This window comes from Dermacentor andersoni, chromosome 3 (genome assembly GCF_023375885.2).
Source record: "Dermacentor andersoni chromosome 3, qqDerAnde1_hic_scaffold, whole genome shotgun sequence".
NCBI lineage: Eukaryota > Metazoa > Arthropoda > Arachnida > Ixodida > Ixodidae > Dermacentor > Dermacentor andersoni.
This window is the reverse complement of record NC_092816.1, coordinates 214,855,374-215,432,089: the sequence shown is the minus strand read 5'-3', so window position 1 is coordinate 215,432,089 and position 576,716 is coordinate 214,855,374. Positions and strand designations below refer to the sequence as shown.

Below are 576,716 nucleotides of genomic sequence, written 5' to 3'. Positions count from 1 at the left end.
ACCTTCACGGAGTAGAATGGCTCGTGATTTTTTTTTACTTTCTCTCTGTGGATGAGGATAGCTATAGGGGCTTGTTGGCACGGCATATCTTATTGTGTTGTAGCACAAGCCGAACAAGGACAACACACGGGCTGTATGATGTTTCGAGGGTGTATATATAGCGACGAGAACGAGAAATAAATGTGTTGAAAGTTACCGCAGTGTGTGTCCGATGTGCCTTTCTGTTGTCCTTGGTCAGCTTGCGCTACAACAAAATAAGATTTATCTGTCTTTCTTTGTTCCGTTCTTTCTTTCTTTGTTCTCTCTTTCGCTCTTTTGCTCGTTCTTTCTTTCCTTCTTTCTTTTTTCCTCTTGTTTCTTCATTCATATTCAGCCATCGACTCTTTGCTTGCTTTCGAGAGTATGAGCCATTCCTGATTATGTCGTTCTGCTTTCGGGTATGAGCCGTTGCTAAGAGCCACATGAGGCCTTGAGTGAGTGAGTGAATAAACTTTATTGTAGGTCCGGCGAGGACGCGAACTCGTCGCGCACCCGGCTAGTCCCACGTCGGGACCGGCAGGTCCGGGCACGCTGGATGGCCAGGATTTGCTTTTCTAGAGCGGGGCTACGCAGAAGCGAGTCCCACTCCTCCTTGATGAACTTGGGGTATGTCGACCCGCACTCCCAGAGCATGTGAGGTAGAGTGGAGGACTGGCCGCAGGACGGGCAGGCGTCGTCGCGATACACGTCGGGGAGAGCGGACAGACACGGATATGTGCTGGTCTGTAGGAGCCTAAGCGAAACGGCTTGCGCCCTATTCAACTTGGGGTGAGGGGGTGGAAAGACCCTTCTCGACATGCAGAAATATTTAATAGTCTCGTTGTGAGTAGCGGGAGCGTCCCTGTGACCGTAGAGAGGAGGGGAGTCAGTGCTCCTTATAGAGGAAGCGCGGTCGGTGAGGTCACGCGCAGCCTCGTGGGCAGACTCATTGAGGTTCGGGGGAGCACCCTCGACAGATCCTACGTGAGCGGGAAACCAGTGAATTGAATGGTTTGTGAGAGCACATGAGGCCTTCACCCTAATAAACCAATCTTTCGTGTACCAATGTAGCCGTGCGGTTTGGGGCTGCTTCCACGGGCACTAGGTCAGAACTTATATTTCCATTGAGTGCATACGTATATCAGCTATAATTCTAAAAATATGGCGGTATTTTTTTCTTTATGTGTTAACAATAGGCAGTTAAAATATATTTCGCAAAGCACTCATCCCAGTACTTCAGTCCCTTTATTTTTTCTAACACACACGCGCGCGCTACTGTATTTGATACAATGAACTAACAAAATTTCCATTGATTTCCACCAGGCAGCTCTTTTATTCTTAATGACGCCAGGAAACCGAGCCTGATACCACCAGCGCTCATATGTGTAATCGGGAGCACGCACAATGTTCTCACACACCTTGTATGATATACCGTAGCTCTGAAGTGCTCCTTGTATAACGTAGGAGAGTCCGTCGTAAAATCAGAATTGTGCTGTTGGGCGCATGTGCTTACCTTGATGAACTTTAATTGCTCCAAGAATACCCGTCGAAGCATTCGCGCCTGCTTTATCACAAGCCTACTGCGCAATGAATAGCCAGGCAGTTATTTTTTAACAGCGCCAAACTTTAATAGAGCACTGTAAATCTTGCTCACACTATTGTTATCATTCGAGTGTTGAAATTGGTAACCTCTAGATACGGAGTAAGTTGAGCGGTTTCTTTGCGTAATAAACGAAGGTACGATAATTAAATTGTCAATAATTGATCTAAGGCGGCTAACGGACAGGAGTAGCTTGCAGACAGTCCTTGAGATTATCCAGCAGAGCGGATAATCATTAAACATGCTTCTATTTTACAAATGTTTTGCAGATAAACTCTGAAAGCATAACTGAGGCTGAAAAAGAACGTCTTTAAGGGCGACCTGACCGAGCTCAGTTTTTTGTGATAAAGTGATCAATGGCATCGCTCCGTGAGTACGTTCCTTGCGGCCAGTCGGCCTTCGATGTAGTATATTTGTTTTTTCGAAATCAAGGAGTTTAAAGCTTTAAAGGGAAGCTGAAGAGTCTGTCGAATTCAATAAGACGCTCATATACGGATGCGGGAACCTTATAAATCATGAAGGTAAAATGTTTGGGAGGATATTCCACTTAGCAGCGACGCAATCGTCGGTTAAAATTGCGCTGTAGCTCCGCGCCCCCGTCGGGCGCCGCGCGCTGCTGCTGACGCTGATCATGCGAGCGGAGACCGGAAACGGCGGCGTAGTGACGTCAACACTGGTTTTCCGTTCCTTCGCAGCCTCCGCGACCGTGCCTGACCGGGCTTATTTCTGCGTGCGTGCCGTCCTAATCTGCTTCGCTCGACCCTACATTCCTTTATTTGTGTGTATATAGGAGTGGTAGTTGACGTGCGTAGCATCAATTGAACTTGTAGGCCGATCATGCCGGCGTTCTGTGCAGCCTACGCTTGCACGAACACCAGCGGCCGCGACGATGTTCCGATGTTCCATTAGTTCCTGCAAGACAAGAAGCTTTCAGCCAAGTGGGAGGCTGCTGTGAAGCGAAACAACTTCAAGCGCTCAAGAACAAGTGTTGTGCTCTAACCACTTCCGTGACGATTACTACCGGAGTTTATCAATAATGCGTGCTTTGGGTTCTCCTAAAAAAAAAATTGTTAGCACGCTGAACGGAAGGTGCATGTTTATCGCCCACCCTTGACGCAGGTTTCATCGCCAAGCGCCGCGAATTTTCTATTCGCACGTGTGTTGTGAAACAGCCTGCATGCAGCTACCATAACGCAGTGCAAGCGTAAAGTTTGCATGTGTTGGAAAGCCTGCTCACGCCAAGACGCTGCACTCCCCCTTCTCTCGCACACATAAAAAACCGACCATCTCACGTAGCCGACGGAATTCGCCGGTTACGAGTAGCGTGCAGATGGCGCGCTGATGAAGGTTCTATACTACACGTGCTACAACAGCCGGTAAACTTTTCCCGCGTTTAAACCGTCTATGTAGATTGCCGACAGCTTTGGGGCAGCGCACAAATGCTGAAGATCGCATCACCGCTTACGTTCTACGAGGAGGCATGCAGGAACATAACACTACAGTTGTTTGCCGGGAAACGTACTCACTGGAACGCTGAATGCAGCTTTGCAAAAAATACTCGCGAAAGAACATTTCCAACACAAGGAGATGCTAACACTTCGCCTTCGTTCGCGTCGAAAGCAATGCTTGCACCAGCATTTTTGCTTCTTGGAGAGGCCGGCTCTTCGCAATCGGCTCGTACATGTAGTATGTGCAAGTATAAACCCCTTACAAGTGATCTTGCACGCGACAGCGATATCGCTACAAGCGAGGCGATGGCTGTCGCGTTCAGTCGTTGTCTGCAAGCCGAACTCCACGCGAGCGACGGCTTTGAGCGACGACTTCCCGGAATGAGGGCAGCAATATACGCGCCGAAACTAGCGTGACGCATGCTTTATCAATTTAAGTTGATGTGTTTTACTGAAGAAGGAGCATAAAAGATTTCTGAAGGTCTTGCACTAGGTTCTTATTTTTGCACGTGTAAAATTCAATAGTTTGCTCGTTCCGTGCGACAAACAGCAGTATTTGAGTTATGTACATCCAGTTTCGGCTTCGCACAATTGGCTAGTCACTCATAGCATTTCCGGGCGACGAGCGACGAGTTCTAGATTTCTAGAAACGAGCGATCGAGCGACAACACCGAGCAATTTGTTCAAGCGACGGCCCGTTTTGTCGCTCGAAGCCGTCGCCCGTCACCGTCGCACGCAAAATCGCTCTCGTAGTGTTTGGACTTAACGCCGAACTCCTCAGGGAAACGCAAGCTCTCCAAAATTTCCATGACCGTCTCAGCAAAACACCACCAAACTACTTGGGACCGTGCTTTGTGCGTAGCGGCAGCAGTCGCTCCGGACCAACACCATTGTTGACGTCACGAGGCGCCCGACCAGTCACAGGCGGGAACGAGGCGCGCGAGCTGGGCGTGTCTGCTGCTGCACTTTTCGTCGAAATAAAATATGTTTGCGCTTTCTTTCACTCAATTTCGATGCGATATTCGAATTCTGAGGGTTGAATACCACGGCGTACTGCTCTTCACTCATTTTTTTCTGGAAAACCTTTAAGCTTCCCTTTAATGTCAATAGAACAGCGAACGTGTGCCGCCGTAAGCTTGCTTGGTCGAAGAAGGGTTGCACGACACAATGATGGTGCAGATTTAGCGCGTCATCGCCGTCCAGAGGCAAGGAAGATAACGAACGCGAACTGCTAGCAGCTCCTCGCGGGACCATGCCGATGGTGATGGTACCATCAAGACAAAATGCGGGGCGGCAATGCTGACTGCACAGGCGCTTTCACAGCGAAGCTGGGTACCTCTGCCCCGAAATGCATTTGTAGTGTCAGGGAGCAAAAGTGTTGGCTCATGTCATGCAAAAATATCATGCGGCGGAGGTGAAGCCGCTTCCGAGTGCTTCGCGAATAATTATAATAATAATAATAATAATAATAATAATAATAATAATAAAGATGCATTGTTGCACATCGATGGGTATGCTGGAATCATTTGTGAACCGCACATGGCCTCACGCGCAGAAAGCATTGTCGTATATGCAGAGGAGGAAATGTATGTACAACCATACAACATGACTCGTAAGAGTCATGTAACTGATTGTGGGGTTGTCTGTGCCGTACAAACGAAAGACCGAATTATGATATCCACCGTCTATATATATTCAGGCACACCCAAATGTGGTATTGAGAAGTTCATGACCACACACTTTGCATAGGTTAGCCGCGATGACTTGTGATCACCATTGGAGACTTCAATTTGGGCATTTGAAAACCAGAAAAGAAATGGTTCATTCAGTTCGTGCAAGAAAAATTTGGTTTGAAATGCTACACCGATCGAATTAACTCAATTAAGTAACCGCGGTCGTGCATAGATTCTACTTTGGCCAACATTCTGTCTAAGGTTGTAACCGGACCAACCCGTATATATCACAGTAATCACAAGGCTATCGTCACTACAATACCAAATGGTGAAAATAAATACATGACCCCTCGTCTAATCCTGTGATGTGTCACAGCTTAGCTGGTCATCCATCTTCACAGAGTGGAATGGCTCCTAATATTTTTTTTTTCGTCGGTTTTGCTTTCAGAAAGGGAGAATGGTATAACGGTAGTGCCATTCGTTCTTGTCTCTGTGGATATAAATAAGATTCAAGTAAATTCTATATCCGCGCCGTGCTTGCTTAGTTTCTGTGGTGTTGGGCAGTTAAGCACGAGGTCGCGGGATCAAATCCCGGCCACAGCGGCCGCATTTCGATGGGGGTGGAATGCGAAAACACCCGTGTACTTAGATATAGGTGCAAGTTAAAGAGCCCCAGATGGTCGAAATTTGCGGAGTCTCCCACTGCGGTGTGCCTCATAATCAGATTATAATAAGAAGCCAACAAACACTGACACCAAGGACAACATAGGGGAAATTACTTGTGCTTAATAAATGAAACAAAGGAACGATAAATTAATGGAAATTAAAGTGAATAAACATAACAACTTGCCGCAGGTGGGAACCGAACCCACAATCTGGAGCTCAGTGACTACTTTTACATATGCTTTTCTGCTTGTTCTGAGAAGCACAAAGGCGACGGTGAGCAACTTGGCGTGTTTCTTGGGCTCGAGCAATGACATCGCTTGTATACTGAGACACGGACTCTTGAGCGGTAGGTAGTATTGTATTAAAAAGCAATACTCGATCTCGGCCGCACAATCTTGGGCCTCTATGATCTCCCACCCGCCGTTTGGGCCTCTCGGAAAAACTGATGTCCCGCTACTCCAGCCCTTATCGAGTTCTCTGTCAGTTAACCAACGTAACCTACGAGATGTCTCCGGTCGCACCTACTACTCGCTCCATCCTGATTTCCCACCACGTCGTTCAGGTCAGCCGCCTAAAATGCTGCCAGTCCTTTTCGTACACCTAAATCTAAGTATACGTGTGTCTCCGCATTTCGCCCCCATCGAACATTTCGCCCCCATAATGTATATACGCTACCCCTCTTGCTTCTACTCTCAGCAAAAATATTATTCTAAACCTAACTTAACGGGAAGCTTTAGCTCCTACATGGTAAATCAGCAATCCTTTCATCTTACAACCACTGCACCGCAATTCATGAGTTATGTTGAATTTATAAGAGTTCAAATGAGATTTAAGAAAGCGATCTTTTATTTAGCTTCCACTTTTTCAAATTCTAAAAAAATTCGGAATTTAACAAACAATACTTGAATTATATGACTCTGTGCCTCAGCAACTAAAAACGATTTTGAAATTCTGTAAGCTGCACCTAATAATTCATTTATTGAGAACAAAAATGATATATCATCTGGCACCCTGAAATACACCACTAACTCGTGAATATGGCATTCGCAAAATTTTTGCAGACATTGTAACAAATTCACATAAGTTATAAATTCATACATCTAATTTGCGCGATTGAGATTCTCCAAGGGATGCAGTTTAGAGTGATGCGATATCAGTTTATGTTCGTACTAATAGTTTTGTAAACTTCGTACTTCTATTCTTTATTCAGATTTGCCGATTTCCAATAATTCTTGTCAATAATGCCATGTCCTAAAACAAAATTATTATTGTAGCGATCACTGTGATCAAACGTTTTTTCTTGAATACAACAATTATCATTCAGATCGGTTGAACAGTTGAGCAATTTTCGCATAAAATCATTTATGCGTTTTACATGTATTTGAGCAGCCGGCATCGAAGAATGGCCCCGAGGTAAAGCTTCCTCTTATTGAATCACACCGGTTCTTAGAAAATACACGAAACATAACGCTGACTATACGGAAGCCCACGGCCGCAGTCATAGGGAAAGAAATTCAACAAGAGGCACGGAGGAAGGAAACTAAGGAGAGGCCCTACCCCCTCCGCGCGCTAGGAGAAAAGTGTGGCGGAAATGACGTAGTAGGTTCTCGTTTTTTTGCTGCTTTTTTATTTTTTTGTTGTATGGCCACGCCTTTTGGGCCACAATGGCGGCGTTGTTATGGTTTTGAGCGCTCACACGTGTTGCTCTGGTAGGTTTCAGGCCGTGGCAAAGGCGCTGAGTGGGCGGGTTTGCGTTAGTCACCGTGTCTTGCTGCGCTGTGTTACCTGCACCGTGCTCTGCCAGATGTTGCGCGAGCGCGCGACACCACGCGCAGCGCGGCGTGGTTTCGCGAAAGATGTAAACAAGAGAGGAGGGTGGCCCAAAAGGCGGAGCATCGCCATGAGCAACGCCAAATTCCGGCTTCACTATTGCTTCACAAAGAGTGACGTCAGGGCCTCTCCTTAGTTTCCTTCCTCCGTGACAAGAGGGGACACTCTTCAAAAACTGGCAACAGGAAACACGTCACGCCTAGTTTCAACAACATCCGTTAGTTGACGCGAGCATCAGAAAAAAAGAATGTGAAATAAACTTCCAGACAACGTTTTATATTTTTTATTCCTTCCCACTAAAAGTGAAAAAGTTTTGCGTGTAAACGAACTTATACTTTGCAACTTTTTGTTGCGCTGCCTAGCAACAAGCTAGCGGCACGCCCGACGCGCGTGCATACGTCATGCGCCAGACAAGCCGCAGGAGTGAGCGAGGCCCGTCTTACGTGCGAAGCTCGCGTGCTCGGCGACCCGTCTGTTTTGGATATAGCCCATGTTTTGGGGCTCCCGGCGTTCTCTATGCTTTTCTTGCGTATCGTCTGCATTTCGACACGGCACCACTCCATTACTGGACTACGGCAAGGTGAGAAATTGTGTTTGACAGTGTGCGGCGCATTTTAAGCACATTTAGGCTTAGTTCGAGTGGCGCAGTTAGCGAAAAACAGCTCCGCCGTGCTGGCGCAGTTAATTTGAGTTAATGCCTCGTCCTGGGAGATGTTTGCGACGCTTTTTATGAGCCCCAACATTACTGTAACTTATTTCGGTAGTTTTTGGGCACGCTTGCCGCGCCCGGCTTATTGACGCCTAAGCGAAAATCGGCTCAGCCGTGGGACGCATTTGCGCGTGTACATGCGTGCACTATGTCGTAGCGCCTAAGACAGACAAGTTTTCGCGCATTCTGTGGCCCCCAACATTATTGCAACTAACGTCGTTATATTTGGGGTAGTTTAGAAGCACGGTTGCCGCGCCCGGCTTATTGACGCAGTTAGCGAAAAGCAGCTCGGCTGTGTGCCGCAGTTAGTTTCGCGTGTACTGAATCTTACTGGTTGAATTTCGTGACGCATTCTTTGACCCGAAAAAGTATTGTAATTTATTTGGTAACTTTTTGGGATATCTTGAGGCTTGCTCGCCGCGCCTGGGGTTGTGAAGGTGTTAGAAAAAAAGCAAGCCGGCCATAGTGAGTTAGTTTTGGGTGTACTGAATTTTAGTGGGACAAGTTTGTGACGCATTTTATAGCCCTACAACAACATATACCTTATTTCGGTACTCACGCTTCTCGAAAACCCGACGAGCGATTGCCGAGAGTGATAACACGGGAGTGTTGCATGCGCCGGCAGGACGCGTAAAAGATAACACGGAGGAGCTCAAGAACATGACATTTACGTATTCTGAGCGACTGAAAACAGGCTTTGCACCCACGAGTCTGACTTGAGTGCGATTAGAAGGCATTCTGCGAGCGTGTAACATGGTCTGGCTGAGCCTGTGTTGTAGCCACCTTTGTGTACTTGGCGTACCATCGTGTCGAGTGAGGCGAAGTTGTTTTGGAAACGCGCAGTCTCCCGTGTATTTGTGCACTTAAAGTGCAGGAAATAATGCCCGGGAAAGGAGGGGTGCTTGAAAATCGGATGTTCAGATTTTATGGCATTGTTTGCGGGGAGTCTTTGCTGCGAAATGTACAGTCAACAGCAAACGTTTGCGGGATGTGCGAGCGCGTGGCAAAGCGACCCTCCTCCCCTTCTAGCGGTGAACCCCTGGTGTCGAGACCGACGCCTGCACGCATGCGCGTCCCTCCGATACTGCAAGCGTGCATGTTTCCGCGCTTCCTCTTTGCGCGCCGGCGATATCCAAATCTAGCCGCGAGGTAGCCCACTTGCGGTATGCGCCGTGGCGGCTTCGACGGGCAGAACTTCGTTTAGTATACAACGGAAATCAATTGTCTATTTTCGTCTTGCCGGTCTCCTTCTATATAGCGCGTCTTCTGCCACGCTCTTCTGCGGTAGAACGCACCGTTCGTAAAAAGAAATAAACAACGAAACTTGGCCACGAGAAGGTGCAGCCCAGAAAACGAAAAATGTCTTGTAGCGTTCGCCACCGGGCCGGCCCTATGCGTCAGCGCTCGTGACTCGACAAAAAGCGGCCGCAAGTTGATGCTTCTAAACACGTTTCACACATTTTCGCCTGTCGAAACCGCCACAGCGCATATCGCAAGAGGGCTACCTCGCGGCTACATTCGTATATCGCCGGCGCGCAAGGAGGAAGTGCGGAAATATGCACGCTTGCAGTCTGGGAGGGAAGCGCATGCGTGTAGGCGTCGGTCTCGCCACCAGGGGTTCACCGCTAGAAGGGGAGGAGGGTCGCTTTGCCACGCGCTCGCACATCCCGCAAACTTTTGCTGTTGACTGTACGTAAGTGAATTTATCTGTATTACCGCTCATTCACCACTTACGCACGTTTCGCCTCTACACGAAATACTCCTGTTAGGTCAATATACCAAAATGATACATGCTTGTAATTTACTTTCTTTCAGCTGATGGCATCCGGTGGAGCATCGTACGGCAATGACCGCTGCTTACATGGTGCCACAACTTTGGATGAATGCAGAAGAAGCCCGGAAGGAGCATTTATATAGAGCAAAATAAACATTTCATCATTTCAGAAGACGTCTTTCGTTTTCTTTATGAAATTGCACCTGACAGATTCGGTCCAGTCTTGTAAAGGTCAATCGCAATCATTTCTACTTAATAATGAAACTATTCCACGCCAAGGCCACGCGAGGTTCAGCAGAAGCGAAAAAAAAAAAAAAATGAATGCCGCGCCGAGTAGCGGAGCCGGCGCGGCGTGTACCAACTGGTGTTCAAAACGCGCGCGCCCAAAACCGAAACCGGAAGGAGTCAACAACATCCGCTTGGTGTGCTACAGTCGATTCGGCCACTGGGCTCTATGGGAGTGTCCGCTCTTGTTGAAATTTCTTTCTCTATGCCGCAGTCGTGCACAAACAATGAGAAAAAACAACGACGAAAGGGAACCCAACGGAAACTTTACGGGAGCTATTATCTCGGTCAGATATCTCAGCCGGAATGCCGACGAGCTGTATGGCGAAGTGTCTAGCAAAATCGTCGATTCACCGTCAGTCGAGCGAGTAGCAGGTTGCCTTCAAGATAAGGCTGATACATAAGTGTGCTCGTTTCCGCGTGCCGAAGTCAAGCAACAGTCTCAGGGTGTGCTTCTTTTATTATGTTTTCTTTAGTTGTGCGTCATGGCATTCGTCACAGTGCGAATTTCAAATCTGTAAGGTCGGTACGCCACGTGGTGGCGAAAAAAGAAACAAAATGCACGTACAGAATTCCTGTATTGCGTTTTTATTTCCGACACTTTAGCTAACAATGGTTTTCGTCTCGGATACATATGGTATCCGTAGTGACCTCACGAATCACCTTGGCACAGCCTTTCTAAAGTCTTTCAAATACCTCAATCTCAATGCCAAGTCAATTAAAACAAAGTACGTAGTTTAACTATCATGCTACAACAATTACACGTGACATTCAATGTCATTATGTTAATAGAAACCTGGGCTATGGATGATTCAGAAGTACCTAGGTTTCCTAACTATAAAAGATTCTTCTTAAACCGTGATGCAGGTCGTGGTGGTGGCGTTTGTTAATTAAAATTGAACATGAGCCTGAGCTCTTACCACAGTTTACTCGGAGCACAGCAGATTATGATGTTCTATCAGTACTTGCAGAAAACTCTCTTTTCGTTGTTTGTTATCGTCCTCCTCAGGGTTGCAATCCTAGTTTTCTCGACTTTCTTGAATCGCTGTTCTCTTTTGTCTCCGACAAGAACCTTACATTGGTCTGTGGTGGAGATATGAACGTAAATATGTGTGCTCGTGACAGTTAGAAGAAAAGTTTTGAGTTATAACTAAAGGCGAGCGGGCTTTCTCACGTGAATGAGCTACCACCGCGCATAACAGCTAGATCGTCGTCCCTTATAAATCTGTTCATAACAAATGTTGCGAATAAGTCAGGTTAATGTGGTGTAATTATCTCGGACATCAGTGATCATCTGCCGGTATTCTTGTGTTTGAAAAGAAAGCTTAGAAATAGGAACAAGCAATCATTCTCTTATTAAGCGATCACGGAGGATAGCCTTCTGGCTTTTAGACAGCGTGCATCTGAAGCCAACTGGGATGCTGTTCTTTCGGAACGTGACGCAAACCTAGCTTATGAGGACTTCCTTGCTATTCTGAAAAGAATTTAGGCTGCATGTTTTTCCATAAAGACGTTTAGGCGAAATAAAAAAAAAAAAAAACAAGCAAATCATGGCTCACACCTGTTCTTCTGCTTAAGATAGAAAAGAGGCATAAACTCTACCATAAGTTTTTCAAGACGAAGGAGATGGGCGACTTGCATATCTTGAAAACCTATCGTAACCGCCTGAACAAGATACTTACGAAAGTTAGGAATTAATATTTGATAAATGATTTCAAATCAACTAAATGACGTAATGATCTTGTTTGGAAAAATCGAAACAGCCTGATAACTAATGATAGCATTCCTAGAGGAATTGCATCACATAAATTAAATGGGGCATAGGTTTCCTACTAAAATTTAGCGGACGAGTTTAATAAATATTTAGTTGGTCTTTCTTGTGGCAGGGACGTAGATAGCGACCTAAATGACGCCCCACTTCTGGAAAAAACGATATATCTTGAACCAGTGAATGAAGTTGAAGTAACGACTATTTTCACGGAGCACAAAAATAGTACCTCATGTGATATAGATGGACTACAGATACGGCAGATAAGATCAATTCTGGACTTTATTTTGCCCTACATCACTCACATCATTAACCTCTGTATTGCAAATGTTGTATTTCCTCGTGAAATGCGAGTTGCCCGCTGTTCGATACTTTTCAAGAAGGGAGATAGGATCCAATAAGGCAGTTACCGCCCAAAATCAATACTTACAATAATCCCAAAGGTATTAAAAAAAGCTCTTCACAAACAGTTTTTAGAATTTGATAGCAACCATCATATACTCACCAAATCACAATATGGGTTTAGAAAGCACCTTTCAACAGAATTCGCACTCTTAGAGCAGAAAGAATATATGCTAAAACAATTTGAACAGAACATATAGTCTTGGGAATTCACATTGATTTTACAAAGGCGTTTGACCTTATGAATCATGAATGAATCAATTCTCCGGAAGCTTGAAAAATACGGTTATCGCGGGAGCGCAGTATCCGTAGTCAAATCGTATATCTGGAATGTTGCCGACAAGCGGTAAGTGTAAATGGCTTCATCTCACAAACTCTCCCTGTCCGCTGCAGTGCTCCGCAGGGAAGTATATTTGGTCCATTTCTCTTGATTCTTTATATGAATGATATCGTCAATGTATTTCACCTCGCAAAATTTATCATATAAGCAGATGATACGAGCATATTTTTATCGGGCGAAAATGCCAATGATCTAATAGATTCAGCAAACTGCATGCTCAAACACCTAGACAAATGGACACAAAAAATGCATTGCAAATTATTGTGAGCAAAACAAAAGCAGTTGTTTTTCGGGCGAAGAATAAACAAGTTACTTTGACAAAACAAATATACTTTAGATCTTGTCCGCTGGAAATAGCACCACAGTTCAAAACTCTGGGCGTTGTGTTTCACCAGAAGGTGTCCTCGGACGATCATGTGGCCCTCATTACTTCCAAATTATCACAAATAACTGGTCTGCTCTATCGCAACCGTGAAATGTTACCGTCTTGTGTTATCATGTTAGTTTATTACTCTTCATTTCATTCTCGCCTTAACTATTGTAGCCTTATCTGGGGAACTACAAGACAGGCAAACCTGAACAAATTACGTGTATTTAAAAAAAAAGCAATGCAGATTGTTAAGAAATTACCGAGGTTACATCACACAAGACAAATATTTTTTGAAAACAAAATAGTTCCAGTAACAAAAATCTATGACTATCGCCTCAGCCGAACACTTAAGCAAGAGCATTTAAATAAAACATCTTTTATTCAAACTCTTTCAGGCCTGAGAAGGCGAGAACAAAACTGCAACACAAGAAATAAGGATATGTGGGAAATTAAAACATTTCGAACAACATATGGTCTACAAATGTTAGAACACCGGCTTCCACAACTTAATGACCTACTGAGACAGGATATAACACCTCAATATGTCACATTTCGGACACTCTTGGCTTGCTTTCTTTCCTGAACTTGATGCAACGAAAGGGCAATCGCTTTACAGAATTATGGTGTTACTAAATGCGATACCTATGCTTTTCTGTTAAAATGTCTTTGCCATGTCATTGCATTGTGTAAACTATTTAGCCATGTGTGTACGGCCTAATACTTTTAAAAAAATTATGTGCTAGGTGCAGCCTTCATGTAACGTGTTTATATGTTGTTGTGTAGTGAAATGTGACAGCCTTGAGCAGTTCTTATTTTTGTATATGTTCTTTTCATGTCAGTTTGTATGCTACTGCCAAAAAGAAGGGGGAGCCGTTGTACTGTAAAGCTGTTGAAAGACAGCTTTTACTTTGGTCCCCCTGCATCATCATTCATCATGTATGAAGTTATGGTCAAATAAACTTAATAATAATAATAATAAGTATATTTGACCATAACTAATAATATAATAATAATAATAATATTATTAATAATAATATTAATATTATTATTATTACTACTATTATTATTATCATTATTATTATTATTATTATTATTATTATTATTATTATTATTATTATTATTGACAGTCCGGCGGAGCGTGTGAACCTGTCATAATCGCTTGTTGCTCTTGTTAGGTCTGCCTGCGTCGTAGCACTCGAAAACGGTTGGCGTGCCTGGTCTATCTACCGCATGGATCGCAAGCTCTGCACCATCTGACGTCATCAACCCACCAGACACCTGACACTTGCACGTGCTGAGCTGGCATCGTTCAACGAGGGTCCAGCGCCGACCAATCAAAGCATCACACGAAGAACTGGAAACTGTAAAACCGAGCGTTCCCCCACGACCGGCTGCAGTTCGGCGGAGCGTGTGAACCTGCCATAATCGCTTGTTCCTCTTGTTAGGTAAGAACAGTTGCCTTTGATTCTCGGTTGTTTTCACCTTTCTCCGCCGGACTGACTCGTTGAGCTCGTGAAAGTACCTCGTTTTCCTTTATCATGGTATTTGAAGAGTGCATTGCTTGCCACAGTGCGTTACCCGATGATGGTCGTTTGATGTCGTGCGCTGAATGTAAACATGGCTACCATTTGGGTCAACCTTGTTCAGGCGTAGCACCTAGTACTTTTGCGAACAAGAGCCAAGCTAAGCGAGAAACGTGGGTCTGCAAAACCTGTCGGGGTGGCAGGCAGCGAGACGCTTCAGCATCGCAGATGGATTGTAGCCAGACAGGGAACAGCAGTTCTGTAGAGCCATCCTTGGCGTCTGAGCTCAGGGAAATAAAAGACAGTATTGCTTCTTTTTTAACTCCTCATGCATAAGCGGATTCCCTGCTTCTGCTGAAAACTGAGTTTACTAAGCTTTCCATGACTGTTAATAACCTAGAGGAATCGGTCTCATTTGTGTCTAAACAGTATGACTCAGTACTGAAGGAGATGAAAGCTAACAAAGAACGCGGAAAGGTCCAGGAAGAGGAAATTTTGCGCTTGAATGAAACGGTCAAGGCCCAAGGGATACAGCTTGATCTTCTGCAGGATGTACAGAATGAGAACGAGCAATACAATAGAAAGAATAACTTGGAAATTGAAGGCCTTCCACTGGAACAAAATGAAAACCTCAGGCATGTTTTATCAGAGGTAGCCATTAAGCTAGAGCTAACGAACTTTTCAAGCGCTGATATAGAAGCGGTGCACCGCTTGCCTAGTAAACGTAAAACAATCCCGACAGTCCTGATACGATTCACTTCTATAGCAGCGAGAGAAGCTTGGTTTGATTCACGAGGAAAGCTGCGGCGATTACACCAGAACGGTTCTCTACCCAAATTGTTTTTCAACGATAACTTGACAAAGGCGAATCGCAGTTTGTTTTGGCGTGCAAGAACCGTATCTAGGGAGAACGGGTACAAGTTTGCCTGGGTAAAAGGTGGTAAGATTTTTGTAAAGAAGGATGAAGGTGCACCTTTGATCCGAGTAATCAGGCCAGCTGATATTGCTAGGATTGTTTAAGCAGCATGGCGTCTAGTTTCTGTGTGGTTCCTGATTTTAGAAGTTTCAAAAGTACCTTTGGCTTGAGGTCACAACATAATTTTACTTTCGTCAGCGTAAACATAAGAAGCCTACGAAAGTACTGGAATGAATTTAAAGAGATAGCGGAAGCGGCTAGCAATTACGTTGACGTTTTTGTTCTGACTGAGATAAATATACCACAAGTCGGGGCTGATATGTTTACGCCGTCTGGTTATCGTTCACATTTCGTGACCCGGCCACGAGGGCGTGGAGGTAGTTTCCCGATTTTTGTTCGTGACATGTATGCGACGTCTGGAATAGATATTACGTTCGTTCATGCGGAATGCCTGGCAATAAAAATAAATCTTTCAAATACAGGTTTAATCCTACTTTCGATATATCGTCCACCTTGTAACAGTGTGAGGCGATTCTTGGTAGAGCTCGATGAAATACTGGGCAAATGGGGTTCAGCTGTGCAGTTATGCTTAGCTGGTGATTTGAACATAAATACGCTATGCGTCACGTCAACCACTGTTTCCGATTACTTATACATTTTGTCTTCTTATGGTTTGGAATCCATCATAAATCATCCGACTAGAAAAGAGTGCTTAAATAACCGAGTCGCAGCGTCCTGCATAGACCACTTTGTGGTGCGCGCATCTGACTATTCTGTGGCTGTTTGCGTCATAAATCGGAGATTAGCTGACCACTACTTTGTGGCATGTCGCCTTTCGAAGCCTTCTCTATCTACAGAACATCAATCGGTTGGGAACACAAAAAGAAATAAAATGAAAATTCAAATCACTAATACAAAAATGTTGGACCAACACATCACTAATTTTGCCTGGTCTTTGCTAATTGATGGCAGTGCACCCGATAAGGTATACGAAAACTTCTCCACTCAACTTAAACACTTTGAGCACCTAAGCACATATACTCTCATGAAAAAATGCAGAAACAATTTTAGCTGGCTTAATGCCGATATTATGCGTGCCATATCTTTTAGAGATTGGCTCTGGAAGCGCTGCAAACGCTCTCCTAAAGATGAGAGATTAAAAGCTGAATATAAAATGACAAGAAACAGGGTAGTCGGGCTCTTGCGAACAGCAAAGAGAACGTATTTTTTTAACAAATTTAACCAGTCGCGCAAACGTCCCGCGAAAACGCGGTCTATAATAAATAATCTTAGGAGAGGAAGTGACGTGCCTTCTAATCCCATTGACACATTTCTAGATGACAAAATAGTGGTAGTTAACTTATTAAAGACCAGCGTGACCATATGGTCACGTTAGGCTGCAGAGTGGATTTCATTTAATTAAGATTAACAAAACGGCACCAAAATCGCCTTTGACATTGCCGTTAGACAGATGAGAGTTCCCTTTATGGATATCAAGTGGCAGCAGGTGCCAGTCGTTTTGTGGGAGCCCCTTGCAAGGGTGGGAATAAGTGTTGCTGTGCGAGTATTGTCTCCATGCATCACTCCAAGGGGTAATGTTTTTTTTTTTTCACTAGTTGTTTGAGCAATAATGGGATATCCTTACCTCTATATTGCTCTTTGAATATGTCACCTTCGACGAGCAGTTGTGAAAGATTAATGTTTGATTTATCCATGAATGAACGTGTTATCTTGCGCGTTGCCATATGGTCACGCTGGGCCTTTAGTCTACCTAACTTTTTATTTTTTTTAAACTGCATTCTCATCTCTTACACGGCTGCTGGCATGTTCCCGCAGTAGTTATTTCTTATTTTATTGTCTGAATAGGTTGATGTTGGAATAAATAGCGAAGATACTCGAAGAAGACGATGACGACGTGTCAGTGATTTATATCGACCCGCGAGAGGCTAGCACCTATTCGGATGAAGAGTCGGCCGATGAAGACTCAAGTGAGCTCATTGACAATGTAATCGGGCGGCAGCTATGAACCGGCGCTGAAACTGTTTTCTCTGACGGACGCCGCATTGGTGGATCCGACTCGGACGATGACGACCCCAGCGGACTAGGTGACGGAACATGAGAGGTTTCTTCTGCTGTAGTTGATTCGGCTATTCCTGCGAAATTATCCACTGCTTCGAAGTGAACGAACGGTGATCTCCAGAAAAGCCTTGGCATATTTTCCTACCCAAACTTTGCTGCTTCCAGGAACTTTTCACCTGTTGAGTTGTTCGAAATCTTTTTTGACGAAGCCGTCGTGGAGCTGCTAGTCGGACAAACAAGAAAGTATGCGTTATTTTTCAAGATGCCGGATCCGGAGGTTACCAAAGAAGAATTAGGTTTTGTTGGAGTGCTCGTTTTGTCCGGCTAAAATCGCTTGCCAGGGAAAAAGTGCTATTGGGACAGCGGCTTGGATATGCGCAACACGATGGCCTACAACGCTATGCGAAAAAATCGCTTCGTGCAGATAATGCGATTCCTGCACTGTGCGAAATGCAAGCCTAACGCTTAGTTACAAGTTGGCAAAGTTGCGTCCATTGATGACACTCTTGAAAGCAACGTTTCTGGAGCACTTTCAACCTGTGCGTCACGTAAGCTATGACGAAAGTATGGTTGAGTAGTATGGTCGTCATGGCTGTAAACAGTTTATACACGAAAAGCCTATCCGCTTCGGGTATAAAGTATGGTGCCTAAATGCCAAGAACAGATACCTTGTCAACTTCAAAGTGTATCAAGGCAAGCAGGGGATCCCGGAACATCTCAAAAATATGAAAAGGACTTCGGAAAAGCAGCGGCGCCACTGCTTCAAATGGTGGATGAACTCGCAGCAGAGACGCACGACCTTCCTTTCTTTTTCTATTTTATAATTTATTCACAGGCATCTCAAGGCGCAGGGCTACGAAGGCACGGGTACAGTGAAGCAGAACCGTGTTCCCAAAGAGTGCCCTATCACTCGACCACAATTCGCCAAGCGCCAACCTCGTGGGCACGAAGAGCCCGTGCTGAGCGACAATGGGATAATTGTTGTGCGCTGGATGGACAATTCTGTAGTAACAATCGTAAGCACCATTCACGGCGTAGAGCCAATGTCATCTGCAGACAGGTACTCTCGTGTTCAGAAGAAGCAAATCAAGGTGGCCAGCAAAAAACACTGTTGCTCAGTACAAGTTTTATGGGAGGTACGGACCAGATGGATGCAAATGTAGGCGCCCATAGGATTGTAATCCGTGGCAAAAAGTGGTGGTGGCCGATTTTCACTTCACTTTGTGATGTATCTATCAGCAACGCTTGGGCGCTAATTCGTAGCACAGGGTCCAACGTCACGCAGGTGGAATTCCGCAGGCAAATTGCACAAAGCTACCTGATGCAATGGGACAATAAGCATAGAGGACCTGGTCAACGCAGAATCCCAAAGACTGGTGATCTCCTGACTGATACACGGTATGGCCAAGTGGCCCACTTTGTTGCCCCAATACCTAATGGCAAGAGGTGGAGGTGTGCATGAGATAATTGCAACAGCGCAGTGCACACACAATGCACAAAGCATGACGACGGCATGTGTATTCCATGATTTAAACCATATCACACTAAATAAGTGCTCGACTATTCGCTATGTATGTTTTTTGTGATGTTTCATGGCTTGAAATAAATGATTTTCACTTCGCATATTTTGCTGTAGCCTAAGGGCCCAGTGTGACCATATGGTCACGGGCTATATTTCAAAAACTAATTAGGCAAGAGTAATAATTTTTTGCATGTGAATTATTAGTACAAAGGTAAGTTAATATATTAGATTTATTTCAAGATAGCAAGAAAAAAAAAAGAAACCGGTCCCTAATGGGTTAACGCATTCAACCACTTTTTCTCGCGTGCTTCTGAATACGCTTTATCCCAACAGGAAAATAATTGCACGTTGAAGGAATCTGTGTCGGCATCCGCTTTCTTGCCTAGCTTATCAACACCTGACCTGAGAAGCATTCTTTTTAGTTTTCGGCAAAATAAACTACAAGGAATAGATGGCATATCTGTAGGCACTCTGCGAATAAACTTCGATGTGCTTGCTAACATCTTCCTTTCTTTAATCAATGGCTTTTTAGAAACTGCAGTAATTCCCGAGACTCTGAAAACGGCTATAGTTAAGCCACTATATAAAGGAGGCAGGAAAGATAACATTGAAAACTATCGACCAATCTCAATTTTGCCGGTACTTTCCCAAATATTAAAAAAATTCCTTTACGAATGCATGATGTCTTTCTTAATGAAGTTTTCCATTTTATCGCCCAGACAGTTTGGTCTTGTTGTGAATCGACGTACCACAGTACTATTGGAAGAATTCTCAGATGAAGTATATTCTGCATTTGAAAACAACTTATTCACCTGTGCGCTATTTCTAGACATACCGAAAGCTTTTGACACAGTGAATCATAACATTTTACTAGAGAAATTAACTTTAATAGGATTCAGAGGACCATTCCACAGGGTACTGCGAAACTACATGTGTGGCAGGTCGCAGATAGTTATGGGCGACAAGGAAACCGTCAGTAGCAAGCAATGGCTTACAGCTGGTGTTCCCCAGGGCTCAATTTTATCACCTCTTTTACTTAACATATTCGTAAACGATCTTCCTCTAGTAATTTCTAAAGGCACTATCTATCAGTATGCTGACGATACGGTTATATTAACAAAGCATATAAATTATGAAAAGGCTGTGGGCGCCCTGCAAAATACAATACACAGTGTAATGCACTGGTTTGCGAAAAATTGTATTACTGTAAATATCAGGAAGACACAGTTAATATGTTTTAGAAATCCCTTAAAGACCACAGCAATAAACATTCCAGTATTCTTGCATGACCAGCAATGCATTTCATGTACATGTACCCCTGTTCATTATGTAGACTCTGTGAAATATCTCGGTTTATTTATTGATAGCAGCATGTCGTGGCAGCATCATCTGGCATATCTGTGTGGCAAACTTAGGAGTGTCGCTTGGTTGCTTTTTAATATGAAAGTTTTCAAGCCACTATCGGTAAAGAAAACCATACTGCATGCACTCGCATACAGCATCTTGGGATACGGAATCACCGTTTTCGCTTTCTGCGCATTGAGATGGCAAACGAGAATTGACAGTTTACTAAAAAATATATTGAAAAGTGTTACCTATGGCTGCGGCCAGATGTCAGGCGACAATTCATTTTCCGCGTTAGGTTTTCCTTCATTTAAGTCATTATTTAAGCAAACTGTTGTTCTTCGTCATTTTTGGAATGACCAATTCAGAGAAAAATATGTAGCTCCTGGACTTTTGAGGGACAACATTCGTTTCAATGTTCCTCGTTCGTCAACTAGGTATGGTGAGGCACGGCGATGCGTCTATGTGCCTTTAATGATCTACCCGACGAATTTTTCTCGGTTCAGTCAAAAAAGGTTATAAAGAAGATGTCATCTTCCATTTGAGTTTTTTTTTTATGTATGGGTACGTGTTTATTTGAAGTAATTTGGTTGTATTAACCTGTATATCTTTATGAGCTTACAAAGATGTTCATTCCGTTGCCATAACTTGTTTTTAATTTTTGTTTTTTGTTCTATGTAAGCATGAAAAAAATGTTCACTATGTTGGACTACCATGTATCAAATTTTGTTTTTCATCTGTATAAGCGTGGAAATATGTTCACGCTACATTGTATTAACATGTATTTAATTTTCATTTTGTTTGCACAATGTTTTGTCGGCACTAAGGTTACGCATGTATGTACATACACTGACCTCATCGCTGTTGCCGGCATTGCCGGGCCTAGTCACACAAGCCATTTAGGCTTCGACAGGCCCGCTTACTATGTATTTTTTCTTGTGGTGCATAAATAAATATTATTATTATTATGATTATTATTATCATTATTATTATTATATTGCACGGCTGCATCTAGCCAACAACAAGCAGGGCCTAGTGGAGAACTAGAGCAATGGCGGCCCGACACTTCAAACCGGGAGGCCGAGCGACAACGTGACACCGACCTCAAACGACAACGGCAGGCGCCGATGCCGTGTTGCGGGTCCGCGGGGCAGAGCAGCGCGGCAGCAGCAAATTGGCGAGAGCGCATTCGCCGGAGCCACCGCCAGCTTCCGCCGATAATTTCTCGAACGGGACTTGGCTCCAGTTGTGAAGCGTGCGACCGCTTGTGGTTTAACATCTTGGCTACAATCGATGGTATCAGCTCCGAAAACAGCTGAACATTAAATATGAATATATCGTTATTTCCAACATATTGCGGGAGGTAGGGAAGAAAAACTGCAAGTGCAGCTTGAGAAGCACCCCGCCCCCTATGAACACAAGGCTATGGGCAGCGCGGAGCTGCGACGTGTGTTTGACAATACAAGAATACACAGTTTCGCAAGAATGCTGGAGAAGCACCAAGGAAAAAGTGAGTAGCTGCGCGTAGAGAAGTTACACAACATTTCACGCATCACACAAATATATGTATGTATTGGTATATATATTGGTATATTGGTATATTGGTATATATATTGGTATTTTGGCCCGCGGCGGCCTTGTCTTAGTGGCCCTTTTGCAGACGCCGTGCCCACGTTGTCAAGAGGAACACGGATGGTAATATATATATATATATATATATATATATATATATATATATATATATATATATATATATATATATATATATATATATATATATATATACTTTAAAACAAAATCAAACCCTTTGGGTTTTATCTTGCCACACAACAATAAACGTCATCTCTCTTGTCCGCACTTCCTTTCTTTAGCGATGTGAGCCCGGTACTTCCCAGTAACGAATGGCATGCGCGTTATCAGCATGACACGGCAGTCCCGACAGGAAAGTGGTGGGCTCGGCGTTTTCAATAAAGGAAACGCATACAAGGCAAATGATTATTAGGGTTGTGTGGCACGTATACACCCCAAACCATAGGTGTACCTTCGTCTCAGAGTCCGTGTGTGTGTATATATATATATATATATATATATAGAGAGAGAGAGAGAGGATCAGATTCATTAGCCTTTCCCCCCCTTACTCGAGAAGTAGTTGGTACGTCAGTTCCACAGAGGGTGTCCTGATTGCGAGTTTGTCGTTTCCAGCGCGACGGTGAGCCGGTATATTGTCAAAATGAATATGGCGTGGCTAGTGGGGACGTTCTGTGGAAATTGCTATGGGGCTGCAGCGAGAAATGCATTCAACACTATCCAGTGAACTTTATCTACTGCCTTCTAGAGAATTAAATCAACTGCCAACATACAGGCTCTAACATTTATAGTTGCACCTTCCATGTGAGGCACCATCCGTACTGCTGGTGTTCCGCGTTTTGCATTGCCGAAGCTTCTGGCACACCACCCTTCGAAATGTGTTTCATCGACATAAATTCGGGAGAGATGGGAGTTTTTTTCTTCGCGCCATTGCATGTAATCTTTGCGGCCGCACTTCCCGTCGCTCCGATTAAGGTCACCAGTTCTGGGAGTGACAAGCTTCAGTGTGTAGCAGTCACCATCGAGCAGTCAGTCAGTCAATGGTCGACGTGCTTACTTGAAGTGCTTGGTGCATGTAAGATAGTGTTTTCCGTATTTGATTAAACGTAAATGCCGGATTTTTGTCCATGACATGGCAAACTGCACTGGCCCAAACTTTATTGTCAGGCCCAAACTTTTTTGAAGATCCCCCGCACTTTCTTGCGTGGTCCCTATATCTAGCTGAAATGGAGCGCACAGTTTTGATGTTAATCCCAATGGTAGCTGCCAAATACTTGTGCTTCCCTCCCCGTCTAGATATGTCAACAACATTCCCTCGTCAGAGACTGATCAGTACTCCACTTTCTCTTCGCCAAGTGCTGTCCGGGTCGACCATGCCATCGGCAGTTTGCCCCACCCATCCTGACAGAGCAGAGACTCTGGACGTTGTTCATTAGCCGGAATTCACGGCGAAAGTTTTGTCAGCATGTGCCGGCGAAAAGGTATTGCAGCATTTTGCTGAGAAACCGCGACTTCCGAAAAAAAAAATCTGCTTTCCTTACACCGCACCGGCCGTCTGCTTGCCAATTTTACTATGAGATAGTTTTCTAAACAATCCATGCCTGTCAGCACTTTTTGTTCACTGAAAGATATCAAAAAACATTTTTCACAGAAATAACTCATCATCAAAAAAGAAAGCAAAAGAAAATTCAAGAAACATCCTGCTTACAGAAGACAGCAAAAAGCTGTGTACTCTGCACGTGCGACTACAACAACCAGAAGCTATCGCCTGAAATTAAATGACGCATACGCTATGGTCTGCTTTCGTCTCAGTGAAATGCTTGCGGGTATTTAGTTGCAGAATATCCTACGAATTTGTTGCTGTCATCTGTAGGCACCAGCTTTTCTTTTTTTGCCGTTGACTAACAATACAACAAGTATACAACAATACAGCAACGAGTATTTTGTCTATGCATTCTTCTTGATTTGCGCAGTCAGTTGAAATTCATGCTGTAGGTCCGAACGTACGCGCGTTTTCGCCTTCGTCACGTGGAAGTAGCTCAACGTGAACAACAACACCGTGGAAGTGCAGTACCAAGAAAGTGCAAACTCAAAATCTACGTTCACAATCCACTGAGCACGGTGCTCAATTACCGCAGACAAAATGTTGAGTATCGGAACATTGTTTCACATCCAGCGTGTTTTAGGACATTTTATTGCTGATGCGAAAAGAAATGACGCGTTACAATTTTTAGAATGTTCCCACATTATAATAGAACTACCTGATGTGCAGCAATTTTAGACGCGGTTCTCTCCTCCATCTACCAAACTTCCATGCCATGCAGCAACGTAATATTAATGCGTAGCCTAAAGAAATAAATCAATAAAACAATAAAAATTGCTCAAAGAAATTATTTTTTTGATCGTCTGGAGGGTACGCCTTTTAATAACATGCGTATTTGCGTGGTTTAGTCACACCTTCCATAAATGACGTTATAACGGCCTTTTCGTTAGGATTCGAACTGCGCTTCTGCAGCAGGGATGTTAAAACCCATTGCCGTAAGGGCACATAATATAAACTAGGAGTACGCTTACGAAGTTGCTAACATGCAAGTGTACAATATTGAAACACAATTATTTTTTATACAGCACGTGCATGTAGTACGTAAATCTAGTTAATAGCTTTGAATTTCTACACATGGCTAAATGCGAAATGTAGGACGTTTCTTTGTATGTGAAAAGAGGTGCGTGCCTTTCGCAACCCTGGGTGAGCATTGACATGGCTAGGCCTAATAAATAATAACGGTCAATTCTTTATTTTGCTTTTTAAATTATTGACTTAGGAGACTGGCTAGAACGAGTCACATGCCCGCGTTGACAGGATTTGGCCACTAGACGTAATGAAATAGGTGAACAGAATAAAGATCAGTCAGAATTATAATACTGCCATTTCTTTACTTCAAAGACCGCATCTCTTGAACTAGAGCGGCGTTGTACTAAATATTTCCTAATTTGTTCTAATATTCATCAACTTGCACGCGGCATGCTCGAGCTGCGGAAACAGCAAGTCATCTCATTGTGCTTAACATACGAGCCAAGAGCATTCTCATCTGCATCGCGGCGCTTCGCTACAACACATGAGGCTCATTTGAATCACGTTGCTCCATAAATCTACGTGCGTGCAAGACAAAGAAACAGAGTGCCGTTTCCATTTGGTTTGACCTTCGCTACGTGCATACCGTCACGTAGCTTTTGCAATTCTCATTCGTTTGATACCCATGTCATTGTGTTTGTGAATCACCTGTGGGTTTTCGGAAGTTACGCAATCTCAATAACACCCTTTACCTCGTGGTCTGACGTGTTTTGCGTGTGTGCCACTGTCAAGCCTCTTGGAAGACCGTTTGTTTGATATCTATGTCAGTATGATTAGGAACGGCCGATGAGCCTTGCGAAAGTTACGTAATGTAACGTGAAACCCTTTATCATGTGGTCCGACAGCGTGCGTACCATTGCCCTGTAGTTCGGTAGCTAACTGAGCAAGTATTCTTTGTCCATGTTTGTAGTGCGCACTGTAAGTAATAATAATACTATTGCCCGATCTTATTGGAAGCCAGTTGGCCTGCTATCTACGTAAGTAAGGTAGGGAATCACGCATGGGCTAGCCTAAGATGCGAGATGTGACGTGACATATTTACCACGTTATTTGACGTCCGCTACGCCGGTATCATCTCATAGCGTTTAGATTGCCATTCGTTTCCCGTCTATGTCAGCATGATTGAGAATAACCGATGGGCCTGTCGATAGTTAAGTGATCACAGTAAAACACGTTGTGGGGCTAGTTGGTGCATAGCTTTCAATAGGCGCCTTGTCCTGTCTGTACTCCTTCTTGTGTGTCGTCACTATTGGCGATTCACCTATTGACAATTAAGTGATCACACCTGACAAGCTCTTCCTCATGGTTTAATGTGCGTGGCGTGCGGATCATCGCAGAGATTCTTCGAAGCCGGATCGTTTAATATCTATGTCTATATGGTTGGGAATCACGCATGCACTAGCGAACGATACGTGACGTCACGTGACAACCTTTCCGACGTGGTTTGGCGTTAGCTACGTGTGTACGATTGCACAACTTTTGCGATTACCGTTAGTTTGATACCCATGTCTGTTTGCTTGGGAATTGCATGTGGGCTTCTGAAACTTACGTTAGGTCACGTGAGGTCCTTCAACACGTGGTCAGACGTGCCCTGCGTGAGTACTATCACAGAGCACCTTCGATAGCCCGATCGTTCGATATGCATGCCAGTATGGTGGGGATTCACGAATAGGTCTAGCGGATTCTTCGGTTAATATGCAATGCTTAACAACTTTCAAACAATCTTTGATAGCGGCAAAATGCATTCCTTGTATTGCTGAAGGAGATCCTTCAGCTGTTCCTCCTTATGGCTGGGAGGAGACCGTATGATATCGATACGTGGTTCAGGAGCATGCACTGTCGTTATGGCTTCGGCAGAATTCGAGAGGACAAGTACATCGATGAATGCCGTAACTTCTTCCTTGCATGGGATCTTCGTTCCTTGTTGAGGTGTTTATATTCCTAGATGAAATGTGTCATCTTTACTAGTGTTGTCGTTCTCTACGATGACTTCGGTGTCTCCGGGTGCTTCTTCGGCGACGGAAATAATGATGCTGGCGCGAGGCGTGATACCAACTTTATCTTAGATAAATTTAGGGAACGATGACTCAGGGTCCCTTCTGGTGGTATCGATTGATTTGTGGATATGGTTATCGACTTGGGCTTTAAGTCGACGACTGGGCCATGTCGACTCAGGAAGTACGTGGCAAGAATTACGTCCTGTGAACATTGTTGCAGGATGATGATGGTTTCAGGGTAAGTCGGGTCATGAACCTGCCGTGCAGATACGGTCGGCGTTATGAGGTGTTCTCCATGAATACGGATTTCAGGGCCTGCTGAAGAAGTCTTGAATCGCCTATACTTGACGGGCAAGGGTCCACTGAGGACAGGGTAGTCGGCTCCTGTGTCTACTAGAGCACTGATGTTTTGGCCAACAATCAAAACAGCAAGGTCGGTAGCCTTGCATTGTAGAGACATTCTGGCGTCGTATCACGGCTGCATCGCGTGAAACTGTGGCTGGTGCGTCACTTCGTCAGGTCTTCTTCTGCTGGCGTATTCATTGCTTCGAGGCTTTATCGGGATGACCACGGGTCATTCCTACATCGTCGAGATAGATCTTGAAGCGTCATCGGCGGCTGCGATATAACTTCAGCATTTCAGTGTACAGCAACCACACCTCCACCTGTTGCTACTTTTAGTTTTCCGGGTAAAGGCTAACGGGCCTGTGACGAGATGAGCCAATGTGCGGTTGGCACTGCGGTGATAGATCGCGGCCTTGTGACGGCGAACGAGAGGGTCGGTGAGGACTCTACTCAGCGGCGGCGAGGTAGTCGCAATTTCACGAGGCAGTTAACGTTGCTGTGGACGTTCCGCGTTCACGACAAGCCCTCGCAGTCCCACGTCGCGGCATGGACTTCGGTGATAGACATGGTCGGCTTCACCGCAGTGATAGCAGAACGGGAGGCGCTCTGGAGCGCATCATATGTCTGTCTGGTTCGGGTAGTTGCGCTTGGAGACGGTGGCGGTGGACGGCGGATGTGGGGGACCTTGACGGCCGGCGACGGTCATCAATACCGGCCGGAGCCGCTGTGATGCGGGAAGTTCTCGTAATTCCAGTGATCACTGAACTTCTTCGCTGATTATGTCAGCGATGGAGGCCTCCTTGGGCTCCGACCTTGGTATCGATTTCTTCGGCTCTACCCGTACGACCACTCCGATTGTCCGGCGCAACTCGTCGGTGCCTAGCTCTTGAGCTCCAGCGTAGTTTTTTGTCAGCGCACTGCGGTTGTATTGCCTGGGATGCATTCTAAGCGGCGCCTCCATTGTTGTGGCCTCCAAAAGAAACTCGGGGACAGTCATGAATGGGTTGTGTTGTATAGCTGTTCATTCACACGCACATGATAAACCGAACTTTACTTTCTTCAGACATGGCGGGGTCAGTGTGGCGTAAGAGGCGAGACATGTCCTGCGTGAAAATCCCGATGATCTCGTTCGGCTTCGGTCCTTCCCTGGCGTACGATACTTATGAAGGTCTTCAAGAAGCTCTCATTAAATATGTCCCACGTCGTTAAAGTCGTCTCCCTGTTCTGGAACCAGGTTCGAGCATAGTCATCCATAGAAAAATAGAAATAGCACAGTTTGTCTTCGCTGCTCCAGCTGTTGAATGTCGCGGTCCTCACCTATGTCCCCAGCCAGGCTTTAGTCCCTTGAAACGAAGGCCTACGGAAAGTGGATAGCTACTTGGGTTGTGGAAGTACGATTATTGCTGACGATACTTGGGGCGTCATCGTAGCTTCCGACTTGGTTTTGTTCTACTTTGTCGTCACGGCTACAAATCTGAACTCCGGAGGCAGTTGTTGTAGACTGATGGTAGCTCGATGGTCTGGGGCGACGTTGAGGCTGTCATGGATCAGGGCTTTCAGGCACCATCCGGTACCTGAACCCGGAAGCACCTCCACCAGATGTCACATTGCAGTGACGGTGAAGTACGACGCAATATCAGAACTGCGAGATATAAATTTAACTATCTATTGGGGAAACACGCGCCCAGGGAAACAAGTGACACTAAAGAACCAAAGCGGCGAGCAATGCCAGCGATCATCGAAAATCTGATGGTCAAGCACGTCGGCTTTTGTACATGACTCGCCGAATGTTCCAGCGTAATGGCTGCTGCCCGCGCACCTTCTAGAAATTGCAAAGAATCCGTGTAGCACACACAATCTGAATAAACTAGGATCGGGGAGAACATGCGCAAAAGATAGAATGAACAACAACATTCGAGTAAGTTCCAAATAACACTAAGTTTTTACAGGGTGAATTGCAGTCCACGGCAAAATACAAATACAAATACAAATACCTTTATTTCAACATCAGGGATGTTAGGGGTGAACTCAAAAAGCCTATGACTGGCTTGACAGAGGGACGCACACCCGTATATAAAAACCGGCAGCAACAGAACACGGACAGAACAATAAAAAAAGACTACAGTGCATAGGTAAACATCATATTCAATAAACATTTGTGAATATCCTCTTGCAATAACAAGTAAGTGAATACGGCAGAATTAACACGAAACGCTCAAGAACACTGAAGAATGCAAAACGAACAATAACAATAAGAAAAGGAAAGGGGAGAACGGAGGCGCAAACTTGCAGTATAAAAAACCGTATCGTTAGGTTCTCAGTGCTCATTGCACCGATTAAGAAGAGTTGGAATTATGTGGCGCAGCATTTGAAGACCGTAATTAGTACGAAAGGATGGCACATACCAGACGTCATTGTTACGTGTTGGATAGTAATTAGCTTTGGGCCGTAAGTTAGCTGTGTCATCAAAAAATGCGTCATGATTTTTCCGTTTTCTTTCATATCGTTTCATCATCATCATCGTCATCATCCTGGTTACGCCCAAAGCAGGGCAAAGGCCTCTCCCATACTTCTCCAACTACCCCGGTCATGTACTAATTGTGGCCATGTTGTCCCTGCAAACTTCTTAATCTCATCCGCCCACCTAACTTTCTGCCGCCCTCTGCTACGCTTCCCTACCCTTGGAATCCAGTCCGTAACCCTTAATGAGCATCGGTTATCTTCCCTCCTCATTACATGTCCTGCCCATTCCCATTTCTTTTCCTTGATTTCAACTAAGGTGTCATTAACTCGCGTTTGTTCCCTCACCCAATCTGTTCTTTTCTTATCTCTTAACGTTGCACCTATCATTCTTCTTTCCACAGCTCGTTGCGTCTTCCTTGATCTAAGTAGAACCTTTTTCGTAAGTCTCCAGGTTTCTGCCCCGTACGTGAGCACTGGTAAAACACAGCTGTTAAATACTTTTCTCTTGAGGGATAATGGCAACCTGCTGTTCATGATCTGAGAATGCCTGCCAAACGCACCCCAGCCCATTCTTATTCTTCTGATTATTTCAGCTTCATGATCCGGATCCGCCGTGACTACCTGTCCTAAGTAGATGTATTTCCTTACCACTTCCAGTGCCTCGCTACCTATCGTAAACTGCTGTTCTCTACCGAGACTGTTAAACATTACTTTAGTATTCTGCAGATTAATTGTTAGACCTACCCTTCGGATTCGCCTCTCCATGTCAGTGAGCATGCATTGCAGTTGGTCCCCTGAGTTACTAAGCAAGACAATATCATCAGCGAATCGCAAGTTACTAAGGTATTCTCCATTAACTCTTATCCCCAATTCTTGCCAATCCACGTCTCTGAACACCTCCTTTAAACACGATTGGAGAGATCGTATCTCCCTGCCTGACGCCTTTCTTTATTGGGATTTTGTTGCTTTCTTTATGGAGGACTACGGTGGCTGTGGAGCCGGTATAGATATCTTTCAGTATTTTTACATACGGCTCGTCTACACCCTGATTCCGCAATGCCTCCATGACTGCTGAGGTTTCGACAGAATCAAACGCTTTCTCGTAATCAATGAAAGCTATATATAAGGGTTGGTTATATTCCGCACATTTTATATCACCTGATTGATAGTGTGAATATGGTCTATTGTTGAGTAGCCTTTACGGAATCCTGCCTGGTCCTTTGGTTGACAGAAGTCTAAGGTGTTCCTTATTCTGTTTGCACTTACCTTAGTTAATACTTTGTAGGCAACAGACAGTAAGCTGATAGGTCTATAATTTTTCAAGTCTTTGGCGTCCCCTTTCTTATGGATTAGGATTATGGTAGCGTTTTTCCAAGATTCCGGTACGCTCGAATTCACGAGGCAGTGTGTATGCAGGGTGGCCAGTTTTTCTAGAACAGTCTGCCCACCATCCTTCAACAAATCTGCTGTTACCTGATCCTCCCCAGCTGCCTTCCCCCTTTGCATCGCTCTCAAGGCTTTCTTTCATATCGTTTACTTAGGAATAAATTATATAGGTCATTAATTGGAGTTACTTTTAATGATACGGAAAGAGGTTGAGTGTGAGCAGTAAACGGGGCATTGGCAATGATACGAATGACATTTTTCTGTATTTTCTGTAACCTATATGTATTTTAACATGTTGTTTTACCCCACACCAGATGACAAAATGAAAGGTTAGATAAAAATCGTGCATTATAAACTAAAAGTCTAACACTCAGAGGTAGTAGAGCGCGGACTTTGTATAACATGTTTGTGCATTTTCCAAGTTTTTTAACCAGATTGTCGATATGTATGTCCCGTGAAAGATTACACTGCAGTGTGACACCTAGGCACTTTACTGACTCCGCTATTTCAATGCTTTGAAAACCAAGCGTTAGTGTACGTAAATGTTCCAGTGGTTTGTTCTTAGGTCTATAAAGTGCAGCGTTCGTTTTGGTAGCGTTAATTTTCAATAAAGATTCAGTACTCCATTCGACCAATTTGCGCAGAGTTTCATTAGCGTTTATTGTCAAGTCATGAAGTGTTTTAGCCCTAAAAAATATGCTGACACCATCGTCATACAGTATACATTTAGCGCTGTTGTCAATGTTCACAATGTCATTAATATAGATGTTAAAGAGTGTAGGTCCAAGAATACGGTCTTGCGGCACGCCAGAGTGAATGGATCTAAAGAGCGATGAAGAATTGTTAATTACAACCCGTTGCTGGCGGTGTTCTAAATATGTTAATAAAAGCTGAAGTAATGTGCCACGAAATCCATAGTGCTCAAGTTTAAGGAATAATATGTTGTGATTGATGGAGTCGAATGCTTTGTAAAAATCCACAAAAACCCCGAGAGTTAGTTCTTTTCCTTCAAATGATTCTAATATAATTTCCTTCATGGTTAATAATGCTGTTTCTGTTGATTTTCCAGCGACAAAACCAAACTGGGAAGCTGATATGACTTTGTGTTTGTTACTGAAGCTTGTAATGCGCACTTGTAAAAGCTTTTCAAAACATTGAAAAAGAACTGGCAAGATCGATATAGGTGGGTAGTTGGAGAAATTATTTTCGTCTCCTCCTTTAAAAAATATGGTAATCTTGGCAACCTGTAGCTTTTTCGGAAAAATTCCTGAGGAAAATGCCAGGTTTAATATGTATTCTTATATCGGTGCAAGTATGTGAGATGTATACTTCACTGGAAATGTATGGAGGTCGTCAATGTCCTTACTTTTACTATTTTTGAGCGACTGCAGGACCGACGGAACTTCGTTAGTTGTAAAAGGGGTTAAAAACACGGTTTCGCTAACCTTTTGACTCATGCTGTTGAGGTATTGGTTGGGCTGCGTGCCGTCTGCAATGGACACGAAGAAAGTATCGAAAGCATCTGTAGTTGAGAACCGGACAAGTGAGTGCCATGTGTGACTATTTCATCTACTGCAGTCTTCTTTTTTAAGTTTAGCAAATTCTTGAGCCCCCCCAAACAATATCGGAGTGCTTTATTACTTCGCCGTTAAATTGGTTACTCATATAGTTTCTTCTGGCTTGCCAATTAATAGTGTTAGCTTTATTTCTCGCAGCCTTAAACTTCAAATCGTCACTATCTTTTGTTTCTAGAAAGCGCTTAAAAAGTATGTTTTTAATTCTTATAGCCTTTAGGCATTCCTTAGTTATCCACGGCTTACGCGCCTTCGAAGCTCGCACTCTTGTTTTGTATGGAAAAGACTCACAATACAGCTGCTTATAGGTGGAAATCAAAGTACCGTAAGCTTCATCAACATTGGTTTCCTCATAGAGGCTGCTCCAGTTTACTTGCGAGCGTTTATCATAAAACGTTTGTAAAGTAGTCTGGTTTATGTCTTGAACACGCATAGCAAACCTTTTTGCAGGTTTGTAAGGGGGAACTGTGAGATTTGTAATTAAATAAATTGGTTGGTGATCACTAAGATCAGCTGCCAGTGCACCAGATATTGGCAATTCATTACATGCATTAGTAATGAAGGTGTCTAGTAACGTTGATTTTTCGGGTATAATGCGTATTGGTTGATTTATGATATTGAAAAATGCGTTGGTCTCTAGTATGGTGTAGAACTCTTGTTGAAGTGTTGACTTTTCAAGCAAGTTTATGTTCAAGTCCCCGCCTAATATGAGGGTGTAGTTATGATCATTTACCCAGCTGAAGTGCTCGTCCATAAAATGGCGGAATTTGTTACTGCTTCCCCTGGGTGGGCGGTATGTGACAGTAAAAAGCAAGGAATCAGATTTTAGGGTAAGCACCTCGTAGTCATCGATTACAACACAGAAATTGTCAAGTAATTCGCATTTTAAAAACGTTTTCGACAGCATCGCAACCCCCCACCTCTCTTAGAGATCCGGTTAAGGAAAAATGTGGAGTATTCAGGTAGATTAAGAAGAGCAGAGTGGCTTTCGGACCATGTCTCAGAGATCATGATAACGTCAAATGTAAAGCTAAAGCTGGAAAGGAAGGCACATATATCATCGCTTTTGTTGGTTCATCGCTTTCAAGGTTCATGCTTCTACTATATTGTATCAACCCTATTATCTCCTTCCTTGCCTGTTTAAGCTCCTCCTTCAACTCTTCGTTCACCGCGCGACATTCCGCAGCTTCGGCCTTCATTTCAGCAAGTTCCTCCCTCTAACGTTCAATATCCCTCTTAAATTCTGCAAAACCATCTCAGAGATCATGATGACGTCAAACGTAAAGCTAAAGCTGGAAAGGAAGGCACATATATCATCGCTTTTGTTTCGCGCTGATCGAGCATTCAGATGCAGAAACGAAATGTTACCGCTTTTTGTCTGATAACGTGTGCTCAGCTCGTAACGTGTCAAGAAATCATAATTTGAAGCGTTCACTGATGCCATGATTTCGGTGAGACGGTATGTTGCAATCTATTAACGATGGCCATGCGAAGAAGCCAAAAGAGTTTAAAAAACGAAGCTTTGAAAAAAAATATGCCAATGTAAACTGCAATGGGCATACTTATAGCATGGCACAGAAACTATTTTTTTTACCCCGTCTGTGCACAAGTTGTACACAACAGGGCACGGCATAAAAGTAAGTAAATTTTAAATCTACATCGAGGGAGAAGGCACTACAGACTCTCTTAGTACAGTCATCACACAGGTATTTACAAACCTCATTATTGGTTAGTCTAGCATCGCTGGCAGAAAGGAGGGATAAGATGACGAAGCAGTAAATAGCTGTTTTAAATGTCAAAGTGTCAAAATATTTATACCGAAGAACACAAACAAGAGAAGTCATATTCATATGTCTCCAGTTGTTATACTTGTCAAGTAACACTCTATTTTGGTGGTCCATGTGCTGCTGATAATAAAAACGCTTAAGCGACCTTCGCCAGGTCAGCCTCACAGGTAACATGCAGGATTGAAGAGCTCTCACTTTTGCGCATTAAAATCTTTGCTTGTGATACCCACACGTATTTCCAATTTTTCTCCTTCTTGAGCTTTCGAGCTTTACCCAGCAGCATCTTGTTCTCGACACACAAATGCTCATTTATGTAGACGAGGTCGCCTGTGTCAAATCCCAACCTGTGTGCTTTCAGAGTTTTCTTCCGAGTAGCTGACAGCAACTTTTCAGGAGGAGTTCTTGAGACGAACTTTACCACAACATTAGGATTCTCCTTATTTTTCGAAGGCACACGATGAACTACATCAAAGTCACTGTCAGTAACACTTGTGCCCAGACATTTTGCAATGTCCGCAGCAGCCTTGTCTAGGTCCTCATTAGTTGCAACCGGAAGTCCTTGAATTTCAAGGCTCATGCTTCTACTATATTGTTTCAACCATATTATCTCCTTCCTTGCCTGTTTAAGCTCCTCCTTCAACTCTTCGTTCACCGCGCGACATTCCGCAGCTTCGGCCTTCATTTCAGCAAGTTCCTCCCTGTAACGTTCAATATCCCTCTTAAATTATGCAAAACCATCATTCGTAAACCCAATGGAGCTACGAATGCCGCCAAGTTCAGTGTGGAATTCAGTACTTGAAGCATCAAGCTTGGCTGCATCTTTCTTTATTTTGGTGGCGACTGCATCTAGCTTGACTACGAGCTCGGTGAGTACCTTCACAACTTCTTTGATAGCGCTAGGTTCCTTTTCCAGAGCCTTTGCAACATCCCCTAGGGCACTCTGCTCAGTTGCCGACATTGCCGAATGGCGAAAACCAACAGCTAAAACAGCACACCGAAGAAAACTCTACGACTCAAAGTGGACACCCGTGGCAGCAGCAGCGACGAGACTATCACTGTTGTATCTAGGACGCTTCATAAGAAAGATTTCAACCAACCTGAAAAATTGCAGGAAGCTATTTTGTGCTTCTGCTGGATGCGTTAGTTCAAGAGCAGTTAAATCATTCTTCATTATCGCTAAGTGTCGATGGGGAAGGTCGCATTATATGTTGTGACCTCTCTTTTCATTCCCGTACCTGCCAGGTAATTTGATTCTATGCTCCCTCAAAGTGAGTGACAGGAAGGCGCTCTTCCTTTATTCTGCTCCGCTCCCAAAACTGACAGATATTTGGTAGCGTTGGGAGATTTTAAGTGCGTTTGTGATTGTAGAAATCACTCATACATAACGAATCGTTCTCATGCAAGTGCTGCTTTGCTTGAGCAATTAGCGAATCCATTTGACATGGGAGCGTACATGCCTTCTCGGATGCGGTTTATGCACTTGTAGGTCGTCTCTCACTGTTAAAGTGATCGTGACTCTTTGGTGCCACATTCATAAGTAAGCCTTGAATCATTTATTTTTCACAGGCCATTGTTCAGTAGCTGTTTTATGGGGTCTTTGAAAGTTTCCTCCAAATTGGGAAGTATGCGAATTTATCACAGAACCTTTACAAGAGCAAAATTTTGTGAACAAAGTAAACGAATTACCACTGTAAATAACACAATGTCGACAGATATCACTGTTTGCTGAATGGGAAGTATTGAAAAAGAGGGTAAGAAATGATGCGATTCCTGCTTCGTGTGAATTGTCCTCAACAAAAAAGAAATCCTTAAGAACGTCACCTTTATAATATACTTTACACACTGCACGCTTTCAGATGCCAGTAGTCAGGGTTGCATAGCGATTAGATAATCGCAGTTCGAGCGCAAATGCACAAATATGCGACAGAAGTGTACACAGGGCTAGAGGTGCGCTTGCGCACCACTGCGTAAACGTGCTTCGCACTCGTTTCACAGATGAGTCCAAACAAAGGGCTCACGGCGACGAAAAGCTCGAGAAATTGAAGATCATTATAAATCTTTTCACAACACCTAAACTCTAGAGTGGATACGAAAAGAAAGCTGATCAGTTTATTTACCTTGTGCCACAATTAAAAGAAGATCATCGACTCAGCGATGACGGGCCAAAAACTCGGGAAGAAATCAAGTTTGCTGTTGCAACTCAGCAGAAAATCAATAGGCCTGGCCCAGATGGCCATAGTTCTGAATATTATAAAAAAAATCATGATTTGCTGTGTCCTTTTCTCGAGTAGCTCTTTAAAAAGCCTGTAAACATGGCGAGCTTCCTCCATCTTTCTATCAGGGTCACTCTACGCTAATGCCAAAGAGCACCGATCATGAAGTAATAAAGGGATTAAACCAATATAGGGCAATTTCGTTATGTAATTTCGATTATAAAATATTAACTAGTGTACTTACAAATAGGATAACGACAATGATTACGTAATTAGTAGATGATCATCAATCATGCGGAATTCGAAGACGCTCTATACAGAGCAATAGTCATATCGCACATATAGTCTTTGAGTGCCTAGACGCCAGTATCGATGAAGTAGCTCTTCCTGAGACTGACTTCGCCGAAGCCTTTGATAAGGTTGAGCATGGTTTTTTGGTCAGACAGTTGTGACATCTTCGGTTAGGAGATTATTATGCAATAGCATAGCACTTTGTTATAAACAGTGCACCGCAAAGGTAATTGTGACCTGTACCATCTCAAATATAATACAGATACAGTCATCGGTGAGTGCTGTCTCCTTTCGCCTTTACGTTTTGCTACATACTTGGAACCACATTATTTTAGCGTGCTTTGTAAGTCAGGTATTATGGGATACAGACACGCGGATGAGGAAATTTAAGTTCTAGCTTATGCGGACGACATTGCCTGCATTTTCGTCGATAACACCAGTATTACTATAGCACAAACGCTACCTTGCGTTTCTGTGAAACTAGGAGCTAGTGTGAATGTTGATAAAGACGGCGTTTTGGCAAGGCGTGTGGGCTCTAGCTCGTTCTCTGTTCTCATTCATTAGCATCAGTGTTAACTGCGATACCGTGGTGTGCTTCTTGACAGTTTCCGCAATAGTGGACCTAATTGGAAGTCTGAGATAACCACCGCCCGTCGTAAGGTGACAACTTGGCCGGGACGTTACCTCTCCTTTTTTGCGAGAGCTAAGGCATGTAATATATTTCTTGCTTCTAACCTCCTTTGTGTTCTGCAGGTCTCGCTGTACTTTCGTGTCTATGTTCATGCACTTCACAGAATATGTGCACGTTTTATTCAGCGTTCATCGTGGGAAGCCATGAGCGGGACAATCTCTTGCACTTGAGAAGGGAGACCTCTGGCTTGTGCATTTGTTCGTGCGACAACTGCTCACGCGATTTTTTTACTTCGACAGCTAGCGTCATTCACTCTTTCTTGTGGTTTATTGAACACGTCTTGCTTCACACGTTACTTTTCTTTTCACCTCTACAAACGTCGCTCAAAGATTGCACTTAGGAGATTCTTAAAAGAACTTGTCGATACTATTTTGATTGAAAATGCAAATTCAGTCTGCAATTATTGTTTTGCGTTGATAGAATGCCTCTAAATGTAGCAGTTGTAGACAACCTTTCCCCTGAACCGATATATAGAAAGCGGTATTCGTCTATATTTGGTCAAGATGTTGTTGGCCGTGACCGTAGGATGTGTATATCGCCATCAGTGAAGATATTTTTCTTTAGGATGCGCGCTTGCACCTTACGAGATCATGCATGGCATCATGAAAAAGGAGCGTATAGACCCTGGAATACAAATTGTACACTTTGCTAACAGCCCGAGACCATAGCACCCTGTTTAATTCTTTGTCGCCAGGCATTTTGATTGCAGAGCACATCCTTTAGGCGCCCGTTTTTCCGGCGAGCGTCGGCGTCCGCGTAACCGAGCCAAGGATAAAGGAGCGAAAGCGGAGCGCAGTGGGAAATTAAATGCGCGAGGAGGAAAACGGACCAGGTAGGTGCAGCGGAGTCATGATGCGGAAAGCGCAGGAGGAGATCATGGCGAAAGTTTGAGAGGAAAAGCGTAATGCGGTGACGATGGCTACGAGATGGCGCCAGAGCAGCACGCATAGTCGGGGAGGTCTGTCCGCGGTGGCTGCTGCGAATGGCGCCGACGTGTCACCTAAGAGCTGCCTCTCGCGACCTATAGATTAGCGATGCAGTCGCGCCACAGCTCGCTCCGTCTGCAACGTGCCGCACGAGACAGATTGAACTCGCAAGCCCATATATCGCGAAATGAACACACGTCTAGAGCTGCGCTCATATATTGCCTTAGGGAGTATAGTAATCGTCGGTGCACTTTTTGGGACGCCTCACAAAGAACTGTCAAAAGAGAGCTTCCTCTCACATCTTACGCTATCCGGTTCCTTCCTTGCAAATAGACGTACAGTAATGCACCTTATGATTTCTTTATGGTATTAGGACTTTATTAATAATAGAAAAGCCGCATTATTGACAGATGCCCAGCCACCTCACTCAACAAGGCGTCTCTTTTGAGAAGATGTTGCTCAATCGCATAGTGGGGTTTGATCAATACACCCGCTCCTGAAAGGATTTCGTATCTGGACGCTCGTCATTGCTTGCCCGATTTCTGAACTTTCATTGGACTGCGCATCATGTGTTTGTTCCTTCTTCCTTCTTCGTGCATGTATAAATGTAATGTAAATAATTTTCCTATAATCTTACTCATATTTTCACGCAAAAAAAAAGTAACTTAGCGGTGGCGTAGAGTTAACGTGTCCCGTCTGCCACGCTATGGTCCAGCGTTCAAATGTTCTCGTGTTCCGTTTCTTTGGACTCTTTTTCCTTTCACCAGTGTATCCAATGTTGCGAAAACAGTTCGCCCGCTTAGATCTGACAAGGGCAAATGACAGCGAGCAACGTGTCCTCACGCTCGCTGCACAGCCAGATATAACGCATCGTTAAATCATGCGCATAATTGCGCTTATTGTGTTGTTTCTGCAAATCGTTTATTTCGTTGTTTTTACATGTACACTGTAGCGGATGCAAGAATGTCGCAAAACCTTGCTCAAATGCATGGCCCAGTGGTCGGATGCGTGTGGCGGTCCCGCAGCTGTGATGGTGCATGGTTTCGTGTCATCTTGCTTTGTCGGATGTAAATGACACCAAGACTCTTACGACGTTCAGGCAAACTGCCAAAGGGGAAAAAAGTACGAAAAAGATTTGTGAATTCATCTTTAAACCCGGTACCCAGCGCAGCAACCGGGGATTATACTGCAACGCTGAAAAAATTGCCGAAGTCGGAGAGTTTTTGTAGTTGTAATATCAACAGCTGACTGCAAATTATTCAGATTTCTGATGGATTATTTCCGCAGACTTGGACATTTCTAAACACTAATTAAGAAGGCCCCGGCGCCGTTGGCAACAATTACCGTACGAATTAGTTATTGCATGCGTGTACTTGATCACGCTTGCTCGATCCCTACTACCCCTCTAACCACTGAACTGCCATCTATAAGGTATTCAATATTTTAAATAAGCGAAGGTAGATTAATGTATAATTGTGTATATTGTAGTGAAATGACCGAAAACTCCTAAACGCATGTAGAACCACAAAGTCTTATACGCCACCGTAAGTCACACTACTAGTTTTAGGTTTTCGATAGTCGTCTGCCGAAGAGCAGTCATCCGAAGAAGCTCCAGAAAAAAAAAAAGAACTGCTTTGAGCGATGAAGCAAACGGCACGCCGAGGATCACTCGTGCCTGTTCACGAACGACAACTAAACGCTACTTCAAGTGCGGTCAGCGGAGCTAGCTGCATACAGAAGAGTTGCGCCTCGCTGCTTTCGTTAGTTTACAATTCTGTTAAATGTGAATTGCAGTTTTGATTACATCTTCGTATTTGTGATATGCTGCAACAAGAACCGATTTCCAGCAGTCACTTAGTGAATTGGTAGCGAAGCGTATTTGCAGCATTGCTTTATTTGCGATGAACACACATTGTGATAGTGTGACGTCGAAGGGCTGAGAACAGAATGCATTTTCTTACAATGAAAGCCCCGTCAACGTTATGGAAGAATATGTTGCGGTTGTTACGGCAATGATGAGCACGCCAACCTTCGTGGGCGCGACGAAACCGGTACGCTGCACCACAACACACACAGAATAAGTGCTGACGCGAGCGAAGCATGTGTTTAGCTCTGAAGCGCGAGTATGCCCGACGTATCGAAACGTGAAACAGGGAAAAGCCAACGATAAACATCGGACGTACTTCCCTAAAGAGACTGCGGGATCCGTCTAACGTGCCTGTCAAAAAGATCATGGGCAGTTACCATACTCCCGAATGCTAAATTTGAACGCCGCTGTATACGCGGTTTCGTTTAGCGATATTAGGAACGAAGACTTACAGAGTTGCCATCTGTCAGAAGCGCTTCCCTAGCGTTGTATGAGGGATAACGCGGCGCCCTCCTCATTGCTTTGGCTTACGGCGCTCAATAAAAACTCCACGCGGCAGCCCTCCTGGAGATTTCTGTAAGTACTCGCACAATGAGGGAAGTTTTTATTGTCAAAATAGTGATCTTTGGCGAACTGAAAGCACAGAATCATTTACAGACGCTATCTCTTTACCGAATACCATGTACGTTGAGCGCCCCTGAGCGCGGTCGCTACAATGGAGCCTCCAGAACCGGCTTCTTGCATGAAAGGCAGGCAAACGCTGAGAGCAAAATACTGAAATATCTTCTTACAGTGGGCTGTCTATATAACCGAATGGAGCATACCAGAATGAAGCCTCAGTTCAGCGATCGCACGGATTCGCAGCGACCGACTATGCGTCTGCATGCATGTCCGCGCACAACGTTTTGCTTTCACTGCTAGTGTGTTTTCGCACCATGCCGTGAGCTTCAGGCCGCATAATATGATCGTTTGACAGTACACAAGCAACCATTGTTGCGCGGACGCTATCAGAGCTGTTCAAAAATAATTTCGTTGTAGAGAATTCGACGCCGTGCGGCGAGTGTGATGTGCAGTCGCGACAATTCGATCTTTTTTTTTTCTTCTAAATTCTTCGGCATTTCAATATTATTCCTCAAGTTGCGTCGCGCTCTATGATTATCGGCCGTCTTAGAGTGCGATTTCTCGCTGCTTGCATTTTGTAATCCAGTACAATAATTCATAACGCAAACATACCCATGTTCCATGCATTTCTTTAATATGCTTCTTAACGGTCCCCTTCCATTCCAGTGAACTTCCCAGCGTCTAGCATGAACAAGTTCATAGACCAAATAAATCTTCAGGATGCCAGCCGGGCAATGGGCGTGGGCGAGCGTCTCAGTGCGCCTTTTCTGCTACTCACCGAGCAACGCAGTCCCGGCGCCGTATCATAAATCTTCCTCGCGGCTGTGCTTGCTGCATACCCGAGTTGTAGCCGACGGCTGTTTGGCGGTTCCAAGTTTCGCAAGCCATGCTTCAAGCAGCTTCTTGTCCTGGGGCTACGTGTCAATAAGGATGAAACAAGGCTCAGCTGCGTACGTCTGGCACTGTGGCACCCAGCAGCAGCCTACTATGCTGTACGCCTCCAAGCAGCCACTACCTATTTGTCACGCATAGGTTAACGCCTGGTACGCTTGTTTGAGCAGGCAGAAGGAACGCATGAACGCAAGGTGCAGCACACAAAACATTCATTGAATATGGACTTTTAACAACTGTAACACGCGGTAACCTTCGACACTTATTGCACACGGAATGCGTCCTCCCTTGCTAAGCTTTACGCTCGCACTACTGCGTTTACTAACGTCTGTGCGGCGATCGTCTATTCGCTATAGTAGGGGCGCGTACAGTACCGGTTCTGTTCGGTGTGGATATCGGCGCCCTGCTGTCTGTGGTTCATCGTTGCAATTCGGTCGCCTTCAGTCGTCGCTGGCGTCCGGCGTCACCGATGCCCCGGCTGACGTGAGGAAAGCATGGTCGCTGAGAATCTGTTGCGCTCCGGCAGAGCAGGGCTCGTGCCGGCTGGCGCTCCCGGTGCGCGCCAGCCCAGATTAGTTCCCTAGACAGGATGGTGACTGGCTGCAGCCAGCCTCCGCGCGTCTACGTTCATCAGCGTAAACACTGACGTGTCCTGGCAGGTAGGTCCGGGCGAGTGGTAGTTCCGGGGACGTCGGTCATCTGCTCGCCGAGCCTGGTACTCGGGCGTGACGTCGATGCGTCGCCTACAAACTGGGGCAGGACCCAGACAAGCGATCCCCTGCCGTCGTCTCCTGGAACGCTGCGCCCGGCCACCACGTCCTTCCCTGCGCGCGCCCCTTCTCCAAGATGGCGGCTCCACGCGCTCGCTTCACTCTTTCTTCCTTGTCTTCTTTCTTTCTTTACGCTTGTCAGTCCTGACAATGGACCCCCTGTTTTCCGAGTTTTCGCTCCACGAAAACTTCGCTCACCCTTTGTCACCTCTTGGATTTACACGGACACTGCACCGCACTTCACCACACCACATATAACTTCACTTCGCCGTTTCTTCGTTCACACATCACTGCACTTCACTTCACTGCACTACATCACATATAACTTCACTTCGCCGTTTCTTCGTTCACACCTCACTGCACTTTGCTGCACTTCACTACACCCACGCGCACATCACGTAAGCTTCTGCCGAGTCTTAGCAATCCGTCAATGTCGACGACGCAGAATTCACAGGAATTGTATTCCGCGAGTGTTTGAGGAAGACTCCTCAGAAGCTCTAAACATTATATGCATGCGCAGCAAGCTGTTCCCCAGTATACGAACATATTCACGAAGTAAACACGTAAACGAACATATTCTGCAAAGTCAGTGATGTCCTTCGCGGCACGTTCAGTCACGTGGTCCGCGAACTCCTGCCTACCGGTTCTTGTCTGCCATGGATACAGCCAGACAGGAAGCTGTTCACTGGTCCTGACTCTCGACGCCGGCGCCTCATCAAGACATGACCTCGGGCAGAATGATTTGGATGACCCCAGGAGTTGGCGCGGGGCCCAGACTTGCATGCCGTGGGCTTGTCAAAGTTGTCGGGCACAGTGATGACACGTTCATTGCTCTTCAATTCTTGAGCCCGTCTTTTCTCACATATGCTCAGTTTAGACATCATGCTTGTCATCTTCACCTTCTGAGGGATCATTTCTGTTGTTGGGATGTCCGCTTGGTATGGACTTTCAGCAACCAATCCTGTGATGGCCGATCCTGTGTCCATTTGAAACGGTTGCTACATAACAGGCGTAGTCCCTAGAGGTGCCTTTGATATCAACCATTTGGGTGTGGTTCTCTGACATATCTCGCAAGATCGCACAAACCGATTAATGTCACTCTGCATTCACACCCAAAAGAATTCTGATACTACGCTGGTCGTCTTTCTTACTCCTTGATGGCCAGCCATTATATTGTCGTGCGCCAGCTCGAGGACTGCTCTTCATAAACTCACTGGCACTACTAACTGTCGTGTTTCTCTTCCATCGTGGGTTCTGGCTATTCGGTAGAGTAATTCTCCAACCTTCTCAAACTTATGTACGATCCGGCGCTTCTTACACTGGACACATTTCCCTAAAATTTCAAGATGTCGCAGCGTACTGTCCGCTTGTTGCCTTTTCTTCATTTCCGTCGCGGTTATATCGATGGCGGTGCCTGAATTATTCTTTAGAGGGACATCTTTCTTATCCTGGTTCCTTGTGCTTTTCTCTACTGACAATATGCTAGCTTCTCCGGTATACGGATCCGAACTTCTTTCGTTATCTCTGCCACCGGCTCCGGCGGGTTCATGCTCTGTCCTACCTTTAATCTGCATATTTGGAAAACTCCAGAGGGGATCTGGATCGTCCCCTCGTCTGACTCCTGGCACATTCCCAAGAATGACATCGTAAAGTGGTTCTTTGACGCACTGGGCTTCAATCCAACCACAGTAATAAGGCGTCAACAGCAATACACGAGCCACAGGCATACGCCGTACCGTACAATCCGCCAATCGAACTGGCGTTTCTGTACCGGTGATATCTCTTTACGGCACCATGGATTGCCTTACCAGAACAATGTTGGACCCAGTGTCTCTGAGTACAGACACTTTTCGTCCTTGCAGTACTCCCACTACTACTGGCATCGAGGTTTCCGGGTCTTCTGACCTCGGAACTGTCATGACAGCGCCTGCCTTGTCGCTGGACTCCTGTTCCATTCGCGTCCTGTCACCTTCAATATGACTTTTGCTCGCAACAACACAGGCAGTCTTATTTCCTGAGTTAGCTTGGCAGGTTTGTATTGTATGTCCATGCCGCCCGCACCCCTCGCAGTTCAACGTCGAACTGCGAGTGCGACCCACGGGACAATTCACAGCCCGATGCCCTATCCTGTCACGCAAAAAACATTTGATTGTGCTTCGAGTCTGTTCTCTCTCATCTGGTGTCTTTTTATCTTCCTTCCCCTTTCTCCAATTCTTTTGGCCTTGGGCTTCTAAATAGCGGTCGGCTTGTTCAGGTAGTTCCGCCACCATCCTCAACTTGCGTTCTTTCAGGAATATTGCCACGCCCTGATGACATGATGCTAGGAACTGTTCTACAATCATGTTGTCCCTCAAGTCTTTAAATGTCTTCTCTATGTTAACCATCTCCAAACAACGATCAAAGTAGTTGGTGTTTCGAGGGGCGAATTGCTGGCCCGTCTCATTTTCGTGTGGCTTGGAGTTTCGGAATTTATCCCTGAAACCTTCGGCCGTTAGTCTCAAGCGGTGTAGCAGCGCCTTCTTCACCTTGTCGTAATCTAGTGCGTCCGTGGCTGACATCCGGCTCTACACGGCCAACGCTTCCCCCAAAAGACACATACTCAATCCCGTCGCCCAGTCACTCTTCTGCCAGCCTTGTCGAGTTGCTATTCGCTCGAAACGCTGTATATAGACATCTAGGCCATCTCGCCTTTCGTCAAAGGGGGCGATTAGCTTTTGGGGACACACTGTCGCTATTCTCTGAGGTACCACGTCTGAGCTCCTATTTCCTACCTCTTCTCCACTGTTACTCATGCGCAGCTGCAATTTCTTTTCCGTAAGCTCTTTTTATAACATCAAGTTCCTATATGCACGCTCGTCCGCAGCTTTCACTCTCTCCTCCGCTTCTTTCGCAGCCTCTCGCGCCACTGCGCGTTCTTCTAATAATCGCTTCTGTTCCTCGTGATAGAGCGCTATTATGGCTTCGGCCCACATGCCCGCGGCACTCCATCAAACGTTCAAGGTCCATCCCGCTGCTCAAGCCACCCCGATGCACGTGACGAAGTTAAAGGGATCCTGGCAGGCTCGCCAATGTTGTCACGCATAGGTTAACTCGTGGTAAGCTTGCTTGAGCAGGCAGAAGAAACACATGAACGCAAGGTGCAGCACACAAAACATTATTTCAATATGGACTTTTATTAAAAGCGGTAGTTCCGGGGACGGCGGTCATCTGCTCGCCGAGCCTGGTATTCGGGCGGGACGCCGATGCGTCGCCTACAAAGTGGGGCAGGACCCAGAGCAGCGATCTCCGGCCGTCTTCTCCTGGAACGCTGCGCCCGGCCACCACGTTCTTCCCTGCGCGCGCCCCTTCTCCAAGTCGGTGGCTCCACGCGCTCGCTTCACTCCTTCTTCCTCGTCTTCTCTCTTTCTTTATGCTTGTCACTCCTGGCACTATTATAGTCCTTTCAAATGTTGTCAAGCAGACACCCAAGGTTGGAAAAGCTCGCCACTTAATCACCACCGCAGCACAGGTGACACGTTATACTTTCTTTTTCAATTCGCTTCGGCGCTTTCAAAGCAGCCGACGCGGCTGCCGTGTCCATGTGATTCCTCGTGCCACGTCACGCCTATGGTGGCGCCAGCTTTTCCCGCGGTGGAGCTCGCACCCATCAGACAATCTGTCGTGTGAGGCACGTTGCAGCTGGAGCAAATCGCGGTGCGACTGTCTCGGTAATCTGGAGGTAGCGAGAGGCAGGTTGTGGGTGACGCGAGGGCGCGATTCAGAGCAGCCGCCGCAAACAGATCTCATGCGCATCTTGCACTTCACTCCCCTTTATTCTCACGCTTACACCACACCCTTCTCCTCCGCTTTCCGCGTCATGCATACTCCTCCACCGCGTTTCTCCTCGTATATTTCAGCCCTGGCTGGGCTCCGCGTTCGATTTTTCATCTTTCGCAGCGATTGTTCGCTCGCTAACGTCGATGCTCGCCGCAGGAGCAGGCGCCTTAAGCCCGGGATACCTGGAGCTGAAAACCGGCGTCCAGGCGACGAGATTCACCCTGCGGCCAGGGCTCGCCCCTCGGCGTCCAAAAGTTTTGACTCCCGCCGGCTAAAAGAAGAAGAGATGGAGTGCGGATGCACGTCACGTCAGCTCCGCATTTTCTTATGAGTCTCGGCGGAAAATCGCATTTTGTGGAGAAATCCATTGATAATGAAAAGAACAAGCGTCGAGGACCTCAAGGATGCCATTCTTTACCAAGTGGCCCGTTTTTTGATCGACAAACATTCTTTCCTCTCGCTACGCGTGGCGGGAGGCCTACGCCTAACGCCAACGCCTCCGCCTCAGCGGTGGCGGATTAAAGCTATCGGACTACAAGCTGGATCGCATTTACTGCTGCCTGCGCAAGGCTGCCGGGCTCGGCCGAGAGACAGCGGAGGAAGACAGCATATGCATAAATAGCAAGCAAAATATGGTGGTGCTCAGCACGCCTTCCGAGGACCGGGCCAGGAAATATAGGGCTATCAATAAGCTCCGCCTTGGAGAACAAGAATTCGAAGCAAGTGCTTACAGAGCAGCTCCTCATACCACATCCAAGGGTGTCATCAGAGGAATATTCCAGGAGGAGAGTCCGGAGGACATAGTGACCAGTCTGGTCACGCCGCGCAATCCTGGATTCTTGCACGCCAAGAGAATGGGTAACACAGGCAACGTGATCATTTTATTTGAAGGTTTACACGTCCCAACATATGTGAGATATGGAGCGATGCTTATCCAATGCTGCTTGTATAAAAAGCACATCGACATATTCTATGGATGTGGAAGAACAGGGCACAGGGCTGGCGTGTGCCCCAACCCTGAAGACAAGATGTGCCGGATGTGTGGGTGCAAGAATCCGCAGCAGGGTGACAACTGCGACGCGGAGGGCCTACTGTGCGGCAAAAGCCACCTCACCGGACACAAGTAGTGGAAGGCAAGGTACAAGATACAGTACCTGGTCAGGAGGTGCCGCTGGGAGCGACGGAGGAAGGAAGGAGAAGAGGCAGAAGAGTAAGAATGCTACTACCACAACTACAAAGAAACCAGAGGGAGCAGCAACAATAACCATAAGACTGTAGCGCGGAAGCAGCCCTCAACCGACAAAGAAGAAACAAGCAGGAAAAACGGTGGAAGAGACTGCTCCGGTTCCTTCCCGAGACTACCCGGGGAAGCCGGTCGTGGACGCTCCAGGTCCAGGTCCAGGACGAGATCGTGGACAAGATCAAGGTCGAGGTCCGGTTCGAGAACTAATCGAGGCAGAGACGGGAGCAAAGCACAGGTGAGCTGGGCAAGCACGGTCTCCGGCACTGCTACTCAATCGCCCAAAGTTAAGGGTTCCGCCCTAGAACAGGAAATGACACAGACTAGAAACATGTTAGAACAGATTACCCGAGATAGTGCAACGCTGAAAGATGAGATCGAGCAGCTTAGCGCCGAAAACGCAAAGCTTCAGCAAAAAAAAAAATGGCAGCACACCCTCTGGTAGTACGACGTCAACGCCTAGTCGCACTCCAACACCGGTTCCCACACAAGCGAACGGGGAAGCACCAGCACAGAAAAAGAGGACGTAAGAAACGGTTGAAGAAAAGAGTGTCATTGCAATCAGCGAGGTTATGGCAACGTTTAAAGAAATGTTCGATGGGTTACAGCAACAAATCACAAACATGCATGTAAGATTAAACAACTATTTTATGGATTAGAGAATATAGTACCGGCACTAGAAAGCGCACCAAAATATATTCGGCCGGCCGGCGCAGGACCGGTTAAAAGGAAACCATATAGCAGGCCGAATGCGGTACAAAATAGCAAGGCCACCGGGGAATAACAGTTATATCAACTTGCCGTCGCGTAACCAATACGCGATTTGGCAATGGAACTGCCGCGGGTATCGTCGCAAGCGAGGAAACCTGCAACAGTTCGTAACAAGTAAGGAGACGCCAGAAGTCATCGCCTTGCGGGGTGTAAATCTTACAGTGCTTCCGGCGAGGAGGCAACCGTCACGGCGCTGATACACAAAAACCTCTCAGCTGTCGAGCACGATACTGGTATGCACGGCCTAGACCACGTCCTGATTGAAGTAATCCCCTCCCGTAAAGAAGAGTGAAGTCTATTTATTCTTAACATATACAGCCCACCGCGACACAAGCCCAAATTCGGCTCACTGTTCCGCAAAGTATTGAGAGTAGCGCACAAGCAGGCACTAATCGTGGTCGGCGATTTTAACGCGCCACGCGCGGCTTGGGGATAGAGCATGGAGAACATTAAGGACCGAAGCCTATGGGCAGACGCTCATCACGAAGGGCTAACGCTGATAACTGACCCTTAGGCACCAACCAGAATAGCAAACAGCGTTACCAATGACACCACACCAGCTCTCACATTTACGAAGAATGTAGCAAATTCTCAACGGACAAACATGCAGGAAAGCTTAGGTAGTGACCACTACATCGTCGTCACAACGGTACAAGCAGGCGCGAGAAAAAAGAGGGGTAGAGAACTGAAACTTGTAGAATGGGACTCTTTCCGCAAAATCCGACAAGATGCGGAAGACATTATAACGGATATTGAGAAATGGGCCGATAAACTACAAGAAAGCATCAAACGAGCTACCAAAACTGTTCCAGAGGAGGCAGGGATAGAGGAGATGGATATCAGATTATTGCGCATGTGGGAAGCGAAAGGTAGTATGCTGAAAACTTGGAAAAAGCAAGAAACATAATCGGTAATAAGGAAAAAAATTGTGTAATTAAACAAGGAAATTGAGATATCTGCAAATAGATTAACCCAACAAAAGTGGGAAGCCACGTGCGCCTTGATGGAAAGGCAGATAGGAATGTCCAAGGCCTGGAAGATTATTCGATGCCTCTTGGACCCCGGCAGCACAAAAACCATACAAAGACACAATATAGATAAGGGTATACACAGCTAGGACGGTACAGACGAAAAGCTGTTTCGAGAGCTCCAAAATATACACGTTGGAGATGCGGATAGAGAACGACTCCCGGATTACCTAGGTAACGAGAACCCTGATCAAGGTACCCGTATTACAGAGGCAGAAGTCAGATATGAACTTACCAGGCTCAACCCGAAATCTGCACCAGGACCTGATGGAATAAGCAACAGAACACTTAGGAACCTCGACGATGTATCCATCCGAGCTCTAACGGACTACATCAATAACTGCAAGGTGGCATTCCAATTCAATGAAAATCAGCCCAAATCATTTTTATGCCGAAGCCCGGAAAGAAACCACAACTGACGAACTTAAGGCCCATATAGCTAACATCCTGCGTCGGTGAACTCATGAAACATGTGGTTCTCACACGCCTCACGAGATACATAAGTGATGGAGGACTTTACCCACATACCATGGTTGGATTTCTACCCAAATTATCGACGCAGGATATTATGCTCGAACTAAAACATCAGATCATAGATGTGGGTGAGAAAACTCTAGACACAAAGGCAATACTGGGTCTCGATCTAATTAAGGCCTTTGACACCGTCACGCACAAGGCAATACTACAAAATTTCCAAAAGCTGGATGTAGGACGTAAAAGATTGGCAGTGGCGTAGCTCGGCTATGCCAGGATGTACATCGCGAAAGCTAAGGCATAGCGTGGTTAGCCTTGGTTAATCTTCATTGCAAGTCCAGGTGGGTCTGGTTGTCTAGCTATGTTGCGACGTTTAGCCAGTCGTTCGGCGCGCTGTTCTTCTGTTTCCTGGGGAATTCGTTTCCTCTTCATCTCGTTCCGATGTAGATTCTAGGCCTCCTCCTGTTTATCAGAATTGTCACCGTCCATATTGCCGCCTCAAGTGTGGTTGAGGCGCACGCGAGCTCTCCATTTCAATCCTCTGACCTTGTTATCGGGACTGCAACGCAGCTGGCGAAGCCAGCGGAGGTGAACGCAACGACAAGGAACGCGGTGTGACGAGGTACGCGGTGTGACGTCATGTGCCTCCTCGGAACACGGTCACGGTCGAATCGCAAGTGCGTGGCCAGTAAAGCTTTCGCTTTAAAACGTACGCTTGCATCAACGACTTCTTGAGGGCAATGATTTCAATTGGAGAATCCAAATCGTAGGTGCTCAAATTAGGTAATAGGGGTACCCCGCAGGGTTCAGTTTTAGCTCCCTTTCTATTCATCGTGGCAATGATCGGTCCTCCTGCGAGAATCGAAAAGATAGATGGACTCGGAAACAGCCTATACGTGGTCGACATCATCTTTGGGTGGCGGGTGAAAGCGATGGGCATGTGTAAGAGATCCTTCAAACAACAGTAAACACGGTCGAAGACTACATCAGAGACATGAGACTGAGGTACTCCTCGCAAAAATCAGAACTTCTGCTCTGTAGACCCACATGCCGGGGTCAAAAAAGCATTAAGGAAAGGCCGGGCATTGTGGTCACAGTAGAAGGCACCACAATACGGATAGTGGAGAGCTTGAGAATACTGGGACTCCGCATATCCGAAAACGACCATAATGGAGAAACCATTAGACTACCGTATTTTTGCGATTCTAGGCACCCCCCCCCCCCCCCCCGATTCTAAGCACCTCCCTCTATTTCCGTGAAAAAATTGGGAAGAAAGATTGCATGCGAATCTAAGCACCCCCCTATTTGTTAGGAAGCGCGCGCAGCCAAGGCCGCCAAGCGTGCTTGCTCACTCTCATCGAGCCGGAGCCGTCGGAATCCCGAGGTGGCACGGCGTCCGCGGCGCGATTGCGCCGTCCAGCCGGACAGTACGGATGCATGGCGAAAGCTACAGAAAGCGTCCCCATCAACCATCGCAAAGTGGATTTCGGACGCTTGGAAGCGGGTCGAAGTGGACGTTGTGGTCAAATTATTTAAGAACTGTTCGATCACAAATCACTTCGACGGAACGGAAGACGACCTGCTGTGGGATACCGAGAGCGGTGGTTCAAGCGGTGCGACGAACTCGAGTGGAAGTAATAGTAAGTGAGCGTCCGACACAAGCGGTGGGTTCACTGTGTGCACCGATTTTTCTTTGAATGTTTGCAAAATAAAATGTTATTTCTTACACCCGTCTCGTCGTGATGTCGTCGCAAAAAGAGGGAAGGGGGGGTCATTCTAGACTTTACGAATCTAAGCACCCCCCCTCACTTTGGGCATCGCGATCGGGAAAAAAGGAGGTGCTTAGAATCGAGTAAATACGGTACTTGACAATAATGTTCTACAAACAATCAGACTAATAAAGCGGATATCCGACAGGCACTATGGAATGAAAGAGGACAATCTCTTCCGATTATTAGAAACATTCGTAATCAGTCGTATTGTATATATGGTCCCTTACCTCAAGCTCTACGCTGCGAACAAAGCGAAGATGAAATGCATTATTAGAAGGGCGTATAAGCAAGCCTTGGGTTTTCCGGCAAATACGTCAAACGAGAAATTCCTGGCGCTCGGCGTGCACAACACACTAGACAAACTTATTGAGGCCCAGAGGGTAGCGCAGTATGAAAGGCTTACACAGGGTTTGACGGAGAGACACATCTTAGATGACATCGGAATAACCTACGAAGCACAGCACGGAGTACGGAGAGACATCTCATGGAAAAGAAGGGAACGTTAATCAGTACCCCCAATCCCCAGAAACATGCACCCGGAGTTTCACGAAGATCGAAGAAACAGAAGAGCAAGAGCTCGACACAAAAAGATTCCGTATTGCCAAGGACGTGGTCTATGTGGACGCAGCGGAGTACGCAAATAGACAGAGTATGTGGATAGTTCTTACGAGTCTAGAGGGTGACTGCTGAGTTAGTGGTACGGTAAAAACAGGGAAGGCGGAGGTGGCGGGGGAGGCTGCCTTAGCAATGGCAATGGTCTCCACTGAAGCTAACATCGTAGTAAGCGACTTCAAGACAGCCATGAAGAACTATGCAAATTGAAGAATCTCGCAGGAAGCGCTGAGAATTTTAAACAACGTTCGTGGAGATCGCGACATTCACATTATATGGGCACCCGCACACCCCTACCTTCCCGGGAACGAAATAGCGCACAACCTGGCTCAAGAACTGACGGGCCGAGCAGGTGACACGCCACAAATACTGGGAACGGAGAGAGACCGGATGACCAACTTTAATGAAATCCCCAAACACTATAAATTGGGAAGGGCCCATTTCTCCACGGCACACTCCTCCCTCAGTAGACGGCAAACGACGGCATGGCGCCTCTTACAAACAGATACATATTGGTACCCAATGGCCTACCACCACTGCTACCAGGACCTTTACACGGAAGATGTAGATTCTGTGAAGAAAGGGCGGACCTACAACATATCGTTTTTGCTTGTCCTCGGACACCCGCACAGAATAAAATAAACAAGACCATAGAGCAGTGGGAGACCGCGTTGCTCAGCTCTGCACCGAAACTCAACTTAAGGCGATCCAGCAGGACGAACCTGCCGCCAGGGCTCAAGGGCTTGAGACCGTCTTCAAGGTATAGATGCCTAGGTCTCAAATCATCATCATCATCATCATCATCATCATCATCATCATCATCATCAGCCTGGCTACGCCCACTGCAGGGCAAAGGCCTCTCCCATATTTCTCCAACTACCCTGGTCATGTACGAAATGTGGCCATGTCGTCCCTGCAAACATCTTAATCTCATCTGCCCACCTAACTTTCTGCCGCCCCCTGCTACGCTTCCCTTCCCTTGGAATCCAGTCCGTAACCCTTAATAAGCATCGGTTAACTTCCCTCTTCAATACGTGTCCTCCCCATGCCCATTTCGTTTGCTTGATTTCAAATAAGATGATTAACTCGCGTTTGTTCCCTCACCTAATCTGCTCTTTTCTTATCCCTTAACGTTACACCCATCATTCTTCTTTCCATAGCTCGTTGCGTCATCCTCAATTTAAGTAGAATCCTTTTCGAAAGCCTACAGGTTACTGCCCCATACGTGAGTACTGGTAAGACACAGCTGTTGCACTTTTGTCTTGAGGGATAATGGCAACCAGCTGTTCATGATCTGAGAATGCCGGCCAAACGCACCCCAGCCCATTCTTATTCTTCTGATTATTTCAATCTCATGATCAGGATCAGCGGTCACTACGTGTTCTAAGTAGATATATTCCTTTACCACTTCCAGTGCCTCGCTACCTATCGTAAACTGCCGTTCTCTTCCGAGACTGTTAAAGATTAGTTTTCTGCAGATATACTTTTGGACCCACCCTTCTCCTTTACCTCTCCAGGTCAGTGAGCGCGCATTGCAATTGGTCACCTCAGTTACTCAGCAAGGCAATATCATCAGCGAATCGCAAGTTACTAAGGTATTCTCTAGTAACTCTTATATTCAATTCTTCCCAATCCAGGTCTCTCTATACCTGCTTTAAACACGTTGCAAATAGCATTGCAGAGATCGTATCTCCCTGCCTGACGCATTTTTTTATTGGGATTCGGTTGCTTTCTTTATGGGGGACTACGGTGGCTGTGGAGCCGCTATAAATAAAGTTCAGTATTTTTACACACGGCTGATCTACACCCTGATTCTACAATGCCTCCGTGACTGCTAACGTTTCGACTGAATCAAACGCTTCCTCGTAATCAATGAAAGCTATATATAAGGGCTGCTTATATTCCACACATTTCTGTATCGCCTGATTGACAGTCTGAATAAGGTCTATTGTTGAGTAGCCTTTACGGAATGCTGCCTGATCCTTTGGTTGACAGATGTCTAAGGTGTTCCTGATTCTATTTGGGATTACCTTAGTAAATACTTTGTAGGCAGCGGACAGTAAGCTGATCGGTGTATAATTTTTCAAGTTATTGGCGTCCCCTTTCTTATGGATTAGGATTATGCTAGCGTTGTTCCAAGATTCCGGTACGCTCGAGGTCATGAGGCGTTGCGTATACAGGATGGGCAGTTTTTCTAGAACAATCTGCCCACCATCCTTCAACAAATCTGCTGTTACCTGATCCTCTCCAGCTGCCTTCCCCTTTTGCATAGCTTCCAAGGCTTCCTTTACTTCTTCCGGCGTTACTTGTGGGACTTCAAGTTCCTCTAGACTGTTCTATCTTCCATTATCTTCATGGGTGCCACTGGTACTGTATAAATCTCTACTGAACTCCTCCGCCACTTGAACTATTTCATCCACGTTAGTAATGATATTGCCGGTTTTGTCTCTTCACGCATACATCTGATTCTTGCCACTTCCTAGTTGCTTCTTCACTGCTTTTAGGCTTCCCCGATTCCTGAGAGCATGTTAAATTCTATCGATATTATACTTCCTTATGTCAGCTGTCTTACGCTTGTTGATTAAGTTCGAAAGTTCTGCTAGTTCTAGCTGAAGGGTTAGAGACTTTCACACAGTGGCATTCCCTGATCAGATCTTTCGTCTCCTGCGATAGCTTACTGGTATCCTGTCTAACGAAGTTGCCACCGACTTCTATTGCAGACTCCTTAATGATGCCCATTAGATTGTCGTTCATTGCTTCAACACTAAGGTCCTCTTTTTGTGTTAAAGCCCAATACCTGTTCTGTAGCTTGATCCGGAATTCCTCTATTTTCCCTCTTACCGCTAACTCATTGATCGGCTTCTTATGTACAAGTTTCTTCCGTTTCCTCCTCAAGTCTAGGCTAATTCGAGTTCTTACAATCCTATGATCACTCCAGCGCACCTTGCCGAGCACGTCCACATATTGTACGATGCCAGGGTTAGCGCAGAGTATCAGGTCTATTTCATTTCTAGTCTCGTCATTCGGGCTCCTCCACGCCCACTTCCAGCTATGCCGATTGCGGAAGAAGGTATTCATTATCCGCATATTATTCTGTTCTGCGAAGTCTACTAGTAGGTCTCCCCTGCTATTCCTAGTGCCTATGCCATATTCCCCCACTGACTTGTATCCAGCCTGCTTCTTGCCTACCTTGGCATTGGAGTCGCCCATCAGTATAGTGTATTTAGTTTTGACTTTACCCATCGCCGATTCCACGTCTTCATGAAGCTTTCGAGTTTCTGGTCATCATGACTGGATGTAGGGGCGTGTACCTGTACGACCTTCAATTTGTACCTCAAATTAAGTTTCATAACAAGACCTGCCACCCTTTCGTTAGTGCTATAGAATTCCCTTATGTTACCAGCTATATCCTTATTAATTATTGCACGAAGCCAATTAGTTCCTTTTTCTCTTCCCTTTAAAACATTATTCATAGGTTCAAAACGCTACATTTTTTATCCAGCTTCCCAATCCGTGAAAGAACTATAGCTACCACGTTGTCACCAGCATTTGTCCCGACGTGCTCTGCCTGTCCCCCGAGAATCTTTTTCAATCGCTGTTATTTTTACTTACATAAGAAGCTTTCTTCCGAAAAGACAACAAGTATCAGATCCAGTATCTTCGTCTGGCAGTGGCCTACTTATACTAACTGAAACATGGCTTACCAATGATGTCACTGACGGTGAAGTTGTGAGTGAACTACCGAATTTCGATGTTTTTCGTAAAGATAGGCAGGGTACTCGGGGCGGTGGCGTTCTTATCGGAGTAAAAAAAACATGATTAAGTAAACAGTAAACATGATTAAAAAAACAGATGATTAAGTAACCATGCACAGTGTGTAGACCCATCGACATGTGCAGACATGTGAATAGAGAAGTAGATCTCGATGACCGCGAGCAGCTTCGGTTAAGATTCATTCACGCTAGGCCAATACGACACCGACGCCAATCAGATCAGGACAAGACGCCGACGCTGACCATCAGCCAACTCGTCGACTGACTATGCTGCTGAGAAGTACTCTGTCACACTAGGCCGGCAACGCTGTCGACGCGACTGAGGAGAGCGACTCGTCGTAGTGTGACAGGCTTTCATGACGCCGACAAAACCAGTCGGCCGACCGTCATTCACAGCTAGCCTTCGTGAGATTGGCCGCAGAGAGAAAACATCACCATGACAACGCGATCGCCGAAAGCTGCGATTGTAAATATGCTTATTCGTGCTCAAAATGAAGGAAAACATGTTTTAGTCGAAACGCACGATCGCCAGTGAATGTGTAAAGCGTTCAAAATATTGTCACCCAGTTATGACAACTAAAACAGTTTAGCACCGACAGATTAAGAAAAAACGTCTGCCTGTAGCGATGGCTGGTCCTCGGAGAGCCCGCGCGCAACCACGAACTTCGTCGTTCTCGCCTTAAGGGTCCCGTTTCAACACGTGCAAACCTATTTCGCGTCATTGCTCCCCTCTCAAAAGCGACCGGCCCGGTCGCTTCAAGGGCAGCGGGCGCGCACTATGGGCAAGAGTGCCAACATGAAAAGACAAAAAAAAAAAAAAACATAGAGGCATGTACACAATGCTGAAGCAGTTTGTGAGGGTTGCTTAGCCCTGGCGTGCGTAGTACGGCTTCATCCGTACTACGTGGACGACTTCAGCACGGGGACGGCGTCGGTTCGAGCCAGGATCAGAGGTTTGAGGCACCACCTCGTAGTTCACATCACTGAGGCGGCGTACAACTTCGTAGGGGCCGAAGTAGCGGCGCAACAATTTCTCGGAGAGCCCGCGGTGTCGGATAGGTGTCCACACCCACACGCGGTCGCCTGGTAGGTACTGGACATTCCGTCGGGTCCGGTTGTAACGGTAGGCGTCGGTATTCTGCTGGGTGCGGATGCGATTCCGAGCAAGCTGGCGAGCTTCCTCGGCTTTCTCGACGAAATCTTCAGTGTTGTCATTCCTTGTGGTTCCGTGGTCTACCGGGAGCATGGCGTCTAAGTGAGTTGTAACGCGACGTCCGTAAACAAGCTCGAATGGTGTAAACTCGGTGGTCTCCTGCACAGCGGTATTGTAAGCAAACGTGACGTATGGCAAAATTTCATCCCATGTTTTGTGTTCCACATCAATGTACATGGAGAGCATGTCGGCTAATGTTCTGTTTAGGCGCTCTGTTAAGCCGTTAGTTTGGGGATGATAGGCTGTGGTCTTTCGGTGGTCGGTGTGCGTCAGTGTGACGACGTGTTGCAATAACTCCGCTGTAAACGCCGCACCGCGGTCAGTAATGAGTACAGCGGGTGCACCGTGGCGAAGCACGATGTTGTGGACGAAGAAGCTGGCGACTTCAGCAGCAGTTCCCCGCGGCACAGCTTTCGTCTCCGCATAGCGAGTTAAATAGTCAGTTGCCACGATTATCCACTTATTTTGCAAGGAGGACGTGGGGAACGGCCCAAGAAGGTCCATTCCCACTTGCTGGAACGGCGCCGGAGGCGGATCCAAAGGCGGAAGGAAGCCGGCAGGCTTGACGGGTGGAACTTTACGCCTCTGACAGTCACGGCATGTTCGCACATAGCGCTGAACCGACGAAAATAGGTGTGGCCAATAGTATTTTTGCCGTATGCGCGCTAATGTCCTCGCGAAGCCTAAGTGGCCGGCACAGGGATCGTCATGACACGCCTGTAAAACTTCCTCGCGCAGTGCCGCCGGAACGACGAGAAGGAACGTTTCCTGGCTGTTCTCGAAATTTTTCTTATACAGGACATCGTTTCGCAGGCAGTACGACGTCAATCCTTGTGAAAGTGGGCGTGGGACAACAACGTCAGCTCCCTCGAGATATCGGATGACTGGAAGCAGCTCAGAGTCTGCACGTTGATAGTCAGCCATGCGCACCACGTCGACGACACCAAGAAACGGCAAATCTAGCTCCAAGTCGGAGGATGTCAAAGGAATAGGAGAACGTGACAAGCAGTCAGCGTCGCTATGCTTATGGCCGGATCTGTAGACAACAGTTATGTCGTATTCCTGGAGGCGGAGGCTCCAACGAGCGAGGCGACCTGACGGGTCTCGTAGATTGGCAAGCCAGCAGAGCGAGTGGTGATCACTGATCGCTCGAAATGGCCGGCCGTATAAGTAGGGTCGGAACTTGCTGATAGCCCACACGACTGCTAAGCATTCTTTTTCGGTCGTTGAATAATTAGCTTCTGCTTTTGTGAGACTACGACTGGCATACGCAATTACACGTTCTGCGCCATCTTGCCATTGAACCAGAATGGCCCCGAGTCCTACGTTGCTGGCGTCGGTGTGTATTTCAGTTGCCGCGGTGTCATCAAAATGCGCCAGCACTGGAGCGGATTGAAGGCGTTTACGCAATTCGGCGAAGGCCTGCTCCTGTTCTTTCGTCCACGCAAAGGGCACATCTTGTCGCGTTAGTCTAGTGAGCGGTTCAGCAATCCTTGAGAAGCCTTCAACGAAACGACGGTAGTAAGCGCAGAGGCCCAGGAACCGCTGAACAGACTTTTTGTCTTTAGGACGAGGAAACTCGGCAACGGCAGCGAGTTTTTCTGGGTCTGGTCGTACTCCTTGGGAGCTGACCACGTGGCCTGGAAACTTGAGTTCCTGGAAGCCAAAGTAACATTTTTCAGGCTTGATGGTGAGGTTGGCCTTGCGTATTGCGGTAAGAACACTTCGTAGCCGGGTGAGATGTTCATCGAACGTGCTGGAAAACACAACAACGTCGTCTAGGTACACTAGACACGTCTGCCACTTTAGTCCAACGAGTACAGTGTCCATCATTCGTTGGAACGTAGCAGGAGCGGAACAGAGACCGAAAGGCAGCACTTTAAGTTCGTACAGCCCATCGGGAGTCACGAAGGCGGTTTTTTCACGGTCACGCTCGTCCACTTCGATTTGCCAGTAGCCTGACTTTAGGTCTAACGAAGTAAAGAACTGAGCATGACGCAGACGGTCCAAAGCGTCATCGATCCGCGGCAGGGGATAAACGTCGCGTTTCGTGACTCGGTTAAGCCGTCTGTAGTCAACGCAGAAGCGGAGTGTGTTGTCTTTCTTTTTTACTAGGACGACAGGTGATGCCCACGGACTTGTCGACGGCTGGATGACGTCATCCTTTAGCATTTCTTGAACTTGACGCTTAATCGCCTCCCGCTCCATAGGTGACACGCGATACGGATGCTGACGAACAGGCCGCGCCGACTCCTCTGTAACTATCCGGTGTTGCGTAACGGAAGTGCGCTGGACTTTGGATTCCGTGGAAAAACAGCCGGAGAATTCTGTCAGTAGGCCCAGTAGCTGATCCTTCTGGACATCTGCTAAGTCAGCATTAATGTGGACGCGGGTATTCAGGCTGGCGTGAGTTGTTGCGTCCGGTGAAGTCACTTGTAACGCGCTGATATCGGAGAAGTCAGCAATTTCGTTCAGGAATGCCACAGCTGTACCTTGAGGGACGTGCTGATACTCATGGCTGAAGTTTGTCAACAAAACTTGCGAGCACTTATGCTGTATTCGAACAAGGCCCCGGGCGATGCAGATGTGTTTTTCAAGCAGCAGCGGGATATTTGCCTCGGCAATACCCTCATAGCCGTCGAATGCGTCGCAGGTGACGAGGGTCAATACGCTGCTCCTTGGTGGCACCGTGATGTTCTCGTCAACAATCCTCAAGGCGTTGACATACGTGTCGTCAGTGCTGCTCCCTGCTAAGGCCTGCGCCGTCGAAAACGTTACCCGCGACTTTTGTAAGTTGATCACAGCTCCATTAGCCTGCAGAAAGTCCATTCCCAGAATTAGGTCCCTCGAGCAGCTTGGGAGGATAACAAAATCTCCGAGGTACGTAAACCCACGAATGCTCACTCGCGCTGTGCATCTCCCTACCGGGGTTAGCAGATGGCCTCCTGCAGTTCGAATCTGCGACCCTGTCCACTCGGTAGAAACTTTCTTCAGCTTGCAGGCAAGGTCCATGCTCATAACTGAGGTGTCCGCTCCAGTGTCGATTAACGCCGTTATTTCTTCGTCGTCTATGGTGACGGGAATGTTCGACGTTACAACCTCTCGCAAGGTGTTCGACTCCGTCTGTACGTCTGCGTCGTTCTGTTTTCGTCGTTGTCGTCGTAGTGGAGGATATTGCGTACGGTCGTCGTCAGCGGCCTCACCTCCGGAGGTCGCTGAACTCAGTTTTCCCGACCCGCCGGGCTAGGCGAGCGGCGTCTCAGAGCGCCGTGAGTAAAAGCTTGGCTTGGTGATGGTGACCTGTAACGAGCAGGAGACGACGAACGGTGCTCCGGCCATCGCTGATCATCATTGCGACGATTTGTGACGAAACTCTCTATTTCCGGCGGCCGCTCACCAGGTCGTGGACGAGGTGCATTCGGCGAGAATCCACGAAGCCCCAGATGACGATAAGGACACATTCTGTAGATGTGCCCGGCTTCGCCACAATGAAAACAAAGGGGTTTGTAGTCCGTGGTGCGCCAGACGTCGCTCTTCCTAGTCCTTGCTTCGGCGATGTGCGGTGGGCTGCGAGGCGGCCTGAAGCTTACGTCCATTTGTTGAGTGGGGTGTACCATGCTGCTCGCACTTGAGGGTGGCGGACGGCGTACTGCTTCAGCGTAACTCATTTCGGCGTGCGGTACCTGCTGTGGTGCCTCGTACTGTCCAGGAACATGGACGGCCTGTCGGACCTCGGCGCGCACCATTTCCGCAATGGAAAGTTGTCCCACAGGGGCAGTGGTCGTCTGCATCTTCTGCAGTTCCTCCTTGACGACAGCCCTGATGAGTTCTCGCAAGGCGCCAACGTCGTTACCGAGGGTAACGGCAGAGAGCTCCCTTGAAATGACACGGTCGCGGTTGTTTTGCCTGGCCCGCTGTTGAAGGGCCTTTTCCATAGTACTGGCTTCGTCATGGAACTCTGCAAGTGTCGTCGGCGGATTTCGAATTAGGCCAGCAAAGATTTCCTCTTTGACGCCGCGCATGAGATGGCGCACCTTCTTTGTTTCAGTCATCAAAGGGTCCGCACGTCTGAAAAGCCGATTCATGTCTTCTACGTACGCAGTCACTCGCTCATTCGGGCCTTGAATTCTTGCCTCCAACGCTAACTCCGCTCTCTCCTTCCTGTCCGCCCTGGCGAAGGCATTGAGGAACTGCCTACGAAATTCTTCCCATGACGTCAGTGTCGCCTCGTGGTTCTCAAACCATGTTTTCGCGGAATCTTCAAGAGCGAAGTACACGTAACGTAGCTTACGCTCGTGGTTCCAGTCGTTGAGGTTGGCAACCCGGTCAAAATGGTCAAGCCAGTCATCGGCGTCCTCTGAAGCACTTCCGTGGAACGGATTCGGCGTCCGGATGTGATTGACGACAACGTGCGATGCTGCAGGAGTGGCAGGAGGTGGTTGGGTCGTCAATCTAGTTCGTTCAGGTAGCAGACCGTGCTGTGGCTGGAGTCCCTGGAGGCGTCGGCTGGCACGTACGTGCACAGGGGTAAGCTCGGTTTAACTACTCGCCGGGCTGAGGTCTGGGGTATGCTCCGGAGATCTTAACATCGACCGTACCCAGCACGTCCACCAGAAATGTCACCCAGCTATGACAACTAAAACAGTTTAGCACCGACAGATTAAGAAAAAACGTCTGCCTGTAGCGATGGCTGGTCCTCGGAGAGCCCGCGCGCAACCACGAACTTCGTCGTTCTCGCCTTAAGGGTCCCGTTTCAACACGTGCAAACCTATTTCGCGTCAATATGTAGATAGGAGGCGTGTTCGTATCGAGCGTCTTCGAGAGCTAACTCCCGCATGACCCTGAATAAATAAATACATAAATTTTGGGGTCTTACGCTCCATATCCACGATCTTATTGTAAGGCATGCCGTAGGGGGGGACTCCGCAAATTTGCACCACCTGTGGTTTTTAGCGTGCACCTAAATCTTAGTACACGAGTGCTTTCGCATTTGGCTCCCATCGAAACGCGGCCGCCGTGGTCGAGATCTCCGCATCAGAGTTTCGTACGCTCTCTGCGTCTTCCTTTGTTGCAACCGCGGAGACACCCAGCAACTCCTTGGTATTGAAATGCGTAAGCATTTCTATGGTTGTCCCAACGAGAAAACTGTGCGGCCGTCCCTCCTTCACGTAAAACAATCGCTTTTGAGATAGAGCCAGCCATCTGTGCAAGAAGATGACGAACGCGCGAGCAGTGGCACAAAAATTTGGGGGTAGGCGAACATGAAACTTGTGGGTGGCCCAACTTCAAGTAAATTTGAGGATGGGCCAACTTAAATTAGGAGGTAGGCGAAATTAAACTTGGGGGTGGGCTAACGTAAATTTGGGGGCGGGTCGGCTCAAATTTGAGGATGGACCAACTTGAAATTAGGATGTGGCCCTTGAGATTTTGGTGTGGCCCAATGTCTAACTGAGCACTGCTGAGCGTCCGTCGGTTACGAACACCTCGCGGGAAAGGGAGCGCGTTGAGAAGTTTGGCGTGTTTTAACGCGACAGCGTTAAGGAGCTCGTGTCGCAGAAAAGCCGGTGTCGTCGGCGTCGGTGTCGGCGGCGTTAGCCGTGAGCGATAAATCTCAGCAGGCACTTCATGAATAAAAAACAACTTGCAAGATGGGCTGGGTGGGAATCGAACCAGGGTCTCCGGAGTGTGAGACGGAGACGCTACCACTGAGCCACGAGTTTTTTTTTTCTTTATTACCGTTTTCATAGTACATACAAAATATACACACTTTACAAATGGTAAAAGTGCCACCAGTCTTTGGTGTGCACGTGGCTTTAAAAACGCCCAAGTTTAGCAAGCTCGTTGAATAATCTAATCCATTCTGGTTTTTCATTTTGAGCATCGTAGACTTCTTTTATGTAACAGACACTTTCAATAAAATATTCACGAGTACTTCGAGCATGTATATCCGCATGTCTAACGGCCATGCGCGTGCGCCACAGGCTGTGCAACCCTAATAACATAAACATGTCGTAAGGCACTCCTCCTTCGTTTTCCGTTGGGAGAAAACGGATGCCATAGGGTGTTATCGGCAAGTCTTTCTCTAAAGTTCGCTGCAGGACGTCCCAGTGAAATAAGGCGTCCCAGCAGTCTATGAATATGTGTTCAATTGTTTCTTGCTTATGGCATAGTAAACAGTCTACCACTGAGCCACGAGTTCGATGCTTTAAAGCGGTACAAAAGCGCCTCTAGTGAATGCGGTGTTGCCTTAGAAACGAGCTGTTTCTAAGGCTCAGGCGTGCGTCGCTTGCTCAGGCGCACATTTCGTTGCCGCGCCGAACGCTGCGTTGCTCGACGCTTACCGCGTCCGATGCGGGGCGCGTAGTCGCTGCGCCGTAGCCCATTGTCTTACACCCCTTGGCGGGTCGACGGAAACGCTGTCACGTTCCACTCTTGAAGGCGAAGCTTAAGCGTCCTCCAATTGTTCATTGGGGCTTGCCGAGGCGCAATGAGGACGCAAGCGACAGCACGCGTGGAAAAGGAACGCGCGCATAACACATGCTGGCCATAGCGAGCGCTCACTCTGCTGCGGTCGCCGGAGAAGTGCGTGGATGATCGTCTCGACATCAGCGCACCTATCACAGAACGGCGCGCCGTTTGCTTGTCAGTCGATGCACCACACCTGTGGTCCTGCAGCACCCGACGCGGAGAAGCAGGACACGGTCCTGGAGGCCCTTGCGTGGAAGGAGCAGCTTCGGGTGGTTGCCACTGGTGACGCGAGCGTCCGGCTGTCCCGCTCCTAGCATGCCGGCCACGGTGTGGTGGCAGCATCGAAGGGTGTCACCTCGATTGACCGACGTACTGACGCCGTGTGAGCCTCCTTCACGAGCCGGTCTGCTTCCACGCCATCCTCACGGACACTTCCCGTCGCCTCGGGCTCCGGTCGGGCAGCACTGAAGCGCTCTTGTTGCCGTCCGCGCCGTGGTCAGGCAAGCCTTTTCAGCGTTCCTTCGCTACCTGGAACGCGTCGATCTGTGCCCGCCACTGTACACATGCTGCCTTCGTATTCATACCTTGCTTCTCGACTTCTCTCCCCCTAATCTTTCTCCCCTACTTTTTTTATTCCTCTCTCATACCCGTACAAAGCTCTGGAGGTGCGCTCGCACGAGAGGTAGTAACGGCGCTGTAGCTTGCTCATTTCCTACTAAAATCACTAAGAAGAAAAGCGACAGCGACGGTCACACGGCATCGAGGCGATGCACTCTGCCGTCACGCAATGCCCCTCGTGCTACTTAGGCAGCTTAGCTTTTCACCGCTCTGCTCCGTGGAGGTGAGGTCGTGTGCGGCGTTTCGGTTCAATTGGTACGATTGCATTGATGCGGCGACAAAATCTGACAATTGTTTACTAAAGCCTAAGCATTCTCTGCCACCTGAAAGGCCGTGGGTTAAGCTAGGAAAGGCACGCAAACAATTGCAAGCAAAAACCAAGTCTCAGCCAAGTCAAACAGTGCTTACGCTTTAGCAGATGATTCGCACGATTTCTGTATTTTCTTTCTTCCTTGCGGTTCTTCAAGGTCCTCTAAGCAGACTAACGCTGCCCTAGCAACGGCTGCATCTTGAACTTGGTCCATTCTCGCTGTGAACAACGTACAAATAAGGCACCGGACCTACCGTGCAGTCTGCACTGGTGAACGCCGCGGAAGTGTGGCCGGACTTTCTACGACCGACGTGCCGCCGAAACGGTCGTCGGCGGAGGCAGAGGCGCCCCGCGAAGGTAAAAAGCGCTGTCGCCGGCAGACCGCTTGCCTAACGTAGTTGATGTTTATGCATATAGATATATATATATATATATATATATATATATATATATATATATATATATATATATATATAGGCACTTGTACGTTGAGAACGCAGGTGGAAAAACGAGCGATGCTTTATTGCCATGTTTCGGCTGGGCTCTGGCCTTCGTCAGGGAATACATGACACGGTAAGGCATTGTGCTTAAATAGATACATGGCATAGGGGGGCCCTCTACGGGCTTGTCAATTGCCAAGACAAATTGTTGCCATGAGTAGCCTGCACTCGTGATGAATCGACAGTCCAAGTAAAAAAAAAAAAGAAAAACGCGCACGACGAGATAGATATAGCAGGTTCGCAGAGCAACAATAAAACTGCAAATACAGGCTTTACTGAAAATGATGACACGTGGTTATAAAATGACATCACACAAATTTTGACTGTAAGGTAACTGCACACTTCTTGAGTCATCAATACACTTGTCAACCGCGGTAAAAATGCTCCACGGGGGGGGGGGGGGGGGGGGTGTAACAGCGGATTCGTACAGCAACAAATGTAACAAAGGCAGGGTTTACGAGAAAGCCTAGCAAGAAAGGTCTTTGTACGCGTTTCGACAAACATGAGGCAAGAATAATTCTTAATCGTCACTCTTCCCAGGCTAAATACAATGAAATGACACATCAGCAACCAGAAAATTATTTCGGGAGAAGCGCGCGAGCAAGCGTCGGGTGTGCCAACAACTATCCTGGCGACGTGCCATAAACGAAGCGATAAAAACGAGCTGTGAAGTCTGAAGGCAACGAGTATGCGATTCTCTGTTTCGCGGACAAAAATGTGAATTAATCCGGGTTCTCATTAATCCCAGACGCTACGGCAGCAAATGTGTGTACTGAAAATGATGCGAAAACCTCCCTTTCGAGGTGCGATTTGAAACTAGATTCATGTATGGTAGCGGTTAGCTTGTCAAAAAAGCGGTCCCGAATAATGAGTTACATGTTTGGATAGCGGAAGATTAGGAAGGTTCACGACATGCGATCTCTGATTGTTGAAACGCATTCTGAAAGCTGTTTACATTTGTCCAATGTACTGTAGTTTGCACGCAGAGCATTCTAGCATACAAATAACATTGGCAGTGTCATAGTCGAAGTCACCTTTTATCTTAAGGCTAAAATTTGGCGCTGTGCTCATAACACATAGCGAAGTCGTCAAGTGAGCGCAAACCTTGCACCGTGATATGTTGGAAGGATGACTGCCTATGTGAAAAGGCCTTGTTGTTTTAGAAGACGGTAGTAAGTCGCGTAAATTTTTTGATCGTCGGTAACCTGCGCGTGACGGCTCCGGAAACACGTTTCTCAGGCGATTACTCTGCTTCCCTATGAAGTTTCTTAAGGATGACATTAACGTTTGGAATTGATCCAGAATATGTTAAAAGTAAATCAGTGTGCCTTCGTATATGCCTTCCTGTATGTCTCATTGCCTCGTGTCAACAGGGACCTAGATGCCGCTACTCTCCGCCCCCCTTACATTCGCCGACTTATGTCTCCTGTCTTGCTTTCTTTTCTTTCTTTCTTTTTCTTTGCTTTTTTTTATTTTTTTCACTGACCTCCTTGTCTTCCATACATGAGACTCCGCTTTCTGTTTGCCCTGCATCGTTGCCAACAAGGCAGCTGTAAATCCACCAAAGCGACAAGACAAACTCAATCACTGTCACAACTGTTCCTTTTGGTTTTATGTATCTGAGAACGACCGAGCACCGGTCTGCTTTCTTCACTATCATTGCCGAACAGCTATTTTCTTGCAAATCCTGATGAATATTGGTCCACCAGTGGAAACTATTGAATTGAAATACTTGTTCCGTTTACCTTGTAGCATCGCTCAAGTTCTTTACGTTTGAAAGGCAGCCTGAAGAAATTCCCTTTATAGATATGTAGCGTCTTCTGGGTGTTGTCGCCTTGTGTTGGCTTCGCGCTTTTGAACTCCAAGGTTTTGTCCTTCTTGTCGCTCTGCCTCGGCCACCTGCTCCCACAGCGAAATGTTTTCGGCTTCCAGTTACAGCGTGCACTGCACTCGTAGCAGCAGATCGCTTTTACTCCGGAACTAATCTTTGCGCTTAAGCAGGTCCGCCTCGCTTCTTTGTGATTCGTGTTTCGTTAGAGCGTCTCGGTGGGCGTTCTGAACAGGCATGAGTGCAGGTTTGGTTGGTGTGACGGACGCGGCGATTCGCTGCGGAAACCACGCAACGGCAGGTGCTCTTGTACCGTACGTACACACGCTACTTAGTCTGGACAAGCGATGGCCCAAGCCCAAATGAACTCCACAGTGTGCGCTGGCTGTTTTACAGTTCGTTCCCGCAAGAAAAGCTGTCTAACATGAGGTTTTAGAATACAGCTCATTTTGCACACCAGTCTCTACGATTAGAACATGAACATGCCTAGACGTCTTTCGCTGACCAGCGTTCAACTTTTGACGCAAAGGAAAATTTTACAGTTAATGTGAGTAATGTTGTTCAGAAGGTATATTCAAACTAGAGGAATCAGTATCTTTATGTGCAAGTAGTGATCGCGGCAAAAAAAAAAAAAAAAAAAAGAAAAACGTGTGGTGTGTTCATAAAACGCCTCAAGCGTCTCAACACGCTGACTTAGACGCGGAAAATTCTTAACGATGTTCTATTCCGCTTAGTGAGGCGTGCGCCCTTGGCTTAATGGTAAGAGCGGTTGTTCGAATACTGCTGTCGGAAAATATTATTTACGTAATTGATTGACCGCAAAGTCGGAGCGACTTACCACCACTTTCCCGTGCAAGGCATTTTTCAAACCTCCTTCGCGTACCGATGCTACAGATTGTAGAGCATAAAAGGAATCACGCCAGCAAAATTACTCCACTTTGAGGTTTGAGTTGTGATTTCGTTTCTCACTTTTAATATTACCTCGACAGCATTCGGCGTCCCACACACACACATATTCTATGCAGCATTAAAGTTGTTCTATTACTACAGTTGCTCAGACCTCGTCATAGGTTCTTTACGAAGCTATTCTTCGTAATATTAAGAATCAGCGCATGAAGAAATGTCATGAAAGAAAACACCGAGAGCGCATAGCTTTTATAATAAATCTTCCCTGACTGAAATATCAAAAGTGCGAAGCAATACCAGTAGATCTGCCCACGCAAGAGGCCGCACTTCTACCACAAAGCTTGCCTTCGTGCATAACTGTCGCCGCCAACGTTTCCTGGTAAACATTGCAGTTACATTAGCTAAAGGTGCCCTGAAGCGTGAAAAGCAGTCAGGAATCTTTGAATGTTATCGTATTACACACTTAAAGGCGAATGTTAAACGTCCTCCAAATTTTTTCGAGAAGCTATGAGATAGAAAAAAGCACATGCTGTCAGTTTTGTTTCATGACATTTGTTTATGTGCTGCCATTCTCAGTATTCTGAGGAATAATTTTCGCAACAATGTAAGACCTAGTGTAGGCGACTTCAATGGTAGCTCATGCTGATGTCACCAGAGCAAGAATGGACACGGGACAGGAGAAGGGGGACAAGGACAAGCGCTGACGAGGACTGACGGATCAAGACTAACACCAACTAGCCCGGTCTGCAACGCTGCTTCAGTTCCCTAACAGAACAGTATAGCAATATAACACGCAAGTTCAGCTTGTCATGTTGCATGACATGGCATATGGACTTTTTCAGCGGGCAAGGAGGTAAAGGCACGCGGAGAGCCTTTCGTCCTCTCGTACTTGTGCCAGCCGGTGTGGGGCTGCGGGAATGTGACGGTGGTGGACGCTGCGAAATAATTTCGAGATGTTCTCCGTTTATGCATGAATAAAGTTTATTTTCCTATTTTTGAAAAGGGGGAGAGCCCGGTGGCAGAAAGGGAGCTCTATGTTCTGCAGCCCGAGCAGGCGTCCGTCACAACTTCGTCAGGCGTCCAGGTAGGCCTCCTGTCCACCAGTCCAGGTAGGCTTCCGGTACATCCTCCACCCACCTCGAGACTCGGTGCTGGAGGGTGGGCTCGCAGATGCGCAGCATAGTCTCCTAGAGTTCCTCACTACTAATTAACAGCTTGAGGGTACGGGAGGGGGATTTGATCCTGGAGAGGGCAGAAGTGAGAGTTGGGTGTGGCTTTTGGCTAGAAACAATAAGCGCAAACTTAGCGGGGCAAGAAAAGTGCGAGTTTGTAGTTGGCGCGAAAATATTTCTATGTGGTGCGTGCCAGGCAAAGACAGGTGGATGTGTTAGCGCTGGTGTCTTTATTGCGTGGAATGTGATGCGTGTGTCTTCATGCATGTGTGGCTCTGAGTCATTAGCTTCTGGAGTTTAGCTCACATTTGGGGTCACTCGGTTAGTGAAACCACAAGCAGCTGAATGAGTCATTTTGTTTACTTAAAGCCCTTCATGTACTGGAATGAAGTGAGAGTGGTGCCATTTTGGGGTGGATGAGCGAGAAATAGAGTGCGTTGTGTTGCTTATTTAGCCGCTACTGAAGATAAGGAAAGCAGTCTTGGAGTGACTGATGATGAAATCGCCGTCCGGTAGCCTGGATACGAGTGCGATGGTGGCCACTTCGCGTTAACTGCCGAGGAGGTCTTGATTGATGCTGAACCCTGGTTGTCTGCGACCGCTAAGGTATAACGATGTTTAGGAGTGTAGGCTGCGTCGTCCATATAGCAAACCCCTTCTGCCGGACTGTGGGTGTGTTATAGCACCTTGGCTCGAAGTTTCTGATGTTTCACATGAAATTTGAGGTGCCTCTTTCTGAGCAGGGCTTAGATGTGTTATTGGTCCTGTATCTTCGGAGGGATTTCATGTCGTTCCTTCTCGTTGAATGGCAGAGCGTAGTGTAGTTGTCTTAGGATCCACGGCCAGCGTCAAAGGTGGTAAGTGGTTTTGCGGTGAGAGGTGAGCTATAGAGAATTCTTGAAGTCTATTGATTGTTGCGTTGGCCACCACCCTCTGTATGGATACTCTAATGGGAACACCCAGAGCGACTTCGTGAATCTTATGAATCAAAGAGTATCCCCTTTCTTCTTAGAGAGTGAGAGATATGGCAGTGCCAAAGGGATTTCGCTGAAGACAAAAGTCTGGATGAGCTTAATGAGCTCCTTCTCTCGAAACCCTCCGTGTTTGTTGGAGATTAGCACTATGAGGTGCAGTGCATTATCCGCTGTTGATTGCAGTTTTTGAAGGATATGCTGATTTTCACGCTTGCGTTGGAGGTGCTGGCAAGGGGCTTGGGGATTTGCATAGCATGTTTGACGGCCAGGTTGCTGAACATGATCGGCAAGATCCTGTTCATTAAGGGGCTTGTTCGTGTGGCAGCATATTGATGTCCTATGCGTGGTGGGGCCGAGCAGCTGTCTGAGTAACTGTCGTGTCTTTTTACTGCTAATGTGGCCTTTCGTCTCATCACTCCTTCGCAGTTTGATGGCGTATTGTTGCGTCTGAGGGTCTAATTTGGCCAATGTGATTCGGAGTTTCTAGGTAATTATAGGTAAGCGGGTGTCTTGCAGTAGAGTGGTAATATGGGCATCTACATCTGTTTTTAAGGCATTCGCCTATTCCTCTATGTTGGTAATATCTTTTCTGTTTGTGGTGCCATGAGATTGCCTGAACTCTATCGATTTGGCCAAGCACAGAGCTTTTGTTGCTAGCGATTAGCGCTTAAAGTCTGCGCGTAGTTCTAGGATGTAATGGTCTCTTTAAAAGTTGTTTTGTAGGTTGTGCCATGTTGCCTGGAAAATGCAGTGTTAGGCGAAAGTTGGGGATGTATCTCTATTCACGCAATTTCCTAGCCGAGTAGGGAGAGTGAAGTCATTGTGGAAGGTGAAGCACAGGTCCTTAATGTGCTTCCACAGCGCTCTTTCTCTAGGGGTGGATGCGTAGTGACCCCACGTTTGACAGGAGGCACTCGCCCATTGCGACTAGCGGCAGTTTATTGTTGTTAGCGTTTGTTAATATGTATAAGGTGGGTTGTACGAGGCTTGAAAGTAGAATTTCAATGAAATCTTTGGGGCTGTTCGTGCTATAAGCGTCCCATTGAACAACAAGACGCCGTCTTAAGCGTGACAGCGCTAGGCTTGTCCATAAGAGGGTCTGTTTCAAATGTGTTGTATTAAATCAGAGATAAACTTTAGAATAGTGGCTAGCGGGGCTTGTTGGTATGAACATAATCTTTAGCAAACAGCGCGAATAACGGGACACAGAAAAGAAACACGACACAGGCGCTGTGCCGTGCGTCTGTTTTCTGTGTCCCGTTATTCTCGCTGTTTGCTAAAGAAGCGATGAGAGATACTTCTCTGTTTTCTGCAATGCTATAATGTGAGGGAGGTAGTTAAGACTCCGAAGGGGAATTGGTGGACTTACGCGTTTGTTGTCGAACTACGGGCATTTACACTGGCGGATATTCAGGCTATGCTATGGCTTCATTATTATTGTTGTTGTGCCTGTTGGTATTTGTGAAATGGGGAAAGAGGGCTCATTCAGGTTTTCAATTTATCTTTTGTGTACTGCAGAACAGCCCACATACCTCACAAATAAATGCATCAAGTTTGTTTTCAGTGGTAACGAGGCGGATTTGCAGCTTGCTTTTTAAACGATTTTCCAGGAAAACAAATGTGTCTTCTAGGGTGTTCATGCGGTCACTGAGGTCAAATATCACGTTTTTATTGGTGTCGTTGGTGTAGGTTAATTCAGTATTCTTTTGTTTTTGCTGGTGGGTATTGTGGTGCTGTTGGAGTGGTGAGGGTGGCCATGGAGGTGCTGCTTCGGTCGTAGCAAGCAGTGCAGCATCGTCAACGTGCTATTTTGGGGGATGTATTGGAATTAGTGCGAGCTGTTGCTTTTCGTTGGGAGTAGCGGCAAGAGTTGCACTGGTTTCAGGGGGGGGGGGGGGGGGCTAGAATATTGCCTTCTATTGCCTAGTTTCTTTTTTGAACATTTGATTCTCATTAGACAAGTGTGTTATGAGATGGCTGTTAGCACCTTGTGATAGGCTGCTATTGGAGCAGGTTACTCCTGCTCAGCTCACCTATGTTGGGTTGATGGTTAGTCCCTAGTTTGTGGAGGCAGCGGAGGTCAAGCATCTGTTAGTGAGGGTCTGTGCGGCGCCGTTGCAGGATTCTTGTGGATTCTTGCCCTAGGCGTTGTCCGGTGGGCTTGTATGGTGGTGTTGGCTGGAAGTGCCGATTTGGTTGCTAAGTTCGCGGGGTTGGTGTGCGTGGTTTGTAGCGAAGTCTGCACTCAAGCACGTCTCGTGGGCTACGTTGTATATGATGCAGGTGGAGTTGCAGGTGTGGTCTTCGGGAGAATCTGGCTCGCCACACTTAGGGCAGAGAGCTGGGCTCGCATTGGGGCAGGCGGCAGAAGCTAATGACACTTGGTGAACGCCCTTATTTTTGCAGATATGTTAGGCAGTGGAGGTTTGTGTGGAAATAAGGAATGTAAAAGAGCACACATGATCCCTTATAAGTGACCGCGATGGATTCTGTGGAGCACATTCATCGAGCAGCTAGGATGTTGATTGCTGCATTGCACTCTCGAAGGTTAGCCAACACGCTTCCTTCTACAATGGAGGCCGGCAGTTTGCTGATGAAAACGTATGAGTGTTCGGGGTGTGCGAAGTGCGCGGAGACCTCACAGCTCTTGTCCATGATGATTAGGATGGCGATCTTGAAATAACGATCAGCCCTGTTTATGCAGAGGTGCGTATGATGACTATAATAATCTCATTGGCCCGGAGTCAATCGAGGGACTTTGTAGCCACGCCCAGACCATTCGACTTCATCGCAATGTAGCGGAGAGAGGCAGAATGTATTTATTTATTTATTTCAGATACTGTCAATCCCAGTGAGATTTTTACAGGGTGGGCATATATTATGAACTCACAAATACCGATAAAATAAGGTTTACATGATTTCAACAATGATATTGGCAATCGACACGAAGCAGATATGCACATATGGTAGGAAATAAAACAAGCATGGTACATTTCATTTGGCAAAAAGGGTTGACATTGCATAGGCAAATACAATGCTCATACAGATTTCATTTTATACAATGACGTGAGTGGTGTTATTTCCGGCTAACATAATCTAATTATTGCGCAACAGCCCTTCTACAAGGGTTACAAATTTCGGCAACGATGTGTTAGTTGTTATGCAGGGGTCTAGGCTATTCCATTCTCTTATTGCAAGAGGAAAGAACGAATATCTAAAACAGACAGTGCGAAATGCATATTCTTTAAGTGTTAATGAATGCTTATGGCGGGAAGGTCTGGGGTCAGCTAGGGATATATACAACGAAGTATTTATTCGTAATGCATTGTGTATTAATTGGAACAATAATTTTAGTCTTGCTAGTTTGGCGTGGTTTTGCAGAGTAGGAATACAGACTTGTTTTAGCAGTTGGGTAGATGAATCGTTATTCTTGTGTTTGTTAAAGATGAATCGAATTGCCTTTCGCTGCACTCCTTCTAGTTTGTTAATAAGCTGTTGTGTATATGGAAACCAAATTGTGTTACCATATTGGAGAACTGGGCGAATAAATGCGTTGTATGATAGCAGTTTATTAAAGTGTATTCGAAGTCCGACTTATGGTATTTTGCGGGTTATAGATAAAAAGGCAGTTTTTTTAATGTTCAGTTCCATCTGCCACTTTTTACACCACTTCACTACATCATGAAGGGCGCTGTTTAAGTGAACGTAGTCATTCATAGAGTTAATTTCGTTATAAAGAATGCAGTCGTCGGCAAAAAGCTTCAGTTTAAAGCGGATGTTAGAGGGCAAATTACTAATAAAAATAAGGAATAAAGTGGGAGCAAGGACGCACCCTTGAGGCACCCCCGATGTAACTTATGCAATGGAAGAAATTTGATTGATAACAACAACATACTGAAACCGGTTAGTTAAGTAATCTTCATTCCAATTGACAATAGAACCATCGCCTAAAGTTGTTTTCAGTTTGCTGATTAGTTTTTGATTGGTTACTCTAGCAAACGCCTTCGAAAAATCTAATGCTATTAAGTCAACTTGTATTTGGTTATCAATGCTTTGGAATAAGGCATACGTTAATTCAAGTAATTGGGTTATGGTTGAAAGTCCCCGCCGGAAACCATGCTGGATAGGCGATAATCTTTCTGCTTGCTCTGGATAGCTCGTGATATGCTTCAATATGTTATGCGCTAATAATTTCCCTACTGCTGACGTTAGCGATATTGGTTTGTAATTAGCGACATCACTTTTGCTACCTGCTTTATGAACGGGCATTACTTTCGCTATTTTCCATTCCATTGCAAGGCTACATGTTGATAAGGATTTGTTAAATATTAGATGTAGATATTTCGCGTTGACTTTGGCATATCTTTGAAGAAAAGTGTTGGGAATATTGTCCAGGCCGTTTCCTTTTTTTTGTGTCGATTGATAGTAATAAGTTGAGGACTGCTGACTCAGTTATCGTTGGAATGTCTAGCGGTCTCTGGTTGTAGTGATTCACCTCCGGAATGCGACCATTGTCAGCAGTGAACACAGACTGGATGTATGTATTTAATGAATTTGCAAAACTTAAATTTTGTTCCTGAGAATTGAGAGTGGTGCTTTGTTTTTTGGGGCTAAGATATTTCCAAAATTTTCCAGTGCAATGTTTTAAAAAGTTAGGAAGCGTAACTGAAAAGAAATGTGCTTTCGCTGTACTAATCTTTGCTTTCATTTCATTGACATTACACGTGAGTTTACAGTTATGTTGAGGATCTTTTTTTTGTTTTGAGCAATTTTCTCAGTCGCTTCACTCTGCGCTTCGCATGAATTACATCACGTGTTATCCATGGGTTATTTTTATTTATTTGGTTGGTTCTTATTAGTATATAGTTATTGATGCAGTGGGATACAATGGCTTTAAACCTTTCCCATAATGCGTCTATATCAGTGTCTCAAGAATTAGCGAGTTCTTCAAATGACTGACACTTCTAAATTAAGTAATTAACTATGCTTGAGTCGTCAGCTTTTGTAAAGTCTGGATAACTAATTTTGGAAATAGAAGGATTTGTTGCGGCCTGAATGGGAGTAGTGCATAATGTTAATTTGTGATCTGATATTCCAGCTAGCGCTGTTAAGTTAGTTTTATTGATCGAAAAGTGATTGCTCAGAAAGATGAGGTCAAGAATGTTGGATGCATTGCCTTGAACACGTGTGGGTTCGTTGACAACTTGTGACAAGTCAAAACTAAACATAATATCAAAAACAATTTCTGAACAAGAAGGGCGATAAAACATGGTTGGCCAGTCGATATCTGGAAGGTTGAAATTCCCAAGGAGGATCAGCCGGGATTTTTGTACATGAAGTTCCATATACTGATATAATGATGTCATTGCGCGTTCATCAGTCGAAGGCCTACGGTATACACAACCGAGACTGATAGTCGTCGCACCAAAATTGAGTTTGCAAAAAAGTGCTTCGGCATTCTCGACTTCTGGTTAGAGAGTGAAAGGAATTTTTTTATTTATTAGTAAAGCCACTCCTCCCCCTCGCGTTAATCTGTCTTTGCGCACAATCACATAGTCGGATGGGGCTATTTCTTTGTTCTGTATGTCATCTTTAAGCCACGTTTATGTAATCTCCCTAAAGTCGGGCTCTAGGCTGATAAGAAGAGACACTAGTGCGTCAAGCTTATTCAGGATACTACGCGCATTTATGTTTGCAAAGGTTATTTGTTTCGTTTTTGTGGTGGTCGGGGGCGTAGGTGTTGTCAAATTCCTCCCTGTTTCTTTTTTGCTTTTACTGTTGGCGCAGCTGACACCGCAACGTGAACCAAGAATGATTTTCTATTAATTTCGGTAACACGAGTCAGTGGGTCATAGAGGACGGAATGAACAAGGTAAAAAAATTGGTTTCGTGCACTCCTTCCCGAAAGAGACAGAAAAAAATAAACGTGGTGCCGTTGCAATAAAACCACGCATGGGCCTGCTGCATACTTGGATAATGCGGGTAATATAACAAGCATATCTGTTTGACTTGCCTTGCTTAGTAACTCAGGGGACCAACTGCAATGCATGCTCACTGACCTGGAGAGGCAAAGCCGAAGGGTGGGCATAAAAATTAATCTGCAAAAAACTAAAGTAATGTTTAACAGTCTCGGAAAGGAACAGCAGTTTACAATAGGTAGTGAGGCACTGGAAGTGGTAAGGGAATACATCTACTTAGGACAGGTAGTGGCTGCGGATCCGGATCATGAGACTGAAATAATCAAAAGAATAAGAATGGGCTGGGGTGCGTTTGGCAGGCATTCTCAGATCATGAACAGCAGGTTGCCATGATCCCTCAAGAGAAAAGCTTATAACAGCTGTGCCTTACCAGTACTCACGTACGGGGCAGAAACCTGGAGGATTACGAAAAGAGTTCTACTTAAATTGAGGACGACGCAACGAGCTATGGAAAGAAGAATGATAGGTGTAACGTTAAGGGATAAGAAAAGAGCAGATTGGGTGAGGGAACAAACGCGAGTTAATGATATCTTAGTTGAAATCAAGAAAAAGAAGTGGGTATGGGCAGGACACGTAATGAGGAGGGAAGATAACCGATGGTCATTAAGAGTTACGGAATGGATTCCAAGGGAAGGAAAGCGTAGCAGAGGGCGGCAGAAAGTTAGTTGGGCGGATGAGATTAAGAAGTTTGCAGGGACGACATGGCCACAATTAATACATGACCGGGGTAGTTGGAGAAGTATGGGAGAAGCCTTTGCCCTGCAGTGGGCGTAACCAGTATGATGATGATGATGATGATGATGATCTGTAAGGCAGCATCTACCACTGCTTGGGACTGTGGCATTGGCAGAAGACAGTGAAACGACCACTCGCCAAATGTAATTCACACTATACGGTATGCTGTTATTGCTAACCAAAACTATTTCATTCGTGGGTAGAAACCTTGTCCACTAAGCTAGGCAGTCGCGCAGTGCATCTACAGGTAATATTTCGAGCGCCTGTCAAAGTGAGCAGCCCTACGGATCGCCTAGCGCACATCGCGCAGGGTGCTCCATCCGCCTCAACGCCGTACTAACTCCGGATGGTCATGCTGACATTAACCGTTTGATTGCGTCTCATCGAACCGTTTTCCACGTAGCACACACCACGCTATACTAAATAGAGCGCGCCACGCGAAAACAACCACACGAAACTGCCGCTGAAGATATTGGCCTCGAGGGCCTAGCGTGGCACCGCCTACGTTGTGACGTCACTGATGGGATGCCGGGTTATGTAGTCTGCTGAAACATCTCACTTCCTGTGCTTATGCGACCCCGTATTTTTGTTGTTGCCACCGCGCGTCACCTCCCCCCCCCCCCCCCCCTTGTTTTGATGCGCATTACGCGAGGAAGTAGTCTGACCTCAGCCGGGCAAACAAACAACGACTCAGCCTCCGCGGTGCCGCCTCGGTGTCCATGTAGTTGCTGCAATCGTGACCCGCAGCCTGCACAACCAACGCCATCGAGGACGATGCATCTGATGTCGTGAAATGTACGCTGCTAATTGATTATGAAATACTTGCTCGTTACATTTCTTTGACTTCGTGCGAAATGAATAAGTGATCTTACAACAACGATAGAAACGTGTCGCTAAATTGCAATAGCACCGCGGGTGCGGCGCTCATGCAGTGTCGACGAATACGTGGGGATGGTGAGCGGACTAAATCGCGACACATGGTAAGAAGTGCTAGTGGTATCTGCAATAGGGCTTAAGAAGTAAATTAAACAAACCGTCCATGAAATAAGAAGTGTTGGAAACAAACAGTAGCGCAAAGTAGCAACATGTTACAGCGAGTTGTCCAGTTCTGCTTAATTAAAATAAATAATAACACCTTGAATACACTTCTTGTGAAATTAACAAAGAAAAGCTAAGATTTATATTTGCGCATTCATTCTTGGGCAACAAAAATGCCGCGCATAGTGCTAGTACATGCCAAAACTGTACTACACAAAGAAGTGCTTGCATTCTCTGTACCGTTTCAGCTTCTTTTTGTGTGCAGTACGCCTAATTAAGCACTAGGAACCAATAAACTGAATTTCACCAAACTCGCAGCTTTAGTAACTTAAGATGACACGGCAATGCGTAAAAGTTTGCATGCTTTACTTATCCAGCTGTGTCATAACGCATTGAAAGCACCACGCATGCTTTAAGCTAGCTGCTTTTTCACACATATTTATGAACTGAAAGTGATTGCATTTGTTTCGTATGCCAAGAAGCAGCAAATCAAGTTGCCAGAAAGAGACATTCCGAAGAGGCTGCTTCTTGGACAGCCCTACGCTCCATTTGCTCTCAGTCACCGTGAATGTAGTAAGAACGTGCACTATGTTGGCAGGAGTTTTGCAATGTAGACTATAAGACTTGTCAAGCTTAATTTCTTGGCATAATATGCCTCATGTATCAGGTGGCCTTACAGATATTGCTACACCTTATACTCTAATCCACAGCGCTAGTTTGTGTGTACAGCCATAAAGGTAATCACACCTACTCAGCTAAGCCATAAAAGAAACAACGTTGTGAATAATTTTTGTTTCATTTTTACTGTGAAACAGCGGCATAAAACAAGCTAGAAGTTAAAGATGCATGATGTAGGACATCTTTAGACCTGATTCCTTCATCTAAAACTTTGGCGCCGAATTTCGAAACCTATCCAATGCATGTGTTCTGTGTCAGGAAACGTCCGTGTCAGCACTAAAATTACCCGCAGCTCTTCGTTTGACACATCCAGCACCACTGCAGAGGAGAGCTGCTGTCAGGATCGACAACAGCTATTACCGAGCACAGAAGCGTTTAATGTTCAGGCATGCTCGACACGACCACCGGCAATTGCTGAAGCTGTCAATGCAGCTATTGCAGCAGGGGCATCGTCAGCAGAGGACATTTACATGCAAAAAACCTTCACGAAAGACAGAATCGACAATTAACAAAACTCACACGACAGCAAGCCGACTCTACACTCTGGATACAGTAGAGATGGGCAATCATCACAGCATCCAATGCTTACAATGTATACAGTAGAATGAAGACCGTGAGAACCAAAATGGGCCCTCACGGCATGCGACCACTCCTTAAAACTGTAATCCGAGAGCAAAATGTGCTGACATCTGCCATGACAAGAGGTGCCCTGTCGGAAGAAGCCGCTAAGGAGGCGTATGCAGTAGCTCAGTCATGCCATGCAAATTTGCTATAGAGCAGTGGCCTTCTCATTTTGGCAGAACGCCTCTGCATTGTGGCCAGTCCAGGTGGTATAGCTATAGTAACTTGCGACTGCTGTGCTACTGGGGTACTAGAGGTAAAGTGACCTCTCACCTTACACAAGTTAAAAAAATGACCAATGATGAGACCTTCTGTGTGAAAAAATCTGCAAATACTTTTGCCAAGATGAGGTTCAGATGGCACTTGTCGAGCTCACGGGCCTGATGTTTTTGTTTTCCACGACAACACAATTTTTTTTTAGGTTTCTGTAATGCTTGATGATTCCTTTTTCCAGGCTATTGTGGATCGAGCACTGTAAATTTTAAATCGTATGCACTGCCACACGTTAAACAGTGAAGAAAAGTAAACTAAAGGCTTAATTTCTTGTGCACCTATATTATGAAGTCGGCAATGATAACGACTAAACACGAACAAAGGGCTGTGAATAACCGACATGCCAGTTGACAGCATGCAAAATTGTGGCAGCTAGGAAAAAAAACAAAAATTGTGCGAAAACATAAATTCTAATAAAAAATTATAGCACCAGAAATGCTTTGAACAACAGCATATAAGCGCCACTAAGGTTGCAGTTGGTTCTGAATGAAGCTCGCAGAGCAGCTGCATTTATTTTATCTTCCATTCTGCAAAATTCACAAATGCACAAAAATTTGAGAATGGGCTCGGGTATGCAAAAGTACTAATTGTTTAAACGTTTCCCAAGTAAAAAAAAGATGCTCCCTTTTATTTTCCAAGGCCTGTATTATATCTGAGTAGATATAGCTTGCTTAACTAGTTTCATGTGGGTGAACTTTCCATCCGTTTTTCGTTGGGAACCAATTATTACCACAACTTGGCTTGCCCATCTGCCGTGCCGAGAACTTGTCGCTAGTAAATGTAGGTGCTGAAAGATTTACGATCCCAGCGATAATATGCAAGATTTACTGCACATAAAAGACAAGTTCAGTGTTGAAGTTACCTGTCAGAATATTATACTGCGTCATGCGCTGAATGGCACGTTCACTATGCACAGGGGCAGCTGCTATGCTTTGGTTTCTTTCGGTATCATGCATTTAAAGTTGCTTGCTTTTACATAAGCACGGTAGTGTCGCAATTTCTGAATGGTAATCGAAGCATAGCTGGTCAAAAACTAAACACCTTCATCCAAAATCACACTGTCAGTGGACGGGAAAGGCTTCATGACTTGCTCTTTGCTCTTTGTTGCTATAATAGAGTCTAATACTCTCCTGCCATACGCCTGGCTTACACAACTAATGGGACCTCCTGGTGCCTCACAGAGTAATACTTTTCCGGTAGACAGGCCCTTATATCAGCTTTAAGTTAGCAACTGAGACTCTGGGTCTCTTGGTCGCTGCAGTGGTATCCTGATGCACTCTAAGATGGCCCTCACACTAGCGTGCATCTTGAAGTCCACAGTCAAATCACCCACAACAGCCTCTTTGCTCATCCAGTACACAGCCTTCGTTAAAATTCCGGCCAGGACTGTCACAATAGATTTAAACATATCTGATGCTGTAGTGTGATACATTCCAAAGAGCACAACAAGAACTTAAAATGACATGTTGTGGTGTAACCTCATCAGAGTCATGAGCACTGCATCTTGATTGGAAATGCAAAAGATGTTTGCCTGTGCAATTATGCGACTGTCTGTGTGCAGGTCACAGATTATTCCTTTATTAATTCTCTTCATCTTGCGGGTTTCCGCAGAATTATTACGTCAAACTCTTGCCTTTGTTTCCAGTTGTTGATAAGTTCGACTTAGCCCTGCCATCTACTAGCCGCCTCATTAGCTCAGATGGTAGAGCGGCTGCTCCGGAAAGGCGGTGGTCACGAGTTCGAGTCCTGGACCAGGACGACTTTTTCTTCAACTCGAGGCTTTTCTTTCAAGCAACGCGTAGCGTTTCCATTCTAGCAATTTATAAGACTTGATGGATGTCTCATTCCCTTATTGATGTAAAAAGTTAGATACATAGAGGCCCAGTGCTTTTCATCTTGGAACTAGGAAATGGTCAAAGACTGGCTACGCTGTCTATTTGAAGTGTCTACTTGAACACCTATTTCTTTAGTCACACCTTAGACCTGAGCAGGAACACCTAGAGAACAGAAAGTGGAATTACTGCAACAATTACTGAAAACAGAACCACGCTATGTGGTCGAAGGATCTGCTGTAGAGTTACCTTCATTCCCATATTCAATAACCTTAAACTCGTCGTCATCTGCAGTGTCATTTGAACTGGTGCTGGGCTGGGCCAGAGCAGCGGGCCATGCGTCCAGCACGCTGTTAGGTCAATACGTAATTTTTGGCTAATTTGTTCTTATCCATAGTAAAACAGCGCCAGAGAACACAAGGCACCAGATGAAGAACGACACGCACACAGGGCGCACTAACGACTGAAGGTTTATTCGCTGGATGCGCAGAATAAGTACTGGCTCAACACGATTGAACATAAAATGGGAAAATATAAGACATGAAAGAGCATCGCATGGTCAAGCCTACAACGCGTGAAAAACGGTACCTGTAAGGAATCTGACGTCATTTTCTGAGAGCATTACGGACGGCTTGCTGACGCAAGAATCACACAGCTTTTTTTTATCTCTCGGACTTCAAGAATATTCCTTATTAGCTTATCTGTTAATTTATACATTATTCTAGTTTTTCTCCAATATTTGTACGCAGCAGCAGTCCTTCAAATGAATACCTACGTCCCCTAATAATATTTTTGTTGCGTCATACATTTTTCCTTATGGCCTATGTACGACGCGCCCCAATACAAAGGAATTTCCTAGATCACGTTTTCAGCGTCCTGTAAATGCTTATCGCGATTATTCTCAGTACACACAGATTCCCTCTCTCCTTTATTAGCCACTCTGCACATTTTACAGCGAATCTGTGCATGGCTAGGCTGTGATGAAAAATGTGTCCACGGGCAAGAGCCGTGTAGAATGGAAAAAAATATATATATAGCCGTCTATGTATAGGTGTATTACAAGTCCCGCGTGATGTTATCAGTCGCGATAGTCATTCTGAATGTTATCTTATCGACCATGTTATCGCGCATGACTTTCATGGCCATATATAAGACGTGCAAAGGCGGTACGCCTTCGCCCCTATTGGAGAGTCGAAAAGTATAATACAACGCCATAGTTTACCCACCAATCGTCGACTTTAACGTCGACCTAGCACGCCCCGACGGCAAGTGTATTGTATCCTTCCTTTTCGAACGGTTAGGAATTTAGAGCTACACGGACGTCAATGTGCCGACCAGGCTTCACGGGTCTTGTATATATTCCAACTTTGGGGGAGAAAGTGTGCTGCATAGCACTGTGGTCGCTGTTTTATACGGCGATCAGTTGTAGTGCTATGCAGCACACTTTCTCCCCCAAAGTTGGAATATATACAAGACACGTGAAGCCTGGTCGGCACATTGACGTCCGTGTAGCTCTAAATTCCTAACCGTTCGAAAAGGAAGGATACAATCATACAATCAGGATACAAGGATATGGTCCCTGAAGTTAAGAATTAGACAAAATAAAGACGATAACAACAGCGAAACTACGTCTTTCAATCCATCAATATTCAATCAATGTAGCAATAACGATTTAAATCAGTATAAGAAGCTAGTGCTGACAGCGCTTATGACTTATTCCTCGATGCCTTCACTCATGTCTATACCAAGCACTTCGTCCCAAAATTAGAAGTTACCTAAAACAATAAGAAAACCGTGGATATCACATGAACTCTATACGCGTATTAAAGAAAAGCACAAATTATATCAACTATTTATTGATACAAAAGATACTCTTGTTTTTGAGCGTTTAAATAATGCAGAAATAAATTAAATTCTGACATGCGACAGGCACAGCTGAGACATGATGTAAACTACTTTGCAGCTGCATTAAATCGTCCTGATAAGATCTGCCGTAAAATCTGGTCACTCGGCTCTGGCGTCTAGCAGGTTACAACTCCAGATAAAATTACAAGCGATGACGTAAAATAGTCAGGTAATTGTCGCGCAGAAAAATTTAACAGCCTCTTCACGGCCGCACCGAACTCCTCAGCAAACACAACTCACATAACTATCGATATATGACCCTCGTCTTTGTTTCTGGCACCTTCTCTACAAGTTAAATTTTGTCTATGTTCAGAGACCTAAAGAACAGTACCTCGTGTGATGCGGAAAATATACAGATACGTCCAGGTAAGCACGTCATTGACATCATTGCTGCGCCATTGGAGCACATGTACAACTTATGCTTAGAAACCGCTACTTTTCCCCCGATAATGCAGATAGCTAGAGTAGCAGGCATATATAAAGAAGGTAGCAAAAATGACTTTGGTAAATATAGACTAGTCAGTATTCTGCCCGTCTTCTCAAAAGTGTTCGAGAAGCTCATTCTTAAGGTAGTTGAAAGTTTTTTAAATAAACACAGTATACTTTTTGACTGCCAGTATGGCTTCAGAAAAAAACCAATCGACAGAACTTGCTCTTTTACACCAGAAAGAATATATACTACGGAACTTTCAACAAAAGAACCTCGTCTTGGGAATTTTCTTAGATAATAGCAAAGCCTTTGATTGCATAAATCATTGCATCTTGTTGCAGAAGCTTGAATGTTATGGAATTAGAGGCACAACAATATTCTTAATTAAATCTTACTTATTGCATAGAAAACAGTATGTCCAGATAAACGAATATAAGTCAACTTTACGAACCCTTTCGTGCGGGGTACCCCAAGGGAGTATCTTTGGGCCATTGCTTTTTAACCTGTACATTATTGATATCATCAGTGTGGATACTAATGTTCGTTTCATAATGTACGCCGATGATACTAGTTTGTTTTTATCTGACGATAGCACTAGTAAGTTAAGGACAAATGCAAATGTGCTCCTGGAAAGAATACATGTATGGTCCGATAAAAATATTTTGTCTGTTAATGCTGCAAAGTCTAACGCAGTACTTTTTCGTCCCAAAAATAAAAGAAATGCGGTGATTTCGGTGAGTTATTTTATAACAGAGACCAGATTAAGTTAGTAAGGTCATTCAAATCCCTTGGCGTACCATTCACCGAAAAGATGCTGTGGGAGGACCACATAGGCTATGTAGCATTAAAGGCATCTAGAGCAATAGGATTTATAACGCGTTTCAAAAATTATCTCCCACAAAAGGTAAAATTCACTCTATATCATGCATTATTTCGCTCACATCTAAACTACTGCTCATTAGTATGGGGTACTGCTTTAAAAACCAGTCTGAAAAAACTAGGAACTCTCGAAAAATTGGCCCTCAGATTAGTTCATAACCTGACAAATAGACACTTAACAAAAAACTTATTTTTCAAGAACAAGATTATCAACGTTCTCAGCCTCTATGCTTATAGGCTACTACGCACCCACAAAGTAGAACAAAGAAGATGCATAAGTAATATATCTGACTTAGCCCCGATTGAATTATTTCATTGCACATATCCACGCCGTCATAATCCACATTGGCTATTAACAAAAGTAAGAACAAACTATGGGCGCCAAATGCTAGCATTTAAACTTCCATCCTTACTTAACAAATTAATTGATGAAAATATAGACTTAGGAAGCATTAGCTCATCTAACCTTCGCAACTACTTTCTCCTTAATGCGTCCCTTTCATTGTCCAACATTGAGTCATCTGTGAAGGCAGGAAGGAAAAATTTAATGCTCTATTTACAGCTTTCTGCGGCTAACAGAGGGCTTCAAGTTTTACTGAAGTCTCCGTTGTCTTGAGTGGTCGGCGCCCCTATTCCAGAGCACCGCTGAGCCTGGCCACTTTGAGAGCGTGCTGCACCAATCCTTTTTGGACTGTGAGCACGCCGCTGGTGAGCAGGCCCTCCGACTGTTCCGCACTGGGTTTTTTTTCTTTGTGGAAAGAGCAGTTATTTCTGCACTACCATGTGATGTGACATAGTGTTAGGATGGCCCCACACCATGGGTATGTGTCACTGTATTGACTAAGAAACATTTTATGTAGGATGTGTAGATTGGAGAATTTTCCTGTCTGCAGCCTTCGCCAGCCGACTGCTTCGTGTTGTGTTAAAGATGGGTGCGCTGGTGGATATATTGTTCTTTTGCCTGGGTGATGGTTTAGTATTTCCGTGTACGTTGGTTCCACCGTCATAGTGGTATCCCGGTCCATTGACTGTCCCACTCGGTATGTCAGCTCGCGAGATAGACTGTCAGCCCTCTGGTTACCCTCTATTCCGGTGTGACCCGGCACCCAGAAAATCGTATGCAGTATCCAAAAGGACTTCTTCTTGGGCAAGTTGGTGCAAGTTCAAGAAATGTATTTTGCGCCACAGGGTATACCTAGAAAACGTATGCAGTATCTTTTCGTTCGGAAGCCCTACCTCGAGGATAATTCGCCGCGCCCCTTTGTTGATTCTACCTGCCGTGTAATTTCTGCATGCTCCTTTGGAGTCTGTGAGTATTATCAAGGATCGGTTTCTACAGTAACCCTCTGCCGCTGCTAGAACCGCAGCTGCTTCTTCCCCCTCTGTTACCGTGCAGCTCCTTAGGGTTGCGCTGCTTATCAGCTCTCTCATGGGATGCACGGTCACTGCCGCAACTCTATGTTCTTTGGTGTTGTGGTCCCACTGGTATATGACTGCATCCGTGTATACCACATCGTTTTTAGTGGTCAGGTGTTTTTCTACGTATTCTGCTCGTGCCTGTCTTCGGGCCGCATGCAGATTCGGGTCCATGTTTCTCGGTAGGGGGCTAGCTTTCAGTCTGGCGAAAGGAGTCTGGTATGTTAGCCATCCTATCCTTCGTTGCTTCTATGTTTTTATAGCCTAATCTTTTAACGAACGCCCTGCCGGCGGTTGACTGCTGGAGCCTGTGCAGCCGCGCACCCAGTTGTGCCTGCTTGAGCCCTTGAAATCTGTTGTGGATACCTAGCTTGAGTAGCTTGTCGTTCGACGTGCATCTGTGAACGTTTCTGTGTCTGTTTTATAAGCGTATTTCTGGCTACAGTTATTGTTATTTCGCTGTTTCATAAGCGTTTTTCTTCTCAGTTGCCGTACTTGTTTTTCTTTTCGATCAGTTTATATATTTTCACACACGCTGGTGATTGTGTATTTTTTATACTTGTTTTTGTACTAATGCTCCGTTTGACTTTGTATTTGCGGTCGTGACAGAATTGCCGCCGCATGCCACTGCTCGCCTGCTGTACGGGGGGTGAGAACTTAGTCAAGCGTCAATCGCTTTTATTCCCATCCCCTCCATCAATGTAATGGTGATAGAAATAAATCGTTATTATTATTATTATAATTCTCACTATAGTCATCTCAATACAGCTTTGCTGGCTATCCTTGACAGAGAGGACGGGCACTAAATTTTTTTGCTGGCTTGTCGGGTGCGGTAAAAGCCACCTTTACTCCCACGCTTTCCGCCACTTTCTTCAGGTTATGCGAAACGCCATGTATGTAAGGACTAGAGGACACATTCTTTGTATCTTGTTGTAATCCGGCACGGTTGGCGTCAGTTCCTTGCTTATTCAGGTCAATTACTTTTTTCGCAACTGCAGAGAGCATTGCGCGGGGGTATCCCGGTTCAGATAAGTGACGAACCTGTTCGTCGAAACTCTTTCGCAGCGGATGGAAGCATTATTTCTTTAAGGCTTTCTTAAAGGATGAATGGACGATACTGCGCTTTACGCGCTTTACCCACCCAGAATCAATACGAGTAAAATACAACACAAACCAAGGTTTATTAACGTTTTTTTCGCCAAAACTCGCACACCTGGCAGCTCGATCCAAAGTGACACTTCAGAAAGTATCTCTGAAACCACGCGTTCGGCAACGGCGAAGTCGTTGATACGGCCATCGGCGTCGCCGTCTCTTGCGTTCACCGTCGCGGGCACGTTCTCCCCGGGCAGCCGCATCGGCCCGACGTCGACGGTGAATTCGGTGGCGCGCTCTTGTTCTCTCACCGCCGGCAGGCGGCGCGACATCGACGGCCCCAATCCCGGTGCCTTCTGTTGGCATCATTCCTCGTACGTTCGCTTTTCCTTGGCGTACGAGCCGAGGTCGTCAAGGAAACACAGCTGGAGTGGAAGCTCCCGTAGCTTCCTACCAAGAAAGATGAAACCAATGCTTGCCCCTCCTTCACCTGAAATAGAGCCTTGTCGGCTAATGACCGCTTACAGATTAAATAATTTGGTTCTATTACTCTAATGCTAGGCTAGTTATAAAATAAAAGCTGATTGTTCCGAACAAAAATAGTGCCTGGTGAATATTCATGACGTTTCCCCCCCAAGATATGCCAGGATAGTCATATTTCAGAATAAAACCAGTAATACAGAGATAGACATAGATAAATATCTATCTGGTAACATAAGCCATGATTAACCAAGGAGGTTGTTTAATTCGTGGGAAATATGCGAAGAGCGCTTCTTGACCATTTTTATCGCCTACGTATAGTTCTATCGCCCCGCCCCCCTTCGCCTTCGGGACATAGTTTCCAAGCTACCAGTTTTCTATAACCACCTTGGTATAAGCTACTCGCGGCCATCCCATGGCAACGTCAGAATGTAAATGAGCCTTTATCCCCTTATCGGACTAGCACTACGTCAAAGCGACGTGGTTTCAGACACAGGTGGTCGCTGCAACCGCGCTTCCATGCCCGGGCGGTCGGTCTCTTTCCCTTTGTGGCCGTTAAACGCGCGTTACGATGCGAGAACCTTTTTCGTCCAATTGTGGTTCCACGTCAGAGCCAACTACTTCATAAAGTCGTGGCTTCAGACCCAGGTGGCCGCTGCGACCGCGCTTCGATGCGAGGGCGGTCTCTTTTTCTTTGTGGCAGATGAACGCGCGCTACCATGTTCGCGCTCACTCTATTCATCGTTCCCTTTCATTACCCCTTCCATCATCCTTTTTTCTCTTTATGAGTTGCGCTACAAGCCTAAAAAAATCATGACATACCAACTTGTCTCAGTTGCCACGCTATTTGACCATGCTAGAGCGTTCTTTGTCCCTTTGTGTTTCCACCTAGGAGCCGACTACGTCACAAAAAGATGGTTTCGGGCACAGGTGTCAGCTGCAACCGGGCTTAGATGCGAGATCGTTCTTTGTCCCTTTGTGGTAGTTAAACACGTGCTACGGTGCGAGGGCTTTCTGTTTCCCTTTGTGGTTCCACGTCGGAGCCAACGACGCCACAAAAAAACGGCCGTGGCTTAGCTTGGTTAAGCCTGGTGATTGCGAAGCAATAGTGTGTCGCCGAGCTGCATACTGGGCACGCCGCTTAGAAAGTCGTTCTTCTCGTTTTTCTTCCGTCTCCGTAGCTCGCTGATGCTTCCTCTTTGCATTCTGCCGAGCTGCCTTGTTCGGGAGTTAGGCCGCCTTCAAGAGTGGAACGCGATAGCGTTATCGCAGCCCGTTCGCACCGCCTACTCAAACGCGCTACGCCAGCCAAACGTCGCGATCGACAAAGATAGCCCGGCCCCGACGCGCCATGAAGGCGGACGCGATCATGAGGCGAGTGATGCGCCACGTGTCGGGGCAGCTCCGTACATTGCGAGGAGGGTGTCTTCTGTGTTTGCCACAAGATGGCTCTGCGTGTGCGCAGAGCGCACAAGAAATGTAGTGGAAAGGTACTTCGCTACTCTTGAAACTGCGACTTCTGTAATACCCCTGACACACGGGCACTCTAAAGTCCTTTAGGTAAGGGGACATCTACCGGAAAGGCGTTCAAGTGCAGTGACACACGACAAAGGAGTATCTCCTTAACGGCAAAGTTCCTTTTCGGGAAAGGAGATCGCGCAACTACTTTTCGAGCGGAAAAGGAGTTACTCTCGCACACAGCGTGCACAACTCGTCAATAGAAGGAATCCTGCCACACAACTACGGTGCCCATAGGGATTTTTTTTACCTTGCGAAAATGTTTTAATTGTTAGCGGTAATACAATTTGTCGAATAGTGAAGATTTCCTCTAGCTATACTCTCAAACGCTCGCATAACGTCGCTAGTGCCGCCATGTTGAATTCCGGCAGTGTCGTCGTCGTTTGCTGCGCGCATGTGGTGTGTTCACGTCGCGAGATGGAGACTGCACAATCAGCGCCCGCAGGAAATACCCAGAAGAAACTACAGTTGTTGGAACAATATATTGAATAAAACGCGTTACGCCTGCGCGCACATAGGAAGGGACGACAAAGACGTGAAAAAGGACGACAGAAACGTGGGCATCACCAGAATAAACAGCACGCACAGCAAAATACCGGCTACACATAGTTTCTGAACCAAGTTAAATGGCTGCTAACAACGCAAAAACGCGAATAAAATAAACGACTATAAGTATTATTAGCCATCAACAATGAAAAAAATATATTTTTAGGTTCTACAGTAGCTAAGTGTAATTAAATACGCAGCTTTTTAAGAATGTTTTCTCTCTTGTGGCTTTAACAGCCAGCGCTATTTTTCTTGCCGCGTTCATCTGAGGAACTACCTAAAGAAGTTCAGTGCGGTGCCGTGTGTCATCGGCGCAACTCCTTTCTGCAAAGGGTCCTTCAGAGTAGCAAAAGGGGTTTACTGGAAAAGACTTTAGTTTTGCCCGTGCGTCAGGGGTATAAGTTACGTGGTCATAATTACCGATATATACCGCAGTATAACTTTCTACGGGCACGTTTCTAAGGCAACACCGCATTCACTAGAGGCGATTTTGTCCCGTTTTGAAGTAGCGAACTCGTGGCTGAGTGAAAGTGACCGGGGTGGAAGGCCATTCTCCGAGCCAGAAGCCAAGACACTTTCCCCAGTTTACCATGCTTCCAGTTACCTTGCCAAAACCCTTCACTACAGCGATAGCTGCAGCTACACTCTCTTTATCTGTGCAACAAACTGCGACGTCATCCGCATACGCCAGAATTTTAACTTCCGATGCATTTAATCTGAAGCCGTGAATGTTGCTGCTTTCAATGATAGCTAGGCACATTGTTTCTATGTATATACTGAACAGAAGGGGACTCAGTGGGCAGCCCTGGCGTACAGAACGCTTTAGGTTAATGGGGGCCCCCACTGACTTGTTAACAATGAACCGCGTAGTGCAGTTCCGGTACGCCAAAGCTACCCCATCTCTAATGATGGATCCGACATTAATGTGGTCTAGGATGTCAAGCAAAATACCATGAGGTACACAATCAAACGCTTTTTCGAGATCGAGCTGTAGAATTGCTACGCCTGCTTGCATAATGTCGCAGCACTCCATCACGCACCGCATCTTATGTATATTAGTCACAATCGAACGCCCCATAATTCCACATGTTTGGTGAGGACCAACCAATTCCCTAATTACTTTCTGTAGCCGCCTTCCTAGCACTTTCATCAAGATTTTATAATCACAATTAGTTAATGATGTAGGCCTGTAAGAGGAAACCAATTTTAACTTCTCTGTCTCTTCTGTCTTTGGTATTAATACAGTATGTGCTTCCCCAAAAGACCGGGGCAGGACATCTAGTTCGTAAGCCTCATTAAAAAGAATGTCAAGCGGCTGACGACACCCGTTAAATATCTAGGCGTCCCGCTGGAATATTACAAAAATAACGATGAGTATTGGCAAGATCAAACAAGAGAAACACAGATAAAAGCGAACAAGTGGAAAGGTGGACATCTGTCAATGTTTGCAAGAGCTACAGTCTGCAATCTATTCTTTGTCGCAAAAGTATGGTATGTCATGCAGGTATTGCATTGTTCAAGGGTACATATACAGAAATTGCACCGAGTATTCGCAGTATTTGTGTGGGCTTCGAATTGGGAACGATGCAGTCGAACGAATTTGTTAAGGCGAGTTAAAGACGGAGGTTTGGGAATGACGCACCTTTTTATACGACAGGTCGCAAACCGGTTTTTATTTTTCCGCGACTTAAGCGATCCTTTCTTGCGCACGGTGTGCCAAGTGAGGCTAAGGAGCGCGTTACCTGGCTATGTAGTCTGCACATACAATATGAGCGGTCCTGTTTGTGGATTTCTTAAAGAAGTTATTTTGAGTGTACGGTTTTTGTCCGTTAGATTTTCAAATGAGTACCTTTTTTCAGTGAAACGTAAAACGTTGTACCAAGATGTATGCGATGTAGTTCTCCCTGTGCCTATGTACAGGGCCATATACAGTGGAGGTCAAGGGCAAGACGTGCTTAAGCGGGTGCAAAGAATGTAAGTAACGCCAGAGACCAAGTCTTTCTTTTTTAAGCTTCACACGGGTACGTTGAATGTCAAAACCTTTTTTGAAAATCGTGGGTTTTTCTTACCCTGGGGCTCGCATTGCTTGATCTGTAAGAAACCAGAAACCATAGATCATGTATTTCTAGATTGTTGGGCGGGTGTCTTCTTTTGGGATGTACTTCAGAGGACTATCAAAAAGGACTTTCCTTTAGATCCACATGGTATTATATATTTATCTATAGAAAACGATGATGGACTGCCATTTGACCTTATTATGCTAGTTGGCCTTCACTGTCTATGGCGCGCCCGTATGGCGGGGTATCACTGCGATCCGGATGCTCGGCCTGCACGAATGCTTTTTCGAGAAGGCATGTCGAGATTTGTGGAAATTCAGAAAGCACAAGATTGTGTACCTGCGTGGCTGTCAAGGGTGGAACCCTTGACCGCGCTCAAAGAATTCTAAAATAGTCAGCCCTATAAGGCTGACACTTGACGCTGAAAACTTGCAAATTCGTCTTTTCTCAAATGTCATTTGTTGTTTGATAAAGAAGTACAAAGCAGGCAATAAAAAAAAAAAAACTCGTGGCTGAGTGGTAGCGTCTCCGTTTCACTCCCGAGACTCTGGTTCGATTCCCACCAGCCCAGCTTACAAGATGTTTTTTATTTATGAAATGACGTTATTTATGTGACGTCACTCTAGGTCACGTGGTGTGACGTCACGCTAAAGGTCAATGGTACCTACCACCGCCTCGCCACGGAACGGGCTGAAGTGCGACCTAAAGTAGTATTGCTTCGCAATAAAAGATGGTTTCAGAAACAGGTGGCAGCTCCGACTGCGCTTCGATGCGGGAGCGTTCTTTCTCCCTTTGTGGCCGCTAAACGCGCGCTACAATGCGCGAGCGTTCTTTGTCCCTTTGTGGTTCCACCTAGGAGCCAACTACGTCACAAAAAGATGGTTTCGGGCACAGGTGTCCGCTGCAACCGCCATGAGGTGCGAGGGCGGTCTCTTTCCCTTTTTGGCCGCTAAATGCGCGCTACGATGTGTGTTCTTTGTCCCTTTGTGGTTCCACGTCAGAGCCAACTGGCACAAAAGGTGGTTCCAGACACAAGTGGACGTCAAAACAGCGCTTGGATGCTAGGGTGGTCACTGTCCGTTTGTGGCCGTTAAACGCGAGCTACGATGCGCGAGCGTTCTTTGTCCCTTTGTGGTTCCACGTCGGAGCCAACTACGTCCCAAAAAGGTAGTTTGCGGCACAGGTGACCACCAAAACTGAGCTTCGTTGCGAAGGCGGTCTCTTTCCCTTCGTGGCCGCTAAACGCAGGCTAATATGTGTGTTCTTTGTCCGTTTGTGGTTCCATGTGAAAGCCAACTACGTAACAGAAAGGCGGTATCAGACACAGGTGGCCGCTGAAACGGCGCTTCGATGCGAAAGAAACCGACGTTCTTTTCCTTTGTGGTTTTTTCGCGCCGTCTCTCGTTTGAGCACACTCGTTCGCCTTCTCGAGGAGGGGTTCCTGCTGGCTTCAAAAACGATTTGCCCTAGCCATAGAAAGGTTTGCTGTAAAAAGGTCAAGTGTCCGAGCTTTCTACTGTTGTCACATACCAGTACGTATTTATTTTATTTTCAATCCTTAATCAGGCTGTCATTTGCAGTGACGATCAATCAGCCGAGCCTATTTTTCTAACAGTGGATGCCCAATTTTTTGACCACCGGCCAATCTATAATCAAAGCCCCTTCTTGGAAGTGAAAATACGAGTATGTGTTCCTGCGTCAAAACATCAAGAGCAAAAAGAGTGGTAAAGAAGAAGACGACGTTTGGCCATGGCCGAACTACATCAGGAGCTGAGCTCGGTAATCCGAGAGAAGAGTATCCTGTCTGGCCTGTTTGTCAAACTCGAGGCTGCCACCAAGTTGGACAGGATTAAGCTCGTCTACGGTGAGTGTGCGTCTTTGATATACACACGTTCATCATTGCGCAAAGGCAGCGTACATAGGCTGAGAGATAAGCCGTGCCTAAAACAGCATTTTCTGTTCGCCTGTTTAAGGAGGTTGTGCGCGCCGAATTGTTTGGTGAGTTGAATAAAGGAAGCTCTCAGATATTTTTGTAATTATGTCACCTGAATTGCTGAGCTGGGCCGTAATATTTAAACCTTACAATGCTGACCTTGCCTCGTTTGCACGGAAATGACAGCAATATCTTCGCAATTGGGACGTGGAATTTTTGGAAAGTGCACAATATTGGTAGGCGGTGCGACCGCGAAAATTTAAGTAATTATGCAGTATACGAACAATACGCGCAAGTTCGCTGCTAATAAGCTTTACAGCTTTTCGTCGAAGGTTTAAGGTAATCATAACAAGCCATAAGTGTATTCACGTATTTCGGTAATGACTGCAGACACCGCGGCGTACCAGACAACTATAGCGAAGGGAATTAGAAAGCCGTTATGAGATTATACTTCCTTAGCAGAAAACCAGCCAGAATTTGGTCATAATAAATTGATTGGCATTGCAGATAGTTATGTGAAAAAATTGAACTAACAACACTCTGAATAAGAAAGCATTAAAATTTGGTGTTTCCCAAGAGTTCTTGGTAATTAGGCGACAATTGAACCGGTTGACCATTAGGCTCTGGTAACCGGTGACCATTAGGCTCAGTGACAGAAATACGTAAGGAGAGAACGCCAAGCGCTGATGACTCTGCACTAGCCTTAAAATGAATAAGAAGAATTATTTGCTGGTCTAGTTGGTCGCGCATTGATGATGAGAAAATTTGGGCAGTAAAAGGGCAATGACGAGCGCTTTTGTCTGTATTCTGTTCCTGTATGCGTTCTCCTTTTGTTGCGCTTATTTTTATCATGAGCCTTTTAGCGGAATCTTCACGGAAACAGAGAATTCGTGAAATGCCCAGGACCCAAAGGCAGAGAAGCGACGTTTTATTTACCATGTAAGAAGCAAATTTTTTGTATCACAGAATGTATTAAAAGAAACCGATAGGGAGGTAATTTTCCCTTTAGGAACGCTCTTTTTTGATAACAAGCAGCAATACTGTGATCACTCACCTATCGCACGCTTTTCTTATGCAACACGCTTATAATATTTCTAAACTTTCCTGGAACCGACTGGGAACGCGAATGTGTTGAAACTTCGGGGAACATCAGCAACTCAATGGTGGATTGCCACTTGTTCTTTGAACCACCACATCGGCCGATGGTGTGACAACTGTCTATTGTGCCTTGATCCAGTAATTCAGCCGCAAAAGGAAAGAGAGTTCCGCATTTTTTCATTGTTTTGGTATACAGAGAATCCTCCCTGAGACATGGAGGCCGGGAGAGATTAACAGTAGTTGTGCATCACTGTAGCCAGCGCTTAGACAAGATAACGTTCGTTCATCTTGACAAACGAGAAGAAAGGGGGTTAACCAAGGGGTTCCATTAATATTCATCATCATCATAATCATCGTCATCATCATCCTGGTTACGCCCACTGCAGGGCAAAGGCCTCTCCCATACTTCTCCAACAACCCCGGTCATGTATTTATTGTGGCCATGTCGTCCCTGCAACCTTCTTGATCTCATCCGCCCACCTAACTTTCTGCCGCCCCCTGCTACGCTTCCCTTCCCTTGGAGTCCAGTCCGCAACCCTTAATGACCACCGGTTATCTTCCCTCCTCATTATATGTCCTGCCCATGCCCATTTGTTTTTCTTGATTTCAACTAAGATGTCCTTAACTCGCGTTTGTTCCCTCACCCAATCTGCTCTTTTCTTATCCCTTAACGTTACACCCACCATTCTTCTTTCCATAGCTCGTTGCGTCGTCATCAATTTAAATAGAACCGTTTTCGTAAGCCTCCAGGTTTCTGCCCCGTAGGTGAGTACTGGTAAGACACAGGTATTATGCACTTTTCTCTTGAGGGATAATGGCAACCTGCTGTTCATGAGTTCTGAGAATGCCTGCCAAACGCACCCCAGCCCATTCTTATTCTTCTGATTATTTCCGTCTCATGATCCGGATCCGCCGTCACTACCTGCCCTAAGTAGATGTATTCCCTTACCACTTCCAGTGCCTCGCTACCTATTGTAAATTGCTGTTCTCTTCCGAGGCTGTTAAACAATACTTTAGTTTTCTGCAGATAAATTTTTAGACCCACTTTTCTGCTTTGCCTCTCCAGGTCAGTGAGCATGCATTCCAATCTGTCTCCTGAGTTACTAAGCAAGGCAATATCATCAGCGAATCGCAAGTTACTAAGGTATTCTCCATTAACGTTTATCGCCAATTCTTCCCAATACATGTCTCTGAATACCTCCTGTAAACAAGCTGTGAATAGCATCGGAGAGATCGTATATCCCTGCCTGACGCCTTTCTTTATTGGGATTTCGTTGCTTTCTTTAGGGAGGACTGCGGTGGCTGTGGAGCCGCTATAGATATCTTTCAGTATTTCTACATACGGCTCGTCTACTTCCTGATTCCGTAATTCCTCCATGACTGCTGATGCTTTCACAGAATCAAACGCTTTCTTGTAATCAATGAAAGCTATAAATAAGGGTTGGTTATATTCCGCACATTTCTCTATCACCTGATTGATAGTGTGAATATGGTCTATAGTTGACTAGCCTTTACGGAGTAGCCTGGTCCTTTGCTTGACAGAAGTATAAGGTGTTCCCGATTCTATTTGCGATTACCTTAGTAAATAGTTTGTAGGCAACTGACAGTAAGCTGATCGGTCTGTAATTTTTCAAGTCTTTGGCGTCCCCTTTCTTATAGATCAGGATTATGTTAGCGTTCTTCCAAGATTCCGGTACGCTCGAAGTCATTAATATTAGTCATATCATAAGAAGCCAACAAACACAGACACCAAGGACAAGATAAGTGAGCTTTCTTGAGCTTAATAAATGAAATAAAGACACGATAAATTAATGGAAGTGAAAGTGGATGCAAGAACAACTTGCATCAGTTGGGGAACGATTCCACAACCTTAGCATTACGCGTGTGATGCTCTGGCAATTGATGTACCGCGGCGCCGTTTCCTCATATACCTTCGTGGATATTTATCTTTCCCCAGTAGAATCCTGGGAGTGTTAGCCAGCGCCATCACTCACAAACCTTGGCGGCGGACGCGAAAGCTGTGGGATCTTTCTTGGTTGTTTTTGTTCTTTTTTGTTGTTGAAAGTTGTGTTTTCATCCACTTTCCTTTCCATTATTTATCGTGCCTGCATTTCATTTATTAAGCACAAATAAATTCCCTTATGTTGTCCTTGGTGTTAATGTTTGTTGGCTACTAATGCTCATCCAGACAATTGCTTTACGTAGAAGTCATGTATACAGATAACTCGCTTCGTTGAACTGGAACAGAAGGTTAACAAAAAGTCCTAAAAGCGGCAAAGAATCACCACGTGTAATTGAAAGCTGGCGTCTCGCAGACCTTAGTTTTGGTAGAAAGGTGCATGTAAGGTAGGATACCGGTAAGGCAAAGTAAGCTAAGGTAAGATAGCGGCGATCAGAGCTGTAACGCAGCAGAGTGTGCTAAGAATCTCTGGGTCCCGACAGCCCACCAATGGAAACTGAGCCTTGAAACGTTTAACACCCGAACCCTCTCGAGTGAGGCTAGCTTATCAGGACTCTTTGAGGCACAATCAGACATTGTTTGGGATATCATCGGCCTTAGTGAGATTAAAAGAACTGGTGACGCTTATACATTGGTGAATAAGGAACATGTCCTCTGTTATAGAGGCCTCCTCGATAATAAACAATACGTGGTACGATTCCTAATCTATAAGGACATAGCGGGCAACATTGACGAATTCTACAGGATTAATGAGCGCGTAGCTGCAGTCGTAATAAGTTAATAACAGGTATAGAATAAAGGTTGTGCAAGCCTACGCTCCAACATCCAATCGCGATGATGAGGAAGTAGACAAGTATTATGGAGATGTTGAATTAGCGATGAGAAAAGTGCGAGCTCAGTATGCTGTAGTAAGCGGCGACTTCGATGCAAAAGGGGTGAGAAAGCAGGCTGGAGAACAAACAATTGGCAACTACGGCGTCGATTCTGGTAACAGTAGAGGAGAGATGCTGGTAGAATTTGCAGAACGAAATAAGCATAGAATAATGAACACCATTTTCAGGAAGCGCAGCAACAGAGAGTGAATATGGAGAGCCTTAAAGGTGAAACAAGAAATGAAATGGACTTCATACTTTCTGCTGATCCCAGCATAGTGCAGGATGTGAAATTGATAGACAGGGTAACGTGCAGTGGATCATAGGTTAGTGAGGGCTAATATTCACCTCAATTTGAAGAGAGAAAGAGCAAAATTGGTCAAGAAACAGGTCAACCTAGAGGGAATAAGGGTAAAAGCACACATGTTCAGGCTGGTACTTGAAAATAAATATGTAGCCTTAGAACAGGGAGTTGATGATGACATAGAGCTAATGAATGAAACCGTTACTAGGTGGGCTTCAGAGGCAGCAATTGAAGTGGCAGGTAACGCACCAAGGCAACCAGTAGGCAAGCTCTCCCAAGTAACAAAGGACCTAAAAAGAAATGACAAAAAATAAAGTGTCCAACTCAAGAGAGAGATAGAATTCGTGGATCTGTTAAAACTGATCGTCAAGGGCGAAAATTAGTAATATTCGAAACTATAACGTGAGAAAGACTGAAGAAGCCATAAAACATGGACGCAGCCTAAAATCAGTTAGAAAGAAACTTGACATAGGAAAAACCAAGATGTATGCACAGAAATATAAGCAGGGTAATATTATCAGCAATCTCGAAGATATAGTAAGATCAGCGGAATAATTCTATACTAACCTGTACAGTGCCCAAAAGAGTCAGGATTCCTCAATTAGAAACAACAATGAACAGGATACAAGAACTCCTCCTATAACTAGCGATGAGGTCAGAAGGGAATCGCATGACATGAAAAGAGGAAGTGTGGCAGGACAAGATGGAATAGCAGTACATTGAATCAAAGATGGCGGAGACATAATGGTTGGAAAATTGGGGGCTCTTTATACGAAGTGTCTGCGGTCTGCAAGGGTACCAGACAACTGGAAGAATGCAAACGTTAACTATTCCACAAAAAAGGAGACGTTAAAGAATTGAAAAATAATCGGCCCATTAGCTTACTGCCAGTATTTATAAAATATTTACCAAAATATTCTCCAATAGACTAAGGGCGACACTGGACTATTGCCAACCAAGGGAACAGGCTAGCTTTCGGAATGGATACTCTACAATAGATCACATTCATGTCATTATTCAAATTATCTGGAAATCCGCAGAGTACAATAAGCCTCTCCATATGGCTGTTATAGATTATGAAAAAGGCATTTGATTCAGTAGATATACTAACAGTCATAGCAGCATGGCGTAATCAAGGAGTACAGAACGCTTCCGTAAATACTTAGGAAAATGTCGACAGAGGTTCTACAGCTACCCTAATTCTACGCAAGAAAAGTAGGAAGATACCTATAAAGAAAGGGGTCAGACAGGGATACACAATCTCTCCAAGGCTATTCACTGCGTGCTTGGAAGTATTCAAGCTATTAAACTGGGAAGGCTTAGGAGTAAAGTTCAATGGAGAATATCTCAGCTACCTTTGGTTTGCCCATGACATTGTTCTATTCAGTAACAATGCAGATGAATTGTAAGAAATGATCGAAGACCTTAACAGGGAGAGTGTAAGAGTCGGATTGAAGATTATTATGCATAACTCAAAGATAATGATAAATAGCCGGGCAAAGGAACAACGGTTCAGGATCGCCAGTCGGCCTCTAGAGTGTGTGAAGGGATACGCTTACTTAGGTCAATTAATCACAGGGAGCCCTGATCATGAGAAGGAAATTCACAGAATAAAAATGGGTTGGATCGTATACGGCAGACATTGCCAGCTGCTGACTGGAAGCTTACCATTATCATTGAATAGGAAGATGTACAATCAGTGCATTTTACCCGTGCTGACATATGATGCAGGGACTTGGAGACTGACAAAGAAGCTTGAGAACAAGTCAAGGACCACGCAAAGAGCGATGGAACGAAGATTGCAAGGCATAACGTTAAGGGACAGAAAGGGAGCGGTTTGGATCAGAGAGCAAACGGGTATAGACGATATTGTATTTGACTTGAAGAGAAAATATTGGAGCTAGGCAGGTCGTGTAATGCGCCGGTTAGCTAACCGTTGGACCATTAGGGTGACAGAAAGGGTACCAAGAGAAGAGAAACGCAATCGAGGACGAAGGAAGACTAGGTCGAGCGATGAAATGATGAAATTCGCGGGCGCTAGTTGCAATCGATTCGCGCAGAAAACGAGTAATTGGAGATCACAGGGAGATGCTTTCGTCCTGCAGTGGACATAGAACAGGCTGACGACGAAGATTAAGGTAGGAGAGCCATTGAAAAGTTAAACAGGGTGTACTCTAAAGTAATACTAAGACAGCATAGAACAAATAGGGAATAAAATAAACTAAACTATATGAAGAGGTTTTGTATTATAAGTACTTTTATCTTGCTGGAAATGTCACAAAACAAGGCACAAGAAGGTGCAGAAGACCGAAGAAAGGCAACTAATGACGTCATTTTCTGAAGGCGCTACACGATTTACCCGCAGGCAGTGATGGTCGCGCCTATCCACGCCTTTTGTTTGCTCAAGTCACAAATAAAGGTTGGTCAACGCACTGCCTTAATTTTGTTGACAGATATGTTAGACTGTTGTGGAACTTTTCAAGGAAGTATGGCCGACACATCTCGTTGGTTTCCACACGTTTCACTCTTCAGATAGGCCGGGAATAATAGGCGAGCTGAACACGTGCTTTCCTCGTAGCAGCGCTCGTCTACGAAGATGTGCAAATAGTAACAGCGACCCACAAATTAACAAAAACTTTAACAAATCGAATGAGTGTAGCGGGCACTTCTATGCGGGCTCGCTTTTCTAACAAAACAGATCTTTAGAATTGGCCATTTTTGTTGAAGGTGGTATAGATAAAACTTATAATAAACGGGTGCAAAGATCACAACAAGTGGCTTTCAGAAAATCCGAAATTTGTAACAATTATCTGGCAACAACCTAAACAGTTTGCAGTCACTAATTGTTGAAACAAAAAAATGGCAGACACTCGCAAACAGGTCATTTTGTTAGCGTTGCGGTAAAATCGTGCATTTTTACGCAGCGCAGCTCTGATGCATACCAGTTAAGGACTTCCTTCTTCCTCGCTTTCATTGTCGTCGACAGTTTGGCTGGCATGGCGAAAATAGTTTTCACTATTTAAATACGACAAAGCAAGGAGACAGCAAGCATTGTGTCCCCACTGCTGCCGTACAGCCACAATCATAGGAACTTCGGTCACGCGTTTGAGTAAGCTTACTGCGTTGTGTTTACATGCGCTAGAGTGCACACGTAAGAAAACCGAACTAAACATACTGTTTTTACATAGCACATATAAAAACGAGGTAATAAACGTAAGCGTACCCAGCGGTGCAATAGATCTGGTTGTCCAGCGGCAGTGAAGATGCGCTGCTTGCTGTCATTTGTCATGTTCAGACACAAGAGGTGATCATTTACTGCCACGTTAGAGAAGCTCCGCCCCCCAAAAAGAAGTACAGTGCAACACGAGATCGAACATGAGACTGCACCGTAACTGTCACAGAGGCTACCACAACGCCACAATTTGACCTTGCCTAGCTGCTTCTGGAGTGTCATATTATATCCTGCCTTTAAATTTGACAGGCTTCTACCAAATTATGTTTGAATTGGAAGGCCGATGTTGAGCACATCACGCACATTCTACTCTAACCTTTGATTTACACCATAACTCGTTGAACACATATAGAGCCACTTCCAAACGCCTCGTTCGTTATTATGGCACGCCCTCAGCCGCGCTACCACTTGGTGCAGTTAGCGAACAAATGTAGGCTACCCCTTCAGGTTTGCGTAAGAAGATAAAGATAAGGTAGTGCAAAGCTTCGCAGAATGCGGTTGCACAAGAGTTTCTACGTTATGGGACCCGCGGTTTGTTAATATCGTCAAACTGGATCGCTCGCGCCTACGTCGGCCGTAGGCAGCGTTAGTGTTAACATTGTGGTCACGTTCCTTTGTACCGTCGTTAACTCTCCAAAGTAGCTTCTGCCGCGTGGTAAGCGTATTTCGTATAACACGCCCGGGGCACACGGAGCGTGTCTTTTCTTGCAGCGCCTTACCCTCGGCCGTTGCGGCTCGACAATACATGCATGATATTCACTTAGCCTCGGACGTTCCGCATAGACATACATGCATGATCGTCACTATATCACCTTGAGTTTGCATTGTACCAGCCTTTCTAGAGAGTGCAGTGGGCACGCTGATGCGTATCAGGAATAGAGCATCATTCTAAGGCGGTGTACACTGTAGAGCATCACAAGCTTACTTCTTTACTTTGGATGTATCACCATCGAGCCTAAAAAACATTGGCTGATAACGAAGGCCATGCGGCCTAAAACGAAGCCTCAAGGTGCTAGCTGTCACTAGAGAAGAGCACGAGAAACTGGTGCCTTCAAATGTAACGATTGACTGGTTAAGGGTAGACGTGATTGAAACAGATATTGTAGCCTTGCGCCATCGCTGCGATTTCTGGGTTGCCAACTGCTTACACTAATTCGGCTAGATAAAGCGAGCACGTAACTGCAATCACGCTATATAGTTGCCAACAGTCTTTGTATGATTGGCTAGAAATAGCAATAGAAGGCCCTATGTTTACCCAACTGAACAAAATAACTCAGTGTTCGCAGTTCACAGAGCAAAGTCTGGAAAGCAATGGTTAGTTGGGACATGCGCAGGTGAACCGGGGCCACTTGCATGCACGGCTATTGTCGTGGAGGGCCGACAGTCCAGACAAGGGAATGGTGAGGGCACGGTATCCAGTTCACAATTTTCTGGAGGCGTCCCGTGTATATTTGACGCGTCCTTAAGAAAACTGCTGTTGTGTACAATATCTTTCTTCCGTCCAGCGTCTTTCATTTGTAATCCATGATTAGAGCTGATAGTGTAAAGTATGGGACAATAGGATTGAGTGAGCAGCTTAACTTGCAGTTATCGGCATAATACTCGCTTACGGATTCGAAACTGATGTGGTCGAACAATTCCTATCTTAGATTGCTTCTAATTTTCTTTTTCGAGAGCCCAGGTGACTGCTTGTTTTCGTGGTCGGTCTACTCAGCAGTTAACGTGGAATAGTGCGGGACAATATACATACGTTTGCCACAGTTCATATTGCGCTCATAGTGTTGTCGCTTACTCGGGGAACAACATAACATTAGGAACAAATCCAAGCTTAACTTTCTAATCTTTCTGTTCAAGCTTGTTATGATGGACGAGTTTTTTAACTTCCTCATAAACTGTTCAACTTCTCCATTCGCTGGAGGCCACGAGGGTGTGGTTCTGCGGTGCTATTGCTCCTTGATTTGTGGTTGTAGCCTGTATGTAAAAGCGAGAGGGCAAGATAAAGAATCACAAAGTCACACGCTTCAATAGCCCTTCATCGGTTTTCAATATAAAGGAAACGACAGTCGCGGCAACCACGCACCGTCATGGGGAACTATCTCACTTCGCTTTCACTCATGGCATCATCTATAACTTGTCCCCAAGAGAGGATTCGTAGTTCGCTGCAGCAGGCGGCTTCGAGCACCTCCCGCTTCAGCTATGCACGTGGGAAGTGTCTTGGCAACAAGAACGAGCGTCTGCGTTACCTTCAGTGATACTTGCACTTTCTGCGTTAATGTCAGCATAGAGACAGCGAACTATCCTGGTCCTGTTCATACATACTGTCACGTGGTAGTGACGGTGAAGGAAGCAGCCAAACTGGAAAAGACAAAACTAGCGTTTTATTGGGCGAACGCGTGCCCTCAAAAACAGGCTACACTCAAAGAACGGCGCCAGTGACGAACACAGCCGGCGATCGTCGAAAATCTGATCAGAGGGTCAAGCGCATCGGCTTTTATACATCCGTTGTCGAATGTTCCAGAGTAATCGCTCGGACCCGCGTGCCTTCCGCAAAGTTTTATATAATTCGCGTCGCGCACACATACAATCATATTACACAAGGTTGGGTCACAGACAGCGGATTGAAGCATCGATAACATTCCAGAAACTTCCGATATATGCAGGCGCCGCCTGCGCTGTGCGATAACATTTGTTAGGCGGTGGATGGTGTCGCCCGATTAAACAAACAAGTACACGTGTCAATACCCCGCCGATTAAAAAGCATAGATCCGATGCTGCAATCAAAGGAAAGCAATAAACAAAAACACCTGTAGCAATGAAACCGACAAAATAAGGAAGTTCGTCAGCGTCCGTAAGAGGGCATAAGAGGCACCAAGTGGACCACTTCAGATCGTGCGCTGCGCCGCTGTGAATGCGAAATGCCGTCTGGCATGACCTCATAGTCTAGTGCACCAATAGGTCGAATGGCCTAGTCGGGTCGGAAATAGCGCCGTAATAGTTTCTCACTCAGTCGTCGTCGGCGTATCTGGGTCCAAACCCAAACACGGTCGCCGGGCTGGTGCTCGACGAAGCGTCGTCGGAGGTTGTAGTGTCGGCTGTCGGTACGCCGCTGGTTCTTGATTCGTAGGCGGGCGAGCTATCGGGCTTAGGCGCGCTGGAGATAGGTAGCGACGTCAAGATTCTCTTCGTGAGTGACGTGCAGCAGCATGGCGTCGAGCGTCGTCGTCGGGTTCCTGCCGTAAACCAGCTTAAACGGCGCGATCTGTGTTGTTTCTTGCACCGCCCTGTTGTAAGCAAAGGTTACCTACGGCAGGACGGCATCCCAGGTCTAGTGTTCGACGTCGACGTACATTGATAGCATGTCGGCGAGGATGTTGTTCAGGCGCTCCGTAAGACCATTCGTCTGTGGGTGGTAGGCAGTTGTACTCCTGTGCCTTGTCTGACTGCACTGCAGAATGGCTTGGGTGTGCTGCGCTGTAAAGGCCGTTGCTCTGTCGGTGATGAGGACTTCTGGGGCGCCATGTCGCAGCAAGATGTTCTCGATGAAGAATTTCGACACTTCGGCTGCGCTACCTTTCGGCAGTGCTTTCATTTTAGCGAAGCGGGTGAGGTAGTCCGTCGCCACGATGACCCACTTCTTTCCGGTTGTTGACGTCGCAAAGGGTGCCACAAGTCCATCCCGATCTGCTGAAATGGTCGGTAAGGAGGCTGGATTCGCTGTAGTAATCCCGTTGCTTTTGTGGGTGGTGTCTTGCGTCGCTGACATTCTCGGCACGTTCTTACATAACGGGCGACTTCGGCGGTCAGGCGTTGCCAATAATATCTTTCCTGTATCCTTTATAGTGTCCGGGAAAATCCGAGGTGTGCAGCGGTCGGATCGTCATGTAGGGCGTGCAATACTTCTGGACGCAGCCCTGAGGGAACAACAAGAACGGAGTTGGCACGGACTGGTAAAAAGTCCTTCTTTATGAGTAGGTTGTTTTGAAGGGAGAACGAAGACAATTCTCGCTTAAATGCTCTAGGGACAACGTCAGTGCGCCCTTCCAAATATTCGATGAGGTTTTGAGCTCCGGGTCTGCTCGTTGCTGTTCAGTGAAGTCTTCCGCGCTTAATTTGCCAAGGTAGGCGTCGTCAGCCTCGTCATATTGCGGCGGCGAGTCAATGGGGGCGCGTGATAGGCAATCGGCATCAGAGTGTTTTCGTCCGGATTTGTAGGTTACATTGATATTATATTCCAGTCTTAGACTACACCGCGCCAGCCGTGCCGAAGGGTCCTTTAAATTCGCCAGCCAACACGAGGTGTGATGGTCGCTGGCGACTTTGAATGGCCTGCCATAAAGGTAAGGGCGAAATTTCACTGTAGCCCAAACCATGTCGAGGCATTCTTTTTCAGTTGTAGGATGATTGCCTTCCGCTTTCGACAACGACCGGCTAGCGTAAGCTATCACGCGTTCAAGTCCGTCTTTTCTCCCGACTAGGACGGCACCGAGGCCTTGGCTACTGGCGTCAGTGTGGATTTTGGTATCGGCGTCCTTGTCTAAGGGTGCAAGTACTGGGGGCGACTGCAAGCATCATTTGAGTTCTTGAAATGCGTCGGCCAGCGATGTTTCCCACTTGAACTCGACATCACATTTCGTTAGATGTGTCAGCTGCTCAGAGATGCGTGAAAATTCCTTGACAAGGTGCCTGTAGTAGGCACACATGCCAAGCAATCGACGCACTTCCGTCTTGTCGATGGGCTGTCGGCACTTTGCGATGTCAGCAGTCTTCCGCGGGTCGGGCCGGATTCCAGACTCGCTGGCGATGTGTCCTAGGAACAGAAGCTCATCGTAAGCGACGCGGCACATTCCTGGCTTCAGAATGTGCCCTGATGACTTGAGGGCCTTTATTGCTATCGTAAGCCACCTAAGGTGATCGTCGAAATTTCCGACGAAGACGACGACGTCATCCAAGTAAACAAGACAGGTCTGCCACTTCAATCCTGCTAACACCGTGTCCATGACGCGCTGGAACGCTGCACGCGCCGAGCAGAGTCCGTATGGCATGACCTTGAACTCGTAGAGGCCGTCTGGCGTGATGAAGGTGGTCTTTTCGCGATCTCTCTCGTCGACTTCTTTTTGCCAGTAGCCAGACTTGAGGTCCATGGATGAGAAGTATTTAGCATTGCGGAGCCGATTCAATGCGCCGTCTATCCGTGGGAGGGGGTGTACGTCCTTCTTCGTGATCTTGTATAGACGACGATAATCGACGCAGAAACGTAGGGTTTCTGCGTCGTAGTAGGGCGAGGTAGTAGTGTTCTGTCCTTTTTTCTTCAGCAAGACTACAGGAGATGCCCACGGGCTTTTCGACGGCTGGATGATGTCGTCGCACAGCATTTTGTCGACTTGTTGCCTAATAGGGTCACGCTCTCGCGTCGAAACTCGGTAAAGGCTTGTGAGGAGTGATCAAGTGCACTCTTCGGTGATTATGCGATGCTTTGCGACTGGTGTTTCTCGAATCCTCGATGACGTCGAAAAGCAGCCGTTGTATTGTTGGATCAGGCTTCTGGCAGCTGCTGCTTAATCATGGGGAGACTTGGATTTATGTCGAAGTCTGGTTCGGGAACTATGGTCGTCGAGGTAGATGCGACAGAATCCGAGAGGACAAACGCATTTCTGGTTTCCAGAATTTCTTCGATGTACGTGATCGTCATGCCCTTGTTGATGTGTTTTAATTCCTGGCTGAAGTTTGTCAGCAACACCGTCATTTTTCCTCCGTGAACTCGAGCGATCCCTCTTGCAACGCAAATTTCACGGTCTAACAGTAGACGTTGGTCACACTCGATGACGCCTTCTACGTTGGTAGGTGTTTTGGTGCCAACGGAAATGACAATGCTGGAGCGGAGCGGGATGCTGACTTTACTTTCAAGTAAGCTTAAGGCGTGATGACTACGAGAGCTCTCCGGCAGTATCGCTCGATCTACCAACAGCGTTATCGACTTCGACTTCAGATCGATGCTTGCGCCGTGTTGATTCAGGTAGTGCATGCTGAGAATGACGTCTCGTCAACACTGTTGGAGGATTACGAAGGTGGCAGGGTACGTCCGGTCATGAACGGTAATTCTTGCCGTGAAGTTTCCAGTCGGCGTGACGAGGTGTCCTCCAGCGGTCCGAATTTGAGGGCCTTGCCATGCAGTCTTAACTTTCTTCAACTGGGCGGCAAAATGTCCGTTCATGACGGAGTAATCAGCTACTGTGTGTACTAAGGCGTTGACTGCGTGACCGTCGAGCAGCACGTCTAGGTCGGTGGTTAGGTCTTGGCGTCCAATCACGGCTGCATCGCGATGACCTGGGGCTGGTACGTCGCGTCGTCAGGTCGTCTTTCGTCGGCATATTCTTTGCTTCCAGATTTCGTCGGGACGGTGGCGTGCCGTTATGTCGTCGAGGTAGTTTCTTTGGCGACTTCGTCGGCGGAGGAGGATCTTCTACAGTTCGACGAACAGCAACCGCACCTTCATTGGCTGCAGCTTTTAGTTTCTCGGATATGGGCTCGCAGACGGGCCCCGGGCTGGGCCAGTGTATGGTGGGCGCTGCGGCGACAGGTAGCGGCCTGGTGACGGCGAACGGGATGGTCGTCGAGGGCTCCACTGAGTGGTGGCGAGGTAGTTGGCGATATCGCGAGGTCGTTCGCCAAGCTGTGTTCGTGGCGCGTTAACGGCGAAACCTCGCAGTCCCATCTTCCGGAATGGGCATCGGCGGTGGACATGGCCGGCTTCTCCGCAATGATAGCACAGCGGGCGGCGGTCGGGGGCTCACCAAATGTCCGTCTTCCTCACCTAGGTGCGTTGGGCGACAGGTGGGCATGCTTGCGGTGGTGGCGGCGGCCGACGGTATTGTCGCGGAGCCCTGGAGCGGTCACGGAGGGGGACCTTGACAACGTGCGACAGCGGCGCATGTCATCGCTTCTGGCTGGGGCTGCGGTAATTGTGTTTGCAACTCAGGAACTCCAACCGATTGCTGTACCTCTTCTTTCACGATGTCGCCGATCGAGGGCACTTGAAGCCGCGACGAAGGCAAGACCTTGCGTTGTTCTTCGCTCACAATAGCCCTGATAGTCTCGCGGAGATCGTCGGGGGCCAGTGATTGAATTCCTGCGTAGTTGATAGGGTTTGTGCGGTGGTTGAATGGCCGGTTCCGCATTTCGAGTGTGTTCCCGATGCTGGTGTCTTCGCGAAGGAACTCTTCTAGGGTTTTCGGTGGGTTTCGTATCATTGCGCCGAAAAGTTCTTCCTTCACACCACGCATGAGTAGGCGGACTTTCTTCTTCTTGGGCATATCCGGGTTGGCGTCACGGAACAGACGGCTCATTTCTTCCGTAAAGATGGCAACGTTCTCGTTAGGTAGCTGCACTCGGGCGTCCAGCATAGCTTCAGCTCTTTCCTTGCGCACGACGTTCAGAAAGGTGCGCAGGAAGCCGCAACGGAACAGGTCGCATGTTATCATGGTCGACTCTAGGTTCTCAAACCATGTTCTGGCGGCGTCTTCTAAGGCGAAGTATACATGCCGCAGCTTGTCGTTGGAGTCCCAGTTGTTGAAAGTCGCGATTCATTCGTAGGTCTCCAGCCAGGATACCGGGTCTTCAGTCGCTGCTCCATGGAAGGTAGGTGGGTCGTGAGGCTGTTGCAGGATAATGGGGGACGCTGGGGCAGCCATTGAGGTTGTCTTGGCCACAATCTTCTTTGTCTTCTCAGGTAGAAGTCCGTGCTGTGGGGGCAGTTCTTGCACTCTGCGGCTAGCACGCTGGTCTTGGGTGATGTTGGTTCTTTCCTCGGGCTTCGGGCTTGTTTCGCGGCTTTGCTGGGGCGTCCCATACATGAACGCACAAGCACCTCCACCAGATGTCGCGTGGTAGTGACAGTGAAGAAAGCAGCGAAACTTGCAAAGACGAAACTAGCGTTTTATTGGGCGAACTTGTGCCCTCAAGAACAGGCTACACTCAAACAATGGCGAAAGCGGCGAACACAGTCGGCGATCGTCGAAAACCTGATCAGCGGGTGAAGTGCGTCGGCTTTTATACATCAGTCGTGGAATGTTACAGAGTAATCGCTGGGACCCGCGTGCCTTCCGCAAAGTTCTACATTATTCGCGTCGCGCACAAATGCAATCAGAGAACACAAGGTTCCGTCACAGAGAGCGGATGTAAGCATCGATAACATTCCAGAAATTTCCGATACATGCAGGCGCGTCCTGCACTGTGCGATAGCACTTGGTAGGCTGTGAAACTAGCCGCCCGATAAATACAAACAAGTGCACGTTTCAATACAGCACCTGTGTCGGCTTTAACCCAGTAGGAATGGTGCTCATCGGCTGAGGCTTGTACTTTCGCTTTGAGCTTCAGGTCGGTCGACCAGACCTCGTGTCCTTAGAAGATCTTCAGCAGGTGGCGGACTCAGTGACGTCTGTCGAAAGTTTTCCTTTGATGTTTCAAGTCCTGTTCGTAGAAACTCCGTAAGCTCCCTTGATCCGGCAGTTGGGGTGTCAGCTTGGTAGAACTAAGAGGATGCTGGTAGGAGGGCTTTAGGCTAGCTAGTTAATCCGCCTGGAGGGCCATTCCTTCTTTTCCAACAGTCAAAGTAGCAGGCTTCAATCTGGGTGTAAGGTCGTCAAGGCTGGTCGATGTGAACACGAAAACCAAAGGCTTAATATCCGTCTCAAACGTAAACTGCCTGCCAAGAAAGTAATCTTTGAACTTGTCACATATCGAGGCCGAACCAAAGCCTCTTTCTCAATTTCCTCGTAGTGCTTCTCGGTCCTTGACAGTAATCTTGAGGCATAAGCAATCACCAATTTGCCATACATTTGCTCCTGCATAATAATGCCCCAGTCTGTAGAACGATGCGTCTGCAGTAAAGATTGTTTCTGTTGTTGGATCGTAAACTTTAAGGACAGGGCAGGACAAGAACACTGACTTCCTTGTGTTGAACGCGTGCTGTTGTAGAGCCTCCCGAGCGAATCCTTGCTTCTATGAGAACAAAAGAATAAGTGGTTGCAGTACTTTGGACAAAATATGGTGAGGTATGTTGCCATTCTGAGAAATCTGTGCAGCTCAGTTTGGTCTTGTTGCTTGGGATCTATATTTTTAAAATGACTTCAACCTTCCTTTCGTCAGGTCATATTCGATCTAAGTCTAGCCATCTAGAAAAAGCTAGATGGCAGCATCTACAACAATTTGCGAATATTTTAGACGAACCTTCAAAGAAACTGTAAGAGCATGGGCACAGAAGTACATTCGAAAAATAGGAGCTGAATTATTTCAAGGCAATGGCGAGGTGGTTTCTGAAAAAATGAGCCTGAACAAGAACCGCACAGAAAAGGAGCTGGTGCTGAGTAATTTCAGCTAGTAGAAACCTGAAGAGAGCTTCTAAAACACAGTCACTTGTTTAGAGCAGGTCCCCGCTAGGCTGGTTAATGGGTTGGGGAGAAAAAGTAAAGCTTTGTTGAAAGCAGTAGAAGCAAGCCTAGAAGATAGGCGAGTAAATGTCAGTTTCCGACAACGTAGAAGGAATTTATGAACGTAAGCGAGAAAAACATAGAATTCTATCATGTAAACGGTTTACTATTACATCGGTACTAGAGCGGCAAGTTGGGCTAGTTGGTGGAAGTTCAACTTGAAATGGAGGGGTTATTGCGCTATAAACACACGGACAACAGAAGCAGAATTGGACAGGACGGCCTGTCCACTTCTACTTCTGCTGTCCGTCTGTTTATAGCGCAATAACCCCCGTATTACAACATTACATCGATAATAAGCAGACAAGAAATGGAAGCGATTATTTAACACTGAAAAAGAACAAGATATCATATTGGGAGAACTTCAGAATGGCTTCAGAGTCGGTAGGCCTCTGGCTGTGAACTTATTTGTTCTGGCAGTGCATAAAACTATCCAGTGACGAAAAGAAACCATTACAGGTGGCTTTATTAGAGATCATCGCTGCGTATGACAACGCATACCGCAACATTTTCTCAGATATTCTGTCAAAGGAAGGTGTAGGCATGGACTGAATACAGCTTTTCATGAAGATTTACCGAGGAAACCCAATTTGCGTTGTATAGTAAGGTTTGAGAAGAGAGGAGGAAGTTCATATCACCAAGGGACAAGGGTGCCCTGTGTCGCCGCTGATGTTTATGATGTACATGGTAAAAATGGAATGGGCTCTAGAAGTAATAAATATCGGGTTTAACGTCTCATACAGACGAGTGGCCACAATAGTTGAGCAGAAGCTTCTAGGTTTATTTCATGCGGACGGAATTGTGTTGCTTGCTACAAGCGAAGTGATATACAACCTCTGAAGGATATCTGGGCCAAAGAAATTGACAATTTATGATTAAAATTTAGGGTTAAAAGCAGGCCTTAAGCCAATAAATGAGAACAGCGAAAACACATTGCTAATGCGGACCAGGAAATACCTCGGTTAAAAGAATATAAATACCCCGATGTATAGAAAAACGAAGGCGATAGATATCAGGAGACCGAAAAATACAGTAATAGCAAAATGGAAGAGAAATGCAGCCATAGTGAAATACAGAACGCTACGGGAATACAATATATACGACGTGGTTAGGGGTTTTTGGAAAGGTGTAATGGTTGCAGGATTTACATTTGGAAATGCCATTTTTTGCTTGAAATCAGGGGTACAATCAGGACTCGATGGCAACCAAAGGTCAGTGGGACCCTCACATTGGGCGCTCACGTTAAGACTAGGCTAGAGGTGAAGTTATGCAGGGTGATATGGGCTGGACAAACTTTGAAGTGAGAGAAGCTCACAGTAAAATATTTTGAGAAAACGACTGTGGAATATGGAAGAAAGTGAATTGATTCAGGTATTTGTACTGAAAAAAAAAAACATTGATTCAGTGGAGTAAAGGAACCAGGAATCTCACCAGCAAGTATGCGACCGGTATATTAAGCAACATGGTAACAAAAAGCCTCAAACACAAAGTGTCAGAGACTTAGACAATCTCATCGGTGGTGGAAACGGAAAATAAACCTGCTATGAGTAACTATGTCAAAGGAAAAATGCAATAAGGAAAGAAACAATTTATGATAACTCAAAGGAAAGCTCGTGACTTTTCTAAGCAAGATCAGTCTGCCTTAGAGCGACTAGTTATAAAGCAGGTTAGAGCAAGGACGAATACGCATGTGCTTGCTGCGGCAAAGCTAGGGAAACGATGTAATATGCTTTATTAGAATGCGAAGATATATACCCAGTTGGAATTTGAAGCTACAATGGCCCATTGGAGCCCTTTGATTCAGGAATAGCAGGGGGAAAGTAAACAAGACCGCAATAGAGATTTTTAAGAAGTGGTGGGAGGTTGGGTGGCGAAAAAGCAGGGGCACCCCAGCGATAGAGGCGTCCAAAAACAGATTTCCCAGTATTGGTTGAAAAAGTTTGATGGTGAGAATTATTTATGTGTTTCTCTGGAATATACGTAGGACATCAGGAACAATATAAGAACAAGAGCGTGGTAGCGCAACCCACTGCCATGTTTCAAAGGGGAGGTTTATAGGAGCCATCAATCAATGCAATCGCTGAATAGCGACGAAAGTGTAGGATACGGGGCCACAGAATAGAGTGAACATGTTGCTTTGTTGTCGGCATAATGATCACTTACATATGCGGAACTTATGTCATCAAGCATCTCCTCATTTACGGTAATTGGTGTCACTCTTATTCTTGACATCAGATGAGTGCATATTTTGGGAGTCTGTATTCTCTGCAGTAAGTGTGGAGTAGTGCGGGAGAATATTGATGGGTCTACCACCGTTCAAATGGCGTTTGTGCGGGCCTTTGTTTTGTTGAGCGATATGACATTTCGAACCAAGTGCAGCTCAACTTTCTAATCTTTGTGTTAAAGTGCGCTGGGGTGAACGTGTTTTTTAGCGCCCTCATAAATCGCTTTATCATGCATTTGCGAGAAGCCATGAGGGTGCGGCTCTGCGGTGTCTGAAACGAAGCTGTCCTGCAAATATGTTGAATTCTGTCCAATAGAGCGAGAGACCATTGTCTATTTCCCTTGAGGCAGCATGCCATTCTAGGCGCAGAGTGCTCGAAGAGCACGAATTACGCTTTGTTTATTTGTGGAGTTGATGATTCGCTCCTCGAGGTAGTTGAAATAATCATCTATTTTTAGCAATGCGTTTTCTATCTAGGAACGGACCATAGAAGTCGGCTGCGAGCTCTTCCCAGGGCCGATTCGTTGTAGCACGACGTCACGACGTCATAGCACGACGTCATGGGTGCCACGAACGTAGCAGCCATGGTCAAAGAGGGGATATGAACTAAAGCGATGCGTCTACAGTGCCAATGGACGAAGTCAACTAGTTCTTAGCACAGGCTCTGTTGTTCAAACGTGTTCTAAGATTATCATGCTTTCCAAGATTTGTTCTAGTGAAAGCCGACCTGGGACGTATTATGGAACTAGTGCATGCAGACGAAGAAAATGAAGGCGTTTTTCGTTCCATAACCAATTGCATGTCTAGCTTGTGCGTTTCGCCCGTAGTTCACATCGGCGCCCGCGCGCTTCAGAATCTCGCCGGCAAGCTGTCTGGCCGACGACGCGCATCTCGCACTTTGTGACCAGAAAACAAAATTACGGTAGCACAAACTAATTGTTCAGCTCTCCAGAGTCAATGTGTGTCCCTTGCACCGGCACCATTCGAGCTCCATGAGTGCCATATTTATTCATTGCTTGTTGTGCGTCTGCTTTGATAGCGGCTATTGGCGGCTACTGTCACCAGCTAGTTTTATCGAGTGCTCAATGTCCAAAGAAAGCCATTTTGCTCGAGTACATTTACAGTTCTTTATATTGTAAAGCTTGATGCCTGGGCCACAGGTAAACAATGCTTAGAAAATTCTACTGCGACATGTTTAGCAGCACGAAAGCTACCAAACGTATTTCGCTTGTTACCTTGATTGGGGTGCACGCTGATGCGGCACACCGCACGGCACTCGCAGACACTTCTTGTTGTAACGTGAGTAATACTTGAATAGCATTGAAGGCTAACGGTACAATAATGAAATGTTGCACGTATGTTACATCGCGACAATGTTCAGAGTTGACTCGCCTCCTATTTCCATCGCGGGCAGAGCTGTGGCAGCGCCTCACAGCCTATAGCCGTCTGTTATCACGGTTATATTGAAGCTTAAATCTTAGTACCGACATGCTGAGGAGTTTACCAATCACGAAACTTTGTTAAGACCTCTCAAGAAAACGCAAAAACATATCGCTCGTCGCCAACAGCACGTTTGCTGTGCACACTTCAGTGTGCTCCCGCATAGCAGCATGGCGGTGGACCGTAGACGGCGCTCTGAACACAAAATGGCCGTGCTCTTGATAAAATATATGTTGCTTAGCATGAGCAGGTACCTTGCTGCGCAATTTTGATTTGACTGCGCGCTGATTTCCGTGACAGCGGTGGTACCCTAATGGTCGTGTCATGATTAAAGACGTTACCGCCAAAATATTTTTCTCTTGGAATCAAACCTTCTTTTGCATCTTTCACCATGCAGCCCTGGGTTTCGTTGTCGCGGTCCTCTACGGGCTGAACCTTGCCGGACCGGGAGTGACGCACCTGATCACCACCGTTTGGCCCATGCTCGGAAGGTGCGCATCTCGCCAGTATTGGTGGCACTTCCACCACGGACGTGGCTGGGATAAGTCAGAACGCTTCTACTGAACGGAAATACTCCAAAGGCAGAAGCAAGCTATGCATCAGTACTCCTGTGCACAAACATATTGCTAGCTTTACCTTTGGGTTAGGAGCTTTAGGGGTTAGTTTCTATTAATGTTCACTCCCGTCGTTGTTGGAAGTATGCAAACGACCTAGCAAAGCTGAAACAGGAATATTGGGCCGAGCTCAACCTATTTGGAGCTTTCAAGGTTGAATGGCACGGTCATATGTGACCTTCGAACCAAAATTTGGGAGTTGCGTAACAGTCGATCAGCTCAATTTAACTACCAATTTGAATATGAACAGCAAACAATCGAGGAAGTGAAGCAGGGGTCCGACGAACGAGTCAGCGTAAATGCGCAGGAAAACAAGCAGTAACAACATACCTTATACATAGTGCCCACCTCTAGAAAGCAGTTGCGTAAAAGTAATGGCAAAATGCGAACTTCGTGAACAGATACGTTGTCATGTGAAAATGAGTGTGTGTGTATGTGCGTGTCTCATATCGTCTCAGTCATTGCAACTGCAGTTAATCAACCTTTAAGCCAATGGACTTACATGTTCCTCACCGTAAATCTACCCACAATTCTCGCAAGTATAAATAGCATAGTGAGATTTAAATCAAATGCACAACGCGACGTAACTATAGGCAAACCTTAGAAAAGGAGGCTTACAATGAACGACGTAGGATTAGACACGCGACGTCAATCGATTTCAATGCGTATCTTTGTAGGCCACTGAAAAAACTTTTCAAATGGCAGTCACAAGAAAGCACGAATATAAATAAAGATCTGCATGGACACACAGAGAAAAAATATTTCGGAGGCAGAATGAAACTTAACACGCATATACAGGGTGTCGCAACTATCATACACCAATGTTTCAAGATATGCAAATGCCACGTAGCTGGACAGAACACCGGTAATGTGGTTTGCCGTAACTTGTGGATACGTTATTTTTTGCATCCCGCCTGATTACATATTTTGGCTTAATTAACTTCCCAAAGATCCTAATTAGGTGAAAATGTGAATGAGAAAATTGTAGAGTAACATGGAAAACTCCTGATATAGCTTTCTGTTGCTCAATGCGTGCTACAGAAAAGTGTTGTTCCGAGCATGAAAGAAGCTTCGAAAACATTAAAAATTGCCGCGCGACTGGCCGCTCGGGGTACCCTGTACCGCTGCAAAATCCTGTTACCGATCCAGCCGCGCCAATCTCTCCCCAGTACTCTAAACGTCTCTTGCTTATTTCGACTGCTGACCGGTTCATGCTTCAGCACAATTTAAATTGAATTGTTTCTGGAGCGCGTGCGTTACATAGCGGTCTCACTGGGTAAATCCAGTCGCATTGCATTAGGATGTGTTGAGTGTTCTCCGGATTGTTGAGGGAACACGCGCATGCCTCATAATGTGGCAAATATTTGATTTTGATTTGTTTGTCCTTAGGTAACCAGGTCCAGCTTCAAATGGCAATTGGGACTGTCCTTTATGTTAACGTACAAATTTTCGCTTCTAATGTCTTGCCATTCTTGTAAATCTCCATGCTTGTTCTGGTTTCCATATTTTGCATCCAGTTGCCTGTCTATGTTTCTCTCACTTTCTTTTTGATAATTCCTGGTTATCTATTTACACCTTTATTTACGTACACTTGGCTACCAACTTTCTTGACCTCTCCCTCCATTCCGTGTCCATGCTTTTCAAGTACAGATGCTGCTGCAATTTAGCTGCCCACTTATTTTCATCCCTGTTTCTGAGTCTTTCTTCAAAGCGCATTTGCTCTGCGCTTCTCTGACATTAAAAGAGACCAAACCCATGTCACCCTACCCTACCTTATTTGTGGTTTTACCGTGGGCTCACAATACCACCCGGCCTAAGGTTGTTTTTGTTAACTTCAAACCACGACAAGATATGCGATTTGAAGCACAGGCTGACATTCGCAATCTTTGGCGCTCGAACATTGCTCCTTTCTAAGTTACACGCCGCACCTCATATTTAATGTGGCCACAAAGTGCTCCATGATTGATAATTGTAGCATTCCGCTTCCCTCTTAGTTTCATATGGAAGAAGTATTTTTATTTTCAGATTCAGTAAGGTGCTTGAGCAAGCCGTTCGTTTGTTTACGTGCACGCCGACATAATTATATTGCTTGACTATGGGTATGACCACTTGTTCAATTGACACCACGTAAATAATCGTCTCTTCAATAAAGATCATAAATCCCAATTTCTCTGTTCTAAACATGGGTCTATATTTTTCGCAGTGTTGTCAGACATTCTGCAAGTCACGCATTTTCTGCTAGTAACAATATGTCGTCCGTATACCTCAGTCTAGGGACCTTCTGTTGCAGCGTTTGTCCCATAAGCACGCAGTAGAAGTCAAACTCCATATCTCTCTTTTTCAGCCACCTTTCGCTGCTCCTAACATAAAGTGCGAACAACAATGACGACAAACAACAATTTTGCTTCAGTCCTTGGTGCAATTGCATCACTTCAATACAATTTTGGCCTTCCCATAAAATTTGGAGTCTGTTGTCTACACACACACACACACACACACCCACACACACACACAAACACACACACACACACACACACACACACACACACACACACACACACACACACACACACACACACACACACACACACACACACACACATATATATATATATATTCCTCGGCATCTCCACGAAATCGATATCTATGGATTCGTGTAGGATAGGTTGTCATCTAGAAATGTTACACAGAAAGGTCTTTAATGAGCTACTGACATCTCTTCGCAGTGAGTTAGTGCAAGCATATTCTAAGCGACTGCCTGATCCGGACCAATTCTGTAGTGCTCCCAGTACATTTTTCTCCGCCCTGTTCGTCAGTTATACTTTTATGCCTTTCATTGACACTATATTGCCGCAGACGTTAATATAAGCGGCCTTTGAAAGCTCCTCTTATCCAATCAGCTTTGCATTTGTATATAAGCTTCACCTTATTTTCACGCCATTAAAACCGGAATTATCTTCGTTATAATACCTTTCATTATGGCTTTAGTTAGCAGTGTCTTCATCTTTGGAGCGAGGCGTATTGAGATTTCATCAGGTCCTGTGGACGTGTCTTTTGGGGGGAATTTTCTTCGATTTTTCTCCTGTAATAGTTTTCTATGCTAAATATTGATCAATCAGGCTTGTCTGCTATTCCGACATTTGTTTGAGTCAAAGTTAGGCTTTCTTTGGAGCAGGAAGTATCCATAATAACGTCTCGGATGTACTGCAGCGCCCGTCTCCTTCAAAGATGTTACTGTCTCCATCTTTTATATCTGTTGGCAAATTTTATTTGGACCGTCCGTGTATTCTTGTATGGTTACAGAATCTTCTTTGTGCCTTTATCTCTGCAAATGCTATGCCTCCAACGTTCACTTGTGTATTTCATTCCTCTTGAAGAAGCTCACTCGCCGCCCTTGATTTTCCTCTATATTTGTTCCATCAAAGCAGCACATCCTCTTGGCGTAATTATTGCTTTTGGCTTCTTGATGCTTTCTAGACGCCTGCTTGCGCTACTGCATAGCTTGCTTTTTGCCTTATTCCAGCACTAACGTGCATAGGCGGAAAGTTTTCACTACTAGTATATATATATTTCCGCACCCCTGTGTACATTGAGCCACAATGGAGTCGACAAATACGATCTCCTCGATAGAGTGCACAGGCTTAAGAGAAGAAGACTGCGTTCCCAATTTTCGTGTGTGCCGCTAAGTGCGGCGGCACGACCTCCCACCATTAATGTTACCATTCTGAGTGAACCATGCCAACATTGTTACGTAGCACAAGTTACATATAAAGATGTATTTACAATATTTACACCAGAGGCAATGACGAATAAACAAGAGGGCGGTGGAGAGCGATTCCACCTCTACACATCATCTTCCGAGTGGCGCCACTCTTTGTTGCCCCGGAACCGGAACATAACCCCCTGCGGTAAAGGCGCCGTAATTGCGCTAGATATAAGAGAGGTGAACTCACAGCAAAATGAGGCTTCCACCGGGACACACACAAAACGTTCGTGGAGAGAGGTCAGTCCAGCGCAGCGATCTCGTAGTTCACATCACCAAGCTGATGTAATGTCGTGTAGGGCCCTGTGCAGAAAGGCAGCAGATTTTCACGCACGCCGTCACAGCGACACGGTGTCCATTGGAGGACAGCGGAACCAGGAGGAAATCGAACAAGCCGATGTCGGCTGCCGTTCCGTGTCTTTTGCGCGGCTTGAGGTTCAGTGTGCCGGGGGCAGGCAATCTGGAATGCCGTTCGAGCCTGCACGAAGGCTCCTTGAGTATATTCATGGAAGCGCTCGTCGGGGAAGGAAGCAGTGTGTCAAGGGGGCAAAGAAGAGTCGCGGCCAAACAGAAGGTAAAAGGGATAAAATCAAGCGTTCACATGGCGCGACGAGTTATAGGTGAAGCTCACGAAGGGTAACGTGCTGTCTCAAACGCTGTGCTCGTCAAGAACGTACACAGACAGCATTTCTGTCAACGTGCGATTGAGCCGCTCCGTCAGTCCGTTCATATGAGGGTGGTAGGCGGTGGAAAGCTTTTGCTCGGCAGAACAGGAGCGAAGTAGGTCTTCAACCACTCGGCACAAGAAGGTGCAACCACGATCAGTGAGGAGCTGCCGGGGTGCACCATGATGGATGATTACGCCATATAAAAGGAAGTGCGCCACCTCAGGTGCACAGATTGTGCGCAAAGCTTGCGTGATCGCGTACCGGGTCGCGTAAGAAGTCGTGAGAACTACCCACTCATTGCCAGATTTCGACGTCGGAAGGCGGCCGAGAAGATCGAGACCAACGCAAAAAAGAAGGCGCTCAGGGCAGATCGACGGAGTGACGGCGTCCAGCGGGCTGCACAGCAGGTGTTTTGCGGCGCTGACAGAGCGCATAGGGCACAGAGCGGTACCGGCCTGGCCAGTAGAAGCAGTACCGTGCGCGGTCGTAAGTACGCGAAACGCCGAGCTGGTCTGCAGTAGGGGCGTCATGGAACTGTAAAACTGGCGTCCTGAGATAGCGTGTTACAATGAGTAAATTTCTAGTCGTTCAGGGTGTAAGCTGCGAAGGTAGAGAATGTCGTCGGGGAGCACGAACGTGCGCAGCGTCGTCTGCGACTGTCCAGAATTGAGACGATCGGTGAGAACACGTGAGCAGTCACCACGCCGTTGTTCAGTGCGGACGTCGTGCAGATCAAAAATGCCAGGATGCAAGAGTAGGTCTCATGCACGTCATATTCATGGTGGTCGACAGGATGACGGGAGAAGCTGTCGGCTTCCATGTGCGAGCGTGTTAACGTGTATAAAAAAGCGAATGATTGTTCTTGAAGGCCCAGCACTCATGTACCCAATCGTCCAGTGGGGTCTTCAAATGAGGAGAACCAGCACAAGGCGTGATCGCTGATAGGTAACCATGGAAAATGTGCGGCTTTACAAATAGGGGCGGAATTTGGCAACTGCCCAAACTAACGCCTGGCATTCTCGTTCGGTAATCGAGAACTTCCTCTCGACGGGTGACAGGAGGCAGTTGGTGACAGGAGGGAGTTGGTGGAAAGACTGACATCGTCTGACAGACATGTGGACCATTTAGAACTACGAAGGAGAGCATCATTGTTTCTAACGTTGCCGAAGCGTTATAAAGGTTGAACGGCATAATAATGTACTGGTACGAGGTATTACGAAGGCAGTTTTCTCACGGTCCATGTCATCTACCGAGATTTACCAATAGCATGATCGGAGGTGTGTCGATGACAAGTACTTGGCTCCATTCAAGCAGTCCAAGGCGCCATCAATACACTGCTAGGGGTAGACATCCCGAAGTTGATTATGTTAAGGTGTCTATCACCCGCACAAAAGCGCCAACTGCCATCCTTATTTTTGACAAGAACAACGGACTGCCAGATGGCTCGATAACGCTTTAGTCAACAGCTTATCGACCTCTCCTTGTATCACGTGTCGTTCAGCATGTGAAACAAGGTACGGCCGATGGCGTATCGGAGTGGCGCATCCGGTGTAAATACGATGGGCGACCATCGATGTCTCGGCTAAAGCGTGGGCGTTAAAGCAAAAAATGTCGCGGTAAGTCTTCAAGAGACGGCGCAGGTCAGCAGCTTGTGCTGGAGGAAGATCAGGTGCAATCACTTTGCTAAGTTCGTCTGTAGGAGTGAGTGAATCGGAGGTTGCTGTGGAGTGCGATGGAACGTCAGAGTCTAGAGCCGATATCTCGCAATCGTTCCCAGGCGAGATGTCGCCAAACGACATGCCACTAGAAAGAATTTCAGTCAAGCAGTTGAAGTTAAGGAGAGGAAGGGAACTCTGATTGCATGTCACAGTGAGCACGGTATGGGGAACGGCCAAATTTTTTAAAGCAGCTTGTCAGGGGCGGGATGTAGTGCATAGACGCCGTCAGGAACATATGGGAATGACAGCAGACTGACGTACATAGCGGCTTGAAGCGACAGGCGGATGGTCTTTGGGGCGAGAATAGCCGTGGTAGCGTGACTGGTGGACTATCGCAGCGGTGGGGCAGTTCAAGCTGAACGACAATAGAGTGCAGTGAAAGAGGGCTCAATGGAACAATAAAAAGTCTGAGCCGAGTATAACGTCATAGGGCATTGCTCCAAAACGGCACAAAACAGTCGTTAGGCGCCCCGCGATGCGAATGTCAACGGTGCACATACAAAGTAGGGTAGGCGTTCCTGCGTCGGCAACGCGGAGGGTGCGTCATGCAGTGAATGTCAGAACTTTGTTCAGGTGTCGTCTCCATTGGGCACTCATCACGGATACGTGCGCGCCAGTGTCAACGAGTGCTGGGGCACTGACGGCATCGCATCGACTAAAATTTCCATGAAGTTCTCTTTGGTCGGGAAAGTGATCCGCGGGTTTTGCGGTCGAGTGGTTAATGCAGCGTCACCTCCGGGAGCTGCATCGCTTAGTTTTCCAGAGACAGGCGTCAGGGCTGCGTCCGGAGTGGTGGGCGACGAGCGTATGTTGATGGGCGCGACGGTCGACGAGCTAGTAGCAAACAGGACTGGTGACGTTGGAATGGCGATGAGGGACTGTCCCAAGGAGCATGAGCATCATCGTATGGCTGTTTCGGTGCCAATTGGGGCTGGTAACAACGCTTGCTCTGTTCTGGGCGATAATAACTGGTGAATGGCGGACGCAGAGGGGAGAACACAGTTCGGTTGTTGCAATGGCGAACAACGTGACCGATACGCTTGCAGATAAGACAGATCGGCCCATCGTCTGTGGTTCGTGACATGGCTTGATTTCGGTTGCGTTCAGGATACCGCGGAGAAGTCGATGGACATGGAGCGTGAGACAGATGTGAAGCGGCAACGGCACATACAGAATGAACTCCAAGATAAGCCCGTTCTTCGTGGACTATTGCCTGCAAAAATGGTGCTGTAGGCAAGTTGTTGGACTCACTGGGCCTAGAAAACAAAGGCTGCAGGTGCGGTGGCTTCACGTTCTCACCGAACTATCCGCGTCAGGTCATCCGATGATGGTGGTCGCTGCACTGCTAGCCTGTCGTCCCAAGAGAATGTCGCAACTGTGTTCGGGAGACGAGCGAACGACGTTGCAATGCTGTAGCTCTTGGTCGGCTCAAAGTGTTGAGACTTCTTTATGATTTTATTTATTTTTATTTTAGTTATTCAATACTGCCGGCCGCCTTTTGGTAGCCAGGGCAGGAGTGGGCACATGGCGTTTTGAAGAATAATGGTCTATTAAGAAAACAACAGTAACAACAGAGAACCACATAGGCACACAGTAAGGTTACTGCGAAGCAAATGAGGAAAAAACAAAACAAGACGCAAACGCGTTACATTAAAATCCGAAAAAGAAAGCACAAAAAAACCGAGCACACAAGAGGTATTGGCTAGAACTGACTGCTGAAAAAAATGCATCGAGTGATGGGCACGACATCGCATCCAAGATGTCGCACTCACGCTGGTTTTTATTACAGGCTACGATAATGCCGATGGTATCGTCGATGTGTCTTCACTCGGATCGACAAGCGCCCGCCGACCTGCTGCTGCCGCCTGCCAATCCGCATCGACAATTCCTGACTTCAGCTCATCACCCGCCAGTTACAGATGAATAAAAGTGGTCCACGTGGCAACCTAGGATTACTTCATGTGCGTTCACGGCGGCCGAGGTGGCCGAGGCAGGATATAAAGGACAGCTGGCTGGCTCCCACTTCGGGCACGACATCCCATCCAAGATGTCGCACTCACGCTGGTTGTTATTACAGGCTACAATAACGCTGCTGGTATCGTCCATGTGTCTTCGCCCGGATCGACAACCACCTGCTGACCTGCTGCTGCCACCTGCCAAGACGATTGCTGACTTCAGCTCATCACTCGCCAGTTACAAATGAATCCAAGTGGTCCACCTGGCAACCTAGGATTACTTCATGTGCGTTCACGGCAGCCGAGGTGGCCGAGCTAGGATATAAAGGACAGCTGGCTGGCTCCCACTTCGGGCACGACATCGCAACCAAGATGTCGCACTCACGCTGGTTGTTATTACAGGTTAGTTACCTGAAAGCTGCGCATTGCTTTAGAAGTGGTAATTACTATTTGTTGGCGGTGTCGTGCCCACCACAGTCTATTGAAAAATTGAAATTTTTGATTGCTCTGTTTACTTGCAAATGTCGTACCTTGTCTGCTATTTTAGTATTGCTTTCGGGAGATATAGAATCTAATCCTGGGCCTATGACAAAAGGTGAAGCAGATTTACTTGCCCAAGCTATAGATGTTATCCGCTGGCTTGAAGAGGGTCAAGCTTCCCTGATAGCTGATTTGATGTCTGCGAGGGAGAAGCAAGTGGAAGCTGACAACAAAATTTAAATTTTAAGTGACAAGATTGTGTCCTTGAAAAAGCAATGGAGTTAAATTGCACATATAAAGCTGGGACAGATTCCGACGCTGTACGCGTGGTGCCTGAGCAGGTGGCGGTTATTAAGGCACGCTGTAACGACTCCGAGAATAGGCTGCGACGTTCGAATCTGCGTTTCGTTGGTTTGGAAGATAACGTTAGAGAAGACTGGACAAAGTCGGAGCAAAAAATAATTGACTTCTGTGCGGATAAGCTTGGCATCAAAATAAGTGAACAATTTGAGCGTGTGCATCGTTTGGGAGGATATAGCGAGGACAAACGGAGGCCAATCATAGCCAAGCTGACCGTCTTTAAGGACAAAGATCGCATTCTCTCTTCGGCGCACAAACTGAAGGGAACGTCATATTCCATTCGCGAAGATTTTTCACCGGAAAGTCGACGTGCTAGACAAAAGCTAATTGAATTTGTGAAAACCCAGAATAAAGCTTTCAAGCTTTCAGTGGATAAGCTGCGTATTGAATCAAGAACTTATATCTATGATGGTTCTGCAAGTGCAGTTGTCCCGCTGAATATATAGCTACGGTTGGGAGAATGCGCACAGAGTAACCAAGTACTCAAGCTAACCCCGACTTCACCCTCGCTATCATTATCGTATGCCAACATACGAAGCATATTATCAAAGCTTGATCTCATCTCTTCCTTCTTGGAAGACAGTAAATCGGACATCATCGCTTTCACGGAGGCATGACTGCATTCTGCAATAACGAATGATGAAATGTTTTCATCTTCAAGCATGTACGAGATGTATAGGTGTGACCGCTCCATTAAAAGAAAGCACCCGTGTACTTAGATTTAGGTGTACGTTAAAGATCCCTAGGTGGTCGAAATTTCCGGAGTCCTCCACTACGGCGTGCCTCATAATCAGAAAGTGGTTTTGGCACGTAAAACCCCATAATTTAATTTAATGTTTTTTTCTATTAAAAGAGGAGGCGGTGTCTTGATTGGTGTAAAGAAAACTATTACGTCATTTTTGGTCAATACTAATTCTTATCTCGAGATAGTTCGGGTGGCCTGCACGATCTCATCTTCTAGGATACTAATAGGTAATTGTTACCGTTCACCAGATTCTAACAACTCTTTCATCAATGCTCTCCGCGACACAATCAACAAAGCCATTTAACTCTTTCCGGCTGATTTAATTTATCTTCTTGGGGATTTCAATTATCCACTAATCGATTGGACGAATTTATCATCTCCTTGTCATATATCGTCTGAATTCATCAACTGGTCTTTACACTTTGATGTCTTTCAAGCTGCAACGAATCCCACACCTGGTGCCAATGTTCTAGATCTTATTCTTAGTACAGCACCTGAAACAATAGGTCACATAGAATATTTGGATGGTTTCAGTGACCACCATTTGCTGCAAATAACGATAAACACAACGCCACCCGTTACGGGTAAAACGAGAAAACGAATTCGTGATTACAATAAAGGCAATTATAAAACAATAATCTCAGAATTTGAAACTTTCTTCGAAAACATAATGTGGCCATCATTTTACGATAGATCCGTTGAAGAAAACAGGTTCATGTTTAAAAATACAATGTGCGCAATAGTAGACAAGTATGTTCCACTCGTTAATATAACTAACGATAAGTTGAACCCTTGGTTTACTAAAAAGCTTCAGCGCATGAGGAACAATAAAAAACGCTTGCATAATATCACTAAGCTAGATTACACATCAGCAGCATGGCAGAATTACAAAGCGTACCTTAAATCATACTGCTCAGCTTTCATCATCATCATCATCATCAGCCTAGTTACGCCCACTGCAGGGCAAAGGCCTCTCCCATACTTCTCCAACTACCCCGGTCATGTACTAATTGTGGCCATGTTGTCCCTGCAAACGTCTTAATGTCATCTGCCCACCTAACTCTCTGCCGCCCCCTGCTACGCTTCCCTTCTCTTGGAATCCAGTCCGTAGCTCTTAGTGACCATCGGTTATCTTCCCTCCTCATTACATGTCCGGCCCATGCCCATTTCTTTTTCTTGATTTCAACTAAGATGTCGTTTACCCGCGTTTGTTGCCTCACCCAATCTGCTCTTTTCTTATCCCTTAACGTTACACCCATCATTCTTCTTTCCATAGCTCGTTGCGTCGTTCTCAATTTCAGCAGAACCCTTTTCGTAAGCCTCCAGGTTTCTGCCCCATATGTGAGTACTGGTAACACACAGCTGTTGTACACTTTCCTTTTGAGGGATAGTGGCAACCTACTGTTCATGATTTGAGAATGCCTGCCAAACGCACCCCAACCCATTCTTATTCTTCTGGTTATTTCAGTCTCATGATCCGGATCCGTGGTCACTACCTGCCCTAAGTAGATGTATTCCCTTACCACTTCCAGTGTTTCGCTACCTATCGTAAACTGCTGTTCTCTTCCGAGACTGTTAAACAGTATTTTAGTTTTCTGCAGATTAATTTTCAGACCCACCCTTCTGCTTTGCCTCTCCAGGTCAGTGAGCATGCATTGCAATTGGTCTCCTGAGTTACTAAGCAAGGCAATATCATCAGCGAATCGCAAGTTGCTAAGGTATTCTCCATCGACTTTTATCCCCAATTCTTCCCACTCCAGGCCTCTGAATACCTCCTGTAAACATGCTGTGAATAGCATTGGAGATATCGTATCTCCCTGTCTGACGCCTTTCTTTATAGGGATTTTGTTGCTTTCTTTGTGGAGGACTACGGTGGCTGTGGAGCCGCTATAGATATCTTCCAGTATTTTTACATATGGCTCATCTACACCCTGATTCCGTAATGCCTCCATGACTGCTGAGGTTTCGACTGAATCAAACGCTTTCTCGTAATCAATGAAAGCTATATATAAGGGTTGGTTATATTCTGCACATTTCTCTATCACTTGATTGATAGTGTGAATATGGTCTATTGTTGAGTAGCCTTTACGGAATCCTGCCTGGTCCTTTGGCTGACAGAAGTCTAAGGTGTTCCTGATTCTATTTGCGATTACCTTAGTAAATACTTTGTAGGCAACGGACAGTAAGCTGATCGGTCTATAATTTTTCAAGTCTTTGGCGTCCCCTTTCTTATGGATTAGGATTATGTTAGCGTTCTTCCAAGATTCCGGTACGCTCGAGGTTATGAGGCATTGCGTATACAGGGTGGCCAGTTTCTCTAGAACAATCTGACCACCATCCTTCAACAAATCTGCTGTTACCTGATCCTCCCCAGCTGCCTTCCCCTTTTGCATAGCTCCTAAGGCTTTCTTTACTTCTTCTGGCGTTACCTGTGGGATTTCGAATTCCTCTAGGCTATTCTCTCTTCCACTATCGTCGTGGGTGTCACTGGTACTGTATAAATCTCTATAGAACTCCTCAGCCACTTGAACTATCTCGTCCATATTAGTAACGATATTGCCGGCTTTGTCTCTTAACGCACACATCTGATTCTTGCCTATTCCTAGTTTCTTCTTCACTGTTTTTAGGCTTCCTCCGTTCCTGAGAGCCTGTTCAATTCTATCCATATTATAGTTCCTGATGTCCGCTGTCTTACGCTTGTTGATTAACTTAGAAAGTTCTGCCAGTTCTATTCTAGCTGTAGGATTAGAGGCTTTCATACATTGGCGTTTCTTGATCAGATCTTTCGTCTCCTGCGATATATCTTACTGGTTTCCTGTCTAACGGCGATACCACCGACTTCTATTGCGCACTCCTTAATGATGCCCATGAGATTGTCGTTCGTTGCTTCAACACTAAGGTCCTCTTCCTGAGTTAAAGCCGAATACCTGTTCTGTAGTTTGATCCGGAATTCCTCTAGTTTCCCTCTTACCGCTAACTCATTGATTGGCTTCTTGTGTACCAGTTTCTTTCGTTCCCTCCTCAAGTCTAGGCTAATTCGAGTTCTTACCATCCTGTGGTCACTGCAGCGTACCTTGCCGAGCACGTCTACATCTTGAATGATGCCAGGGTTCGCGCAGAGTATGAAGTCGATTTCATTTCTAGTCTCACCATTCGGGCTCCTCCACGTCCACTTTCGGCTAACCCGCTTGCGGAAAAAGGTATTCATTATACGCATATTATTCTGTTCTGCAAACTCTACTAATAATTCTCCTCTGCTATTCCTAGAGCCTATGCCATATTCCCCCACTGACTTGTCTCCAGCCTGCTAAAGATAAATATTTCTCGAATGATCTTCCTGAGCTGCTTAAGAACAATCCTGCCAAATTTTGGAAAATAATATAGCCTAACAACGAATCAGATGAATTGTCATTACAAAAGCGCAGCAATATTCATATTCCAGACAGCGAATGTTCGGAGGTCTTTAATTCATTCTTCAGCTCTGTATTTACCCAGGAAAACACTTCAAATATACCTTTTTTTTTCGGAATTAGGCTACCAATACATGGAACCTATTGAAGTCACTTTGGAGGGCCTCGCTTCTCTCATAAATAACCTCAAGATGTCTGCTTCATGTGGCATAGATGGCATAAAGTCAATGATTTTAAAGAATACGGTAGAAATATCAAGCAAAATTCTTTTTCACATATTCAGACATTCACTTGCGACTGGTCACCTTCCCGCAGATTGGAAGATGGTGAAAGGAATACCTGTATTTAAATATGGCAACAGGAACTCCTGTGATAATTATCGGCCGATTTCATCGACATGTATTCCCTGCAAGTTGCTTGAACACATTATCGCTTCGCAGACTTACAGACATCTTGAGGCTAACAAATTCCTTTTTCATAATCAGCATGGCTTTAGGAAGGGCCTCTCGTGCGAGACACAGTTCTTTGAATTTACAACAGACCTAAACTATAAATTAAGTTATAACTTACAAATTGATTGCTTCTTGCTTGATTTTTCGAAGGCATTTGACCGTGCCGCACATTGTCGCCTAATATCAAAACTGTCCGCACTTAAATTGGACTCACTTACCTTGTTATGGCCCCGAAATTTTCTGTCTAATCGTCAGCAGTTTACTAGTGCAAATAACTACTCTTCCTGCGCAACAGACGTTTCTTCTCGTGTACCACAGGGTAGCATCCTCGGTCCCTTGCTCTAATTTTTATTAACGACCTACCTCAAAATTTGTCCTCCACCATCAGAATATTTGCCGAGAACTGCATAATTTATCGCCCTCAGATGATCATCTCGTTCTTCAGCAAGACCTTCAACAAATCATTAGCTGGAGCAATAAATGGCTAATGACTCTAAATACCACAAAATGCAAAGTAATGTCGTTTACCCGGAAATCGGCAACCTCACCGTATCACTACCATATTAACAATTACACTGTTACAACAGCTACACAATATAAGTATCTAGGAGTTCTATTCACATCGAATCTTTCTTGGACAGAGCATATAACGTCCATTTCAGCTATTGCCTCCCATTCGTTGGGGTACTTGCGACGCAACTTAAGAAATGTTCCTTCAAATGCTCGCAAGCTAGCTTACCTAACTCTCGTTCGTCCCCAACTCGAGTATGCATCTCCCATTTCGTCCCCTCACCAGAAATACTTCATTGAAACGCTAGAACGGATGCAGAACAGAGCAAGCCACTTCATCATAAATGATTACAGCTACCAGTCTAGTGTAACACAAATAAAACTTAAGCTTTCATTACAATTCTTGAATACTCGTCGAGACATTACCCTTTTATCACTGTTCCACAAATTCCTTCACTCCACTCGAACACCCGCATGCTTGAAACGACCCTACTCCACGTCACACAGGCTTCATAATAATTTCAGCTATGCCCGCCTTTACGGTTCTACAAAAGCATTCCATTACTCTGCCCTTCCTCGTGCTATCAGAATACGGAATTTGCTCCCGGACAGCATTGCATGCCAGTCCAACTACGATTCATTCCGTGATGCCTTGACTGAATGCATGACTAAAGAAATGTGAAGTTTTACGTTTGTCGCACAATGCTTTGTATACTTGCACTATCCTTTACAGCTTATTGTCGCATTATTACCGTTATGTTGCTATGTTTACCGTTCCGTTGGAATGTCGCGTCCGTAACATTCCTGTCATTTTTTTTCATTATTACTGTTTCACACTCTCATGTTAATTGCACGACTTCACTGCAAACAACCTGTGTGATTTATTCCTTGTTTTTATATGGTGTTTCCTACTTTTCCCTAGTGACTCGTGCACTGAATTCTTTTTTTCATTTCGGTTGCGCTTGCGGTTATAGGTTGTAAACAGATACGGTTTATAGATGTGTTGTTTTCTATGTATATTCTATGTACTGCCCCCCTTAGTCAATGCCTCACTTTGAGGCCTTTAAGGTTTTTTTAAATACATAAATAAATAAATAAGGTGGCCATATCGTAGCGTAACTTGTTCGAGTCTGCTATCGTTCTTGGAAAGAAGGACAGCTTGTATGTGTTGGTTCTGCACTGAGGCATTAAAATTGTTTTGTCGTGTTTGTGCCGAGTCTGTCGGGTTCTGTTGTACTGCATGTAAGTGTCGAATTCTATTTTGGTATGATTAATAATGATTGCAAATAACATATTCAGACGGTGCATTTTTCGACGAGATTCGAAGGTGGGAAGACCGGAGCGGCTAAGAAGATCAGATATCGATGCCTGTCTTCCGTAGGCGTGGTGTATAAATCGCAGTGCCTTTCTCTGAACCCGCTCAATACTTCTTACATTTGTTTTAGTGCGCGGATCCCAGATAACGTCAGCATATTCCAGTACGGAATGCACCAGCGAATTATAAGCTACAATTTTTGTTTTAGTGGTTGCATGTTTTAACCGGTGTCTTATTAGCCATAGTCTTTTGGATGCCACTGAAGCTATGTTTTTAATGGGGGGGGGGCTCCAACTGAGGTCCGAGCTGATCGTTAGGTCAAGATACTTAAATTGTGCTACTGGTTCTGGAGAAGCGCTAACAATTTTGTAAGAATACTTCAGTTGATTTTTCTTTCGGGTTAAGGTTATTTGTTTGCATTTCGTGACATTTAATGTCATCGACCAGTTTTGGCACCAATTACTAACGGCACACAAGTAGTTATTTAGAATGAGCTGGTCACCTTCGGTAAGAATTGTGTGATAAATTACGCTGTCATGTGCAAAAAAAAAAGAAAAGAAAACGGGCCCGCACAGGAGAATCAAGCTTTAGGTCATTTAAATATATAAGAAAACGAAGCGGCCCAAAGACTGAGCCCTGTGGCACTCAAAATACTGAAGCGATGGGTGAGCTTGAACTGGATATCTGGACGTACTGTTGCCGGTGCGATAAATATGAATCAAGCCACTGCAAAATTTGTTGATTCTGTAAGATGTGTCTAAGTTTTAGCAAAAGTTTACTATGCAGTACGCGGTCGAAGGCTTTTTCAAAGTCCAGAAAAATGGCATCTATTTGTCCTGCTTTGTCAAGGGTTTTACAGAAATCATTGGTAGTGTGAATTAACAGTGCCACAGTAGATAACCTGCGACGAAATCCATGTTAAGCTTCAGAAAAAAATTATTGTCTTCCAAGAATGAGGCAATGTGTTTAAAAACAAAGTGTTCAATCACTTTACCTGCGGTGTACAACAAGCTAATTGGCCTGTAATTAGCGACGTGGAACTTGGTACCAGATTTGTGCACAGGAATAACATTGGCCAGTTTCCAATCACTGGGGACGTCACCCTGTCGTAGACTAGTACGGAAAAAAATAAAGAGGAATTTTGAACACCATTCCGCGTATCTGGAAAGAAGCGTGTTCGGAATATCATCTGGTCCAGATGATTTCTTTGTATTCACACGTAGAAGGGCGGAAAAAATGCCTTCTGCGCTTGAGCTAAGATCAGGTACCTGGAAGCTGGTTGATCTAAAATTGGTAGACGGACCACCACCTCGCAAGAACACAGAAGAAAAATAGTCGTTGAATATGGCCGCTAATGGTTGTCTGTCACTAACGTCCACGTCATTTATTGTCAATTTCTGTATGGGGTCCTTTTTTTGAATTAGATGAGTCCAGAATTTTCGCGGGTCATTAATGAGGAAGTTGTTGCCGTTTTACATTAATGAATTCGAATTTCGGTTGCCTTATTTTATTTCTAAGCCCTCTACGAAGTAACGCAACAGTACTGCGTGAAACCCTCGAAACGTTACGGGAAAGTCTGCTTACGCGACGTTTTAGGTGAATTATTTCTCGAGTAATCCATGGACTGTGGCTATGAATTTTCTTTTTCCTCAGCGGGACGTACCGATGAATACACGTATGTACCGTACTTTTAAAATGCAACCACAATTCATTCGGTTTTGTGTGGCCTTCACTGTACCTTGCAAAAAAAAACTGTCGTATTCTTGTTCAAGAAGATCTAAAATACTCTCGTTTTCAGCGTTATTGAAAACGTAAAGTTGCTTTGTTGCTTGGCGTGTGATTGGTCGTGCCATGTTGGTTTTGAAAAGCGCTAAATCGTGGTCGGATATACCAGGCATAATATCAACCGTGAAACCCAGCCTTTCAATAGCATCAGACACGAATACAAGTTCTAGAAGTGAGCCCGTGGTAGCAGTAACCCGCGATGGTTCAGCCACAACCTGCTTCAAATTAAATGAAAAAGCAATATCAAGCAGCAAGTCAGAATTCCGGCATGAAGATAAGACGCTCAATGATTCCAAGTAGATTTTTGGTAAGTTAAAATCATCACACAAAATGACATGTGCACATCGTTTTTCGTGCTCATTCAAAAAGTCATACGGCGTCTCAAGCATACCTAGATCTGAATTTTGTGGCCTCTAAACGGCGCCAATAAAGATGCTGTGTTTGCAAGTATGAAGTTGGATCCAGACCATTTTTATGCTAGTATGGTGTGGTACAAGCGTATAATCTGTTCCTTTCTTTATCACAATGGCTACCCCACCCCCTCTATAACTGCGGTCATGGCGGATAATTTCGTGCGATGGGGTATCACATCCTTATCGGATATTTTATCATGGAGCCACGTTTCGGCGAGCACTGCAACATCGGGCTCATACGATAAAAGAAGACCTTCGAAGTCTTCAATTTTATTCAGGATGTTGCGGGCAATAATGTTCAGAACAGAGAACTCGCTTTGAACGCTGTCTCTACAGCCTAAATTGCGGCTCTTAAGCGGACACTTTCTTTCTGAATTTACAGTTAGGCCTTCATTGTGAAGCTAGCGGGACTATTTTATCTTGAGTGTCGTCCCATTGGAACAGTTTACCATTAATTTTAATTTTGTCGAACGACAGCATGACCTTGGGACCTTTCTTCCTGTGTTCAGCAACAGCAGCCCACAGCTTCTTTCGGATTGATTGTACCCGCGGGGAGAAATCTTCCGATATGCTACAGGCTGTACTTGTCAGTTTGTTGCATATTTTCAAAATATTGGCCCTATCTCTGCCATCCATAAGTTTGAATATGACGGGTCGGCACCTGCCCTCGGCTGGGCGGAAAATTCTATGATTACGCTCGTTAGCCACGTTTGGAACCTTTAGAGTGTCAGCCAGAATGCTTTTAGACACGACCTGCTCGACGGATTGCCGATTTTCTTCGGACTATTCTTTTATGCCATATACAATCAAGTTCTCCCTTCTACTCCTATTCTCCAAGTCGTCTACTTTCAAAGCCAGTTTTTCGACTTCGGACTGAAGCTCGTCAACTTTGCTCGTGTGTTTAGTCAACGTAGCAGAAATATCGTCAAGCTTCTTGCCAATTGAAAACAGCTTAATATTTGTTTCGTTATTCTTGCTGTTAGTACCTTGCACAGTGTGTTTAAATTCACCATCATCATCGTCATCATCAGCCTAGTTACGCCCACTGCAGGGCAAAGGCCTCTCCCATACTTCTCCAACCACCCCGATCATGTACCAATTGTGGCGATGTTGTCCCTGCAAACTTCTTAATGTCATCCGCCACCTAACTTTCGGCCGCCCCCTGCTACCCTTCCCTTCCCTTGGAATCCAGTCCGTAACCCTCAATGACCATCGGTTACCTTCCCTGCTCATTACATGTCCTGCCCATGCCCATTTCTTTTTCTTGATTTCAACTAAGATGTCATTTACTCGCGTTTGTTTCCTCACCCAATCTGCTCTTTTCTTATCCCTTAACGTTACACCTATCATTCTTCTTTCCATAGCACGTTGCGTCGTCCTCAATTTAAGTAGAACCCTTTTCGTAAGCCTCCAGGTTTCTGCCCCGTACGTAAGTACTGGTAAGGTACGGCTGTTATAAACTTTTCTCTTGAGGGATAATGGCAACCTGCTGTTCATGATCTGAGAATGCCTGCCAAACGCACGCCAGCCCATTCTTATTCTTCTGATTATTTCAGTCTCATGATCCGGATCCGCAGTCACTACCTGTCCTAAGTAGATGTATTTCCTTACCACTTCCAGTGGCTCGCTACCTATCGTAAACTGCTGTTCTCTTCCCGTGACTGTTAAACATTACTTTAGTTTTCTGCAGATTAATTTTTAGGCCCACCCTTCTGCTTTGCTTCTCCAGGTCAGTGAGCATGCATTGCAGTTGGTCCCCGGAGTTACTAAGCAAGGCAATATCGTCAGCGAATCGCAAGTTACTAAGGTATTCTCCATAAACTTTTATCCCCAATTCTTTCCAATAGAGCTCTCTGAATACCTCCTGTAAACACGCTGTGAATAGCACTGGAGAGATCGTATCTCCCTGATTGACGCCTTTCTTTATTGGGATTTTGTTGCTTCCGTTACGGAGGACTACGGTGGCTGTGGAGCTACTATAGATATCTTTCAGTATTTTTACATTCGGCTCGTCTACACCCTGATGCCGTAATGCCTCCATGACTGTGAGGTTTCGATTGAATCAAAGGCTTTCTCGTAATCAATGAAAGCTATGTATAAGCGTTCGTTATATGCCGCGCATTCCTCTATCACCTGATTGGTAGTGTGAATATGGTTTATTGTTGAGTAGCCTTTACGGAATCCTGCCTGGTGCTTTGGTTGACGGAAGTCTAAGGTGTTCCTCATTCTATTTGGGATTACCTTAGTAAATACATTGTAGGCAACGGACAGTAAGCTGATCGGTTCATAATTTTTCAAGTCTTTGGCATCCCCTTTCTTATGGATTAGGATTATGTTAGCGTTCTTCCAAGATTCTGGTACGCTGGAGGTCATGAGGCATTGTGTATACAGGGTGGCCAGTTTTTCTAGAACAATGTACCTACCATCCTTCAACAAATCTGCTGTTACCTGATCCTACCCCCCTGCCTTCCCCCTTTGCATAGCTCCCAAGGCGTTCTTTACTTCTTCCAGCGTTACTTGTGGGATTTCAAATTCCTGTAGACTATTCTCACTCATATTATCGTCGTGGGTGCTACTGGTACTGTATAAATCTCTATAGAACTCCTCAGCCACTTGAGCTACCTCATCCATATTAGTAATGACATTGCCGGCTTTGTCTCTTAACGCACACATCTGTTTCTTGCCTATTCCTATTTTCTTCTTCACCGCTTTTAGGCTTCCTCCGTTCCTGAGAGCATGTTCAATACTATCCATATTATAGTTCCTTTTTCAGTTGTCTTACGCTTGTTGATTAACTTGGAAAGTTCTGCCAGTTCTATTCTAGCTGTAGGGTTAGAGGTTTTCCTACATTGGCGTTTCTTGATCAGATGTTTCGTCTCCTGCGATAGCTTACTGGTATCATGTCTTACGAAGTTACCACCAGCTTCTATTGCACACTCCTTAATGATGCCAATAAGATTGTCTTTCATTGCTTCAACACTAAGGTCCTCTTCCTGAGTTAATGCCGAATACCTGTTCTGTAGCTTGATCCGGAATTCCTCTAGTTTGTCTCTTACCGGTAACTCATTGAATGGCTTCTTATGTAGGAGTTTCTTCCGTTCCCTCCTCAAGTTTAAGCTAATTCGAGTTCTTACCATCCTATGGTCAGTGCAGCGGACCTTGCCGTTCACGAACACGAACACGTTCACGAACATCATCGATTCGGGTCTGAAGCAGCTCTGCAGTAGACGGTCGCGGGTTAGTCTCTACGTCACCAGAGGTAGGCAGTAGGTTCAAAAACCAATGGTAAATCGTAGTAAGCATATCCTTCAATGACCGTGGGCATGGCAGAAGCAAGAGGCAAACATTGTCGCTGCGATAGATTTTACGCTGGGCAATTGGCTCGCACGTGAACGAAAAACGGAAAGGATTCGTGAGCGGCGTTGTCGCTGTGCCCCTGCCGCGCCCACTGTCCGGAATCCGCGAAGGGGCTGGACTTTTATGCTGCCAAAACTGTGACGTAACCGATGATGGCGAGGAAAACCCTGCAAGTAACGGTGCCCATGTGCGCATGTCCGGGAGCATGCCACTGATGTCGCATCTCCATGGAATGGTCGGCCTGAAGATACAGTATTCCGTCATGTGAGCCGCAGAAAGGCCACAGCATGTCTCGGTGGTAGGGGGTGTCGGGTAGATGAAGAGCACGGCCTGAACGAAAAATAAGAAAGGATTCATGAACGGCATGGTCGCTGTGCCCCTGCCATACCCACTCCGCGGCAGGAGCACAGCTGAACTGTTTAACAATTTTCGCACATGAGGAGGTTAAGAGCATCGTCAGCGATCCCCTTTAGTTTATGCCCAACCTCGTCTGGTACAGCCATAACGCTGTTGGCCCTACGGCGCAGAGTCAGCATGCCCTGGATGTAAGAGAAACATGCTTATTTGGACACCTGGGCGCCGGTCGCTAGATCTTTCTTAGCTGTGCTCTTCCATCCGGCAGGACGGACGTACAAGTTCCTCAGCTTCTGTTTGCACGTGTCCCAGTTGTTAAGCTCTTCGTCGTGGTTGCCATACCAAAACCTTCGCCATGCCTCGTAGGTAGAAGACCAAGTTAGCCAACATAATCGTGGAATGCCATTCATTGTGGGCAATTACAAGCTCATACGTGGCGATCCAGTCTTCTATGTCGAAGTGGTTGTTGCCGCAGAACGTTCCTGGATACCGCGGCTATGCAGGCACAACCGTCGAGGTAGTAGGCGTTGATGTGGGCCGTGCCATGTTGGGTCCTGTTTCGTCCATCTTATTGTGCAGTCTGAAATGACGACCGCTGTTGACCTCCGTTGTTGTTCCTCCCGGGTACCCCGCGCTTCTCCCGAATTCGTTACGTTGCAGAAGGTAGATATAAAGATGTATTTACAATATTTACACGAGAGGCAACGGCGCATAAACAAGATAGCTGTCAAGAGTGATTCAACCTCTACATATCAAATCGCCTTCTTCCGGCTGGGGCCACTCTTGGTTGCGCCGGAAATATATTTATACGGTGAATATTTTAAGTTTTACGATGTTTAACAATCGCCTGTGGCAAATAACATATAATTTGTCCTTGAGCTGTATTAGTAGAAGAGGCAGACATTACTGATATTACACATCATCATCATCATCATCATCAGAAGCAGTAGCAGCAGCGTCATCATCTGCCTATTTTAAGTCCACTACAGGACGATGGTCTCTTCCTGCGAGCTCCTACAACCCCTGTCCTGCGCCAACTGATTCCAAATAGCACCCGAAAATTTCCTGATTTCACCGCTTCACCTTGTCTTGGTGTCAGAAATAGTGAAGTTATTGACGAAAACTCATCTGGCGAGGAAATGTACTGGTCCGCCTTGTCTTCTGTCGTCCTAGATTCCGGTTTCCGTTCTCTTGGTACCCATTCTGTCCCCCTAATGGTCCAACGCTTATCTAATCAGGGCATCACATGACCTGTCCAGCGCCATTTCTTTATCTTAATGTCAGTTAGAATATCGTCTGTACGGGTTTGCCCCTGATCCAAACCGCTTTCTTTCTGTCTGCTAAAGTTATGCCTAGCATTCTTCGTTCCATCGCTCTTTGCGCGGTCCTTAAATTGCTCTCAAGCTCCTTCGTAAGTCTGCAAGTCTTTGCCACATATGTCAGCACAGGTAAAATGCACTGATTGTATTCCATCCTTTTCAATGATAACGGTAAGCTTCGAGTCAGAAGCGCATGATGTATGCCGTATCCGTTACAACCCATTTTTATTCTGTGAATTTCCTTCTCATAGTCAGGGTTCCCTGTGTTTAGTTGTCCTAGGGAAACGTACTTGTTCACCGACTCTAGAGGCTGACTTGCGATCCTGAAATCTTGCTCCCTTGTCCGATTGTTCATCCTTATCTTTGTCTTCTGCATATTAATCTTCCACTCCACTCTTACACTCTGCCAGTAAAGGTCCTCGATCATTCGTTTTAACTCGTCTGTAGTGTTGCTGAATAGAACAATGTCATTGGCAAACCGAAGGTTGGTGAGGTATTTGCCGTCAATCCTTACTCCTAAACCTTCCGAGTTTAATAGCTTGGATACTTCTTCCAAGCACGCAGTCAAAACCATCGGAGAGATTTTGTCTCCTTGTCTTACCTATTTCTTTAGAGATATCTTCCTACTTTTCTCGTGCAGAATTAAGGTGGCTGTGGAATCTCTGTAGATATTTTCCAGTGTATTTACGTATGCAGTCTGTACTCCTTGATTACGCAATGTATCTATGAATGCTGCAATCTCTACTAAATCAAATGGTTTTTCGTTATCTAGGAAAGCCACATAAACAGGCTTATCGTACTCTGTGGATTTCTTGATAACCTGATTAATGACACGGATATGACCCATTCTAGCGCATCCCTTCCTGAAGCCAGCCTGTTCTCTTGGTTGACTAAATCGAGTGTTGGACTTGTTCTATAGGAGATTATTCTGGTAAATATTTTATATAATATTGGGAGTAAGCTAATGAGCCTATAATTTCTCAGTTCTTTGGCGTCTCCCTTTTTGTGGATTGGTATAATATTTGCATTCTTCCAGTTTTCTGGGACCCTTGCAGTCGATATACAGACCCGCCAGTTATTTTAGCACCATATCTCCTCCATCTTTGATTGTTTTTCTGTCTTCACAGTTTAAGCATGAAACTACGCGAAATTGTTCAGAAGGGTAGACATACCGCGTCATGGATGACATGATAATTCAATTACAGTGCGCTCTTTTTCCAATTCAAATCAAATGAAATTTCGGTGACCACGCAGCCTAGTCGCCTGCGGGATTATCTTACTGAGCTATGTCGAATGCTCGGTTGCGGTAGCCGGAAGTTCAGCCCCCCCCCCCCGTTTTTTTTTCATTGCAGTACATATGCAGGCTTGGAGTGACGCCTGGCACCGGCGAAGGATGCCGAGAGCAAGTGGGGCTATTGTAATCTAGGTACAATCAAATTAGGAAGGCCCACTAAGCCGAACATAGACACTCCCTTACCAGTAGAGGAATTGGCCTCCCTGTTGCAGTATTCAGCCACAACCTCCTTGATGATTGCTTCTATTAACCAATGGCCCTCAGTTCTCAGCAGCTGCGGAGCACCTGACCAAGGCGGCGGTCAGACCTGTAACGCAGCAGAGGGTGCTAAGAATCTCTGGGTCCGCACAGGCCGCCAATGGACACTGACCCTTGCAACATTTCACTAAGGCGCATGAGATCGCAAACAACGTCTGATAGTTCCTCAAAGAGTGCTGCTAAGCTAGCCTCACTCGACAGAGGTCGGCTTTTAAAGGTTGACAGGGTCAGTTTCCAATGGCGGCCTGTCTGGGCACAGATATTCTTAGCACCCTCTGCTGCGTTACAGGTCTGACCGCCGCCTTGGTCTGGCGCTCCGCAGCTCCTGGGGACTGAGGGCCGTTGGTTAATTGTAGATATTATCAGGGAGGTTGGGGCCGAATACTGCACCATGGAGGTCAATTCCTGTTCTGGTGAGGGGGAGTGTCATTGTTCAAGCTTAGTGAGCTTTCCTAATTTGGTTGTACCTAGGTTGGTATAGCCCCACTCGCTCTCGGCATCTCTCGCCGGTGTCAGGCGTGACTCCAAGCTTGCAGATGTAGGGCACTATTCATATTAAAACATTCATATTACTCGATATTTGTGCAAAAATGTTTCAAAAAGTTGGAAGGTTAAGAGGCAATGAAACTGCCGACTTTGTCAAAATTTTCAATCTTGAATTATTATTTCTTTGACAAAAACCCAAACCCTTCCTTTATCTCACCGTGAAATATTTGGCAAAGATACTGATAAGAAATTGACAAAATTTCACTTTTTAGCGTGTTCCCTTCGAAATTTGGAAGAAAATCAGGCTTCAAGGCCACTGATCCCACAAGCGTGTTTTCCTGCGGACACAGCACCGTCATCTTGGCATCACCGTGAATATGACAGACTGCATTTCCAGATGGCTGCAGAACCGCACGTCTCCGTGCAGAAATAAAAGCAACAGCGAGTGTGAAAAGGGAGAACTGGAGTTGCAATTCGTTAGTACCGTAACGTGGGGTGCAGGAAGCGCTCCTGTTGACTGACACAAATTTGTATCACTGGAACGCTTGCTTTGTGCCCATTTTGATAGCAGCAGGCTGAACACGTCACGTGTTGCGGGGCTGACATTTCAAGATCTTCCTGGTTGTCTAGGGTTTCTTTCGTTGCTGCATCCTAGCTTCTGCGTGACGTAGATGAGCCCGTAATGTGCGCAACCACATAAGGGAATCTGTTTACTTTTATGCGTGGTGGCGAAGCTACTGCGTATGTTCCCATTTTACAGACGCAAAGATAGAAAAGTTTTGAATTGTCATCAGGCACTGAAGATGGCACTCAAAATGAGGTACCCAATATTTAGCCCATTGGGAGATAATGAAATTAGGTGGTGACTTTTGAAAAATTTGTATTATCCCGAAATTCATACCAGATGCGATTGTGTCACTGAGCTTCTACTGTAGTTCCTAGTATAAGTGGACCTGGGCTTCTTATTGGCGAGTCTCCGGCAAAACTCTCCAGGCACTTGTCACTGTTTCGGGAAGCTGGAATTTCTCCTGTTCTTCTTATTTTTGCTGAAAAACTGGTAGTTTGTCGTGCATTCTTTCCCTCCTTTAGAGTTAACGCATTTCAAGGGTGGAACCTAATAAGTGCATAAAATCTCAATAGAAACTGGAAGGGCAACATAGGGCTATAACTATCGATACCCACACAAAATGTAGCTGTAACCATTGATCACAACCAGCGTTAAAATACTTTCCTCAAAATATAAATTTAAGCAACTTGAGCTCTCTCCCAAAACATCCGTACGAAGAAATTCAACAAATAACATTCTTATTTCAAAGAACTTGCGTTTTTAAAGAAATTCTTCATAAAATATGCTGCTTGCCTTGGGGCATGCAAAGATTAATAATTGCTTTGAAGGAACTCTTTGTCTTACTGGCCAGATTTTATCTAACGACCAATATTACACATAATGGACTAAAAACGAAAATTCACATATTTATTTCTTAATTAGTGAATTTAATACCCATATTGCAATTTACGAATTGTAGGCACTGAGGTGGCGAGACGTATCCGAATAAATTAATTTCCAGTATCGCAACTGTTTTGAGATACATTTTTCACAGCTGTAGGACGAAATACATGGGCGTTCCAGTTTCTTTGCACTTGAATGCGCAGAAGAGCGTTTCGTTAAAGAAATTATGCAGAACCCACGCACTGTGGACATCGATGTAAGCGAAGCTTTCAATGCTGCTATGGTTGGCTACATGGAGATTACAGATTGGGGACGGTGAGTTTTCCTCCGCACACCCATCACTTTATAAGCAGCAGGTGGTGGCATGCTGCCTCCGTCAAACGAATACCTAACCTAGTCGGGTGACTTATAATCACTATCATTAAAAAAATTAAATTATGGGGTTTTACGTGCCAAAACCACTTTCTGATTATGAGGCACGCCGTAGTGCAGGACTCTGGCAATTTTGACCACCTGGGGTTCTTTAACGCGCACCTAAATCTAAGTACACGGGTGTTTTCGCATTTCACCATCACTATCATCCACAACAATATTCTCGCAAAAGTAAATTTTATCAAGAGAGGGCGTATACATCTGGGCCTGCCCTCGGGGCCAAAAAATTAAAGATGGTAAGCAGTGGGCCGTGCACTGCAGTGCTGTTCCAAGCAGTGCTGTTGAGCTCTGCCACTGAAGACCAACTCATGGCCGTCCAGTGTGTCCAGAATGCCCGCACAGCACAAGCTCTTCCGGCAGCCATCTAGGCAGGGCTGTTCCCCCCACCAATCGGCGAGCTACCTAAATAAAAGGTACTGCTCTCTCTCTCTCTCTCGCCATCCCAGCCCCGCAAAAGTGATGTCCAGCGAAGCTGTTGCAAAATCACTACTACAACGCTGAGGGTGGCAAGCAATGCTTTATTCAGAGTTCGGATGCTTGTTTTTACCTTGTTCTTTATTCAAACATCCATTGTTTTGTATGTTTTATGCGTGAATCCAATGAATGTTTGCACTGTTCGCTTCACTTCGCTGAGCGCTTATAGCCTCGGCCCTACGTGGGTATCAGCCATTGCATTTTGCTCTTGTTTACGGGGCTATGAGCCATTGTTCACGGAAGTATGAGCCATTGTTGAGGATCATAGATGCTTGTTTTCACCTTGTCCTTTATGGAAACGTGCGTTGTTTTGTACGTTGTAGGGTTGATTCCAATGAATGTATGCATTGCTCGCTTTATTTCATCATCATCGTCAGCCGGTTACGCCCACTGCAGGGCAAAGGCCTCTCCCCTACTTCTCCAATTACCCCGGCTATGTGCTAATTATGGCCTAGTTGTCCCTGCAAATTTCTTAATCTCGTCCGCCCGCCTAACTTTCTGCCGGCCCCTGCTACGCTTCCCTTCCCTTGGAATCCAGTCCGTAACCCTTAATTACCACCGGTTATCTTCACTCCCCATTACATGTCCTGCCCATGCCCATTTCTTTTTCTTGATTTCAACTAAGATGTCATTTACTCGCGTTTGTTCCCTCACCCAGTCTGCTATTTTCTTATCCCTTAACGTTACACCCATCATTCTTCTTTCCATAGCTCGTTGCGTCGTCCTCAATTTAAGCAGAACCATTTTCGTAAGCCTCCAGGTTTCTGCCCCATACGTAAGTACCGGTAAGACACAGATTTTATATACTTCTCTCTTGAGGGATAGTGGCAACCTGCTGTTCATGATTTGAGAATGCCTGCAAACGCACCCCAGCCCATTCTTATTCTGATTATTTCAGTCTCATGATCCGGATCTATGGTCACTGCCTGTCATAAGTAGATTTATTCCCTTACCACTGCCAGTGCCTCGCTACCTATCGTAAATTGCTGCTCTCTTCGAGACTTTTAAACATTACTTTAGTTTTCTGCAGATTAATTTTTAGACACACCCTTCTGCTTTGTCCCTCCAGGTCGGTGAGCATGCATTGCAATTGGTCCCCTGAGTTACTAAGCAAGGCAATATCATCAGCGAATCGCAAGTTACTAATGTATTCGCCATTAACCCTTATCCCCAATTCTTCCCAGTCCACGTCTCTGAATACCTCTTGTAAACACGCTGTGAATAGCATTAGAGAGATCGTATCTCCCTACCTGACGCATTTCTTTATTGGGATTTTGTTGCTTTCTTTACGGAGGACTACGGTGGCTTTGGAGCCGCTATAGATATCGTTCAGTGTTTTTACATACCGCTCGTCTACACTCCGATTACGAATGCCTCCATGACTGCTGAGGTTTCGACTGAATCAAACGCTTTTTCGTAATCAATGAAAGCTATATATAATGGTGGGTATATTCCGCACATTTCTCGATCACCTGACTGATAGTGTGAATACGGTCTATACTTCAGTAGCCTTTACAAAAATCCTGCCTGTTGCTTTGGTTGACAGAAGTCTAAGGTGTTCCTGATTCTAATTGCGATATAGTACTTTGTAGCCAGCGGACAGTAAGCTGACCAGTCGATAATTTTTCAAGTCTTTTGCGTCCCCTATCTAATGGATTAGAATTTTGGTGGCGCTCTTTCAAGATTCCGGTACGCTCGAGGTTATGAGCCATTGCGTATACAGGGTGGCCAGTTTTTCTAAAACAATCTGTTCACCATCCTTCAACAAATCTCCTGTTACGTGGTCCTGCCCAGCTGCCTTCCCCCTGTGCATAGTTCCCAAGGCTCTCTTTACTTCATCCAGCGTTACTTGTGGGATGTCGAATTCCTCTAGACTATTCTGTGTTCCATTATCATCCTGGGTGCCACTGGTACTGTATAAATCTCTATAGAACTCCTCAGCCACTTAAACTATCTCGTCCATATTAGTAATGAGACTGGCGGCTCTCCACATTATATTTCTTTATGTCAGCTGTCTTGCGCTTGTTGATTAACTTGGAAAGTTCTGCCAGTTCTATTCTAGCTATAGGGTTAGAGGTTTTCCTACATTGGCGTGTCTTGATCAGATGTTTCGTCTCCTGCGATAGCTTACTGGTATCATGTTTTACGAAGTTACCACCAGCTTCTATTGCACGTTCCGTAATGATGCCCATAAGATAGTCATTCATTGCTTCAACATTAAGGTCCTCTTCCTGAGTTAAAGCCGAATATCTGTTCTGTAGCTTGATCCAGAATTACTCTATTTTCCTTCTTACCGCTGATTCATTGATCGGCTTCTAATATACCAGTTTCTTACGTTCCCTCCTCATTCTAGGTTAATTCGAGTTCTTACCATCCTATGGTCACTGCAGCACACCTTGCCGAGCACGTCCACATCTTGTACGATGTCGGGGTTAGCGGAGACCCTGGCATCACATCCTGGCGCCATTCAGGCTCCTCTACGCTCACTTTCGGTTATCCCGCTTGCGGAAGAAGGTATTCATTACCCGCATATTATTCCGTTCTGCAAACTCTACTAATAACTCTCCTCTGCTATTCCTAAAACCTATGCCATATTTCCCCACTGACTTGTCTCCAGCCTGCTTCTTTCCTACCCTGGCATTAAAGTCGGCCATTTGTATAGTGTATTTTGTTTTGAGTTTACTCATCGCCGAATCCACGTCTTTATAGAAGCTGTCGACTTCCTGGTCATCATGACTGGATGTAGGGGCGTAGGCCTGTACGACCTTCAATTTGTACCTGTGATTAGGTTTCACAACAAGACCTGCCACCCTCTCGTTAATGCTATAGAATTGCTGTATGTTACCAGCTATGTCCTTATCAATCAGGAATGCGACTCCTAGTTCTTGTCTCTCCGCTAAGCGCCAGTAGCACAGGACGAGCCCGCTTTTTAGCACTCTATATGCTTCATTTGTCCTCCTAACCTTCACTTCGTTGAGCGCTTATAGCCTCGGCCCTACGTGGGTATGAGCCACTGTAGTTTTCGCTTGCTTACAGGTCTATGAGCCATTGCTTGCGGGAGTATGAGCCATTACTGATGATGATAGATGCTTGTTTTTACCTTGTTTTTTATTGAAACGTACCCTGTTTTGTACGTTGTATGCGTGATTCCAATGAATGTATGCACTGCTCGCTTCACTTTGCGGAGCGCTTGTAGCCTCCGCATTACGAGGGTGATGATCCATTTATTATATTTTTTTGCTTTGAGTGGTATGCGTCAATGATGATGATGATAAATTTTGTTCACGAACGGACCCAAAAAATGCGGACCACCGGGAGGCTAACACCTTCGCTGTAAAAAATTATTGAAGTGCGAAAATGCTGACGAAGCAGCCGCCAGTGGTACTTTCAATGCGCTTGTCCTCCTACTGTCAGGATTTGTAGAAATAAAGCGAAAGTATAAATTAAAAGCCATGCACGTCCGCACCAATAATGGTGCAGTAAGTCTTTAGCAACAATACGATATTAAGGGAAAAGATAGAGGGAAATCAAAAGACACCAAAAATTTTGTAAGTGACAGAACTCTGGTTATATTACTTTATGTGGAAGGCGGGGGGGACCGGGCCCCTCCAGCCAGTTTTCCTGCTTGCCACCAATCTGTATGCTAATGTAACAAATTTTACCATCTCTACACTTATCCTTCTTGCGTCATACGTCTTGGTGGTCAAATTCTGCTACTTGCTTAGTGCGTTGCTACAATCAATACCTAATCTTGTTTGGGGCTTCCCTCGGGACACGCTTAAAAAAATGCATTCGTCATACCGCAAATTGACTTGACATCCAACCAGTGTTGCTACAATATCGCGAAAATGCATCCCGTCATGCAGAAAAGGCGCCTTTGCGGCAAGTTCGGTGCAGTCCGCGGTAGATGTCAATGACTATAAAATCAATTGACGTAGCTATTGTCCAAATTGTGTACTGCAAGCACTGCCCTTTCTTTTGCATGCCCCCGCCTTTCGACCTCTGCCACGATGCGCACTGCGACTTGCACTTTCAGCGAAAGATTCCTCAGGTCGGTAGCTCCTTTGGCTATTAGCTTCACGTTTTCTGTCCCCTTCCTTGCAGTTCGTCCAACACTCAGCCCATTATCAGCGCTAGGTGCCTGTCCACCGTTGTGTCCCAAAAATGTTCCTTAGCATTCGCTATCACTTCGGTAATCGGTTATCCCGGAAGCGCGCTAATCTGGGGCCCTATAATGTAATAATATTCCATTATGTTTTTATTCCATTCTTCCGACGTCAAATTTGCGTAACGGCCAACGCAACCGTCGGGCGGTCACCCTCAGGGTTGTCTGAACAGATAAATCAAATGCTCTCCTCGTCCATAGGGAGTCACTTTTGTTTGCTTGAAAAACGAACAACATTGCCTACACTGAGCTCCTTGTCTTATCTAATTGTGCTGGCAAGAGGCGAGGGGCATGCTCAAGTGGAGAGAGACCCGATGGGGAGGCCGAGCCATTGCACTGAAAATTAATAAATGCATTTAGAGGGTTGTGCCGGCCTCTGCGATTCTTCGGCTTTCCCTTACTTAGCTTGAGTGGCTGGTCGAAAATCGCGGCGGCATCCAACGGAAGCTTAAGAATGACGCTAAAACACAACCTCAGCAAAGAAAAGTTGGCAGAACGAGGTCGTAATTAATAATAAACGTGCCGAAAGTGCTCGCAAACATTACACGGCCACACAAAATGTTCTGTTATAGGCAAATAAACCCAAGTTCTCCGGCAGGTGCGAGTAGCCAGTGCCTGAGCGATCGGTGGCAGCCGTCTTTTATTCCTTTCGGAACGGGTGCAGCCTTCGGCCATTCAGAAGAAAATTCAATTTTGTTCGGCACATTAATAAATCTTTCACGCGTACACGTCACTGACGCATGAGTTTTTGCTGTTTTGTGACGTCGCGCGACAGGCAGGGGAAGTGGTAGGAGCCCGCAAGCTTTTGACCTATAGCCGAGGGCTAATGGCGAAAAGGCGTCAATTCCGAAATAACCATTTTGCTTTTGTTCGGTCATATCATGCATAATCACTGTGTACACGTGATATCAGATGGGGAGCTATCGTGGTTTTCGTGACGTGGCGTGACAGATAGGTGAAGGGGGGGGGGTCCAAAAAAGTTTTTGACCAATCGCGGAGGACTGATTGCAGAATTGGAATAGAAATGTTTGGAATAGTTTTACGTTATTGCGCCCCAGTGTTGGGGTTCTTTTTGAGCCTGCATGGCAACTACGACAGCTATAACGGTAATCCCAACAAGATGTCATCGGCCTCTCATTTTCCGAGGCGCCTGCTGACTGACTTGCCACCGGAATTGCATTGATCCCAGTGGCTGCGATTTTACAAGGTGCACCCGAGTGCAATATTGCCAAGCGTAATGCAGCTCGGAAGCATGCGGCATCAAAGCGAGGATGACGCAGCACTGGCAAATCCGTTGCTACACGCTCTTTGTGGAAGGTAACTGAAAACGTGAAAGTGACTGATTTGTGGCAGTTTCTTCGTAGCGACCAACGCGGGTTGGCAAGAACATCGTATATGGCAATTTCGCCGAGTGTGGTATATTTGTTCGTGCACCCTTATTGCGGCGCCACCGCGGCAGCGGTAATCGCAGCCGCGTGTGCCGCCTGCGATAACCTGCGCCAGTTGCAAATTGCGCTGCATGGCTGCCACTGTATCCTGTACTGGCTCTCTGATTGAGTGTCGTGATGTCATGCATAGCTAAATTTGTTAAGAAAAACGAAAGCATTGCGAAAAGGGCTTCTGATTGATGACAAAACACGATGAGGAGTTGTTCACGTTCTAAATAAACATTTTTTTCTGGTGATTGGCGATTTTAACGATTTGAAATCAGAATTAACGGTAGCGCGCAGATACCCCTGCAATGCATATGCAGTTTTGCTAATTCGTGATGGTGTTCTTGATCAGCCACACCGACTGCATTTTGGGTGAATGAATAACGCGCACAGAGTAATAGGAAGGGCCGTTTTTTTTAACGTGAGTTTTGGGTTGTCTGGCGTTGTGCTGAGCCTCCTTTCCGGAAATTTCTCGCAATACGTTACGGTGCGATGAGCTGCGCATTGTGTACCCATATATGGCGCAGCGGTGATTCAATTTCGCTGCTAAGCACGAGGTCACGGGATGAAATCTCGGCAGCGGTTACCTCAATCGGAGGGGGGGGGGATGCAAGAACGCCCTCGTGCCGTGCAGTGGGTGCACGTTAAAGACCACCAGTGAGTCCAAATTTCCAGAAAAGTCCCTCACTACAGCGAGCCTCATGTTCAGATAGTAGTTTTCGCACGTAAATCAGCAGAATTTTATTTTTGCTACATGCCTTATTATAGCAGGTCTGGGCTTAAGGGGAACGTGCTCTTATCGTAGATGTATATGACAACCACGACGTTTACGTATTATTCATAACACCAATGTCGGTAATATGGCAGTGTGAAACCAGACAGCACTCCTAACTAATACTGCAGTCAAATAAGTACTCCGCTTTGTTGTTTGTTTAAAACGTTGCACAGTGACATAACCGTTAACTTGCCGTACGTTTATGATTTTTCGCCCATAGGACTGACCTGACACAAAATTTTCTGAAACATTGTTGTTGAACAAAATGACACAAGGGGCCCTATAACGTAACACTCTTCCAATATGTTTTTATTTTCCAAGCTCCTTGCGTCAAATTTATGTAACTGCCAACATAAGCATTGGGCGGTGACCCGTGGCATTGCCCCGTTTATAGGAGGTCGCTTTTGTTTGCTTTCCAAACGAAAGCATTGCCTGTATTGAGCGGTTTTTCTTATCTAATTGGCTGACAAGAGCCGAGGAGCACGCACAAGTGAAAAGGGTTTTGATGGGGCCAAGCCAATGCAACTAAAATAGATAACCAGATGAAGAAGTATGTGCCGGCGTCTGCAATAGGTCCGCTTTCCCTTACTTAGCTTATGGTGGCTTGTATAAAATCGCGGCTGCCTGCAGGGGACAGTTCAAGATGCCGCTAAAACGGATCCTCAGCAAAGAACATTTGGCAGAGTGATGTCATATGCATGCCGAAAGAGCTCAATAACGTTATACTGCCACGACACAAGTTTATCTATACGCAAAAAAAGAAAAAATAAACTCTCCGGCAGGTGCGAGTGGCCAGAGCCTTATTAAAGCACACCGTAGAGTGCAGGCGACACTACGCAAGTGGTGAAACGTGAAATGAGCACTTCTGTGCCCGTCGCGGTAGCATTGCGGCTATGACATTGCTCGATGTCGCGGGTTTGATCCCGACCGCCGCATTCGTATTTCAATGGTGACGAAATAAAGAATGATTCAGCACTTAGATTCAGTAATGCGTTAAAGTACGCCATGGTGTCAAAATCAGTCCGGAGTCCGCCACCACGGCGTGCCCCATAATCCCATTGTGGTTTTGACACGTACTGCCCCATAATTCAAATAAAGTTTGATATTTGTGCCACGACGTGATGTGGTATGCGAGTTGATGGCAGTGGTCAGCCCACACCGAGGTCATGAAACATGGTGCACAACAACGCCTCAAGCAAACACCTCTCCGTGTGTGTTCTGTGACACGCAGACAAACATCAGCGGTGCACATAAGGTAATGTTTAACATCAACTCACCACTGTTGTCTTAGTGTAAACGCTTAAGAAATGAAACATTCGCCGTCTACATTACCGTTAAAGATCGTCAATCAAAGGAAACATCACAGAAAGCTTCATAGAAATATATTTCTACAGTGCGTGGGATACGCATAATTTCTTTAGACGGACCTGGGTTTCAATTTTCGCGTTGTCACGAAGTGCGAAACAGAGCTTTACGTGAAAAAAATATACAATGGTGATCATCGCAATTAAGTACAGGACCTAACGAAGCATAAGTAGGGCGTAGGATCAAGAGTTTGTCAAACAATAATTCAACCGTGCTTAAGTATATAACTTGGCGCACTTACATGAAATAAACACAAATGCTTTTGTCCTGCGTGTATTTGTTGCACCGGAAAGTTCGACAGGTAGTGCATGTGTTGAGTTAGCCTTTAGTAGGTGACATAAATATTGTTTTTGTTTTTATCGACAGCCTTAGAGCCATGGACAGACAATCTGTCGACCTCCAGCAGAAGTGGCTGGGATATTGGATGCTGTACGCCTTCGTCAACAGCTTTGAATGGATCTTTGCCAGAGTTCAAAAGAAGATAAAACGAATCTATATCCTCAAGGTAAGTAATACCAAACACAGCTGCTCAACAAATAGGAGGAGGCAACTACTACCCAGTTCATGATATTCATTATGGTTCCCATGGCACTCGCTGCTCGCGTGACGTTACCTTTCCCCCAACGTGTGAGGGAAACTCTGTCCGCGGTTAACGCGGCTTATGGGTTCCATTAAGATATTATAAAGCGAAATAAGGTGCCCACATTGCCACAAGCAGAAAGAAATACGCCTATGCAAACTTTTACTCAGAAACATTCATTCTCATAAGTAAAGATGTTCCGTAGAACTGGGATGTTTTCTTACTACATAGATTCCTTGCGAGAAAGCGAGATTTCAAAGTAATTAGGTTTTATTTCCAATGACGCGAAAATGGGGACTTAACCTAGCGTGCGGTTCAGCGAGTCAGCCTAGCGCGGCTTACCACGGTAGCATAACACTTGTTGCCCCGCTTGAAATTGGAGGCAATTTGCTTGGGGTAGGGTAAGAGGCACATCTTTATTACAGCTTAAAGGGACAGACAACGCCTCAGAACATGTATCCTGAACATGTATCCTGTATCCGATATAGCCCTGCTGATGGAATGACTCCCTATCGTAGTGGCTAAATCGAGCCGTGCTTTTCTCATTAAACGTCGATTTATATTTTGAATTCATTACTAAAAGTCGCGACAAATGACCTTTGGTGCCCCACGCAGCAAAAACATGAAGCTGTATAAGAGGCCCATCATGTGACCTTCTACTAGTGTACGCGGTTGCTGGTCTCTTTATTAGCATTCTAATGCTATATACTTTTGGTTATTATATGTTTTTCCTGACTTACAATGTGCAGATAAGTCTTCGTTTGTAGTGAGCAGAAGAGTAGCGCGGCCTTCACCTTCATTTTCGATCGGTTGTATCGGCTCGTCTGTCGACAGAAGAATGACGACGGGGGCCAGCCAGCAATGACGCAGGTGTTCGGGAAAAACGTAGCACAAATATAAGAAGTGTCTGTACAACAACGCGTACTTATTGTACCAGCTTTTTAGTTTAAAAATGACTGAAAAGATCAGAATGTAAGTGGTTAACCACAGTTAACGCTCATTCCTGTGAAATCAGAAAGATGGGCGGCTTTCGCAATTTGCGAGGCGGGCTATCGACATAACTCTCACTGCTCAGCGTTGCTGGACTAGGGACTCTTACTTTTTCGGAGGCTAAGCAGATGAAAAAATTATGCTTACTAAATATCTACGCTCTTTTGGAAGTAACCGCTGCAGGGTTGAACAATAACGAGCCTTCGCGTACCGCCATAAAAACTTCATCCTTAAAGGTTGGTTTAACTGTTCTTTTGATTTTTCACCCACCGTGGTTGCTCAGTGGCTATGGTGTTGGGTTGCTGAGCACGAGGTCACGGGATCGAATCCCGACCACGGCGGCCACATTTCGACGGGGACGAAATGCGAAAACACCCGTGTACTTAGATTTAGGTGCACGTTAAAGATCCCCAGGTGGTCGAAATTCCCGGAGTCCTCCACTCCTTTAAGTTCCCTGGAATATGTCATGATTGAGGTGATTCCTAACCGGGTGAACAAGAAAAGCGTGTTTATTCTGAACGTGTATAGTGCCCCGAGGGACAGGGTGCAGAGATTCAAGCTGCTTCTGCAGAAGGCTTCTAAGCTTGCCGGGGACCATCCGCTGATCGTGGCTGGGGATTTTAATGCTCCGTATCATGTGTGGGGTTACAAGCATGACACAGTAAAAGGGAGAGACCTTTGGCAGAACGCTGCGGAGTTTGACCTTACGCTGGTCACTGACCCTGCCTTTCCGACACGTATAGGGACGTCGACTTGTAGGGATACTACCCCTGACCTCTGCTTTGTAAAGAACGCAGCCAAGCCTAGTTGGTACAATCTAGCCGAAGACCTAGGTAGTGATCATTATATTAACCAAGTTGTTTTTGAGGTTGAGGGTAGGCGCCCTAGAGCGTTAAGGTTTATAGACTGGGATAAGTTTCGGATGATCCGGGAGGAGAGAGGAGAAAGGGGGAAGGAATTCGAAGGCCTGTACCGGCCGTCCCTGGAGGATTGGGTCACCCAGGTGAGGGAGGATGTAAAGGAGGCTACGAAGGAGATCACTACGGATTTGGAGGTGGATAGTATTGATAGCAGGCTGGCCCATCTGATTGAAGCCAAGCGGTCTATGTTGGCTAGGTGGAAGGGGCAGAGGCTTAATCGCAGACTGCGTAAAAAGATTTCCGAGCTGAATAAGCTGATTGAGGAGCACTGTAATCTTTTGTCTAGGCAACAGTGGGATGAGGTATGCAACTCGGTGGACGAGCAGGTGCGCAACGGGAGGTCGTGGGGCTTGCTTAAGCATTTGCTGAACGACTCCAATACGAGGGTTAGTCAGGGGCACGTCCTTGCTAGAGCTGTACACGAAGCAGTGGGGTCTGCCTCGGAGGAAGAGCTGGTTGAAAAGCTGGCCAACAAATACCTTCCTGTTGCGGACCCGGATGCTTTTCTGACGGAGCAGGCCTACACGGGAGAGGACAACTTTTCCCTAGATGAGGAATTTTCTGTGGAAGAGGTACGCACGGTTTTGCATAACCTTAAGAGCAAGTCGGCTCCCGGAGCGGACGGGATTTCGAACAAGCTTTTGAAAAATCTGGACGATAGGTCAATCAACTACCTTACCGGGGAGGTTAACGCTATGTGGAGAGACGGGGTGGTTCCGGAGCACTGGAAGACAGCTCTCACGGTGCTGATTCCCAAGGCTGGCAAAGTCCCGGGCATAGATAACTTAAGGCCTATTTCGCTCACTTCGTGTGTGGGCAAGGTAGCCGAGCATGCGGTGCTTAATTGGCTTACAAGGTACCTTGAGGAGAACCAGGTCTACCCCCACACTACGATTGGTTTTAGGGCCGGGCTGTCGACTCAAGACGCAAAGAAGCTCATCAAGCATCAGGTCATTGATGGAGATGGAAGGGGCGTTAAGGCCATCCTAGGGCTGGACCTGGAGAAGGCTTTTGACAACGTTCGGCACTCTTATATTCTTAAGTCCATTTCGGATCTTGGCCTCGGCGCGCGCTTTCATGACTATGTCAGGTCCTTCCTGTCAGGTAGGAAGGCTACATTGAAGGTTGCGGAGCTGGAGTCAAAGATGTTCAATCTTGGAGACAGGGGCACTCCTCAAGGGGCCGTCATCTCGCCCACATTGTTCAATCTGGCCATGGTCGGATTGACCAAGAAGCTCTTGGAGATTGAGGGGATTAGGCACACCATGTATGCAGATGACGTGACCATATGGTGTCCCGGTGGTAGTGAGGGCTATATCGAAAGTGTTCTGCAGGAGGCAGTAGATGTAATTGAGAATTATTTGGACCCGACGGGGTTAAGGTGCTCCCCCTCCAAGTCGGAGCTGTTGCTGTACAGTCCCACTAGAAGGAGACACAAGCCAAGGGGATGGATCCCCGTGGACCAGCTGAGCATTCAGCTCCGTACATGAAATGGCGATGTCATACCTAGTGTTGATAAGATCAGGGTTCTGGGGATGATTATTGAATCGAACGGCGCCAACACGCTGACGATCCAGAAGATCATTGCCAAGACAGAAAATGCGGTACGCCTAGTGAAGAGCGTGACGAACAGGCAGACGGGGTTCAAGGAGGATAGTCTCATTAGACTTACGCACGCATTTGCATTGTGTCACTTTACTTATGTGGCGGCCATGCACAAGTGGAAACCATCGGAGAAGGACAAGCTTGACACGCAAATTAGGAAGATCACGAAGAAAGTGTTGGGAGTGCCAATGTGCACCAGCACCGACCGACTTCTCCAGCTGGGAATTCATAATACCTTGGATGAGATAGCTGAGGCTCAGGAGAGGACGCAGATGGTGCGTCTCTCTACGGCTAGCACGGGTCGGCAGATTCTGAGAGAGTTAGGTGTTCCTCAGGAGAAGATTTCGCAGCTTCATGTCGGTATTCCCATGAAGGTCCGTAATCGGTATCACGTCAAGCCTGTTCCCAGGAATATGCATCCGGAGCGAAATGTTGGTAGAAGAAAGGCCAGGGGAGCTGTCGGCCTGCTATCATGCTGATAACGCGCATGCCGTTCGTTACTGGAAAGTACCGGGCATCACCGCATCAAGGCAGATGACGAATATCGTTGTGTGGCAGAAGGGGCACTCCAATGGGTGTAAACTGTTCTTGGAGTGTAGCAAGAGCTTGGCGACGCAACCCACCGCCCCGTTCCAAAGCGGACGCTCATAACGTACATCCATCCAATAAAGTCAGTCATGACCATTCTTTATCTATTAGGGGAATGGAAACGCAGCGCCGCGGTACGGCTGTTCATCGCAGGTGCTTCACTAGGCTTTTAAGGCCCCTGGTCTACCAAATATAAACGACACACTAGTCATAGATACGCGAGCAACAGCTGTAGCTGCAAAAGGGCGGTACATTATTTTAGGGTCGGTAGTGACGCAGTACAGTGAAAATGTACCAGTTTATCTTTGTGGGCGAAGCCTCTGCGAGCCACTGCGACGAAGTGCGTGCTTCCCAGCGACACAATTCATCGCTTGTCATCGCTTGCCCAGTGAAGGTGCCTCTGAGCGTATGTACGCAGTATTTGAGTGTGTTGTGCACTCCGAGGTGCTTGCGGATTACCTCTGCTGGAGCCAACGGCGATCTCAGATGGATATCGTGACGACATCGCAGCAATGGCATTTTGGCAGATCATGGCTCTTGTGTGCAGTTATGAAAGGAGACTTCGAATGGAGGAAGGTGTTGGAAATGTTGAGTGCGCAGTGCTTGTGATAAAAAAGTGTCATCGCACTGGGTCTACAAAAGCGAGCGATTCTCGGACGCTGATCCTGTTTGCGACACTCTGGCTCCGATTCATCACCGATGACAGAGCAGCCATCTCAAAAGACTGCTGCGATACGCACTCATCAGCATCGTGGTCCCCCTCGCTGCATCGACGCCTTGCAAGCAGCTACAGTGACGTGCCGATAATTATTTACTGTGCGCTACGTCGCCACAATGCCGGCAATGAAACCCTGTTGTGGGGCCATTTCAGCCCGAGAAGATATATGCATAAGCAAGCGACAGTCAACGCTTTGTTTTTGATTGTGGTGCTCAGTACATCCCTGATGGCAGTCCGTTGTGCGTGTTTTGTGTCGGCGGTCGAGATTGTTAATGCCTCTCAGCTCGGCACCGCGTCGCTGTTGCCGAAAAATAGTTGGACGTGGCCCAACCGTGGTGGGTGCTCGCACAAGGGTTACACGCCTCGCGCGGGGCGTGACCTCTGGTTTTGATTGACAGGTGAACTCGTGCTAAACTCGTACATCGTGAAACCCCCTCCGAGTTCAACTCGGGAACATGGCGGCGGCAGCAGCAGCCTGTGTCATTGCATCGAGCTGCAGCAAACGTCAGTACGACCGTCTGGACCCGTTGACGTACATGACCGACGTAGAGTTTCAGCGTCGTTTTAACCTGTGGAAGACATCAGTGCGCTGGCTGTGTGACGAGCTAGGCGAAGACTCTCGTCTGCGGAGACAGCGTGGCGGACTTCATTCGCTGAACGTCAAAGAGCAAGTCCTCGGCGCCCTCCGTTTCTACGGGACTGGGAGTCTTCAGGGAAGCGTCGGCGCCGAGTATTACATTGGACGTCATCCAAGTACTGTGAGGCGCTGTGTCGGAAATGTATCTGACGCGCTTATAGATGCGGCAGTGCGTAAGCGGTAGCTAGCTTTCCCGAAGACTGCTGCTGAGCGGGCATATATAAAGGAATGCTTCCTAATTCGTGGGAACATTACGAGCGTAGTTGGGTGTGTCGATGGAACGCACGTAGGAATTAAGGCGACTTCAATGTCAGTGTTACTGTGATTAGCATTGAAGCAATGTCTAGACACGCCATATTGCCAAATGTGTCACTTCTGTGTAGCCGACTTAAATTTTGTTTTACCGACATCTCACATGCGGCTGCCTATTGTACTGACTTTTTTGCTGGGTTCCTGACTTTTTGGCGATTGTTCTATTTGTCTGTCAGGGCGCCTTCGAAATGGCTCACTTTCTTGGGAAAGGTGTTAATTAAGCATATATAGATAAATGGATATCACAAATTGCGTGAAGCACCCTATGAATGCTAATCTCATGAAGAACTTGGGGTTCTTCATTGGTGAACTTACTTAGTATGAACCATGCTGAATTTTTGTCATGCGTCATCTATCGGCCGCACTATGAAACAGCGAGGCATTGCACAATTCGTTGCAGCGCAAGATGCGGACATTCCGCCAAGCCGGTTGTGCCGATGCATTTGTGGCGAAATGAAAATGCATTGAGAATCTTTGCGTGCTGGCTTGCATGAAGGAAATAGTTCAGGGTGTTTGCTCTGTTCACTGTTGATGCATGTGCCAGAGGTTCAGTGTTTTTTTGGGGGGGGGGAGGGAGGGGCAGCGTTATTGTGGATAGACAAGTCATATATTTTCGTCTTATAATGGGGATCTAATTCTTAAGCAATAAAACGATGCACATCCAATGCTCTGCAGAACTCGGTGTGCGTGAAGATGTCATGAACTACCAAGGCAAAATTACATATCGGGATAAGTGTGGTGCAGATGTCAATGAAAAGTGGGTCTTTAACCCGCCATGGTAAAAAAGAAAATTGCAGAGCGAGTATACCTTTTGTGCAGCTTTAGAGCAATGATTACACAAAACGTGATATGCTCAAATTTGTAAAAGCTTGCCGCAATGCCAAAGCAGGATGAGCGACAGGCAGCATATTTTGGCATTGAACATGGCTTGTAACTGCTATTTTGTAAGCCTCGCTGTCACGTCCTCCCCTGTGGCACTCCCTTTGCTGAAACATGGCACTGTCTTTCCATTGATGTCGTGATGGTGATGGTAACGGCAACAGTAAGGCTGATTAATGCTGGCCCCCTTGATTCCTGTGAGTTTAGTCGTAAAGAATATGGCACGTGCATACACCTGTGCTGTAAATTTAACGCTTGTGGTGATTTCTTGTAGAGCTAATTTGTGTTGGCACATTTCAAAGGTGTGTGCCATTGTGGCCTAATAACTAGAGCATTGGTGAGGTTGAAGACTGGTTGTATTGGTATAGAAGCTTGAAGTTGAATAGCACAACAATTCGACGGGACACAAAGAAGATAAATACACACAGCAGAACGCTCTGCTGTGTTTGTTACTCTTCTTTGTGTGCCGTCCAATTGTTGCGCGATCCAACTTCAAATGGAGCATTGGGCTTCTTTGTTGCGAGACCGAGGAAGTTTGAGCTATTCGACAGCATGCCACTGCCTTGCCACACAATTATGGATGTCTGAAGGTTCGCAAACAAAGCTTTGCTTTCTAATCCACCTGCTCATGTAATACAAGCATTGATTGAAAGAACCTTCATAGAAAAATAATGGTGAAATGAATGGCCTTTGAAAAGTGTAATTTGTATATTGACACTGTTGATACGATAGGCGCCACACTGTACTCAACAATAGTACTGGACAGAGCTGTTTGTTTCCTATGTGAAGCACAAGCTTCTATTACATGCTGTGCAGATAACCAAGCTCAGTTTGTTTTGGCGTGGTACACAACATTCACTGTAATATGTTTTTCATTCTAAAGAAGTGCCAAACACCACCTCTTTTTCAAGGATGTCATGGGAATATTTGGCGAGACCTTTTTACAGCCGCTCATAATGGAAGTGTGGCCAGTGAGCTTTGCTTGGATGCGTTTATAGATTTTTCATCCTGATCATTGTGTGCTATCAAGTTGCTAAAGTCTATGCAACCGGTGCAAGGTATTACGTGATTCTATAGTAGAATACAACTTTAGGAGGCCGCGGAATCTGCACTTCAAAGGCAGGTGAACACAAGCCTGCACCAATGGGCACGCACTCAGGACTGACGTCGGGCCGCCGGACGCACTATACCCGCTCGTTGGAGAGGAGCTATTTCTTCAAACGTGGAGGCAATCAGCTGCTGCGCTTTGATCACCAGGGCGATGCCTCTCCTGTCTTCTCAAGTTGTATACGACTATAGAGGATGGTGCTTTTCGTACAACAGAAAAGGACAAAGTGTGCGATTATTTGGCCTATGAAACGGACACATCACAAGTGAGCTATACAAGGGTTCAAGCTGTGTGAAAATAAGTACATGCAAATATATGACATTCTTAAAGAATATGTGGTATCGAACATGCATGTAATGGCACGTTTCAATCAGGTTGTGTTGCATTCATATGCACAGTCTATAGGTGATAGCATTATTAAAGGGAAGCTGAAAGGTTTTCAAGAAAAAATGAGTGAACATCTGTGCATAATGGTTTTCAACCCTCCGAATTCGAATATCGTATCGAAATTGAGCGAAAGAAAGCGCAAATATATTTTATTTCGACGAAAAGTGCAGCAGCGGACACGCCCAGCTCGCGCGTGTCGTTTCCGCCTGTGATTGGTTGAGCGCCTCGTGACGTCAACACTAGTAACCGACCGCTGCCGCTACACATGAAGCGTGGTGCCAGGTAGTTTGGTGCTGTTTTTCTGAGACGGTAATGGAAAATTTAGAGACTGCGTTTTTATGAGGAGTTCGGCGTTACTCCCTACATGTGCGAGGCGATTGCGAAGAGCCGGCCTCTCGAAGAAGCAAACGATGCTGGTGCGAGCAGTGCTTTCGACGCGAACGAAAGCAAAGTCTTGGGATCTCCTCGTGTTGGAAATGCTCTTTGGTGAGTATGTTTTTTGCAAAGCGATCTAGTGATCTCGCCGATCTTTCGCCGATATAGTGAGCTCGTTTCCGGTCAAACAACTGTAGTGTTGTGTTCCTGCATGCCTCCTCGTGGAACGTAAGCGGGGATGCGATCGTCGGCATTTGTGCGCTGTCCAAAGCTGTCGGCAATCTACTAAGACGGTTTAAACGCGTGAAAAGCTTCCCGGTTCATGCAGTACGTGTAGTGACCTTCATCTGTTGACTACCACGTTGACTACCACTCACGTTGATTACCACTCACGTTGAATACCACGCACGTTGACTACCACTCTACATACACGCAGACGCACCAACAAAGGAATGCAGGGTCGATCGAAGCAGATTACGATGGCGCGCACGCAGAAACAAGCGCGGTCAGGCACGGTCGCGGACGCTGCGAAAGAACGAAACACTAGAGTTGACGTCACAACACCGCGGTTTCCGGTCTCCGCTCGCATTGTCAGCGTCAGCTGCAGCGCGCGGCATTCGACGGGGGGCGGAGCTACAGCGCAATTTCAACCGACGATTACGTCGCTCCTAATTGAAAAAAAAACCCAAATTTTACCTACATGGTTTATAAGGTTCCCGCATCCGTATATGAGCGTCTTATTGAATTCGACAGACTCTTCAGCTTCCTTTTAAGCTGTTGCTGTGTTTCCTGTCTTTTCATTGTGAATTACAAACATCGTTCATCTTGTCCGCCGCGGTTGCTCAGTGGCTATGGTGTTGGGCTGCTGAGCACGAGGTCGCGGGATTGAATCCGGGCCACGGTGACCGATTTCGATGGGGGAGAAATGCGAAAACACCCGTGTACTTAGATTTAGGTGCACGTTAACGAACCCCGGGTGGTCAAAATTTCCGTAGTCCTCCACTACAGTGTGCCTCATAATCAGAAACTGGTTTTGGCAGGTAAAACCCCATAATTTAAAAAAAATTATTAATCTTGTGGCTAATCAACACGCACTGTATTCTTGCACATAGAAAGAACAAAACAGCACAATGACGTGTATGCTGCATTAGTGTATTTTTCATTTATATGGTCCAAAAATGGCACAGGTTGTCTTACGTTTTTGCCCATTTTGAAGAGACACCAAATGCATGTTACAAGTGTCCTAATACGCACAGCACAATGTTTACTGCAATAATTTTATTGCCAAAGCAATACTGCTGGCACTTTCGGCCCATCGGTGGTCGTGACGCCTCATTACACAGCTGCGCGTCACGTGACCGTGTGACGTCACGCCAGACCGAGAGACGGGGCCCCAGCTCGCGGTATCGACGGTGGAGGCGAAGCCTTGCAAGCCGCTGCTGCGGCGCTACCGAGGGAGGGCGCTCGCTGGTGTGACGTCACGCCAGACCGAGAGACGGGGCCCCAGCTCGCGGCATCGAAGGTGGAGGCGAAGCCTTGCGCGCCGCTGCTGCGGCGCTACCGAGAGAGGGCGCTCGCTGGTGTGACATCATGCTAGGAGGATAAATGGGGCTACAGCACGGCTCCTGGCAGTGGTCGGCACGCTGCCTTGCGCTATGTCGGATGATGTATAGCCATAAGTTTAACAAAGGGCAACCATGTCCACACCATCAGCCGAACCAAGACGCAGCCAAAGGTATTGCTTTCGCAATCTTTTAGGCTTATCCAAGCTAAGCCTTCAGCCAATTTTTATTCATGTTCTTGAATAATAAACAAAATAATAAACTGAAAGCTCCTTTATAAGGTGTCTTCTGGGGCTCGACTGGAGAGGAGTGAGGGCGCCGATATGCTGTTGCAGGGCAGCCCTCTGGATCTCTGCCACACTCTCAAGAGCACGTGCCTGGTGCTCGCCTGCTGCCACCAGGTGGTTGAGTGCCTCGAGCAGCGCAATGTTTTGCTGCAAAAGGAAGTGGACTGTTGCAATGAACCGATCGTATATAAACCATTATTTACAAAGAAAAATTCTCGTTGCACTATTGGTATTAAACTCCCTTAACTGTGGAAGCCTTAATTGTAGTATGCATAATAAAACAATGTGTCAAGACAAAGTTGCTTTAATTTTCATAACTGGGGTTGTCTTTTTCAGAGCAAATTCTCATGTTGATTAGCGTGCCAGCAGCTGAGGTGTCCCCGCACCTTCACGAGTGTCTACTCTCAGCACCACACACCTATTTTTGCTCACTTCCAAACAAATGCCTTTCCCTACTACCCCGTCTTTTGCGAGCTGATTGCATTCTATGCCTGCAAACATCATATTTTTGTCCCATTACACAATTTTCTACCATCCTCGGCTGCATTTCTCTCTCCTTGACATCCATTCTGTCACGCTTATATAATCACATGTCCTGACTTGGCAACAAGTGATTGAAGATAAGCATGGCCTGCCCGCCGACTCCACTTTTTTTGTTAATCTGACTAGCATATCACTTGCCACGGTTAACTACGCCATTGTCTTCCTCTATAATGCTATCTCCAGCAGTTTTTGTTACTTCGCTTTCGCACAGTCCTCGACTTCTCAAGTTTCTTTGTTAACCTCCAAGTTTATGTCCCATATTGCATAACTGGTAGAATTCAATGATTCTAAACATTTTTCAATGATATTGGTAACGTGGCTATCACGATTCGGTAATGCCTTCCATATACTGTTCAGCCCATGAAATTTTTGTATAAGTTTCCGCTTTATATCGGTACCTGCTATTGATATTTCATCTGGCTAAAGATATTCTTCCATAGATTCTGCTGGCTGAATGCCACTCGTGAATTTCTGTTTTCTCACCAAGTTAGTGAAGGTTACCTTTATCTTTTCCATATTATTCAAACTTCCAATATTCACTCTAGGTCCGCCTAAGTGTGGTCCGCCTAAGTGAATAGCACCTGGGTGATTTTGTGTCTTCGCCTAACCCCTTTTTTATTGCTATTCCACTTTGCTAGTGGTGAAATAATATAGCTGCACAGTCTCGACATTTCCCAGGGTATGGTGCTTCTTGTGCTTTATGATGTACAGCGTTTATGACTGTATGTGTATCTAATTAATCGAAATGCCTTTTTGCTATAAATGAAGCCATGTAAAAATTTCTTGTGCTCTGCAGACTTTTCAATTACCTGATTGATGACACAAATGTGGTCCATTATAGAAAGCTGATACCTGGAGGCTGTGTCTGTCTGGGTTGGTTTGAATGAAGTGTTGGGCTGACTTTCTTGGAAATCACCTTGGTGAATGTTTTGCACAATATTGAATTGCCCTAATTGTCTTTCAGTGCGTACATCTCAATCTTTCCTGTGCCAAGTTTCTTCTCGCAGATTATATGCTGCTTGAATTCATTACTGTTTCCTTACTCCTTCCAATGGTGTAGTTTGATTATCCCTAATAATCTTTCTGTCCATCAGCTCTGCCAGCTTCGTGAGTTCTGTTTTAATTCTGAGGCTACACGGCTTCATGTTCATTTATCACATGCTTTGTTACTTCAGAAAAGTTGTCTACTTCTTGCTCTGGTGCCTTAAATCCTCCTTAAATATTATATTCGTAGTATTGTGATGTTCTATTTATTAAATCAACTTCAGCGTCATCTCACTCTTTCCATATTTCTGTTCTATGTATAGGTGCGCAATTATTTGGGAAGAGAACGATATAATCTGCTCTCTCCCTGACTGTATATAAGTTGATTTGTTTTTCCGTTGACTAATTTTGCTCGTCTCTTCAAAATTAATAGGAATGCGGGACCTATAATTACTGCCATTTACCCTACATAACATTTCCACATCTTGTACTATGCGACATAAGCGTATGTAATGAAAGATATTTCATTTTTTTTGTTTTCCTGCTGGTACTTCTCAAGGTATACTTCATGTTAATGCAATTCTAGAAGAACGTATTCGTTATTCAGTCTATTCCTTTCAAATTCTGCCAATCGCCCCGCTACACAGTCACCAATTGCCTGTTCCGCCTCCTTTGGATAGTAAAGACATTGATGTTCATTTGCAAGCACAACAAATAGGCTTGCATTACTTGCCCCATACGTCAGGTTGCCCAAAGTGATGCGTTTCTAGATTCTGAACATTCTCTGCATTACTATATGTGAAATTCCTGTTACCCTAGTAAACGTTACACGTGAATAAACCGATAAGTTAACAGCAAAAGAGCAATGAAGGCTAACACAAGGCCTCTTTCAGAAATAACCATGAAGCCCCCAAGCTGTATGAAGGCCTTGTCTTATGTCGTCAAAGCCAAGCACTTTGTGTGGTTTCAGAATGGTTTGCAATTAAAGCGTATACATGCATGTGCTGTGTCAGCCCGCAGACCCTCCACTGCCTCGGCCAGCCTCTTCTGGTCTTCCGCAATTATCTGAATTATCTGCCCTACGAGGTGTCTGCAATCCTTGTGGCATTGTGTTTGTGTGGGGCACTGTGGTGTATAATGAGGAGAAAAACGAAAAAGGAATTTAAACAACACAGTGTGACATGTTACACGCATCATTGTGCTAGCTCGTAAAAAGAAAAATGGAAAGCTGTAGTTGAATAAGTAATATCTAATTGCACAAAAGTGCCAATGACACACCCGAAATTGACTGCTGCAGTGGGATTACTGGAAGGTCCAACTGGCTGGTCGAGGGCTACGACTCCTGTAGAACGATGGTGAAAGAAACAGATAAGTTGCCTAAATAAAATCATCCAAACAAACCCTTTTATAGTATGACAATGCTAAACCGTACTTTATTTTATGCAGTTTAGTGCAAGCTCTACAGTTGTGCGCTAATGGAGCTTTCTGCACTCCTTAGATGGCGTTAGCTGTAGTCGAATGGAAATGCCAGATTTTATACAGTCTATGGATTGCGCTTTCACGATAGAGATTAAACAAATACAATTAAGCTGCATACGCAGTATCTCCCTCACCGGTTTGGTGTCTTTTTGCAACAGTGAAGGCACTAAGCCAACGGCTGACTCACGGCCAGTCAACGAAAGAACCCTCCCTCCGAGCCCAAGTAGCTTTCCACCCCCTGTGCCTCTGACATTGAGGGAAAAACGTGTTTAAGAAGGAGGTACGCAGAAAATATCCAATTGAGAAAGTTACTCGCTAATATAACTCGTCAATGGTTTACAGAAACGTATTTAAAATGAGAAAATACTACTAAAAGCCACTGTGACATCACGGCCCTGCAGCTCTAAGTTGATCAACATTTAATGAATTAACGAATAAGGCGACATGTCATTGTGAGCATAACGCAGACCGACAACAGCAGCGGCTCTTTCCTCAAGTAACTATAATACCAGTGCAACTTACCTGGCAGCTTCCGACCCAAGGACTGCATCCCGCCTGATTTGTGCGACAAGCTCTGACCAATACCGCCGCCAATTTGTCGCACTCTTCTTTGCGGGACCACGTTAGTTTAGAAGCTCCGCCAGCTGGGCCCACAATTTTTCATGATCATGGCCCGTGAAGCACCCGGACAATTCGCTTCTCGGCCTGGCTAGGCCGGGATGCCTCTCCAAGAAGGCTACTAACTCTTCTTTTTGCAGAGCAGACGCATGACGCCCCGACCTAGCCTTTTTTGCTGCAGATGGCGCGAGTTCGCTTTCCGCCATGTTTCTGGCTATGGCATATGGGCATATGCCTACTTGGGGGAATGGCATGGCTTCGAAGCTCCGGCAAACGCGATTACTTAAATTTTTGCGGGCGTACGTGCATGTAAAAGCACGAACGCTCAGTGGTTCTCAATGCGTTTTTTAAACTGCTGGACATTCAGTTCGTTACTGCGAAAGTGACTGAATCCGTACACTATTATTGAGCTAAATATTAAACAGTAGAAATATAGAAACAGTAGAAAAAGTTGCTCAGTGTTTCATTCACTGTGTTGGTTGCGAGATCCATCGTCGGCGCCACCTCCTTGTCGCATCGTAGCTATATAGGCTGTCTTCCTTTTGCACACACTATGTAATATTCGTGACGCTCGCAGTCACGCAGAGCGGAGGAACTCAGCGTACTCCGAAACAGCACCGGGCAAGTTGTTTCGTCAGCATTACGCCACGGACAGTAGGCGCGCGTTGCGATCTGTAAAATCGCCGAAGGTATTGGCGGTCTTACAGGGTGCACGGAAAGATTGCTCACGGAGGAGCAGAACTATCCAAGAAATAGTGGCCATCGTCGAGCCTCATCACTACGTCGCGCACCGCAAGCTCGTTGTACGAGTTTGTGTACACTGGGCCTCTCCGATGCTTAGTCGCCATGCTTGCTCCGTGAATGGATTTGATGACGCCACCACAGCGTTCCCTCGTGGTATAATGCGAAGCGTACTAAGTTACAAATTAGTCTAATACGCATTCAGTGTACATCTTTTAAGCTTTAAAATGATTCTAAACCACGTTGAACTAACTAAATGTACTAAATGTATTTGTTTTATGACTTGCTTCTGCATGCAATACACTCGGTGGAACGACAAACAAGTGAAAGAAGGCACGACCATGCACCGACGGTATGCTCACGTGAGCCCCAGTTTGTCGACCGCCCAGAAGGCAATGCCGAAGGAATGATAGCCACCCAGAGGGAATCTAGATAGACCAATGAAACTGGAGGCTTGTCGTATCATTAACTCTGTCTCGGTACAATTTGTGCTTTCATCCTGGGGTGTCGCCAGAGCTCGTCAAGATCCGCATTTTCGCCAAACTTGGCGAATCGTGCATTGCACCCCAGGTCACCGATACTATGTTAGAAAATAGTTGTCAGCTCATTACGAGCAAGATTTCCGCCACAAGATTACATGCACACTCGAAAAACGCTTGTTTATGTCTCACATCAGTCAGAAAAACCGCGACTCGTTCAAGACTTCTCACTGCGTGATGATTGGATGTTTTCCGCCTCTCCCCAGTTGCATGTGCACACAGATCGCAGAGGTGACTGGAAGCAAGCGCTGACAAACTATCGTTTGCAAATTTTCAGCATTTGATTCATAATTGTAAATTGTTGTGCTCTTTATGCTGAATGCATGAACATCATGTATATTGTTATGGAAGGATGAACAAAGAGAGGAAGAAGACGCTGGCTGCCGCGGGTTGTTGGTGGACAGCCATCTTGACTACTCCGACTCATTTTGTATATATACTGTAAATATAATCTTCCCTACTCCCAACATCCGCGTAACATATTGGTGAGAGGTGCGGGGTACCGCGGCTGGAAACGGAGCTCCGCAATGGACGTCGCATCACCGTCCGCACAATGAATGACGGTGAGCACTCGGGATTAACGTCGTTGCCCCCTCCTACGTCACCGTCGCATGCTACGTCACTGTCACCTTCGGTTGTCGTTGTGGAACCCAAGGATTCTGGAACTTTCTGCGGGACCGATGGCGCCGACGTTGAAGAGTGGGTGGCCATGTACGAACGCGTGAGTGGAATCAACAGATGGGACCCTACGCTTAGGCTAGCTAACCTGTTGTTCTACCTAAGATGCGCGGCAAAGGTGTGGTACTAAAACCACGAAGAGGAGCTAACGAGCTGGGACCAATGCTACGAGAAATTGCAAGAGTTATTTGGAAAGCCAGCCGGCCGTAAAATTGCCGCAAAGCAGGAACTAGCCTCGTGTGCTCAATCCCCCGCGGAGTCCTGGATATTTCGTACATCCAGGACGTGCTGGCACTTTGTCGTAAGGCTGATCACAACATTACAGAATCTGAGAAGGTCGGCCACGTGCTTAAAGGCATTGTTGACGAAGCCTTTAATCTGTTCATGTGCAAAAGCTGCTCTACAGTTGATGCAGTCATTAAAAAGTGCCCACAATTCGAGCAGGCCAAAAGCCGACGCGTCTTGCAACTATTCGACAGACTTCCCAAACCTGCCGCAACGTCTACGTGTGAAGATCAACCCGAACAGCAGCATGCGTCGCCATCACAGGACGTGGTGCCAATCGTTAGACGTGAACTGGATGCAATGGCTCCCGCAGATTTCTGTTCGCGTAGCCCTGATGCTACCACATTTCCAGTTCTCCTCGTACAAGCCATCGTTCGCCAGGAACTTGAAAACATTGGTTTACATTCTGTGTGTGCTGTCGCCAATCCCAGAGCTAACGAACGCCCTTCTACTATTTTCGCTCCACCCCAACGCTTCTCTCCGCGTTATCACAAGCCGACTGAGTCGAGAACTGCGGATGACCGGCCGATATGTTTCACCTCCCTCCCATGGGTCATGTTGCCCGATATTGTCGCAACTCGTGGCCCCTAACACCTCGCATGCCGACCAACCTCAGCCGTTTTGATGGGAATGCCCGCAATGTTTCGACGTCGAGTCTAGCAGCGCCGACAACTCTGCTAGAAACACATGGTACAGCCGCTCACCATCGTCGCGCGGACACCAGTCTCGTTCTCCATAAGCACGTCGTCCATCTTCCCGTTCACCGTAGCCACGTCGCCTTTCGTCCCCTGTGGCTTTTGGCCGCACCCTTCCGGAAAACTAGGAAATGCAGCCTTCGTAGGTGGTGCTGCATTGCCGACTACTGCAGCAAATCCTCTGTCTGTGCCCACAAGGAGAAGTGTAATTTACGTCAAAATAGACGGCGTACCTGTACAAGGACTCGTCGGCACTGGAGCTCACGTATCTGTGACGAGTCCTAGCCTACGTAGACGTTTAAAAAAAGGTCCTCACCCCAGCAGCTCCCCGCGTGCTTCGTGTAGCGGACGGCGGCGTGCTGGTTGTTCTTGCAATGTGTACTCCGCGTTTAAGTATAGCCGGCCGCCCTACTTCTGTTCTATTTGCTGTGATCGGCAACTGCCCTCACGACGTTATCCTTGGACTAGACTTTTTATCCATTCATTCTGCTCTCATCGACAGCGCGACCGGCGTTCTTCACTTGGAACTGCCTCAAGTCGCCGATGCTGCGAGCATCGCCCCACCGCACTTGCGCTCGCTTCACAATGTGTGTCTGTCACCCGAGGCAGTCACTTACGTCACTTTGACCGCGCAGCCACAGGTTCCTGACGGTGAATATGTGCTTCGACCCATCATCGATGTGCTTTTGAACCGGAGCGTTGCTGTTCCGCATACGCTCGTCACGGTTACTAATAACGACGTCGTTCTACCACTTCTGAGTTTCATCCTGTCCCCTCAAATGATTCCGGACGGCATGTTCTCGGCCAGTGTTTCTAGTGGTTCCGAATTTGACATTGAGGGTCTGAATGCCGAGAGTGGTATATCCGCGGCAATTGCAGCTTAGAGCTCTGGTTCCTTAGCGGATGACTTCGCGAAAATGATTGACCTGAACTCACGAATGCACATGCCAGGGACATACGTCTGCTCCTTGAATCGCACAGTGATATCTTTGATTTCGGCGACAGACCTTCAGGCCAAACATCTATTGTTCAGCGCCGTATAAACACTGGAGACACGAATCCTATTCGTCTGCGTCCCTGTCATGTATAGAATTCTGAAAGTCGAGTCACCAATCAGAAGTGGACAAAATGCCTCACAAAGGGGTCATTGAGCCATCAGCCAGTCCTTGGGCTTCGCCTGTCGTCCTTGTGAAACAGAATGATGGTACCTGGCATTTTCGCGTCGATTATCGGCACCTAAAGAAGATCACGCGAAAAGACGTCTACCCCCAACCATGCATCGATGACGCCTCGGACTGGTTGCATGGAGCTTAATACTTCTCGTCCATCGATCTTCGATCCGGCTGCTGGAAGATTTCAGTTGATGTAATGAACCGCGAGGAGACGGCATTCATCACGCCGGATGGCTTATATCAGTTAAAAGTCATGCCCTTTGGCCTATGAAATGCTCCTGCGACATTTGAACGTATGATGGACTCTCTTCTGCGATTCCCACAAATGGACCACATGTCTCTGTTACCTTGACGACTTTATTGTTTTTTCTCCCAGGTTCGGCAGCCACCTTACTGGACTCACTGCCATTCTTGCAGTCCTCCGAAAAACCGGCCTCCAACTGAACTCCACGAAGTGTCAATTCGGGTGCCGTCAGATTATCATGTCGGGACACCTCGTTAACGCATCTGGTGTCCAACTAGATGGGGAAAAAGTTCGCGTCGTATGCAGTTTCCCTATGCCACGTTGTGATTCTGACGTGCGCTGCTTCGTCGGCCTGTGTTCTCACTTTCGCCGTTTCATCAAAAACTTCGCCGAAGTTGCTCGGCCTTTGACAGATCTTCTAAAGAGAACACACAATTCTCATAAGGCCCGGAGCAGGCTCACACGTTCGCCGCTCTCATCGGGTTTCTTACCACGCCCCCCATACTTGCCCACTTTGATCCAACTGCACCGAAGGAAGTCCACCTGACGCAAGCGGCCATGGCATCGGTGCTGTTCTTGCCCAACAATAGAATGGTACCGAGTGCGTGGTAGCTTACACCAACCGCCTACTCTCACCTGCCGAGAAAAATTGCTCCGTCACCGAGCGGGAGTGCTTGGCTTTAGTTTGGGCTGTGGTCATGTTCCGGCCATATTTGCATGGTCGCACGTTTTCGGTCGTCACAGACCATCACGCACTCTGCTGGCTGTCTTCCCTTCGCGACCCGACTGGACGGCTTGGTCGCTGGGCTTTGCGGCCTATGGAACTTTCATTTAGTGTCCATTACAAGACTGGACGCCTCCACAAAGACGCTAACTGCCTCTCGCGTAATCGCTTGGATCCTCCCGATCCGGTTGCGCATGATCCAGTGACCTTCGTGATGGCTTTGGCTGACATGACCCACATGCGCACTGAACAACAACGTGACGCATCCTTACCATCCATCATCGCCCGAGTGCAATTTAGCCGCACCGACAGAACGTGCTGCATATTCGTGCTGCATGACGGTATCCTCTACCACCGCAATATCAACCCTGATGGCCCTGAGTAGCTCCTTGTCATTCCTCATCATCTGCGATCCGTCGCTCTCGAACAACTTCACGATGCACCGATAGCTGGACACGTTGGCATTTTGCATACATACGACTGCGTACAACGCCGGTTCTTCTGGTCGGGTCTCTACTGCTCTGTGCGTCGTTATGTCGCAGCTTGCGAGTTTTGTTAGCGCCGGAAGAAACCTCCACTGCCACCTGTCGGACGACTCTATCCAATTGAAGTCTCTCTGAACCGTTCTTTCGCGTAGGCCTTGACCTGCTTGGCCCTTTTCCGACGAAGACTAGAGGGAATAAGTGGATCTTCGTCGCTACTGATTATGCGACACGCTACGCGATAACAAAGGCGTTTCCGACTAGTTGCGCAACAGACATAGGCGATTTTCTACTCCACTGCATAATTCTCCACCACGGCGCACCTCAATAGCTACTTGCAGACGGCTGCCGTTCGTTCTTGTCTCGACTTGTCGATGACTTCCTCCGCTCTTGTGCCACCGAACACAAGCTGTCCACCGCCTACCACCCACAAACGAATGGTCTTACGGAACGTCTCAACCAAACAATCACACAGATGCAGTCGATGTGCGTCTCCAACGATCAGCGCGACTGGTACGCCACGCTGGCCTACGTGACGTTGGCATATAAGTCATCCCGACATGACACCCCATGGTGTTCGCCCTTTTATCTTTTGTATCGTCACGACCCCACATAGCCGTGTGACACCATCCTCCCTTCTGTGCCACTTGTTGCAACTGAGTACGCTCGTGAAGTAATTGGTCGCGCTTACATGGCACATCAAGTCACCTGATCTCGTTTGTTAGCCTCTGTAAGAATCGCACCGCTGGCACGAGTTGTTGGAACCTCAGCGCTGAAGCCCGATGTTGCAAATGGGTCGCAAGCCCCAAGGGTAGCGTTGGCCTGGCGGCCTGGGGCACTGGAAGCATCCGAAGGTCCCGGCAAAGCATGAGTCGACTGGGAACAGAACAACTTGTTTATTCTAGCATCGCAAAAGAGCGCGCGGTCAGGTCGACCGAAGTGGAGAGACGGGAGAGCACGTAACTCAACGGATGAAATCGGAGCCTCTCTCTCGGCGTCCGGGGGCAGCTGCTCTTATACTCTCGGAGTTGAGGGCAAGAAGGAACGTCTCGGGATGAGACCACGTGACTCTGGGCCCGGACAGGCTGAGAGACATGTTGAGACGAGTGTAGTGACGCATCGCCGAGCCGGCGCCGATCAGACCTCCTCGCTTCACACTTGGGGAGCTCCTCTCCCCGGCTGCCGCGCTTTGACAAGCGTGGGCACACACACACATACGCACACAGGAAGACACGTGGCACTAAAACACGCCTGGACGCGCTTGGCGGGGAGGCTTTGCGGCAGCTCCGAACGGGCCAAAATGTCCGCCGCTTTGAACGAAGCCCCGGCGTCCGTTGCATCCGCGCCGGCTATACCGCGCGCCGTAGGCGAAACGTAACAGACCGCCCCGCCGGGGGAAGGAGATCCCGATGGTCAGGGGACTGCATCCGCTGTCCGGAGGGATGTCGCTCGATGATGCTCATAACCGAAGTCGGGCATCCTTTGGCGTTTCTAGAGCGCAGCGCACAGAGAAGGCCTCGTTCCCTCGTTCAGGTTCACACAGGACACTGCAAAGTGACTTCGGGAGAGTTGACATTTTTGTTCTCGTTCCCGGCAAGCGTTAGAACTACGCCGAAACTCAACCGCTCAGTCAGCAAGCACGGCACAACGCTCACTAAGCCCTGCCAGGCTCTTTCCCCTTTTATACTTCTGCCTAGTTCCGTACAGTAGTTTAGCAGCACTCAGAACGCGTCCACAAATCGGAAAATTGCACTAGAAAGCACATCATCACTTTGAAACACTACACAAAAGCAATATGTTAAAAATCCTGCCTCAGGAAGAAAAACATCAGTAACGAACAATTTTGAGGCTGATTCCCACGTTAGGGGCTTCGACTTAAGCCATCGGCGTTACCGTTGAGACTCCCCTTTTTGTAACGCACCTCAAAGGAATATTGTTGCAAAGCGAGGCTCCAGTGCAGGAGGCGGCCATTTGTGGAAGAGATAGTCTGCAGCCATTGGAGAGGGCAGTGATCCGTCTCGAAGCATGCGAAGCGGAGATCGCAGCGAGCGACCGTGCACTAGCTCAGCTGGCGAAAACCCCGTAGCCGCATGCGGCGCAGTCCTTAATGCAAACTTCACCCCAGGCAGACAGAGCTCCCAGTCAGTTTGTTGTGCAAACCACAATGCTCTCAACACGCGCTTCATGACGGAGTGGAGCTTCTCAACGGAATTCGACTGTGGGTGGTACACTGAGCTGAGTAACAGCTTTACCCCGCACCTTTCGAGAAAGCCTGTCGTCAAAGCGCTAGTAAACACTGTGCCCTGATCTGATTGCAATTCCGCTGGAAAACCAACTCGCGCAAATATGGACAGTAGTGCATTGACTATCTCAACTGAGCTGAGTTCTTTAAGCGGCACTGCTTCAGGGAACTTTGTCGCTGGGCAGATCACAGTCAAAATGTGTCTGTACCCCGTGGCTGTTACCGTCAGAGGTCCCACTGTATCAATAACGAGCCGTCTAAAAGGCTCCGTAATGATAGGTACCAACTTCAACGGCGCCCTCGATTTGTCCCCTGGTTTGCCCACCCGCTGACAGGTGTCACATGTCCTCACAAAGTGGTCTGCGTCCCGAAAACACCCTGGCCAATAGTACTCTTGCAAGAGACGGTCCTTAGTTTTCTTAACTCCTAGGTGTCCGGACCACGAACCCCCATGCGACAAGCGCAACAGATCCTGACGATAGCATTGAGGCAAGATCAGCTGATCGAACTCCACTCCCCTGCGGTCTAGATACTTCCGGTACAGGACCCCACCTCTTTCCACAAAGCGAGCATTTTTCTTGGCGATACCTTCCTTGACAATGCAGCGTATGTTTTCTAGGCTGCCATCCTTCTTTTGCTCGGCTATCAAAGCCGCCCGGCTGACTTTTAGCAACCTATTAAGTCCGTCTGACGTAGGCGCCATGAGCAAATCTGCAGAAAGCTCTTCTAACTTTCCCGCATCGGGAATTTCCTCTCCAGTATCTGGTGCTTTAACGCTACAGGCTCAATTTTATTCAGTTCGGGCGTGCTCTGAATATCAGCTTGCTGCGCCTCTGACCCTTTCTCATTGTTCGACAACGTCGGGCCCGCAACTACCGCCTTTGCAGCGAGCTCCCGAACCTTCGATCTGGTTAAGGCCTGAACGCTAGCCTCACCAAACAAAAGCCCCTTCTCGCGCAGGAGGTGATCGGACCTGTTCGAAAATAGGTACGGGTACTGGGGGGGCAGCATAGATGACACTGCGGCCTCCGTCTCAAGTGCTCCGAAAGGTCCGTCAATAACCACTTTTGCTACGGGCAGACACACGCTATGAGCTTCCACGGCTTGCTTGATCCATGCGCACTCGCCCGTGAACATATCGGGTTCTACGTAAGAGGGGTGAACTACATCCATTGTAGCTGCGGAATCGCGAAGCACTCGGCACTCTTTCCCGTTCACGAGGAGGTCTCGCATGTAAGGCTCGAGAAGCTTCATGTTCTCGTCCGTGCTGCATAATGACAAAAACACGACTTTTGTTTTTGTTTCCGGACACTGCGCCGAAAAGTGACCCGGCTTCTGGCACGTGTAACAAACGCGCGCTTGCCTCGTCTCGATCCGCTTTCTGCGTTCGGCTTCGGTTGCCGCCGTCTCCTTACGTTCGGTCGGACACTGCGCCGAAAAGTGACCCGGCTTCTGGCACGTATAACACACGCGCGCTTGCCTCGTCTCGAACCACTTTCTCATGGGCGCGAACTTCGGCCTCTCAAACTTGGAGCCAAATTCACCCTTTTGACCGTCCTTAGCTCCGCGAGCCCGACGCGTCACAAACTCCTCGGCTAGCTCAGCGGCTCTAGCCACTGTACTAACGTCTGGCCTATCCAAGACCCAGTACCGCACGTTCTCAGGTAACCGACTATAAAACTGTTCCAGCCCGAAACACTGCAGAACCTTCTCGTGGTCACCAAACGCTTTCTCTTCTTTGAGCCACTCCTGCATGTTTGACATAAGCCTGTACGCAAACTCTGTATATGACTCACTTCTGCCTTTCTCGTTTTCCCGAAACTTCCGACGGAACGCCTCCGCTGACAGCCTGTACTTTTTTAGCAGACTCGATTTCACTTTGTCGAAATCCTCTGCCTCTTCTCTATTCAAGCGAGCGACTACGTCGGCCGCCTCGCCGGGTAGCAAAGTGAGCAAGCGCTGTGGCCACGTTTCCCGAGAGAACCCCTGCTTCTCGCACGTTCGCTCAAAGTTAACCAGGAACAAACCAATGTCCTCTCCAAGCTTAAACGGCCGCATCAGGTCAGTCATTTTGAACAATACTCGTTCTCCTGCACCGTGTGCCTGACTTCCATTACGAGCGCGTTCCATCTCTACCTCGAGACGCTTCATTTCCAAAGCGTGTTGACGGTCGCGCTCTTCTTTTTTCTCTTGTTGCTCTCGCTCTATCTGTTCTTTACGTTCACGCTCTTCTTTTTCTTTCTGTTCTTTTCGTTCGCGCTCATCTTTCTCTTTCTGTTCTTTAAGTTCGCGCTCCTGTCTTTTTGCCCGCTCCTCAATGGTCTCAAGGCATTCCGACAGCTCGTCATCCTCAGCTTCTAACTCAAGAATAGCCCTCAGCAGTTCTGGTTTTCTGAGTTTGTCTGAGACATCCAGACCCAACTCTCTTGCAAGCTCCAGCAATTTCGGTTTGCGCAACAACTTCAAATCCATGGCTGCTCTGAATGCTGCTTTCTCTACTGCCTACTATTGTCTTGCCGCAAACTAACCCGGCAGCAACGACAACCACAATTACCAGCTCTGTTTCTGACACTAACAAAAGCCTGGCAAAACTCAGTAGAAGAAAGTCCTGCACTCACCAAACCTCGCAGCCAAGAATTCAGCGCAGTCGTTCCGCTGCAGGCAACCAGTCATCACACAGGGCTCGTTGCACTGCTCCCAGATGGTCGTTGTGCTGCTCAGCATACAGTCAACCGCATATCTTCGCTGCTGGCCTCCGTTGTCGCGATCTCACCGCTACCAGCCAGTTGTAAGAATCGCACCGCTGGCACGAGTTGTTGGAACCTCAGCGCTGAAGCCCGATGTTGAACATGGGTCGCAAGCCCCAAGGGTAGCGTTGGCCTGGCGGCCTGGGGCACTGGAAGCATCCGAAGGTCCCGGCAAAGCATGAGTCGACTGGGAACAGAACAACTTGTTTATTCTAGCATCGCAAAAGAGCGCGCGGTCAGGTCGACCGAAGTGGAGAGACGGGAGAGCACGTAACTCAACGGATGAAATCGGAGCCTCTCTCTCGGCGTCCGGGGGCAGCTGCTCTTATACTCTCGGAGTTGAGGGCAAGAAGGAACGTCTCGGGATGAGACCACGTGACTCTGGGCCCGGACAGGCTGAGAGACATGTTGAGACCAGTGTAGTGACGCATCGCCGAGCCGGCGCCGATCAGACCTCCTCGCTTCACACTTGGGGAGCTCCTCTCCCCGGCTGCCGCGCTTTGACAAGCGTGGGCACACACACACACACGCACACACGAAGACACGTGGCACTGAAACACGCCTGGACGCGCTTGGCGGGGAGGCTTTGCGGCAGCTCCGAACGGGCCAAAATGTCCGCCGCTTTGAACGAAGCCCCGGCGTCCGTTGCATCTGCGCCGGCTATACCACGCGCCGTAGGCGAAACGTAACACCTCACAACATATACATATACAAAAAGTGCGTTATGACCGGTGGCATCGCAATGTTAAGTTCGCGCTCCACTGGTCATCATGTCGTCGGGTCAGCCTCTCCCCAAAGCTTTCCTCTCGCTACACAGGGCCTTATGAAGTCCTACGTCAAGTTAACGACGTAAATTGCGAGATTGCGCCGCTACAGTGTAATGTATCCTCAAGTCCGACGCCTGTTGATGTTGTCCACGTTTCGCGGCTGAATCCACACTTCCCTCACAATTCTTTGCCTATCATGCGCGAGACGGCGCTTTACCAGCCGGGGGTCCTGTTACGGAAGGATGAACGGAGAGAGAAAGAAGAACATGCTGGCTCCTACGGGTTGTTGGTGGCCACCCATCTGAACCACTGTAATTTTGTATATATATATATATATATATTGTAAAAATATTCTTCTATACTCCCAACACCTCTGTAACAATATTGTCACGTTGTCGTGACAGTGCAACTTAGACCAGCACAATGACAAGACAAAAAACTAACGTTTTATCGGGCGCACCTGTGCCCACACAAGCTAGTTGCACTCGGGCCTAACGATGTAGCAGGCAAGGCGGTCGCCGAAGTTTAATCTAAGAGGCAGATGCGTGGGCTGCTTATACATGACTGGTTAATAATTCCAGAGTAATCTCTTGTACTCGCGTGATTTCCACAACGGAAAACACTATTCGCGTCGCGCACGCGTAGGGGCTGCAAGGTTTGGCGACAGCATAGATGGAATCGGCTAATACAACCGAGAGTGTTTTCACGTATGCGAGAACGCCTTACGCTGAGCGCTAATAATAACAGTTAGCATGTGCAACAGCGGTCACCAGAAAAGTATAACTGGTGTGCGTGTAAGCACTTAAAATGTAGCACCTCCTTCTTCCCCAGCGATAACACAAATAAACCTAAGAAGAAGTCGATATACAGGTGTCAAGTATACAGGCGCCCTGATCGCAAAGAAAAATTATTTAATTCCTTCCCGCTTGCAGGGGTGTCTGGTTCAGCAGGCATTTCGTGGGTTGCTGCCCCACGGTGGAGCCGGGAACACGGGGATTGGATCCTCCCGGGCTTAACCGTGCGTAGCTTAGCCGTGTCCGGGAAAGATGGGATCGTGGGCGTTTAGCCGATGCTGACTTTTTGGACCGCTAAAGCCCCTCGGTAAAGCAACACTCCCCTTTGGCCTCAGCTTCACGTAAACAGCACTCCTAGACAGAACCATCTGGTACGAATCGGTAGTTTCTATTTTCTATTCAGCTCTCCAACTTTCCTCATTCTACCTCATTTTCAATATTTGCTGTCTTCCTCTTATTTATTACTTCCAATTTTCTAGGCAACGAGGTTTACCCGCGTGTGTGCAGTCAACCTAGGTATATCATATTCGGTATAGTGGTGAGGTACAATTAGCGTGTGCAGACCTACTTTTACAGGCCCTACAATATTCCCTTGTTAGTATCCACGGCGGGTAGCAGGTGCTGCTGAGAAATTGACACTCACCTATTACTGGTTCCTTCCGCCCACTGCCGGATCGCTCCCTGAAGGGCGCACCAATGAAACCTTTAACTTCATAAAGCCAACCATAACTTTTTCCAAGTACCATGTGATACGTATCTAGCATGAAACGAAGGCTATTCAGTTCAGGTAAGTTCAGTTTATTTCCTTCAAAGCCCCCTTTCCGGTGGCGTTAAATAAGGGGTGGGACTATATTCTGAATAACACAAAACAAACCGCGAAGATTATTTAACATTGAAGATGCTCAGTTACACGTTCTTGGAAAATAGATGATGTAGCGATGGAGACGATGTAATAGGGTAGTCCGTTCCAGACTGTAGCTGCTCTAAAAATAATGAAGCAGAAAACGTCATAGTGTACGATGGCGGACGGGCAACTTGAAACGGATGATTTCTGCGGTAGAATATGCCTTCTGCGGCTGTAATATATTGAGAGAAGAAAAAGTTGTGAAAAGAGACAAGGCTAGCAATACGGCGACGATAGAAGAGGGACGGTAGTTCGGATTGTGCTTTCAACGATGAAACACTGACGTCGTATGAATGTAAGTGATGAATGAATCAGACGGCACAATTTTGAAGGGCTTCCGATGCTGTCATTAGATACGCTTGATACGGGCTCTAGATGGCAAGGTCTGACTACGGGCTAGTTGGAATTCCATGGTATAACTCGTCACTTGCAGCGCAAACATAGACGGAGGACAAAAAGGACGACGTAGACAAGCGCTGTCTGCCAACTGATTTTTATTTTTCAGAACCAAACATATATACCCTAAAACACCAAGACAAAAGCGCCCTCTAGAGGCAACACCCGACATGAGAATGCATTCAGAATTTTACCTAAGATGAACGAGAGCGCATGTGCGATCTCAGGAAACCCAGTTCTTTTTCTGTTAGTGCGATAGATGGCTTACTAACCGAGTCGTCATCGGCAATCGCTGCAGCTTCAATGATAATTCTAGTAGTTTCATTGGGATGCCTAGCCAAGATGGTCGTTTCCTCAAAAATTGGGTAAAAATCTTAGGTAAAAATTCTGAATGCATTCTCATGTCGGGTGTTGCCTCTAGAGGGCGCTTTTGTCTTGGTGTTTTAGGGTATATATGTTTGGTTCTGAAAAATAAAAATCAGTTGGCAGACAGCGCTTGTCTACGTCGTCCTTTTTGTCCTCCGTCTATGTTTGCGCTGCAAGTGACGAATCTAGATGGCAGCTGCATATACTAAATTGGGTCTTACAAGGGCTTTATACGCGAGCAGTTAAACACGTGGTGGGGCAAGGCGAAGCTGGTGCTTTAGAAAACCGAGTGTTTTGTTTGATGCTGAAATGATGTTACTAATATGGGTGCACCATGGTAAATTGGAAGAGAGGGTGACTCCTACATATTTATGTGATTGTACTAGTTCAATCGATGTATTAGAAATTGAATTAATAAAGCGATAGTGTTTCTCACGGCGGGAGGAAGACATCAGTTTACATTTGGTAGGATTGAGGTGCATTAGCCATTCATTGCACCAATTTAGTACGCTGTTAAGATCTGTCTGGGAGATATGTTGGTCATGACAACTAGTAATGGTACTGTAAATGACACAATCATCAGCGAACATTTGAATACTACTACAAACAGGCAGGGGTAAGCCATTAATATATATTAAGAATAGGAAGGCACCAAGGACAGACCCTTGTAGAACGCCGGAGGTGACTGGGAGGGGTTTGGTCAGATGGCCGTTAAGATAGACCGACGGAGAACAATTAGTTAGGAATTCTTCAATCCATTTTAGGAATATAAGAATGTAGGTTGAGCTTCGAAAATTTTTATAACAGACGTCGGTGAGGAAGTTTGTCAAAAGCTCATGCAAAATAAAAAAATTGAGTCAGTTTGCATGTTACAGTCAACATTAGTGTGCAAGGCGTCAAAAAATACTGCTAGTTGGGTTTAGAAAGAGAAGCCCTTACGAAACCTGCGCTGTGAAGGACGAAAAAATTCGTTCGAGACCAAGAAGTTGATAATTTGCGAGTAGATGACATGTTCCATGATGTCCGTATTATATAACTATTTATTGTCGCAAAACTCCCTAAAAACCAATCAGCTCTGTTACAAGTAACAGAAGGGAAGTGGCGACCTTCTTCTGGAAGTGTGCGACAAGCTTCGGTACAGCAAGGTGTCAAAACCGGTGGCTTTAAAGGACATTCCTGTCTCAGTAGGCTTATACAAATTGAGGAACACTGTGCGCCGTGTCATTTGTGATGACCTGCTTCAACGCTGAGAATTCGAACTGTTCGATGGATGAGATGGTAAGAGCGCAGCGTGGTAAACGTTCAAACACTGAATATTTAGCGCGACGACAAAGAAATTTCAACCAAGCATGTAATCATTAACTTTGGAACAAGCAACCACCCTGAGTCAATTAAAACTGGCTATTGAAAGCTTTGTATACAACCGTAAGACCCAAATCCGCGCCGATGGTTTAAGTGTCAGCGTTTTGACCGCGGGTCGGAAAGCTGTCGTGGGCACTTTAATTGTACAAAATGTGCGTACAATGACCATTGCTCTGAAATTGGCACTTCCCCAACCGACTGAGCCAACTGTGACGGAGATCACCCCGCCTATTCACGATCATGACCGTTTTGGAAGAAAGAAAATTAAATACGAATGTCAATGGGAAACTAAACATTTCCTTTGCCGAACCGCGCATGCGTTTTTCAGTCCGCAAACAGTCTAATCCATCCTACAATGATGTCACGCGCCGGGGGCAGCGCCACATTCTTTGGCAGCGGCCCGAATCCCATGGAGTGAGACGGTTGTTACGCCATCAAAGCCCCCGGAAGGAGCAGCCAGGGTAGTTCCGCACCCTACCACGAAGGGCCAGCGGACCTCTGGTCCGGCCGGTACCAATGCCACTGCCCGTGTAGACATGCTGGAAAATGATGGAGGACGCTTAAGTTTAGCCCTTAAGGGTGGAACGCGATATTATTCAAGGATCCCTGACTCCTTCTCGCGCTTCCCGGCAACTGGAGCGTATGTATGTTTACCGAGAAACGCTGCCCGCGAACGCTATGCACGAAGGCCGGCTTTCTGGTAGAGAGAGAGAGCGAGAAAGCATTTATTTGTAATGAGATTGGGTGACTTCCTCGTAGGGTGGAGGCCTTAGTTCATGGCCCCATTGGCTCGCGCCACTACACGTGCCCGCCGGATCAGCTGTCTCTGCTCTTGCGGGTCTGAGCTGGTCAGCACAGTCTCCCAGGGGGAAGGTGAAGGTATAGCGGAGTAACCCAGTGGGTGTGGGCACTCCCAAGTGCAATTTTATACTGTGGGCTTTGCTGCACAATAGGGACAATATGAGGGATATTGTGTGGGGTGGAGGAGGTGAAGATAAAAGAAGCAGGGAAATGAATTAGTTTGAAGCTGTCGCGACGTGACAGCATCTTCTCGGTTAAGGGAATTATGTGGTGGAGGGAAGTGTCTCCTCGTATCTCTGTAATATTGTAGAGTTTCAGTGTAGTTCAGTGGTCCTGTTGATACGTCGTCTGCTCTTCCAATGGCAACAGGTTAGCGAGCTCTCGGGCTACCGCATTAGCGCACTCATTACCATGGAGGGAGGCGTGTCCAGGTTTCCAGAAGATACGCACCCTGTGTAACGCTGGGGGGTGTAATGATGTAAGGATGTGGTGTGTGTAGGGTGTCACCCTCTCTTGTGCCCAAGTCCTGCAGGCGGTCGGTGAATCAGTGACCACTGTAATGGGTCCATCCGGTGCCGGCATGGTTGAAGCATGTACGATGGCTAGGGTGATAGCAGCCTCTTCCGCCATGCCGCTATCCACAGTGTTGGGCGTGGCCGAAGCCCGCAGAATGCCTGTAATATCTATTACGACCAGATATATGGCACGTCTGCGTGGCTAGCGGGCCATGTCGGTGTGTAGGACCGGTGTTTTCGATGTGTCGTCGCCAAAGAGTCGAGCCAGGGCTTGTGCTCTTGCCTTTCTTCGGCCTTTATTAGGGTTGCGGTGCATATTCCGGTGAATTGGGGCCACGTGAATTTTGTTGCAAATGCTAAGCGCAAGAAGTGTGCGGTTTTCCTGTTGTGGTTATCTTGGTGTTTAGTATCCTAGCCGGGATAGAATGTGGCATCCTTGCATTGTTCGTTGCAGACGTTGCAATTGGCTGTTAAGATGACCTTCGACTAGTTGGCTGATGGTGTTGTGCGGCCCCAGTCGTAGCAGGAGCTGCGTAGACAAATTTTGGGGCAGTCCCAACGCTGCCTTTAGTGCCGTACGGAGGAGGGTGTCCATCTGGTGCACCTCTGTCTGAGTAAGATTATGATAGGGGAGGTGGTAGGTTAATCGGCTAATTATGAGGGCTTGCACAATTTGCAGTGCGTCTTTTTCTTGGAGTCCTTGTAGGCGGTTTGTAATGCGCTTTATCATGTGCGTTACTTGGGTAAGTTGTTGGCGGAGCATATATGTAGGGTACGTGTGGCCTTCTCGTTGTGTTGTATGTGAAGGCCTAATTCACATAGGTAGAAATTTTCGGTAGAAAGATGGCCTTTTGCGTGGGAAGTGAGGCGACGGAGGCGAACGCCATATGGAGGTATTGCAAGGAACCGGGCTCGCAACTCCATGGCCTCCGAGGTACTCACGCGCAGGAGCGCGCAAATGGCGGGTGCCGTGCCGGGTCTATGTACGGTAGAAACGCTGGAAAAGTGGTTTCTTTGGGTTTTCGCTAATCATGTTTTCTCGTATGGTCAAATTACAATCCGACGGTATAATGTGTGTAGGTTGTGTGTAAATCGTACTTTACAATTTGTCTACGTAGTGTAGCTTGAGAAAGTCAATTACTTAAGTAGCTTTCTTGCACCACATGGAGAGCCTGGGTATGTGTGGTTCGAAAATCTTTTTGGCGAAACGACATCCAATGCCGGATTTTCTGCTGCACGCGTGCCTTCACGCTATTGCGTTAAAAACCCCAGAGTGTGACCGCATAGCGTTCGTCTCTCAGTGTATTTTAAGATGCGATGGATGCAACCTGCTCTACTCCGGCGTGTCAGACGCCGACGGAACGGCGTAGCCCCGTGGAGCGCGCCGGTGAGAAAACGAAATCTCGTATCACGGGGCCTGGAAAGGCATCATGACCTAACTTCATCTATCGCTCTTGACAAACCGCACACAACACTTCCAATATGGCTACACAGAGGATGCATTAGAGTGTGAGGGGTCTACACCATAATTTGGATGACTTAATGGAACTGCTACATAAGGTTATACGAAGTACAACTGGGTTGTTTGCCTAGTAGCACTAGTTCTAGGTTGTAGCGGTAGGCTCAAACAGGTCGGTACCATGGCGAAACGGGGAAGCCAGCAATTCTCGTAGTCTTCATTTTCCAAGCACTATTCCCACTACCCAGTGCCTTCAGTACAATCACTCCCCGCCGAAAGAGTCGCCATCCTGGCGACCTAAGGACAGGAGAACACAGGGGGGTATTGACACTGCTTGAGCCGGAAAACGTGGGCAATTTCCTGGCCGCGACGACGCTGGTCGCAAGGCGTTTCGATTGGCTCGATGAGGTAGTTGACCGCGGATGTTTGTTTCAGTACTCGATAAGGACCGTGGTACTTGTAGAGCAGCTTGGAGGAAAGGCCTGGAGGGGTAGAGGGCACCCACAACCAGACCAGCGAGCCAGGAGCAAAGCACGTAGCGTAGTGGATTAATCGTGGCGATGCTTTTGGCGCCACTGGTCCTGGGATGTGAACGAACGAGCGAGCTGGCGACATTCTTCGGCGTAAGCAGCCGCTCTAGAAACAGTCGTCCACTCCGAAGCATCCGGCCGGTAATGTAAAATCGTGTCTATAGTACATGAAGGTCCGTGTCCGTAAAGGAGAAAAAAAGGGGTGAACCCAGTGGTGCTTTGCATGGCGGTGTTGTAAGAGTAGATGACGACAGGCAGAATGGGATCCCAATTCGAGTGGTCAGATGAAATATACGTGGACAACATGTCGCCAAGAGTGCGGTTGAAGCGTTCAGTCATCCCATTAGTTTCAGGATGATATGCCGTAGTAGTGCGGTGAATGATGCGACACTCCCTCAGCAATGCTGAAATGACTTCAGAGAGAAATACGCGACCACGGTCGCTCAGTAATTCTCGAGGTGCTCCATGGCGTAAAATCAGGTGTTGAAGGATAAAATTGGCGACGTCTTTTGCTGTGGCAGATGCAAGGGGTGAAGTTTCAATGTACCGCGTAAGGTGGCCGATAGCAACAATAACCCAGGGGTTACCGCTTGGAGTGTTGGGAAGCGGACTGTATAGGTCAATGCCGGCGTGGTCGAACGCGCGTGCGGGGCATGGTAAGGGTTGCAAGGGGCCGGAGGCATGTTGAGTTGGCGTCTTACGTCGTTGGCATATGAGGCATGACTGGACATACTGCCGAACGAAGCGGTACACACCACGCCAGTAGTACCGAAGCTGGAGGCGAGAGTATGTCTTTAATACACCAGCGTGGCCGCATTGTGGGTCGTCGTGGAACGTGGCGTAGATGTGGGAGCGGAGGTGTCGGGGTATGACAAGCAACCACTTGCGGCTGCTTGAAGTGCACGGCTTGATAATGAAGTGCACGAATGATGAAGTGCACGGCTTGATAACGGAGCGTCCGAGAGATCGGCGCTGGCGACTGTCTAGACAGGAAGTCAATAAGCGAAGCGATCCATGGGTCCTTGCGCTGCTCTGATGGCATGTCGGAAATATTGACGGCGAAGGCTCTGCAGATGGAAATAGACGAGTGGATTGGACCAGAGGGCAGTCGTGACAGGGATATAGCGTCTGCGTCTGAATGCTTTCGGCCTGAGCGATAAACAACGCGGATGTCGTACTCTTGCAGGCGCAATGCCCAACGGGCGAGCCGGCCAGTTGGATCTTTTAGTGAAAATAACCAGCATAGGGCATGATGGTCGGTCACGATGTCAAATGGACGCCCGTACACATAAGAACGAAATTTACCTATAGCCAAATGATAATAATAAGAATAATAATCTTTAATTCACTCATGAAGTGAGGGAGTGCGGGAAAAAAAGCTGACAAGTCAGCTTGACTAGTTTCCAGCTCCAAACATTCCTTCTTAGTAACCGAGTAGTTCGCCTCGGCTTTGGTAAGGGTGCGGCTTGCATACGCGACGACGTACTCTTCGAAGCTGTCCTTGCATTATGCAAGAACAGCAGCGAGCCCAACACCGCTAGCGTCTGTATGGAGCTCAGTTGGAGCAGAGGGATCGAAGTATCGCAGTACTGGAGGAGAGGTGAGAACGCGTCGCAGTTCTTGGAATGCGTCATCGCCTGCCAGGGTCCAGGCTGACAGATAAGAGCTTCCGGTGAGAAGCTGCGTCAACGGGGCGATGATAGAGGCAAAGTTACGGACAAATCGTCGGAAATATGATCAAAGGCAGATGAAGCTGCGAAGGTCTTTCATGGTGATTGGTTTAGGAAACTTGGATACGATGCGAAGTTTCGTGGGGCCCGGGAGGATACCGTCCTTTGAAACTACGTGGCCAAGAATAGTAAGTGTGCGAGCGCCGAAGTGGCATTTCTTCAGATTTAGTTGCAGGCCTGCAGAGGAGAGGCACGCAAGGACTTGCTCAAGGCGGCTGAGGTGCGACGCAAAGTCGGTGGAAAAAACCACAATGTCATATAAATAACAGAGTCATGCTTTCCACTTCAGCCCTCGAAGAACGGTGTCCATCATTCGCTCGAAAGTGGCAGGCGCGTTGCAGAGGGCGAACGGCATGACGGTAAATTCATATAGCTCATCAGGTGTTACAAAGGCTGTCTTTTGGCGATCGGCCTCGGCCATTGGCACTTGCCAGTACCCGGAGCGCAGATCCAGCGAGGTAAAGAATTCCACTCCCTGCAGACTGTCCAAGGCATCGTCGATGCGCGGCAGAGGATATACATCTTTGCGTGTTATTCGGTTAAGGCAGCGATAGTCGACGCAGCACCGAATGGAGCCATCTTTTTTTTTTTTTTTTAACGAGGACAACCGGAGATGCCCAGAGACTGTTAGATGGCTGGATAATGTCATGCTTCTGCATGTCGTCAACGTGCTGGTCGATGATACGGCGTTCAGCAGCAGACACACGATATGGACGCTGGCGCAATGGTGTTTGTTAACCGGCGTCGATACGGTGAAGAACTGCGGACGCTCGACCCAAGGATGGTTGGTCAATGTCAAATGAGGCACGAAAACGTTGGAGGAGCTTGATGACTTCTGTGTGCTGCGCAGGTGTGACTTCTGCGTCGACGGCACGAGCGAAGACGTCTACAGGGGCATCGGTCACGGCGGGAGGAGTGACGGCACAAATCGGAAATGATACCGTATCGGCAAACATGGTGGCCGAGAGAACGCAATCGAAAGGTTCAGAGGTACCCAGGCACTCGCTGCGGAGTACGGATGATGGGCAGGCGGACGGATTGCACACGTAAAGGGCAGCAGAACCTTCGCAAAAAGTGACGACAGCAAACGGCAGCAGATAGTTCCGGCGGCGCGCACAAGTGGCCGACGGCGTAAAGAGAACACTGAGTTCGCAGCAGAGTTACATAACACAGGGACCAGTGCGGCGAAGTAAGGTGTGATATTGGTATCAGAGGCGACAACAAATTTAGGAAAATAATGGTCGTCAGGGTGAAAGCACGGTACTGATAACGTAAGTTCGGCACGAGCGCAGTCGATAAGAGCTTGATTGATAGATTGGAAATTTCATCCAAGGATAACGTCGTGCGAGGAACGAGAAAGGACGAGAAATTCGATAACATACATAACGCCTTGAATGATGACCCGGGCTGTGTACGACGCTGAAGGCTGAATGCGATGTGAGGTTGCCGTATACAGAGAAAGAGAGGTAAGGGGAATGGTCACTTTGTTCAAGTTGCGGCAAAGCTTTTCACTAATAATAGAAACGGCGGTTCCGGTGTCGATAAGTGCGTGTACGGTGACGCCGTCTACGGAAAGTTCAATTTCGTTTGCCAGCGCTGCTCAGCGCGAAGCCGGCGAACTGCGGGACGGCCGAAGACCTCTGCCAAAGTTGTCGTGAAAGCCGACCAGGTGGTAAAATCGGCTTCATGATTGCGGAACCATAGGTTTGCCACGTCAGTCAAGTAAAAGATGACATTTGTGAGCTTGGCGCGGTCGTCCCACTTGTTATAGGCGCTTACGCGGTCATATTCGGGGAGCCAGTCTTGCAGGTCGTGGTCATCTGTGCCGCTAAATATGGCCGGATCGCGCTGCCGGATGACGCCAGAGCAAACGATGGCCTGGGGCGCGGGAGCAGCAGCCTGGGACGGTCCCGGTTCATCCATTGAAAGAGCTGGTGGTAGCATCCGACTGCGGAGTTCCAGGATGTCGAAGAGAAACCCAGCACGTCCACCAAATACAACGGGGTGTTTGCCTAGCAGCACTATTTATAGGTTATAGCGGTAGGCTCCAACAGGTCGGTACTACGGCGAAACAGGCAAGCCAGTAATCCTCGTCGTCTTCACTTTCACAAGCACTATGCCCACTGCCCAGTGCCTTCAGTACAGAAGTGTTTTATACGGCAGCAGCGTAGCCAGGGCGGAGAGCTTATGGGGCTTAACCCCCCCCCCCCCCCCCTCCCGCCTCCCGAAATTTTCCGCCCTGTCATGCACCGCTGACGAAAAGAACCCCCGGCGCCGGAAATCATTGTGTATATTGTCTAGAATGTATTTTTCACGCCTGAAAAGACACTTTGGCGGGAACATTGCGAACTCGTGCTGGATTTCGTGGCAACGCCCATGTACCTGAAGTCACATAACTCAAAGAGCCCCATCCAAACACCGATCAGCTTACTGTACTCAAGGGCGTTTTGATGGCGAGCAGGCTCGTCGCGGCTTCTCGCGGAGGCCACGGAATCTACGCAACGCATGGATTTAAATTCCGTAATTTTATGGGCGTAAAGATCACATAAACTTTTTATGCGACAGGTGCACTGACATTTCTAAAGTCATGGTTAAGATTTTTGATTCCAGATCAGTCTGGGTGTAATGTTCTTATAAACATTTCACGACAAAGGCGCGTTGGCTTTTCTAAAGTCGGACATCGGGCCTTACAACGAGACAAGCCAAATGAACACACTATCAGACAAGTAGACGAAGCACGCAGCGAGGTCCGAAGAGACGAAGCGTTCTGATGGTTCGTTTGTGCCGTCATGTTACAGAAAAATATATAAAGATTTTTTTCACCTGCGCCAAAGCATCCATGTCAAGACACTAAAGCCACCAAAGGTAATGACCTTCTTATTTATTTTTTTCTACTTTGACTTTTAATTGCGAGGAGACATTGAGCCACTGCAATTTTCTTGTTCATACTACCCGCGGGCTACCAGAGCCGGCCAGAGGTCATGCGTTTTTCACGTGTTGCCCTGACAACCGCGCGGGGCACTTCGGTGAGCGTTCTATTTCTCTGGCCGAGTGCATTTTGGCCTCACAGAGTTTTGGACGCTTTCTGGCTAGCAGACGAGAAAAAGATGCAATGGTCGCTCGCCGCCTCCACTGCGGGGACTCTACGGATTTCAACGCGCTCGCTTGAAGGTGTCACCTTAATTTCGATGATATCGCAACTTCTCTGGAAAGTGTGATGTCTGGCTGGCGTAGGATAACGAGCAGCACGCATATGGTTCTCTGTGGACCGTGCGTCTCACGTTTTCTTCGATATTCCTTCGGTAGCCACATTAGGTGCCCAAAGTAGGCATTTGGTTCTGGCCAACATGCTTTACTTTGTGTTTTTTTCTCATTTCGGTGCCTCCGCCCCACAAAAGAAAAAAAAAAGAAAGTCATTGTTGCGGCGCAGCGAATTGTCGCATAGTACAAGTTCAATTTTGTTACTTTTTCTTTTACGGGAAGTTATGTATGGGCCACAGGACTCCTCAGCTGCCGGATACCCTTACTATATTATTGCGAGAGCGATTATATGGACACTCAAGGCGCATTCCTTTCGTCGCCGCCGCCGTCATGTTCCGTATGAAGTCGAAGGGCGATAACATCGTCACCGCGCGCCGCATGCCTTACGTGCGAGTGAAAGCGTGGGGGGGGGGGGGGGGTATGGGGAGAGCCGACGATGGTGGCTCAGTCTTGTGTGCGCAGCGGAGAAAAGCGGGGAGGAAGCGCGTCGCCTTCCGTCGCGCGCGATGCATCGTAACGAGTGGAGGGAGGTGGGGCGGGGGGGCTTGGGATTTTCTGAATCTGTGATTGCGCAACAAGTTTAGCTTCCTTGTTTGACGCACCAGACAGGGTGTTTAAGCGAACATTAGCCAGAGTTTAAAAATATGCCGATGCACTCTAAGACGACGCGACCAAATGCACCTTGTTCACTTTTCTATGCAGTGTGTCACGCTATTGTATTTATTTTGTTTCATTAGATATTTAGTCAAGATTAATTAACGAACTTCTGAAGCAACGAAGCTATGAAAAAATCCAGATACACTTGTAGAGCGGTTTGCAAATCTTCCGAATAAACAGTTTATGTCTATCTATCTATTAAGTATTGGTGCTTTTCAGCTTACTGCGGATGCCCGTGAAATAAAAACAAACAAACACAACGGGACATGCCCGCTTGCCCGTCGTGAGTGCACTGCTCCCAAGCGTTCTCCGCACAAAAAGTCATAAGTGCGCTGCCGCTTAGAAAGCGACCAGGTAGTGACGCCAGCGATGGCTGTTCAATTTAAGCTATCAACCGTTATCACTTGCGCTGTGTAAAGCGACTGACGGACGTGGTGGTGGTGGAGGTAGGTGGTAGTTCCAGACAGCGATAAACAGACTATCGTGCATCGGCTGTTAAAGCACGAGCATTTTCATGATGCCTTTTTCTAACGAGGAAAAAGCATACATGATCCCTGTCCTAGGAGCTGCAAGCGGACAGGGACGGCAGCCTGAAAGAATATTTCGAATCTGGTCCCCGGATACGCGCCCGAGACCGATGACAATATTCAACACCTACGAGTCGCTGAAGCAAACGAGAAGCTTCACAAGAAAGAGGCAGAGAGCTTCAGTCATAAAATAATGAGGTTCGCGCCAAGGTTTTGTCTTTCATGTCGGCTAATACACACGCTTGCACGCGCAGCCTGGCGCACAGCTCAATGTGTCCAACACAACTACCTGGAGGATTTTGAATACAGCTGGACTGCACCCCTGTCATCTGCAGTTGCATCAATGCCTCGAGTCAAGCGATGTCCAAAAGAGACTCGACTTTGCGAGTTGTATTTGGTTCAGGAGGAACAGGATTCTGACTTTCTCATCAAGGTACTCTGGACTGACGAGGAGATTTTTCCCGAAATTACCAATATCCACAACGCACACTATTGGAGTGAGCAAAATTGCCACTGGCTAGGAGATCCAGCCACCAATATCAGTGGTCTTCTAACGTTTGGTGCCCGCCGTGGTTGCTAAGTGGCTATGGTGTTGGACTGCTGAGAACGAGGTCGCAAGATCGAATCCCGGCCACGACGGCCGCATTTCGATGGGGGCGAAATGCGAAAACACCCGTGTACTTAGAATTAGTTGCACGTTAAAGAACCCACGGCGGTCGAAATTTCCGGAGTCCTCCACGACGGCGTGCCTCATAAACAAAGTTGTTTTGGCACGCAAAACCCCATAATTAAAAAGAAAGACGTTTGGTGCTGAATATATCCCAGCACACTCATTGACTCAGTGTTTCTTTAGCAACGCTCTTACCGGCAATAGGTATGTGAGTTCCTCAAAGGGCTGGTTGAAGACTTTTGCTGCAACGTGCCACTAGCCCGGCTTGACGCAATCTGTTATCAGTGCTGTGGGGCCCCAGCCCACAGCTGCAGTCAAGCACGATGATGGCTTGATGTTACCTTCGCTGGGCAATGGATAGGGAGAAACTGGCCTGTCCTGTGACCGGCAAGGTCACCTGACCTCAACCTTCTTGACTTTTTCTGGTGGGGCTACATTAAAGATCACGTATACACGACGGAAACGACTCCAGAAGCCTTACAGGAGAAGATAATTGAAGTCTGCCACAGAATTGAACCGATGGTGCTCAAGGCAGCGAGAGCAAGCCTTCTCAGAAGTGAAGTTCACGAGGATTGCAATGTGGGCTTGTTGGTAATGCATCTTGCAGGGGTGTACGGTAGCGCGATTAAAAGACGGGACAAAGGAGGACAAAGGAAGACAAAAAGAAGACAAAGAGGGTAAAAAGTTAGCGGTGTGTTCCTGTGTGTCTTCTTTTGTCCTGTCGCTTATTGGCGCTGCGTAACACCCCTTCTCGGACGATCCCAGTGCTGTATAGCTGCTGAAGGTGACCTCTTCGAGCACTTGCTGGGAAAGTGCATGAAAAATTATCGTAAATTCGCTGAAAGACGGCGCCTGGACAATTAGGATGGTTTTATTCTACCATTTTCAGTCTTCTGAAAACTGAGTTTTCTTTTTAATTAGGGATGTTCAATTTGCTTACAGCTAACGCGAAATGACGGACTTGTTGCTTCCGGCAGCGCAAGCGATAACCGCTGCGTCTGCTTGTCGCTATAACAAACCGTCGCGAGGGAAGCTCATCGCTGGCGTCAACGGCGCAGCTAACGGCGCAGCCAACGCCTGCGTCGCTGCCCTGTCGCCTTTTAAGAGGCAGCGCGCCTACGGCATTGCAATCACGTCGTGCAAGCGAGAATGCCACATGGTGTCCTGTAATTCACGAAATCATCAGTAAGCTGAAATACATTAATACTTAACAGATAGAACGACAGAAACTGTTTATTCGGACGTTTTGCAAACCACTCTGCAACTTTCTAATTGCAATTTATTCCCAAGCTTCGTTATTCAGAGATTAGTTAATTAATCTTGACAAAAAATCGTATTAAGCAAAATACAAAAATTACCCTGACACACTACATACAAAAGTGAGCAACATGCATTTGGTCGTGTCGTCTTAGAGTGCATCGGCGTATTTTGAAGCTCTGGCTAAAGTTAGCTTAGACACCCTGTACACAGTGACTTTTTCCTAGATGCATAGATTTATTGGAGACTTATACGTATATTTAAATATGTTGTTGAGATGTTTTTTGGATACATGCAGTGAACTTTGTTTCCAGTGAACCTTTCCGCTCTTTATCAAGCTGTATCTTCGCGTTTGTGTATTCCATGGTATCTTCGCATTTCTAATGTATATTTTACAGAACTCCTGCTTTTTATATGTGATCTCTGTTTCTACTATAATTTCGGTGTAATTACAATACAGGACCGGTGGCAGCGGCTCCTGTCCAATACATTGGAACGAAGGACATCGCCAATGAGATTTTTCCGCTGGCCGTTGCATATGTAGAAAATGTAAAAAAAAGGTTCTTTAATGACAATGTTTGATTAAAATGTTTGTCCTCAATTCGTTCATTTCACGGCCTTTACATTTATCATATCAGCGGCATGCACTGCTTTGCTCGTTTCGAACTGATATGGTTAGAAAGATGTGATATTTTGTTTACTGAATAAATAGATAAAAAACGCGGAAGCTTTGATATCAGTTAATGGCAAAATTTTTGGGACACAAGAATATATTTTTATGAAAAAATACATATTTTACTTATCTTGACAGTGCCTAGCTTTCAAGAATTCGTTTGCAGCATCTTTGGCAATGTCAATGCAGTTATTATTCATGTATTTGATCTCACGACAATTTCTGTGGGAGCAGGCCGAACTCCAATGTGAGCTCCCTGCCTCCGAACGAAATTTCTGGCTACGCCACTGCTACGCAATATGCCGTTATTCCTAACCAACAGTAGTTTATTGGCAGGCCTAAACCACATCCAACAAACGAAGTAGTCAGGCAATGTATCTACAGAAAATAAATACGTTGAACGCCTTCCAAAGTAAGCAGCAGTACTTATTACGTAGCAGAACACTACCCACGCTATTCGAATCGTCATTTGTTTCACAACTACTCATTGCTGCTAAAGCAGAACACATAACTACAATGAGAATGTCGCAGTAAGGTCACATTAGTGAAACGAATTCTTAAAATAACAAAACTTATCTCTGATGCTGATGCTGGCCTGCATACATCAGCGCTGAGCGCTACGTCCACTTCACTGCCAGCACAAACTGCGACTATGCCGATTTAAATCACTTCGTTACGTCTAATAGGATGGTTCCCACCTGGAAGACGCCACATCCATCTAATCTTTCAAGCACGAAAATCACCAGCAATTGCCGTTGAGTGTATACCTTGTCTAAAACATGCAGCGTTCGCTCAGGCAAGCATGATGACTACTCATAGATGGCGCGACTGCCTATGCGATATTGACACGTTGTACTTGTTCACCTTTTTGGCGTGATCGCTCTTCATCGTACAGCAAATGTTAGCGCTCAGCGCGGGACGCGTCCACATAAATCGGAAGTTTCTCGAATATTATCAACGGTTCTATCTGCTGTCTGTTGACACCGAAACTTGTGTAATCTGATTGTATGTGCGACGCGAATTGTGTGCGACTTTCTGGAAGACACGCGGTGTACCAGGAATTACTCTGGAACATGCTGGAACCTTCGATGACTCAAGAATAAAAGCGGACGCGCTTGGCAGGCAGAACAAATTTTCGCCGATCGCCAACTGTGTTCGCCGCTATCGTTGTACTTTGAGTGTAGCCTCTTTTTCTGGGCACAGGTTCGCCCACTAAAGATTCATTGTTTACAGTTTTGCTACGGTGTTCACTACAGGGAACTATCGTCACTATGCCGTGACAATATGGCAGCGCGCGTGAAACTGTATATCATGCACGTTCGGTTGGCGTGTTTGAGGTGCGGTGAGGTTGCCTTTCTGTCGGATGCCGTGCAATATCCTAATCCGCAAGGAACCGAAACACAGTATATTAAACAGTGTTTTGCCCTTCTGTGCCACGATAACAGGCTTCATACACAAATGCAAATATGGTGTTCTCGTCTTAGAGGTTGTATTGCGCAACATTTTGACGAGACAGACAGAAGAGACACACACCACAGAGCGCTACTTGCAACTATCGTTTTATTCCCTTGTCAGTGGAATAAATACAGGAAGATGCTCAGGGGGGAGGGCGGTAGCGACAAAAAAAAACCAATAAGCAAAAAACAAAAATAGTTTTGACAAACATTGCCATCTGCCAATGCCAAGCCGGCTTTGTCATGTCATCGTTTTTGCTGCACTCGACATCACAAAATAATACCAGGATACGAAATTTCAGATTTTCGCGTGAGGAAATCTAATTCCTTTGCACTAAGGGATACTGAGGGCGTGCTCACGCACATACTTCCCAAACGCGCAATCTCAGCGGCTTCAATTATCTCCCGCGTTATTTGGCTGCCATCTTTGCTCACAATCTTACAATTCTTGAATGATGGCCGACATCCGCAATCTCTACAATGTATCCCAAGGTGCCCGGCGACTGTTCTTGAAACGCTATAATCATGTTCCTTTAATCTTTCGTTTAAACATCGTCCAGTCTGTCCGATGTACTTTCTGCCGCACTGAAGTGGAATGGAATATACCACTCTCTCAGTGCAGTCGACGAACTTCTTTTTGTGTTGTGTTTCGCAGCCTCGTTTCTGTGTGGCACCTGGGTTAACCTTTGCACACATGCTCAGAAATTTCTCCGGTGGGGAAAACACCACTTTTACCTCGCATCTTTTACCAATTTTCTTTACTCGGTGCGCGATCGAATGAATGTACGGCATCACCACTATATTTTCTCGTGTGCTTGGACCACAAGGCTCCTTCCCAGATAACGGTGCCCTGGTTTCGATTTCCTTGAGAAAATATTGTGCCACAGATACTAATAGATGGAAAGGATAACCTGCCTCCGTGAGCCTGCGCGTTTGCCCGCAAAAGCTGTCAGCAATGCTATGATGGCACGATTTCACTGACAAGGGAATAAAACGATAGTTGCAAGTAGCGCTCTGTGGTGTGTGTCTTTTCTGTCTGTCTCGTCAAAATGTTGCGCAATCCAACCTCTAATATGCTATACCAACACGCCCAGTCGTCAACCTTGGCAAGTGTTCTCGTCATGACAGATCGAGGAGCTGTGATGAATATCAACGCGTAGAGCTAAGTAAATGCGCACTAGCTTTCATGACCAGGCTTGTTCAGCAATCAGTATTCTCGTGCTTTTTCCTAGTGAGTGCGGAAGGCACAATTAAAATTTCTACAGATGAACAATCCGACAATGAGTGTCGGCCTTTGCAATAGCCCTTCAAGCAACATATTCAACAATTCTTTATTTAGAATATCTAACAGTCCTTGTGAGATTTGCATTGCTTAGGTTAGATCCTACAAACTCTGCGGCGTCGGCTCAAATGGCTATTACACTCGTTTGCCATGGTTGGCCATAACCATAACCGCTCCATGACTACTGTATAAGGATACGATGACGGCTATGGAACGACGAGGCACCAATTAAGCTCTTTTCCATAGAGGTTAAAGCAGCGAGAAATCTTAAAATGTTCACTGAAGTGCATTACAAGTATAATGAAACTCTGTCTGAAACCCTTATGTGAATTTTCTTTTTGTGTCATAATTTTGTCTTGCATTCGTAGTGTGTATGTCTTAAACATGTTCTATTACAAATTAATAATATAGTGTTGTATACATCTCAATTGTTCTTCAGCCCTTCGCGCTCTGCGGCTGAATTTCTTGGAATTTTTGTATTGGTCCGGCCACTAACCTTTGCAGCTATCTGTAAAGTGTTTTGTACATAATTTATGTTTTAATGAATAAAGGTTCAAATTAAAAAAAGATGGCATCAATAGAACGATGAAGCCGGCATGAAGATGCCATTTGGAAATGATTATTCCGGCATGAGGGCATTGGGACTGCTCTGACGACAATGGCATAACGAGAACCACGGATGACGAAGTTGCAATGACGGCAATGGAAAGACCACGACAGTATCAAGACGACGACCATGACAACTAAGGCAGCAGCGCTGGGAGGACAAGGACACAAGAAACACGAAAACCGCAATCAAGAAGCAATGAATCCCCCCCCCCCCCCCCCATGACCACAAATTTATAACAACAAATGCGTTCGTACGAGAACTAAGACATTCGGGCATACGAATGGCAACGAATTCATTCCAATGATAACGAATGCATGACAGTGGTAGCATGATCGCGACTCAGTATGGCGACACCATAGTTTCCGTGGGATGACGAGCTCACGAGTCAATGACGACACCATAGTTTCCATGCGATGACAAAAAGGAACGTCGTCAATTGACTGACCAAATCGGTGAGATGATGATTTAAAATGATCACGTAGACGGCGTGAAAATAGTGGGATGAAGACGACAGTATGACGACGATGACAGAGCGACGACTATATGACAGTAGCATCACGACTGTAGTATAACGAATGCATACTGATGACTGCATGATGACGAAGGTATGAAACCGGTGGCATTATAACTACCCAATTACGGCATCATGATTTCGATAGAATACCCTCAATGGAGACACAAATGGGGTATGACGACAGCGCGCGACATCAATTCGATGATGATTTGGATATGATGCCGTTGGCATGACGACAGCGTGATGGCGGCGACACGATAACAACGACATGAAGACTGTATGACGATAATCGCGTGACTATGACTGCACCAAAACGATGACGTGAAGACAACGGCAGACAAAGCTGACAGCGAAGAGAAAAAAATAACGCGCAGAAAAAGCTAGATGATGGAACAACCACGACTGCGTCATGATGGCAGCAGGTCAACGAATCTATGGTCACTACATGACAATTGCACAATTACGACGATGACATCCCGATAAAACGCGGCGTGATTCTGAATAAATGACGACAGCATAGCTACGATGGTGTAATGTTGACGGGAAGCTAATAAGGGCGTTGTGTTTGAATTATAGGCAGGCATTCATAGTATAATGGGTAGATTGTCGGGTGGCTGAGCGGAGGAAACCAGGTTCCAAACCACCCATTTGACGATTTTTGCAGGGAATTGCAATAGCTGAGTAGAGTGGATAGAGTGGAGCTGAGTAGAGTGGAGTAGAGTGGAGTAGAGTGGAGGCTGAGTAGAGTGGATCTACTTGGCGATCTACTCAAATATGATCGCTTGGCGCAAACTATTAAGGACGGAAGGGAACAAGGAAAGGCGCCCATCCGTCCTTCCTTGTATGAGCCAACCGATCATATATATATATATATATATATATATATATATATATATATATATATATATATATGGTCTATTCAGCAATAGGAACCGACTAGCCCAGCCACATGTACTTCAGTCTTACAATAGTCGTTAGAAATCAGCGCACATACATGATGTTATTAGACTGATAATGTTGGTAGAATTAAAAATAGGGCGTAATAATCGTCGTGCATTGCGAGTGTGACAAAAACGTGTAATGCATCACATCCTTTCATTGAGATTGTAGCTCCGAATCGCTACGTGCGGTTGACGAACATCGTAGCTCCCAGTATCTACACCACGTCGCCTTGTTCACTGCAGTTGCTGGTGCTGACGGTGTGCGCCCTTCCACACCCGCTGTGCCCTGCTCGGCTTTTGTACGCCCGCTTTTTGCGCCGACGCATATGGTTGGAAGGTGGCGGAGCCACGTCGAGTTCCTCTCCCGCGATGACTTCCACTGTGGTCGACCACTTGTCCGTGACACGTACCTCGGATGGCCACGAGTCACCCGCTAGGAAGAAGCCACCCCAGAACCCTCCTAAGAAGCCCTTGCCCACAGCCAAGAAAGGGTAGGTGCTCATTTCTATAGCATCCACAATTTCCTACTTCTAAAATAGTTTTCTCTGTCATTCTTTTTTTTATTTCTTTCAAGTGATTTCATGCCTCTTGTTGTACCACTTCAGGTGCATTCTCTTCGCTCTTTTAGCCTTTCGGACTCAGAGTCTCTGTACTCTCGTTCATGTTCAACTTATCCTTCTTCAGGTACAAAATTACGCTCTGCGCCCAAAAGCTGTGGTGGGCCCTATCTAGGTTGCGATGTCCATTCTGCCAAGTACGGCTTACCCAGACGTACAACGTAGTTAAGCTCGCAACCTTTTCACGCCGATCACGCCTGTGGTTCCACTTTGGATATCAACACTGCATCATAAAGAACCAGCCCACTAACGCACAGACCAAGAAAAGAACGCGACACTTCTCTGGACAGGCAACAAAATATTTATCGGGAAAAGAAAACGAAGGCTATATTCATGCTAACTGTCCCAGTAGTGGTGCTGGACCATATGAGATTTATTTTTAAAGGTTCTGACTGCTTCAGTAGCACACAAAATCTTATGATTATTTCTCGCGGAAGAAGAATTCACTGGCAACTCCGGAACTTTTTCTCAAGGCACACAAGCATGCTTTGTAGGACGGGTTAGGAAAACAGTTTTCTTACGTCAAGACAAAAAGACAAATTTTATTCAGGTGAAGGAAAAGAGGTCTCACACCTAATATTGAATTCATCTGATACCATTTTTTATGTTTTCCCGCTGAAAATTTGCAAATCGTTATTACTTGGCAATACACTTTTTTTAAGTAAATTAGTCTATTTAGCCTGGAGGCATGCTTCGCACAATATGTTTTCAGACGCAAATAATCAGCAGTCGCGCAAAAGTAAATATACAGGAAAAGTAGTAGGCCTCTCACTGTAAAAATATAGTAATATAATAAAACACTATATATAGTAAATATAATAAAAAGTAAATATAGCAGGCTTCTCACTGTATGCACTCCCTGCTCCGACGGGATTCCGAGCATCCTCATTTGAGTCTTCACGTGAATGGTGATAGATTCAGCGATATTGACACGTATACTTAGTTATCCTTTTTTACAGGACTGCACATCATCTACTAACAACTCAAAGTTACCGCTCAGCGCAAGACGCGCCTGCATGATTGGAACTTATGGAATGTTATCGATGGTTCGATGCGTTGCCTGTTGTCCCCAAACTTTATGTAATCTGATTGTATGGACGACACGAATTGTGCAGTACTTTCTGGAAGACACGCAGGGCACAATCAATTTCTCTAGAAACTTCGATGACTCATGTACAAAAAGCGCACGCAGTTGACCGCCACTATCGTTGTGTTGAGTGTAGCCGGTTTCAGGGCATACGTTCGCCCAATAAAACGCAAGTTTCGTCGTTCACAGTTTAGCTGCTTTCTTCACCGTCACTACTACATAAGATCTGGTGGCGGTACTTTGCGTTCATTCACTGGACGCCGCCGACAAGCCGTGATCCAAGCCCGAGCTCCAAAGACAACCCCAACGTCGCCAAGTACTAGCGATGTAGGCGCAAGCTGCAACGACAGCTCCCGGAGCACGGACGTTTGGCTGAGACGACTAGGAAGGTTGTGGCCAATTCAACAAAAACAATGGCCGCCCCAGCGTCCCCCATCGTGCTTCAACAACCCAGGGAGCCACATACCTTTTGTAAAGCTTCGTCAGACGATCCGGAAACCTGACTCGAGAGTTTCGAAAGAATATGAGCCTTCATCATCGGGACCTCTGAGGATAAGCTATGCCATGTCTACCTCTCCTTGGTAGATGCCGCTTGGACTTGTCTCGAGGACCCGGAGTCGACCCTTACACCCTGGGACCTGTTCTGAAGTAACTTGCTGAGAACCGTCACGAGCGGCGTCCGAAAAAAAAAAGGGTCGATGTTCTAGTGGAAGCCCGACTGTAGCTACATAACTAGAACTATGCTATCTTTACGTAAGAAATGACTCGTCTATTCCGCCACGCCGACCACGATATGTCCGAAAGAAGAAAGTACGCCTACTCATGCGTGGTGTAAAGCAAGACCTTTTCCCTGCAATGATATGAAGCCAAGAGCATCGAACAGTTTATGCACAAGGTCACCAGCATCGACAAAACACGGAAATGCGTAATTTATCATTAAAACGCCGTACGAGCTCAACTACGCCAGAGTTTAATCACTCAACACCGACGACATTTGCGGAACTATCAGAGCGGTCGTGCGGGACGAGCTTAAGAAATTGTTCCCTTTCAGCGCAGCCTCAAGTAGCGTCCTTGCTGGCATCGACCAAGCGGAGGTCCAGCAGTCACTTGGAGTCCCCGAATTACCGCAGCCTCAGCCGGAAGCGATGACGTACGCCACCGTAGCCCACAGTCACGTTACCCTTCCGAGACCGCACCAGGGCCCAGTACCGCCGCAAATCTGTCGGTCTCCGCTGCGCCCGCCACCTCACCCTCCCATCGCCCAGCGCAGCTACCCAAGAATGACAGATTAATGGTGCGCTCCAGACCACCGCTCACTCGGCTACCACTGCGGAGAAGAGGGCCACGTAAACCATCGGTGCCCATAACATGACTTGGGACTACGAGGCTTGGCTGTCAACATGTGGCATGCACAGCATGGCGAACGGCCTTGTTATATGGCCGATCACATCGCCGAAACACAGTTCAGACCCCACCGTCTCTAGCGTTCACCGCCGCCAGTACGGTATTTATCTCCTCAGCCGCCGACCAAACACTGGCTCAGCCCGTGGCTTTTCCGTGAGCCTCTATCCGGGAAACAGAAAGCAGCAACCAATGGAGGTGCGGTTGGTGCACGTGGAAATGACGAAGTTCCTCTACCGCCCACTTTTACTCTTAAAGATCTACTTTGACGACGCAGAAACAACCAGCTACCATCCCGGTGAAGCCTGGAATTCAAGAATACGTTGTCAAGGAACGACGCGACGACGCCACGTACCAACCACAAGTATGCGCGTGATCCTTCGCCAAGACCTAACTACAACGGAAGAGAAAGAACCACCGAGCTCGACGGGCTCGTCGGCTGCCACGACGCGACGACGCCACGTACCAACCACAAGTATGCGCGTGATCCTTCGCCAAGACCTAACTACAACGGAAGAGAAAGAACCACCGAGCTCGACGGGCTCGTCGGCTGCCACGAAGTCGACACTCTTCTTTAAATTAGCCGGCGCACTCACTCTCACTCACACGCAGTCATTTCAAAGGCGTGAGTGCGAGTGAGTGTGAGAGGAGGTGAGTGCAAGTGAGTGTGAGGGTGAGCGGAGGTGAGTGCCAGTGAATGTGAGCGGAGGTTGAGTGCGAGTGAGTACCAGTGAGTGTGAGTGGAGGTGAGTGTGAGCGAGTGCAAGTGGGTGTGAGCAGAGGTTAGTGCGAGTGGGAGTGAGTCCCAGTCAGTGTGAGCAAAGTCGAGTGCGAGTGAGTGGAGTTGAGTGCGAGTGCGACTGAGTGGCAGTGAGTACGCGAAAGTCAGCACGAGTGAGCGCCAGTGAGTTTGAGCGGAGGTGTGCGCGGGTGTGAGTGAGTGCCAGTGAGTGTGAGTAGAGGTGAGTGCGAGTGCGAGTGAGTGCCATTGAGTGTGAGTGGTGGTGAGTGCGAGTGAGTGTGCGCGGAGGTAAATGCGAGTTTGAGTACCAGTGAGTGTGAGCGAAGGAGAGTGCAAGTGTGAGTGAGCGACTGCGAGTGTGAGCGGAGGTGAGTGCAAGTGTGAATGAGTGCCAGTGAGTCTGAGTGACGGGGAGTGCGAGTGAGTGCCAGTGAGTGTGAGCGGAGGTGAGTGCGAGTGAGTGCGACTGGGTGTCAGTGAAATTGCGTGCGATTGCGAGCGAGTGCCAGTGAGTCTGTGTGGAGGTAAGGGCGAGTGCGAGTGAGTGTAAATGAGTGAGTGAAGATGAGTGGGAACGTGACTGAGTGATGTGAGTGGATGTGAGTGTGAACGAGAGTGAGTGCTTGTAAGTGTGAGCGGAAGTGATTGTGAGTGCGATTGCAGGTGGGTGTGAACATGAGTGAGTGTGAGTGGTCGTGAATTGGACGTAGTCAGTCCTCGTGAGTCAGCGGAGGTGAGTGTGAACGTGAGTGCCTGTGAGTGCGAGTGCAGGTGAGTGTGAACATGAGTGAGTGGAGGTGAGTGCGAACCTGAGTGAGTGCTTGCTAGTGTGAGTGGAAATGAGTGTAAATGTGGTGAGTGTTTGGGAGTTAGTGGGGAGCTGCATGTGAACGCGAGTGTGGTAGCAGGTGAGTGTGAATGCGAGTGAGTGGAGGGGAGCGTTAACGTGAGTTAGTGCGTGCGGGTTAGTGTGAATGTGAGAGTGCTTCTGAGTAGAGGTGAGTCTGAATATTAGTGTGAATGATGGTATGAATGTGAGTGAGGGCTCGTTAGTGTTAGTAGAGGTGAGTATGAAGGCGAGCGTGACAAAGCGTTTATATTGTAACGTAGGTTGGAGTGTTACAAAAGAGACGTTTCTTTTTATTGGCGGGCCAGAAGAAGAGCGTGCAGCTTACGCACTTCATCGTCTTTCATGGCGCCGACCTTTGCGCGCGCCGTTCTGCGGTGCGGGAGACCCACATCTTTGTGTCAATATGAACGTGATGACTGTATCACAGCTATCGCAACAATTGAATACGTTTAAACTTCCCTTGAAGAGCGGAATGCGATAGCGTAAACCTGCTAGGTTTGCATCGGAAATCATCGGAGGCTGTTGTTGGCGGGACTCGCATGGAAGGTACGCGCATGTGCCGCGTCCGAACTCTTCTTCATATAAAACCCCGTTGAAGAGCGTGCGCGCCATCGACTGACAGTGGCCCGACGGGCTAGCGTGCTGGTCTCGCAAGTTGTAGTTTCTGGGGTTGAATCCCCTGCTAGCAATATTATTTTTCGGTTATTGTCTATTTTTTATTGGCTTTATCGGAAATTTTCGCTCACGGTCAACAGATGCCGACACCGCATTTTCTGCGAAACGATCTTCTTAACACTATCACGTTAAAATAGCAACAATCTGTCTTATTCAAGGATATATCGTCATCGGCACCGTCATAACTTAAGGTAGAAGAAATCAACATCCTGTGTCAAGGTCGCCGCACTTGCGCTGCCGTTCACATTACCGTGATATACACATGCATTCGTTCTGTCAATATGCGATCGTTTGCAGGTGCTAGAAAGTGCAACTCGACTTGATATTTCGAATGCGTTTTAGTGCTCGGAGGGAAAGTTGATATGAAGGAGCGAAACAATAATCTGTTCTCACCTAAATGAGTACTGCTAAGCGCAATAGAAGACGGGATAGAATATATATAAAGAAGCACAGGACAAGCGCTAGCCCGCAAATAAATTTTATTCTGACTGTTCTTATTTTATTCTGAAGACTTATTCGGTCCGAGACCCTCCTTCACAATAGAAGATAGACACAGAAGCACAGGACTAGCGCTAACCCATAACTAAAGTTTATTCTGACTGTTCTTATTTTATTCTGAAGACCTATTCTTGCTCTGTCGAAGGCCCTCCTTCAGAAACAGAAGGGTTGAAAAATGCCTCGGCAGGCTATACCAACAAGAAAGCCGGTAGTGGTGCCCTGCGTTCACAGGGTTGCACACAACCTGAAGAATGTGACAAAAAGGTACGATGTGCCTTTTGTGTTTTCTCCTCCCCGAAAACATGCTGGGTGTGGCCCACAGGTTTTGGGACCTCCAAGGAAACCTGCCAGCAGAAAGAAACATACCAAGCCATACATCACATGTGCCATTGGCGTTGTGTAAGAGATACCGCTTAATATCAGAAAGGTATATATTGGACAAACCGGTGTTACGTTTCGCCTACGACGCGCGGTATAGCCGGCGCGGATGCAACGGACGCCGGGGCTTCGTTCAAAGCGGCGGACATTTTGGCCCGTTCAGCGCCGCCGATACGCCTCCCCGCCAAGCGCGTCCAGGCATGTTTCAATGCCACGTGTCTTCAAGTGTGCGTGTGTGTGTGCATGTTGGTGCCCACGCTTGTCAAAGCGCGGCAGCCGGGGAGAGGAGCTCCCCAAGTGTGAAGCGAGGAGGTCTGACCGGCGCCGGCCCGGCGGATGCGTCACTGCACTCGTCTCAACCTGTCTCTCAGCGTGTCCGTGCCCCGTCACGTGCGCCTCTATCGAGGCGTTCCTTCTTGCCCTCAACTCCGAGAGTATAAGAGCAGCTGCCCCCGGACGCCAAGGGAGAAGCTCCGATTTCTTCCGTTGCGTTACGTGCTCTCCCGTCTCTCCACTTCGGTCAACCTGACCGGCCGCTCTTTTGCGATGCTAGAATAAACAAGTTGTTCTGTTAGCAGTCGACTCATGCTTTGCCAGGACCTTTGGATGCTTCCAGTTGTGCCCCAGGCCGCCAGGCCAACGCTACCCTTGGGGCTTGCTACCCATATGCAACAACTCGTGCCAGCGGTCCGATTGCAACAACGGGCGTCAGCGCTGAGATTCCAACAACTGTCTGCCAGCGGTGAGATCGCGACAACGGAGGCCAGCAGCGAAGATATGCGTTTGACTATGCTGAGCAGCACAACGACCATCCGGGAGCAGTGCAACGAGCCCTGTGTGATGACTGGTTGCCTGCAGCGGAACGACTGCGCTGAATTCTTGGCTGCGAGGTTTGGTGAGTGCGGGACTTTCTGTAGCAAGTAGGTGACGCCCCCTCGGACATAATCTTGGTTCACCCGCCAAGCTCGGCGGCCTGCTATAGCTCGGCAGGCAACAGTGGTCACCCGCACCACAATAAACACCGACGAGCACGGCAGCTCGCCGGTCAGTAATCATTCAGCACCACCACGCTGCGGAGCGTCCGGCTATCGGAGGGTGCCAGAAGCCCTCCCTTGTTCACGACCCGGGGTGGATCGTGACACTGGCGACGAGGATGGGATCCTCGTGACTCTGGCGACGAAGCTGGCGACGAGTACCTACGGAGCGTCCCACGCCGCCGCGAGCGGCGAAACACCGCCCCCCGTTGCTGTCGCCATGCCGCTGTACGGAAGGCTCGAGCCGTTCGAGGGAGATGGGTCCGCCTGGCAAATTTACGAGGAGCAAGTCCAGGTGTTCTTCCGGGCAAACGACACACCCGAGGCCAAACAGCGGGACATATCATTTCCCAGGCAGGCCTAGCCCCGGCTCCCCGCAAAGTTGATGCGGTGCTCAAGGCACCTAAGCCCCAGAACAAGAAGGAGCTTCAGACCTACCTGGGCCTCATCAACTTCTACAGGAGTTTTCTGCCGAACCTGTCGCAGCATCTACAGCCGCTCCATCTTCTGCTTCGAGATGGTCAGCAATGGGTCTGGAAGAAGTAGCAGGACCAGGCTTTCCAGCTCAGCAAGGAGCTAATCACCAAGGCTCCAGTGCTGGTGCATTTCGATCCTGCTAAGCCTGTAGTCCTTACCGTAGATGCGTCGCCATACGGTATGGGAGCCGTCCTGGCACACCAGGACAAAGATGGCCAGGAACACCCTGTGTCGTTTGCTTCCCGACGGCTTCATGCTGCAGAACAACGTTACAGCCAGCTGGACAAGGAACCTTTGGCCCTCATGTTCGGTGTCGAACGCTTCCACCAGTACCTTTGGGGCCGGAAGTTCGAGGCGGTCACAGACCACAAGCCGCTGTTGGGGCTGCTGCGGCCTGACAAGGCAGTTCCTGTGCAGGCATCGCCTCGAGTGGTACGCTGGGCCTTGAGGCTGGCAGCTTACAGCTACCAGCTGGTTTACCGTCCGGGAAAGGACCTGGGACCTGCTGATGCCCTGAGCCCCCTGCCCCTGCCAGAGGTGCCTGATGCTGTTCCAGAACCTGCTGAAGTGTTCATGCTGGAACACGCATACCCGGAGGTGCTCTCCAGATCTGCGGTATCTCAAGCGACCAGCCGGGACCCAGTCCTGTCTCAGGTAGTCAAGGCGGTGTCCCGTGGAGAGGAATTGGTGCAGCAGGCCTATAGCCACAAGGCCGCTGAGCTGAGCTTGCAGCAGGGCTGCCTACTGTGGGGCTTGAGGGTGGTGATCCCACAAAGTCTCCGGTCCAGGGTTCTGCAGTTGCTGCACGCGGGTCATCCAGGCATAGAAAAGACTAAGATGGTGGCCCGGTCCCATGTTTGGTGGCCTGGCCTGGACCAAGACATCGCGCATTTGGTGCAGAGCTGCTGCCAGGAGAATCAGCGAGCCTCGCGTCGTGTGGAAATCACCCCCTGGCCGTTCCCACAGAGACCCTGGTCCCGCCTACATGTGGATATTGGGGGACCCTTCAAGGGCCATTACTTCCTGGTGGTGGTGGACGCCTTTACAAAGTGGGTAGAGGTTATACCCGTCAGCAGGCGCGACCATTGCAGCGCTACGACAGGTCTTCGCCGCCCAGGGGTTGCCAGATGTCATCGTGTCCGACAATGGTCCTGCTTTCGCCAGCGCAGAGTACCTGGCCTGGCTGACAAAAAACGGAATCCGCCGGATGATGGTTCCACCGTACCACCCTGCTTCAAATGGGGCAGCCGAGCGGGTGGTGCAAACCATCAAAGACAAGCTCAAGAAGAGCCAGACTGGGGATTTCCGGCCGCAGATTGCTCGGATACTATTCCAGTACCGGACCACACCTCACGATGTCACTGGCCGTGCCCCCTGTGAGCTACTGCTGGGTCGGATGGTCAAGACACCCTTGCACGTCTTGCATCCGGACCTCCGATCCAGTGCTTTTGAAGCAGCTGAAGCAGAAGCTGGCTGCTGACCAAGGATGCCGTCCCGGGCCTTTGCCAGAGTAGGGAGCTCCAGTTTTCGCCAGGAACTTCCGTCCTGGCTCACCCTGGTCTGCCGGACAGGTGGTGTCTCCTGCCAGCGCCTCATCGCTGCTCTTCCGCATGCCAGATGGGGCCATGTGGCATAGACACGCCGACCATGTCAGACCTCGCCTCGGGACCTGGCCAGCACCCTCAACTGCCACTGAGTTCCAGCCCGCAGGAGGACTAGCGGCAGCACCAGTCGCTTCCAGTGGAGTACCACCTACCTCGGAGGCGGCAACCGTAGCCAGTGGTGCGGCACCCGTGGGACCGGTGTCAAGCCCGGCACCACTCGCAAGGCCGACCACTACGGACCCCCCGGATGGAGCAAGGCTGGCTCAGGCAGCACCCGGCGTTGCCACACCCGACCCGTCAACACCAGTGCCCAGGCGGAGCACTCGACGGCGGAGGCCACCAGACCGTTACTCGCCTGGGTAGCAGGCACCGTCGACCCAGCTAGGGTAGAGGCAGAGCCTCATAGTGTGAACTTGGACGTTTGTTGAACTTGGACGTTTGTTGAACTTGGACGTTTGTTGATCTTGGACATTTGTTTGAACTTGGACGTTTGTTTTTTTTTATTTAACAAACAAACTGGGGGTGAGGGGTTGTAGCAAGAAGGTGACGCCCCCTCGGACATAATCTTGGTTCACCCGCCAAGCTCGGCGGCCTGCTATAGCTCGGCAGGCAACAGTGGTCACCCGCACCACAATAAACACCGACGAGCACGGCAGCTCGCCGGTCACTAATCATTCAGCACCACTACGCTGCGGAGCGTCCGGCTATCGGAGGGTGCCAGAAGCCCTCCCTTGTTCGCGACCCGGGGTGGATCGTGACACTTTCTTCTTCTGAGTTTTGCCAGGCTTTTGTTAGTGTCAGAAACAGAGCTGGTAATTGTGGTTGTCGTTGCTGCCGGGTTAGTTTGCGGCAAGACAATAGTAGGCAGTAGAGAAAGCAGCATTCAGAGCAACCATGGATTTGAAGTCGTTGCGCAAACCGAAATGGCTGGAGCTTGCAAGAGAGTTGGGTCTGGATGTCTCAGACAAACTCAGAAAACCAGAACTGCTGAGGGCTATTCTTGAGTTAGAAGCTGAGGATGACGAGCTGTCGGAATGCCTTGAGACCATTGAGGAACGGGCAAAAAGACAGGAGCACGAACTTAAAGAGCAAAAAGAGAAACAGGAGCGCGAACTTAAAGAACAGAAAGAGAAAGATGAGCGCGAACGAAAAGAACAAAAAGCGAAAGAAAAAGAAGAGCGCGACCGTCAACACGCTCTGGAAATGAAGCGTCTCGAGGTAGAGATGGAACGCGCTCGTAATGGAAGCCAGGCACACGGTGCAGGAGAACGAGTATTGTTCAAAATGACTGACCTGATGCGGCCGTTTAAGCTTGGAGAGGACATTGGTTTGTTCCTGGTTAACTTTGAGCAAACGTGCGAGAAGCAGGGGTTCTCTCGGGAAATGTGGCCACAGCGCTTGCTCACTTTGTTACCCGGCGAGGCGGCCGACGTAGTCGCTCGCTTGAAGAGAGAGGAGGCAGAGGATTTCGACAAAGTGAAATCGAGTCTGCTGAAAAAGTACAGGCTGTCAGCGGAGGCGTTCCGCCGGAAGTTTCGGGAAAATGAGAAAGGCAGAAGTGAGTCATATACAGAGTTTGCCTACAGGCTAATGTCAAACATGCAGGAGTGGCTCAAAGAAGAGAAAGCGTTTGGTGACCACGAGAAAGTTCTGCAGTGTTTCGGGCTGGAACAGTTTTATAGTCGGTTACCTGAGAACGTGCGGTACTGGGTCTTGGATATGCCAGACGTTAGTACGGTGGCTAGAGCCGCTTAGCTAGCCGAGGAGTTTGTGACGCGTCGGGCTCGCGGAGCTAAGGACGGTCAAAAGGGTGAATTTGGCTCCAAGTTTGAGAGGCCGAAGTTCACACCCATGAGAGCAAGGGGGAACACACGTAGTGCGGATGCGAGTGAAAGCAGTCCGACCGAACCTAAGGAGATGGCGGCAGCCGAAGCCGAACGCAGAAAGCGGTTCGAAACGAGGCAAGCGCGCGTGTGTTATACGTGCCAAAAGCCGGGTCACTTTTCGGCGCAGTGTCCAGAAACAAAAACAAAAGTCGTGTTTTTGTCATTATGCAGCACTGACGAGAACATGAAGCTTCTCGAGCCTTACATGCGAGACCTCCTCGTGAACGGGAAAGAGTGCCGAGTGCTTCGCGATTCCGCAGCTACAATGGATGTAGTTCACCCCTCTTACGTAGAAACCGATATGTTCACGGGCGAGTGCGCATGGATCAAGCAAGCCGTGGAAGCTCATAGCGTGTGTCTGCCCGTAGCAAAAGTGCTTATTGAAGGACCTTTCGGAGCACTTGAGACGGAGGCCGCAGTGTCATCTATGCTGCCCCCCCAGTACCCGTACCTATTTTCGAACAGGTCCGATCACCTCCTGCGCGAGAAGGGGCTTTTGTTTGGTGAGGCTAGCGTTCAGGCCTTAACCAGATCGAAAGTTCGGGAGCTCGCTGCAAAGGCGGTAGTTGCGGGGCCGACGTTGTCGAACAATGAGAAAGGGTCAGAGGCGCAGCAAGCTGATATTCAGAGCACGTCCGACCTGGATAAAATTGAGCCTGTAGCGTTGAAGGCACCAGATACTGGAGAGGGAATGCCCGACACGGGAAAGTTAGAAAAGCTATCTGCAGATTTGCTCATCGCGCCTACGTCAGACGGACTTAATAGGTTACTAAAAGTCAGCAAAAAAAGGATGGCAGCCTAGAAAACATACGCTGCAATGTCCAGGAAGGTATCGCCAAGAAAAATGCTCGTTTTGTGGAAAGAGGTGGGGTCCTGTACCGGAAGTATATAGACCGCAGGGGAGTGGAGTTCGATCAGCTCATCGTGCCTCAGTGCTACCGTCAGAATCTGTTGCGCTTGTCGCATGGGGGTTCGTGGTCCGGACACCTAGGAGTTAAGAAAACTAAGGACCGTCTCTTGCAAGAGTATTATTGGCCAGGGTGTTTTCGGGACGCAGACCACTTTGTGAGGACATATGACACCTGTCAGCGGGTGGGCAAACCAGGGGACAAATCGAGGGCGCCGTTGAAGTTGGTACCTATGATTACGGAGCCTTTTAGACGGCTCGTTATTGATACAGTGGGACCTCTGCCGGTAACAGCCACGGGGTACACACACATTTTGACTGTGATCTGCCCAGCGACAAAGTTCCCTGAAGCAGTGCCGCTTAAAGAACTCAGCTCAGTTGAAATAGTCAATGCACTACTGTCCATATTTGCGCGAGTTGGTTTTCCTGCGGAAATCCAATCAGATCAGGGCACAGTGTTTACTAGCGCTTTGACGACAGCCTTTCTCGAAAGGTGCGGGGTAAAGCTGTTACACAGCTCATTGTACCACCCACAGTCGAATTCCGTTGAGAAGCTCCACTCCGTCATGAAGCGCGTGTTGAGAGCATTGTGTTTTGCACAACAAACTGACCGGGAGCTGTGTCTGCCGGGGGTGATGTTTGCACTAAGTACCGCGCCGCATGCGGATACGGGGTTTTCGCCAGCTGAGCTAGTGTACGGTCGCTCGCTGCGTTCTCCGCTTCGCATGCTTCGAGACGGATCACTGCCCTCTCCAATGGCTGCAGACCATTTCTTCCACAAATGGCCGCCTCCTGCGCTGGAGCCTCGCTTTGCAACAATATTCCTTTGAGGTGCGTTACAAAAAGGGGAGTCTCAACGGTAACGCCGATGGCTTAAGTCGAAGCCCCTAACGTAAGAATCAGCCTCAAAGTTATTTGTTACTGATGTTTTTCTGCCTGAGGCAGGATTTTTAACATATTGCTTTTGTGTAGTGTTTCAAAGTGATGACGTGCTTTCTAGTGCAATTTTCCAATTTGTGGACGTGTTCTGGGTGCTGCTAGACTACTGTAAGGAACTAGGCAGTAGTATAAAAGGGGAAAGAGCCTGGCATGGCTTAGTGAGGGTTGTGTCGTGCTTGCTGACTGAGCGGTTGAGTTTCGGCGTAGTTCTAACGCTTGCCGGGAACGAGAACAAAAATGTCAACTCTCCCGTAGTCACTTTGCAGTGTCCTGTGTGAACCTGAACGAGAGAACGAGGCCTTCTGTGTGCGCTGCGCTCAAGAAACGCCGAAGGACGCCCGACTTCGGTTATGAGCATTATCGAGCGACATCCCTCCGGACAGCGGATGCCGTCCCCTGACCATCGGGATCTCCTTCCCCCGGCGGGGCGGTCTGTTACGTTTCGCCTACGACGCGCGGTATAGCCGGCACGGATGCAACGGACGCCGGGGCTTCGTTCAAAGCGGCGGACATTTTGGCCCGTTCAGCGCCGTCGATACGCCTCCCCGCCAAGCGCGTCCAGGCATGTTTCAATGCCACGTGTCTTCAAGTGTGCGTGTGTGTGTGTGTGCGCATGTTGGTGCCCACGCTTGTCAAAGCGCGGCAGCCGGGGAGAGGAGCTCCCCAAGTGTGAAGCGAGGAGGTCTGACCGGCGCCGGCTCGGCGGATGCGTCACTGCACTCGTCTCAACCTGTCTCTCAGCGTGTCCGTGCCCCGTCACGTGCGCCTCTATCGAGGCGTTCCTTCTTGCCCTCAACTCCGAGAGTATAAGAGCAGCTGCCCCCGGACGCCAAGGGAGAGGCTCCGATTTCTTCCGTTGCGTTACGTGCTCTCCCGTCTCTCCACTTCGGTCAACCTGACCGGCCGCTCTTTTGCGATGCTAGAATAAACAAGTTCTTCTGTTAGCAGTCGACTCATGCTTTGCCAGGACCTTCGGATGCTTCCAGTTGTGCCCCAGGCCGCCAGGCCAACGCTACCCTTGGGGCTTGCTACCCATTGTAAGATTTGTCGGACGGTCCTACCGCTGTCGACCAGATGTAGGAGTCGTCGGACTATCGCCGCTGCCACCATTTGAAGGAGATGAAGGTCGTAGACAGGAACTCGGTGAACAGGATTTATTTACATATTAACAGTTTAAGCAAGATACATTGGCAGACTAGCGCGACTCCCATATGGAGCCCGCAAAACTAACGTACAGCAAACAGTTTACGAGCACACAGCTCACTACTTCATTTCTAGCATGACAAGGGGCACTCAGCTCCCGACAACGAGTACGACACGAGCACTCCCTAGCAGCCGGCAAACGCTGCTTATAAGCTCTTGCTCGACGTCATAGTTCGACGTCATTCAAGATGACCCGCCTTTTTGGAGGATGAGGTGGGTCGGAGCAGGAATGGTCGGGAAGGTTCGTCCAAGCATTGTAAACTCGCCGCCTCGCACTATGGCTCACACACACAAAGGCACACAGGTGCGAACCCATACACACAAAGGCTCCGGAGTCGACGACCGAGGGCTTCGTAGAACCGTGCTCCGTCTCGGGTGGTGCGGCCAAGTACCAATTTCCTGAGTTGATCGCGCGCCACGTGGCTGCCGGTCATCCGCAGTTCTCGGTACCGCCCAGCTTTCAGTGCCGACGTCAGAGGGCTTCGTAGAACTGCTCCGTCTCGGGTGGTGCGGCCAAGTACCAATTTCCGGAGTTGATCGTGCGCCACGTGGCTGCCTGCCGACCGCAGCTCTCGGAAGGGCGCTTCGACTGGTGGGCTTGGAACACGTGCAGCGGGCTGAAAGCTGGCACGTTGCCACCCCGTATGGCCATTCTTAACACCATATGCAACAACTCGTGCCAGCGGTCCGATTGCAACAACGGGCGTCAGCGCTGAGATTCCAACACCGGCCGATGCGTCAACAATCGGGTGCGGGAGCATGATCCATCTGTAGCTAACAAAGCTTCTTTCTCTTCACCTATGCATTGTAGGTCCTGTCCCTGTGAGCCAATTCGTTCCGGTATTCAAATACTAGGCAGGACTGGAAATGCTTTGGTGAGAGAAATCTTGGAGGCATACGGTGTTGGAAAGAAAATAACTGCCTGAATGGGCCATACGTCGGTTGCTTTGCGCAGCAAAGAAAAGCCCTTTTTATAAATGATGCTGTAATCTATGCCCTTCTTGATAAGATTCATTGGTTGGCTTGATGGGCAGTGCGCTTGAGCGATCCTGGTCTGCTGTGTACTTAAGTAGGCGAAGTCATTAGAATAAATGTAGTCTCGCTTTAGCGCTTGTCCTGTGCTTCTGTGTCTATCTTCTCTCCCGTCTTGGATTTGCACTTACCGGTATTCAGTTGTGAAGTATGAGCAACCTAGCCCAGCAGCAAATTTTGTTAACGTACAGCCGTCGGCGCGCATAATACGAACGTGCCACAGCGTTGCCGGACCGGCTTGGACTGACGCCAGTGCCGCGAAGTGTTGTGCTTTGTTATCTCGATATGTTTGCGGCGGCTTACGATAGCTGGAGCACAGCTCGATTTCACTGCTCGTCTTGTCGTTCGCTTGTGCCTGACGGGTGGCGAGAGTGCGCTCGCTTGACATGTCCGTTTCGCCACGTTACGCTGGTGGCTGCGCTGTCACGCACGTCCAGAAAACACGTGGCGGTTTGCTCATATTGGCAAAGCGATATGGCGGGCGACAGCTCGCACGCCTTTCAGGTTTGCCCTCAAAGCTGGCGCATTAAGGAAATGATAAATAGGAAAATGAGCAAATGCAGGTTCGTGGCGTTTGTAAAGGTCGGACAATAAATAAATCTGCGAATCCGGTGGCATAGTTGTTCATGTTCTTCATTTCTTATATTGTCGAGCGCATCGGAGTGCTTTCGCGGTGTGCTCTCGCAGGTACCATTGGCGCCAAAATTGTGACGCAACCGTTTGTCGTACAACGTTCCGGGTGATGTCATACACGCGTGTCTGTGTGTGTGCGTAGTGCTTAAAATTCGAAAAAATAAAGGCTGACCACCTAAAGAAGGCAGATCTCATGCCCTGTGGGAATCGATGTTATGCGAAACAGTGCGCGGGGAGCCTACCAAGTGAACGAAACGACCATGAGAGCCCCAAGAAGTAGGCGGCTAGACAGACGGACGGACGGACGGACGGACGGACGGACGGACGGACGGACGGACGGACGGACGGACGGACGGACGGACGGACGGACGGACGGACGGACGGACGGACGGACGGACGGACGGACGGACGGACGGACGGACAGACAGACAGACAGACAGACAGACAGACAGACAGACAGACAGACAGACAGACAGACAGACAGACAGACAGACAGACAGACAGACAGACAGACAGACAGACAGACAGACAGACAGACAGACAGACAGACAGACAGACAGACAGACAGACAGACAGACAGACAGACAGACAGACAGACAGACAGACAGACAGACAGACAGACAGACAGACAGACAGACAGACAGACAGACAGACAGACAGACAGACAGACAGACAGACAGACAGACAGACGGACGGACGGACGGACGGACGGACGGACGGACGGACGGACGGACGGACGGACGGACGGACGGACGGACGGACGGACGGACGGACGGACGGACGGACGGACGGACGGACGGACGGACGGACGGACGGACGGACAGACAGACAGACAGACAGACAGACAGACAGACAGACAGACAGACAGACAGACAGACAGACAGACAGACAGACAGACAGACAGACAGACAGACAGACAGACGGACGGACGGACGGACGGACGGACGGACGGACGGACGGACGGACGGACGGACGGACGGACGGACGGACGGACGGACGGACGGACGGACGGACGGACGGACGGACGGACGGACGGACGGACGGACGGACGGACGGACGGACGGACGGACGGACGGACGGACGGACGGACGGACGGACGGACGGACGGACAGACGGACAGACGGACAGACGGACAGACGGACAGACGGACAGACGGACAGACGGACAGACGGACAGACGGACAGACAGACAGACAGACAGACGGACGGACGGACGGACGGACACTATCGAAGCGGCAAATGTTCGCCAAGAAATGCGTCGCATTTAATAAACTCAATTCGCAAACCGCCACCAATTCTGTCTTCCCAAAATTTACTTATTTATTTATTTGTATATACTGCAGCCCGATCGGGCTTTTGCATGAGTGGGTGTGGAAGGCAGAGCAATGAAAATAATAAATAATACAGGCAATACGAACAGTACAAGCCAAAACTATTCAATGGCCGCCAAAAATAAGTTTAAAGGAAGAGAACGAGTAGGAACCAGGCATAGAATTCCAGTACTCGATTACACTAGGAAATAAACTGTATTTAAAAGTGTCCGCACTGGAAAAATAAGGCCCTATGTTTAGGTGATGGTGACTTCTAGTATTAGATGGTTTTGCAGGAGTTAGGTAGTTATCTGAAGATATTCGGCAAGAAGAGTTAATAAAGCAATGCAGCAACTTCAGCGATTCCGTGCGTCGGCGATCTGAGAGCGGTTGTAAGCTTAGGGATGAAAGCGCTGTATACGGTGAAAAATCCCTATCGTACCTACGGCATATGAAGCAGATCGCTTTCTTTTGGATGGCCTCAAGCTGATTAACGTCGCACTGTCTGTGCGGATTCCAGACGGGAGAAGCATATTCTAGTATAGGCCGGTTTAGTGATTCATACATCAATCGTTTCGTATCCCTTGTGGCTGTGGTCAATGTGCGGCGCAGAGAGCTTAAACGTTTTCAGTTCTTTTGAGGATATTAAACCTATGTGCTTGAACCAAGACATACTGGGTGTGAAAACAAGACCAAGGTATTTATATTCACTAACGCTCTGAATTTGAGTATTATTAACTTTGTAAGTAAACGAGGAAGGCGTCGTTTTATTAGTGAAAGTCATAACAATGGTTTTACGGATGTTAATTGTCATTTTCCAGGTAGCGTACCAAGAGCTAAAATTAGAAAATGATTTTCGAAGCTGTAAATCATGTCAGTCGGTCATCAAATGAGGAAATGTTATGATATAATACACAGTCATCAGCATACAAACATATATTTGAGGTTATGTGACGAGGCAAATTATCTATAAAGATCAAGATAAGCAACGGACCCAGCACAGAACCTTGTGGCACTCCTGAGGGCGCCTCTGTCACCCTGGAATTAGTTCTGTTCAAGAACACAAATTGATGTCGATTGCGAAAAAACTGGAAATCCAGCTGATAAGGCGGGGATTATTAGGGAGGGCGTCAAGTTTATTCATCAATTTAGAATGAATCACTGTATCAAATGCCTTTGAAAAGTAAATCAAGATAGCGTCAATTTGCTTGCCCGTGTCGAGGATAATTAAATGTCATGGGTAAATTCACTTAGCTGTGTCACTGCGCTGAACCCCCGTCTGAAGCCGCGCTGGACATTAGTAATTTATGTGACTGAAGGTGTTCGATCATGCGTTAGTAAATAATACGCTGTAACATTTTACACGAATGAGAGGTTATAGAAATTGGTCTATAATGACATAAAACGTGTTTGTCACTGGTCTTGAATAAAAGAAGAACTTGAGCCATTTTTCAGGATGAGGGTACTGTAGAGGATGCCAGGGACTTGCGAAATTTGACAGTGAGGTAGCGACAGGTCCATAATGAGTACCGTATTAAAAACAAGTTCGGAATGCCATCTGGCCCAGCAGACTTCTTAATATCGAGTTTCATTATTAAGTTCAACACACCTTCATCGGTAATGTTAATGTCATTGATGGGTAGGTCACTACGAGCAATGGTGTCTGGTTGGACGACGTTGTTGTCACGAGTGAGCATGGACTGGACATACTCATTAAATGCGTTTGATATATGAAATGGATCATTGGTAGAATCATTGTTAATCACCATAGAAGTAGCCGTCGTATCACGTGGCAAAACAGACAACCAAAATTTACGCGGGTTGGTTTTTAGCAGGCCCTGTAGCTGCACACCGAAGAAGAAATCCTTAGCGCAGGTAATTTTGTCTAAGCTCCTCTTTTGCTTCATTAAACTCATCATGGCTACCTGATTGTTTGAGCGCCTCTTCCAACTTAGTCTATTTACACGACGTGTCAGATGTAATATATCTCGCGTCATCCAGAAAATTTTCACATTTTTCTTCATTGTTTTGAAAGGAATAAAACACAATACTTTTTTTAAACCAAGCATTCGAAATAAGTTACCAATGCGTTAACATTACAAGTAAGCTAGATATTCTAGCTAGTAATAGGATGGTATTCATTTCAATGTAGAAAAAATAAATTTTTGTATAAATGAAAAATTTTCTAAAAGGAGGAGGGGCCGGACAAATGCAGATGACACAGGTGTAAGGTTCAATGCTTCTGGTGGACTACCAGATGTTTCCGCGTCATATCACCTCCAGAGCTCGCTCCTTTCACTAATCTCCTTGACCTATCATATGTTGAGCAGCTTGACGTTTTTATTCATACTGCGCAATCTCACTAATGTCGTCTCCGCATCACATCATCCCCTCCACTCTCCTAACGTTTGTCGCTCCTCGTATTGAGCTATCATGCGGCGTAATGTCGTCCCCGCGTCATCGCTCCCCATGTTTCTTTGCTTTCTCTCTTCTTTTCGCTCATTCCGTAATTACGTGCCTCCACTGCATTGTTAGGGATTGCATCAATTAAGAGGCAACTGTGCTTACTGGACTTCTTGATAAAGATGATGTAGGTGGTGCAAAGCCAGATAAACGTCGCTCGATCGAAATACTGATAGAGGAAGGCAACTTGTCCTGGGCAGAACCATTATCACGCCGAACGCGTGCCTCAATAAAGTAATGAAAGTCTCATTTTTACATTTGCGGCTGTGTGACTAGGAAGTTTATTCTGAAAACAAAGTGTGAACGCTGTCGCGATATTTTGCTAGCCAAGAAAGAATACATTAGTCAGCTAAGCACAGCTCATTAAACACGTACAGCCGCGGGACAAGGGAGGCTTGCTGTACCCGTCTGGCCATCCCTTCAGAATTATCAGATATTTCAAAAACCTTTTCACAAGCTGTTTCCGCACTCGCGAGTTCCACCACGAAAGCGTGATGGACGTCATCAAACTCATCAGGAAATAGCGGGAACTTACGGTTGGGTGCTCCATTTTTGCGCACTCACTTGCGGCTGAAATGATTGCTTTCTATGTGATTACTCGTCTCCATTTTTTCGCAAGATCTTTGAAACGCTCGAACGCTAACCGCCGTGAAACTTCATAATATCTGAAGCTGTGCTGCTGTACGTGAGACTTAGTTATTTTAATCTGTTTAAAACGTTCTCATCTATTGCACTTTTTATGGTGAAGCAGTCCCAGCCCCTAGGCCGAACATTTTATATTGATGTACAGTGAGCCCTGCAGAAAGACAAAAGGCCGATGCATCACTGACCCCAGCATACTCCGAAACGTCCAGTATGTACCTGCTTATAATAACACGTGTACTTGTTTATCTTTTTCGGGAGAATACTTTTGACCACCTAACAAATGTTATCGCAGAGCGCAGGACGCGCCTCCTTGCATCGGAAGTTTCTGGAATGCTATCAATGGTTCCATCCGCTGTCACTGAACCTTGTGTTGTGACTGCATGTATGCGCGACTCGAATAGTGTACAACTTTGTGGAAGACACGCGGGTCCCAGCGCTTACTCTGGAACATTCGACGAATGATTTATAAGAGCCGACGCACTTGACCCGCTGATCTGATTTCAACGACTGCCGATCGTGTTCGCCGCTATTGCTGTCCTCTGAGTGTAACTTGCTTTTGTGGGCACTGTTCGCCCAATAAAACGCTGTTTTCGCCATTCCCCGATTTGCTTTCATCGCCCTCACTACCACGGGACAATAATATTTTTTGTCTCATGTTATATTTTTATCAGGAACGGAACAAGAGATCACTATATTTGGTGACTGTATATATTGCTGCCAAACCGACACGACGCAAAAATCCTCTTCTGACCTTGCCCACACATGCGAACCTCACTAAAGTGAACGTGGATGGTGTACCTGTTACGGCTGTGATTGACACTGGCGCGCACGTATCTGTGATGAATTCTCAGCTTCGGAATCATGTCAAGAAAGTCCGCACTCCTGCTCCGTCACCTGTGGTCCAAGTTCCCGACGGTGGAACACCAGCCGTTATTGGCATGTGTTCGGCTCGCGTGAGTGTCACCGGACATCATACTTCTGTTTTATATTATGTTCTAGAGCACTCTAGGTAGGGCTCACGACCTCATCCTGGGCCTTGACTTTCTGTCTGCACATTCCGCTTTGATAGACTGTTCTGCTGGTGTTGTGCAACTCGCTCTACCTGCTGCTATTGACCCTCCCGATAGCGCTCCGATACGGCTATGTTCAACAGAGCATATTCACCTCCCTCACCTGCCGTTACCTACATAGGTGTCTCCCCCGTTCCACCTGTACCAGACGGTGACTACATCGTAACCGCTAATCCGGATGTCCTGCTCTCGCATAACGTCGCTTTTCCTCTCGCCGTCATTACCATTTCGGACAACACGTCCTGCCTTCCGCTTGTGACCGTTGGACTCTGTACGCAAGTACTGCCGCGCGGAATATCCCTGGCGCAAATAACACCGGCCAGAGACTACCACATTTCGGCTTTAACTTGTGACAGCTCCTCCTTTTCAACTCTTGATTCGCCCTCTGTCCCTTCAGACTTGAATGGCCTTGCAAAAATGATTGCTCCCGACCTTCCACCCCAGCGTGCTAATGAACTACGTTGCCTCCTTGCCTCATACGGGGGCCCATTGGACCTTGGAGATCGCCCTCTAGGACAAACATCTGTCGTAAGACATCGAATAAACACCGGTGATGCGAGCCCGATCCATCGGCGACCCTACCGCGTCTCACCTCCTGTGGGACAAATCATGCAACATGTAGTTGACAAGATGCTTTCTCGAGACATCATATAACCTTATTGCAGCCCATGGGCATCCCCTGCTGTACTAGTTAAACAGAAGGACAACAGTTGGCGATTTTACGTGGATTATCGACACCTCAACAAGGTAACCAAGAGGGACGTCAATCCGCTACCACGCATTGAAGTGGCCCTGGATCGCCTGCATGGAGCACGATATTTTTCGTACATCGAAAGTCACTCCGGCTACTGCCAAATTGCCGTCGATGAAATGGACCGCGAGAAGACAGCTTTTATTACTCCTGATGGCCTGTATCAGCTCATAGTGATTCCTGCCGGTTTATGTAATGGCCCGGCCACATTTGAACGAAAAATGGACGCCCTCCTACATGGTTTCAAGTGGTCCATCTGCCTCTGTTACCGGGACGCCGTGATAGTTCTTATGCCGACTTTTGCGACACACCTCGAACGCCTATCGACGATCCTATCCGTTTTCCGTCACGCGTGGCTACAACTAAATTCGTCCAAGTGCCACTTCGGTCGTCGGGATATTTCTGTGCTCGCGCATCTCGTCGATTCTCCTGGTGTACGCCCTGATCACGATAAAATACGGGCAGTGAGAGACTTTCCTTTGCGAACATGTGCCAAGGATGCTCGCAGTTTCTTGGGCCTTTGTTCCTACTTCCGTAGGTTCGTCCGAAATTTTGCGAACGTTGTGAGCCCTCCCAATCAGCTCCTCAAGAAAGACGCTGAATTCATTTCGGGCCCTGAGCAAGCTGGTGCTTTCACCGAGCTGAGTGGGCTGCTTACGTCCTCGCCCATTCTCGCTCACTTTGATGCGTCAGCTCCAACAGAAGTCCGTACCGGTGCCAGTGTCCACGGTATTGGCGCTGTCCTGGCCCAGAAACAACAAGGGCGAGAACGTGTTATTGCCTACGCCAGCCGCCTTCTTTCCTCTGCGGAGAGCAATTATGCTATCACTGAACGCGAGTACCTGGCTCTCGTTTGGGCAGTGGGCAAATTCCGCCCCTATATGTATGGCCGCCAATTCACAGTCATCACTGATCACCACGCTCTGTGTTGGCTTTCATCCCTCAAAGATCCTTCAGGGCGCCTTGGCCGCGAGGCACTGCGCCTTCAAGAATACAACTATTCAGTTGTATACAAGACCGGCCGGTTACATCGAGATGCGGACTGCTTGTCCCGCCATCCTGTCGACCCTCCTGACGTTACTGCGGCCGGCATGCCTGTCACCGTTCTCTCTGTGGTTGCTTTTCGCGATATTGGAGCCGAACAGCGTCGGGACACCTCCTTACAAAACCTTATTCAACGGCTCACTTCAACGACGCCCGATCCTTCCCTTCGCAAGTTCGAACTCCAAGATGGTATATTGTAGCGCTCCAACATGCGCCTGGACGGCCCTGCCCGACTCTACTTGTTCTCGCCCAGCTTCATGATGTACCGACCGCAGGTCACCTTGGCGTGTCACGGACTTATGACCGCGTTCGCCGGCGCTTCTTTTGGCCTGGACCGTTATGTCGCTGCGCGTGACCTTTGTCAACGACGCAAAAAGCCAACCACACTCCCTGCTGGTCGCCTTCAACCACTTGACGTACCATCAGAACCATTCTTCCGTGTAGGTGTTGATCTTTTAGGCCCTTTTCCTACGTCTGCTTCAGGAAACAAGTGGATTGCTGTAGCAAGAGACTACACCACCCGATATGCACACACACGGGCTCTTCCGACAAGCTGTGGAACTGATGTCGCCGACATCCTCTTACAGAACGTCATCCTTCACCACGGCGCACCTCGACAGCTCCTCACCGACCGAGGCCATTACTTTCTTTCTAAAGTTGTCAATGACATCCTACAGTCGTGCGCGACTAAACACAAACTTGCTACTGCTTACCATCCACAAACGAACGGTCAAACCGAGCGCCTCAACCGCACCCTTACTGACATGCTGTCCATGTACGTCTGCGCTAACCATCGCGAATGGGACGTTTCGCTGCCATTCGTTACTTTCGCCTATAATTCGTCTCGCCATAATACCGCAGGCTTCTCTCCATTCTTCCCCTTGTTTGGCCGCGACCCTACGCTACCTTTCGACGCCGTTCTGCCTGCTAGCCTGCATTCCACGTCTGAGTACGCCCGTGAAGCCATACTAAAAGCTCAAGAAGGATGCCATATTGCCGTCGACTTGTGGAGTCGCAGGACAATCAGCGGCGCTTATATGGCGCCCGCCATCGTGACGTCCATTACATACCGGGCACCCTGGTTCTCCTTTGGTTGCCGTCGCGACGCGTTGGCGTCTCGGAGAAGTTACGTCCACACTACACTGGCCCTTACCATATCTCGAGTCAAGTAACTGACGTCACGTACGAAATCGCCCCTCTTGGGCCAACCGTGGCTCGGCAACGCTCCGACGTGGTCCACGTCGCGCGTCTTAAGTTGTATCATTCGCCCGCCTCATAACCAGCACCGAGCCGGTGCTTCAGCCGCCGTGGGCCATGTGACACGCTGACGAAGAGTCCTGGTCGGAAGAAGAGAACGCTCTGGACTTCGCGCGCTGTCTACCATGTTGTCAGCCGCTACAATTATTGTAAATATCTTGTATATACGTCTGACTGTTTTTAACCCCGTAACAATATTATTTACATTGAGCAGCTTTGTATTCCTGAAAAATTGCGTAAAGTGATTGAAATAACACTTTTTCGCTTGCACAGTGGTTTCCGTATTTTTTTATTTGGCAGTGATTTAATTTTTACAGCAATACTGCTAGGCATCTATGCCTTTAATTTTATTTGCACATCTGCAAAGTGTCTTTCTGTGGGACGACTTTTGTGTAGAACCTTGTGGAATAAAGTTTACCTGGCTTTGCATGTATTTCTAATGTCTGCATTGATTACAAGTGTCGTCTAAGCACGGCGAAGCTCGATGTTGCACCCTATCTCTGAAGCGAAATAAGCTAACATTATTAATGCGCTACGACCCTGTCTAGTCCTGATCTCATTTCCCTTAAGCTCTCTTTCGGTGCTCTTAGGCTAATAAAGCACTAGTTGAAGCTAACAAATTGTCAAAATAATACATCCGGATATGGCCGTTAACCACTGGCAACCGTGACTGGAAAGCTCGTAGGGGTGAGCAAAGCTGGTACTGCACCTATGTACACCAGTTGACTGCGCGAGTAGTTTAGTTTTTTTCTTTTCACCTAATTCTGTTTCGTAATGGTATGTGAGCTGGAGGCATCAGTTTCTGTAAAACAACACTTCGGCTGCAGTGCCATTTTTAACTATTGCCGAATTAGCCCGCATTATCAAACATTTATGATAAAATACGGCAGTACACTACGTGTAGCGGTATATCGACCTCCTTCGGGAACAATTTCTGTTGTTCTTTTTAATTTCTCGTAGCAATTCTAGAATCTTGTGTAAAACATAGTTCGTTGGTTGATGTGATCGGCGATTTTAACATAGATGCCCTTTGCTCTGATTTCGATAAGCAAAAGCCTACTGATTTGTTTCTTTCATACGGTTATGAAAATGTCATTCATGTGCCAACAAAAATGACAGATAGATCTGGAACTCTACTGGATCTTTGTTGCACGAACACCACTGATATAGAATTCGGTGTCTTATTAGCGAACCTCAGAGACCACTTACCGATCTTCATTTTTCTAACTCACCTTGCACAACATCCTACGGCCCTTTCGGGCGGGCAATATTTTATGAAAGGGGTGGCGCACATGGTTGTTTACGTCGTCATGGCAACAGGAACCGCAGCAGTGTGGCACCTCCTTTCGAAAGCAGCCTTTTTTATTATTATACCGACTCATCCGCCTCGCTACCCGCATCCTACCTCCCCCTCCCCCCCCCCTCCCCCGCTATGTGGCATGCGCAGTTCTTTTTTTTTTTCTTTTGTTCTTGCCTGTGCCCGCAGCGTCTTCTTTTCTATGCGCGCGCGCTACGCCGCGCAAGTTTTTTTTTTCCCCTTCAAATGCACACCGAATGGACGGCACGCCAGGCGAACGTACACAAATGATGTCATTGCGTCCTTCAAAGCATAATCACTCATTGGAAGTGTTTGTTCCAGACTCAGGTGCTGTGAAGACAACCCCGTACGCGATATAAAGAGATGGCGCGCTACTCTCTAGAAAATAACTCTGCTTCTAACATTTAAATAGCTGGCATACACTGTGGTGCTCTCTTGCTTGATGTTCGCTCGCCCGTGGTGATCTATTAAACCAGTTTGTTCTACGTCATGTCGTGTACCTGCCGTCCCCTCCTTGATGATCAACGAGTTGCATTCTCCGAGCGAACGCTGTCGAAGTTGGCGGCCGCTCGAAGTCATGAAGTTGTTTAAATTTAAAGGGCTAGTAACGGTACGCCTAAGTTAATCCTGTTCCGTAATTGTTTTAAGGAAATATGGATATTTGAAGCAATTTGAGTAAAAGGTGTATTAATTCGGTGCTATAGAGCACTTGTGATGTGTTGAGCTAGAATGATTCGAACTTCGTACGCATGTGTTAATGGCTTTGTCACCATACATAAATTCAAAGAACTTTAGTGGTGTTAGTTTTGCCCTACTTTGCTGTGTTAACAGACCAGCTCTTTTAAATAATTCAGTCGACAAATCCGTTACGTTGTATTTATTATAAATGAGCCTTATTGCCTTCCTGTGCACCCCCTCTGATGAGTTCTTCTGTGTACGTAAACCAGACGATAATGGCGTAGTTTATCACTGGTCGAACAAGCGTTTTGTAGGAAAGCAGATTTGTATTTGCCGGCGCAAGACTAAGGCGTCAGCTCAGAAAGATCAGCCGCGTTAGTGCTCGTCAAATACATTGATTTCCACTTGAGGTTTTCTTTCTAACATGGGTTTCCCATCGAAGAGCACGTGTTGAAGTGACACGCAAATATTTACCCTGATGTACACAAATCAGATGTGAGAAGCTAAGCAAGCATCATGAGATGATTACTAAAAATCGGGCCTCTCGCTTAACCCCCTTTCTTCTTGTTCTTACAAGTGGGAGGCGTGTCATTACTATTGTAAATAAAATCAGATGCCTGTTTCTTTCTGTTTACTGTTAGCATTACTGATGTTTGAGAATTTAGAGTCATCTGCCACTCCTGATACCAAAAAAGGTAGAATTTTGTATATGGTGATCATCAAAATTAATTCACAGTACGAAAAGCAATCCTGAGCGAATAGACGGATGTTACTATGTAACCAGATGTTACTATGTAAGTCTAATCGTTTATGTATATCAAAAATGACACTGGCCCCAAAATACTGCCTTGGCGCACTCCAGATGTAACAGGTGATAAATTGGAAGACTACACTATACCCGAATTGTGAGTGGCCGAGCGCGGCACACTGACTCATGAGTGCACACAATCACATTCAGTCACACTCATGTAAAAGGCGTCAGTGCGAGGGAGTGCCTTTGAAAGGAGATGAGTGAGAGCGAGTGCCAGTGATTATGAGTGGACGTGAATGAGATTGTGTGCCAGTGAGCGTGAGCGGAGGCAAATGCGAGGGAGGGCTATTGAGTGTGAGTGGAGATTAGTGCGAGTGGGTGCCAGTGAGTGTGAGTGGACGTGAATGCGAGTGAGCGTGAGCGGTGCTGAGTGCGAATGCGAGTGAGTGCCAGTTAACGTCAGCAGGGGTGGGTGCGAATGCCAGTGAGGGCCGGTGAGTGTGACTGGAGATAAGTGCAAGGGAGAGCCAGTGAGAATGAGTGGACATGAGTGCCAGAGAGTGTGAATTGAGGTTCGTGCGAGTGATTGCCAGTGAGTGAGAGTGAAGGTGGGTTCGAGTGAGCACCAGTGAGTGTCAGTGAGTGTGCATGGAGGCAATTGCGAGCGAGTGCAAGTGAGTGTGAGCAGAGGTGACTGCGAGTGAGTGCCAGAGAGTGCTAGCAGAGCTTAGTGCGAGTGTGGGTGAGTGCTTTCGACTGTAAATGCAGATTGCAAGTAGGAGTGCGGGCCAGTGAATATCAGCGGATGTGAGTGTACATGTGTGCGAGTGAGCGCTAGTGATTGCGATTGAACGCAATTGCGAGTGAGTGTGAGTGGACGCGAGTGCCAGTGAGCGTGAGCGGGAGTGCGAGGGAGTGTCAGTGAGTGTGAGTGCAGATGAGCACCAGTGCGAGCCAGTGAGTGCGAGTGGAAGTGATGGCGAGCAAGTGAGCAAGTACCAGTGAGTGTGAGCGGAGATGAGTGCCACTGAGTGCCAGTGAGTGCAAATGGAGCTGAATGCGAGTGCGAGTGAGTGCCAGTGAGTCTGATCGGAGGTGAGCGCCAGTGAGTGTGACGGGAGGTGAGTGCGAGTGAGCTCCAGTGAGTGTGATTGGAAGTGAGTGCGAGTGAATGTGAGTGGAGGTGAGTACTAGGGAGTGCCAGTGAGTATGAGCGCAGGTGAGCGCGTGTACGAGTGCCAGTGAGTGTTAACGGAGGCGAGTGCGAGTTAATGCCTGTGAGTGTGAGTGGACGTGAGTGCCAGTGAGCGTGAATGGACACGAGTGCGAGTGGGTGCCAGTGAGTGTGAATGGAGGTGAGTGCATGTGAGTTTCCGGAGAGTGTGAATGGAGGCGAGTGTGAGTTGGTGCCAGTGAGTGTGAGGTAGCGCGAGTGCGAGTAATTGCCAGTGAGTTTTAGTGGAGGTGAGTGCGAGTCAGTGCCAGTGAGTGCGAGTGGGTCCGAGTGAGCGTGAGCGGAGCTGTGTTCGAGTGTGATTGAGTGCCAGTGAGCGTGAGCGGTGGTGAGTGCGAGCGGGAGTGAGGGCCAGTGAGTGTGAGTGGCAGTGAGTACGAATATGAGTGAGTGCCAGCGAGTGTGAGTGGAGGTGAGTGTGAGTGAGTGCGAGTGAATGTGATTGGAGATGAGCGCTATTGCAAGGGCCAGCGAGTGTGAACGGAGATGAGTACGAGGAAGTGCCAGTGAGTTAGAGTAATTGCCAATGAGTATGAGTGTAAGTTAGCGCTATTGAGCGTGAGCGGAGGGGAATTCGAGTGAATGCCAGTGACTGTAAGTGGAGAAGAGTGCCAGTGAGTAGGAGTGGACGTGAGTGCGATTGCCAGTGAGTCTGAGCGGAAGCCGAGTGCTAGCGAGTACCAGTGAGCGTGAATGGAAGTGAGTGTTAGTGAGTGCCCGTGAGTGTGATTTTAGGCGGATGCGCATGCGAGCAATTGCGAATGAGTTTGAGCGGAGGTTAGTGCGCATCAGTGCCAGTGAGTGTGAACGGTGGTGAGGTCGAGTGAGTGTCAGTGAGTGAGTGGAGGCGAGTGCGAGTGAGTACCAATGAGTGTGAGTGGAGTTAAGCGCGAGTGAGTGCCAATGAGTCTGCGCGATGGTGAGGGCGAAAGCCAGTTAATGTGAGCGGAGGCGTGTGCGAGAGAGTGCCAGTGTTACTGGAGACGAGTGCGATTGAGAGCCAGTGAGTGTGATAGGAAGTGAGTGCGAGTGAATGTGAGTGGAGTTGAGTACTAGGGAGTGCTAGTGAGTGTGAGCTGAGTTGAGTGTGAGTACGAGTGCGAGTGAGTGTGAATGGAGGCGACTGCGAGTTAATGCCAGTGAGTGTAAGTGGACGTGAGTGCCAGTGAGCGGGAATCGAGGCGAGTGCGAGTGGGTGCCAGTGAGTCTAAATGGAGGTGAGTGCGAGTGAGTTTCCAGATAGCATGAATTGCGGCGAATGCGGGTGGGTGCCAGTGAGTGTGAGCTGAGGCGTGTGCGAGTAAGCGCCAGGGAGTTTGAGTAGAGGAGAGTGCGAGTCAGTGCCAGTGAGTGCGAGTGGGTCCCAGCGACCATGAGCAGAGGTGTGTTCGAGTGAGATAGAGTGCCAGTGAGCGTGAGCGGTCGTGGGGGCGAATGGGAATGAGCGCCAGCGAGTGTGATTGGAGGTGAGCACAAGTTTGAAGACCAGGGAATGGGAACGGAGATGAGTGCGAGGAAATGCCAGTGAGTGCGAGTGGACGTGAGTGCCAGTGAGTGTGAATGGAGGTGAGTGCTGGTGAGTGCCAGTAGCTGTAAGTGGAGATGGCGAGTTCCGGCCAGTGAGTGTGAAGCGCAAGTGAGTGAGAACGAGTGCCAGTGAGTGTGAATGTAGGTGAGTGCTATTAAGCGTGAGCGGATGGGAGTGCGAGTGAATGTCAGTTACTGTGAGCGGAGATGAGTGCCAGGGAGTATGAGTGGACGTGAGTGCGAGTGCCAGGGAGTCTGAGCGGAGGGCGAGCGCTAATGAGTGCCAGTGAGTGTGAGTGGAGGTGAGTGTGTGAGTGGCAGTGAGTGGAGCTGAGCGCGAGTGTGAGTTCCAGTGAGTGTCAACGGAGATGAGTGCGAGGGAGTGCCAATGAGTGTGAGTGAACGTGAGCGCTAGTGAGTAAATTGAGGTGAGCGCGGGTGAATGCCAGTGACTGTGTGTGGACAACGCGAGAGCGAGTGGTGGCCAGTGAGTGTGAGCGGAGGTGAGTGCGAGTGAGTGCCAGAGTGTGTGAATGGACATGGGGGTGAATGAGTGTGAGTGGACGTGAGGCCGAGTGAGTGCCAAAGAGCGTGAGCGGCGGTGTGTGCGAATGAGTGCCAATGACTGTGAGTGGAGATGAGTGCGAGTGGGTGCTAATGAGTGTGGGCGGAGCCGAGTGCGAGTGAGGGCCAGTGAGTTTGAGCGGAGGTGAGTGCGAGTGAGTACCAGTGAATTAGTGGAGTTGAGTCGAGTGAGTGCCAGGGAGTCTGCGCGGTGGTGAGTGCGAGCGCCAATGAGTGAGCGCAGGCGAGTGCATGTTAGTGCTCGTGAATGTGAGCGGAGGTTAGTGCTAATAAGTGCCACTGAGTCTGAGTGGGGGTGAGTGCGGGTGAGGGCTAGTGAATGTGAACAGAGGTATGTGGTATTAACCGCCAGTGAGTGCGAGTGATTACTTGTGAGTGTGAGTGGAGGTGAGTGCGAGTGTGAGTTAGTGCCAGTGAGCGTGAACGGTGATGAGTGCGAAAGTGGCCTGATGTCGGTACGAATAAGAGTGAATACCTGTGAGTGCGTCAGTGCGAGTGAGCGTGAGTGGATGTGAGTGCGCGTGAGTGCCAGTGAGTGTGGGTGGAGATCGCGAGAGCGAGTGAGGGCCAGTGACTTTGAGCAGAAGTGAGTGCGAATGAGTGCCATTGAGTTAGAGTGCAGGTGTGTGCGAGTGCGAGTGAGTGCCTGTGAGTCTGAATGGAGGTGAGTAAGTGTGAGTGGACGTGAAGGCGGGTGAGTGCCAGTGACTCTGATTGGAGATGAGTGCGAGTGCCAGTGAGTGTGGGCGGAGGCAAGTGCGAGCAAATGCCAGTGAGTTTGAGCGGATGTGAGTGCGAGTCAGGGGGAGTGAGTGTGTCTGGGGTGAGTGCGAGTGAGCGCCAGGGAATGACTGGAGCTGAGTGCGAGGGACCACAAGTAGGAATGGAGTCGAGTGAGTGCCAGGGAGTCGGCGTGGTGGTGAGTGCGAGCTCCAGTGAGTGAGTGGAGGCGAGTGCGACTGGGTGACAATGAGTGTAAACGGAGGCAAGTGCGATTAAGTGCTAGTGAGTTTTAGCCAAGATGAGTGCGAGTCAGTGCCAGTGAGTGCGAGTTGGTCCCAGTGAGTGTGAGTGGAGTTGCGTGCGAGTGTGATTAAATGCCAGTGAGCGTGAGCGGTTGTTAGTGCGAGTGAGGGCCAGCGAGTGTGAGTAGAGATTACGACTGCGACTGCGGGCCAGTGAGTGTGAGTGGAGGTGAGTGAGAGAGTGCCAGTGAGTGTGAGTGTAGGTGAGTGCAAGGGCGAGTGAGTGCCAATGAGTGTAAATAGAGATAAGTGCGAGTGAGTGTGAGTAGACGTAAGTGCAAGGGAGTGTTAGTGAGCGTGAGCGGAGGGGAGTGCCAGGGATTGCCAGTGACTGAGTGGAGATGAGTGCCAGTGAGTATGAGTGGACGTGAGTGCGAGGGCCAGTTAGCCTGAGCGGAGGCCAAGTGCTACTGAGTGCGAGTGTGAGGGGAGGTGCGTGCGAGTGTGATTAAATGCTAGTGAGCGTGAGCGGTCGTTAGTGCGAGTGAGGGCCAGTGAGTGTGAGTGGAGATTACGACTGCGACTGCGGGCCAGTGAGTGTGAGCGGAGGTGAGTGAGAGAGTGCCAGTGAGTGTGAGTGTAGGTGAGTGCGAGGGCGAGTGAGTGCCAATCAGTGCCACGGAGTGTGAGCGGAGGTGAGTGCGAGTGAATGTGAGCGGAGGTGACCGCAATTACTAGGGCCAATGAGTGTGAACGTAGGTGAGTTCGAGTGCCAGTGAGTGTGAGTGAAATCTTGTGCCAGTGCGTGTGAATGGAGGTGAGTGCAAGTGAGTGCCAGTGAATGTGAGTGGAGGTGAGCGTAATTACGAGTGCCGATGAGTGTGAACAGAGGTGAGTGCGAGTGCGAGCTAGTGACAGTGAGTGTCAGTGAAAGTTAGTGCCAGTACGTGTGAATGGAGCTGAGTGCGATTACGAGTGACAGTGTGAGTGGAGGTGAGTGCGAGTACAAGTGAGTGCCAGTGAGTGTGAGCGGTGGTGAGTGCGAGTGTACGCCAGTGATTATGAATGGAGGCGACAGCGAGAAAGGCCCATTGAATGTAAATTGAGGTGAGAGCGTGTGAGTTTCTAGTGATTGTTGAAGGGGCGAGTGCGAGTGGGCGCAGTTAGTGTGGGAAAAGGCGAGTGCGAGTAAGCCAGTGAGTGTGAGCGGAGGTGAGTGCTAGTGAGTGCCTATGAGTGCGAATATGGGTGGATGCGAATGCGAATGAGTGCCAGTGGGGTTGAGCGTAGGTGAGTACGAGTCAGTGGCAGTGAGTGTGAGTGGAGGTGAAGTCGCGTGAGTGCCACAGTGACTCAGTGGAGGTGAGTGGGAGTGAGTGCAGGTGAGGATGAGTGGAGTTGAGCACAAGTGAGTGCCAAGGATTGTGCGCGAAGGTGAGTGCGAGTGAGCGCCAGTCAGTGTTATGGTGGAGAGTGCTAGTGAGTGCCAGCGGGTGTGCGCAGAAGTGAGTGCGAGTGAGTGACAGTGAATGTGACCAGGGGTGAGTGCGAGTGAGAGGCAGTGAGTGTGAGCGTAGGTGAGCGCGAGTGAGTGCGAATGGAAGTGAGTGCTAGTGAGTGCCAGTGACTGTGATTTTAGGTCGATGCGAATGAGTGCCTATGAGTGCGAATATGGGTGGATGCGAATGCGAATGAGTGCCAGTGGGATTGAGCGTAGGTGAGTACGAGTCAGTGGCAGTGAGTGTGAGTGGACGTAAGTGCAAGGGAGTGTTAGTGAGTGTGAGCGGAGGGGAGTGCCAGGGATTGCCAGTGACTGTGAGTGGAGATGAGTGCCAGTGAGTATGAGTGGACATGAGTGCGAGGGCCAGTTAGCCTGAGCGGAGGCCAAGTGCTACTGAGTGCAAGTGAGTGTGAGTGGACGTAAGTGCAAGGGAGTGTTAGTGAGTGTGAGCGGAGGGGAGTGCCAGGGATTGCCAGTGACTGTGAGTGGAGATGAGTGCCAGTGAGTATGAGTGGACATGAGTGCGAGGGCCAGTTAGCATGAGCGGAGGCCAAGTGCTACTGAATGCAAGTGAGTGTGAATGGGAGCTAGTGCTAGTGAGTGCCCAGTGAGTGTAGTTATGGGTGGATGCGAATGCGAATCAGTGCCATTGAGTGTGAGCGAAGGTGAAGTCGCGTGAGTGCCACTGAGTTAGTGGAGGTCAGTGCGAGTGAGTACCAGTGAAGGTGAGTGGAGTTAAGCGCGAGTGAGTGCCAAGCATTGTGCGCGGAGGTGAGTTCGAGTGAGTTCCATCGAGTCTGAGGAGAGGTGAGAGCGAGTTAGTGCTATGAGTGTCAATGGAGGTGATGACGATTGAGTGTCACTGAGTTAGAGGGGAGGTGAGCGTTTGTGAAGGTGAGTACGAGTGAGTGCCAGTGACTCAGTGGAGATGAAAGCGAGTGAGGGCCAGTGAGTGTGATCTGAGTTGAGTACGATTACTAATAAGTACCTGTGAGTGTGAGTGGAAGTGCGTGCGACTCAGTGCCACGGAGTGTGAGCGGAGGTGAGTGCGAGTGAATGTGAGTGGAGGTGACCGCAATTACTAGGGCCAATGAGTGTGAACGTAGGTGAGTTCGAGTGCCAGTGAGTGTGAGTGAAAGCTTGTGCCAGTGCGTGTGAATGGAGGTGAGTGCAAGTGAGTGCCAGTGAATGTGAGTGGAGGTGAGCGTAATTACGAGTGCCGATGAGTGTGAACAGAGGTGAGTGCGAGTGCGAGCTAGTGACAGTGAGTGTCAGTGAAAGTTAGTGCCAGTACGTGTGAATGGAGCTGAGTGCGATTACGAGTGACAGTGTGAGTGGAGGTGAGTGCGAGTACAAGTGAGTGCCAGTGAGTGTGAGCGGTGGTGAGTGCGAGTGTACGCCAGTGATTATGAATGGAGGCGACAGCGAGAAAGGCCCATTGAATGTAAATTGAGGTGAGAGCGTGTGAGTTTCTAGTGATTGTTGAAGGGGCGAGTGCGAGTGGGCGCAGTTAGTGTGGGAAAAGGCGAGTGCGAGTAAGCCAGTGAGTGTGAGCGGAGGTGAGTGCTAGTGAGTGCCTATGAGTGCGAATATGGGTGGATGCGAATGCGAATGAGTGCCAGTGGGATTGAGCGTAGGTGAGTACGAGTCAGTGGCAGTGAGTGTGAGTGGAGGTGAAGTCGCGTGAGTGCCACAGTGACTCAGTGGAGGTGAGTGGGAGTGAGTGCAGGTGAGGTTGAGTGGAGTTGAGCACAAGTGAGTGCCAAGGATTGTGCGCGAAGGTGAGTGCGAGTGAGCGCCAGTCAGTGTTATGGTGGAGAGTGCTAGTGAGTGCCAGCGGGTGTGCGCAGAAATGAGTGCGAGTGAGTGACAGTGAATGTGACCAGGGGTGAGTGCGAGTGAGAGGCAGTGAGTGTGAGCGTAGGTGAGCGCGAGTGAGTGCGAATGGAAGTGAGTGCTAGTGAGTGCCAGTGACTGTGATTTTAGGTCGATGCGAATGCGAGTGATTGCCAATGAGTTTGAGTGGAGGTGAGTACAAATCGGTGCCAGTGAGTGTGAACGGAGGTGAGGTTGAGTGAGTGTCAGTGAGTGAGCGGAGGTGAGTGCGAGTGATTACCAGTGAGTGTGAGTGGAGTTGAGCGCGAGTGAGAGCCAATGAGTGCGCATAGGTGAATGCGAGTGGAAATGAGTGCTAGTGAGTGTGAGCAGAGGCGAATGTGAGTGAGCACCAGTGAGTGTGAATGGAGGAGAGTGCGAGAAAGTACCACTTAATGAGTACGAGTGAGTGCCTGGGGGTGTGAGCAGAGGTGAGTGCAAGTGAGTGCCAGTGAGTCTGAGCGGAGGTGAGAGCGAGTTAGTGCTAGTGAGTGTTAATGGAGTTGATGGCGATTGTGCGTCATTGAGCGTGAGGAGAAGTGAGTGTGTGCGAAAGTGAGTACGAATGAAAGCCAGTGACTGAGTGTAGATGTGTGCGACTGAGGTCCAGTGTGTGTGACAGGAGGTCAGTACGGTTACTAGTGAGTGCCCGTGAGTGTAAGTGGACGTGCGTGCGACTCAGTGCCAGAGAGTGTGAGTGGAGGTGTGTGCGAGTGAGTGCCAGTTAGTGCTAATGTGGTGGGTGCTAATGTGAGTGAGTACCTAGTGAGTGGAGGTGAGTGTGATGGGGAATGGTGACAATGAGTGGGTATGAAAGTGAGTGCGAATGAGTGCCAGTGAGGGTGAGCGGAGATAAGTGTGAGCAGAGGTAAGCGCAAGTACGAGTGCCAGTGAGTGTGAACGGATGTGAGTGCGAGTGTGAGTAAACGTTAGTGCGAGTGCGTGTGAATGGAGCTGAGTGTGATTACGAGTGCCAATGAGTGTGAGTGGAGGTGAGTGCCAGTGCGAGTCAGTGCAAGTGTCTGTTAGTGTAGGTGAGAGCGAGTACGAGTGAGTGCCAGTGAGTGTGAGTGGAGGTGAGTGCGAGTGCATGTCATTGATTGTGAATGGAGGTGACTGCGAGTGAGTGCCATATACTGTGAATCGAGGTGAGTGCGTGTGAGTTTCTAGTGATTGTGAATGGGGCGAGTGCGAGTGGGTGCAGTTAGTGTCGGTGAAGGTGAATGCGAGTGAGTGTAAGCGGAGGTGAGTGCGAGTGAGTGCCAGTGAGTAAGTAGAGCTGAGTACGAGCACCAGTGAGTTGGAGTGGAGTCGAGTCGCGTGAGTGCCAGGGATTCTGCGCGGTATTGAGTGCGAAGTTTATTGAGTGTGAGCGGAGGTGAGTGCGAGAGAGTGCCATTGAGTGTTATTAGAGATGAGTGCGATTTAGAGCAAGTGAGTGTGAGGACGTAAGTGCGAGTGAGTGCCTGTGAGCGTGAGTGGATATTTGTGTGAGTGAGTACCAGTGAGTGTCAATGGAGGTGAGTCCGAGTGAGTGCCAGTGAGTGTGAGCGGAGTACAGTTTATTGCGAATGACTGACATTGAGTGGAGGTGAGTGCGAGAAGGAGTGAGTGCCAAAGAGTGTTAATGAAGGTGAGTGCCAGTGATTGTGAATGGACCTAAGTGCTATTGACCGCCAGTGAGTGCGAGTGATTGCCAGTGAGTGTGAGCGAAGGCGAGTGTGTGAGTGCCAGTGAGCGTGAGCGGTGGTGAGTGCGAGTGAGGGCCAGTGAGTGTGAGCGGAGGTGGGTACGAATACGAGTGAGTGCCAGTGAGTTTGAGTGCAGGTGTGTGCGAGTGAGAGTGAGTGTCTATGAGCGTTCATAGGGATGAGTCAGTGTGAGTGGACGTGAGGGCGAGTCAGTGCCAGTGACTATGAATGGAGATGAGTGCGAGTGGGTGCCAGTGATTGTGGGCGGAGGCGAGTGCTAGTAAGTGCCAGTGAGTTTGAGCTGAGGTGAGTGCGTGTCATTCCGAGTGAGAGAGCAGATGAGGGCGAGTGGGTGGCAGTTAATGTGGGTGGAGGCCAGTGCGAATAAGTGGCCAGTGAGTTTCAGCGGAGGTAAGTGCGAGTGAGTGTGAGCGGAAGTGAGTGCGAGTGAGCGTCAGTGCATGAGTGGAGCTGAGTGCGAGTGAGTACCAGTGAGTGTGAATGGACTTGAGTTGAGTGAGCACCACGGAGTCTGAGCGGTGCTGAGTGCGAGCGCCAGTGAGTGTGCGCGGAGGCGACTGTGTGACTGCTGTTGAGTGTTAACGGAGGTGAGTGCGAGTGCCAGTGAGTGTGAATTGAGGTGAGTGCGAGTGAGTGCCAGTGAGTGTTATTGGAGGTGAGTGCGATTGACTACCAGAGAGTGTGGAAGATGAGTGCGAGTGAGTCCCAGTGTCTGTGAACGGAGATGAGTCTGACGGAGTGCCAGTAATTGTGAGTTGACGTGAGTGCCAGCGAATGTGAATGAAGGTGATGACGGGTGAGTGCCAGTGATTACGAGTGCAGCTCGCGAGAGCGAGTGAGGCCCAGTGAGTGTGAGTGGAGGTGAGTGCGAGTGATTGCCAATGAGTGTGTCTGCAGCTGATGCGAGTGCGAGTGATTGTTGGTGATGAGTGCGATTGACTATGAGTGGACGTGAGGGCGAGTCAGTGCCAGTGAGCTTGAGCAGAAGTGTATGCGAGGACGTGCCAGTGACTGTGAGTAGAGATTAGCGCGAGTGAGTAGCAGTGAGTGTGAGTGGACGGAAGCGCGAGAGTGCCAGCGAGTGTTAGCGGAGGTGAGTGTGAATGGAGGTGAGTGCGAGCGAGTGCCAGTGAGTGATAGTGTAGGTGGGTGTGAAACACAGGTTGGCAGTGTGGGAGATTACTCGCCCACACTAAGTCACCCTAATTTTTCCAGGCCTTGCACTTCTCTCGTTCACGCTCACTTCCACCAACACTCACAAGCGCTCACTCACGCTCGCACTCAGCTCCACTCACTCTCACTGGCACTCACTCTCACTCACGGCCATTCACACTCATTGGCAATCACTCGCACTCACCTACACTCACAATCACTGACACTCGCACTCACGTCCACTCACACTCACTGGCACTCACTCGCCACCACCCACACTCACCTCCGCTCACGCTAACTGTCACTCCCACGCACTCACATTCACTCGCACTCACTGGCACTCACTCGCACTCACACCTCTTGAATGAGGGTGAGGGAATGTAAGTGACTCATGAGTGAGTGGGCTTCCTCTGCCACTCACAATTCGTGTATATTCAGACCGGAGCTTCCAGTTGAGCAACTATTACATCCGGAGTGCGAGAGGACAGCGTTTTGGGCCCAGTTTCATTTTAGTATACATAAGCGATTTGCCTTCCAGATTGCATGTTTTACATGACGATTGTTTTTCGTACGGCAATATAATTGCAGTGATGATCACCATATAAAAAATTCTACCTTTTCTTTGTGTCAGGAGTGCCAGATAACTCTTAATGCCCACAAATAAGTAATGCTAACAGCGTGTAGAAAGAAACAGATATCTCATTTTACTTACAGTAATAATGACGCACCTCTCACTTGTCATACCATAAGAAGCCAACAAACACTGAGACCAAGGACAACATAGGATGAATTATTCGTTCTTAATAAATGAAATTATGAAATGAAAAAGTAATAGAAATGAAAGAGGGCGAAAGAAACAACTTGCAACAGGGGGGGGGGGGGGGGACGGTCACACTACCTTCGCCGTATTAATCCTGGGTGGCAAAGGCATAGGCAACATTCTTCCTGTCATGAGATACTGAATCACTTCTGGGCGAAACATTTCGCCGGATAAAAGCGGCCTCACAAAACATGACACCTACAACCTGACCACAGTAGCAACAGGCAAACAGCACCCCTTCAATAACTACGGAAGTAAAAGCAGAAGCGGCACATGGGACGAAAGAAGCGATGGCAGCGCCACTAGCTTGCGTGACCGCAACTTCAGTCACTTCTCGAGCGGAGCTATGAAACTGAAGTATGTCTAAGAACGTTGGGCGTTACTTCAACGTTTTTCCAAAGCACTTCAGTGTACAGCTCCCTCAAATCTTACCTTGATTTTTACTAGATCACTTAACGACAATGCTTTAGCCACTGACTGGAAAACCAGTAAGATGATTCCGCTTTTTAAATCGTTCAACTCGCATGAGGTAATGAATTACAGACCCATTTCGTTAACTTCGATGCCTTGCATATTTTTTTGACAAATCATTTTGACCCAGCGCGTAAATTTCCAGGAATCAACAATTTTTAGCTGTTGCAAACACGCGTTCAGGAAACATTTTTGTGGAATACAACTACGGGTACGTACTAATGATTTGCGTGCGTTTTCGAGCTCTAGTTTTTTGTCTACAGCTTTCTTTAATGTTAATCACCAATTACTTATGTATAAGACCAGCCTTCTAAACATTGACCCTTTATTATTCAACTCTATTTGATGCTTTCTTTCTAAACGCACCCAATGCCTTCAAGTACCATGTGCGGCGTTATGGAGCAGTTGCCTAGACCCAGAAAGATAACGTAGCCGTGACGCCTGTGGCAGAAAGGATGTTCCACATGTACCATCAAGGTGTGTGAGTGGTGGCGCTGGCTAACACTCCCAAGGCTACATCTAGTGGTAGCACGTAACTACCCGAGAAAGTGAATGGGGAAACCGCGCCTTGGTAGCTCAATTGGTTAGAACATCGCACGCATAATGCGATCACGTGGGATCATTCCCCATTAGCGGCAAGTTGTTTTTCATCCAATTTCATTGCCATTAATTTATCACTTCTTTAATTCAGCTAGTAATTACAAGTATTTTACCTTATGTTTTCCTTGGCTTCCTCGTTTATTGGCTTCTTGTATGATTAAAAGAATCGGGCACTTCGGTAAACCCTCTTTCTTCTTACTCTTTTTATAGTAATTCGTAATATGCTTTATTTTGCAATCATTATGTCCTTATCGTCTCACTATGAATTGCACTATATACCATACCTTTATATTTTATTTCTACATGAAAATTATTTCGCTTCTTGTGAAGCTTTATGTATTTATTTTGCTATATTGATATAGGGGCTTATTGTGTCACTTTACATCAGAAATAACTTACATTATAACTACATTGTTTCATGCTTCATTACCTGATTTACATTGATATTTATTTTTTCCTATTTTCCGCATATTTATCTTTGTCTAATAGACCCTGCCCTCTGTGATGCTAAACTCTAAATCCCTTAGGGTGCAATAAACTTAAGGAGATTTGATCTTGAATATTTAGCATTCCTGGTCTAATAAAAATTTTTTCATGAATCACTGAACCCTCATATTTCTCGTTATACGAGCTTCGTAGTATGTTCCCCGTTGTACTGGGTGAACTAAAGATATACTTGACCATGCCCACCCTCTTAACTAAATTTTATATTGCTTGTGTTTACAGTTCTCCCGCGGCAGTGAACTTCTTAATCTTTTATAGCATGATTATAATGCTCTAAATCGCTTGCTACGTAATATAATGCAAATGTCTTATAAGTGCACACACTTTGAATCTTGCCGACATATCTATAACCTGCCCCTAATTTTCTACAAATAGAAACATGGTATATTGCTTACATTACCCTTACCCACCCTTCTATTATAAAAATCTTTCATTCATAATCTATCATGTCATTATTGTAAATTAGAAAGAGTAAATGTCCTAGCACACTACCTTATGGTTCATAGATGTTACGTCAAGAAGTGATGAGACAAAATGATTAACAATGGCGAATTGCTTCCGGAAAGAAAATTATGAAGTCAAAACAGTGTTAGTGAGTATAGTCTAGAAGCAGATAGCTTAGCAATAAGGCGGCCAGTGGCGTAGCTAGAAATATTGTTCACAGGAGGGCCTGATGGGCTCACGTTGCAGCTCGGCCTCCTCCTTATAGAATTTGACGTGCAACCAAATAGAATAATAACGTCATTGCCATTGCCAAAGACAATGGAAACGAATTCTTGAACGCTACACACTGCCAAGGCAAGTAAACTCTGTATTTTCTCATAAAAGAATGTACTAGTATGTCTCAACAGTTGTGCAAGAAATAACTGATATCAATGCTTCCATGTTTTCTGTCTACTTATTAAGTAAAGAAATTATCATCTAAACTTTCGAACTATATCAGTTTGAAACCAGCAAAGCGGTGCATGGCGCTGATATGAAAAATGTAAAGGCCATGAAATTAACAAGTTGAGGACAAATATAACAAGTTGAGGGCAAATGAAGCGCGTAGGAGCACTGCTGTCAGTTCTTGCAATGACTACGGGTGACCAAAACAGAAAAGGCTGTACCCATGTAAGCAACCATTAATCCAGTAGACCTAGTCTTCCCGGAAGTCAAAATAGGAATTAAGATAAACTGTTTGCACATTTAAAAAAAAAGGCGACGAATAATTAAGGAAAACAAATTTTGCATAAGATGCATTTGGATACGATCAGTTGAAATGGTAAATTAAGGCACACGATGAATACACATTTTCGGTATTGAACATGTGAAGCAAAAATAGGTTCACCAAATATTAAAAAATAAGGACATGAAAATTAAACTGAACATGACCATAAAAGAGTAAAAAACAACCTGTGAAAAAAATGGGATGGGCAATACGACAACCTAGTGCAAGAGTGCTGTTGATGGCTTCAGCTTTCTGTCTTCCTGCGGAATCTTACTCGAACAAGTAAATGTATCATCTTTAATCAAGTCTAAGTTCAAATGCTGTTCTAAACTTCAGCGTCATTATCATGGAAGAAAATGTTATGGGCAGTTCTGCGTGGGAATTCATTCAGCAGTAACATCGACAGTGTAAGCTCCAAATTTAATGGTCTAAATGGACCTTAGCTCCTGGCAAACCATTAGCTGGTCTTCTTTCTTTTTTCACACAAATTTCTACATGTTATATGTGTTGGCAGGAGCGCTAGAAACTACATTATGCTTGTTTCCACAACCAAAGTGAAGTTTGGTATCACTGAGGTAAAGAACGCGAGGAGGCAATGTACACCCACTAAAGGTCATGCCACACGCTTTGTTGACTGCAACGTGCGGGTGGTGTACAAAATACCGCTTCCCTGCGGAAAGTGCTATATCGCAAAATCAGGCAGCTGCCTGAATGCACGGCTTCGGAAGTACAGGAATGCTGCAAACGCACTAGCAGGCGCTGGCAACTTAGCTGACCACTGCCGTAGATGCACACGAAAATGCTCCTCCTGTTTTCACAACACGCAAGTACTCAGACAGTTCGCCAAGCAGTTAGATAGGGAGATATTTCAGGCATATTGTATTTCAAAAGCTGCTCATGAATGTGCAAGCGCCTCATCCCTAGGACTCAGTAATAAAGAGTTGCTGTATCTTGAGAAGAACCTGATCAATGCTTTGTAAGGTGCATATCGCCTTCTTTGCGCATGTGGTTTTCTCCTACGTGGAAAATTAATTGATGCGTCCAGCTCCGCATTTAATTGAGCATACAGTGGTTTCTTGCATGTGTTTTCTGAATAAAGCCTACCAGTTGAAGTTTAGCGCTCTATCCTGTCCCAACTTTTTTCTGTTAGTCTTTTTTGTTCTAGTAACTATGTTTTAGCAAATGGATCAACAGCAACTAGCCCAACTTGCTGCGTGAATCCTGGCCGATATTCAAGTCTTGATAAGCTCCTTTTTTCACTGCGGATTCTCTACGGGAAAGAGGTGCCCATAACACTATACCATTTATTTATCTCCCGCTTTTTGATAAATTATTAGGAAGAATTTCACACTTAAATCGCATTGAGCTTCAGCAAGTTCTATGTTTGAAGCTGTTGATTATTTTTTTCTTTTACCATCTCTGATATATATCATTAGCTAAGTAGGTAAAAAAGCTGCAGAAGGAAGGTGGTGGTGTGAAAAGGCCCAGGGAGCCCTCTCACAGTCACTGGAGGAACTGCTTGTGATTGTGGCTTCTGCAGTCAACTGCTGTGGCCTCGGCATGTTTCTTGAGGGCTATGGCCATGTCCAGGAAACCTTCTCTCCACAAGCTGCATAAAAAAGAATAATTTCTGAGCTAAGTCTTTTTCTGAAAAGAAACCAGTTAAGTTGTGTTTGTAGCTTTGCGACTCAAAATTGCCATGTGACTTGCCACTCAAGGCACTTTACGTGTATTGCCGGGCTTCTTTCTGAGAAAAACAATTTGATGTAGCACACAATGAGCAACAGAAAGCTGTATTAGAAGGCTTTCATGCTGCTCTACAATTTTCTCATTGACACTTTTCATCTAATTATTTCGGAAGTTTAAAATAATTAAAAGTAATGTAATTCGGCAGAATGGAAGAAATTGTCTTAATATCTCCAAGCAACGACAAACAACATTACCTTGGTTTTTTTCTAGCTACATGGCATTTACATATTCCTAAATCTTGGTGCATGATAGTTGGGATACCCTGTAGATGAAAAAATATTATAGTTTTCACAATCACGTGCGTGTTATTGGTGGCTATGCCAGCTACAAAATGATTCGTTCGAGGTGCATGCAGTTCTGAAGTCAAATTATTTCGTAGCTAGGGCTCGTAGTCTAGAAAATCAAGGAAAAGGTTAAGTTGTGTTTACTATTCAGATGTTTAACTAAGAATCTGTACAAAAAGAAAACAGGACACGACACCTAATAAACAATGAAAAATTTGAAAATCTCGACTGAAGAAGAAACCAGTGTTTGAAAATGCAGAATAAAGCTACCAGCTTATGTGGAGTACACCCTTACAGTGTACTCTAAGTGAAGAAGTGAGTTGTTACCGCAATTCTTGGGCAGCATATGAACTCAACAATCAACAACTTTAAGCAGTATATTAACACCACATAAGGAATGGGTCTTTGAAGATTCTCGATCTGAAATCCTCAACTTGTTCCGGCATTCAGTGTGTTGAGCTCATTCTGTATTCTCAAAAGCCGAGTCTCAGAAAGCAAGCTCGCAGCCGCAATTTCCCTTAAGGCAACATCAGCTTGAGTCTCAATATAGGGTTAGACTGCCGATAACGTGGCCAATGCATTGCAAACATCATGAACACTGTTACGTGCTAACCAGTGGCCTCACTCATGAAGCCATGAAATGATGTGTTTCAGACACATGATATATTGAAGCTGGTTTCGTGAAGTGTTTCATGCTTCTAAGGCTTCTTCTACACTTGTGAAAGCTGTCTCAACTACACAAATGAGCGATGAGAAGAAAAAAAGCTACAACTTGCTAACAATACGTCGGCCATTTGCAAGCAACCAGCAGACTTTTTCCCTTCTAGATTGCCTCGTGCAAAACTGCGATGCCACAGTACTTGCTCTGCGCAGTACCAGCCACCTTAAAATACAATGTGTTCAGAACCCTTGCCCTCTCTTTTTCTGCTTTGGAAACAGTTCACCACGTGTTCAGTTGGCGTAGAGAAAGGGAACATAAGATATTGTGCAGCACTGATCTCTAATACGTTTTGCTGGATGCCGCTCTCCGCGCTGGACGCAGGTGAGTCCAGTGAAAATGTGGTGTCGTGCAGCAGCTTATCCTGGAAGCAGGGCGTATGGTGCACTAACTAGTGCAAGGGATAAGATACTATTGCTGCCGTAAAACTTTCTTCTCGTAGTTTTCCACAGTTTAGGAAATGTCTCTACATGTATGGTAATCCTATTTACTACAATCTTAACCCGTAGTCGATATTGTTTTCTTACCTAACGTGTTTTCTTTTTTAGCAGCGTTTCCAGTGCACGCTCCTTATGTTAGCGAAGCTGTGGGCGCTGCCATAAAAAAACTCCGGACATCTTCTCGAAACACTGCTCTGGCCTGCCTTGGTAGTTCACGGAACAAACAGGCACGTAATTTAGAGGACGAAAACCACACATATGTGCCAAGGATCTGCTGCTGCAAAGTACTGAAGTGCCAACTTCTGGGACAAGGTTGGCTTCAGTCGACGGAGCTGCATGTGCTATTCACCCCCTGTAGTAGAGATCAGTGCTGTGGCTCCTTTTATCCTGGCTTTTCTTTCTGTTCAAAACCTTGGCAACAGCTCACGCCTTACTTTCTTGAACCTGAACATGTGCAGAGAAAGTCACATGGCTATGCTTTGATTCTATGGCTCTATTTTTCTAAATGAACTGCCTACACATTCCATCTAACTATATAAACAATACAGTTGGCACATTTTTAGTACTATTGCTGGACAGGCTAGTTGCTAGACGTGTGAAACATGTTACCAGCCCTCTGACAGAATGCAACAATAGAAGCACAGATTGGAAAGCTACACTACAAATTAATTTTCTGTGACACCATATGATTATACAGTATGATTACTGTATGCTCTAGCCCTGTGTCAAGTAAAAGTGAATTGTGAAGTGTTTATTTATGGCGGATTTCTACTTATTCTTAGTCATCAAACTGGACAATGAATCTTCCAAGTTTACACGTTGTGGGATATTGAATAACTGTGGGATTTGTTTCCCACACAACTATGTAGTAATGCCACTGCAATAAGAAAATGAGAAAAAGAAATGCCGTGATGATCTTGCACATTTGCTCTGGGCAGGAGCAATGGCCAATAGCACGTGGCTGAAGCTACATGAACATACAATTTTCACGCAGCTTAATTGTTCAGCAACTAAGGAGGTATGCTGTGCACCTCTGCATGAACATTGCGATCTGTCTATTTGAGACTGCACCGAGGCTGCTGCTTCGTTCTGTTCGGCAGTTCGGCTTTTCTTTTCTGCAATACAGAATTGTTTAGGTTCTAGTAACTTCGCGATAAAACGGAGCTTGGAGCACTGGTCACCTGCACATATATAATGAGACTGCAAATATTGCACAAGAGGAGGACTATGGAACGTGTAGAAGAATAACATATACATTATGAATATAATGTGATGTGACGCCAAAATGAAACAGAAAGCAACGCGTGGAAGTTGAAGGCCTTTCCATGCCAACAAGGTTATTGAACAGGCCGTACCTTAGAAGTGCCCGCAACAGAGTCAAACAAGGGAAAGCCGTGTTTCCTATTTTGTGTCTGAAAACGGCTCCACACACGGTAGCAATTCCAGTATTTCTGCCCAGTGGTTTAGCTCACCGCAGTTTGCAATGGCAGAAAACATATGGAGAGAAAACTGCATTACAGTCTTGTCGCGAACAACAATATAACGCGATGTTTACTCTGACGCTACGAATTCTCGAAAAACTCGTGCATCATAATCAGGTAAGCTGGTAAACTGCATGACATGTTTCACATGACAAATTTTCATGGTACACCAGTGTGCGGGGTTTTGTAGACAATGTCAAATACATTTAGTGCAAATATCACACTGTGATAGTAAGCAGTAAAGTAATTTTTCCTAATATAAAAGGCGTTGCCTTAATGCTACAACAAAAGGTGACATTATTCAGTCATAGCCATGCAAATCTGGCATGCAGGGGCACCACTTGGTTAAACAATATTGATGTAATATCCATGTATACAAGTATTACCCATGCATTTCTCCCATTGCCTAAAAAGAAATAAATTTTCCCCATCTAAGTCTGCCTCATACAAGATTATATCTAAAGCATAAATTTTACATATTCACCCTAACAGGAACACCTCACTCGAAATTAACAGAAAATAGACTTCTGTTTGTGCCGGCCTACTCACAACGCTGAACCTTGCTACATGCTTTACAAAGAAATAGTGGTATATCACTCGACTCTAAAGCTATTCAGGTCTGCAGAGTTGTAAACCCCATCTACAAATGTCCCATTTCATGTGTAACAGTTTAATTGACTAGCTTGCTCAACTTACGAAGTGCAAATTAATATTACTTCTCCTAGTTCATCATTTTTGCCGGCTAGACCACAATTTAATGACATCAATACATTAACATATTAACTCAGAGAAGCTAAGTTGGCCTATATATTACCACCTTCGCATACTGCCACAGCTGCACGCTGTCATATGTGCTGCAGCAAGGAAGGGGTGCTGGTCCACTAGCACTCGAACGTAACTAACAGTGATTACCTACACAGCTAAGTACATGGTCATGATTCAGGTAGCAAAAAGCTGTGAAAAAAAAATCCACTCACTTTGAGAGCAACAATACTGCGATAATTTGAGAGAGACGAACCTATTGCAGGCAGCAGACCTCTTCCCAACTCCAGCAGGGCAACAGCAACTAGCCTTTCAGTAAAAGAAAGTGATTAATTAGTAATGATAGGTTACCTTGACGTAATAGTTCTGCGGAAACCCGCAAGGTGGAGAGAAACCTTGTTCCTAAGTATCAATACAATCTGATTTAATGCATATCAACTCCCCGCTTTAGTAATACAACTGAATAATTCGTAAAATAGAATATATGATGATTGCATTCGCTTCTTTTGTACGACCAAAATTTTTTTTCAACTGATACAACATTTACAGCTTGTTTACTGACACGATTACCTTGACTGTCCAGACATCAATTGAAGCAAAACGTCTTACTGTACCGCAAGCAGTTACACCAAGGAAACAGCGCAGAGCAGCCAGAGCGAATAAATTTTTTTGGTCACTACAATAACAACATGCATGCAAGCAAGAAAGTAACGATCACGCGTAGTGAGCCGCTGCTATTATCTCGAACGTTTAGTTCCGTATCCTAACAGAAGTTGTTGCCGTATCGGATACGCTACAAGCGTCAAGCCGGTACAAGGGTCAATGCAATTGTGCGATGGAATGCAGTTTTATTCCACACTTTTAATGCAAGTGAGAAAGAGGGTAGAGGGATCCCGCGGAAAATTGCGATCACTATCGAGCGAATCGCGCTAACATTTAAGTCGATCTGAAAAGATACTTGGTTGTTTTCCACATTCCTGCGTCATTCTTGCACTAAGATGCGGGTTAGTGGCGTTTTTAATCAGCATTTCTGTTCGCGACGCCAGCTTACCACAGATCATTTTAACAACTACGTTATGGAAACGAAATAAAAATAAAATGGGCTTATCTAATAAGCACGTTACGAGTGCGCGGGGACTGTTGGAACATCCGTTGAGGTCAGGCTATCGCTTGTCCAAGCGCATACGTAAACTCGAATGGAGCACTTCTGCGATGCCGCAGCGTGCAGAGTTTTGTAGATGAAGTGCAACAAATTAACGCAGATATCCCCGCGCTATGACGGCACATGACGAGCACACACGTGTACACACCACAGCGCCAAATTCGGAACTTTGACAATTCAAACATGCCGAGACTCAAGCAGCGTAACCCTCTATCGCTTCTGTTCTTCGCTCCCGATGCGTTAATCTGTCTTGGGACCTTCCTCCACTTTTGATTACAAATAAATATCCATTTATGGTAACGTAACCATTTTTACAACATAAAACGATAAAAGTCGGCTGAAAAGGCTCGCTACACATGATAAGCTTTCCCTACCGCCCCTTAATATTGCAAGCGCAGCGCCCGCTGCCCCCTGGTCCTCACTCTGTGAGCACGGAGAATAGAGGATCGGTTTGGTTTTCGCATTTGTGCTCTGGTTGCTGGAACAGTTAAATAATTGCTTGGCAAATAATTGAACTCTGAAAGAGGAGAACGCTTTTTCTCTCACAAGATAGTGCATTTCATAAAAAGAGATAGAGCATGCAAGAAGAAGAATGGCAGGGAGGTCAACCACACGGTTCGCTTCTGCCGATAGCAAACCCCAGTGTTGCAATGGAGTGCAAAGCAGTCCACTGCGATACGTCAATAAGCTCTAGTATAGTGCTAATATGGGCTGGTGGGCGCACGTAATTAACGGGTAAATGTATAGAGCCTATGCAACCAATGGTGTTGCATGCTTGATCAAAAAAAAAGAGAGCTTGAATCACTACGCCAACTCGGCCCTAGGCGTTCTTGCTATCCTCTCTCTTTCTTTCGTGTTTTTGACAGTACACACAGTACCGGCACGATACTAGGTCCTTCATCACCTTCCCGTAGTTTGCACACATGTCGGCGCATGACCGCGCTCTTAATTCTGCCGTACAAGAACGTGCGCGTTCAAGGGTCTTGTTTCAAGGTGAAGCGCCAAATGTTTGCGCATACATCTTACCGCAAGAATTAACAACACATGATCAGTGAAGATTATGCATAATCGCTGTGTGTCAATGAACAGACACCTATTGACAAAGACGAGATATTTTGGAAATATTGTTGGAATGAGTTAAACCAACTACATTATAGTTTAGTGAAGCCCTTTCATTCATGGGTTAATTGCTTCCCGCATTCGAAAATTCCAACCGGCCGTTGTACTTGAATCTACAGGCAGCCAGTTCCCTGCGAGACCATTTGTTGCTAAACGTAAACGCAGTTACACTCATTATACCACTCCTTGCGTTTGGGTACTGATTTATAGTGCGCACAATTTTTGGCGTAGAGCACCATTATCATTCCTTGCGCACCAGCACCTGAGAGAGACAAGTTTGTTTACATAGGCATGTATGACCACGGTTCTTAGTTCACATAAACATACATTCTGTATTAACTACAAAATGCATTAATTTGACGACATTGCAAACACGTATATATTTGTTATCGATCAGCCTTATACAGGGCCCGTATGTACGGCGAAGTGCGGCCGGAATAGAGGATGCGTAGCAGGCACGTACCCAAGCGGGGGCCCGGGGGGGCCCGGCCCTCCCACCCCCCCCCCGAAATTAAGACTCATACACCCCCGCCCCCGCTCCCCGACCACGCCACCATTTCTCACACACATTCCTAAAGCACCAACAAATCAATGTTGAGAATTGACAGCTATTGAGCGGTCAACATTTTGCTGCCTTTTTCACTCCTTTTGGATGGCGGTAGTCATCGGCGTCTCCTGGGATGTGATGGCCAGTTTCCTCATCAATTCGGTGCCCGCGCGATTAACTCGAGATGCATTCAGTTGTTACCGTCTATTCAACGGTCACGTCCATCGTTGTTGCTTCGTAAATTCAACCTTCTTCGTTTTGACTGGTTCAGGGACCAGGAAAGTGATTCAGTTCGTGGTCAGCTGGTCTGTAGGCACGTAGAACAAGTTGCGGCCACAGAAAATGCCAATTGCGTTTAACTTTTATTTTTGTTTCATTATTTCCTCGAGTGATGGCTCGCCGCGACGCTGACGGATCCTCAGAATCATATACCCGTGATATCGGTTAGACAAGGTGGAAAATAAAATAATGCGAGATAGCATCCACCATCAATCCCTGCAATAACCTTGAAACTCATAGGCAATATGACTGTCACCTGTTAACTCGTCTGGTCTTTCCCTAATTGTGCAGCTCTTAAATTTTCGTGCCAGATTGCCAACTGGAAACAAAAGCCGCAAGGATTTGAGAAATTAAGGGATCTACTAAGGGAGAGAGCCAAAGCAACAGCCAAACAGGAAGGAAAAGCGAAAATTAACAAATGTAACCGTTGTTTATTAATATATTCATCGATCAACATCTTTTTGTTTAAGAAGGAAGTAGAGAAAACGCCGCCGGAAGTGGAGGATAATTCCGTGTGTTTTGAATGACGCTTCTACAGTTATCATTCGAGCCGCTTAACGTTGCCACTTCTCTGCTGTGCTTATTTAGATGTTTTTCTAACCTTCCGCGGTGGGCGCAGTACGTGTATAGTCGCAGCTTCCTGCGCCATACGCAGTTGTACGCGACTGGCGGCCACGCATCGTTACGTAACTTCCCAAATAACAACAAGAGTCGGTTGTGGCACTTAATTAGTTCGAGCAGTAAACGAGGGATCCAAAAGAACTGTGATTGTTCTGCAAATATATATTTCTGTATATTTCTTCCAGAGATAATTTTTAAAAACGCTACTATAGTCGGATACAACTTAAGAGGAAGCTCGGGCCCAAATCCGAGGCGGCCTATTCAAATACACGTAAAACGCAAAAACGTTTTTCTGAGATAACCCCTGGACCGATTTCAATGAAATTTGTTGCATTTGAGAGAGACAGTTAAATTCTGGTGACTGTTTGAAGCGGAATATCGATTTAATGACTGAAGTATATAAAAAATATTTTCAAATATTCGACAGTCCGAAAAAAATGGAAGCATGAAGTTTACAAATCTATAGCGCTGCATCAAGAACAGATGTCGCGGTTCTGTAAGCGGCATCCATTAGACCATTCAAAGCAGACAAATACGATATATCATTTTATACCTTACGTGAATTTGTTACGTTGTTTACAAGAGTTCTGCAAAAGGTGCATTTCCATATTACTCAATTTTTTGAGATTCATATGTAACATATCACTTTGGTCCGCTTTAAATGTGCTATTAGATGCAATTCACACAATTGTGATATCATTTTTTGTTGCCGAAAGACAGAGTTGTAAACTTGATAGTCTCGTTTGCTGAAAATTTTAGATTTTTGATAATGTTTAATAAAATTGACGATATAAAGCAAAAATTCGAAACCAACAGTCACTAGGGTTTACGTTTTTCTTTTAAATGCAACAAAATTCGTCAAATTTGGTGCAGTTGTTGCTGAGAAAAAGAAATTCTCCTTTTACATGTATTTAGATATGACCACCCGAGCTGAAGCTTCCTCTTAAGTCTGCAATTAGGCCCCGCCCACGTCCTCATAACCGCCAGCCTCTGTTCCTCCGCGAGGCTACAAATAATTCGTATTTCAAACCTCTTCTGTTACCCAAATAAGGCGGTAACTACAAAAATAAAATTAGAGCATAATTGTATACCTTTCCCCTTGCCTATTATAGTGGAATGGTGAGTGCCTAATTCATTATTGAACAGAAATAACATGCTTGCTCCGCTACAACTATTTGTTTGGAAGTTTCACTTCATTTGGCAGTGAAGTGTCATGAGTAAAACGGTTTCAACAGTGAAATGAACTGCACAGCAGACTTTTGAAGAGTGAAATGCTCAGGCTCGCTACATTTTGTCCATGTCTGTTGCACAGCTCGTTGTTTCCGCCGATGAAAAGAGTTTTAAAGAGCAGCAGACGCTCCGGAGGTATCAAGTACGACGCCATATTGAAAAGGCCGCATCACGACGACTTTGTTTGCTTCTGTCATTGGCTGGCGGAGTAACACAACTCCGCGTGATCCGTGTGCCTTTTTTGCCAACTACTGTTTTGAAAATTTGATTCTACTAAAGTAATCTTTATTTTACACTTTCGCTTCTTTACTTGTACTTGGCAGTGTTCTTCCTGCGCTTCTTTCCTGCGCGAGTCCATTTGGCGTGGTTCTTTGTTTGCCAAGTAAAGGAGACGTGCATCGCACAGGCGTACCTGTAAGATACACCTTACTTCATTTCTCTTTTGTGGGTTTACGTGTTTTTATGGCGAATGGTGGACGTTATTCACATTTGTACTAGTAAAGGTGCCCCCCCTCATTTGCATAGAACAGTTAGCTTGGGTTGGGCCCCCCCCGAAAAAAAATCCTGGGTACGTGCCTGATGCGTATATAGATTTATACGATCTGTTATTTCAGCTTTTCGTACAGGGCTAGCTCTCATATTTTGTACGTATCTTTATAATGCATATAGTTTGCGTGTTCAATGAAATATTGTTAGCTGAAACTTTGTGTGTACAAGCGCTCATTTAGAAAGCGTGTAAAGTTTTCCTCGCAAAAATACGAATATTGGCATAACAAAAATACGGAATTCGGTCTGTTTCGTGCAAGACAGCGTAGCCACTCTATTATTATAGTGAAGTGTTCGTAAAGCTTAAAACGGAGAGCACTTTTTGTGTTTTAACGTGAGATTTTGACATATTTTTGAAATACGATATACTTTTCGTATATTTACCTGAAATTCAACCGTATAATGACGCATGTTTTTTACGGTGTATTCTAAAGCTTTTTACTGCTGCGTGCCCCGACACAAAGCTCTTTAGGGGTCCCTATTCTAAAAGTCTCTATTGGGTGACCGTTTTTCGCCGTCTAACTAATGCTATCGCTCAGCGCATGACGCACCTGCATGAGTCGGAAGTTTCTCGAATGTTATCGGTGGTTCTATTCGCTGTCTGTTGTCACCGCACTTTGCGTAATCTGATTGCATGTATGCATGACGCGAATTGTGTAGTACTTTCTGCAAGACACAAAGACACCAACGATTGCTGTGGTACCTTCGATGAAATATGTATAAAAGCCGACGCACTCGACCCGCTGACCGATTTTTCGACGATCGCCCACTTTGTTCGCCGCTATCGTTGTTCTTTGAGTACAGCCTGACCTTGAGGGCACAGGGTCGCCCAATAAAACGCAAATTTCATCATTCACAGTTTTGGTGCGCTGTTCACCATAACTACTACGCGATAACATTGATGGATCTTTAGTGCAAACATGTTTCTTCGACGTGATTAGACTCCGCAGTTTTGTTACGTCAAGTGACAGGCCAAGTAGGCGTCTCCAGAAAATATTGTGAGCAATCACGGAAGGCTAATGGCAATGGAAGTGTAGAATCCGATAGAAATTTGTTTCTTTTGTTCTCCCTAATCGTGCCCTAATCATGCATATTTAGGGTACACATGTCACCTCCAGCTTTTCGCGGCGTGCGTGGCGTTTCGTGACGGACAGGCGAAACAGGCGTGGTACCAAAACGTTATACCAATCGCGGAAAGTAAAAGAATAAAATGGAATAGAAACGCATTAGAATTGCTTTGTATTATAGCGCTCTAGGTTTCAAACGAAGCGGTCACATACCGGTAACATGGTAAAGTATGCGATTTAAGCATGGACAACTAAAACTATTTCACCTGGTAATGCAGACGGCTTCGCCGTAAATTGGGCACTATTTCTGCATGGTCACATGATTTTTTTTAATGTGTAGCATGTCCATACGAAGCATTCTTTGGTGAGCTCCCAGCCCTGCCACGTGAAAAGCGCACAAAAATGCGTAATTTGCAAAGCTAAGACATTCAAGCACTATAATAGCGTAAATAGAGATGATTGGAAGCTTTTAAGCCATAAGGAACAATTTACAGATAAGAAAAAGAAAATACCAATATAGATACTTAGGCTCCTTAGAAAATGTCTGCGGAAGCTTTTACGGGGGTGGGCCAACTGAAACTTGGGGTTAGGCTAACTAAAATTTCAGTGTGGGACAACTTTAAATTTGGGCGTTGGTTAATAAAATTTGAGGGAGGACAGCTTGAAATTTGCAACTGAGCCAACTTTATATTTGTGGGTGAGCTAACTTGGAATGTTATGTGGGTCACCGTAAATTGGGCTAACTTGGTATGTGATGTGGGCCATATTAAAATTCAGGGCTGGCCCAACTTAAATTTGGAGAACCGTCCACTGAAATTTGGCGGTGGGCAAACATGAAACTTGCAAGTGGGACAACTCAAATTTATAATGTAGGCCAACTTAAAATTTAGGCAGGCTGGCTTTCGGTGAAGAAAAACGTTTATTGCCGATGGGACATTGGCCTATACGGAAACAGGAGCGTGACGTCAAAGGTCACGATGCCGAGTTTCTGGCAGCGTGACGTCACAGGGACTCAGCTCTGCTACATCTTTCCCCCTTTTGATAAACGATAAGTTCAACGTCTTTCAGGCAATGAGTACAGACAGGGCTTGCGACGTTGCCGTGTTCTTCGTCGTAGCTAATGGAAAGGAGGTTCTACTTCTGCGATATCAGACTCTACAGGGTTGTGTGGCTGTGGGACCACGTTGCGTAGATGCTCACGGGTCTGCCTGATCTCCCGGCCGTCTTCCGTTTTCACGATCGCTGAACGTGGTGCTTCCGCTGGCCTTAGGAGGACAGCAGGCGCGCAGGCCCGGTGACGAGTGTCGTGCGCTGTTACCTATTGCCCCTGCGACAAGGGGGGGGGGAGGGTTGCTGTCTGGAGCCGTGGTTGTAGTAGATGTTCGACCAGGTGCGTTGTGGGTACTGGGAGCAGGGTTCTCGTCTGTCTTAAAGTGAAAACTTGGGCAAGTTGGTATACATTCATAATGGGAACAGCGCGAACAATACGACGATGGAGTGAACTGACACAGGACGAGCGCTGACACAACTATGCTTACGAAAACACCCATCAGATTATAAGCGACACAAGCGACCACATGGTCAATCGTCTGTCGTCCCACGACTATCTGCGCAGGGGACTTCAGCACCGCATCCCTGGGGGCATTGCACCACACAAGTAAAGCAATTCGGAAGTCGGGTGTCCTATACGAGCACTTCTTTAGTAGTTTGTCAGCCTCTTGGGCAGCCGTCTCAGCCATTCCATTAGAGCGCGGGTAATACGGACTTGATGTTACGTGTGCGATACATATTGCTACGGAACAATATGTGCGATCACGAAAACGCGAGCAGTGTGAAGACGACGACGACGATTAGAAGCTAGCGCAGGCTGTTGCCTCTTGGCCAAGCGCAGCGTATTTTCTTGTAAATATACTTGTACATAGCTTTTCGTCTGCGTCTTCCTACATAAGATATCTGGTGGAGGTGGACGTTCCCTGTACCTCGTCACGGAGCTTCGCATTGGACGGTACGCCGAGCCTTCCTTCATGGCTCCCGGCGACGACAACCCGACTCCGCCGGCTACGACACCTGCTGCCACCTCGACGACCTACATCACTCTCCGCGCTCCCCGTGATCCTGGCGTATTCACGGGCAAAGATGGGGAAGACGTCGAAGACTGGATCAGCCTGTATGAACACGTCAGCCGCAATAACCGGTGGGACCCTACTATTATGCTCGTCAACGTAGTCTTTTACCTCGGTGGCACACCTAGAGTTTGGTATCGCACGCACGAAGATGAGCTCACCAGTTGGGATTCACTTAAGACACAGCTTCGAGACTTGTTCGGCAACCCCTACGGTCACCAACGTGCCGCGCAGAAGGCGCTTTCCGGCCGTATGCAGACGTCAACAGAGCCCTATGTCACGTACATTCAGGACGTCTTGGTTCTGTGCCGCAAAGTTGACACCCACATGACTGAGTCAGACAAGGTTGCCCACATCCTCAAAGGCATTGCCGATGGCGCCTTCAACTTGCTCGTTTGCAACAACATAGCGACGGTGGATGCTGTTATAAAAGAGTGCCGCCGCCTGGAACGCGCTAAAAGCCAGCGTATTGACTAGCAGTTTGCCCGTCTGCCCAACACCCCAGCGACATCTTCCTGTGCCGACGATCCTCGCCCCAACAACACTGCCGATGTCACCAGGATCGTCCAGCGCGAGATCGAGGCAGCCTATCCGGCTGCCTTCGACTCTAGTCCCACCATCACATCTGCAGTCACGGTCACACTGATCCAGGCAGTTGTCCGCCAAGAGTTCGAAAACATGGGTCTTCACACCATCTGCTCGGCCCATCGTCCTGATACCCGCCCGGCTTCTTCGATTCCGCCCCGTCCCGCATCTTCTTACCCACCACGTTTCCGCAACCCATCTGAATGGCGCACTGCTGACGACACGCCCATTTGTTTCCACTGCCATCGAATCGGACACATTTCTCGGCACTGTCGCAGTCGCTGGAGTTCCCCGACCCGGTCTACTTATACTGCCTACTCTCGCCCCCCAGGTGGCCCTTCTCCTCCCTATGCCTCACGCTCCGATAACGCCGCCGCTGATTCTCCTGCACCGAACCGCTCCTATTCTCGTTCGCCTTCGCACCAACGACGACAATCTCGCTCTCCCCAGCTCCGTCGCTCCTATTCGCCGACTCCCTTGGGACGCCGCTCCCAGCCGGAAAACTAGACGATGAAGTGCCTCGAGGTGACGCTCCATTGCTCCCTACGCCGCCCAGTCCTCTACTGACGTTGCCCACTCATCTGAACCTTCTTGACGTGCAAGTCGACGGTATTTCTGTGTCTGCACTCATAGACACTGGGGTACATTTGTCCGTAATGAGCGCTGACCTCCGTAACCTGCTCAAGAAAATTATCACGCCCGCCACGACGCCTGTTGTCCGTGTCGCCGATGGCGGAAAAGCCCCCGTAATTGGTATGTGTACCGCGCGCCTCTCTTTCGCCCATCGCTCAACAATCGTGCTATTCAGTCATCGCCCACTGTCCCCTTCACATCATCCTCGGCTTAGACTTCCTCTCCGCACAATCTGCTCTCATCGATTGCTCCGCCAGTACTCTCCGCCTTGACCTGCCTGTTCTGGATCCTGCTGAGCAACACCCCAGTCGCCTCAGTGCCGTCGACTTCGTTCGCTTGCCACCTTCGGCACTGACCTACGTTGACCTAGTGTCATCCCCACCAGTCCCCGACGGTCACTACACCGCGGCTCTAATGCAAGACGTCCTCCTTACACACGGGATCACAGTACCTCATACAGTTTTATCTATTACTGCGAATTGCCTCTGCCTGCCAGTGCTCAACTTTGGCTTGACGACACAAGTGCTGCCACGCGGGATGTCTCTGGCCCAGCTTTGCTCATTCGAGGATCACTCAGTAGCACTCATTGCAGTATACGACACTTCATCCGATACTCCTCTACCATCGCAGTCGGCAAATTGTACCATCGCTGACATACAGAAAATGATCGCGCCCGACTTGCCGTCCGAGCACGCTCGTGAACTCTACCGCGATCTGTTTTCCTACCACGATATTTTTGACTTTAACGATGGTCCTTTGGCCCAAACTACAGCTGTCAAACATGGCATTAATACCGGCGATGCCCCTCCTATTCATTGCCGCCCGTATCGAGTGTCACCAGCTGAGCGTCAGGTTATTCGCGCAGAAGTTCGCAAAATGCTTGCCAAGAACATTATTGAACCATCACATAGTCCATGGGCGTCACCTGCTGTACTGGTCAAAAAGAAGGATGGCTCATGGCGCTTTTGCGTGGACTATCGGCACCTTAACAGGGTTACCGAAAACGACGTGTATCCCCTACCTCGGATTGATTACGCCCTTGACTGCCTCCACGGTGCTCGCTGTTTCTTCTCTATTGACCTTCGCTATGGCTACTGGCAGATTACCGTGGACGATCTCGACCGCGAGAAGACTGCTTTTGTAACACCCGACGGTGTTTATCAATTCAAAGTGATTCCGTTCGGTCTATGTAACGCCCCTGCCACTTTTGAACGCATGAAGGACTCCCTTCTTCACGGTTTCAAATGGTCCACGTGCCTGTGCTACTTGGACGAAGTTATCGTATTCTCCCCAACGTTCGCTACGCACCTCGAGCGCCTCTCAGCAGTCCTGGACGTTTTTCTTCGAGCCGGTGTGCAACTCAACGCATCGAAGTGTCGATTCGGCCTTCGCCAGATTACCGTCCTTGGACATCTCGTTGACGCGAACGGAGTGCAACCGGACCCAGGCAAGATCCATGCTGTTGCGCACTTCCCAGTTCCGAAATGTGCCAAGGATGTGCGCAGCTTCATCGGCCTTTGTTCGTACTTCTGCCCTTTCGTGAGAAATTTCGCCGCCATAGCACGACCACTAACCGAGCTTTTGAAGAAAGACGCCCCTTTCCAGTGGGGCGATAACGAGGCCTCTGCATTCTCACATCTAATCGACATTCTCACAACGCCTCCCGTCCTGGCCTATTTCGATCCTTCTGCGCCTACCGAAGTTGGCGCCTTCTGCGCCTACGGAATTGGCGCAGTACTGGCACAACGCCAGCGTGACCACGACCGTGTTATCGCTTACGCCAGCAGGCTCCTCTCACCCGCGGAGCGCAACTATTCCATCACTGAGCGTGAGTGTCTGGCCCTAGTTTGGACGGCTGGGAAGTTCCGCCCATACTTATATGGCCGACCCTTTTCCGTTGTCACAGACCATCACGCCCTTTGCTGGTTATGCTCACTGAAAAATCCTACAGGAAGACTTAGTCGCTGGGCCTTACACCTCCAAGAATATTCGTGTACTGTCACCTATAAATATGGCCGACTACACAAGGACCCTGACTGCCTGTCTCGCCACCCGGTCGACGAGCCTGACGACGCCGACAGTAGTAGCGCCAACGGGATTTTCTCTGTGTCTGCCTTCGCTACCATCGCTGATGAGCAGTACTGAGACCTATCGCTGCGAGCACTTATCGAGCGTCTGCGCTCAACACCTACCGACGCATCCGTTCGCCGATATCTCCTCCAGGGCGGCATTCTGTATCGAAGGAACTTCCTCCCTAACGGCTCTGATCTTCTTGTCGTGCCAAAACAGCTACGACAGACTGTGCTCTTTGAGATGCATGACGCACCCACTGCAGGACATCTTGGGGTAACCCGCACGTACGACCGCATCCGCCGCCGCTTCTATTGGCCTGGTCTCGCTCGCTCCGTTCGACACTATGTTGCTGCCTGTGATCCCAGCCAGCGTCGGAAAACACCTCAGGTGCTACCTGCCGGTCATCTCCAGCCGATCACCGTCCCTGTGGAACCGTTCTTTCGTGTTGAATTAGACCTGCTCGGTCCGTTTCCCACGTCATTCTCTGGGAATAAATGGGTAGCCGTCGCGACTGATTACGCCACCCGATACGCTATCACGCGGGCTCTCCCTACTAGTTGCGCCACTGACGTCGCGGACTTTCTCTTGCGTGACATTATCTTGCTTCATGACGCCCTGCGACAGCTGCTTACTGACCGTGGTCGAAACTTACTCTCGAAAGTTATCGCTGAAATTGTGCGTTCCTGCTCCATTCAACACAAACTCACTACTTCACACCATCCTCAAACCAATGGCCTGACAGAGCGGCTAAATCGTACTCTTACCGATATGCTGTCCAAGTACGTTTCCAAAGACCACCACGACTTGGGCATTGCCCTTCCTTACGCAACATTTGCGTACAATTCTTCCCGGCACGACACTGCCGGATTTTCTCAATTTTATCTACAATACGGTCGCGAGCCTACCTTGCCCCTAGACACGGCACTTCCTCCTGCTGCGATCTCAACAAGCGAGTATGCGCGCGACGCCATCGCCCTCGCCGACCATGCACGCCAGCTTGCCCGTGCTCGACTGACGGCCGCACAAACCACTCAGCAGTGTCAGTACAACGCCCGCCATCGTGACGTACAGTTTTCGCCTGGTGCGCTCGTGCTCCTGTGGTCGCCCTCCCGTCCCGTCGGACTTTCAGAGAAGCTCCTTTCGCGATACACAGGGCCCTACCGCGTGCTGCGCCAGGTGACGCCTGTGACTTACGAAATTTGCTCCTGTGGGTTCAACCTCGTCCTCTCCTCTGGCATCTAGTGATGTCGTGCATGTCAGTAGGCTCAAGGCCTACTACACTGCTTCCGAGTCCGATCTTTAGTCGCTCCGGGACGGCGCTTTTGCAGCCGGGGGTAGTGCTACGGAACAATATGTGCGATCACGAAAAGGCGAGTAGTGTGAAGACGACGACGACGATTAGAAGCTAGCGCGGGCTGTTGCCTCTTGGCCAAGCGCAGCCTATTTTCTTGTAAATATACTCGTACATTGCTATTCGTCTGCGTCTTCCTACGTAACAATATTGTGCTCAGAAACTGTGAATTCCGCGCTGTGGAACAGTGGGCCGTTATAACAGCAAAACTCTCCTCACGCCATGATTTAAGCAGTTTTGCAGTGACGTTTTGGAAATCACGTATCTAAAGAAGAAGGAATAGAAGTCTACGATTATTACAAACTCTCGGCCGCCGTAAAAGAGTGAGTCCATTCCTACTGTTTCCCAGGGTAAACTGTAGGCACAGACGGCGAAAAGTCATCTCGGATAGACAGAATCCCTAACGCTTTCCTACACAAATATGCTGAGTGGTGCGCAAAATTCTTATGTTGAATATTTAGGAAATCAATGTCACACACCGAAATTCTCAGTGATTGGAAATGCGCCAGAATAACTTCAATACCCAAAAAAGGTGATCCATTCATTGTTACGTCTTATAGGCAAATTTCTCTTCGCTGCAGTTGTCCCAAAGTGTTCGAACGAATTATTTTCAAACACAATTCCAGTTTCATCGAAGATAATAAAATAATCGATAGTCGCCAGCATGGTTTCCGACGAGGAGTTTCTACGAAAACGCCACTACCAGAGAGCATTCACAATTTTGCCGCAGCGTTGGATAAATCTGGTCAGGTTGATATCATACTCCTCGACTTCGAGAAAGCTTTTGACCGTGTATTGCATCCTAAACTTCTTTTCAATCTAATGCCTCTACTTAAGAACGATTCCCTCCTTGCATGGATCGCAGCATACTTGTCTTTTAGGCTGCAATCAGTGTCCATCGACGATGTCAGTTCAGATTCTGCCTACGCTCATTCTGGTATCCCCCAAACTTCTGTTCTTGGGCCGTTATTCTTTTTGATCTTCATAAACGACATTGCTCAAGACATACTGGTAAAAATCTGTTTATTTGCAGACGATTGCATCCTGTATAACGAAATCCACAGTTCTAATGACCAGGTTTCTTTTAACACATCTTTATCCCAGATTACAAATTGGTGTACTTCGTGGAAGATGTAAATAAACCAAACAAAACTGTAGCAATGTTACTTACGCGTAAGATGAATCCACTCACTTTCACTTATAGTATCAGCGGTAACAATCTGTCTAGTTTCAAGTTGCAAATGCCTGGGGGTAATTATTACATCTTATCTTTGATGGAACGATCGCGTCACCTACATACACAAGAAAGCCATGAGACAACTAAACTACTTACGGCGAACACTTCCCATAGCTTCAAGCGATGTAAGACTTTTGGCCTGTAAATCGCATATAAGGCCAACACTCGAATACGCTGCGGCAGTATGGGATCTGCGCAAAAATAAAATTTAAGGAAACTAGAAAATGTTCAGCGAAAGGCAGCTAGATTAATTTTTAATTCGTACAGCAGCAAAACATCGCCAACTGCTCTACTAATTTCTGCAAATCTAGAGTTCCTACAAACAAGACGGTACCGCGAAAGGCTAAAAACATTCTACATGATATACAATGATAACCTTGGAATCGACAAAAGCACGTACTTGAAATCTCTTACGCAGCCTCCCACTCGTTCTTTCCATTCAAGAAGAGTTCGGGAAATTTCTTGCAGAACTAACACTTACATGAATTCTTTCTTCCCCGTACCATCCATAATTGGAATAGTTTGCCCAGAGAAGTAATCGATAGCTCTTCTGTTACCGCTTTCACTGCCGCACTTCAAAGCGTGAAATTATACTATTTTATCACCAATGGTCCAGCAACGTTCCATGAAAGGCTTGCACTTATATCCTGCTTTTCTGTATTTTCATGTTTTTACAGTTATGTTTTCTTTGTACTGTGCATCGCATTGACATGTATAACGCATCTAACCAAATACTTTTCTTTTTCTTCTTTTTTTTTATTCACATTGCCACTTGTTGAGCAAGGCTATTGCCTAATGCGTCTTTATATGAGTTCATATATCCGCTATTGCGATATACTGTGTGCTCATATATACAATATTTTGCCATTTAATATTATATTAATCATTGCCGTACTTGACACACCAGCCGCTTTTCTCCAGTTCTGTTTATTTTTGTGTGCTCTCTTTCTTGTTAAGGTACATTTGTACCGAAGTGTAACCCACTCCTGCTTAACGCTTGGAATTCAGGCTAGCGCACTTAATAAGTAAATAAGAAACTAGGCACTTGGTGACACAAGAGTGCCATCTTCGGGTTCCGCGATTGATGTGTTTGGCAGATCGTACAAGCACTACAGTGCTGTTCAATATCCGCGGACATGCTGGGCCAGAACATAACACTTCTCGTTCGTTCTTTGATTTTGTCTGCTCCCGAATGTGTGGCGTGTAGGAGGCTCAATATTTCTGCTCTCTTTGAGTGTGGTACGATTACCTTGCTGCTGCGGAACAGTAGGCCATCCTAGGTGTGTTTGTGCTCCCGTTATGACCAGTAGGGGCACACTGCTTCTGTGGTATCACGTGCATCGTCCAGCAAAGCTTGTTGCCGCATATCCTCGTAGCTTGAGCATGGTTGGATTGCTGTCGGTTGCTTCAAGGTGGCCTTCGATGTGGGCCTTGGAAGCAGAAACAAACTCCAGAACATTTACTTGAAACTGTTCGGTCTCTTCAGCCATGCACATTTTGCTAGGAAACCGTGACAAAGCATCCGCAAGAAATACCTCCTTGCCCGGTTTGTAGATAACATTGATGGGATAGCGCTGCAAGGTGAGCCCCATGCGTTCCAAATGAAGGGGGCACTGGTGCAGCTTCTTCTTGAAAATCGACACCAAAGGGTGATGATCGGTATCAGTCGTTACTTCCGGCTGACCGTAAATTTAATCGTGGGATTTCGTGCAACCGTGCACGACCATTTATTTTTCAATCTGCGCAAAGCGCTGCTGTGTCTCCGTTAGTAACCGAGACGAAAAGGCAACAGGGCGGCCTTCTTGAAGAAGAACCCCACCAACACCCCATTGGCTTGCGCCGACTGACAGGGTGACATTTTTCTTCGAGTCGAAGTAGGAGAGCGCAGGTGCTTGTGACAATGACTTCCGCAGCTTTTCGAAACTTTTTTCCTGCCGTTTGGTCCATGCCCATACAATGTATTTGCGCAGTACGGCTCACAGCGGGGCAGTAACGTCAGACACGCTTGGAGTGAATCGCTGTACGAAATTAATCATGCCAAGAAACACTTGCAGCTCCTTACTGTTCTTCGGCGCCGGAATTTGTAGTACGTCTTGCACTGGTTGCGCGCCTACTCGTAGGCCCTCTGCACTGAATATGTGGCCCAGGTAACGCACATGGAGCTGCACAAATGCGCATTTCTTGAGGTTCCGTCTAAGATTGTGTTCTTGACAGCGTGTCAACAAGAGTTTCAAGTGGTAATCGTGCTCCTCTTTAGTCCTTCCCGAGAGCAGTATGCCGTCCATGACTACCGCTACACACAGTAACCCTTCTAACAGGCGTGTATTGATGCTTGGAGAATCTCTGGGTCCGAGGTGATGCCAAACGGCATTCGAAATAACCGATAGCGACCATACGGCGTGCTCATAGTGCAGCGTTTTGAGCTTGACTTGTACAGTTTAATCTACCAAAATCGAGATGCCGCATGCATCTAAAGTTGACAAAAAAAGTGCTCAGAAAGTCGCGAAACTATGTCCTCTATTTTTGGCATAGGATAGTTCTCGCGTAATAGTGATTTGTTTAGCTCTGTTGAATCTAGGCAACTGCTACATTGTCCTTTTTCACTACTGTGACCGTGGGACTGGACCGTTCTGTAGGTTCGGTTACCTTTGTTGTTACTCCTTGGTCTTCCATGCGCTGTAGTTCCGCCTTCACTTTGTCTTGAAGGGCCACAGCGACTCTTATATCTGGCACGATAATACCCGCGGCACCGGGCATGAGCTTGATACTGTACTCGAAGTCCCTTAGCTGGCCGAGCCCTTTGAAAACTTCTGCAAAAGGTTGTGCTGGGGGGTAAACATGTTCGTATTCAATGCGATGCAAGCAGCTGATGAACCGCATACCTTCCGCCACTGAGGCACTCAGTGTTACAGGCACGTTGTGCTCTACAATGAAAAATGTTTCTTCGTGATATTTGTGGTTCGCTGAAAGTAACAGCCGTACTTGTTCATGCGATGCAGTTTTGTGTCCTAGTATACGCAGTTCGGTCAACCGTTCAGTGAAGCTCTCGACTTCCCTTTTGTTTCTTAATCCGAAGCGGAATTCATGAAAGGTTAGGTTCGTTTCAGGCCTATAGCAATCCTGAAATTTCTGCAACAAGACGTCGACGTCGTTTTTGTCTTTTGCATCAAATTTGAACGTGCTGTACGCCTTTCTAGCCTCCTCACAAACGGGTACTAGAAACGTCGCTGCCTGCACATCTTTGCTCGGCTTGCTCACCTCAGTGACAGTAGAAAACAAGGTAAACTCACTCTTTCAGGTTTTCCATCAAAGCTAAGCATCGCCTGATGTGTCCAAGGGCTTCGATTGTGAAAGAAGGGACGCTGGCGGTCGACATGCCGACTAGGGACCGCTGCCATGATGTAAGCAGGCCGGCTGCCGGTAAAGAACAACGTGTATTGCGGATGGGACGCTACCATATATGGAACGAGGAGCGTGACGTATTAGGTCACGATGTCAAGTTGCTGGCAGCTTGACGTCACCAGCACTCAGCTCTGCTACAAAAATTTGCAGGTGGGCAGTTAACGGTGGGTAATCATTAAGTTCGAGCGGGCGGCCGAATTAAAATGGGGCGGGGGGGGGCACTTAGACTTGGGGATGGGCCAACTTCAAAGTCGTGGTGAGCCAACTTGAAGTTTGGGTTGGCACAACTGAATAATGGGGTTTGGCCAACTTGAAATTCGGGGCTGGACCTACTTAAATTTGGGGGTGGGCGCACTTGAAATCTGGTTATGGACCAACTAGAGATATGGAATGTCCCAATCTCGAATCGAACGCTGCTGTGCATTCAGCGAGTTATGAACACCTCGCGAGCAGGCTAGTGCATTGAGATGCTTGGCGCGTTTTTATGACACTTTACCGATGTGTCGTCAGAACAAAGGCGAGCGCTTGCGTTGAAAAGGAAGGTGCGTATAACACAGGTTTGCGAGAGAGAGAGAAGTGGTTCCTCAAGAAGAAGCGAAAGGTTGGTAGTGTCTTCCAGCGCTTAAGTGAGCCCGGCTCAGTGCCAACGGTGAGGGTGGTGGGGGTGGTGGTGAAAAACTTTCATTGCTCTCAGAAGAGAAGCACATGGAGGTACGCATGAACCGGTCCTTAAGGGCCCAGCCCTGAAAATACTAGGTTGAATCCCTAGTACGGGACCCCAGGGGCGTCGGCCGCTGCCCGGGCTCGCTCGGCCAAAGCCCTTTGGGCCTGCTAGTCATAACAGCCGAGCAGGGTGACCTGCCAGTCTTCCCGAGTGGGGCTGGGGTGAGGGGCAATAGCTGGGTTAGATGGACAGGCCCACACCATGTGGTAGACGCCCGAAGACTTCACCGCAGAGTGCGGACAACTGCCTGTGAAGGAAGGATCAAAATATTTCAGTGCTGCCGGGCACAGCAGAGTGTTCGTTTAGAGACGGAGTAGAATCGACTCCTCCGTCTTAGATAGTCCTTTACTCGGATGAGGGTAAAGGCTATGGCCAGATTAATAATGAAGGACAACGTCTTTAAAAGAATACGCGGGACTGAATTCGATATCCTGATGTAGGAAGTCGAGAAAGGAAGCCCGGAGAGAGAGCGCGCGGGCGGCGGTGTCGGCTCCCTCATTCCCGTCGAGACCCATATGAGCAACAGCCCATACTACGTTCCGGTGAGTGGGGTCCCCGGTGTAGGTGCAACATTGAAGTAGTCTGTAGGCTAAGTATGGAGCCCAGCCTTGCTCGACGTTTCGACAGGGCCCTTGCGAGTCGGAGATAATTGTTTTGGAATCAGAGTGGGTAGCAGCCAGTGAAATGGCGACCTCCTCCGCATAAGTTATGTAAGCCCGTTATGTAAGTTATGTAAGCCCGGGGCCGGAGGCGTGCACGTAAGAAGTGCCTGGCTTAGACCCATAATGGCGGCCCAGGACTTCCGCCCGTCGCAGGCGCCGACCATTATGCTCCTCACGTGTCATGTTAGGAAGAGGGCGTACGTGGAGGGGGCGCATCTCCACACGAAAGGGCGTCGTACTCGCTCTTCCATAAGGGTGGTGTGTGGGTTATGTAGTCGGGCATGGAGGCGGCGACCCGACAGTGTCTTAGAGAGGCGTATTCATTGGTTGGTTAAGTGAGCCTCTAGGAGCTCCGGGAAAGTGTTCACCATGCCTAGACCAAGGAGACGCTGGTTGGAGGTGTTCACAGGGAGATCGAGGGCTCTCTTAATAATTTTGCGGAGGATGTCTTCGAGTGCAGCCTCGTCTTGTTTCCGAAGGTGGAGGTGTGGAGTCAAATATAAGCTCCGACAGGTCACTAATGCATGCGCCAGCCACACGGCGTCTTTGCACCGCAACCCACCATGTTTGTTGGAAACCTGGCGGACCATGTGGCCAACCTGGTCCGCCACCTTACGGAGCTTTGCCAGGGTAGTGTTCGACCGTCTATGTTGATGAATGAGAAGCCCCAGTACCCAGACTTCTGTGTATTCAGGAATTGGTCCTGTCTCCAGAAAGAGCTCTATTTCGGCGATACACTTTGGTGAGGGGCGTACGTGTACAAATACAGACTTTTGAGGGAAGCATTGCAGGCCACAGTGGCGAGCATAGCGGTCCACTATGGTCGCTACCTGTTGCAGGTTAGCCTCAATGTCTCCGAGGGAGCCCTGAGTGGCCGACAGGGTGATGTCGTCAGCAGACAGTGCATGCTGCACACCAGTGACATCCCCCAACCGGGCCGGCAGCTACATCATAGCGAGATTGAACAGGAGAGAAGACAGCACTGCACCCTGTGGTGTTCCTCTGGTTCCAAGTCGGAAGGGGCCTTGTTCAGGGTCTCGGAATTTAATGTAGGATTCACGATATGTCAAAAATTGCCGAATGTATCTGAACGCGTTGCGTCCGCAGCGGGTTTGTGAAAGATGAGTGATTATTACCTCTTGAGTAACGTTGTCGGAGGCCCCCTTCAGGTCTAAGGCGAGTACAACCTTATCGTTGTGGGGGCATTCGACCGGGTCAAGGATGTTTCGATTGAGTTGTAGCAGAACATCCTGTGCGGACTTGTGCGGGCGAAGTCCGAACATGAAGTCTGCGAAGATGTGTTCATTTTCAATGAACACGGGCAACCTGCCACGCACCATCGCCTCCATTAGTTTACCCCCAAACGGGGTCAGAGAGATGGGGCGAAGGTTGTCCGTGTTGATGGCCTTGCCAGCTTTGGGAATGAAAGTGACCGGAGCGGTTTTTTAATCCTTGGGGAGTGGCGCGTCCCCTAGCCAGCTTGAATTGTTGCAATCCAATAAGGACTGGTAGACCGGGTCAGGTAACTTAGCGAGTAATTTGACTGTTATTTTGTCCCGACCCGGAGCTGTGCCACGTTTCACTTTCGCCAGGGCTGCCCGAAGATCGTGGAGCTAGAACGGCTGATCCAGCTCAGCGTTCTCCGAATCTGTATAAGAGTACGCCGGTCCGCGGGTGTCCTGGGTAGTACGCAAGTATTGGCCCCATACCTTTTGCGCTGGCTGAGTTGTGTCACCATGAAAGCTGTGTATGGCACGTTGCAGATGTTTACGAGTTTCTGTGCGTGTCTGCGTTGGGTCGATAAGGGCGCGGAAGAGCTGCCACGTATTCCTGCTGGACATCTGCCACGCCACCGTGTTGCAATGATCCACCCAGTTGGCGTCAGTGAGCTGGGACTGATACTCGCCCGCCTGCTGGATGAGCTCGGCAATTCGAGTGTTAATTTTGCGGTTATGCTTTTGTTGGCGCCACCGGCGGACGAGACAATGCTGTGCTTCCCAGAGGTGGAGGAGGTAGTTATCCACGTCCGATACCGCCTCGGAAAGCTGAATTTCGGTGTCGGTAGAGCGAAGGCTAGAAACCGATTGTGGGGACATGACTGGTAGCCTTGCTCGAGTATGGAGGTCGCTTTATTGTAATTTTGCCTAAACTTCGACCAATCCGTGAGTCGGGCCAGTGTTGTGGGTTTTGCTAATGGCTTGGTCCGAATTGTAGTGTGTAGGATGCAATGGTCACTAGGGAGGGTTTCCTCGGTGTTGATCCAGTCTGCATACTGAATGTTGCGGGTAAAGGTCAAATAAAGTGAGGCCAAGTGAGGTAAAGCGAGCCCCAACGTTGACGCAAGCTCCGCCAACTTGCGCCCCCGTTTCTCTTCACGCCCCCAGACTCGACTGGGGGCGTTGAACACGCTAACAATCAAGAGGCGGTCCCGACTCGCAACTCTTAGCGCACGGCTAAAAAGGTGCGGAAATGATACATTCGGCAATTAGGGTGTGCAGTAGACATTTATTCACATACCCTAAGGGCCCTTTAGGGGCATTACATAGGGGGTTAAAAAAAAAGCCACAAAGTGATCATAATGCATAATGCAGTGAAAAATCAGAAAGGCATAAACAAACAGGCACTCAGGAAAACATGGAACATATCTGCATAAAAAAAGTGTTTGAGAACACGTACACAGGTGGACCACAATGCTCAAGACAATGTAAAAAAAGAATACACTTCTGATAATTAAGGACCAGCACAGAGTAAGCACTTCAGTTTGTTCACAAATGCGTCGTAATCAATTTCGGACACGATTTCGTCAGGTAGTGACGCATAAGTTTGGTGTGAGCTACCTTGGGTTGCACTTTGAGGCAGTGGTCTAATCGGGGGAAAATGCGATGTGCTGGTTTGATATGATATTCGGTGAACGGGGAAGGATTGTTATAGAGCTTGTGAAAGTGACATAGCAGGGTGACAAGTCTTCACTTTTCAAGTGAGCTTAAATTTAGAGATGATTAATATCTGTGATGCTGGAGTAGTGAGCGTATTTCCTTGTGACAAACCTAGAAGCCTTATTTTGAAGTGATTCCACTATATCGGCAAGATAAGCTGGATTCGGGTTTCAGATGAAACCGGCATATTCTAGTTGGGATCTGACTAAAGTTGTGTATGCTAAGAGTTTGGTCGCCTGATTTGCAAAGTACAAGTTACGCCTAATGAAACCGAGGGTTTTGGATGCTTGGTGCCTATATATTCAATGTGTTTGTGCCATGTCAAATCAGAAGAAAGATGGACACCTAGGTGTTTGATTGCAGGAACTTTTTCAATGGCCACGTTACCAATAGAATAAAAGATGGCTTCAGTGACTCTAGCCGTCGTAAATGTTACAAGTTTCGTTTTCGAAACGTTTACTTCCATATTTCATTGTTCGAACCACTTAGCGATTTTGTCCAGATCCGATTGTGAAGCATTAGTGTCATGAGGGTCAGTAATCCTTCTGTAAATAACACAGTTGTCCGCAAATAGCCTATTTGTAGAAGTGAGGTTGCTGCTTATGTCACCAATGTAAATAAGGAAGAGGATCGGCCCGAGCGCCGAACCTTGAGGCACACCAGGCTTTACTTGGGTTAGTGCGGAGCAAAATTCATTGGCAGACGCGAACTGCTGTCTGTGAGTTAAAAAAAATTAACAATCCAGTTCAAGACATTGCTGTTTATGTTTAGATTTCCAAGTTAAAATATAAGACGATTGTGAGCAACATTGTCGAGCGCTTTTGCAAAGTGCGGCATCAATTCTCAATAAATGGTGTACAGCGTCCTGCAGGTCGGCCACGAGTCCAAATAACTGTGACTCGCAGGAACGGCCACGCAAGAATTTGTGTTGGTTTTCAAAGAAAAATTCTGCTGACTGAGTTACTTCATTATTGCTGATGACATGATGTGTTCCAGAATATTGCAAGGTTTACTCGTTAATGAGATGGGCCTGTAATTTGAAAGGACAGAAGAATCTCCACATTTAAATATAGGTATAATGCGTGCGATTTTGCATGGGTTAGGCACAATTCCTGTACCAATGGATTGCTGAAAAATTGGGACCAGTATGCGAGCTATCACTGGTTTCATCAACTTGAACCATTTTGGACATATGTTATCGGGTCCGGGGGCTGAATTACTGGGCAAACGATCAATAGCTTGCTCAATGCCTTCCTGCGTCATTGGGATGTCATTCATATCCGCGTTAATACCAATCGCATGTGCAATGGTGAATCCTGTTTGCGGAGGGGGAGGAGAGTCACCATTACATGGGTAAAGTCAAGGTGGAGGTCTAAGTCGACCATATTTGCAGTGTAATTTTTATGAACGCATAGACAAGACGAGGGCTCCTGCTGAAACGTCGTATATTTTGTTAAGGTGGCTCCCCTTCCTGGCTCTTGAAGGGCCACCACGGCGGGCATATGCTCCAAAGTTGAAAAGAAAAGCCGGTCGGCCCACTTAGTACGAGACCGTAGTACTCGGCAGTCCCATTGAGTTGCAGTGACGGCGAAGGCCAATTTACATAAGGGGGAACGCCTACACCAAGGTTGTCCCGCGTTGTTCAGATTTAGGGGTTAGAGGAGGGACGGTAGGTGTCCCGGAGCCAGCAACCAGGGGCTGAAATTCAGCTCCTGGGAGGGGGCCGCTGTCCTCGTCATCTTCGAGATCAATTATTTGACGCCACGATTTCGAGGGCCGGCCGGATGCATCTTTAGGAGGACGGGCCCCGCGAGACGTGCGGGGCAGATTCGCGACACGTTTGGTAATCATGCTGGGAAGGGCCTCTATGACCTTGCCAATGATGCGTTTCATTGCCGTCCCGATAAAGGTCTCGAATTTGGCGATAAGATGGGCTTCAAGATTGGCCCCAAAGGCGTCCGACGTCACCGGCGCCGCCGCGTCGCTCTCCATGGCTTCTGCTTGGGTTGCAGATTGGGCGTGAGCCGCGGTTTTAGATTCTAAGGTTTCATTTTTGGCAAGTAGCATCTCGTTTTGGACCCGGAGAGGTGCTACCAGGTTGCGAAGCACGGCATCGGTCGCCGAGATAAGGGAAGGAGAAGGGCGTTGGGAGTAGGAGGCAACCCTACCCGAGCCGCTCACCTGTTTTCCCTTTTTGACCCCCGTTGCCCAGGCACAGATCTCGCTTGCTTGCTTGCTGTGCTTGCTTCCCCAATCCGCCATGTGGGGGCGTTCGTGGCGGTTCGTTGCCCTTCACGTCACGCCCGCTTGGGAGCGCTTGCTTCTTGGAGTTGCTGACATCACCGCGGGGAGCTGTCACCGCCGGTGGCGTCATGCTGCTGACGTGGCTGCTTTCTCGTCGCGGCAGGTCTTCCGCCCTTTTGGGCGGCCATCTTGGTGTCGAGACGGTAGTTGGCGGTACAGTCTCTGGAGTTTGTGGCATGGCCGCCACAACAAACAGCGCATTTCGGCTTGCACTCATGAGGGGCCCGCAACCCCTCCACGAAAGGGAGCCTTCAGTCCACACAGGCCGCACTTGTCCTGCGTTGGATTTTGACATGAGTCTGCTCTATGGCCCACGGTGCCACACACACCACTGGCCGGGATAGTGTGCAGGTAAGGCTGCACTTGGACAATCTCCGAGTTCTAGTTCTTTGTCCACGGCTTCACTTTTCCGGCAAAAGTCAGGTGAGCCTCCTTGGAGGATCCAAATTTGCGAATTTCAAAGATGGTGCCATGCCTCCACTGGATACCATCTTTCAGAGTTTGCACTGTCTCTTGATTTGCCACAGTAATGACGCCGTAGCAAATTTTTTCGCAATTTGCTTGAGATGGCCCTGCAGTGGCACGCCTGCCTGAGCCGATTTGATCCCGAAATCACCAAGCAAGCGGTCCGCGACGTAGGCGTTCTTGGCGCTCGCAATGAGTCGATTTTGCTCGCGGTAAAAGACGAAGCTGAGTTCGACCACAATTTGCGCGCCGAGGTAGGCACGCGAGGCTAGGCCCAGCTCACCATACTGGAAGGCACTTCCGATGGCCACATCAGTTCGGGGCTTGATGATCACGACGAAATCGTCGGGTGGCACTTGGGGAGAGGTTTGGGCCTCCATGTTGACTTAAGTTGGCGGCCTTGGGCCACACGCGAGACGGGACCATGCTGAGGTGAGGTAGACTTGCCGGTTGTCGATGTGGCGCCTGCCGTCGTTTTGGCGTTCTGGCGCTGAGAGGGGCTCTCAATGAGACTCAGGAGATTTTTGTTCCGGAGTAGGTCCGATGGCGCCGAATTGTCTTCCTTGGCTTGATGAACCGTCGACTAGGACATGGCGTCAAGGTAGTAATGGCGTTGCGGCAGGGAGTTCACCATGTTGGTGCGGAGAACGGCTTCCTCGCCGCCGAGTGCCGGCGCAGCCGTTAGGCTAAGTGGCGGCAGCGCCAAGGAGGAGTGAAAGTCCGCTCTAAAATGGCGAAAGATTTGGCCCACCTGGATGAAAGTGGTGTCCCTGTGTGCCGGGAAACTAACTGCGTCCGATGGATGCTAAATTGGTGTGTTCGACGAATTGGTCCGTGGCTCCTGTCGAAAATTGACGGAGCCGAGGTGACATGAGTCCGATTGCTTCACTCGCCAGACGTGGGCCCCCAGCCGTGAGGGGGAGAGTGGTGGAAAAGATGAGATAAAAGAGGGTGAAGTTGTCAAGCGGGAGCGAAGCGAACAGGTAGGTTGGAGCTCAGGGGGCCGGCCGGGTTGAGAGTCAAGGGTGGACCGCATGCTTTGGCAGGCGGGAGGAGGGGGCGTTGACTTAGTTCTTGAAAGTATGCTTCAGTCTCGCCGAGAGCCCCATCGAGTCGAGGAATTTGACGAATCTGAGCAGTGCTGGAAGCTGGTTGCGATGGGAGGGGAAAATGAGGTCCTCCTCTCTGGCAACAGGAAGGCCCAAGTGGTGGAACTCCTCAGGGAGCTGGCGTCGACGTTGTAGGTACGCCCGGCAGGCCAGAGCGACAGCGAGGGTGACATGGCGTCACGGCGTTGCATGGTCTCTTCATGGAACGCCTCAGCATTGTATCAGCTGGTGTTGGCTTTTGACCACTTTGCTCCGTCGATGCGCGCTCGTGCACGGTTTCCGGCTCAATTGGTAGGATTGCATTGAAGGAACCAGATACGGCTATATAATCTGACAATTGTCTGCTGGAGCCTAAGCATTCTCTTCCACCGCAAAGGCCATGGGTATACGCACACAAGTTAGAAAGAAAAAGTGGGAAAAACGAAGCGAAAACCGTCCCAGCCGAGCCAAACGATGCTTACCCGTTAGTAGACAATTATCAGTTCTATAGCTTTTTGTGCTCATATGTTCTAAGTTGACACCATCGATTACAGTGGAACCTGCATCGGCATCGTAGCGTGAGTAACTGGGTTCGAAAGTTGGAACCGTCGACAACCTACTGTTTCTTTTAATTCATAAAAGTGTCCTTCGGCCTGGTGCTCGCCTATTCATAGGAGGTCTCCACTCGAAAAAGAGACATTTATAAATTTAAAAGGGATATGTGCTGGTCTCATACCGGCCAGCTGCAATCGGGTCAATGTGCATACCAGGAGTTTAGCTTCTGATTTCACTGCGCACATGACTAGGAGCTTGGTTACTCCTATTTCAGAGCGTCGCAGTAACGTAAGAAAGACATGGGGCTTGCTGAATGACTTGGCGGGAAAGTCTAGACAATGGCTTGCTGAAAACATTGTCGCCTGCAGCGTCATTGGACATTGCGAACTCCTTTAAAGATGCCTTTGAACTATCACTAAAAAAAACTTGGGCGAGTTGGCTATGTGGCAATATTTGGGCTATTGCAAATATGTTACTTGGCTTTGTTTCGGCTTTAAGTGGCGCCCTAATCCACCCCAAAAAAGTGACTCTCACCTAGTTGAAACAAGTATCGAAAACTTCTGTTTTAGCTGGTGGAGCCGGCAGCGCAGCTGTGTCGGTGTACATGCGCGAAATACCCCGCCTGCTCTCCTCTCTCTGCACCGTTGCACCATTGTGTGAGCCAGTGGCTTTTCACCCCCCTTGCCACCGCGCCACCATGCGGGACGCAATGGTACCACCCTGCCAGTGGTACCACCATACGGTACCACGGAGCGGTTTTTTTTTAACTGTAAGCGCAACTGGCCAGCTCGCGAAATCGGCTGTGTCTGATGCCGCGGAGGAAGCGAACAAGGAGAGCGCCTAGAGGTGATTGGAATCGCGCGCCGTGGGAATTGCGAACTGGGCGTGGGGCAAAGTACACCACTCTAGAGGAATGTGGAGGCAACGTTGAGCGATGTCCGGAGGGAGTAATGAGGCGAAGCGCCGCGGAGGAGGAACGTAGGCTTGCGCTGTGTTCTCAGAAGCGAATTTGCGGTGAAGCGATAGACAGCACGAAGGTCCTTTCGAGCTGCTCCTGTCGCGCTTCCTCACGCGAGCGTTTTGTCAGCGAGTGTCCGCGGTCATGGAGTGGGAAGGGTTCATGCTTGCCTGTGCACACTGACACCATGCTAGCTTATTTAGTTAGTAAGCGAGTGCTTAAAAGGAGGCGTTCTACTCCGGCGGTGGCTACGTATGGTGCGGCAGCCGGAGCCCTGTCTTGAACACGATTAGCGATGCGGACAGTGCGGGCGTCTAAGCGCACTGAGAGACGGTAGCACCGTGTGTGCTATAGCACCCATACGCTTGCGCGTCACCGGTGTTCACGAAGGGAAACGTCACTGTGCCTCTTACAACAGGTGCGTTTGCAGTTGACACCGTCCTTCTTTTACTTTTCAAGTAAGCACAACAGTATTGTGAGTGGTCTCTGTAAAGCAGACCCTAGTGATCATATAACGCTCCGCTAATAACTTTGAGTATAACTTAAGCTTTCCGCATATAACGTTTAAACTATGTGCCCTATGAACTAACCACAAAGAATAAAAAAGCTTTAGCGAAGTTTAATTGGATGCACACCTTACACAATTAGCAATGATACCAAGACGCATTAAAGGCAACAGAACTAATATCTTGCACTTAATAGTAATTACGAGTGTCGAATGAACATTGCCTTTCACATACCTTCAAGAAAGAATTGATCACTGACTTGCCCACGACGAGATTGCTGTCCACCTTAAACGTGGTCAAGAGCATAGAAACGGAATTATTTCTATTGTTTTTAATAAATCTTGTTCTGTCCTACAACGAACTATAAAAATGAGCAGCAGCAGTAGAACGTTGTCTGTGCCAAATATCATGCGTGGGTGTGGCTTTTTTATTTTATTGTATCTGAAGGAGAAAAATATGAGCGAGGTATTTCTCGCGGCTGATATAATAGCTCATCTTACAGGGTGCAACTTTGCCAACACCCGGGCTCAGTGTTGTAAAAGCGAGATTGGAAGCACCTAATTTGCTTTCTTTTGTGTACTTCCCGAAGCGTTTACCACAGGAATCGTGCGCACTTAGGTTATTTTTCGACATAGTTACTCGCTCAGGATTGTTATTTAGATGAAAATGTAATATAAGCACATAGGACATTCAGGTGCGTATATATTATGCACTCATAGGAACAAAGTGGACTCAAACTCCCGTGCGCCAAACCTGTTGGCTTGATGGAACAGAAGGTGGCGATTGCTTCGAAGAACTCGGATTAACGGGCCCCTACGTCCGCTGCGATTAAAAACAGGAGGTATCGGCAGCTGGGATCAGTTAACTTTCTTTTATTTTTTACTGTTATATTTATTTGAACATTTAAACCGGCAACATAACGTGTAACGTAAATGAAAACGTAGTTCTTTTTCCCTGCAACATAACATATTAGAAAGCAGTGCGTTTTTCAAACATTTCGTTCAGAACATTTCAGCGCCGGTGTCGTCCTTTTATACCATATACGTAACTTTGGTAGACAAACTTCTGATGAAAGTTAGCTACAGACGCTTCGGCAACAGTTTTCATGGGATTGTAACGTCACCCTGTTTGGGATTGAGATTCGAATAATGGGGTTGCAAGGTTACCCACTTGGAAGTATGATGACCGTATCAAGACTCTTTCACCATGCCCAGTGACCCAAGTTGCCGACTAACTTAGGCCAATAGGTATATGTGCTGACTTCTCTGATATTGTGCAGACAATATAGACAACGGTATAAGTGGTTGTTGCAATACATTCCAATGTAAACATGCAGAACCCATATAGACTACCAAAGGAAGTGCTGCCATGTCACATTGAAAATTCAGCTATGTTCTAGCATTTTGAACTAACTATAGCATTTTCCCTTCAATTCCAGGCATGATTTTGTGAAACTGATGCTGTAAAGTATTCGACTGAACTATACAAAATACTATAATTTATCAACAATTTTTCAAATCAAGAACAGATCAAAGGTTATCCGATTCCAATTGACGATTGAATTAAGGGCGAGAATATTTCATTTGTTATGCAAAAGCTTGTAGAAATCACGCACACTTCTCAGCAAATCAGAAGGTTGATAAATAAATATTACATACCTTTGATTTTGTGGCGTTTTTCACACATATAATTTTTCGTTGCCCCGAAGCACACTATGCCTTTGTTCACTTTGTCATGAAACTCTAACATCATGTTGCTTTTACGCGCACCGACTAACATAAAAATCTAGAAAAGGTGCAATGAAAGGTATGCAGGTAATTTACGTAAATGCAGCCTGTACTCTACAGGCCAAATCATTCGTCTTAAGACTTGTTGACTGATGCTGGTTTAGCAACGCTATTCTTCAGAGCGAAACAAGCCCTCGTAACGTTCGTCTATGCAACGCCGCTCTAGGATATCACGCGTTAAATAGATTTCTTTTTCGCCAACACGTGTACCGCGAAATGAGCGCTGATTCGCTCTGAACCAGTTTAGCGTTCGCAATGACGCATCCATGTTATCACTCCTGCTGCATGAGGATAAATAATTAACGCAGTGGTATTGTGTCCGTTGCTACCCATCACCCAATAACTTTCTATAAACATCAAAAACACATACCGCTTAACACACCCGCATCTGTGCTCGGACCGATTCTATTTCTAAATTATGGTAATGATATCGCTGATTTTATTACTTCCACCGCAAGGTTCATCGCGGGTGACTGCGTGATATAAAGAAAGGTCACTAACACTGAAGATGCTAATAACTTGAAGAATGACCTAAATAGGTAAGATAAATGGTGCCACGACTGGCAGATGGAAGTCAACGTGAACAAAATAAAAATGTTTCTTTCACTTCAAAATTGAGAAAAAATAACGCATCACTACACCCGGAACAACAACCCAGTTGAACATGTATCCAACTTTAAATACCTGGGTGTTCATTGAGCGTCTGTTTTTTCGCGGACCTTACATATTGACAGTGCAAGAAGCAGCGCTTTTAAACTTAGTCTGATTCAGTAGGCATAACTTGCATTTGGCCAACTCTGCTACTAAACTTTTAGCTTACAATGAAATAGTGCGCCGTAAACTTTATTATGCTTCACAAATCTGGAGCCCTCACTACACGTACCTCTTAGGTAAACTCGATTTTTTTAACAAAAGTGCCCGTTTCTTAAACAATTGCTGTCAGACATCTAGCATTACCGAAACTGACATGTCCCTAAACTTCTCTATAATCGCGCAGACTACTGTCTTTTATTTCTCTCTCTGAGGAAATCTATCACAACGGTTCCAATCTATCTGTAGTTATCAACTCTGCCCGTCGAATAATTGCTCGACTAGACCACGAATTCAAATCAGAACCGTTCTTCGCCCGAACAAGCTTGTATTTATATTCACCTTGTGTCCTCGCTGTTATTCATTGGAATCAACTACCACAAAATATTGTCTGCATAACAAACAACGACGAATTTACTCCCAAATTACATCTTGGTGTCTCAATGACTGTATAGTTGTCTCATATTTCTCATACGTCTCATATTTCTCATATGTCATATGTCTCATATTTCTCATATTCCGTATATTGTCTTGTTAAAAGCAATATATATCATGCACAACTTCGTTCACTTGATTACTGCTTCAGGATGTGAATGCTCAGCCTTGTTAGGTTATTCTATTATGCTTTCCTTTTTAGTTAGTAAGATTTGTCTTTATATTAGTTTACGTTCGTCTTTATGTATGTATCCTTTCTGTACTTGATTGGTGAATTGATTTAATGTGTGTATACTACTCCCCCCCCACTCCCCTATGTAATGCCCTGGGGATTTTAGGGTACATGAATAAATAAGTTTCTTCGTCTAACGATTAGCTTCTTTTCTTTCGAATAATAGCTATGCACCTCCCGTCGCAACTAAGATCACCTCTAGGCTATTTATACAAGTTCTGATTATTTTAATGGATCACCTTAATGCTCTTGTTTCTATAGCTTATGTAATATTAAATTTATTATCTACGAGTACTGTTCTGCTAAATAAGAATATTGAACTTTCCATTGTCGAAGAGATTCTTAGAATAGTTATTGTAGCTTTTCTTTTTCTTACGTTAACCTATCTTTCTGTTGATGTGCGTGCAAAGCCCACCTGCTTTGCTCTTGGTGAGACAGCTAGTATTGCAATTAAATAAATAAGTAAATAAATAAATGATTCTCACGTGCACACTAAGCAATGTTGCGACTTCAATTTAATAATTCGGATTGGTGTCCTAATTAATTTCTTGTTTCTTTTTTTTTCTTCCAGAAAGTAAGGATGCGCCCTTAGTACGTGCTCAACCATTGCACAGAAAAGGGGACCGCGGTTGCGGGCAGCGGATGGCGACAAGCCCTTATCGAACGCCAAAAGTCAAGTGCAACTTAACAATAAAGTCCTCGTTTACAGTCGCGGAGAGTATTTACATGTGTTTTTTACAAGTGTTCACAAAAGCGGTACATCGAAACAACAATTCTTGGTCTGTTTCGTACGCTAGAGGTAAATGAGTGCAGGAAACAGGTCGAAGGCGAGAGTTCTTTGTTATGCACGGTAACACTAATAGTTATTATATACGTTCCAATATATTACGCTTCATCCGCTGTATGTGCTACAACTCTAACATCTTATAAGTTCCAGAAGAAATAATTAACTGCTAAACTTGCTCGCTTGAAGAACCGTGAATTTGCGCTCAGTGCAACCACTAAGTGCACGATTCCGGGAGTGACAGTATAAGCGCCTTGCGTGCAACCTGAGCGCCAATCAAATTCTTGCATGGTGTCATGTTGAAGCGCGGAGTGCACCTTTCTTAGCCCAGTGACTGTCTAAGACAACCTTTCATCAATATCTTGAACAAATTCTTATCTAAGTCAGCCTCATTTGCTTTTGAAGCGCGTCCTTTCTTTTTTGCTGTACTCGCAAGAAAGCTACTTAGCTCAATAGCCTTGCCGATTGTGCTTCTTTTATCAAATAGATTTTTTTTTCTTTTTTCACGTTCCATTGGCACTCTCCCAATAAAATCAACCTGCTAACCCGTAGGTAACATATTATGGGTGTCAATATATGCAGATATAGTAATTGCCTCTTCATAAAATTTGTGAAACGTTCTAAAGCAACCAATATTTCTCAAGATACAAAACAAAACAAACGAGAAGGAAGGGGATTAACCGAGGCGCCCGATTTTTTTTATTAGTCGTATTATAAGATGCCAACAAACACTGACACCAAGGACAGGCATAGGGGAAATTACTTGCGCTTAATAAATTAAACGCGCTAGTTCTTCATTTATTAAGCACAAGTAATTTTCCCTATGCTTGTCCTTGGTGTCAGTGTTTGTTGGTTTCTTACGAAACAACAACAATGAGGGTTTACGGGGCAGCATACAATAACCCGCTCCTGCAGTTTGCAGAAAAGTGCACTGGAGACAAGTGGAGTCTTTGAGAACGCAGGGGCAATGAATGTATGGTTGGAACCTTAGTTAAAACTATATCGATTAAAATCTTAAGCGCAAGATTTTAATTAAATATAGCACCTAGATTTTCAGTTTCACGTCAATAAAAGTAGTTTTCTTGTGTACACGTTACTCGGCGACCTGGGCAGTGCGCTAATAGGGGCCAAGCTATTACGAAAACAGTCTACTGAACTAACTAGGATCGGAATGATGGCGATCCGTCCATGGTTGGCTTTGGCAAAAGGGAGTGATTTGTTTTATCCCTATTTGCCAAGAGTTGGTGTCTAGAACATGGTGGCCTCGGCGTGTTTCGGAGTCCGCATTCACTTCCGGCGCCCCATAGAGGTCCCGAAAGCAGAGCCTTCGAGATGTTTTTCCACTGCAAAGTGACCATCGCCGAGGCGGGGACTCGGACAGTACCTGCAAAACAACGCCTAATTTTGGCGCCCCATCGACATAATCTCGCACAGTGCCGATAAGCCGCCGCCACAGTGGGGGCGAGCGCAGCACTCGCATAGGTGGGCGCTCTGCTGAAGGCGCGATTGGCCGCTTTCTTGCATGGCATCTTCACAGCATAGCATCTAACTGCCAACGCAAGCTTGGATTGGCGCCACAGAACATGAAACAAATATTTTGGCATGTTCCCCGCTTGTGCCACCAAAGCTTTGTTGACTATAGTACAATGCAAATGCGGCAACGGAAGGAGCCTTGTTTGCCGGAGAACACAACTTTTGTCCAGTCGTTTTCATCACAGCAAATCACACAAAATAGAAGCGCGACATGCTGGGATATCTTAGGTACTGGCGCATCAATCTAACGCCGTCATCTGGCTCTCCGAAGTGGCTTCGTAAGCGCTAAAGTATTCGGCTACACAATCAGCGGTCAGCTTGTCGCAGCTACATCTGCCCATCAAATCATCCGTGTCTCATCAAACGTGACTGTTGCCGCTTACGCAGCTTTAGGTGAGTGCCAATCTGCCCACAATGACACCGCATCCTATGGGCGTGAACAACGCTACACTGCGCATATTCCTTTTAGCTGCACTTAGCTGTTACAATTAGTGTGACATGCGCAGCTTTCTTGCCGGTGATGAAGATGGTGGTGGTTTATTGGCGTATCCTTTAAAAAAATTTAATTATGGGGTTTTACGTGCCTAAACCACTCTCTAATTATGAGGCCCGCCGTAGTGGGGGACTCCGGAAATTTCGGCCACCTGGGGTTCTTTAAGGTGCACCTAAATCTAAGCACACGGGTCTTTTCGCATTTCGCCCCCATCGAAATGCAGCCGCCGTGGCCGAGATTCGATCCCGCGACCTCGTGCTCAGCAGCCCAACGCCATAGCCACTGAGCAACCATGGCGGGTTGCGTATCCTTTGAATCGGACTGCAGACATATAGTCACCTCCAACGTGCGTCCATATGCTACAACAACACCCCAAGTGTTCGCACAGCTCTGCTGCCGAGACCGCAATCTCAGCTTGTCAAACCCATTGGCCGAACTAATTACTTTACGACGCGAATACTTTACGACGCCGTGAAATCATGTCGAGGCATCGTCTCCTCAGTCACTGCCGCGTTTTTTGACACCAGCTCTTGCCAGTGGCCTTACGACGCCGTAGCGCGCCGAATTTTTGCACTTCCTCCAAAGCTTCTCTTACTTTTTTGACTGCCTAGCCGCATCACTCGGCCGCGCAACTACTGTTTCGCACACTATCGACAATGGGAGCCAGGAACCCATTCGACAGCGCCCGTACCGAGTACCGGTGACTGAAATATGCGTTATCGATGACCAGGTGAACGATATGCTCAAAGCCATTCTCATCCAGCCTTCGAGTAGTCCTTGGGCGACAGCAGTCATACTAGATAGAAAAAGAGCAAGACGGCACCATATGATGTTGTGTTGATTATCGAAGGCAAAAGAAGATTACCCGACCGGATGTACGCCCCTTGCCATTTATCAATGACGCACATGACCGGTTGCAAGGAGAGGAGTTTTTTTCCCTCCTGAGATGTCCGCTCTGGCTAGTGGCAGATGCCTATGGCTGATGCTGACCTTTCCAAAACCGCGTTTTTAAGACAAGGTGCCTTGTATGAATTTATTGTAATGCCGTTCGGTTTGTGCAAGGCGCCCGCCACGTTTGAACGCATGATAGACGGCTCCTTGCGCGGCTTGAAGTGGCATACCTGTCTGTGCTACATCGATGATGTTGTCTTTTCCCCAGACTTTCCTGCCCATCTTAGCCATTTACATCAAGTGCAGACCTGTCTCCGGAATCCTGGTCTGCTGCTTAACTTGATAATGTACCTATTTGCAGCCCAATAACTAACTCTATTAGACCAGGTTGTCTACAAAGAAGGCACTCTTCCTGATCCTTCTAAACTTCGCGCTGTATCTGAAATCCTGAAACCCACTTACTCGAAAGCAGTGCGCAGCTTTAGTGGCCTGTGCTCCTCTTTTGGACGATTCGTTAGCAATTTCGCTACTGTGATCGCGCCTCTAAACCAGCTTCTCCGAGTCGACAATAAACTGTCTACTTGGTCGGTAGTCGCTGACGATACCTTCATGACTCTTCGGCGGCTGCTTACGTCTTCGCCAATCGTGCTCCATTTCGATCTAGCCGCACCTATAGAACTTAACACTGGCGCCAGTCCATGCTGTCGGCCTTGGGGCCATGCTCGCACAGCGTAAGAACCCTAAGAATACTTATACCTGGTCGCTTATGCCAGTCGTGCCCTCACAGAAGCTGAGACCAGTTACTGAATAGCAGAAAAAGAGTGCCTGGCAGCCTCGCCGCCTCACTGCTGCATAAGCAAAAGACGTCACCTCGTTCATTCTAAACAACCTTTTTCTCCGCCTTGGTGCACCTCGTGAACTGCTCAGCAATCGGGGGTCACGTATTTTTCTCGGACATCCTGCATTCCCTCCTATCTCACTGCCAAATTATTCACCGCAACACTACTGCTTATCATCCACAGACCAATGGCTTGACAGGATTCAACAGGACTCTTGGTGGCATGCTATCAAGGTACATTGCGTCTGACCACTCCAACTGGGATCTTGTTCTTTGCGTCCCATACGCACATAACGCTGCCTCTCAAGCCGCTACTAGGTTCTGACCATTATTCCTGCTTTACGGCAGCCATCCTTCCAGCTACAATGATACGGTTCTTCCGTACCAGCTGGATCCTGCGGATGTGGCGCTCAGCACACCGAGATATGCCGAAAACTTGCCCGTTTTCTAACGTCTGCTCAACAGGGTTGCAAAAAATAGCGCTGATTTATGATTTCATGACGGTATTAGTAACCTAATTTCAGCATCGAACAAAACACTCGGTTTTCTTAAGCGCCACCTCCGCCCAGCCCCACCACATGTTAAATTGCTGGCGTATAAAGCCCTTGTTAGACCCAAATTAGAATATGCGTCTGCCATCTGGAACCCATATCAAGCCTATCTAATCACAGCTTATGAAGCCGTTCAAAATCGTGCCGTCCAATTCATTCATTCCTCATATTCACGCGACGTCGGTATCTCATCTTTGAAAGCACAATCCGGACTACCGCCTCTCTCCCATCGTCGCCGCATTCCTAGCAACGCCCTTTTTCACAAGTTTTTTATTCTTCTCTCAATGAAACGTCGTATATTACAGCCGCAGCACGCCTATCCTACCGCACCAGTCATCCAATTCAAGTTGCCCGACCACCATCGCACACTACTACGTTTTCTGCTTTGTTATCTTTTAGAGCAGCTAAAGACTGGTATGGCCTGTCCTAAGACATCGTCTCCATCACTACATTATCTGCTTTCCAAAAACGCGTAACTGATCATCCTCATTCGAAATGTAATCCCACCCCTTACTTAACTCCCCCTGATATGGGGGCCTTTAAGGAGTTAAACGGAACTGAACCCACCCCCTCGGCCCTTTCCTATCGACTCACTCGTGTGGCTTTGGGTCCCGCCCATTGCTGCTCCTAGCCTTTCGTGCAAGCTCCTCCCGAAGCACCACGGGCCCGACCTCGTGGTTGCGCAACCATCGCCAATTAATTGCGTCGTCGAACCCGTATTGACATCTTCCTATCTCCTTCGCGGCGGGTGAGAGACTGTGCGCATTGACCGGCTCACGCCGTATTACAATCTGCTCACATCTCCGTAGGTCGCCAGGATGGCTATGGCTCTTCCATCCCGGGGGTGATTGTGTGGAAGAAGATCGGCACGTCGAAGAAGCCCCGTTGCCCCATCGTGCGGCTCGTACCCGGTTCGCTCTGTGGCTGCACCCTACCAGGTGGTGCTGCGTTTGTCGCTGCTGCTCTACGACCCGAATAAACTACCTTTATAAAGGCAGTGAAGTGCAGTTACATTATTCAATTCGTTATTCTGATTTCACTTAGAAGTAATGCCCGCCTCATTGAGTTACGAAGTTCAAGGTTTAGAACAGCGCAATCTGCCGCAGGTGATATTTAGCAATTTAGTCCAAGTAAAGAAAAGCACGTCGTGCTTCGTATTTTCCTTCCCAAAACGAAGAAATGCGTTGCTCGTTGTTTGTCTTCCCTTTTCAAGTAAGATTTAATTCTTCGCTCTTGGACAACGTAGCAACAAGCATGAGCGTGTCTTTGTGTTTCGAAAGAGAAAACAACTTTTGTGCATTCGTGAATAAAATGCAGCTACAACGCACAGTATTGGCAAATCACTGAAAAAGAAGTGTTTATTCAATATATATTGTTTGCTTTCAAACACTTCTTATAGAGACCTCTTTATGGCGGAAGAGAAAGTAAAACAAAGCTACGTTTTTTGAGTAGGAGAGGGACAATCTGGCAAACAACGCCCAGAAATGACAAATCAGTGCTAGCCTTTACTTTCTCCACAGCACTCAATGGAGTTGAAAAAGGGATCGCTGTCTTATAGACAGAGAATTTTTCTGCCTTACCGCTGAAATTGTTTGTCATTTTATTTCAAAGAGATAGCATCAAATTTCGGACAACTAAAAATGGCCTAATTTCGAAAAGCCTACAGGCAACTGCAACAAGGCGTATGAATGAGCAACGCTCGTGCAAAATATTATGTTTCAAGCAAACGGGGATAAGTTAGGGTTGGTTAGAAAATACACATTATTTACACTAAAACTGGTAAACGCCACTGGATAACTGAAATGATGCGCAATTAAAGAAACCGAGAATATCCCACAACTGCGGTGGGCGTATGAATGAGCAACGATCGTGCAAAATATTATGTTTCAAGCAAACGGGGATGTGTTAGGGTTGGTTAGAAAATACAAATTATTGACACTAAAACTGGCAAACGCTACTAGATAGCTGAAATAATGCGCAATTAAAAAAAAAAGCCGAGAATATCCCACAACTACGGTGGGCACGCGCCCGCCTCTTTAAGCGATCCGACAGAAACAAAATCGGATAATGACCAGCCTCGCATCTCTCCCACTATTGCTATGATAGCACATACGCTAGTGCAAGTAATTTCCTCTATATTTTCCTTGGTGTGTTTATTTGTTGGCTTCTTATGATATTGTAACGATTCACAAGCAGAAAGTACCGATAAAAAAAGGCCAGGACACTCTATTTGCAGGTCAACTGTAAAGCGATCGTGAAGGGACGTTTTCTTCTCTTCCGCAAGGCGCGAGATTTTCGTCTTCCTCTACGTGCCGCCTACTGGATGTGGCATTTGCCTCCCTCGAGAGAGAGCATCGTCCCGATGCTCACCTAGCGGCAGGAAGATGTGTCAGACGAGGCGGCGGCATTTCATTCCGAACAATAGGGCTTCATGCGCACAATGGGCACAACTTGTGGTGGACGTTGACTCGCCCTGGAGGAAGCAGGACTCTCAGGAATGACCTCATAGTTCAGGTCGCTGAGGCGCCGTAAAACCTTGTACGGACCAAAGTACCACCTGAGTAGCTTTTCTGAAAGCACTCGCCGACGGATGGGCCTCCAAGCCCACACTTTGTCGCCTGGCTGATACGTGATGTAGCGACGCCGTAGATTGTAGTGTCGAGTGTCGTAGTCCTGCTGTGGCGCGATTCTGACGTGGGCGAGGTGTCTCGCTTCTTCATCACGTTGAGCGAAAGCTCCAGCGTACGTGCCTATATCACAGGAGTCATGTGGCAAGATCGCATCGAGCATCGTCGTCACTTCACGGCCATGGAGAAGGCTAAATGGTGTCTTTCGCGTTGTTTCCTGTTGATCAGTGTTTTAAGCGAATGTATGTAAGGTAGAATGTCATCCCAATTTTTGTGCTCCACGTCCACGTACATACGGAGCATGTCGGTGATAGTATTGCTCAAGCGTTCTCTTAGGCGTTCGATTGCGGGTGATAGGCTATGGTCTTTCGGTCAGCCGCGCCATTGAGGTGAAGCACCGTCTTTAGCAGTGTAACCGTAATAGCAGTTCCTCTGTCCGTTATTATCACCGCTGGTGCACCTTGCCTTAGAACTATGTTTTCAATAAGGAATCGCGTTGCTTCGACTGCGGTGCCAGTTAAAAGGGCCTTGGTTTCTGCATAGCATGTCACGTGATCGGTGGTAACTATTACCCACTTATTGCCAATATTGGAAGTCGGGAATGGTTCAAGAAGGCCCATACCGATTTGGGCAAGTGAGGTCGTGGGAACTCGGACTGGTTGTAGTAGCCCAGTTGGTTTCATTTATGGTGGTTTGCGTCACTCGCAGTCGAGGCACGTGCGCACGTAATGTTTCACAAAGGTGGCAATCCTTGGCCAGTAATATTTCTCTGTGACTCGGGCTAGTGTGCGCTTGTAGCCGAGGTTGCCAAATGTCGGTTCATCGCGGCAGGCTTGCAAGACCTCATGACGGAGGCACGTTGGGACGACAAGTAGGCGGTTGCTTCCGCTTGCAGAATTGTTCTTGTAAAGAACATCATTACGGAAGCAGAATGATGGCAAGTTCCTTGCAAATGTTTTGGGCACACTTGTAATCCGGCCTTCTGAAAATTCAATAAGCGGAATCAGTTCGCTATCTTCTAGCTGCAGACGAGCAATCGTGGCCGTGTCTAGAACACCTATAAAAGCCACGTGTTCGTCATCTTCTCTGACTTCCTGCTCTATCCGTGACCTTGAAAGGCAGTCGGCGTCGGAGTGTTTTCGTCCGGACTTCTACACCGCTGTCATATCATTTTCTTGAAGCCTTAGGCTCCAACGCGCTAGTAGACCGGACGGATGCTTCAAGTACGTCAGCCAGAAAAGTGAGTGAGGATTGCTGACAACACTGAAGGAACGGCCATAGAGATACGGGCGAAACTTCATAACTGCCCATGTCACCACAAGGCATTCCTTTTCTGTGGTTGAGTAATTAGGCTCAGCACGTGAGAGCGTCCTGCTTGCTTATGTAATGACTATCTAGGCTGAGTCTTGCCACTGCGCGAGCACAACGCCTAGACCTACGTTGCTAGAGTCCGTATGAATCATGGTGGGAGCGTCCTCGTCAAAGTAAGCCAGTACAGGTGGTGTTTGCAGGTGCTGCCGGATATCATGAAACGTGGCTTGTTCATCTTCTCCCCATACGAAGACAACGTCTTCTGTTGTAAGGCGCGCTAGCGGTGAAGCTATATGGGAAAAATTGGCTATAAATCTTCGGTAATACGAGCAGACACCTAGGAAACGACTCGCTGCCTTCTTATCCGTAGGCATTGGAAACTTTGCGACGGGCGTGACCTCGTCAGGGTCACGGCGGACGCCTTGATGACTTGCAACATGACCTAAGAACTGGAGTTCCTCGAAATCAAAGTTACACTTTTCTGCTTTCAGTGTTAAGCCGGCGGACGGGATCCTTTGTAGAACCACCAGCAGCCGTCTCAGGTGTTCCTCGAACGCTTCCGAAAAAATTAAGACGTCGTCGAGGTATACTAGGCATGTCTGCCACTTCAGGCCTGACAGAACCATATCCATGAGTCGCTGAAAAGTTGCTGGAGCTGAGCATAAACCGAAAGGCAGGACCTTTAATTCGTACAGCTCATCAGTCGTTACGAAAGCAGTCTTTTCTCTGTCTCTCTCGTCAACATCGATTTGCCAATAGCGACTTTTGAGGTCCATCGATGAGAAATAGCGGGCATGCCTCAGCCTGTCGAGAGAATCGTCGATACGCCGTAGTGGGTATACATCTTTCTTTCTCACCCGGTTCAGCTTACGGTAGTCGACACAGAAACGTAGAATGTCGTCTTCCTTTTTGACCCTCACTACCGGCGATGCCCATGGGTTTCTGATGGTTGGATAAGGTCGCCGTCGAGCATTTTCTTCACTTGCTCTCGGATCGCTTCGCGTTCTTTTGGTGCTACACGGTGCAGGTTTTGTCGGATTGCTCTCGCTGTCTCCTCTGTGATAATCCGGTGCTTCGTCAGTGGCGTCTGACTAACTCTGGGTGTCGACGAGAAGCGATCGCGAAACTGGTGAAGCAGGTCCACAAGGCGCTCCCTTTCCGCTGGTGATAAGCTCGCGCTCACGTCAAGAACAAGTAACGCTGCGAAAGCGTCTTGCTCGCCTTGTTATAATGCAAAGCATTCGCCAAATTCCGCAATCTCGTGGAGATAAGCAACTGCTGCGCCTTTTGCAATGTGTCGTCGTTGCTTGCTGAAGTGTGTCATCAGTAGTTCTGTTTGCCTATCCATTACTTTGACGAGACTTCTGGGCGTGGCAATATCTTAAGTGAGCAAAAGTGCAATTATATGCTCGGCAATGCCTTCCCCATCATACTTTGTGTCTGACGGAAACAAGACGACAAGGTAACGGTGGTGCGCTCACGTCGTCTATGATGCGCAAAGGCTTGCGTTGTAGTTCTGCACTTTCGTCCCCAGAAAAGGTTAGTATACCTTCTGGTATGTTGACGACGGCGCCGTACTAGCCTAAGAAGTCCATACCTAAGATAAAATCATTGCAGCAGACGGGGAGAATAACAAAATTTTCGATGAATGACTAATCCCCTATGTTGATCCTTGCAGTACACTTGCCAGTCGGTGTCAATAGCTGGCCTCCAGCACCTCTAATGCGCGGCAATGACCATTTCATTTTCAATTTGCGAAGTCTGTCCGCCAGTTTTTCCGTTACGATTGAAAAGTCCACGCCAGTGTCTACTAGTGCCGTCACGTCATGACCGCCAATTTATACAATAACATCGGCGCTAACAATCTCCTCTGTCGTCAAACCATCCGGCTCTATTGGCTTCTATTGGCTTCTTGTTTGACGGCAATAAAGGATTTTCGGCACTTCAACGTCTGGCAACCTTGCACCCCCCCCCCCCCCTTCCGAGGTGGCGGCGTTCAGTTTCCCCAGTAGGCGCTAGATCACTAGATATCGCTAGATCACGCATTGTAAAGCCGCACGTACGCGGATGTCTTTTTTGTCTTCGTCGAACCTGTTTGAACCCGAATTGACCCTTTGATGATGCTGTGAACCAGTTACAACGGTCATTATTATTCCTCCTCAGCTGAAGCGTAACAGAGCCGAAAGCACGAACCCAAATTTGAGAATGACATGAAAAGATGTCGATTCGCTACCCCGGTGTAAGGCTTTGGATCATGTGTGTACTCTCACATACGCCTTTTCCCTCTAGTTAAGCGCTTTGCATTTGTTTTTAACGCTACCATTACAAGGACAGCGCAAGACTATATCTGCAGCTAATATATATGTGCTCCCTTCACGAAAGCACAATGGCCAAATGAAGAAAAGGCAGTGCATGCTTGTTATTTATGACGGCTGTCTGGCAATTTCCGGCACGTGATACATGCATGTAACAACCGTGTAAAGCTATACAAAGAACGGAAATGTCTTATTTATGTATATCCAAATAAAGAATTGCACAGACATCTGCTAGATCTTTTCGGGAGGTGCTTTGTAGCCATCTTTCGGCAACGTTTTCAATACATCTTAGCAAGATGTCTTCAGAATCATTATCATATTCAGCGTATTTTATGTCCACTGAAGGACGAAGGCCTCTCCTTGCGATCACCAGTTAGCCCTGTGCTGCACCAACTGATTGCAACTAGCGCCCGCTAATTTCCTAATTTCACCCCTTCACCTGGTCTTCTGCCGTCCTCGACTACGTTTCACTTCTCTTGGTACCCATTCTGCAAACCTAATGGCCCAACGGTTATATAACCGTGAAATAAATGACCTGTGCAGCTCCATTTTTTTATCTTAATGTCCATTACAAAATCGGCTATACCCGTTTGCTCTCTCACTCAAACCGCTCTCTTGCTCTATCTTAACGTTGTGTGTAGCATTCTTCGTTCCATCGCTCTTCGCGCGGTCTTTAACTTGGTATCAAGCTTCTTTGTCAAACTCCAAATTTGCCCCATATGTCGTAACCGCTAAAATGCACTGATTTTACACCTTTCTTTTCAACAATAATGGTAAGTTTCCAGTCAGGAGATGACAATGTCTGCCGTATGCGATCGGAGCCCTTCTAATTCTATGAATCAATCAGCGGTCCCTGCGATTAGTTGACATAGGTAAACGTACTACTTCACAGACTCTAGCGGCTGACTGGCAATCCTGAACTCCTGCTCCCTTACCCAGCTATTCATCACTATCTTTATCTTCTGCATAATATAGTTCAACCCCACTCTTACACTCTATCTGTTGAAATCCTCAATCAATGATAACTCGTCTGCAGTGTTGCTGAACAGAACATTGTTCTCTGTTTAATAGATTGAATACTTCTTCCAAGCACGCAGTGAATAGCATTAGAAAGATTGTGTCTCCCTGCCTGAACCTTTCCTTTATAGGTATCTTCGGACTTACGCAGAATTAAGGCAGCTGTGGAATCTCTGTAGATAAATTCCAAGGTAAGTGGTCCGTACACCTTGATTATGTAATGCCTCTAAGGCTGCTGGTATCTTTACTGAATCAAATGCCTATTTGTAATCTATGAAAGCCCTATGAAGAGACTTATTGTACTCTGCGGATTTCTCGATCACCTGATTAATTAGATGGGTGTAATACATGTAGAGTATCCCTTCCTGAAGCCAGCCTGTTCCCTTGGCTGACTGAAGTCCACTGTTGCCCTTATTATGTGGGTGATTTTTTGGTGAATATTTTATATAATGCTGGGAGCAAGCTGATGGGATCATAATTTTTCAATTCTTCAACGTCTCCAGTTTTGTGGATTAGTATAATGCTTGCATTGTTCCAGTTTTCATGGACCCTTGCAGACCACCGACACTTCGTATAAAGAGCCACCAGTCTTCCAAGCATTATGTATCCTTCATCTTTGTTTAAATCGGCTGTTATTCAATGTTTTCCTGCCGCTCTTCTTCGTTTCATGTCTTGTAAGCCCCTTCTGACCTCATCGCTAGTTATCCTGTTCATTATTGTTTCTAAAGGAGGTATCCTGACTCCTCTGGGTACTGTACAGGTGAGTATAAAATTCTTCCGCTATATTTACTATACCTTCGAGATTGCTGATAATATTACCCTGTAATCTTTCAGTGCATATATCTTGGTTTGTCCTATGCCAAATTTTTTTCTCACTGATTTCAGGCTACGTCTATATTTTACGGTTTCTTCAGTCTTTCTTACGTTATGGTGTCCAATATTACTTATTTTCGCCTTACTGATCAGTTTTGAGAGTTTCACGAATTCTATCTGATCTGTTGAGTTGGACACTTTCCTTCTTTGTCATTTCTTTGTTAGATACATTGTTACTTGGAACAGCTTGCCTACTGGTTGCTTTGGTGCCTTGCCTCCCACTTCGATTGCTGCCTCTGAAGCCAGCCTACTTAGGGTTGCATTCATTACCTCTATGTCATTATCAGCTCTCTCTTCTAACGCTGCATATTTGTTGGTAAGTACCAGCCTCAATTTGTCTGCTTTTAACCTTACTGCTTCTAGGTTGACCTGTATTTTCCTGACCAATTTTGCTCATTCTCTCTCAAAAATCAGGTGAATCCTAGCCCTCACTCAACTATGATAGCTGCACTTTTACCCTACCTATCAATTCTACATCGTGCACTATGCTGGGGTCTGCAGAAAGTATGAAATCAATTTCATTTTTTGTTTCAAGATTAGGGCATTTCCTGGTCCAATTTCTGTTGCAACGCTTTCTGAAAAAGGTTTTAATTATTCGAAGCTTATTCCTTTCTGCGAATTCTACCAGGATCTACCAGTTCTATCACTTCCCAATTGGCTGTTCCCTAGCCTGCTTTTCCTCATTTTTGCATTTAGGTCGCCCCCTTACTACAGTATACTGAGGTTGCCTTTTTTCATCGCTAATCCAACATCATAAAACAGATCTACTAAAACAGATCATCACCGTGACTGCATGTTGGGGTGTAGGCTCGTGCTACTTTTATACTATACGTCTTATACTATTGCGACTACTGCTACCCTCTCATTTATGGAGTAGAATTCGTCAATGTTGCCCACTTTGTCCTTATGGCTTACGAATCCTACCCCGTATGGCTTCTTACCTGGGAGACCTCTATAGCAGAGGACACGGCCGTTATTCAGCAATGTATAAGCCTAACTAGTTCTTCTAGTATCACTAATGCCGATGATATCCCAAACAATGTCTGATAGTTGCTCAAAGAGTGCTGCTAAGCTAGCCTCACTCGACAGAGTTCGGCTGTTAAAGGTTGACAGTGTCAGTTTCCATTGGCGGTCTGTTGGGACCCAGATATTGTTGGCACCCTCTGCTGCGTTACAGGTCTGACCACCGCCTTGGTCAGGTGCGGCGCAGCTGCTGGAGACCGAGGGCCATCGTTTAACTATAGGAATAATGTGGGAGGCAATGGCTGAATATTGCATCCCGCAGGCGCATTCCTGTTCTGGTGAGGGAGTGTCTTTGTTCAAGCTTAGTGGGCCTTCCTAATTTGATTGTACCTGCGTTATTACAGCCCCACTCGCTCTCGGCATCTTTTGCCTTTGTCAGGCGTTGCTCTAAGCATGCAGATGTTTTGCAATGGAGGAGGTGAAATTCGCGCTCACCATTGTGAGGTAGAAAAATAACTTATAGAAGGATTCGAAGTTCAGACTATGGCAACCGACCATTCGACATAGCTCAGTCAGATAATCCGGCAGGTGGCGAGGCTACCTTATCGCCTAAAGGTACAGCCCAGGGGGCCCTACATGCCTAAAAACCTTGCGTTATCCACAATAGATGTGTTTCGCTATGGGTAACTCATTATAGAGCGATTTCTAAATGGTTCTGGCCTTGCAGTTCTGCAATTTGACGTGCGCAGGTGGCCGTTACCTCGGCTATGCAAACTATATACGCGTTCCGACGACCTCGGACAGAACTTAAAACGAGAAGTGGTCAAAATAATAGGGCAAGTGGTCCCTTGTCTCACCCAAAAGGCGACTGAGGACGGTATATGTCTATCTTGGGCTGCGTGAAAAGGCCGAGTCGTCGAGAGTGGATATGCTGCATTTTTCTATATACATATGTATGTGTACACGAAAAGCTTTCGCTCCCGAACGAATCGGAAGACTTCGTCGCCATGTTCTCCGCCACAGAGGGTCCATACCACTCTTGGCGTTTAAAATAATAATAACATAACAATAATACGTTTGCCTGGCCGAATTCAGGGCCGCCTGCGCACGTCACATTCCGGAACTACAAGATCAGAACCGTTTAGAAATCGTTCTATATTGAGAGACCCACCGCGATCAGCAAAATATATTAGTCGCGGATAAATGAAAGTCTTTAGGCATGTAAGATTGACGAAATGGGCTGCAGAAACTTCCGAAGCGCGCTGCCGATATGTTCCTACTGCGAGGCCCCCCTTGATGTGATCGAAGCGAGCGCATCGTGCACGTCTTCAGAATACCTTAGCAAAACATTTCATTTCTAATTTTTGCAAGACGTTTCTAAGACGTAGACAAAAGTCTTCTGTAGCCGTTTTGAATACCTGTACACGTTTTAGGTCATTTTGGCTGGTAACAAATATCTACAGAATGTTTTGCATTCAGTGGCTTGAAAGGCTGTGCTTCGAGCTGAACATTTGGACTTGATCTTTGTCTCATTGGATTTGTGCAGTACCTTTGCACTCAAGTATTAAGTGTAAAACTTACGAAGTTCTCCTGAGCAACAAATGACGTATACTCTTGAGGTACACAGGAAATTGTTATTCTGCTTTATATCGCACATGTATAAGAGCTATTCATGATTATTGTTTATTTAAATTAAATGTTATAGAATATGTAAATTATTTTCAAAAATTACAAAACATATCGAAACAGCTACCCAGATGAATGTGCAACTAATACAACGCCATGTACACTTGATAAAAAGCACTTACTCGCTGGTTTATATTGTGGTTTTCTTTTCGCTCTGCGCTGCTCGCGTCATTAGGTAAAGTTTTAGAAGTGCATATGTTTGCTAGGTGTTTCTTTTATGCATTACATTGTTCCGTTCTTGCCTTCTTTGAGGTTTGTAGGCATACTGACAAGAGTTAAATAACGAAAGATAATATCTGTTAACAGCTGGCATTCCTCATGAAGGAAGAATAGCAGAGACAATAATGCTAAACACGCACTGTTTTCATTACCGACGTCATCAGAGTTTCATAATGCCTTTGGGCTTGAAGTTCTTCGGTGGCACGGGTAAAGGCTTGATGATCATTGCCGGCTTTACATTTTTTCTAGCGCTTGGGCAGCCTTCTGAGTGGCTGTCGAGCTCGTCGTTGAGAGGTCGTGACTTGGCAGCCTTCGTGGGTCCCTTGCAGCGGCACTTATCTGCCATTTTGGAGGCCTCACCACCGCTCGAGTAGACGTCGCGCAGTATAGAAGAAAGCTCGTCTTCCACACTGTCGCCAAGGGTACTGCCCCCTGATGTATCTTCTAGCTTGTCTTCCGAATTGTTCGATCCTGCATATCCCAGGAAGCCGAACGTATTCTTTAAAAAAACGCCTTAAAATTTTAAAATATAGGGTTCTCTAAAAAGTACAAGCAGTAACAACAATTATAGTTTTTCAGAGGCAGCAATACCCACACGACTGAAGGCAGTCGTGGAAACACTATACTAGTGCACAGACCCTGAAATACATTCACGGCTATTTTGGCATGAAATTAAGGAATGATTGTGCGATGCAGGTAGCTTAAAAGGCCACTTCATAGGCGCGCATAGATGGAAGATCAATGCGTGACAATACTTCCGACATAACGTTTATAAAGTGAGAAATATATGTATAATAACAGTATAATGAGAGTGACCAGGAAAAATTTCGGCATCTTCTGGCAACGCATTTTTCAAAGTCTACATAACCTAAGGTGTTATTTTTTCTTGAGTTTCCCGTTATTATTGTGCTACTACCCTTTAAATACTGTTTTATTATAGCCAAAGATTGTCCCCATGGCTGTCTATCTCTATTGTTTATATCTTTGCGAAAGTTTCTTGTTCACTGACCTTTCGCTTTCGGAGCATTCAGTTTGTGTTTTGTACAATTTTTAACACCACATTACTGCATGTTAGCGCATTTCTTACACTTTATGTTTTGTATATGTATTTACATATATATTCTAATTATTGTATAATCTTTTAGTGTACTCTCCTTCCTTACACAATGCCTGTAGTGCCCTGTAAGGTATCTTTAAATAAACAAAAATAAATAAATAAATAAACAAATAAATAATGAAATTATTTCATCACTGCAACCGAATGCATGAAATAATTGTGCTAAAACAAAAGACAGTTGTTAACATTGCCTCATAGCTCTCGCATAAGCTCGTTGTGTCATACATATGAAGGCATAGCTAACTTCATCCATGTAAAGATGGACTGCATTGTGTTTTCAAAGAACCAAGGAATGAACTTGGCTAGTTTAAATAACTTTTACGGAGCCACAGCGGCCCATAAAAGATGCCAAGACGTCACAATCACGCCGGCGCTAGGTATCCGGCAAAAAATAGGAAAACTAGTACCTTGAACCCATTTTTATACTAGGATAATGAACGTATTCCAGGAAAATTATAAAAGCCGTTCTTAAATACGTCATTAGTCTAAACTTATTAAATGCTTCTCTTTTGTGTGCTTTTAGAGTTCATCCAGGACATGATACACGAACGTTCTTACAATCCATCTCGCGCGAAAATTGAACCCACATGCTCTTGCTCGACCGTTCAACCACATAGCCACTGAGCCAGCATGGTTGATTCCGGCTTAAGTACAATAGAAACTTGAATTTGTGTAAACTCAAGTGGTAAAAATGCCCCGGTAGGAGTGACTAGTTGCAGAAAATGAAAGTGCAGCGCTGGGACACCCTCAATGTCTTAAACGTTCACCTCAAGTTCGCGTCATATCAAATGCGCTGGGATCATTACATACATAAGCCGACACCCACCTACACACACGCATGCATAAAGACACACCCACACCATACAAGCGGAAAGCGTTTCTTTGAGTGGAGACCTTACTTATGCCCTTGCCGGAGCAAACACAAGCCAGAATGCACAAGATGAAGTACATATAATTCTTAAAGAACCTTATTGCAGCGCTACAAAACCGTGTCATAGTAAAGTCGTAATAAAAACAGATGTGAAACGCTTCTTTAACAAAATCTAGAACTTATATTGATATCTTCGAATTAACGCAATACCATTTACACAGTCATTGATGTACGATACACAAAATGTGTTGGTAACAGAATGCCTTAAACATTGACTAGAATTTTCAGGAACACAAAAATGGTATTTGGAAAGTCCGCCCCAAAACTAGCACACAATGACTCCCAAAATGACAGTGCTGTTGAAGAATACTTCGACAACCATAAATAACTGTCTCGGCCGCCACATAAAGTGCAATGGGAAAAGAGAGAGTGCTATTAGAGCTCTGGGATAAGCGCATTGTCTTTCAGCGATTGGTCATCCAAGACTATTTGACAGGTTTCGAGATACAGTGTGTCTGTACCATGTTAATGAGGCCCAATTTGAATAAACTGAAAGATATCAATCTGCGCATAATCATATGCACTATGATTTTCTATTACAAAAACTACAAAAAGCTTCAAAGAGCAATTATAGTAGAGTACCTAAAGAAATGGAAGCGCTACCGTTGAAGGAATGTTTATTTGCTGCAAGAAAGAACGAATTATACATGAATTCAAAGGAAGTGCTCATATATGAGCACAATGACTAGAAAAGTAGCCACGGTGTTGTAACGCAGCATTGGGGCATGGAGTGACTATGTAGAACGAAGACAATTTGGAGAGCAGAGCTGTGGCTGGATAGGACAGCCATCACGTGTATTCGGCGTTGCTGCAGTTTGTAAATACCCTTTAAATACACGTATGCTTCACTAATATTGATAACAAATTCTTCATTTGTGGATTTACAGGGTAGAAATATGGGCCTGCAGATGCCAACAAATACATCGCGTGGCAGTGTCCAGCAGCAATGTTCGAGTCCACTGTCGGCTCCCATCACAAAAATTACTTGACTAGGGAACAGGCAGGACGAAAAGAAAACACATCAAGAATACGAAAAGGTAAGTCGGAAAAACAAAGACTTTACAAAACCAAGACTTCATGTCTTTCGGACTGCCTAAACAGAAAACACTATTTGGGAGGTCATCGAGAACACTTAGCACATAAAAAAATATACGTTCTCTCCTTTGGCATGTAGATATTTTCTATTATCATTATATAGGCTTATGTTACAAAGACAACGCTGTCAGTACCACGCTTTGTTTCCATGCAGATGACGCGCGCTTCTCTGGCGTCATACTGTAGCCATTGTCGCCGCACAGTCCATGTTTCTAGGCACTAGGCTTTTCACGCCTTCGTTCCCGCAACGACAAGAGCGCCCCTTCGTCGCGGGGAAATCGTGCCACCAGTGTCAGCGGCGACACCATCTAGGGGAGCGTGACATTGAGCCTTACTCGTAGCCACTCGCCATTGCCCCTTACAGGAGCACTGGTACACGTCACTCATGCTGGTACCGTGGACTGGCCTCAGCAGCTGGCGCCACGAACGAGCGTAGACCTCCCCACGTCAGACCACCCCCCCTCGGAATCGGAGATGAGATCGCCCACGCGGCGGCGGATGCCGTGGTTGCCGATAACTCTGAGCCCATGCAGGGCATTTCTGCCCCGCACCTCTGCACTCCCCGCCTCTAGCTTTCCCTGTCGCCTTCTTCTCCACTCTCCTTCTCGCAGACTATTCCATTTACCTCTGCACTCCGCGTTCGCTTCTCATCTTTCACTTGTGCTTGCTCGCCCGGTTGCGCATTTACATTCGCTCGCCTGTGCAGCCGGTCGACTGCAGCGCCGCCCCCGCGGCGCCAACGGGAACTATGAATCTAGGTAACTTTTCGCCCTAGGGGAGCCTAGGTCCCTAGTTGTCGTGCAAAAAACGCGCCTAGCTCCTGAAACGCCCTAGTCCCCATGCGCGCGCGCTCGGGGCCCATAGAAGTATGCGCTAGCGCAGGGTGCCAACTCGCCGGAGCGACAGCATAAAGTTAGTCTTTATTCTATGGCGACAGGGTGCACGCAAGCAGCGCGACCACGAACGAAGCGATACAAGGTGGAACAGCGCGTTTTACGGCAATCGAAGCTGTGTGTGTGTGACGCGCGTGGTGTGTGCAAAGAGCAATTGAGTTGCGTGTGTGACGAAGGTGGAACATCGCGTTTTGGCGTTTGGTGTGCGCAGAGCAATCGAGTTGCGTATGTGACGCGTTTGTTCGCGCAAACAGCGCGACCACGAACGAAGCGATACAAGGTGGAACAGCGCGTGTTGCACAATCGAGTTGTGTGTACGCGTGTGTGTGACGCGTTTGTTATGCGCAAAGAGCACGACGACGATCGTCTTCTAACTGCGCCAGAGCAAACCGATTGTTGAGTACTACATACGTATTGCGCGGGAGTTAAAACTAGAGAAACACGGGATTGCGACGCGACCAGCCGCAGTGTACCGGACTGTACGTACGTACGTACGTACGTTTTTAATGTGGCCAATCTTAAAAGGACGATGGCATTTCTGCACCGGCGGAGAAGTGGGAAATCGTGATTAAATTTGGCCGATCATTGTGAAAAGCAAAGGCTTACCCTTAATTAGGGGTTATCCCCTACCTTCTACTGAAACTGCAGCCTCTAGTAGGCTTCATGCACTTTTGTAGTCATGACACCATACGACGATACCCTCTGACGTGGGGCCCAGACTACTGGAGAGCTGGTTGATCAAGCTTGCTCAATAAACTTGACCTTTTGTTCTTTCATTATGCTACAGTGCTAGAGCGTAGTTTCTTGCTATTAGTAAACTGGCAAAACAACAAAGCATTGCTACTTTACTCCTCAGTGTTGTGGTTCTTCAGTCAATGACACTAGAGGGGAAATGAATCGAGATCCAAGCCAAGTGGCAAATTGTGTTTAGTCAGTCTTAAACACCCTTAACTCAATGTTTTAAATGCCTGTGTGGTTGATACCTTGTCTAGTGGAACTTCTTGCCATCCCCAAAATGTGCATAGCACCAGAGGTATAGTTTGACAGCTGTAAGCAGTGCAATTAAGGGAGTGCAGTACCTGTATTGCAGCTTTACACCAGCTAAGATATTGAAGCTTGGGAGTATGTTCATATTTCTCATCTATAGTGTGGCAGGATCTTGTAATCCGCCCTCAAGTTCTGCTGGAGCACAAGCTACTGTTGCTCTTTTGTGCAGCTAGTGTCAGCAGACAAGCTTGCAGTATTGCTAGGTAGAAAAGCACTTAGGCTTCACGACCATCCAAGTCATAAATGAATAAGTGCATGGCTAGAAGTTGTAAATTGCAAGAAACAGTTCAAATGCCATTGAGCATAGTTGCGCTATTGCAATGTATCCTTCGGAACATTGTACAAGCCATGGTAGTTCCCACATTGTGTTGAAGTGCCACACCAGTGACATATGATAATGATGCCAGCGTGATCCAGTGTGGCTGTACTTTGTTCTATAAAAACTTTTCATGTGTTTTAGATTATATTTAGTGCAGTATGTGAAAGGTTATGCGCAGATTACAGTTGACCTTACAGCCATTTTTTCTATACAGTCCTTCACTTTCCATCAACTTCGGCAAATCATTGAAGCCCCAAAATAACACATTTAATATTGGTATTCAGATTGAACAGTTTCAGTTTTATGTGTATGTTTCAGAGAACTGGACCAAACATCAAGAATGAAAATTTAGCTACCTATTGATGCTGTAGCTTTAGGCTCTGCAGGAACCATTTATCTGCAGCACCCAACTTATCCCGTATTTGATGGATCATGACAGATGTGTGAAGAAGCACGAGTGTTATGCAGAACAGTTTTCAAGAGGTAATGAACCTCTGCCATGTACATAAATAACTGGAAGCCTTCTCCTAAGGAAATGTTCGTGCTCTGCACTGTAACATCGACAAGTCCCTCCCTAAGATAAGGTGATAAAGAGAGCTGGTTTTATGAATCTTGTATTTCCACAATTTTAACATGGTATAAGTGAAGCCCAAGGCATAAATGGGACTGTGTGCTGTTCTGTATGCGTGCTGCGCTTATTTTTCAGATCAATAGTAGCCAATCAATAGCCAATTTATTGAAGATGCAAACTGGATCATATCCTAGGGCCAACTCACTGTCAATGAAAACTGCTGTACTGGCTTCCTGCACTGTTTATTGATCATGGACTTCTTTTTGAGGTGCGATTGAAGTCCCTCAAAATCTTACTTAAACTATGAATTGCAACTGGGAAGGAAGGAAGGAAAACTTTATTTGGTCCTGCAAGTAGTGATAATTAATCACTAAGCGGGCCGCTCCCACGTCGGGACCGGAAGGCCAAGCCTCACGGCCTTCCAACTGGGAGAACGTGTCCGTTCATTAGGACCACACTTTTTGTATTTAGCTCTCATCATTGTAAACAGCTTCATAATGAGAGGAATCTCAGACGAAATGCTTATTTTTTCCTGGCTTCCTTCTTCTGCCTTCTTTGTAAGCACAAACTATGGCCATGTAAACTAGGTAATCTTGCATTTATCCTGCCTACAAGTGCCTCTTTTGACATTCATGCCTGTATTGCCTTTTCAGTGCCTAAAGATTCCCTTTTTCCTTCGTTTCTTATGACTCCATTTTGTTAAACAAGAACCACTGAACAGTAATGAATCTCAACAGTAATGACGAAAGCATTGTGCGGAAATATGCAAGGTGATCAGCAAATGTAAAATGAGTCATACACCCGATTGTAGCTAACTGTTACAGAGAAACCCATGCAGGTTTCTCGGAAATTCTTCACAAACCTACCACATGCTTCAGACTGCTCCTGTGATTCAGATGTCTGCGATAAAACGTAAAAGTAGGTTCTCACGGGCACATCTATTCTCTAGTTCATGAAGTCTTCATTCCAGAGAGCCTCACCATGCCGTAACACTAACCCCCGTATTCAGAAATGCATCTTAACTTCAAGCCCATGCTTGACTCGATTTAAATGACGCCTGTCATGAACACACCATAAGCAACGCAATGAGCATCTTGGGCACGTTCACACCATTCGTCATTTATATCAAGTCAAGCATGAGCTTCAAGATGTATTGCTGAATACGGCGGTAAGACTTGATAAGGGTTGCTATTATTTGTCCAATGTTTCAGTTTTCTCAAGAATATCTAGCTTTTTTCTAAATGCTACCAATTCTTGCTTCATTCTCCTTTTCACCACATGTGCTTCATGGCAATCTCTTTCATCTTTCCATCTCTTCTCCTTTCCCATGCTGTTGGCCAACGTGCAGGTGTTGTCTACGCGCTAGACAGTTACGATGTGGTCAGCAGGCTTTGCATTTCTCTGTCAACCAATTTCTCTCTTTGCTTTTGTGATCAAGTCCGCCTGACCCTTAGCTTACTGTATACAATGAAAACAAAGCCTTTTCTTTCATGAAATGGGCAAGCACTTGCATCTCTTGCAAAGGATCTTCCAGTAAAGTTTCTCGTTCCTGCAATCACACTGAACATGCACGTCCATCATAATTTTTATGTATCTAAAATGCACCGCCAGAAAGAGTAACAAAATGCAGCTACATTTTCAGATAACACTTGTGGCTAAGAAAGCAAACCAAGACCAATTATGGGTGGTCTCCATTTTTTTTTCAACATGCAAGGAGCATTGTGCACACACCTCTCGAGCATAAATGGAGCACGTATGAGCCATGATGCCTCAATGGCTCCCATGTCTGATCACCCAAAAGAAGGCAGGCCAAACGTAAAATTTGTTTTTTGGAAATTCCGTTTATTATAGCTAAAACTTTATCTTGAAAACACAAAAAGTAGTCTTCATTTCAAGACCGTGCAACCTCTGGCTGTATTTTGCAGAGCATGAAAACATGAAAATATACTAAATTGAAATGGCAACAGCAAAGAAACACTGGCTTCCATCTTCTGCAATGCAGAAGAGAGTGACACTGTACACAGTAATCCAAAGTCTGGACCCAACTTGGTCGTAGCATACATGCTCTGTGCTGATGTAACTTTAATTAGAACTGAAGTGTGGCATCCACTACTCGCCGGTGTCGTCAAAGGCCATTTCATGTTGCCACACATTCTTTATCCGCTACCTGAAACGATTACATTACACCATGAAGATGACAAAGCTCACATGCATTAGAGGAAAATTGGTTGGCTATCTTGTCTCCCATACAACTCCGCCAAATACCTGCAATTAGTGTAAGTATGTTAGTTCCTTGCACTGTTTCCCATAACATCTTTGTTGAAGGTACTGGGTAACAATATCTCAATCACTTCACAAACTGCGGATATTATTGCTAATTTTTAAAGCGAACAGCTTTATTTGCCTCTCGACAGCACATGGCATAATTTGTTTAATGTAAAAGGTTGAAGCAATTCATCGGCATGAGCTTCACAATGTGCCTTGCAAAGATTCCTCATTAGCAAATATACTGTTTCGAGAGTTTTCATTTCAGTTTGCTGACACAATGACAAGAGACAGGAGGGAAGCTATGAAGCTGCTTGTCTCTCCACAGCAAAAGCCAGCACCTATAGACCCTGCTAAAGATGTACCTCTCAAAATCTGGCTACTCCTTGACCAATCTGTGCTAAAATGTTAAATATGTGAGTCAGAAGCGATGTCAATCAGGCTGCTGCCACTTAAAGGGCAAAGCTCCTTGAAACAGCAAAGCTCAAAAAAGAAGGAAAGAAGAGCACGTGTGAATGTTTCATGCTTTATCATGTAGAATAAAGATTTCACCAACGCCAGGAATGCCACGCATCAGTGCCAGCGGGTACATCGTCTTGAGAATGGCTCCTTGATTTGGATTACATATTTAAACTAACAATTCTGCTGTATTGATTTATAGGTTGTATTTAGGAAATCAGCAGCAATTCTGCGCGTACAGTTTGAGAAATACGCCAAAAATGATGCATGGTTCTTTCACATCAGAATTTGAAGGATGAATTCTAGGAAGCGTTACAAAGGCAGAAACAGTGTTCGAAGGTGTCAGAATGAGGGCCATGAAATGGGGTCCTTGACTAATCAAACAGTGCCGCTGCTGCAGACATTTTAAGCATGAAATGCTTTCAGCTCCTGTTGTCAGCCACCTTCAATGAACCAAAAGCCAGAGTCATTATCCTGTCACTCAAACCAGCTCATCCGGGCGAACAGTCAAGACTGCAATACATATGCTAGTTACTTCCCAAACATGTTACAAAAAATATTGCTTCTGAGTTCTAAATATTTTCTCACAATATCACTCAAGCTGTAACTTCTAGTACGCTGAAGTTTTATTTGTCACTTCTAATAGCGACGTTCAGAGGCAGATACAAGGCACTGTACACTTGATTATCATTTTTTGGCACTGAGACACAGTTGCTTGTGCTCTTTTCAATGCCAGCAGTCCGCGAGGTCCACGGCGCATCTGGTGGACCGAGACGAGACTTGCAATGGGGTTCTGTCTTTGACAGGAAACTTGCTTCCATATGGACCAGTGTACAGTTGCGTGGTGCGGTGGGGTGGGGTGTGCCGTTGCGAATGTACGCTACACCCATTCTAAGATTGTGGCTAGTGTCATCTACAATTAATCTGCTTTGTTGGCAGCCATTTCATGCTTACATACACTCTCGATTACAGGAGAGCCAGTATTTTTTAGTGTCACCAGAACAGCCTGAAAATTGTCATACAAAATTCTCCAAAGAGCGCAAGCGCTTCCGAGCTTTTTTAGTCTGTACATTCCAGCTATCTGAAATGAATCCAAGAAAGTAGTGGATGTTAAGGATATGATCATAGAGCTATGGCATATTACTTCGAGGTAGATGAAGCGGTACACGCAGGTGTCTTGTGTATTCTATTTCAGTGATAACATCATAGTGAACTGTTGGATAGTGTTCAGGAGAGATGCCGCGCTAGTGCAGCCAGCATCAAGTGCAATCAAAATGTGGCTTTGCGGTTGTTCAAAGCAGATATTACATTCGCCCTACAGCAGAAAGGAAACGAAGCAACACCTTCAAGAAGGCAGTCCTCAAACAGCGAAAAAAAAAAACAGGTTGGAGGACACTTAAGCTGCGCCTTTAAGAGTGGAACACGATAGCATTAAAAGATCCCTGGCTGCTTCTCACGCTTCCGGGCAGCTGCAGCTTATGCTTGTGTAATGTTTTCCTGGAAATGCTGGTGGCAAACGCTATGCACGAAGGCGAGCTTTCTGGGGCGTGCCATTCCTAAGACAGACCTGAAATGGCAGCTGGAAAAGGGGTTTGTGTTTGAGTTTCTGCACAACAGAATTATGTTTTCTCGCATATTCAAATCACATTCCAACGCTATCATGTCTCGAGGTTGTGTGCAAGTCTTACTTTATGAATTTTTCACACATTCTACTTTGAGAATTTTAATTTGTTCAGTAACGCCTATATGCCACGTGGAGGGCCTGCATGAATCGGGATGCATGGTTTGGGATTAATTTTCTCATGAAAAAGGTCGCCAACACCACTGCTGGATTTTCAGCGACATGAGGCCCTGAACGCTACGGCTGTTAATATTGTGAATCAGTTCCAGGCCAACAGCACATGTGCCATGCACAAAAAAAAATCAAAGTAGATGCACTTGCACACTTCCCAAACATTTTTTTACAAGAAAGGCAGAGGAAAAACCTATGCTGCTAAGACATCAGATGAGTAATATGTAAAACATGCAATATAAAGTCTAATTGTACACCCGACAAGGACTATATGGTAACGTAGATTGGAGACGGAGTCTTGCAGAATATACGCTTTTCTTTAATGGCGGGTCAGAACAAGAGCGTGCAGCTTACGCACTTCATCGTCTTTAGTGGCACCGACCTTTGCGCGCACCGTCCTGCGGTGCAGGAGCCCCACATTTTTGTGTCAATTGCCTCCCATGAGAAAAGCGACCGTCTCGGTCGAGTCAAAAAGTTATTTCAGCGACATAAGAAATGGAGCTCCTCAGGTGCATCTCGGCATTCACGTATGCGCATAGCATGGTTTCATGCGCACTACTTGAACAACTTCAGCGAGAGGACGACGACAGAGTGAACAGGGGTCAGAATTGTAGGGGACCACTTCGTAGGTCATGTCACTGAGGCGGCGTGTAACCTTGTAGGGACCAAAATACTGGCGGATCGACTTTTTTGAGAGTCCACGGCGGCGGACAGGCGTCCAGACCCACACGCAGCCACCGGTATTGTAATGGATGTCGCGTCGACCCTAGTTGTGTCGAAGGGTGTCAGGGCTATTATCAGCCAGTGGTAGCATGGCGTCAAGTGTTGACCTGACGTGGTGCCCGTATACAAGTTCGAACGGCGTAAACTGTGTAGTCTCCTGTACAGCAGTGTTATACACGAAAGTCACATAGGGTAAGATCGCGTCCCACGTCTTGTGCTCTACGTCGACATAAATGGAGAACAAATCAGCCAGCGTTCTGTTCAGGCGTTCCGTTAATCCATTGGTGATATGCAGTGCTCTTGTGGTGAGAGCTATGCGTCAGCTGGAGAACATCCTGCATAAGTTCCACTGTAAATGCTGTACCGCGTTCGGTGATGAGAACAGACGGTGTACCATGTCGTAGGACGATGTGGCGTACAAAGAACTTGGCCACTTCATATGAATTTGCTTGCGGAATAGCTTCAGTTTCGGCGTACCGGGTTAAGTAGTCGGTAGCAACGACTATCCATCTGTTGCATGAAGAGGTCACTGGGAACGGCCCAAGTAGATTCATTCCTATTTGTTGGAATGGTGCTTGAGGAAGGTCCACAGGATGGAGAAAGCCAGTCGGTTTAACTGGTGCTTTTTTGCGGCGCTGACAGTCGTGGCAGGTCTTCATGTACAGTTGCACAGAAGAATAAAGCCGGGGCCAGTAATACTTCTCTCGTACCCTTGCCTAAAGTCTTGGCGAATCCCAGGTGTCCCGCGCATGGCTCATCATGGCAGACTTGCAAAATGTCGTGGCGTAGTGCCGATGGCACGACAAGGAGGTACGTATTGGGCCGCTTCCGCATTTTTTCCTGTAAAGGACGTTGTTGTGCAAGTAGTATGATGATAAGCCACGCATGAGCGAGCGGGGTAAAACACCTTCAACTCCTTCGAGGTGTTCGATCCGCGGCAGCAGCTCAGTGTCAGCGCGCTGGTGCTCAGCCATCTTTATGGCGTCGATAACGCCGACAAATGGCAAGTCATGGTCAGGGTCCAATGAGGTCGTAGCGAGTGGTGCACGTGACAAACAGTCAGCGTCACTGTGCTTCCTGCCAGATCAGTAGACAGTTGTAATATAATACTCTTGTAAGCGCAGGCTCCAATGGGCTAGTCTGCCTGAAGGATCCTTGAGGTTGGCAAGCCAGCACAGGGCGTGGTTGATCGCTGACAGCGTTAAAGGGTCTACCGTACAAGTAGGGTCAGAATTTGCCAATTGCCCACACAATCGCTAAGCATTCCTTTTCAGTAGTTGAGTAGTTTTTCTCAGCCTTGGTGAGACTGCGGCTTGCATAAGCAACGGTGCGTTCCGCACCACCTAGCCACTGCACAAGTGCCGAGACTCGCATTGCTGGAGTCAGTATGGATTTCAGTGTCAGCGTCTTCGTCGAAATGAGCAAGTATCGGGGCCTCTTGCAAATGCGCAATTCATTGAAAGACTGCTGCTGCTCATCCGCCCAAATGAAAGGCGCATCGTCGCATGTAAGCCCTGTCAGAGGCTCAGCAATTCTCGAGAAGCCCTTGACGAAGCGCCCATAATATGCGCACAAACTAAGGAAGCGTTGGACAGCCTTCTTGTCTGTGGGTGGTGAAAACTCAGCTACGGCAGCTAACTTGTCGGGGTCTGGTCGGACGCCTTGAGGACCAACGACATGGCGAAAACATTTGAGCTCTTGGAACCCGAAGTAGCATTTCTCAGGCTTGATGGTGAGGCCGGCAGTATGGATCGCAGTGAGGACACTCTCGAGTCATGCGAGATGTTCGTCAAACGGGCTCGAGAACACGACGACATCGTCCAAGTATACGAGGCAGGTTTGCCATTTGAGTTCAGCAAGCACGGTATGCTGGTGGTATGAAAGGTGGCAGGTGCGGAACAGAGACCGAAGGGGAGAACTCTGAACTCATAAAGCCCATCAGGTGTCACAAATGCTGTTTATTCACGATCCTATTCATCAACTTCGATTTGCCAATATCCTGATTTAAGATCCAACAAAGAAAAAAACTTGGCATGTTGTAGACGATCCATTGCGTCGTCGATGCGTGGCAATGAATAAACATCACGCTTGGTGACACGGTTCAACTTTCTGTAATCTACACAGAAGCGTAGTGTGTTGTCTTTCTTTCCGACTAACACTGCAGGGGAGCCCCACGGGCTGGTGGATGGCTGGATCACGTCGTCTTGGAGCATCTCTTTCACCTGATGCTTGATCGCTTCCCTTTCCACTGGAGACCCTCTGTAAGGATGCTGACGGACAGGACGTGCAGACTCGTCTGTAATAATGTGGTGCTTTGTGATGGACGTGCGCCGCACTTTGGATGACGTTGAAAAACCGTCCGCAAATTTATTCACAAGACTCAGTAGACGGTCTTTCTGATGGTCTGGCAGAGCGGTGTTAACGTGAAACCGTTCTTTTAGGCTGGGTAACCCAGATTGCTGAGACGATGCGGTTTCCAATGTGGCAATGTCAGTAACGTTAGTGATTTCGTGAAGAAATGAGCTCAGTTCAGCCATTTCGTTCCTCGCGGTACATGCCGATACTTGTTGCTAAAGTTTGTTAGCAAAACGACTGAACATTTGTTTTGCACCTGAAGCAGCCCTCTGGCTATACAAATGTGGCGCTCAAGAAGCAGGGGCATGTTTGCCTCAGCAATTCCTTCGGCGGCGTCCTCCATGTCGCATCGGACAAGGGTAAGCACGCTACTCTTGGGTGGCAACGTGATGTGATCGTCAGTTACGCGAAGCGCGATGTCACGGTCGTTGTCATTACTGTTCGCTATGGCTTGCGTAGTAGTGAAGCTGACTCTAGACTCTTGCAGGTCGATGATGGCACCGTTCGCCTCAAGGAAATCCATGCCGAGTATAAGGTCCTTTGAACATTCAGGAAGAATAACGAAGTCGCCGATGTACGTGAAGCCCCGAATGTTGACTCGTGCCATGCGCCGACCCATTGGAGTTATGAGATGCCCTCCTGCAGTACGAATCTGAGTTCCGGTCCAGTGCGTCGAAACTTTGTTCAGCATACAGGCGAGATTCTGGCTCATAACAGACGTGTCTGCACCCATGTCGATTAACGCCGTGACTTCGTGGTCATCTATGGTAACTCGTACGTCGCAGGATACTGACACAGAACTACACTGCTTTCTCTGCATCTCAATTACGTCATATCACGGTCGTCGTAGTGGAGGATCTTCAGCGTTCGCAACGTCAGCAACTTCACCTGTGCAGGTCGCTGGACTCAGTTTTCCTGGGAGGCAGGGCTGGGTGAGCGACGCCTCGTTGCTCTCGGTGTGAAGAGGGGGCTGGAAGACCGGTTTCGGGCGGGTGACGGTGACTGGGGTTTAAGGAATTGTGGAGCAAACAAGGTCCTGGCCTCTGTGAGGTATGCTTCAAACTCCAGGGGGCGTTCACCATTGCGCGGGCACGGTGCATTCAGTGAAAATCCAAGGAGCCCAGCTCGACGGTAAGGACAAGCCCTGTAGAGGTGATCAGCTTCATCACAATGAAAACACAAGGGCCTCCGGTCTGCGGTGCGCCATACGTCACTCTTGCGGGCTGGTCGTGTTTCAGCCATGAATGGCGTGCGGCGAAGCCTGAAGTCGCCAGTTGCTTGTTCAACGGCGTGCACACCATGAAAGTCCGGGACGTCGCTCACATCGCGAAAAATACGAACTTCACGTTGCTTCCGCATACGACATGCGAGGTTGTGGCTGCCGTACCTCGTGCTGTGGTGTCTCGCTTCACTTTGGGACTTAGACTGCCTGCCTGATTTCCTCCCGGACGACCTCAGCCAGATCGAGCTGCTGTACCGATGCTGGAGCCACCTGAAGATTTTGAAGCTACTCTCGAACGATAAACCTAATGAGCTCCCGCAAGGCGGCGGTATTGTCCAGGGGTATAGCGAGAGAGTCACGCGATAGGGTCGACACGTCGCGGTTCTGCCTTGTTCGCTGCTGCAGTGCCTTTTCCATTGATACGGCTTCCGCGAGAAACTCTGCAACAGTCTTTGGTGGGTTGCATATTAGGGCACCGAATAACTCTTGCTTGACACTGCGCATCAAGTTCCTGAGCTTCGTCGGCATATATCTTCGAGAAACATTGCGACGCTTTCGTTCGGCCTCTGTACTCTCGCCTGAATTGCAGATTCAGCTCGCTCCTTGTGATCGAAGCTGGCGTATGTGCCGATTAGCTGTTGTCGGAATTCGTCCCATGTCGATAGGGCCCCGCCTCACGATTCTCAAACCATGTCCACACATAGTCCTTGAGGGCAAAGTAGGCGTTGCGTAGCTTGCGCTCTGGCGTCCAGCCGTTGAATTCTGCAACACGCTCAAAGTGATCGAGCCAGTCCTCTACATCCTCAAAGGTGTCCCCATGGAAGGACGTGGGGATTCGTGGCTGGTTGAGGACGAACTCGGTCGGCGCGGTCGAGGAAGATGGAACCGATGTATTCGTCCTTCTTACTTGACTGCGTAGAGGCTCGTGCTCAGGCGGCAGTCCTTGAAGTTGGCAGCTTGTCCGTACCTGCACAGTAGTCAGCTTGACCGGACTTCGTACTAGGTTTGTAGACGGTGTTCGATCTGAGAGTGGTAGCACGTACCCCGCACCTCCACCAGAAAAATGTAACGCAGATTGGAGACGGAGTCTTGCAAAATATACACTTTTCTTTAATAGGGGGCCAGAACAAGAGCGTGCAGCTTACGCACTTCGTGTTTCATAGCGCCGACCTTTGCGCGCGCTGTTCTGCGGTGCAGGAGCCCCACATCTTTGTGTCAATATGCACAAATTGCACGCAGAATTGACGTCAACTCAGGGTGAAGGTCGCTTTCCAAGTTCTACCTGGTGTTGTCTACAGGCAACAAACGCACTGGTGAAGAAGCTTACACAAACATTTTTCATTTTCCTTCACTGTCTTTAGTCTCTGTGTATTTTCTACATTTCCACCAAACCTAAATGTTTTCCTTGGGGTTTTTCATGTTTCATCCCTAACAGTTAATGCTCATTACAGTGTTGAAGATGTTTGCATGCTTTTTTCTTCTATGCACCACACTTAAAGAAGAGCCATCCTGTCAGCCACCTAGGTCTACTCCTTTTGCTCAACTACATTTTGGAGCCCAATGACGAGAAATGCTTCTCTAGCATACCTGAAGGTGATGAAGAAGTAGAACAGGATTAGCGGCTGCGTGAGATATTTGAAGACATAATGATTTTTTTTCCAGACAAGATTTGAAACATGAGTTCCAAATTTATTAGCTTTCTTTTACCATTTTTTATAAGGCTATTGAGTAAAACCATCTTCAATTACTGACTGAATTAATCTTTGATAGTAGCAACATTCTTGTATCATATAGCGTGTGCTGATGTTGGGCAGTGTTTTTGCAATAACAGCCTTTAGAGAGTTTTTATCTATGTGTAGCTGTTCGTCAGTCTCCTTCCCAGTAACACCTGCCATACATAGTGGCATGCAGATTGAAGTATTCGGAACTAGGAATGCTACATTGAGGTTGATGTGGCTTCAGAAATTTACCACCAGACACTCGTGAACCATGCAGGGGTTGTGGAAGCAAATAAATTACATAGGGTGGTGCCTAATGACATCGTGCCCAAAAAGCTTTACTATGTCACCTGGGGCTGCTTGGCTAAGGCCATAATCGGCTTTTGAGGGTTCTCACTCGTATCACCCCCTACCTCCCGGAGGAACTCAACCACTTGAATGGCACCTTGCCACGGGCATCAGTTATTTCTTTTTGTCACAGATGATTATTAGACACGATTTCTTGTATTAACCTGAAAACAATGTGGTTCGTGACATTTCAAGAAGGTGGTGATCTCCAAGTTACTGTGGTGACTGCGTAAGGCGACTAGCACAACATCAATTTCCATCTCGTGCATCAGGCAGAATGCTGCTATTTTCAAATAAATTTGCTAAATAGGTCACAGAGGTGATTGTGAAGGTGAAGTCGAGCGCTTACAGATTGAGAATGTTAATGGTTAAGGAGATTCAAAGCCGCATCCTCAAATACTTTGCGCAGCTTGCATGACAATGTTGAAACTCAAGCCTGCGTCCTTTGGACTAACATTTCACTGTTTTGTATGGCTACTTTTATAGAAGACGAAAGCCAAATTTCTCCAGGTTTAAGATTGGTTTTACGACAGCTATGACAGAGCCGACTCCTTGGTGCACGCTTATGGTAGTGGTGACGAAGCCATCAGGAGCACTCCACACTTTTATGGATTACACAAAAACTGAACAAGCAAGTTCTATGAGCATCATATCCAATTCCTGCAGTAGAGCATACCCTTCAGATACTACGAGTCACAGCTTGGTGTATGAAAAATTGATGCCCAAATTCAGGGTTTTGGCAAATCCCTGAGAAATGACGGAAAGTTCTTGACCACCTTTACAGCACCATTCCATTGGTTTCACTTTAACTGCTCATGCGATTTGGTATCTGGCGTGCCCCAGATCAAATACAATGGTATATGAATGATATTCATCCAGAACTTACATGTGTTGCTTGTCATATTGTCGAGGCTATCAGTTGATGCTCAACTAAACAGCAACACAACAAACTCTGCAGTACATTTGAGGGCACCCACTGTGCAAGAGCTGCCATCAACAAAGAGAAACGTAAGTTTGGCATCACAATATTATCCTACTTGGGGCATATCATGAACGAAAACAAGCTCAAAGCTGTCACAGACATGCCAAAACCATCCTCCAGAACTACAGCTGCTAATGGGCATGACCACCTATCTAGGTTTATTCGCTCCTAACATGACAAACACTACACCCATTGTCCAGCATGCTGTTTTCAAAGCATGGTTTATCTGGAACCCACACAGGATCAAGAATTCTCAAAAATGGAAAGAAATACTTTCTTCAGATCCAGTGCTTGGCTGGTGCTCCTCAAAATGAGAAACGAGCTGCTAATCACAGCTGATGCTTTGTGCTGTGGTCTAGTTGCAGTGCTCAGCCAAAAGCAAGACGATGGGCAACATGTTACTACATACGCCTCAAGATATTTTGCAGAGACAGAATGCCTGGCTATGCCTAGATATAGAAAAAGTGCTTTCTTTCTTGCAAGCTTGATATAAATTCTATAAATGGGGCAACAATCTGTTTCCCAAATCATAAAATGCACACATGATTGATACATTATGAGGCATAATGTACATCTTAGGCAAAGACTTTCCCGCAGCTGATACACTGTCAAGTTCTCATGTGAAGGAGAATAACAGGCACCAGAAGGGTCTACCAAGATTGAAGGCTATGCATGCTGCCTCACCCCATCTTCTTTACAAGAACTGAAGAAAGAGCAAGTACTAGATTAATGCTGTTGCCAACTTCGCATCTTCACTTGAAAGAGCTGGACAAGGTGCTGCAAAGTCTGAAAAAATTCTGGCTTCACAAGGACGATGTAGTCCAAGACATGTTGATATTGTGGCAACAAAACCATAGCGCCCAAAAAGCTACAGGAGCTTACCCACCCAGCACTTCTCACTTGAAGGCCACTTTGGAATCAATAAATGCCTAGCAAGACGACAAAGTACAGCATCATAAATACATACAAACAGCAAATGTCTTCAAGTCATGTCATGCATGCTAGCACCACAGGGCTAAGAGAAGGGTGACACTCCTGCAACTAGGATTCTGAGAAAAGCTGTTACAGAAGTTCACCATGGACATATTTTTTATTGGAGGGGTGCGGTGGCTCATCATAACAAAATACTAGTAAGGGTATCCTGAGCTAGTACGGGCTAGCTTGACAGGACCTGTGGTTGTGACTCAATGCCTCATTGTTTTCACAAGGCGTGCAATAGTGTAGTGGCCGTGAACCGCAACAAACTGTAGCTTGCAAAAGGGCGCAGCTCACTGTTCGCAGAATTCAAAAAAATTCCAACAAATGGCATGCAGTCCACACTACCGACAGCGCAGTGATCTCACAGAAGCCACTGTAAACTTATCCAAGAACTCCCTTGAGATGTCAGGTGATGCCTACAAGACACGATTATAGACTGAGCTTTCTGAAAAATAGCTCCTCGTTAGTGCAAATGCTTACGAGCCGAAGGCTTAGGACTACACTTCCAGCTACTGCAGAGAGCTTCTTTCCACAACTCCCGGACCGGAGGAAAATGAAAGTGCATGAGCAAAAGTGCTGGCAGAAACAGAAAACTTACTCTGATGTTGGGCATGGCATGCAAGATCTACCCAATTTGTATCCAGACATTAATGTCCGAGTAGTTGACCTGGAAAATGCAGGCACACTTCAGCAGCCAGGAGATAAGCCCAGGTCATAGTGGACAGAGACGGACAAAAGGACCATTCATCTCAAACAGGACACAACCAGTGCCACTGCCTCTGGCTGCATAATCAAGGGTTTGACGAAAGTTCGTCTGGTCAGGCATGGAAACGAAAAAAAAATGTGATCTAAGAAATAATAGTCACACGACTATTATTTGCCGAGCATGCGCAGGAACATAGTCACAAGATTGACTGGGACAATGCCACTGTTGCTGCCAAAGAAAAGAACATGCCATCCCGGCGGCTGCTAGAATCGCTAATCGTTCAATCGACGCCAGCTACGATGAACCGGACACCAGGGACTATGCCTGCCATTTATGCATGTTCGTTACGTCACGTGCTGGCTACATAAGTGACAACGATTTCCTGTCCAACTCAGTGAACAAGAAACCCGTATGCAGTTCCGAAACGTCGGGTTATACATCAGACTTGGTCAGTGACCGTGAACCCCCCTTCATGTCTCTGGCTAAGGGAGAACACAAGCAGCCACAAGACTGTACCAAAGAAGTTCCGTTTTGTAGAGATCCTGGGCATCAACACCATAAAAGTGGACAATGCATAACACCAACTAAGCAGTAAGCAACATGACCCTTTTTATACAGGGAAAGATGCGCTACAAGGATGCTCGTACTACTGTAAGGCTAATGTGCATGCTTGTAGAAAATGATCACAATAAGAAACTCACCTCTTGCCTTGTGCTCAATGTTGAGGCTACCGTTCTGAATCACAATTACTTTATCCCACCTAGATAACAGTTTGCCAAATCTCAAAGGGGTTTTAATAAGAATCTTGTCTCGACTACCCGAAACGCCAGTCTGTGTAGTGTTGGGTTCAAATCTGCCATAATCATGAATCCGAATGAACTTGCCCACATTTCAGTTATTCTGCAAAAGTATTTGGCATCACTTCGTTGCTTCTATACACACTGAGGCAATCACAGCTGTGAAACACATTTAGGTCGTACTGAAGTTGTTTTCGGATTCCTGATTAATAAGAATATAGCTGGTAACGTAGACGACTTCTATAGCATTAACGAGAGGGTGGCAGGTCTCGTTGCGACACATAATAAGAGGTACAAATTGAAGGTCGTACAGGTGTACGCCCCTACATCCAGTCATGATGACCAGGAAGTCGAAAGCTTCTATGAAGACGTGGAATCGGCGATGGGTAAAGTCAAAACAAAATACACTATACTGATGGGCGACTTCAATGCCAAGGTAGGCAAGAAGCAGGCTGGAGACAAGTCAGTGGGGGAATATGGCATAGACACTAAAAATAGCAGGGGAGAGTTACTAGTAGACTTTGCAGAACAGAATAATATGCGGATAATTAATACCTTCTTCTGCAAGCGGGACAGATGAAAGTGCACGTGGAGAAGCCAGAATGATGAGACTAGAAATGAGATAGACTTTATACTCTGCGCGAACACTGGCATCATACAAGATGTGGACGTGCTCGGCAATGTGCGCTGCAGTGACCATAGGATGGTAAGAACTCGAATTAGCCTAGACTTGAGGAGGGAATGGAAGAAGCTGGTACATAAGAAGCCGATGAATGAGTTAGCGATAAGAGGGAAAATCGAGGAATTCCGGATCAAGCTACAGAACAGGCATTCGGCTTTGACTCAGGAAGAGGAGCTTAGTGTTGAAGATATGAACGACAATCTTGTGGGCATCATTAAGGAGTGTGCAATAGAAGCTGGTGGTAACTCCGTTAGATAGTATACCAGTAAGCTATCGCAGGAGACGAAAGATCTGATCAAGAAACGTCAATGTATGAAAGCCTCTAACCCTACAGCTGGAATAAAACTGGCAGAACTTTCGAAGTTAATCAACAAGCATAAGACAGCTGACATAAGGAAGCATAATATGGATAGGATTGAACATGCTCTCAGGAATGGAGGAAGCCTAAAAGCAGTGAAGAAACTAGGAACAGGCAAGAATCAGATGTATGCGTTAAGAGACGAAGCCAGCAATATCATTACTAATATGGATGAGATAGTTCAAGTGGAAGAGGAGTTCTATAGAAATTTTTACAGTACTAGTGGCACCCACAACAATAATGGAAGAGAGAATAGTCTAGAGGAATTTGAAATCCCACAAGTAACGCCGGAAGAAGTAAAGCCTTGGGAGCTATGCAAAGGGGGAAGGCAGCTGGGGTGAATTACGTAACAGCAGATTTGTTGAAGGATGGTGGGCAGATTGTTCTAGAAAAACTGGCCACCCTGTATACGCAATGCCTCATGACCTCGAGCGTACCGGAATCTTGGAAGAACGCTAACATAATCCTAATCCATAAGGAATGGGACGCCAAAAACTTGAAAAATTATAGACCGATAAGCTTACTGTCCGTTGCCTACAAAGTATTTACTAAGGTAATCGCAAATAGAATCAGGAACACCTTAGACTTCTGTCAACCAAAGGACCAGGCAGGATTCCGTAAAGGCTACTCAACAATAGACCACATTCACACTATCAATGAGCTGATAGAGAAATGTGCGGAATATAACCAACCGTTATATATAGCTTTCACTGATTACGAGAAAGCGTTTGATTCAGTCGAAACCTCAGCAGTCATGGAGGCATTATTACGGAATCAGGGTGTAGACGAGCCGTATGTAAAAATACTGAAAGATATAAAGCTTCACAGCCACCATGGTCCTCCATAAAGAAAGCAACAAAATCCCAATAAAGAAAGGCGTCAGGCAGGGAGATACGATCTCTCCGATGTTATTCACAGCGTGTTTACAGGAGGTATTCAGAGACCTGGATTGGGAAGAATTGGAGATAAGAGTTAATGGAGAATACTTTAGTAACTTGCGATTCGCTGATGATATTGCCTTGCTTAGTAGCTCAGGGGACCAATTGCAATGCATGCTCACTGATCTGGAGAGGCAGAGCAGAAGGGTGGGTCTAAAAATTAGTCTGCAGAAAACTAATGTTTAACAGTCTCGGTAGAGAACAGCAGTTTACGATAGGTTGCGAGGTGCTGGAAGTGGTAAGGGAATAAATCTACTTAGGGCAGGTAGTGATTGCGGATCCGGATCATGAGACTGAAATAATCAGAAGAATAAGAATGGGCTGGGATGCGTTTGGCAGACATTCTCAGATCATGAACAGCAGTTTGCCATTATCCCTCAAGAGAAAAGTGTATAACAGCTGTGTCTTACCAGTACTTACGTACGGGGCAGAAACCTGGAGGCTTACGAAAAGGGTTCTACTTAAATTGAGGACGACGCAACGAGCTATGGAAAGAAGAATGATGGGCATAATGTTAAGGGATAAGAAAAGAGCAGAATGGGTGAGGGAACAAATGCGAGTTAATGACATCTTAGTTGAAATCAAGAAAAAGAAATGGGCATGGGCAGGACATGTAATGAGGAGGGAAGATAACCGATGGTAATCAAGGGTTACGGACTGGATTCCAAGGGAAGGGAAGCGTAGCAGGGGGCGGCAGAAAGTTAGGTGGGTGGATGAGATTAAGAAGGTTGCAGGGATGGCATGGCCACAATTAGTACATGACCGGGGTTGTTGGAGAAGTATGGGAGAGGCCTTTGCCCTGCAGTGGGCGTAACCAGGCTGATGGTGATGATGAAGATGTCAAAGGCCATGTAACATATGTGCTGAAAGGAGCAATGACAACTTACGACATTGACAGATGCCATTCAAATGAGCGTTGCTGTGCCAGTCGAAATTGCTGCTTTGACATTGGCTAAACTTGAGACAGAATAGCATGAGGCAAAGTGAAAAGAGAACAAAGGTGCATTTTTCAGCTACATCGCTTCATTGCTTCAATGCCCATGCATTTGATAATTCATTATTACAATGCGACGGCCTACGCAAAGCCACGTTTGGATGAACCAATGTCTGCTTTCAAACAACACAAAATTCCACTTTTTCACGCACTAACCAAGAACCGGCAGGTTTGAGGATTTACGAGGGTCAAGAAATATTGAATCTGTCATTCATATGTGTACACTTTGTCTCATTATCTTCATATTATCAAGTGTATGCTTGAAAGCGCAGACACTAGTGCTGGCTTGCTAGCTAAACGCACTTTCAAGTGGCAGCTGGTGATAGAAATCTTCGAGCATTTGTCTATAAAAACGTTCGCGTAGATTTCGCTGTATGCTCATGCGCGTTCACTGCAACGCACTGCGTGACCTCTGCCTGTCAGGCCAAGCAGGAGAGCGCCAAGGGACGAAAATTGTTCATTTGGCACTGTAAATAAGTATGTCTCTATTATAGTGTGCCTGTATATATACTTCGGCGACGGCAATGATGCCAGCGCTTGCAACAGTCGGCCAACTTAAAGAGCGTGTCACAGCGTTCGCTCTCCATGTGTACAATCTAACACGGCGAGTCTCTTTTTTCATGCGGAAGCAGCCTTCTGGATCTAAAAACACTGATATCGCGCGCGCAACAGAACAAAGGGGCGGTAGTGCGCATAAGGTTAAAATCGTAGTCCGCAAGATATGGGCTATAAATAACGGCTCAAACACGTTACAGATGGGTGTCAATTTAAGGCGTGCAGAGTATTTAAAGCGTACTTTTAGCGAGGACTTCAGGCGGCGTGAAAAATGATGCCTAATCATGCATAAATAACACAACAAAATTATGTACGCCCCAGATGAGTTGAAAGTGGTCGCAAACAGCTACCTTACCTGTCTATGTGAATGACAGGTGCAGCCTCTGAGCTTCTATACGATCTCTATTCGGTATTCTATTGGGTACAAGAAAGAGTTATTACGCGGAAGGATAAGGAACAGCTTGGGATAACCAAGAAAGCTTAGATGTACCATTGAAGCTCCCATGTTACGCTCACGACCTACTGTACAGTAGGTCATGGTTACGCTCACGTCCATGCTCACATCCAATTGACAGGAAGCCGCCATGACACATTTTGACTACCGGAAACAGATGGCGCTTAGAGCCCTAGAATGTTAGAGTTACTTTAAAGAATGTTGAAACAGTTTTTCGTTTAACACATTTTACGTATTGCTTATTTTAATTGCGAGTTTTCGTTCCCTGTCCAAAGAATTGCCAACAAAAAGTACGATTTACAAACGGTTTATTATCACGAATGGCAGCGAAAACCGAAACCGAAACCAGAGCGACGCACTCGTTGCGGGTACACTTTTATTAACCTCGATCAATGCCTCGATGATAGTGCACCGAAGCCAGAACATATGTGTACAAGGGCGATGGGTGCTACATTCATAAGAACAATATCTCGACATTGGACAATGCTGCATAACATAAGCTTGCAGCTGTAGCTTTCACACATTTTTTACACATGGTACGCTTCGGTTCTTTTCAGATTTACTCTCGGACACATCTTACACTGCGCCACTACGCACATGCCAACATTTCGTCACAATTTCTTTAATGCGGCATTTAGTTCATCGAGTACACCGACAAAACTTGCGCGGAAATGCTTTCGAGCACCTGGCGCAGCAATCCCCGCCGCCCTCCGCTTCCCCCCCGCTTTCCTTTTCTATACCACCGCTAATTAATGCACGTGTGTTAACCTCCGCATACAAATCACTCGTGGTGTGTCCCTTATTCACTCCGAATTAAAAGTCGGTGCTGTAAACTTACGTACGTACAGTCCTATACACTGCGGCTGGTCGCGTCGCAATCCCGTGTTTCTCTAGTTTTAACGCCCGCGCAATACGTATGTAGTACTCAACAATCGGTTGGCTCTGGCGCAGTTAGAAGACGATCGTCGTCGTGCTCTTTGCGCATAACAAACGCGTCACACACAAGCACACGCACAACTCGATTGTGCAACACGCGCTGTTCCACCTTGTATCGCTTCGTTCGTGGTCGTGTTGTTTGCGCGAACAAACGCGTCACACACGCAACTCGATTGCTCTGCGCACACCAAACGCCAAAACGCGATGTTCCACCTTCGTTCGGGGTCGTGCTATTTTGCACATACACCTTCGTCACACACGCAACTAAATTGCTCTTTGCACACCAAGCACGTCACACACACACAACTTCGATTGCCGTAAAACGCGCTGTTCCACCTTGTATCGCTTCGTTCGTGGTCGTGCTGCTTGCGTGCAAGCGCCATGAACCGCCCACCCTGTTGCTCCAGCGGGTTAAACCCTGCGCTATGGTTAATTTCTATGGGCCCCACGCGCGCGCGCATAGGGACTAGGGCGTTTCAGGAGCTAGGCGCGTTTTTTACACGATAACTGGGGACCTAGGCTCCCCTAGGGCGAAAAGTTACCTAGATATATAGTTCCTGTTGGCGCAGCGGGGGCGGCGCTGCAGTCGACCGGCTGCACAGGCGAGCGAATGTAAATGCGCCGCCCGGTTACGGCGCATGACGCAGCCGCCGAGGCACGCCGACGCTCAACGCAGGGACGGCTGCTTAAGAGCTCAGCCCGAAAAGCCCGAGCCCGTTCGCCATATCTAATCCGTACACTGGGCAAAATGAAATGATCCCGTGGACACAACTTTCGAGCAGGGACATAAGGCAGGCAGAATTCTTCAATCCATAATTCCTTTAAATACCAGTCAGAACGAATGCACACGTGAGCACAAAAACACAGTGGAATTGTTGGGACTAGGAACACCATACATGGAGGGCACGAAATATATGTTTTAGTAGTAGCAAGAGCATATCAGACACGGTATTTCGCGGAGCTGTTCACAAACGTTAGCCAAATGACTGCCTCAAGGTGTTCTGGAATCGAAATGAGCACCCAGGTATTTCACACTTTAAACGTATGCAATAGGGAGAGCACGCGAAATCATTACATCGAGGAGGATGGAAAAACAAAGGAATGATGAGAGGAATACGTTTGAGAGGGTTGTGGAAACGTATGAGTTTAGCTTTGCTTTGACTGATAGAAATTAGGTTACAACAGTTCGAACTCATGACATTTAGAGCGTCAACTTCTAATTCAGCTATGGTTTGTTCATAATTAGCATGACGGGATACTAAAAGCGTGTTATCAGTGTACTGAAAAACTCGTTAATGCAGAATGAATTGAGTGAGGTCGTTAACACTAAATGTAAATAAAAGAGGTTCTAACATCAATACCTGAGGAACTCCAGTGCACAACTGTAGGCGCCTACTTTTAATATTTCCCATTATTACAACTTTAGTTCGACTACGCCAAAGTTCAAAAAAAAAGTTAGGAGAAGTTTACAAAGTAGTAAAACATCATGTGCCATGGAATCAAAAGTGTTTGATACGTCTAAAATAAACACTCCATCAAATTCGCTCTCTACAAGAGCATTATTAAGCAAATTAGTTCATATACCGCAAACCTAGTGCTACGCCCGGGGGTAAATGTATTCTGGTTGGGCGATATGAGGTTATGTGCGTCAATAAAGCTTTGCATTGCATGAATGATATGCTTTTCAAGTACAGGAGCAATGCACGAAACTACCGAAATAGGTCTACAGTTTGCGACAGAATTAACCAGCCCTCTTTTGAAAAGGGCAACTGCAAGAGCTTCCTTGACGCCTGGTGGCATGATTTCTGTTGCGGTAAGGTTGTTTATGATTGGTAAAAAAAACAGCCTTCAGGGTCTCCAAGCATGTGCGAAGAACTTCCGCAGCAACGCCTTCTAAACCACTGATTTGCACTATTTGAAGTTGAGCAGAATATAACGAATATCATCTTCAATGCATTCTAGCAGAAAGACAGACCCTGCCACCGGTTGTGGCCCAAGATACCTAGCCGTATTACCACACCAGTTCATTGCGGTAGACGAGAAAGGAATAAATTGGCACCCTAGCACAATTAACGGAGGTCCAAAATATTTAGCAGTGGTTTCAAACGCACCTATATGGGGACGGCCCTTTAATTCATTAACAACCAACCAAGCATTAGATAGATTATTCCTAGGTTCAGAAAACATACTTTGGAAGTGTTTTCGTCATCTAGCTGTAAGCACCACAGGAACTTTATTGCGAGCCATCTTATAAGATCAACGAAGAAACCTATTTTTAGTGAAAATATGATAGAGAGCCCAAGCTTGTTCTTTTCCTACTATCACGGAAAGGACATTCCCATTTATCCTGGGTAACCCGGTTTTCGTTGTTTTATAACGACCGCCCTTTTACGCAAAGGTAGTATTGGCGTATAAAGAGTGATAAACGATTCACACATCTTACTGGCGGGAACTTCCGTCATGAAAGATCACCGATAAGAATGCTGTAATGACAAGTCAAACTTGGTGTTATCAACAACCTCTATTCCTGATGTCGGTTTCTGGACGGTAATGTGCTGTGACAATAAGCTACACCCCATAAATAAGCGATCGGACGTCTTTTGAAGAACAATAAAGCGAACGGCGTGGTCATTCGCGGTACGGATATTCAAATGAACTAGACAAGCAGACACGAGTGATGAGCCGATAATTTCGGCACGTGCCAGAAAGATGATAACGGCGTCTATGCCAACGTCAGCGAGCGTGCTCAAGTATTCAGCTAAAATGTGCCGTTGTTGCTTCAGCACGTCAACGTTATCATCACCTATCACGCATACATATTTGCCGTGGTTGTTTAGTGGCTATGGTGTTGGGCTGCTAAGCAAGACGTAGCGGGATCACATCCTAGCCGCGGCGGCCGCATTTCGATGGGTGCGAAATGCGAAAACACCCGTCTACTTAGATTTAGGTGCCCATTAAACAACTCCAGGTGGTTCAAATTTCCGGAGTCCCATACTACGGTGTGGCATCATAATCGTATTGTGCTTTTGGCACGTAAAAGAAGATAATTTAATTTTAATCTTGCGTTCCTGACCAGATAGCAAAACAAGTACACGCAATTAGCCCACAAGCTTTCTGACGCTTTGATTTGGAGGCCTGTAGACAGCGAGCAAAGTAATTGCAAGAAATTGTGTTTGATTACAAAATGCTAGCGATTCACTAGTTGACAAGGTTATACTCGGAGGACTCGAAATCCAGCAATCTTCGAGAAAAACACCAATTCAACCACCACGGCCGTCTTTACGTGTAAAGATATGATTGTGATAACCTTGGAGAGAAAACGGATCAATATTCTCTTGCCCACCATTTATTCTAGTTAATACGAAAACATAAGCTACGTTATCACGGGCCAGTCATCATCAGTGACCAATCGGGAAACGGTAGCAGTTAAATGTTCGCTGTGGTTATGGGATAAGCCAAGAGTTTCGAGGTTAGAGGGCCTGCTGTTCTACTCAGTGGCGTTTATTTCACCTCGAAGGCTTTGAATGTTAGCTGCTTGTGAAGCGACCTGATCGTCAAGTATCGCCACTCTTGGCGACAATGCAGGAACGTTTTCCTCAGGATTTGCCGATACTTGCCTCATGTAATCATACTTATTCGACAGGAAGTTGTCCTATTCGTGTATTCTTTGCATTTGTATTCCTTGCTCCCGAGAGGGGCACAGAATCGCGGCGATAGCGAAACCAGCTCATCTGCAGAGACAAAATGAATCGTTTAGGACCGGCTCTGGGGATGCCGTGAAGTGCGCTTGCTGCTTGAAATTGGCAGCCTTTTACGGGGAGGATGAGAGCATGCGTAGATTAGGGTGCCACATTGTGCTCTCATCCTAAGTCACGAAGAACCGGTATAGTTCCCCATATTTCCGGCAGTACTCTCACGCTCGCAAACCTTGTCGTGCAGAAAAATATTAGACTTACTCAGCATCACTTGTAAGCTTCGGGACGTATTGGCCCAGCTGCAGTACAAGATTAATCGTTTAGGGCCGGCTTTGAACGTGCCGCCAACGGCCAAATTCTGCCCCGTGGCATTTTCGTAGAGGTGCGGGATAGCCCTAAGAGGCCACGGAGCTCAGCAACGGTCGTGGCCGCAGTATTATCACCATGACGGAAGAGGCAGGGCCTGCGCCAGTGGCGACCAGCCCAGCGGTTATCCTGGTGTGTCCGAAAGGAACGTTTTGTGGCACCGCTAACGTCGATGTGGAATATTGGATTGTGGTGTAGGAGCGTCTGAATACCCAAAACCCATAGGATACAACCGCACTGTTGACCAAATGTTGTTCTAATTGCAAGGCACGGCGAGGGTGTGTATTTGACAACCATGAATATAAGCTGACGGACTGGGAACATATTTGGTCGTCATTTTGGGTGGCAAAACGCCGTTAAGAAAAGTCTGGCGGCTCGTACGCAGACGTCCACGGAAAATTACGTCACTTGCATTGAGGACGTGCTTCATGTGTGCCGCATGGCTAACTGTGACCTTGTCCGACTCGCACTAACATGTGCGAATCGTGCAAGGTCGGGCATGTTTTCAAGGGCATCGGTGACGATGCTTTGAACTTATTGATGTATAAGAATTGTCCTATAAGCGGCGATATTATCAAGGAGTACCAATGCTTTGAGCAAGCAAAGAGCCACCGATTTACACCTTCGTTCGCCAGCTTGCCGAGCACAGCTGCGCCTTCCTCATGTGAAGTCAGGAGAATCCAGCCACCATCGACTTCAGAAGGCGTGACACGAATTGTCCACCACTAAATTGAAGCAATATCACCTGTCACCCTTTTCCAGCGCAAGTATCCAACGTCTTGCCCACGGTACGATTTGTTCAGACAATAGTCAGCGAAGAACTCCACAACCTCGGAGTTCATTCTGTGTGCTCTATAGCCGCTTCACAACCTCAGCAATGTAGCAGGCAGATTTGATATGAATGTTGTTTTTTCTACCCCAAACAAGTTGATCAAAATTTGCGGTGAGGTCGATAGGAAATTGGCCCAGGCTGCCTCCACTCATGCTGGGAAAGGCTGTGCTGTTAAGCATACATCCCCGTTTGTGCACCGTAGAATGGGAGTTGTTTACGAGCTTTCATTTTCTTGCGGTCACGTATACATCGGTCAAGCAGGTCGTTGCCTGAATATTAGATTGTTTGAGCATAGGCGCTCACTAACGGGTAATGCCTACTCGCATGTCGCGCGGCATTGCACTGAATATGGGTGCACTCCAATATATGAAAATACCACAATACCTTCCGCGCATAAAAATCAGACCACGAGGGACATTATTGAGGCCTACTATATCAGGAAAAAGGGTCGCGTTGTGTAAGCACGCCAACGTTAAATTTGCATGATAGTGAATTTGAGTTTTTAAGCCGCCTCATAGCGTAGCATGAGATTAAATGGTTTTGCCTGTTTTTTTTTTTTTGCCTGCGCACTGATAATGACGCCATGGATGGAAGAGCACGTGGATATGGGTTGTGTACATAAGTGCGTTTATGCCTTCGAATAAAGTTAGTTGTGAGTTCAGCGCTGTCCTGTGTGTTCCTGCCTTCTGTATTAGTCTTATTGCGCAGCCCCTTCAAGATGCTTCACGACTCTCTGTATAATTTTATCCTTCGCCTAGCAAGCAGTGCCCGCGCGGCTATCGAAACTCCGATGAGGGTAGAGCTGCAGATGATTGACCAATCTCTTCTGCCGGCTGTTGAGTCGGTCACACTGCCCGTCGTTGCCGTTGCCGCGTTCCTCATTTGGAGAACTGGCCTATGGTTCCTATCGTTCCGGACTGAGTCTAATTTGTTTCCTGCCTCCATTTGACCAGCTACCGCCTAAGGTTGACGCTACTGCTACGTGGAACAGTTCCTCACCATCATTCCGTCATCACCAGTTCCCGTTCACCACCAGCACGTCAGCCGCCGTACCTATCACCTCAGACTCGTTCTACACGGTTCCCAATGGACCTCCTCCGACGCTCTTCCGCGAAAAATTAACTACTGCAGCTCCCGGACGTAACGCTGCACTGAAACTCGAATTGAAAATCCTCTGCTCGCTGTACTGACCTGACAAAATTTGAACCACTGTATAGTGGACGGCACAAACATTCTTGCGTTGATCGACACTGGTGCGCAGCTATCTGTGATGTGTGCCTAGTTTCTCCATCGCCTACACAAAGTTATCACAGCTGCCGCATCAGGAACTCTCCACGTCACTGATGGAGGAACGCCCACCATGATCGTAATGTGCGCTATTGAATGCTGACGTCCACATCACAGGGCACCTTGCCACTGTTTTGTGAGAACTTTTGAAACAGTGCACTGACGACAATATACTTGGTGTGACGAGTGAAAGAAAACGATGCCCACGACAACGAAGCGGGCACGGGTTCTTTTGTCATTGGACCACGAAAGTGCGTGATCTCACCAAATAAGTGATAGTCCTGTGTTATTCCGAAGATCCGTCGTGCCATGATTGGACTATGCATGGTGAGCGCGTGGCAAAATGCTTCGTGGCGAGACAAGCGCCAAATCAGCGGGATACGGAAGACAGCAGGCCGAAGTGTCGGACGCCGCAGATGAAGGCTCCACGGAACGTGGCAATCCGTGGAGCTGCAACCCGACTCTTAGCCGAGGCGTTCGCCAACACAACTACTGCAGCTCGGATCGTGGCTTGGCCTGTTGCTGTGTAACACTTTGCCGCGAGCATTGCAGATCGCTGGCAAGGCGCCTCCTCGGTCGGCTGTTCAGTGGAGCACCGTTCGTGGCCTGACTAATGGCCATATATGCGCCGAGCACTGCGACTCAGGCACAAGCTGTCCGCTGGGCTCACTGACCATTCCTGCAACGAGCACCGCGGCTCGGATGCAGGCTGAATGCTGAGTGGTCGTCCCTCGTTTGTGGAGAGCCATCTTCTCCCTGCCAAACCTCGAAGCGTCTTTTTCTACGTCGACACGTCCTCACGTCATCGCCCCTCATTACGGCACCCTCACTACGGCAACCTGTCGTCTACTGTCAATTGTACCGTGAGCTGTTTTTCATTGTTTGTTTCTCGGACACGCAGCAGGCTTAGGACTTCAAGTCGAGTCATGTCAAGTCATGTGCCTTACCGTCCTTTGTGATTGTAATTTGGTATTTGTGAATTTCATCAATGTAGTTTTTTAGTTTTCATAATTGTAGGTTGTGATTCCATCATGTGTTGGACTACTTTTCTTGCGTCCTTTCCTCATCGCGCGCTACGACAGCCAAGTGTGACGAAAGTCCCGTAACCTTACATTTTTGGTGTTAATGACAGGACTAAGCTCTGTGCTTTGTCATCGTTAAGTTCCACCTTGCTTGCGTATCGTGGCTGACGAATGGACCCGGAAATGTTAGTTTCACTTAGTGAGGAGCGTAGCATGCCTCTTCATCAATTTGTGAATTGGTTTGGAAAGGAGATAAGCTATGACAAATATGACCTAGTTGAGAAGAGAGAAGCGTTGTGGGAGTCGCCTTTACTTGAGTTTGCTAAGATAGCAGTGCAAGAGCTGCATGTCCACGTAGAAAGATTTAATAAGCCCGAAGACTCTGTGTGAGAGCAACAGCTACAATTATTACAGCAGCAATTACGCACGCTCGCTTGAGAAAAGCTAGGCAAGGCCGGAGAAGTGGAGTGGGACGAGTATGACGACGGGCTCGGAAGAAGGTTGACAGTTAAGCTCGTGAATTAAGTTGCGAGCCGTTGCGACATCGTCAACGAAATGGCGTGTGACAGTATGAAGTCCGCGCTTGTCAGGGGTAGTGAAGCAGAAGACACCTGTGGAGGTCTCAAAAACGCGCTATATGAGGATAGAGAGTGCGTGTCGGTAACGTTGTGCAACGCTTGCTGGGAAAGTGGTATCAAGTCAATCGTCCTTCATAAAGTTAGTCTCGTTGGCGACTTAAGGAAGGTAGGTGGTGCCAAAGTCCTGAGTAGGATGGCAGCTAAAGCAGATTGTAGTCGGTCTCTCTACTAAAATCTAAGCTTAGTAAAGGATGCGCTGGTAGCCTCAAGGGCGATTATTCTGGTTTCTGTTTGTTCGAACATCATACAGAAAAAAAGTATGACTTAGAGCCTAAGATTGTGCCTCTGAACGTAAGGTCCGTTGCACAAGGTAACAGCTCTGAAGGAGTGGTTCATCATGATCATCAGCCTGGTTACGCGCACTGCAGGGCAAAGGCTACTCCCGTATTTCTCCACCTACCCCGGTCATGTACTATTTGTGGCCATGTTGTCCCTGCAAACTTCTGATTCTCATCCTCCCACCTAACTTACTGCCGCCCCCTGCTACGCTTCCCTTCCCTTGGAATCCTGTCCGTAACCCTTAATGACCATCGGTTATCTTCCTTCCTCATTACATGTCCTGCCCATGCCCATTTCTTTTTCTTGGTTTCAACTAAGATGTCATTAACTAGCGTTTGTTCCCTCACCCAATCTACTCTTTCCGCATTCCTTAACGTTACACCTATCATTCTTCTTTCCATAGCTCATTGCGTTGTCCTCAATTTAAGTAGAACCCTTTTTCGTAAGCCTCCGGGTTTCTGCCCCGTACGTGAGTACTGGTAAGACACAGCTGTTATACACTTTTCTCTTGAGGGATAATGGCAACCTGCTGTTCATGATCTGAGAATGTCTGCCAAACGCACCGCAGCCCGTTCTTATTCTTCTGAATATTTCAGTTTCATGATGCGGATCCGCAGTCACTACCTGTCCTAAGTAGATGTATTCTCTTACCACTTCCAGTGCCTCACTACCCATCGTAAACTGCTGTTCTCTGCCGAGACTGTTAAACATTACTTTAGCTTTCTGCAGATTAATTTTTAGACCCCCCTTCTGCTTTGCCTCTCCAGGTCAGTGAGCATGCATTGCAGTTGGTATACCGAACTACTAAGCAAGGCAATATCATCAGCCAATCGCAAGTTACTAAGGTATTCTCTATTAACTCTTATCCCCAATTCTTCCCAATACAGGTCTCTGAATACCTCCTGTAAGCACGCTGTGAATACCATTGGAGAGATCGTATCTCCCTGCCTGACGCCTTTCTTTATTGGGATTTTGTTGCTTTCAATATGGAGGACTACGGTGGCTGTGGAGCCGCTATAGATATCTTTCAGTATTTTTACATACGTCTCGTCTACAACATGATTCCGTAATACCTCCATGACTGCTGAGGTTTCGACTGAATCAAACGCTTTCTCGTAATCAATGACAGCTATATATTAGGGTTGCTTGTATTCCGCACATTTCTCTATTACCAGATTGATAGTGTGAATATGGTCTATTGTTGAGTAGCCTTTACGGAATCCTGCCTGGTCCTTTGGTTGACAAAAGTCTAAGGTGTTCCTGATTCTATGTGCGATTACCTTAGTAAATACTTTGTAGGCAACGGACAGCAAACTGATCGGTCTATAATTTTTCAAGTCTTTGGCGTCCCCTTTCTAGTGGATTAGGATTATGTTAGCGTTCTTCCAAGATTCCGGTACGCTCGAAGTCATGAGGCATTGCGCATACAGGGTGGCCAGTTTTTCTAGAATAATCTGCCCACCATCCTTCAACAAATCTGCGGTTATCTGATCCTCCCCAGCTGCCTTCCCCCCTCGCATAGCTCCCAACGCTTTCTTTACTTCTTCCTGCGTTACTTGTGGGATTTCAAATTCCTCTAGACTATTATCTCTTCCATTATCGTCGTGGGTGCCACTGGTACTGTATAAATCTCTATGGAACTTCTCAGCCGAACTATCTTATCCATATTAGTAATGATATTGCCGGCTTTGTCTCTTAGTGCACACACCTGATTCTTGCCTATTCCTAGTTTTTTTTCACTGCGTTTTGGTTTCCTCCGTTCCTGAGCGCATATTCAATGTCGGGGAGTGCGAGCGCCCAACTACAGGCATAAATAAAGTTGGCTCCAATCAATTCTATCCCTATTATGCTTCCTTATGTCAGCTGTCTTACGCTTGTTGATTAACTTCGAAAGTTCTGCCATTTCTATTCTAGCTGTAGAGTTAGAGGCTTTCATACATTGGCGTTTCTTGATCACATCGTTCATCTCCTGTGATAGCTCACTGGCATCCTGTCTAACGGAGTTACCACGGAGTTCTATTGCACACTCCTTAGTGGTGTCCATAACATTGTCATTCATATCTTCAACACTAAAGTCCTCTTCCTGAGTTCAGGCCAAATAACTCATTGATCGTCTTATCTGACCAGGTGCGCTTGCAGAGACCATCCTATGGTCACTGCAAGCGCACCTTGCCGAGCAGGTCCACATCTTATATGATGCCAGTGTCAGCGCAGAGTATAAGGTGTATACATTTTCCAGTCTAGCCATTCGGGCTCCTCCACGTCCACTTTCGGCGATCCCGCTTGCGGAAGAAGGTATTCATTATCCGCATATTATTCTGCTCAGCAAACTCTTCTAATAACTCTCCCCTGCTATTCCTATAGCCTATGCCATATTCCCCCACATCTTGTCTCCAGCCTGCTTCTTGTCTACCCTGGCATTGAAGTCGCCCATCAGTATAGTGTGCTCTGTTTTGACTTTATCCATCGCCCATTCCACGTCTTCATAGAAGCTTTCGACTTCCTAGTCATCATGACTGGATGTAGGGGCGTAGACCTGTACGACCTTCATTTTGTACCTCTTGTTAAGTTTCACAACAAGACCTGCCACCCTCTCGTTAATGCTATAACATTCCTGTATGTTACGAGCTATATTCTTATTAATCAGGAATCGGACTCCTAGTTCTCTTCTCTCCGCTAAGCCCCGGTAGCACAGGACGTGCTCGCTCTTTAGCACTGTATATGCGTTTTTTCTCCTGCTAACTTCACTGAGCCCTATTATTTCCCATTTACTGCCCTCTAATTCCTCCAATACCACTGCTAGACTCGCCTCACTAGATAACGTTCTAGCGTTAAACGTTGCCAGGTTCAGATTCCAATGGCGGCCTGTCCGGAGCCAGGGATTCTTAGCACCCTCTGCTGCGCCACAGGTCTGACCACCGCCGTGCTGAGTTGCTTTGCAGCTGCTGGGGACTGAGGGCCGGGGTTTGATTGTTGTATTCATATAGGAGGTTGTGGCCAAGTACTGCACCAGGGTGACCAATCCTGCTCTGGTGAGGGAGTGCGTTACTGGGTCTGGTCACCGGGATCAGGCCGCACTCCATGCCTTGTTTATGCAATGTTATCAACACGCGGATTTTTTTTTACTCCGGTGGAAACCGGGATTCGAACCACGGTTCTCTTGCACGCGAGGTGGATGCTCTACCTCTACGCCACCGCTGCGCCCGTTCAAACAACATTGATTCCCTATGTGCACAGAATCTGCAGAATTTCTGTCTTTTCCTTTAAGCAGTAGCTTTCCTTAGCCACTCTAAGGTGGTTGGTCTGTCTCGCTTTATGGGCGACACTATATACAGCTACATGCTGAGCTGGCAGTGAGTGCATCTCAGTCCTGCAATTTTTTTCATAAAGAAAATGGGAACATAATGAATGGAATATTCAAAAGTATACTGTAGGCGTCAACATAGAACACATTGCTGAATCTAGGGTAAGGATCTGTGGCTTGCAGGATAATGAGCAAGTAACGACAGAACATAAAGGTCAGAGTATGAATCAAGAGTCCCCTATGTGTAAGGAGTGATTCACGAGAAATAGTGCCCCCTCAGGAAAAGTGCCACGTCAGCTTGTGCCACCAAGCACTATAAGGATAAGAACCTTCTCCTTAGGTGCATCTCTGGAAAGGCGTCCTAGAAAGCATGTCAGGTTTAGAAATCTCATATACGGAGCGAATGTTTGTAGAAACTGGTGCCGCAGCCAGTGCAGAAAAAAACTATTTTTCTTCAGTGCGTTCCACCGTCTCTTTGATGGACTTCAACGTTAGATGAGTTAGCGATTAGTGTTCCTGTGTCATTTGAAATAAGTTAGCTATCTAATGCTAACTGCCTTATCAGTGGCTCACTTTGTATGAGGAAGGTCTTGTTACATGCAATGTGTGTGTATGCTCCTCTTTGTTTTGTGGGCTTGTAAAAATAATTTCAAAAATGACCACAAGGCTTTTTGGACAAAACACCGCCCGTCTAACTGTCGTTATGTGGGCATTCGTAACGACAATCATAGTGAGCCGAGCGATGCTGCAAAGGGTTGTGACATTCGGTGTTGCTTCTTTTTCGTTCTCTTTTACATTTCGCGCACAAGTTTATACTGTTGGGACAGTGCTTACTTTGCTGTAATCGTAGCATAGAAACACTTAACCCTGTTGTCGACATGTGTTGTTAAGACTACGAGTCGTCTTGTGCATCTGTGATCGCTGTATCTGCCATATCTTGCGTGTATTAGTTTTCCAACTGTGTGGCAATGTTTAGAAAAAGTTGATTTTACCGAAACAGCTTTCTTGTTTGAGGGCTAATTGTGATGAGTGAAAAGAAAACGACGCGGACGACAACGAAGCGCGTATGGGTTTTTTTGTCATTGGACCATGCATGTGCCTGATCTCACCAAATCAGGGATGGCCCATCAGCCATAGATTTTTCATAAATGTAGGTTGTGTTTCTATCATGTGTTCGACTACTTTTGTTGCGTTTTTTCCTCATCGCGCGGTACGACAACCAAGTGTGACGAAAGTCCCGTAACGTTTTGCACTAGGCTTAGCCTTCTTATCGTCTCATTCACACTCTGACTGCGCGTCCAGTGTAATTCAACTACAACTGCTCATGAGCTGCGATATTCCACAAGACACACAACTGCGATTTTGTTCCCTCAGTGATACCCGCCTGCCACCGCAAGTTTCCAAGTACGTTGCTGTGACCTCATTTCCGCCTGTTCCTGACGGCGTCTATGTGGTGTGTCTGAGTGCTCAATTAGTGCTTGAATGGAATGTTGCCGTTCCGCACAACCTACTCTCTGTTGCAGGCAACCGGACCACAGTACGTCTCCTACACTATAACTACTCCGCGCATGTTATCCCGAGAGGCATGACACTGGGCGACATCTCCCCTATCAATGATTGTGTGATATCCGTATTAGGAGTGGAAGTTCCACCATCATCCGAAAGCAACTTCAGTCAGTCCAATCATGCACCAGACCAACTAAACACAACGATCGCACCTGACCTTCTTCCCACGCGGGCTGCTGACATACTTGTATTGGCTCACATACTGGTCTTGGAGGTTTCACACGAGTTTTTTTGTTTTTTTATGGTCGTTCATTAGACTAGAAGTCAGTGACCGTATATTGTTACGGGGATAAAATTTATTTTCAAATTATCACTATATACAAGGATACAACAGCCACAAGCACCGGCGACTGTTGCAAGGCTTTCGCGCCTGTCTTTGGTCACTTTGTAGCCGTCGTCTTCGTCCGACCGAGAGTAACAGTCCATTCACTGTCTCGTGCCACTGCCCTCCCATCTCCCCTCCGGGGGCGAGAGCGCCGACTCGGTGCTTGTTCTGACTGACCAGAGGAGCCCGTTGCGTAAGGCTTAAGTCTACTACGTGTACAAACCAAAGGGCTCTCTTGTTAACGGCTTTGCCTCGACAACATGTTCGATTTCATATTGTTACGTGTGGGTTGCGGTTGCGGCAGTGACGGGCGATGTGGCCGATGCGACAGCAGTGGAAGCAGATCGGCCTGTCATCAGGTGTACGCCATTCGGACGGGTTGCGGCGAGATGTGGCAGAAAAGGACTGCCGGGGACGAGGAGGGCCGCTAGATAACTGGGGAACGCTGGGTCGAGACGTCGAACACACGGTGTTCAGACCCATGTTTTCAAATTCCTGTCTGACGACAGCCTGAATCATCGCAATGGTGGTTGCTGGCGGATCGGGATGCGGCGTGGAGAAGGCTGGCAAAGAGGCGGCCTCGAGTTCGCGGCGAACAATGCGGGTGACGTCGTCACAGGTGGTGGTCTGACGTGGTCGACCCTCACATATCGACGTAGCAGCAGTGTTGGGTAGGCGCGCAATGTGGTTGGAGATACGGCGGCTCTTAGCCTGTTCAAGGCGACGGCATTCTTTTATAATGGCATCGATAGTCGACACGTTGCCGAAAACAAGCAAATTGAAAGCGTCGTCGGCGATGCCTTTTAGCACATGTGCCACTTTATCTCCTTCGGACATATGATCGTCAGCTTTACGGCATAGAGCCAAGACGTCGAGGATGTAGGAAACGTATGGCTCTGTAGGTGACTGAACACGAGATGCAAGAGCCTTTCTCGCGGCAGCCTTGCGCGCAATGGGGTCGCCGAACAGTTCCCGCAGTTTTTCTTTGAAACTGTCCCAACTGGTTATTTCGTCATCATGTGTTTGGTGCCACACGCGTGGGGTGCCACCGAGATAAAAGATGACATTGGCGAGCATAATCGTTGGGTCCCACCTGTTATTAGCGCTGGCATGTTCATAAAGCTTGATCCAGTCGTCGACATCCTGTCCCTCCAGGCCAGAGAACACACCTGGGTCACGATGTGGGGCAACCGTGACGACTGGAGCAGTCGGACAAGCCGAAGCCGTTGCGGAGGCGGGTGCGTCACCGGGAGGCATGGTGACAAGCTCGGTGTGCCGACCACTTCGGAGTTCCGTGGTGAGGACTGGGATCGCTGACCTCCACCAGAAATGTTACGTGTGGGAAGACACAGACGAGAGATGCTATTTACACGCTATTTACACTGGAGCCAGGCAGCCAGGCTGACACTCGCTCGTGCCGAGGGCACCGACCAACTTCTTCGTCGTTCTCGCGGCTGCTCGTCTCTCGCGGAATCATATCGTAATAATATGTAACGTCGCTGACTTGACGTAACACCTCGTAAGGACCGTCGTAGCGGAACCATACCTTTTGGTGCGACCGATGAGGTGGGACAGAGATCGCAGCAGCAGGAAGGCCCTGAGGATCTCCTGATGACGCAATACAACAGTACAAGCCTTGATCAGTCAGAAGCAGCCGAGGAGCACCACGATGCAAGATGATGTCATGAAGAAAAAAGTTGGAGAACGCGTTAGCCCAGCTTGTTGGTATGATGCAAGTAATGACGTATCGCGTCGCGTAGTTGGTTGTGACGGTGACCCACTTGTCGCCTGATGACGAGGCTGGAAATGCTCCAAAAAAGTCAAGCCCAGCACGGAAGAACGGTTCGCGAGGAATGTCGATAGGATGAAGACCGTCAATCGGCATAGCTGGTTGCTTGTGGCGCTGGCATTGGTCGTAGCCAGCGACATATCGTTGGACGGAGGGGTAGAGACCAGGCCAGAAGAGAACGGCGCCTGACACAATCCTAAGTGCGGGTGACACCAAGGGGAGCAGCAGTGGGCTCATTGTGAAGCTGGTAGAGGATAGCTGACAGCAAATGGGCAGGCACGACGAGATGTTCAGGGCCGTCAGGTTGCATATTGTGGCGGTATAAGGTGCCGTCCTGAAGGCAGAATAAGTGGAGTGAAGGGTCACTTGTCGCAGAGCTAAGACTGTCGATGTTATATTGAAAAGAGGAGTCGTGGCGCTGTTAGTCCCGTATTTAAACGAGGTCCGAGATAGACAACATGCAGGCGTCGGCGTCTTGCTCGAGGACATCAAGGGTATCCACGGGATGCCGGGACAGACAGTCGGCATCTTGATGAAACTGACCGGACTAGTGTATTACGTAAAACGAGTATTCTTGAAGGCGAGAAACCCAAGGACCAAGCCGGCCTGTAGGGTCTGTGAACGAAGAAAGCAAACAGAAGGCTTGATGATCAGTTACGACGGCAACGGTGTGGCGAAACAAGTAGGGACTAAATTCGGCGACAGCCCAGACAAGAGCACGACATTCGTTCTGTGATTGAGTAATTTTTCTCCGGAGCAGAGAGGAGGCCGCCAGCATAAGCAATAATGCAGTCATGACCGCCTTGACGCTTAGGTAAAACGGCACCAATTCTATGGCTGCTGGTATCTGTGCGAAGTTCTGTCGGCGCAATCGGATCAAAATGCGCTAAAATAGGAAACGTCGTGAGAGCATCGATAAGCGCCGAAAAAGCACCTGTTTGGCGCGAGTCTCATGTAAAAGCAGCTTCTTTTTCTCGAGCTCTGTAAGAGGACCCGTCGCGTTGATTAGGTGCCCAAGTACCTTTATTTCACGGCGTCCTAAATGACATTTTGAGGCGTTGTGCTGGAGGCTAGAATTGCGAAATACCGCGAGAATCGCGGAGAGGCGCTGAAGATGGCTGTCACATGTTGGCGAAAAAACAATGACATCCTCTAGGTAGCACAATCAGGTTTACCATTTTAAGCCACGAAGAAGCGAATCCTTCATCCCCTCGAATGTGGGCGGCGCATTGCAAAGACCCAAGGCGCGACTTTATAATGCTGCATGCTATCTGCAGTAATGAGTGCGGTTTTTTGCGGTCCAGTAGATCAACAGCAATCTGACAATACCCTGAGCGAACGTCAATAGACGACAAATATTGGGCACCGTGAAGACAGTCGAGTGCGTCGTCTGTACGGGGCAGGGGATAAACTCCTTTCTTCGTTAACTTGTTGAGGTGTCTACAAACAACACAAAAGCGACAGGGTTTGTCGTTCTGCCAGCAGTACAGGAGCGGCGCATAGACCAGAGGACGGTTCAATGATGTTTTTGGCTAGCATTTTCTCGACCTCTTTTTGGATTATCACGCCTTCCGCAGCGCAAATGCGATGAGGGCGCCCGTGAGTCGGTTTAGTACCGCCAGTGGGTATTATGACCTGAACCACTGATGTTTGGCAGAAAGGGCGATTTTCGAGATCGAAGACATCGGTATACGACAGCAAGGCCCGACGAAGATCGTCTGCTTGCGTAAGCGGGATTTTGTCGAAGTTGGCATATGGCAACACTGTGGCTGTGACAAAGCAGGAAACACTCCGAGGTCCCTCGACGGCTAACACATCAATACCGCATATCTGCAACGACGACACATTGGCAATCGCGATACCGGCAGGTAGCATATGGGTAACAAGGCCAAAGTTCAAAGAGGCAGGCAGGTTTTGTTTTCGCGTACAGTGACTAGAATGTGCGTGAGAACGACAGAACGCGCCACGATCACGCCGAAAATCGGGGAGACAACGTATTCAGCATCACACAGAGGAGAGGGACGTAATGGGATGTATGTAGCGGCTTACGGTGGCAGATGAAGGGACTCTACAGAACATAAGCGGCTGGGAGTTTCGGATATTACGTAGGCGTAAAAAATGAGTTCCAGCTGAAGCGCACCTGAGGAGCAGTCGCTAACGGCAGAGTGCGTCGAGAGAAAGCCTAGGCTGGAGGATCCCCTCGTGAGGACACTGCGCAAGCACGGCAAACAAACCAGTGGTCTTACGGCCAGCAATGCGCACTCGCGTAGCACACGTTCCAGGAACAGCAGCCGTGCAGCCATCAGTGACCCGTACTGCCTTCAGAATAGCAAGCATAATAACTGCGGAGCTGACTACGGAGAGCAGCGCTCATTATTGAAATGTGTGGTCCGGTGCCTACGAGGGTCCTAACGGTAAGGTCATTTTTTAAGATTTTAAGGCAAGGTTTAAGGTAAGATTTCAGGTAAGTAAGGCGTAGGTACAGTCAAGAGAGGATTTTTTGTACCTGAGCACTGATGCAGCGTCACGCCCGGGAGGTTCCCGGCTTACTTTTCCGGAGCGTAGGTGCCAGGCCGTGCAGGGAACGACTACCGGCATGGTCGTGCCGATAAAGACCGGCGGCCTTGTGGGGGCGGTGAGCGGCTAAACCTGGAGTGCGGAACGGCGGCTTCAGATGCACGTGGGTCAGAGTGAGGAGAAAACGTGGAATATGGCTTCCAGAACGACGCGAAGATCCAGTGGTCCAGTTCGATGGCGATGACCAGCTACTGCGGCTGTGACGGGCAATGTGTCCAACGCGCAAACAATTCAAACACATGAGTCGGTCCTCTGCCGTTCTGCAGTCAGTCGGGTTTCTGTAGCGCGAAGGGTAGACCTGGAGCCCTAAAACGTAAAACTATTCGAATATGTTTTATTCCAATCTCCTGACGTCAAATTTGCGTAAACCGCCGACGCAAGCATAGGGCGGTGACCAGCAGCGTTGCCTCAACAGCCCAGTGAAACGGTCTTTTACTTTATAGGTCACTTTGCTTTCAACATTAGTGACATTGCCTACAATGAGCGGTTTTTTGTTTGTAACTGATTACCAATAGCGAGGATCACGTTCAAGTGGAGAGGGTTTCGATGAGGCCGAGCCAGCGCGCCGAACATAGGTAACCGGATGAAGGGGGTGGTGCCGACGCCTGCTATTGGTCTGCTTTCTCTTACTTGGCTTGCTGTGGCTTGTCTAAAATTGCGTCGGCGCGCAACGGAACGCAAGGAATGCCGCTAAAACGAATTCTCAGCAAGGAACAGTTGGCAGAGCGAGGTCAGAAACGTGCCGAAAGCGCTCGAAAACGTTACACGGCCATGCAGAGAGTTCTGTTATACGCGCACGAAACCATGCACTCCGACAGGTGCGAGTAGCCAGTGCCTGAGCAATAGGCGGGACTCATGTTTTATTCCTTTCGGAACGGAGCAACCTGCGGCTATGCAGAAGAAAAATCAGTTTTGTTCGGCATATTCATGCATCTTTAAAGCCTAAACGTCACTTTGACGCGGTGAGTTTTCCCGGTTTTGTGACGTCGCGCGACAGACAGGTGAAGTGAGTGCAGCGCGAAAACTTTTGACCGATAGCCGATGGCTAATGGCGGAAAGGTGTCGAATGAGAAATAACTTTTTATTTATTTCGGTCCAATCATGCACAATCAGAGCGTACACGTCATATCAGATGGGGAGCTATCGAGGTTCTTGTGACCTCACGTGACAGACAGGCGAAGGCGGGGTGGTCCAAAAAAGTGCTGGACCGATCGCGGATCTTCAGCTTCGGTCATTTTTGTGTCTGCTTTATGACAAAAGCTGGGTATGTCCGGTATGTGCAAAATGTACAATTCAGTGGTTGTCTGGATACGGATCCCAGCTCCTTTTAAGTGACCTGCTCACGGCCAAATGGTCTGCCAAACAACTCGCGCAGCTTTCCCTTGCAAGCGTCCCAACTTGTAAGATCTTCATTCGTCCGGTAACACACGCGTGCCTTCATGTCCTACATGGGGTCCCACCTGTTATGGCCACTAACGCGCTCGTACATGTCGATCCACTCTTCGACGTCCAAGCCATCCGTGCCAGAAACGGATCTCGGGTCTCTTGGGTGTAACAGAATCACAGGAGCTGGTGGCTGCTGCACCGTCGTCACTACGGTGGTCATCACGGAGCAACCAAGACGGCGACCACTTCAAAGTTCCGTGCTTGGTTGATCGAGCCCGCACGCTGCCAGGTTTACCCCGCACATCCTCCAAAAAAAGGTGTTACGGGGATAACGTACACTTTAAAAATAGTTGCACCCTTTAGGGTGTATATTTGTCCCACAACAATAATCGTCATCCGTCTTGCCCACGTTTCCTTTCTTTAACGCTACGAGCCCGGTACTTCCCATTCACGAATGGCATGCGCGTTATCAGTGTGACGCAGCATTCCCGACAGTAAAGTAGCCAGCGCCGAGTTTTCAAGAAAGGAAACGCAAGCAAGGCAGATGACGATTATTGTTGAGGGGCAAATATACACTCCAAAGGGTGCAAACTGTTTTTAGAGTGTATATTTGCAAATTATTACTATATACAAGTGTATATTAATGTATACACCAGCATGAGCAGCGGTGACTAATGAAAGGTTTTCGCGCGTGCCTCTTTCCACTTGGTCGCCGTCGTCTTCATGCGACCGACAGTAAGGGCGCGTTCACTGTCTCGTAGCAATGTATACAGGCGACGACAATTCCTTGCGCCGGCGTCCGTACCACGTTTCACGTGCTGACATCAAGTTACACAGTACAAGGTGGGCACAATGATGACTAAAGGTGTCCTCAAACTTTCATCTAGTTTTTTGACATCCCCAGTTGTCATTGTTAAGAAGGATGGCAGCTGGTGCTTTCGTGTTAAATACAGCCGCCTGAATAAGGTCACCTGCAAAGACGTCTACCCGCTGGCACGCATTGATGACGCCATGGGCTCAGGGCCTCAGAGCCTCCCCATCCTAGACGTGTTTGCTTTATGGTTTGATAGGGCGAACGTCAGTTGCTGTCGTTGTCGGCGGGGTTTCTGTGTAGGATAGAGTGCAACGAAAATTAGCGCTGTGATTTTGCATTTCTACGTATCGAGGCCGGATAGACAGAACTTGAAGACGAGTTGGGGACAGTGGTGGGAAAGGGAGGAGTCAGTAAAAGTAACAGCGAAAACAGCAGGGGGGCCGGCGTGGAGATGAACAGCCTGATAAAATTAGTGACAAAACCGCGTGTGCAGGCGGCATGCGTTGCTGGTTGAAAAATTATCACAAGTATCTGATCATGAAAAGCGCGGATACAGAATGCAGGACGAGGTAAAGGAAGTTATCAACCAAGTAAACAAGAATTGAAAGCGTGAATAGGGAACCAAGAGCCATCAGAAACAAATGGAGAGACACACTCTAATCGACCTTTCCTATGGCATATTGCGCCATGCCGGCGATGTCAGAGCGGGACGTCAGCGGCGCACGTGCAGTGACTTGGGTTGTCAAAACAGAGCTGGTTTCCTGCGTGGTGCAGTCGCGAAGCGCTGGGTGTAGGTGAGCGCCACTTGGGCGCATTTTTATTTTGTTTTACGTGAACCCTCAAAATGCTCTTGACAGCCACATTAAGAGTATTGTGTGTAGGAGAACACCAGTGGGGGGTAAACTGCGTGATGAAAATACTGGGAAGAGGTAATGCGTGCAGCCAGGACACAAGAGTAGAGAAGTGGACAACACGAAGGCCGACTATCAACTGAAGGGAGCACTGAGGCGAAAGAAGTGCCTCAGTGCTCCCTTCAGTTTATAGTCGGCCTTCGTGTTGTCCACTTCTCTACTCTTGTGTCCTGTCTGCACGCCTCACCTCCTTTTTTGCATAATGAATCCTTACCAATTAGTTCAGCTTTCTGTCGTTCGAAAATACTGGGGACGCTGACCTTTTTTCACTTGCGAATGTGAACCACGTGCTGGTCTGTGATGGATATTCCGATCAAGGATATTGGCTTTTACAAAGAAGTGTGCCACCTTTGTTGTGGTGTAGTGAAGTGCGCGGCGATAAATAGCGATGATATTGCCTCAACTTGGCGTGGGGATACCTGACAGATTGCTTGTTTTTGTGTGTGTTTGCGAGGTGCACTATATGCGATGAGCAATACATCTCGCTTGCGAGAAAGTTCAGGCATGTTGCGTGTAGTAAGGCCAGGCGCCGATAGAACTTCAGGGCGCGCAATATTTTGAACAGGTGGGAGAATGAATATGATGTGATGATTACTGAGCGCATATATTTCGGTGCCATCTTCATTGTGCGCAGAAAAAGAAAGAAAGGAAAAGGCTTCGTTTGGGCGTACTGAAAGGTAAACTATGAGCTACTGCCATGTTTTCACCACTGGTGAAGCTGCGTGTGTACATTTCACTGCGGGCAATGTACGAAAGGCAAACCACTCAAATTATTGTTTCTTTAACGAAGCTCAAGTTAATCGGTGTGAACTAAATGAACTTTCTTCTTCTTTCTTTATTGTTATACTTACTTTAGCGGCACGAACATTATGCTGTGGTAATACTTATAAATATGCGAAAGTTGGGCCTTCTAAAGTTGAGCGCAGTAAAGGTAGGCAACATGCACTTTGGAGGTATCATGCACAGCGCAGTCACTGCGCCAAGAATTTCGCTTATGCCCACTTTTGCTGTGTAGATGCACATACTTAAGACTCATAATTAAAACTAAATTGTGGTGTTTAACATCCGTAAGCTGCACAGTGGTCTATCAGAGGGGGGGGGGGAGGCAGTAAGGAACGGTTTCGGAATAATTTTGACAACCTGGGGTTTCTAACCGTCCTCCCAAAGCATGGTAACAATTGTTCTTTTTTTATCTCTCCCTCATCCGAATTTAGGCACCGCCGGTGGGTGCGGCTCCACTGAAGCACTCTTATGAATATGGCTGATAGGCGTACACGAAGGTTGCCTTGTATATCGTTTAACACTACACTGTAAATCGGGCGCAAATTAGTACGTTCACAACAATTCAATACAAAATTTTGTCCTAAGACCAGTAATTTAGCCGAAGTGTCATCTCCGCACCGTGACGCTGTGCATCTTCTGTGATAAAATGTTCGCATTCCAAGAGCAATACATTTTTGTGGCTGTTTCATCCATGGCAGGGGAACATTTTCAGGAAATGATGACAAGCTGAGTTAATGGAACTATGTATTTGGCGACAGCGCTAAATTTTTGTACTGGAAACAGAGGACGAATATTTTCTTTCTAAGCACAGTTTGTAGATGCAGTAGCTTCTAAAGAATAGAAATATTGCAGAATAAAGGTCGCGGCAGTTTATGTACAATAAGCGCTCTTAGAGAGAACAGGTAGCATGAACTTCTTTTGCCAACCAGCGCCCAACCCAGTTCGAAGGTGCGGAAGAAGGGAGGGGCACTTGCAGGGTCATCACCCTCTTTGCAGACAGGGGCAGGTTTATTGAAAAGAAATTGGAAGATGCGCGTATGCTTACATTATGAGGTAATTTCGAAGCCAAGGTATTCAAGATGAGCATGAAGTCCTCGGTGACAGTAAGGAGAGAGCTTCAAAATGTTTGCATAGAAATCTGTTGTACGCTATTGTATTTAGAATTATTGAATAAAGAACCTAACTGAACGGTAAGCGAATGGTGTCAAGACACGGCAAAAGCAATACTAGAAAAATTAGAGCGCAGTAACAACGCTGCGCGTGGAACACACATCACACGGCGCTGTGGTGTGCGTTCCATTCTTACGTCCAGTTTCATTATTGCGCTTTAATTTTTCTAATTATGCTTTACCAACTAGCCCACCTAACCATCCTATTTGGAAAAGCAAGCTAGAAAACAATAATGTCGTTTCTAAGAAGAAGACCGCTCCCGCAGCACTGCACGTGTTTTTCTAAAACTGATGATGTGCGAGAGATCACTAATAAATCCGCGTACAGTAATGCGCCGCTTTTCAGTGCTTGGCACATTACGCGACATTGTATTAGTGAAAACTGCGAGGGCAGAACGACGACGGTTTTAACCTTTCATGAATGACCTCTTCCCTAGGTTACGACTCCGTTAATCGTGGCTCAATATGTTAATTGTGTTTACAAATTGTAGTATTGTCTGCGCCCCGGCCCATCATGGCCGGCGAGTACCTGATGCCTCGGAGCCGTGCGAGGCGGATGGCGCAGGGCCGCCGAGTCGGCTGGTTGCTGACGTGGCACTTGTCTCGGCATCGTCCTTGTTGGACGGCTCTCTTTCGGGGGCAGGGTTGTCCCCGGGCTTGCCACGGCTGTAGTCGCGGTCGGTGTTCTGAGCAGGAGGAAAGCCTAATGATTCGATCACCGTCTGTTAAAGCACTGGCTACAGCCACCTGCATGCGCCACTGGGTAAAGTAGCGCAGCCTCGCTGAGCCAATTGAAATGGAAACATGACAACTCTCTTTTAGGCGTACGTGTGTGCTTGGAAGCAGCATTCCCACACCAATCATGGTCCTACTGTCTAGCAGTGCGAAGTAAGTGCGTCGCAGCGTCCTGGTTCCTCGGAATGACTTTTCTGGGTTACATGGCCACTGCGGAAATGATTAGGCCGTGCCAACTGCTGAGCCCAACGCTTTCCATAACGGATGAGTTGTCTTTACGCCAACTCCAGCATGAATACTTGCGGCGCTGTGTTCTATTTTAGGCTGCTGGAGAGGCCAAAAACAAGGGCGTGGCTCGAGGTGAACTATTTTCAGCCTGATTGGTGGCCCAAGATTTCTGCCTCTCTTAGGTTGTACTGCACTTCTCCCACTGCCTTCCTCTGGAGACCGTGTGCACTACGAAAACCGTAATCTTACCGCAAGAGTTAATGCATTGTGTTATGTGGCAAGGCGACCCTCGTTTCCTAATTCCCACGTAGCACACAATGTCTTCAAAACGGCGTATTAATGGATTCAACGTCTCAAACAGGTTTTTGCCCAAACTCGACGCATTACAAATGCCGCAAGCAGGATAGCTTAAATAAGAGGGGTGAATACAATTCCAAATCGTTTTCTTAAGAGTGCTAGTATCTGTACAATTAGCGTACTTGGCTTTCGAGGGCGCTAAGATGTTTGAATGGTGTGAAAATTCTTGCTAAGATTTTTGAATGGTGTGAAACGTGGGACATGAAACTTAACACTGATAAGACCGTCTTTCTTCGCTTCTCTCGCAAAAAGCTCCGCTTTCTTTTACCTACAGGCTAGTTTCGTCACCTTTGCTGGAAGAAAGTAAATGTAATTATTTGGGTGTCACACTTACTAATACTTTATCATGGAATTTACATATAGATAACATCAACTCTTCTGAATTCCGTAAACTATACTTTTTAAGACATAAGCTTAGACCTTCTCCCCCTAGCGTAAAATTACTTGCTTACAATTCAATAATTAGAACGAAACTTGAATATGCATGCGTTGTCTGGGACCCGTTTATTAAACACACCATCACCCGCCTAGAAAAGGTACAGAAAAAAGCTGTAAGGTTTACTTACTCTACATTTTCTCCGTATGACTCACCCTATCAATTAATGCACATTAACGGTATCCAATGTCTAGAACAATGAAGAAAAGATGTACGTTTGCAATTTCTCTTCTTGCTTTGGAATGAAGATCTAGCTATTAACCCTTCTCCATATATGTCGTTTCAACGTTGAGGCGTACACGTGACCAATATCCTAATTCCCTGACGCCGTATTTTGCGCGACCTGATTTTCCAAGTTTTCATTTTTTCCTCGCACTGTAACCGACTAGAATGATTATTCATTGCCTTTCGCCACACTTTGATGTTTTTGACTTTGTTATTCTTGGACCTGTACAAGGTTTGCAGTATTGAATAAAGAAAGAAAGAAAGAAAGAAAGAGTAACAGAGAGGAATCGTAAGGAATTGTACTTGACGCCGTGTCGTCGGCTGGAAGAGTTGCCAGTGTACAATAACGACCACTGACTTTCCGGACGCCCGAGAATCCGGACGGCTTCGCGGCACCACCACGTAATCCTAGGGTCAATGTATCAGAACGTCTCAAATTTCGGATGTAAGAACCCTTCGCCGTCCGATTTTCCGGACTGTTTGTCGTGACCGTCGGTACGAAACGGCATTAATTAAAGTTGCCAGCGCCGCCATTTTGGTTACCTCGCCACCTCGAACCGGTGCTCTCGCACGCAAATCCGCTGGCAGCCGTATCCGCCACCGCGGCAACACTGGGCCTAGCTGCTTCGGCGTTAGCTTCTTGCCGTTCATTGCCGTGTTTTTGATTGAAATAAATCGTCGCTGTCAGCTATTGCACCGGCTATGCCTTTGTGGACCTCGCGAATGGCTTCCTAGCTCGGAAAGCACGATGCATTGCATAATGACGGTTCCCAAAAGTCACCTTCGCCTTAATACAGCTATGTTACGCTGCGAAGCATACGCGAAAGTATTGGCGGTGAACGTAACAAGCGTGGGAAGAGGCTATTGTTACGGCACGCAGTATGCATTCATTAATTATACATTAGTGCACGCGCCGTCTCGTGTCACAGCACGAGCACCGATATGCCTAATAAGTGTACTGCCAGGCCTTCAGAGCTTTTCCGGGTGTGCCTGCGGCGATTTGAGCCCTTAACGTCAGTAAAATTTATGCATTCATTTTTTCGAACTGCCAGATTTTCGGATCTTTCGCGCCCCCTAGGGAGTCCGAAAAATTAGACGTTGACTGTGCAATTACTCTCCAACAGGGTGCTTCAAATGGTCCTTGCGGCGGACGCCCAGCGAAAGGAGCTCAAGGACCTACGCATTGAGGAATGAACGGGAAAGGAAGCGTGCCGCGGCTTCTTTGAAGGAGGCTCAACAGAACAAAGTGTTGCCATACGCCGAGATGCAGGTGTCCCTCATCTAATCCAAAATAAACTCTTTAAAGCAGTGACAGGAAACACTGAGGCGCCGAGCGTGGGATCATAGCATGTCATGACAGTTGAGGTTGACTTACCAGCTGTTGCGAGAGAATCTCCCTTGTGACAAAGTTTAGGCCTCATACCAATGAGCTTGCTATCTGTTGATGGAAATAGCTCATATTCAAAACTATTTGCTTCGGCATGCATGTACTTTTTAGTAGTATTTGAGAATGTTCGACTCGATTTGCAATGGGTATTACCATTGTTTTTCCGAAGATAACTTATTCGCCGTGCATTTTCCAAACCTCTCCTTTCTGTTTTCTTCTCGAATAAAATGAACATTACTGCTTAGTATGCAAAATGGATTTAGTATTTTTTTTATTTATATAGCCTGACAGCGTCAGGCGACATGGTGTTAACCCGTCAAGTTCTGTGCCACTCAGGGCATTTTGCAAAGGCACTTAAAGAAAACCTGGAAAACTCGGAGAATTTGGAAATATCAACTTGGTAGGCGCCGTGGTTATTTGCACAGCAATTTTAGCAATGCCATTGCGGAATTTATTTATGCGTTATTATTTGCGTGAAATTCCCTGCATGGAGGTCTTGAAAACGATTTGAGAGCGCGCTTACAAAGGCAGCAGTATCGGACTAATGCTTGGTAACTTAGCGTAGTGTCTTGAAGGGTAGCAAACAGTTGACAGGTGACATAAAACGTGATAATAATTTAAGCGCATAGTGGCTCTAATTCTTGCTCCATTGTAATGTGCCAACTGATCGTTATCATTCAGTCCACTGGCATAAGCACAGAGGCCACTGCTGTAATGACGGCAGAATATGTGGATATACATTGGTTGGGGCATCTTCCCTCACCTGCTTTAAAGGACGTCCTTCAGGGCGAGTGAACGCTAGTTACGATGTCATTACATAAGCTGTCATTAATTTCAGTTGTAATGGCTAGAATACTTAATGTGGAATGTACATATGTGCCAATTTTATTCAACAGCCTGTTAAAAATGATTTCCTAAATACATTTTTATGGTTAGCATTGCTGATGTTTATTTTTATGATCTGCATACAGTATTATAGTTGAATATTTTCTGTACATGCCACTTTCATAAGTCCTATAAAATTTAGTATATTTTTCACATTGTAGCTTAAGTGTGCTGTTATATGCTTCATTACAAGCTGCTAAAATTTGACAGAATATGTATTTCTGCCCACTTATCTGGCGAGCTCACCGCATGGGAACACTTAAAGTCTAGTACTATCAAGTCAAGAGTGAGCGCACAAATGTGCTAGCGGTGGTGTGTGGACAAGTCGTTCTGGTGAAGCCACTGCATCTGCATTCAAAACATTTCAACTACGGGCGAGGTGCAATATTGTGATATCATGCGTGCGAAGTCGGGCTTGTCTCGATACGTTGTGTCGACGACTGCAACACAATCCCTGGGACAAACAAGCAACAGCCCAGAAAAAGAGAATAGCAGACATGTGGGGGAATGCTCAAGAGGGAGAAGGAAGAAGCACGATGCACGAGGCGGGAAAGCATGCGCTGCGCAGGCTCGAAAGACGGGTGACATGGAGGAGGTGCCGGTTAGCCTAATCTTGCTGTTCCAAGGGACCGGACTGTTCCGGGGATGTCCGCGGACGACGGTCCATGGTACAGCTGAGCCTGGTGGATGGAGCCGACTGCATGGTCACGCGAGAGGACCAGCGCCTGCCGCACAACCTGGGCCCCACTGACCTTAGCTGAGGGCCGCTCCTGCGCCTCCCAGACAACGCAGCTGGGACTGGTTCATCGACCGTGCTGGTCGGAACTACCAAGCGTCGCGTTGAGGCCAGCGTCGACAATGCACCCTGCGGTTCGTGCACGGCTGCAACCTCGGCAACGGCCCCGACGTCTGGGGCGGCGCAATTTTCCTCGGTGAGCCGGCGTTTATACAATTATTGTGACTCTTACTTATCGGGTCGTTAATGGGCGAAGTAGTGAAACATGCAGAGCAACCCTATAGCTGTGATCGCGCCCTGCTTGTTGATTCTTGCCGGCTATAACAACGTTTTATTCTGTTTGTTCCTGCACGCGCTGCAAATTTAGCTTATTCAATCTTATGAGAGTGCAGTGAGAGAAGATCGCATTTCGTCTGCAAACGGCTCTGTATAATATTCGCACCAAGGTTGCCCTTGCACGCCCTATGTCCTCCCATGAAGCTGACATTACAAAGATACGTGACCACTTTGACGAAATGCAGCACCAGCGAAAATATCTGGGCATACCTGTCCAGTGCAGCAAGTGTGTCTACACTGAAAACATTTCATGCACCAGCATTTACGGCCGCTGCATTGCCAACGCAACTGTAGAATACAAAGTGGTGTGCTCTCAAGCTGTTCATCAATGGAACTCTGCCCCAACTGTGTGCCAAATATTTTTGGATGTGAAAGTGGAGGTGAACTGGTAAAGCCTTTATCGGGGCTACATGTGTGAAAGCTTTTTGTCATTGAGAGTGCTTTTTACAGCGAAGCTGTTTGCCCCTACTTGGTCAGCATTTTCTGTGTCCGTGTCAGTTAGCAAAAACGTGGGCCGATTGTGGTGGCAGTGCAGGGACAGAAGCTATGGCTCATAGTCCTCGCAAGGCAGAGGCTTCAACCACTTCTCAATGTGAAGCGCACAGTGCATACGTTGTTTGAAATCACGGACACAACATACAGAACAGCGTACCTTTCAATAGAGAACGAGCGCAAAACCAGCATCCAAGCTACATAACTGATAATAAATTGCGCCTGGTAACAATTAAATTAAAGTTAAATTATGCGGTTTTACGTGCTAAACAAAGACCTGATTATGAGGCACGCCGTAGTGGGGGATTACGGATATTCCGACCACCTGCGATTCTTCAAAGCGCACCTAAATGTAAGCACATGGGTGTGTGTTTTTGCATTTCACGCCACTGAAATGCGGCAGCCGTGGTCGGGATACAATCCGGCGACATCGTGCTTAACAGCTCGACACCATAGCCACTAAGCAACCATGGCGGATGCCTGGTAACAATGTGAAGCACGTGTCACTCCCCGCATACCTGCCGCTGGCTATTACTGCTCCGAAAGCTGCTCCGGCGATGACAGCTTGCAACGTGCGAAGTCACGCCCTGTGATTTGTTACCGTAATGTTTAGCAATGATACTATTCTTGTGGAACCTAGAATTTCGCATTATAAATTAGTATCTTTTAACTGCACTAAAAAATTTGTTGAAATTGAGAAAACGTTTTCGTTGACTGTGGTTAGAGATTACACGAAGGCTGACGACACGACCAGAACTCATCATTTGTACATGTATCTTGATTCTGTTAGTGATGATGTTGAGCGTTTGTGGCAAATTTTCCCCTAAATTAAACAATATTGCATTGGTCATTTTATTCTCACAGAAAAATTTAGAATGTCGCAGAAATCGTTGGAATAGCAGGGATGTAATGCAGATTAAAAGAAATATAAAGCGCCTCAGAAAACGGCATAAAGCTTTTACGTCTCAGTTCAGTAAATTAAAATACGATTTAATGACGAAACTCGCACATGCAAGAAAGAATTGCTTAAGCAACACCTTGGCATAATTTATTACGCTGCCACCCCCCAAAATTTTGGCGCGCCATAAGTGAAGCTAATGGGGAGATACATCAACCAAAAATAAACGATGTAATTCACATGATCCAAAGGAAAGCGCCGAAATATTTATTTGGTACTTTCAGAGTGGATTTTCTGAGCTAGACGAATACGTGTATCAAGAATCTCTGACGATAATCGAGAAAACAAGTGGTAATTACTCATGAAGGTGTCACTGCTATGCTTCGATACCTAAATATTAACAAGTCAGCAGGCTCTGACGGCATTGCAAACACATTTCTTAGACGCTATGCTGAGCATATTTCAAGTTTTTTGACCAACATATTCAACCTATCATCCCAAGAGTTGGTGTCATCCTAGGCGCATTGCACGTGTTCCACCAATCCCCAAGAAAGGTGACCAGCTTTCTGTAAATAATTACCACCCTGTCTCAGTTACAAGCACTTGTTGCAAGCTGTTGGAAGATTCTCTTGTATGCTACATTGAAGAGTTTCTGGCCGATCGAAAGGTGTTGTCATCACAATCTGCATAGCTTCAGGAAAGCTATGTCCACAGTCACTCAGCTGGTTTCATTGTGCATAACATCTTGGGAGTACTTGATGTTTCTGAGCAGCTTGATATCCTGTTGTTACATTTTTTGAAGGCCTTTGAAGAAGTGCCACATGGTAAGCTATAGTATCAATTAGAATGCCTAGACCTGCCTTCCTTGTTTGTCCGCTGGATTAGTGTATATATTTGCAATTAAAGCCAGTTTGTATACAAAAATGCACATCTTGTGCAGTTCCTATTACCTCGGTAGTACCACAGGGCAGTGTTTCAGGCCCATTGTTGTTTCTTATTTATGTAAATGATTTAGTTGTGGAGGTTCCCGCTTAGGTATCCATGCGGTTGTTTGCCGCTGATTGTGCGGTATTCAAAGATATATCTGCTAATTATCACATCTTGGTACAAAACAATATCTGTGCAATTGGAGATTGGTGCAATCGGTGTAGAATGATTTCAAACTCAGAAAAAGAAACAGCACTACTCCGTATTTCTAGAAGAAAGTTAGTTAGTGTATTTACATATTCAGTTCGTAATAATCCTATTTCAGAAGTTGACAAGTTTAAATGCATTGGCGTTACGCTAACAAACAATTACAGGGTGGGCTCGGTTGCTGTACAACAATGCAGACAACTAACCCGTTGCTCTTCGCTACACAGGTGCTCGTAGCTATCGTTACCCACGAGCAGCTGTCATCACGGATACCTCCGGTTATCAACACGCCAGTGGAATGTGCGCTGCTGCCCCTCATAAATGAAACCGGCACGTGGTCGCCTTGTACGCCATCTGGCGCCTACGCCACTGGAATCGATTGTGCAACCTCATCTGTGTCAGCGCCGCCATACGACATCTGGATGCTCGATTCCCTGTGGAAGGCCCGATCGGCACTGACACTAGGGCTCCCACCAAGTATAAAGCAGCCACGATTGTCGACACCGCTCTGTGGTTTCGGTTGTTGTACCCCAATGCAGACAACTAACCCGTTGCTCTTCGCTACGGAAGTTGGTAACAAGAATTCTCTTTTTGCAAAAAAGTCTAGCAATTATCTTCCGGTGCAGGTGCCGAGCCCCTGGTGCTGTGTCGCTATTGCTGTAGAGAGTGTTTGTGCCATTCGGTCCTTGCTTCTCTTGTGAGGAGACATCGAGTCTAACCCGGGTCCCGATAGTGCTGACCTTGTGCTAAAAGAGTTGCAAAAACTATCAGCCGGCAAAAAGAAATAATCAAAGAAATGAAAGACATTAGGAACCAACTACTAGCAGCGAATAAGATGGTGTCCGATTTGACTTCCCGACTGACAGTAATCGAAACACTTTGCCAAAGCATCATCCTGTTGCGAAATGAAATTGGAGCCGTAAAAGCAGAAACTGCTAAAAATTACTGACCTGGCCACTTGCTTGGAACGGTGTATGGATGACGCTGAAACCGATCACGTAGAAATAACTAAATCTTTTATGGTGTTCCTGATACTAATCCCTCGGAACCATTCGCCCAGTCTGAAGAAGCCGTAACCCAGCTGTGCTCTCAGCACCTTAACATTAACATAGATACAAAAGAAATTGAACAAGCACATTGTCTCTGGAGGCATACTGCTGGGCGCCGTCGCCCTATAATTGTTAAATTTACGTACTTTAAGACAAAAGAGACTGTCCTATCAAATGGCCGTAAGTTCAAAGGCATTGAACACAGTGTGGGCGAAGATTTTTCTAAGGCTGTGCAGAACGCCCGCAGGCACCTTGTAGCTTTTGCGAAAGCAAAATCTGCTCGCTTTTTATTGCGTTACAAAGCATTGCACATAGGTACTAAACGCTACACATTTGACGAGACATCACAGACCCCCAAAGAAACAGCATAGCAATCGCATAATCCCACGAATATAAGAACTCGCGCTCCCATCCCACGTAATATGCGGTATTTTTCAGTAATTTTCACGAACACACGCAGCTTTCTGCCAAAGCGTGAACACGTATCAAACATTATGACATCATCCGCCAGTAACTTACTTACTGATACTAACAGAAACGTGGCTTACAAAAGAAATCAGTGACGCAGAAGTCCTGACCGATCTTTCCAACTTTGACGTTTATCGATGCGATCGGGGAGACGCAGGTGGCGGAGGCATTCTGATTGCCGTGAACCAACAATTGCCGTGCACACGAATTATCATTGACAGCCATTTGGAAACATTGTGGTTAAAATGTCAATGTTCCCCACAAACAGTTCTGCTAGGCGTGTGTTATCAACCCCCTCACCATCAACCGGACTTTTCTAATCTTTTAAATAACATATAAGTGAAATTACTTCAAAGCATCCCAATACTATTATCCTCCTTTTTGGAGACTAGTTCTCCCGGCATTAACTGGCACAATGGCACTGCTTTGCTAACAAATCAAACCGAAGCGAGCGACTTTATAGAAATGTGTTTAAATTACAATTTAACACAGCTAGTACTGGAGCCAACCCGTGTGTCGGGGACATCTGCCAATATTTTAGATCTTATACTAACCAATAATCCTGAAAGCTTAACATCCCTTACATATATTCGTGAGATTAGGGATCACAAAGTTATTCATGCTGCCTTCACTTTCACTCGCCCACCCCGCGACATGGACGAGATGACAATTTCTTTATATGACAAAGGTAACTATGACGCTATAAATACTGAATTAAACACATTGTTTTCTACCTTTGCAGATAATTTTAACAACCTTTCGATTTATGATAACTGGCTGTTGTTTAAAAACAAACTGTGTGAACTAAAGAACCCATTTATTCCCAGGATAACGATTCGTTTCAATCGACAAAAACCTTGGTTTACAAGATCCTTAAAACGAATAGAAAATTTAAAAGAGCGCCTTTATCGCCACGCTAAAGTTAAGGCAAGCTCAGTTGCGTGGGAGAAATATTACACTGCTGAAGCTGCGTACTTAATCGGAATTCGCGATGCCAAGCAAGCCTTTTTTTCCCTATGACCTGCCAAACATTTTACTTGCTAATCCTACCCGCCGTGGTTGCTCAGTGGCTATGGTGTTAGGCTGCTGAGCACAAGGTCGCGGGATGGAATCCCGGCCACGGCGGCCGCATTTCAATGGGGGCGAAATGCGAAAACACCCGTGTACTTAGATTCAGTGCACGTTGAAGAACCCTAGGTTGTCGAAAGTTCCGGAGTCCTCCACAACGGCGTGTCTCATAATTAGAAAGTGGTTTTGGCACGTAAAACCCCATAATTCAACTTACTAATCCAAGAAAATTCTGATAGGTGATAAGCCCCAAAGAAACGCGCATCAATAATCTTACTAACGAGCTGGGTGAATCGGTGACAGATTTAACCTGCGCTAATATGTCTAACAACGCATTTTCTTCTGTCTTCACTAATGAAATGGACACACTTCCTCCCCCGCCAACCACAAATATGCAATGCAACATGTCAACCATCACATTCACAATACGCGGGCTCTTATCAGTGATAGAAAATATTAAGTTGTCTTCATCATCTGACATCGATGACATTAACTCAAAACTACTAAAAAACACCAAACACATTTCTGCAGAGTTTCTCTATTTATTATTTTCACCAGCGCTTTCCACAGGCACCATACCAGACGAGTGGAAGATGGGGAAGGTTACTCCAGTCTACAAATCGGGCAACAAAAATTCTCCCCTAAATTACCACCCTACTCATTGACAAGTGTTCCCTGCAAGATCATGGAGCATGTAATCTACTCTTATATGATGAACTTTCTAGGCGCTAACAACTTCTTTCATCCTTCACTGCACGGGTTCCGCAGGGGCCGTTCTTGCGAGACCGAGCTTGCACTATTTCTTCATGACGTTCATGCTAATCTTGACCGTAACATACAAACAGACGCCATATTTTTGGATTACGCAAAAGCGTTTGACAAAATAGCTCATCAACGCCTATTACTAAAACTTTCTTGTTTGAATTTGAATCCTGATGTCCTGAAATGGCTTGAGCCATTTTTAACTAACCGCTCACAGTATGTCTCATTTAAGAATCACGCTTCAAACATTACACTCGTCACATCAGACGTACCACAGGGGTCCGTCCTTGGCCTTCTTTTCTTAATTTACATTAACGACTTACCCTTGCATGTGTCCTGTCCCATCCACATGTTTGCCGATGACTGCGCTATTTACCGCGCAGTCAATACCATCACTGACCAAATAACTCTTCAGACTGACCTTGACCGCGTACAAGAGTGGCGTTATGTTTGGCTGATGACACTCAGCTCTGATAAATGCAAACTTGTCTCAATTACCCTTCGTCATCGTCCTCTTCACTTTTCTTATCGGATTGGTGACGTCACTGTGGAATCAGTGAAATCCTACAAATACCTAGGTATCACCTTGACTAATGATCTAACCTTGAATGCGCATGTTACTAATGTTATTTCATCAGCTAACAAAACATCGGGATTTCTAAGACGTCACCTTCGCCTCACTCCATTGCATGTAAAACTGTTAGCCTATAGATCATTGGTAAGAACTAAACTCGAATACGCATCGGCCATCTGGGATCCGCATCAAGCATATCTCACCAATGCCCTCGAGGCAGTTCAATATCACGCCACCAGGTATATTCATTCCAAATACTCTTACAACGTCAGCATATCATATTTAAAAAAATTGGCTGAAGGCTTAGCTTGGCTAAGCCTGGAAGATTGCGAAAGCAATACCCTTGGCTGCGCCTTGGTTCGGCTGATGGTGTGGACATGGATGCTCTTTGTTAAACTTATGGCTATACATCATCCGATATAGCGCAAGGCAGCGCGCCGACCACTGCGAGGAGCCGAGCTGTAGCCCCATTTATCCTCCTAGCGTGACGTCACACCAGTGAGCGCCCTCTCTCTGTAGCGCCGCAGCAGCGGCGCGCAAGGCTTCGCCTCCACCATCGATGCCGCGAGCTGGGGCCCCGTCTCTCGGTTTGCGTGACGTCACACGGTCACGTGACGCGCAGCTGTGTAAGGAGGCGCCACGACCACCGATGGGCCGAAAGTGCAAGCAGTATTGCTTCCGCAATAAAAAGAATCTTCCTTATCGCTTCTATCCTTTCGTCACCGCATTGCCACCCTTTCGCTCTTCCACAGGTTCTACTATTCGACGCTAAATCGACCACCATGCATTGTTCCTCCAACGCGCCGGTCACGACGCATTGGCCATCCCCAGCAGGTTGCACAACCACATTCACGCACAAATACATTTTCAGCCTCATTTTTCTATCGAGCATCTAAAAACTGGAATGGCCTTCCTTATCAAATCGCTGCCATCACCCGCTCTTCACAAGTTGTTCTACATGTAACAACTGTTTATCAACATAATTGAATGCATTATAACACTTCTTTGTATATGTTGTATTCCCACCCCTTATGTAATACCCCTACTACGGGGTCTTTAAGGAAATAAAATAAAATGAAACGTGATCAAAACATATATCAGATATCTGTGTAGCCGGCCTCAGAAATATACGCTTCCGCAAAAGAGTACATAATAAATGCATCAATTGGTACAAAAGATTTAGCTTACAATGCTCGCATAAGGTCAAAACCAGAATATGATTCCGTCGTATGGGATCTGCATATAAAAAAGTCATCATGCAACTTGAAAAAATTTCAAAGGAAAGCAAATTAATTTCTTTTTGCAAACTACAAACGCATATATTCTCCTTCAGATTTAGCGATAATAATATAGCTACTTTGGAAGCCCGTAAGAAGGTTAGTCGCCTATCATTTCTTCAGTATTGCCTTACCATAAAGATGAACTTCGCTCTCCCAAACTCTGTTAGACGTATTAGTACGAGGAAAACGCGACACAGGGACGAACATTATTTAGCACCAATCATAGCTCGCACAAAATCATTCCTATATAGTTTCTTCCCGCACACGGTCGTGGAGCAGAATTCTTTGCCATGTAGCATATTTACCTGTGATAATTTTGTTAATGAAATGCAGTGCCATGTTTCGAATTCCTAGCCGCACCAATTATTTTACGATTCTGGTGACTTTGTTAGGCATTCCTACCACATATGAATGGTAATTTTTCCCTTTTGCTGAGTACATTTGTGAAGCAAATTTCACTACATGGCTTGTTATATTTTTTTATTATAATGTTACGGGGATGTTGCGCGTATAGAAAAACTATATTTACAATATATATACAGGATGAGTCAGAATCGTTAAGATGGCTGACCACCAACAACACGCAGCAACCAGCGTCTGCGATCTTCCTCTCTCTTCTTTCATCCTTCCGTAGAGGTCCCCCGGGAAGCGAAGTGCCACCTCGGCGCATGGCAGGCGAAGAATTGCGAGCGAAGTATGGCTTCAGTCACGAAACGTGCAGGATGTCGACAGGCGTTTGTCTTGAGGATGCATCAGAGTGTAGCGGCGAAATCTCGTAGTTGACGTCGGTAACTTGGCGTAGGAGTTCATAAGGCCCTCTATAGCGAGAGAGAAGCTTCTGCGAGAGCCCAACGTGACGATAAGGTGACCAGAGAGCACCCAAGCACCTGGCGCGAACTTAACATCGCTAAGGCAGCGGTCGTAGCGCTTTTTTGTATATGCTGCGAGGCTAAAAAATGAGATCGCGCTACTTGACATGCCATGTGAGGGCGATAGATGACTTCACGAGCGTACTCAATTACAACACGTGGCACAGAAGGGAAGATGGTGTCAAACGGCAATGTAAGGTCGCAACTATACAAAAGATAAAAGGGTGAATATCCTGCGGTGTCATGTCGGGACGAGTTATACGCGAACGTCACGTAAGCCAGCGTGGCATCCCAGTTGCGGTGATCGTTGGAGCCGTACATCGACTACATCTCTGTGATTTTTCGGTTGAGACGTTCCGTAAGACCGTATCTTTGTGGGTGGTAGGCGGTGGACAGCTTGTGCTCAGTGGCACAAGAGCGGAGGAGGTCATTGACAACTCGAGATAAGAATGAGAGGCCGCGGTCTGTGAGTAACTGTCGAGGTGCACCGTGGTGGAGAATGACGTCGTGGAGGAGAAAATTGGCGACGAAATTGGTGAGTTAGACGACGACGAAGTTTCCCTGCGAAGGTGGCTGCTCACCGCTCCTGTGAAAAATCTCGCCTTCCGCGTAAATACGTTCCATACATCAAGAGATTGGACCCCAAGACATCTGAGGACGCCCCGGATGCTCATGCGCAGTCCGGTTTTTTGACATTCAGCGAATGTCACTCCATCGGCCCTGCAGCTGAGTTGTACACTAGGACTAGGCCTAGTGCCTCCGGTGACGCGCTGGCGGCGGTAGATTCGCCGGCGCCGCTCGTCACGACGGCGTTACCGGCCGCACAATTGACACCTGAGCCTGGATCCCAGCTCCTGGTTCCTGCTCCAAGTCCTTCGGCTACAGCCCACCCATCGCCTTCCCAAAATGCACATCAGACCGTGAGTGATCTGCCCTCAGGGCAGAGCCCGGCGATGGCTTCCCAGACACCGATCGGGAATGGGACTCCAGTTGTTGTGCATGATGAAACGAGTACTCCTATGGACTTGTCTTCTGCGCTACCATCTGTGGCGTCGGCCCCCCGTGGTTCTCAGAAGCGTCCTTCGGAGCAATCTGCACCAGATTCATGTTCGGCCAATAGCGGCTCCCAAGGCAAGCGTTCCTGTCTAACGACTGACCACCCAGTTGTGTCGACACCGGGCTCGGTTTGCTATAAAGCAACCATTAAAGCTCTGGCCCCCACAAGCCTCACGGAGATCCCGAACAGGATTATTCAGGCGAACCTAGACGCTTGTCTTGGCACCGCAGGCTTCCGCGGCTTCACGGCCCGGAAGAAGTCAAATACCATCGCTGTGTGGCTCCCGACATTGGCTGCTCTCGAGCGTTTGCAAACGCTTCAACGTCTCTCGATAACGAGCGAGGTCACCGTGCCGGTCCAGGTGTACCTGGTAGAGGGCTCGGATCTACAGCGCTGTGTCGTTTACAACGTTGACGTTGGCGAGGACCAGACTGCTCTCCAGCGTGAGCTCTACTGTCCTACTCACCGTGTCATTCAAGCGCGTTACATGGGAAAGGGGCGCTCTTGCATCGTCACGTTGCAGGGTCCACCAACTCCCCCAGCCCGCCTGTACTACTATGGCTGCATTCTACGACCTCGGCCATATAAACCCAGTGTCGTCTATTGTTACAAATGCTTCCGACCGGGCCACATGCGCCGATCCTGTCCATTTACAGCGCCAGATGAAGCTGTATTAGCTGGCGCAGTGTCTTATCGATGTGGACTCTGCAAGACCGACGACCACGAGATCACTTCTCCAACTTGTCCCACAAAGCAAAAGGCCACTCTGAAGGTTCGTCGCGGGATTCCTAAGCAATGGCCTCAGCATGCTTCAACACAACCAGTGCTGACACCTAACAGGTTTGCGGCGCTCCAGTGGGATGACGACGACTGGCCAGAGCTTTCCGAGCCCGACCCGCCTGCACCCCAATCCCAACAGACTTACAGTGACAAAGTTCGCAAAGACCGCCGTCGCCCGCTGGTTATACAGAAGCAGAGCGGGCCGGAACATCCGCGTGATGATATGGCAGCAGTTGAGAATCAAATTGTCCGCCTTTTAGCGGAGGTATCCAAGCTCCGACAACACCGTGAACTACTTGCGCGTCGGCGACGTGCAGTGGAATCTCACACCACTACAAGTATCGATTCCGCTGCATCATCGTCTCTGTCACGCCCTGCTGTATCGGTCGCAGAGTCTACCAGATCTTCAGCTCCGTTGCCGGATAACTCTACAACATCTCTTTTGCGGTTCATGGTCAGCCAGTTATCCAACCTGACATCTGTGATTTTGCAACGTCTGGACTCGTAATCAAAATGGCGGGCACAGGTGTTTGTGGCGTGCTTCAATGGAACTGTAGAGGGCTCTCCACGAAAGTGGGGGAGCTTAAATCCCGTCTACGTATGAACAAGCTGCGCCCTGTTACTACAGGAGACCAACGCCTTGCCTGCCATTCCGGGCTTCAGTGGCTACGTGTCTCCTTCGATGAGTGACCATCGCGTGCACACAGCTGCCCCTCCAGGAAAGGCGGCAGTGTATGTGGATACGCGCTATCCTCAGGTCTGCCTTTCTCTTGAAAACTGGTGTAACTCATATCAGGAGGTAGTGGCAGTAGCTGTGAAGTTACCCAAGGCAACAGTTGTGGTAGTGTCATACTACATAAGACCAGCCGGTGGCTCTTCTTCAAGAATTAATCTGGGCTGGTTAGTGAATGTCCGTCGCCAATACCCAGCGTGTCCTATTTTAGTTGGTGGTGATTTCAACGCCCCTCACCCAGATTGGGGGTACCCTACTTCTAGCCCTCGAGGTAGGCGTGTGCCTTTGCGGATGCGTTGTTTGTTCTACTCAACCATCCCGATTCAGCAACACGAGCTGTGCCTCAAGCTCGACGTACAACATACGCACCGGATCTTACGTGGTGGTCGGGTCCCGGCACTCCCACTTGGCACCGGGAGCTCGACTGCTGGGGTAGTGACCACCACCCTATCATCATCGGCCTTCATCCGTCGCAAGCCCGCCGATTGCGCCGCAAGTGTTCTGTGGTCAACTGGGACAAATTTCGCACCGTTCTCCAAGATACCTCTGTGGACTCGTCACCACTACTTGTTGACCGCATACGAAGCGCGCTCAATGAAGCTACAACCATCAGCTGGGTAGACGTCGATCGACCGGCACCGGATATCGGCCTGCTCAGCTTGTGGGCTGCTCGCAGACAAGCTGAGCTGGCAGCATCCTGAGACCCCACTTCTGCACAAGCACGTACAAGACTGAATTTCCTTACTGCTAAGGCCCGCAGATATGAACGCGACCTCTCGCGGAGGCACTGGCATACGTGGTGTGAGCGGTTTTCATCCAAGACATCGAATGCTTCTCTCTGGCGAACCTTCCGTGCCATGGAACATGGTGGCCGCCGTCCAGACGCGGCAGCCACAGCCTGCTTCGCTGCTGGCTTGTCGCCGGATGATATCGCCAGAGAAGCAGCCCGGAAGTTTTTCCCGCAGTACGACGTGTTGCCTCACACAGCTAATGGTGCTCCCTTGACAGGCATTCCGACACATATCGACAGGTTACCATCTACAGCAGACTCCGAGGGGATTGCAAGCTCTTTCACCATGCCTGAAGTGCTTGCAGCGATAGATGGTACCAGTCGCAAGACAGCACCAGGTCCAGACTCTATTACTTATGAGGCCTACAAGAACCTGAGTTCCGCTGTGCTGCCTCAACTCCTCGACACCATTAACAAGGTATGGCTAGATGGCGTTGTCCCTCCAGGCTGGAAGTCAGCTATTGTGATCCCGATTCCGAAACCAAGCAAGCCGCCGACTGACCTTGGCAACTTCCGACCCATTTCCCTAACGTCAACGTTGTGCAAGCTTGCTGAGAAAATGCTAGCCACACGACATTCGTGGTGGCTAGAGCCCCACGGTTTCTACCACCCTGCTCAAATTGGCTTCCGTCCATCCATAGGTACTGAAGATGGGCTGGCTGTCTTGGCATCCTCGGTTTTATCGTCAACTCGTAGCCACAGTGTCCGTACTGTCCTCGCTATGGACGTCGAAAAGGCGTATGATAACATCAGTCATGCTGCCATCTTGGCTTCAATTGACATGCTGCATTTTCCCCCTAGAGTACGGAATTTTGTCAAATCTTTCCTTGAAGACCGACATTTTGCAATTCGCCTCAGTGGTGACGCCGTCGGCTCATTTGTCCCTCTTCGTGGCGTACCCCAGGGATCTGTATTATCACCCACATTATTCAATATTGCTTTCATCCCGCTTGCATGGCGCTTGCACGATGTACCCGACATAAAGTTCTTGTTGTACGCTGATGACATCACGGTATGCAGCACTCATCGCGACCTGCAGACTCAAGCCGCTGCCCTTCAATCAGCTTTAGATATCACGGCGACTTACGCCTCTTCGGTCGGCCTTAGGCTTTCCGTCAGCAAATCTGCTTACATGTCAGTCGCCAATCACTGGGGCCGGCGTAAACTCTCTGGAACACCCATTCGTCTTCATCTATACGGAACCCCTCTTCAACAATGTTCAACTATAAAAATTCTGGGTCTGATGGCGCACGAGTCGGGAACCAGAACTGCTTGGCTCTCCAGCGCTAAAAAGCAGGCAATTCAGACGTTGGGTCTGATTAGGCGCATTGCTCCTAAAATGGGCGGCGCCCGCTCATATGTTGCGCGACAATTGGTGAAGGCGGTAGTGCAACCACGCCTTATTTATCAAGCCCAATTCCAGCATTTGACGAGGGCACAATGGGATCGCCTTGAGGCTGTTAATCGCGAGGCAATGAGGGTCACCACTTGCCTTCCCCGCATCACCCCGATCGTGGCTCTCCAAGAAAATGCAGAGCTCAACACACTAGATGAGCTGGTGCAGCAGCGACGTGATGCTCGCAAGCTTAAGACCAGCCTTTCACACGCACCGTGTGCTCTCAGGGCTTACGCATTCTCGAACTCGCTTCTACCACCACTATCGCCAGTTCTTCCTCCCTGGAGTTTTGTACAGCTGAGTGATAACAAGCCAACTGATATACATCGCCCGACATCAACTCACGCGGCGTCGTCGCTTCGTGACCGAATTGTAGCCCAAGATGCCCACCTGCCGCTTGGCTCCATCGTCCTTTACGTTGATGCAAGCATTAAGGGCTGTGAAACAACCACTGCAATTTATTGCCCATGCGCACCTGCCCTTAATAAGACGACCCGGTTTCAACTCCAAGAACCTCCTTCCTCCTTTTGTGCTGAGCTCCTTGCTATCCGAGAAGCGTTGTGCTCTGTGGCCGCCTTTCCCATGCTCCCCACGGCCCGCATCGTCATCCGCACTGATGCCCTCCAGGCGACGCGGCTTCTGCGACGCGTCAGTCGCAGCCCTGACATATGCCAACAGATCCATCTTCTGGCGGCATGCATCCCGCAGCCAATATCTGTCGAGTGGATCCCACGCGACCTTCTAAGCTTCCAAAGCCGTGCGGATTCTGCGACCCGTCTAGCGACCTCTCCATCGTCACTGCCTCAACTCTTTCACCTAGATGATGCCACCCTCCTTTTAACAAGAAAGGAGCACCTCCGGCGCCGTACACGTGCTCTCATACCTCCATGTGCGGTAAACCTCCCCCGCGGTCTTACCCGTGCAGAGGAGGTTGCGCTTCGGAGGATCCGGGTCGAGGTAGCCCTCACTCCTGCCGTGACTAGGAAGTGGCCGCACTTTCGCCCGCTACATCCTCGTCCTGAGTGTCCACTCTGCAAGTCGCGAAATGTTGAAGCCGACATCCACCACCTGCTGTGGGTTTGCCCTGCACTGAAACCGACGAGGCTCCGGCATCTCGCAGCAGCGGGACTCTCGCCGCAGAATCTGAGCCATTACACTGCTTGGACGCAGGGGCCGCATTATCGATCCCTCTTGGACTTCATTAAGTCAGCAAAACTTTTTTCATTCATTTAATCATCCTTATTCACCCCCATCACATACCCTTGTATGCCCTGAAACATTTATCCTCGCATTAAAAAAAAAAATTGGTGAGTTGCGCAACTAGTTGGCAACGCCTTTGTTATCGCGTAGCTTGTCGCGTAATCAGTAGCGACAACGATCCACTTGTTCCCTCTAGTCGTTGTCAGAAAAGGGACAAGCAGGTCAAGGCCTACACAATAGAACTGCTCAGAGGGAACTTCAATTGGATGGAGTACGACGATAGGTGTGAGGGGAGGTTTCTTCCGGCGCTGGCACAATTCGCAACTCGCTACATAAGGACGCACAGTGCGGTAGAGACCCGGCAAGAGGAACCGGCGTCCTACACGGTGGTACGCGCGATCAACTTTAAGGTGTCCCGCCGTCGGTACATCATGAAGTTGTTCGAGAACGACGGGTCACAGATGACGAGGAAGGACAAGGCACAACTCAGGGCCGTCAGGGTTGATATTGTGGCGGTAGAGGATGCCATCATGTGTCACCAACATGCGGAACGTGCCGTCGGTGCCGCCATATCGCACTCCGGGGATTATGGACTGTAAAGATGCGTCGCGCTGTTGTTCAGCGTGCATGTCGGTGATGTCAGTCAAAGCAATCCCGCAGGTCACCGGATCATGCGCAACATGATCGGGAGGATCCACGGGGTGACACACGAGGCAGTCAGTGTCCTTCTGGAGGTGTCCAGTTTTGTAATGGACACTAAATGAAAATTCCCGGCGCCGCAAAGCCCAGCCACCAAGCCGTGCAATCGCGTCCTGAAGGGAAGACAGTAAGCAGAGTGCGTTGTGGTCTGTCATGACCGAAAACATGTGGCCGTACAAATAACGCCGGAACTTGGCGACAGCCCAAAATAAGCCAAACACTCCCGCTCGGTCATGGAGTAATTTCTCTCGGCAGGTAACAGCAGGCGGTTGGCGTAAGAGATCACGCACTCGTTACCATTCTGTTCTTGGGCGAGAACAGCGCCGATGCCATGGCCGCTTGCGTCAGTGTGGACTTCAGTCGGTGCAGACGGATCAAAGTGGACAAGTATGGCAGGGGTAATGAGAAACCAGATGAGAGCGGCTAACGCGGGAGCATGCTCCGGGCTCCATGAAAATGGCGTGTTCTTCTTTAGAGGATCGGTCAAAGGCCGAGCAACGTCGGCGAAGTTTTGTATGAAACGGCGAAAGTAAGAATACAGGCTAACGAAGCAGCGGACGTCAGAGGCAGCACGTGGCACAGAGAAACTGCATACGGCGCGAAATTTTCCGCATCTGGTTGGGCACCGGACGCGTCATCGAGGTGTCCCAACACGTTACTTTGACGGCGCCCGAATCGACACTTCATGGAGTTCAATTGAAGGCCTGCTTTTGGGAAGACCACAATAATTGCAGCCAGTCCGGTATGCTGGCTGCCGAACGCGGGAGAAAAAACAATGACGTCGTCATGGTAACAAGGACAGGTGGTGCAATTGTAGACCCGCAGAAGAGAGTCCATCATACGTTCAAATGTCGCAGGAGCATTGCATAGGCCAAAGGGCATGACTTTGAACTGATATAAGCCATCCGGCGTGATGAAGGCCGTCTTTGCAGGGTCCATTTCATCAACTGAAATCTGCCAGTAGCCGGATCGAAGATCGACAGACGAGAAGTATTTAGCTCCGTGCGAGCAGTTCAAGGCGTCATCGATGCATGTATCTCACCAATATGTTATGGGGATTTTGCGACAATAACAAAACTATATTTACAGTATATATATATACAGGATAAGCCAGAATAGTTAAGATGACTGACCACCAATAACACGCAACAGCCAACGTCTCCGATCTTCTTCTTCGTCTGTCTTCTTTCATCCTTCCGTAACAATATTGTTACGTGAACGAAGGATTAAGAACTGGATACTATTTACAATGTATATTTAAAGGATAACTGCAGCGCTGGCTGGTTCAGCCGACAGCTCAAGAGCCAGAGAGCATTCGTCTTCTTTGTCGAGGCGCCCGTGTGCATCGTCCACAAGAAACACGCAATATGCATGTACCATTACCCCCGGCGCCAGAAGTACCGTCCCGGGGCGTCGAAATATCAGTGATAACAGGAAGGTAGTATGCCTTGAGGCGTGCGACATGCACAACGTCAGCGGAACTTGGGGGAGATGAGGCACTGGTAATGCCTGGGGCGACTTCGTACGTAACTGGAGTCACGGCACGCCGCACTCGATATGGGCCTGTGTACCGAGAGGGGAGTTTTTCTGATAGGCCAATGTGACGAGTCGGGGACCACAGGACTACCAGAGATCCAGGCGAAAAGTGGACTTCTCTTTGCTGGCGATCGTACAAGCGCCGTTGCTTCTCTTGAGAGACCAGGAGGCGAGTGCGGGAAATTTAGCGTGCTTGGGCTACCTTGATGATGGCGTCAAGTGCATACTCGCGGGTTTCTGCTGCGGCGTATAGAAGGGATGCGTCCAGTGGCAATCTGGGTTCTACGCCAAACAACAGAAAGAACGGAGAATAACCGGCAGTGTTATGACGCGAAGAATTATATGTAAAAGGGAAATAAGGTAGGGCAAGGTCCCTATCAGTATGGTCGGACGAGACGTTCTTTGGAAGCATATCTGTTGGGGCGCCATTCAGACGCTCCGTGAGACCATTAGTCAGTGGATGGTAAGTTGTAGTAAGCTGGTGCTTGGTTGAGGAGGGCTGCACGATGTTGGCGATGACTTAATAAAGAAATGTCCGACCACGGTCTGTGAGCATTTGGTCGGGAGCACCATGTTGCAGAATCACGTCGCGTAAAAGAAAATCGGTGACATCTGTGGCGTGGCTTGTTGGAAGCGCTCTGATGATGGCGTAGCGCATGGCATAATCTGTCGCCACAGCGACCCACTTGCTGCCAAACGGGGATAGAGGGAAAGGGCGAAGTCCGAGCCGACGCGAAAGAACGGCGCCGAAGGAATGTCGAGTGGTTGAAGAGACCCGGTAGGGAGCATCGATGGTGTTTTTCGCCTGTGGCATTTTTCACACGCCGCCATGTATTTCCGGATGGAGCGGGCAAGGCCTGGCCACAAGAAGCATCAGCAAATGCGGTCGTAGGAGCGGGAGACGCCAAGGTGACCTACCTTTGGTAAATGGTTAAGTTATTGGAGAACAGCTGATGGGAGGTGCTTAGCAATAACGAGGAGCAGGGCAGGACCATCGGGGCGTAAATGGTGGTGGTATAATTCACCATCCCGCAGAACGAACAGGTAAAGGGATGAATCAGCAGGCGAAGATCCCAAGCCATCAATTATGGTGCGCAAAGTGCCATAACGGCGTCGCTCGCCGGCAACGTGCAGTAGCTGAGACAGCGGAGAAAACGCAAGCATCCGTATCGGGGTCCGGGTCAGCGGGTGGTTCATCCACTGGATAGCATGAAAACAGTCTGCATCATGATGTACACTACTGCACAGGAATATTCTTGCAGCCACAGAGCCCAGCGACCAAGTCGGCCGGTAGGATCTTCGAGTGAGGAAAGCCAGCTCAGCGCGTGGTGCAATTTGGAAACCGCACAGACGATAGTCAGGCATTGAGGATCTGTAATCAAATAGTTGCGCTCCGCTGCGGTGAGGAGCCGGCTAGCATATGCGATAACACGACCTTGACCCGGTTGGCGCTAGGCTAAGACGGCTTCGATACCGTGACTACTGGTATCGGTACGGACCGCTGTAGGAGAAGACGGGTGAAAATGGGCCAGTATAGGTGCCGTGGTGAGAGTGTTGGTGAGGTGAGAAAATGCGACAGTTTGAGCGAAGCCCCGCGTAAACGGCCCATCCTTCTGCAAAAGATGAGTAAGAGGTTGTGCAATAACTGCGTAGTCTTTAACGAAGCTCCGGAAGTAGGAGCAGAGTCCCACAAAACTTCTGACGTCTTTGACAGACGGAGGTACAAGAAAAGACGTGACAGCACTAATTTTCTTCGGGTCTGGTTGAATATCGGAAGCGTTGACGAGGTGGCCCAGCACTGTAATCTGCCGACGACCGAAGTGACACTTGGATGAATTTAGTTGGAGCCCAGCGTCGCGGAAGACATGAAGAAAAGCTGATAAGCGCTCATCTCAGATGTGTGCGAAAATACGACAACGTCGTGTAGGTAGCAGAGCCATGTGGACCATTTGAACCCATGGAGCAGAGAGTCCATCATACGTTCGAAGGTTGCTGGGACGTCGCATATACCGAATGGCATGCCTTTTAATTGATATAGATCATCAGGGGTGACGAACGCAGTCTTCGCTTGGGCCTTTTCATCAGCAGAAATTAGTCAATAACCAGACCGCAGGTCTGTTGATGAAAAGTAGTTGGCACCATGGTGACAATTGAGGGCGTCATAAATGCGAGGCAAGGCTAGAGGTCTTTCTTGGTAATGCGGTTTAAATGACGATAATCTACGCAGAAACGCCATGTGGCATATTTCTTTTTAACAAGCACCACGGGCGATGCCCAAGGGCTCGAAGAAGGTTCAACAATGCCTTTGGCAAGCATCTTGTTCACTTCATATTGAATAATCTTACACTCTGAAGAAAAAACTCGATGTTGCCGGCGACGAATAGGACTGGCTTCACCAGTGTTTATGTGATGCTTAACAATTGAAGTATGGTCCAATTGCATGGATATTGTTGAGGTCGAAGATGTCGTGGTCGGAATCCAAAAGGCAACACAGAGCTGCTGTTTCTTAACGCAATAGGTCCGCAGAAATCATGGGAGGAAATGTTGCGTCAGGGCACATAGTATCCTGTGGACGTGGTGAAGAGTCTGAGCAGACGTCTACTGCAAACGTCGTGACGTGGTCATCTCCTATAGCACGCAGCGTTGCATTCAATATGCCTTGGGGTAGAACTTCCTTTGTCCAGACAAAATTGACGATGGGGAGGCATGTCCAGTTATCAGGGACGCTGACATTGATATTGCGCATCAAAAGGACATTAGGAACCGGTGTGGCGACATGATCACCATCGGGAACAAGAAAAGATGATAGCAAATCAACGAAAGTCAAGGATTTAGGGGGCAGGTGGACGAAGACGGTCGTACTAAAGTTGTGCAGCAGTTCCGCACGAACATGCGCGAGTAGAGGAAGTTCGAGGGAAAGGGTACCAGCAGAACAGTCGAGCAAAGCTGAATGCGCCGTAAGGAAGTCGAGTCCGAGGATTAGGTCATGTGCACAATTGGTCAGCACTTTAAAAAGGACAGGAACGTGGCGGTCGGCAATACTTATGCGGGAAGTACGCATTCCAGTGACGTCAACAGTGTTGCCATCGGCCACGCGTACGGCTCGTGTACTAGCAGGCATGAGGACCTTTCTCAGTCAACGACGGAGGTTAGAACTCATTATGGACACCTGGGCTCCAGTATCTATTAACCCCATCAAAGGGACACCGTCTATATCAACATCAAGTAAGTTCTGGTTCGTTGAGAGCGTCAATGGACGATTTTGACACGACGAAAATAATTTAGCACTACCTCCAGGAGCTGCATGGTCTAGTTTTCCGTTTGGAAGGGTCCATAATTGGTTGGCGACGAATAGCGGCGTGGCTGGGGCGACGGGGACCAATGGCGCTGAGTTGACGGCGAGCGAGCAGGTCGACTGTTATCGACGGATACCTAAGAGGCAGGAGGCATACGGCGAAGGGAGTAACGGCGCGGGTCGGCATATGAGCGACGAGACGGGGAAAAGGAGCTCGAATACGGAGACATCCAGAAGGTGCGGCTGTAGCGACATGGCCAATGCGCGGGCAACGGAAGCAAACGGGCTTGCCATCCGGAGTTCTTCCGTCGGTAGGCTTGTGGTATTTGGGAGGGGAATACAGATCGCCGTGAGGCGTAGCAGTCGGCAGTGGTCGGGCGTCAGGTCGGGAGACGGAGCAGGCAGCAGGAAAACCTAGGTTTGCAAATTCTTGCTGTTCAACTGCCTGAATGAGAGAGGTCGCTGGGGCTGGCTGGTCAATCGTGGGGTTAAGTGGACTTGTATCCTCGAGCTCGTGGCGAACAATACGTGTGACGTGCTTATTTAAGGGTGGTCAAGGGGTAAACTCGATGCAAGGCGACGTTGCAGCCATGTTAGGGAGCCGGGAGAACTGTGGAATGACGCGGTCGCTTTTGGCGAGCTCAAAGCGGCGGCATTCCTTAACAGTGATGTCGATGGTGGACACATTGTTGAAGACCAACAAGTTGAAGGCGTCGTCCGCGATCCCTTTGAGTACGGGGCCGACTTTGTCAACCTCAGCCATTTTCTCGTCGACTTTCCGGCAGAAATCGAGCACGTCTTGTATGTACGAGACATACAATTCAGTAGAAGACTGATCTCTGGTCGCAAGCTCTTTTCTAGCGGCCGGCTGCCGACCGGTGGGTTTTCCAAAGAGGTCACTGAGCTTCTCCTTCAAAACATCCCAGCTAGAGATCTCGCCCTCGTGTGTCCGGAACCAGACACGAAGGGTTCTGCCCAAGTAGAATAGGACATTCACTAGCATAATGGTAGGGTCCCAGCGGTTGTTTCGGCTAACACGCTCGTACAGGCTGAGCCAGTCCTCAACGTCCACATTATCTCGATCGGAGAATATGCCAGGATCGCGGAGATTGGTAACCGTAACGTACGTTGTTGTCGGGGTCGCACGAGTAGAAGGAGACAAGGTGTCGTCACCGGGAGCCATGGCGGAAAGCAGTACGGTGGGATCGCTTCGGAGCTGTGTGGCGAGGACGGGGAACGGCACCCTCTACCAAAATGTTACGCGAACGAAGGATATAGAACTGGAGACTATTTACAAGGTATATTTACGAAGGATAACTGCAGCGCTGGCCAGTTCAGCCGACAGCTCGAGAGCCAGAGAGCGTTCGTCGTCTTCGTCGGGGCGCCCGTGTGCATCGCTCACAAGGAATACGCAATATGCATGTATCAATATGTATTGTTTCCTTTGTTCATCTCTTGCGTTGTTTGATTCTAAACCTTTGTATGTTCCATAAAGCCCCTGGAGCCAAATTATTGGTTTGCAGTTTTTCCAATATACTATAAAGCAGATTTATTGGGGTTCAGCGACCGCCGGTTCTAGGATGCACCGAGCAGTTTTCGAGCTCGAGCCTCTGCTGCGCGCTTGTTGCTGCCGATGCTGCTGACTCTGTGTGCACGTTCGTTCTCTTCCTTGCAATTGCCCCGCGGAAATAAAGGAGCCATCCTGGCGACTTAGTTTTCTTGAAGGATGGTGGAATGGTGATACGGCTTGAGACGCTGAACGTGAACGACTTCACGGTTACGACGTCAGATGTCGGACGGCAGCATCCTACGTCCGATACCAGGTAATTAACGGGGGATGTTCTCTCGAGAACGCGGTATGGCCCGTCGTACTTCGGAAGGAGCTTTGAAGCGAGCCCAGGCGTGCGGTGTGGCACTAACAAACAGACGAGAGCGCCCGGGAGAAAAGCGCGAGTCGAGTTCTGGGCATCGTGAACGGCTTTTTGACGGTTCTGGCCGTCCGAGGTGAATCGGCGGGCCAGCTGGCGGCATTCCTCGAACGAAATTGTACATTCCCCGCCAGTAATAGCGGTGTCGAAATCTTTCGTAGGTCTTAAAGACACCCGCGTGGCCACACTGAGGGTCGACGTCGAACGAGGAGCAGAGCTCTGGCCGCAAGATTCTCGTAATGACGAGTAACCAGGTGCGTCCCTCTGGGGCATAGTTGCGTCGATATAGTAGCTGGTCTCGAATCGCAAAATGAGGAACTTTGCGCCGAAGCGTACGTGACGCCGGAACTTTCTACTTATCTGAGAGAAGGTCGAGCAGAGATGCAGTCTAGGGATCATTACGCTGTGCAGCAGCCATAGGGTCAGCGTCCAGAGAGGATAATGTGCACTCGCAGGAGGAGTCTTGACTGGCCTTCGGGGGAAGCGGCGATCGGGATAGCGCGTCGGAGTCGGAGTGCTTTCGCCCGGAACGGTAAACCACGCGGATGTCTTATTCTTGGATTCGCAATGCCCAGCGGGCAAGGCGGCCCGATGGATCTTTGAGCGTCCATAGCCAACATAGTGCGTGGTGGTCGGTCACTACGTCAACCGATGGACCGTATAAATATGAGCGAAACTTGCCAGGCGCCCACGCAATGGCCAAACACTCCTTTGCTGTAACGCTGTAATTGGTCTCCGCCTTGGTTAACATGCGACTCGTGTATGCGACGACGTATTCTGTGTGGCCAGGTTGACGCTGTGCCAACAGAGCGCCAAGGCCTACACCGCTTGCATCGGTATGGATTTCGGTTGGCGCTTGAGTGTCAAAATGGCGAAGAATGGGTGGCGTCGTGAGAAGACGGTGCAATGTTGTGAAGGCGTCGTCACACGCTGGAGACCATGATGAGAGATCTCTAGCGCCACCAAGGAACTGCGTGAGAGGCGATATAATTGACGCAATGTTTCGAACGAATCGCCGGAAGTAAGAGCAGAGGCCGATAAAACTGCATAGCTCTTTCATAGTGGTAGGTTTTGGGAACGCAGTAATAGCACGTAGCTGCTCGGGATCCGGGCCAATGTCCTCGATTGACACGACATGACCTAAAATTGCGAGCTGACGAACTGCAAATCGACTCTTCTTCAGGTTAAGTTGCAACCCGGCGTTGGTCAAGCAAGTGAGTACGTGCCGGAGGCAGAGCAGGTGTGTTGCGAAATCAGGGGCGAACAGCACAATGTCGGCAACATAGCAAAAACAGACTTTCCATTTGAGGCCACACAGAACATTATCCATCATTCTTTCGAACGTAGCAGGTGCGTTGCTAAGTCCGAAAGGCATGACGGTGAATTCATACAAGCCATCTGGTGTAACAAAGGCAGTTTTCGGGCGATCGGCCTCTGCCATCAGAACCTGCCAGTAGCCTGACCGCAAATCCAGCGAAGAAAAGAACTCGGCTTCCTGCAAACAGTCCAGAGCATAATCGATGCCTGTTAATTGGTAGACGTCCTTCAGCGTAATCTTGTTCAGCTGTCGAAAATCAACACAGAAGCGGATGGAACCGTCTTTTGTTTGTGACGAGGAACGCGGGAGAGGCCCATGGGCTTTGGGAAGGTTGATTGACGCCTCGACGGGGCATGTCATCGACCTGGTCTGCAATGACACGACGTTCCGTAGCGGACACGCGATATGGGCTTTGTCGCAGCGGTGAGTGAGAGCCAGTGTCATGTAATGCTCGACCGCCAATGCACGGCCAAGATATGTATGCGCAACGTCGAAAGAACGGCGGAAGTGCTGAAGGATTGCGAGAAGTTGAGATCACTGCGAATGCGTCAGATCTTCGGCGATCAATGGGCTGAACACACCAGTCCATGTTGAGTCGGGTACGGAGAGGGCACTCAGTTCAGGGACGGCAGTAGAAGGCACTTCGTCGAGGAGGAGGAAGATCATTTTTGTTGAATCGACCGACTCGACGTAACCAAGGCATTCGCGGCGGAGCAGTGATAGCGGCGATGAAAGATGATTGTAAATGGGCATCGAGCTGACACCGGCGGCAAGGTCAAGAGCTGCAAAGGGCAAAGAAAGCGCTTTTCGGGTAACAAAGTGATGAGAGGGCATGAAGAAGACCGTCCCGTCGGATATGGTACTACAAAAGACTGGTACGAATGCCAAAGAGCATGGGGGAATACAAGTGTCTTCGGTCACGGCAATTATAGCGGCAGGATGGGCATCGACGGAGGCCAGGTCACCAAGGTGGAAAAGTTCAATCTCAGCCCGAGCGCAATTGATGATGGCGTCGTGGCGTGAGAGAAAATCCCGTCCTAGAATAACGGCGTGGGAGCCCGATGAAAGAACCATGAATTCAATCGTGTACAAAACGTCTTGTATGGTCACACGGGCAGTACAAGCAGCGGTAGGGCAAATGGGTTGAGCACTCGCCGTTCGAAGCGACAATCCAGACAGAGACGTCGTCACTTTACGAAGCGAACGGCAAAATCTGGCATCCATAACTGAAATAGCGGCACCGGTATCGATGAGGGCGACTGTAGCGACATCTTCGATAGACACATCAATGACATTTATTTATTTATTTATTTATTTATTTATTCATTTATACATACTGCAGCGCAATCTGCGCTATAGCAGGAGTGGGTTGAAAAAGGTACAGAAAAATGCATTGGAGTTTACAGCGGTAAACACAAGTGAAGACGTTAACAAAAGAGCACTGATGAAAGGAGAATACACAAGAAGTTGCACAAATGCTGCCGGGCATGGGTGAGCACGATTATGCATCTAGGAAGGCGGACGCAAAAAAAAAAAAGCATGAGCGAATGGACCCAGGTAATGAATCCCAGTCTTCGATTGAGCGGGGAAAAAAGCTGAATTTGAACATGTTAGTACGTGCGCAGTAGGGTATCAAGTTTAGGCCATGATGTCTTCTCGCTGATGATCCAGGCGCGAAGTTAATGTAATTATCGTTTGAGGGCCTAACCAAAGATTTCACAATGCAATGCGAGAATTTTAATGATTCGACACGGCGACGAGAAGAGAGCGTGTTTAGGTTCAAGGAAGAAAGTGTTGAAGAGGGCGAAAAGTCGCGATCGTAACGATGACAAATAAATCGCACAGGCTCTTTCTGTATTGCTTCTAGCTTATTAATCTCTAACTGCTTATGCGGGCTCCAAACTACAGATGCAAAATCAAGAACAGGGCGGATTAGAGATTTATATATTAGTAACTTTGTGTCTTTAGGAGATCGGGTTAGTGTTCGCCTAAAGTAACCTAATTTTTTTAGTGCTTTACTGCATATGTAATCAATGTGTTTGTACCATGACATGTTATGCGTGAGATACTTATACTCCGAAACCTTATCTACAGCACGGCCATTGAACGAGTCACTAAAGAGGGAGGGGGAAGATTTGTTGCAGAAAGACATCACAATGGTTTTATTGAAATTAATGTTCATTTGCGAAGTGTTACACCAATCGCAAAACATAGAAAACGACTCTTGAAGGCGATAATGACCATTAGAAGAGTTAATCACTTCATATACAACGAAGTCATCAGCTTCTAGACGGATGTTAGAAGAGCAGTGAGGTGGCAAATCGTTTATACATAATAAAAAAAGAAGCGGCCCAAGGACGGAGCCTTGAGGCACACCTGATGTCACATCAACAGTAGCGGAGTCAGTTGAACTGTAAGAGACGAACTGGGAGCGAAATGAGAGAAAGCTTAAAATCCAGTTAACTAAATGAGGATTATTCAGTACAGAATTAATTTTAGCATTAAGTTTAGAATGTAAAACGGTGTCAAATGCCTTCGAGAAATTTATAAAAAAGGCATCAACCTGGTTGCCTACATCAAGGTTAGATGAAATGTCATGCGTGAACTCAGCTAGCTACGTCAACGTGCTAAAACCGCGCCTAAACCCATGTTGCATGTTAGACAGTAAATTATTTGATTCCAGAAAGAGCGTAATGTGCTTATGAATGACGTGTTCCAGCATTTTGCATGACTGTGACGTCAGTGAAATTGGCCTGGAGTTCGACAAACACTGCTTATCTCCAGATTTATAAAGAGGGAGAATTTTGGATAACTTCCATGAAGAAGGTACAGCAGCGGATGATAAGGACGTTCTGAATATCACTGACAGATATTTCGATAACCACAACGAATAACGAACAAGGAACGTGGTGTGTATCCCGTCCGGACGGGTGAATTTCTTAACATTCACGTTTAATATAAGGTTGAGGATGCCTTCGCAGTTTATCTCAACGTCACTGATTGCTTCAGAAGAAGCTATATTGGTAAATGTTGGGATAAAGTTGTTATCGGAAACTAACACGGAATGGAAATACTTGTTGAAAGCATCGGATATCGCCGCCGGGTCGTTGATGACGTCATTATCTATTCTGAAAGAAGTGGATGAATCATCTTGAGGTAAAATAGAAGACCAAATTTTTTGTGGGTTAGTTCTTAACAAATTGTGCAGGCGAACGCGAAAAAAGAAATCCTTGGCCTTTTGCAACTTCAGATTGAGTTTTTTCTTTGCCTTAACAAATATATTCAACGCCATGGGATCACTGCCTCTCCTGGAACGCCTTAACCTTCGAACGCGACGGGATAAATGCAAGCTATCACGAGTCATCCATGGAACGTTAGAATTTCTTTTCTTAGTTTAATGGGCACAAAATGTTCAATACATTATTCGTACATGGCAGGTAAAGGACGAGAACTTTGGCATGGCGACACTTGGCGCAGTTCTTGCCTCAGGAACTGCGTCGTCTAGTTTCCCCCTTCGTTAGAGACGGGTCGTCGACGCATAGGGGAAGGTGATCGGTGACGTGGGGGGGTTATCGGAGGCGTTCGAACCGAGGACGGCGATCAGTCTGGAAGCGAGCTGGTGATGGGTTGAAGGATCCGTAAGGCGCATTTGAATCGGGCGTCACATACGGCACTCGGCGATCGTCATCGAACGCCTGCGATCGGCGGCGGCAGAACCTTGCGACATGACCGGGATACCTACATGCGAAGCATATAGGGCGATTGTTCGGCGTACGCCACGGGTTAGCGACGGCAGTGGTCGTCCAGGGGACGGGAGGGGGAGGGCGGTGCACAGACTGCTGGAATCGACGCACGGGCACAGTGCGAGGGGTCATTGCAGTAACCGTAGCATGAGTGACTGGCGCAGTCACGACATCCTGCTTGTGAACAGCCGGCAGCGCTTCCGCGACCTCTTCATGGATCACGTTACGGAGATGAGACGGCAAAGTGCTGGCAGACTCCTGAGTGACGGACACCAGAGATAGCTGTCATGCGACTTCTTCGCGCACTAATTCCTTGATTTGGGTTATCAGGGAGGTTTGTTCTGGGCCGGTGGTCAGGCTGCAGAGTGACGCCGCATTTGGTGTGGGATGTCGCCTTGTCAGAGCTCGCTGCTTGCATAATTCATCATAGCTCTGGCACAAGCTGATGACGTCGCCAACAGTGCGCGGGTCCTTGGCCAGAAGCATCTGGAACGCGTCATCATCGATTCCTTTCATGACGTGCTTGATCTTTTCCTCTTCCGTCATGGCAGCGTTCACGCGCCTGCACAAATCTAGAACGTCTTCTATATAGCGGGTGAATGTCTCACCCGTGTCCTGTGCGCGTGTACGCAAACGCTGCTCGGCTTGGAGTTTCCTGACGGTGGGTCGGTCAAATACTTCTGTAATCGACGTCTTGAACGCCGACCACGTTCGGATATCCCTCTCGTGATTTCTGAACCAGAGACTGTCGACGCCCGCGAGGTAGAATGATACGTAAGCCAGTTTGTCCGAGTCATTCCATTTGTTGTGAACGCTCACCCGCTCGTAGGAAGACAGCCACTCTTCAACGTAGTTGTCGTCGGTTCCGCTGAAGATAGGAGGCTCCCGCTGGCGAACAGTGCCAGCGCGGGACGGGTGGTGATGGAAGAGTCTGCTGGTCGGCGTCCGGCATGGCGGAGGGTAGCGTCCGAGAACGGAGTTCCAGGATGATAGAATGGAACGCCATCCCACACGGCTCCACCACTTATAAAGGCGTTTATTGGGGTTCGTAGCGACCACCGGTTCTAGGATGCACCGAGCAGTTTTCGAGCTCGAGCCTCTGCTGCGCGCTTGATGCTGCCGATGCTACTGACTCTGTGCGCACGTTCGCTCTCTTCCTTACAATATAAATAAATATTCTTGTCATGACCTATCATTTATGTTCGCCATACATTCTTGTCATACTATGCCAATTTTAGTGCATAACAACTTAACAAAACGACCATGAGAGCACCAAGAGGTTGCTGGCTGTATAATGACCTGTATATTGACCTGTATGCATTCGGAAGGGAGCAGTCTCCGGCTAATCCGAAAAAAATTTTTTTTTCAGCATAATAGCACATATTTACTGCATACACGTCACTTTGGCGCAGTAAGCTTTCGCGGTTTTTTGACGAAAGGCAACAGACAGGTGAAGCGGGCGCAGCCCGATAGCTTTTGAACAACTGAGAAGGACTGATGGTGAAGAAGGCTCAGGATCTGAAGCCTTATTTTTCAGTTGTTTGGTGTAATCATGCATAATCTGTGTATATACGTCATATCAGATGATGAAACTTGCCGGTTTTCCTGATATCGCGTGACTGGCTAGCGAAGGGGAAGGGGGAGGGTGTGGCCGGAAATTATTTCGTATAATCATGGAGGGCTGATTCCAGAAATGTAATAGGAGAGTTTCCAGTAGCCATAAGTTACAGGGTTCTTATCATGCGTGCGGCGTAAATATGCCCTTCAGGTGACTCACGCTCCTTCGCTGAAACTGAGGCGCGAACTCTGGGGGAAAGCAAACCGAAAGCAACCTTTCCGGACGTTGTTTAGGAGGTCCTCAGTCCGGGTTGCGATGGCGTGTACATCGGGGAACGGGCCAACTTTTGTCAGCGCCTTCGCAAACAAGAGGATGTCGATAACAGTGGCGCGAAATGGCGAAGCATGCAGCGACGACTGAACGCAACATAGACTGGTAGAACTCTACTATAATCGGCCAGGAAAGAAACTGGGAGTGCCGCCGCTAACTAGGGACCCTCGAGATGCAACCGACCGGACACATGCGCGATTGAAATGAGGAAAGGCTTCGGGCGTTTTACGCGCCATGCTTGCGTCACATGCTAAAACTTAATCAAAAGGCACTTCTAATTTATAGCCCCATCGTGAACAAAGCTTCCTTAGACAAGCGGAAACGGCTTGTCTATTAAAGTTTAAGTTGGTTGGTGGACGCCTTTCTTTAGTGATGTTTCATCCCTACCGGATCGACTTCCGTCGAACCTTCGATTACGATTCTGTCTGCATGATTCGCGGCAAGGACGCTACAAGATTCTTGGCCCACCTAAATTATTTCTAGCCGATGATCCAGTGTACAGTAGGGCACAAAGAGAGCACCTGCATTCTGTTCGATGACGTTCTCACGGAACGAACCGCAAAAACTCTCTACACTCCAAGGCCCACTAATGCTTCTCACTGTTCGTAGCGCTTCCCTGTCTTTGCTCGAGTCTTACAACGCGCGAGGCAGAGCCCATTTTGGAGTGGAAGAACCCGGCCAGTATTGACTACCTACCCCAACTGCGCGTGAAGTAAGTATGTCATGCCTCAGCACCAACCCATCTGGCGTAAACAAAAAAAAAGTGCACTGCCATTCCCCATTGCACGCAGTGTGACCGAGGCTTTCGTTAGAGTGTTTACTCATAACTACCTTTGAGTGGCACATGTTCTTTTCAACAAGATACGTGGTTACCTGTTGCGAGTGAGGGTCCCTTGGGAAGATCGAACTAGGCTGGTGTCGTGTATAAAGTCCCGTGCAAATAATGTGACGCAGCATTTATTCGCCAACCTGGGAACTTCAAAAGGCTCCTAAAGAAGGATTAATACGACGTCGTCAAAGGCAACTCTGTTTCCTACGCAATATCTAAGCAGTATGGCAAGCGGGCCACTCCATACATTGTTACTCGGCGTCTGTTATCGCCACGAAGAAGCTATTACTTTCGGGAATACTATAAAGTGTATGGTATATTTATGACGCGTCAAGCGGTAAGGGGGACACGTGGTTATCTGACCGATATATACACTCGCGCACTGCACCATATCGCCTATACTTAAACAAGAGCCATTTCGTTTGTTGTCATCGTGAACAGGGCTCCCGTTAAGCCCCGAAACTTCAAGGCTTCGTATTTTTGTTATATTCTTCGCGAGTGCGTTTAAATTCATCCTGGTGGTAACAGAGGGTGATGTCGCACCTTATCTCATCTAACAAATGCTTGTTCTACTAAGGGCGGGCAATGCATTCGAACATCGCAGTATTCACTAAAATTTTACAAAACAAACATAAGCCCCATGACCAATAGTCATATTTGAACATACAGAAACCACTTAAGCTCATATAATCATATTGAAATTGCCACATGTATATATGACACACATATTGTTGCCTCTCTACAGCGGAGCTTGGCTGCGGACGATTTATTCAACCCAACGAACTAGGAAAATATTAGCAGACAGTTGTTCAGGCGCGGGAGCCAACACAGGCGAGGCGTTCGTTTTCGTGAGGCGCGCTTGTGCCAAAAGCGACAGTCCTTCGCGCGCACACTTCATCGCTGTCCTCTTCTGGCAAAATATAAAGTCTTTCCTCTTTAGATGAAGTCTCCTTAGCACTACGGAGGCCGCCTAAACTCTGGTGGCTGCGGCGGCCGGCTTGTTCCTGCTTGTGATGTCCAGGTCGATGGTTGAGACGAAGTGTTGTTTTGCGTATGTAGTGACTCCGGTACCAGAGCAACAGCAGAACTTGTTTCTTGTGGCACTGTGTCCGAGCATTGTCGGCACTTGGCTTGTTTGCCTGGTCTGACTCGCATTTTTTTTTCTTTTTTGATGCGGTTTAGGTGGCGCCGAACCTTTTCGTGGACGCTTTCTACAAGTTAGGATCGTGGTCCAACGCGATGCAGCATTTCTCCTTCAATCCAGTCCGGCTTCTTTAAAGACGGCCGGATAAGCACTTTTTCCCCTACTGAGAAGCGACGTAATTCCTTCAGTGTCTCCAGGCACTCATGGATGTGCGTTTAGCGTCTCAGTAGGTCGAGAGGACACAAACGTTCTCGTACAAGCGTCGCCCTCGCATTGGTCATTCCTCTGCGTGAACTGTTGTGTGTTGCCGATACAGGAACCATGCAAGTCGACACTTTATAGCCACTTTATATTGATTAGGAGCACACTCTAAAGTTCTTCCACATACCGTTCTGCCTGGCCGTTTGCTGCAGGGTGACACGCTGGTGATGCGGTGGCCTGTATGCCATTTAGCGCATAAAAATAAAGCCCTTTCCGAAGTTGGAGACGACTTTTAGGGGTTTGTCGGAAGTAGCAAAAAGGCTTCGGCGTACAGAGGTTACAAGTGCGGATGCAGATTGTGTCACCTGATGGACTTCCACCCACTTAGTGTACGCGTCCGCACGAACCAAGCATGTGTGCCCGTGTCATGGCCCTGCGAGGTCAACGTGTGCTGTGTTCCACGGTGTCTGGGGATGGTCCCAGATAGGAATAGGTATTTCGGTGGACTCTTACGCGTTATCTGGTAATCACGGTACTGTCACATCGTTGCTTCCATAACCATGTCGATTCCGAACCACCATACGTAGCTTTTGCGCACTTTTTTATGGTTACCATGACTCGGTCACCAGTATGTAGGAATTCCACACCGTGAGACCGCGCTGAGCCTGGTATAAAAACGCGTGATCTAAGCGCCAGGCAGTCGCGATGAGCTGCCAGTGCATTCGCTCTTCGTAGGTAACGAGTGAACTCATCGCCAGTTAGTTTCGCCACTGTGCCATCCTGCAGTGCCTTGTACAGCCTTTCCAGGATCTTGGCTTACTTTGTCAGAGCCGCTATATCTGTAGCTGTAAACGAAGTTCTCGACTACGCTTTAAACAGTGGAACGTCACCTGGTGGGCATGGCTCGTCGGTGCCTTCAAATAATGGCAATCGGCTCAACGTGGCTGCGTTTGGTGGATATGTTTTAGGAAGAACTGTGCCTATGAAAGAAGAAACACAGGGTAAAACGAGGTAGACGAAAAGAGCGCAAACAATCAACTGGATTTATTTCTGTCCAATCTGCATATATAGGCAGTGCTCGCGCTTCACAACAAAAGCAAAGGGAATGAGGAGGTGAGGGTAAATCAAGCCTACCTTAATTCAACAGAAGCTGCGCAGGAAATCGGGTTCCGCGTGATATAATTAAGGCCACAGATGTATCACACACATATTCATCGCCCTTTTCCTTGATATGAAAAGATTCTGAAAGCTCACGGGCTATTTTATTCTTGTTTTTGCCTAGAATATTAATGTTGTTGAACAGTGGTCTACATCCTTTACATGCAATTTGGTGAGCGGACAAGTGTGCTCCTTCTCTTTTCCGAATTCACAATGCACGCTCCCCAGCGTGTTCATTCGGCAGCGCCGTTTGGCCCACATATACTCCTCCGCATTACTCGTGCGCAAGGAGCACACTTGCCTGCTCATGTAAAGGATTTAGACTACGGTTCGACAACATTAAGATTCTAGGCAAAACAAGAATAAAATAGCCCATGATCTTTTTGAAGCTTTTTATATCCAGGAAAATGGCGATGACTGCGTAAGTGAAACTTCTGTTGCCTTATATCACGCTGAACACAATTTCCTCCGCAGCAGTTCAATTAAGGCAGGCTTGATTTGCCCTCGCACGCTCATTCCCCTTCCTGTTTTCACGTGTGAACACAGCCTATATATGCATGCAGGTTCGACACAAATAAACCCAGTTGATAGTTGGCGCTCTTTTCGGCCACCTCGTTTTTTCCTGTGTTGGTTCTTTAACAGGCGCAACTCTTCCTAAAACATAGCCCTGCATCACCTCACCCGACAAAAAAAGTCTGAATGTTCTGATGGCTCTTGCCATGCTTATAGACTATGTTGTAGTCATGCGCAAATAACTTGATGAGCCATCTGGTCATTCGGGGTGAGAGGATTTGAGCCGTTGGTTTCTCCGGGCCCAGTATGCCGAGCAACAGCTGATGGTCAGTGACGAAAATTACCGTTCTTCCCCCAATATATTTGTAGAACTTATGAGCTGCAAACACTACATCAAGGCTTTCTCTGTCCAAATGTAAATAGTTTAGTTCCTGCCTGCCCTACTGCCCTAGATGAAAATGCTGTCAGTGCCTGTCCTTTCTGGGCATCACGTTCGCAGAGAATAGCTCCAATGCCGTACGGTGAAGCGTATTGTGACGTAGCCTTAGGCTATTCGTAATGAAAAGCGGTATACAGGTTTTGTGGAGACAGCTTGTTTGTTTTGTAAAGCCGTTTATTAGTCACCGATGTTTGGGACCGACAGTTAGAGCTTGGCACGTACTCCCACCAAGGGCGGCATTAACGAGCAAAAGCGCAGAAGAGGACGACCCACTAGAATGCGCTGGAGAAGACTCACTATATCGTTCCAGGCCTTCTCTACAATTATCCCTGGAAACGAAAAGGGGGCCACCAGGTGACCTAAGAGCTTGTCACTATAAGGTCATAGTAGGTCTTGAGGTGGTCGACCTTGACCATGTCTCGTCCACGACGGCGTATGTAAAAACACGTTTGAAAGAGCTCGATCACGTAGTTGACCGAGATGTGCGTTCGACGGTGCGGCAGGGGCTTTCTTACATGGCCAGTAGTTTCGACGAGAGCCCAGGCGCAGTGGAAGGGACTGGGAGCCAGACAAGGGCTTCGGGGGAACGTGCCCGCAGAAGTGTCGCCGCGAACGCCCTTCTGGCACTCTTGCGACACTCTTCGGCATGTCAGGCTGTGGCAGAAATAGGCGCACATTAGGATGCATCCGGGTTGTACCGAAAGATTTTGTCGATTGGGTGGGACGGGTGCCACCCGTACAATAAGAAAAATGGCGAAAAGCCAGTGGCATTCTAAGTGGCGGTATTGCCGGCGTAGGTTTCCAAGGGCAGAATGGCACCCCAATTTGCGTGGTCGAAGGCTACGTATATTGCGAGCATGTCGCGAAGCGTACGGTTAAAGCGTTCTGTGAGGCCATTGGTCTGCTTATGATAAGCAGTAGTTTTGCGGTGCGCAACGTGGCACTCTTTGAGGATGGCTTCGATGACTTCCGACAAGGAGACAGGTCAACGATCACTGAGCAACTCCTGTGGTTGACCATGACGCAGTCAGAATAGGCGAAGCTTCAAGAAGGCAACCTCGCGCGCTGTAGCTGCTGGGAGAGCGGCAGTTTCGGCGTGCCGCGTGAAGTGGTAAAGAGCCACGATTGCCCAGCGGTTACCAGCAGATGTCCGGGGAAGTGGCCCATACATGTCGATACCGACGCGCCCGAACGCCTGGATATGGCAAGGCAACGGTTGCAGACCAGCTGGCGAGAGGCACTGTGAAGATTTCCGGCGCTGACAATCGGGGCCCGAGTGAATGAACTTCTGAACGTAGCTGCACATACCGTGCCTGTAGCACCGTTGACGAATGCGCTGGTATGTTTTGAATGCTCGCGACTGTGTACACTGGGGGCCAGAGTGCAATAACGCGTATATTTAAATTATGGGGTTTTACGTGCAAAACCACTTTCTGATTATGAAGCACGCCGTAGTGGTGGACTCCGGCAATTTCGACCACCTGGGGTTCTTTAACGTGCACCTAAATCTAAGTACACGGGTGTTTTCGCATTTCGCCCCCATCGAAATGCGGCCGCCGCGGCCGGGATTCGATCCCGCGACCTCGTGCTCAGGAGCCTTACACCATAGCCACTGAGCAACCATGGCGGGTACGCGTATATTTCAGAGCAACGACTGCGGGGTGCTATTAGCAACCACTTGCGACCACCGGCTGTGTAATTGCGTTGGTAGAGGAGGTCGTCCAGAATGGCGAAATGGTGAACTTGATGACTTCGTAACGTGCGAGTGGTTCGTTGTGCCGATGTACCAGAGAGCATGTCTCTCAGCGAGGCGATCCAGTGGTCATTGCGCTTTTCGGAAGTGATGGTGCGAAGGTGGATGGAAGAAACGGCAAGCTGGGATACGGAGAGGCGGGCATTGTCGTCGGGCAAGGGAGACCGCAAGAGGGAGTCGGCGTCAGAGTGCTCTACCGCAGGCCGCTGCGCTAGACCACGCGAATAGCGTTGTCCTTCAGGTGAAGTGCCCATCGGGCAAGCCGACCTGAGGGATCTTTCAAGGACGACAGCCAATATAGTGCTTGCTGGTCCCTGACTACATCAAATGAACGGCCGTACAAATAAGGCTTCAACTTGGCGAGAGACAAATTGATGGCCAGGCATTCATTTTTGTAACAGTATAACTGGTCTCAGCTTTCGTAAGCGTACGACTTGCATAAGCCTCGATATATTCAGGAAATCCCTGTTTGCGCTGGGTACGAACACAGCCAAGGCCAAGACCGCTGGCATCTGTGTGCGCCTTGGTATAGGCTGTTGGGTCGCAGTGACGCAAAATTGGCGGAGACGTTAGCAAACTACACAGCTTTGCGAAGGCCTCGTTGCACTCGGACAACCACGAAGTTAGGGGCCGGTTGCTTCTATGTAGCTTCGCCAGGGGCGATCTGAGGGCGGCAAAATAGCGAATGAAGCATCTCAAGAACCCATGAAACTGCGCAATTCTTTGACGACGGCCCCAAGTTTGGCTGGGTCGGGGAGAAATTCATTCTTGGATACGACGAATTATTTTTCTTGGTCAGTTCAACGCTGGCAGATCTCAAAGAGTAGAGATCACTTCGACAAGGAAGTTTTGAGCTTTGTTTAGATTGCTTGTTTCACAAGCTCACCTATATGCACAAATTATGGTTTGCGGGCACATTTATTTTTTCTACAGTTTTTACAATGTGTTGTTCTTATTTTGGGCAGATAGGCTTCATTCTTGTGTGAGATACCCTTGTAACGTCAAGTCTACGTTACTAGTTAGAAGCCCGCACGTTGTGGAACGCTTGAGGGCCAGTTCACTTTTTCGAATGTTGTCGTGAGATTTTTCTTTGAAACGAGAACGCGTGAGTGGGAGAAGCCGTTGCTTAATGCCCAATTTGACAAAGATTTTGTACATTTCCTTTAAAGCCTCTGTTGTGCGGACACAAAGAAACAAAGCGTTTGTGCGTGTCTCGGCCATGTATTTAGAAGGCGGCAGCGTTTTGAGTTTCGTTGAGAGCTCGCGTGGAAGTATTCACACATTAGCGCGAATATTTTTGTAGCGTTAATCCCCTGTTATTGGCCGCGACAAGATCATATAATTCCCCTGTGGGGAGAACTAGCGAAAAGAACTATTTTAAAAGCGGACACATTTGGTGCAGTAACTGTGGCCTGACCAGTCCTGATATGTTCTCAGACATGTAGTGAGCTCATACATTGAAAGTGCTCCTGCATGTAGTGACCTTGCATATCTAGAGCTGGTGTAAATAACGTAAAATAAGCACTTTTATTTTGCTCCCACTCCCTAATCGTTGTGCCTGGAGGATTCCTGGCCTAAACGCTACCCCGAGCCGCAGCAGCGGAGAGAGAAGTCTGGAGTTGCTCCAGAAATAACACCAGTAGAATCAAGGCCGTAGTGTGCGAAATAGTAAGCTAGCATTATTTTAACACTAAACACCATTAGCAACATAAAGTGCCAATACATTTAGCGGTTTTGTTTTCCGACAGCAGTAGCACCGGAACCTCAAAATCGAAACCGTGCAAACTGCTCAAGATTTTTCCTACCTACCCACCGTGGTGGCGTAGGGCTTTTGACATTGCGTTGTTAAGTCCAAGGGTGGGCAATTGAATCCCGGCCAGGACGATCGCTTTTTCATGGAGCGAGATGTAAAGACGCCCTTATACCATGCATTGGGCGCACGTTAATGAACCCCAAAGACCTGGTGCGGAGTCGCGCTAATGCAGGCACCATAAGCATATTGTATTTTTAGAACGTCAAACTCCGGAAATAAACTTTCCCTTGCTTCTGCATGCACCAAAGACGGCGTACGCTGTGCTTTTCGTGCCCGCAATATTTTCTTTAGCTATGCTAAATATTTCGTGTTTTAGGCTTTGTTCGTGTTGAAAATCTCTCTTTGGCATCTGTCTTAGGCGCAGCGTCACTTCTTAAGCTATATATTCCCAATGATTTAGTTCGAAAGTTTAAAATCAGTATGACCCACAAAGAATCGGTTAAAAGCACACTTAAGACGTAAGTTGATCCCGCCTTATAACCTCAATTTCCTTTAGAAACTGTCGAGTGCTTGGCATGCTATGAATAAAGTCTCGTTTAATGTTTATAAATAACTAGTAGCGTTATCAGGGTGGCGCACACTGCCTGTACTTATTGGTGAAGCATGAACGCACCGTGTCAGGGACTGCGAAAGTCTTAACGTCAACCGCATTGACGTCAGCTACCTTGACGTCAATGTCCTTGATAGCGATGTCCTCCTTGGCTTTTTGCCGACCCGGCTCACGATTCTCGAGAGATGTGTCCTGTGATGTGGTCGACTGCTGGCTGCTCGCAGTATGAACACTGGTCATACCTGCCCTCTGCATAGAAAGGTGGTCAGGGTCATCTTTTTTCACAGCTTATCGCCCATGTTTTCTGCCTTCTGTCACTGGGAAACAGTAAAATTACATATGTAGCTATCCTAGAACTACAACTGTTTAGTGAAACCCTGCCAAGACATTTACACATATTCGGCTAACATTCCAACGTAGCTCAGCTGGGGCCATTGCGATTCCTTCTTGTCGATTTACAAAATTATAAACGAAAGCTAAGCGTGCCCTTCGTGCCTCTAACAGAAAACTCAGTCCTGAGCCATACTGGATATTTATTTCATAAACAGCCATTAAGCTAATAAGCACCTATACATCAGTTGGCATTACTACCGGCTCGCTATTTTATTGGCAATCTTACAGTAATTATCTGTGCAGAAAGTTTATCTTTGGTTGCTTGCATTATTTAAGACCCAGAAACATTTGAATGTACAGACACACCGTGTATTATATATTTTGCGCGTTTTGCTGTTACCCAGCATACTGTGTGGGTTCATGGGGCTACACGTTGACTCATATTATTATATCATATCTTATTATATATTATTATATCATATCATATTACGCGGCAGCTTTGCCGAAGAGCGAAAGCGAACCATTGACAGAGACAGGAATGTGTAGCTCGAGCTCCTTTGCCCGTGTTTCCAGCGATACATGTTGCATTCACCCAAGTTATTGGGGGTCTTACATCGCTGGCGTGAAGAGCGCCGCCAGCGGCGTTGGAGGCGACGCGCATCGCTGATGGATGCGGAACCGGTCACCGTTCCTAGCGTGAAGACTACTGACCACACAGACACAGCCTACTAGGGCGAGGCATGCACACTGCTGTCATGCGGGAAAGCTAGTGTTAGCGTACAGATGTGCCACCAGCGAAAGGCTCTCCTCGTTTTTACAGCGCACAGCACATCCCCTTCGTGCTTGCACCGGCCACGCATAGACGGTGGCAATGGCGGCGCCACGAACTCACGTTGAGCTTTAGTGTAATTGCTACCGAAATCCATATTGAGTCCCTAACGCGCAGTTATGGCAATGTATAGTTCTTCACCCGGTCTACAACATGACATTATTAGATCAAGGGAAAACGCTGTCAATATCAACAAGCCTAAGGTCACTTGGCTAATCCTTGCGTGAGCGCAATGTATTTGTCATAGTTTAACAATGTATGTACTTGTTGCGGCAGTAATAAAGTTGTGACAGGAGTTATGGAAGCGCAGAGTATGTTCAACAACCTTGATGACTGTGTTAGCCGGCATCACCGGCAACTCTTGGGCAAAAAGCGAGGCGCGAGACGCAGTGGTGCCTTTCCTTATATCTACCAACGAAATTACATTGGAAGGCAACCATGATTGCAGTGCTTGTCAAGCCGTCAGCTGTAATAACTTCCAAGACTGCCACATCGGTAATGCAGTCAATGCTAGGCGAAGGAATAAACTGGCTCTGTAGTAACTGCGCGATACAAGAGCCGCACAGTCGACGTCCTCGGAACGGCCCGTTCCTGCAATTTAGCAAACGCAAAACTGAACACCGAACCCTGTCCTCAAGTGCCACACGTCTATAGACACTGCATTGTCACCTGCTGCTCACCAAAATATTTACGGAAATCCCCGGCAAGAGGCAACGTGCTGCACTTGCGGCTTCGTCGAAAAGCGGCATATCGCTGAGGAGTGTTCGTGTTTTCCGACCAAGCGTGCGGCCGCCCTCAATGAAATTCCTAAAAAAAAAAGGTGGTCAACCTCTGACTTAGGTGCCTCTTAGTTGCACTCGCATCTCGGCGTTGGTGTTGTTTAGCTTAACTGAACGCGAAGGCAACGCACGAACCAATCTCTGAGGCAACTATTTTCAATTAATTAGCCGGTTAAATTTATTGCCACCTTGTGTGTGAGGTCATTATTCCCGTTTTCTACTTCGGGGTTTCCAGGAGTTTCGCCAAGGCCGTGCTCACGTGGCGGGTCTCTAAAGTATACAATTATGTGCTTTGGTAAGGGGTAATCAATAATTTATAATTATAAATATTCCAAACAGTCGCTTAACTCGACTTGTAACTTAAGTTATGCTCTGTATCATGTCTATAATGATACACATGAATTTTGTACTGCACTATTTTTTCTATCTCTTCTTATTTATTTTATATTTCCTCCCCGGTTGTCTCAGGAGGTAAATCGGAAGTACTTCACAAGAAACAAGAGTGTCACCACATGCTCGTGCAACTAAGATCGCCTTGCTACTTTCCATGACTGGGTGCTGTCAAACAAGCAAGTGAAAGGGCTTCTAGCTGCCCTAGATTTTGTCCACATATACCGGACGACCGCCTGCTTCACCTAAGAGGCAGACAAAAAATGACGACAACAGTGATTACGGCCAAGAAGACCTCTTAGAGACTGTGTTGGCGACCACCATAGAGCACAATAGAACTAGTTGCCTCACAGAGATGCCTGGAAGGCCAAGCCTGAATTAAAACCGCGTAATAAAACATTACGCGGTTTACTGCAGCACACCTCAGGAAGGTGCGCTGCAGTGAGCATAGGATGGTAAGAACTCGAATTAGCCTACACCTGAGGAGAGAACGGAATAAACTTGTACATAAGAAGCCGATCAATGAGTTAGCGGTAAGAGGGAAAATATAGAAATTTCGGATCAAGCTACAGAGCAGGTATTCGGCCTTAACTCAGGAAGAGGACCTTAGTGTTGAAGCACTGAACGACAATCTTGTGGGCACCATTAAGGAGTGTGCAATAGAAGTCGGTGGTAACTCCGTTAGACAGGATACTAGTAAGCTAGCGCATGACACCAAAGATTTGATCAAGAAACGCCAATGTATGAAAGCATCTAACCCTACAGCTAGAATAGAACTGGCGGAACTTTCGAAGTTAATCAACAAGCGTAAGACAGCTGACATAAGAAAGTATAATATGGATAGAACTGAACATGCTCTCAGGAACGGAGGTAACCTAAAAGTAGTGAAGAAGAAACTAGGAATTGGCAACAATCAGATGTATGCGTTAAGAGACAAAGCCGGCAATATCATGACTAATATGGATGAGATAGTTAAAGTGGCTGAGGAGTTCTATAGAGATTTATACAGTACCAGTGGCACCCACGACGATAATGGAAGAGAGAATAGTCTAGAGGAATTCGAAATCCCACAGGTAACGCCGGAAGAAGTAAAGAAAGCCTTGGGAGCTATGCAAAGGGGGAAGGCAGCTGGCTAGGATCAAGTAACAGCAGATTTGTTGAAGGATGATGGGCAGATTGTTCTAGAGAAACTGGCCACCCTGTATACGCAGTGCCTTATGACCTCGAGCGTACCGGAATCTTGGAAGAACGCTAACAAAATCCTAATCCATAAGAAAGGGGACGCCAAATACTTGAAAAATTATAGACCGCTCTGCTTACTGTCAGTTGCGTACAAAGTATTTACTAAGGTAATCGCAAATAGAATCAGGAACACCTTAGACTTCTGTCAATCAAAGGACCAAGCAGGATTCAGTAGAGGCTACTCAACAATAGACCATATTCACACTATCTATCAGGGGATAGAGAAACGTGCGGAATATAACCAACCCTTATATATAGCTTTTATGGATTACGAGAAAGCGTTTGATTCTGTCGAAACCTCAGCAGTCATGGAGGCATTACGGAATCAGAGTGTAGACGAGCCGTATGTAAAAATACTGAAGGATATCTACAGCGGCTCCACAGCCACCGTAGTCCTCCATAATGAAAGCAACAAAATCCCAATAAAGAAAGGCGTCAGGCAGGGACATACGATCTCTCCAATGCTATTCACAGCGTGTTTACAGGAGGTATTCAGAGACCTGGATGGGAAGCATTGGGGATAAAAGTTAATGGAGAATACCTTGATAACTTGCGATTCGCTGATGATATTGCCTTGCTTAGTAACTCAGGGGACCAATTGCAAGGCATGCTCACTTACCTGGAGAGGCAAAGCTGAAGAGTGGGTCTAAAATTGATCTGCAGAAAACTAAAGTAATGTTTAACGGTCTCGGAAGAGAACAGCAATTTACAATAGGTAGCGAGACATTAGAAGTGGTAAGGGAATACATCTACTTAGGGCAGGTAGTGACGGCGGATCCGGATCATGAGACGGAAATAATCAGAAGAAAAGGAATGGGCTGGGGTGCGTTTGCCAGGCATTCTGAGATCATGAACAGCAGGTTGCATTTATCCCTCAAGAGAAAAGTGTATAATAGCTGTGTCTTACCAGTACTGACCTACGGGGCAGATACCTGGAGGCTTACGAAAAGGGTTCTACTTAACTTGAGGACGACGCAACGAGCTATGGAAAGAAGAATGATGGGTGTAACGTTAAGGGATAAGCAAAGAGCAGACTTCGTGAGGGAACAAAAGCGAGTTAATGACATCTTAGTTGAAATCAAGAAAAAGAAATGGGGCATGGGCAGGACATGTAATGAGGAGGGAAGATAACCGATGGTCATTAACGGTTGCGGACTGGATTCCAAAAAACATTCGCGCGAAACCAATCTCACGAAGAATGTCGACTTTTGTGCGCTTAACCTTCGCACAATGTAAACGCACATCCCCTTGCCACTACCGAGATGCGTGGATGCAGCTCGGCACTCCCAACGCACTGCTCGCGCGGCGGCAACTATCGGTGCCCCCGCGAAAATCACGCGCCACGCGGGTGCGATTATATATATATATATATATATATATATATATATATATATTGTCTGGAATTATACGATGCGTGTTCGATTCCGTCCAGCACCGGATCAATTTCACGAAATTTGTTGGCACTGACAAACGGGACTGTCATGAGGTACCGGTTAAGCATATGCGAATACGTGAATATGACCACGACGAATATCGGCAAAACAAAGGGGGAGCCGGACGCGTGATGTGCGAAGCACGTGGAACGTTCGAAGCACGCGAGAAAATGTAGCAAAATATACACGCGGAAACTCGTGCGGGAGTTGTCTAAGTATGCGTAAGCGTCGTGCCGCTTGCTCGTCTCCACGCAGCCTGGTGTCATTAATAATGTTAGGAAACTTGATCAGGCCAGTACAAACGACAGCGCTGTGGCGACACGAACTGGTGCGGACGGCGGCTACAGGTGCATTGATGTCGTTCCAATCATAATAAGCCATTATCCCTCTTTCGCGCCTTATCCATCCGCATCGAACCATTTAACAAACGTACTCGGGCGGCAGTTTGTATGGTACCACCACGCGGGCCGACGTTTTAAAGCGATCTGCCACACTGACAAAGAGTGACGACTGCTGATACCTTCCCGGGCTTTGTTCTCGGCGTTTACTTAGTGTTCGACAGACGCGCGGCCACGTATCTTGGAAACAATCTGCGAAAGTAGCAGAGCCAGGCGTGTGCTGAGAGCTTCGGGAGCGCTGTGTTCTCACCGCTTCGCCAGCGCAGCAGCGACAGGCTGCACGAACGTGAATCCGCTCGGTGCTCCGGGGGCTATTTTGAAAGCGGTAGTCCTATTAGACGGACGGAAGGTCGGTTTTCTCGTCAGGCCAGTAGAGAAATGCTTACCCATTTAAAATATGCTCATCTCACAAACGGTGGGAATCGATTTAAGCGAAGCTTTCTATGCGGTTTGCTCTGATTGATGATAATTACTGGTGATGTTGGCGCCGAATGTGGATTTTCTCTACAGTTTAGTTCTTATCTTGCGCGTATCACAGCAGTTTGCCCAAGCACAAAAGCACGCAAACCCCCATGGTGGCTTAGTGACTATAGTGTTGGGCTCGGTCTACATATCCCGGTCACGGCGGCCGCATTTTGATGGGCGCGAAATGCGAAAACACCTGTCTACTTTCATTTAGGTGCACGATAAAGAACCCCAGGTGGCTCAAATTATTTCGGGGTCCCAAAATACGGCGTGCCTCATAATCATAATAGTGCCTCAAAAACCCAATAATTATTAATTAGCGGAACACCCAGGGAGACGCGTTTTCTTGATGGGTTGTTGTGCGTAATTGCTGATAATAGCTGCCAGGGTTGAGCATTATCATTGCCTCAAATGACACATCGCATCGTGGCAGAAGTGTTAAACCTTCATTGACTTATGGGGCTGTACGTAATTCAGCTAATTCTCATAATTGTATGCTTACGTTGTATACACGCATTGGCGGTCTGCCCCACGTCTTTCTGCATAGCGAAGGTGCTCCTGTTCCGCCCGACGCTTCTTTGGGGTGCACGCTTCGGAGCCAATTTGCTGGCGCTTGTCCACGTGACCCTTCTGCATACGGATCCAGGACGCTGTTGAGACGCCAGCTCTAAGCGCTCTCTTCAGGCTATGGACGGTAGTGCTGTTTACACTAGCAAGTCCAGCACGCGGCTTCCACAGCCAAGAGCCTGCATTTTTGTCACATAATAAAGCAACCACAGCACGTGTATACGCACAAACTACGAAACGCTGCCGCGTTGGCGCCAACTGGGATTGATGGACGGATGGATGGATGCTATGAGCGTTCCCTTTCGAACAGGATGGTAGGTTGCGCCACCAAGCTCTTGTTACTATATTACCTAATGAATGAGGTTTTATTATTATTAATAGACAAGATATAGTACAAGGCAGTAATATACAGGAGGAGGTGCCGAGGTCAAAGACTGTAATGGGACTTCCTGTACAGCGTATAAGTAAAAATATAAACAACAACACTTGCAACAAATTGTGTAAAATATTCAAAAGATAACAAACTTAGTATTGTTTTACGTTTGGCAGTACTAAACAAATCAGCTGCAAGTATGCTAAAAAAGGTATAATAATTATTATTACATTCGACTAATTACAGTACTATAACACCATTATGAAAGTAAATGGATAATGAGACCTAACCAAATGAACTTTAATTTGTGTTGCGTAACGAAATGTACATTTGGAGGGGAAAACTATACTTAACTAAGTGGTTGCAGATGATAAAACGTGGTCTTTGTGTTGTCGTTTAAATTGAAATGATTTGCATGACTTGATAGTAGGAGGTAGTGTGTTCCAGAAGGAAACGGACGAAAAATGGACACTGCTTACCATAATTTGTGCGAACCATGGGAAGAATAAAGTTATTGTTTAGTGCAAATCACGTCAGATTAGCGTTCATTAGACAAGACTGAGATATCAGACTGTTGCGGTAAGCGTTATCTAGTTGTCGATATAAAAACGTACCAAGAATAAAGTTAATAAGCTCGTCCACAGTAAGAATATTATAGTTATGTAATAAGTATTTGCAATTGAAATGGTTAGGACTAAATGTAATTATTCTAACAGCCTGGTTTTGTAGTGCTTGTAATGATTGTAAGTGGGTACGATACGTATTGCCCCCCCCCCCCCCGCATGTAATGAAATATTTTATATGTCAATGGATAAATGAGTAGTATAAAGAGAGTAGTGTTTCCTGGTTAAACACATACCGAGATTTTAAAAATGTCCTTATTCCATATGTTGCCCTCCGCCTAACGTTGGCTATGTGTTGATAAAATTTAAGGTTAGAATCAAGTTCTACACCCAAGTAGTTACAGGAAGTACTACGCGGGATAAGATTATTACCAAGGTAGAGCGAAGGAATGAATGCGGATGAGCGTTGATGGGACGTGAATAAAACAAATTTAGTTTTAGACGAGTTTATTTTGAGCTGGTTAATATTGCACCAATTTAACACGTTGTTTAAGTCGGGATTAAGTTTAGAAACTAGGTTCCCTACACAAATGCCAGAGTTAAAGATAGTTGTGTCGTCTGCATAAAAAATGCAGTTAGAAGAAAGCAGGCAATTAGGCAGGTCGTTAACACATATTAAAAACAAGAGTGGGCCAAGTAGAGATCCCTGAGGTACACCCATGTTTGTTGTCATTGATTTATAAAGAACACCATTAATTCTAACTTTTTGCGTTCTATCTTTTAAGTAATTTTGTATCAAACTTAATGCAGGACCTGATATTCCGATAGATTAAAGTTTAAAGGATAAAATGTGGTGGTTAATTTTATCAAAGGCTCTAGTTAGATCCACGAACACTGATCCAGCATACATGCCCTTATCGATTGCCATCTTTGACTGTTCAGTTAGGGCGATAAGAGCAAGTTTGGTTGAATAGCCCTTGCGGAAGCCGAATTGGAGTGGTGAAAGAATACTAAATTTAGATATGTAATTACTTTCGCGCTTTTCTACCAGCCGTTCAATAACTTTGCTAAAGAAGTGTATTATGCAAATGGGCCTATAATTAGTAATCAAGGCACGCTAACCCTTTTTAAATAAAGGAGTAATTCTACCTTGTTTTCGTTCTTGTGGGAAGGTTCCAGTCTTAAATAATAGGTTAATAATACTTGCGAAAACATCTGAGATTAGGTGGGCAATTAGCTTGATGTGATTTGAATGCATATTGTGAAGACCTGCACTTGTTGTTTTTACATTTCTTATAGTGTTTTTGTAGTGTTTTATATTTCCTGTGGTGTGGTTGGAGAAAGAAGAATGAGTGGGGTAGGCGTTCCAATAAATTGTTATATTCCGTTGGTGTATGCGAATCGCTACTAAAGGAAAATTCTGCAAAAGGATCAGCAATGTCTTCTGAGGAGGTGTAAGCTGTGTCGTTATGAATAATTCCCTTGAAATTATCGTAATTGTTTGGCCTATTTAAAACATCATTTACTATCTTCCATCTCTTACTACTGTCGCTACCGCATTCTAATAATTTTTTCTCGTAATAAAGTTTTTTAGCTTTTTTTAGTTTGATAGCAAGAAAGTTGGAAAATTTTTTGTACCTCTTAGTCAAATTGCTGTTAAATGGCCGTAATCTGACAGCCAAGGATTCTGTGGGGACGCAAACTTCTCTTTGCATTTCACTTTGTGGGTGTGGCAGTCAAAATAGGATTTTAGTCCTATGTCCTATGTAGTACTATGTCCTATGATAAAGAAAAAGAAAAGAAAAAATCCCACGATGAATTCCCATAATCAAGGTTTCTGAACCCCTATTGTGAACTTTGTTTGGAGGTGAGTGCCATCTGGTGGTGTTGGAAGGATACCAGTGACGCGCGCGAGCAACACCACAGCAGCAGCAGCGCCCAGAAGGTAAGGAGAAGAATCAAAAAGAGGTTCGCTTTAAAAAGAGGTGGAGGCGGATGAAATGGCATGGCTGATGTGGACGAGCAGCAGGGCATGCGTACCTACAGGCATGCTATGGAGGCGGGAAGCAGTAGTTTCGGAGAGCACGGACTGGAAGCGAACGCATGGGAGTAGGGCGGCGACAGCTCCTGAGCCCCGGCTACGGTACCGTGTTCCATTGCTCCAGTTGAGCTCCATGCCGCCGTAACCGGCCACTGCCGTGCACCACCGATGAAATCGCCTGGCCACGTCAACGACACAACGCCCGACTTGCCTGGACCGCGTCCTCTGCCACGCTGGCCTTGGCTGATTACCATTACCCCGTCACTCGCCATAGAGGTTGATGCCCACGCCTCGTCGGTGTCACGCAGACCAACGTCCCTATGCCATGCTGGGCCGAAGTCATTTGATGCCGAGGGACTTCAAACTTGTTTATACGAACGGAGAAACAAAATATAGCTGAGGGCTAATTTGTTTCTTATGTATATAGGTAGATAAGTGAATTGCTCGTGTGTATATAGAGCTTATAGTTTGTCAGGTTACTTTGTTATCCGTTTTTTATTCATTACGTGATGAACATTACGAACGTGGCCAACTGAAAATGATGCATAACACCAATAGTATCAGCATCATGATGGCTTCACGCAAGACGACGCTGAAGTTGCGGTTCAGAGGGCTGCCCGACGGGTAACCGTTTTCGCCACCTGTTCCGGAGAATAAACCTCATTTTACGTGGTTCTGTTGGGATGTACTGCCAAGCTTCCATCTTGGAACTTCGCACCCGTACGCTAAAGCGCGGTATGCCTGAAGAGGCAACCTCGCCCCCACAGTCAATACCCCATCCACCCGTCATCTCCTCTTGGACACCTTACCAGAGGGATCCGATGGTCTTCAGCGCAACAGACGACAGTGATATGGAGCCCTCGCCATCGTCTTGCGATAAGGTAAGCGTCCACGACCGACGGAATCATGCATTTCGCAGAAACAAGACGAGACAGCTGCGTTCCATACGAACGTACTCAAATTTATTTTATCAAGCGAAGCTTCTATTGGCTCAGAAGTGGCGTTGTCGTGGTCATGCGAGAAAATCCAGCTGCTCCCAGACCAGAGCAGCTGCGGGAAGGGCCGGTTTGACGAGTTGACAGCTGCGCCGGTGCCGGAGCGTGGGTCATTAGCAAGGATCCCAGCGGCATTGGCGCGCCCTCACGCCACGCACGCAACCAATCAGAGGCATTTTCCTTCTGCCAGTGGAAAGGGCCAGGAAAGGGTTTCACGCGCACTGCGCCGGCTTCGTTTCCGCTCAGTTCAGTCATAGACTAAAGAGCCAAGTTTAGAGAAGGGAAGCTGTACCTTCCACACTGGTATGAAAATAAGAAGCGGCAACGCATGAAGCTTACCGGGGGCCCAACAGATGGCATTGCTCGCAGTATTAAAGTATTTGCATTAGAAAAAGCCGTTCAATACAAGACAAGAAAGCCAGGAAAGCCGTCACTGTGTGGGGGGTCCCTCAAGGCACATGAGGGGACGGATGAGAATGGAGAGGGATGTCGATGCCAGGGTAAAGAAAATGGAGGCTTTCCAGGAAGAATTTGTCAAACAGGTTGAAGAGCTCAAATATGAGCTAAATAGGGAGCGTGATAAACGGAATGTAGTGGAAGAAAGGCTGGAAGATGCCGAAGAAAAGCTGAACAATGCCGCCATTGTGAAAGAGAATGGTGGTGACAATGGAACGCAGTCCCCGGACGTGACAGAACAGAGAGTGCCAGAAAAGTACTTGGAATGCGTGCAACATGGTGAGGGGTTAGCTCGAAATAGTGGCACCTACCTTGAGGCCGCCACGGGAAAAAGCAGGAGTGCAGGGGTCAATCCCCCTTGTCGAATCGGTATCATGCGGAAAAGGACAAAGGCAAGCAGGGGGGTAGGAGAGAGTGAAATGGTGATTATCGCCAGTGACTCAAACCTGGCTGGGTGCTCAAAAGCAATTCTGGAGAGGGTGAAAGGAGATGAAGGAGTGGCGGTAGGGACATACACTGGGTTTTGTCATGGAGCGAGCAAAAGAAAAGCTCGCGGAAAATGCCCACGTGCGCAACCTTGTCATAGTAGCAGGTGGGCTAAATGACGTCCTAAACAAGAAAGGGACAGGACTAGCCAAGCGCTTGGCGAAGGGGGTGCGCTGCTTGCGCGAGCTATCCCCTCAGGTGCAGGTCATGGTGTGCACGATGGCGGAGGTGGCTACACGTGACAGTCACGTACAAAGAGCCGTAGTGGCTGCTAATGACGCGATATCGAAAATTACCCGAGATAAAAGCTTCGAGGTTGTCAAAGTAAACAGGGAAGTGAGAAGGTGTGGTGGTTTTCAATGAGACGGGATCTATTTCACTTACAGGCTTGCACGTAAAGTGGGCTGCCGACTTGCTGGTCGCGCTGTTGCTCCTTTAGGTGGCCCACAGGCGCACAGGAGGTCAGAGTAGGAGAATAGTTAGTAATGACGCAGTTCCCCCAAGGGAACCTCAGAATAGCACCGCAGTCAATAACAGAAAAAGGAGCAAAGCAAGAAAGGGAGCTCGCCATGTTATAGGCTACATAAACATGCGCGGCCGCAGAAGAAAGGAAAAGTGGGCAGAGATTGAGGAGCAGTTAAACAGAGAACAAATAGGGGTGTATGCGGTTACACAAACGCACCTTAGAGGCCAGGAAGAGCCGCCAGTGATTGACAATTATGTTTGGGAAGGGTGCCACAGACTTAAGTCGGAAATGGAGAGAGTGGAAGTCGGAAAGCTCATCCGCCAAGGAGTCAAATGGAAATGAGTAAATTGAGTCAAGGGCATGTTTGGTTATCGGGTATAAAGAACGGGAAAAAGACTTGGCTGGGCATTACGTATTTGTGGACCGGAAAGGTGAAAGTGAACGGTGGTTGTCAGAAATACGTAAGTAAAAGAAGGCCGCACCTAGAATATTTTGTAACCGCATAAAACTATTAGGCAGGAAGTCAACAACAATACAATAACCTATCCTAGACGAAGATGAAAACAGACTGGAAGGAGAAGCGGCAATAAATTACATCCGTAAATACCAGCCGAACTTTTCTAAGCCAATGACGAGGTTGTAATTGAACAAACAAATAGCATGAAAGAGAAGCCGATGGAAAAGAAGCTGGTGCTGAGAAATTTCAACTGGAAGAAAGCCGAAAAGAAAATTCCTAAGCACACAGCCACAGGGCTAGACGAGGTTCCAGTTAGGTTGAACAATGAACTAGGACCAAAAAGTAAGGAAGCTCTGGTGAAGACAGTGGGAAAATTTTTAAAGATAGACGAATACCAGACATTTGGTGACAAAGTAGAATGAATTTAATTTATAAAAGCAAGGGGGAGAAAGATAGAAGTCACTTGTATAAACCGTTGACCATTACATCGGTAATACACAGGCCAGCAATGCAGCAATCAAATTAAAGCTTCAAGCACGGAGTGACAATAATGGCATTTTGGGAGAACTTCAGAATGGCTTCAGAATAGGTAGGCGTTAGGATGATAACTTATATGTTCTTACTCAGTGTATTCAAATATCAAGAGTAGAAAGCAGACCGTTATATGTGGCCTTTGTAGACATTACAGGAGCGTGTGACAACGTAGACCGCAACTTTATATGGGATATTCTGTAAGGGGAAGGTTCAGGTGACGATTGTGTACAGGTTTTGAGAAATATCCACCTAGAAAATACCGTTTGCCTTGAATGGAAAGGGATGTGGAGCGAGGAGAAAGTTGATATCAACAAGGAACTGAGGCAGGGGGGCACGTTGTCTTCACTGCTGTTTATGATGTACATGGTGAGGATGCAGAGGGCACTGGAAGGAAGTAATATTGGGTTTAATCTTCCCTACAAACAGGCGGATACAGTAGTAGAGCCGCAGCTTCCAGGTTTATTTTATGGGGACGACATTGTGTTGCTAGCTAACAAGCAAAGTGATTTGCAACGTCTGTATAATATCTGTAGACAGGAAGGCAAGAATTTCGGTTTTTTAGGTGTGAAATTTAGTGTAAGAAAATGAGCTGTTATGGTATTCAGTGAAAACAGTGAACAAACAGTGGGAATACAGGGCCAGGAAATACCTCGGGTAAGACAATATAAATGCCTTAGTATATAGATAAATGAAGGCAATAGATATATGGAAACACAGGAAAGAAACAATAACAGAAATTCCGCCCTAATGAAGCACAGAATGCTATGGTGATACAATAGGTGCAAGATCCTCCGAGGTATGTGGAAAGGTGTATTCGTTCCAGGACTTCCGTTTTGAAATGCAGTTGGTTGCTTGAAATCAGGCGTACAATCAGGACGCGATGGGAACCAAAGGTCAGTGGGTCGCCTTGCATTGGGCGCTCACGGGAAGACTACAAATGAAGCTGTGCAGGGTGATGTGGGCTGGACAAGTTTTGAAGTGAGGAAAGCTCGCAGTTAAGTTGAGTATGAAGAAAGACTGAGGAATATGGAAGAAAGTACTGGGCTTGGAAAGTGTTCAGGTATCTGTACAGTAAAAACATTGATTCACAGTGGAGGAAAAGAACTAGGAAGCTTACCAGCAAGTATGCGGCCTGTAGTGTGGGCAACACAGCAACAAAGAAGGTCAAGTGGAAAGTCAGAGAGGCTGAAATAATCTGATGGGTGGCGGCAATGGAAAAAAACCTCCCGTGAGTAACTACTTAAGAGGAAAAACGAAATCAGGAAAGAAACAATTTATGATAACTCCAATGGAAGCTCATTACTTTTCGAAGCGAGATCGGGATACCTTAGAACACGCACTTATAAAGCGAGATATAAGAAGGAAGAAGAAGCATGTGCTTGCTGCGGTAAAGCTAGGAAAACTGTGGACCATGTTTTATTAGAATGTGAAGACATCTGCCCAGCGGTTGATTTAGGCACCATTGGGCTCTTTGAACCCCTTGGGTTCAGGGATAGGAGGGGGAAAGCAAAGAAGACCGCAACAGGGATTTTTAAAAAGTGGTTGGAGGTTTGGTGGCGAAAATGTAGAGAGATCCCAATAACGGAGGCGTCGAAAAACAGATTTCCCAGTATTGGTTGAAAGAGTTTGATGGTGCGAATTCTTCGTGTTTGTGTGTTTCTCTAGAATATATGTAAGATGTCAGAAAAAAAAATAAGAACAAGAGCGTGGTAGCGCAACCCACCGCCCAGTTTCAACGGGGAGGCTGATAGCAGCGATCCATTCATCCGGGAAATGCGTTTTTCGTGTGGGCAAAATTCAGTATGGCCGCATTCTAGTGGTAGCGTACGCCGGTATGCGCCACGCTCGTCCTCCTGGCTTTGCGGCTTGCTTCAGTGCCTTGGCTGCCGCGTAGCTGGTGCGTTCTAATTGCCAGGAGACCGAAGAGCCTCTACTGATACCCATACAAACAAGACACAAAGGAAGGAACAGGACGTTCGAATTTATTATTGGCATAACACAAGCAGTGCACATTCTCATATAAGAGCACAAATAAAATTTGTATATCGAGATACGCTCAAGCCTTTAACGCGAGCTCATAAACAACTCACTTTCGGCGTTGCACATGACGGGCTGGTAACGAGTGACAATCAGCAGCACAAGCAGATTGGACAGTGTACAGCCTGTTGACACTGACAGTCGCCGTTGAAAAATCAGGAACTTGCCTTGCGAAGCAATCGAGTGACTCGGGCATCTGCTGCCGCGGCCAACACAGCAACATCGACTTCCCTGCATTATAACTTTACCTGCTTTCCAACCTGCAGGTTTCTTTTTTTTCTTTCGGGGGTCGCTAATGTGTCCTCACACTTGGTGCACCAATTTCACTCAATATGGACATAGTCGGTTTAATTCGTGGGCACCACCTTCGACCGCCACTTTTGCGGGCTTTTTCATGGACCTTCATGGACCTCGCGCCATGCTATCCCATATGCTGGTCTCCGTTGACGTCACATCACGTTCGATGAAGGCCCACAAGTATAATTTGCCCACGGCTGCAGCAGGAAAGCACGAACGGTGAGCGTCGACTACGGTGAGTGTAAATTAGGCGTCTTTGTCGCTCTGTGAACTGCAGGAGCAGATGCTTACCTCGAGAGACTGTTGTTCAATGCAGCAGACCAGGCCGCCACATGCGAGAAACATTACACGGCGACCATGATGAAGTAACCCTCAGCATTGCATCAACGCATAAGGTTCAGACAAAACACTATGTATTGGCTAAGATCCACAAGACAACGGTGAGCATTCACGCACTACGGGTTGCTTCATTCACATTCAGCCATCCGACTTCGGGCACAGTGCTTGCCTTCGTCACACATGGCGGTCTGGTAACGAGCGACAACCAGCAGTGCAACCAGACTGGACAGAGCATCCCCCCCTGTTTGCGCCGTCAGTTGCGTTGAAGGTAAGCAACTTGCATTGCGAAGGAATTGGGTGACTAAGGCAGCTGCTGCCACAGCCAACACAGACCCATGGACTACCCGGCCTTTTACTGTTCCTTCCTTTACAACGTGCACGTTTCTTTTTTGATCTTTCGGTGCCTGGTAATCTGTCGCTCACACTTGGTGCCCCACCTGCTCTCAATATGGACATGGTCGGTTTTTCTGGGCATGAGCATTTTGCAACCACATTTGTAGGGCTTTCCACCCATGTGGTTATCAACTTCGTACACTTTGGATCACCTAACCTCGTATGCTAGTCTCCGTTCACGCCAAATTTTGGCGGTGAAAGGCCGCAAGCAAAATTTGTACAGGGCTGCAGCAGGAGAGGGCGGAACGGGGAGTACCAATCGCCATGCATGCAAATTCAGAGTCTATGTCGCTGTACGGACTGCACTAGCAGGTGCTTACCTCTAGAGACTGTTTCGCAATGCAACGAAGCTCCCACATACGAGAAACGTAACACGGCGACCAGGACCAAGTGCGAGCGCAGTGAAACCAGAATCTGCAATCACTTCATTTTATCTTGCAAAAAAAACCCAGGCTATCGGGCAAGAGCAATCTTGAATGAGACTAGGAATTAAATATGAGAATCAAGAAGCTTGCATTCAGGAAAGAGGCCACTCTGCCGTGGAAGCACTGAAGGCCAAAGACATTAGCAAGAGTCAAGTGCTACATAGCACATGGCGCAAAGGTTAATGCAAAAAACACGCCGATGCCGCATCAGCTATTTCAGGAGAGGAATCGCATATGGCAACGTACACTAGAAAATACTCCTATAGATATGCTACTAGACAGTGACTATTACTAAGTATGAGCAAAGGGTCGGTGGACCTTTATGTTTGGATAAGGAAGAGGAATGATTTCTAACAATGTGGAATGAAAAAGCTTGCATTAATTGAAAAAAATTTTACCTGGCACAAATGGAATTTGACAAGGCCAGGAAGCTGATTAAAAAGGACAAGTTGACGGAATACTTTTGGCCAGCGTCTTCGGTCTTGTTCAGGGCTGGAGGTGCATCTGAACACGCAGATTTTTTTTAGCTACCTGGGTGACTCGGCCAATATTCGTGATGGTGGAATGATGGCCGAGGCTCTTTTCACGCTTGACACACTCCTCCGAAGACTTGATATCTCATCTAAATACTTCTGGATCGTCGTCTTTGTTCGTGGTGTAAAAGCTTCGGGAATTCAGCTCCAGCTTTTTCCTGTTGGTGCAGATGGAGGAGCGTTGATGAGGACCAAGATGTATTTGGTGCAGACTCTGTTGGAGCAGAGCAGTCACACATGAGATACAGCACAGATTAGCCAAACTCATGTAGTGTTTACTTTTATGTTTTAACTAATTATGCAGAACCGTAAATATGAAGAAAAATCATCATCTGCTACAAACAAATGTTATGTACCTCAAGACTAGCAAGCCAATAGAGGACATATCAAGCAAATTTATTTTGGAACCCGCTGCTGTTTTTACCTTGTAGGAATAGCAAATGTCCACACAATGGCCTTGTTGTAGCAGGCAGTAGCATCTCTTTAGCGCGTGGAGTGTGTTCCTTTTCACTGGTGCCGTCCTCTTTACTGCATTAAAGAACAGAAATTTCGACATCATCAGAAATCGAAAAAAAGAACAGTTTTGCAATATTAAATGCAAAAAGATGTGACGTATATACTGTAAGGGTTTGTGAGTGAAAAACTCATGCAATTGTACACAGCTTGTTCTAGTGTGCTTAAGCAGCATGATAACCACATAGCTATTGCTACTGTACATGTTGGTGTTTGCCTGACTACAATGCATGTCAATAGCTTAAGTACTATTCGGATAACAAATGAGAGCATTTTTGCGGTCATTTATGCAGTAGAAGAGATCACACTGCTGGTTTCACAAGCAAATGCATGAAAGACATGAAGCTATTAGAAGTTATGCATTCTTTTTCTGTACGAACATGATGCATCGCCTCCTTACGGCAACGATAATTGACCTCAGGTAAGCCATACTGAACATCAGGAATAATAGGAACCAATATGTACGAAATATGGGTGAATTATGCAGCGTGCAAGCACTTTTGACAATAAATTAGGTACTTTCTCTTCAAATTACCAAGCGGTTATTCGGTTTTGTGGACGAAAGAAGGTACCGGCGGATTCTAAATGTGCTTTTATATATACACACATATATATATATATATACACATATATATATATATATATATATATATATATATATATATATATATATATATATATATATATATATATATATATATATATATATATATATATATATATATATTGATCAGGCTATTTCACCCGTGGCTACTGCTACAAAGAGATGAAAAATGCGACGCGCGGTCCGATATCGCTCTTTCTTCCGTGGTTGTGTGTATATAACGACTGCCTCGCAACTACATGTTTGTCTTGGAAACGGATGGCCCTGACTGCCCATATGTAATGCATGACCTAGTTCGTTAACTTGTCTCCGCCTGTAAGTTAAGGACACGAGTATTACATAATGATTCGAGCAGTGATGTTAAACGACTCACCGTTATTGCCGTCATCTGTCGGAGCAGAATCTGGCTCCCGTTTCGATGCAGACGTTTAACGCATGGATGATGCGTGAAACCTAACTTTCGGACTTGCATCTCCTCTCGCGAACCCATCACTGCTGCACCCCAAGTTAAACAACGCATGATATCGAAGCTCAGTAAACTGGTTGTAGCACAAAATAAGCAACCAATCAATGCGTCCCTGCCATGCATGCGAACGTACCGGTAAAAATTTAAATCCAGGCCAGAGGTCACTTGGGTAGTCGATAATTCTAAACCTTATTTTTTTTTTTTTGAATGAATGAATGAATGTTTATTTTGACAGAAATAAAATACAAAGAATCTCTGTCAAAGAGGCTGACAAAAAGGCACGAATGCCTGACTAAGTGTCAGTCCCCTTCCCCGACCCATTCCCAGTGCACAAAACACTCAAGCACACAGGGCAAGCATGGTACACAAAGTGGATACGTACACAAAAAAAATGAAAAGTACATGAAATACGTAACAGCAATACTGAATTTGATTTGTGTACAAAGAATGAACAGTCATACCTGAAGCGACAGCAAATACATGTTCACTTTTTTTTTGAAAGTGTCTAAGGATGGTGATTCATTTATTATAGTGAGTAATCCAGGGTGATGATTCAAAAAATCTGCAACTATGAATGCCTGCTTTTGCATGCCGTAATTGGTACGGATCTTGCCCTTGTTGTAGGTTAATTGCCTTGTGTTGTATTTACGTTCATTCGGGAGGTATGTTTTAAAAAAGGCGCTTTCATTGAGTCTTATTTCTTTAAATATTGCAATGGCTGTTTTTTCGTTAATAAGGTTTTCTAATGTTAAAATACAATTCTTCTTGAAAAGCGGAGCGGAGTGGCTTCTATAGGGCGCATTCTCAATTACCCGAATCATGCGTTTCTGTAAGGTTAGTAAACTATGGATGTTGGTTTTCGCCGTGGTACACCACACAGATAAACAATATTGGAGGCGCGAATGCACTAGGCTATAGTATAATTGTTTTTTTAATCTAGAAGGTAACAGATGTTTTAATTTATTAATGACACCGATGGATCTTGCAATGCTGGTTTTAATGTTGTCGACATGACTGGACCAGCTTAAGTTTTCTTCAAACGTAACACCAAGGAACCTCTGGCACGTAGAACGTATAATGACTTCATCACGGAATTGTAATACTAAGCTCTCATCAATACCTTTGTTACGAGGCCGAAAAATAATGTATTTTGTCTTTTTAGTGTTTAATTCCAATTTATTTGCTCTAAGCCAGTTTGAAAGATTACTGAGCCAATTATTTGGTTCTTCCTCGAGAGTAAGCAAGTTTCCACCAGAAAAGAAGATATTAGTGTCATCAGCATACATGATTATGTCAGGTGTTAGAGGCACGTTTGTGATGTCATTAATGTATAATAAAAAAAGAAGTGGCCCTAGGATGGACCCCTGCGGAACACCGTATTTGATTTCACCCATTGCCGATTTGGAATGACAAATGTTTGTGTACTGTAGTCGGTTGGTTAAATAATTTTTAATTAGGTTAAAAGCAGTTCCCCTAATGCCGTACTCACTTAACTTTTGTAACAAGATATCGTGTTTAATGGAATCGAATGCCTTTTTAAAGTCAAGAAATATTCCTATTGTGTACAGCTTGTCCTCAAAGTTACTTATTATTTTTTCTTTGATCTTTAGCAGCGCCATTTCAGTACATTGGTGTTTTCGGAAACCGTATTGCTTTTCTGTTATAATATTATTTTGAGTACAGAAATTTAAAATTCGTTCGTTAATGACCTGCTCTACTATTTTGGAAAAGATTGGGAGAACTGAAATCGGTCTGTAGTGGTTCACGTCATTCCTGTCTCCCCCTTTAAAAACTACCGATACCCGTGCAATCTTTAATTCATCGGGGAATGCGCCAGTGCACAAAATTAAATTGCATATGTGTGACATCACTTTACAAATATGCAGCGCCACAGCTTTTATTGGTTCTGCCTTTATGTCATCCACACCACATGCTGTGGAATTCTTTAACTTTAGAAATAAGCATCTTATTTCAGCCTCATCTGTTGGTGCAAGAAATAGCGATCTGCTCATACTACATGGAATATAAGACCTGTAACTTGGGCTATCAGCACCAAACGCATCAGACGCGCCACATTGTAAGAAATGCTGATTAAACTTATCAGCCAGCGCAGTCCCTGTGAAAGATACGCCTTTATCCATAACTTCAAAAACAGGATTATGGTCACCGTTCGGAAGCAGATCATTCAATGTTTTCCAAACTTTTTTTGGATCATTAAGAATATGAGTGAACTTATTCTCATAGTACCTCTCTCTTGCCAGTTTTATATCACGGCCCAATTTATTCCTGATTTTTTGTAGTTCATTAAGTACTCTGGTTGCATTGTCTTTATAAAAGTAGCGAATAGTCTATCACGTTCCTTTATGCGTTTTAGAAGGGCGGTGTCGACCCACGGTTTCCTGCATTTCTTGCTTCTTGTAGCTTCTCTTAGAGGGAAAGCTTTGTGATAAAGGTCTTTGATTACGTCAAGAAAGCGAGTGAATGCCTTGACAGGATCCGTCAATGCGTATATTTCGGACCATTCCACTTTGCTGACTGACACTTCAAAATCAGCAATCGTGTTCTTGGTTATCAATCTGTACTGTGAGCGTGTGTGATTTGTGCGCTGTCGGTACACTTTCCTCTCACGTGTAAAAAACAGGAAAATAGGCATGTGATCGCTTACATCAGAGATGAGGACACCCGACACTAATCTAATTAATCGCGTTGTAAAACACAAGTCAAGTAGGCTTTCGGAATTGTTCGTCACCCTGGTTGGAACATTAATAACATTTTCGTAGCCAAACGAAAGAAAAACATCCAGAAACGCTTGTTTGGATCGGTCCATTGAAAGCAGGTTAACATTAAAATCACCCGTTACAATGAGGGGAATGCCAAGCTGTGTACAAAAATCCAGCATACGTTCAATGAAATTTAATAACATGGATACAACACCGGATGGAGGCCTGTAAATAACCACAAATATAGTATTCGCACACTTGATCATGAGGGATTCATAGTGCTCGTGTATTACAGAAAACTCAGAAATTACATCAAAGCATAGATCGTGTTTTACATAAATAGCGACACCACCCCCTTTCTTATGTTTTCGGGACAGCGAAGAACACTTATAGCCTGAGAAGTGTACAGCGTCGTATTCGTCGCGGAACCAAGTCTCAGAGAACGCTAAAATATCGAATTCATGCTGTATTTCATGTAGAAGCATGCAGACAGATTCGCGTTTGCTTTTTAAACTTTGTGCGTTCAAATGAAACAAAGACATCTGATTTCTATTACGTAACTCTCTGCTCTGTCTGAAGGAAAGCTTGTCGTAGTACTTGCTTTCCTGAAAAGGGATTGCCATCTTGAAGAATGCGCATAAAAAGCCATACTTCTAGATTATCTTATTCTGTAAAGGTCATCCATTGTGATAACCCTAATGACTCGATCACGAGGACCACGACGCACGAAGAATTTTCTATTCTTGTGCCAGGCGAACTTGTACTCTTTTTCAGCCGCCCGCGTCTTCATATGCCAGAAAAGCTTTTTGTTCTGTGCTGTGAGATTTTCATTCAGGTAAATTTTTGATTTTGATTTCCTCAGTTCCGTTTTTTTCCCGAGCCAAGCATCTCTGGTCGCGCGAGATGTGAAGCGAACCAGGATAGGTGGGACTTTTTCTGATTTTTCTGTACCAATTGTTTCATTTTCATCGTCAATTGGGTCAGCCTTGACTTTCAACGGAATGCGGTGGACGGCTTCAATGTCCTGTTTCAAAAGTTTTGGAAGCTCGAGATCATCCGCTAAGCAGTTCAACTTTTCTAGCAAGTTTTCATTGACATGATGCGGCAGACCATGCACTTCCAAATTCAGGCGTCTGCCGTACTGATCGATGTCATTCAAGTCTTTCCTAAGTTTGTCGATTTCTTGTTCTTTTACCGTGATCTCAAGTTTTTCCACACGCTTTCGAAGGCCTGCAATGTCTGAACTTTGCTGCTTCATCTCAAGGATGGCCTCATCATATTTTGTAGCCATTTCCTGCATTGCCTGTTCAACGCTTGTCACCGTTTCTTTTATTTCTTCCAGAGCGTCTATCTTGATTTTCATTTCAAGCAGTACAGCAAGCTTGCGGTTTATTTCTGATATTTCGTTTTTTAGGTTCAATTCTGGTCCTTCGTCGTCATTTGCCGTGTTCGGACTGCTTCTGGTCCTGCCTGTTTTGCATGTAACGCACTTCCAAGATTTCAAGGCGGTTTCAGATTTTTTTCGGTACGTGCTTAATGTTACTCCCGAGCAAGTGCCCGCATGATAACCAAAATCACAGTCACAGCATGATAAGTATGGCTCATCGTCGTGAAGCGGTTTGTGGCAAACAAGACAGTCCGACATGATTTAGTTGTCACGTCGAAAAACACGATCACTCGGCAGCAGTGGTAGCACTAGACCGTACGAGTACAAGTTGAAAAACAACCAACCTGTGCAGAAAGATGATGCTTGCTCAGAATCAGAGCAGCAAGACCGAGTGAAGCCACTGCTGCCGAGCGTGTGCGGGTGCCTGCAGGATGTCAGCGTCCTTTTGTAGAAGCTTGCGTTGACGTAAGCAGCTGGTTCTTTCTTGGAGCCAATGGCAGTCTTCTAGGTCACGGGATGCGCCGGGCTCTTGCCTGGTATGTGACGCGTCAGTTCCTGTGCAGAAAGATGATGCTTGCTCAGAATCAGAGCAGCAAGACCGAGTGAAGCCACTGCTGCCGAGCGTGTGCCCTGCGTTTACAAAGGCTAAAAAAGCAAAGTAAGTACCCTATAGGGCCCAATGTATCATTAGGAATAATAATTTTGTACTCTTTCTTATCTGATAAATTCGCTTTCATTAGCGTGGAAGAAAGCTTGTAGCTTAAAATGGATGGGTGGATATAATGAGCGTCCCCTTTGGAACGGGGCGGTGGGTTGCGCCACCAAGATTTTGCTATTATACTGCCTAATGTCCTACCTAGGTTAAACAATAAAAAAGGAAAAAAAAACACTATGAACTACAACACCCAAATTCTCTGATCCCCTATTGCGAACTGTGCTTTTGTACGTCTCCGTTTTTTTGTCATTTCCCTACTCTTCTTCCACCAATCCTGAATTCGCCTCTTACTAATGCCTATTGCGGACGTGTTTATTTTTCCACTGCTCCCCCTGAACCAAAGGGCTTCAAGGAGGCCAGTGGTGCCTAAATCGACCGCTGCGTAGACGTCTTCACATTCTAATAAAACATGCTCCATAGTTTCCCTACCTTTATCGCAGCAAGCACATGCTTCTTCTTCCTTCTCATATCTCGCTTTAGAGGTGCGTGTTCTAAGGCATTCCGATCTCGCTTCAAAAAGTAATGAGCTTCCTCTGAGTTATCATAAATTGTTTCTTTCCTGATTCCGTGTTTTCCTCTTAAGTAGTTACTCGTGGGAGGTTTCTTTTCCATTGCCGCCACCCATGAGATTAATTCAGCCTCTCTGACTTTCCGCTTGACCTTCCTTGTTGCTGTGTTGCCCACCCCACAGGCCGCATACTTGCTGGTAAGCTTCCTAGTTCTTTTCCTCCACTGTGAATCAATGTTTTTACTGTACAGATACCTGAACACTTTCCCAGCCCAGTTATTTTCTTCCATATTCCTCAGCCGTTCTTCATACTCAATTTTACTGCGAGCTTCCCTCACTTCAAAACTAGCCCAGCCCGTAGCACCCTGCACAGATTCATTTGTAGTCTTCCCGTGAGCGCCCAATGCGAGGTGACCCACTGACCTTTGGTTCCCATCGAGTCCTGACTGTACCCCTCATTTAAAGCAAACAACCGCATTTCCAAAAGGAATTCCTGGAACCAATATACCTTTCCACATACCTCGAAGTACCTCGTACCTATTGTATCCCCATAGCGCTCTGTGCTTCGTTATGGCGGGCATTACTCTTCCCCTTCACTGCTATTTTTTCGTGTGTTTCTATATATCTATTCCCTTCGTTTATCCATATACCAAGGTATTTATATTCTGTTAACCGATGTATTTCCTGGCCCTGTATCTCCACTGTCTGTTCACTGTTTTCACTGAATGCCATAACACCTGATTTTCTAACACTAAATTTCAAACCTAAACTGTTGCCTTCCTGCCCACATATATTAGCCAGACGTTGCAAATCACTTTGCTTGTTAGCTAGCAACACAATGTCGTCCGCATAGCATAAACCTGGGAGCTGCTGCTCTATTTCTGTACCCGCCTGTTTGTGTGAAAAATTAAACCCGATAATACTATCTTCTAGCACCCTCTCCAACAGCGGGGATAAAGAGCACCCCTACCTCAGTCGCTTGTTGATATGAACTTGCTCCTCGCTCCTCATCCCTTCCCATTCAACGCAAACGGTATTTTATAGGTAAACCTCCCTCAAAAGCTGTAGACAATCGCCACCTAAGCCTTCCCCTCCCGGAATATCCCATAAAATATTTCGGTCAACCTTGTCATAGGCTCCTGTAACGTATAAAAAAATCACATATAATGGTCTGCTTTCTCCTTTTGGTATTTCAATACATGAAGAACTATCACGAACTATTAAGAAGTTATCATCTAAACGCCTACCTTTTCTGAAGCCATTATGAAGTTCTCCCAAAATGCCATCATTCTCTGCCCATTCTTGAAGCTTTAATTTGATTGCCTGCATTACTACTTTGTATATTACCGATGTAATGGTCAACGGTCTACACGAGTGAATTCTATCTTTCTCCCCCTTACCTTCAAAAATTAAATTCATTCTACTTTGTCTCCAACTGCCTTCTGTTCGTGTATCTTTTAGTGTTTTTACCACTGCTTTCACCAGAGCTTCCTTACTTCTTGGGGCTAGTTCATTAATCAGCCTAACGGAAACCTCGTCTAGCCCCGTGGCTGTGCGCTTAGGAATTTTCTCTTCGGCTTTGTTCCAGTAGAAATTTCTCAGCACAAGGTTCTTTTCCATCGGCTTTTCTTTCATGCTATTTGTTTGTTTAATTACAACCTCGTCATTTACTTGGAAAGGTTCAGCTGTTATTTTCAGATGTAGTGTATTGCCGCTTCTCCTTCAAGTCTGTTTTCATCTTCGTCTAGGATAGGCTGTTGTATTGTTGTTGACTTCCTGCCTAATAGTTTTATGTGGTCACAAAATATTTTAGGTGCAGCCTTCTTTCTTTTACGTATTTCTGACAACCAAGGTTGACTTTCACCTTTTAATTTTGCTTGCACCAGTATTTGAGCCATAGACCTTTTCTCCCGGTATATTTCCCATTTACTGGTTACTTCATCCTGCGGCAACTGCGCCTTCGTTGCCTGCCTGTGCTCTCAAGATGCTTTCTGTCATTCGGCGATCGCTTCTCGTATCTCCCTTTTCCACCAGCTTTTTGGTTTCTTTCTTCCTTTCCAACGAACATGTTGTATACCTTTCCGTATTTCTATCGTTATTACACTTAGAAGCTCACCATATTCCCACTCTTGGCCATTTGCCAAGTTCTTCCTCGATCCTAGTGACTATATTTGCTATTTGTTCAGTTTTCAAATTTCGATTGCCCATTTTGCGCTCCTTGCTCCCTTTCGCAACTGCATATCCCGTTTTCAAAATGAGGCGTTTATGGTCACTCCCTATGCTGTTTTGCCCTTGCTCATAATAATAATATATGGGGTTTTACGTGCCAAAACCACTTTCTGATTATGAGGCACGCCGTAGTGGGGGACTCCGGAAATTTTGACCACCTGGGGTTCTTTAACGTGCACCTAAATCTAAGTACACGGGTGTTTTTGCATTTCGCCCCCATCGAAATGCGGCCGCCGTGGCCGGGATTCGATCCCGCGACCTCGTGCTCAGCAGCCTAACACCATAGCCACTGAGCAACCACGGCGGGTAGCCCTTGCTCATCGATAACCACTTCTCTCAACTTATCATGAATTCCTTTTGTTATCAGACAGTAATCAATAATCGATTTCCGGTTTCCCACTTCTCACTTGATCTGCCCTTCACCCTTAAGCCCTGTGTTCACGATAGCGAGGTTATGTTGATCACAAAGGTCTCGCATTGACTTCCCTTCTTGTCGGTATAGCCATCTAAATCCTATATGTGGCCATTCATGTCACCTAATAGGACAATCTCAGCACCATTTCAGAAACCCTTAGTATCAGCGCTTATGCATTCCACTAACTCTTTATTCTTCTCTGTAGCAATTATTTCCGGTCCACAAATACGTAACGCCCTGCCAAGTTTTTTTCCCACTCATTGCACCTGATAACGAAAGATGCTCTTGACATTCTGAATTTACTATTTTCCATTTGGCTCCCTGATGGATAAACATTCCGACTCCCTCTCCGTTTCTTTCCGACTTAGTTCTGTTGCACCCTTCTCAAACATAATTCTCAATAACTAGTGGCTCTCCTGAGTCTATAGGATGCGTTTCTGTAACCGCATACACCCCTATTTGTTCTCGATTTAACTGCGCCTCAATATCTGTCTACTTTTCCTTTCTTCTGCCGCCCTGCATGTTGATGTAGCCTAGTGCATGGCGAGCTCTCTTTCTTGCTTTCCTCCTTTTTCTGCTATCGATGGCGATGCTCTTCTGAGGTCCCCCAAGGGGACCTTCTTCATTACTATCTACTCTGGCCTCCTGAGCGCCCGCGGGCCCCCTAAAGAAGCAACAGCGCGACCACCAAGTCGCCAGCCCACTTCTCGTGCCAGACTGTAATTGAAGTGGATCCCGTCTCGTTTAAAACCACCAAACTTTCTCGCTTCCCTGTTTATTTCGACAACCTCGAAGCCTTTCTCTCGGCTCAATTTCCATATTGCCTCATTAGGAGCCACTACGGCTCTTTGTATGTGACTCCCACGTACAGGCACCTCTGGCACCATGCATACCACAATCTGCACCTGTGGGGATAGCTCGCGCAAGTCGTCCAACCACTTCGCGAAGCGCTGAGCCCAGTTCCTTTCATGTTTAGGACATCATTTAGCCCACTTGCTAGTATGACAAGGTTGCGCATGTGGGCATTTTCCGCGAGCTTTTCTTTTGCCCGCTCCATGACAGAAGCCAGTGTCTGCCCTGGAAATGTCCCTACCACCACTTTTTTATCGCCTTTCACCCTCTCCACAGTTGCTTTTGAGCACCCAGACAGGTTTGAGTCACCAGCGTTAATCAAGCTTTCGCTCTCTCCTACCTCTCCCTGCTTCCCTTTGTCCTTTTCCGCGTGATTCGGACTGGATAAGGGGCATTGTCCCCTGATATCCTGCTTTTTGCGCGTGGTGGCCTCAAGGTAGATGCCGCTTTTTCCAGCTAACCGTTCATTCCGCTGCATGCATTCCACGTACTTTGCTGACACTCCCTCGCCTGCCGCGTCGGGGGTCTGCGTTCTATTGTCACGCACATTCTCGTTCAAAAAGGCGGCGCTGTTCACCTTTTCCTCGGGTGCTTCATGTCACTTTTCAACTACCTTCCGTGGATCAAGCTCCCTGTTTAGCTCACTTTTAAGCTCTTGCACCTGTTTGAGAACCTCTTCCTAAAAAGCCTCCATTTTCTGCAGCCTAGTATCGAGAACACATTGTGTGCCGGTTGGTTCGATGCCCTGTCCATTCTCATCCACCTCCTTATCTGCCTTGAGGGACCCCCCGCGCACTGCCTGCTTTCCCGTCTTTCTCGCCATGTGTTGCACGGCTTTTTGCAAATACTATAATAGTGTAATAATGTTACTACTGATGCAAATACTATAATACTATATTAATGCAGAGCACGTGCCTTTTAGCAAAAGCCGATACGCACAGAATCCAAATCCTCAAAATGTCGCAAAGCAGCTCTCACCACTGTTTGAAAAGCAATCAATGCCGCGGAGACCGAAGGTATGACATGCTGTCGCACGCGCTCAACCACGCGGCCACGATCTCACTTTGCTATCAAAACACGCACAGTAAAACCACTAATAGCTATTTGTCTTGCCACGTCCAAGCTACCATTTGAAGACTACAAACACTAAACGTGCCACCCGGCTGCACGTGCTGAGAAACGTGCAGGTGTCGAAGCGTGTCGAAATGTGCACGTGTCGAAACGTGCCACGGCTGCACGTGGCACGAAAGGACGATCTAACCATCCTGCAAAACCAAATGGACACGAAGCACACCCGCGCACCCAAAATAGGAGAGACAAAAAAGGAAAGAAAAAGAAAATCACCCAATTACTATTTAAAGGCAAAGAAATCTGCAAATAAAAAACAGAAGCAAGCTCAAAGCATGCACAAAAACTTGTGATTTCGTCGCCGCCATGGAGCCCCGAAAAGCACGTCCATTCACGTCGAAACTGCGCCGGCAAATTGCCCTTACTGCGGCGCCTTTAGCGCGAGATATTCCGCTCGCAGGGGGAACCTTTTTCATTGGTGTACTATGCCTGTTTTTGTAGCGGCGCCGCGCGCTCAATTTTTTCGCCCTCTGTGGTCAGTTGTTTAGCATGGGAGTGTTCAGTGTCTGGTTCAGTCTCGCAAAACGGATGGGACAGCTGCGCGTTTCCCGAGGAACTGGCAGCGTTGAAAGAGCTGGCGGTGAGAACTCGCCCGTGAAGGGCTCACCGTCGGTGCGACGATCCAGTCGTTAGAGCTGTCCGAGCTCAGGCGATCCGATAGCAACGAGAATATACCGAGCTGATGGAGCTGAAGGCTGAAGAAATCGGGCCCTGTTACCTGTGGGTTACTTAACCGTGACGAAGGTCAGGTGTACGAATAAGAAGCTTCGCTTACCTCAATTTTTCGGTAGGGGAAGGGCTGATTGGTTTGTATTGCTTTTTAGGACCCCGCGTTTCATGCCCGCCATCTTCATCTTTCTCGTCTTGCCCGCTCCCTTGAGCTTCAATACCTTCCGGCCGCGGGAAATTTTCTTCTTATCAGTGGAATTAAGCAACCTTCAAGTGTGTAAAGATCTTGTAAAGGTAGGTCGACGAATGGGTCTTCTTTTCATTTTTAGGAGACATTAGCGCGGTTTCCCGTCGATTCCAATATAACCTTCCATGACTTTAGCCAGGTTGCAGAAGGATATATGAGGGCGTGCACTGAGTAAAACGATATTTCCTCAGTCCATTGTCATTTCTTGCTTTCTTGTGTTACATTGCTCTCTCAACTCTTTCAGATACTCCCTGTTCCATCTTTTCCGCCAGTCTTTCGTTATTCTTTGTTTATTTCTCCACATGTCCTCTACGCCGACCTCTTTTTCACCTTCGGTACTCTGTTGGAGACTATGCTTTCCAACTGTTACACCAGCCTGGTGCGGCCTATAGTAGCAGTGTGTAATAGGTCCACTTTTTTCCTCGGTCACTTCTGCTCGAGACAACTGCACTCTTCGAAATCAAGATTCTACTTTTCATATATATTTTCACACATACATTTTTAGCCTATCTATCGTTGGTGTCCTTATACCAGATCAGCGTTCAGAGCTTATTGCCGTCCTGTACAATTTTCATTCTTCTTTCGACCCTATTTAGCATTATCATGGACGCATGTCAACTGTGACCCACCACATCGACACATGCTCCCATTCACCCCTAAGGCAACGACCATACCATGCATCGCCTACGGAGCGCTGTTTGATTAGTGAGCATATCGTTGACATGCTTCCCCCCGTATTATTCAGCCCTCTAACACTCCGTGGGCCTCAGCGATCGTTCTCGTTAATAATATTGCCTCTGTCTGCGTCTCTGTGAATTTCATCGCATTCTCAGATAATGAACAGCAGGTTGCCATTATCACTCAAGAGAAAAGGGTATAACAGCTGTGTCTTAGCAGTACTCACCTAGGGGGCAGAAACCTGAAGGCTTAGTAAAAGGGTTCTACTTGAGGACGACGCAACGACCTATGGAAAGAAGAATGATGAGTTTAACGTTAAGGGGATAAGAAGAGAGCAGATAGGGTGAAGGAACGCGAGTTAATTACATCTAAGTTGAAATCAAGAAAAACATATGGGCATGGGCAGAGCATGTAATGATGAGGGAAGACAACTGATAGTCATTAAGGGTTACGGACTGGATTCCAAGAGAAGGGCAGCGTAGCAGGGCGCGGCGAGAAGTTAGGTGAGCGGATGAGATTAAGCAGTTTGCAGGGACAACATGGGGCCCTATAACGTAAAACTATTCCAATATGCTTTTATTCCAATCTGCTGACGTCGAATTTGCGTAACCACCAGCGCAAGAGCCGGGCGGTCACCCACAGGGTTGTCTGAACAGAGAAATGAAACGCTCTCCTCGTTCATAGGAGGTCACTTTTGTTTACTTGAAAAATTAATAACAATGCCTACAATGAGCGGCTTGTCGTATCTAATTGGCTGACAAGAGGCGGGGAGAATGCTTAAGTGGAGAGCGATTCGATGGGGCAGAGCCAGTGCACTGGAAATCGATCACCCGATTTAGAGGGTGGTGCCTGCGTCTGCGATTGGTCCAATTTCCTTACTTACCTTGCGGTGGCTGGTCGAAAATCGCGGCGGCATGCAACGGAAGAATGACACTAAAACGGATCCTCAGCAAAGAAGAGTTCGCAGAATGAGATCGTAAACGGGATGACGGTGCTCGCAAACGTTACGCGGCCACGCAAGTTTTATTATAGGCAAGTAAACCCACGCTCTCCGGCAGGTGCGAGTAGCCAGCGCCTAAGCGATGGGCGGCAGTCATATTTTATTCCTTTCGGAATGGGGCAGCCTACGGCTATTCAGAAGAAAATTCAGTTTTGTTCGGCATATTTATGCATCTCTAATGCGTGCACGACACTTTGACGCGGTGAGCTTTCGCGGTTCTGTGACTTCGCGTGACAGGCAAGTGAAGTGGGTGCAGCGCAAAACTTTTGACCAATAGGCGGGGGCTAATGGCGAAAAGGCGTTGAATCCGAAATAACTGTTCTTTTTTCGGTCAGATCACGCATAATCAGTGCGTACACATCATATCAGATGGGGACATATCGTGGTTTTCGTGACGTCGCGTGACAGACAGGTGAAGAGGGGGTGATCCAAAAAGTTTTTGGCCAATCGTGGAGGACTGATAGCTGAAATGGAATAGAAAAGTTTGGAATAGTTGCACGTTATAGCGCCCATGGCCACAATTAGCACATTACCGGGGTAAGCGGAGAGTATGGGAGAGGCCTTTGCCCTGCAGTGGGCGTAGCCAGGCTGAGGATGATGATGATGATTATTATGATTGATAATTGATCACTTAATCACCAGCAGGTACATATACGGTGTTACACGCAACTTGAACTATAGACATATCTACCGAGAAGGCAGGGAGGCACTTTCCACCCCCCCTGCGCACCATGCGGGTAGATATGACTGACATATATATATATATATATATATATATATATATATATATATATATATATTGTTACAAAGGCTCTCTGCAAGTAAAATAGGCGGGTAGCGAGAGTAGAGAAAGAGGAGGACGACACTGATCCTACGATTTCCATGCTCATTTTTGCATTGGTGATCATTAAAAGAGTCCCTTAACCATCTCCGGAGAGCGCAACAGATTGGTGGAAGGTGCGGGGTAAGACGAAGAGGAACCCAACGACGGAAGCTCTACTCCCCGGACTTCCCCGCAACCGGCACCTTGCCGGACTACGGCCTTCGCCGATCGAAATGATGGCCCAAGTCCAGACCACTGATGTGGTGAGGGCAACTCCTACGTGTTCATTGCCATACTATCGAGTGCCGCCGAACTTCGGCTGGACCTCAGGAGACGACATCGAAGAGTGGCTCAAGAACTACAAACGGGTGAGCAGATGCAGCGGCTAGGACTCGGCAGCGCAGCTCAGTCATGTTGTGTTTTCGGTAATTAACACCGCTCTCATATTGTGTGAAAAGCACGAGGACATGTTCACAAGATGGGATCGTTTTGTTGACGAAGCGCAGAAGTGTTTCGCCAATTCTTACGCGAAGAAAAAGCGAGAGGAGCAGACATTGGCTCAGAGGGCATAGCTTCTAGAGTAGACATGTACCACGTATATAGACAAAATTTAGTGAATACAGTGAATCCCAGGATACTTTACGAAGACAAGATTGGACACGTTCCTAAGGGGATAGCCGAAGACGTGTACAATTTCCTGATTGGCAAAGAGAACCTGAACTCCTCGTCCGAAGTAATGCAGCACTGTCGTACATTTGAGACGCTGAAGATGAGGCAGATAACTTCGAAATTTGGCCATCTGTCAAACGTCCGAACAGGAGACCGTGTCGACACAATGTGCGTACTGACCTCTCGTGGACAATACGGAAGATTGTTAGAGAAGAATTGCTTCTGTGGCAGCAAATCTCTTATTGCCCCGGTGACTTTCAGGACGGCTATGCAGCAGGAAGAGAACGCACGCGAACGGCGGTTGCTACAGCCCCATGGCAGGCAGCAGTTACCGCAGCAGATGTCGTCGATGAATACCAAGGAACACTGCGACGTGAGTACTCATATCGACCACCCTCCAATTACGAACGCCGTTTTCGCTCGTCGCGTTTCTCCCAACGAACGTCGGCTCGATACCGTCCCCGTGAAGAGCAATACTAACGTTCAATACCTTCGGAAAGGCCTGATTGCTCCGAGCTGCCACAGGTGTCTCGACCCATTTCGGTGTGCTGCAGCTGTGGTGTCTCGGTTCACATCTCGCGCTTTTGCCACTACCGCCCTTCATACAAGCGAGAGCCCTTGCACAAGTCCTCCCAGCCTTTCGACCGCCCGTACTCTATGTCATGGCCACCACGCACACCTCCCTGTTTACGCTACCCCTCGCCAGCCTCTGAAGCGGCCACGAGATCCCCGTGCTCCATGATCGCCATCGCCGCGGTGTCGCACGCAGTCACCGCCGCCGGAAAAGTAGTCGGTGCGACCAATGGGGGTGAGGCCGCAAGATACCAAGCCCTATCGACAGATATACGCCCGTCAGTGTTGACGCCCCACGTACGCTGCTGGCCGTGACCTGTTCACGAACGACTACCGCCGTCTCTGCCTACCGTGTGACAGCCCCGAGGTACTTCTGTTCCCGTCCGCGCGCTTCTCGGTGGTCGGGCGCGCTTTCGCGGCGTTGCTAGGCTACTTGGACAGCCCCGACTTGTACGAACCGCTGTAACCGCCGCGCGTTCCTTGACCTGCCTTACTGCTTGGTCCTCTCCCCTCTATCCACTTGTCCTCCCCTACCCCTTTTTATCTCTTTCCCCCATCCATACAGCGCTGTGGAGGTAACCTCGTACGAGAGGCAGGAACGGCGCTGGACTGATCTCTCCCTTTTATCGTTTAAAATCACTCGTCAGTGTTTATGCTCAAGAACAAAGTTCATGTACTTGTGGATGACGTACCTACCATGGCACTTGTGGATACAGGCGCGACAATATCTGTCATGAGTGTCAATTTTAAGACGCTTCTTTGACTGAAAGTGATGTATTTTTTTTTAAGCCGTGGTGCGACATTCCGCGGTGTGAGCGGTGATACGTTGTGTCCTGCGGGAGTCTGTACTGCGGACGTGTCTTTGTGTGCTAAAGTGTTTCTCGCAGAATGCGCGGTTATTACACGATCAAATCACGACATTGTTTTGGGAATCGATTTCTTGCGGGAGTGTGGGGCAACTTTTGACTGTAGAATTGGGTGCCTTTTCGTCCGCGGTGGTTTGCCAGCTGCGGTCTTGGAGAATTATTCACGTGATGAATGCATCTTTGTCATCTCCGAGGACATGGTCGTTCCTGAATTTTCTGCTGTGTGCGTTCCAGTACCCTCTTCCCGTAACGACCTTGCCATGTTCGATGCCACACTGGAACTGATTCAATTTACTCGTGTGAGAAAAAAACATTTTAGTTCCCCATTGCGTGGTGTCTGTAGTCGTGTGACGCGAAAGTGTGTGCACCATTAACAGTCCACGGGAGCCTGCAGTGTTGCCTCGTGGCACAAAAGCCGCTGTATTCAAATCAGAATCCTCTACGACACTGGTTGCGTTTTTGCTGCTACAAGCGAGAATGAACATCTAGATTCTCAATGTTTAGCAGATTAACAAATTTTAGAAATGATCAGCAAGTCAATTACTCAAAGCGAACGTCATATACGCCCCCGGGCGTTCTCTCCAAGCACTTGAAGGTGTTCCACTTTTCGAAAAGCAGCCAAATGCCTTTAATTCCAGCGTCTCGACTACGACATTGAATCAACACCGCTTCGGCACTTCCTATACGGCAAAAGTTTATTGCGTGGCACCGTCAGAGCGCGGCATCATCAACGAGCAAGCGCAAGGGATCCAAGGAAAGGGAGTAATTCAAGAATTGGCAAGTCCCTGGGCCGTTGCTGTTATTCTCGGGCGCTATTCTGGACATTCCGCCGTTTTCTTCGATGCATGACGCAGACGCTACGCGAATAAAATGGCACTGATCGCCCCATTTCGCTTTCGTAACGTGACGCCAACTTGACGTTTTCACTAGGAAACTGAAATGAAGGTGCTGAACGTAAGGTTCTCGGTAAGGCAAAACAGTTTTCATCCGTAGTAAAAATAAAGCAGCTAGCTCAAAGCGCATGATTCTCCCGTCGAAAACGCTTCTCGCTTCTGTCATTTACTGCGTACAAGCAGCCGTCTGCTTCAATAGCTAGGTTGCGTGTCCCCGGAAAATGGAATGAGTCATCGTTTGTTGGCGCCAACGCGCTTGCCTGAGACAGCATACGTTATCGCTATCTCGTGAAACCCAAGTCACTCAGCCCGACTCGGCTGGCTAAGAAAGGCCGAATAATAAATTAAATTATGGGGTTTAACGTGCCAAAACCACTTTCTGATTATGAGGCGGCACGCCGGAATGGAGGACTCCGGAAATTTCGATCGCCTGGGGATCTTTAACATGCACCTAAATCTAACTACACGGGTGTTTTCGCCCCCATCGAAATGCGGCCGCCATGGCCGGGATTCGATCCTGCGACCTCGTGCTCAGCAGCCCAACACCATAGCCACTGAGCAACCACGGCGGGTAAACGGCCGAATATCACCGATAACCTTGCGCGCGCCAAAGATATCCACTAGCGCGACGCAAGCGCCGGCGCTGCCATCTCTTGTTCACTTCGCTGGTTACTCGCACCGCGGGAGGAAACTTCAAGGCACCGCCTTGCGTACATTTCTTTTTATTACTTAGAAAGACCCCGTTGTCATAACTTTTGATTGTGGGAAAGGCATTTATCTTGATTACAATACAAATACAAAAGTGAACAACATTGCCAAAAGTTTGGTATGTTCAACCAATATTATTTGGTATAAACGCGTTCTTTTGAAGAATGATGGCGCCAAACACAAATACCAACACCATCCGAGAGCGATGCAGATATTATGGGCACGCGTTATGAACAAAAGATTTTCATGGCGCCAAACGATGGGGGAAATGTGGCGAAACGCATTCCTCTCGGCTGCCATCGTATATGGCTGCTCATTAGCATAATTCGCGCAGCTCGTCGCACCACAAATTAAGACGGAAAGTCTCAGCAATTGCGGCACAGCGCAACGTCACGCATCGTCAAAGCGACATTTACGAAATAGCCCTTCCTGTGACGCTTCTCACGGGATATTCCTTCAGCCAATCAGCAAGCTGGCATGGCACATATCTTGAATCACCACCACATATTCGTGATATTGAAGATGCATTGCGCTGGCTTCTGTACGCTGCCGATCACATTCTTTTTGAAGCGCTAACGACGCAATATGGCTGCCAAGGACCAAAAAATTGTATTAGTCCATAAAATTTGCAGCTCCACGTCACGTTTTCTCATCTTGATGAAAACGCAAGATTGCATTTTGCAAAACTTCCGCTTCCCGACACAAATTTCAAAGCACGTGACCTCTCGACAGCCAGCCAGAGAGTAAATATGGCGGATAATGGCGGCCGTGCAGCCGCCATGCCTGTCGAGAATAGCGCCCCTTGTGAAGATAGTATGTTGAGATTCTGCGTTCATTAACGCCGACTGAATTCCTTTGCGAAGAAAGACGCCTATCCGCTGCCCTATATTGATGACGCCATCGACTGTCAGCATTCCGCTTCCTCTTTTCCTTCTGTGCATCTGAGAGCAGTGTATTGGTAAATTCTGATGCACCCAGCTGACAAGAAAAATACGGCATTCGTTAAGCCTGACGGGTTGTGTGAATTCAACGTCATGTCGTTTGGATGGTGCAATCGCCGGCGACATTCGAAAGATTCTTGGCTAATATTCTGCGCGGTTTGAAATGGCAGATTTGTAAGAGCTACATTGATGATGTTATTTTCGGACGCACGTTTCAGGAGCACGACACTCGCCTCTCTATTGTACCCGGCTGCATCGAAAAGGCTGGTCTTGAGTTGCATTCCAAAAACTATCATTTTGGCGAGCGCCAAATCGTGGTCTTAGGACATCTCGTCGATAAAGATGGCATTAGACCCGACCCACAGAAGACGGCAGCTGTTGAATCATTGGAGCAACCTAAATCTGTCAAAAAGTTTCGTAGCTTCATAGGGCTGTGATCATATTTGGGGTGGTTCGTGCCCGGTTTCGCGGATGTTGCTCACTTTGACGAATCTTCTGCGTAAGAGTGTGAAGCCGCTTTTCGCCAGCTGAAGTTTTTATTAACTTTACAGCCAATACTCTCGCACTTCGATTCTTCATCGCTAACAGATATTAACGCAAGTGGCGTCGGCATCGGTGCCACCCTCGTTCAGTGCTCTAGGAACAATGACCATGTCGTCGCGTACGCAAGCCGTTCTTTAAGCAAGCCTGAACGGAATTACAATGTGACGGAACAGAATGCCTAGCGGTAGTATTTGCCGTGCAGCGGTTTCGCTCGTACGTCTATGATCGCCCGTTCACAACCGTCACAGATCACCATTCCCTGTGCTGGCTGGTCAACGTTTGTGACCCGTCCAGTCACCTCGCGCGATGGGCCCTTCGTCTACAGGAATACGTGTTCACAATTTCGTACAAGAGTGGCCGTCGACACGCTGACGCGGATTGCCTTTCTAGGATGCCACTACGTACGACGGATTGTGAAGCCGAGAACAATGTCGACCTTATCGCGTCTCTTTCACTTGACTTTCCCGATGCCTTGACATTCGCCGCAGAGCAGCGCAAATGTCACAGCTTGAATGCTCTTTTCTCTGCCTTACAAGGGCATAAAACCGCAGGTCACTTTTGCGTCCGACATGGTCTTCTTTACAAGAAGAACTTTTCAACGACGGGTGCCCACTTTCTACTGGTGGTTCCAGAGCCTCTTTACATATCTGTTCTGCACGTTACGCGCGATGACCCGACCTGAGGTGACTTAGGGACCACGCGAACACTTAGTCGTACCAAAGAAATATTCTATTGGCCTCAAATGCGTGAAACAATCCCCATCTAATGAATGAAACCACGTTTATTCCACAATAAAATGCGCCGAAGACGCGAAAGGGACGGGTATTATTGCAAAAGGAGAAGGGTGACGTTGCCTCCGTTTTATTAACGAACGTCCTGGGGGCAGCTAAGTGGGAGCCGCATGACGCTTGTGGCTGTCGCGGAGCCGATCGCCGACCGGTGGTGCCGCCGGGTACTGGAAGAACAGCAGTAGTGCTCGCCAAAGCTCGGTTGCTTGGTCCGGAGACGTGGTATCCAGGCAAGCCCGAGTCTAGAGAGAAGAAGGCCAGGGTCCCCGCTGTATGGTGGCCAGGGCAAGAAGCCTCGGTGGGATGTAGAGGGGGCACTCCCAACGCAGGACATCTATGCGGCCAGTTGTACACAGTGCCAGAACAATAAGCGACCTACCTCAGCTCCAGCCGGTCACCTGCAGCCAGTAAAGCTCCTCAGTTCCCTTTTTGAAGAAGTCGGCACAGACCTGATCGGACTGTTTCCGCGTTCTTGAAGAGGCAACCGGTGGATCATTATGTGTGCTGGCTACCTGACCCGGTATTGTGAGACAGGAGCTCTATGCTGCGCAACTGCAGCCCAGCTTTTCCAGTTTTTGCTGCACTCAATCCTACTCCGACACGGGCCGCTTCGCAGTTACCTTTGTCGCCAATTTATTGCCGATAGTGTTGAAGAATGGCTGCGTTCGTGTGCCTGCACGTTCGTACACTCAACAACTTATCATGCACAAACTACAGGGCTCACCGAGCGCACAAACCGAACATTGATAAACATGCTATCAATGTACGTCGCTTTGCACGACAAGAACTGGGATGAAGTATTACCGTTCGTGACGTACCCTTTCAACTCTGCGAAATAGGAAACGACGGGTTTCAGCCCTTCCTTTTTTACGCATGCCAACCTCGTCATACGCTGGACACTATCTTTTCTCTTGTCATCCATGAAAATTTGTCTATGGCGGATACTTTGTGTCTTGCAGAAGAGGCTCGTCGACTTGCTCGCTTACGCACATTGGCCGCGCAACGCCACTCTAAAACACGCTACGACAGTCATCACCAACGTGTTACCTATGTTCCTGGCGACCTCCTGTGGCTGCGGACTCCGACACGCAGACGTGGCTTGAGCCAGAAGCTGCTTGCCGACTATGCGTGGCCGTTCGTTATCCTCGATCGTCTAAGCGAAGTGAACTACACGATTGCACGTCTCACTTCCTATGGTCGCTGTTAGCGCAAGACTGAAGTTACGCACGTTGCCGCCCGAAGCCGTTCACACTCAAGAAGCAGGAGTGACTCACCCGGAGGACTTTGTCTAGGAGAGGAGGAATGTTACAAAGGGTCAATGCAAGCAAAATACGCCGGAAGCGAGAGTGCAGAGAGAGGAGGATGACGTTGCTCCTACTATTTTCACGGTCATTTGTGCCTTGGGGATTATTAAAGCATTAACCTCTCCGGAGACCGTAAAAATTTATATATATATATATATATATATATATATAGTTGAGAAACGTCGCATTCTATCTTACGGACGTTGCGAAAGTATGGTTTCTAAACCATGAAGCCGACCTCACTTCGTGGTTGGTCTTCAAGACCAACTTTACCCAAGTTTTCGGTCGGCCTGCAGTAAGAAAGCTTCGTGCAGAACAAGGTTTGCGCACACGATCCCAAGAGGCCGGAGAAAACTTCACGAGCTACATTGAGGACATTGTCGACCTTTGCAAACGGGTGAATGCGTCGATGTCAGAGTAGGAGAAGATCAAACATATAATGAAGGGTATTCAGGACGACGCATTTCAAATGTTATTATCGAAGAGTCCTCACACTGTCACTGAAGTGATAGAATTGTGCCAGAGTTACGACGAGTTGCGCAGGCAACGGCTTCACACCCGACGTCCCACCCCGCCCGCCGACTCTCTACCAAGCCTTGGAGTCAACGACAACCATGCTGCTCTCTTCGTAAAAATCCAGGAATTCGTTCGTGCAGAGGTCGCCCGCCAGCTATCTTTGATATCTTCTGTCCAGGAACCACCACCTGCTTTGCATCCTACGATCCGCGACTTCATTCAAGAACAAGTATCTCAAGCCGTTCCTCCACACTCTAAAAACTAGGTAGGGTATCGCAGGAGTGAAGCTGCCGGTTCACTCTTCAAAGCGTCGTTTTACTCTCGCAAAATGTCGAGGAGAGTGAAATGCATTGTTCACTCTGTCACCAAGGAGAGAGTGAAATGTGCTTATCACTCTCCCCTTCAGAGAGAGAGAGTGAAAAGACTCTTGCGACATTAGAAAAGAGAGACTCTTGCGGCAATAGAAAACAAAACGTAGCGTAATCTTCTGCTTCAACTGTAGGTGGCTGGCCCCGAACATGGCAATGTATCATTTATGCACGCTGAGCAAAGAACACATCGTTTTGCTTCTAAGAGAACAGGCCGCCGCAGTTCAAAGGAACGCGTAGCGAGCGCTCTACTTTTTCACTCGGAGTGGCTCCACCGCGCGCGCGCGCGCTCAAGATCGCGGAACAACACAGCACCGGAGAAGGTGATCCTTCCAGCGAGCAAAGGCCAGCCGAGGGAGATCGTGTGTCAGCCATCTCGCGTCGCTACGAAAACACGACAGTCGTTCGTCATGCCTTGGATATAACAACAAATCCTCCACGGTAAGTGAATTCTAACTTAGGTGCACATTCTCCGTATATGTCATGCTATCGCCAGGAAGTCGTCGCTGCGCTTAGCCGACGCGATTGACAAAGGACTAGGCGTACGCGCTGTCTCTCGATGTCAATCGAAAAAGCCAGTCGTCGCGATAACTGCATGTGATTTTATCACTTTGCCGTTGTCCGTAAGAGCTTTAAAAATCACAAACGCTGCCAGAACTATGGTATGTTCAATAAGACGCCAGGCGAGAGGACGCTTAAAATGGTTAGTTCACCAGCCCGTGATTCCGAGCCTATGCGGAGCGTGATTAGCGTGCGTTTTGTGTGTTAGAATTTATTCAATTTGGCAGTCTACTGTGTACGGAACGCTGTTGAACTAAGGAATCACATAACAGAAGGCGTCATTTTGCTGGCAGCATGCTTTATTTTTTATAAATAAACCGCGCGCTTGACGGTGTCTCGCGCAGGGGGAATCTGCGACCACTGAAGTTACGTGCAGCACCAGTGCTAGTTAGAAACTTTGCCGCAGGCATTCAGCTGCATGCTGCAAGAGGTCAGTTGGGCGCGTTATCTTGAACTTACTGAAAACGCATGAGGAATCCATGTTTTATGCTGAAAAAAGTATAAACCCCATATAAGCGATCTTGCGCGCGGCAGCTACAAGCGACGCGACGGAGATGGCTGTCGCGTTCGCTCGTCGCCTACAAGTCGTACTCCGTGCGAGCGACGATTTTGAGCGACGCCTCCCCGGTGTTGCCGGCATGAGGGCTGCAGTCACGCGTGACGCGTGCTTTAGTAATTTACGTTGATGTATTTTACTATAAAAAGTAGCATAAAATATTTCCGGAGGTCTTGCAGTACGTTCTTATCCTTGCACGTATAAAAATTGAATCATTTGCTCGTTCCGCGCGACAATCGGTAGTATTTGAGCGATGTATGTAGCACATCCAGTTACGGCTTCGCGCTATTGGCTAGTCGCTCATAGCACTTCTGGGCGACGAGCGACGATTTCTAGATTTCCAGAACCGAGCCATCTGTTCAAGCGACGGCCCGTTTTGTCGCTCGAAGCCGTCGCTCGTCGCCGTCGCGCACTAAATCGCTCTCACAGTGTTTATCCCTAAGACTGAACTGTTTTTGCTCATGTTGAAATGGTGTGATTATAGGTCTGGTTTTGTCTCCTGTTGCGGTTTTCGTGCACGGTGCGAAACTGAAAGGATGCTTATGTCTACGAACTCGGTGAATTGTCGAGCAGCTAGTTACGCATCGGCATCGAATATAACGGCTGCTGTGTGGAATTACAATTGCAGGGGCGCTTTGCATACGCTTATTGTTTTGGACATGCCTGTGCATTTGCTAATATGAGTTGGCGTGTCAGAGTTATGTCATATGAACAGCTAAATCAGCCTTCCTCTGGGGGTTACAAGCGTAATGTGTGCATTTTGCTATAGCATGGCAGATCAAGATGTGTTTATCGCTTGAATATTTTTAGTAGAGAAATAAAATATCAAAATAAAATGTTGCTTTAATTCCGTGTTACCAGTCTGTCGTACACAGAACAATAGGTTGGTGTAATAAACTAATAACTGTGGTTTAACTGCAACTTTTACATGCCTACAAGAATCTAAAATGCTAGATTTCAAACTGCAGCAGTATTCGGGTCTGTCAAAAATGAACTCCACTGCGCACCTCATGCATGAAAATAAGTTCATGCCTTTTAGTAAGCTTAGATGCAGGCCGCAGTGAACTTGTTAGTATTGAAATGTGGGTAAGCTTTCCATAACAAGCCTTGTTGCCCTTTTTTATAGGCACATCCATATATCCATTGAGCTGAAGGACAATATTTTCATCCCTACTGAGCATCATGTTTGCAGCTATAATGCTCAAATTATGGCTTCAGCAGTGGCACAACCAGGGATGGTGCGGGGGGGGGGCACACTGGGCACGTGCTTAGGATGTGTCACAAGTGGTGTTTGCGATACACCAGACTCATGACAGACCTATGACGTCTGAAAATGACCAATATTCTATTCATTAGCAGGAGTATTCTAACATTCATGAAAAACAAGGATGAACTGTGGTTTATTTGTTTTTTTGCTTAAATCTAAAAATTGAAGTTAGTTTAGCAGTTGACTGTTGCAGTCATTTGGATGTTTTGCATGCATTTCACTAGGAAGACTAAGAGCTAAGACTTTTTTATTGCCATGGCCTTGACTGTCTTGATGTTTTTTTGCACCATGCCCTCGTGTTGACTTTTGCATACGATATTTTTCAGGCACCCGCTTTATATAACGCAAGAAGGCAGCTGCAAGGACACGAGAATGTGAAAGTGCCAGTGCAGCGCGACTTCACGTAGTGCAGAGGAGCCAATGCCAAAAAATCAAAATACATTGGCATGTTATTTGGACAAGAAAACTAGTATGTTGGTATATTGGGTGTACCATTTGACCAAATGTCAACAAAATCAAGATACAGTATGTTACACGAAAATGAAAATTCTCACGTGCTCCAGGCAGTCATCTTAACATGGTATATTTATGTAATGTCTCTGATTGGAAAGTCAAATCAAGTATGCTCTCTGGAGACAAACACATAGCAGCAAGTGTCACTGAAAAGTTAAAAATGTGTTTTAAGAATGCTGATTAGTTCTGAGAAGTGACGGCTTTTTGTCTTGCCTCTCAACAGATATATCCATGTGATAAAAAAATAGTGGTACAATGAAATTGCATATTTGCTTAGCGAAATGATACATACTTGCAATGAGCACAGTGCCTGTGTTTACTATAAAAAGCAACAGCCTATGCTTGGTTAGGTTAGGCCCACTACAACATGCAGGCATGGGTGATTGGCGCTTTTTTTATTTCTGTGTCGTGAGGTTTATTGACGTGTGTATAGGTGCAGTGGCACGCAGTATGGCTAGTACAAAAAAGGGGGGGGGGGGCAGATATATGTAGCTCACTGTACACGACACAGGGCAAAGGAAATCCGTGTTCAGCAACTATGTTAAATGCCATGTACGTAAATTTTACAACGCTACTCGTTCGAAGCGCGCACAGGTGCATATTGAAGAAAAGTTTCCAGGGTAGATAATTTAGTTCGTAATTTACACTAATTTTGCTCTAACCACGAGACATAATAATTTGAATATACTGCACGGAAAAACCTAGAGCGAAATAAATTGTGTGTCAGCTTCATGTGTATACATATAGTCTTTCCTATGCATCAGGTTTTTTGCGTAATGCATTAACAGTTGACAGCCTATCTTATGATGTGTACTCTGTTTACATTACAGTTGTTTATTAGTTTACTCGTTTGTTTTGCGACTGATGAAATGCCGGCATATATATATTTTCAACATTTGACATAACCCTGTATGTTTTGCAGGGACAACCCAGGACGTGCATTTCTCAGCACCCAGTCAACTGCCAAAAGTGACTCAAACACAGGCCACCAGTAAGTGGACATCAGTTGCAATTTCACATTATGCAGTTGGCGGCTGCCTTGTACGGAGGCTTTTTTTTTTAATGAGATGGTGATGTCGTTCTAATGTACATTTTGACCACAAAGGTGCGATCATGTCTCACAGAGGCCTATATGGTTGCTATTCTCTGCGAGAGACGTGTTCTCGTGTTCGTGAATAATTTGTGTTTGGCAGTATTGTCGCCCAATGAGTCGGATATAAACACTAACTCGCCACTGCCGGCAAGTAGTTGCGAGAAACGCATTATGACGCTGTAAAGTTATTTCAATAATTCGAAGGAAAGTTTTGCAGCAGGAAAAAAGGTTGCTATTCCAGGTAAACATGTCTTTTTCTCACAGGTTATTTAGCCAAACTGTGAATGCATGAAATTCGTGACTTATGAATAGATTTTAATTTGTTTAGTAATGCTTCTAAAAGAGACTAGAAATAGCATGTGACTACCTCTGCAATCAGCAGATCATACATTTACAGTCATAAGTGGCAGTTCCATGCAGTCTCGCACTTTATATAACCTTTCCTTTCACCAACATTGGAACTGGTGGCTGCGTTTTCAGAAGTGCACTTGACACTGTATATGTATGTGTGAATTCGGTTTTCTTTGTATGTGTCGGCTCACTGACAAACAGTGCAAAAATCTGTTGTACCATGAGCCTGACGACGCCTTCTGCTGCTAGAAATGCGGCACTTCGTATTTTATAGTACTGCATGACATTTAAATCAAAGCTACCACATAAAATGATCAAGAAAACTAACCGCTGTTATAGCTGTTTTCCTCAAAGAACGCTTGTCCTTTATGGGCTATGTTAATCTGAGCTCTCCACCGATGTTTCAGTAGTATTCCTTAGTGAGTGAGAGATTGGGGGCAATTAATCGTGTTAGTGTTTAAGTGGTGTCCTAATTATGTGCATTTGTTCCAACAAAGTTGTCTAGATTACTTTATTGTGTAGTGTAAAGCTTATGAAACCATCAGCAACTACTGAGTTGCTAACACGCATATGGATTTGTCACTATACAGGTGGAACTCGGCTGTACCACTGCAGTGCTGCGGAAATTACCTTCACCAGCGGCTTTGCAACAGCTGTTTCGCAGCATGTCGGTATGTGTTAATTTATAATTATGTTATGATGGGCTAGTATTATGGACCACTGCTACTCTGTATTGTGACAGATCCATATGATAAGGGATGTAATGGGCACAGCAAAAACCTTTGAATTTTTTACTATGGTACATAAACCGGCTCTCCTTTTCGTTACTGGAGCAGGAGAGAAGGGCATGCAGGCACTCCTGAATGTACATATATTTCAAAACATGAGAGAGACATATGCACACACACACACACAAAATTAAACTAAAGGCAGGGACGTTCCATCATTCATCTTGAATTGAATTGTGCAGCGCAAAAATACAACACAGACCACAGAGAAGCACACATGTTAACAGGTTTGATACACACGTTAGTTCAACAGATTTGATACTTCAAGTGTGCTATTTTACACAAGGGGGAAGGGAAAGGGGAGAAAATCTGAAAAAAAAGCGGAGTGGAAAAAAAGGAATCGTGCCAAAAAGCATGAGAAGCATCGCGCAGCCAGGATCACCAGCAGGACATCTAAAAAGCACTCTGATAAAATTACACACAGGACAACCTTACGTATAGTTTGTTTCAATCAACTCAGATCACATGCAGCCATTACTGCAATCAAGTTGTTTCCTTATGTCATATGAGGGAATGATGTGGGCCCAAAAAACTGTTTAGAGCTGAAGGATTATGTTCCATTCTAGCCTCATTGCCTGCTTTTTTATCATATTGTTATCAGCTGCTTATGTTAGGGACAAAAACTAAGAGTACGAACTGTTTCCCGATTCGCCATTCCACACAACATGTCCTTGTGACTATATGTACATGCAGATGATCCATAGTTGAAAAATATTCAGTACAGTAGAATCCCATTACAAGATGCACTTGGTTGTAAGAGACATCTGAAAATGGTTTGGTTGGTTTTCCGATGTTTGCCACGTTAACAATCCTGTATACAAGAGACACCTTTGTTACTAAGGATGACTTTTTAAGTATTCACTACTTCGAAGGGACACAACCCAGACACATTCACTTTGTGCACCTTGTGTGCTCCGAAGGGCGTAAAGATCACGCAATCCTTACACAAGTCAATCGCGCATGTCTCTTTTAGCATGAACCAGAAAAGGAGGGCAACGAGGACAGTGCAGGGCAGAAAGTGTCGGCAGTTGAAGCTGACGAGCGTCTAAGAGCACCTCAAAGGTACTGCGAGCAACAAGGCTTGCAAAGTGAAGTGTTTAAATTCCAGAAGTTGGGAAGGAAGCTAACACAATCTACAGTCACTAAAAAGCTGTGAATGTCTTCTTTAAAGGGCCCCTAAACCACCGAGGTTGAAATTTAGTTGCGGTGTTGCAGTTCTACACAATAAGGCAATGAACAGGTAGCCACGAGAATATTTCGAAACGGTGCAGTAATAGTGGAGCTACGTGTGTTTGATTATCGAAAAGTAGTCCCCACTCATTTTACTCTTTCATCTGGTACATGCCATATGGACAGTATCGTCTTTTCCTTGCCTAGTACACCTCCAAATGTTATGGGACAGGCCAACACCAACGAGCTCTGTTGCTGCCGCGCTGGCCCGTCGTCCCGCGAGGGGTGGCGCTAATACAACGGAACTATATGGCGACTCGTGTTGAAGAGCCTCATAGGGAGACCCTTCTGTTGGCGTTTCTGTTCTTTGCCCCCATTGGCTGCCCACAATGGCATCGCGCGCAACGCGACGAGGAAGAAGGAGTGTGTGTATTTGCTTGCAGGCCTTGCCGGCAGTTGTACACTTTCGTTCGACCAATCGACAGCACCGGAAACTGGTGACATCATCAGAGACAGCCTGGTGACGTCAGGACAAACTGGGGGGTGCAGGATAGGTCCAGAGAGGCGCACGGGGTCATTTTCTTCATATTGTGGTGCTCCGGCAGTGCTACGGGCTCTGGCATTTGGCTTCGTCGATCGTGACGGCATTCTGATTTCGATACGCGTGTTTACTTGAAATGTTCAAAAAATGTCGAGAAGTGGTTTAGGGGCCCTTTAAGCCACCCTGCGCATTTATTCCTTCAGATATATCAAAACATACTTTAGTGATGATGCATAATAAAGTGATCTAGTCTGGCTCCTCAGTGTCTCAAAATTTTTGGTTTCGAGAGACATGTTTCCCGTGCCTCTTGAATATCTTCTGATGAGGCTTTACTGTAATATACACAAACAATTGTGTAACTCCTCCTGCAAGTATTATTCATTAAGCCCGGTCACTTATGTGCAAAGCTTGTGGTTAAGTCTTGATGTCCGTACTTTTTAGAGCTATGTTTATTAATTCATGCTGTTCTTATTGGTTCTTCGATGCAGGAGACAATGCCTACGAAATTATTGGCCCTGATCATGAGAGCCCTCAAGGGGCAAACAACATCTCTGTTGCAGAAGTGAGCCCGGTACCACTTGGAAGTTACCATGACAGATGACACGGCAGCAATAGATACAGAGACTGCCACGTCTACTGCAGCTGCAACAGTGTACGAGGCAAGCAGCAGCGCGTCAGCATCAGCAGCAGTGTCAGAAGGAACCACACCAGGCCTGGTAGAGCAACATGCGTGCTATCACTGACTTTTTTTGTAGTGGATACAACTCATTTGCTCAACATACAAAAGCTTTTCACCACGACTGTGAGCCAGTGTTTTTGTGCAGCAAGTGCAAGACTAAGTTAGGTGTTATAACACAGTACAAGCATCACTTTAATATATGCAAATGCAAGCATATTACAGTTGTTGCCTCCCCAGCCAGCCCACATAGTGACAACAATGTGGAACACATGGTGGGACACACCTCTCCCCCATTACAAGATAGTAGAGACTGTCAGTGTTGTTGCTAGATTGACTGGTCTTTGTAGGCAACTAGGACAACACAGGTGTCATAAGATTGTTGTTGATGTTGTTGTTGAAGAGGTAAAAAAGAAGTTTGATGCAGCTGAAGTGCCAACTGATATTGAGCAAATCAAAAGCAACCACCTGAGAAAGCAACACTATCGAAATTTGGGTATCTATGTGCCGCCAACTCTGGTAAGAATGGCATAGGACAGAAGTGTGATGAAAATCACACAGACACTGCTGTTGCATCACTGGCCACAGTGAGCAGCGACTTGTAAGGCAAGAGAGTCAACTGAAACTAACATTATGATATAGTGTCATGTTCCCATGTGACCACTCTTCAAGTTATTTTGCAAGATACAGCTCAACCTCCAGAAACGAGACTGCAACTTGTCTGTAAAAAAGCTTTCACAAAAAATTATTCATAACACTATTAACATAGCAGTATGTTTTTTTTTTGTGTCGGTTCGAGGTTCCCGGCTCTCCATTAATGCAAAAATTGGGGAAAAAAAGAACATGTGTCGTACTTACACCTTTTTAACAAGTACGAGGGGGACAGAACATTTCTAGTCATGCATCTTCATCATACCATCAAGTTTTTAAATGCCTTTTATAATTATTATTACCAGTTATATCTGAGTGCATTGTATGCATGTAGCAGGTGTAAAATCAGGTCAGTTGGATCAGATGCCTTATCTGCAAGCGAGCCCTATATTCAAGAAATTTGAATTGAAATAGTTACGTTAGAGACGGAGTCTTTCTGCACTTTATTGCCTGTGGTTTAAGCATTGCTCAATACTTTTGTGGGTGGCAATTTCAACCGGCACAGCACTGCGCTTTGCCACAGTCACATTTGTCTTCAAAGCGGTGTTTACCATTTGTGTTGATCTGTTTGTGTATGCATAGAGCAAGTTTTTAATTTATATTTTTCTGCATTCTTGTGCTTGCGCTAAGCTTGTATAAGGCAGTTACAAAATGTGCGTCACTATAACGAACTCTTCTGTTGAGCTTACACTTGCAAATAATCGTGTTCAGATGTCCGCACTTCTATGCGGGTGCACCGCTAGCTTTGTGTATGTTCTCATGTTTGTATAAAGCTTATATAAGCTAGTTAGAAAATGTATGTCACTAAGCATTGTGATATTCTTTAAAGAACTGCTTGGTTGGTTTTACACTTGTGAATTAGTATTGAGGCGGTGGTATTCCCATGTATGCCCACTGCTAGCTTTCTGTGTCCTCACGTGTTTGTATTAAGTTTCTACAAGGGAGTTACAGCATGTACGTCACTAAGCGCTGTGATATTTTTTAAAGAACTGCTTTGTTGGTTTTACACCTGTGAGTAATAGTACTCGGGTGGCACTAGTCATGTGTAGGTACACAGGGACCATTTGTATACATTATGCTCATGTAAAGCAGTTACAAAGTTATGTCACTAATTACTGTGATATTTGTTGAATTGCTGTGATGGTTTTACACATGTGAATAATAGTGGTCAGGACACAGTACTTGCGGTGTATAGTTGAATTTATACACTGCCAAGACATGGGCTGTATACGTACCACAAGAAATGTATGTCATTATATTGTTGTGATTATTACTGTTTGGATTTTATTAAACTGTAATAAAATTGTTTCTTGTATCTATTGAGGTATGGCAATTTGTCATGCAACCAAACTGAGGACCTGCACTTGTGCATACAAATAAACAGCTAATTTAAGAGTATACTGCTCATATTCTGCTAAACCAGTTTAACAAATCTTGTACTACAATGCTGGAAAAATGACAGAGCTGACTCGGATGTACAGAAAAAGTTCTGCACTGGCTGAAGGACTGCCCCACACTGGAGTTCGTAATGTTGCGTTTATTGGAGTAGAACAGAAAGTGCACTTCTATTAAAAATGCGACAGTCGGTGCAGAAACATAAGGCAGACGAGCGGATGTGGCACATTTTTTTCAGGGCCCTCCATGCCTACTAACCCGCCGTGGTTGCTCAGTGGCTATGGTGTTGGGCTGCTGACCACGAGGTCGCGGGATCGAATCCCGGCCACGGCGGCCGCATTTCGATGGGGGCGAAATGCGAAAACACCCGTGTACTTAGATTTAGGTGCACGCTAAAGAACCCCGGGTGGTCAAAATTTCCGGAGTCCTCCACTACGGCGTGCCTCATAATCAGAAAGTGGTTTTGGCACGTAAAACCCCATAATTAAAAAAAAAATTATTCCATGCCTACTACTGCATTTCTAGTCCTCCTGTGCTCTGCGTATAAGCCCCTGTTCAGCCAAGGTTTTTACTCCATGACAGTTGTTCTACTGGGTTCGTAGCAATATTGAAGAAAAAAATTCAATGGTTTTCAAGGACTTTCGAGGCCCCGACACAGTAACTTCAAGGACCTCGTGCAATGTGTGTAGTAGTTTGGACAGGCAATAACTTGTTCAAGAACACCGTTAACTTTAATGCAAACAAAAGAAAACTAAACAAATCGCATTTCAGTGATTTCAAACATTTGAAAGACTGCTAATTTGCCTTTCACCGCCCACCACTAAACGCACACAAGGAAGCAGTTCAAGAAAGCGCTCAAAGTTTTTCTGCAATAGCACAATTAACTACTTGGACCTGCAACATTTGCAGTTTTTGAATACTGTTTGGTTTGACGGTGTATGTGATGTCATCTGTTGCCTCAGCTTTTTTCACCATCAAATAAGCAATAGTCATTTCTAATTTCTTTTTATTGTGTCTGTCGCTCTCAATTTACTCTTCACGGCTTCTCTTCGAATGCCTCAACTGTTGAGCTTCCTGCTTCTGCTCCTCCAAGCACATTTGTCGCCGGTTCCATGTGCATAAAACTGGTATCTGCAGCTCCTTTGTAATTTCAACTTTAAGGATGTCGCTTTCCTTCTATTACCTCCAGAGAAAATTTTCTGTGACATGCGAAAGAGTGTCACAGAAGGGAAAAAAAGCGCTTGGCAATGTCTGCTAAGTCTAGCCAAGTGTACAAGTTTAAGGACTTTCCAGTACTTCTAAAAATTCAAGGGTTTTCAATGCCTTGAAAATGGCATTTTAGAAATAAAGGATTTTCAAGGATCGCTACAAACCCTGGATTCTAGCACCTAAATAATTTTACAAGCTTATTTTGGCATGGAGTTAGGAAATTCATGCTTTCTAGCTAACGCTGCACTATCTCTGTACAGTGAAGCCACGAGAGCGCAACTATTTTGGAGTAAAGAAAAATACTGAAAGCTTTTAATACCACTCTTCTTTTTTTCTATGGAGCTTCGTATTGCCTAGTTAAGTTTACGAATGTGCCTGATTTTGGCGGGCGTTTCTTCGACATTTTCTGGAAGAAGCAGATGTCTAGCCCCCGTATTCAGAAATGTATCTTAATACAAAGCTCATGCTTGACTTGATATAAACGACGCCTGGTGCGAACGTCCCCCAAGACGCTCACTGCCTTTCTTTTGGTGTGTTCACGACTTGCGTCGTTTAGATCAAGTCAAGCATGGGCTTCAAGTTATGATGCATTTCTGCATATGGGGGTAAGCGTGCACAATTCCGGGCAACGCACTGTGCCATTGACACCGAGAGAAAACGGGGAAAACAGAGTTAACCACTTATGCTCCTAAACTTTCGCGTACCTGTGGTGTGCGTGTATCGTGGAAGAAGAAACAGCGCAAACACAAGGACGAAAAAAAGCATCAACCACACCAGCGCTTCGTGGTGTGGCATGTTTTTGCGTCATCCTTGTGTTGCGCTGTTTCTTCTAAAATGCTCAACCAACTAGCCGGCAAGTCCATCCTGTGCATATATAAATTGAACACATGCATGAGTGTAGATGGTCTTCGAAGCTTTTAGAACGAGCACTGCCACAGGATACGAGCAGTGCACGCGTAACAAGTGGACACATTAGTCATTTAAACATGCGTGCCAATGCATTTGACGCGGCTATCGGCATAAGCAGTCTCCAAATGCTGGAATGCATGCGCTTCAAAACGCTAACGATCCGCTGCTAATGCAGGACAACAGCTCACAGCGGACTGAACCAAACTCTAAACTAATGCACTTGAAAGGAACGCCTACACGGCAGCGTGAGGCACGTCGAAATGCCTGGTACTGGCGTCGCAGTTGCTCACCAGTATACGCGCGAATTAAATTCACATACGTGGATGGTTGGCGCAATACTTTGTATCCGCGTATTTTGGAGAACATGGACTGGAGAAGCACTCGATCATGAGCTGAACGGCACATTTGTTATTTTCCTGCGGTGACGACAAGCCGTAATAGTTCTCACGTTGTCGTCTACGTTGTCTTCCTTCGTTAGTCGTAGCAAGGAATGGAAATGATGCAAACGCACACGTATTCCAGTACACAACAGCACAGCACACTGCAGAGAAACCCCACCCACCACAGCCGGTTCATCAAATACGTTTGGTATATATATAACCTCTAAAAGAACACGACTGGGCGTGGCGGCGCTGTGGTGTAATGGTTATGGTGTGTGTTTTGAATTGTACAAATGCGAGTGTACGCGGGTTCAAATTCACATGATGTATAGAGCATTGTGATTCTTGATAAGTACGTGATCCCCTTGACAATTGTATTCTAATTAGATTGTGTGACTCCTGATTGTGAAATTTGCGAAGATATTTGCAGATTAAGTGTTAATTCGCTTTTTTTTCTCCTCAGTGGCGTTCGTGACGCATACGCATAGGCCGCTTCCGAGGTAGTCACGCCTCACGGTCGGCAGCAAATAGCCAGGAAAAAATGACTTTAAAATCCTGCATAACTTTTCTCACGCCTATTCTGAAGGCCGCTTGGTATCGGGCCAGTGTCTCTGAGGAGCCGCCTAGGGAACAGTATATCAGCGGCCCTAATTTAATCTGATTTCCTGCCTGCATGCGTGACCAGGACTTGGCTAAGAGGGTATTGGGAAGAGTACTAGCACTCTGTTTTGAAGGAGTACAAGCACTCTGTTTGGGGGAGTAGAAGTACTCGGTCTGGCGGTGTACTATTAACCCTGCGGGGAGAGTATTAGCACTTTGCGGAAGAGTACTAGCACTCCCTGTGGGAAGAGTATTATCACTCTGCGGAAGAGTACTAGCAATCCCTTGCGGTGGAGTAACAAAACTCTGTCAGGAGGAGTTGACCTACTCTCTCTCAAAGAGGGTCGATCTACTCTAGAAAAGAGAGTGAAATATGGGACAAGCAGCTACTCCCTCAAAGAGAGTGCCCGGCACTCCCTTAGTTTTTAGAGTGCAGCCGTTGAGCAGACACCAGTCACGGCTCCTCTCACTTACGCTGAAGCAGTTTCCCGATCTCGTCCACAAACGCCCCTTCCGCCCTCTATGCACCGAGCACCGACATTCTTGCCGCCATCTATGCCGCTTCACGACCGACGGCATTTTCCTCCTATGCCGTTGCCCGACCGACACCATTTTCCGAATCCTCAACCGCGACTCGGACCTTACCCCCACCAGTGGCGCACCTTCGATGACCGCCCAATATGTTTTGCTTGCGGTGGTGCTGGTCACGTGGCGCGCCATTGTCGTCGTGGCATGCTTCCTCTTCAGAACATCAGGCGAGCGCCACCTTTCCCCGCTCCGTTTTCCTCTTCGCCTTCCAGCCTTCCTACCTCTTCCTTTTTCCCTGACCGCCCAACCGCCTCTACTCGCGGCTCACCATCTCCCCGTCGTCGCTCGCTTTCTCCGATGCGGCGCCGTCCCGTGTCCACCGAGCAGGAAAACTGATGGCCGCAGTTCCCGAGGCACGAACTGTGTCCACGTCGCAATGCCCAAGTTCTCGTCCCTGTCCAGCCAACGTAATTGAAGTCTCTGTCGAAGGAATCGCCGTCCTGGCACTTGTAGATACAGGAGCCGCCGTATCAGTAATTTCCGCCGAACTCTGCCGCACACTACGAAAGGTTTTGATGCCTCTCTCCGACGTCTCCCTTCGAAACGCGAACGCTCAAAGTATAACGCCTCTCGCTGCCTGTACTGCTCGCGTCTTCATTCAAGGTCTACTGTATACCGTCGAATTCGTCGTGCTACCCAAGTGTTCCCATGACATCATATTAGGCTGGGACTTCCTTGGAAATAATAACGCCGTTATTGACTGTTGTCCCGCCGAACTCGAACTTTCTGCACTTCCCGACGTCGAGCCTATCGAAAACGACCCTTCCAGTGTTAAACTGTTTGTTTCCGAAGACAATTCCGTCCCTCCACGCTCTTCCCTGCTTGTGCCTGTGTCGTGCGCCGCTATTTCTCATGCCACTGTTCTCTTTACGCCCTCTGAGCTCTTCATTCGCCGCCGCTGTTCTCCGCTGCCCTTTGCTCTCCTTACTCTTCGCAATGGCGTCACGAAAATGGTCGTCGACAATCCCACAGCCTGTCCTTTAGCTTTATTTCATGGTGAATGCCTAGGCCTTGTTCAACCGGTCGACACCTCTTGCATCTTTGACGCTCCTGCCGTTTCTACTTCTGCAGGCCTTGGCGCACACAGTTGTGACTCTGCGGTTGATCAGTCACTCCTCGACGCTTTCCAATGCTCCATCGACGATGGCACGTCATCTTCAGAACGAAGGCAGCTTATTGCTCTTCTGCAGAGGTTCAGCGCTTCTTTCGACAGCCATGCTTCCGGTTTGGGCCGCACATCGACCGTTTTTCACCAGATAGATACCGGCAGTCATGCACCATTCCGGCAGCGCCCTTACCGAGTATCCGCCTCTGAGCGCCGTGTCATTGACCACCAGGTTGCTGACATGCTCAAGCGTGGCGTTGTGCAGCCTTCCAACAGTCCCTAGGCATCACCGGTCGTCCTCGTTAAGAAAAGGGATGGCTCTATTCGATTATGCGTCGACTACCGACGTCTGAACAAGATAACGCTCAAGGACGTTTACCCGTTACCGCGCATCGACGACGCCCTCGACTGTTTGCAGGGAGCTGAGTTCTTTTCTACCCTGGATTTACGTTCCGGATACTGGCAAGTCCCCTTGGCACCATCTGATCGACCTAAAAATATATTTGTAACACCTGACGGATTGTACAAATTCATCGTAATGCCTTTCGGCCTGTGCAACGCTCCAGCCACTTTTGAGAGAATGATGGATAATATTTTACGCGGCCTCAAATGGAACACAGGTTTATGCTACCTGGATGACGTAGTTGTCTTTTCCGCAGATTTCCGAACCCATCTTAGCCGTATCGAGCAAGTTCTGAAATGCCTTACTGACGTGGGACTTCAACTTAACTTAAAGAAATGTCGTTTCGGTGCCCGAAAGCTCACTATTCTTGGCCATGTTGTATCACGAGACGGCGTCCTTCCGGATCCAGCCAAGCTCCGCGCTGTCACCGACTTTCCGCAACCAAAGAAGTTAAAGGAGCTTTAAAGTTCCCTTGGTTTATGCTCATACTTCCGACGTTTCATTCGAAATTTCGCTTCCATAAGTGCACCCCTGACAGCCCTTCTAAGTGGCGACAAAGAACTTTCCGCTTGGTCGCCCGCCTGTGATGACGCCTTCACGAAATTACGCAGCCTGCTAACCTCGCCACCTATCCTCCGCCACTTCGATCCTGCAGTGCCCACAGAGGTCCCCACCGATGCCAGCGGCGTCGGACTTGGCGCCGTACTCGCGCAACGAAAAGCGGGGTTTGATGAATATGTCGTTGCCTACGCGAGCCGAACTCTGACAAAGGCCGAGGCTAATTACTCTGTTACAGAGAAAGAGTGTTTAGCCATTGTTTGGGCCCTTGGAAAATTCGGTCCTTATTTGTATGGTCACCCTTTCGATGTCGTCACTGACCATCACGCCCTTTGTTGGCTGTCTACCCTTAAGGACCCATCTGGCCGACTTGCTCGCTGGGCCCTTAAGCTACAGGAGTACGACATCTGCGTTCTCTACCGTTCCGGCCGCAAACACACGGACGCTGACGCCCTTTCTCGCTCACCGGTCTCCGCTGACTGCACTTGCCTATCCGCCCTTGAGCCCACAGTTCCATCTCATGCTCTGCGCAACATGCCGTCGGAGCAGCGCAAGGATCCCTGGATCAGCGCAAGGATCCCTGGATCAGCGCTCTGATCAGCATCCTTTCTGATCCATCCACCTCTTCACCACCTCGCGCTCTTCGCCGCCAGGCTATCCACTTCTGCATTCGCGACGGCCTTCTTTATCGTCGTAATTACCTCTCTGGCGGTCGCAAGTGGCTTCTTGTGATACCCCGCCATCTCCGTGACCTTATCTGCGACGCTTTCCACGCAGACCCTCAGTGCGCACATGCCTGCCTCTTCAAGACCTATGCTCGACTACGCATCCGATTTTATTGGCGCGGCATGTATAACTACGTCAGAAAGTTCATTCGCTCCTGTGCTCAGTGCCAACGCCGAAAATTACCTCCCGGACAAGTCTACCCGTCACAACCCCTTCCCTGCCCTAGTCGGCCCTTTGATCGTGTTGGTATAGACATCTACGGACCGCTACCCTCCAGTCCAGCAGGCAACCGCTGGATTATTGTTGCAGTGGATCACTTGACCCGCTATGCTGAAACAGCTGCTCTGCCGACTGCCACCGCCCGCGACGTTGCATCGTTTCTGTTACGACATTTCTTTCTTCGCCACGGTGCCCCTCGCGAACTTCTGAGCGATAGAGGCCGCGCCTTTCTTTCCGATGCTTTGAAGGCACTACTCGACGAATGGCGAATCGTTCACCGCACCAGTACAGCGTACCATCCGCAAACTAACAGCATGACCGAGCGCTTCAACCGTACTCTTGGCGATATGCTCTCCATGTACGTCGCCTCTGATCATTCAAACTGGGACCAAGTTCTCCCTTTCGTGACGTATGCGTACAATACTGCGGCCCAAGCAACTACTGGTTTTTCCCCTACTTTCTCATTTGCGGACGAGAACCTTCTACTACTCTCGATATCATTCTGTCATATACACCTGACGCCTCCAAAAGTACTCCGCTATCTGAAGCTGCTCGGCCTGCCGAGGAATGCCGCCAGCTTGCCCGCTCTTTTTCCACCGAGGACCAGTGGCAGCAGCAATCTCGTCAACCTGCCGGCCGTTCTGCACCAACTTTTTTGCCTTGCTCTCTCGTATGGCTTCGGGTACCCGCTACTACACCCGGCCTCTCCTCAAAACTTGTCGCAAAGTACCTAGGACCCTACCGCGTTCTCGAGTAAACGTCCTCCGTCAATTACATCGTAGAGCCCCTCACGCCATCGACGGACCTACGCCATCACGGCCGCGAACTTGTCCACGTCTCTCGCATTAAGCCGTACTACGACCCAATAGTAGTTTCTTCGCCTTAAGCCGCCAGGATGGCGCCTTTTTCTGCGGAGGGCGATTGTAACGAAGAAGAGTAGCCTGCCTGCGCCACAGCACCATCGCTACCGGCATGAGCTCGTGGTTGCTGTCTTTCGCCGAACGCTTGTGACGGCTACCCGTTCGCGCCCGTTGCTAATATCTTAGCAATATATATATATATTGTTGCGTGTGGAAAGACACAGACAGAAGAGGCTATTTACAGGCTATTTACACTGGAGCCAGGCAGCCAGGCTGACACTCGCTCGCGCCAAGCGCACCGACCAACATCGTCGTCGTTCTCGCGGCGGCTCATTTCTTGAGCATCGCTTGAGCATATCGTAATACTACCCCCCGGCGGCAAAAGCACCGTCACGGTGCTGTTAAATATCCAAGGCGCGTGGAGAGTTGTAGGGCTTGAGTCGGGCGACGTGGACGATGTCCCTGGTTGTCACAGCGGAGGACGTAGTGGGCGTGGCTAAAACGATTTCATAGGTGACATCGGTCATTTTGCGGAGCACGCGATATGGGCCTGTGTAACAAGAAAGGAGTTTTTCACATAGGCCAACTTTACGCGAAGGTGACCAAAGCAACACGAGGCTGCCGGGCACAAAATGGACATCACGGTGACGGAGGTCGTAGCGTTGCTTCTGCTTGTGTTGAGACACTTGTAGACAAGCGCGCGCAAGTTGGCGAGCGTGGTCAGCATGGGCGATTGCATCACGGGCATAAGCGCTAGTTGAAGCTGTGGCGGACGGAAGCACAGTGTCCAGTGGTAGCGTTGGTTCACGGCCATACAAGAGGTAAAACGGCGAAAAGCCAGCAATTTCGAGACGGGAAGAGTTATATGCAAAGGTAATGTAAGGTAGAGCCAGGTCCCAGTCACGGTGGTCGTCGGAAACGTATTTGGATAGCATGTCTGTAAGGGTGCGGTTCAAGCGCTCAGTGAGGCCGTTCGTTTGGGGATGGTAGGAGGTGGTAAATTTGTTACGTATTGAGCAGGCACGCATGATGTCGTCGATGACTTTGGCCAAAAACGTACGGCCATGGTCTGTTAGCAATTGACGCGGAGCACCATGCATCAAAATAATATCATGTAGGAGGAAGTCCGCAACATCAGTTGCGCAACTGGTCGGAAGAGCACGGGTTACGGCGTAGCGAGTCGCGTAGTCCACCGCGACTGCAACCCACTTGTTTCCTGATGTAGATTCCGGAAATGGGCCGAGAAGGTCTAAGCCGACACGATGAAAGGGCTCGGCAGGAATGTCGAGCGGCTGCAGGTAACCAGCGGGGAGCTGGGAAGGCTTCTTGCGTCGTTGGCAAACTTCACAAGCGGCGACGTAACGTCGTACGGAACGGGCAAGACCAGGCCAGAAAAAACGGTGACGTACACGGTCATAGGTTCGAGATACGCCGAGATGTCCTGCCGTTGGTGCGTCGTGGAGCTCTTCTATAACGATGGAGCGGAGGTGTTTAGGTATTACAAGTAGGAACTCAGAGCCGTCCGGATGAAGGTTACGACGGTACAGAGTACCGTTGCGGAGGACGAAGAGGCGTAGAGTAGCATCGGCCGGAGAGTGCTCAAAACGGTCGATGAGTGCTCTGGTGTAGGCGTCACGGCGTTGCTCGTCGGCGAAATGAAGCAGCTGTGATACAGAGAATACGCAAGAAGCACTGGCAATATTAGAGGAGTCAGAGTCGTCAACAGGGTAACGCGACAAGCTGTCAGCGTCTTGGTGCAGGCGGCCACTCTTGTACACCACGGAATATGAAAATTCTTGTAGCCTCAAAGCCCAGCGACCAAGCCGACCTGTAGGATCTTTTAGCGAAGAGAGCCAGCAGAGAGCATGATGGTCAGTTACTACGGAAAAAGGGCGACCGTAAAGGTAAGGACGGAACTTCGCAACCGCCCAGACTACAGCAAGGCATTCTCGTTCCGTAATGGAATAGTTGCACTCCGATGGTGTGAGGAGGCGGCTCGCATAAGCAATTACGCGATCCTGGCCACGCTGACGCTGGGCTAAGACGGCACCTACGCCATGACCGCTGGCATCTGTACGCAATTCTGTAGGGGCATCAGGGTCGAAATGGGCGAGAATGGGTGGTGAGGAGAGAAGAGTAACGAGACGAGAGAAGGCGGTGGCTTCTGCAGTACCCCACGAGAATTGTACGCCTTTCTTCAAAAGATTAGTGAGGGGTCTAGCAATTGCCGCAAAATCTTGAATAAAACGACGAAAGTACGAGCATAGCCCTACAAAACTTCGAACGTCTGCGGCTGTCTTCGGAACCGGAAACTCTCTGACAGCGCGAGTTTTGTCGGGATCAGGCTGTACTCCGGAAGCATCAACGAGATGGCCCAGAAGAGTAATTTGCCGGTGGCCAAAACGACATTTGGACGAGTTAAGTTGCAGCTTCGCCTTTCGAAATACATCAAGTATAGTTGTGAGACGTTCAAGGTGAGTGTCGAACGTTGGCGAGAAGACGATGACGTCGTCGAGGTAGCAGAGGCATGTGGACCATTGGAAACCTTGGAGCAAGGAGTCCATCATACGCTCGAAGGTGGCAGGGGCGTTGCATAATCCAAACGGCATTACTTTAAATTGGTAGAGGCCGTCAGGTGTGATGAACGCGGTTTTTTCGCGGTCCATATCGTCAACAGCAATCTGCCAGTATCCCGAACGAAGATCAATAGACGAGAAATAGCTGGAACCGTGCAGGCAGTCAAGGGCGTCGTCTATACGTGGGAGCGGGTAGACGTCATTTTTTGTAACGCTGTTCAGGTGACGGTAATCTACACAGAAGCGCCACGTGCCGTCCTTCTTCTTAACCAACACCACAGGTGACGCCCAGGGACTCGAAGAAGGCTCAATGATGTTTTTATCGAGCATTTTGTTGACTTCATCTTGAATTACTCGGCGTTCCGACGCAGAAACTCGATACGGTCGTCGGTGAATAGGCGTAGCATCGCCAGTAAGAATACGATGCTTGACCGCGAGCGTCTGGCCTAAAGGGCGATCGTCGATGTCGAAAATATCTCGGTAGGACGATAATACTTGGCAAAGCTCTGCAGCCTGCGCCGAGGACAGGTCCGTTGCAACCATTTTCTTTATATTGGGATCGGCACCCGAGGCTGGCGCGAGGGGCCTGCTAAGCTCGCGAGAATCATCGGCCGATAACGCTGCCACGTATTGGTCGTCGAGACAATCAACGGTGGTAAGGCAAATACCTTGCGGTAGAATTTGCTTTGCCAATCCAAAGTTACAGACAGGCATTCGAGTGCGGTTCCCAGTAATATTAAGTATACTGTGAGGCACTGTAACGTCATACCTTATTGGAATGTCGGGCAGAGGAGTGACGAGGTACTCGCCATCAGGAACTGGTGGGAAAGACAACAGTTCAATGTAGGCTATTGACTTTGGCTGCAGGCGAAGAAAACCGGTGGGACGTAAGCGGCAGTGGGGTGCGTCAGAAGGTTCTGCGAGCATCGGCAACTCCAGGCGAAGGGTACCGGAAGAGCAGTCAATAAGAGCAGAATGTGCGGAGAGAAAATCGAGGCCGAGAATGAGGTCGTGGGGGCAATGAGCAATTACGGTGAAGAGGACTGGAGTGTGGCGGCCGGCGATGCTGACGCGTGCTGTACACATGCCGATGATAGGCACAGTACCGCCATCCGCAACGCGTACGACGCGGGCCGACGCTGGGGTGAGGAGCTTTTTGAGTCGTCGTCGGAAGGCAGCACTCATAATTGAAAGATGTGCTCCTGTATCGATGAGTGCCGTGACAGGATAGCCGTCAACGTCAACGTCAAGAAGGTTTCGGTTCGTGGGTAACGTGAGCAGAGGATTTGAGGGCAGGGTCGATAATGCAGCTTCACCTCCAGAAGCTGCAGTGCCTAGTTTTCCGGCTGGATCCGGGAGGCGATAGGCGGCGAAGAGAAGCGACGGGGTTGGGGCGAACGAGACTGATGGCGTCGAGGTGAGGGCGAGCGGCTGTACCGAAGGTTCGGAGCAGGAGCATCAGCGGCAGTGGATTCATGGCGGCTGGTATAGGGAACGGAAGGTCCAACGGTGCGGGAATAAGCGGCGCTGTATGTCCGAGGAGTTGGTGGCCATCGGTTGCGGCAGTGACGAGCGACGTGGCCGATGCGACAGCAGTGGAAGCAGATCGGCCGGTCATCAGGGGTACGCCAATCGGACGGGTTGCGGCGCGATGTGGCGGAAAAAGACTGCCGAGGACGAAGAGGGCCGCTAGAGAACCGGGAAACGTTGGGTTGAGACGTGGAACACACAGAGTTCAGACCCATGTTCTGAAATTCCTGTCGGACGACGGCCTGGATCATCGCAATGGTGGTTGCTGGCGGATCGGGAGGCGTCGCGGAGAAAGCTGGCGAACAGGTGGCCTCGAGTTCGCGGCGAACAATACTGGTGACGACGTCAGAGGTGGTGGTCTGACGTGGTCGACCCTCACATGTCGACGTAACAGCAGTGTTGGGTAGCCGTGTGATGTGGTGTGTAATACGGCGGCTCTTAGCTTGCTCAAGGCGACGGCATTCTTTGATGATGGCGTCGATAGTCGAGACGTTGCCGAAAACAAGAAAATTGAAAGCGTCGTCGGCGGTGCCTTTTAGAATATGTGACACTTTATCGGCTTCGGACATACCATCGTCAGCTTTGCGGCATAGAGCTAAGACGTCGAGTATGTAGGAAACGTACGGCTCCGTAGATGACTGTACACGAGACGCAAGAGCCTTTCTCGCGGCAGCCTTGCGCCCAATGGGGTCGCCGAACAGTTCCCGTAGCTTCTCTTTGAAATTGTCCCAACTGGTTATCTCGTCGTGGTGCGTTTGGTGCCACACGCGTGGGATGCCGCCGAGATAAAAGATGACATTGGCGAGCATAATCGTTGGGTCCCACCTTTTATTAGCACTGGCGTGTTCATAGAGTTTGATCCAGTCGTCAACATCCTGGCCCTCCAGGCCAGAGAACACACCTGGGTCGCGATGTGGGGCGACCGTGACGATTGGAGCAGTGGGACATGCCGAAGCCGTTGCAGAGGTGGGCGCGTCACCGGGAGGCATGGTGACAAGCTCGGTGTGCCGACCACTTCTGAGTTCCGTGGGGAGGACGGGGATTGCTGACCTCCACTAGAATGTTGCGTGTGGAAAGACACAGACAGAAGAGGCTATTTACAGGCTATTTACACTGGAGCCAGGCAGCCAGGCTGACACTCGCTCGCGCCAAGCGCACCGACCAACTTCGTCGTCGTTCTCGCGGCGGCTCATTTCTTGAGCATCGCTTGAGCATATCGTAATAATATATATATATATATATATATATATATATATATATATATATATATATATATATATATATATATATATTGTTACGCCCACGAAGGGTGTTTATTGACAAGTCAGGCAGAGTTAGGCGCCGCGACAGCCTTCATCCGCTGAGCGCCTATCGAAGTTCAGCTAGCCAGCCGCACGTCATCTTGCTGCTTCACTTCTCTTGGATGGCCCCCCATACTGTTCTTGCGCAAACGCACTACGCACGCACATAGGGGTGTCGCGTTTCCCTTGGCGCAGACGAAGCCCGCCGGACAATTCAAATAGGCTGTCGAGAAATCAAGGGCTTTAAACAGGCGACATGTGAAAGTTCAGTCTTTGCTGACAGGCGGCCATTTGACGTGAGGTGTGCGAAGTGGTAGGTTAATTCGCTTATACGATCAGTAATAACATAGGGTCCAACATAGTGGGCCAGCAGTGTTTCACATAATCCACGTTTTCTTGTTGGTTTCCAAAGCCACACTAGGTCACATATCACGTGTCGGCGTCGGCGGTCATAGCGTGCCTTCGAGCGGTCTTGTGAAACAAGAGTGCGCAAAGGAGGAAGTTGTCGGGCCTCTTGAGCAACAGAGACGATCTAGGATATACAAAGATTATCGTGGCTTGAAAACGGGAAGATAGTGTCTAGTGTATAACGATATCATAAGAAGCCAACAAACACTTACACCAAGGACAACATAGGGGAAATTACTTGTGCTTAATAAATGAAAACAAAGGAAGATGAGTAAATCGGAATTAAAGTGGATGACAAAACAACTTGCCGCAGGTAGGAACCGAACCCGCAGGTGGGTCCGGTTCCCACCTGCGGCAAGTTGTTTTTTGTTGCAGTTTAATTTCGATTTATTTATCTTGCTTTGTTTTCATTTATTAAGCACAAGTAATTTCCCCTATGTTGTCCTTGGTGTCAGTGTTTGTCGGCTTCTTATGACATGACTAATAAAAATCGGGCCCCTCGGTTAACCTCTTTTCTTCTCGTTTAGTGTATAACGAGGCCGATGAGCATAAACAAGAATAACGGACTGTAGCCCGTAATTTCGTACTGTGAGCTGTCCAATGGATACGTAATGAAAGGTAGCACGCTGTCCCAGTTCTTATGATCTGACACGACATACATGTACAACATGTTAGTAAGAGTTCTGTTCGTGCGTTCCATAAGGCCATTTATTTGTGGGTGATACGGGGTGGAATGTCAAAAACTTGAAGCACATAGACGAAGCATCTCCTCCACCATGTCTGCAATGAAGTGCAGCCCACGATCGCTGATGATGACTCTGGGAGGTCGATATCGGAGAATGACAAAACGCAGCAGAAAAATACACATTTCGGTAGCAGTAGCCGATCGTATCGCAGCTGTCTCAGAGTAGCGTGTCATGTGATCGGCACACGCGACAATCCTTCGATTCCCGTCAGATGAACGCGGGAAAGGACAGAGAAGGTCAATGCCGACTTGCTCAAACGGAGTTCTGGGGGAAGGGGCGTGGCACCGGATGCAGTCGACCAGTAGGAGCACTCGTCGGACGCTTATGACGTTTATACTCGCTGCAGATAGACACGTATTGGTCGGTCGTCTGGCACATTTTACGCCAGTAGAATTTTTCTTGAACGTAGTAGACCGTTTGTGCAAATCTCAAATGACCAGATCTTGGATCGTCATGCACAGCGCGCAAGATGGAGACACGGAGACTGTCCGGGACCATCCGAAGATATCATGGGTCTGCAGCAGAATAGTTCTTTTTGTAAAGAACCCCATTACGAACGCAGAAGCGAGTTGACGGTGCTGATTTCCTTGCAGTAATGAGCAGAGGCTCACAAGTTCTGTCTCTTTCTTGCTCGACCTTGCAGGTATTCATTTAAGGAAATCCTGGCTCCAGTGATGCGATGTAGCGGACGAAGTTGTCCGAGTCCTTCGTTGGACGCGGCACCCGCAAGGGGCATTCAGCATCGGCGTGCCGCCGGCGCGCCTGTCCCACGAACCCCGTGGTGCTCCGCACTTTCGAGCAAGGGGGAAGCCATCCTTCGCAGCGCTGGCCGCTGCAATGACTGGACCCTGGCAGCGGACGAAACCAGATGACGGCCGCACCACCCCATCGGTAATACTAGAATCCTTCCCGGGAGGTCGAAGAATATCGCCGACAACACAGACGAACCTTAGCAGATTAGAGAAGCACGTGCTCCGAGGCTACAGCCGCGCATTCGACAACCACCCATTCGACTCGTAGAATTTTATGTTGAATAAGAAATTGTTTTAATAAAATATAGCTGCACATAGCCAGTGACACAAAGTTGGTCTCACATAGGTTCATTGAAGATCAGCATGTACCCAGTGTACTAAGCTTGGTGGACGGCAGGACGACGGATGGCTTCGAACTCGGTTCCCTTAGCACAATCAAGGAAAATATTGATTTTCTAGGTTCAATACCGCTTCGATTATTAACGCGACAGTACTAAAGACCCCTTCTCGCCGAAAATCTGTTGTCAGTGTTTTCGTAGGCGGAGATGTCAGTGAGCGCAAATTCCGGTATACACTGTATATTTAGGTATAGGTATGTAGCTCGTTTACCCATATGAAACGCGGTATGTGCGTGTTATACAGCCGCACCACTCGAATACTAAAGTTGCTTATACCTTGTCTTACACTATTTAATAAGATATTTCTCAAAATTTAGAGCAGAACGACCCACAAAAAATGTAATTTAGAACAACACGATAGCGCATGTCTTTTAAGGAAAATGTTCTCAGACCCAAACCATAAAAGTGCGAAACAATAACAATAACCTGAAAATCATGTAAGTTCTGTGGCTCGGCTGTGCCCTACCTGAGGAGTCGGCCAACGCAAGAGTGCGTTTATACAAGAAAGCTGGCCTTGGTGCATAACATTCGCCGCCATTCTTTCTCCGCAAACTTATGGTTAGGTAAGCTGCAGTTGCCGGGAAGTGTGAGAAGCAGTCAGGGTGAATGCTATGGTGTTCTACTCTTAAAGACGGAGCTTAAGCTTCCTCCGAATATTTTCCTTCCTCAGTGAACATTGGAATTTATCCATCAGCCTTAAAAAGCAAAAGTCACCCGATCTTCAAAGAAGGAGTTCAATCTGACCTGTGTTGATTTTGTTCCATGTCTGCCCTTCTTACTCTCTTCAAAAAACTTCTCCTGATGCGTATTCATTCTTTGCTGGGAAAATAGGACACAGTTGTTCAATAACAACATCATTTTGCATCGTCTTCAACATTGAATGCTTACTGGAATACTCTTTCACGAATTTTAAGCGCTCTAGAGACGGACAGGAACCAGTGTGAACATGACAGAAAACATTTATCGCGCAAAAGGGCGGGAGATCCCACCCACTGTGGGAATCGATGTTATGCGAAGCAGGGTGCGTGGAGCCTACCAAGTTTACGAAACGACCGTGGGAGGAACAAGATGTGGGCGGCTATTGTATGACCTACATGAAACGCACATCATGGCATTCGCATCATAACCTATTATTTAATTTGGTCGTACAGTCTCGTTATACCACGCCAAGTTTTGTAAATACGAAGTCAACAAAACGAACATGAGAGCACCAAGACGTAGGCGACTAGACAGATAGTGTCCAAGTTGCAAATGTTCGCCGAGAAATCCTTCGCATTTAAAATGAGCAAGTAAAACGATTTTACAAAGAAATGCTGACAAATAACTATAATTCCCCGCTAAATAAAGAAAGCTGCACTCATGCTATAGTGTCTCAGTTCCCAGTAGGCTACATAACAGGCTGACCGTCCCGACGTGGTGGTGCCCGTCGGCGTGTCCCGCCCTTTAACTCTAACGCGCCACGCGCGTCGCCTTCCGTCGCTGTCGCTTGACGAAGACGCCGCGTCGCTCTGGAACGCTGTGGTCGCATGGCGGTCGCGGCTGCCACGATTTCAACTGCAAGTCGCATGCAGTAAAGCACTTCCGGCGGGCCGCCAGCGACGGCATTGACCGTCAAGAACAAAGTAGCGAAACTGAATGGCGAAACTATTTATTGGTCGAACATGTGCCCATAAAAACAGGCTACACTCAAGGCACGACGATAGCGGCGAGCACAGTCGGCGACCGTCTAAAATGGTATCTGCGCAGCAAGCGCCTCGGCTTTTACATATGAGTCATCGAAGATTCCCGAATAATCGTTGGCGCCCGCGTATCTTCAAGTAGTGCTACACAATTCGCATCGTGCATGCAATCAGATTACAGAAGGTTGGGTGACCATACACAATGGATAGAATCATCAATTACCATGGTGCTACCTTTCTTTGTGTCATGTGAGTTTTGTTTTGCATACTTTTTGTAATGTGTTCGATTATATTTATTGTGTTCTTCATATTTGTCACCGTTTACTTGACGTATAATTATTCTAACACTGTAATGCATTGGGTTTGACATACCTGTATTATGTCTCTTTTACACAGTGCTTATACATGTGTCCTCCTTGATATAATCTCGTGTGAGATTAGCAGTATCGTCAAACAAATAAAAATAAATGCCATTCGGACAAAGTTCCGACACACGCAGGTGCGTCCTGCACTGAGCGATACCGTTTAACCTTTGTTAGCCGGTGATAGAGCGGTCACCCAAGAAAGAAAAACTAATGTACGTGCCAATGTCCGCCTCTTAAAGATCACCGCCCCGATGCTACAAAAATAACAGGACCGCGAAAAAGCAAAAGCACGCTTAGCAAGAAAAAAAAAGTAACAAACAAACAGAGTCACAAAACTAGTCAGCGCTGGTAGAATGGCTTAAGCCGAAAAACATGGACTATTTCAGGTCATGAGGGGCGTTGCCGTGATAACGAAATTCCGTTTCTCACGGCCTCATAGGCCAGGGTGCCAATTCGTCGGATAGTCTTGTTGGGTGCGAAGTAACGTCTTAGAAGTTTCTGACTAAGACCTTCGATGGCGTCATCTTCATCATCATCATGAGCCTGGTCACGCCCACTGCAGGGGCAAGGCCTCTCCCATACTTCTCCAACTACCCCAGTCATGTACTAAATGTGGCCATGTTGACCCTCCAAACTTCCTGATCTCATCTGCCCACCTAACTTTCTGTCGCCCCCTGCTACGCTTCCCTTCCCTCGGAATCCAGTCGGTAACCCTTAATGACCATTGGTTATCTTCCCTCCTCATTACATGTCCTGCCCATGCCCATCTCTTTTTCTTGATTTCAACTAAGATGTCATTAACGCGCGTTTGTTCCCTTACCCAATCTGCTCTTCTCTTATCCCTTAATGTTACACTCATCATTCTTCTTTCCATAGCTCGTTGCGTCGTCCTCAATTTAAGTAGAACCCTTTTCGTAAGCCTCCAGGTTTCTGCCCCGTACGTGAGTACTGGTAAGACACAGCTGTTATACACTTTTCTCTTGAGGGATAATGGCAACCTGCAGTTCATGATCTGAGAATGCCTGCCAAACGCACCCCAGCCCATTCTTATTCTTCTGATTATTTCACTCTCATGATCCGGATCAGCAGTCACTACCTGTCCTAAGTAGATGTATTCCCTTACCACTTCCAGTGCCTCGCTACCTATCGTAAACTGCTGTTCCCTTCCGAGACTGTTAAACATTACTTTAGTTTTCTACAGATTAATTTTTAGTCCCACCCTTCTGCTCTGCCTCTCCAGGTCATTGAGCATGCATTGCAGTTGGTCCCCTGAGTTACTAAGCAAGGCAATATCATCAGCGAAGCGCAAGTTACTAAGGTATTCTCCATTTACTCTTATCCCCAATTCTTCCCAATCCAGGTCTCTGAATGCCTCCTGTAAACACGCTGTGAATAGCGTTGGAGAGATCGTATCTCCCTGCCTGACGCCTTTCTTTATTGGGATTTTGTTGCTTTCTTTATGGAGGACTACAGTGGCTGTGGAGCCGCTATAGATATCTTTCAGTATTTTTACATACGGCTCGTCTACACCCTGATTCAGCAATGCCTCCATAACTCCTGAGGTTTCGACTGAATCAAACTCTTTCTCGTAATCAATGAAAGCTATATATAATGGTTGGTTATATTCCGCACATTTCTCTATCACCTGATTGATAGTGTGAATATGATCTATTGTTGAGTAGCCTTTACGGAATCCTGCCTGGTGCTTTGGTTGACAGAAGTCTAAGGTGTTCCTGATTCTATTTGCGATTACCTTAGGAAATACTTTGTAGGCAACGGACATTAAGCTCACTGGCCTATAATTTTCAAGTCTTTGGCATCCCCTTTCTTATGGATTAAGATTATGTTAGCGTCCTTCCAAAATTCCGGAACGCTCGAAATCAGGAGGCATTGCGTATACAGGGTGGCCAGTTTTTTCTAGAACAATCTGCCCGCCATCCTTCAACAAATCTGCTGTTACCTGATCCTCCCCAGCTGCCTTCACCCTTTGCATAGCTCCCAAGGACTTCCTTAATTTTCCGGCGTTACCTGTGGGATTTCAAATTCCTCTAGATTAGTCTCTCTTCGATTATCGTCGTGGGTGCCACTGGTACTGTATAAATCTCTATAGAACTCCTCAGCCACTTGAACTATCTTATCCATATTAGTAATGACATTGTCGGCTTTGTCTCTTAACGCATACATCTGATTCTTGCCTATTCCTAGTTTCTTCTTCACTGCCTTTGGGCTTCCTCAGTTCCTGAGAGCATGCTCAATTCTATCCATATTATACTTCCTTACGTCAGCTGTCTTACGCTTTTTGATTTACTTGGAAATTTCTACCACTTCTATTCTAGTTGTAAGGTTAGAGGCTTTCATACATTGGCATTTCTTGGTCAGATCTCTCATCTCCTGCGATAGCTAACTGGCATCCTGTCTAACGGAGATACCCCCGACTTCTATTGCACATTCCTTAATGATGCCCATAAGATCGTCGTTCATATCTTCAACACTAGGGTCCTCTTCCAGAGTTAAGGCCGAATACCTGTTCTGTAGCTAGATCAGGAATTCCTCTATTTTCCTTCTTAGCGCTGACTCATTCATCGGCTTCTTATGTACCAGATTCTTCCGTTCCCTCCTCAAGGTGTGTTGCTGTCCAAACCCAAACACCATCGCTGCGCTGGTACTCCACGTAGTGTTGTTGAAGGTTGTAGTGATGGCTGCCGATCCACTGCTGATTCTTGGTGCGCAGACGGGCGAGCGTTTGGGCTGCTAAGTGCTCGAACAAGGAAATAAAGCCATCTATAGAAGAGCGTGAGGGGGCGTCAAGGAATCATTGAGGAACAAAAAGGATGGAATGACACACTGTGTGTTTTGTCGGCAGCGGAAGGCGGCGCGGCCCCGGCGTCCGGAGAGCGCGCGGCGAGCGCCCGACGACGCCGACGCGAGAGGGAGGCGCAAAGACGACAGCTCTTAAGAGACAGCTTTAGCTCGTGTGCCCCTATCTAAATGCATATAAAAGGAGAATTAGTTTTTCTTGGCAACCACTGCACCAAATTTGATGATATTTGTTGCATTTAAAAGAAAAACTTAAAATCTAGTGACTGTTGGTTTCGGATTTTCGATTGAGGTCCTGAATTTTTTAATGACATATTGGCAAAAATTGAAAATTCTTAAAAAACGAAACTATTAAGTTTACAACTCTGTAACTCAGCAACGAAAAATTAAAATACAAGTCTGTGAGTTGCATCTGGTATTACATCTAAAGCGGACAAGATTTTTGAATTACACATGAATCTCTAAAAATTTAGTAATATGGAAATACAGCTTTTGCAGAACCCTTGTAAACAACGCAGCAAATTCACGTAAGATATAAAATGACATATCGAATGTGTCCGCTCTGAATGATATAATGGATGCCGTTTACAGAACCGCGATATCAGCTCTTGATACAGAGCTATGAATTTGTAAACTTCGTGCTTCCGTTTTTTTTTTCAAAGTGTCAAATTGTTGAAAATTTGTTCAACAAAATTCAATACCTAAATCGAAATTCCGCTTCCAACAGTCACTAGAACTTAACTTGCTCTCTCAAATGCAACAAATTTCATTAAAATCGGTCCAGGTGTTATGCCAGAAAAACGTTTTTCGTTTCACATGTATTTGAATAGGCCGCCTCGGAGTTGGGCCCAAGCTAAAGCTCCTCTTAAGGAAACCACACAAAGGACTGGGCCGGCAAGCGGCCGTTTATTGCACGAAGACTTCCCTGCCAGATGTCACCATCTCATTGGTAAAATGCCAAACACGTGACTGAAGGGGGGTGCCCCATCTAGCCAAACAAGACCAGAACATGATTGAACAGTTAACAGGAGATATCTCAGATTGAGACACTATACCAATATGTGCGACTTAGATGGAACAAATACCGAGAAAAGAAAAAGTGCAAGTGAAGCTGGGTGCATAATATTTGCAAAAAATGTCAAGGCGCCTCAAAAAGATTCTGGAACCATATAAGAGCACTCGGAGCTCCTGCTAAAAATTTGCAAACTGCTATAGCAGATGAAGGCGGAAGCAGCTGCGAAGGAGACGATGCGCTGCGGTACATCACAGACGTTATTAGAGATAACTGCAGCACGAAAGAAAGCGTACTTCAAACTCAAACAAACCGAGGAACAACAAAAAACGTTGAGAGATCAAAAGTTAACATAGAAAGCTTTTATTCGAAAAAAGCAGAAAATATCCCTATGACCACGGCAGCAGGACCCAATGAAATCCCAATACCACAAATCAAAAACTTCGTTCCAAAGAGCAAGGCACTACAGACTAATCCCATAGAGCAAGTGATTAGAACGAACACAATTCCTGTTGGATGGTTTAAAAGGAAGAGGAACCTCATCTGCAAAGGCAAAGTTGATAAGGATAAGATGAGTTAGTACTGGCCAGTAACTGTAACGTCGGTGATATATAGAGTGGGAATGCAAGCCATAAAATTAGAACTGTCGAATAGGTAGAGATAAATGATGTACTAGGAAAACTGCAGATTGGGTTCAGACCAGTCGTACGCTGAAAGGATATTATGTTTGTACTGGTCCAGCCTATAGAGATTTCAGTAGCAGAATAGACCTTTATCGATCGTATTTCCAGATAATAAAAGAGCCTATGGCAACGTAGACAGGGAATCGTTGTTCTTAAGCACCAAGACATAGCGGACAATTTTGTGGAGCTACTGAAGGACATATATAGAGACAATCGTGTACAATTTGTATGGAAAGGTCGAAAACGTAATTAAGTGGTGTAAATTCACAAGGGACTGAAGCAAGGATGCCCTCTGTCTCTACTGCGGTTCACGGTTTATGTTAGGGCATCGAAAGACGACTGGCAAACAGCGAATTATGGTGTGATTTATTCTACGTGCGTATTGGACAAATAGTGCAACAGAAGCTCCCTGAACTGATATGTGGGGACGACATAGTGTCGCTAGCGATCAATAAAAGAGATATGCAGGCACTAGCGAATATCTGTAGCAACGCAGCGAAAAATTTAAGCCTCAAGTTTGGCGCAAGGAAGTGAGCAATTATGATCTTTAACGAAGGTACGAGAATTTATGTGGTGTCAATTCTACAGCAAATCATACCCATAGTAAAGCAAAATAAATACCTCGGCGTATACATAAATGAAGGGAAAGCTTACTCAAGCACACACCAAGCGAATCTGAAAATAAAGGGGAAGCGGAATCCTGCAACAATGAAACACCGAGCACTGTTTGGCCATAATAATTATGAGGTTGTGCATGCAATCTGAAAAGTAGTAATGATGCGAGCGCTAACGTTTTCAAGTGCCATATTGTGCTTAAAGGTGGATATTTTGTCAGGGTTGCAAGTCAACAAAAGATTGGCCGGCCGGTTGGCTTTGGGAGCCCAAGGTGAAACCACAAATGAGGCAGTGCAAGGTGACGCGGGTTGGGTCTCATTTAGGGTAAGAGCAGCACAGAAAAAAAGTTGTTTTTAAGAAAAACTCGGGAACATGCATTCGATTAGATGGGCAGATAAAGTTCACAAGTGTCTGTACTTGAACAGAGCGAGCAAACCATGGAGGAAAAGGTCAAGAAAGATGGCAACCAAGAACATGGTAGTTGAAACTGTAAATTGAGAACCAAGAGTCATCAGAAAGATAGTGATAGAAGCAGAGACTGTTAACTGGATGCAAAGAATGAAAACAAAATGTGCCATCGAGATTTACAAGAATGAGAAGGAAGCAATTAGAAGGAAAAATCTGTACGATAACACAAAGGGCTGTGCCTTCCTGTTTGAACCTCTAGCCGGTTGCCTATGAACAAAAACATACCGGAGCAAGCATTTGGAGCATTGTGCGTGGTCTCCGAATTCAGCAAGAATTCAGAGACCACACAGCACGTCCTAATAAAATGCGAGCGAATTCGCGCAGTGAGAAACGTAGGTAACGTACACCTTCCAGAAGTGCTGTGGTTTAAAGTGGACGTAAGCGTCAACCGTCCAGCAGTCGAGATAAGCAAGAGACGTTTAGAGTATTGGTGGAAAAAATATAATTAAGAAAATGCAGTAAAAAATGTAAGATAAGGCAAGATGCATAGCATATCTGAATAAATCAAGAAGGCCAAGTTACTATTTGTCACCATTGCCTTTCAAAGGGGCTGCCATCAAATCATGATCATCGAAGCGCGAGGTAGGAGCCGGGTGGCCGCGTGACGCGTTTCCCGGCGTTCGCCGCCAGACGAGCAGGGGAGCGCCTCGCGCATTCCTCGGTGGCAATACGCTGAGTCGCAATGCTGATTCTATGCTGAACGCATCACTGTCGACAATCATCGTGAGACGGCTTCTGCAGAACCTGTTTCTTACTTTACTGCTGGGTAAATTATTACTACTCTGTGCTGCTGGGTTGGTTCTGGCATGGATAAGCACTCCGCGAAGCCGGGCGGCCATTCCCCATTTTTATGAACAAGTCTGCAGCGGGACTACGCGCCTCCTTCCTTCGCGGTCACTCGGGGCAATGCAAACGTCAATGCAGCCATCCAGAACACATTATACTAAACTTTATTGCTGTAATGATTCGTACTCGTTAATATAATAAATCCGTCCTTTCTATAATGCCTTCCGGACCATAAGATGCATACATAAATTATATTTCTTGAAAACGCGTACGTGTCTTTAAAAGCTATGTGTAAATCCTGTCTGGATTTGCTGCTTACCCGGGTAGTAGACTTCTTTGTTTGAGATGATGTCGCAGAAGCGCTCGTACCTGTAGTTCCGGCTGCGCGTTGTTCCTGCGGCAAATATAGAAAGCGTCGAGTTACTTACGCGCACTACAACAGTTCAACTTAACTACTCAGAAGTAAGGTCCTTCTGTTAGCAAAACCGACATTTCTTTTAGGTGCTTTTCGTTGCCATCCCAAATATTGTAAACTTTCTTAGGTGGATGCGATTTCGAAAGTACATTTTCGATCATAGAAACTCGTATATTCTATGAGTGTGAGTGGATCGGTGATACCACAGTTAGCAAAAAAAAAAAAAAAGAGAAGGAAATTTCCGAATTTTCCGGACTACAGCCCGCACCTATTCTAGAGTCCGCCAGGAGGGTACTTAGACTAAAAATAAGTTTCTTACCGAGTTTGCAATAAGCAAACAGCAGATGAGCAAAGCTTTTTTTATCAAGCAGTAAAATCTGGCTCTTCCTTTAGGATCTACTCAACAGAAGCAAACTCTGAAAGCTGCAAATTTCTGTATCATCGAGGCTGTCAGAGCAAAACTCAAGCATGTCGGAAATAATAGACGCATCTTGTACTTTTTCATCCCCTTCGGAATATTACTTCTTTTGCACCCACTAGACTTCACTGGGCTTGAGCAATGGCGCAAAGGATCTTCGTTTTTTCGATGCAATAACAACGGCTATTGTTTTTTCGCACATATGAAGTCGCGGATAAGCGCGTTGCGCTACTTACAAGAAGGTCTCTGCCATTTTGCCACGACGTAACTATTGAAAAGCAGGGCACCTTATTTGCCAATAGCATTAATTTGTGCGTCATGCGCTGCCAGCATAAGCAGGAAATATTCCTCGCGTGCAGCGAGAATCATTGCCCAGCTATGTCGCTACATCTAATTTAACCCGGGGAAAGATCGCACGCGCTTTCTGGGCTCGTGTTCAAGCGCGACTATAGTCTTAAGAAATAAAATCATGTATTAACCGCATCTAGCAAAATTCGAACATTGCAAATTGTATATTTTATGAAAATCGGTAAATAAAACAAATAGCGCTAACAGCTGTGGGCATGTTCTCAGCGTGGTTGCTTTAGTGTCACGGCTTAAAACCAATGCTCTTCATTGGTGATTTGGACGGAAGCGTAAAATTTGGCTCTAATGCATTGAAAAGATTGCGCGTTACTATACCATCTGCTCGAAGGGCCCAATATTATTCTTAATGTATATAAGCGAGAAAAGGCCAATTTGGGGCATTTTATAGAATATTTTATACAAGCCATAAAATTATCAGGAGTTCATTTTATAACTACAAGGCACTTGGAGTAAACAAAATTGCTCAAACGTAAATGCCACATAAACGAGACAATATGACGTCAAATTTGATTGGCTTCCCATAGGCAAAAATGTTAGCCAATTGCGGGCTTATGGAACCCATCTCTTTGTTACCTCCGGCTAAGCGTAGTTGCAACACAAACGGCCGCCTATCTCACCAGCCTATGAAACAAGTCCAGCAAACATGTTAAGGGGTGATGCTATGAATCATGAAGAAAATTCAATCCATCAGATAGTTGCATAAAGTTCATCCGAATGAAAAATGTCGAAATGGCAGATGTGATTCCATCGTGATGACTTCATCAGGATGTAATGAACCCTGAGGAGAAAGAGCACTACGAAGAAGGTGGGGTATTGCAGTCAGCCTGCCACTAATGCTTCGTTCACATCACGAAGACTAAGACACCTGAGGTACTTGCTACCTCTCTGAGGAGACAGTTGAAAATATTATCCATGAAGTTCGTGGTGCAGACTACGATTCCATTGGCTAAGAGATGGATTCTACTGTTCCTTTGTGCGGTAGTGATTAGGATGCGGCGGCAAAAGATGCTGTTGACAGTCTTCAGTGCCACTTTGCACGCGAAGGCTGTGCATAATTATTGACAATTCCTTTGCGCCTCAACATCCCTTGCTCCAAAAGAAGCTGCAACATTTGAAGCAGAGCGCAATACAGTGTCTTATTTTTCGTAATAATAAAACACTCGGAACTTTCTCGAATAAAGCAATTGCTGGTGTTTTTGGAATCGTTCCTTTAAATTAAACTTTTGATGAGCGGAACACATTTTTTTTATCCTTTCGAGTTCTTTTAAAGCGGAGCCTATGGTATTTGTGGTCTTCCTGCGTCCAAAAAAGGCACTTCCTTCGGCACCATACTTTCTCGTTTTTGGAACACACAACCGCTCGTTCACAAAATTACGACAGAACTCATCTCACCATGACTGTCGACGGTAATATGGACAGCAGTCGAGCACTTCTGAGACTCGTTGCTGCAGCCACATACATTTAGATTTTCATACTTTGCTCTGGCACTCGCGTGCGGATGTCGTTCATGAAGATACATGGATGCATGCCGACGGCTGTATGACGCCGATGCAGTGACGATGGAATGACGAACAAGGAATGATGTCGATCGAACGACAATGGTGTATGATAAGGACGGCATGGCAACAATTAGGTGATTCAGAAGAGTTTGCGCACAAGGTTGATGGTACGGATCATTCATTTTAAGTAGGGCGAACAACTACGGAAGACGAAGAGCACGAGACTGTGCGCTGTTCCCAAGGTGGACACCGCTGGTGCCGTGCTCTTCCTTGTTAATATTTTTGGCACCATTTAAAATGAATGACAATTAAATGTCGCTTCTTAAACATTCTATGGCACAAGGACGACAACTCAAGAAAATACGATTACGACTACTGTATGATGACAATAGCTTGACAGCTACGGTAGGACGACTGTTTGAAGATGCCCGAATGACGATAATGCCACGACCAATACGGTCGTGGTATTATCGTCATGGCATCACGACGACGCTATAACAACGAATGCCTGATAGCGTCTGTGTGACGACGGCTCACTGCTGATGATTGCTGGTGGCATAATCAAGATTAAATGACTACAGCATAACAGAGAATAACAAGCGACGAATGACGCCGACGTATCGACGAAATATGACGATGACGGCATGACGACAAGTGATGATGACAGCAGACGACGACGGCATGGCGACGAAAGTCGATGTTTCACTTACAATGATGACGATGAAACGACCACGATGGCATGGCAACGAATGCGTAGACGATGATTTATTGATTACGATAGCATGACAAGAATATGAAGACAATGGAATAACTGCGAGTGTATGATAGCAATGGCGTGGCGATAACTGTATCACAATATCTGTCCGACGACAATATCGCGACGACGAAGTCATTACATTTACGGTCTGACAATGGAGGAATGATAGCGACTGTCCGACGATGACTGCACGGCAAATGTGGAAAAATGAAGATAGAAGGCTACAGCACGATTACAACACATTGAAGATAGAAAATTGACGTCGTTCGAACGACGAAGGCGGTATGACGACGACAGCTTGACAACGGGAAGAGATTACTGAAGTGGTGCCAATTTCAAAGGGACCGCGTTACGATGACGAAATGATGGCGATGGTGTAATGAAGATGGTGTGATAAGAACCGCATGAAGTGAGTCAGAAGACAAAGTTGGAATGACGACAATTCAATGACCACGATGGGCAAACCACCCCGAACACATACTTAGCAACCACAGTTATTTGACATGGACAACTGCGTCGGAGTAGAATTCGTCAGGGTGACAGCATGATCACAAAGCAAGAATGACGACGATTGAACGACCACGAGAGCGTCAGAAGGGTGGTGTGACAACGAATGCATTACAAGCATACAACGACGACAGCATGACGCCGATGGCCGGATGAGTGTCGGTGACGAAGCTGGAAAGACGGCGATGCAATAACCTCAAAGTAATCATGACTAGGAGTACATAATTAGTGGCTCAAGCAGGCAGACAAATAGCGCCACTGGGTCGGCGAAGAGGGTGGATGGATGGATGGATGGATTTTTATGGTGCTTGTGCAGTGCCCACAAGACGCCATACTTGGACTTGATTTTCGTTCTACTTATCCCGCTCTGATTGATTGCCCCACCAGTGTCCACCGCTTTGAACTGCCTCGCCTCTCTGACCCCAGTCGCCAACCTTCTCCGTCTTGCTTACATTGCAGTGATTTTTTTCGTCTACCATCTATAACCGCGGCTCATATCGAATTTTTATATTTAGACTACTTTGTTTAGGCAAGTACGGAATACAACAGCATTCTGTATTTGCAAAAAGTGGACGTCTTTTTAAACTTTTCAGGCAGGCAGGCAGGCTCAAAGCGGTTGATGTAGGCAAAAAATGCTATTTCCATTAAAAGCGGCTCGAACACTGCAGCCGACACAATTACAAAACAGTTCGACAGAATGTTATCGCTATTGTAAAAATTGCATTTGTTTCTCGTTTTGACTGGTAAATTGCAGATTGAGGTGGTCCTCTAACATATAAAATGTTCCCTATTTCAAGGAAGTGAACTTATAAGTTTATATCAAACGGACAAATGTGGTATCAACGTCAGGGTGTTAAACTGCAATCTTTTCAGGTACGGTTCGCGTTTTGGGTTTGCGCTTTTCATTTCCGGTCTGGTTCAGCTCCGGAGCAAAAATAATAAGGGTCCGAACTATTTCGTGGCATCCTGAATTGGCTCATTCGGATTCAAACTTCTTCAGAGAGGAAAGCAACGTTCACGTGGGACTTGTCAAAAACGCTCAATGGATTTGGACGCACTTCCCAAGGCTACCAGCTGTGTAAACCTATTATAGAGTGTTTTCTTTTGCACTGGCATTAACTGGAAAAAAAGTTATCACAAACATGATGTGCCCTGCGCATTTGTGTCTAGGAGTGGGACATTCAGTGAGCTTGCCAATGCAGTGTTAAACCCCCCTACACCGTATTTTCTCCTAATTTTTATTCGTCAGGTTACCCACGCTCGTTGTCCGTACTGTGTCAAATGAACAGATAATGTAAGATATGCCTAATATAATATTTATTTGTTAGGAAACAGGGGGTGACGGAATTTAAACGACCCATCGGGTGGCGCATTCAGGTACAATTACTGATATGGCAAATGTAAAAGTATACGAAGCATGATTTTTCTGTGCTGATGGAAAATTTTGCACGACGCGCCCAGGCCGGAGACAACATGAGTGCCTCGCGTGCCCTTGCTTTTTAATTCGAGTTATTGGCTGCGGAAATGACAGCGATATATCGTCATTGCACACATGTGCTGACCCACCAAGCGGGAAGGGGCCAATAAAAATTCTCTGAATGATATTTCATTGCACGAACTTATTGGCGGGCATTCAGAACTTCTAAAGGAAGGTGTGGCTTACACCTCGCAATGACGGTTTGGTGTTCCAGGAAATATTTTATTAAATGCTAAAAGTACATTGGGGCACTTATAAGAACTTTTTTTAAATTATGGGGTTTTACGTGCCAAAACCACTTTCTTATTATGAGGCACGCCGTAGTGGAGGACTCCGGAAATTTTGACCACCTGAGGTTCTTTAACGTGCACCTAAATCTAAATACACGGGTGTTTTCGCATTTCGCCCCCATCGAAATGCGGCCGCCGTGGCCGGGATTCGTTCCCGCGACCTTGTGCTCAGCAGTCCAACACCATAGCCACTGAGACTTATAAGAACTAAAAAACTTAATACTGTGGGATGCGAAATCCTGTGGAAAGCACTCTTGAAATCAAGAAAATTAAATGAGTAAAGCGTTTAGACATTTCTCTGTAATTCGTCCGAGTGTCTTACGCCGCGCCTATAAGGTGAAGGAAGATTGCGATGTGCGAAAAGTAATTAGTTCGGATGGAGTAAATTATTAGTATTGAAAGGCTGCTTAATTACCAATCAAGAACTTCACATGATACCCAGGCAGCTCTGTTGATCAAGCGTCGTCACCGAATGTGCGAGCTGTGTTCGCGAGCGACGCGATGACGATGCGCCTGAAGCACACGCCTGTCTTTGCTACAACTTCCGGAGCGCGGCATCGTGGCGACTCAAGGGGAGGAGGGAACGAGCAGTAAGGTTTGAGTCGCTGTACGTACACCGTCTCACTTCCACGGTGCTTTAAAGCCGAGACCACACATACGCTTGCGGACGCGCGCAAGCTCGCGTTCACGGGCCCACGCATGCGCAGACAGTGCGGCATGGCGCGTACGCGTCGAAAGGCGGCGTGATCTCGGGGAACAGCTCCGCTCTGTTATCACGCGCTCGGCCTGCCTCGCGTCGGCGCGCCTGGCCAGCCTGGATAGGCGGCTATGGCTTGATACATGCAACTCTCAGTGAGGCCGATTTATGTCATGCAAAAAAGTGCTTCTTTTTCGATTTTGCAATGATATAACAACTCTCAAAACAAAACCATTTCGATTACAAATATTGAGGCTTCAGCGTGGTACAGAAAGGCTTTCTTCTGCTAGATTTTGTTTGCTAGACCGGAAGTACATTTTCCCGCAGGGACCAATCACAAGGTGCTGCTTCCTAACCATCCTATAGGTTGTAACTTTTGGCGCCAGTTTTGATAGCACCGCAATCGATTCGCGTACAAGTTGGTTCTTTATTCTGTGCGCGTACTACACAAGAATGGCAGCAGCGAAAGATATATACATCGATAACGAGCGCCTAATCTCCACTGTAGAGGCCCGGCCGTCTTTGTGGCTCTCTCGCCACAGGGACCACAAAAATCGACAGAAGAAAGCTGCCCTGTGGAGGGAAGTGGCAGCGATAGTTCTGCCCGGTGTGCAAGGTAAGCTTGCTTGAATTCTGCGCTGTTGCTTGAGGAATTTTCGTAAAATGGAACTACTCTTTTGCACAGACGGTGTCACCGCCGTACAAAAACGGTGGAAGTCGCTTCGCGCCAAATTCCGTCGCTATTACAATGACGCGACGTCCCAGAAGAGCGGAGCGGGAGTCGAGGAAGAGAGCGAATGTTCGTGGCCCTTCTTCGAGCTCCTGATGTTTCTCAGCGACACAATGGAAACGAGAGCGTAAGTTTAATGGCGTGTTATTTTGTCGCTTAGAGGAGAACTCGTGCATCCCCTGACTATGTTAAACTGTCCTATTGGACTGCCGTTGTTGCGAGATTCACAATTTCATAAAAACTACGTGGATGATGATCAACGTAGTGTTATTCGGTCCGCAAAACTCAGACGAATTTCTAGCTCGCGTGTAGTTTATAAGCATGGCGAACCGTGCATTTCACTGATTGCCAAGAAATTCAAAACACCATCCACGGCCTTCTAACATGAATTCTTCCATATGGTGCTTCTCACTCAGCCCAGTAGCTCTAGCGAGTGCCGACATACAGTCCACTGGTGGTAAAGCTGCAACATTGTAAGCAGTCGCGCAGACTCTTGGAAATCTCCCGAATTCCACACCTAGTGCGGAGAATCTCATTTGACTCGCTTCCCTAGCCAAATGTTTTTTCTACGACCAGCTAATCTTTTAAAGTGTGATGAATTCCATGTATTTTGTAACATCGGCTCTTAATTGATCAATTAACCTCAATGGATGGGACCTGTGGCTATAGCTAGATTGTAAAGCATATATTTTAATCAAATGGCACTGTAATATTTGTTTAGCATGCATAAAATAATTCAGTGTACCAATTTCAGATACAAATGTTACTGCACACAGCACATTTCTAAATATTCAAGGACTTAGGTCACTCTAACATTGCATTTGCCAGCAGTGTAATATGGCTTATTTATGGGATAACAAACATTAGTTCTAAAGCATTAACTTTTTTTAATAAGGGAAGAGTCTTGTGTTCACTGAAATGTAGAATGTGCTACTATATGGAATGGCAATCTAAACTAGAATAAAAGTAAATGATGACGCTAAAGTGTTATGTGTATCCATGTGTTATTGATATCTTTGGGTGACCACTTCAGATAAGGAGCACTTGTACAATTTAATTAATAAACTTTATTTTCACATTGCTTTTTGCATTATTTGAAATATTTACAGCCAAAAGTATCTACAATGAACATTTCTTTCTTCAAATGTATCAGCACATCAGGGAACTTCCAAATGCTGAGCCAGCAGGAACCTGTCGCAGCAAGCCATAACAACCTGGAGGAAGGGCCCACTGCTGCAGAGCTCTTTGACGACATGTACCACTTTGGCAATGAGGAGTACGTGCACGTGCACGATTTGGAGGGGCAGGAGAAGGAGGAGGAGGATGTGGTGGTGACAGAGGTGTCGGTGCCGCCAGCGGCAACGCCTGCACCCAGGCGTCTTCAGTGACTTCGTCCGGCAGGAAAAGAAAGGTAAATGCAGACGATTTGTTGGCCCAGCAGCTTCAGCGTGTCACCAGTGCTCTCGAAACAACAAAGCCGACAGATCACATCGAGCTGTTTGCAATGTCACTTGTTCCACGTATGAAACGAGTGAGAACGGAAAGACGAACGGACATGTATATCAAGATTTTGAATGTCATTAGGGAATTAACTAAATAATTTTTTTTCTTTTGGTCATACTCGGCACCTTCTAACTGCAGCTTCAGAGTGCCAATCGCACATCGGCGAAGAAACGAAACAAAGGAGCAATGTTTATGCTATCTGTTCATTTTGCTCGTCCATGTGCTGTCTGCACCATGAAGGCACAGTGATACTACAAACCAGCACATCAAGGCAGCATGTTTTCCGAGTATGTTTGTTTTCTCACTTTTGTATACATACTTTTACTTTTAAATTTAATGTGTTGTCGACCCGTGCAATAATCTTCTCAATAGCCAAGTTATGGAAACCAAGAAAATGTCAGCAGTTGCTCATACTGCATTCCACCAGGTATTCATACTATTATTCTTTATTTTCTTTTTCAATGTGTTCAATCCTATATTACAGTATGTTGATCTCTCACCTCTCATATATTCACTCTTTATGTTCCGTCTTTTATTGTGATGCTGCATACTTTAACACACTGGATGCTTGTCACTGATACTTCATATCTTTTTTAGTTTGTATGTGTTCACTTTGCACTTATTTATGTGCTTTTGATGTTTATTGTTTACTTTTATTTTCTTGTTTCTAGTCGTCCTTACACAATGTGATACATTATAACTGGTCAACGATTGCATGTGCCTTTCACCTGTGCAGTACATTTTTTGATAGCCCAGTTGTGGAAACCAAGAAAAATGTGTACCTCCAGATACTCGTACAACCATAGTTATCATATTGAATTGTGTATTTCTTTACTCTGATGCCTAATCTCTTATATGCTTGCTTTTATGTCCTGTTTGTTACGGCTTTATTGTGATGCTGCATTATGCATTTTTAACACGCTAGCTGCTTGTCACTGATACCTTTATTTCAAAAAATTAAATTATGGGGTTTTACGTGCCAAAACCACTTTCCGATTATGAGGCACGCCGTAGTGGAGGACTCCAGAAATTTTGACCACCTGGGGTTCTTTAACGTGCACCTAAAGCTAAGTACACGGGTGTTTTCGCATTTTGCCCCCATAGAAATGTGGACGCCGTAGCCGGGATTCGATCCCGCGGCCTCGTGCTCAGCAGCCCAACACCATAGCCACTGAGCAACCACGGCAGGTACTTTTATTTCGGCATTTTATGTTCAGGATAAGTTTTCATGTGTTCAATGTGCACTGGTCCGTGTTCAACTTTAATTTTCCCATGCCTAGTCATCCGTACATGATGTGAAACATTTTAGCTTTTCAATGCATGCACGTGCCTTTCACCTGTGCAATACTCTTCTTGACAGCCAAGTTGTGGAAACCAAGAAAAATGCGTACCTCCAGATACTCGTATGGCTGTTTTTACCATAGTCCTTTATGTATTACTGTACTTTGATGCCTCACCTCTCATTTGTTTGCTTTTTATGTCCTGTCTTTTACTGCTTTACGCTGCATTCTCCATTCTTTAACATGCACGTTGCTTACCACTGATATTTTTATGTCGTTGTTTTGTGTTCAATTTGCACTTATTTATAGGTGCTTTTATTTTCCTATTTGAAGCCCTCCTTTCATAATGTGATATGTTCTACCTCATCAATGCTTGCACATGCAATACTCTTTGCAACAGCATAGTTGTAGCCTGCCACTTCAGGCAAACTGCAATGGAGCGAATGGGGAGTGACAGCTGCATTCGTGGCAGCTTGGCTGGCCAGAACGGCCCTACCTGTCGAGCCAGCAGTAGCTGGGTATGCTTAAATAAATGTCGTATTTTTTTGTGCTTGGAAATAAAATGTTTACGGTTTTGATAGTCATGAATACCACAGTTCAAGTCTATTTCTACTCCATATCAAACATCCAGTTACCATCAAGTAAGTGGACTACACACTTCACAACATGGATGAACAAATTAATAACACAAACATATTTTTCTTGCACAGGTGCCACAAAATTGATACGTAAACAGCATGATTGGTAAGCCACAGTGAACAGCAATTATGAATGACTGTTATGAAGTCACATTATGTGGCTTCTGCTCTTTCGAGGAAATGCTCACCATCATTGCAGCTGGTAGAACTGCTGCTCACGTAGATGCTTCAAAGCGCCTCCTTTGGAAACACCTGGTTGGTGCCACTGCCATGGAAATTCACCTACTTTGCTGCAAAAATAGGCTGCGAAGAGGTTCCTGGCATGTGCTGCTGCACTGTCATAATTCCTTGATCGTGTTGTCTGAAGGGGGGAAAACTGCTGCATTCTGTCGTCTCCCAACGCAGCTTGGATGATTTCACGCCAGCGTCCTGCTACAAAGTTTCCAAACTTGTCCTCTTGATCTCTGTAATTGTCAGACTGTGGATTGAGTACAGTTAGGAAGTTATGCAAGACACAGGCAGCCTTGACAACAATGTCCACGTTTGTGGGGAGCAAGTTAATGGTCCGCAGTAGGATCCGCCACCTTGCTGCTGTGATCCCGAACGCGTTTTTCAGCACACCATCTGTCGGAATATAGCAAACAAACATTGAAATTCGAATTTCAGAAACATTTACTTTAAAAAATGGTTAGAAGAACCTGTTCCATTAGTCAGCCTTTTTGAGAAGACATGTTTACAGTAATGATACAAACAGACTGCAAGAAACCAAGTGTCACAAGTACTATACGTCTATTTTTTTTGCGGTATATTCATTCTTTGCGCAGTACTTGTGCCCTTTAAAGGGACACCAGAGAGAAGCTCTGAAGCAGTTCAGATTGTTGAAGTATTCTTCAAGACCTCTACTTTCATTGATTTTGCAATAAAAGGTTGATTATTAAAAGAGAGAATGACTGTCACTGTCTCATTTTTGAATTTCACTATCTCAGTGACCAAATAATCAGAATGACACCATACCTTGCTCGGCTCAACCTGTAGTTGAATACTCTTCTTTCATCCTCAAGGTGCTTTGAAGGAAATGAGCGCATGAAGTCTTTTCTTAACTGCAAAGCTTCATCTCCATCGAAGACGTGCGGTACAGCTGTTGTAGTCCCTGGGAGCAGGCCAAGTGAGGGTATGTTGAGGTCTCCATTGACAAGGGCCTTGCCAAATTCAGAGTGTTTAAATACGCCTCCGTCGCTCACGCGACTTTCAGCCCCCACATCAGCAAGCACATACTTGCAACTGCTGTCAACGACAGCCATGAGGACAACTGCATATGTTCCCTGAAATAAAGCATGCATGAGGACAATTGAATATGTTCCCTGAAATAAAGCATCAGAGCAAGTGTCGACATTCACATGGAAACAGCAAATTTACGGCCACTGTCAGGCAATTTGAGTGGCCTGTTTAGCAAGCAAGGCTTGGTATTATTGTCACCTGCGTGCTATCGTATAAGAAAGTTTACTGAAATGGCTGCAGAATGGCAGGCAACTGCAAAAGCATCAAAGGATGCTGTGGATGTTAGTGAGTTGTCAATAATTAAACTCAATAGTGTCCTTTCATACTCATACCCCTCATATGCTTGAAGGTTAAGGAACCACAATACCTCATTTTATAACCATATGCACATTTGCATTTGAGTTTCTTTTTGTACAGCACTACAATGCACTGTACATGGCACCTGACTTGTACTGCATGGAAATTATACCATCTACAAACCATCTTCCTGGCAGATTTGCAATTACCACAAGAAACAACATCCTTAGGACATAAAGCAAATAAAATGAAAGCATAGCAGTTTACCTTGTAGTTGAAGTAATTACTCCCAGAATTTGGTGGGCATGTGATTGCTACATGTTTTCAATCGACAGCCCCCAAGCAATTAGGGAATTGCCATCGAGCTGAAAATCCTTCAGCAATCTTCTCCCACTCCTCTTGAGTTGGTGTCTAGAATAGTACGGCACTTGCCATTACTACTGACTGGAAAAATCAGTGGCACACAATGCCCATATTGCTAGAAAGTGTGCAGTGTCATTTCAAGTGATAAACGTAATTGCTATGTCCACAGGACCAAGCTCGGTGTAACAAACATTTATGCAGTAGAAGAAATGCTTTGCCTCTAATGTACCAAGGCAAAGTTGATTACCTAGTGTTTTGGTACTGCTTGAAGGCTGATCATTCTTTAATTAATTGGCAAACAATTTGCCCACACTACCAGCGATCATCACAGTGCAGCAGTTATAAGTGAAGTGTAATGGCATACTTGCTTGCATGAAATGATCCTTGAGGCATGCCCATATAGCTCGACATGTGCCGTGTATGCATTGCCTGGCAGTTTCAAGACCTACACGATATAACAGCGCTACTTGGCATATCTTCTGCCCTGACGCCAGGTAACTGTAACATGACAAACAAAACGAAAATTGCCCTCACGCACCAATCAAATTGAATATGAGGGGTTTTACGTGCCAGAACCATTTATTTATTTTTATTTATTTACATATACTGCAATCCCGTCACGGGATTTTTGCAGGATGGGGATACATCATTATGACATGATTAGCAGGGCAAACAAAAGAAAAATTACATAGACTAGTAAAAAGACAATACAGATATCATGAAATAAAAGATACGCTTCGAGTACAACTGAATCAATGCATCTACTGCAAGTGCAAATGTAACAGAGCGAAAATAAGAAAATTACACAATATGGGACATAAACAAATTCAGGGATGGCTGCAACACCACATCGTTGGACAGCTGATTCCATTCAGTTACGACCCTAGGAAAAAATGAGTATTTAAAGCAATTTTTGCGGCTAGTCAAGGGGGTAATTGTAAGTGCATGCCGTTGCCTTGTAGCATAACCTGTTGAAAAGGAAATAATCTCATAAATATCTATGCTGTAGTATCCTTTAATGAGCTGAAACAAAAATTTTAATCTGAGAACACGATTCCTTTGGGTTAGAGTTGGCAGATTGGCTCTGCTTAGCAAGGCTGTCATCGACGTGCGCCCAAAGCTGTTATATACATATCGAAGGGCCCGCTTTTGAATACCTTCTACTTTATTAATATCTTTCTTAGTGAAAGGATACCATATGATGGATCCGTAATCTAAAAGTGGCAGCACAATTGCGTTAAATGCAAGAAGGCGAACTTCAGGTGTTGTCAGTCTCAAGGCCCTCCTGAGAAAGAAAAGCCTCTGATTGGCGGAATTGCATACAGTGTTGATATGTTTGTTCCATCTAAGATCTTTTGAAATCCAAATACCAAGATATTTTATGTGCTCAACCTCAGATAGCAAGACATTACACGGCGAGTACTGGAAGTGCAGATTTCTAAGTTTGTGCGAAATTTTCATAAATACAGTTTTGTCAAAATTGATAGCCATTTGCCAGTCACTACACCATTTTACAACTTTTTCAAAGGCTTCATTTAGTCGTAGTTGGTCACTGACGCTATCTATTTCTGAATACATTACACAATCATCCGCATATAATCTAATTTTTACGGGAATGTCATTAACGATATCATTAATGAAAACTAGAAACAACAGTGGTCCGAGCACCGAACCCTGTGGAACACCAGACTCAACGGGAAGCCTCCGAGAGGCATGGTTTTTGAATGAAACATATTGATATCGGTTTGAAAGATATGCAGAAAGCCAAGTAGCAATTTTGGCATTACCCAGAGTAACATCAAGTTTGTGGAGTAGCTTTTTGTGGGAAACCTTGTCAAAGGCTTTCGCAAAGTCCATGAAGGTTGCATCGACCTGCTTACCTGAATTTATTGCCTTAGCGAAATCGTGTACAGTAGTTCCTAATTGTGTGCATGTAGAGAAACCCTTTCTGAAGCCATGCTGATGGCATGACAATATTTTATTCTTTGAAAGGAACTCAGTAAGATGTTTATGTATTATATGCTCCAGAAGTTTGCATGATGTTGAAATCAAAGAAATAGGACGATAGTTCAAGACGTGCTGCTTATTACCATTTTTGAAGATAGGTTTCACTGCTGCCGTTTTCCAGTCGATTGGAATCTCGCCTTCATTTAGTGATTTAGAAAAGAGCACACTCAGATATTTAGAGACCCATGGCGCATAACGCTTTAAGAATTCATTTGGCAAACCATCAGGACCAAGTGATTTCCTAATATCAAGGTTAAGGAGCATGTTAAGTATTCCATTCTCATTAATAGTAACGTCAGACATAGGAGGGAATGAAGCATGAAAGTATGGCAATGAACCATTGTCTTGCGTAAACACAGATCTAAAATGTAAGTTAAATGCATCTGCTATTACTGCATTATCATTACTCAAAACACCATTTACGACGAAAGCATCATTAATTTGCTTACTGGGAGAAATTTGCCTCCAGAACTTTTCAGGAGATGTTGAAATAAATTTAGGAAGTTTGTCCCCAAAGTAGCGTTGCTTATCTGAAGAAACTTTCATTTTTAGCTCGGAGGAGAGTTCGGAAATTTTAGTAAGCAAAGCGTCCAAGTCTCTTGCGGTACGTCTTCTTGTCTTCAGGCGCTTTAATCGTCTTCTTAATTGCAATGTGTCTCGTGAAATCCAAGGAGATTTGCCTTTCCTTTTCTTTAGCATGCAAGGGACAAAGCGTTTGATGCAATAATTTAAAAGACCTTTAAATTGATTCCACAGTGTATGAATATCTGCGCTGCTGCCTTTAAATGAGTCATAACTAAACGAAAGCATATCCAATATGGCGACATCATCTGCGCGCGAGAAGTTGAGCACGGAAGTGACATCAACAGATTTCTTCACAGAGACGCCCGAAAGGGTCAACAACACAGCAGAGTGATCGGAAATTCCAGGCAGTACTTCACACTTTGTTTGCCCCGTAATAGATCCACTTAAGAAAAACAGATCAAGGATGGAGCAGGAGTTACCTTGTATTCTAGCGAAACTGTCAACTACTTGCCGTAGATAAAAAGAAAACACCATATCAAACAACCCTTCTTGTAGCCTGTCATTAGAAACGTTTAGTGTGAAGGTTGACCAATCCACGTTTGGCATATTGAAGTCTCCACCCAGAATTAATCGATCACCAGGCTTCACATGAGCAATCAGGTAACTTTGCAGATGAGCAAAGAAATCAGGAGAGGAATTAGGTGGTCGGTAAAGTGCTCCCAATACATATCTAATTGCGCCCTGATAGGCTTTACAGAATATTCTCTCAATGTTCGGTATATCTGGCATTCTCAAAATACTAAAACGCTCCTTGAACAGCAAAGCCACACCCCCACCTTTGCTCCCTCGATGTTTCCTGTGCCCACTGTACCCACGAGGAACAAATTCGTTATCTTTGATAGAATCAGTTAACCATGTTTCCGTGAGGATAATTATTTCAGGGTTATGGGCCACGAAGATTCCCTCAAGTTCTGTGACTTTATTAACCACACTCCTGCAGTTTACGTTAAGTATATTACGCTCCTGAGGCTTTTGTACAAAACGTCAATTTTGATTTTTCTTTTGTTGAACACGTGTACCTTTCTTTTCGTCCCATCCAAAGATTACGCCGTCTATGCTCAGCTTATCGTGTACAAGTTTGGCTTTCGAGCCATTATTTCTTTCTAGAGTAGACCTGTTCCAGAGTTTCTTTCTAATTTCTCGAACTCTACGTGAGAAATCTTGCGATATTGAAACAGCTGTACCCTTCAATTTGTAAGCAGCCTTCAAAATTGAAATTTTTTCCCGATGGTCGAGAATCCCAAGCATGACCGGTCCTATATGGCCAGCATTTCTGTTTCCAATCCTATGGCATTTTTCTATATTCGCCACAGAGATACCAAGTTTGCTGTGAAACAAATCTTTTACTCTGTCTTCAAGATCCTGAGAAGATTCTTTGCTTGGTTCGTCAAGACCGTAAATGACTAATTTGTTCCTGCGACTACGATTTTCTAGGTCATCTAGTTTTTCAACAATGGAGGCTAGATCTGTTCTCACCGTAGACATCGCTGTCTCCATATCCTCGACCCGCTTAGTAACTACACTTAGGTTCCTCAGTTGGCGCTCTAAACCATCAACACGACCAGTTAATGAACTGACTTGCTTGCCAATCTCTTTCTGAGACGCCTGTACATCATGTATAGCTGTTTTCAATGAATTTTGACCGGCAAGAAGTTCCATCAATATTTCCTTCTCGGTAGGGCCAGGGTTGGCCTCAACGTCGCCACAAAGCAAAATATTTACCGGAATATTTTTAAGTCGAGCAAGAAGGCATTCAAGACACAGCGGGCAAGGCAGCAGCAGTAAAAACCTATTATCGCTATGATAGCAGGCCGTCGGCAAATATCTACTGACCTGGAATACGTAGAAAAAAGTGTTCCTGAGCATGTTGCCCATTTCGCTGCTGCGTTGCCCACTGGAGAAGCATGGTGCTGGCTTCACTTTTAAGTCCTCCTGCAGGGTCACGTGAGTCGACGTCATCCATGGCTGATCCCGTGTGTACGCTGTGATTCCAGGGCTCGATATCTTGTTGACGTGGCACATGTCACCAGGATCCGATAACGGGATGCGAAGTCGTCCTATATCGTGATTCCACGAGGCAGTTGCAGAGCGGCAGCCCAACAAAAGCTCGCACTTGGCCAGGAGAGCGGCAACCTGGAATACGTAGAAAAAAGTGTTCCTGAGCATGTTGCCCATTTCGCTGCTGCGTTGCCCACCATGATTTAATTATGGGCACGTGCCCCCAATGCACTGGACATCAGCATTTTTACATTTTACCCCTCATGAACCAATACAAATAAAAATCATCCCATTTCTGCAAGCAACAGCATAGTACATAAGAGATGTAAAATAGCATGAAATTGCTGTCCCATACACAAACTGTGGGCCAGCATTTCCTAGCCTGTGAGACTGGGCCCTAGCCTGATAACTACCATGCTATGATTAACCTCTATAACAAAAACACTTCATGGCAGCAGCCTATGCAGTTTCTTTAAAATATACAGCAAAGTATAATGTTAAAAAATATAATAGCATTATGACTGTAGCAGCACATACATAGTACTCCACTGGCAAATAATTTTACTCACAATGTGGAATGTACATCTACGAACCTCAATGTCATCGCCAGTCGCTCTCCAGGTTCCAAGGGCTCGCTGATTAACTGCTGTCGGGTCAGGTCCGCAGCCACAAAGTTTAACAGCTTATCGAAAAGCTGCGGCGTCATTCTGTAGTACTTGCAGAAAAATCCGTGATCTCCTTGTCGCATGCGGCACATCTGCAATTGCCATGAAGAATGTAAACAATCATCCAGACATAACAGACGTGGCTGCTTGTGGTCGTCTCATGTGTTAATGCATCATATGTACCTGATCGCCAAGAGGGTGACCAGAGGTCATTTGCATCACTAAAACAACAATGAACTTGCTAAGCGATATAAAGGCGAGCAGAAAGCCTTACAGATTAACGACAATGGGGGCGAAATGACACAAAAAGAGCGCGTGCATATCGTCTTTTCAGCGCTGCGCGTGTTTCTTAGCAATTACAAATTCAACCAAGGTCAGATACTGAATAGCGACACGACAAAACACTTCTACGAAAATGAGCAGAGTACCTACAGCGGTAAAGTCCTTGTTGCTTTCGGGCCAAAAACACAGGTCGCACCCACCAGCGTCGCCGCTGCCTGCACCGTCGTTGGTCTCGTCTGCTCTTCATTATCATGAGCAAGAGTATCTGTTTCAGCAACAGTAAAAGCCTGGTACGAGTAGAGACTGCGGGCATAATGTCGACGGGATGCAGCCAGGGAGACAGCAATGACGTCTGACCGCACACACGAAACGCACGAAATCTGAGCAAGCAGTGCGCGCCGGTTCGTGTCATAAAAAACGCAGACGACGCCGAAAGGCGTTAGACAGCGCATTTTCGTTTCTTTTGCGTTGGTTTATTAACTCGAATATAATAAAAATGACGTTTATCACTATTTACGCATTTTGCAGCACCGTCAATATTTCTGTACCAAACGATGTCTTCTCAACCGATTATGTGTGAGCGCGCCGGAGCGCGCGCTTCCGCGCGTATTTGTGGGTCCGCCATTCCTCGCGAGGCGCGGCAGGCGGAAGCGCGTAGACGCCAGCTTGCGCGCGTTCGCAAGCGTACGTGTGGTCTCGGCTTTAGAAGAAGCTTTAGCTCAGGCCCAACTCCGACGCGGCCTATTCAAATACATCTAAAACGCAAAAACTTTTTTGTGAGATAACCCCTGGACTGATTTTAATGAAATTTGTTGCATTTGAGAGAAAAAGGTAATTTCTAGTGACTATTGGAAGCGGAATTTCGATTTTGGGCTTTAATTTTGTTGCGAGATTTTTCGAAAATTCGGAAGTGTGAAAAAAGAAATTTACATATTCATAGCTCTGCATCAAGAACTGATATCGCGGTTCTGTAAACGGCATCCATTAGATCATACAAAGCGGACAAAAAGAAAACGTCATTTTACATCTTACGTGAATTTGTTACGTTTGTTACAAGGGTTCTGCAAAAGCTGTATTTGCGTATTACAAAATTTTTTGATATTCATATGCAACATAAATTTTGTCCGCTTTAGATGTACTATTAGATGCAATTTACAGATTTGTATTATCGATTTTCGTTGCTTAGTTAGAGTTGTAACCTTGATAGTTTCCTTTTCTGAAGATGTTTGATTTTTGCCAGTTTTTAATAAAAAATTCACAACCTAACTCAAAAATTCGAAACCAGCAATCACTAGATCTTAAGTTTTTCTTTCAAATGCAACAAACCTCGTCAAATGTGGTGCATTGGTTGCCGAGAAAAATGAATTCTCCTTTCACATGTATTTAGATAGGAGCGCCCGAGCTAAAGCTTCCTCTTAAGTCAGCAGACAGCATGAGAGGCTCGACAAGGTAATTGACAGGAGACGTCTGTTGCACGATGCGGTAGGAGCCGCGGCATTTGGCTAAATGTTTAGAGGAAAGACCGGGGGTGGCGGACGGTGTACAGAACCAAACTAGAGAGTGCGGCTGATATGAGCTGGCGGGTCGGTCATCATCGCAACGAAACTTTTGCTGCCATTGGTCTTCAGTCGTAATAGACCCGGCTAGCTGGCGGCATTCCTCGGCGTATCTGGAAGCTTCAGACAGTGTAGTACACTCCGATAGGTGAGGTCGGTAGGAGAGAACCGTGTGGAAGGAGCATGGAGGTGCCATATGCGAGGAAGAATGGGGAAAAGCTTGTCGTGGCCTGTGAGGCGGTGCTGTATGCGTAGGCCAGACATAGTAAAACTAGGTTCCAGTTGGTGTGATAGGACGCAATGTACGTACATGGATAGCATATCGCCAAAGTGCGATTGAATCGCTCAGTCATGCCCACGGCAGAAAGTACATAGGTGAGGACACATCACGCGCGATGTACAGGGCATACGAGATCCACATAAACTGCCAGCCATGTTCCTGCGAACCGGGCCGCAGATTGCAGCGTCAGCCTGGCCTAGCGATGACACAGTGAAACTTCGCCGGAAGAAACAAAAACATACACGAAACATCTATTTGCGATAGCATTCAGATGCGATCGCATGGTTTGTTTGCGTCACACACACCGTTTGCATGGCATGGACTGTTCCTTGCGTCGTCTCCAGCAGCATTGTTGTAGCTCGTAGTAGCTGACTACAATTTTACGCCAGCACTGCCCCAGTGGCACGGTGGTGACCGGTAAACTACAGCGATGGGCCGCAAGTGCTTTGTTGAAAACTGCAACAGTGGCTACGCAAGCTGTAAAGCACAGGTAATCTTATTTATTGCTCCTTCAGACTGGAAGCTATTAAAATACTGGGCAGAAGCCATTCCTCGCAAAGCCCATGTGCTGAGCCAAAAAGATGCTGTTTACAGCAAGCACTCCACGGATGAAATCATGGTTGAAAAACATATTGTCGCGTATACTCTGCTGAAGTATACACACTGAATGGGGATCCAGGCGTTTGTCCTTCACGAGACGAAGCCGTTGATGCGCGATGCCGAGACGAACCTCGTTCTCTTCTTCTTTAGTCCCCTTCCTGTGCCACTGCATGTGGCACTACCCCCTCTTCAAAAAAATAATAATAAAAGAATGAAAACATACATAGGCGTGACGTGAGAGCGCCGAGATACGAACACATAGGCTATAGTCACAATCACTGTGGTGTGCGATATAGTCACAAGGCACCGAGGGACGGGCAACAACAAAAACTAACCTAAGCGGCTGAAGACGTCGGATTTTAGCGGCTATGATATGGTTTCAACCGCACAACATGCACAATCTCAGATTGCGGTTGTCGACGTTGGGGAGGCTGGCTTCCGTCAGGAAGGACTTCGTAATTCACGTCGCTAATCCGCTGCAACACTTTGTAAGGTCCGAAGTAGCAACTCAAAAGCTTCTCCAATAGTCGTTTTCGGCGCACGGGAGTCCAGACCAAAACTTGATCGCCAGGTTGGAACTCGACTTGTCGATGGCGGAGATTGTAACGTTGTGCATCGATGCTCTGTAGTTTCTTTATGTGCACTCGGGCAAGCTGACGGGCTTCTTCCGCTCGTTGCACGAAGAGTTCGGCATCTTGGGCGAGATCGAGGTGATCGATGTTGTCGCATGGCAGCAGTGCTTCTAACATAGTCTGCACTTCCCGGCCGTAAACGAGGTAAAACGGCGTGAAGCGTGTTGTTTCTTGCGTAGCAGTATTATACGCAAACGTTACGTATGGGAGTATCTCGTCCCACGTCTTGTGCTGTACGTCTACGTACATAGACAGCATGTCAGTCATCGTTTTGTTCAGTCGTTCGGTCAAGCCGGTTGTCTGCGGATGATAGGCAGTTGTCCGTCGATGGGTTGTGCAGCTGAGTTTAAAAACGTCTTCAATGAGCTGCGCTGTAAAGGCTTTGCCTCGGTCTGTGATGACGTGCGATGGGGCGCCATGCCGTAGGACGATGTTCTGTATGAAAAACTGGGCAACCTCGGAAGCTGTGCCTCGAGGCAACGCCTTCGTCTCAGCATATCGCGTTAAATAGTCTGTGGCGACGATTATCCACCTGTTGCCAGAAGATGACAGTGGAAACGGGCCCAGAAGATCCATGCCGACCTGTTCGAAAGGTTTGCCAGGTGGGTCAATCGGATTCAGCAATCCCGAAGGCTTCACAGCTGGCGACTTTCGGCGCTGGCATTCACGGCAGGCTTGGACGTACCGCTTATCACACTCGGCAAGTTTCGGCCAGTAGTAGGATTTGCGCACTCTATCAAGCGTTCGCGTAAAACCCAAATGGCCAGACGGAGGCTCGTCATGACAGGCGAATAAAACTTCGGCACGGAGGTCTGCTGGAACGACCAAAAGGTATGTTTTGTTGGTGGCAGCGGAGTTCTTATACAAGACGCCATGTCGTAAACAAAAAGACGACAATCCTCGAGCGATGTGCCGGGTTAATGATGGGTTTCGTCCTTCCAGATGTTCGAATATAGGTCGTAGTGAGTTGTCTGCGCGCTGCCGTGTGGACAAATCAGTAACGCTTACGGCCCCAAGGAAAACGCCATCGTCCTCAATGTCTTGGTCGGTAGTGTCGATAGGGGCGCGCGAGAGTGCGTCAGCGTCTTCGTGTATGCGGCCTGACTTGTACACTATGGTCACGTCGTACTCCTGCAAACGTAGACTCCACCGGGCCAGTCGTTCAGAAGGGTCCCGCAGATTTGCAAGCCAACATAACGAGTGATGATCGGTTACAACTTTGAATGGGCGGCCGTAGAGGTAAAGTCGAAATTTGGCCAGCGCCCATACGACGGCAAGACACTCTTTCTCCGTAGTGGTGTAGTTGGTCTCTGCACGCGATAGTGTGCGTCTTGCGTAGGCGATCACTCTTTCAATACCTTCCTGCCGTTCTACAAGTACCGCGCCAAGACCAACGTTACTGGCGTCTGTATGAACTTCCGTGTCCGCCTCCTCGTCAAAGTGGGCCAGAACTGGTGCTGACACCAGACGCTGTCGAAGTTCAGTGAAAGCAGTCTCTTGCTTTGAGACCCAGACGAACGATACATCGTCCCTCGTGAGTCGACTCAGCGGCTCCGCCATCTTCGAAAAATTTTCTATGAAACGCCGGTAGTATGCGCAAAGGCCCAGGAAGCGTCGGACACCTTTCTTGTCGGTCGGTGTTGGAAATGTGGCTACAGCGGCAGTTTTCGCGGGATCGGGGCTAAAGCCTTCCGCGCTGACAAGGTGTCCCAGAAACATAAGCTCCTTGTAGCCGAAATGACACTTCTGAGGCTTAAGGGTGAGGTTAGCCGATCGGATGGCTTCGAGAACTTGCCGCAGTCGTTTCAGGTGGTCGTCAAATGTCGCCGAAAAAACAACCACGTCGTCGAGGTAGACGAGGCACGTTTGCCACTTCAAACCAGCGAGAACTGTGTCCATCATTCGCTGGAAAGTTGCTGGTGCCGAACAGAGCCCGAAAGGAAGTACCCTGAATTCGTACAGGCCATCTGGAGTGACGAAAGCAGTTTTTTTCGCGGTCTCGTTCATCTACCTCAATTTGCCAGTAACCGCTCTTTAGATCGAGAGACGAAAAATACTTAGCTCGCCGCAACCTGTCTAAAGAGTCATCGATACGTGGTAGTGGGTACAAGTCCTTCTTGGTGACGTCGTTGAGGCGTCGATAATCAACACAGAAACAAAGAGTTCCGTCTTTTTTCTTGACCAGAACGAGCGGAGACGACCACGGACTGTGCGAAGGCTGAATGATACCATCATCTAGCATCTCCTTGACTTGGGCTTGAATTGCCTCACGTTCTTTCGGCGAGACACGATAAGGCTGTTGTTTGATGGGGCGTGCGTCGGCGGATGTCGTGATTTGGTGCTTCGGGATTGGCGTTTGGCCAACCTTAGTAGACCGAGCGAAGCACGCGCGGAATTCGTTCAAGAGTTCCTGCAGTGCGCTGTTTTGGTCGTCCGTAAGCTCGGAGTCTATATCGACGTCTCTGGGCGAACCGTCGTGTGTGTCCACTTCAGAAGCAAAGCACTCGACGATGTCGGTGGATGGTTCGGCGTAGGCGACGGCAGTGCCACGAAAAATGTGCCGATGCTCAAAGCTAAAGTTGGTAACGAGGACCGCTGTCTGGCTATCACGAAGTTCCACAAGGCTTCGTGCTACACAAATACCTTGGGCCAGCAACATAGAAATGTTGCCTTCTACAATGGCTTCACCGTCTCGTAGCTCGTCGGACTTGACCGGGACCATAACCCTCGCACGCGGCGGTATCGTGATGCTGTCGTCCGAAACGCGAAGCGCGGATCTGTGTCCAACGGCGTCGGTCTGTGTTGTTGCCCTTTGTGTCGAGAAAGTGATGCAGCGCTCGCGGAGGTCAATAATGGCGCCATATTCCCGGAGAAAGTCCATCCCAAGAATTACATCGCGGGAACACTCGCGTAGAACCAGGCAAGTGGCGACAAAAGCAGCACCGCGAATTTCTACTCAGAACGCTCGCCAGTTTGCCACTAAGAATGGAGTAATCGGCGCCAGTATCTACAAGTGCACTCATTTTTCTGCCGTCGATGAACACAGGTATGTCCAGTGAAATTTTGTTGGCGGGAACTGGTTCTGGCGTCGTCCTGTTTTCGTTGTTCTGCGGTCGGCACGATACGAGGTCTTCAGCGCGTCGAGTATCAGCGGCACCGCCTCGGAAGGTCGCTGGCGTCAGTTTTACCGGCGTGGACTTGGTGATCGCCCTTGCGTCGTCCTCGAGGTGGTATCACGAGCAGGGAAATATCGCCGCGGTGAGGGTGAGCGTGACTGCCGCTGCGATGCACCCGGCCTGCGCTGCTGTTCGATGAATTCTGCGATGTCGGGAGGCCTCTGGCCAATCCTAGGTCGAGGCGAATCGATGGAAAAACCCCGCAGGCCGAATCGTCGATAGGGGCACTCCCGATACACATGACCAGCTTCGCCGCAGTGGTAGCACAGCGGTCGTCGGACGGGTGCTCGCCAAACGTCTGATTTCCTCGCGGGTGTTCGGCGGTCGTCGAAGTTCGGTAGCGGAGTTGTCGGAGCGGTTTGCGCCGATTGAAACGCGACTGGCGACGCAACATAAGTAGGTGCGAAAGCTTGGGCGGGGCTCAGTAACGTTTCTGCGTAAGTCTTGCGCCGGGATTCACTTGGCAGAGGTGGCGCTTCACTGCTGGAAAGAGATGCCTGCAGTGCCTGCTGTACTTCGTTGCGTACGACGCTGGCAAGGGAGCTGACTGGCGGCGGCGACGTACCGTGGTGCTTCTGCAGCTCGTCGCGGACCACTGAGCGAATCAGCTCGCAAAGCAAGGCGACGTCGCACCCGAAGCCTACGGGCGTATCCGGAGTGCAGGCGGAATTTACTTGTCGGTTGTACATGTTCGACTGTTGCTGAAGCGTCTTCTCCATTGCGGTGGCTTCGGTGAGGAACTCCGCGACAGTCTTGGGCGTATTCCGAACAAGACCGCCAAAGAGCTCTTCCTTTACACCTCTCATCAGATGACGCACCTTCTTCTCTTCCGACATGCTCGGATCGGCACGCTGAAACAGACGCGTCATGTCCTCCGCGTACATCGTGATGCTCTCGTTGGGCTTTGGACCCGTGACTGAAGGGCTCGCTCCGCTTTTTCCCGGTGATCGGGGCTGGAGTAAGTCTCCAGTAGCTTGCGCTGGAATTCAGGCCAGGATGACAGGGCACTTTCGCGGTTCACAAACCACGTGCGAGCACCATCTTAGAGACTGAAGTAGACGTTCCTGAGTTTAGCGTTGTTGTCCCACTCGTTAAACGCAGCCACGCGCTCGAACTCCGCCAGCCAGTCTTCCACGTCTTCAAATATGTCGCCATGAAAAGCCGTCGGCAGTTGGGGGTTCAGCAGCGTTAGGTAAGTCGGTGTCACCCTTTCCGTAGAAGTCGCAGTGGTCGTAGTCATCACTTTTTGCGGGAGGATTCCAAATTCTAGGGCGAGGCCTCGGATTCGCCGGCTTGTGCGGTGAACTGGAGTCAACTCCAATTGTGCGAGGTTCTTGCTGCCCAGTGGGGTCTCCTGCATAAGTTGGGTGTGCACAGCAAGCTACACCAAATTGTCGCGTATACTCTGCTGAAGTATACACACTGAATAAGGATCCAGGCGTTTGTCCTTCACGAAACGAAACCGTTGATGCGTGATGCCGAGATGAACCTCGTTCTCTTCTTCTTTAGTCCCCTTCCTGTGCCACTGTATGTGGCAATATTTCGCTGAGTTTGTTGGCAACATTTTGCTTGACGTTCCAAAGAGAACCGTGCTGGAAGATGACGCCATACCTTGCCTTTTCCCACCGGCACACGTAAGGAAGCGGAAGCCACCCATGAGGAGGAAATCGCCCCCGCCTAGGAGGCCCGGAAAGAAACGACGTACAGCAGAAGTCATAACGAATGACGATGCGTATGGAGCAACCCAACTTGATGAGATGAGGCAACGATCCTCTGCTCCTCTATACGAGGACCGAACTGTTGCTTCTGCAGAAAAGGACGTTTCCCTTGTTGAGCACAAGTGGAATGAATCGTCTAATTTAACGTTGATGAAGGTTGGCCCACCATGCATGTCGACACAGCGCCCAACAAGGAATCTGCAGCACTGGAAACGCAAGCCAGTTCCACCGTCGATGATTCGCCTATGTGTTTAAATCCGTCGTCGAGTCCACTGCCCAGTGCTGCTTGGAACTACCATTGTGCTCATCAAAAGGGACTTGACAGCTATTGCTTCATGGAGGTTCTCCTATCCCCATTAGGGCAACCCCTTCCACCGAAAGCTCTCCTCGTCCAACTGGTGAAAAAATCAACGTTTTCTTTAAGCAGTTTTGTACTAGGCCGCAGGCTTCAAACAACAGGAATTTCAGATGTTGGGCAGCTGGTCTGGCAGGGGGATTGGGCCGTTGTAAGCCAAGCGCTACGATACCTTCATGAACGGCAACTCTGTCCTGGCTATCCATGTCATAGTAAGTACGCAGATGTGCGCCTCGAATGCGGCTAAAAAGACGCGAGCAACACCTGGAGCCATAACTAGTGCTCCTTAACTCAGCAAAAGAAAACACCCTGCACATATTGCACTAGGTTCTAGAACACCCTATGAATTCACAAGGCAAGGTAAGACAAGCGCATCAAGAAGTGTAGAGTTAGGATAGCGCACAGTCCTGCGAGCAGAAAGATAGTTGAAACGCTAAGATAGTGGCGTCATGCTTCCTGCAAGATGAAGCCATGTTTCCTTAAACCTAATTCAGAAGCTTCTGTCCGAGTTATCCTCATGTCGAGACAAGGTGTTGGAGCTTAACGTAATGCTTAAAGCATGTGAGAAAGCAAACCGGTCGGAAGCGCAGCAAATGCTAATTCTAGAATGCTTGTTAGCAGCACTACCGACATCAAAGACAGGAAGGAAGTACTCTGACCTTTGCATCTTGTTCTCCTTGCTTCTCCACATACGCACGCCATGTGGGTACAGGTTCCTCAGAGAGAGTGACGTGCTTCCTCTCCCATCCGTCAAGACCATTCGACGATACATATATTCGGTTGGCATGAACTGCGGTTTCGATAAGGAGTTTTTTGCAGTCTTGAAGGGAAAGTATAATAAAAAGTCCACCTTTTGCAAGTACGGAATGCTCTTGTTTTCTGTACTTGCCTAAACAAAGTAGTCTAAACATAAACATTCGATATGCGCTACGGTTATAGATGGTAGACGAAAAACATCACTGCAATGTAAGCGAGATGGAGTAGGCTGGTCACTGGGGTCAGAGAGGCGAGGCAGTTCAAAGCGCTGTACAGCGGCGGGACAATCAATCAGAGCGGAATAGGTAGAAGAAAAATCAACTCTTAGTATGGCGCCTTGAGGGCACTGCACAAGCACAGTAAAAATAATTGCCACTTGGTGATGAGCAACGGTAATCCGACCAATACACATTCCAACCACAGTGGCCGTCTCATCGTAAGCGGCACGTAGGACTCGGGTCGTGAGAAGTGAAAGGATCTTCACGTGGCAACAAAAATTAGCAGCCATGACAGATACGTGCGGACAAGTATCAACCAAAGCTCTGGCAGGGATGGCGTCTACGCGGACTTCAGGAATGTTGCGGATGACACGTAAGGGCAACAGAGGATTTTGAGTCGAGGTGGAGAGTGAAGCTCTACCTCCAGAAGCTATGCAGTCTAGTTTTCCGGCAAGAAGCAACGGCTAAAAGACGGCAAAGGAGAGTGGTGGCGAGTCGGTGAACGAGATTGACGGTGATGTGGCGGAGGTGACTTGGCCTAATGGTTACCTTCCTCAGGGACATTAGGTGCAAAGGAATCAGTGCGGGGCGAATAGCGGCTTGCAGTACGGCAGAGTAACTGCGAAAAGAGCTAGAGGACGCAGAGGACCACTGGCTGCGGCAATAGCAAGCAGTGTGTCCAGCTCAGCTCAAGCGGAAAGAGGGGCTGTTCTCCAATCCGACGGGCTTGTCGAAAGACGAAGGGCGTGCAGTCTGCGACGAGGCCTTTCCGCTCAGACTAGGCCGGCGTCAGGAGTGTTCATGGCGCAGACAGTTGAGACGAGGCCATGGTTCACAAATTTTTGCGAACAACCTGGAATAATAAAACTTTCATTAACCTATGGAGTACCTCAAGGTAGTGTGCTAGAACCTTTACTTTTTCCAATATATATAAACGATATCGCTAACAAAATTTCCCACCCTATTTTCTGACGACTGTCGGTTGTTTAACGTCGATACTTGCCGCGAGGTTGAATTAATGCTCAATTCTGACCTTCCAAACATCCTTTCTTGGTGCAGTCGGTGGGGCATTAAAATTAGCGGAGGAAAGACTGTTTACGTGTCCATAAGAAGAAAAATAAATAAAATCGTGTTTGTATATAACCTCTGCTTTGAACCGCTGAACAATGTCAGCCAATTTATATATATATATATATATATATATATATATATATATATATATATATATATATATATATATATATATATTTCTACGGAACATATGTGCGATCACGAAAAGGCGAGCAGTGTGATTACGACGACGACGATTAGAAGCTAGCGCGGGCTGTTGCCTCTTGGCCAAACGCAGCGTATTGGAAATATACTTGTACATAGCTTTTCGTCTGCGTCTTCCTACGTAACATATCTGGTGGAGGTGGACGTTCCCTGTACCTCGTCACGGAGCTTCGCAGTGGACGGTACGTCGAGCCTTCCTTCATGGCTCCCGGCGACGACAACCCGACTCCGCCGGCTCGGATACCTGCTGCCACTTCGACTACCTATATCACTCTCCCCGCTCCCCGTGATCCTGGAGTATTCTCGGGCAAAGATAGGGAAGACGTCGATGACTGCATCAGCCTGTATGAACACGTCAGCCGCAATAACCGGTGGGAGCCTACTATTATGCTCGCCAACGTGGTTTTTTACCTCGGTGGCACACGTAGAGTTTGGTGTCGCACGCAAGAAGATGAGCTCACCAGTTGGGATTCACTTAATACACAGCTTCGGGACTTGCTCGGCAACCCCTACGGTCACCAACTTGCCGCACAGAAGGCGCTTTCCGGCCGTGTGCAGACGTCAACAGAGCCCTATGTCACGTACATTCAGGACGTCTTGGCTCTGTCCCGCAAAGTTGACACCCACATGACTGAGTCAGACAAGGTTGCCCACATCCTCAAAGGCGTTGCCGATGGCGCTTCAACTTGCTCGTTTGCAACAACGTAGCGACGGTGGATGCTGTTATAAAAGAGTGCCGCCGCCTGGAACTCGCTAAAAGCCAACGTATTGACCAGCAGTTTGCCCGTCTGCCCAACACCCCAGCGACATCTTCCTGTGCCGACACTCCTCGTCCCAACACCACTGCCGATGTCACCAGGATCGTCCGGCGCGAGATCGAGGCAGCCTATCCGGCTGCCTTCGACTCCAGTCCCACCAACACATCTGCAGTCACGGTCTCACTGATCCAGGCAGTTGTCCGCCAAGAGTTCGAAAACATGGGTCTTCACACCATCTGCTCGGCCCATCGTCCTGATACCCGCCCGGCTTCTTCGATTCCGCCCCGTCCCGCATCTTCTTACCCACCACGTTTCCGCAACCCATCTGAATGGCGCACTGCTGACGACAAGCCCATTTGTTTCCACTGCCATCGAATCGGGCACATTTCTCGGCACTGTCGCAGTCGCTGGAGTTCCCCGACTTATACTGCCTACTCTCGCCCTCCAGGTGGCCCTTCTCGTCCCTATGCCGCACGCTCCGATAACGCCGCCGCTGATTCTCCTGCACCGAACCGCTCCTATTCTCGTTCGCCTTCGCCCCAACGACGACAATCTCGCTCTCCCGAGCCCCGTCGCTCCTATTCGCCGACTCCCTTCGGACGCCGCTCCCAGCCGGAAAACTAGACGATGCAGCGCCTCGAGGTGATGCTGCATTGCTCCCTAGGCCGCCAAATCCTCTACTTACGTTGCCCACTTATCTGAACCTTCTGGACGTGCAAGTCGACGGTGTTTCTGTGTCTGCACTCATAGACACTGGGGCGCATTTGTCCGTAATGAGCGCTGGCCTTCGTAACCAGCTCAAGAAAATTATCACGCCCGCCACGACGCCTGTTGTCCGTGTCGCCGATGGCGGAACAGCCCCCGTAATTGGTATGTGTACCGCCCGCGTCTCCTTCGCCGATCGCTCAACAATCGTGCTATTCACAGTCATCGCCCACTTTCCCCACGACATCATCCTCGGCTTAGACTTCCTCGCCGCAAATTCGGCTCTCATTGATTGTTCCGCCAGTACTCTCCGCCTTGACCTGCCTGTTCTGGATCCTGCTGAACCACACCCCAGTCGCCTCAGTTCCGTCGACTTCGTTCGCTTGCCACCTTCGGTACTGACCTACGTTGACCTAGTGTCATCCCCACCAGTCCCTGACGGTCACTACATCGCGGCTTTTATGCAAGACGTCCTCCTTCCACGCGGGATCATAGTACCTCTTACAGTTTTATCTCTTACGGCGAATTGCGTCTGCCTACCAGTAGTAAACTTTGGCTTGACGACACAAGTGCTGCCACGCGGGATGTCTCTGGCCCAGCTTTGCTCATTCGAGGATCACTCAGTAGCATCAATTGCAGTAGACGACACTTAATCGGATACTCCTCTACCATCGCAGTCGGCAAATTCTACCATCGATGACTTACACAAAATGATTGCGCCCGACTTGCCGTCCGAGCACGCTCGTAAACTCTACCGCGTTCTGTTTTCCTACCACGATATTTTTGACTTTAACGATCGTCCTTTGGCCCAAACTACAGCTGTCAAACATCGCATTAACACCGGCGATGGCCCTCCGATTCATCGCCGCCCGTATTGAGTGTCACCAGCTGAGCGTCAAGTTATTTAAATAATGGGGTTTAACGTGCCAAGGCCACTTTCTGATTATTGGGCACGCCGTAGTGGAGGACTCCGGAAATTTCGACCACCTGGGGATCTTTAACGTGCACCTAAATCGAAGTATACGGGTGTTTTGGCATTTCGCCCCCATCGAAATGCGGCCGCCGTGACCGGGATTCGATCCCGCGACCTCGTGCTGAGCAACCCAACACCATAGCCACTGAGCAACCACGGCGGGTACGCGTCAAGTTATTCACGCTGAATTTCGCAAAATGCTTGCCAAGAGCATTATTGAACCATCATACAGTCCATGGGCGTCACCTCTTGTACTGGTCAAAAAGAAGGATGGCTCATGGCGCTTTTGCGTGGACTATCGGCACCTTAACAGGGTTACCAAAAAGGACGTGTATCCCCTACCTCGGATTGATGACGCCCTTGACTGCCTCCACGGTGCTCGCTATTTCTTCTCTACTGACCTTCGCTCCGGCTACTGGCAGATTGCCGTGGACGATCTCGACCGCGAGAAGACTGCTTTTGTAACACCCGACGGTCTTTATCAATTCAAAGTGATGCCGTTCGGTCTGTGTAACGCCCCTGCCACTTTTGAACGCATGATGAACTCCCTTCTTCACGGTTTCAAATGGTCCACGTGCCTGTGCTGCTTGGACGACGTTATCGTATTCTCCACAACGTTCGCTACGCACCTCGAGCGCCTCTCAGCAGTCCTGCACGTTTTTTGCCGAGCCGGTCTGCAACTCAACGCATCGAAGTGTCAATTCGGCCGTCGCCAGATTACCGTCCTTGGACATCTCGTTGACGCGAAGGAGTGCAATCGGACCCAGGCAAGATCCATGCTGTTGCGCACTTCCCTTTTCCGAAGTGTGTCAGGATGTGCGCAGCTTCATCGGCCTTTGTTCGTACTTCCGCCGTTTCATGAGAAATTTCGCCGCCATAGCACGACCACTAACCAACCTTTTGAAAAAAGAAGCCCCTTTCCAGTGGGGCGATAACGAGGCCACTGCATTCTCACATCTAATCGACATTCTCACAACGCCTCCCGTTCGGGCCCATTTCGATCCTTCTGCGCCTACCGATGCCCGTGCTGATGCCAGCGGTCACGGAATTGGCGCAGTACTGGCACAACGCCAGCGTGGCTACGACCGTGTTATCGCTTACGCCAGCAGGCTCCTCTCACGCGCGTAGCGCAACTATTCCATCGCTGAGCGTGAGTATCTGGCCCCAGTTTGGGCGGTTGCGAAATTCCGCCCATACTTATATGGCCGACCGTTTTCCGTTGTCACAGGCCATCCCGCGCTTTGCTGGTTATGCTCACTGAAAGATCCTACAGGAAGACGTGGTCGCGGGGCCTTAAGCCTCCAAGAATATTCGTATACTGTCACCTATAAATCTGGCCGACTACCGAAGGACGCTGACTGTCTGTCTCGCTACCCGGTCGACGAGCCTGACGACGCCGACATTAGTAGCGCCAACGGCATTTTCTCTGTGTCTGCCTTCGCTAACATCGCCGATGAGCAGTACCGAGACCTATCGCTGCGAGCACTTATCGAGCGTCTGCGCTCTACACCTACCGACGCATCCGTTCACCGATATGTCCTCCAGGGCAGCATTCTGTATCGAAGTAACTTCCTCCCTGACGGCTCTGATCTTCTTGTCGTGCCAAAACAGCTACGACAGACTGTGCTCTTTGAGATGCATGACGCACCCACTGCAGGACATCTTGGGGTAACCCGCACGTACGACCGCGTGCGCCGCCGCTTGTATTGGCCTGATCTCGCTCGCTCCGTTCGACGCTATGTTGCTGCTTGTGATCCCTGCCAGCGTCGGAAAACACCTCAGGTGCTACCTGCTGGTCATCTCCAGCCGACCACCGTCCCTGTGGAACCGTTCTTTCGTGTTGGATTAAACCTGCTCGGTCCCTTTCCCACGTCATCCTCTGGGAACAAATGGGTAGCCGTCGCGACTGATTACGCCACCCGATACGCTATCACTCGGGCTCTCCCTACCAGTTGCGCCACTGACGTCGCGGACTTTCTCTTGCGTGGCATTATCTTGCGTCATGGCGGCCCGCGACAGCTGCTTACTGACCGCGGTCGAAACTTCCTCTCGAATGTTGTCGCTTACATTGTGCGCTCCTGCTCCATTCAACACAAACTGACTACCTCATACCATCCTCAAACCAATGACCTGACAGAGCGGTTAAACCATACTCTTACCGATATGCTGTCCACGTACGTTTCCAAAGACCACCACGACTGGGACATTGCCCTTCCTTACGTAACATTTGCGTACAATTCTCCCCGGCACAACACCGCCGTATTTTCTCCATTTTATCTACTGTACCGTCGCGAACCTACCTTGCCCCTAGACACGGCACTTCCTCGTGCTGCGATCTCAACAAGCGAGTATGCGCGCGACGCCGTCGCCCTCGCCGACCATGCACGCCAGCTTGCCCGTGCTCGACTGACGGCCTCACAAACCACACAGCAGTGTCAGTACAACGCCCGCCATCGTGACGCACAGTTTTCTCCTGGTGCGCTCGTGCTCCTGTGGTCACCCTCTCGTCACGTTGGACTTTCATAGACGCTCCTTTTGCGATACACAGGGCCCTACCGCGTGCTGCGCCAGGTGACGACTGTGACTTACGAAATTGCTCCTGTGGGTTCAACCTCGTCCTCTGCTTTGGCATCTAGTGATGTCGTGCATGTCAGTAGGCTCAAGGCCTACTACACTGCTTGCGAGTCCGATCTTTAGTCGCTCCGGGACGGCGCATTTGCAGCCGGGGGTAGTGCTACGGAACAATATGTGCGATCACGAAAAGGCGAGCAGTGTGAACACGACGATGACGATTAGAAGCTAGCGCGGGTGGTTGCCTCTTGGCCAAGCTCAGCGTATTTTCTTGTAAATATACTTGTACATAGCTTTTCGTCTCCGTCTTCCTACGTAACAATATATATATATATATATATATATATATATATATATATATATATATATATATATATGTGTGTGTGTGTGTGTGTGTGTGTGTGTGTTTGTGTGTGTGTTGTTTTCAGCTGGAATAGTTACATTCACAACGCTTCTAACTGGTTTTTCAGGGAAGTGTTTCTCTCCTGACGCACAAACTAAAGTAGGCTCCCTCTGGTACTAGGTTACTGGTGTTGGCTTCACTCATCCGACCAAAATTGTAATATGCATGCATGCCGTGGCATACTTGTAAGAAAAGTAATTATCAGGCTTTAGAGATAATCCAACGTGAAGCTGTCAGGTTTATTTTTCTAATTATAGGTAAACTCTCCCACTAGCATAATCAATAAACATAATATTAGGACGCGACAGCTACGTAACAAAATAAAAAGACTGAATTTTTTTTTGCCTAAAAACAAATTTTTATCCCTCCTCCCACTGGCTTGCGTTAAACCATTAACATCGCGTCGAACACGGCATCGTCATGCTCATTCTTTAACAACTAATAAAACCCGAACTAACCTCTACAAGTTTTCTCTCTTCCTGCGCACTCTAAGGGACTAGAACAGCCTGTTATTATCGCAATTGATAAGCACTGATTCTACTGAACGCATGTGTCATTATAAAGTTAACGGTATTGCTATGTTGGCAAAGCTTGTCACCCCTTTGCCTTTATTTGATTTTTATATCTTTTGCACGCGAATTTAGTTTGATCCATCCCACATAACCCTTTATTGTTTTCGGTACTGTACAATGTTCGCTCGTTTGTCGACTTGCCTCTGGTGCGTGTTGCCTTGCCTTTATTTCTGGCGAGAATGGTTGCGAGCGCGTATATCTATCTATCGCCCTTATTCTGACGCCCAGAGCTCCGTCTGATAATGGTACGCATGTCAAGTTTTATTCATTCAGTGGGTATTCAATTCTTCTTACTTAGTCATCAGTCTCATTTTTACGATACTTGCATACTTTTCATTGTGTTTGTATTCATTTTTTGTGGGCATGTATATACATGTAAGTATTGATGTACTCTGCCCCTCCTCCTTGGGCTCCCACTTGTGCCTGGAACATTGTATAAATAAATAAATAGCCTGCGCTGAAGTCTCACATACAGTGAGTTTATAACGAACCGGATGTGCGGCTTCGAGTTCTCGGCGGACGATGAGCGAGACGTGATCGAATGGAGACGGCTGACAAGGAGCTGCCTCGCACGACGACGTTGCAGTGGTATTCGGGAGAGCTTGAACTGAGGCAAGATGGGTCAGAATTTTGCTTGCTCCAGCCGACGGTACTCTGTGATGACACTGCCAATGGTGTTCACGTTGTTAAAGCCGAGCAGATTGATCGCGTCGTCTACGATACGCTTCAATTTACTTGGCTAGTACTTAGCTGAAAACAAGTATCTGTTTAGTTTTGTTACGTCTAACTTCATTGTTATTAATTTATGTACGCATTTGTTCTAAGGTTGTTTGTTTTACTGTATACTGAAAAGCTAACTACTATTTGTTTACCTTCCTTTCTTTTTATCTTTGTTTATTTCGCGCTCTGTGTTTATTATTTGATTCTCGTTATGTTCATATTTATGTAACAAAAACTATAATTTCGCTCCACAATTGTTACCTGTACCGCACCCCTCACGCAATACTCTTTCTGGAGCCTGTGAGTTGCATGAAAATAAATAAGTAAATGAAATCTGGACGATCTAGTCAGCCTCGGAAATCTTCTGGTGGGCTGCACACACAAAGCCAGCACGTTCTGCAAGTACAAATAATCTCAGTTGACGTCTGAGTACGTACAGCAAGTTATTCGTTGGCGTCAAGCTGCCGACCAAACGGGCTGCCAAAAAGGTCGCTGAGCTGCTGCTTGAAGGCGTCCCAACTGGTGATATTGACGCGTGTACTTCTATATATTTTTTCGGGTGACCGCTTTTCACCGTCTAACAAATGTTATCGCTCAGCGCTCAGACAATAGAAACTTCCGATACATGCAGGCGCGTCGCCTGCATGTATCGGAAGTTTCTATTGTCTCTTGTCGCCGAAGCTTGTGTAATCTGATTGCATGTACGACGCGAATTATGTAGAACTTTCTGGAAGACAGGCAGCATCAGGGATTACTCTGGCACCTTCGATGGCTCATGTATAAAAGTTGACGCGCTTCACTCGCTGATCAGATTTTCGACGATCGCCGACAGTGTTCGCCGCTTTCGTTGATCTTTGAGTGTAGCCTGTTTTCCTGGGCACAGGTTCACCCAACAAAGTTAGTTTCGCCATTCACAGTTTTGTTGCTGTGTCGTCGACCGTCACTACCACGTGACAATATTGTCCTTGCGGATCCAAAACGAGACGCGAGGCTTTAGGCCGAGGGAAAATATTACATTCGCCAGCATTAAAGTTGGATTCCAGTCACATTCGTACACATTCGTACATGCTGAGCCACTATCTACGTCAACGCTGTTCGCCCCAGAATAAGATCCCGGGATCATGTGAATGAGAGGGCAATAAACTGGATGGTATTCGTAAGCGTAATTGACGGCGTTGCGTCATCACCAGGTGGTATGGTAGCAGGTTCGAGGTGGCGTCCGCTGCGAAGCTCCGTCCTCAGAAGAAAAACCCCGCACTTCCACCAAATAAATTGTATGTGGAAGCACACTAGGAAAACTCTGTTGGCTCCTTATGAAAGAGAATTTCAACCTGGGAAGAATGGGCCCATGCAGCGCCTCAGCAAAGCGCATGTTAGCTAATGTCATTGCTCGTTGAATTTATTCTATGGTGAAAGGCACATCGGTAGTCGGACTGTGCTAAGCGGCAGCCATTAGTCGGGGGAACAGAGCGTAATAATCTTCTTCAGTGACTAGATCAACTATAGAAATTGGTTTAGTTAACAGCTTCGCGGAGTCCAAATCTTGTTGTGAAACCACCGGCATAAGTGAAAGTTATGGAAAAGACAGACAAGATGTTCATTTGAATGCAGGTATTTTTGTCACGGTGCATACGACCGCTGACGTGCTACTCTACATATGGAAGGGGAATAGGATTACAATAAAACATCGCGTAAGAGAGCGCATGAAAGGGCGATAAAGATATATGAAATGAGAGAGGAAAACTGATAACTATGTTTACAGCTGAGAGGATCGGGGAAATAAGGATTTACTTATGATGAAGTGAGCATCTTTTAGTACTTCTCGAGATGGCCAATTTCTCAGAAATACTGGAAAAATAAATCTAAAGGTCGCCACTGCTTTCAAGTGCTGAGAATAGGACTGAAGATGCCACGTAACATTGGTGGAGCGTGGCAAACGTCCTTTCCTTATTAGAAAACCCTCTGGTTGCGCTAGTACTGCCACAATTGTGGGAATGTATAGAGATGGGAACATATATTGATTGAAGATATGGAAGTTTTTACGCGATGTGCTGTTCTTTTTGAAGTGAGATTTCAAATGGGAAGCCAAAAATATTTATTTATTAACGATGTCCAAAGCACCTTGTAGGCAGGTGTCTTAGGAAGATGAATGTGCTCTTTATAACTGACAAAACTTCCGCAGTATTAAGATGTGTAGAAGTCGCCAAGTTGGAGTTGTTTTTCGAAAACCCCTATGTCATTGCAATGATGCGTTTTCGTTCAATTGTAAAATCCCGCGTTCGCCAGGAATTGCTTCTGCCTGATCATAGAACTGGTCGTAAATAAAGTTTTACGCAATCGTTTGGAAACAATGTAGAATTTATTATTGGCAAATTTAAAAGCTTCATTCGAATGCAGGGAGTGTTTGTTTAACCAAGTGGAAGTAAGGGGAATTAGAGGGTGATCTCCGAATTTGGTTTTCGAAATATTCTAGGGCATTTTGGTTGAGGCTTGTTTTCACAGAAAAAAGAGGCTTGCATGTTTTTATGGTGACAGCGAGATAGAGTTTGGGAATAGCTGATAAACCAGTCGTAACTACAAGAGGCGAGCGAAACCGATGCCATCTTGTCATTCACCCGTCTGTGAGCAACGTGCGACTCAAATGTAGCTTGAGATCGATGGTCACTAATTACAAGGAAATCACTGACGGAAGCCATATCTATGCACCACGCGCCCATCCCGTCTACCCTGCCCCCAAGTTTCACATTGAAGTCATCGGTAATGATCACCAATGAGTGCATGGCTTGAGTGAAGTAAACTTGAATTTCGTCGAGAAATAGTCCTACTGTAGCATGAAGCGTTGCATAAACTGCGATGATTGCAAATGTAGAAGTGGCAGCCGCGAAATTCGCTGATGGCCACCAACCCTTCCCAGTAGAATTTGATAGTACGCGGCGACAATGCAAATAGTGTAGTTTACCGCTGTGGTGAGCCACGTGAGTGTTACAGAGGTAACATACCGCGCAATGCAAATTGACACAAGAAACATCAAATACTCTCGTCAGCGCGGTTTCCTGCACGATCGCAGAATTTCAGCAAAGATCACCCTGCGCTTAATCAGGGGCTGAACCGGTTCCGAATGATATCTCTAGAAAACTCCGGCACAGTTTCGATTTCAAATACCGAAAAAAATTGCAGTTCAGTTAAGTTTGCCTCGGCGAAAAATAACGGTTCAGCTCCACTTTTCGGTTCAGTCGAGCTTCGCTTCGACACCCCAATCAAGATAAGCGGACAAACGTCAAACGTTCAAGCCGACAAATGTGAAATATGAATTTATAGTTCATATAATATTGTCATAATAACAGGAAACTTCAATGGCTATGGATGAAGGTCCCAATTTCAGGTTGTCGGTATCTATGAAAGTGTGCAATCAGTGCGGTCCGCAATTCCTTACCAGTCGGTCGATGGCTGAAGCATTTTCGCTCCCTCTCTCAGACGTCCCCGTGAGTTCTTCCTCGTCATGCATCGCATTCCTCGTGTGCTGCCGTGGCATCGATGTCAAAGCTGGTGCTTGTTTCACTCTGCAAGCCTCTGCTGCGCGCCTGGCCCGTGCTTCTACCCTGCGTACCAGAAATACGGCCAGTTCAGGCAAGCTGCAAAATGTCCAGGAAACTAGCATAACCATGGGAGCAAGTGGTGCACATCTAATGCCCTTGAGGGAAGTTCGTAATGATGTAATAAATTCACATACAATCTGTGTATGAACAAAATCTTCCTGTAGCTACTCTATTCGATGTAACAAGGTTTCCCGCAAGGTTGTGCACGCGGGTTAGGCTCGAGGAGCACAAATACTCCTCCAAATAAGTTTTTATACGGTACCACCCACGGTACCAAGAAAAAGATATCCAGAAGGCTGAGTCGACTTTCGGGCAGTCTTTGTGCTGCGTAGTCCGAAAGTCCAGTAACTAAGGGTATAGTGTGGGCACTGTCGCGCGTCAGAAGCTTAAGACCCGTGAATAAAGCGGTCGACTTGTACGACCAGTTTCTGCCAGGAAACGCCTCCGTATTGGCACTTTCCGCCAATTACATATTTCAAGAGCTGCCAGCATTGCGACATTTTGTAACTATGGCAGGTTCTTCACAGCGCTTTCGAAAAGCGCACACCCGGTACCAGGTTCTCGATCGCAATACGACAAGCACTGTGGCAGAATAATTTTCTTCCTTTGGCACAGCACATCACACTGTGAATTTGGTAATAAAACCGAGACATGAAACGCTCAACCACTCATGTCATGAGCGATAGCGCGAAAGAACCATTGTGATAGTCCTTCATTCCATGGTCTATCACATATAGGACGAGCGGGAACAGTGCATAGGGCACCACTCTTAATAATCTAGCTGTCGCTACACAGGCCTTCGTTAGATTATCTTCGGACAGCAGTCATGCTCATCCTGTGACCCTGCACTCTTCAATGCACTTTTACCAGCCTCAAGCATGACTGATGCCTATGTCGTTGATGCGCCATCCGTGCTACCGGCTTTCTCGCTGGACAATCCTCTCAGCCTCTCAGCCACATCAACATAGCCATCACGAGGAGACGCAGAATTACGCTGCCGACCCATCGAGCTACACTTCAGTGGACACGGGAACAGTGCTAACGGCACGACTCCTAATCGTCTAGCTTTCGCTATGTAGGTGCGCATAGTTTTCTCTCTTCGTGCTAAAATAGTAACAGAGAGTTTTAGCAGTGTCAAGTAACCGTACGGTAAGTGCGGTAGTACTGTGCCGGTCAAGGACTGCGCGCGCGCGCAGTTTACAGTACGTAAAGACTTTCGATACAGCATAATAGACGGCAACGAGTCGGTGAGGCTCAGCATCATTGTAAAAAAAAATAGCCTTACTTTACAAAAAATGATGATGATATGTAGTGTTTATTGGCGCAAGGGCCAAGTGTGGCCAAAGAGCGCCAAGGCAGTGGTGATGAGCACTGAATTGACTAATGGCTGATGTGACGTGGCTGTAGAGAGGCCTAAAACTCAGAGCTATAAATTGCTTAAAATACATAAGGAATAAAAATATGAGAATGACTGAAGTAGGGCATGATGTAAGTATTGGATGTACAACAATGGTGTTATAACGTTACATGAATATAAATCGACAGGTGATTGTTGACGAGTAGCACAAGAGCCTCAGCGGATACCTTGAGCACAAGGGCCCGGAGGCATGTGCTATACCAAAGGTTGACATCGCAACCGTGGCCTCTCGCAAGAGGCCGTGTTACGAATTTCTCGGACAGAAAACGTGGAGCGTGTCAACGTCGCTTAAGAAGGCCAAGGTAGATTGCATGTCAAATAGCGGTTCTCTGCCTAGAAACAGTGCCAGGTGAAGTGGTATACACTGACTGTATGCTAAAGGGAAGTGTTTTTTCCTCTCGACTTGTGTTTCGCGGCATTCTAGGAAGACATGCTGGACACTAAGTGTCTCGCCACATCTACTACACATTGGACGTTCACCGCCACTCAACAAAAAGCTATGTGTACCGTAAGTGTGCCCTATTCTGAGACGACAGAATAGGACATCACTTCGTCTGGACTTGGTCAGTGATGGCCAGTATCCTAAATGTGGCTTAACTATGTGGAGTTTATTAAGGCTTTCAGCGTCCCATTTATGCTGCCAGTAGGTTCTGAGTTTTTTCCGTAAGTATGGCCTTAGGTCTGAGACCGGGACGGCTACGGACATGTTGCAAGCTTTTGTGTCTACGGACGTAGCAATTCGGTCTGTCAGGACGTTACCTTCAATACCTCGGTGTCCAGGCACCCAGCATATCGTCACATGTTGGCCAGAGACATACATAGTACAGAGGAGAGAGAAAAGATCTGCAATTACTGGATTTGTGTGGTTGAAGCATGACATCAATGTTTTCACAACGCTTAATGAGTCTGTGTATATGACCGCCTTATGTAGTTTTAACTGTTTGATGTGTTTCGCAGCCGACCACAGTGCATACGCCTCTGCTGTAAAGATGCTTGTTTGAGGGTGCAGAACATCGGCCTCGGAAAAGGAAGGGCCTACGGCTGCATATGACACGCCAGCATGTGATTTAGACGCATCTGTGTAATACTCTGGACATGGGTATTTAAATTGTAATTCCAGAAAATGCATATGAATGTGCGCCTCTGGAGCGTGCTTCGTTACCTCCACAAATGACGTGTCACAGTCAATGATTCGCCACAACCACGGTGGAAACGGCTTGGCAGAAGCCACTAGACTATTTTCATGAATAGGAACATCCATCTCCTCGCTCAGCTTTTTCACACGGATCGAGAATGGCTCTCTGGCTGTAGGTTTGTTATGAAAGAGTGTTGCAGAGGCCATATCGTTTATGGTGGGATAACAAGGATGGTTTTTGTTAGCATTTACTTTTAGAAAATATTTAAATGTAGAATATGACCGCTGCAGATCGAGCGACCATTCATTCGATTCGACATAGAGGCTTTGACTCGGACTCGTCCTAAAGGCGCCAGTGGCGAGGCGGATACCAAGATGATGCACAGGGTCCAGCATCTTAAGAGCACTGGGTGTAGCTGAGTGATACACAACGGCACCGTAGTCTAACCGCGATCGTACAAGGCTCCTGTAGAGGTTCATGAGGCATTTCCTGTCGCTTCCCCATGTTGTATGTGACAGTATTTTCAGGATGTTCATTGTTTTAAGGCATTTAGCTTTCAAATACTTGATATGAGGAATGAAGGTTAGTTTTGAGTCGAGTATTAGGCCTAAAAATTTATGTTCAGTGTTTAGTGGTATATGTTGTCCATGCAGCATAATATCGGGATCTTGTATCAAGCCTCTCTTTCTAGAAAAAAGTACACAGGAGCTTTTGGAGGGGTTTAGCTTGAAGCCATTTTCGTTTGCCCATTTTGAGACCTTGTTCAGTCCAAGTTGGACTTGGCGCTCGCAGACAGCAAGATTACAAGACTTAAATCCTAGTTGCACATCATCTACATATATTGAATAAAACAGTGAGGATGGAATGACTTTGCGGATGGAATTCATTTTCACAATGAAGAGGGTGCAACTAAGCACGCCCCCTTGTGGCACGCCAGTCTCTTGAGTGAATAGCCTGGACAGGGCATTGCCCACTCTAACGCGGAACGTGCGGTTAGTCAAGTAGTTTTCTATCATATTTAGCATATTGCCACGTACGCCCATCGCAGATAGGTCTCGGAGGATTCCGAATCGCCATGTTGTGTCATAGGCTTTCTCCAAGTCCAGAAATACAGAGAGAAAAAATTGTTTGTGTATATAAGCCTCTCTAATATTTGCTTCAATGCGAACAAGGTGGTCTATTGTTGACCTACCCTCCCTGAAACCACATTGAAGGGGATCAAGTAGACGGTTGCTTTCCAGGAAATAGATTAGACGCCGATTTACCATTTTTTCATATAATTTACACATGCAGCTTGTTAGTGCTATCGGCCTATAACTAATGGCTAAGGCGGGGTCTTTGCCTTGCTTATGAATTGGGATGACAATCGCTTCTTTCCATGACGATGGAATATGCCCAGATACCCACATGGTGTTGTAAAGAGACAGAAGTGTGTTCAATGTTTCTGGATGCATGTTCTTATTCATTGCATACATTATGCGGTCGCCACCTGGTGCTGAGCTGCTGCAGGAAATGAGAGCAGCCTTCAGTTCAGCGAGACTAAAGGGACTGTTGTAAGGTTCATCTGGTGCGCATTTTCGTTCAAGGCGCTCTCGCTCTATGCGTTCCTTGAACTTTAGGAAAGTTGGCGCATAGTGTGATGCGCCGGAAATATTTTCAAAATGCTCGCCCAGGAAGTCTGCCTGATCTTTCATGGTATTGCCCTGAGCGTTTACTAAAGGAAGCGGTTGTGTTTCCCTGCCCTTTAATCTGTTCACCCTGTTCCATACCTTACCCTCATCCTTGTAAGAATTGATACAACATATGTACCTTTCCCAGCTTTCTCGTTTAGCATGTCGACTTGTTCTCCTGCCCTGTGATTTTGCCTTCTTGAAATTAATAAGGTTCTCCGCAGTTAGAGAGTCACGAAGCAGGCTCCAAGCTTTATTTTGTTTTTTCCGTGCCTCTATGCGTTCGTCATTCCACCAAGGCAAACGACGCTTATTAGCAAAGCCGTTAGTTTGTTTTATGCATTTTTCAGCGGCGTCAATAATAAAACCTGTTAAATATGCCACAGCATCATCTATGTTTAAAGAGCTCAGACCATCGTATTGTAAATATGTAATCTCCTGAAACAGTTCCCAATTCGACGCGTCGATTTTCCATCGGGGAATCTGTGGAGGGCATTCAGCACATTTTGTTAATTTTAGGAGAATAGGAAAGTGGTCACTTCCGTAGGGGTTTTTCAGGACCTTCCAATCAAGGTACGGCATTAGAGATGGAGAAGCTATGGTTAGGTCTATTGATGAATATGACTTGTGTGTAGGGCTATAAAAGGTGGGTTCTTTTTTATTCAGAAGAATTGCACCGGTACATAAGAGAAAGTCTTCTATAGTACGCCCTCTTGCATCACAGCGCGAGTCGCCCCATAGCGTATTATGGGCGTTCACATCACCTGTTAAAATGAATGGTTCCGGAAGCTGATTGACTAGAGTTTCAAGATCCCTTAGTTGCAAGTGTTGTTCGGGTGGTATGTAGAGGGAACAGACCGTAACCAACTTGTCGAATAGAATCGCCCTAAGCGCTACTGCCTCAAAATTTGTTTGGAGGTGGAGGTGTTGGCAAGCAACTGACTTCTGAGCTATAATAGCCACGCCACCAGACGCGGCATGGCCATCGTCGCGATCTTTGCGGAATAATGTGCATGGTGTTAAGAAGTTTGTATTTCATGTTTTCAAGTGTGTTTCCTGAACGCAGAACAGCCTAGGATTAAACTCTTGTATTATTTCTTTTATGCCATCTAAGTTGTTTAGAATGCCACGGGCATTCCAATCAATAATTTGTACAGCCATTTTATTAGGATGAGAAATGTTCTGTGTTCAGGTGTGTTGTGGTGTACTTTCGGTAACAGGACCGTCGTCCGGCCCTGTTATGGGTTTTTTGTTTGTTTTGGCGAGCTCGAGAGAGCCACGCCGGTTTTTTGGCACCAAACGTGCCGGAGTTGTGTCCATTGCCTCCTGGGAAGCACTGGACAACCGAACGTGCGGGCTCCTAGTTTGTTTGTCAGACCTCGCCTGGCGAGGCGTGGTCTTGAGGCCCGACGTACCCGGGGTAACCGGCCTCTGTGTCTTGGTGGGTGGCGCAGGTTTAACTGCTTCCACCTCGGGGGCGGGGGATGCCACAGCCAGCGACTCGCTGTGCGCGGGCTGGGCAGGTGGCGCAGGCCGGTGCGGCGCTGCCCCCTGACGCGTCGCATCGGCGTATGTTGTGGTGTGGAATGCGGAGCACCTTTTTCGTGCTTCCTTGAAAGAGATGTTTTCGTGTACTTTTAGCGTGATTATTTCCTTTTCTTTTTTCCAGTTGGGACAAGATCGGGAGTATGCTGGATGTTCACCTTCACAGTTTACACAGTGAGGTGTTGCTTCACATTTATCTGAGGCGTGGCCTTGGATTCCACATTTTGCACATGTGAGTTTACCACGGCAGCTCTGCGATCCGTGGCCAAATCTTTGGCATTGAAAGCATCTTCTTGGATTAGGGATGTATGGTCTGACAGCTATCTTTGTGTATCCAGTTTCTATTGTTTGTGGCAGATCGCAAGTGGCAAACGTGAGGATCAGGTGCTTTGTAGGAATTTCTTTATTTTCTCTTCGGATAATGATTCGTTGTACGTTAGTGACATTTTGCTCTTTCCAGCCCTCTAACAGCTCTGTTTCGGACAAGTCAATGAGATCTGCATCAGATACTACACCGCGTGCTGTGTTCATAGACCGATGAGGGGAAACGGTAACAGGAATATCTCCAAATGCCACAAGATTGTTTAGTTTGCTGTGCTGTTCTTTATTATGTATTTCAAGGAGGAGGTCCCCGCTCAACATTTTGGTGACCTTATAGCCTGGGCCAAGTGCATCAGTCAAGCCTTTTGCAACAAGGAAAGGAGATATGGTTCTAGCTGGTTTTTCTGTTTTTTCGCTGTGAACAACTTGGAATCGGGGGAAAATTTCTTTTGGTTTGAAGAGGCTTAGAATTTCATCGGTGCGTCCCCTCTTTTGAGGGTGACGATCAAGCAGACGCGGAAAAGCAGGTGTTCCCATAATATTTCGGACATTTTCGGCGGCAATGGCGGCCACCCACCATGGAGCCCAACAGGGGGACGCTGTAGCACTTAACGTGTAAGGCTACAGACGCCAGCCGTGCATTGCTGCTGTAACCTAATATAACGTACCCAAGGAAGGGAACATACACAAGGTTAACCCTAGCCGCCTAGAAAAATTAGGAAGTGACGGAAGAGAAGAGATGATAGGACAGTAAAAGAAAGAAGATAGGAAAGAAAAAGATTGAAGAGGGGGACAGGAAAAGGCGACTGCCGATTTCCCCCGGGTGGGTCAGTCCGGGGGTGCCGTCTATGTGAAGCAGAGGCCAAAGGGGTCCAAACACCCAGCATCAGCTCAACCCCCAGGATCCCCTTTTCCCCAGACACGGCTAAGCCGCGCACGGCCACGCGCGGGAGGGTCCAACCCTCGTGTGCTCGGGTACGTGGTGTCGCAACACACCAAACGCCTGCTTGCGCAGACGCCCCTGCGGGGACTTTACAAAAAATGTGGTGGTAATGTGTGACCGAATGTTTTTGGGTAAATAAAGAACTGTCATATCCGTACAACGGACAGCCTTAACGGAGAGACTGTAGCACAAGATACGAGTGCTTTTGTATCTAGAAAACGGAAGACTGTATGCTGAATCGGTACTATAACAGTCAAAGTGCAGGTGCTTCTCGAATTCAGAAAACGGCACATACTATGCTAAATCTGTGCTATAACCGTTAAAATACAGGTTCTTCCCGCATTCAGAAAACGAAAGACTGTATAGTGAATCTGTACTATATCCTTTAAAGTATAGGTGCTTCCCGTATTTCGTCTTACAGAGCATATCCATTGTTTGGAGAATGTATCATCGGGGACAAAATTGCCCAGGACCAAATTTTATTTGTGCTCTATTTGTTGGGATCAGCCGTGCTAACATGTGCGTTCGGATGTGCATACGTGACCCACAGTTTCCAGCGGTCTTGAACACAGAGATGCAATTTGGTCGACGCTCGCAATTCCAGGGTACTTTTGTCCACGATAGAACATCTCTTTAATGCAAGTATGAGGAAGGCAGCCCATAGCCGAAGCACCATGTCCCCATTGAGAAAATTGTCTTGCCAGCATACTCACATGACTGCAGAGATAAAACACTTTGCAATTTGTGATAGGAATGCATTCCATAGCATGTATACAAAAATGTGCAAAATTTCAGTCATCAAGTTCTTAGATCACAGACGCAACTTTATTTTTTTCAATCACTCGTGTTGCACTTTTTCCAGGTGAAAGTTGTTCTTGATGCCAAACGACTTGCAAGGATAAACTTACTGCTGTTAGGAGAAACAAATAGTGTTCGTGAATTTCCATCCTGAAGAAAGCCGCAGAAAAGGATAATCACAAAACAAAACAAAGCAGTAACTTATGTGTTAGAAAAATATGTACGTAGACCAACACTGTTGGAACAAGGCATGTCACTGTAGCCGACATTTCGACATAGGTGCTTGTCATCAGGGTAGCAAACGTTTTCCTTGGCAGTGTTTTTTGTGCACAGCTCACTGGCCCCTACCCTCATTGGGGGAGAAGGAGCTGGTCCATATAATAGGTCAAGAGAAGCCAAAGGGTTAAACTAAAGGCAGCAAGGGTGTGCTTAGCAGTGGTGATTGTGATGGAGCGGGTATGAGCACTGCTGTCAGTTCTTGCAAAGAGTAGGGGTGACCAAAACAGAAAACGATGTACACATGTAAGCAGTCAATAATCCAGCAGATTTATTCTTCGCAGGCGTCAAAACGGCTATTAAGATAAACTCTTTGATCATTCGGAAAAAGGCAACGAAGAATTCAGGAAAATAAATGCTCTAGCAAGATGCATCTGGTTAAGATCAGTGTAAATGCTAAGTGAAGGCACATTATGAATACACATTTTCTTGAAAGCCGATGAAGAAAAAGTATATTGACCAAACATTAAAATATAAGGTCATTAAAATTAAACTTTGTATGACCAGAAAACAGTACAGAACAGCCTGTGGAAAAAAATGGATGGGCAATATGACAATGAGGTGCAAGATTGCGAAACATTGAGCGCTATTTATATTCATGCTGCTGTTGACGGCTTCAAGTTTCTGCCTACCTGTGGAACCTTTGTTTTACTTGAACAAGAAATGGGTCATTTTTTAAACAAGTCTGAGTTCAAATGCTCTTCAAAGCTTCAGCATTATTAGAATGAAAGAAAGTGTTATGGGCCGTTCATCTTGTAGGGCTTTCATTCACCAGTAATTCCCACAGGTGTAAGCTCAAAATTTAATGGTCTAAGTGAACCTTAGCTCCTGGCAAACCATTAGCTAGTCTTCTTTTTCAACATAGATGTCTACACATTATATAGATTAGCAGGAGCGCTAGCGAACTACATTATACTTGTTGCCACAACCAAAGTGAAGTTTGGTATCAATGACTGAAAGAAACACACAGCATTCCACAGTGCTGGTTCAAGTCACGCGGAAAAGTTGTTGAAGTTATTGCACACACCCCACCCCCCCATACACACAATTATACACAACACTGCCTCTAATGTTGTCAACCATACTATCATAACACTAGGCAGCAATATAGGAGAATTAGGCGATAAGAGGGCAACAATTATTTTCGTTAGAACACCAAATGTGCTTTACACTATAGCTACATTCCAACTAACAAAAAAGCAGCCGCTTTGTGAGATAGTGACCAATGCATACGAATGCTCATGGCATTATGTGCAGCAGAATGTCGCCGATGAGGTGTTATGCGCGCAAGTGCACTCTATTACACAAAATGGCATGCTGCACTCATACCTTGTGCTTGAAAAAGAGCTTGAAAAACACCGCAGTGGAAGGCAAAGAGTACTAAATTTGTTAAAAATTACTAAATTACTCGATTATTCATTATGCTTACTGCTCGTTAAAGATTCGCAGACTGTTCTCTATGGGTGCTGTAAACAGGCACCATGCTTTTACAGTCGTACGCAACAACGTTCTGTGGCGCAGACAAGGAGAAATGCTCATTAAATTTATGCAAGAATACACCCTACAAATTTCACCCCATTTTACATTCCAATCTGGTAGAGGAGGAAGACAAAAAAAACCTTTATTTCTGGTGGAGGATCAAAAATTGGAGGACGCTTCAGCTTCGCCTTCAAGAGTGAGAGAGAGAGAGAGAATAAACATTTTTATTGGGTGAATGAAGCTTTGGAGAGGCGTCCTTATTCCAGAATGCCTTGAGCTCGGGCCGCGTCCTGGGCCCTCGCAATCAGCCGTTGCTGATCCTCGAAATCGGAGCTGGCCAAGGCTCTCTCCCAAAGTTCGTTAGTGGGGTAAGGGTTCGGAGGATTTAATGGTGCCGCTCTGCAACCCCCTACTATGAGTGAGATCTTGATTTTGTCCTCGGGCTTCGGGCTTGGATCGCGGCTTTGCGGGGGCGTTCGGTACATGAACGCACTAGCACCTCCACTAGATGTCACGTGGTAGTGACAGGGAAGAAAGCAGTCAAACTGGGAAAGACGGAACTAGCGTTTTATTGGGCGAACTTGTGCTCTCAAAAACAGGCTACATTCAAGAAACGGCGACAGCAGCGAACACAGTGGCGATCGTCGAAAATCTGATCAACGGGTCAAGCGCGTTGGCTTTTATACATCAATCGTCGAATGTTCCAGACTAATCGCTGGCACCCGCGTGCCTTCCACAAAGTTCTACATTATTCGCGTCGCGCACACATGCCATCAGATTACACAACGTTCGGTGACGGACAGCGGATGGAACCATCCATAACATTCCAGAAACTTCCTATACATGCAGGCGCATCCTGTGCTGTGCGGCAACTTTTGTTAGGCGGTGAACCATGGCCGCCTGATAAAGATGGGTAAGTACATGTGTCAATATGAAGACCATACTATATACTTATTTTCCGTTTTTTGATGAATGACAAGGGAACGATTTCACACCTAAATGTATTGAGCTTGAGCAAGTTATATGCTTGAAGCTGTTGATTCTTCTTCTCTTTACAATCTTTGACCCGCCTGGTTAGCTAAGTAGACAGAAAAGCTTCAGGAGAAAGGCGGTGGTGCCAAATTAGACTTGTGCCGCAGGGGACCTTTCCACGGTCACTGGAGGAACTGCGTGTGGTGTTGGCGTCTGCAATCAACTGCTGTGGCCTCGGCATCTATCTTGAGGGCCATGGCCATGTCTAAGAAACCTTGTCTCTACAGGCTGCATCAAAAAGGATTATTTTCTGAGCTTAATCTTTTTCTTAAAAGGACCAATTTAGGTTGTATTCGTGGCTCTACAACACAAAATTGCCACATGACTGGCCACTCAAGGCAGTCTACGTGTATTCGCAGGCTTCTTTGCTGGAAAAACACTTTTATGTAGCACACGATGACTAACAGAAAGGTGTATTGGTGGCTTTCATTTTGCTCAATTTTTTCAGTTACCCTTATCATTTAATTATTTGAGGAGTTTATTAACTAATTAAGAATATTTGTCTAATTAGGCAGAATGCAGGAATAATATGAGGATCCCGAAGTGACGGCAAATAACACTGCCTTGGTTCCGTCTGGTTAAGTCGCATTCAACTTAGTTCTAAATCTTAGTGCATGATAGCTGGGACACCCTGTAGATCAAAAACAATATTATAATTTACATAATCATCTCTTGCCTGTTATTGGTGGCTATGGCTGCTTCAAGTTATTTTTTCAGTAATGTACAAGCAGTTTCGAAGTTAACTTGTTTTGCACCAAGTGTGTCTAATATAGAAAATCAAGCAAAAGGTCAAGTTGTGTTCCCTATTTAGATGTTTAACTAAGAAGCTGTAGGAAAAGAAAACAGGACACAACATCTTAACAACAATGGAAATTTGGAAAATCTCAACTGAACGAGAAACCAGTTTTTCAAAATGCAGTAAAAAGCCACCAGCTTACGTTGAGTACCCCCTTGCTATGTACTCCAAGAGAAGTTGTTACCGCAATGCTTGGGCACAATATGAACGTGACAGTCAACAACTTTCAGCAGAATAATAACACCACTAAATGAAGTGGGCTTTGCAGATTCTCGATCTTAAATCCTCAACAACTTGTTCTGCCGTTTAGTCTGTTGAGCTCATGCTGTATTCGCAAAAGCTGGCTCTCGGACATAATTTCTCTAAACACAACATCAGCTTAAGTATCAGGATAGGGTTGACGTGTAGATAAAGTGGATAATCCATAACAAACGCCATGGACACTCTTACAGGGTAACCAGTAGATTCACTCATACAGCCATGAAATTATGTGATGCAGACACATGATATTTTGAAGCTGCTTTCGTGAATTGTTTCATGCTTCCAAAGCTTCTTCTCCAGCTGTAAAAGCTGTCTCCACTAGCTAAATAAGCGATGAGAATAAAAAATAACTTCAACATGCTAATAATATGTTGGCTATTTGCAAGCAAACAGCAGTCTTTTTGGCTCCTAGGTTGTCTGGTGCAAATCTACTATGTCACAGTACTTGCTTTACACAGTACTAGCCACTTTAAAATGCAGTGTGTTCAGAGCCCTTTTCCTGTATTTTTCTGCTCTAAAACAGTTTACCATGCGTTCAGTTGGCGTCGAAAAAGGGGACAGAAAATACTGTGCACCAAAGATTTCTAATATAGTTTGCTGGATGCAGCACCCCACACCGGATGCAGGTGAAGCTAGTAGAAATGCGGTGTTGTGCAGTGGCTCGTCCTGGAACCAGGGCGTATGGTGGACTAAATAGTGCGTGCGATCAGATAATATTGCTGCCGTAAAAAAATTTCTTTGAGATTTTTCACATTTTAAGAGATGTTGTCTCTACATGTCTGGTAAGCGCTTTTATGACATTATGAACCCGTATACAATAGTGTTTCTTTACATCAAGTGTTTTCTCATTTACCGTTGTTTCCATTGCACGCCACTTATGTTAGCGACACTGTAGACGCTGAATGGAAAATTCTTGGCACCTCGAAACACTCCTCTGGCCTGCTTGGGTAGTTTATGGCACATCAGGAATGCAAGTTAAGGGAAGAAATGTCACACACCCGTGCAGACGAAACGCTGCTGCAAAGTTGTGAAGCAGCAACTTCCGGGACAAGGTTGGCTTCAGTCGAGGGTGCTCGATGTGTTGTCCATCCCCTGTAGTAGAGATGAGTGGTGTGGACCCTAGAAAGGAAAGCCGGTATGGCTTTCCTTTCTGGTCGGAACCTTGGCAACGGCTTATACCTGACTCTTTTGAGCTTGCAACTAGTGCAGGGAAAGTCACATCACTGTGTGTTGATTCTATGGCTTTATTTTTCTACACATTCTATCAAATCGTTAAAAAAATACAGTTCGCATACTTTTACTACTGTATATAGATAGGCTAGTTGCTAGACATGTGAACCGTTGCCATCCCTCTGACAGAATGCAACAATAGAAGCATACACTGGAAAGCTACGCTGCAATTTAAATTTACGTGACACCGTATGAGCATACAGTATGCTTACTGTATGTTCTATCCCTGTGTCAAGTAAACGTTTTTTGCCAATTGTTTATGGTGCATTTCTACTTATTCTGAGTCGTAAAAATGTACAACCGATGTTCCAAGTTTACACATTGTTGGCTTTTGATTGTCTATGTGACCCGTTCCTACTTACACATGCAGTAATCCCAGTGCAATAAGGAAACACAGTTAGACAAAGAAATGCCATGACAATCTTCCACGTTTGCTAAGGGCAGGAGCAATGGCCAGTAGCATGTGGTTGAAGCTACATAAATATTCAGTTTTCACACAGCTTAATTGTTCAGCAAGTAAAAGAGAGGTACGCTGTCCCCCTCTTCATGACCAATGCAATCTGTCTACTTCAGGCTGAGCTAAGGCTGCTTGGTACTGTTCGGCAGTTCGGCTTTGGTTTGATGCTCTGCAAAACTGTTTGGGCACCAGTAGTTTAGTCTGCAATAAAATGGAATTTGGAACACTGGTCATTCACACATAAATAACGCGACAGCAAATATAACACAAAGATAGGAATATGCATCTTTTAGAGAAAGAACATATACATTACGAGTATAATTTGATGTGATGCCACAATGAAACCGAAAGCAACGCATAGAAGTGGACGGTGCTTCCATGTCACCAAGGTTATTCGACAGGTAGTACTTAAGAAGTGCCCGCAACATAGTCAAACGAGAGAAAGCCGCGTTTCCTTGTGTGTGTTTGAAAACATCTGCACACGCGGTAGCGATTCCACTATTGCTGCCAAGTGATTTAGCTCACTGCACTTTAAAGTGCCACAAAATATAAAGAGAGAAAACTGCATTCGTCTTGTTGCAAACAAGAATATAATGTGACGTGGATTCCAAGGCCAGAAAATATAAAAAAAATAGCTTGCATTATATTCATGCAAGTTGGTAAATTGCGTGACATGTCTAACATGATAAAATTTCATGATGCACCAGTGTGCAGGGTTTTATAGACAAATTCCAATAGATTTCGTGCAAATATCACACTATGATGGTACACAATGATGGTACTAATAATATAAAAGTTGTTGCCTTAATATTACAACAAAAGTTGACATTATTTATTAATAGCCCTGTAAATTGTAGCATGCAGGGGCACCACTTGGTTAAACAATAGAGATGTAATGTTCATGTGTACAAGTATTACACATGCATTTATGCCATTGTCAAGTTCGTAGAAACGTATGGGTAATACTCATATACATAGAAACTACATCACTATTGTTTCACCATCTGGATAACCTAAGTCTGCCTCACACAAGATTAGAACTAAAACATAAATTAAATATAGTCACCCTAACAGTCACACCTCATTTAAACTTCACAGTAAGTAGACGTCTGATGATGCCAGCCTCCCACGATGCTAAAGCGTATTGCATGCCTTACAGTGAAATAATAGTGGTATCATTTAACTCTTAGGCTATTCAGGAGGGCAGCATTGTAGAATACATCTACAAATGTTCCATTTCAAGTGTAAGAGCTTGACTTGCTGGCACATCTTGCCTAGTGTAAATTAAAGTTACTTCTACTCGTTTTGCCTGCTAGACCACAATCGAATGACATCAATATATTAACATATTAACTCAGATAACCTAATTTGGCTTATATATTAACACCTTCGCATACTGCAACAGCTGCACTCTGTCATATGTGTTGCAATAATGAAGGAGTGCTTGTCCACTAGCACTCTAATGTCACTAACAGTGACCACCAACACAGCTAAGTAGATGGTCATGATTCAGGCAGCAAATACCTAAGAGAAAGAAAATGCACTCACTTTGAGAGCTACAATACTACGATAACTAGAAAGAGATGTATTCATAGCAGGCAGCGGAGCTCTTCTCATCTCCAGCAGGACAATAGCAACTTGCCTTTCAGTAAATGAAAAGAATTAATTACTAGTGATAAGGTACCGTGTTCCTGCTGAGTATCAATACAACCTGATTTTCATGCATACCCACTCTCCGCTTTAGCAATAAAATATAATTATTCATAAAATAGTCTATGGTGATACCATTCGCTTCTCTTGTATGTCGAAATTTTTTTCCACTGATAGAATGTTTACTGCTTGCTTACTGACACGAATGCCTTGACTGCCCAGACATCATTCAAAGCAACACGTCTTGATGCACCGCAAGCAGTTGCACCACGGAAACGCACAGTAGAGCAGCGAAAGCCGAGAACTTCTTTTTCGTCACTACAATTAAAACGTGCATCCAAGAAAGAAAGTAACGGTCGCACGTAGTGAGCCACTGCTATTACCTCGAACGTTTATTTCCGTATTTTAACAGAAGTTCTTGTGTCATATACAGTATGCTCTGAAGCCGGTACAAGCCTCAATACAAATGCGCAACTGCACTCTACGTTTTAACACAAGTCAGCAAAAGGCTAGAAGTGTCACACAGAAATTGCGATCGAACCGATCGCGCTAGCACTGCAATTGATCTGAAAAGATAGAGTGATCCTTTTCCCAATTCATGCGTCATTTTGCCCTAAGAGGCTGCACAGTGGCCTTTTAACACAATACTTCTGTTCACGACGCCGCCTTACCACACATAATTTAACATCTACATTATGCAAACCAAATAAAACTAAAATGGGCTTACCTCATGAGGAAGTTACGAGCACGCGTAGACTGTTGAACACCCGTTGAGAGCAGGCTATCGCGTGTCCAAGCGCATACGTGCACCCGAACATAGGACAACTTCTTCGATGCCGCAGCGTGCAGAGTTTTGTACACGAAGTGAAAGACATTGAGCGCAAATATCCCAGCGAGATGCCAGCACATGAAGAGTGCACAAGCGTACACCACATAGCGACAAATGTGGAACTTTGCCATTTCGGACGTGTCAATACCCAAGCCCCGTAACCATCCATCGCTTCTGTTCGCTCCCGATGCGTCAATCTCTCTTCAAGGCCCATTCTTGAGCACAAATCAAGACATATTTAAAGTAGATTAACAATTTTTGCAACATGGGACGATAAATGCCGGCTGATTACACACGCGAAGCTTTGTCTACCACTCCTTAGATCGGATGGATGGATGGATCTTATGAGCGTTCGCTTTGGAATGGGGCGGTGGGTTTCCCCACCGAGCTCTTGCTATTATACTGCCTAATATCCTAACTAGGTTAAACAAGAAAAAAAAGAAAAAGAAAACAGACTATCAACTCCCACAACCAAATTTTCTGATCCCCTATTGCAAACTTTACTTTTGTACGTCTCCGTTTTTTGTCGTTTCCCTACTTTTATTTCACCAATCCTCCAGTCACCCCTACAAATCCCTACTGCGGACATGTTTACTTTTCCACTGCTTTTGCAGAACCGAAGGGGTTCAAAGAGGCCAATCGTGCCTAAATCGGCCGCTGGGCAGATGTCTTCACATTCTAATCGAACATGGTCCATAGTTTCCCTAGCTTTACCACAGCTAAGCACATGCTTCTTCTTCCTTCTCATATCGCGCTTTATAGGTGCGTGTTCTAAGGCATCCCGATCTCGCTTCGAAAAGTAATGAGCTTCCTTTGAGTTATCATAATTTGTTTCTTTCCTGATTTCGCTTTTCCACTTTAGTAGTTACTCATGGCAGGTTTCTTTTCCTTTGCCGCGACCGATGAGATTATTTCAGCCTCTTTGACTTCCGCTTGACGTTCTTTGTTGCTGTGTTGCCCACCCTACAGGCCGCATACTTGCTGGTAAACTTCGTAGTTCTTTTCATCCACTGTGAATTAATGTTTTTCTTGTACAGATACCTCGACGTTCTCCCAGCCCATTTAACTGCGAGCTTCCTTCACTTCAAAACTAGTCCAGCCCATATCACCCTACACAGCTTCATTTGTAGTCTCTCGAGAGCGCCCAATGCGAGGCATCCCACTTACCTTTGGTTCCCATCGAGTCCTGATTGTACGCCTGATTTAAAGCAAAGAACCGCATTTCAAAAAGTAAGCCCTGGAACCACTACGCCTTTCCACATACTCTGGAGCAACTCCTACCTGTTGTATCCCCATAGTACTCTGTGCTTCACTGTGGCTGCCATTTCTCTTCCCTTTCACGGTTATTGTTTTTTCCTGCGTTCTCATATATCTATTGCCTTCATTTATCCTTATACCAAGGTATTTATATTCTGTTAGCCGAGGTATTTCCTGGCCCTGTATTGCCACTGTCTGTTCACAGTTTTGATTGACTACCATAACACCTGATTTTCAACCACTAAATTTCAAACCTAAATTGTTGCCTTCATGTCCACAGATGTTAGCCAGATGTTGCAAATCTCTTTGCTTGTTAGCTCGAAGCACAATGTCGTCCGCATAAAGAACATATGGTAGCTGCTGCTCTACTACTGTACACGCCTGTTTGTATGAGGGATTAAACGCGATATTGCTTCCTTCTAGCGCTCTCTCCATCGTCGCGATGTACATCATAAACAGCAGTGGGGGATAAAGGGCACCCTTGCCTCAGTCCCTTGTTGATATAAATTTTCTCCTCGCTCCACATCCCTTCCCATTCAACGGAAACGGCATTTTCTAGGTAATTCTCTCTCAAAAGCTGTAGAAATTTTCACGTAATCCTTCTCCATCCAGAATATTCCACAAAATGTAGCGGTCTGCGTTGTCATAGGCTTTTGTAATGGCTAAAAAGGCCACATATAACGGTTGGCTTTCTACATTTGATATTTCAATACACTGAGTAAGAACAAATAAGTTATCATCTGAACGCCTACCTATTCTGAAGCCATTCTGTAGTTCTCCCAAAATGCCAGTATTCTCTGCCCATGCCTGCAGTTTTAATTTGATTGCCTGCATTGCTAGCCCGTATATTACCGATGTAATGGTCAACGGTATATAGGAGTGACTTCTATACTTCTCACCCCTCGCCTTTAAAAATTGAATTCATTCTACTTGGTCGCCATCTGTCTGGTATTCGTCTATCGTTCAATTTTTTTTCCATTGTTTTCACCAAAGCTTCCTTACTTTTTGATCCTAGTTCATTATTCAGCCTAACGGGATCCTCGTCTAGCCCTGTCTCTGCGCGCTTAGGAATTTCCTGTTCGGCTTTCTTTCTGTTAAAATTGTCAGCACCAGCTTCTTTTCCACCTGGGTCTCTTTCATGAACTTTTTTCTTCAAATGCAACCTCGTCATTGCCTTGCAAAGATTAGGCTGTTATTTTTCGTATGCAACTTATTGCCGTTTCTCCTTCCAGTCTCTTTCCGTCTTCGTCTAGGATATGTTGTTGCGTTCTTGTTGAATTGCTGCCTAATAATTTTATGTGGTTCTAAAATATTGTAGGTCCTGCCTTCTTTTTTCTCATGTATTTCTGACAACCAAGGTTCACTTGAACCTTTTCTCTTTGCTATCACCAGTATTTGTACCGTAGTCTTTTTCTCCCAGTATGTTTCCCATTTACTGGCTACTTCATCTTTCCGCAACTCTGCCTACTTTACCTGCCTGTGCTCTCCGGATGCTTTCTGTCGAGCGGCAATAGTTTCTCGTATCTCCCTGTTCCACCAGCTTTTCGTTTTTGTTTTTCCTTTCCAATGAACATGCTGCTTCTAGTTCCGTATTTCTGTCGTTATTACACTAAGAAGCTCACTTTATTCCGACGCTTTATTTGGCCATTCGCCAAGTTCTTTCTTGATTCTAGTGATTAAATTTGTTATTTGTTCAGCGTTCAAATTTGGACTCGCCAGTTTACACTCCTTGCTCTCTTTCCCGACTGCATATCCCATTTTTACCATGATGCGTTTATGGCCACTCCCTATGCTGCTATACCTTTCCTCATCAATGACCATTTCTCTCAACTTATCATGAATTCCTTCTGTCATCAGACAGTAATCTATAGTTGATTGCCGGTTTCCCATTTCTCACGTGATCTGCCCTTCACACTTAGGCCCTGTATTTACGATAACGCGGTTATCTCGCTCACAAAGGTCTAGCATTGACTTCCTGTTGTCGGTATAGCCATCTAAACCCTGTATGTGGGCGTTCATGTCACCTCAAAGGATAATTTCAACATCATTCCCGAAACCCCTTAATATCAGCACTTATGTATTCCACCAGATATTTTCTCTTCTGCGTGCAATTATTTCCGGTCCAGAAACACGTAATCTCCAGCCAAGTCTTTTCCCCTCTCATTGTACTCGAGCACCAAAGATGCTCTTGACAATTTGAATTTACTCATTTCCATTTGACTCCTTGACCGATGAGCATTCCAACTTCCGATCAATTTCCGACTTAAATCCATGGCACCCTTCCCAAACATAATTCTCAATAACTGGCGGCTCTTCCGAGCCTCTAAGGTGCGTTTATGTTCCCGCATGCAACTATATTTTTTCTCCATTTAACTGCTCCTAAATCTCTGCCAACTTTTCCTTTCTTCTGCCGCCCTGCATGTTTATGCACACTATTGCATGGCGAACTCTCTTTCATGCTTTCCTCCTTCTTGTGTTATCGACGGCGACACTATGGTGAGGTTCCGTTAGGGGACCTTCTGCATTACTGCCTACTCTGGCCTCCTGAGCACCCGTGGGCCCCCTAAAAAAGCAACAGCGCGACCACCAAGTGGAAAGCCCACTTCTCGTGCAAGCTTGTAATTGAAGTGGATCCCGTCTCACATAAAACTACCGCATGTTGTCACTTCCCTGTTTACTTCGACAACCTCGAAGCTTTTCTCTTGGCTCATTTTCTATATCGCCTCATTAGCAGCCACTAGGGCTCTTTGTATGTGAGTGTAACGTACAGGCACCTATGGCACCGTCCACACCGCGACTTGCACCTGAAGGGATAGCTCGCGCAATGCGTCCACCCCCTTCGCCAAGCGCTGGACTAGTCCTGTCCCTTTCTTGTTTGGGACGTCATTTAGCTCTGCATTCTCATCCGTTCCCTCATCTACCTTGAGGGAATCACCGCGCCCTAGCTACTTTCTCGGCTTTCTTGCCATGGATTGCACTGCTTTTTCTAATGCAAATACTATAATACTGTAATAATGCAGAGCACATGCCTTCTGGCAATATCCCATATGCAGAGGTTCTAAATCTTTAATATGTTGCAAAGTAATTCTCACCAATGTTTTAAAAGCAATCAATGCCGCAGAGACTCAAGGTATTAGATGTTTTCTCACGTGTTCAAACACGCGGCTATGCTCTCACTTTCCTACCAACACACACACAGTAAAACCAGAACCACCTATTAGTCCTGCCACTTCCAAGCTACCATTTGCACGTTAGAGAAAATCTGGGGCTTTTGCTTCTTGAATATATCACGCTGCCTAGGTACTACGGAGGAGGCTTCTTAGCGCGTGTTAAGACTTTTTTCCCTAGGCGTGCCGGCATTGCAGAGTGGGGTCCAGTTTTTTTACGCTCGGACGCTGGTTGCCGGCGCTGCAAAATAGGTGAAGCAGCGGGCACTAACGCCCGATTTGGCGACCGCTGTGTCGGACGCATTGACGCGCAGCTGCGGTGCTCTTGCTAATTCAGTCGTGACGGATGGTAGCTTTCTCGCGCCTTACGGTGATGTACCTTGTAAATAACATCACAGATGTGTCCGTGGAAGCGGTAGCGACTGTAGTATACCCTGGGCCACGTATATTCAAAATCTTGAAGGCTGAGCAGAGCGCCTTAGCAACCGCGGTTGAACACAAGTGGCTGCCGCTGGTGATGACGACTGACCCAGCACCAGCGCCGCAGGCGCGAGAAAGTCTGTCCGACGTACCCTCATAGGCCAAGTTCTTACTGGTGTTGCAGAATTCGCGGGGCGCGGTGGTGCTGAACTTAGCATCGCGTGTTGGTGGATGGACGTATTTATACTCATTCAATCGTGTTTTTTACTAGTTGTGACAAAGTGCCATTATTTCGCATTATTGGCGGCGCCTACGGGACACCAAACGACGCATCCGGTTCGCCGCCGACGCCTGCGCGTGCCAAGGGCGTATCGGTTGTCCGCTATCGCGGACGGGATATTTTTTATGCGAACACCCCCTGGCACGCTTCGGCCTCCGCGGCGTCAACCCACGGACCGCCCTGCTTTCAACTTTGGTCCCCTGGCTACCCCTTGGGTGCCCTGGAGATTCTGCTCTGCCTGCTTTAGTACAACTTCAGGTGCCCTGAGGCCTCCGTTTATCGATTACATGTGCCCTCCTGGATAAGTGCTTGTAAATGTCAAAGATATTGTAGCGAGGAAAAAAGCTACCCGCGATTTATACAACACCAGTAAGAACCATACCCCTTCAGACACGACGATCACCAAATGGGGCGTCTGTGCCCTGCCTCACCGCGCGGGCAGCCAGCGGCGGAACGTAAACAAACTCCACCGCACTCCGCAATGCCGGCATGTCTAGGCGACCAACGCATACAACACGCGCTGAGAAACCTCCTGCTTAAGTGCCTAGGCACAGTCGTAAATTCGAGGAGGAAAAGCCCCCAGATTTTCTCTCTCGCGCCCGCTCTTACTTCCGCCTGCGCACAAGCGACTGGCAATCCCTCAAATCAAGATCTCGTCTGGTGCCGCACTGTGTGACCCCGGAGAACAGAACAGAATCGGTTTCGTTTTCGCATTTGTGCTCTAGTTACTGGAACCGCAAAATTATTGCTTGACAATTGATTTCCGAAACAGGAGAACACTTTCTCTCCGACAAGGTAGTAAGTTTTATGCAAAGAAAGAGAGAGAATGCAAGCAGAAAGGCAGGGAGGTCAACCAAACTGGGGATAGCAAACCCCTATGTTGCAATGCAGTGCAAGCAGTGCACTGCGATGCGTCAATGAGCTCTAGTATAGTGCTAATTTGCGCTGGTTGGTGCATGTAATGAAAAGGGTAAATAATGAGTTGTGTCATAACATTTACCGATGGGTAAAGCACATTGAACAAATGGTGTTGCATTCTAGGTCAAAAATAAATAAAGCTTGAATCGTTGCAACTCAGCACTGGGCATTCTTTCTTTCCGTCTATTTTTTTCTTATTGACAGTACACACAGTACTAGCACGGTACTAGGTCCTTCATCTTCAGTCACCTTCCCGTAGTTTGCACACATGTCAGTGCATGTTCGCGATCTTTATTCTGCCATACAAGAACATGCACGCTCACCGGTCTTGTTTCAAGATGAAGCGTCAGATGTTTGCGATTACATCTTACCGCAAGAATTAACACATGAAGTTTAAGAGTAATCGATGTGTCTCAATGAATGGGCAGTTATAGACAGAGACGAAATATTTTGGAAATATTACGGGAATGAGTTAAAGCAACTACATTGCAGTTAAGCAAAACCCTTTCACACTTGAGTTAATTGCTTCCCCCATTCGAAAAATTCATGCGACCGTTGTACTTTGATCTATAGGCAGCTAGTTCCCTTCGAGGCCATTTGTTGCTAAATTCAAACGCAGTTACGGTCATTATACCACTCCCTGCGTATCGGTACTGATTTATAGTGCGCACAATTTTTGGCGTAGAGCACCAATGCTATTCCCAGTGCACCAGCACCTGAGTGCCGCAAGTTTCTTTACGTATGCACGTATGCCGACGGCTCTTCATTCACTTAAACATATATGCACTATTATTAACTACAAAATGTTTAATTTGAGAACATTGCAAAACACGCATATATTGGGCATATGATCAGAGTTACAAGGCACGTATGCGCGGCAAACTGTGACCGGAATAGAGGAGGGGTATATATATTTATATGATCCGTTATTGCAGCTCTTGGTAGAACGCTAGCTCTCGCATTTTGTGCGTATCTTCACAATGCATACAGTTTGCGTGTTCAATGAAATATTAGATGAGACTTTGTGAGTACAAGGACTCATTCAGACAGCGTGTATAGTATTCCTAGCAAAAAAGAAACGGATCTTCGCAAAACAGAAATGCAGGATTGTGTCTGTTTCGTGAAAAACAGTGTAAACACTGTGTTACTACAGTGAAAATGTCCGTAAAAATTAAAGCTGGGAGGATTTTCTTATATTAAGAGGCGCTTTTGCCACATTTTTGAAATACTACATACTTTCCGTATTTCACCCGCAATTTCTCCGTATAATGACGGAACTTTTTTACGTTGTAGTACCGTGTCTTGCGAGCCGAGCCGCACCACACCATATAAGTTAGAAAATGATGTCGGCCACAAAATCAACGCCGTGCACGTCCACGTCTCACGTGCGTTAATCGCTATCATAGGTCCAAGGCCTTGAGTTCACATTAATTCATCTTCTGCGGCGTGACCAAGTAGCAGCAAGTATGAGAACCGTTCTGAATGGAAAGCAAACTTGGGCTGCACTGAACTTGTGGCCGTAGCAATGGTACAGGCGAATATTATGCTCTGACCGAATGAGAAAAAAAGAATATCAAAGAAAGCTAAAATCGTCTAAAAGAAAAAAAAACAGCAAATAAAAACTGCCATAAAAAGCACTTCGGTTTTGTGGCAACATATAGTCTCGCAGAGTTTACTTGAGGAAGAAGAAGACGACGACGGTGCGAGTGGTCGCATGTTGCCTCGGTTCCTGCATTTTTTCCTTTTTGTGCCTACCCGATCACTTCAAGAGCCTGATTTCCTGCCTGGACCCATGTGAGTGTTATCGGCACTTCTTGACAGTTCATTTAGCAACTCCGACGTCCCTTACGCGAGCCGCAGCCCTTTTTAGGGCTCTCGGCTGACCGTCTCGTTGCTGGGCCTAGCTCCGCCTAGCATGGGCGCAGGAACGGAGCGCGATGCCGCTGGCGTCGATGGCGCGCGCACCTGGCGAGAGATCCACGATAACCTCTCAAAACAGCGTCAGCAGCCTTCGCCACCAGTATACCCAACAGTGGCTCATAGGACTCAATCAAGAGCAGAACCGAAGCCCCCGCCGCTGCCGCGCAGCGATTATAAAATCATCCTAAGAATTCGTGGGGGCCTCAACGGCGCTGGAATTCATGCACGCATCATCAGAGAAGTCATCCTCAAGGCTGCGGGGCTGACCGTCACCGACCGCACCAGTTCTGACCAAATTCGTGTCAACGCTATCAACAATGTAGTTCTAATCAGCACAGCAGACATGGGACGTGCAGATCTCTACCACAACATCCAGAGTCTGCAGTTCAATGGTAACCCGTACGAAGTCGCCACCCATGTGGCCGATTCGATCGATACCTGCAGAGGATGCATTCACTTGTCCCCAGATTACTCAGAAGATGACATCGCCTCAACCCTCCGCAGATGCAACCCAACATTGATTATTGGGGGTGCACGACGCCTTGGCAATACTGAAACCATCATGGTCATATTCCAAGGCAAAATCATCCTTTTCTACGTCGACAACGACGGCTGTTCACTTCGATGCCGCCCCTTCAGGCAGAAGGTAGAAGCCTGCACCCGATGCCACGGGATTCGTCATCGCGAGGACGTCTGCACTAATGCCACCGACACACTTTGCCCCAAGTGTGGAATGAAAGACGCACCCATGAACCACGAACGTGACCCGATATGCGTTGTCTGCAACGGCAACCATCAAACCGGCTCCTCACTGTGGAAACAAAGGTTCAAACCGCGCCCTTCACGCCCCAGGCATAAACAAGACACTTCACCTGCCAACCAAACTCCCAGTCTCGACCGCACTCGCGACTCAAGCCGGCGAAGAAGTCGCAGGAAAAGCAAGGACCGCGGGCCTGGCTATGCAACCCAAGACGTCGCTTGGCCAGCTCTATCACCAAGCCCTACTCTCGCCAACTCCTCGCGCAACCCACCCCAGGTAAGCTGGGCTAAGGTAGCCTCTTCCAGCTGCTCCTCAAACCAGACTGCTAATGATAAATCCCTAAAAAAATGCAATTCTAAAAGCCGAAATTCAAAGACTTAAACTACAACTCCAATCTCCTCACCCCTCTACTTCAACCTCTGAAGACCCTCTCTCTAACACGACCCTTTCGACTCATCATACATCAGCCCTAACTGAAACCTCTTCACACCACCCCATGGACACTAGCCCCTCCACTGAACGGTAACCGCTTCACTCTCGCCCCAGCAAGCGTAAAACTCCGAGCACTCCGCGATCAGAGGACAGCTTGAAAGAGACAATCTTAAATTATAACGACAGGCTAACCGCTTTGGAGACTAAATTCCATATTATACTCAGCGCAATTGAAAAAATCAATACAGATTACACAGCCAGGAATGAAAAGCTCGACAAATTTATTGACTTCGTACAAGCACACATCCAACAAACTACAAGCTCGATATCTGGAGTCACCGCGAATCATCCTAAAATCGTTTCCCCTGCTCGATCGGCCTCCCGACCAGCTCCGCTTAGCAATGGCGAATCACCCGACACGCTCCGAGTTTGAAGTGTGGCAGTGGAACTGTAGGGGGTTTCGAAAAAAGAAAGCACACCTCCAGCAGTTTCTATCCTCCTCTTCTAATCTCCCAGCTGCCATTGCACTTTAGGAAACTCACGGGCTAATCAGCTCGCCAGGTTATAATGTCTATCAGACCGATAAGGTCTGCCGGCCCGATACGGCAATTCTTACGCAAAAGCACCTCACTGTCAATCACTCCCAATTCGACAGCGTCGATAGGAGCATGATTTTCTAGAAATTATTTCTCGCAAAAAGAATGCATCTGGCCTTTATATTCTCAACATCTATAGTCGTCCACAAGACAAAAATCACCGCTTTGACTCCCTTTTCGCTCAAGCTATTGCCGCTGCCACCCACCACCCCCTCCTAATTCTTGGAGATTTCAACGCACCCAACCAGTTGTGGGGTCACTCCGTTTCTACTCCTAAGGGCAGAGCCCTTTGGATCCACATACAAGACCACAGACTCACATTACATAACGACATCGATGCACCAACCAGGCTAGGCAACAGCGTAGCCAAGGACACTTCCCCCGATCTTACGCTTGCACACAGAATCCAACACGTCACATGGCACCACTCACAAGTTAACCTCGGTAGCGATCATTACATTATTACTACCATCACGCTACAATTCAAACACACATCCTTTGCACCCAAACGCCTCAGCCTTACCAATTGGGACAATTTTCGAGAGGCCCGTCAGATATCAGCTCCCACGAACATTCAAGACATTTCAGAATGGGTTCAGCAACTACACTCAGACGCCCAGATGCAGGCACCACTCTGCCCCCCGAAACCGGTCTCACTACGGTTGATTCCAAGCTTCTACACATGTGGGCAGCCAAACGGTCTCTTCTCAAACGATGGAAGAGGCAACGGTACAACCGAAAACTAAGACTCAGAATTGCCAAATTAGACCTCCAGATCCAGGAGTACGCCACACAACTGGCCTGCCAGCAGTGGGGCCAGGTATGTGAAAGCATGCATGACAACCTTGATAACAAGCGCACATGGCAACTCTTGCGACACTTATTAGACCCTACCACATCGCCCACACACCACAACCACAGCATAAGCAAACTGCTACATGCACGCAAAAACAATCTCAACGGATTCTTTGACGACCTCCGCCATAAACATCTGTCTCCCGATCAGAAGTATGACATGCCAAAATATACTGGGGAACCCAACCAGCTACTTAGCGCCGCTATCACGGAAGTAGAGGTTCGCCATGCCCTCGCCACCCTGCGCACAATGTCAGCACCAGGCCCCGACCTTATTAACAATAGAATACTCCGCAATCTAGACGACAACTCTGTCACAGCCATCACGGCGTACTTCAATCACTGCTTTGACACTGGCACCCTCCCTAGTTCGTGGAAAGATGCCAGGGTAATTTTTATCCCAAAGCCAAACAAACCACTAACACTTCTATTCTCAGGCCTATATCACTAACCTCTTGTCTAGGTAAAACACTCGAACACGTCATTCTCAACCGACTCAGTAAATACATGGAAGACAACAATCTTTATCCATCAGAAATGGTAGGTTTTCGAAAATCTCTCTCATGCCAAGATATCATGCTTCGAATGAAGCATGACATAATTACACCCAATTGCAGTCTAGATACGCAAGCAATTCTCAGTCTGGACCTCCACAGAGCCTTCAATAACGTTTCACATTCCGCCATCCTCCGAGAGCTTAATCTCATTGGGGTTGGCGGAAAGACATATGACTACTGTTAGAAATCGCACCGCTGGCACGAGTTGTTGCAATCTCAGTGCTGACGCCCGTTATTGCAAATGGGTCGCAAGCCCCAAGGGTAGCGTTGGCCTGGCGGCCTGGGGCACTGGAAGCATCCGAAGGTCCCGGCAAAGCATGAGTCAACTGGTAACAAAACAACTTGTTTATTCTAGCATCGCAAAAGAGCGCGCGGTCAGGTCGACCGAAGTGGAGAGACGGGAGAGCACGTAACTCAACGGATGAAATCGGAGCCTCTCTCTTGGCGTCCGGGGGCAGCTGATCTTATACTTTCGCAGTTGAGGGCAAGAAGGAAGGCCTCGTGACGAGGCCACGTGACGGCGGGCACGGACACGCTGAGAGACATGTTGAGACGAGTGTAGTGACACATCCGCCAAGCCGGCGCCGGACAGACCTCCTCGCTTTACACTTGGGGAGCTCCTCTCCCCGGCTGCCGCGCTTTGACAAGCGTGGGCACACACACACACACGCACACACGAAGACACGTGGCACTGAAACACGCCTGGACGCGCTTGGCGGGGAGGCTTTGCGGCAGCTCCGAACGGGCCAAAATGTCCGCCGCTTTGAACGAAGCCCCGGCGTCCGTTGCATCCGCGCCGGCTATACCGCGCGTCGTAGGCGAAACGTAACAGACCGCCCCACCGGGGGAAGGAGATCCCGATGGTCAGGGGACTGTATCCGCTGTCCGGAGGGATGTCGCTTGATGATGCTCATAACCGAAGTCGGTCGTCCTTCGGCGTTTCTTGAGCGCAGCGCACAGAGAAGGCCTCGTTCTCTCGTTCAGGTTCACACAGGACACTGCAAAGTGACTTCGGGAGAGTTGACATTTTTGTTCTCGTTCCCGGCAAGCGTTAGAACTACGCCGAAACTCAACCGCTCAGTCAGCAAGCACGGCACAACCCTCACTAAGCCCTGCCAGGCTCTTTCCCCTTTTATACTACTGCCTAGTTCCTTACAGTAGTTTAGCAGCACTCAGAACGCGTCCACAAATCGGAAAATTGCACTAGAAAGCACATCATCACTTTGAAACACTACACAAAAGCAATATGTTAAAAATCCTGCCTCAGGAAAAAAAAAAACATCAGTAACAAACAATTTTGAGGCTGATTCCCACGTTAGGGGCTTCGACTTAAGCCATCGGCGTTACCGTTGAGACTCCCCTTTTTGTAACGCACCTCAAAGGAATGTTGTTGCAAAGCGAGGCTCCAGCGCAGGAGGCGGCCATTTGTGGAAGAGATGGTCTGCAGCCATTGGAGAGGGCAGTGATCCGTCTCGAAGCATGCGAAGCGGAGAACGCAGCGAGCGACCGTACACTAGCTCAGCTGGCGAAAACCCCGTAGCCGCATGCGGCGCGGTCCTTAATGCAAACAACACCCCAGGCAGACACAGCTCCCAGTCAATTTGATGTTCAAAACACAATGCTCTCAACACGCGCTTCATGACGGAGTGGAGCTTCTCAACGGAATTCGACTGGGGGTGGTGCACTGAATCTGTGTAACAGCTTTACCCCGCACCTTTCGAGAAAGGCTGTCGTCAAAGCGCTAGTAAACACTGTGCCCTGATCTGATTGGATTTCCGCAGGAAAACCAACTCGCGCAAATATGGACAGTAGTGCATTGACTATCTCAACTGAGCTGAGTTCCTTAAGCGGTACTGCTTCAGGGAACTTTGTCGCTGGGCAGATCACAGTCAAAATGTGTCTGTACCCCGTGGTTGTTACCGGCAGAGGTCCCACTGTATACATAACGAGCCGTCTGAAAGGCTCCGTAATGATAGGTACCAACTTCAACGGCGCCCTCGATTTGTCCCCTGGTTTGCCCACCCGCTGACAAGTGTCGCATGTCTTCACAAAGTGGTCTGCGTCCCGAAAACACCCTGGCCAATAGTACTCTTGCAAGAGACGGTCCTTAGTTTTCTTAACTCCTAGGTGTCCGGACCACGAACCCCCATGCGACAAGCGCAACAGATCCTGACGATAGCATTGAGGCACGATCAGCTGATCGAACTCCACTCCCCGGCGGTCTAGATACTTCCGGTACAGGACCCCACCTCTTTCCACAAAGCGAGCATTTTTCTTGGCGATACCTTCCTTGACAATGCAGCGTATGCTTTCTAGGCTGCCATCCTTCTTTTGCTCGGCTATCAAAGCCGACCGGCTGACTTTCAGCAACCTATTAAGTCCGTCTGACGTAGGCGCGATGAGCAAATCTGCAGATAGCTCTTCTAACTTTCCCGCATGGGGAATTTCCTCTCCAGTATCTGGTGCCTTTAACGCTACAGGCTCAATTTTATTCAGTTCGGGCGTGCTCTGAATATCAGCTTGCTGCGCCTCTGACCCTTTCTCATTGTTCGACAACGTCGGTCCCGCAACTACCGCCTTTGCAGCGAGCTCCCGAACCTTCGATCTGGTTAAGGCCTGAACGCTAGCCTCACCAAACAAAAGCCCCTTCTCGCGCAGGAGGTGATCGGACCTGTTCGAAAATAGGTACGGGTATTGGGGGGGCAGCATAGATGACACTGCGGCCTCCGTCTCAAGTTCTCCGAAAGGTCCTTCAATAAGCACTTTTGCTATGGGCAGACACACGCTATGAGCTTCCACGGCTTGCTTGATCCATGCGCACTCGCCCGTGAACATATCGGGTTCTACATAAGAGGGGTGAACTACATCCATTGTAGCTGCGGAATCGCGAAGCACTCGGCACTCTTTCCCGTTCACGAGGAGGTCTCGCATGTAAGGCTCGAAAAGCTTCATGTTCTCGTCAGTGCTGCATAACGACAAAAACGCGACTTTTGTTTTTGTTTCCGGACACTGCGCCGAAAAGTGACCCGGCTTCTGGCACGTATAACACACGCGCGCTTGCCTCGCCTCGAACCGCTTTCTGCGTTCGGCTTCGGCTGCCGCCGTCTCCTTACGTTCGGTCGCACTGCTTTCACTCACATCCGCACTACGTGTGTCCCCCTTTGCTCTCATGGGCGTGAACTTCGGCCTCTCAAACTTGGAGCCAAATTCACCCTTTTGACCGTCCTTAGCTCCGCGAGCCCGACGCGTCACAAACTCCTCGGCTAGCTCAGCGGCTCTAGCCACCGTACTAACGTCTGGCCTATCCAAGACCCAGTACCGCACGTTCTCAGGTAACCGACTATAAAACTGTTCTAGCCCGAAACACTGCAGAACTTTCTCGTGGTCACCAAACGCTTTCTCTTCTTTGAGCCACTCCTGCATGTTTGACATAAGCCTGTAGGCAAACTCTGTATATGACTCACTTCTGCCTTTCTCATTTTCCCGAAACTTCCGACGGAACGCCTCCGCTGACAGCCTGTACTTTTTTAGCAGACTCGATTTCACTTTGTCGAAATCCTCTGCCTCCTCTCTATTCAAGCGAGCGACTACGTCGGCCGCCTCGCCGGGTAACAAAGTGAGCAAGCGCTGTGGCCACGTTTCCCGAGAGAACCCCTGCTTCTCGCACGTTCGCTCAAAGTTAACCAGGAACAAACCAATGTCCTCTCCGAGCTTAAACGGCCGCATCAGGTCAGTCATTTTGAACGATACTCGTTCTCCTGCACCGTGTGCCTGACTTCCATTACGAGCGCGTTCCATCTCTACCTCGAGACGCTTCATTTCCAAAGCGTGTTCGCGCTCTTCTTTTTTCTCATGTTGCTCTCGTTCTATCTGTTCTTTACGTTCACGCTTCTGTCTTTTTGCCCGCTCCTCAATGGTCTCAAGGCATTCCGACAGCTCGTCATCCTCAGCTTCTAACTCAAGAATAGCCCTTAGCAGTTCCGGTTTTCTGAGTTTGTCTGAGACATCCAGACCCAACTCTCTTGCAAGCTCCAGCAATTTCGGTTTGCGCAACGACTTCAAATCTATGGCTGCTCTGAATGCTGCTTTCTCTACTGCCTACTATTGTCTTGCCGCAAACTAACCCGGCAGCAACGACAACCACAATTACCAGCTCTGTTTCTGACACTAACAAAAGCCTGGCAAAACTCAGAAGAAGAAAGTCCCGCACTCACCAAACCTCGCAGCCAAGAATTCAGCGCAGTCGTTCCGCTGCAGGCAACCAGTCGTCACACAGGGCTCGTTGCACTGCTCCCGGATGGTCGTTGTGCTGCTCAGCATACAGTCAACCGCAACTCTTCGCTGCTGGCCTCCGTTGTCGCGATCTCACCGCTGGCAACCAGTTGTTGGAATCGCACCGCTGGCACGAGTTGTTGCAATCTCAGTGCTGACGCCCGTTATTGCAAATGGGTCGCAAGCCCCAAGGGTAGCGTTGGCCTGGCGGCCTGGGGCACTGGAAGCATCCGAAGGTCCCGGCAAAGCATGAGTCAACTGGTAACAGAACAACTTGTTTATTCTAGCATCGCAAAAGAGCGCGCGGTCAGGTCGACCGAAGTGGAGAGACGGGAGAGCACGTAACTCAACGGATGAAATCGGAGCCTCTCTCTTGGCGTCCGGGGGCAGCTGCTCTTATACTTTCGCAGTTGAGGGCAAGAAGGAAGGCCTCGTGACGAGGCCACGTGACGGCGGGCACGGACACGCTGAGAGACATGTTGAGACGAGTGTAGTGACGCATCCGCCAAGCCGGCGCCGGACAGACCTCCTCGCTTTACACTTGGGGAGCTCCTCTCCCCGGCTGCCGCGCTTTGACAAGCGTGGGCACACACACACGCAAACACGAAGACACGTGGCACTGAAACACGCCTGGACGCGCTTGGCGGGGAGGCTTTGCGGCAGCTCCGAACGGGCCAAAATGTTCGCCGCTTTGAACGAAGCCCCGGCGTCCGTTGCATCCGCGCCGGCTATACCGCGCGTCGTAGGCGAAACGTAACACTACATATGTACATTCTTATCCAACCGTACCGCAACGATACACACAGGCACAGAGCAATCGCTCTCGTATGCTCTAGGTAGCTACGGCACGCCCCAAGGCTCAGTGCTGTCCCCTTTTCTTTTTAATCTTTCTATGATGCCGATGGTGCAAGCATTACGGTCTATTCCTGATCTCAAGTTTTCACTCTACGCCGATGACATCACTCTTTGGACGACTGGCGGCTCCGATGGAGAGATTCAAGACACTCTACAGACCGCAGCAGACGCCGTCGTGGCTCATGCCGGGGCTATGAATCTCGCATGCTCCCCTCAAAAATCCGAGCTGCTTCTTCTGCCATCCCACCGGGGGGCCGGAAAACACATGTCTAGTATACATGTCATCCTAAACCACATCCTCGTTACTAGAGTGGACAGGCTCCAGGTGCTTGGTTTACACATTCAAAGCAACCGGCTCAACACATATACCCTACATACACTACACACCACAGTCGATCACACCCTGTGCCTTCTAGGGCGTCTCCAATAAACATGGCGGACTAAAGGAGGCCGAACTTCTCCGCTTGATACAGGCCTTAGTTATCAGTAAGATTACATTCAGAACACCATATCTACATTTCCTCAAATCAGAATCACATAAGATCGACACTCTTTTACGCAAAATATATAAATTTGCTCTGAGGGTCCCCATACGTACCTCCACTGAAAGGCTAATGCTTACTGGAACTTTCGACACACTTACTGAACTCACAGAAGCCCAACTCACATCCCAATATAGCAGAATTCCTAACACCGCAACAGGTCGCCACATTCTACAAACTCTTTCTATAACTCCGGCACCCATCATCAAGACTAAATACACCATTCCACATCACATACACGAGAACCTCTGCATCACCCCACTTCCTAAAAACATGCACCCTGTGCACCACAAACAGCGCAGGAGGCAGCGATCAAAGGATCTCCAAAAACTATTCTCCACCACAAAAGACGTGCTTTATGTTGATGCCGCCGAATATGGGAACAGAAATCATTACGCGATATCAGTCATTACCTCTCACGGCCAGGTCGCTGCGGCCGCCTCCATTCCTGGCTCTTCCTCGGAGGAGGCGGAGGAAGCGGCCATAGCGCTGGCGCTCACAATCCCAAATTCATCAGTTATCGTTAGCGACTCCAAAGCAGCCATACATAACATCGGAGTGGGTAGGGTCTCTAAGCCAGCCCTTTCTCTCTTCTTGGCCCATCGTTTCCATCAAAGTGGTAATGATCTGAACTCCCGCGCATGCGGGCCTTGCCGGGAACGACGCGGCTCATGCCAGTGCCCGAGGATATACAGTCCGGGCTCAGGCATCAGATGTGTCGGACCTCGCCACGCAGGAGGCGCCGTTTACAGCGCGGGATCGACTTATTACCTACCACGACATCTGCACACACTACCGATTAGAACGTTTAACCTTTCCGCCACTCATGGGCAAATCCCCGCGTAGGTGTGAAGTTCTGTGGCGACAGCTGCAGACTCGCACCTTTCCGTCCCCTTACCTCCTCCACCGCATTAATCCCGTCATTTACCTTTCTCCCTCTTGTAAATTCTGTGTCTCTCCCAAAGCAGACTTAAACCACATCATGTGCGGGTGCCCTAAGCATTCCCTTCCCCCTTTCCTCAAGCAATTAATATCTAGTGAGCAGCAGTGGGAGGCTGCCTTGCGCAGCTTGAGGCCCGATCTTCAGGAGGCCATCCTGGAGTGAGCTGAGAGGATAAAGGAGGCCTATTTCAAGTAGTTCCTCCCCCACCTTCGGTTCCATTGCCCCCTTTCCTTTAAAGAAGGATAAATGAAATTTTTGATCATCATCATCATCATCGAAGGGACACAGTTTTTTGCAGTCTCGAGCTATATATTTGTGCTTATCTCCTTATGTAAAGTGTCGGCAGTGGTGCAATTTACAACAAACAATTCCTTTTTTATATATTGCTGAGGCAAGAACACCTATGCAACAAGAAAAGGTTTCACGTGTTGTCGAAAGAAGTGTCACATGACGTCGCTACCAGCCTTGTGACTGGCACCTACGTTTCCACTAACCGGGCGCTTTCGTAAACAATAATATTGTGTATGGACAATGTAAAGTTTTCTATTATTCGCCAAAATGAATATATCGCGCTCAGCAGATGGTTATTGTTTTCGCAAAGCCCAATGTTAACCACTATCATCGTTATGACATTACCATACGCATCGAGCCGTACACGTAGCAAACACGTCTTCCATCATCGCGGTAGGTTAGCACGGAACAGTAATACCGTACCGTGTACCACACTTACAGTACCGTAACACAGCACTGCTAAAACTCTCTAATGCTACTTCCTACTGTTCCCTGTGTAAAAGTGCTATTGAACAGAATGACTTTTTGTTTCACCCTGCTGCTATTACATTCAGACGTTATCGAGATTAACTCTACACCTAATGACGCTCCGAATATCCGCCTGATATTGAATCGCTCCCTGCTAAACTTTCGGAACAGATGAAGTTTTTCTTCCAGCTATTTTAGGATCTTCACATTGAATCGCTTGAGAGTTCTCTGATACAATCCGAGCTAGCTGGTTACATAAGGCACAAAAAATTGCCAGCAAAGCATTGAAACAAAAATTAGCGGTCTTAAGAAGCGATTGGACGTAGCCGAAGAAACATCTAGCAACGTCGGCTACGCAACTAAAGAAATGTCAGACGCACATGTCGGAGTTGAAAGTACAATTTGTCTATTGCAGGTGCTTGACTTAGGCCTCGGGGAGTTTTCAGAAAGACCGCGGCGTGATAACCTAATTTCTCGCGGCATTCCCCACACCAAAGCATCAAGGGAAGGAACTGAGACCAGGAGAATATTTACAATTAAATCAGTCGGCGACTCACTTCCAGTTGACGCACTCTATGGGGCACATCGCCTCGGCTCTTTTGAATCTAACAAGTGTCGCCCCACAATAGCAAACTTTTCACATTCCAAGACAGGTTAGAAATTGCTCGCTCTGTGCATCTAATTCCAACAAACTAACGCTGGAATTAGTGAAGACTTCTTGTTACCTACCTGATTTGCTCTCAAACAAACGAATTGAGTTCAATACCAGTTAGCGCTGTTCCCGCAACTGTATACTCCGCTACAACAAATTGTTTATAAGTAATCAATGCCACATTTAAGAAGCATCTGTCGATAGCGTCCGCGAAGGAGGTCAGAATGCGCCTGGCACGTTACATAACCCTAAGGTTTCCCTACATGTGACACAACAGGGACGCGAAAGGGGTAGTAGTCGACCATCACATGCAGCTTTACCTTACTTGCCTATTGTTTTTGCGAATATCTGAAGTCTTCTGTCTTGTGAATAAATACAATGCTCTTAAGAAAATTTAATTATGGGGTTTCACGTGCCAAAACCACTTTCTGATTATGAGGCACGCCGTAGTGGAGGACTCCGGAAATTTAGACCACCTGGGGTTCTTTAACGTGCACCTAAATCTAAGTGCACGGGTGTTTTCGCGTCCATCAAAATGCGGCCGCCGTGGCCGGGATTCGATCCCGCGACCTCGTGCTCAGCAGGCCAACACCATAGCCACTGAGCAACCACGGCGGGTAATACAATGCTCTAGCTTCGTCAATCAACAACTGTGATGCAACAATTATTGCCTTGAAATAAACTTCTTTTCCTGCGCTTGTGCGCGATTGTGATACCGCCTGTGGCTCTCGCAGTTTCGCTATCTACCGCTGTGATGGAACTGCGCGTCGAGAAAGAAACGTTCTTCGCGCAATCACTAGAGATATCCCATCAGTTCATATAATTAATAACTGTGAACTTCAAGCCACATTCAATGTAACTCAGTCACATTGATATCAGTTATTTCGGACACAAGTTTTTAGACTTATGAGTATATTTTGCCATATAGGTAAGTGCGGAATATTGTTGTAGCCCAAATGATGGCGAGGCCTTCCTTTTCGGTGGCATAAAAAAATTGGCTTCTGCTTTTGACAGCGACCAGCTAGCATAAGCTATCACCCGTTCAAATCCGTCTTTCCTCTGGACTAGCACGGCACCGAGGCCTAGGCTGCTGGTGTCAGTATGGATTTCGCTATCGGCAGTCTCGTCGAAACGCGCAAGTACTCGAGGCGACTGCATGCGTCGTTTGAGATCTTAAAATGCGTCGGTCTGCGGCGTTTCCAACTTGAACTCGACATCACATTTAGTCAGACGTGGCAGAGGCTTAGCGATGCGTGAAAAGTCCTTTACAAAGGGTTTGTAATAGGCACGCATGCCCAGGAATCTACAAACTGCCTTCTTGTCGATGGGCTGTGGGACCATTGCGATGGCAGCTGTCGTCTGCGGGTTGTGGCGGACTCCAGATTCGCTGATCACGTGGCCTAGAAACAGAAGCTCATCGTAAATGAAAACGGCACGGTTCTGGCTTCAGAGTTAGCCCTGATGACTGGATGGTATCTGGCACTGTCGCAAGTCACCTAAGATAATCGTCAAAATTTCCAGCAATGACGACGACGGCATCCAAGTAAAAAAAAAAACAGGTCTGTCACTTCAATCCTGCTAAAACCGTGTCCATCACGCGCTCGAACGTTAGCCGAGCGCAGCCGAAATGCATAACCTTGTGCTAATAGACGCCGTCTGGAGTGATGACGGCGGTCTTTTTGCGATCTCTGTCGTAGACTTCTATTTGCCAGTAGCCAGACTTGAGGTGCATCGACGAGAAGTATTGAACGTTGCAGAGCCGATCAAATGCGTCGTCTATCCGTGGGAGGGTGTATACGTCGGCCTTCGTGATCTTGTTCAGTCGGTGATAATCGACGCAGAAACATAGTAACAATAAAATTCAAACAGCGCTAGACGACAGGACCAGCAAGAGGAGGAGACAAACGCGGCGCTGAACTAACAATTGATTTATTTGAAGTAAGAAGTCTATATTTATACGTACAAACTGGGCACGCATGCGCCCGGTCATACATCGATGATCAGATACAAACTCCGGACAGCCAACATACGCACGCGATGTATCTGCCTTGCAATCTACCCTTTATGCTGCAATGCCATTTCTTTCGCTGTCAAGATTAAAGATGTTTTGCTAACGCAACTATTAGATTTTCTGATGACATGAATGCTTCAGCGACTTCTCTGGTAGTCTTTTCACTATGAAAAAGTAACAATTTTGTATCGTCAAAGAAAGGTACGCATTTACAAATACTGCTTTGTCCACTAAGCTGGTGAATGCGTGGCAGTCGAGACGTACATCGAGGTCGGCTGTTCTTTGTCTTGTTTAGCAGCTAGGTCTTGGAGTCGAATTACGGCTGCGTCATGTTGACGTGTGGCTGGTACGTCGCGTCGTCAGGTTTTTAGTCGGTGCATTCTTTGCTTCTAGGCTTCGTCATGATGGCGGTGTGTCGCTATTTCGTCGAGATAGTCTCTTCGGTTTCTTCGTCGGTGGCGGAGGATCTTGCTAAGTTCAACAAACAGCGACGAAAGCGGCGTTAAGGCGACAGGTAGCTGCCTGGTGACGGCGAACGGGAGGGTCGTCTAGGGCTACACTGAGTAGTGCTAAAAAGCGTGGAAAAATTGTAAACTACGACATGCACACGGCCCACAAACATGATAGCTCTCGGATTGTGATTTAACTATACGAGAAAACATAATTCTGTTATGCGAAAACTCAAGGAAACCCCCTTCACACAAACCGGCCGCAGCATGCGCCATTTTGCGCGCGCCGGCGCGATGGGTGTTTTGGGGACACGGAGTGGCGCGCCCGGTTCCTTCCAATACCTTCAGCTGGCGCTCGCCTCCACTGCATCGCGGCCAACGCAAGGGGCCGTGTTTCTACCACAAAGCTCGCCTTTGTGCATAGCGTTCGCGGCCAGCGCTTCCCCGTAAACATTACGGTCTCATACGCTCCAGTTGCCGGGAAGTGTCACAAGCAGTCAGGATCTTTCAATGCTATTGCTTTCCACTCTTAAAGGCGAAGCTTCAGCTTCCTCCATATGTTATACTCGACCTCAAGGCGATGACAATGTCAAAAGTACTAGGTACTGTCTTCATATTGCTATCACAATAAGAAAGCCATGTTAGTAATTCTGGTAGCTCGTGCGCAGAACAGGCTTCAGTTGCACTCTAATAAGAGCTGACATGAGACAACAGTTCATCTTCATCAGCAGCAGCAAGCCTATTTTATGTCCACTGCAGGATGACGGCCTCTCCACTGTGATCTCCATTTACCCCTGTTCTGCGCCAACCCATTCTAACTAGTGCCTGCAAACTTCTTTAAATTTTATCACTCCAACTAGTATTTTGCTGTCCTCGACTGCACTCCCCTTCTGTTGGCACCCATTCTGTAACGCTGATGGTGCGCCGGTTATTCTACAATAATATAAATCCATCTTGAATACTGATGGGTGGGTGCTACCTTCCCGTGACAGCCAGCAAAAGTGTATCCCGTCTATTCAGCAGCAGGATGACCCTTCAGTCTATAACCGGAGTTGTATTTGTGGTTTCCGTTCCAGTTGTGTGCATGTGCACTACAACTAACCAATGTAGTTCATAAAGGACGCCCGTCATGCTCACTCCGCCATAGCAGTGGGGAACATCCGGACCCACGGGTGTCGAAGCACGCGAGCCATCGAGCTGCGAAGCGTCGCCACGGGTTCTAGCATACCCCTGATGAGGTTCTTTAGTTGATAACTGAGCGGCAGCACCTGCACAGCATAAGATCGCCGCAAGAAACATTAGAGGAGCAGCGCAACATAAAGGTTAGTACGTAATGGCTTTGGGTTGCCCGACGCATGTCTCGATGCATACTAACAGTAATGATCACTCACATTCAATACGTCCCGAAAATAAGGTCTCGGCGGCAATACCTCAAGCTCACTGACCTGCCCGAACGATGTCTTACGCAACGAATTAAACTTCTGGGGTAACCGCACGTACAGTGTGGGTCCAGATTAGGGCAAATTTTGCCGGCTCGCTGAAATATTTTTCCTTTAGTCCTAACGACCAGAACTCTGACCGTGATGCGAAAAGATTACGTCCCAGTAAGCACTTCAGAGGTCGTCGAAACGCCTCGTTTTCCTAGCCGAGTTCGCAGCTGCCTGCGTACGTGAGATTCGAAAACTACGAGGTCAAAACCGTTTAGAAATCATTCTATATTGTGATCAGTGATCAGTAAAACACATCTATCGCAGATAAATGAAGGAAGATTTTTGAGGCAAGTAAGATTTACGAAATGCGCTGCAGTAACTTTCGAAGCGCGCTGCCGAGGTGTGCCCACATAGATGCCCCCCTTTTGTGGATGAAATGAGTGCAGGGTGCACTTTATTATTATTTCTAAACGCCATTAGCGGTATGGGCTCCGTCTCGCAGAAATTCCGGTGTCAGAGTCTGTCCATCCGTTCGTGAGTGAAAGTTTCCGCGTCTATATAGATCCGCGTGTTGATAAAATTGATTAAACACACCCGGAGGGCGGCCTGATCCCAGTGGCCAGAACCGGTAACACACTCCCTCACCAGAGCAGGATTGGCCACCCTGGTGCAGTACTTGGCCACAATCTCCAATATGAATACAACAATGAAACCCCGGCCCTCAGCCCCTAGCAGCTGCGAAGCAACTGACCACGGTGGCAGTCAGACCTGTAACGCAGCAGAGGGTGCTAAGAATATCTGGATCCAGACAGGTAGCCATTGCAATCTGTACCTGGCAGCGTTTAACGCTACAATGTTATCTAGTGAGGTGTGTCTAGCAGTGCTATTGGAGGAATTAACCGGCAATAAATGGGATATAATAAGGCTCAGTGAGGTTAGAAGGACAAATGAAGCATATACAGTGCTAAAAAGCGGGCACGTCCTGTGCTACCATGGCTTAGTGGAGAGACGAGAACTAGGAGTCGGATTCCTGATTAATAAGGATATATCTGGTATCATATAGGAATTCTATAGTATTAACGAGAGGGCGGCATGTCTCGTGAAACTTAATAAGAGGTCCAAATTGAAGGTGGTACAGGTCTACGCGCCTACATCCAGTCATGATGTCCAGGAAATCAAAAGCTTCTATGAAGACGTGGAATCGGCGATGGGTAAAGTCAAAATAAAATACACTATACTGAACGACAATCTTATAGGCAGCATCAAGGAGTGGGCAATAGAAGACGGTGGTAAATTCGTTAGACAGGATACCGGTAAGCTGTCGCAGGAGACGAAAAATCTGATTAAGAAGCGCCAATATATGAAAGCCTCTAACCCTACACTTAAAATGGACTGACAGAACTTTCCAAGTTAATCAACAAGCGTAAGATAGGGAAAACACGGGGAATGCGGGAGATGGAAATTCAAGACGATGAGCAAAGCGTGAACAAGGTGAATGCAGGAGCCAACGTTTCGACAAGTGGACTTGTCTTCTTCAAGGCCTTGTCTTGACTTGTCGTACTTGTCTGTCTGGACTTGTCGAAACGTTGGCTCCTTCATTCACCTTGTTCACGTTTTGCTCAAGCGTAAGATAGGTGTCATCAGGAAGTTTAATATGGATAGAATTGAGCGTGCTCTCAGGAACGGAGGAAGCCTGAAAGCAGTGAAGAAACTAGGAACAGGCAAGAATCAGGTGTGTGCGTCAAGAGCCAAAGCCGGCAATATCATTATAAGGATAAGATAGTTCGGCTGAGATGTTCTATGGATTTTTATACAGTACCAGTGGTACCCAAGACGATAATGGAAGAAGGGGTAGACTAGAAGAATTTGACATCCCGCAAGTAAAGCCGGCAGAAATAAAGAAAGCCTTGTGAACTATGCAAAGGGGGAAGGAAAGCAGCTGGGGGGGATCAGGTTAGAGCAAATTTGTTGAAGGATGGTGAGCAGATTGTTCTAGAAAAACTAGCCACCCTGTATACGCAATGCCTCACGACATCGAGCGTACCGGAATCTTGGAAGAACGCCAACACAATCTTAATCCGTAAGAAAGCGTACCCCAAAGACTTGAAAAATTATATACCGATCAGCTTACTGTCCATTGCCTATAAAGTATTTACGAAGGTAATCGCAAATAGAATCAGGGGCACCTTGGACTTCTGTCAACCAAAAGACCAGGCAGGATTCCGTAAGGGCTACTCAACAATAGACCTTATTCACATTATCAATCAGGTGATAGAGAAATGTGTGGAATATGACAAACCCTTATATATAGCTTAGATTATGAGGCCGCCGCATCCGCCCCGAGGACGGGGCATCGGATGTGAGGGATCGGGACACTATGAGAGATACGCAGCAACAACAAGAATCACAATGGGCCTGGGGCGATCGCCTGACCACGTTCAGAGATCTCACCCAACACTAGACTCGAATGACGCCCATACCAGCCACCGCACGATAAATTAAACAGGAACGAGGCCATAACGTTACCCTTACTGCCAACACACACCTACCCTATCCCGGTCGTCTTACACCATTGTTACCCGGAATTATACCCGATTGATGCGTGCAAAGTGTGCAGATACAGAGCAACGCTGCCACAAAGGCTCTGGGAATGTGCCGGAAACAACGGTACTGAAACCGCCACCGTTCATGACGCGTGCATAACGTTGCCCGTTCCAGCGTAAAGGAAACCTCGAGCTCAATCCTTCCCGATGCTGACCCGGCTGCAGGGGCCGCCGGCGACGTTCCCGATCGGTTTCGCCGCCCCTGGGAGGCGGCTCTCAAAAGTTCTGGAAAACCTGCTCTGGGCCATCCGGCAAACCACAAGAGGCTGCCCGAGTCTAAGGACTTCGAGCTGCCACCTAAGGCCACCACAACCAAGATTGCCGTAACGTTCTTATTAATAAGGTTTATTTTCTTTTCTTTTTCTTCGCGCCTTTCTGAGTGCCATGATGTTTAACCTCAGACCACGAGATAATAGTGATCCTCACATGTTGCGAAACTTGTACAACATTCTGTATGTGGAGTCTGCAACCGCAGTCATTGGTTATCGTTTTTCAGAAAACCTGAGATGGCCAAAACACGCTTAGTGTTGTGGCATTGAATGGTCTAGCACTGTGAAATCATTTGATACTACGGGATTAGTGATATGACGTTAGTTTGCAAGTACAGTAGTACATAATCCATTGCGTGGTTTTCCAGGATGTTGCCTATCATGCACTGCCATCTCGACGAGCCACGGCTTTTTCGTTCCTTCGTTTTACAAGGCCACCACTGCTTGCACAGCATCACCGGGCCGCCTTCCTTGATCTTCATGTGCCGTGTGGTAGAAGAAAATACATATGCCTACTTTTTGATCTGCATGCTTGTTTCCATGCAACACTCTCTGCGGTGAGTGTGTTAGGGCTTTGTGCAGAAAAAATGTTCCTAATGAAGTCTTATGTGGGCTCTGGTGGCTAAGTGCTGGCCTCTTTGCCTGTGTGTAAATTTCACACTACAGGTGTTGTTAAGGGTTCCTGATTTATATTTTGATTGATCACCTGCATAATTTTCACGTTTCAGTATTAAGCAAATGACAGTTGAATTGGCGCTTAATTTGATATTAGGCAATGCTAAGCTGAAGGTGATCAGCAGTGCTCGAAAAAGTGTCGCATAACGCGGAGACATTTTTTTCAGCACGGAGGCTTGTCGTTGCTAGGGCAACAACATTTTTTCGTGGCAGCACTTACATGGTTCAGTTTTCTCGACTCCATTGAGATGTAGGAGAAGGAGCACAGTAGAGTGAGACAACTTGAAATGCTCAACATAGGGGTTTATTTGGGAGTGCGAGGTGTGTGCAAGCTGGGGAGTTTCCTCAAGCCACTCAGATTGCTGCCACTATATAATTCGTGAGAGTCGACTTGGTCTTTGTGCCTACGTCACATATATAACGCGAGGTGCATTCCGAGGCAAGAGATTTTCAAGAGGTTCCTTATTTTTCTGTAAATTTGGATGGGACCCTGGAACCACAATACGTATTCGCTAGTTATGCACCTTTGGGGGTATATGCAGCTCTTTAATGAACCTCTTTCATACCAGTTGGTGTATGCGCCACTAGGTGTGTGCCGCTGTGGAAGCGTCACTCTTTATTGACCATTTTTGATGCCAACTTGCGACATGGGTCATCACAACAAGCACCTATGTACGGATATCTACGCATGCCCTGTCGATGTCAGCTGAAGATATCTGCTTGCATTTCGTTTCCCTGACAAAGACTAGTCATCTTGCCGAATCGCTAATTTCAACATGAGGCATCACCTACTTGACTATCATTAGCACATTATGCTCATCTTGCTGTGAACTTCTCTCGTGTTCAATGGCTGGGAATTTTGTGCTCCAAGCACAGTGCTAAACAAATCGATTCAGAGTGGGGTGCGCTATTTTGGGTTTTCTTTTTCTCTGCGGCTGCGAATTGCCTGAAAGCATGACATGTGGTAGTGAGTTGTGTGTAGATATGAATTAGAATTGGCACAGGTATACAAAAATATTTTCAACATGTTTAATTTTCTCTTTGAGTCATTGGCGTTGTCTGACATCCTTTGCATCATTCTTTGTAGCACGCTCGTTTGCCTACACAAACAAGTATCGCCTGTTGTAATGCATACATGGACTGTTAAATAGTTCGTGATGCTGTTTTGAGCCACACAATTTTGGCCTTGGGTGCACTTCTGAATTTCCAATTGTACAGAAGCTTGCCAAATCCTTGAATTTCCTGTCAAAATTGTTTGCTTCGGTATATTTGATTTATTCGATAATTTAACTTTTATTATGCCAACAACCGCTGAGTGTACTATCTCAGGCATATATTATTGAGGAAATGTACCAAATTTCCAGAGCTTTCATCACTTTCTCATACATCTAAGACATCCTAAATGACCCAAACACTGACACACATAACTCTCTTAGAGCTCATAAAATTTCCAAACGAGCATAATAAGCTTCCAAAGATCTCTCTGAAATCTCCGAAAGAGAGCCAAAAGGCACTCCCAAGATATTGTTTTAAGACAAAGTAAAACAAAGTTCCCTAAAGGTTTGAAGAGCAACTAATGTACATTCTCCTATATGTTGCCATAAAAACAAAAAATGAATTCCAAAACTATCCACAAGAGCACCCTTAGGCAAAGCTATCAAAATTTGTAAACAGTGGCTCCCTCATTTACACCTAAGCACTCCCACAAAGAGCGAAAGTAATTTCCTAATGGTCTCCTTAAAAATTCCCTCAAGAAGCCAAGCCGCTCCAAAAATATGTGCGTACCTCCTAGAACTCCTCCTATAAATTCTCAAAAGAAGCAAGTTCTAATACCGAAGCCATTTAAAAAAAAGCCCCCTTGGTACCTTCTAAAGTACTTAGGGTGATGTTGCTTGGAGGAATAACTCCCAACGTTTCACAGAAATCCTGCAGCTCTCGTGCTCAAAGCCGGAATAAAAAGTTCCCTAAGCTCCTCATGAATACTCCCACAGTCCAGATGTTAAGTCCAGATTAAGACCCCTGCAACGATATCGTTCAAATGGCTATAAAGAATTCCCCAGGTACCGCAAAAACTCAGATAAAAGAAGCTTTGCAAGTTCCCCATAAAAAGACCAAAAATGCGGATGTGTAAAAAAATTCCCTTCTCATGGACTATATTGTGATCCCGTTAAGTTGTGCCTAATGCAGCTAACCTAATTCCGTAAAATGTTAGAACCCGTATGCAGTGTAAGATCTACCAGAGCACTGGGCAAACAAGCATGTTCAAATAACTGTAATGGCCACTACGTACCTGGGGGAAACGCAGGGTGCGTGTCATCTGTAATCGAACTTGGCGGGGCACGCACTCGGATTCGTATGGCAGGAGTCCGGTGACCATGACGAATAGTATGACACCAAGTGACCAGACGTCCGCTTTCTTTGGCCGGTACCGGATGCCCTGGAGCACCTCTGGAGGAGCGTATGCTTCGCTGCCGCAGAATGTGGTGCTCAACTCCTTGGGGTTGCCGCCTTCACCCGCTGCATGATATGATGTTACGCGACCGTTGGCCCAATTTCAATTTTGTTACGCATGCACCGCCTTCGGTACAAACAAGATTTAAGCTTACCTTAAAGTGAACGATAGATTGTAAATACGATAAGGTTTTGTTGGACAACTGTGAAAACTCTTAACGCCTATTCGTGTGACTTATACAGAATTTAGTGCACGCTTTAACCGTCTATCAGTGCACGTTCAAAGGACGTACAAAAAACATTCGAAATATTAACTCACAATGCGAGAACAAAAAGGACATCAGCATTTTTGCGGCCACAGACGATCGATCGATCAATCAATCAATCAATCAATCAATCAATCAATCAATCAATCAATCAATCAATCAATCAATCAACCAATCAATCAATCAATCAATCAATCAATCAATCAATCAATCAATCAACAATAAATAAATAATAAATAAATAAATAAATCCTTTATTTCAGTTTGTAGAGCGTACAGCAGTACAAACTGGGCGTAAGAGAGAAAAAGCAGTCTATACGACTGCTTGACAAAGCTCTCGAACCCATTTAACGGTATTGACAGTTGCGACAGGAGAAAAAAAAAGAAAACGTTCAGCAATAATAAAGTGCAATACGTGTAGTGCAATGAAGTATCTCGGACAATGTGAGTGCAAGAGTTACGCAGATCTTTGTACAATGATATATGGAACTTCAAATGCAATTATACTACGTAGTGAATACTCGCATATAAGCAGCAGGGTGCGAAAAATATTTGGACTAACGTGAAACAGTGTAAAATTATAATAACAAAGGGAAATTCAAATGCTGTAGATTATAGTGTCGAAAACAGCTAAGTCACGAATGAGTGTCGAATAGCAGAAAATGACGTATAGAATAAATTATCATCGAATTCAGTGTTTAAACATTTATGCAAATAGTACATCAACATTGTGAAGTCATAGTTAGTTCTACATCGAGGTAATGCACAAGTATGGCGTTTTCTAGTTTCATATGGCGTGATATCCTGGGTGAGTTTTACTATGCGAGTAAGAAAGGGATCATTTGTTGCTATCGTTTTTTGTAAAAACAGACAGGCCTGTATTGAAACAATTTCCTTGCACCAACAGTTTTGTATTTGAGGCGTAGGGGAAGTGTTGGGGCATCGTAGGGTGTATCGGCAATTATCCGGAGCATTTTTTTCTGAGTGAGTGAGTGAAAACGTTCTGAATGTCCGGCTATTTGGGTAACGTTGGGCCATAAGCAACCAAGCCTAGGTGACGGCCTCGAGTCCTAGGGCATGAGCACCTTCCTCGGTGTGCCGGACGGCACACAATTGATCAGCGAGGTCGTGCCTAACAGGGCCGCCTCTTAACGCGCCCCCATCGCTTCGAGACTGCCATGTCTACCCCATTCGTCGGGGACTCCTAGTGCACGCTACCGGTGCATGTTCACAGCATGTGCTGCCGCGTCACTCTGGCGCCGTATGCTTTACAATCGTCGGACGAATAAATTGGGGGTAGCAGGGGGTGAAGGATCGCTGGGTTCAGATATGCGTGTGCCTGCAATTGCTTTCAGGCAACCGCCTGTTTCTCGTTTAGTTTGGTGTGCGGTGGTGGGTGCTGACATCGGTTCAGTCTGTAGTGTTGCGTGATGTCTCTGAAAGTAGTCATGCGATCCCCCCACGTCCACTCCCGCATCCTCGCGGTGGGCGAGGCGTCGGGATTGCCAGCGGGCGGCGCGGCTCGGCATCCGAGCCACGGCGTCCGCCGGCGTGTAAGTCCGAGACAGCTTCCGGGTACACCCGGAAACTGTCGTTTCTGAGGCAAACATTGCCTTCTTGAATTCGGAGAATGCGGGCCACTTCCCGGGAGATCCGGCCACTAGTTTTGTTGCGTATCGGTGCCTCAGAGTCACTTATTATCACCTCGGTGTCCGTGGAGGCTACCACGAGGGCTATTGCCGCCTTCTCGGCCGCCTCCGTCTCTTCCGTGCATGTCGACGAGCTCGCGACGTATGTTCCGGGGCGCTATTCTCGACACGCATGGCGGCTGCACGGCCACCATTATCCGCGATGTTTACTGTCTAATTGGCTGCCGAGAGCTCACGTGCTTTGTAATTTGTGCAGGGGAACTGAAGTTTAGGAAAATGTAATTTCGCGTTTTCATCAAGATGACCAAACGTGACGTCAGCCGCAAATTCTATCGACTAATTCATTTTTCTTTTGCTCCTTGGCGGCTATATTGCGACGTTAGCGCTTCAAAAGGAAAGGAAGTGAGTGTATCTGCAATTTCGTGAATATGTGGTGGCGATGCAAGATATGCGCCATGCCAACTTGCTGATTGGCTGAAGGAATATGGTGTGGGGAGCGTCACAGGAAGGGAAGTTTCGCAAACGTCAATTTGGCGTGGCATGACGTAGCACTGGGCCGCCATTGCAGAGATTTTCCGCCATAACTTGTAGTGCGACTAGCCGCGCGAATTAAGCTAAGGAGCAGCCATATGCAATGACGGCCGAGAGGAATGCCTATCGCCACATTTCCCCCGTCGTTTGGCGCCATGCAAATATTTTATTCATAACACGTGCTCGTAGTGTGTCATCGGTCTCGGGTGGTGTTGGCATTTGTGTATTGGGTCATTATTTTTTAATATAACGCGTTTATACGAAATAATATTGGTTCAACATATGAAACTTTCCGCAACGTTGTCCACTTTTCACAACTGCGTTTGTATTGTAATCAAGATCGACTTTTCGCACAATCAAAAGTTATGACAACAGTGTCTTTTTTAATTTATAAAAAGAAATGTACATAAGGCGGCGCCTTAAAAGTCTCCTCCCGCGGTGCGAGTAACCAGCGAAGTGAACAAGAGATGGCAGCGCCGGCAATTGTGTTGCGCAAGCCGATACCTGCAATATCGGTGATAGTCGGCCGTTTCTCAGCCAGCCGAGGCGTGCTGAGTCGCATGTGTTTCGCGAGATGGCGATAACGTGGCCTAGAAGGTGCACTCATCACCGCTGGTAAGTCGCGTTTGTTGGCTCAATATAGAAAACAAGCGAGTTAGGGCCAACGTACGATGACTCATTCTGTTTCCCGGGTATACGCATCCTAGCTAATGAAGCAGACGATGGCAGCGAGAAGCGTTTGTGATGGAGTAATCGTGGGCTTTGAACTAGCTGCTTTATTTTTTACTAAGGTGGAAAACTGTTTTGCTTTACCAAGAATGTTAGGTTCGGTGCCTTCACTTATGTTTCTGAGGCAAAACGTCAAGTAAACGAAAGCAAACGGGGCCATCAGCGCCATATTGAAGGCGTCGCGTCTGCGTCACGCCTTGAAGAAAATGGCGCAATGTCCAGAATAGAGCCCCTGCTGCGGTCCGTGATTCCGACTGCGAAACCGCGTCGTCGCTCATAACGGGCCGCCTCTACGTGAGCGGTTTCTTTGCCGCGGCCGTATTTTGCAATCCTCACGCGCGCCTGTTGCGCCGGCCGGCGTGATGCGTCGGCTGCATGTTCTTGGGCGACGACGAAACGACGATGCGCTCGCGAATCGGTGTGGGTATCGCGACCTGTTCGCCCTGCTGCGTGTGGTAGCTGATTCCCAGCGTCTCGAGGATGTGTGGTCCGATACTGTTTTTTGCCAAACGCTCGTATTGCGCGATGTTGTGCGCTTCCATTATCTCGTCTAGGGTATTGTATAAACCTAGTTCGGCAAAATTTATCCGTGCTGGTATTGATCGGTAATCCGTTCTGTACGCCTGGCGGATGAGGCGGCCTAGACCTTACGTTCGGTCACCTGCCACTTGAGGTAGGAGGCGACGTACTCTATGTGGCTGGTTACGAACGCCTGTACCAGGCGGATCCTATTGCCTTTCCTCATTACACTATCTCTATTTATGATAGGTTTCGGCAACCGGATCATTTCATCGACCACACGCTCTAGTCTGCGTACGGTTTCGTGGTTGTTGCCGTTGGCCGACAGTTGCAAGCCCAGTACACTAATGTTGTGAACATGTGGGATGGCGATGCCGTCGGATGTCACTGTCTGTGCGCTCGTCTGCGGAATCGGCGTTTTTGGTTTTGCGGCTCCGGCCCGTGGGTATGTAGAGCAGGAACTCCGATTTGGCCGCGGAGCATTCGAGGCCTGTGTCGAGGAGATACTCCTGCACCACGTCGACAGCCGCCTGCAACGTTTGCTCTACGTTGCCATCATTTCTCTCAGCATCCCAGAGCATGATTTCATCGGCGCACAAGCTGTTGTGGAGGCCTTCTGTCTCCGCTAGTTTCGGGGGTAATCCAAGAAGCACGACGTTAAAGAGCATGGGCGAGATGATGGAGCCCTGCGGCCTGCCCGTGCGACCTATGTCTATGTCTTGCGATTCCAGTCCACCGATCACTATTAGGGCTCGGCGACCAGTAATGAAGTCCCGTACGTAGTTGTACGTTCTCTCGCCCAGTCCCAATGCTCATATGCTTTCAAGTATGGCGGTGTGTTTTACGTTGTCCAACACCTTTTTGAGGTCGAGTCCGAGTATTGCTTTTGTGGATCGCGTGCGATTCTCTAAGATGGGGTGTTTGAGTTGAATCATGACGTCCTGCGCAGAAAGGCTACGACGAAACCACAGAGTCATGTGCGGTAGCATGCCTCGGTCCTCGAAGTAGTTCGTAAGAAGAGCGAGAACCGCGTGTTCCATGACCTTGCCGACGCAGGACATCAGGGATATTGGTCGAAGGTTGTCGATCTGTACCGGTTGGCCCGGTTTGGGATCACAATTGCACGCGCCGTTTTCCATGCTCTTGGTATCGCACCCGCTTTCCAGCATACGTTAATGTAATCCGCCAGCCGTTCTATTGACTCGTCGTTGAAGTTACGGAGCGTTTTATTGGTGATCCCGTCCGGGCCCGACGCCGATTTTTCGTTCAGCTTGTACAGTACCACCCTCACCTTTGCTACGCTGAAGTCCGCATGTGGCTGCGCGTTACACTCCCCCGCGTACGCCAGATGCGCGACGGAGCTAGGTTCCTTGACGTAACGGGTTCGCACTGTTCTGGAAAGTTCGCGGACGTGCCTTCGTAGTCGTGAACTAGCCTGTTGATCTTACGCGCGTGCGCTGATTTGGTCTCCTCAGGATCCAAAAGATGTCGGAGGAGGTGCCATGTCTTGACCATTCCTAGCTGGTTCTCCATGCCGTTGCACGTTTCCTCCCATTGCGTTTTGCATACCTGCAATGCGTGGTCCTCTATGTACCTGCTTATCCGTGCTATGCACCTGCGTAGCGTTCCATTGTGCTGTTGACGCGTCCAACTATCTTGCAGGCGGCGCTTGGATTCCCACATGTGTAGGCGTTTACTATCTATCACCTCTAGGTCAGCTTCTGGCGGGACATCCCGCGTTGGCGCTTTAACTTCCCCCCTGAGCGTCGCGGTCCAGCTCTTGGTGTCATCGATTACCTGGCTGCCGCCATTATGCTTATTCCCGACTTTGCGAAACGCGTCCCATTTCACCAGCCGATAGTGCCGATAGTGCCCTTGGTGCCGCCCCGATGACCGTGATGGTGGTAGTGTGGTACCGCGACAAACTGGATCTCGATCTCCAAGTGATCGCTACCCAAGTCCTCCTGCGTGTAATGCCATCATGCGGCAGCTACGTTCTTCGTAAACGTGAGGCCGGGAGAAGTGTCCGCGCCTGCGCTGTTGCCCCTGCATGTGGGCACAGAAGGGTTCCAGCCCTCCAGCCTCTCATTCTTCTCCAGCACCCTCATTCTGCGCGTCTTCCCACAGGCGCTTGCCCTTCGGCGTTTCGTAGTAAGGGCCCGTCGCCGGCTGCCTCGCGCGCCTTTGGCAGTAACGTGCTCAAACGGTGTTTGCCTTTGGGTCTGCTATACAGGTTCAGTAAAAACAGAACAAAGAATTTTTCAACGTTAGAAACAGTGGTGTTACCCCAGACTACAAAGTAGTAATTTAGGTGTGAGTAAAAGAAAGCGCAGTATAAACTAGAAACCAGCAATTTGGGTATGAGTAAATGAAAGCATAGTAAAATCTCAGCTTACCCTTGAAGGGTAAACTACGTCTGTTATATCAAAAAATGCTGATAAATTTGGAAAGAGTAGTGCAAGATTTATTTATGTGAGCGTCGTATGTCATAGCAGTAGTAAAGACTACATCAAGAGAAGTAAATTCATCAACATAATCGATAATATTATTATATAAGGCTTGATAAGACTAGATACGGTGGATTAGATATGTACTTGCTCTGCGGATGAAAAATCATTGCCTTTGTTTTATTTCGTTAATCTTTAGCGAATTGAACAATGACCATTTTGCCAACGAAAGAACCAGATTGGCAGTGTCGGTCATATTAAGAACGTTATGAGAAGAAACAGCAGGGATGTATCATCTGCATACATAATGAATTTTACCTTTTTAATAAAGTTAATAGTTTCATTGACATAAATATTAAAGAGCGGAGGTCCCAATAAACAGCTTTGCGGGACACCATTTTTTATTTGGAGGACTTCAGACGAATACTTTCCAATTGCTACATATTGTAAACGGGAGCTTAAGTAGAATTTAAATGTATTGCTACACGCATGTGATATTTGATTGTTTGAATGAGGCGCGTGGGTGCCATCACTCGAGAAAAGAGGAGGAAGAACGAACTGGGCTCGCGCTGTGAATCTAACCGGTCAGCGCTGCAACCGTTCTGGCAAATATAACCTGTAAACAGTTGCCCGTCTTGTGACTGTCCTTCGCGTAACATTGTGGGGATGGTGGAACGTTCCCCGTCCTCACCGCGGAGCTCCGAAGCGGCCGCATCGTCATCTTGTCAGCCATGGCTTCCGATGGAGCAACCCCGTCTCCAACTAAACCTGTGGCGCGAACCACAACGTACGTTACGGTTCCTAGTCTTCGTGATCCTGGGATATTCCCCGCCCAAAATGACGTTGACGCCGACGACTGGATCAGCATCTGTGGGCGTGTTAGCCAAAGCCACCACTGGGACCCTGCCATCATAATTGCCAATGTGATCTTTTATCCGGACGGGACACAGCGTGACTGTTTTCACACCCTTGAGATCGAGCTCTCCAGCTGGGACATTTTTAAAGAGCGGCTTCGCGACCTATTTGGCAACCCGTCAGGTCGCCAACAGGCTGCGCGAAGAGAGCTAGCCCCCCGTGTCCAGTCGTCGATCGAATAGTACGTCTCCTACATACAGGAAGTGCTCGCGCTTTGCCGGAAAGTCGACGAGCACATGACCAAGGTTGACAAGTCGGGCCATATTCTAAAAGGCATCGCGGCGACGCCTTCAATTCGCTCCTCTATTGGCGGCGAGGAGTTACGGAATCGCCATCTATCGGAAGCGCCTCGCTGGCGTAGTATGAGGGATCACGCGGAGCGCTCCTCATAGGTTTTGCTGTCAGCGCTCACTGAAAACACCACGCGGGAGCTCTCCCGGAAATTTCTGTAAGTACTTTCGAAAAGAGAGAAGTTTTTTACTGTCTAAATAATAATCTTGGGCAAACTGAAAGCACAGAATCGTTTACAGACGCCATCTCCTTACCGAATACGTACAGTGAACGCCACTGTGTGCGGTCGCAGCGATTTAGGCTCCCGAACCGGCTTCTTGCGTGAAACGTGGGCAAACGCCGAGACCAAACTATGTGAAATATGCTCTTATAGTGTTTGTATATCTAAACGGAGCATAATAGAATGAAGCTTCAATGCAGCGATCGCACAGATTCGCAGCGACCGACTGCGCGTCTGCATGCTTGTCCGCGCACTGTTTCGCTTTCGGGGCGTGCGCGTTTTCGCACCGTGCCACGAGCTTTAGGCCGCAGAATATGACCATATTACAGTTACAAGTACCAATGTTGCGTGGGCGCTATCAAAGCTGTTCAAAAACAATTTCATTGAAGAGACTTCGACGCCTACGGGGACTGATGTGCCGGACGTCGCGACGATTCAATTTTCTTTATTTTTCTAAATTCTTGGACGTTTTAGTATTATTTCTCGAGTTGCGTCGCACTATATGTTTATCGGTGTTCTCAGTGTGCGATTTCCCGCTGCTTCTTTTTTTTGTAATCCAGTGCATTAAGTGATAGCACAAACATGACCATATGCCATGTTTTTTTTTTATGTGCTTCTTACCGCTCCCTGTCCACTCCAGTGAACTTGCCAGTATCTATAGCATCGACAAGTTCATAGACCAAACCGTCATGACATTAGTCGGGCAGCGGACTCGGGCGAGCGTCTCAGTGCGCGTTTTTCGAACATTGCAGACCCGGCGCCGAAGCAGAAATCTTCCTCGCGTCTGTGCTTGCTGCATACCCGAGTTGTAGCGGATGACTGTTTGCCGGTTTTATGTTTCGCGAGCCAAGCTTCACGCAGGTTCTTGTTCTACGGCTACGTATGAATAAGGCTGACACCGGGCTACGTCCGGCACTGCGGCACAGAGCAGTAGCCTACCATGTTGCGCACCTTCAAAGGCAGCCACTACCTATTCTAGTGCTTTCAATCGTTGTAAAGGAGACACCAGAAGCGAGAAAATCTCGCCAATAAATGAGGACCGCAGCGTACGAGGGAACTTAAACTTTCCTTTTCAGCTCGCTTCGGCGCTCCCGAAGCAGCCGACGCGGCCGCTATGTCAACGTGATCCCTAATAGCACGTCACGCCGACGGTAGCGCCAGCTTTTCCAGTAGTGGAGCCCGAGGCCAATAACGACGTTTCTACCGTTGACGCCTTCGTCAATGAATGCCGCCGCTTCGAGGTAGCCAAAAGCCACCGCGTCGTCCCACAGTTTTCCCGGCTCCCAAACACCCCTGCCACCTCCTTTTGCTCCGCTCTTACCACCCCACGACCATTTCAGGAGAACGTCACACGTATCTTTCGCCGTGAGATTGAAGCGGCCAGTCCAGCCCCCTTCATTCAAGACCCCCTGACGCTACCTTTTACCAGGGCCCCCCCCACTACTTCCGTTAGTCAAGCCGTTGTCAACCCACAAATTTCAAACCTTCGCATCCCTACCGCCTGCTCTCTCCTGCTCTGATTCGGCACCCATTCCCATGTCCACAACCTGTAATGACCGGTATTTCGCTCCCAGACCACACATTCCTGCAGAACGGCGAACCTCAGATGACAAACCGATCTGCTTCCGTTGCCACCGCTTTGGTCATGTATCCCACCACTGCCGCACCACCTGTATGCCGCTGTACTGGAGCTCGTTCCCTGCTCCTCGCCCATACGCCGACGCTCGCCGTTATTCACCTCGCCGTCTGTACCCTACTTTGATGCCCCTGACAGCCGCTCACCCGTAGTATCGCCATCGCCTCAACGCCGTCGCTCCCCGTCACCCCAACCTCGCAGCTTTTCCCCACCAAACCGACGGAGGGAAAACTACACCTTGCAGCTCTTAGAGGTAGCCTGCATCACGTTCTTCGTGTCCAAATTCTACGTTGGCGCTCCTCACCAATACGAACCTAATTGAAGTAGACGTAGATGGTGTTCCGTTGGCGGCATTAATTGATACTGCAACCCATCCACAATGACCGCTAACCTATGTCATCGCCTCAAAAAAGGTTCTTACGCCTGGCATTACTAGAGCCGTATGCGTCGCCAATGGCCCCACCGTTGCCGTCAGGGGTATGTGCACTGCTCGCATAGGTATTGCTGGCCGCCAGGTTCCAGTCCTGTTCACCGTGCTGACCAGTTGGCCTCCTGACCTAATCTTCGGACTCGACTTTCTGACGTCGCATTCTGCCCTCATCGACTTTGCCACCAGTACGCTGTGCCTCGAGCTTCCTCTTCTTCCAAACCTTCGCCCTAAACAATCGTACACCATCTGCACTACAGCGTTTGTTCGCTTACCTCCAAAAGCCCTAACCTCCGTCGAATCGGCCTCAACGGCAACCGTGCCTGATGGCAACTATGTCGTCGCACCTATTCGTGATATCCTCCTGGCGCGCGACATCTCTGTGCTACACTCCGTCGTAAGCCTTGCCGCTAATCTTATGTGTCTCCCCGCTATCAATTTTGGCTTGACGAAGCAAGTGTTAACTTAAGGCATAGCGGTGGCCACGCTCCGGTCAGTGACAGACGACCACGTCACTGCTTTTGCGGCCGACGTGGCTCCAGATGATACTGATTTTTATGAGAACAAAGAAAAAACTGCGCAAGAAAGGACAAGACAAGGAAAGAACCACACTACACGGGCGCAGACTAACAACTGTTTTAATGCTCCAACGCCTCTTTCCCACCAACAACAGAACGCATGCGCACCAGCCACAAAGGCCCAATGCCGCTATCATGTGGTCAAGCCTAGAAACGTCAACTCCTTGCGGTACAAATGTGTGGAAGCTTCGCTAACACATTTATCAGGCCCTAATCTCGCAATTTCTAAAGCTTCGATTACTTCACGCTCTTTCTTATCCCTTGCGCGTCCGACAATCTTAGTCCTGCCGAAAAGTGGGGTACAAGCATTGCCGTCATGCCTGCAGGTCTTGCAATGCTTGGGAAGATGCTGTCCTCTAGAATCATCTAGGGAATTGGCATGTTCTAACAATCTAATATTAATGCAGCGGCCTGTTTGTCCAACGTACACGTTGCCACAACTCAGCGGAATCTTATAGATGACATTCGCTCTACAGGGCACAAACTTGTTCCTGTGGTTAGTGCAGCACTCGATTTTCTTTTTCCTATCAGGTCTAACTAAATTGCACAGACTGGACAGCTTACAAGGTGCCGAAAAGAGAACCTGTATGCCGAATTTACCCGCGACCCGTGTGGTTCTTTCCTTGTCTTGTCCTTTTTTGCGCAGTTTTTCTTTGTTCTCATAAATGTCATACCAACTAGCCCCTCACTGTACGCTTCCAGACTACATCTCATACTGATTACCTGCAGGATGACTTCAACCTCGAAGGCCCATTACGTCCCATGGTCGCTCCGGACCTCGCACCTGACCAAGCAGACGCCCAATATCGCCTTTTGCTTTCCTACCGCGACATATTTGACACTACCAATCGAACAATTGGTCATACGTCCCTTGTTAAGCATCGTATAAACACTGCTGATGCTGTTCCCATTCACCACTGATAGTATCGTGTGTCCACGGCAGAGCGACAAGTTATTCAGCCGGAAGTAAAGAAGATGCTCGTCAAAGCCATTGTTGAGCTCTCGTCGAGACCATGGGCGTCGCCGGTCGTGCTCGTCAAAAAGAAAGATGCCACGTGGCGTTTCTGCCTTGATTAGCCCCACCTAAACCAAAATACTAAAGCGTACGTTTATCTTTTACCACGAATCGACGACACTCGTGATTGTCTGCACGGTGCCAAATACTTTTCGACCATCGACCTTCACTCTAGTTATTCGCTGATTTTTGTCGATGAGCAAGACCAAGAAAAGACCGCTTTCGTCACTCCAGTTGGCCTTAAACAATTGAAGGTTATGCCGTTCGGTTTATGCAATGACCCCCAGGTTCAAACGGATGATCGACTCAGTGCTTCAATGTTTCAAATGGTCAACTTGCCTTTGTGACCTCGACAACGTCGTTGTGTTTTCTCCTATATTTGATACGCACCTTGAGCGCGTCGCAGCTATCCTTGGCGTCTTCCGCAAGGTTGGGTTCCAAATAAACTCCTCGAAGTACCACTTCGGGTGCCGACAGATTACAGTGTAGGCTATCGCGACAATGCTTCCGGAGTACAACCCGAGCCGGAGAAGGTTCGAGCAGTAACGGCTTTTTCTGTACCTCAGTCTGTCAAAGACGTCCGTAGTTTTTTGGCCTTCTGTTCTTATTTCTGATGGTTCGTGAAACATTTGGCAACAATCGCTCAACTACTCACTGAACCTCTGAAGAAAGACGTGCCTTTTACGTGGGGTTCCCCTCAGGCTGCCGTATTTTCACGCCTTATGACAATTCTCCCCAATCCACTGGTCTTGGCCCACTTTGACCCGCCCCCACCTACAGATGTCTGAACCGATGCCAGTGGTTATGTGATCGCCGTCGCCTTTTCTCAACGCCAACACGCACACGACAGCATTATAGCCTACGCTAGCCGGTTCCTGACAACTGCAGAGTGCAACTATTCGGTTGCCGAGCGCGAATGCCTTGCTCTCGTCTGGGTTGTTTCAAAGTTCCGCACATATTTATATAGCAAACCCTTCTGAGTAATCACAGACCATCATACGCTCTGTTGGTTATCGTCGTTCAAGGATCCTACTGACCGGCTTGGTCGTTGGGCCCTCCGACTACAAGAATATCCCTACCCAGTGACTTACAAGTTGGGACGCCAACACCATGACGCAGATTGCCTCTCTCGCAACCCATTCGAAGACGCGACCTCCACGTCTGATACTAACACCGACGCCTGTGTTCTCTCTGTTTTTCCACTGCTCCATATCGTCTCGAGCAGCGCCGTGACCCGTAGTTGCGTATCATTGACCACCTGGAATCGTCACTTGCCGACAGTTCCCTTCGCTTATTCACACTTCAAGATGGCGTACTCTACGGCCACAACGTTTGCCCCGACGGCCCTGCATTACTCCTTCTGATCCCTAAAAACCTTCGCTCAGCTGTTCTCCACGGACTTCACGACCTCCCATTTGCCGGTCACCTTGGTGTACGGATCCGCCGACGCTTCTTTTGGCCAGGGCTTGCTCACTCCGTTCAAAGAAACGTAGCTGCGTTTAAAAAATGACAGCGATGCAAAGCACCATCTACGCTCCCTGCTGGGCACCTTCCGCCGCTCGACATTTCCGCGGAACCATTCTTTCGGGTTGGTTTGGACTTACTTAGCCCTTTTCCTCTTTGTACCTCTGGGAACAGGTGGATCGCTGTGGCCACGGATTACGCCACGCGCTACGCCATCACCCGAGCGCTTCCTACAAGCTGCGCCACAGATGTCGCCGATTTTCTTCTACGCGACGTGATTTGATTACATAGAGCTCCGCGACAACTTTTCACAAACCGTTGCCGGACATTCCTATCAAAATTTATCGCGGACATCCTACAGTAATGTGTCACGAGGCATAAGCTATCCCCGTCTTACCATCCGCACACAAATGGCTTCACGGATCGTCTCAATCGCACTCTCACAGACATGCTCGCAAAAGATACATCTCTTTAGACCACATTGACTGGGACCTCGCTCTACCGTATATCACATTTGCTTATAATTCCTCACGCCACGACACAGCCCATTATTCCCAATTTTTCCTTCTGTTCGGCCAAGAACCAGCACTGCCCCTCGACACAACCCTCCCTGTTTACGGGGCACCGACCAGTGAATATGCACTTGACGCCATCGCCCGCTGTGCCCACGCAAGGGAAATTGCCCGTGAGCGCCTTCTGAAATACCAAGAGAGCCAAAGGCGTTTGTACGACCGGCGACACCGAGACGTGCACTTCCCGCCTGGTTCTTTGGTGCTCCTATGGTCTCCGTCGCGTCAGGTCGGCCTGCCAGAAAAACTTCTGTCTCGTTACACTGGCCCATACCGAGTGGTTCGTGCCGTGACTCTCACCACCTACGAGAGCGCCTCCTGACACCCCATCTGCTTCCAAGTCCAGTGATATCGTGCACGTTACACGACTGAAGCAGTGTCAGCCTCCCAGTCATGACATTTAGACCCTCCGGGACGTCGCTTCTGCCGCCGATTAAATATGCTGCATGCGTGTGGTATTTCATTGCTTGAACTAGGTGCGTGCGTGCCATCACTCCTGAAAAGAGGAGGAAGAACGAACTGGGCTCACGCTGCGAGTTTAACCAGTCAGCGCTGCAACTGCTGTTGTAAATATAACATGTAAATAGTTGCTCCTCTTACTGACTCGTCCTTCGCGAAACAATATTAAGGGCGTGCTCCCGTACACCATAGAGGTCTTGTTTAGCGAAAATATTGCCGTGGTTGAGCGTTTCGAACGCCTTGCTGAAGTTTACAGACATGCCATATGTGAGCCGTTAGGATGCAAAGTTATTTAGTATATCTTGTTTTTGATCAAGTAGTGCGTGGTCTGTTGATCTATTCCGGGTAAAATACTGAAGGTCAGTAATTACACAGTGCTTGATTAAAAAAAAGCATGCTGAAAGCAGCGAATTATCTGTTCCAGTTCCTTATAGCAATACGGAAGGATCGATATAGGCTTAGAGTTACTCAATATATTCCGGTCACTTTCCTTATAAATGGCTTCAACTCTTGCTAGCTGTATTTGCGGGAAATCGTCCTGCGATCAATACAGTGTTAAATATATGTGTTAGGCATAGGACGAGAAAGGATATTCCATATTTTACCGACCTGTGTTGGACATTAAATGAGTCTAAGCTAGAGCTATCGCCTAAAGCACTAAAGGTAGAGTATACCTCATTGTCGTCTGTTGGCTCAAAATATACTGACTGTGGTGTTCGGTTACCTAGAAAAGACGAAAAGTTAGCATTGTAGCAGCTTCTACCTACATGGAAAAAGAATTCATTGAAAGCAGCGGCCAGTTTTTGTCAGCCAAATGACTCTTGTGAATCTCTCGGTTTTGGTATCCCTCTTTAATAGTTGATTCAAGTATCTCCATTTATCTTTTGGTGAGAAAAATTATCTTTTGGTTTACACCCTTCCAAATTTTAATAATATCGCGCCAGCGCTGACGGCATGGCGTGCAGCGGCGAGGGGTACTCTTGAAGCGCGCACCAGAATGCATGAGAACGGCAACATGTGCGGCCGCACCTCACCGCTAAAGGCTGCTGTGCGCGGAGTGGTATTAACAACACATTCCAAGCGTGTACGGGGACAAACGTGAAGAAAATTCGTCCACTCTCAGCCGAGGCTTAAAACAAAAATAGCGAATCTTCGTAATACAATCATGCATAAATTTTTCTATATCTATACTTGTAATATCGCCAACATAGCAAATCTGTAAAGTGAGAGCTCCAGCAATATTGTACGGTTTTATTATAACTTACAGCGCACACTAAAAACACGGACAAAGAAGAGAGACGAAACCCGAGAGCTACGGTACTACAATAGATTGTAAGGTAACATAGTACTATGAAGCGAGAAAGTAACGAAACATGGGCGCAAGCATTAACTGCCATGAATATAAAAATCGTTCGCAGGTATATGCATTAAGAAAGAAAGAGAAACGCATAAACCTTACACCACCACGTGCCTAGCGCTGTGCCAAACCTCAAGAATTTCAGTCCTGCGCCCCCTATTGAAATCTTGTTTCATTCCTAGTAAGCAAAATCGAGTATGCGACAAGAATCTATGTCATCACTTTCAATTTCCACGACCCTCTGCTATCATGAAACCATATTGGCCCGTGTCAGGATAAACTATACAAGAGTTACGAAAATACGGAATGTACCGGCAGTCATGACCGTTGACAAGTCAGTGCCCAACTGCACCATTTCGGAACTTGTTTTAGTGCTCTCTCAGCCGTTTATTGGCATAACACTCAGTATTCTCACCGTAAATGTGGCCACAAGATCCAGGGATTGTTTTCATGAAGAAGCTTGTCTTTTAACGGTGCGTGTAGCGCCTAGAGACGTGACTGCAATGTCCAGGTGCATATTGTCACATCCTATATGGTCACCGCGGGTATGTGCCAGGCGATGGGAACCACGCTGAAGTAGCGCGCGAGTGAAAAACTAGAGACGACAACGACGTCGCGTTGACTGCTCTGATAAAGTGCTTCCATACGTCCTCTACGCCGGCTTTCCCGTCTTGTACTAGGCTGCGACAATATACAGGGTGTCCCTGTTAATTCGGACCAATATTTCAAAGAGAACCCAAGATCTCTAGAGAAATCTTACCCACTGCATAGTAGCCGTTGTCGTGAGTATTAAACCGCCAGTAGTTTTTTCAGCACGAAGTATTAATTATTCATTGATTCTAATTTGAAAAAAAATTACTTGAACGTTTTAATTATTGCTTTAATATCAAACATATCAATTACAGAGTGCAGCGGTGGCGTAGAGGTAGAACACCCTCTTCGCGTGCAAGAAGTCCGTGGTTCGAATCCCGGTGCCGCGCAATTTATCACCGGATAAAAAAAATCCGCGTGTTGATAAAATTGCATAAACAGGCCTGGAGTCTGGCCTGATCGCGGTGACCAGAGCCGGTAACGCACTCCCTCACCAGAGCAGGATTGGCCACCCTGGTGCAGTACTTGGCCACAACCTCCCTATTGGAACACAACAATCAAACCCCGGCCCTCAGTCCCCAGCAGCTGCGAAGCAACTGAACACGGCGGCGGTCAGACCAGCGACGCAGCAGAGGGTGCTAAGAATGCCTCGCTCCGGGCAGGCCGCCATCGGAACATGAACCTGGCAACGTTTATTTAACAGGTATTCGGCTTTAACTCAGGAAGAGGACCTTAGTGCTCAAGCAATGAACCACAATCTTGTGGGCATCATTAACGAGTGTGCAATAGAAGTAGGTGGTAACTCCGTTAGACAGGATACCACTAAGCTATCGCAGGAGACGAAAGATCTGATCAAGAAACGCCAATGTATGAAAGCCTCTATCCCTACAGCTAGAATAGAACTGGCAGAACTTACGAAGTTAATCAACAAGCGCAAGACAGCTGACATAAGGAAGTATAACATGGATAGAATTGAACATGCTCTCAAGAACGGAGGAAGCCTAAAAGCAGTGAAAAAAAAAAAACAAGGAATAGGCAAGAATCAGAAGTATCCCTTAAGAGACAAAGCCGGCAACATCATTACTGATATGGATGAGATAGTTTAAGTGGCTGCGGAGTTCTATAGATATCTATGCAGTACTAGTGGCACCCACGACGATAATGGTAGAGAGAATACGCTAGAGGAAATTGAAATCCCACAAGTAACACCGGAAGAACTAAAGAAAGCCTTGGGAGCTATGCAAAGGGGGAAGGTAGCTGGGGAGGATCAGGTAACAGCAGATTTGTTGAAGGATGGTGGGCAGATAGACTAGAAAAACTGGCCACCCTGTATACGCAATGCCTCACGACCTCGAGCGTACCGGAATCTTGGAAGAACGCTAGCATATTCCTAATCTATAAGAAAAGGGACGCCAAAGGCTTCAAAAATTGTAGACCGATCAGGCTACTGTCAGTTGCCTACAAACTATTTACTAAGGTAATCGCAACTAGAATCAGGAGCACCTTAGACTTCTGTCAGCCAAAGGACCAGGCAGGATTCCGCAAAGGCTACTCAACAATAGACCATATTGTCACGTGGTGGTGACGTTGAGGAACACAGTAGCAATACTGTGAAAGACAAAACTAACTTTTATTGGGCGAACCTGTGCCCACAAAAACAGGCTACACTTGTAGCACAACGATAGCGATGAGCACGGTCGGCAATCGTCGAAAATCTGATCAGCGGGTCAAGCGCATCGGCTTTTATACATCTATCGTCGAATGTTCCAGACTAATCCTTGGGACCCGCGTGCCTTCCACAAAGTCCTACGCCATTCGCGTCAGGCGATGAAATCATAAGATAAGGTTCGGCGACAACAGACAGCGGATAGAAGCATCGATAACTTTCCAGAAACTTCGGACACATGCAGGCGCGTCCTCCGCTGTGAGATAACATTTGTTAGGCGGCGAAGAGCGGTGGCCCGATAAAGATAAGTACACGTGTACACCCCCCCTCTTAAAAAGCATCGACGAAACAAACGAAAGTAATAAAGAAAAGCACTCGTAGCAAAGAAAACAACACAATAAGGAAGTTCGTCAGCGTCCGTAAAAGGGTTTAAGGCGCACCACGTGGACCACTTCAGATCGTGCGCTGCGCCGCTGTGAATGCGAAATGCCGTCTGGCACGGCCTCATAGTCCAGTGCGCAAATACGTCGGATGACCGTGTAGGGTGCGAAGTAGCGTCGCAGTAGTTTCTCACTGAGTCCTCGTCGGCGTATCGGGGTCCAGACCCAAACACAGTCGCCGGGCTGGTACTCGACGAAGAGTCGTCGGATGTTGTAGTGTCGGCTGTCTGTCGTCTGCTAGTTGTTGATCCGCAGACGGGCGAGCTGTCGGGCTTCTTCGGCGCGCTGGAGACAGGTAGCGACGTCAAGATTTTCCTCGTCAGTGACTTCCGGCAGCATGGCGTCGAGTGTCGTCGTCGGGTTCCTGCCGTAAACCAGCTTAAATGGCGTGACCTGTGTTGTTTCTTCCACCGCCGTGTTGTAAGCGAAAGTTACGTACGGCAGGGCCGCATCCCACGTCTTGTGCTCGACATCGACGTACATTGCTAGCATGTCGGCGAGGGTCTTGTTCAGGCGCTCCATGAGACCATTCATCTCCGGATGGTAGGCAGTTGTCCTCCTGTGAATTGTCCCGCTCTATTTCAGAATGGCTTGCGTGAGCTCTGCTGTAAAAGTCGTTCCTCTGTCGGTGATGAGGACTTCTGGAGCAACTTGTCGCAGCAGGATGTTCTCGCCGAAAAATTTCGATACTTCGGCGGCGCTGCCTTCCGGTAGAGCTTTAGTTTCAGCGAAGCGGGTGAGATAGTCCGTCGCCACGACGATCCACTTATTTCCGGAACTTGATGTCGGGAACGGTCCCAACAAGTCCATCCCTATCTGCTGAAAAGGTCGTTAAGGAGCCTTGATCGTCAGTAGTAATCCCGCTGACCTTGTCGGTAGTGTCTTGCGTCGCTGACAGTCTCGGCATGTCTTGACGTAACGGGCGACATCGGCGTTTAGGTGCTGCCAGTAATACCATTCTTGTATCCTAGATAGCGTCCGGGAGAAACCGAGGTGCCCAGCGGTCGAATCGTCATGTAGGCCGGGCAGTATTTCTGGACGCAGCGCTGACGCAACAACAAGAAGGTAGTTGGCGCGGACTGGTGAGAAGTTCTTCTTCACGAGTAGGTTGTTTTGAAGCGGGAACGAAGACAATCCACGCTTAAATGTCATAGGGACAACGTCGGTGTGCCCTTCCAAATACTCGACTAGGGCTCTTAGCTCCGGGTCTCCTCGTTGTTGTTCGGCGAAGTCTTCCGCGCTTATTATTCCCAGGAAGGCGTCGTCATCCTCGTCATCTTGCGGTGGCGGGTAAATGGGGGCGCGTGATAGGCAATCGGCATCTGAGTGTTTTCGTCCGGACTTGTATGTTACACTGATGTTGTATTCTTGCAGTCTGAGGCTCCACCGTGCCAGCCGTCCTGAAGGGTCCTTAAAGTTAGCTAGCCAACACAACGCGTGATTGTCGCTGACCACTTTGAATGGCCTGCCATATAGGTAAGGGCGAAATTTCGGTGTAGCCCAAACGTTAGCAAGGCATTCCTTTTCGGTTGCAGAATAATTGCATTCCGCTTTTGACAACGACCGGCTAGCGTAAGCTATCACGTGTTCATGTCCATCTTTTCTCTGGACTAGGACGGCACCGAGGCCTAGGCTACTGGCGTCAGTGTAGATTTCGGTATCGGCGTGCTCGTCGAAGAGCGCAAGTACGGGCGGCGACTGCATGCGTCGTTTGAGTTCTTGAAATGTGTCGGCCTGCGGCGTTCCCCACTTGAACTCGACGTCACATTTAGTTAGCTGTGTCAGCGGCTCAGCGATGCGTGAAAAGTCTTTGACAAATCGCCTGTAGTAGGCACACATACCAAGAAATCTACGCACTGCCTTCTTGTCGATGGGCTGCGGGAACTTTGCGATGGCGGCTGTCTTCTGCGGGTCGGGGCGGACTCCAGACTTGCTGATGACTTGGCCTAAGAACAGAAGCTCATCGTAACCGAAGCGGCACTTTTCTGGCTTCAGAATGAGCCCTGATGACTTGATGGCCTCTCGTACTGTTGCAAGCCGCCTAAGGTGATCGTCGAAATTTACGGCGAACACAACGACGTCATCCAAGTAAACGAGACAGGTCTGCCACTTCAATCCTGCTAAAATCATGTCCATCACGCGTTGGAACGTTGCAGGCGCCGAGCACAGTCCAGATGGCATATTTTTGAACTCTTAGAGGCCGTCTGGGGTGATGAAGGCGGTCTTTTTGCGATCTCTTTCGTCGACTTCTATTTGCCAATAGCCAGACTTGACGTCCATCGACGAGAAGTATTTAGCGTTGCAGAGCCGACCCAATGCGTCATCTATCCGTGGGAGGGGGTATACGTCCTTCTTCGTGTTCTTGTTCAGACGACGATAATCGACGCAGAAACCTAGGGTTCCATCCTTTTTCTTCACCAGGACAACAGGGGATGCCCACGGGCTTTTCGACGGCTGCATGATGTCGTCGCGCAGCATTTCGTCGACTTGTTCTCTTATAGCTTCACGTTCTCGCGGCGAAACTCAGTAAGGGCTCCGGCGCAGTGGTCGAGCGCACTCCTCGGTGATTAATCGATGCTTGGCGACTGGTGTTTGTTGAATCCTCGATGACGTCGAAAAGCAGCCTTTGTATCGTCGGAGCAGACTTCTGTGCTGCTGTTGCTTAATCACGGGGAGACTTGGATAAATGTCGTAGTCTGGTTCGGGAACCAGGGTCGTCGGGGTAGATGCGGCGGAATCCGAGAGGACAAACGCATTACTGCTTTCCAGAATTTCCTCGATGTACACGATTGTCGTGCCCTTCTTAATGTGCTTGAACTCCTGGCTGAAGTTTGTGAGCAACACTTCAGTTTTCCCTCCATGCAGTCGAGCGATCCCTCTTGCGACACAATTTTCACGGTCTGGCAGTAGACGTTGGTCGCCTTCGATGACGCTTTCAACGTCAGCGGGTGTTTCGGTGCCGACCGAAATAAGAATGCTCGAGCGAGGCGGGATGCTCACTTGATCTTCGAGCACACTCAAGGCGTGGTGACTACGAGGGCTCTCCGGCAGTATCGCTTTATCTTCCGACAGCGTTATTGACTTCGACTTCAGGTCGATGATTGCGCCGTGTTGGTCCAGGAAGTCCATACCGAGAATGATGTCTCGTGAACACTATTGGAGGATAACGAAGGTGGCAGGGTAAGCCCGGTCATGCATGGTTATTCTTGCGGTGCAGATTCGAGTCGCCGTGCTGAGGTGTCCTCCAGCGGTCCGAATTTGAGGGCCTTCCCATGCGGTCTTAACTTTCTTCAACTGGGCGGCGATGTGTCCACTCATTACGGAGTAATCAGCCCCTGTTTCCACTAAGGCGGTAACTGCATGGCCGTCCAGAAGCACCTCGAGATCGGTGGTTCTTTGTCTGGCATTGCAGTTAGGTCTTGGCGTCGGATCACGGCTGCGTCATGTTGAACTGAAGTTAAAACGTCGCGTCGTCAAGTCGTCTTTCGTCGGTGTAGTCTTGATTCCTCATTTCGTCGGGACGGCGGCGTGTCGTTATTATGTCGTCTAAATGGTCTCTTCGTCGTCTTCGTCGGCGGCGGAAGATTTTCCTCAGTTCGACGAACAGCAACCGCACCTCCATCGATTGCTGCTTTTAGTTTTCCGGATATGGGCTCGCAGAGCGGCCCCTTGCTGGGCCAGTGTATGGACGGCGCTGCGGCGACAAGTAGCGGCCGGGTGACGGCGAACGGGGCGGTCGTCGAGGGCTCCACTGAGTGGCTGCGAGGTAGTCGGCGATAACGCGAGGTCGTTCGCTAATCTGTGGTCGCGGCGCGTTAACGGCCTACCCCGGAGTCCCATCTACCGGTATGGGCATCGGCGGTAGATGTGCCCGGCTTCTCCGCAGTGATAGCAAAGCGGACGGTGGTCGGGGGCGCGCCAAACGTCGGTCTTCCGTGGAATGCCCCGTGGGGTGACGGGTTGGCGTGCTGGCGGCGGGGTTAGGGGTGGACGACGGAACTGTGGCGCCACTGGGCCCTGCCATGGGCGCGGAGGGGGAACGTGACGGCGGGCTACAGCGGCGTATGTCATCGCTTGCGGCTGCGGCTGCGGCGATGCAGAGGTTATTCCGAGTTGTTGTTGGAGCTCTTCACGTACGACGTCGGCAATCGAAGCCACTTGTGGCTGTGATGACGGGAACAGCTTCTGTAGCTCCTCCTGCACGACCGCTCGGATAGTCTCGCGCAGGTCGTCGGTGGCCAGTGACTGAACTCCGGCGTAGCTTGTCGAATTCGTGCGGCGGTTGAATTACCGGTTCCGCATTTCCAGTGTCTTCTCGATGCTAGTGGCTTCGCGAAGAAACTCGTCGACAGTCTTCGGTGGGCTTCGTACCATACCGGCGAAAAGTTCCTCCTTCACACCACGCATCAGCAGCCTGACTTTCTTTTCTTGGACATTTCCGGGTCGGCGTGGCGGAATAGGAGGCTAATTTGTTCTGTAAAAATGACGGCGGTCTCATTAGGCAGCTGCACTCGAGTTTCTAGTAGTGCTTGGGCTCGTTCTCGGTGTACGACGCTTGTGAATGTCTGCAGGAAGCCGCTTCGGAAAAGGCCCCAGATCGTTAAGGTGGCTTCTCTGTTCTCAAACCACGTCCTGGCAGCGTCTTCCAATGCGAAGAAGACATGTCAGAGTTTGTCGTTGCTGTTCCAGCTGTTAAATGCAGTGACCCTCTCATACGTCTCGAGCCAGGTTTCCGGGTCCTCGAATGTTGAACCGCGGAACGTCGGGGGCTCCCTGGGCTGCTGCTGCACGACGGGGGACGCATGGGGGTGCCATTGGCGTGGACTTGGTGGCAATCTTCCTGTTCGTCTAAGGTAGACGTCCATGCTCTGGGGGCAGTCCTTGCAGTCGGCGGCTAGCACGCTGGTCTTAGGCTTGTCCTCAGGCTTCGGGCTGGGATCGCGGCTTTGCGGGGGCGTTCGGTACATGAACGCACAAGCACCTCCACCAGATGTCACGTGGTGGTGACGTTGAAGAACACAGTAGCAATACTGGGAAAGACAAAACTAGCTTTTATTGAGCGAACCTGTGCCCACAAAACCAGGCTACACTTGTAGAACAACGATAGCGACGAACATGGTCGGCGATCTTCGAAAATCTGATCAACGGGTCAAGCGCGTCGGCTTTTATACATCAATAAAAAGAAGCGACTCTACAGACAGGCCGATAAAAACATTACGTCGGTTTCTTGGCTGCGTTACAAAGCCTGCGATAAAAAATACCAAACATTACTTAAAAGCACATGCCGTCATTTATTTTGCCATAACCTAACATCTATGCTTAAAAATAACCCTCGAAGATTCTGGCGCATCGTGAATCCCAAACAACCTCCTGATATCACTCTTCATGATAGCAACAACATTTCACTTCCGGAATCACAATGCGCAGAACTTCTAATTGAGACATTCACGGCTGCATTTGCCTTGCGAGGACGTTACTACCGCACCTATGAAGGATTGTATATCTGGCATCGACATGCCAGAAATTGATGTAATCGAAATGGGCATATTTCCCTTTTCAGTAAGCTGAAAATTTCTTCTACATGTTATCATAATGGTATCAATAACACTATACTGATAAATATACGCCATGGCATCTGTAGTATTCTGACGGCCCTTTTTTTCACAATCTCTCGCGACAGGCACTATCCCCGATGATTCGCGAATAGCCAATGTGGCACCCTTTTTCAAGTCAGGCGACCGTTCTTCACCATGCAACTACAGACATATTTCGCTAACAAGTACCATATGCAAGGTCATGGAACACGTCATTCACTCCCAAATTGCCAAATACTTAGAAAGCCACAACATAATATACCAGTATCAGCACGGTTTCTGCAAGGGCTACTCTTGTGAAACACAACTTGCAGGGTTTGTTCATGACTTACACTCATCCGTTGACGCTGCTTTACAAGTAAATGCAGTTTTCCTTCATTTTTCCAAAGCTTCTGATCGCGTTCCGCACCACAGATTACTTCTCAAACTTGCATGCCTAAACATTCACCCTAACGTCCTGGCATAGGTTAAAGATTTTCTTTCCTCCAGGCTCCAGTTCACTTCCGCTAACAACTACAATTCTTCTTTTGCCCACGTTGCTTCCGGTGTCCCACAGGGCAGCGTGCTAGGTCCTTTACTTTTCTTAATATATATTAACGATCTTCCTTCTTGCGTAACGTCCCGGGTTCGTGTCTTTGCCGATGATGTCGTAATTTACCGCACAATTTCCTCTGATATCGATCGCCAATGCTTGCAATCTGACCTTGATGCAATTGCCTTATGGTGCTCCAGATGGCTAATGTCGCTTAATATCTCTAAAACCAAGTTAATGACATTTAACGGCCGAAAGTCTCGAATTGAAAACACTTACTTCATTAATAACAGCACGATTGAGTCTTCCACTTCCTACAAATATCTCGGCCTTCATTTCCAGTCTGACCTAACGTGGCATCACCATATAAATTTAGCCCTGGCAGCTGCTAACCGTACTCTTGGAATACTTAAACGAACCCTCAAGCAAGCGCCACCACTCGTACGAAAACAGGCATATACCACAATCATTCGCCCGAAAATTGAATATGCTGCGGCAATTTGGGATCCCCATCAGGTATATCTAGCCTCTAACCTTGAAGCCCTGCAGAACCGTGCTGCTCGATTCATTTTTTCAGATTATTCAACATTCATCAGCGTTACATATTTTAAACATCGTGCCGGTTTGCAATCCTTGAGCCTTCGTCGGAAACATTCTCGCTTATGACTATTTCATAAAATTTTCCGCCATTCCTCACTTCGTGATAATTTTTTTCAGTCACCACCGATTATCTTTCCTCGCCGCGATCACCCTAACAAAGTGAAACGCATTTTGTGTCGGTCATCAACTTTCGCTCAATCCTTCGTACCACGCACTATCATCGATTGGAACAATTTACCTTGATACATAGCCATGGAAACTGACATAACCAAATTTAAGGAAACAATTAGCACTACTGTGACGAGCAGTTAAAATGTTGTGTTTCCTTATTAAGTGTTTCCCTGATAATTTTTTGCTCTGTGATTTGTTGCTTGCTCCTGATGTTTTTATGTACGTTGCTTTTTTTTCTTCTTTTTTGTTTCTTGGTTCATTATGATCACTACACTGCCTTGTTGAACGAAACAAAAAATGTCTTGTAAGTCTTTTTATTTTTATGTATGCTGTACCTAAATGTACACTTGCTCTTCTTGTAACCCCCACCCCCTATGTAATACCCTCCTTCGAGGGCCTTTAGGGGTATTGTAAATAAATCAATTAATAAATAAATAAATCGTCGAATGTTTCAGACTAATCGTTGGGACCCGCGTGCCCTCCACAAAGTTCTATAACATTCGCGTCAGGAGATGAAATCAGATAACATAAGGTTCGGCGACAACAGACAGCGGATAGAAGCATCGATAACTTTCAGGAAACTTCGGATACATGCAGGCGCGTCCCACGCTGTGAGATAACATTTCTTAGGTGGCGAAACGTGGTCGCCCGATAAAGATAAGTACACGTGTCAATATTCACACTATCAATCATGTGATAGAGGAAACTGCGGAATATAACCAACCCTTACATATAGCTTTCATTGATTACGAGAAAGCGTTTGATCAGTCGAAACCTCAGCACTCATGGATGCATTGCGGAATCAGGGTGTAGACGAGCCGTATGTAAAATACTGAGATATCTATAGCGGCTCGACAGCCACCGTAGTCCGCCATAAAAAAAGCAATAACATTCGAATAAAGAAAGGCGTTAGGCAGGGAGATACGATCTCTCCAATGCTATTGACAGCGTGTTTACAGGAGGAGTTCTGAGACCTGGATTGGGAAGAATTGGGGATGAGAGTTAATGGAGAATACCTTAGTAACTTTCGATTCGCTGATAATATTGCCTTGCTTAGTAACTCAGGGGACCAATTGCAATGCACGATCACTGATCTGGAGAGGCAAAGCAAAAGGGCGGGTCTAAAAATTAATCTGCAGAAAACTAATGTTTAACAGTCTCCGAACAGAACAGCAATTTACGATCGGTAGCGAGGCACTGGAAGTGGTTAGGGAATATGTCTGCTTAGGGCAGGTAGGGACCACGGATCTTGATCATGAGTCTGAAATTATCAGAAGAATAAGAATTGCCTGTGTGCGTTTGGCAGGCATTCTCAGATCATGAACAGCAGGTTGCCATTATCCCTCTAGAGAAAAGTGTAAAACAGCTGTGTCTTACCAGTACTCACGTACGGGGCAAAAACCTGGAGGCTCACGAAAGCGGTTCTACTTAAATTGAGGACGACGCAACGAGCTATGGAAAGAAGAATGATGGGTGTAACGTTAAGAGATAAGAAAAGAGCAGATTGGGTGAGGGAACAAACGCGAGTTTATGACATCTTAGTTTAAATCAGAAAAAAATGGACATGGGCAGGACACAATGAGGAGGGAAGATAACCGATGGTCATTAAGTATTACGGACTGGATTCCAAGGGAAGGGAAGCGTAGCAGGGGGCGGCAGAAAGTTAGGTGGGCGGGTGAGATTAAGAAGTTTGCAGGGACAACATGGCCACAATTAGCACAGGACCGGGGCAGTTGGAGAAGTATGGGAGAGGCCTTTGCCCTGCAGTGGGCGTAACCAGGATGATGATGATAACGATGATGATAATGATGTTTCAAAATCCCACCTCTTTTTACACCTCATCGAGAGTTTGTGCGCGCAGCTATATTTCACGCCAGATATTCGCTTCGAACCAAAGCCAACTTAACCGAGCGGTTGTAGTTTTCATGTCAGTGTATACGGGCTCCAAAAACAGATTCATGGCAGTCAAATGAAAGCGAAATAAACACACCGGGATGCGACGCACGTGTACAGACAAGGCAAAACCGATCGGGCAAAAAAGTAAATTACCAATTCTAAATCGCAATTCTAAATTGGCAATTGGGACGCCTGCACAAAAACAAACAAGACATACATCGGAGGGCAGTGTGCCCTTATATCTATAAATCCTTAAGCGCCGTTCAACACCAGCTGCTGCCTACAGGACGTGTTCGAATGGGTATCCTGCAGCTACGCAATACTGAGTCGGCTTTATCACATCTTCAGTGGCTTTCTTGATGACGGACGTTCAAATTTTAGGGCACACATCCGTTATCATAACGTTATCTGTCATCCGTCTCGATGATGCAAGCAAGCTCTTTCACATAACCCCAAATAAAAAAAAATCGAGTGGCGAGAAGTCAGGTGACCTTGCCGGACAATTTACAGTACCGTGCCTTCCAAGTGATTGCGTATGAAAAGTCGCATGAAGCTTGTTTCGTTCCCGGCTATTGCGTTGTGCTGGTGCTCTATCTTGCTTATAAAACATAAGTGGAAGACATGACAGCGGGACTTCGATAAGAAACACATCCACCACTCCTTCTAAAATTTCGTCCAGGTAACGCTGTCCAATCACTGTGATCGAAGAAGATGGGACCAGTTATAGCACCGGCGTAAATTCCGAGTCACGCATTGAAGGACCACTCGTCTGGTCCCGACTACGCTTTACATAGTGTGCTCTGTAGCCACTCCAATTATGTGCATTATGCAAATTCATCTACTCGTTTCTACGAAAATGGGCTTTACCTGTGCACATGATGTTTCCCAAAATGTCCAATGACTCATCAGCTTTCGTTAGGACCGAATTGGAGAAATCTAGACAATTTACGGTTCCCTATCTTCCAAGCACTGGTGCTGATTAGGGTTGTACGGGTGAAAAGTCGTCGTTTAGAATCCTCGAAGCTGATGAGTTGGGAATTGGTAGATGGGCGGTCACGTCCCGCACGCTAGCATGAGCGTTTGCGGCCATAATTGCTAAAACATCGTCGTCTAGGCTAGGACTTGAACATGGAGTCCTACGCCGTTGTTTCTTGAAGCTGTCGGTTTGTCTCAGGTTTTCATCATTTCTGATGATAGTCGACGCGTTCGGTGTACCACCACACTTCCACGACTAATATATATTTACGGCCTTCATCCTGCATTCTTACCTTCTGCTCATTAGAGAAAGAGATGGCAATTCCTACGAAACAAAACGCACATTTAAGCCTCTGCCCTGACGTTGTCAATTGGCTTTTGTTGTGGTAGGTATTGTGCCAAAAAAAAAAAAGAAAACAACCATCCGTCCACTTTATCTACGCTAAGACAACAGCCGTCACAGCTTGTTTCCAACTAACACCAAATCCGACGTCTTCTTCGGCTGAGGCGCGGCAGATAGCGCACTAGCTCGATCACAATGCTTTTCTTTATTTCCTTTATTTCATTCTGGATAACTCAGAGGGAGCCTGTTCGAGGGCGCTGCTTTATGAAGTAGGCCGGGGCTCAGTCACGTGGTATGTTTTCATATTTCGCGGGGTTATTTATCCTTTATGATGTTTGAGGTTTAATGGTGCAAGGGCCAGGTATGGCCAAAGAGCGCCATGCTAGTGGTAATGAATATGTCGTGGTCTGATGGGCTCTGTGAATTTAATGTGACGTGGCTGTGAAGGAGCCTAAAAGAGTTTGTGTATATTGCATAATAATTACACGTAATAAAATTATGGCAATGATTAATGACATGTACTATGATCACTAAGATGCAATAGAAAAGAATGATGCATTATATAAAATATGCGAGATGCTAAAATTGTCTAAGAGCACTACTGCCTCCCCAGAGCCCTTGAAACGCGAGGGCCGAGAGGCATGTGCTATGCGGAATAGCTATCACAGCGGCATCCTCTGGAGAGAGGAGACGCTATGAACGTATAGGGCATGTAACACAACATCTTTCAGGAAGTCTAGGACTGTGTTAGTGTCAAAGAGCGGTTCTGGGCCGACTAACATTACAGGATGAAGGGGAATGTGCTGCCGGTATGCTAACGGAAAATGTTTCTTTCTGTCAGATTCGGCTTTCCGACACTCCAGGAGGACATGGAGGACGGTCAGCCTCTCCCCGCATCTCCCACAGGTTGGGGGCTCATTTCCAGAGAGTAAAAAATTGTGGGTGCCAAATGTGTGTCCTATTCTTAGACGGCAGAATAGGACATCTGTTCGGCGTGATTTTCTTGCAGAAGGCCAGAACCCTAATTGTGGCTTTATTACGTGCAGTTTATTATTTGTTTCCAAGTCCCACCAGCGTTGCCAATAGTTTCGCAGTTTTCTGCGCAAGAAGGGCTTCAGATCTGTGACAGGGACTGCAGCGGTAGGATTTACAGAATACGATGCAATTGATGTGGCCATCTGGTCCGCCAGAACATTGCCTTCGATGCCCCTATGACCCGGCACCCAGCATATGATGTCATACTGGTTACATAGGACGGAATGCAGTTCATTGATTACTGGATTTTTGTGCTTAGAAAATGACATTAAGGCCTTCACAGCACTTAGCGAGTCTGTATATATAACTGATTTCTGGAGTTTTGATTTCTTTGTATACTTTACAGCCGCCAACAGTGCGTAGGCCTCAGCCGTAAAGATACTTGTTTCCGGATGCAGTACGTCGGATTCCGAGAAGGATGGACCGACGGCTGCGTAGGACACCCCGTCGTGTGACTTCGATGCTTCTGTGTAGAACTCCGTGCAGGAGTACTTCTACTGGAGTTCCAGGAAATGCATTCGGATTTCGATATCTGGGGCTTCCTTTGTAACTTGTAGGAAAGATATATCACATTGTACCAGCTGCCACTCCCAATGAGGTAGCAGCTTGGCTGGATGCATTAGGCGAAGCTCGAAGAGTGGGACATACATTTCTTCACTAAGCTCCCTCACAAGCAGCGAGAAAGGTTGTGTTGTCTTACGGAGGGACGATTGCGAAAGAGTGTAGCATATGTCATCTCGTTAACAGGATTAAAACACGGATGTTGAGGGTTAGAGTGCACTTTCAGAAAATATGTTTGGCTGATGTATGTTCTCTGCAGATGAAGTGACCCCTCATTTGATTCTACATATAGCCCGTCGCTAAACAGATGCCTAGATGGTGGACCGGATCTAGCATCCTTAGCGCGCTCGGGGCGGCAGAATGATAGATCACGGCACCATAATCTAATCGTGACCGAATCAGGCTCTTCTAGAGATTCATTAGGCACGTCCTGTCACTGCCCCACGCAGTCTGCGATAGAAGTTTCATTAGGTTGATTGTTTTCAGACATTTTTCTTTAAGATGTTTAATGTGTGGGATGAAAGTGAGTCTATTGTCAAGTATAACACCTAGAAATTTGTGTTCTTTGTTTACAGGTATCTGTTGTCCACACAGTTCTAGGCAAGGATCCGGAACCAGGCCTCTCTTTCTTGTAAACAGAACACAAGAACTCTTGTGAGGATTGATTTTAAATCCATTTTTCTCTGCCCACTGTGACACCTTGTTCAAACCATGCTGTACCTGTCTCTCGTAGACTGTGAGGTTGCAGGATTTGAAACCTATTTGTATGTCGTCTGCGTAGACGGAATAGAAAATAGCTGGTGGTAAAGATGCACGAAGCGTGTTCACCTTTACGACATAGAGCATGCAGCTGACTACGCCACCCTGGGGTACCCAAGTTTCCTGTATAAATGTACGCGACAGTGCAGGACCTATTTTCACTCGAAATGTACGGTTCTCTAGGTAGCTCTCTATAGTATTTAACATATTGCCGCGGATACCTAGCGCGAAAAGATCGCGCAGGATTTCGTACCGCCAGGTTGTGCCATACGCTTTTTCCATATCCAGAAATACAGATAAGAAAGATTGCTTGTGCACGAAGGCATCGCGAATGCTCGCTTTGATGCGCACAAGATGGTCGGTTGTAGATCGCCCTTCCCGAAAACCACATTGAAATGGGTCAAGCATTTTACTGGACTCTAGGAAATGTACGAGACGGCGATTGATCAGTTTTTTCAAATACCTTACAAAGGCGACTTGTCAGGGCTATCGGGCGGTAACTTGCCACTGAGGAAGGATCTTTGCCTTGTTTCAAAACCGGGATCACAATGGCTTCTTTCCATGCAGTCGGGAGGTATCCCGCAGCCCAAATGGTGTTGAAAATTGTGACTGGTGTAACTTGGGTGTCTTTGTGCAAGTTTTTGATCATTTCATACATGATTTTGTCAGATTCCGGTGCAGAGCTAAACTCGCCAATACTAAACGGACAGTTGTATGGTTCATTCTGTTGACATTTTCTTATGAGTGGCTTACATTCTTCTATTTGTTTATATTTTAGAAAGGATTGCGAGTAATGGTTGGCACTTGACACGCTCTCAAAGTGCTCCCTAAGGGAGTCCGCCTGATCTTGTAGGGTATCGCCTTGTGTGTTTACCAAAGGGAGTGAATATGCTTGTCGCCCTCTTATACTATTGACCCTGTTCCAGGCTTTGGCCTCATCAGTAAACGGGTTGATACACGATAGAAACCTCTGCCAACTTTCTCCTCTGGCCTGTCGGCGGGTTCGCCTGCCTTGGGATTTTACTTTCTTAAAGTTGCTAAGATTCTCCGCAGTGGGAGAAGCGCGTAGCAACCCCCACGCGTTGTTCCGTTTTTTACGAGCGATCCTACAATCGTCGTTCCACCACGGGACACGCCGCTCGCAGGCCAAGCCTTTTACTTCTGATATGCATTTAGGTGCGACATCTATTATGAAGGCTGTAAAGAACTCGACTGCAGCATCAATTCCTAACGAAGACAGGTCAGCCCATGAGATACTAGTAAAAGATCAAAATTTCTCCCAGTCAGCTGTCTCAATCTTCCACCTAGGAGCGTGTGGTGGATATTCGTTTTCTTTAGGTGATCTTAGCAGTATAGGGAAGTGGTCGCTGCCGTAAGGGTTGTCGGTAACTTCCCATTCAAGTTCGGGCAGTACAGACGGGGAGACTATGCTAAGGTCTATGGAAGAATAGGTTCTGTTTGCAAGAGAGTAATATGTGTGTTCCTTTTTATTCAACAGACACGCACCAGAAGAAAAAAGGAACTGTTCGACAAGACGTCCTCGCGCATCTATGCGAGGATCGCCCCACAGGTAGTTATGTGCATTGAAATGGCCAAGAACAACATAGGGTTCTCGCAATTCGTCTATAAAGGACTGAAATTCATGTTTGCTTAGTTTATAATGTGGGGGTATATAAAGTGAGCAAATAGTGATAAGTTAGTTTAGCAGAATAACTCGAACCGCCACTGCCTCAAGGGCCATTCGTAGCTGTAAACGTTGACAGGCTATGCTTTTTTGAATTACAATTGCTACACCTCCCGATGATGCGAGAGCATCATGGCGATCTTTGCGAAACGTAACATACGTTCGGAGAAAGTTTGTGTGTTTGGATTTAAAGTGTGTTTCCTGTAAGCACAGCACTTTTTGATTGTGTTTTTGGATAAGCTCTTGTACGTCATCAAGGTTCCTAAGAAGACATCTGACGTTCCATTGAATAATTTGTGTATCCATATTGAATGTAAATAAGTGCTGTGTGTATGGAAACGGAGGTGATGCCTTAGGTTACAAAGCTCTTTCGAGGCCCTGTAACGGGGGTTCTGCCCTTTCGGGAGCGTTCGAGGGAGCTTCGCCACTCCTTAGGCGTTTGGTGCGCCTTGAGGACAGGTGTGGTGTGCATTGCCTCTTGTGAGCGGACACGTGCTCTTGCGAGCGAGAAGTTACAAGAGAGAGTCCCGCCTTGGAGGGCAAGACCCCTGCGCCCCCCAGCCCGGAGGTCGATGGGGCTCCCTGAGGGATTTGGCTGCGCCGGCTGTTGCCAGCGCTGGAAAGGGCCGGGGAGGTTGTGGCAGCCTCAGCTGCGCCCACCTTCGGGGTCGGTGGCCCCGTCTGCTGGGTTGGTGGAGCAGCGCTAGCTGCAACCACCGTGGGGGCAGATGGTGTAACTGCCGACTCACGGCTTGTGGGTCGGACAGCCGCCGGAGGACGTTGTGACGCAGCCCCCTGACGCGCCACTTCGGCAAAGCTGGCCTTAGGAAGGTATGCAACCCGCCTGCATGCCTCTATCAATGATATGTTTTCTTTTACTTTGATTGTGACTATTTCTTTTTCTTTCTTCCAAGACGTAATGATCGCGAGTATGCGGCATGCTCGCCATCACAGTTCACGCAGTGTGGAGCGTTTTCGCACATTTCAGAGGCATGGTCACGGCAACTAGATTTTGCACATGTCTGCCGGTCTCGGCAGTTCTGGGAACTGTGGCCGAAACGCTGGCATTTGAAGCAGCGCAGAGGATTTGGAACATACGGCCTGACCCGTAGCATTACATAGCCGGCCTCGAGTGTCTCAGGCAGAATGCTCGAGGAGAAAGTCAGTACACGATGCTTGGTTTTTATCTCCTTACCGTCGCGCCTTAGCATGATTCTTTTAACATTGATCACGTTTTGCTCACTCCAGCCTTGCAACAGTTCAGCTTCTGTGAGCTCCATCAAATCGTCGTCAGAAACAACACCACAGCTGGTGTTCATAGTTCGGTGTGGGGTTACTGTTACTGGGATTTCCTCAAACGACTCAACTTTAGGAAGGTTTTCAAACTGTTTCGCATTGCGGAGTTCCAAAAGGAGATCGCCGCTAGGCAGTTTCAATGCTTTATAGCCTGTACCAAGAGTTTCAGTGAGATACTTAGAGACGAGGAAAGGAGAAATGATTCTCATGGTCTTTTCAGGTTTGTTTGAATGAATTACGTGGAATCGGGGGAAGTTTGGCGGTTTGTTTCCAAGAAATTGGAAAATATCTTCGGTGCTCCCTCGTTTCTGAGGGCGATGAGGTAGTCGGGGAAAAGAAGTGGCCATTAGAAGTATGGTGTTTTTGGGCAGGGATGGCCACCGCCCACCATGGAGCCCAGCCAGTGGACGACACAGGACGGAAATATTCAGTTCTGCGCACGCCAGCGGTACAACCCTGCTATAACCAAATGCATATACCCAAGACTGGATATAATGCTCAAGGTTAACCCTCGCTGCCTACGAACCCGGAAGTAATAGGAAAATAACCATCCTCAAGCATCTGCTCGATGATACCAACACCAAGTCAAACCAAAGACAAGTGATAGCGAAGGTTCTACGCCAGGCATCACAATCACAGACATTGCAGACCGTATTCGACAGACTCGCTCGCAAGTATCTGCCACTCGGCAACTCGAGTGACGAAGACTATCCCCCCTACAAAGGCTCATCTTGCCCCGAGCTAGATAACCCCTTCAAGGCATGTGAGGTAAGGGAAGCTGTCAAGAACCTGAATAGAAACCTGGACGACTGCTCTACAGAATGGTTGGCAGAGGAGATTAATGGAATATGGGAACGAGGGGTTCTCCCGGAGCCCTGGAAAATGGCCTCAGTCATCCTCATTCCAAAGCCTGGAAGGCCCCCGAGTGTATCAAACCTGAGACCCATTTCCCTCACGTCCTGCGTGGGAAAACTAGCGGAACAAGTTATACACAATCGAATTTCCAAGCACATCGACAAACAAAGATTGTTTCCGTACAACATGATCGGCTTTCGTCCGGCCCTGTCAACGCAAGACGTGATGAAGCTTGTCAAGTGTCAACTCATTGACAACGCGACAAGAGATGTAAGAGGCATCATAGGCTTAGACCTGGAAAAGGCCTTTGACAATGTATCCCATGCTCACATTCTCAACTCCATCTTGGAGCTCAATTTGGGAGACGCCTTCCACAGATACATAAGCTCGTTCCTACGGGATCGCAAGGCCACGCTCAATATCGGTGACCTCAAGTCGGAGAATTTCAGTTTGGGCCCCAGAGGCACGCCACAAGGAGCAGTAGTCTCACCACTGCTTTTCAGCATCGCCATGAAGAATCTATAGCAAAGGCTCTCCAACACAGAAGGGATCAATCATACGCTCTACGCTGATGATATCCCAATCTGGTGCACCGGAGGAAGCGAAGGAGCTGTTGAATTAGGCTTACAGGAGGCTGTAGATCAAACAGAGATGTACCTGGAAAATACGGGGCTTAGATGCTCCCCGAGCAAGTCTGAGCTCCTCATCTACAGGCCAGTCAGAAGAGGTCCCAAACCTAGAGGGTGGAAACCGTTGTGAGAAATAAACATCCACTCCACACTAAAAGCGGCTGTACCATCCCCAGAGTAGACACCATTCGGGTGCTTGGCATGTTCATCGATTCCAATGGCAGTAACAATACGACGCTCAACAAGCTCACAGCCAAGACTGAGAACATGATCAGACTTATCAAGAGTATCGAATAGGCGTTGAGGCTTAAGTGAAGACAACCTCCTCAGGTTGTTCCATGCCTTCCTCATGAGTCATAGTGTTTATGTGGCAGCCATGCACAACTGGTATAATTCCGAGAAGAAACTGTATCTGTATAGATGTGTATTGTCCTCAAAAAATTATTTCACAGCTAGAACGTGCCTTGTCCTGTCCTTCCTCTGTGTTCTGTTTTTTCGTTGCACTTGAAAATCTTATCCCGGCCACGGCGGCCGCATTTCAATTGGGGCGAATGCGAAAACTTCCGTGTACTTAGATTTAGGTGCACGTTAAAGAACCCCAGGTGGTCTAAATTTCCGGAGTCCCCCACTACGGCGTGCCTCATAATCAGAAAGTGGTTTTGGCAAGAAAAGCCCCCCAATTTAATTTTTTTGAAAATCTCATCAAGACTAATGTCAGCCATCTAGCCCGGTTGAACATTTTCTGCAACGCTTAACGTTACCTTCTGTCATTGCTATGGATTTACAATAGCAAAAAAAGTATTACTGCCGGATTTCAAACCATCAGGTTCCTATTAGGCGTTCCCTAAGTCAATTGATGCGACGACGGCGTAAGCGCGCGAAAGTATCCTCACTGCAGTATCGTGCGAAGCTGAAGTCGGCGAGCTTCACGTAGTTTGTCGACGTGAACAAGATGTTCTCGCACTTGAGGTCCCGATGGGCTATGTCCTTATAGTGCAGGTAAGCCAACGCGCTGGCCATCTGCATAAAGTACTGGTATGCTCTCTTCTCCTTGAACCGTTTCACCTTCTGCGCAAAGAATGTAAAACATTAGATATGAATAATATAAAGTAGGCGCGCTATATCGTCAAGGTACTAAAAACGGCTTCCATTCTATTTTGGCATTCAGACCTCCACGATTTTTTCAAAAATATTTAGCGCTACCCCCAATGCGCCTGTCTGTCATGCGACGTCAGGAAATCGGCAAAAAAAAAAACCAATCTCTAATGACGTGTACACGCTGATTATGGATGGTTGGCACGAAAAATGGCACGAAATAGCGAGCCCAAGGAAATACTTTCACGCCATTGCCACCAAGTACTGACTGATTTCATTCGTTGAGGGAGACAAAGATTTATAACCACAATCACCCTTTTTGTGCCAGTGACGAGCCTTACTGGTCCAGGCATTTCTTTTCGCCTACTGAGTGCCATGGACAAGCAGCAATATTTTCGTTGTTCTTGGTGTGAATACCGTGTGATTAAATGGTGCCAGCTTCCCAGTTCACTGATTCTTTGAGGGTGCAGTGGTCAGAAAAGACGCAGCTGCCTAGCTTCCCTGGGTTATAAAACTAGCAGTGTAAAGTGAAGTGGCTGCAGCGACAAAGGTCGCCCCTGTAATGGCGCAATAGACGCCTCACAGCGAAGCTGTACTGCGCAGCTACCGTCCGGTGATGGTTAATGTCCGTCCGTATACGCATCGCGTCGACACAAAAAACGTTTCCGGCTCCAGTTTTCCGCGAATTCTCTGTAGCTCTCAATATAATGTAGGTATCTTGCAGAAAGTTATGCTGAAATTGGCCGCTAAAATGGCTCTATCATTATGTCGAGTTTTGTTTACTTTTCTTAGTTAGTTCACAGTGGAGTTGTAAACATTACAGAATTGCCGACTGCTGTCCCTACATGGCCGTCTACCGAGGGAGCATTGTTACAGAAAACAGCTGTAACTTTAAGTTTATCGTAACTATCCCGAAAAAAAAAAATTATACAACAATTAGCTGCTCAGAGGACTATAACAGTATGCTGAGTTTAATCTATATTCCATGATTACGTAGTTCACAGTGAAGTCGTAAATATTGTGAAATTCCCGTCATCCATGCGTCGGTACATGCACACTTCACTATTTCAAAAAAGAATAAGAATAAATGACTCCACAGTAAAAGGATGTATTCGTAGTCTGCGTTGTTCAATAATAATAATAATAATAATAATAATAATAATGATAATAACAATTATTATTATTATTATTATTGCACAAAGGAATACAGAATACAAGAAACGGGCCTGTCAAAGCCACAAGTGGCTTGAGGGACTTGGCCCGGCAAAATCAGCGGACGAGCGTGCAATATTTATTTTACCATAGACACCTGTCAAGCTAATGCCGGAGGATTAACAGTTAGGAACCTTAACACGCACAAGAAGTAAAACATATACCCGCCGTGGTTGCTCAGTGGCTATGGTGTTCGGCTGCTGAGCGCGAGGTCGCGGGATCGAATCGCGGCCACGGCGGCCGCATTTCGATGGGGGCGAAATGCGAAAACACCCGTGTACTTAGATTTAGGTGAACGTTAAAGAACCCCAGGTGGTCGAAATTTCCGGATTCCTCCACTACGGCATGCCTCATAATCAGAAAGTGGTTTTGGCACGTAGAACCTCATAATTTATTTTTTTTAAGCAAAACATATAGCAAAAATCAATAATCAACACCAAGATGTACATCTTTTAAAAATGATGAACAGCATTTGTTACAAATGTTGAAGCAATCATGTTACAGCGAATAAATCATGTTTTCCAATGCCTTTTTTGATGTAATGGAGAATGCCTCATTTGGCAAATCGTTCAGGATATTAGGCACGTAAACACAACGCCTAGCTTTATCATATCTTGTTGAGGATCGCGGAACTATAAAGCGAACAGTACTACGAAGGCTTCGGGGGGCTGACCCAAAGATACCTTAGCACCACACTTTACTTAAACAGAGTCCAAAAGCACGGAAGGCCAAGCGCTGAGAATATGCTACCATTTGTGATTAATAGACTTTTGTAGGCTATGTTTTTTAGTGTTTTTTTAACAATGAATTAACACGGTTTTGCCATCGGGTGGGGCAGAAAGGAAAAACAGAAATCCCATATCGAAGAGTGCTGTAGACCGAGGCATGCACAACAGTTTTACTTGAAGCGGAACGATAGATTTAATGTAAAAGACAATTATCAGCGAACCCGGTCACTGTACTGTCCACATTATTCTGAAGATTCGAGATAGCCATGTTGTGCGAAAAATATTTTGACAGCATTACAGTGTCGTCAGCGTATTGAAATATCGAACACTTTGAAACAACCCGAGATAAATCATTAATGAATATAATGAAAAGTAGAGGTGATAAAATGGAACCTTGAGGAACTCCGGCTTTCAGTGGAAGCTCACTACTTGCATTTATCGTTTTATCCAAGGCTACCACTTGTGACGGTTCTGCGAGATAGTTTTCGAGGACATCGTTAAATTGACCCCTAAAACCACTGGAATATAGTTTTTGTAATAGAATCCCGTGATGAGCTGTATCGAAAGCTTTAGATATGTCCCAAAATAAAGCGACACTAAACAGATTTTGATCAAGAGCTGAAAACAGTTTATCCGAGAACTCCTCCAGGAGGGCTGCGGTGCCACGACCGGTAACAAAACCAAACTCACGGGTCGACAAAATTGAAAATTTTTCAACAAAAGATGTCATGGATATTAAGAGAATTTTTTTCACTAATGTGAGAAAGTATGGGTAGTATAGAAATAGGGCGATAGTTTTTCATGTCACCCCTTTTCCCTCCTTTAAAAAGTGGTTTAACAATTGCTGTCTTAAGCTCTTTTGGGATAAGCGCAGTATCGAAAATATTTTTCAACATGAAGAGTAGTGTATCGGATAAGGCTGAAAAGTTCCTTTGTAACAGATTTTGATAAAACGTCGATTCCAGGAGGGTTACTGCGCTTAAATCTGAAGATTATTTCACGGAGTTCACTTTCTGAAATTCTAGGTAGAAATGCGCACGCTAAAAGGGATTCTTTAAGCGTGTATTGGACGGTCTGACATGAACATGCTTTCTCGGAAGTCAGTGTGAACAAATGGTCGAATTTATCTGCGAGCTCGACTAATTCGCCACGAAAAAA

At 47.1% G+C, this 576,716-nt stretch overlaps 3 protein-coding genes and 1 long non-coding RNA gene across 5 annotated transcripts; 2 read left to right on the top strand and 2 right to left on the bottom strand.

Annotated features, from left to right (window-relative positions):
- Nucleotides 1-92,715: 92,715 nt before the first annotated feature.
- Nucleotides 92,716-274,737, top strand: LOC126535853 (receptor expression-enhancing protein 5-like). Its single transcript, XM_055073120.2, has 5 exons — nucleotides 92,716-93,125; nucleotides 114,207-114,300; nucleotides 149,526-149,664; nucleotides 195,994-196,241; nucleotides 274,598-274,737. Exons 1-5 carry the CDS (start codon nucleotides 93,011-93,013, stop codon nucleotides 274,602-274,604), a joined length of 603 nt encoding a protein of 200 aa, XP_054929095.2. The 5' UTR covers nucleotides 92,716-93,010; the 3' UTR covers nucleotides 274,605-274,737.
- Nucleotides 274,738-289,929: 15,192 nt separating this feature from the next.
- On the bottom strand, nucleotides 289,930-349,652 carry LOC129385555 (uncharacterized). Its single transcript, XM_072286994.1, has 3 exons — nucleotides 349,625-349,652; nucleotides 338,635-338,808; nucleotides 289,930-290,598 (listed from the first exon to the last, which is right to left on the bottom strand). Exons 1-3 carry the CDS (start codon nucleotides 349,650-349,652, stop codon nucleotides 290,288-290,290), a joined length of 513 nt encoding a protein of 170 aa, XP_072143095.1. The 3' UTR covers nucleotides 289,930-290,287.
- A 73,453-nt stretch (nucleotides 349,653-423,105) lies between these two features.
- Nucleotides 423,106-430,228, top strand: LOC140216649 (uncharacterized). Of its 2 annotated transcripts, XR_011893226.1 has the most exons (4): nucleotides 423,106-423,594; nucleotides 424,561-424,629; nucleotides 425,673-425,753; nucleotides 428,070-430,228. It is a non-coding gene; the product is annotated as an uncharacterized lncRNA (long non-coding RNA). The 2 variants fall into 2 exon arrangements; XR_011893225.1 differs by lacking the exon at nucleotides 423,106-423,594 and having other exon boundaries at nucleotides 423,613-424,629.
- A 101,302-nt stretch (nucleotides 430,229-531,530) lies between these two features.
- LOC126535824 (testis-specific serine/threonine-protein kinase 1-like) lies at nucleotides 531,531-573,600 on the bottom strand (the record flags this gene model as incomplete). The annotated part of the gene is made up of 3 exons (XM_072286993.1): nucleotides 531,531-531,665; nucleotides 537,665-537,891; nucleotides 573,417-573,600. Coding segments are annotated over 3 exons (546 nt in total), but the record flags the coding sequence as incomplete, so codon positions are not given.
- Nucleotides 573,601-576,716: the final 3,116 nt, after the last annotated feature.

Excerpts from the sequence above, each read along its gene's own strand:
- LOC126535853 (XM_055073120.2), top strand. The coding sequence starts at position 93,011 with ATGGCCGAACTACATCAGGAGCTGAGCTCGGTAATCCGAGAGAAGAGT. Across the intron at positions 93,126-114,206 it reads CAGGATTAAGCTCGTCTACG|CCCTGGGTTTCGTTGTCGCG; the intron begins GTGAGTGTGCGT and ends TTCACCATGCAG. Across the intron at positions 149,665-195,993 it reads AACGAATCTATATCCTCAAG|TTGCTGGTGCTGACGGTGTG; the intron begins GTAAGTAATACC and ends TGTTCACTGCAG.
- LOC129385555 (XM_072286994.1), bottom strand. The coding sequence starts at position 349,652 with ATGTGGATGGGACAGGACACATGCAAGG. Across the intron at positions 338,809-349,624 it reads GGGACAGGACACATGCAAGG|GCTTTCCTCCTGCTCAGAAC; the intron begins GTAAGTCGTTAA and ends TCGAATCATTAG. Across the intron at positions 290,599-338,634 it reads GCACGGCTCCGAGGCATCAG|GATCGAACAATTCGGAAGAC; the intron begins GTACTCGCCGGC and ends TGGGATATGCAG.